The following is a 576,716-nucleotide window of genomic DNA, read 5'->3' as shown; positions in this document are numbered from 1 at the left end:
AATATGTATCGGAACATTTTTCCCCTTCTAAGCTTCAAATTCCAGGGACTGAGGAGAACGAGAACAATGTTAAAAATAAAAGAAGAACATATTGCATACTTCTGCAAAACTGTTCTGGAATTTCATAATTGTTCGTCTCATTTTCTAAAATTGGTAGCTAGCGAATTTTAGCTTGGCCTCTAGCTAGGATTGCAGGACCCATATGGAGAAAACAGAACAGAGGGGAAGGATGTAAGCCACATTGGGTGCCCATTGGAGACCAAGACAGGATATAAACAAAGGACATGAACAAATAAAATAGTTATTGATAGTATGCATGCACAAACTGGTTTATAGTCTGATCCAAAGGGGGGCCAAATCCGCCAGTGGGAGTGGCACAGGGCTGCACCAGTTGATTTCCCCTTCTCGTATTTGTACAAGTGAGCCCCTGCTGCAACTGGAGCAGCAGGGTGGTCTGAGGATGTGGCTGGGGAAGGAGCCAAGGTCAGTCTGCTTCCTTCTGGCCACTGCCCCATTGTGGCAGTGACTGGGGCTTGAGACTTAGACCACCAATAAGGGGGCTTCCTGGTGATAGGGAGGCCTTTTTTTTGCGTCTTAAGCCTCCCCATACCACTTGGAAGCCTCCTTGGCACCTAGCCCATTGGATGGGGCTAATAGAGTACAAATGTATACTACATCAAGTAGTGGTTGGATGTGTAGTGATCCGCATAAATAAACTTCATGACAATAGATTGCTGCACTACAGTGATCTAGAAACCCCAGGGTTTTTTAAAGCTTAAAAAGGCCCCCCACCCGCAGAAGGAATAGTAGCTATGGGGAGGCTGAAGCAAGGAATGAGCAGGAGAACCTGCCATGTACATGCTGTGTTGCCACTGTTGCAGCAGTCATAAGAGCTCACCTGCCTACTAGTTCGACTTCAAGTGTTGCTCTTGCCCTTCCCAATGCTAAGAACCCTTTCCTGGGAGTAAGCCCCATTTAACAAACTCAGGTAGGATTCTAATTAGACTTACTTGATGTTGATCTACTAAACCCCTTAACAACTTAGGTTCCAAGTACCTGAAATATCACCACTAGCCTTACCCAACTGAGTTCTGAAATGGTGCCTTTCTATGGGAAAGGACCTTCTCTGAAGCGAGACTGACCAGAATCTATTGGAAGACCTTTTCAAGCATAAACTTTGTCGCTCATGGTTCCCAAAGGCACCATCCACACAAAGCCTTCTTGAATAACTTGAAGATATTTCTCTTCCTGAAAGATTTTTCAGCTGACTTGACTGGTTGTGAGACACCTGTTGTTTCAATGTTTTCATTGATAACCGTTGTAACATTTTTAAAAATATTAATTATTGTGATTTTTGAAATTCTAGTGTCAGCCCCTTGAGGGCCTTTTTAGCGAGAAAGTGGCATACAGCAGCACTAAGTGAAAGAAAGAATTAGATTCAACACATTACGTTCAGTTTCCTCTGCACTGTGTATTCAACCCTTTTCAAATACTACTTTTGCAATTATGTTTGAAGATAACAATTAAATCACTAGACCAATCTAATTCAGACATAACAATCAAAACAAATGTGCCAGTAAGTGAAACAAAATGCAGTAAGTGAAACAAAATATTATGTGTAGGATTTGTCTTTTGCCTGGAGATACCACTTCAGCAAATCTCTAGTGTGTTTATTTTGGAAATCCAACTCCATGAGAGTTCAGGTTTAATCCAAATAAGGGGAAAACATGAGTTTTGTAGCTCAGCACTGGTAATTACTGAGATCTAAACATACTTGCTTTGAAATCCAAGGAACCATCTTGAGTCAACTGATTTGAGACCAGGTTATACAAAACCTTCTCAGAGCCTCCAGAGTTTAAAGGGTCAGACTTTATAAATTATTGAGTAATTGATTGTTTTGAAATGTTCTGATTAGCTAATTTAGTAAATTGTCATTCTCAAGAATTTATCCTAAGCTTAAACTGTGATTGATATCCTGGAATGTATACTCTACACATAATCAGATTCTAATGTGTTGTTTCTACCTTGGTTTTTTCCATTTTCCTTCCATTCCTTTTCTCCTCTAGGCTTACCCAAAGTCAATTGTTCTCTAAAAATTGTCATGAACTTAACTGAGGAAAAAAAATATGAAAACTGGATATGTACCTATAAATAGAAATATCTCAACACCTGTCTGAGATGGTTTTACCTTTTTTTTTTTCAAAATTCAACTTGTCCACAGAGAATCCTCATTTTTTACTTTCAAAGATAGCAGCCCTTTGCATTTATCTTTTCATAACACATCCTGATGCATACTGAAATCATTCCAGCTCCTTGGGAATTTCTTCGCCCTCAAAAGACTTTACTGTTTCCCACTTCATCTCTTCCCTCATCCCTGGAACAGCTTCACAGAACATCTCCCATGATGCTTTGTTCTAATCTCTCCTTAAAACATTCTTTTTCTAAAAGCCATTAGTACCCTTCCCTTCTACTACTGAATATACAACTGGATTTAATACACATTCTTCTCCAATTTTGTCTCCACTTTTACCACAGCCTCTCTATTTGCTGCCTTCCCACTCAAATTTTAGAGTATATATTTTCCCAGACAGGATCGTTATAAGAATAAGTAATGGTACAGCTCTCAGTACATACAGAGATATGTGCAGACTTCCAATTACGGTAAATAAAAGTTGCTCAATGCTATGTGTGGTCACTTGGGAGCAAGGCCCATGGAGTTCAGTTCGGTTACTCCATAAGTAGCTATCCATAAAACTGCAAGTTTGTCAGAATTACGAGAAGATAAATACCTTACATGATTTGGTCTCAAATATGGACACCCTACTATCCCTTTGGAACAGTGGTGGATGGTACTCATAGAGCAAAGGGATCTTACTAACCTACAAAATAATAAAATATGAAAACAAGCTTCATACCATCCCAAGGTGTGCTTTTCCACACCAAGTTTGTACTCTGCACATTTGCAGTTATTGCACTGAGTTTACCAAACTAACTTTAGCAAACTAACATAGGGGCTCTATAAGACCAATTGCAAACAAGAACAGAACAACAAAATAAAGCACACACTATCTTCTACTCACCAGAGTGCAGTTGTGCAGAAGACAAAAAAAAAAAAAAAGCAACAGCCCAGTTAGCCAAAGCACGGATCACAGAGACAAGACTGTGGGTTTTGTTGTTTTTTTAAATTCAGGAAGTATCACTGCTAGCTCACTGGCCAAAGCTGGTGAAAGGTGATCCCAGCCTCCGTTAACACTTGCTTATCCAATAGGAGGCCCAGGTCTAGAAGAAGAAGAAGAAGAGTTTGGATTTATATCCCCCCTTTCTCTCCTGCAGGAGACTCAACGGGGTTTACAATCTCCTTGCCCTTCCCCCCTCACAACAAACGCCCTGTGAGGTAGGTGGGGCTGAGAGAGCTCCGAGAAGCTGTGACTAGCCCAAGGTCACCCAGTTGGCGTGTGTAGGAGTGCACAGGCTAATCTGAATTCCCCAGGCGGCAGAGCTGGGAATCAAACCCGGTTCCTCCAGATTAGATACATGAGCTCTTAACCTCCTATGCCACTGCTGCCTAGTCTAGTAGCTCTTCCAAGATATGAACCTGCCTAGTAGCTCTTCCAAGATATGAACCTGCTCCTTTAGGGAGAGTGCATCCTCATCCAAAACTGGAGACACCTTCAATGCCCAGATCAGACTTTCCACCCAACAAGAATCTCCATCTTGTTGACATTAAATATCCGTTTACTAGCCCACATGAATGTCAAAACTACCTTCAGGCACTGATTCAAGATTTCCAAGCAGTCCTGGGATCTGCTAGAAATTCAAGATAGAGGCGATCATCATCTGCATATTGGTGTCAAAGCAGCCCCAGTTATCATGTGCTTCCCTCATTCTGCTTCCACAATGAACATTTACATTAAGCTTATGCATAGACAAAATATGGATCAACGATTAATCTTTCCTTGATACTATTCCGCATTCCTACATTTCTGCTGGCTGACCCTGGGCTAGTCACAGTTCTCTCAGCACCACGTACCTCACAAGGTGTCTGTTGTGGGGAGAGGAAGGGAAGGAGGAAGCCACCTTGAGTCTCCTTACAGGAGAGAAAAGTGGGGTATAAATCCAAACTCCTCCTCCTCCTCCTTCTAGTATAGAAAATTTTATTTTACACACAGAAGCAACAACTGCCCCTTCTTTTTAGCAAAACATTCAAAATCAAGAGAGGTGTAGCAAAAAGGTGTCAGCTGCATAAGAAAAAAGATGAAACCATTAAAGGAGGAGGAGTTTGGATTTACACCCCGCCTTTCTGTCCTGTAAGGAAACTCAAAGCGGCTTACAAGCTCCTTTCCCTTCCTCTCCCCACAACAGACACCTTGTGATGTAGGTGGGGCTGAGAGAATTCTGACAGAATTGTGACTTGTCCACAGTCATTCAGCAGGAATCATGTGTAGGGGAAACAAATCCAGTTCACCAGATAAGAGTCCGCCTCTCATATGGAGGAGTAGAGAATCCAATTTGGTTCTCCAGGTTAGAGTCCACTGCTTTTAAGCGCTCCTGCACCGTCAACAATCTCTTCGGCATAGCGGGGGCACAGTGTTGACGTTCCCAGGGAGAAGCTGATGTTAGTCAGCTGGCGGGTACGTGTGCGGTGGCTCTGGCTTTTTGGGTGGAAAACCCTTTGGAGACAGCAGGCAACACAGCTATGATGCCATCCCTGGCTGCCAAGAGTTCTGGACTGGGCTGTAATTTGTGATTATGGTTGTGAATTTTGTATTATAGCTGGCAGTGTAACTATGTTCATGTTTGCGCTGTGATTTTATGATTCTGAGTTTGTTATTTGTTAGGACTGAGTCAATGCAATAAAAGTATTTGACAGTATAAATATACTCTGGGCAAGTATTTTCCACACTTCTGTCAAAGAAAAAGTTGCAAAAGTGTTATCAGGAGACATTTAAAGTTTTCTCTTTAGCTGAGACTAATCCTTTTGTCTGATAGCCACTGAAGTAACAGATTAAGAAATCCTGCACAATCTAATAAAATTTAATATAGTCGCATATATGGTACTTGGAAAATAGTCTATCCACTTTTAATAAGCTGAGAAAAGGAACATTACTGAAATTCTGCCCAATACATCAAACCGAATGTTCATCTTCAGATTTCTTTAAGCATAAGTATAATATTTTAAGCACGAATATGAAACATTTAAGCATCCCAGCACTGGGATGAATAAATATTTCAAATCAATAGATGACAGCATCACATTTCCAGTCAGAAGGTACTGGTTCACATAAGCATTTATATTACTTGATTATTTGACAGAGATATGGTTCAGGTGTAATGAACTACGGTTGGGACTGAGGGCTGGCGACTGAAAATTCTGAAATATATTTAATTCTGAACATCTAGTAAATTTGGAATCCTGGTTTCCACAGAGGGAAAGTCATCATTTGAGCTTCGAACAATGGCAAGCTAGAATACTGGGAAAGCACCAATCTTTAATTAAATAACAGCATAGGAGGAAAAGTGTGCACACGAGCCCATATTTGCTTCCATAAAGGACAACCTGTGGTTGTCTTCTTTACCTATGAACTTGACCACATGAAGATGACCATAGCAAAGCCTGAATAAGTGGCTACCAGTGGCAGAACATCTGTCAGGGAAAACATGCAGGACATAAAAATGCAAATGCATACCAAAGATTTGCAAACTCGGAATGGGGTGCCTCTCACCAGACTTCTGAGTAATTAGGAAAAAGAGCAGGGCAGTAACCCTGACGCCCTGTGGTCAGCAGGGGCTTCCTTGATTGCCCCCTTGGAGTGCAAGGACTGAATCTCCTACAACAGCAGCAGAGGTGGGTGACACCTAGGCAGCAACCTGGAGCTCTGAGAAAAAACTGGCAACAGTACCCAATGGTAGCTTAGCTTTAACATCTTTAAAAAAAAAAAAAAAACCACTGTCATCAGTAAAGGCTTCCCAAAATGACACCAGTTGGGACAGTCTGTGAAAAAAGGAACCAACATGCAGTCAGGCATGGTTCCCAGGAGATGATGTCCCTGACTTCTTCCATTTGGTAAGGGGTAAGCGTTTGGCATGGGGTCGAAGGAAGACAGAGCAGCTTTGATTCTGGCACGAAAGCACTGGAATCAGGCCGCTTGTACTGACAGCTATTAAAGGGATGGCAAGGGAAAATACCTCTGCTTGTTATTGTAGGATTGGGGCGAGATACCCAAAGAGGTCTTCGTCTGGAATTTGCGTGGCTGAATGTATGTCAAGCACTGCTGATCTGTAGCTTGCCAAAGCTGAACCCCTTCAATTGGAGTCTCCTGGCTAAGAGCTTTAGGATCATCCGGCAATGAGCCAATACAGGAGGTATGCTGTTCCCAGGCAATTTGGTAGCGACGAGTTGCCATAAAAGCAGAGGTGGGATCCAACCAGTTCTCACCACTTCTCTAGAAGTGGTTACTAATTTTTTCTGAGTGCCGTGAAGGGGTTACTAAAGCAACCTCCCTGCCCAATTGGGACTGGAGGTGCAGGTGTGCGGCGGCCCCACTGTTTGAATCCCACCACCATTGGAACCTATTAAAATTTTTGGATCCCACCACTGCATAAAAGTAGCCACTTTTGTTTCCAAGGGTCCAACTGAGTAAGAATTTTTTACCAAGAAAGTCAATTTCCCTGCCTTCCTTTCCTGAGGAGAAGATTGGTTCACAGCCCTATTATGGGATGGGACAGTAGACACAATCATAGAGTTTGGCTGTGGGAGAGGAATCCGCAGCCTTTCTTCTGAACCCTATACAGGTTGTCCAGTTTGTTAGGAGGTGAAAGCCCATTAGCTGACTCTAGACCAAGCAAAACTCGACAAGGTCAGGAGAGATGTGGCAATAAGCAATACAGTAAGAGTACTGTGAAGTGGCACGAAGGCATGTGGTGCCCCAGGTGGGGCAGAGTGAACTGATAAGGTCATCCGGACCAGGTGCTCCCAGAAGTGTTGCTAATCACCTGAGGGTGAAGACACAAGATCGAGTCCTCGGGGCAGATCTGGAAGGTGAAAATACCCACCATCAGAGTCTCTGTGGTAGTCAGAGGATGACCCAACAGAGTGCTGTCTTGGCGCCAAATGGATCAGTTCCAACAATCCTTGGCGCTGAGAGATCAGTTCTGATGAACCTTGGTGCAAAGCGGATTAGTTCTGACTGATCTATGGAACGGAGAGATCCTCCCCTTGATCAGCTATGAATCTTCTCTCCCAAGGGGAGAGGGAGCAAGTGCTCTTCAGAGTTGCAGAGCAGACAAAAAGCTTGAAGATTTTTCCATGGTAGGCCTGAGAAAGTGCAGTCCCCATGTGGGGCTACACAGAATACCCACGAGGATGAAGTACAGAGTTCAGATACCTTTGGGTATCAACAATGAGAAATACTCATACTGGACGGGAGATACACTTCTGAGTGGCAGTGTGTGTGAACAAGATCTTGGGGTATCGGTGGAGTGTAAACTAAATATGAGCGGTCAATGTAATGTAGCAGCAAAAAAAAAAGTCTTATGTGGTCTTGGGGAGCATCAACAGAGGCGCAACATCCAAATCACAAGATGGCATTGTCCCACTATACACCACATTGGTCAGGCCATACCTGGAGTACTGTGTGGAGTTCTGGAGGCCTCACTTCAAACAGTATGTGAACAGAATATGCAGAGGAGAGTGACGAGAATGATTAGGGGGCCTCAAGACCAGCCTTTACAAGGAAGCGCTAAGCGACTTGGGAAAGTTCAGTCTGGAAAAAGAAGAAGTTGTTTTTGGGAGGGGTGATGGTGCATGATTACTATTTTTAAGTATGTGAACGTCTGTCGTTAAAAGGATGGCAGGGAGATATTCCTGCCAGCAGAACTTGCAATAATGGATATAAATTATGGATTGAAAAGTACTAGCTGGATATTGGGGAAAAATTTTTTTTACAGTAACAGCAGTTCAGCAGTGGAATTGGCTGGGGGTAGTGAGGTCCCCCTCACTGGGAGTCTTCAACCAGTGGCTGGATCAATACTCATCAAGAGATGCTTTAGGCTGATCCTGCATTGAGTGGGGGATTGGACTAGATCAGGGGTAGGGAACCTGCGGCTCTCCAGATGTTCAGGAACTACAATTCCCATCAGCCCCTACCAGCATGGCCAATTGGCCATGCTGACAGAGGCTGATGGGAATTGTAGTTCCTGAACATCTGGAGAGCCGCAGGTTCCCTACCCCTGGACTAGATGGCTTGAATGGCCCCATCCAACTCTATGATTCTATGGATTCTCTAGGATTCTATGGACATTTCCAATGACATCTAAATACAAATGAGTTGGAAAACTGAGGTTAGCCCCCCCCCCCCCACTAATCAGGGTTCAAACACAGACTTACACCATGGTTCAGAAATCAAGTTACCCGGAAAGAACCAACCCTCATATTGTTTAATTGAACACTTCAATATTCAGTCCCAGCAGGATAGCTGAAGGGAGAAGGGATGATTTCCTATATTTTCATCTTTCCCAAAGTAATACGTAACATTGAGATTTATGGATGAGATCGACCACATTGATTACTACTAAATCAAGTGTTCTAAATGAGGTCACTACTACCAATATAAATAATAACCTGATTTAAGTACCATTAACCTGTGGCTTTCGGGGGGGGGGATTCTTCTGCTATAATTGCTGTGGTCTGTTTCAAGTTTTCAACATCAAGCACGTGTATTTAAGGTATCATAAGAATTAAGGCAGCGGTACTTATTCCACAGTTCGTGGAAAGCCACATTCACAATTACCATCACCCACAAGAGCGGCATGTCTACTGTATGCCACGCCCTCCAAACGCACACATACAGTGAAGTGGATCCAACCTTCAAGTAGCCTTCCTACTTAACTGGATCTTCTGTTTGGAGAGCAACTGAAATTCAAGAAACAGCTGGATTCCAGTCCAGTAACAGTGGCACCTTACAGATCAACAATTTTTTGGTCTCTACTGGACTAGAATCCAACTGCAGACCTGCTGAAGCTGGAAGGTGGCTCCTAAGATTAGAGGAAGATTTCAGACTTGAGCTGAAAGGACAGGTGAAGGGGGTGTAAAAGTGTTGTCAAGTCATCGCTAACTTGTGGTGACTCCATAGGATTTAAGGCAGAGGTGATCTGCCAATGTTATTCTTTGCCCTGACCTGGATCACCAAGGCTAGCCCAATCTCCTCAGACCTTGGGACCTAAGCAGGGTTGGCTCTGGTTCATATTTGGATGGAAGACCCCCAAGGAAGTCTGGGGCTGAGCCACAGAGCCAAGCAACAGCAACCCATCTCTTAATGTCTCTTGCCTTACAAACTGCAAGGTTTATCACAACTCAGCTGCGACTTGATGGCAAAAAAGTGGGGATATAAATACTTTAATGAATAAATGAGTCAAGTTTGCTCAGTAGAAGGGTACAATAGGGCTATAAATGTGCAACTATCACCTTTTAAAGTACCTGATTACTTGTGAGCATATAGGGTTATCTCTCATGGGTCTATGTAAGGGCTTCCCCTCTTGGTCTTCTTGCCTCCTCAGCATGAGTAACAGCAGCGAAGGGAAGACAGGGAGGAAATGAAGAAAGGGTTGTAAAATTGCAGCCAGCTTGCTCTTTCGTTGAGTAGCTGCTGTGGTTGTCTCTCTTGGCTGCCAGATTGCTCTCTTCCTGCCAGTCACCTGGATGCTAGGATGAGTGTGAAGACTGCAGAGAAAGGTGGGGGTTAGTTGGAGAGGATGAACTCTTATTTTTATCCCTAGCATGAAGCCTGTAGCTCACATCTTACTCATTCTCCAGTCCCTGTCATACCAGCTGCTAGAAACATGAGCTCCACTGGGCAGCAGACTTGTTCACTCTCTTGGGACATCAGCAACTGGGGAACAGTGCCCAGAAGAACTTCCAAGTGGCTTCCAAGCCAGATTGATCAATGGTACTCATTCAGGGGTTTGGAAGCTCCCTGTGGCTCTCCTGACACTGTTTCCCAACATGGCATCTACCCATTTCAGGGATGGTCTTTGCACTGGTAAGGCGCATGGTTGTCAGATGGTTCCCATCAAACAGACATCACCAAAATAGCAGGTAAGTTACAAGGTTCTCTGAGGGGCAGGTGGCATGACAAGGACTGAAAGTCAATGTGGCTCGTGGTTTATGAATACTGCAAATGTGGCAATACGTGACATGAGGCATGAGTACCACCCACTCAGATTGATTATTCCTAAGCTAGCATGTATTAGAAGTGCCTTGTTATGTCCAGGGTATGCTTGGATAATCTGCATGAACAGACTAATACCAATCCAGCTTGTCTAGTAGGGGCCTAATATCTCTTACTGTGTAACCCTGTTGTGGCCAGATCATCAATCTAATCAGATGTATGTGAAACCATATGTGAATGAATCTGCAGAATTCTATTCCTTTTAACTATTTTATGCACATGAGTTTCTACAATACTTTTTTCTAGTATACCTACTTTTGCTGTACATATATGATTTCTTATAATTTCTGTGTGCATTGGAAAGGACATACCATATTTCAAAGTACCAATGTTTCCCCCTAACAGTTCTCTCAGCTTCAGGAGAGGAATTTGTTATAAAATACTTTATAACATTCCTGCCATAACTGTGAAGGAAATAGGCCTCTTTCTAAGCCTGTTCTGACCACCTTCAGAACATCACTGAATGGCACCAATCTGTTTTGTCAATGAAATAAAAAAAGGTTTAAATATTTGGCTAAGCTTTGACTACACATTTACAGTATAATGGCTGTTAAATTTGAGTTTGTGGCTACATGCATTCTCCACTTCACCGATCTGCAATGCAAATCCTAAGCTTTTTCATCAAAGCTGTGGCAGCCCTTCACAATTCACCCACTGACCTAAAAATGTTTCACATCTGCTTAAAAAGGATTACCTAGTAGGCCATCACAGGAATTGCCAGCCAGTGAAGAAAAACGAAGCAAAACGAAGCAGTTTTCAGATGGCAAAATACACCTCTGCCACAACTCCATTTATGTTGAACTGATCAGGAATTTATTTCCTATTGCTTGACATCATATTTCTATAAATGAATTATTGAGGGAAGGGTGAAGGAGAGATCCACCCAATTAAATTTCCATACTTTTAGGGAGCCCAGGAACGTGCCAAACCAAATACACTTGCTAAAAATGTGAAGAATGGAACCCATTTTATCTCCAGTTACTGGAACTCTAAAAGTTCCTCAGCTGCAAGTAATCCTTCTTGGAGTTACTATGCCTTCTCTTAACTTCAGCGCACACAGACACTCAGCCAGTGAGCTAAACAGAATTCCTGGCAGACAGCCACTGAAAGGGGTGAGGCAGGATTTTCACATTGCAAGGTCAAGCTATGATGACAAACGGTTTGATGAGGGGCCTCAGCCACATTCCTGGTAGCTGCATTTCATCTTCAATGGCCTTCAGTTCACGTTATTTAGTGTAGGTAGGTACCCCATCTCCCAACACCTCTCCCTCCACTTCTCAGACTCTTTCAAGAAAAAAAATATTAGCTTTTGCTAAATGTATCTAAATTCCAAGAAAGCATGCATGCGGCAGCATACAAAGATGTACAAGGAGGCGGCGACTCTTGTGGAGTCTTTCCTGTGGGGGATGGGATGAGATACAGAAAGCTCAGCTTTGCATTTCATGGGCACTTATTTTGAGCTTTATTTTCCACAGAGGGTGTGCAAGAACAAAGAATAGCCACAAAACAATTCTGGAACAATGACAACAAGGACAGCAGGATTTTAGGGTTCAGTTCCAGCTGATTTTATTTCCTTCAGAAAAAAAAAGGTTATTTACAGAAAGTATATCGACAATCTGACAGGCAGTGAACTTGGCAAAATTAGCCACCTTCCCCTCCCCCCACCCCCATGTTGTATTATGGGCAGATTGTTAGACAAAAGATATTCCACACAGCATATTGCACAGAATGGATGACCAAAAAAAAGTAAAAACCCTTAACGGAACCTCCTCGTTAGGCTGATGTCCTAGCGCCTGTCATGTTATATTAACATACATAAACACACAATCTTTTTTGCTTATTATAATACAGACTTAAATGTACAAAGATGTTTTCACTTTTTCTCATCTTAAACACAACAGCTATAAACCTGAATACATATGCTATCATCATGCCATAAGAGACTAAAACAATTATATTTAGCGACAAGTAGAAAGGATTAAATAGTCAAATACAAGAATGAAAAACGCAGTACATGGTGTCGCGAACTCAAATCGGCATTTAGATAGATCCAGTGGTTTAAACGGCACGGGTTTCGTTTTTCTTTTTTTGCTTATAAAAAAGTGCAAAAGATGTGGTTTACAAGTTAAAGCTACAGGATCCCTTTTTTTTCTTCTTCCTGAAAACGATCCAGTTGTTTCTGTACAACACACTACTGACTCTGAGAGGGGGTTTTGTTAGTTAGAAATCAGCCCTACAGTAAATTAGCTCAGCCCCTCCCTCTCAACTCAAAAGCAGAGTTGAACAGTGAATCAAAAGGGATGCTGTCTCTTTAAGAAGCCTGCAGATTGGAGTGTAAACATGATGAAAATAGGGGCTGATTTTGTGTGTGTGAGAGATATTAACCAGCGGCCCTGTTCAATCAGGAAATCCAAAACAGCAATTTACACCCCTTTATATATTTTTTACAAAAATACACTGAGAAAATAATCAAACGTTTTCATCTCTCTTCTCTTGTTTTTTTTCTTTAAAAGTGTCAAAAGTCTACATTTAAATATAAAAAATTAAAAGTTAAAACTCTAGCCCTTCAGTGAAGGTGATATAAAAATGGTGCGGGTAACAACAGAACTACCAAAAGAGGACAAAGTAATACAAGTAAAAAATGTTTGGCCAGTATAAATACTTCACTTATAAAATGGCATCCAATTACATTTACAAGGGGGGGGGAAAGAAGATTTTCAAGGATGGCTTCATGGAGGTGAAAAGAAAAGAGTCTTCATTTGCAGCTATAAAAGAACACACACCCACGCGCACACACACACACCCACAGACACTGAGCAAAAATTTGGTCCTGAATTTTTTGTTTCTTTTTTTCTTTTTAAAAGTCCAGCACAGATTTGAGTTGCGTTTGAATCCTTTAAAGAGTTAAGAATGAAAAAAAGCTGGTGATATTTTTTGTAGGAATCAAACATAGCGCCATCTATCTGCTTTTTATATTATTCTAACACTATTCTTTTTTTTTTTTTAACTGTTCAACAGTCTTACAGAAATCTCCGGAAAGATAGACATGGTAACATGCTATATTAAAACCCCACCAGTGAAATAATCCGACACCACCACGATTCTGAGTAAGAAGAAGAAAAAACACATTTTTTTGTTTCCGCCAAAAGGAGCACACTGCTCTCCGTTTCCCCTGTACCACATCATACACCGAAACTTGGCATGTTCTATACCGAAATTCGGATTCTTTTTTTTTTTAAGTTCAGTGTTGCTGAAATTCCACACATACTGACTTTTCTCTGTATATAATAAGGTGACTGAGAAAATCGCGGCCACCTTCGCCTTGATACGTGCAAATCCTTCTCAGTTTTATTATTATCTTCTCTTAGCAGGGATTCCAGTTCATTTTTGGACACCACCCCCTCTTTTCTTGCGAATCTTACTTAGGGTCTCAGTTCAGTTTCTCGGGGCCTCTCTTCCACGGGGGAAGGGTCCAACTAGGATTTTTCCCACCCCCACCCCACTTTTTCCTATTGCAACACCTGCAGATTTCTTTCCCGAGGTAAATCCTTACCATTACCCCCTAACCCTAGATACACACAACACAACCTCCCCGTCCCCAAATCCCCTTCCAATATCAGTGGCCGTCGAGGGGTGCACACCAGTCTCTGCAATTTGAGTCTTCCATGGTCGGGAGGATGAAGTGTGGGGAGGCAGTCTCTGAAACGTGAACTCATTTCTTCCACGGTGGGGAGGATGAAGCGCCGGGGGGGGGGGGGGCAAAAAGGGGGTGTGGATCTGCTTTGCCAAAGACAGAGAGACACTTCTGTGGTGCTTCCCCCCCCAAAAAAGGTCGATTCCTTTTGCCAGATTACTTCTCAGAAAACAAACACACGCACACACACCCCCCAGTCAATTTCGTGAAGGAACCGAACACTCAGCAATCGTGGGCGCAATTCCGGCTCCTACTCAGTCTGTAGCGCGCCTGGGGGGGGGGGGTCTTCTCTCGTCACCCCACCCCTCGAAATTTCTTTTCCTCTTTTTTTTCTTCTCGGCCCCCTCAGTACGTGAAGACCAGGTTGGAAATGCTGGACTCGAGCCAGTCCCCCGAGATCATCTCACTTACCTCGGGCGTGCAATAGTCCGGGAACTCGAAGTGGGAGCCCGAGCCGGGCTCTAAGTTAAAATCCAGGTCCCGGTCGAGGGCCGACGAGCCGAGGCTGCCCAGGGCCATGCCGTCGAAGCCCGGGCTGGGGTGGAGGTCCAAGAGGTCGTCCTCGAACTCGTCGTCGTCGGAGCAGGATGCGCAGGAGGAGCCCGACGAGGAGGACGACGAGGAGGACGAGGAGCGCGCGGTGGACGGCGCCGGCGAGGGCGCCCGCAGGCTGGTGTAGCTGCGGTGGTCCGACGGCGAGCAGGGCGGCAAGGCGCACTCGGCCGCCCCGACGCCCTCCTGCAAGCCGGCGCCGGCTTCGTCATACAGGCTGAGCGGGTCGCCGGCGTCGGAGCTGAGCGTGGGGCTGGCGGGCACGGGCGAGGCGTGGGCGCAGAGGTGGAGGCGCCTGGCCTTCTTCTCGGGGAGGTGTTTGCCGCCGCCGCCGCCGCCGCTCGAGGGCGAGGAGGCGCGGGGTTTGCACAGCGAGTGGTGCTCCGGCGGCAGGAGGGCGGCCGGCTGCTCCGACGGCGGGAACGGAGGCGAGGCTTTGCCGGTGGCGGCGGCGGCGGCGGCGCCGCTGAGGCTCAGCTTGGGATGCGGCTTGCCGGGGGAGGCTTTGGCGGCGCTGCTGCCCTTCTTGGGGGCGAGTTTGGAGGAGTTGGCCGCCGAGGCGCCGCCGCCGCCGCCGCTCTTCTCGCCGGGCTTGGCGGAGTTGGCGCCCGCCTTGACCTTCTTCCTGGGCCGGTACTTGTAGTCGGGGTAGTCGGCCATGTGCTTGAGGCGCAGCCGCTCCGCCTCCCGGATGAAGGGGATCTTGTCGCCGTCCTTGAGCAGCTTCCAGCGCTTGCCCAGCCGCTTGGAGATCTCGGCGTTGTGCATGTCGGGCGACTGCTCCATGATCTTCCGGCGCTCGATCTGCGACCACACCATGAAGGCGTTCATGGGGCGCTTGATGTGCCCGCTGGGCGTCTTGCACCAGCTCGGGTCGTCGGCTTTGCCCCCCGTCGAGGCGGTCGAGCCCGGCGTGGGCGAGGAGGCGATGCCCAGCTCCAGGCCGGCGCCCGAGTCCGAGCTCTCGCCGGCCAGCAGCGCTTCGGTGTTCTCCGCGTTGTTCGTCTGTTGCACCATCTCTGGGGCTCGCACGCGGCGGCGGCGGCGGCTGTGGGGAGGTCGGCGGCGGGGCTCAGCTTGGCACCCGGGTGGAACCAGACCCGCAACTTGGCCGGCGCCTTTGCAAACGCCCGCTCCTTCGGCTAGTAAGGCACGATTCCCTCTAGGAAGGCACGGTTCCCTCTAGGAAGTAGTTGTAGGTCCACGCACCGCTTTGCTCTCTCCGGCACTCGCTTGCACGCCTCTCTCCCCCAACTTTGCGCTGGGAATCGAACTGTTGGAGCCCGGCTCAAAGTGGGAACAGTTTCCTTCTCTCTTTTTTTTTCCAACCAACCGCCAATCCGAGTCCTCTCTCTCTCTTTTTTTTCCACCTCTTCCCCCACCCCGGAGTTCACAAGTGCTTTTTTCACTCTCTGCCTTTCTGCGCTCGAGGTGTTGCGGCCAAAGCAGCACGCCCACTGCTCAAACTCTCGTCTCTCTGAAGGGCAAAGCAAAAGAATAGGGGGGAAAAAATCCTACCTCCCGCAAAAAAGAAAAATCCCCACCAATCTTTTAAAAAAAAATCTTGCAGGACTTGTGGTGGAGCAAAAGCAGAAGTTTGTTCGGTTGCTTTTCAGCGGTTGCAAGGGATTAACGAGAGAAAAAAAGTCCTGCTCATGCAACCGAGTAGTATTAATAAATGTGTGTCTTCCTGGTAGGAAGAGCGGTGACTGGTGCAATAAATATAGTCAGTCCCATCTGGTCTTCCCTTGGATGCGGAGCCCCAAAGAGAGGAAAGAGACATGTACGAACCGGGGCGATGCAACTGAAGGGCCGCCCCCACTCTTAACACACTTTCTCTGGCTGCAGCTTAGAGCGGACCCCAATTCCTCCTCGCGCCCCTTTATCCTTTCACAGTCATTTCCCCAGCCAATCGCAGGCTGTATCCAACGCTCCGTCGTGCCAAGCCCCACCCCCTCGGCTCCCATTGGCTTGGAACCCAATGCAATAATAATCACCGCGTGCAATGAGAAGCTCCGAATCTGACCTCATTCCAATTTACACAGCAAACTTTTTAAAAGGGCCAGAAGTGCAGCTGAGATTTCTGAGCCCGAGGTTTTTTCCCGTTATTTGCATTTTCTCCTCCTACTTCTCTATGGATGCGTGTGTGAGCGCGTGTGCACGCGCGCGCAGGGAAGTGTGCGTGTGATACTAGGAGGAGGAGGAGGAGGAGGAGGGGGGGAGGCGGAGAAGGATATCTGCTCGTTATAGTAGGGGGAAAGGGAGGGGTGGGTGGGGAGAAAACAAACGTTGCATTGGAAGCCTTGACTTCTGCAGGAAAGGAAAAGTGACGAGTTGTGAGCGGCGCCTCATCGGGATGGGGAAAAAAAAATAAACACCACACTTGATGATTTGCCAGCGGAACCCACAAAGCAACAGCGAAAATGCAAGCAAAAATTGGCATCGCCACAATCCTCTGTTGTAACTGGTAGGGCATTACACAGCACCTTCTTCAACCCGACTCTTGTGACTAAGGAATGTATTCTTTCTCATCTTAATAGTTCGCATCTTTGTAGTAAATGTGTGTAAACAAAATCCATACAGAGAAGTATGATGGCAGCAATTTTTTTACGTGGTAGAAGAGTAGCTTCTGTTCACTTGTTTCAGAAGAAGAGTATATAAGGGGGGTGTTTTATTTATTTTAAAAAAATATATCCTGACCTCCAGTCAGCCTGGCCACATCACTCCATGCAGGAGGGTTAGAAGGAGGGGAACCCCAACTGTCACAGCATTTCTTGTAACCTGGAATGATTTACATGGGGTATTGTGTCATAGCTTCTTCCTGTCCCCTCCCCCCTTCAGTCCCTTCTAAGATGCTCGAAGGCTGTCCTCGGAAAAGCTCAACAGAATGACGGGCCAGATAATGTTATAAAATGGAAACCTTTGAAAAACTTCAATAGATATTCATTATGATTGACACTCTTAAATACCCATTGTTTTATTAAAGGAAGAAGCTGTATTTTTCTTTTAAAAACACAGTTGAAGGTATGAATTATATTTCGCTCATGCAGCTTCGATAGCACTCATCAAGTAAATATCTGAGGAAAACACCAGGTGTATTTTCTGCCTGTATCACTTGATTATTGCAACAATATATAGTGTGTAGGAAAAGCACTATTCAGCCAGGCATCCAATGCCCCCAAATAATCTGCAGCCCTCAGAAGGATGTTACATATATACTGGGCCTAATAAGCTGAACTGCTTTATTGGCTTGTTATTGACAAGATATTGACCTTAAAAATTGTGGCAGGCTGGTAACAAGCAAAGTTCCCAACATAGTGGCACTTTTAAAAATCATGAGCCTTAATCCTGTAGCCATTCTGTTGAAAACTGAGAAAGTAATGTACCCCAAATATAATGTAATTGTTGCATTCCTGTGCACAAACACATCAAAATAACAAAGTTAGAAAACTATCAGTTTCTTCAAAGCCCAAACAACAGTAGAACTTGCTTTACTAAAACAGTCCACTTGAACTACATGAAGGAGAAAAGAAAAAGAGTTGGATTTATATCTCCCCTTTCTCTCCTGTAAGGAGATTCAAAGGGGCTTACAAGCCCCTTTCCCTTCCCCCCTCACCACAAACACCCTGTGAGGTAGGTGGGGCTGAGAGAGCTCTGAAGAACTGTGACTTGCTAGCCCAACACCTCCAACATCTGTTGGAGTGCACAAGTTAATCTAGTTCACCAGATAAGCCTCCACAGTAGCAGAGCGGGGAATCAAACCTGACTCTCCAGATTAGAGTGCACCTGCTCTGAACCACTACACCAGGGGTAGGGAACCTTTAACACTCAAAGAGCCATTTGGACCAGTTTTCCATGGGAAAAGAAAACACTTGGAGCCGCAAATAATTTTTGAAATTTAAAATAAAGATAACACTGTATATATTGGGTTTTTTTACCTTTTATGCCGCTCATTCTGAGAAGCATGGATGCGTCCGCCCTGCTGCCTGCAGGGCGGGCAAGGATGGGGCCAGCGGCTCGGCCTCGCCGGCCACCGGGAAAGCACCCGCCCCGCGCAAACGGGGTGGGCGAGAGGGGAAGCCCGCGGCGCGGCGTGGCCTGCAGGGTGGACAAGGATAAAGCCGGGCTCAGCCTTGCCAGCCACCGGGAAAGCGCCCACCCCGCTCAAACGGGGCGGGTGAGAGTGGAAGCTGGCAGCGCAGCCCAGCTGGCCATGGGCAATTGGTGCACCCGCCCTGCTGCCTGCAGGGCAGGCAAGGATGGGGCCGGTGGCTCGGCTCGTGGAACCGCAGTGCAAGGGCAGAAGAGCCGCATGTGGCTCTCAAGCCGCAGGTTCCCTACCTCTGCACTACACATTACTTTCACAATTATAGACATACCACAATATACCTATGCCAATCAACAGTTCTTTATGTAATGGATTAGCAGAGAAAATGCCTATAAAATGTTACTTCAAAAAATTTTAACAAGGTGAAAATGATGGTAAAATGACATTCTATAATTAAGTGAATTAAATGATTTAACAAAATGCTTGTTCCAAACTATACCCCAAAGTCTTAATGATAGCTAAATCATACCAAGTATTCAAATAGTAAACACTACATTAGAAATGTTACAATATCAAAACATTCTTGTTGGAGAAGCCTGACAAGGCTTAATTCTAAGATCATTAACTATAACTGTGAATACCTTATGAAGACATTCATAAGTCATTCCTGGCCCAAAAGAGTGTTCGGTTGTCCTCAACCAGAGGCAGGGCTTTCTTGGCCTTGTGGGACTTGTCTCAGTTGCTCAGGGCCTACAAGACAGAGCTGTTCCCCCAGACCTATAGGTGAAGGCAGCAAGAGGTATGTTTCCATCTTAGCTGGCCTCTCTTTCCCTTCCCTTGTTTAGTTATATTAAATTTGTTTTAGGATATACAGTTGGGAACTTTCTGAGCTGATCTATCTTTGGTTGGAACAAGCGCCATTTTGTTTAAGTTGTTTATTACAATGTTATGCTTTAAAATTTTATTGTTTTTATATTGTTGTGAGCTGCTCTCAATCTGCTGGTGTGGGGGAGAACGGGATTTAAAAAATCAAATATTTCTGGACTTAATTGTTTTTGTATGCAATCTCTTTCACTCACTCTCACACTCTATATATCTCAAGTGTCCAGTTATTCATTGGGGGGGGGGGGGCTCCCCACATGTTCCAGCTCTTTTTCAAAATTATACTTTTATCATCCCACTGAAGGAAATGATACAAGCCTCCAAAATAAGTCATGATGCAGACTGCCCTATGCATGTTTATTTCCTCAAAGTAAAACACCCAGGATTTAAAGAGGCTTACTTTCAAGTAAATGATTGAACACTGTTATAAGGACACTGCAACAGATGCAAGATATTTGTGATCCTGGGTGTATATGTAATGGTGAGGAAAGTCCGAGAACAGGGATGTTCAACCTTATTGGGATAAGATGCTTCACTGACAAAATCCTAAGGTTGTGCCAAAACACACAAACATATGGAAATACACATTCACCAGCATCAAATCAGTCTCATGTCCAAAGCTTAAAAGGTGGAGAATCAGTGGAGTTTGTTCATAAACACTAATTTAGCCAAACCTTATGATAGTGACAAGACAATTAAAATCCCAATTATATGAAAAGCCCACAAGTCACTGAACGCCATTCATCAGTAGTATGTTTTGAACAGCTAGATAAGACCACAATTCTATGCACTTATTTGGAAGTAAGAGCCCCATCCAAAGGGGGGAAGGGGAACAGGCTTGTGGGAGTGGAGTGCCCACGTGCCGGAGCATTTGCCCTTTCCACGGAACTTACCCCAGCAGAGAGGTGAAACCGCTGCATACATCCGCTGCCGGCCTCCCCTAGCAAGAGCACACGGCATGGGATGCTGCGCCAGCGTCCCAGAGTCCTTGCTGCCACTGCAGCAGGGGTGGTCCGGGGGCATGGCCAGGGTAGGAGCTGACATTAGTCTGCTTCCTGCTGGCCAATCGCTGAGTTACGCCTGTTGCAGGAAATTCAGAAATTTGGGTCGCGTAAGTCTGTTCAGCCCCATAGAGGCTTCCCAGTGGCAGGGAAGCTATTTTGCTAGCCTCCCCGCATTGTCAAATACCCTCTCGGGGAGGGGGGGGGGGTGGCTGTCACAGTTCCAGTGTTGAGGCCGCCCACCGCATTGCCTGGATGGGGCTGCCCATTGAATCTAGCGGTATTTACCTCCACATAAACATGCACAGGATCAGACGATCCAACTAACTAAAATCACTTCCTTTTCTGGCTTCTTATTGACTGAATCAAATACTGTAGAACACCTGATCATGCAAACAGAATTATGTTGGAATTATATGAGTGTGCATAGATTTGCAGCTGGACGCAAACAGAAAATGTCAGCAACTATATTGGCACCGTTGTCATGCTAAGCCCTGCATCTGCCGTCACTTCACATGAAAGTCTCATGGCATTTATCAGCAAATGTTTATTTATGAATTCTTTGTTTGCATAATTTATAGGCCGCCTTTCTCACTGGGATTCAAGGAGGATTACCCAGAATAAATGAGTGCAATCAATAGAGTGCGAGATTCAAAACACAATGCAATAGTTATTTGACAGAGGTGAAGCACAACATAACTATTATATGTTAAAAGGAAGCAAAAATCATGTAGTAAGAACCTAGCAACCGCAGCAGATATTGTGAACTAGCATAGTGTACAGTCCCCAACTTGGCCCCTTCCGCACACACAGAATAACGCATTTTCAATCCACTTTCACAATTGTTTGAAAGTGGATTTTGCTATTCTGCACAGTAAAATCCAGCTGCAAAGTGCATTGAAAGTGGATTGAAAGTGCATTATTCTACATGTGCAGAAGGGACAGGCTTCTTTCTGAAACTCAGTCCAGATATTCACAACAAATATTTTACTACTGCTGATCTCTGTTTCTAACAGTTTCTCCTCTTCCCTTATTTAATGTGTGCAGCTCTTGGCTTACAAAAACTTCAGTCACAATAAGGTTCCATCTCAAGGTCTTTAGCTGTTTGGACTACCTAGCCCTCTCTCTGCTTGAAACAACACAGTGCCCAGTGTTATCTGGTCCTGTATGCAGCCCACAAGTTTAATAAAAAGTATGTGACACAAGTTTAATTTCAGCCTGAATACTCCAGTTCCTGACTTCAGAGCCTGTCTTCAGGTGTGTGTAAAATCAGAATAGGCATAGCCCACCAAAATGCTTTTCATTGATATGTTTCCAAATGGAGAAGTTGAAATGTTTCCAACACTTCAGAGGCAGAGAAAGAGACGGAGAAGGCTAAACACTTCCTCAGACAATACTTCTAAGGTCTAGTAGTGCCATCCTAAAATCACTTTCCCAGCAGTAAGTTCCATCAAGTACACCTGAATAGGATTTTTAGTAGCATTGCTTAGTATTGCATTCTAAATATCCCATACCCCATGCTGGACTACTGAGATAGTGTAGTGAGACAACTGAGGACTGCTTACTCTGTTTATCAGCATAAATTCTTTCTTTTAGGAATGTGGGGGGGAAGAGAGGCGGTTGTGTCAGTGTCTTGGGTTAGAAACATCTAGTACGTCATTTAGGTGAGCTGCCTGAAGATCTGCTTCCTTGCCTTCTATAGCCTCTGGTGCCATGTGATGGCTGTTTTGCTGCCACAGTAATTATGATTATGGTAATACAGAAGAAAAGGAGGAGGAGGAGTCTGGATTTCTACTCCATCTTTCTATCCCGTAAGGAGACTCCTTTCCCTTCATTTCCCCAGAACAGACACCTTGTGAAGTTGGTGGGGATCAGAGAACTGTGACTAGCTCAAGGTCATCCAGCTGGAATGCAGGAGTGGTGAAACAAACCCGGTTCACCAGATTAGAGTCCACCGCTCCTGTGTAGGAGTGAGGAATCAAACCTGGTTCTCCAGATTAGTAGCTTAAACACACTGCTTCATACCAGAACAATGTCCTGGGTCGGATCACCATTAGTTTCAATAACATGGTTCTGGTACAGCAGCCGTCAAGTTTATTACGGCATTAGGCAGTAAATAGCTCACCCACAGCACTAACTGAAGAAGACAGGTTTCTCTGTTTCAGATAGTTGTGAAATAGTTCAAATCTTGGAGCAGATGGGAAGAATATGAGGAGTGCCTGCCCCAGGTCAAGTCATACGGAGGGCACAAGGCAAAACCCACTGAGTCCTGGCACTCTGCAGGGTAATATAATCTTCCAGGTGTCTTTCTAAGCATGCCCAGACTCCTCCTCTCCCAGATTACAGAATGCAAAGAAATAGCTAGAACTAAGAGAGAATAAAACTGAACCCTGAGGATTCAAAATATCAGAAAAGGGGGGGGGGAATAATCTGTTTCCTCTATAAAAATAAGCCCCCTGGTAACAAAAGTTATAGGGCAGGAGTCCTCACAACTCACTTTCAATCCAGAAAAAAAATGTATGGAGGCATCCAAACCATATTTGCAAGCATAAGAGCTAACAATGCAGAAATCTGAACATTTTGAACAATGCAGCATATAAGAAATATTTTACATTATATAATAATGTTATAGTTATGAATGTATATCACAAGGGAATACTGGGATTATATTCTAGAGAGGCAGAAGTGTAAGTGGAGTCATTCAGTTACAGCGGCTAAGATTATCCTGTTGTCACTATTAAAATCAGATTCACACTTTAAAAGAACTGAACATTCTGGCTACAATCCTGAAACCAGTTACTCAACAGGACTTTTGAAGATAACACAAATTTACTGAAGCAAATGACTGAGGGTTTTAACGTCTAATTATATTTCTTGCGAATAGCCGAAACATTTCATGAAAAATAGAACACTAGGTGGCAGTGCTGAGCCTCTTCAACAAACAAATAAGTAGATCTGGGAAAATTCGGATGCAACTAACCCAAGCTACTCCACCACCCCCCTCCATGATTTATTGAACAGCATACAGCTGTATGCTTCTGACTGCGTTCCAAATGGTTTTTATAAATGCTTTCTTAAGGGGAAACACCACACACCGACACACACCTTTGACACTTGGAAATTAATGCAAAATATAACCACATAGTGGGGAAATGATTTTTTTTTTCATTTCATTCTGTGCAAAGTGTTGGAACCCATAAAGTTAAATACAAATGAGAAATGGTCTAACAGTTCCATTCTAAAGATGCAATTCTGTGCACAGTTAAGCATGCCACTGGCCTCAATGGGCTCTATTTCTGAGTAAACATGGTTAGGTCAGGGATGCTTAAGAAACTCTTATAAAAAATTATGGCAGAGGCCATAATTGGTATAAAACCTCAGTCTATTTTCCTTTTCTGCTCTCTAAAATGAGGCACAAGAGTTGTCTTAGATGTCCACTGAGACACATCAATTATGTTGCACCAAAAATACCAGCTTCACTTTAACCAATCCATCAATCCAATTCTCAATTAGGTACTAGATTCTGGAAAATCAAAGCTTGTTCTAGCAGCCTTGGTTGCTTATCAGTCTTGCTTGCCATCCTAGACAGAGCTGTACTCTTCTCAGCCTACTTACTTTAATAGACCTAGAACAGATTATTATTTATAGCATAAATATACCAACTACGTATTATGCACATGGAATGACCTACTATGTCCTATTTCCTCTCCTGAAGTTCTTTTTCTTCCTTCGTCACTGCAGGTCCTAAGCCACCTCTGACACAACCATGTCTCTCTTGGCAGTAAATATAGGCAAATTCTACTGCACTATTTTGCTGTATTCTTTAACACCCAATTTGGGGGTCTGAAAAATTGAGAAGATGACGAATCAAGCAGAAGCAAATTTTTCCTCTATGGGGCACGTGCATCAAAATCTTGAAGACAGGCTAGTAATTTGAATGGGGAGCATCAGGAGAGCCTCAGGCCTACACCGGCAAGTCCACAAGAACAGGATTAAGGTTCGGGTGCTTTTGGCATTCAAATGGACAGAGATGAAATGGAAGTCTCTTCCATTTTTCCCGCAATGCAAGAATGTTTTAAAGCCAAATACATCACAGGTATTAAACTATCAATATGAATTGCAGATTGTGAGTCTATCACAGTGCCTTACATTGCGACCCTCAACTGCTTTGTTCCCTTTCCTTCCTAAGCATGCAAGTGCCTGTGCGCTGTGTATGCCATACTCAGGAAATTCCAGGCACAGGTCTCACCTAGTGATTTCATGGGTGAGATATTGTCTGTACACACAGCAAGAAACTACCGGTCCCAGTTGCTTACCCGCATGTGGTTCAAAACATGCACTTTCCTTGTTCATGGTGACAGGTTTACAATTACCCATAAACTGTTTTGTGTGCATTAATAAAAACACATTATGTGAAGCGGCTATCAATCACAGCTATCAATACAGGGAGGCTGAACATCTTTCTTGTGCAGACTGCCCCCAAATAGTGGCTTCTTTATGAGCATTCCCGTTTTGCAAGCTAGCCGAATGCCCCACTTTCCAAGCATGTTTAAAGCCCGCTGTAAACCTGTATGTCTTTGTTCCTCTCCTTTGATGTACTTGTGCTTGACAGTCCCTACATGCCTTTAACAGCAACACAACAGACATAATTTCAACAGACAAGTTAACATGGTTCAACCCTGGGTTTGCCACTCAGTGTACCCTAGACTGGAAGGGGAGCCCATTCTTAGTATATGATACATGCACTTGGTCAGTTACATGTTACATTTTTAGATGTATGTACACCTAAAAATATAATGTGTTGAGAGGTCATTGCTGCCTGCAGGAAACAAGCAACCATTTGTTTACTGCTATAAACAGTCTCATGCATAAACAAGTTCAGAACTAGCTGTGTACAATGCATCATATACTTTAGCACAGTAAATCACTAACCACTGACTGCTAAAATTATCATGGCCTGGAGGAAGCTGGTTACAATTGTATGCTGTATTGCAATCCTACACTTTAGGGAATAAGTCCTGTAGCTTTCAAGAATAGACTATTCCTAGGTGTAGTTGTCTGGTTCTGGGATGCCAAATTCAATTCATTAGTCTTTATGGTGCCCTCCCCCCCTTCCATTCTTCTTTGTCATTTTTTTAAACAGTGGTCTATGCACAAGTATCAGAGGTTGAATGAAGCAGGACTTTCTGAGGAAACTTAACCAACTGACAGACCCATCCAATGTGAGGGAAAGGGTTCTGGGGAGGAACGCAGCCTTGAATCAGCACATTTGCCCTCCCCAGGACACTTATGCTGGTGGCAGATGTGCCAGCAGCTGCCCATCTGTCAGCCTCAATACCTGGAAGTCTGGTCTACAGTGAGGTTGTGCTGGTGTCCTGATCGGATGCCAGTGGGAGGGGCGAGGGCGTTCTTGGGGCAAAGATGACAGTCGGCTCCACCCTGGGTTTAAAGCTGGGGTGCAGCCCTTTTGGTGGCATAAATCCTGTAAGTCCTATGGGGCTTTCCGGCAGCAGGGGGGAGCTTCAGAGCTTTTTCTTGCTCCCTATGCTGCTGCAAAGTCTCTTGGAGGTGGTGGGATGGTGCCACGTTGACATCGCATCCAGTCACCTCGGCTTTGGATGTGGCTGTTAATATATTGTTGACAGCTTTCACAGTCAGAATCAACTGGCTGTTGTGGGTTTTCTATGTCGTGTTGCTATGATCTGGTAGTTTTGCTCCTAACATTTTGATATGATTATTTGTGAGTAACCGGACAGAGCCTTAGCTCTGAGGACAGGGCTTCTGCCCTGTGCCTAACAATTTCACCTGCACCTACAGCTGACAACTTTAGAGGCACTGTGCCACAGAAACACACCTTGCTGTGACATACCCCTAAAGATGCCAGCCATAGATGTGGGCGAAACGTTAGGAGCCAGAACTACCACACCGTGGCCACGCAGCCCGGAAAACCCACAACAGCCAAACGTAACTTAGGCCTGCACTGAAAAGGTACATAGGCCCCACTGGATTCAGCAAGACTCTTTCAAATGAAGCTGCATTGGCTCCGGCCAAAATGAGAAGCTTCATGACAAATGCGGACACTTCCTTATCCTTTGTAAGCATACATTTTTCCTGCCCATCTTCCTAGGAAAATCAACCTTTTCTCCCTCTTCCTTTAATCCCCACCACACTTCTGTGAGGAAGATGAGACTGAGACACGTAAGAATGGGGCATTTGTACTCAGATCCGAGTGCACAACTGTAACCACTACACCAAACTAACTCCACAGGTTAAAAGCCCCTCACTAGAGTTGTCCCTCTGACTTTAATAGAGTACCTCGTCCACTGTGATTTGATAACTGCAGCATGTAGAGTGTGCAGCAGGTTATTATACAGCTATTTTACTCAACTGCAGCTCCTGTCGGGGCATGTCCAAAGCTGCCCTGTTAGAACTCGGTTTCCTAAATCTGTTCAGGCAAAAAAAAAAAGTGATAATAATAATCTGTACAGGAAACAGGCAGCGTTTGAACCTCCAAAGCACCAGCTCCGCCGTTTGTTCAGGACGCTCCATTTCCCCACCCCACCCCTTTGACTGTTTTCTCCCCAGAAGGTCGCGACGGGGTCACCGAAAGGAACTGGAAACAGGAGAAACTGCAGCAGGAAGCAAAGCCCGTCGGGCTTGTTTCTCTCTGTGGCGGGGCTGGAGCACCTGCCGCAGAACGAGGCCCCCGGGCGCAGGTAGGAAAGGACAGGGACAGGATTGGTCTCGAGACGGCGCGCCACAGCCCTCCCTCCGCGCGTGCGCGAGCTGCGGAGCCGGCTTTGGTCTTGCGCGCCCCTTCCGGGGCCTCTGCTTGACCGTCTTAAGTCGTTAAGGCTGCCGAGTCCCGAAAGCCATTACAGGCAACACTCCTCCTCTCCTCCAGGGGAGCTTGGACTTCCTTTTCCCGCTAACGGGCGTCTGGCTCCCACGCTTCCTTAGGGAGGCTTTCCACCAAAGTTTGCAAAAAGTTAAGTGCGAAGTCGTCGTCCATCTCTCCCCCCCCCTTCACTAAACGAGACTTACTCCTGAGGAAACACAGGTTCAAACTCGAAGGCTGCATTCCTGTGCTTAGTTACCCTAAAAGTTAAACCCCGTTGGGCCCGCCCTTCCCAAGGAGGGGAACTTATTGGAGGCTTCCTTTGGCTCAAGTCCGGTTTTCTTTCCGAAGAGGTCTACCCTGGAGGGAGCATAGAGAGCTTGGTAAACAGGGGAGGGGCTCCTCCAGGACTAGAAGCCGCCTTTGCCCACGAAAGTCTTCCCTTCCTCTGCCCTCCTCCTCGCCTCCTGCAGTGTGTCTTGGGTGGGCTGGGGAGGGAGCCGCTTTCCCCGGGGACTGCCACGCGCTTCTTGGCTCGGCTGCTGCAGCCGAAGGAAGGGGCGGGCGCGGCGCGTGGCTGCGCGAGACAAGCAGGTGGCGCCGGGAGTCCTGCAGGAAATCACGAGCCGGGAGCGGCAAAGATGCGGGCCTGTCCCTGCCTGGAAGTGGAGAAGTCCTCCTGGGCACAAAGTGAATCAAAGAAGCCAACCACTTTAACCGGGTTAATTGCGGAGTCAATCAGAAAAGCCAGGTCACACTTTGAATGAGGAAGGACCAGAAATAGCACAAAGCGGTGTGCAAGTTTCAGGGTTCTGCAGGACTTTTCAAGTCAGGATGGGTTTCCCCTTTTTTCCATAACTTGCCCCCAGAAAGTATCGGTAGGATTACAGCCAAAGTACAGAGATACTGGCGATAAACTCCCCAGCTTGCTCAAACTTTACCTGTGTGATTCAGGAGCAGCTGAAACGACTCACCATTTTATTGCACTTTTGGATTTTATCAGGATATTAGTGAAAGTTTGATTTTGCCTTTGCTGACCGGAATTTTTAGGCATTGGGATGAATTCCAGGTCATATTTTTACTTGAGGATAAGGATAGTATTTCTTGCACAGTAGCTAAGTTTTGCTATTCAACCAGTAGGGTGCAGAGATTTCTAGTTGATATAACAAAAGTGTAACCTTGCTGTGAATTGATTACCTTTTAGTTTTCTGTTTTACAATCTTCCGGTCAAATGACTATAAATAGAACTGAACAGACCCATCCCAAATAGTACAAAGTAGTATGCCAGTTTTCAAGAACTCTTCAATTGGGATATATTTTTCCTTTTTTCCATAACTTGCCCTCCAGCAAGTATCGATAAGATTGCAGGCAATATAAAGAGATATTGGAGATAAACTCCACAGTACTTCCTCCACGTGTTCAACTGTCCTCTAAGAAAGTCTGGGCTATGCAGAAACTAGGCACTGAAACAGGAACACTGAATAGGGACACGGGTTCACTATCGGCTGAAGATAACATGATTCTAAGCAGGGCTAAAAAAAGATTTTTGCTGCCTAGAAAACATCGCTCAATGCAACTGATGTGTTTAACATAATTTCTGCTGCATGTAAGATTTGGCTTGTTTTTAAAAGTGCTCTCTCTTGAGGCCTGTCTGTACATATGTATGAAAGAAGATGTGTTTTATCTAGCAGGAATGAAGGACATCTAAACACCATTCACAACGCTTATCTCCACAACCACGTCAATTTCACCAGAGCCAATACATTTCAGTGTGCGTAGACTAGAGTCTAAGCACTCTGCATAGGATTGCACTGATAGTCTGGCTCTGAGGCAGTGTGGACTAGTGTAAAGGGAAGGGAAGTATCTGATCCAGCACAAACTGTAAGAGTGACAGTGGATGCTAAGAAAATGGGGAAAGAGCACCCCAAAGATCATTAAGGTGCTTGAATGTGATTTCAGTGTCATGCTAGAACATTTACAGCCTTGGCATTTCTGGTTACTCGATGTATCGGGCCATTTAAATGTGGATATCCAAGCTATTCACAATTATTGTACTCCCAAACCTGATCCCAGGACTAATACACTCAGACAGTCAGCATGGTGTAGTGATTAAGAGCGGCGGACTCTAATCTGGAGAATTGGGTTTGATTCCTCACTCCTCCACATTAGTGGTGGACTCTGATCTGATGAACTGGATTTGCTTCCCTGCTCCTACACATGAAGCCTGCTGTGTGACTTTGGGCTAGTGACAGTTCTCTCAGAACTCTCTCAGCCCCACTTACATCACAAGGTGTCTGTTGTGGGGAAAGCAAGGGAAAGGAGGTAGTAAGCCGCCTTGAGTCTCCTTACAGGACAGAAAGGCAGGGTATAAATCCAAACTCTTCTTTGTCAATCACTAAAGTTGCCTACATTTTTTTCCTTGGGTGTCTTCTAGGCTGTCAATGACTGTCTGACAGATTAGTGGAGCTTTTCCTGGCGAAGACATGAAGTGATGTGAACAACTTCTGGGGCCACCTTGATAGCTGTCAGGCTGTTTCGGCATCAACAACTTTGCCACAAAAATAGCCTACGCTGTATCTACCATGTCATTATGTTACCATACTCATTGGGTAGGGTTGCACGGCTACTGAGAATCAAGTTGCCAATTATTAGTCTGTAGATAATGAGGCTGGCCATAATTCTAAAAATGATCGGTCTTTAGGTAGAGTCTCATGTAGTTATAAATGTATTTATTCTTAGAATTATACCTTTAAAACAGTGCTGCAGGGAAGGTTAGATTGGTCATCATATTTGGGGGGGCTTTTTTCCTTTAGTGTAGTATCGCCACAGCTGACGCTACAATCATTTTTTTATGACTGATTCTAATGTGCAGGTGTGCTTAATTGAGGCAGGATGTTCTGAGCGTGCCCTTTTTTTTCGAAGTCTGTATTTAAGGCTGATGAATTGTTACCTCATAAATTCTCTGGACAAGAAATCGGGAAGTTACAACATCTTACACATTTCCAAAGGCATCATAAAACTTGTCATTTTCAATGAATCAAAATATTTATAGTTTTTAGATCTTGCGCTGTAGGGCAAGAGATATCCCAAGGTCTGTAACTAATTTGAAAAGGCAAAGTTATTTTGCCCTGTCAGCAGGACTGGGAATTCCCCAGGCATTTTGTTGTCTTGGTATCGTAGTCCTGAAACGTGGCACCTGAGCATTAGAAATGCCTACTTTTGCCGTGCTTTAATTTACTATCTCACAGAGATGTCGTTAATCCTTACTCCACTCCCCCAATTATGTATATTGTTAAATAGTGTTCTGGGGGGGGGGGGGGGGGGGGATTGAGATTCTACAACTCCTTTCCTAAATGTTTTAACTACTGGGATGTCATCACAACATCACTGCCGCATGGCACTTTGCACCAGAGCTCTTGATAGCGTGCCACGTTCCAAATGCTTGTAGTTGGAAATCATTACAACATATTTCAGCCCAAGGATTATCACCCACATTTAATGGGAGCGCCCACCCGACATCAGGCTCGTTCCGAGTACCACTGGTGGGTTTCCTGAGGCTTGAAACCAGATCAAAGAAAGCCGCCTTTGATCCAGTTCAAAGGGGGAACTGTGTGACTGTGAATGCTCCACCTGCAGCCACTATGTGGAGGAGCATGGAGCTAAGCTCCCCTTTCACAGTGGCAGAGAGGAGCTGTGCAATTACTCTCCCCCCTTTGGGTTCTTTTTTTTTTCCATCTGGGAAAGGGATGGTGGGTTTCTGGGCCATGGAGTAGCTCTGCCAACATCAGTCCATTTGCGCAAATGTGTTGGGAAAGGAGGGCAGCAGGAAGCAGCACAGGGATGAAGCTTGGGAGTGCCGTTCCCACCTGCTCCCATTCTGCTTGTGCCGCTGCTATGACACAGATGCAGCCCTAACATGTGTCCTAGTCATTAAGGTAAAGGTAGTCTCCTGGGCGAGCCCTGGGTGATGTCACATCACGATGTTTACTAGGCAGACTTTGTTTCTAGGGTGGTTGGCCGTTGCCTTCTCCAGTCATCTACTCTTTACCCCCAACAAGCTCATTTTACCAACCTCACAAGAATGGAAGAGTAATATCCACCATTGGGGTGAGGGGTAGCATGCAAGGGAGGGGAGGGAGGGGCCCCGGCATCTGGACATGGCCCACCCACTCCAGCAGAGAAAGAGGGAAGGGAGGGAGAGGCAGGGAGGGAGGGGTGGCATGCAAGGGAAGGGGAGGGAGGGAGGGGGTGAGGGGTGGCATGGTGTTTGTTTATTATACTGCTAAGCCACCCTTCCCCTCATGGGCAAGGGGCAGCTTCCAACACATTTCAATACGATCTAAATTCAATTAAAACCACCAGATCATGTCTAGTCCTCATTTTATTGCAAGATAAAACCAATCACTGGAGAAAAGGTGGGGAGAAAAGGGAATGAGGCGGGGGAAATGGGAGAGGCCAACTTAACAATAGTAGTCCATTGCTGCCTCAACCATGTGCCTGGTGGAGGAGCTCCATCTCACAAGCCCTGAGGAACGCACTGTCCAAGGAGACCTGGGTCCTGCAGGATTTGATCAGATCCCGCAGGGCCCAGGTTTCCTTGGACAGAGCATTCCACCAGGTTGGGGGCAGCCAGATGTCTTTTGGGCCAGAATCACTAGTAAATTGTTGTCCCTAGACCAAAGTGCTCTCGGGGGGGGGGGGGGTATTGGGAAAGGCCTTCCAACTGCTGTAACTAATTCCTAAACAGAAACATATATGCTATACTAGCCAATCATGTCATAGTACAGTAATGTCATAAAAGAATAGGGGCATTCCTTGAACACTACTGAGGAATTGAAACGGGGAATGAACAGCAAAAAATGGGTCAATTTCAGCAAACAGCAAAAACTTAAGAGTAATTCAGCATAGCTGTACTGACAACATTTTGCAGGTTTCCTCTGTTGCCAAACACCTTGCATGTTTTCTCTGTGCTCCCAACTGTTCCTTGTACTTTAAACATTAACTCTGGAGAAATGGCAGTTTTTTTTTGTGAAATGAAGCAGCTGCATAATAAAGACTAGTACATTATTTCAGTGGAAATTGGTTGCTGTCTTTATCTGAGAGGCGCTAATCTGTATGAGTCAGCCAGCATGTTCCAGTCCATGTAACAAGCTGTTTATTCTACATACAGCCTTTCTTGTCTTGTAAATCTCCAATTCAGACAAAAGTTTGTGCTAAGCAGAAGAACGTCAGCTGTTCTTTACCAACAACAAAACCTTTTTTCACCTTTGTTATTTACCAAACTAAAAAATGTAGTTTACTGCTCACTTATCATAACCTCTTGTGCACATTGCAGGGAGCATTTTATAGAAGGGCAGGTGCATTGATATCGGCCATTTGTTTTATCTACAGCTGCAACAGTTGGTGTCAGTTAATTGTTTACTCAAGTGTACTTATTTCCTTTTAGCTGCTTCCTGATTCAGTTCTCGTATGTTGCCATAATGTGAGTGCATGCTGGCAGCTGAATTTTAATTCTGCCATTTAGAAATTAGTGCTTTTTGTTGTTTAGAGATTAAAGACCCTAATGTACTCAATAAAATTATTACCCTGAATGGCTCCTGTTGAGACTGACCCTTATTTCAAGCATTTGCATCATCTGGGGCAGAGTCTTCAGCTAAGGAGGCAGCAGTTTTGAAAGATAATGGCTAGAGCTGGCTACCTGCTTCCTGCCATAACACTGGGAATGGGGTTTTGTGTGTCCTGTGTTTTCCCTGCTGCAGCACAGAAGCACTTAGGTCCCTTCTGCACATGCTGAATAATCCACTTTCAATCCACTTTGAAGCTGGATTTTGCTGTGCAGAATAGCAAAATCCACTTGCACACAATTGTGAAAGTGGATTGAAAGTGCATTATTCTGCACGTGCAGAAGGGGCCTAAGGCTTCCATATGATATGTTCCATCATAGTTCTCCACCTAACTCCCCCAGCAGTAGATATCCCATAGCACCACCATCATTACTTTTTTTTCAGTATTTTAAACCAGCAGTTTAGTATCCTTATATTGTTATAGCAATATAATAATCTGTGTCCATATCTCATTTTTCTAAAGCAAGTCTGTAGCCACTTCTGTTGCAAAGATACACATTTCCCCTATGCCTCTCTAACTGTTTCACTTTTTAAAAAAATGAAACCTGGGAAACCTGATACATATATTGTTATACTATTACAATGATATTCAACTGCAACCACACAGAGGTGTGGGGGGGGGGGAATGGCTCCTGGGACAAAACCTGCTCCAGGCGTCCCACCCCCGCACCCCCGCTGTGCCCCACTTAGCTGGTGGGCTACTGCCAGGCACCCCTCAGCCCCACCCTGCCAGGCAGCTTCTTCGGCCGGCGGAGGAGCCTGGTGGGGTGCGGCCGAGGGGATGGGTGTGGGGCCGATTCTCCATCCCCCACATGACCAGCTGGTGTGCACTCTGCCCACACATCAGTGATGGAGGGAGAAAATGACTGCCTCAAGACCAAAGAAGATGGCATTTGTATGGGCAGGACCGGAAAAATCCAAACTTTCCCACCTACAAAATAGCCATCCAGTCTTTGCTATTATCTTTCCCAAAAGTTCACAGCAGTTTGGGAAAGACTGAAAAAACCAGGGAAATGCACAATGATGTGATGGGAACCAGAAAAAAGCCCACTTCCTAGAAACATCTAGCCCAAGATTTTTTTTAAAAGAACCTGTATGAAAATGGCCTGTATGTCCACCTATAGCGTAGCTGATGAAGCCATTCATTTTGGGACCAGAGCTTCCTCTTCAACAGGAGTGTAACCTACAGGTATTTGTATGGTAGACAGAGAACTTTTAGTGACCTTTCCAACATTACCAACTTGTAACTAATCTTTAATTAAAATATACCACATCCATTGCCAAAGACACTGCAGCTGTGGATCAGCTAGCCAAAGAAAGTCTGGAAGCCCTCATTCTGGTCGAACTAAAGAAGACGAATTGAGACCAATATGATCCATAGCCACTGGCCCGGATCAGAGGCATAGCTGGGCCAGAGCACGCCCGGTATGCACTCTGTGTTTCTTCCCCCTCCACGGCTCCCTGCCCACCTGCCCCTTACCTTAGTTCAGCCTGGAAAAGCAGCCTGTTTCCTTCAGGTGGAAAATGGCCTGGTGGGAACTACACTTCCCATGAGACCCTGGGGCTTGCAAGGTCTCCTGGGAAGTGTAGTTTCACCAGGCCGGTTTCAGCCTGAAGGGAACACGCCGCTTCTCCAGCCTGCACTGTTTCACTAAGGTAAGTGTGGGAGGGGCACCATGGGGGAGGGTGATCCCCCCTCGGCGCACGCCTGGTGCAATGCGTGCCCCTCGCCCCCTGGTAGCTCTGGCCTGGATCTGGTGGTTCTATTGTTTTGCATCAATGCAATACTAAAGATGGCTAAACCAAAACATTGAGTTCCAAAACCCAAACTCAGAGGTTCCATTAAAGCCTGTGGATCCTTATTTCAAGACATGCATCAAAGGGTCTGCTTTCTAAAGTTACTGATGCAATAGAAACAAGTGAAGAAACACTTCGATTTCAGCCATAATACTCATGAGCTCTTGAAACTATCTACCCAATTAAATCATGTTTAATATAAATGATTTCTTGGCAGCATAAGGATGCAATCTCATGCTAGCATATTTCTTGCTTTCTTTAGAAATTCTTCTCCAAACGTCCATCATATCCAGAGGTGGGATCCAGCAGGTTCTCACAGGTTCCCGAGAGTAGGTTACTAATTATTTGTGTGTGCCGAGAGGGGGTTACTAATTGGTGATTTTGCCACGTGATTTTTGCCTTAGGTACGCCCCTCCTCTCAGCAGTAAGTAGCGCGCAGAACTTGAAGCAGTCTAGCAGGAGGTGCACCGGTGTGCGTGGCAGCCTGCGCCTGCGTGCATTTGTTTCCTGCCCAAGAACCGGCGCAGCGGCTGCGTCCTTGCCACAGCCCCACCCAGGAATGCCTGGCCATGCCCCCGTCATGCCCCGCCCAGCCCCATTGGCGCTACACCACAGTTTGAATCCCACCACCATGGGAACCTGTTACTAAATGTTTGGCTCCCACCACTGATCATATCTGCCCTATCTCAAGTATCACACAGCAGTATGATGAATACAGTGCATGCAAACCAGCTTTATTTTTAAACCTGTAAACATTTATGTCTTTTACTAAGTGTTTGGTGTCTATCTTGCAATACTTGAAATGCTAATCGTGCCTGAGGTTTTGTTTGTGTGTGCTTATATAAACCAAATCAAGCTGGCACTCGGCCTGTTTTAAATTGGCCTGATGGGGTGAAACCTTTTCCCCCCCAGCACCACCTGATCTGGGCTGCTTCCTCCTACCCATTAATGTTACTATCCAATAGAAAATATTAACTCTGTGCATATAGATTTAGATTGGGGGTTTTTTTAATCCCGAAGAATATAAATTGTGATTCTGTTCTTGATCTGGCTGAGAAATCTCCTGCTAGACTAAAACAACAGTATGTTACGGAGAACATTAGAGCTATTTGAAATTGTTACTACGCGGGGTGACAAATTACAACAGCAACAGGATTTGTTTTTAACACGTTGAACATTTTTAAATATTCAAGACATTGATTTTTTTTTGCCAGGGTGTAAATGTGAAACCGGCATTTCTAGAGGCCTAGAGAATTGTCGGACAGTGGAAGAATTAGTAATGTCACCGGACAGTTGTATAGCACTTATTTCTCTGGAATCTATATGCCAAATCTGCCTTTATTAGCTATTTCTAGTGGCTAATTTACTAATCTAGTAGTATTTCTATACAGGTGTCAAACTCGCGGCCCTCCAGATGTTATGGACTACAGTTCCCATCATCCCACTGCCAGCATCATACTGGCAGGGGATGATGGGAACTGTAGTCCATAACATCTGAAGGGCCGCGAGTTTGACACCTATGGGAGGTCTAGCATTAGCTCTGGGGCTCTAAAGCTGGCAAGCCCAGAGAAAGATTTTCTGTTGCTTTAGACTGACATTTTTCTAGTGGAGCTGCACCTGTAAACAATATGAATCCCCCTGGGCTGAGAAGTTTCCCCAGATTTTCTCACAAACTGACGCAGTTCTGGAGACCTTATGTTTGGAAATACCAGAGACTCTGAACCCTATTAAAAAAAAACCCACCCTTATTATCAGGGAATGTGGAGGGAGGGGCAAGTTGGCGCTCATTAATGCTTATGCTTACAGGACTGCTAGAGAGAACATGAAGTTTGCTCCAAGGTCATCAATTGAAATCTGCTCACACCTTTGCCTCTATTCCTGAAAATCGGGGAGGCTTAAAGGATTTTGGTTCCATACATTATTTGCAAGTTGCAACACCATCTTGCTTCTATTTTCCCCTCAGTTATCTTCTAGTGCTACCAGTTGAAAGGAGGGAGGCCAATGCAACTCTGCTTCTTGGAGGAAAAGTGGAATAAGGAGGAACAGCACATACAGACCTGCTTTGGACAGATACAGGTGCACCTCTGCTGCCCTCGTCCAAAACTTGGGCATCATTTCTAAAACAAAGAACTGTGGATATTACAAATAATAGGACTGTGTGTTTCAATATCTTTTTGCTGAAATTCTGTACTTGACCAGCCATGCTAATAAAGCTGCCACAGAAGTCTAAACTAAAATACAATGGAAGATCTCTCTTTCCGTTGCTGGTCTCCAAGATGTAGAAAGTGAACACCCATAGAGAAGGCCATACAGTTTTTAAAAACAATTTGAACCTTAAATCCAGCAGTTTGGACCTTATACCAGCCTCCGACTGATCACTCACTTGGTGATGCCAAAGAAGAGAGAAAATGGGTCCTAGCTGATCTTCAGGCCTACCTCACTGGAACACCATGCTGCTTTCTTGGCAAGGATCTCGTTAGAGAATATGCCCTTTTCTGTGCTGTTTCAGTTACATTTGGATATGGAGAATTATTCTTAAGGTGTGTCCCTGATGCAGCAATTAAACCGTACTTGGAAAATACTCCCTGGAATTATTTTTTAAGCACACTTATGACTGGTTAATCCCTTTGTGCAATAAATTTTCCCTTCCATCAACAGAACGTTGCTACTGCTTAAAAAAATTATTCACAGAGTGACCTTCACAGAGATGCTTAGCTTATTCTACCAGCCCTTTTGAGCCCAGAAACAAATATCTAGGTAATGGAGACTCAACTTCTTTGCCTGGAGAAGGTATAAAAGTCACACCCACCTTTGCCCCCAAAACCTGATATTCACAATTGACTGTTGCCCCCTCAAGTGGGAAGATGCCAACTGCCCATCAAAATACCACCCCCATCTCAAGCGAGGAATATAGAATTTGCCGTTTCCTTTACATTCTCACATTCCTTTACATTCTGACACACATTTTTTCATGGAGCGTCCAAGGATGGCTGTAAGTAGTCTAATGTGCATATCACTGACACGGGACTATGATACTAACCTACGGTTAGGGGCAGTGGTGGGATTCAGCATGTTCACACCACTTCAGCAGAACCAATTGTTAAAATGGTGCTTGTAAACAACCAGTTGTTAAATTAATTGAATCCCACCACCGGAACCTGTTGTTAAATTATTTGAATCCCACCACTGTTTAGGGGCTTTGTTATGTTCTGTTCCATGTTATTCCTCTTCTAGTCTAACCCTTGCTACTTCCGTTGGATGTTCTGAAGTAATTCTTTTCCCCATTTTTCTAACAGAGACCTAGCATACCGTATGCGGAAACCTTGTTTTTGCTCAGTACATTTGTATAAATTGAGTACCCCATTCAGTAACTTAAGATATTGGGGAGGGGGGGGCAGGGCCTTTTTCTAGTCTCTCTCTCTGCCTAGTAATCCATGACAAAGTGGTGGATACCATAGACCACTATCTGTTTTAGCTGTCCTGTCCGGTGGGGGCACAGAAAGAAGGGAGGGGGAAATTAGTCGCTGGAGAACAGCTGAAACTTACGGTAATGCCAACCCCAATCCCCTAGGGGAATCATTTCTCCTTCTCAAACCTCTTTTCCTCTAATATTGTTTAACATCAAAAACAGGTTTGTTTTCTTAATTGAATTTACAAGGGAAAAGTTTAGCCATACCTTCACTAATATCCTCTACAACAGAATTTGTTGTTAGTATTATTGAGGCTGACTTATTGCATATGAATATGTCCTGTTCCACGGCTTCTTACTCTTCTCATCCTATGTCTGTCCCTTCCAAAGATAGAATTGAAAAGACAATTAAAATTCCTGAGTAAACTCTTTCCATCTTACTCCCTTATCTTGTGCTCAAACAATTCCACATTAAGCCATCCACATACAACCTTAATTCCCCCTTCATATGTTCTTTCTGACTAACTTCTCAACCTTCCCACAGCTCCACACATCTGCACCAAAAAACCCACTCTCCATGAATATCGGTGCACTGAAATGTATTTTAAAGAGCATACAAATGAATAAGTAATGCAATACCTCCTTACATTAGAAAAAGCAGGGGTGGCATGATTCTTCCATTTATTATTGCTTAATAAATTAAAATAGAAACCTGCAACGACTCTGTGTAAAACCACTGTTTAAATCTATGACCACCCAGTAGAAAGAAGGAAACTATAGAAGTGCCTTGTTTTGCTGTAGAATTGATTGCAGTCTCGTTTATGAGAGATCTGACATGTTGAATCCGGGGTTGTGTGTGAATATTTGCGTGACGGATTGAACAAGTAAAACAAGATGCATTCATCACATGCAGGAAGAGCGTGGCAACAGTATAGAGTTGCACAGGCTCATTGTGTGTCCCGAAAGTAGTTGTTATCAGCATACCTATTAGACAGCTATACTGAGAGGGAGTCGAGGCATGTTTGGGTCTGTAGTTCGGGTATGAACAGAAAGGGGCTTTACAGGTGGGGAATTCTTGGGAACCTGTCTGCCAGTTGAAGAAGACCCGACCTGTCTTTCTGATTCCCTTCCTGTTACAGGTATTTAGGCCTGGCTGTAGTGAGAGGTGCCTGGTTTTTGAGAAAGGCACAAAAACTAGAACCCCAGAGAGTCTTGGTTCATGACTTATAGCCTGTAGCCCTGAATGAGCCACTGCAGCAGTGATAGATTATAAGCCGTGGTGGCGAACCTTTGGCACTCCAGATGTTATGGACTACAATTCCCATCAGCCAATTGGCCATGCTGGCAGGGGCTGATGGGAATTGTAGTCCATAACATCTGGAGTGCCAAAGGTTCGCCACCACTGGATTATAGTATTTTTCATGTTTGTTTATTTAAATTGTATTTTCTATATTTTGCAAGCCACTTTGAGTCCCCACTGAGGAGAAAAGTGGGGTAAAAAATATATTTTCCCCCCTCATTGTGCCAGCATATCTCTGTCTTGAGCTGGAGTAAGTTTCCATCCTAACTGCTTTACAGATGGGCCTCTGCATTGTGGTGATAAAATGTTTTCCTTTTTTTTACTGCACTGTTGATGCACCTTACAACCGGCTGGAGGTAGGGGAGCAGATTAGAAAGCCAATCTGTGGTTAGAATGTCAGGCTAGGATCTGGGAGCAAACTTCCTCTCTATCAGGGAAGCTCATTGGGTGATGCTGCTTCACTCATTTCCTCTCTCTGTCTAGGGGTCTTGTTGCTAAGACAAATTGAAGGAGAGAACAAAGTTGTAAGCCCCTTCAGGTGTGTACTGTAGGAAAAAAAGCAAGGTATAAATATCTAATAAAATAAATATTAATAACATTAACAACAACAAAAGTTGAAATCCTAAAATTTTCTGCCAATGGAAGCATGTGTGGTATGAGGAGATAATTTCTGCTGACTCTCTGTACTGCACAAGCCCCCTTTGCTGTTTCTGGGTGTCCCTAATCTCCCAGGTGCCATGATTTTGGAAAGTTCAGTGATCTGTGACACTAGGGTAGAATTATTTATGCACACACACACCCTACTGGCAATGACTTATTGGATTCCACACCTACTAATAATTGACTGATCCAGATCCTTAATATATAACATGGCTTTTCCCCTCCAAGGAAACAGCAATTGTGTCTCTATAGATATGTAAATATCCATAGTATAAAATGCATATTAGTCCCATTCTGCAGGTGCTCCATTGGCTGCCCATCTGTTACTAGCTTCAGTTTAAGGGACTGGCTATCACATACAAAGCTCTTCATTACCTTCGCCCCTCTTATTTATGGGGCCACCACCTCTCTCCCTATGCTCCGCCATGAGAACTCTGTTTATGTCAGCAGGAGCTTCTGCAAATGCCAACCTGAAAATGGGCAATGCTTTGTCTGTTGTGGTTCCTGCCATGTGGAATGGCCCGTCTGAGGAGGTCACCCTCACCCTCACCCTCCTGGCCTTCTGCAACTATGCAGAACTGAAGCATTCAAGAGGGGGTTTCTGCACAGGTTGAACAAAATGGTTCAGAAACTTACTTGAATAAATGACTGGGACTTGTGGTCTATGCTGTTGTGTACCACTTATTGTAAGCAGGATCATGTTATGTAGTTTCTGTATCGCTTAATGAGCCATGTTAATACTTGTTTCTTTCTGGTGGCTTCAGACTTCTAAAATCGTAAACATTAGTGACTGAATGTCCCATTTTTGTGATTGTACTAGCTCACTATGCATAATCTATCTTGAGTCCCTGTGAGAAAGGACTATAAATAATGTAAATAAATAAATAAGATAGACCTACAACTTCCTTGTAAAAGGGACAGATTATATATATATATATATACCTTATGGAAAAGTTTAGCATCCCATTTTTCACGTACGTGTAATTCGTTTTAGTATAGCTTTTAAAACAAGATCTGGCACAATACCCTGTCAGCAATTCTATACTTAAGTGTCAACTTTTCATTTTAACCTACTAAATTTCAGTTTAATATTTCAGCTGTTTCAAATTTTGTTGGGCTCAACTATGGCACATACACAGCAAACCTGGAGGCAATTTATTTTGTAGGCACAAATACAATTTTGATCCCATTCTGTTCTCTGAAATGCCAAGTGGCCATGAATAAAGTTTCAGTATTTCCTTTTCTTTCCAAAATGACACTAGTAATGCTTTTTTTAAAAAAATATATGCCTTTCCGAAGGATTGATGGATGAATTTACACAATATATGGATTTTGCAAATGTTAGCCCTCTCATTAAAAATCTTGTGCACATGTACATTGGAATGGAATGCAGAATAGATGCCTGCTGCTTGTATGATCATATCTTTAGTAAGGTGGCTAATACTAAGCAGGAACACTGCAAACTTCGCAGTGAATGGGTTGGGCTGGAGAACATACCATGGACTAAGCTTCCAATGACCTCTCCAACTGAACAGCTGCCAAACGCTTTTGAGGCTGTGCAACAGCTTCACTGTAGTACTTTAATTTTGTCTTGCAAACTGCTTTCACATCTGCATGGTTGGTGAAACTGTTTACCGCCTAGGATCACGGAGGGTCTGATCAAGTGTATAAACAACGGAGGGAAGGTACAATGATTTCCCATAAGCCTGTTAAAAAATGTGCACGTATGACCTCAACCATAACATGATACAAATGAATGCAAAATGGCAAGTAAAAAAAAAAATACAATCATTACTATTTGTACAGTTCATTTGATTCCTATTTAAAAGATTAGCTTCTGAGTTTATAATTAGCTGCTAAACAGTGAACAGAGAGCCCAGATCTGTGTAGCAGAAGGGAAACTAGGATTTGTATTAGCTGTGTAAGAATGTGGTTGCATGGAATATTGCTTAGTGCCGTGTACTGTAATGTACCATTTGAATATGCAAAAAGTAACCCGATGAATAGGCTTAATTTGCTCACAAACAACCAATTAGTCCCCTGCAAAATTAGTTCTGTGCTTGTGACTGGTGGTCAAATTGCAAGCCAATCTTGTGGGTTTGTGGGTTAACTCTAAATGGGAAATTAGCAAAAAAAAAGTAATTATTCGTTTTAAAATGGTACGAAAGCCTAGGATTTGTACATAACACTTATGTACTCTGCTTTAGGCAGGGCTTCTACAAACACAATTACCTGTCAGACTTATTATCATTAAATTCCTCACTGACATAAAAGTGGAACCTAAGTCAAATTACTGTCGAAGGCTTTCACCGCCGGATTCAACTGGTTGTGGTGGGTTTTCTGCAGTTGCAGAACATGAGTTAAACAAAACTGGACATGACAGTTTATTTGAGAACACTGAAATTCTGGACAATTCAGAAGCTTACTATGTCAGACTGCACAGGGAGGCCATTGAAATTCACAATCACCAAGACAAACTTCAACAAGAAGAGACTCTGAGAATTAACAAAGCTTGGCTACCAGTATTTTAAAAAATGGACTGATAACCACACCTGCAATACAATGCACTCAGCCACACCTTTGCATTGCAAGTTCCACCCAAACACTTACTGATTGGTTCCCCACTCTAGGACATGTACAATACACCCCACTAAACTTTCTTCTCACTAGACAGAGTGTGAAACAGACTTTTCTCTGTGATACACCTCTGAAGATGCCCTCCTCAGATGCAGGCAAAACGTTAGGAACAAGATCTACCAGACCACAGCCACACAGACTGGAAAACCCACCACAACCAAGTCAAATTGTTTTGATGATGTTGTTTGAAATTCAGCTAAAATGTGTGATGAACATCTTTACAACTGCTTAACTGCTGGTTTTTTTCTGCTAAAGGGCCATGTAATGTAATGGCCATGTAAATAAATAATGTTTTTAAGTTATAGCTGACAGCTGCTTTTCTGCCCCCTCTCCCACTCCACTTGGTTGTTTGCATAATTTAAATGACCCATATTGGATACATTGTCCACACAATTGTATTTCGATCGGGACAGTTCAGCTATTTTTCCTTGTAGTTGTCAATACTAGTAGACTTCTGTGCCATCAATACTGCAGGAGAAAGCCCCCATGAACCTCTTTTAGTTTGAACAACAATATTTAAGCAGATGATTATGTGTTTGCAAGAACTACAATCTCCATCATGCAATAAGAGAATTTATATTTACACATGTATGTGGATCCAGAAAGCTTGATACCCATTCTGAATACTAAGTAACATATAATGGAGACAGAGATGTCACAATATGATATTGGGGGGGGGGGGGGGCTTTTAATAATGTGCCTTGTAATATTTGGTGAGAGTGAATGTGGTTGCTGCAGCTATGTAGGTAAAGATGCAGCTGCAGCAAAGCAGTATGTAGTTACACAGTCATCTTTTTACCTAATTCAGCACCTTTTAGTTGTTTGAATACAAATCAAACATTCAACTTCAGCGTCTGCAATTTGCCAGCCAGCCACAAGGTGAACCAGTGGGTGAACAAGGATTTCTGGTTTAAAGGGTTATGCTCACTTCACTCATCCGGAGTTATTAAACTTTGAGTACCCTCCTTGTTGGACACAGAAGCATCTCTTTGTATCTACAGAAATAGAATTAAGACCAGCAGCTATCAATCGTTGAGAAAATGGTGCCATCTTCTTTACAGTGCTTCTGTACTGAGTGCTTTTCAGAGATCTGAGAAGCTCAGTGAACAAATGTGACACTTGGAAAGGCAAGCAAGCATAATTAAACTCATGCACTGGAGCCAACATGGGGCAGTGATTGAGAACATTGGACCCTAACCTGGACAGCTGGATTCGATTCCCTGTTCCTCCACAAGAAGCCTGCTGGGAGACCTTGGCACAGTCACAGTCCTCTCAGAACTCTCTCAGTCTCCCACCAACCTCTCAAGGTCCCTATTGTGGGGAGAGGAAGGGAAGGTGATTGTAAGGTGCATTGAGACTCCTTATGGTAGAGAAAAGTGGGGTATAAAAAAGTAACTCTTCTGCCCATTTGATGATACTGTGGAAGGCATGGTCTAATACCTCAATGGTGTACTATTATTGAAGTGCAGAATTGTTGAGTTTGTAGTTATAGTTGTTCCCATTAAATGAGGTCAACCATTATAAAAGTGATTATCTTTGTTTGTCTTTGGCATACATAGAGCAACAGGAGCCTTTTTGTTAGTTTTGTTTATTCTTGGATCCAGTAGTGGGGTCTGCAACCTGCGGCTCTCCAGATGTTCAAGGACTACAATTCCCATCAGCCCCTGCCACCATGGCCAGTTGGCCATGCTGGCAGGGGCTGATGGGATTTGTAGTCCATGAACCTCTGGAGAGCCGCAGGTTGCAGACCCCTACAGTAGTACTACTCACATGGGACCAAATATAGAGAGGAGATTGGAATCATTATTAAATTTGTTGTGTGTTCCATTTGCTGGAGCATAGATACGGTAGAAACCTAGATGGAAGGGCTGTCTTAATCCTCTACTCCAATGTTATGTGTATCCCCAAGGGTATGCGCCAGAACATTTGGGGGCACGTGAAAAATATTACATAATGGGTTTGCTAATATGGGGGCAGAATTTTAGAAATTGGGTCGCCAAGGTGTACATAAGTGAAAAATGTTTGAGAACCACTGCTGTGCTAGACTGATCCTATGTACGATTCTGTAGAAGTCAGCCCTCTGAATTCAGTAGGAACTCCTGGCTAAATGTTCAAAGGACTGTCACAGGCCAGACTGAAATGAGAAAAGGGGGGGGGATCCACAACATGTGACTAATTGACACTGGGCTGTCGGCCATTGTGCATTCAGTGTTTGTACCCTGGGCAGGCATCACAGCGACATGTTAGCATTGCATATGTAACTACTCTGCATTCATAGCAGCCAAGTTTTAACAAGATGCTGGGGCCCAGGTTCTTTTAATCCCACCACTAGCACATTTAAATTAGGCCTAAAATATGAAGACTACAAGGCTGTTGCTCTGCTTCACTTACTATTTCCAACTGCCCCAAACTAACTATTTTGTATTTATGCCCAATCCCCCAATACATTTAATATTATTCAGATATCTAAAAACAATATGCCAGGTCGAAGCTAGTTTAAAACTCTGAATGTTCTCAAAGGAACTTATACTCAAAAGATCATCCACAAGAAGCACTGTTTTTCTTTCAGATGCTGAAAAATGGGTGTTAAGATTCTTGGTCCCAGTGTAGAATTATAGCTCCCAGGGAACCTTAAACTGACGGCATGACAAATAAAACGGTTTGAAATATGCATTGTAGATGTTGGGTGGGATCCAAAGCAAAATTCCCATTTATGCAAGAGCTCCTACAGAAGTGGAAATGCAAGAAAAGGAACTCCGTAGCTACTTGGACCAAGTCAAATTTATTGCACTCCCACTTCTACTTGTGCAAGTTATCAAGCAACCAATTTCAGGGAACTATAGTACATAGGAATGAAAGCACTAGGTGTTTGTTGTACAGTTCCTTGAACCAGCAGAACTGTGCCAAGCCTGTGTTTGTTCCCACCTGTGCATTACTGGATCCAATGACACTGTTTCCACTTTGCAAACTACAGTACTAAAAACAGGGCAGTCCCAATTGATTTTATTTATTCATTTAGAAAGCGTGTATGCCATCAGTCGAGAGCCTGCTTGAAGTAGCTCAGAGTGCCAACAATAAAAATAAGTCGTGTCAATAAAAACAATACAACCATGCCAAGGCGTAAAACAAACAGAGCCTGGGTAAAAAGACATGTTTTGATGGGGCACCTAAATTAAAGTGAGGTAAGAACTTGGCAGACTACAAGGAGATCCAAAGGTGAGGTGCAACAACCCCAAAAGCCCTTTCACTTGCCTCACCTCTGCAGGCAAAGAGAGAAGAGCTGAGGGCGGAGTTTAACTGGTAGTTGGACAGTACAGGAGGAGAGGCTCATTCAAGGATTTTGGCCACTAGCCATTCAAGGGTTTAAAGGCAAGATTTGTGCCCAGAAACAGCTGGGCAACCATTGTCGATTATTCAATACGGAGGAAATATGATTTTTGGCAAGTGGCAAGGAGGGTTGGGAGGGATGAAAGGCGCAACATTGGCTGTGTCATTACATCACATAGAAGGAAAGCCCAGAAGTAATATATGGGAGCTGTAGGAATTTCCAAAAACTGAGGTAAAACTGTATTTAAAAAAGAACAGTGTGTCCTCATTTCCAGCATGAAAGGTTTTCCCTGGAAGTGATAAGGTGATATAGCTGATGTCGCCATTTTTTCCCTCCTGCCACCACACTGAGCAACAGAAAAAAGAAAAGATAGAGACATGATCCCTCTAGCCTCCATTAATGACTTGGCAGCTGCATTCTGGACACATTTAAGTTTCCAAACAGTTTTGAAAGTACTCTTTAGCTGAGAATTGCCAAATGTTAGTCCTCTCGAAAAAGGACAGCAACTTCACTCCTTACACTGGCACTTAAGAGCCTATTATTGGACTGTTATGTTTGGCCGCGCTGACTTCGTATTTTTCACAACCACATCACTTTAATATCTGAGTGGAGTCACGCAAAAACATCTCTCTCATCAGTTCGGTTCCTGATTCTGTTGCATGCTTCTTGTAATGTTGAAACTTATTTTTATTACAACTTTTGTAAACACCACGGACAATTTTGACTACCAAAATTGACTCCCAATTTTGACTACCCCTCTAATTATAAAGCAGGCAGGACCCCGCCTCACACCCCCCCCTCGAAAAGAAGAAAACAAACTTACACTCGTATAACTCCTTAACACGATATCACAGAATTAGAAAATCCGAGCTACTAGTCCCTTGTTGCATTTATTGTTACATGCGCCAGATTTGGTCTGCCAGGTCACCCTCTGGTGCCACATTAGGAACTGGCCTTATTTTTAGAGAGGACATTGAATTATAACAGTGCAAGTCAGCTGACTGCTTTGTCACAGAGCTGCTGCTTTCTACATTATTGCAAGTGCCAGAGCTCTCCCTGCTGCAGTTTTCTAGTCGCAGTGCTGCAAAGCAGATGCCTAGAACTGGATGCGGAGCAGAATAAGGCTTGGTTTTTTGTTTTTTTCCTCAAAGTCTTCCATCTCTTATAGTATACTGTACAGTTTTTGCCTCTGTTACAGTACGGGAGCAGCATACTACCTGGATGCGCACATTGGCTTCTAATGTTAGCAACGGCTCTGAACTGAGGCAGGCACGGCTTGGAGCCTTTTACTTAAACGGCGTCTGATGAAGAATGATTGGTTTTTCTGTCTCATGCGTGAATAGCTGCTTGTGGCACAACGGTATTTACCTGCAAGAACAGGACAAAGGGGACGATACCTGTTACTGTCTGGGGCCTTTTTTCCTCCTCCCTTTTCTCTCTGCTGCTGCAGCCAGCCAAATGTCCCAGAGCAGTAGGTAGCCCTGGTCCGTAGATAGCCAGGATTTCTCACATCAGTCAGAGCAAAACCTCAAACAAGAAAGCAGGCTTCCCTGACCTAAATCATTCCCAGCCCTTTTGGACGGATGCAGGGTAGCAGTCGACTAGCAGTGACACAACCAGCCATCAAGTGGAGAATCTCTGGGATTGCAATCTGTTTCGGTTACATGCCTGTGAAAATCGAACGTTCCACTTTGTTACCCAACTGCTTCTGATATATTTTTTTTAAAAAATTATCTTTTCCACGAGCAGCTACTAATTGCTTTTTGGGTCTCTTGAGCGTATACGTGTGTGGATTAGCCTGCTGCGAACGCAGTCCTTGCCCGCTTCGTGTTGGAATGAGGACACTGATATCAGTCTGCTTTCACAGTTGTTTCTTTCTCTGTGATGCTATGCAGCCAGAATGGGTTCCTGGGACAACAAAGGAAGAAGCTCAAAACATCACTATCTTTGGGGTTCTTGTTTTGGAAATATATAACTCTTCTTCAGTGTGATTTTTTCCTTTTGTTGTTTCTGTTCTTTTTTTGTAAAAAAAACTCCATCTAATCAAGGAGCCTAGCAGGCACCACTGCGGCTGTGAGTTTTTAAAAATTCTATGGAAAAAGAGAAAGAGAGACAGGCATCTACCGGAGAACTGTGATTCCAGGCAAACAGCACATCTTTGCATTCCTTGCTGATTTGAGATGCGCAGTTGGCGATGAAGCCCTAAGGGACAAGTTCAGTAACTAAGAACGCGAGCGTAGATAAAAGAAATAAAAATGACAAGCATAATGGAGGCTGATAAAAAAAGAAACTGTCGGAGGAATCAGTGCCTGGATGGCAAATCTCACCCAGTCTGAATATAATTATGAATAATTCAAAGAACAGGAAAAAAATTACTCTGCTTTCACCTTTTTCCATTTAAAAAAATGGCATGATGTGAATCTCTAATAAATGTTCAAGATTTAAAAAAAAATATAATGCCAATTTGAATTTGAAGAGCTTTTTAACAGCCAGATGCTACCGTTCCAATTCTTTCGATACCTCTCGCAATTATTCTGCGAGAATCCCACTTCATCACAAAGCACCGTTACCAACGAAAATTACTGTGATTACAATGACAACAATAGAATGTCATCAAACGATTTCTAATTCACCTAATTTACTAAGGCTGACTGCATTGGTTCCGTGCCCAGGTCTTCATGCTTGGCACTTTTGTACTACATCACAGCATCTTTGACTTCAGCCGCACTGAGGAAAATGTAGCTGCATTTTAAACCTTAGTCAATACATGTTACACAATCGTTTTCCGGTGTTCTCAATGACTTTGTTTAGTTCCTGGGCATAGGATGGCATTCTGTTACAGGTTTGTTTATATATACCTAATGCTCAAGTGTTTTTTAAGATTGCAGCAATTTTTAACTGTACGAACAATCTGCATTGGCTGAAGGTGCACATGGAGTTTTAATTTCACAAGGCTCTTCTTTTCTTCTTTCTGCTTAACAGTTATCTGTTCCCAAGTCAGAAAAGCTTTCTGCCATTACTGACAGTTACGGTGTAACCACAGAGCAAGTACATAATCTGGAAATGAGTGTAATAGACAATGCTAACAACAGCTAGGTATCACAATTCCAGGATTTTTATGTTATTTTTATACAGCCTTAATTCTGTGACTTTACAATCTGGTTAAATTAGTATGTGCTAGTAAGTCTTACTTAATAAAGAAGCATGTTTTAAACAACTGGAGGAGCAATGCAAGACATGATAAGAATTTACTAGAGTCTTTTGAATAAGTTCTTTTGATGGCATATTTTGGTATCAGATATCTGTTTAGGAACTAGCCGTAGCTATAGGAAGACTGGAGGTTTGAACAGCAACACAACTGATGCTTCCTAAAGTGACGATAAAAATGCAATGTTGTGAGCACAAGTTTTGACAGAGACAACGTCTAATTATGACAGTATTAGGGATGAGTGGAATATACCAGGTTAAAAACCTACATTTGTATGGAAAGAGCTGCCTTTTGACCTTATGCCTCAATTTAGTTTTCATTCCATCAGCAGGTCCATTTAATCTCTGGAAAATATCTTTATTAAAAAAAACTAGTGAAGGTAAGTAGCCATTCTTTTCCATTATATGATTGATTACTTTTACACCATCTAGCTTGGCTTAGCAAAAAATGCTTTCTATGTGCGGGCGGTTTCATAGATAATTAACACAAGTATATTCCTTAAAATAATTTGTGTGTATTTTTATAAATAAAAGTTCTTAAGATGTTTAAAGTTTGGTTTTTCATTTGTACAGGGCTTTAAAACCATTTTTTGGGTCTGCTTTGTATTGCATTTTGGGCTGTTAAAACCTTTTAGAGAAAGTCTGACCAGTACAGTGAGTCTGAAGTTTTTGCCTGATACCACAAGTTATTTCAGAGAGACAGTCAGGGCTAGCCATGCCTCAGTTGAGACTGCTCCATCCAAGAGATTAGTTCAGTTTCAGTAGTTTGTGGATCAAAACTTCATCAAATATATCTTCAGTATTTGAGTATGTTGTTTTCAGCTGTCTAGTTTAAGGCTATATTGTAAACTACATTTGGGACCGTACCAGAAGCAGCTTCTGTTGACATAATTTAACAACAAAATTTACATTGATTGCAACAGTAATTTGCACTGTGGTATCACATCTCTCACAAGTGGCACAAGCGTTCCTCCCTTTGAGAACCCTGCACACAGATGCTAGAAAGAACATTGAATGAAAGACTGAACTGCTGTTTGCAGTGACTGAAATGACCCAAATGGGCCCTGCAATAGTCTTTATCAGAACCATCAAAGGTTATATCTCCTCTCCGACTACAGACAATGCTCTGATCTTACGCAATCTGTAACAGAAAACATTAACTTCCAAGTCTGGAATCACTAGGAAGTACCAGCGCTGAAGCCATATTTGAGACTTGCACCAGTAGAGGGGGCATTTTGTATGGTCCCAGGCATTCTGGGAGCAAGTGGATAAAACAGGACTTTAGATGAGTGCGTTTCTTTAATTGTGCTCTCCACTTGGTAACTAGGCGCTAATTTCCAAAGGGATAAAATATTGCCTGGCTTCTTTTCTAAAAGGTGTTCCCATTGTTAATTGGATCTGAAGATGCCTCCCTGGAATCAATGAGTAAATTTTCAGCAACCTGCTTATTAATAAGTATTTTATTTGCATATCTTTATATATACACACAAACAGAGGGAATTCAACAACACTAATCTTGTTAAGGGCGTATGGATGAGTTAAGGAAAATGGAACACGAAAGATGTTTAGTGCAATGCTAATTTCATTTTTCATAGTTTGAGTGACGCAGAACAGAGTATACAATGTTCATAAACCTTCCAGTTTACACATCTGGTGTAGCACAAGAGTTCCTACAGTGTTCTGATGCAGCAGTCTGTATGCTGTGTCCTAAGAAAGTATGTATACAAGGTGTTCAAATAAGTATTAGCTGAATAATAGCAACCTGTACACCACAGTGATGATGACATATAAAGAGCTACTTGGTCACATGACACCAGCTTCCTCCTCCTGCAGTTTTTACTGGGGCCTGAAAGCTTTACTTGTTTATTGTATGTTAATCAAATATTTCAACAGATCTGGTCACACAGAATATTCATTAACCTCCTCATTCCTGTTTAACTCTCTTCTACAGACTTCAGGACTAACTTGGAGGATGAAATTTAAGGCCTAGTCTGGAGGGTTAGTTGTATATTACAATATCTTGCAAATAGCAGATACACATATATGTGTTTTCATGTTCTCAAAGGGATGGATCTAGATGTATGATTAGTTTACAGATGTTCTTTGGAAAACATGCCAGGTCCCTATCTTTATATGATAATGTGGAAAGTATTAGCATCTATTTGTCTTGTGTGAGCCTGTGACTGGCTGAACTCACCATACCAAGCGCTTATGATGTGGAAACATATCATGAAACAATCATGAACTGTAACTTTCTCTCAGCCTTGCAAGGATGTTATGGCGCTGGCATAAACTAAAATACTAGTGCAGATATCTTCCCTCCAAAGTATCCTTTTTCGCCAGGGGAACTAATCTCTGTAGTCTGGAGGGGGTCTCCTGGTTCCACCTGGAGGCCGACTTCCCTAGGGCCCACCCATAAACATACATGGCTAGAAGGCCCAGGACCAACCCCCTGTATCTCAGTTGCAATTAAAAGAATTCGAGCCTATATCTGCACATGCCATATATGATCCCTGTTACTCATACAATGAGAGTATGTGTGGAGTGCATCCTCAAAAGTCATTTAAATGATTAGATGTGCCAGGCTGCTAATTCAAACTACAGTAAAAATTATGTATCTCTGTAATAGCACTATTTAAGGAGGGAAACTTCATTCCTTGCACAAATATTTCAGTCAAGTTACTAACTCTTTAAGCAACCTGCAAATAAAACGTAATGTGAAGGAAAGCAACATTAAAAATCAAGCCAGCAGAGGGGTTGGTGCCAAGATTAGATCAGCTGCTTGCAGTCTGCCCACACAAATATCAGCTAGTAAGGAAATGCCTGCTCTGCTCTGGATAGCCCAGACTAGCCTGATCTCATCAGGTCATGGAAGCTGAGTCGGCCCTGGTTAGTTTGAGGTTGGGAGATCACCAAAGAATACCAAGGTCTTGATGCAGAGGCAGGCAAACCATCTCAGACCATCTCTTGCTTTGAAAATTCCATGGAGGTCGGCATTAAGTGAGCTGTGACTTGACAGCAAGACACAGAGAGAGAGAGGATATACTCATAGTTTAACATGCAAAACCTTAAAACATTTCCCTGCTTGTTGTCCTACCAGGACATCACATTACTAAAAATGCCTTGCTTTTCAAAAGTACATTTCATTCCTCCCAGAAAACACTGTTGACGTGCTTAGGATACATCTCAGCCCATAAATTCTAGAACAGGGAACTTCTGGAGCAGAGAAAACAGTTGTTTTTAACCTAAGGTTCTAACCTGTGGGAGTAGATTTTGTAATAAAACTGCCTCACATTCCAGCTATCAAGTAACTTCAGGCTACTTCCTATGTTACAGCCGTTTTTCACAGGAGTGTTCCCAAGGCAAGATGAAAAACACAGCACGAGAAGGATTTATAACTTGAAAGAGGTGAGTATTTCAGGAAACTGGAAGTGCCCAATTGAGGGAGCTGTACGGTCTTACTGATTTGATAAAACACCCCTGAAATGTGCTGAAGACATTCACCCAGTTGAAAGTGCTTAAATTTCAGATGCTGTTGCTTCCCTACATTTCCCTAGGTATACAAGACAAACATAACAGAATAACTAAAGCCGATTCCTCTTTACTTGCCACAGATAGTTGTGTTAAACTCTTTATCACTTTATCTGTCCCACCCCAGCGTGGGTGTCAACTTTCCAGTTGATAAATTCTTGAAATGCCCAGCCTTAACATCTGTAGAACTGGACTAGAGAAAGATAAACGCCTCAGCGCAATTGTGTTCCGTCCTAGTTTTCCCTTTTTGAATTGTAGGTGGCAGAATACATGAAGAGAGGTACTTTTTCATCCCCCTCACCATAAATGCAGCCTGTGAGAAGTCTGTAAGGATTCTGTAACTCACTCTCCAATGTGTGGTCTCGGCAACACGGCTCTGGCAGCAGGGGTTGTCCAACTTGTCCTATATTTCTTGAAATTTCATTTTGCCTGGCAGGCTGCCTTTTTTTGTGCACATTAAAAACGGTGTTATTACAAGGGCAATAACCAGCTGTCTCAGCAGGACTATTTTCATTATATTCCCTGTTTATACACACAGAGAATTTCAAGGCTTTATTTTACATTGCAGTATCTATTTTCTTCCTTTTGGATTTCAGCATGATACTCTCTCCTACCATAATCCACTTTTTATTGATGGGGCAAAATGAAGTGACTGGAATTGTCCTCACAGAAGGAAAGGAAAAACCGTTATGGGAGCAGTATGGGGCCAGACTACACTGAGAAGGTAATGCTTGAGTCAGACCTGAGGCACTTTTAGCCCTTAAGGAAAATGTTATATAAACACTAAATATTATTATACATAATATTATATATAATATACGACACGCAAACTTGGCTTCTGAAAGCAGGGGAAGAAAAATAAAGGGCATTATCAAGAAAAAGGGGTTTTGAATCCTTGCCATGAACATTAATTTAGTGTATGAACAGAGAAAAAGAGAGAGATGTCGACTGTTTTATGTATGAAAGTAGGAGTATCCGGCAATGGACAACTAACTGCTAATGTATCGTTGAAGGCTTTCACAGCTTGACTCAACTGGTTGTTGTGGGCTTTCTGGGATGTGTGGTCGTGGTCTGGTAGATCTTGTTCCTAACATTTCGCCTGCATCTGTGGCTGGCATCTTCAGAGGTGTATCACAGAGAGAAGTGCACACCACCCAGACAAAGGATGTCTCTAGGGCAATCCTCTCAAGATGCCAGCCACAGATGCAGGAAAAAATGTCAGGAGAAAATGCTACTTGAACCTGGCCATTCAGCCCGGAAACCACACAACACCCCAGAAGAGAAAGGAGTTGAGTCTCCTTACAGGAGAGAAAGACAGAGTATAAATCCAAATTCTTCTTCTCTTCTAGTGTTGTATCCAGTGGTGGGATCCAAAAATTTTAGTAACAGGTTCCCATGGTGGTGGGATTCAAACTGTGGCGTAGCGCCAATGGGGCTGGGTGGGGCACTACGGGGGTGTGCCCGGGCATTCCGGGGGCGGGGCATTCCTGGGCGGGGCTGTGGCAAGGACGCAGCCGCTGCCCCGGTCCTTGGGCAGGAAACAAATGCACGCAGGCGCAGGCTGCCATGCACGCAGGTGCACCTCCTGCTAGACTGCTTCAAGTTCTGCGCACTACTGCTGAGAGGAGGGGCGTAACTAAGGCAAAAATCACATGGCAAAGTCACCAATTAGTAACCCCCTCTTGGCACACACAAATAATTAGTAACCTACTCTCAGGAACCTGTGAGAACCTGCTGGATCCCACCTCTGGTTGTACCAAAGAATTAGATGAGATGGCATTTTAGATTTGCAGCATAATGTTATTACTAATATGCCTGACTAAAAACTCTTTTATTGTGAAGAAGAAATAATCACTGAAATAGCAAAAGGGTATTAAAAAGAAAAGAAAAGAAAGAACAGCCACAGAACAAGATCCCTTTCAGGATTATTCTTATGAGCTGGTTGATGCTGAAAGTCAAACAGCATAGAGGCTCACACATGCTTAGTTGCCAATATGAAGTAGCACATACATTACTAGTACTGATTACAGCCTCACTACAGAACAAAATTTCATATCCTTGGTAATAAGAGGCGTTTCATATTTGGTTAGACATGTACCAGACAGCGTGAGCAATACTTCTCACAAGTGCTTAAAAATCTACACAATTTGGGCTCCTGACAGAAACCATATCATTCAAATAAGATTGAACTGAGCATTAAAAAAGAACATACTACCAGAAAACACTTTTAAAATGCCAGGGTAACAAACACTTCTGGTTTTTTCTGTCACACAATCTTATTTTAGCTTTGCATTCATCACCACCAATCTTTATTGCAGTCACAGACGAGCTCAGACCAACACAAGGTAGATAAGAAACTCACAATTAAAAGGGTAAAATATATTAAAACTCATAAATACATATGCAAAAGAATCTATGGGCAGAAGAAAACAGGAAATCAAAAAAGGTACAAAACCCTAAAGAAGATGGGATAAGAGAATAAATATTAAAAGGAAACAAGATATTTTAATTAAACTAATCTATACCCCACCTTTTCCCCCAGTTAAGAGCCACAGTGGCTTACATCATTCTCTTTTCTTCCTTTATATCCTCACAACAGCTCTGCGGGGAAGGTTAAGCTGAGAGTTTATGACTATCCCAAGGTCACCTAGCAAGCCTCCATGGCACAAGTGGGGATTCAAACACAGGTCCCCCAGATATTAGCCCGACATTCTTAACCACTATACCACACTAGCTCATAATCTTATGTCTCATCTTCCAATCCACTACTGCAGGGGTAGGGAACCTGCGGCTCTCCAGATGTTCAGGAACTACAATACCCATCAGCCCCTACCAGCATGGCCAATTGGTCATGCTGACAGAGGCTGATGGGAATTGTAGTTCCTGAACATCTGGAGAGCCGCAGGTTCCCTACCCCTGCACTACTGAGTAATCTTCTTTCAAGTTCTCAAGGCTGACAGGCCTGTTCGACAGCAGAATTCACTGCCTCGGAGAGTGGTGGAGTCTCCTTCTTTGGAGGTTTTTAAATAGAGGCTGGATGAACATATGTTGGGAGTGCTTTGATTGTGTGTTCTACTTCCTGCATTGCAGGGGTTTGGACTTGACAGCCCTTTGTGGTCTCTTCCAACTCTATGACTCTCACTCTCCCAGTCCATCAAATTTGGATCCAGTTATATTTTTACAATTACTTTGCTTAACAACTGTTTTAGAATATTGTACCATTATTAAAGATATTTAGGTGCATGCATTATCAGAAGGTACAGGCTTCTCACTAAAGCTGACATATTCCTCAGGACACACCACATTTCCCCTCACAAATATGCTTCCATATTATAATTATAATAGGTCTAAGCTTGCCAGTTCCTTGGTTGGGGAAGGGAATCCTTTCCTGGAGACAGGGGACTAAAATAGAAACAATGTGGGCACCTCACACATCTGTCTGTGGAGAATATTCTATAAACAGGGCACCACCACATAAAAAAGCCTCTTTCCAGACATCCAATCTCTTCAAGAAAACATACCTCAAGAACCATTTCTGTTTCAAAGCCTCAAAAATTCAAATCTTTCTGGATATACTGCCTTGTTACCTGAAAATCCCTGCCACTAAATCCTGCTGCATGTTCCTACTAGTTAAAGTGCCCAAATTCTCAACTAGCAAGTTCAAACTTCTCTTAACCTGGTAACTTACAAGTCAAGTCTAAAACTTTCCAACATTTGGCTAGTTCATAGTGAACTCAACTCTCCCATTACCAGAACAACACCCTTCACTTTTCCACTGAAATTTACCTGAGGGCCACCATAGAAAACCTGCTGCTTTGTCTCCACTAAGCCTCAGGACATTGCTCCAATACTATAGATGCTAAGAACCCTGAGAAATGAAGACCCCCACAAAGCCTTTGAATACTACAAATTCCAGAGATCCTTGGTTGCTTCTGCTGCCATATTTTAGGTCCTAATTAAGGATGCAGCTGCAAAGCTTCAACAATAAAGGCAGTAGGGCAGCGTGGAGGCCTCCTTGGCCTTGTCTTCCCAGAGACATATGCAGGCTCAGAACTCAAAGTTTAAAATGACTCCATAGGTCTGAACAAGTTAGATAAATAAAAAAAATCCAGTAGCACCTTGAAGACCTAACAACATCTAATTCAACATGGGCTTTCTTGAGTGGCAGGTCACTTCCTCAGAGGTGTGCAGAAATGAGCTGAGACTCGCAAAAGTTCATACTGAAATAAATGTCGCCACTGGATTTGTATTTTGGTATAACAGACTAACTTGGCTACCTCTTTGCCATACAAAATGGTATGAACTGAGCTCAACTTAAGGAATTCAGCTCACTAAGAGGAATGGCACCCTCAATGGAAGATCCTATACTTTACATGCAGAAGATTCAAGGTGGCTTCAATTCCCAGAATAAAAGTGTTTCAAACAAAGATGCTAGTTAATTGCATATTCCTACGCCATGCTGGATTTTCTTGATTTAGAATGCTCCGAATTCTCTTGTATCAAAGTACCATGTTCAATAGTAGATAAAATAATAGTTTTGACAAAGGCAGTGCATAAAAATGAATGATAATTCTCAGATTCATTCAGGATTATATTCTAATGCAGATGCATGCAATTTTCTTAATCGCTACACCTCAATTGACCATACTTTATGTGAAACAGAGTATAGTCTTCAAGGTGCCATTGGGTTTTTGTTTCACTTTGGTGTAACAGACCAGCATGGCTACCCGGTTGCCATACAAAATGGTGTAAACAGAGCTCAACTAAGGGAATTGAACTCACTGAGTGGAATGGCACCCTCAGTGGAAGAGCCCATGCTTTCCATGCAGAAGATTCAAGCAGGCTTCAATCCCCAGACTATTCGGCTAAAAGGATCAGGTACTAGGTCACTGGTAGCAAACCTATGGCACTCCAGATGTTCATAGACTACAACTCCCATCAGCTTCTGCCAGCATGGCCAATTGACCATGAGGGCAGGGGCTGATGGGAATTGTAGTCCATGAACATCTGGAGTGCCATAGGTTCGTCACCACTGTACTAGGTGATGTGAAAGACCCTGGAGAGCTGCTACTGATCAGACCAGACAATACTGACCACAACAGTTCAATGTTCTCAGAATAAGGCCCATTATTTGACTCTGAATAACTTCTGCTGTGGCCCACTACATCCTCTGAAATGATCTCCCTAGGGCAGTGGTGGTGAACCTTTGGCACTCCAGATGTTACAGACTACAATTCCCATCAGCCCCTACCAGCATGGCCAATTGGCCATGCTGGCAGGAGCTGATGGGAACTGTAGTCCATAACATCTGGAGTGTTAAAGGTTCACCACCACTGCCCTAGGGGCTACAGGACCTCCCAGAATGGTACCGGGGGCAACGTGGATACCTACAGTAGCAAAGAATAATAATCAACAATTACTCTCTCCAACAGAAGAACTTCTGCTAGCTGAAAACAAGGCCTGGATCCAAGCAGTGACAGAAACTCATAACTATAAGCACCAGAGCATTTTTTTTAAAAAAAACCCAATATCTGCCAGCATTAAAACATCAGCTCCTTTAACTGGTCCTACAATCATGTATAGTAGTTGGTTCAAAGAAGGAACACCACATACCTTGTAGCATGGAGTAGCCTGTGCTGTCATGTCATAAAGAAAGGCAATTTGTAAGAGCTGCAACTTCTGAATGGCACAGAACACATTGGAGAGTTATCAAAATAGGGATGAAGAAGTCCATGTCCTTGTCAGAGACAAGCAGCGGCAGCTGGCTCAACAGGTCAGGTGAAGTTAATGAAAGAATGAAGACCTGGCACTTGAAACTGGGACCAGGTGATTTGTTTTATCATTTATGTTTTGTGTTATCATTGAGACCTAGCATGATGTAGTGGTTAAGAGCAGGTAGACTGTAAACTGGAGAACAGGGTTTGATTTCCCCACTCCTCCTCATGAGCAGCAGACTCTTATCTGGTGAACCAGATTTGTTTCCCCAGATTTGTTATGGAACCTTAAGCCAACAAACAGACTTTGAGGTACTGATCAGGATTGTTTATTGTTGAGGCATCTGAGCACCTGCTATTCCCGACAATGGTGACCTTGGGCTGGTCACAGTTCGTTCAGAACCCTCTCAGCCCCACCTACCTCACAAGGTATCAGTTGTGAGGAGAAGTAGGGAAAGGAGCTTGTAAGCCACCTTGAGTCTCCTTACAGGAGAGAAAGGCAGGGTATAAATCCAAACTCTGCTCCTCTTCCTCCTCTTTGTGAAACGAGATGAGGATCAAGTGAGTCTGTAGCCAATATTATTGGTTAGAGTTTACTTCTCATCCAGGTAGATGTTGCAGTCTGCTGGCCTCCTTCATATGGAGGGGAAAAACACGTCACCGGCAGTAAATTTGTTTCTTTCGTTGTTTAGTGGCATGGAAGTTCACTGCTGGAGGAAATATGATGCATAGGAACCCATTAATAACCCTTCTCAAATATTCTAAGGGAATGAATGCACACAGGAGAGCGGAAAAGCAAGATCAGTATTACTTACAACAACTCTGTAAAGCATCACATATTTGTGGCCAGCACAATGCTTGTGGACAGGAAGCAGAAACAAGTGGCCCCTCCCTGCTTATGACTGAGTGCAGGGGCAGACTGGGAAGAAAAAAACACCCTGGAAAGGGGTCCCACTGGGGGGGGGGGCAGCTTGTCCAGCCAGCCCCACACCACTATCTGCACCATCAGGAGAAAAGCTGTAAGGGATGGGGGGGGGGCATTGAAATTCAGGCATTGTATCTGCCGATGGGCCCAATTTCCCTGGCCAACTGCAGATCTACAACATTGCAGGTGTGGGGAAAGTGGGGTAGGAGAGGTGCAATGCTCCCCAGCCCCAATTCATGGGGGAGGGGGAGGAGGAATAACCAATGTAAACAGGCAGAAGGCATTTTAAAGGATTTTTACAAATCTTGATCAACTTCTGAGCTTCATCAAAAGCTGGTTCAGGCTGGGACAGTCTGTCAGTGGTTGGCTCAGCTCCTCCATCAGTTTGCAGCCAGGGCTGGCTGTTGGCAAAGGCAAGCTGTGCCCCTGTTGTGCTAGGCTGTGACTAATAGGGGCTTCTTGTATACTGCAAAAGAGAAGCTGTAGGCCATGGCGACCTTCCAGCCGCAACGGGTGGAAGGAGGGAGGTGAACACTTGCAGCCTGGTTGGTGGCAGCAGCAGCTGCTATGCGGTGCATGTGGTAGCCATTTGGCTGGCTGATATCCTACTCTCTGCCCACCAGCCCTCTCTCTTGCAAGTTCACCAGAGCAGGTGGCTAAAACTAAAGCAACAGAAAGAGAGACACTGAACACAACCCACAGAAGTAGTTTCTTAGAGCACAGGGCTCAGCATCTCTTTCCTTACCTCCTTCCACAGACCAGGTGTGACTCGGCTTAGGCAGATGTCTGTTCCCTTCCATAGTTCAGCTGTGGTTCAGTTGGGCACCTTAGATTGCAGACCACCCATCCTACCTTGGCCCAAATGAAGGGGGGCACTGACGCATTGAGGTTGATCCAAAGTGGCCAGTTGGACCAACCCAGTGAACTGCTGGCTCTGACCAAGAACAAGCATGGTGCCTATGGGTGTTCAAGCTGCATTTTTCAACCCATAATTGAGAATGTTGGTTTCCAGTTGTAACCATTCGTAGGAATGGAGTCTATATGTGTACAGTTTATATGCTCATACAGGAAGGTCTGTACCCACACATGGTGAATTTGTGTGGAGGTGGCAGGGAATGGCCTGTCATGAGTGTGTGTAGGGAGACGGTATGTGTGTAGGGAGTGTGCATAGGGAGTGGGACGAAGAACTGTTCCATCATGCCTCAAGTTTCCAATCTCCACATAGTGGCTGAGGCTGAGGTTCTCCTAGGTATACAACTGATCTCTAGAAGACAGAGATCAGTTCAACTGGAGAAAATGGCTGCTTTGGAAGGTGGAATCTATGGCACTATAACCGATTGGTGTCCCTCAGGCTCCATTTCTAAAAACTTCAGGTGTTTTCCCCCAGATCCTCAGGTGTTTCCCAATACGGAGACTGCTACCTTTATCATGTCTGTACCTCTATTATACACGCCAGTCCCATATACTAAGTTAATGTAGTGAGATAAGTTGGCCAGAGACAGCAACAGGCCAGAGACAGCAACAGGTTATCTAATGATCTTCAGGGGTGAGAAGGAATTTCCCTGGTGCTAGGAAGCCCTTTCTCTTAAACAGCCCAACAAACAAAGCATGTTTGTTTGACCCACAGCCCTTTTTGCTATCCCAAGCAAAGGGAACTCAAGATGGGAGCAAGTAACATGAATTAGGAGATCACCCTTCCTACCACATACTCCCACTGTGGAAACTCTGCAGTGTGCCTTTGATCTGACCACAGAGGTAACAACAGTTCTACTCAGCCTGCAGGCACAGCCTTCGGGTGGCTTATCAGACACCTTTTTAGATTTCAGGGCATTCTATTGTATGAGCTTGCTGTGGTGGCTAATTGTGTTTCTTTCCTTTCTAAAAAAGTGAGTTTGCACTTGCTTGATTGTGCCAAACCGCAAACCCTTGAAAGGCATTTTGTGGCTCCGCTTGGAAATGACCACTTGGGCTCCAGCCATCTCTGGGAAAGCTGCACCGTCGTTTATTATTTTAACTGGCCAAATGCCCTTTGTTCCCACATTAACAGTTTCCCTGTGGTGCCTCTAACCTTGATATTTTCACTTCTACGCTAAATTTCAGCAAATGAAAGACACGGGCCTTCTAATTTTTAGGGAGGGGAAAATAAGCAGCATGTTTCATTAATTTTAAAGTTGACATGCCAATAACAAAGCTGGTGAAAGCAAACCGTCTGTGTGGGCATATAATGTTCACATAATGTATCTGGATAGCTATTCCCATGGGAAAAGTGAAACTTAAAAGTTAACTTTGCCATCCTTAATTTTGTTTCTTCAGGGGAAGAATTTTGCTCGTCTTGTCATTTAAGCCATGCAAGTTAAGTGCGCTCCAGAGAAGTAATGTAACTATAATATGGAAAATTGATTTTGCATGGTTAGCATTCTAACGCTGCAAGAAAACAAGTTTGGAATATTGACTCCAATATGGTTTGCCTGTATGTCAATATCCATGGTGGGGTTTAAATACTTTCTTGGTTTTCTAATCCCAGTCACATATTTGAAAGCAGATTGTCTGATTAGAAAGGATCACGGGAGAGCTGTTACAAGGAAATAGTTTTCAATTTGGCTGTCTGATCCATGTTATTGATGTTATGGAAACTCTGTGGTTGATAAGGATTTTCAGAAATCGAAACTGGTTCAATCAGCCACAAGAAATGAGAAGACAAAACGTTTATCTTAAGGAACTCTTAGACCACAAATTACAAACTGTCAGGCAGCAGTTTTATTCCATCTATTCACTTCTTTTACACCCAACCTTCTCCGCTAATGGGAACCCGAAGTCACTCACGTTGTTCCCCATGCCTCCATTTTATTCTCACAACAACTTTGTGAGGTAGGTTATACTAAGTGTGTATGACTGGCCCAAGATCAACCAGAAGTTTCCATAGACTGGGGACATGGACCTAGAACTTAGATCCTAGTCCAAGACTCCCATCCTTACACCACACTGATTCCTTATCTCAAATGTTTTCAGAGCTATGCCCCACCCAGGAGTACAGTGTTATAGTTAAGCTAGTGTTGTCCTAAACAAACTCATTCAATAGTCTCAAGGATCAGAACGATAATCAATGTAGTACCCTGTTCACCAACCTACCCAGTTGCAATGCCCAGCAATATTTCTCCAAGAGATTTATTTCACTCCTTTTCACATTACAAAATTCCCTTAATCTTAATAAAATTTTACTACTGTGAATCCCTCAGTTTGTCTCATGCTTATCTTACAAAATTGTGAATCCTTCAGTTTGTCTTATGATTGTTTTATGAAAGTGTTTCTTTTTTGAAGAAGAGGAGTTTGGATTTATATCCCCCCTTTCTCTCCTGTAGGACACTCAAAGGGGCTTACATTCTCCTTGCCCTTCCCCCCTCACAACAAACACCCTGTGACGTAGGTGGGGCTGAGAGAGCTCCGAGAAGCTGTGACTAGCCCAAGGTCACCCAGCTGACATGTGTGGGAGTGTACAGGCTAATCTGAATTCCCCAGATAAACCTCCACAGCTCAGGCGGCAGAGCGGAGAATCAAACCCAGTTCCTCCAGATTAGATACACGAGCTCTTAACCTCCTACGCCACTGCTGGCGTAGTTTGCAAGTGGCTAGACAATAATGCTCCTACTGTTCCTGTTACCAGTTCATGATCTAGGTAGATACCGTATATATTCGTGTATAAGTCGACCCACATGTAAGTCGAGGCACCTAATTTTACCACAAAAAATTGGGAAAACTTATTGACTCGCGTATAAGTCGAGGGTGGGAAATGCAGCAGCTACTGGTAAATTTCAAAAATAAAAATAGATACCAATAAAATTACATTAATTGAGGCATCAGTAGGTTAAATGTTTTTGAATATTTATTTCAAAGAAAAACAGTAAACTAGCTCTGTAAGAGCTGAAAAGAGAGGATCAACAAAAACAATATGGTCTCAACAATAACTTTAAAAGTACATAAACTTTAGCTCAACCAGCAACCAAGCTAAAACACAAGAGTTAAAATCCTTTAAAACTGGATTTTTGGTCAGGGAAGGAATGTTTATATATTGTGGTACCTCATTTCAGAGTATCTTTAGGAGACCCTCCTGATGATACCACCCAGGTTTGGTGAAGTTTGATTCAGGGGGTCCAAAGTTATGGACCCTCAAATTGTAGCCCCATCTACTATTAGGGGCTTTCTGCACTTACTGTGTTGTACCGGTTTCTACTCAGGTTCAACTCAGTGTATCCGCACTACAACCGAGCTCGACGTTGTCTTGTCTCTGTTCCACCAGCACCGGAACCTGCCAGCATCCCATATACGCGAGTTACCGACGTCGACTCGCTGGTGGAACAAGGTTGATATAAACTTCGAGAGCTTCGAAATGCGGATACATCGAAACTTGACCGCATCCACTCAGCCAATCAGAAACTGCGCGCCACTTCGTTACAGCATGCGCATGAAGCAGGAGAGTGATGACGGGCAGAGGAAGTGGCGGCTTTTTTAATACAGTTTCCCTCACATTTTGGAAACTCTGATCGCCGAGATGCGTTTCAAAGCGGCGATTAAACTGGAAGAATTTTGAGCGTAAAAGCTTTTGCAGCTCCGACTGCGGCCGGAAGTAGTTCAGTAGCGTCAGTACTTTCATTAGCTGCGACATCACGAGACTGTAAAAACAAAGGAAGAACGTTCCCGTTTCCCGCCATAACACAAGCGTAATCCGCGATCGAGGCCGAAACCGTTACCAAAGATGATCCCGTACATGGCACCGGTTCCAGGGGGCCAAGGAAGTTGCTGTGCAGACAGCCAGGAATCGCCCCCCATTGAAGGGAACCGAGTCGACCTTCACTCCCTTTTGTAGTGCGGAAAGCCCCTTAGCTCCCATTGGAAACAATGGGGGATGGGGCACCCCCTTTGGGGGTCCATAACTTTGGACCCCCTAAAACAAACATCACCAAACCTGGCTGGTATTAGCAAGAGATTATCCTGATGATACTACCCAGGTTTGGTGAAGTTTGGTTCAGGGGGTCCAAAGTTATGGACCCTCAAAATGTAGCCCCATCTACTATTAGCTCCCATTGGAAACAATGGGGGATGGGGCACCCCCTTTGGGGGTCCATAACTTTGGACCCCCTGAACCAAACTCTACCAAACTTGGGTGGTATCATCAGGAGAATCTCTTGAAAAATCCCTGAAATTGTGGTGCTGCTAGCCTAAAAACTGCACCCCCTGGTGGCCAACAAAGTAAAAACTCTAAAATATTTTTAAAAATACACCTGACTTGTTGAGGGAGGCTTTTTCAGCTTTTTCGGCACAAAAAAATCTGCTGAAAAATTCGACTTATATGCGGGTATATACGGTACCTATTTTTCCCTTTGTGGATGCCTTATGAAAATTTTTGCTAGTTTGAGTTGCTTCAATTTTTTATTCTGAGGCATTTAGACTGTCTTTCCCAGAGGCTAATAGATGTGGTTTGTCATTACCTTCCTCTGCACAACAACCTTGGCATTCATTGGTTGTGTCCCATCTAATTCCTAACCATGGTTGACCACGCTTAGCTTCTGAGATCTGGCAAGATCAGGTTATCCTGGGCTTCCTGGTCAGTTGGCTCATTCATTGCTATTGGTTTTCAATAGAAAAAATGATTTTTTTTCTATTGAAAACCAATAGCAATGAATGAGCCAACTGACCAGGAAGCCCAGGATAACCTGATCTTGCCAGATCTCAGAAGCTAAGCGTGGTGCTTAACTGTGTCTGGCAGAAATCATTTGGACTGGAAAGTGCTGAACTTTGGCTCAGCTATACTGAGTTTTATTTCAAAGATGTGCCTAATGTTACAAAGTCTTGAGCAGATATCAGTGATTAATACAAAACTAAGACTTTTTTGAAAGGACTAATATGAAGGACAATTGGCAAGCCAAGTGAGCATGACATCTAATTATATGTTTTGCAAAGCTGAGTTCCAATTTTATATTGTAGTTAGTGTGGGAATTTGAATGAAGGTAAGCTTGGTATTTTGAAGATGGACAGTACATTTTGTTGAAAATTTCATAATTAAAGAATAATAATAATAATTTGGATTTATATCCCACCTTTCTCTCCTGTAAGAAGACTCAAGGTGGCTTACAAGCTTCTTTCCCTTTCTCTTCCCACAACAGACACCTTGTGAGGCTGGTGGAGCTGAGTTCTGAAGAACTGTGACTAGCCCAATTGGCCATGCTGGCAGGGGCTGATGGAATTTTTAGTCCATGAACATATGGAGAGCCGCAGGTTGCAGACCCCTGGTCTACCTGAACATCAGATTGCTCTTCGGTAAATTTTTAAAATTAATTTGAAAATAACTCTGAAGTCAGAATATAAATATCATTATGTGCATCTTTGTATGAAGAAAATTAGCTTTCCATAATTACACTGTAAAAACGTTAATACATGACGGGAATATTGGGTTGTCTTAATTCTTATCTCGAAGAAATTACGTTTTTCCATGCTGAGCTTATTAGGTCATGAACGCAAGTTGCAAATTTGCAATTGACTAGCTAATGAACATTTATGCAAGTAATGCAAACACTATTTATATTTTTTTAATTTACATTGAGATTATCTTGCAGTTGGTTTTTTATAGGAGAGAAACTGCTTCCACTCAAACTGAGATCAGTGTATTTACCGGATGCTGAGCCCCAACTCTTCCAGCCTCACTTGAAATTGCCTTAGTTTATTAAACCACGTGTGCAAAATATTTGGCATTAGCCAACCAAATTAACCAAGCAAAATGGTCTCATTTCAGAAATTAAAAATAAAATGTTGCAAAGATGGCTAAAGGGATTTAAAAGTTAAATGACTGCAGCAAGAACTGAGGAGTCGGTAGCCAAGTCCCCCAGTGATGAAAGATGTATATGGTTAGGAGAACTGTAAAGGCAGGCTAACAGTAAAGTTTTCTTGTAAAAATAACATCATGAACAGGTATTTCTGTTATTAGGATTCAGCAGAATATCCTTCAGAAATGCTCTTTCCCTGAACATCAACAGTGACAGCAATTAAACAAAATCAAGCTGAAGCCATCTATAGTTTAGTATTTTATGTATTTTAATTAAATTATATATACGATGTTTTAAACTTTTATTCTTGTTGGAAACTGCCCTGAGCCTTCGGGGAGGGTGGTATATAAATGTAACAAATAAAATAAAAATAAATAAAAAATAAATAGTATCTCTTTTTTGTGCAGATTTTTTAGATTGGGTCCTGTGACTCTTACCTGCTTTTGTGATGAAAGGAGTGCCCTGCCGTTGAATGAAATCTTTCTTCATTGAGAGAAGACTTAGCAGAAGGAATTAATGAATCAAACCCTTAGGTATATTTCTACAGCTAAAAAACTTTGCACAGTTCTACAATAGCATACAGTAAACAAAAAAAATTGTAATCTTTCAAATCATGTTTTAAGTAAGAGAGGCATTGTTCCTAATCAGTAAACTTTCTCTCTGAGGCAGTGTATGGAAAGAAGCACCTTTTGCCATGAAATAGCTCTGAAGATGTCAGCCATAGATACAGGCAAAACGTTAAGAGCAAAAACTACCAGACCACGGTCACATCGCCTGGAAAACCCACAGCAATTTGAGCTTGAAATAGTTTACATGGCCCCCTCTTCCCACTGTATCCTTACAAAACAACCCCATGAGGTACATTGGAATGATGAAGCTAACTCAGTAAACTTCATGGATGAGTAGTGTTTTAAACCCAGCTTTCCTCGGTCCTAGCATGATATTCTAACCCCTGCTAACACTCTAGGTCTCATCCCATTCCCAACTCATCTCTATATGGAAGTCAAGCTAGGATGTAAGAATGCAGGAGATGAAGAATAAATTCTTTGGACTTGGTTTCATACATCTATAGTATCAATGACTTTTTTTGTGTTTAGTTCTCACTATTTCCTCTCACAAACATGCCTCCCATTTTTGCTAGTGCCTTTTCAGGGTCATTGGTCTTTCTCTCCTATCATGTCTGCTGTCTTTAACATTCCCTCACCTTCTCCTCTTCTCATGGAAAACAGCTCTAGGCTACCCCATCCCTTCCACATCAGGGCTTTTGGTCTAGATTTCTTTGACAATCCGATCTGGTGATGAACTGTATCAGCTCTTCACAGCTTCCATAAACCCAGCACTATATGTGTCTCGCCTTAGGCCTCTTTCACGGATGCAACATTCGTCATGACATAAGATGGTCAAAGACATTGATTTTCCTACTATTCAAAACACAGCTGCCAGCATAAGAATTTGTTCGTTCCTGCTGTGACCAGAAGATGTTGTGTTTATTCAGGCTGAAGCTCCTATTAGCTACCAAAAGAAGTATGGGGTGATCAGAATCATATATAAATAATATTCACATTCCATGTCCCAGGTTAGAAAATACACCCTAAAGCAGTGGTGGCGAACCTATGGCACGGGTGCCAGAGGTGGCACTCAGAGCCCTCTCCGTGGGCACGCACAGAGTCACCCCTCCCCCCACATCTAGGCTGGCCTGGGCTGCTGGGCTCAATTATTAGCATTAAACCTAAGACCTAATTTTGGAGAACCAGTGTAGGTAACCCTGTTAAGCGCTGTTAAACCCCACTGATTTTCATGCAAAGAACTAAAGCACTATCCTTTACCTGGGAGTAAGCTCGGTTGCTGGCAATGGGCTTGCTTCTGAGTAAACCCTCCTAGGGTTGCTTGATTCACCTCGTTGGGCGAGAGTTTACACTTGTTTCTAAAATAAAGCTACTGGAGTCACTTGGCCATAAGCTAATTCCCGAGATAACACACGCATACGGAGTTTTTCTCAAACTAAAACCTCCAGTATTCAGGTTAAATTCTGCGTGTTGGCAGACAAGTACTCTCATGGCAAAATGAAATGGGTTTTGGGTTGCAATTTGGGCACTCGGTCTAGAAAAGGTTCGCCATCACTGCCCTAAAGATTGCAGTTCTCTCAAGGACAAGATTTTCTTGGCTTTAACCCTGAAATCCATCTTGAGATGTTTTGTACGGTGCTAAGTTACTCACAATTTACTATGCAGAGTAGATGTTTTGATGAATTAGTGAGATCAACCCTACGTTAACACATTTTGGGTTTGATCCAGAAAAAAACTATCTACATGTCTTAAAGGTTATCTCAAATAAGTGTTTTTCACAGCAGTAAAACACAGCTGTTCGCGTCTCTTCTTGGTTCCTTCTGTCTCAAAACAGGACTTGATATATAAAATGAGCCACAGAATTCCTATCCCATATTTCAGGTTTTTTTAGAACCTTCACCAGGAGTAATTTCTATATATTTATGGAAAGCTTAAACAGGTATTGCTAGGCTAGAACACTAGAACAATCCTATGTATGCTTTTTTTTTTAAAAAAAAAAGCAGCATAGAACTCAATGAAAGCTATTTATTAGCAAACTAGCAGCAAAGCCCATTGCGGGGGAGATGCAATGGGCCCTAGCAAAGGGTCAAAGGGGAAGCATTTCCCCCTGCAATGGGCTTTACTGGGGCTGTAGCAGCGCACACCCCACCCTTCCTTGAGGCGCACCACTTACCTTTGTTTGGGGGGAGGGGGAGGCAGGACACCTGCAGCTGCTCTGTGGGCCTGGCAATGGCCAATGGGAGTGCAGGACGCACAGGACTTGGGTACCTGTGTGTCCTGCGTGGTAATTGCCTAAGGGTTCATAGTTGGTATGCTCGAACCCTTAGCCGATTATCTATTGTAAGATTGGCTTTGGATTGTGCTGTTGGGTTCTAGTCACTTGAAAGTAAATCCACTTACATCAATGAGCCTTACCTTGTTAAGGTATACACACATTATTACTTAAACAAGTAGGGGGCCCACAAGGATTTGTAGAGGCATCTCATTTTCACCTCCCTATTTCCTTGTTCCTTTCCTTGAAAACCCCTATAACCGCTCTCCTTTTTCCATTTTCTCCTCTCCTTTCCACCCACTGGCTGATCTACCTTCATCTGCTCCCGTCTTCAGCTTTTCCTCCCCCCAAGCAGCCTCTACACAGGAAATCTATGCCCAGTTATCTGCTGGGACTATATTATGGTGCTGGCTAGTGGGCTGGGCCTAATTGCATATGGGAGAATTGTAAAAGAATTTGGGGAAGCACCTCATTTCACTATTTCCCCTTCCCCACACTATTTCCTCTCTCCCCTCTAGCAACATCCATAATCTCTTCACTTTCCCCTGCTTCCTTCTTTCCTTCCCACTTACAGCAAACCTACCTTTTATCTGTCTCTCATCTTCCACTATATTCATTATTAACTTCATTTAATGCCCACCTTTCTCCACAATGAAGACCCAAAACAGCATTCTCTTCTCTTCCATTTTATCTTCACAACAATTCGTGAGGTATGTTATTTGAGAAACTGACGCAAGGTGGGGCAGCAACCATCATAACTCTTCCATCAAAGGCTAAAACTGTCCTGGAAAAGACCCTGTACCCTCTGCCTACTTTTATTTACAAGCTTGAAGGATGACCATCAATCCCTACAAAAGCTACAGCAGAGGGCAGCAGTGGAGGAGCAGCAGTGGCGTAGCAGCAGGAGCAGCAGTGGCATAGTGGCTAAGAGCAGTGGCTAAGAGCAGGTGCACTCTGATCTGGAGGAACCGGGTTTGATTCCCAGCTCTGCCGCTTGAGTTGTTGCTGGGAGGCTTGATTCGTGAGGAATTGATCAGCTCCGGCCATTAGCCTGTATACTCCCACACACGCCAGCTGGGTGACCTTGGGCTAGTCACAGCTTTTCGGAGCTCTCTCAGTCCCACCCACCTCACAGGGTGTTTGTTGTGAGGGGGGAAGGGCAAGGAGATTGTAAGCCCCTTTGAGTCTCCTGCAGGTGGAGAGGGAAAGTGGGGATGGAGTAAATCCAGAACTCTTGCCTCTTTCTTCTTCTTGGCTATAGGGCATTTTTTTTTTGGGGGGGGGGGGGCTCCATTTTTTAAAATTCAGATTTTCTCTGTTTTGTAAAAAAAGATTTATCTTGCCTGTTCACGGTTCCAGCCTACGAATTTCAGTATCCACAGAATTAGCCATAACCATCTCAATGTAAAATGTAAATTTTCTGCGAATTTCTCTTGTGGGTTATCCTGACTTAAGAATATTCACACATGGTACAAGCTGTGGAAGAGCAACACTTTTACATTTCATGCCCTGAGGATTCTTTCAGAAGCCCAGAAATCACTGCATTTTCATTTGGCTAAAGCAGAGCAAACCACAGCCACTGGTGCCATTAGGAACGTTGGTAATACGATAGTGAGAAATTTTACTTGAATGGATTTCTGTGCTCACTGTGCCAGTTTGCAACAGAGTTTGAGCCAGGCTCAGTTTCAGCATCTGTTCTGAATGCCAGGATTCAGCCACAGAACACATGACGAATCTATAAAGGAGAGGGGGGTTTTCTTCAGCATTAGCTAACCACAACCTGTCCCCACACTGCTGGAATTTAGCAGGTGGATTCCAGATTTAAAAAAAAACTTTCTATCTCTGTTTTTAGAAATTGCTCACTGATTTAATGCCTGCACTTAATTATTTATTGAAATGTTTTCTATCCCACATTTCTCTGAGGATGGAAACTTTCTTAAATATGTCTTGATTGCCTTATAAGACACAGATGGTGATGATGTCCTCCACACCCCTACAGGAAGGCCCTCCAAAACAGTGGCCCATTGTATTGTCGAAGGCTTTCACGGCCAGAATCACTGGGGTGCTGTGTGGTTTCTGGGCTGTATGGCCGTGTTCTAGCAGCATTCTCTCCACAGATGCAGGCGAAACGTCAGGAGAGAATGCTGCTAGAACACGGCCATACAGCCCAGAAACCACACAGCACCACAGTGGCCCATTACTGGGTATGCTCTTACCTGAACTGGCCCAGAACAAACTCTCCTGAGGGAAGGTAAACGAAGGAAACAGCCATCCAGGGAGTGCAATTGATGCATTGGGGTGTGTCGTGTCCCAACACCCTTCTCTCTATGTCAGTGATGGCGAATTTTTTCGAGACCGAGTGCCCAAATTGCAACTCAAAACCCGCTTGTTTATCGCAAAGTGCCAATACAGCAATTTAACCTGAATACTGAGGTTTTAGTTTAGAAAAAAATAGCTGGCTCTGAGGTGTGCGTTACACGGGAGTAAGCTTCGTGGTTCTGCTTTGAAGCATCTGTGCAACTCTTCCAATGGGTGAATCACGAGGAGGGTTTACTCAGAAGCAAGCCCCATTGCCCGCAACTGAGCTTGCTCCCAGGTAAAGAATCGCGCTTTAATTCTTTCCATGAAAATCAGTGGGGTTTAGCAGCGCTTATCCGGGTCATCTACACTGCTTCCCCAAAACTAGGACTTAGGTTTAATGCTAATAATCGAGCCCAGCAGCCCAGGCCAGCCTAGATGTGTGGGGGTGGGGTTGGGGGCGACTCTGCATGTGCCCACAGAGAGGGCTCTGAGTGCCACCTCTGGCACCCGTGCCATAGGTTCGCCACCACTGCTCTATGTGGATGCAGGTTTACCTGCCTTTATTGAGATTGAGCAGCCTTCCAGGCAGCATGTCAGGGTTTTTAGCTTAAGTTCTAATACTGTCTCACACTATAGCAGGTGTTTCAGTGGCTAATCTGCTCAGCCTAAGGAATTCCTGAAAGGTGACAGGAGCCTTTTTATTTAAAACAAAAAAACACTTTCTAAGGCACTAGTGAACTGAAGCAGGTTCAACATACAAAAAGATTCATTGAACACAAAGATGGAATCAGGAGATTTATCTGTAAATGGAAATCAGGCAGAAATATACTACATACAGTCTTAGGTTTCTGTTACAGGCTTACAGCCCCATCCAAGAGCTGGGCGCCCGACTGCGGTACCACAGCTGCAGCACTGCAGGCCTTTCAGTGGTGTGGGAAGGCTTGAAAAGTGAAAATGTCTCCTCGCCACTGAGAAGCCCCCATTGGGCTCAATAGACTTACGGCACCTTTTTTAGGTGCTGTAAATCTAAAGTCCTGGTCCCTGGCGGAAGGTGGCAAATGGCCCAGAGGAAGCTAACATTGGCTCCTCCCCCAGCCTGTCACCACTATGCCAGCAGTGGAAGGGGTGCTGGGACGCTGGTGCTGGCTTCCCACATTGCGTCCCTGTGCCAGGGAGGGCCACCGTGGCCGCACACTGGCAAGATCGCCCTTCCACACACTGCTCTCATGGGCGGATTAGTCCTTCCCTCTGGATGGACTTTTTAGACTTTGAAAACCTTTTTATTTATTTTTAATGTTTTATTCTCATATTTCTACCCCGCCCATTACCCATAGGGCTTTTGGTCTCTTAGATGTTGTAAGAGAGGTTCTTTCCCTATGATTGTAAAAACTTGTCATGAATTACTGAATTATTTGAGTTCTGCAAAGTTTCAGGGTTCCTATAGGCTGGTATCCTTTCTTTCAGTATATAGCCTATCCTTTGTTAGATACCTACTCTACAGAAATCTGTCTAATGAGGTACCTTAAGCAGAACACTAATACGCCAGACAGGGAATTCTCTTTTGATGATAATGCCCTTTCTAACCAGCTTAGGTATTCTTCTATCTTCCAGAACATATATTCCCCTCACCCTTTATTTATGGAAAGGGAAAGTCTACTATTCCACCTCAACCTTGACCAAAATAAACTTCCATTACTAATGTCTGTGTATCTTGGCTCACAGTTTACTCTGACACAAAATATACTTCAGAAGATCAGATTCACTCCCTGACTGAAATCCCCTTAGAGTATATTTTCCCCACACACAGCTAAGATCACTTGCAGAAATCCAAATCCCCTATCGTTTTTCCTCTCAGAGAGATAGCTCCTCCCTCTCCTTCTTAGTTGGTTGCTCCACCGATCAGAGCGTAGGCCAGCTTTCCCAATCAGAGTGCTCTCCTGCTGCTATGAAGATTTTTTTGTTTTGTTTTGTTTTTGGGTTGCACTTTGCCCCCAGCTGCACTTTCAAATCTTATTTACCTGAGCAGTTCATCACAGAGTGCAATTCTATTGTTGTTGTTAATTGAGTATATTTTTATGTATCTGTCCTAAAGGTCGCCCTCTTAAAAACGGTGCTACCTCGTTTCAGTTCCTTGATTTGAAATGACAGAATGGATCAAGAATGGAACCAGTGGCCCAGGAGAGAAAAGGTGTTCAACTGTGATCTCCATTCCGGCTGTCAACGTTTTAGAAAGCTGAACTTCAATGATCTAAACCTTGTCAACAGTCTCTCCTCTCCAAAAGACAACACTGCTTTTGGCACGAGGGGATCAAAGAGAGACACATTTTCTGCAATCAGTCTAGTGATCTGGAAGAGGAAATTAGCACTTGGCAGCTTCAGGTAATAGCAATGGAAATAATTTTTTTGCTCCTGGAGTCAGGGGGATACTATTATTTGCCCTTTCTTGCCCTTCAAGCTATATGGATGCACAATCAATGCCAGGTTAAGTAGCACGACAACCTGATTTTTCAGCTAAGCATCCCTTCTATGAACCTATGTTGCCAAAGCATTTATTACATGCCCATCAGTCCAGTGAGTTTGTAACCATGTTAACAAATGTTGGTTTTAATACTGTTGCTGGCCCCATGTTTCCAATCCAATTGGCACCAACTTTTAAGTCTATTAACAAAAGATACAGCAGATGAGAGAAAAGTTCATTCAGCTTATCCATCAGCAACCGCAAGGATACATTGGACAGCTCAGTCCTTCCTCGGAACAATATATTCACTTCTTAGAAAGGCTCACGTAGATTCCAAGCATTTTGCAGAAAATGTCACATTCATTTGGTGTTTTTTTTTCCTCCACCACAATCAAGACATATTGATTTTCCTTCAAATGGCATCTCGGGTTCTTTGCCGTTATATTTTACCTTCCACAGTGAGGAAGATTAGTCCTTACAGATTTCTAGAGCTCCCGAAAGCAGGAGAGCAGGAAAAGGCAATGCAACCACCTGTGAAACTCTTTAGAGAGACATAAAGACCCCACCAGTCAAAATGCACACCCTGAGTCGCTTTCACACCATCCAGCGACAGACAAAGGAGCTTATTAAAGCATTGGCACAGCTTCTGGGACTCTGCTCTTCCAGACAGACATGCACACAGTGACCCCCCAATGCATTCTGATTGGCCCAGCTGAAAATAAGTGAAATTAATTAAATTAAACTAGCTCAGGAGCATGGAGAGAGGCACCGGGTGCTCTTTCTTCTTCCCAAAGTAACCATTCATCCCAAATAAGACCAGCTGCACACGTTGCCAAATGAACTGGGAACTCAGTCAAGGCCTGTCAAAGGAGAATTTTTGCTATACAACAATGATGCACTGACAAAACTAACATTTTGCTGTGGATTACACAGGCCCAGGCTGCTGCTATCACATGTGAGAGATCAGTACAGAGCAGCTTTAAACATTTGTACCATTATCTGTTTCTGATGCCAGTGTAACATCCCCATAAAACGGGTTGGTGTTTGGGCTTGCACATATGCACTGCTCTAAATGTGCACTGAATCTTATGGTGTAGCTTGTGTTTTGTGTGTCTTGCAGTGGATATCTATCCGATACAATGGACGCTTGTCACCATATGAAAATGGTTAAAAAGTCTCAGTAAACTTTGCAGTTCCATTATCTCTAAACAAAAATTGTTTCCCAGTTTGCAGTTGAATGCTGCCAAGGTGGTGTGTAATGGTTAGTGTCAGACTTGGATCTGAGATATCCTGGTTCAAATCCCCACTCTGCCAAGAAAGCTGACTTTGGGCCAGTCACATACTGTCAGCCCAACATCCCTTAAAGGGCTGTTGTGAGGATAAAATGAAGGCGTGGAGAATTGTTTAAGCCTCTCTGAGTCATAAACACTGATCTTCCCCTTGCCTAGTTGGTCTGTCGCCTTATTTTGACTAAATATTTCAGACCAAAAAGAAAGGCTATATTATTCACACACCCTCCCCGCTACAATTCAGTTCAAACCACCTAAATTTTAACCAAAACTAATTTGGTAACAGCATGTGAATGTTCTATTCATGACAAGCTGCCAGAGATAAGAACGTGTGTTAAGCCAATTGTTTCCTTTTAATTTATTTTATTTGAATGGTTTGGATCTGAATGTTTGATGTAGCCCCTTAAAAAAGAGGAGAAATTGCAAATGAAAACTAGTAGATATGTTGTTTCCCACCCCCCACCCCCAAGATATGAAATCAGAACCTTATGCTATGGCAACAGGACATTTTCATCCAACAACAGATGGCAGGCACAATGTATCCCTTGCCTCGGTGACAAGATTCTTTTGGGAAGGAGAGAAGAGAAAAAAAGGGGAACAATAGCAACTATTTCTTGTAGGTTTGAAGGCTCTTCTCATTCCAATATAACCTTTTAGTACATGTAGATTGGCCTCATCTATTGAAATTAAGGTGGACCATGTCTACATGTCTAATATGCTGCCTGTCTTTTGCAAACACCCGTGAAATATTTCCCTGCCACAGCTCTGAGAACACAATCCATCTGCACACTCAGTCAAGGCACAGAAAAAACAGCAATAGGGTCGTATAGGCAATAGGCAAGAGATGGGGGATGAACATTGGAGACTCTGAAACAATGACATCACTTCCACTGTGACCTGGAAGTGAATTCATTGTGCTAAGTTAATGTATATTTATTATATGTATGATGAATATCACAGCAAGCTTTTTTGAAACCAATAAAAGGCGGGTTATTGTCTCAGTGGCCCAAGTTTAGGCACGTGCTATAGGGAGGAAGTCCTCATGTGCTCAGTGGTACTTGAGTTCAGGGCTGTTATATCCTCCACCTCCAGGGTTGGTTTTAGTTGGGCAAGTACCCCAGGGCAGAGCCTCCAAATAGAACAAGAGAAGGGGGTTTCTCATCGCCCAGTTTCCCCATTATGCTCTGCCATTAACCTATTCCCACTTGCCTTGTAATAGGTCTGACTCTTCCTCCGTGGCTACTCCTTGGCACGGTCTTTAAATGCTTCACCAAGGGAAGGCTAATCCGGGCCAGTCCAGAAAGCCAAAGTTAAGCTCGTCTACTCTCCACCTAAGTGACTCAGTAGATACTTCAGAATCTTGTCTGACTGTTCACCTACCTAATCTCTTTCTATGGAACAGTATTTTAAAGCTTTTTCATAAGAGCACAGGGGCGTAACGAGGCAGCCCTGGGCAAACTGTAGCCCTGGGCAAAACCTGAGTTGAATGCCCCCCCCATGGGCGGCCACTCCACCACGACCAAAACATTTTTGCACCAGGACATTGGTCCCTGCAAGGGGCACATTTTTGGATGTATCGGCACCACAATTTCAGGGTATCATCTGGAAACTGTCCTTATGGTACCCCCAAAGTTTGGTGCGGTTTGGATTAGGGGGTCCAAAGTTATGTACCCTCAAGGGGGGTGCCCCATCCCCCATTCTTTGCTAAGGAGATGGGGGCTACCCTTTTGAGGGTCCATAACTTTGGACCCCCTGAACCAAACTGCACCAAACCTTGAGGGTGCCATCATGACAGTCTCCAGATGATACCCTGGGATTTTGGTGCTGATACGTCCAAGAATGCCCTCCCTGCAAGAACATCCCAAAATTTGCCCAAGAATCTTGGTGCTGCATTGAGTTTTCTGCATTGCTGTCAATGGGGGTTGCAGGCTGGGGGGGGGCACATTTCTGAAGGCACAGTCTCAAAACTTTCAGGGTCTCATCAGGAGACTTCCCTAATGATACCCCCCAGGTTTGGTGCAGTTTGGTTCAGGGGGGCCAAAGTTATGGACCCTCAAAACTGTAGCCCCCATCTCCTATTAGCTCCCATTGGAAACAATGGGGGATAGGGGCACCCCCTTTGGGAGTCCATAACTTTGGACTCCCTGAATCAAACCTCACCAAACCTGGGGGGTATCATAAGGACAGTCTCCTGATGATACACTGAAATCTTGGTGCCGCTAGTCTAAAAGCTGCGCCCCCTGCAGGCCAAAAATGGAAAACCACTAAAAATACCCAAAAACGAACCCAGCATTTTGATGCCCCCCACAAGGTGATGCCCTGGGCAGCTGCCCACCTTGCCCAATGGGCATTACACCAGTGTAAGAGCAACTGGTAAATGCAGCATAATTGGGGAGAGGGTGTTAAAAAATTCCACCTCTCCAGGAAGAGCACACAAAGGATGGTGTCACAAAACGTGGGAAAAACCAGAACAGCAAGGGATAAAGCGAAATGGAATGAAACATCTTCTGAAATATATTGGCACAAGATCCACATTTTTGACTGTTTTCACTCAGCTGGTATTGAAAACGAGATTTCATTCTAACAACTTACAACTTGCAGGGTCAACTCTAAGGTAAATGATCCCCCAGGCAAGGATGCATCCGTTCAACTTCCGAACATCATTTTTATTGCCTTCATACCCTACATCATTACTTTAATGCACAATTTGCATGCATGATATCTATATCAGACGATAGAGCCCTTCAGGGATGAGGCGGTCTATGAAATCCAATAAATAAATAAAGCGTGGCCACGCCTGAGACGCAGCCGCCATTGTGGGAGGGAAAAGGGCCCGGCGAGGGGTTCAGGGCCTGTTCTGCGCATGTGCGGCTGATCCGCGCATGCGCATAGGGTCAGGTGGTTCCAGTCCGTTCTGCGCATGCGGAGAGGGCCGAAGACAATTGGAGACGTACTCGTTGTCAGAGTAGGCTGGAGGCAGAGCCTATAAAAGCCCTGCCTTGTGGTCCCAGGCCCACTCCGCTTCCAGACGGCGAGGGATTTTCCCACCCACCCGATCCCTGTATTTTGAAATGTTTATTGTTATTCTTATTGTCATAGCCGTTTGTGGCTTGCGCATGTGTGGTCATCCGCTGGCAAGGGGAGCTGGTGTAGCTCCCCTGTTTTTACACCTCCTTAAGAGGCAGGGGTGGAGCAAGCCCATGGTTGGAACGTCCCGCAGGGGGCTAAGGAGCTTGCACCCCTAGCGGGGGATGGAGAAGGGGCCCCAGTCATGGGCACTTCGCCGGTCTGGAATGTCTCACTCCAACCTTCCGCTTGCTTACATTCCTCCAGCAGGCGGGCTGGAGGAATCGGTTATCTTCTGGGGGACAGCACTCGGGCTGCCCAGATGCTTGGATCACCTCCCATGCTGCGCCAATTTGTTTTCCTGTGCTTTCTGTTAATAAACTCTATGGCTATGGCCAGTTTTTATTACCCACACTATATATATTGTCTGGCGTATTATTCTTTGAATTTAGGTTACCAAGCCGGAAGGGCACACCTCTACCCGCAAAATAAATTTCCACACCCATACCTATATTCATGCCATGTATCAACAATAAAAAACAAATCTGTTTCCACAAAACTTATTAAAGCTTTTTAATTTTAGAAGGAGCTGAATTGTAATAGCTCCACAAAACTTGAGCTGACCATTTATATTGAGTGGGAGCAATACTGAGAAAAGTTCCTGTGAGTGACTGCCATAGGATGTTGAATGGATAGTTGAGTACAGCCAAGATGGTTTGTCTACCAAGGAAGTCATCTGGGTCACCAGTCTCTTAATCCAGCCTAGATAACAAGGGTTCTACCAAGATCAAAAGCATCCTCTGATTTTCAGCATCCAGAAGCTGAGTGATATTTCCACTAGCAGATTTAGAAACAATCAACTCACATGGAAATTTTTTTAATTGCCTGGGAGTGGTTCTCTAATAGTTCCTGACATTGTTCTTTACCGCTGATATACCATCTCTCCTGGCACATATTGGGAACTACACCCAAGTATGACCAATGACCTATGTCTAAATCCCACATGATAAAAAAGGAAGGCCAAAAAATAACATTGGTGTACAAAAAGAGGACAGTTTCACAATGGCCATTTGTGCACATGTGGTTTCCTTCGCTTTGAATGGGCATTCTCTTCGGGTTTGATTCTTGCTGATGTACATTCTTCCCCCTCTTCAGCTATCACCTTGCATCAGATCAGAGAAAGTATTTCAAATATGTTATCCTGTTGTTATTACAACAATCCTAGCTCGGTATCAGCTCTGCATTACAGACAGGCCTCATGAAATACTGACTTGCCTAAAACTACCTAGCTCAGGGGTCTGCAACCTGCGGGCTCTCCAGATGTTCATGGACTACAAATTCCATTAGCCCCTGCCAGCATGGCCAATTTGCCATGCTGGCAGGGGTTGATGGGAATTGTAGTCCATGAACATCTGGAGAGCCGCAGGTTGCAGACCCCTGACCTAGCTAGTTCATGGTGGAGGTAAGATCTTAAGCACAGAACTCCTGATTTGTCCCTACTCCAGTCCACCCCACTGAAATAGGACAGCACTGTTAGTTACTCTGCTACACCAGGTAGAGACACCATTATATGAAATCTGAACACGTTAGCTGCTTTATTGTGACACTGCATTAGAGCATTGAACTAATACCCTGATATTGTTTCAAAAGCACTTTTCCCATATTAACTGTCTTCTGTGATCTGGGCATCCCTTTTCACACTGCTGCAGGCCTTATTCATATAATGACAACTGAGGAGGTAAACCACAGCTGGCTTCCTACTCAAAGTGTAGCAACTGAACGGCTTTGCAAAGAAATAGCCTCATTACATATCTGCAATTTACTATTCTTTGGAAAAACACTACAATATCAACAGCGCAGAAGATATGCTGTGTGTATCTTGCAATCTTATCATGAAGTATCCACCATGAAAGTTCATTTTACCTCACAAGCTTTGAGCAGCCTCAAAAATCATATCCACTACAAACCTGAAAGCACTGAATCTTAGGGATATTTAATTTTCGTACGCCTATTAAAACAAGGACCTGTTATAGTTAATCTACAGTCCAAGCAAGTCAGAACTGCTGTATGTTCTTCTTGCTGAGCACATCCTGTAGCCACAAATAATCCCAACACAAGCCCCCATGTGTCACTCTGAGCATTTATCCATTCAGTGAGCCTCTGGACAAGAGTCACGACTGGAATCTATTGGCACGGCGGAGGAGACATACTCTGCCCAACTATGAGACTTGTGCCCTGGAATGCAAATGACTATATTAAATTTTGTCTTCTGTGGAAGACCAAGGATGTTATAAAGAGTTCCCATGGTTCCAGTGGCAGGGTAGAAAGTTTGTTTTCTAACAGTGCCAACAGCTGCAATTGCTAAAAAGCAAAAGATTCTACAGCCACCGGGCCTTTATTATATCTGGATGCATCACTTATTTCTCTCTTTGGTTTCTAAAACATACCCCGTTCCAAAGCAAATACATAGCAGTTCATTCATCCCACTGTCCTGCAAGCATACCAGACAGTGACAGTGTGCTCTGTGGGGATATAAATACACCATAGTCAAAGGAGGCTAGTCTCTTGGCTACTATCCCTTCCAGCCACTTCAATTGCCTCATTGATCTTATTCAAGTGCTGGGGCAGCACAGTTCTGACAGTGTTGAAGGGAGCTATTTCTGCAGACTTCAGAGAGGAATATTGCTGCTCTAACTCTTTGACAGTTATCAGCATCCTCCTTTTAAGCTGTTACTTTGGCCTCTAAGCCAGCTGGCTTCGTCAGTAAGACAAACTTGGCACCCCTTAAGGCATCAAAGCCTGTGTGAGTTTAGTAAGGTATGATTTATAACTCTTTTTTTATTGTACAGTATGTGCAGAAGCCAGAAGTGTGTAATTCCCCTCTTGGAAAGCAAGAATTCAATCACGCTTTCCAAGCAATAACCCACATGAGGCAACTGCCCCGCTGTACTCCTGGGAGTGGAAATATGTTTTGGCAACACTCGCTTTCCTTTTGGGGCCGACAGTTCTGGAGGGCTTTCAGCGTATTCCATGACTGGCTGCCATGAAACAGCACAGCAGGAAAAGTATGTATTTATATTCTGTCCTACCCTCGTCAGACTCAGAACTGGTTCCAGTGTGAAATCAAACCTCGTCTCTCCCGAGCCTGATAAGAGAAATGCTCATCCATCAACCTTTCCCTGTCAGACTGGCACAAGCAATTTGTGTCTCCTTCCTCTGTTGCCTGATGGACAACGGCAGGAATCAAAAGGGCAACAACTATTTTTAAAGGTCCCTGAGGTGCCCACTATGGAAAAATCCAGAGCTGCCTGTCAGGACCACAAGATTCCTCACTGTTTTGTTTAATCCAAAATATACATTTTGCATCTCACCACAGGTGAAAACTCTCCTCGTGTCAGAACACTGAATCGAAGTGTAAGGAGGAAACGTGAGACACACATCCTGTTTCCTCTGCTTCTCTGGAAGTCCCACCAGAAAGGAAGCACCATGCATTTGTGGGATGTTGGTGTTTCTGAACTATGTATGCACACATCAAACGGATAATCACCAATGTGCAAGGTTATTCCAATACAAGCAGCCTGCTCCCGTAAGAGGCGGTTCTTCTTTACATGTTCACAGCCTTGTATATATATTACCCTTGTCAGTCTGTGTCAGGAAGTTTGGGGCGATGGCACCACACGAAATGGAACAACCTAGCAGAGCACTGCATTTATCTCTGTCCATATGTGAGATTTAATTCAGTTAATTTAATACAGTGCCTTACTTCATAGTAGAAATAGCAAAAGTAACAGTTGTACATAGATATAGGAAATCAAAATTCCCTTCACTACAAACTAATTTGGTACTTGGATAAATAAAGGCCTATAGATCTCCCTGCCACACCAAATCTCTGATCTAACACCTACATCCCACCTGTATCGCCTTTCTTTTCAGTTTCTACCCAAAACTCTCCACAAGTCAATTCACCTGTAGCTGGAGGTAATTGTTCCCAAAGCAACCAGGGACATCTTTCTTGCTTTTGCATGAAGAACTCATTCTACAATGGAGAAACACAACTGTGGTTTCCACTTTCTGACACTTTAGATTACAAATAAAAGCAAGAAGATAGATAGATCGCATTTTCTATTTATGCAGTGTATTTATGACATCTTGAGAGAAATGTAATGTTTCTTGGACTACACTGATAACAGATGGTAATACAATTGGGTATCCTAGTCTTTAAAATTATCCTTGTAATTTAAGTTGCTGATCATCAGACAGGTCAGTATAACTTTTCAGACAAATCTGGATTTGATTATTGGAGTCTCTCTCTCTCTTTACGTGGCAGTAATAGATCACTGCAAATTGTGGGGTAAATGTACCTAAAATTAAGCATTCCACTGAAATTCTCTCTAATACCCACTTGGTAAGATACAAGCTACAGCTGTGAAAACTTACTTCTCACTACAGTTTTGAATTAGGTGTTAAATTGTGACACCCTGCTGAGTCACCCTACTGCAATGCCAACACCTATTTATGTTTGAAAGGTGGCTGGGATTAATTCTTGGAATCAGAATACTCAAAATGCCTAAAATGGGGGGTTCCTAAATAAAGTTTGACAAGCCACTCCCATAAATTGCTAGAAAGAAAACAGTTTATCTTCAGCTGGTGACTGAGGACCCCTAAACGGGTCATGACCAGATCCAATAGAGGCTTTTGTTTAGAAATTGCTTAAGGGTTGGTTTTTATGGGGAACCGTTGGGGAAGAGTACAGAAAGAAAGGAAAGAGAGCACTAAAAACAGATTCCTAGCCAGCCATTACTACTCATTACTAATCTTCCCCACCTTGACCAGGATGGCCCAGGCAAGTTTGATCTCCTCCAGTCTCAGAATCTAAGCAGGGTTGGCCCTGATTAGTGTTTGGAAGGGAGCCCACCAGGAGAGTTCAGGGTTGCTATTCAGATGCAGGCCATGACAAACCACCTTTGAACATCTCTTGCTTTGAAAACCCTACGGGGTTGCCATCAGGATTTTAATAGGCTTTTAGGAATTTTAACAGGCTTTTAGGAATTTTATACAGGTTTTATGGTGCACAGTTTAGAATTGCTTTTGGGTGATTTTTATGTCTCGTGTTGCAACCCACCTTGAGGCTTTCGGGTATAGGGTGGGATAGAAATGTAAATAAATAAATAATATGCTCGCAATAGCACTTTACACACACATACACACATATGACCCCACCTTTCCTTGAAAACTCCTGGCATACACAGAGAATTCAAAGGTATTGCTGTTCTCTTGCATTTTGCTGGCTTTGGAGAACGCACAAAATAGTACATAACTCTCTCATGCTTCTGACCTCCGAAGAAGACACAAAGGAAAAGAGAAAGCCCTTCTTTACCTTCACGTGTGCCAGAAACTCTGGGGGGAGAGTCAAGGTTAGCCTCTGCCTTTACACCAGGCTTTGAAGAAAGACAGAACTGGCCAGAGAGAGTTTAACCGATTAGGAAATATCCCTTGAGAGGTTACAAATCCACAACAGGAAAATTTTGAATTATGATGTCATGGATTCTGCGTTTGCTAGGACAATATTTTGATTCCTCAAGGCCGAGACCATACACAACCTGGAATATAGAATCAGTCACTCAGGAATAGATATAACTGTAGAATCCTACAAAACAAAGCACCGCAGTTTGTTTTTAAATCACAATCCAAATGATTAAAATTGCTATTTTTTGGTGGGGGGTTTTTTTTGATGAAATTTTCAAATATTGTTTCAGCTACTTCCACACAAGTGAACTTTCTTATTCCCATCCATAATGGTCTACAAAAATTATTTTAAGCTTCATTCTTGCCTTGGGATTTCTCACCAAAAACAGTCATATTTTTAGGAAGATTTGGGTCATACTGAGTGGGTGTTTTCAATGAGAAGAAAAGTGACAGTTCTATCTTACAAATTTGGATTAATCAAAAGCCATGATTAGAAAAGGATAAAAATGACCTCCTTATCAAGGATCATCACAATCACAGAAGTTTACTACTTCCTCCTTCCTATGTATAAATAATTTCCTGATAGACAGGATTAAACTGTCATAATTAAGATAATCTGAAGTCATCTATCATTAAAAAGAAACTGAATAAAGAGAATAAATTAGTTCACATCAAGCAACAATGACATGTAGGATCATTACAGAGGAAGTTAGTTATAGGCTACGACACATGATGTGTTCCTTGTGATGTTTGTAAAGAGGTGGAAGATGTCTACACACACTTATTAACCTGAAAGGAAGACTAGAGGGTGTTTTCTTTCTAAATTTGCTATCATGAATTTGCATATAGATAAGTATAGTAACAGAGGTAACACAGTTACGTACACTAACTTAAAAAAACTCTATGTATTACCTTTTTTTAGAAGGACCATTTTTTTGAGTAAACACAGCAGTATTACCTAATATATGAATATAAGTGCTACTACTGTTGCATATTCCTTCTGGTTCTGTCTGGTTCAGCAGTAGCGTAGTGGTTAAGAGCAGGTGTACTCTAATCGGGCGGAACCAGGTTTGATTCCCTGCTCTGCTGCCTCAGCTATGGAGGCTTATCTGGGGAATTCAGATTACCCTGTGCGCTCCCACACACACCAGCTGGGTGGCCTAGGGCTAGTCACAGTTCTTTGGAGCTCTCAGCCCCACCTACCTCACAGGGTGTTTGTTGTGGGGGGGGGAAGGGAAAGGAGTTTGTAAGCCCCTTTGAGTCTCCTACAGGAGAGAAAGGGGGGATATAAATACAACTACTTCTTCCTCCTCCTCCTCTTCTAATATATAAGTAAATTTATAAAATCCTATTTTGGATTTTAATTTAGTATGGAGTTAAAATGACTAAACTGAGGCTATTGTACTTTAATCACATAAGAAGACAAAGGGTCTTCGAACTAGCGAACTAGCAAAGATAGTGGTAGACAAGGAAGAAGTTCTGGCAGCCACTGATAAACTAAATGTTACCAAATCCCCTGGCCCAGATTGCATTCACCCAAGAGTTCTTAAAGAGCTCAAGCATGAAATTGCTGATCTTCTCACTTTAATATGCAACTTATCCCTGAAATCAGGCTCCATCCCTGAAGACTGGAAGATGGCCAATGTCACACCAATCTTTAAGAAAGGATCTAGGGGGGACCCGGGAAATTACAGGCCAGTCAGTTTGACATCTGTTCCTGGTAAGTTAGTAGAATCTATCATTAAGGATAAAATTATAAAACATGTAGAAAAGCAAGACCTGCTAAGAAAGAGTCAGCATGGCTTTTGCAGAGGCAAATCCTGTCTTACAAACTTACTAGAGTTCTTTGAGGGTGTAAACAGGCATGTGGACAGGGGTGAACCGGTGGACATTGTCTACTTGGATTTCCAAAAGGCTTTTGACAAAGTTCCTCACCAGAGACTGTTGAGAAAACTCAGCAATGAAGGAATAAGAGGGGAAGTCCTCCTATGGATTAAAAACTGGTTGAGAAACAGGAAACAAAGAGTGGGTGTAAATGGGAAGTTCTCACATGTCGGGAGTGGTGTCCCCCAAGGATCCGTTTTGGGACCAGTGGTCTTTAACCTATTCATAAATGACCTGGAAGTAGGGGTGGGTAGCGTGGTGGCTAAGTTTGCAGATGATACCAAATTATGTAGGGTGGTGAGAACCACAAAGGATTGCGAAGAGCTCCAAGCAGACCTTGATAAATTAGGTGAGTGGGCTCAGAAATGGCAAATGCAGTTCAATGTAGCAAAATGTAAAGTGATGCACATAGGGGCAAAAAATCCAAACTTCACATACACGCTACAGGGGTCAGTGCTATCAGTCACAGACCAGGAAAGGGATTTAGGCATCTTAGTTGATAGTTCCATGGGAATGTCAACTCAATGCATGGCAGCTGTAAAAAAGGCAAACTCTATGCTGGGGATCATTAGAAAAGGAATTGATAATAAAACTGCAAAGATTGTCATGCCCTTATATAAAGCAGTGGTGCGACCACACTTGGAGTACTGTGTCCAGTTCTGGTCGCCGCATCTCAAAAAGGATATTGAGGAGATAGAAAAAGTGCAGAGAAGGGCAACAAGGATGATTGAGGGACTGGAGCACCTTCCCTATGAGGAGAGGCTGCAGCGTTTGGGACTCTTTAGTTTGGAGAGGAGGCGGCTGAGGGGGGATATGATTGAAGTCTACAAAATTATGCATGGGGTAGAAAATGTTGACAGAGAGAAATTTTTCTCTCTTTCTCACAATACTAGAACCAGGGGGCATTCATTGAAAATGCTGGGGGGAAGAATTAGGACTAATAAAAGGAAACACTTCTTCACGCAACGTGTGATTGGTGTTTGGAATATGTTGCCACAGGAGGTGGTGATGGCCACTAACCTGGATAGCTTTAAAAGGGGCTTGGACAGATTTATGGAGGAGAAGTCGATTTATGGCTACCAATCTTGATCCTCCTTGATCTGAGATTGCAAATGCCTTAACAGACCAGGTGATCGGGAGCAACAGCCGCAGAAGGCCATTGCGTTCACATCCTACATGTGAGCTCCCAAAGGCACCTGGTGGGCCACTGCGAGTAGCAGAGAGCTGGACTAGATGGACTTTGGTCTGATCCAGCTGGCTTGTTCTTATGTTCTTACGTTCTTATGGTCACTGGAAAAGGCAATAATGCTTGGAAGCTTGAAGGAGCAGGGAACGAGGAAGACCCACCATGAGCTGGATTGACTCTATCAAGGAAGCCACAGCCCTCAGCCTGCAAGACCGAAACAAGGCTGTTAATAACAAGACATTTTGGAGGTCATTAATGTATAGAGTTGCCATAAGGTGGAAGCAGCTTGATTGCATTTAAAACACACAGTGCGATCAAGGTGTCTCCCCTGCCAGGTAAGTACATTACATTTTAGTCTGATTTTCCTCTAGAAGTTCAGGGTTGTGTACATAACTCGCTGTTCCCCATTTTATCTCCACAACAGCCCTGTGAGGTAGATTAGCTGAGAAACAGGGACTTGTCCCATTAGCTTCTTTGCAGAATGCAGTTTTGAACCCAAGTCATAGTCTGATACTCTGACCACTACACTACGCTGTCAGTAAGCTACAGCTGGTCTAGTTAGCTGACCAAGCAGGACAGGGCCAATTTACTCAGCCACAAAGGCATCTGTGCTATCTCTTCCCAGAGTCTCTGGGGAACAAGCGCAGAACTTCAGCATAGTAACAAAGTATTGCTGGTGAAAAATGACTTGGAATGTATGGTACTTCTGGTTTTATGCCTAATAGAGGTTTTTGGATTGGATTGGTTAAAAATGAACTACATGGAAGCTAAGATGACTATCAGCATGAATGTCAACTATATAAGAATAATCCCATATTTTATTACCAGTTTGTTCATTTTTTGAGATATTTAATTACGAAAGAATCTCTTACTCAGAATCTTAAAAAAATAGGTGTATTTGTATGTGTGGGTGGTCGGGTGGAATTTGGAGGCTTAAGTACTCCAAACATAAAATTAGTCTGGAAACGACTTGGTCAAACATTGATTTCCAACTGAAATATAACCACAGGAGTTTTAAATTGTTCCTTAGAATAAAAACTATAAATTTGTTTCCAGCTGGTACAATTGTTAAATGAAAAGCTTTTGGTGTCTCTAACAACAATATGCTCCTTTCACTTGCCACATAGATAATTTATGCTGTTGCTAGTAAATCTATCCAAAAATACTGCAATTTTTTTGAAGCATAAGATTTTCAGTGACAGTAATTTGCCATATGGAAGAATAATAGCAGGCAAAATTTAAAAAATCATTGGCATGTGCGCAGATTACAAAAAAAAGTAGTAGAAACCTTTTTGCTGTTACCGAAAAGATTCATCAGATGTTTTTTGTATTTAACAATGTCAACAGCTTGTCTCTCTTCTCGTTTGCATGAAACTTCTACAATTGCTAGGTGTGAATCTTTGCACCTTCCAACTTTGAAGTACTGAATGAGTAAAAAGCACTCTCAGTAATACAATAATACAACCAGGTGATGGAGTTAATTATCTAGCTATATGTTAATTTGCATTTTCTCTATAACATCAAAGAGTGGCAATTGGTGCTCTTCAGAGCAGCTGTACATATATATACTTTTTAAAATGATATAATTTGCATACTGTTTTGACTATAATTCCTCATCAATTTCTCTCCAAACAAATGTTTGAATAATTAAAACGAATGAATTTGCTTTTAACCAGGAACGCTCAAATAAAGAAACAAAGGGACCACGTATATTGTATTCTGTGCAGTTCCTCCACCCAACTATATTCCAAACATATACATTTACATCCCTTTTTACTACAAAATCTGTGTCCGCAAGATGGCTCATTCAACCATGATAAATACAAACAGAATAATCACACATACACACACCCTTACAAAACAATAGTGATTGTCAATAAATTCAGGATTTGGAGAAATTTGAAAGTCAAATTCCATGTTATTTTGTTTTAAACTTTCTGAAGGCCAACAGTGAGATATCAGTGTAGGCTTACGCTTGGGAAGAGCTTTCCACAAATGGTAGAACTCCCCAAAACGTGTGCTTCCAGGAAGCCCTATAGTCTTATGTTGTCTATTGAAATATACTGAGAAAATGTGATTTTTGGGATGCAAGTGAGCTTTAGATGCCACTGTGTAGGCTTATGCAAAGCAGCTCCATGAGATAAATATATCTCTTTGGGGGTTTTATGCACCTCATTTGGGGGTTTACTGTAAGAATAGTATATAGTTTTTGTAAATTTAGATTTGTAATTTACCTGACACATAGGTCCTTTATGAAAATTAAGAGCGTTCCAGAATATTGAAGGAGATTCTCTAAGAGAGACACATATCCTCTACGAAAATTTGAGACTTCAAGAGGTTTGAAGGAGATTGTCTGATTTGCTTCACCAAGAGATCATCATTATCTTCCTGACACACCAACCCCTAAGAAAGACTTATTGAACTGGGAATGTAATCGGTTTTCTTGTTGGGGTACAGACTTTGTGTTGATGGACTTTTACCTGAATACCTTTACGCTGATATTTGCAACACAAGTCCTAACGATTCTTTTATTATATTCTCCAGGTGAGCAGATTAATTTTCATGAAGCAACATTACTTTGGACAGAACCATACATTAGAAAGATTATTGGACTGCTCTTGAAAATGGCAATCTTGTGTGGATTTCCCTCCCTTTCCCTGTGTAACATGTAGTATTCCCATTGTGAGTCATTACCTTGAACATTTCCCATTCTACAGTGTGGGGGTGGGGAACTGCAATGATAAATTCAGGACACAAATTATGTTGAGTTTGATATTTTAAACAGGAGACAGCACCTGAGAAGGGGCAGACCTGTCATTTTTTGGCAGCAGAATACTTTTTTTTTTTGCATTTTTAGCATGGAGGACAGTAATGTTTCAGTTCACACCCAAAAACCAGCATACCTAGTTTCTTAAGACTCGGGATCGAGTTGGAAATACCTTGCTGCATAACTCACACTACACAGCTTTCTTTTTCCAGAACCTAGGCATGCCCAAGCCAAGCTTTCATTGCTGATATTACATGAAGTATCAAAGCATTAAATTGCATACCAATGTATTATCGAAGGCTTTCACGGCTGGAATCACTGGGGATTCTCTGAAGACGCCAGCCACAGATGCAGGGGAAACGTCAGGAGAGAATGCTGCTAGAACACGGCCATGCAGCCCGGAAACCACACAGCACCCCAAAATGCATATCATTTGTGTTTCCTGTTTTCCCAGAAGTCCAAACCTTAGAAGGCTGTCACAGATAGTTTTAGAACATAAGCAGAATCCTAATGGATTACCCTAAAGCAGGGGTTTCCAACCTACGGCCCTCCATCTCAGGCTCAACCTCCAAATCTCTAAGTATTTCCCCCACCTAGAGCTAACATCTCTAGATATAACCAAGTTTTAGCAGTGGTCAGCCAGATGCCCTCGAGAGCACGCAAACCTTTTCTTATTAATACCCAGTGCCATGTTAATGAAGATACATTATTCCAAATATGGAGGTTCTATTTTTGGCTATCTTGATTTAGACCTAAATTTGGTGGACTTGTCCGTTTGCAAAATCTCTCTTTTTGAATAGGAATACTTGTCCAAGCCAAATTCTTACAGTTTAACAACATCTTCCTTAGACATAAACTATGACTGCTTGAGCCCAGGCATGATTGCCAACATGGTTTTTTTTAAATTTATATGCATGAAAGAAGACTGAGATAAAGGAATTGGAAGAAAAGGTGGAATGGGGCTTCCTTCGTGACTCGAAGGTACAGGATACATGGCACAAGAGAAATAAAAGAGGGCGGAACCGAAGGAAGATTAATTGAGCCGGAAAAAAATAGGAAATGAAGAAAGAAAAGCCACGAAGGTATGGTATTAATTTACCAAAGCAAGCTAAATTATATGATGAAGTCATACCCACATCTGAAAACACCATGCAAAATATATAGGCTTGGATCTTTGGAATGCGCACAGAAGACTGTTTTTAACCCCTGCCATTTCTTTTCCCCCCAGTAAAGACCTCCAAAATGCTGATGCTGGAAACTGTGGGACAAACGTGGACCACACACACAGTGAGGAGGTGTGGCGAGGAGCAAGAACGAGAGGCTGACGTCATGCCTGCATCAGTGAAATTTCTTGCACCACTGAGAAGAGAGAGGAGGATATCACCTGGTTCCTCTGACTGAACGGAGCTCCTCCCCTCCCCCCCTCCACCACCGCAGGCTGTTATTTTTTATTTACAGAAATTCTGCAACCTCCATCATTGCCTATGGCAGTGATGGCGAACCTTTTTGAGACCGAGTGCCCAAACTGCAACCCAAAACCCACTTATTTATTGCAAAGTGCCAACACGGCAATTTAACCTGAATACTGAGGTTTTAGTTTAGAAAAAATGGTTGGCTCTGAGGCGTGTGTTACTCAGGAGTAAGCTTGGTGGTAGTTGTTGGCTTTGCTTTGAAGCAACCATGAAACTCTTCGAATGGGTGAATCACAACCCTAGGAGAGTTTACTCAGAAGCAAGCTACATTGCCAGCAACAGAGTTTACTCCCAGGTAAAGAATCGCGCTTTAGTTCTTTGCATGAAAATCAGTGGGGTTTAACAGCGCTTAGCAGGGTTACCTATACTGCTTCCCCAAAACTAGGTCTCAGGTTTAATGCTAATAATTTATTTATTTATTTTATTTTTATTTATTTATTCGATTTGGTAAACCGCCCTACCCCCAAAGGGCTCAGGGCGGTGCACAACAACAACAATACAATAAAACAAATCGAATAACCCCAGTCAAAATACAAAGCCATAAAATTATAAAATTATAAAACTATAATTGAGCCCAGCGGCCCAGGCCAGCCTAGATGTGTGTGTGTGTGTGGGGGGCGATTTCCCCCCCCACATGATGAACTCTGTGCGTGCCCACAGAGAGGGCTCTGAGTGCCACCTCTGGCACCTGTGCCATAGGTTTGCCATCACTGGCCTATGGGTAGGATAAACTGTGGAGAAAGGAGAAGGATGGGAAAGAACGTTATCATGTACATCTACAAACATGTGATCAAAAGGAGCCAACCTATACAGAATTTATTCAGTATTTTTATGAGCACTTTGTTGGGGCTGGGAAAGTAAAGGAGATGCCAGTTTCTGGTTTCTTTATGAACAAATGGTTATATACTAATATTTTTTTGGGAGGGAAAGATGTCAATGTTTTATATTCATGAGCTTGGTAGGAACGACCAATTTCTCAATTGTCATTTTCCCACTTCAATATTTGTGTACACTGTAATGTTTTTTTTAAAAGGCAGGAACAATATTATTCAATTGGATTCTTCAGCTAACATGTAGACATATGGCATAATTGAAATGCCTCTGCTCTCTTAACACTACTGGCAGATTTAATGATATGGACTGTTTAGTTACAAACAGCCCAAAGCTGTCCACCAGCACGGCTTCCAAGCCTTTGCAAGCCCTCACTCCAACACAGATGGCTTACAAATCGTTTTGGAAGAATGTGTAAAGGCATCATTATGCACCTGTATAGTTTTTCACCCCTCAAAAGTTTGTTTTTATGAAACTTTGAGAAAGTTGAGTTTGAAACATAATGTACTGAATAAAGAGATGGGTTCCAAATATATTTTCTGAAAGACTCTCACATTTGCACCCAGTTACTGTTACCTTAGTTTTAGAATTCCTGCTTTTGTCCCCTACATATTAAAAAAAATGGGAGTGGGGGATGGGGGTGACAAGCCTAAACAGGTCTACTCAGAAGTAAGTTTCATTCTATTCACTGGGGCTTACATTCAGGAAAGTGTCTTTAGATCTTAGCCTTAGATGGCAAGAAACTGTCATTTGCTTATGTTACTCTTTAAAGTGTGAAGATGCTGTATTAATAATAAATAATAAGCGGGAACCTGCAAGGACTTGTGGGAGGCATCTCATTTCCCCTCCCCCACTATTTCTTTTTTCCCCCTTTCCTGAAAGCCCCCAAAGCCTCACCCCTTTTTGTACTTCCTTCTCAGTTTTTAGGGTTGCCAACTCCAGGTGGGACCTGGAAATCTCCAGGAATTTTCCAACTAGAGATCAGTTGCCCCTCGTGGTTGCCAGCTCCAAGGTGGAAAATTCCAAGAGATATGGGGGCGGGGGGGGGGCGGAGCTTTGTCAGGGTGAGGTTTTGAGTTGGAAGCAATCTTAGCAAGGTAAAATGCTGCAGAGTCCAACTTCCAAAGCAGCCATTATCTTCAGAACAACTATCTATGTCATAAGGAGACCACTTGTAATTCCAGGTGATCTCCAGCCCCCAACTAAACAGTTGCAACCCTAGTTCCCCTGGAACAGGGGTCTGCAACCTGTGGCTCTACAGATATTCATGGACTTCAATTCCCATCAGCCCCTGCCATAATGGCCAATTGGGAATTGTAGTCCATGAATTGTAGTCTATGAACATCAGTAGTCCATGAATTGTAGTCCATGAACATCTGGAGACCCACAGGTTGCTGACCCCTGCCCTGGAAGAAATGGCTGTTTTGGAGGGTGAGTCTATGGTCTCTCCCCTCCTCAGCCCCCACTGTTCCCAGGCAATACCCCTCAAATCTCCAGGTATTTCCTAACCTGGAGTTGGCAACCCTATCTCCCTCCCACAAAGGACTCCTACCTTTATCTGCTCCTCTGCTTTCAGCTGTCCCTCTGCCACCCCCGCCTCTATTTAGCAAAACTGTGGTCCAGTTATGTGTTGCCAGCTATTGGACTAGGCCCACTTGCACTGTAGGGAACCCTCAAGGACTTTTAAGATAGAACCTTTTAAGATAGCATTAAGATGGCGCCCAGAGCAGTTGCAGCGTTCCGGAACTCCGGCAGTTACAAACTTTCAGTGCTTTTGAAGCTTTGTTGATGTGTGCGAGGGTTGTAATAGCTTTTTACGACCTTTTGTTATTCCCTATATTGCAGGACATTTGGCATTCTTGTTAATTAAATTAGATGGCAATAAATCAACTCGTGCTGCTTGGAGGTTGATGGCAGCAGCAGCAGTTGGCTCCTGTTCCTGCTTTAACTGTGGGACGGGTTGTGGTGGAGACCTGAGCAATATGATTCTGAGCCAGGAGCTGCTGAGAGAACTCCCAGGTTTGCAAGTCAAAGAGGGGTTTGGTGGCAGAAATCGTCAAATTTGCAAGATAAGGTGTGGGTCGGTGGCAGGGACCCCCAAACAGCATTCGACTGCATTCAACAGCAACCAGTGACCAGCGGAGGGAAATGGCACGGAGACACCCCTGAATGTGCTGAGGAAGACAACGCCGTCCCCAGGGATCCCTGGATGGTGACAGGGGCTGGTGGCAGGTACTCCCTCACGGCATGCAGGCCCCCCCGATAGAGTGTGGCATACGGCAGTCACAGGGGGTGGCGGCAGGGCCCCCCAGAAAACATCGGAGTACACTTGAGAATTCCCATGAGAATCCCCTGCTCAGGAAACATCCAAGAGTCTCTCTGTTTAAAGAACCATTTGGGCGCCTTACGCCTAGAGAACACTTGATAGTGGGCTGTGCTCCATCAAAAACATGACAGCGTTGGCCCCTTGCAAGGACTAGAACATGGCGGGGACAATGGTGGCCTCCTGCAGGAGTATTGGAACTATTGACTACGGCTACTGATGGTCATTGCTCTTTAAGCAATTGAGTTGAATATTGAGTTTTTGTGGGAGGTCCTAAAGTTAGATTAGTTGGTTGGTCTCCTTGTAGGGGCAATAAGAATTAGACTGCTCACAGTTTCCTGGTAGTTTGGATAGGGTTTTGTAGTGCTAGGCCATCCCGGCCAGGAACTCCAGGGAAGCTAAGCATCTTTTGTTGTCTTGGCTATCAGGTTAATTAATTCTGAGGCTTGTTAGTTGCAATGGTTAGGTTTTCATGTACTATGGATTGATATTTTTGGTAGTTAGAATGTTGTGTTATTTGATGTTATGTTATCATTATGCTGCAAAATGTAAGATGCTATTATACTGTTACAAATTGTTACGATGCTGTTATGCTGATATGTGTTAGTTGTTAACCTGAGATGTTGGACCAGTGTTAGGATTTGTTGTAATTGACGTTGCTTTATGCCTATTGTATTGATATACTGTTGTTATTTACTATGTTGTACACCGCCCTGAGCCCTTTGGGGGAGGGCAGTATATGGATTAAAAGTCAAATCAAATCAAACCTTACTTTCTCCTCTATACCCCTCCCCATACTATTTCCTCTTTCTCTCCTCTTCCTCCTGGCACCCCCCATATCCTCTCCCCTTCCCTCCCCATTCTCGCCTTCTCAGTCATTCACCAACTTACCTGTTATCTGCCTCCAATCGTCAACTGTATTCATTATTTAATTATTTCATTGAAACCCCACTTTTCTCCATGGCGGGGGGGGGGGGGGATGAACAAAACAGCTATTATTTTCCTCTCCTCCTTTATATCCACATAACAACCTTGTGAGGTAGGTTAGGCTGAAGGTGTGTGGTTGGCCCAAGATCGTCCAATGAACTTTCTCGTCAAGATGGGGATTTGAATTGTCTCTGATTGTGACATCTGGCTTTCATCAGGCGGCTGCTGTTGGACAGTAGCAAGCAGCCAGGCTTAGGTGAGTCACACAGTTGGTGGCATCAGATCACCCAGATGTTGCTTCCTGGCCTAGGGTTGATAATCTCAAAGAGGGACCTGGAGATCTTCCAGAATTATGACTGAGCTCCAGACCACAGGGATCTGTCCCCCTTGGAAAAAAATGGTCGCTTCCGAGGGTGGATTCTGTGGCGTTATGCCCTGCTGAGGCCTTTTCTCTACCCAAATCCAGACTTCATCATATTCTCCCACAAAATCTCCAGGAATTTCCCAACTGTAGCTGGCAATTCTAGCCAAACCTGGCCCCAGTGATTCCTCCCTCAGACCAAAATAAGCCTGAAAGGGCTCTGCCCCCTCCTTCGCTTTAACTGACAGAACCATATCTTGGAATGTTGTGGTTGTCCAGCAACAGCCACTGAGAGTATCTGTTGCTTAAAGCTACAGGCAACTTCTTTTACCACTTTCAGCCTTTTAAAGATACCCCCTCAATTTATTTTTAAGAGTTCACATGTTCTGCAAGCTTGGGGCTCTTTTCAGGCTTGTAGAAATATCTCTTACCCATTCACAGCTCGATTCACTGGATTTAAGTATCCAAAGATATGTCTGACTTTGCTAGCAGAATATAAGATAATTTCTGCTGCTGGTTATTGCAGTACAGAAGGTAGGGCGCAGACTGAAGACTTCCAAGTAGAGCTGCACTGGGGGGAGATACCACTGCTGCGGCTCTGTTTGCCGGTCTGTCCTACCAAGCAACAGCAGCCGCTGCTTGCAAAAAGAGCTATTCGATCAACTAATGCAGCCGGGTCTATTCTGTGTGATGGCCAAGCCTGCCCGGTGACTTCTCTCCAGTCTCCCACAGCCAGCAGTGATTATTCTTGGCATGCATTCTGAGTTAACAATACACATACTGAGACATATGAGCAGTGGAAAGTCCCTAAATTCCAGGAGCTAAGATTAACCACCTTCTATTTTTAACAATCTCACACTTCCCTGCTCAGTGCCTTGGTTCTCACCCACTCATTGCCATGGCAGCTGGATTGCATAAAACTTCCTGAGTCCATTGAAAGTGGGCAGCGTGGGCATTCTCTCATTCACTTTGCAGAGAATGTTAGATGTATAAACTCCATCTCATGTTTTTCTCTTGGATTTCCCCTGTTCAACAGGTCACCGTCATTACCATTTTACAGCTGGAGACTTTGGGCAGGCAAAACGAGGTATGTCTTTAGGATCTGTGATTCCCTGCCTCTCTCCACGAGGATAAATGAGCCAGGGGTGGAGGTGGACTGAGTCCGGTTATGCCAGAGATTCGCTATGCAACCTCACTACCAATCTGTAGAATGAGCATTTTACAGATCTTCAGACCACAATCCCACAACCCACTGAAGCAAAGCCAGGGCAATAACCTGTCTCCTTCCAATTTCCCAGCAGTGTTGCCAATTCCGGGCTAGGAAATTCCTGGAGATTTCTGGTGGTGCCTAGGAGGGTGGAATTGGAGGAGGAGAGAGACTCAGCAGGGTATAATGCCATGTAGATTGCCCTCTAAAGCAGCCATTTTCTCAGAGGGAACTGACTTCTTTAGTTCAGAGATCTCCAGGCCCCACTTGGAGGAATTCCTGTATTTCAGTAAAATTAAGACACAGATTCAGGAAAATTCCATTCAGCATTCAGCCACTTTCCAGGGCAATGAAAGGGAAGCAGTCCGAATAGGTCCACCTGGAAGGTAATTGAATTATTCCCTTCCTCACTCAAAAATGCAGGCGATGCTTCAATGATTAGCTATGACAAGTGAGGACACACAAGGGACATCCATTGTCCTTCCCTCTTGCCCACCTCTCTCACAATTGTTTGCTATTCCACATAGTAAAATCCAGCTGCAAAGGGCATTGAAAACGGATTGAAAGTGAATTATTCTGCATGTGCGGGCCCCAGTCTGTCACTCCTTCTCCCTCCTGCCATCCTTTTCTTACTCTCTCCTCCATTACTATAACTTCCTCTATCTCAGGGGTCTGCAACCTGTGGCTCTCCAGATGTTCATGGATTACAATTCCCATCAGCCCCTGCCAGCATAGCCGATTGGCCATGGTGGCAGGGGCTGATGGGAATTGTAGTCCATGAACATCTGGAGAGCCACAGGTTGCAGACCCCTGCTCTATCTGCTGCCCCAGCCCATCACTGTTTCCTTCCGCCTCCCATCATCCCCCTCCCTCACTGTGGCAGCAGCATCAGAGGCTCTCCTGGGATCACTATGGATCTCCCAACAACAAGGATCAGTCCCCTTTATCTGACCATCTGTCTTAGGTTTCTGTCTCTTCCCCCCCCCCCCCCCCCCCCTCAGCCTCTTCCTTGGAAAATTACAGTCTTTCTCCACCATGGGGATCAAAGCAGCTGACATAATTCTCTTATCCTCCTTTTTATCTACATAACAACCCTGTGAGGTTGGTTAGGATGAAAGCATGTGACAAGTCCAAAATCACCCAGTAGGCTTCCACAGCAAATAGGATTTGCAGTTGGCTCTCCCAGAGCCCGCTCTGCAGCTCTAACCACTACACCACACTAGCTTTCTTAGGGTGGCTGCTGTTGAACAGTGGCAATACCAGAAAACAAACATTGTACCAAAACCAAAGTTGCACAAAAAATGTTATGCAATAAATCAAATCTCAATAATCACATCTTGTTTCTTTTCTTTTTTTTTCAAATATAAACACAATTTACAAATAATGAGTTGCGAGCAGCCAGGTCTAGGTAAGTTACACAAATCAGATGGTAGCAAGTCACCCAAAGATGACTTCTGGCCCTATAGTTGCCAACATCCAGGCAGAACCTAGAGATATTCCACAGTTAGAACTTCAAATGACAGAGGTCTGTCCTTCTAGAGAAAATGGCTGCTGTGGAAGGAGGCCTTGTCCTCATCAAACCCTAGCCCTCTTCAGACCTCATCCAGGACCAGGTCTACATTTCTTTTGAAGGGGGGCAAAAGTACAAAATGATGCTCCCTACATCATGGGAAGCTACAAATAATATTCAGTGTAGTGAACAAACTTTAAAACATAGTTTCCCATCCAGTCACATTAAATTGTTTCAAATGACCTCTGAACTAATCCTACGTATCTTTTGCGATTAGTGGATGAACTAACCCCAGTTGGGTTGCCACAGCCAGCCTGGCAACCATCAGAGGCGGAGCGGTTGGGGACATGTCAGGGAAAGTATGATGTCACTTCCAGTGAAAAACCAGGAAACGATGGCTGTTGTTTCTAGGAATCGCCAGACACTTTATGATAAAGCCTTCCAAATGACAGCAATTGTTTGAAGGAATTGCCAAAAACTTTGTTTTTACAAAAAAAAATATTTTTTTGGTGATTTCTAGAGAGGCATCACATGAATTTGAGGGATTCCTCAGAAGCAATGCCAGCCAAAGCTTTGATGGTCTTAATTTTTTCTTCTTCTGCCACTATTCAGCATAGCGGCAGGAACTGGGAACTGGGGAATCCTCCATCCCCATCAGAGGATGGGCAACCCTGCCGAGTTTTTTAATGGTTGATTGTTAAAATTCTTCAGTCGATCTTGATATCTTGATCTGGACAAGGACAATGGACTAGGCTGCAACTGAAACACGAAACACACTTTATTGTTATCGTCCCAGGTCTAGGATCTGCCCTTTTAATTTCCTTTATTCCCCTGAACCTTATGAGGTCTAGTCCTGATGACAAAACTACAGAACATACAAAAGGACAAAGAAGGTGTGACAGATGCAGAAAACCCACATATTATCAGGCAATTGCTGAATTCCTATCAAATTATTTCGTGAAGGGGGCAGAGCTTTACATTTAATGTGAGCAGACAGGAAGGGGTGCTGAATTCTGCCACCGCATATACTTTCTTCCTCCAGATGATTTATCTTGGGGAGGGTTGTAGATTGGTGGTAGCCGTGGCTGGAGAAAAATGGCTGGCAGAAGAAGATTCATATAAGAAATCACAAATAGAAGTAACCATGAGCAACTGCATCCTCCCCACCCATGGCTAACACACCACACCTGAGACATTTTGCATGAATCACATTCTAAGACCTGAGATTGCTGCCATACCATCCCGGATATGAACATAGAAATGAGATGCAGTCCACCTTCTAATTGTCCAACAGTGGTCAGCAGTGTTCCTTCCTGAGTCTCTCTTCTGTGAATTGATGAATGTGCATGGATGCCAGAAGTCTTAGGTACCGTATATGATTGTTCTGGAACATTCCACCCATTCTATACTTGGGCCTTCCCTGCTGTAAGGCCTCCTTTCACTATACCAGTTGTTGCTAAGCAAAGCTGACTGGCTTTTTAAGTGAAAGCTGCTGAAAATACACTGTTGAATAGCTCAATGCTCTGAAAACCTATTAAGGAATGCCAGGAATTCTGCATAATTGTTAAGATAGGCACAGATGACTGACTTATTCTGACTTACAGGGACAAAAACAAAGACAGAAAAAGCCACCTGAATGGCATTAAGATATTTGTCACAGTTCCTTTTTAGGCATATTTCTGGGTTTCTTTCTTTCCTTGTCAGTGACCAAAAAGCTCTTGGGCAGAAAAGTTTGCTTATAAGCGGCTTCCTGAACAAGCTTTCCTTAATTACTTTAAAGCCTCCGCAGTTCAAATACTTGGAAAGTTCTTTTCTAACAACCCCAGCAGCATTAGCAGAACAGTCAGGGTGGTCTTGTTATTTGAAAGCCCTTTGAAAATTCACAGCCCGCAGACATCTTGACATGTCAGCATCTACACCGAGTCAGAAAGACAGAGAAAAATAGCATTTGGAGAGGTCTGTAAAACCGACCCCACACACACGCACGCACGCACGCACGCACACACACACACACACACACACACACCCCTCCACCACAATCCTCCCATCCTCAGAGCTATGTGGGTTGAGTGAGACTATGAACCCTGTCAAACACCTGATATTTTAAGCCATTTTCATTATATACTGCGTAACAGAAAATCTCTCCCCACACTTAAAGATCATTGGAAAGGAAACAATGTTTTCCTGAATGTTTCAAGGAGGGAAAGGGAATGGGGTCTGCTTTTGAATAAGGCACATAAAAAAAATGAACCCTAGAAATACTGCGGTTTGAAAAGCTGCCAAGCGTACCTTCGTGCTATTATTACACACACAAGTAGAAGACTTTCCGTATTTTCCCCCCTTTTCAACGTTTTCAAGGTCTAGTCAGCTGAGAGTTAAATTTAAAGTAATTATTAACAAGCATTGCAGCAAGGTTGTCAGCTTTCTTCTTCCCATGTTTACCACAGAAATTAGCCGAACAGTTAAAGAACAGAAGGATTAAATGAAATAGTCATGGAGGGGGAGGGGGGGATTGCCTTCCAGTTTTACCAGAAGCCACCACCATTTGGGCTACAGAAGAACCAGGTCTGGTTCTCACACACCCTGCCTCATGGACATTTCTAATGATATGATGCAATACTGTTCTGGTTTGTGTGTGTGCGTGTGCGTGTGTGCATGCGTGAGAGAGAGAGAGAGAGAGAGAGAGAGAGAGAGAGAGAGAGAGAGATATTCCCACCAGAAGGAAGGGCACTATAGGGAAGACTCAAATGATCAACTCTCACCATAACATTCACATACACATTTATTTCATTAGGGTTTTAAAATAATCTTGCTCTGTATCAAAGCTTGCAGCCACCCATTTCCTTAAAGGGGCAGGCCAATTTTATTCTATCTTTTGAAGCAACTGCATGGGCTTCAAGTTTGTTTTTTTGGTTCAATTCAAAGTGCTGCCAGGATTGCAAGCAAACTCGAGTTTGGGAAATTCCTGAAGTTTTGTGGGGGAGGGTGGTTTGTAGTAGGGTTGGGAAATACCTGGGGGTTGGGGGTGGAGCCTTGGGAGGGGCCTCAGCAGGATACACCGCCCAAAGCAGCCATTCTCTCCGAGGGAGCTGTCGTCTGGAAATGGGTTGTAATAGCAGAAGGTCTCCAGGCCACACCTGGAGGTTGGCAACTTTAGGTGCTGCTTGTTATCTTAAAACTCTTCTATGACATATCTAAAGTACTGCATCTTATGATATATGCTCACACATGCACTGCAGTTACCTCAGAAATCACTTCTGATTGTCCCTGGTATCGCATAGCAGCAGTGGTGGGATCCAAAAATTTTAGTAATAGGTTCCCATGGTGGTGAGATTCAAACTGTGCCGTAGCGCCAATGGGGCTGGGTGGGGCACAACGGGGGCAGGGCATTTCTGGGCGGGGCTGTGGCAAGGATGCAGCCGCTGCGCTGGTCCTTGGGTGGGAAACGAATGCACACAGGCACAGGCTGCCACGCACGCCGGTGCACCTCCTGCTAGACTGCTTCAAGTTCTGCGCGCTACTGCTGAGAGGAGGGGCGTAACTAAGGCAAAAATCACGTGGCAAAATCACCCATTAGTAACCCCCTCTCGGCACACGCAAATAATTAGTAACCTACTCTCGGGAACCTGTGAGAACCTGCTGGATCCCACCTCTGAATAGCAGCATGGGTGGTGCCTGAACTGTGCTTGCTGTGGCTGCCTCCCTACACCGGAACAGCTTCCCCGAAGGCTATCTATCAAATTCCCACCCTGCTATCTTATAAAACTTGGCGGATTCTGAAGGCTTTGTGTTGATGGGCACTGAAAACATCTGTGGTTTAAGTGGAAATTGGAGAGGGTGAATGATCCTGATGTTTTCATTATGCGATTATGAAGTAAATTTTTGTAGGATAAAAAGGGCTATTTGAATTACAGGGTTTTTGCTTTCAATATTAGCCACTCCAAGTCACTGTAAGGCTAGGATTCAAATGTAATAAAGGCAACAAATAGATAACAACTAGCCCATGGGGAGTTCCACAGAAAAGGGGTGATTTGAATCTGGATCTCCGCAGTTCCAGTCTACACCTTCACCATTGCTCCACACACTGGCAGAATAGTAGGGATATGTATGGGATTATCCCACAGGGAAGTGGACCCCATGTGACTGTGTTAATAATTCTTCTCTGCTACTACTGCAGGACAAATAGGGGTGTGTTCACAAAACCAACCACAGGACCAACCAATTGCTGTAAAGGCTGGATTTAGCTCCGCAATCCTTCCTGTGAGCACGAATAAGACCCAAGGACAGTGTGGCCTGCCTCCAGGTGGGACGTGGGGATAACACAGAATTATGGCTCATCTCCAGACTACACAGATCAGTTCCCCTGGAGAAAATGGCTGCTTTGGAGGGTGCACTCTATGGCATCGTACCCCATCGAGGTCCCCAGACCTCACCCTCAAATCTCCAGGAGTTTCCTAACCTGGAGCTGAAAACGCTACTCACACCCAAGCCCCACCAGTGGCCAGGATAGGAGACTCAAAGGGGCTTACAATCTCCTTTCCCTTCCCCCCACAACAAACACCCTGTGAGGTGGGTGGGGCTGAGAGAGCTAGAGCTGTGACTAGCCCAAGGTCACCCAGCTGGCATGTGTTGGAGTGCACAGGCTAATCTAGTTCCCCAGATAAGCCTCCACAGTTCAAGTGGCAGAGCGGGGAATCAAACCCGGTTCTCCAGATTTCGAGTGTACCTGCTCTTAACCACTATGCTACTGCAACCTTATAATGAACTGAGCTCCTTATAATGTTTTGACCTGACTTCTTTCCCACTCAGCTTTTATATATATTTTATACATACATACATACATACATACATACATACACACACACACACACACACACACACACACACACACACACACACACACACACACATACATACATACACACACACACACACACACACACACACACACACACATATATACACATATTCTTTGGGTAAAATATATATATTTTAAAAAACTGAGTGGGAAAGAGGTCAGGTCAAAACATTATAAGGTTGTTAGGTTCATTGTACAGCTACTTCTGAGTGTACACATAGAGGTATGGTATTTAGCAGCTGATGGTAATATTTTTAAAAACATTCACCCGTGTCCTTATGTTATTTTTTTTTAATGTGATGTAAATATGGGCTTCTCTCTGTATCCAAAAGTGGCTAGGGATATTTTTCATTAATGTGACAAAGCCTTGAGAAGATATCCCTAATATTCAATGACACAACAAAATTATAACACTGACCTTTCGGCAGAAATTAAAGGAGAGAAAGCGGCAAAGCTGCTGTCAAGCCAGAGTTTCCCCCAAGAGTATGGAGAGCGGATTAGTTTCCTGGCTTAGGGAGAGGAAGCGGAATTCAAAAATTGCTTGTTCTTGTCACGGTAAATCTTTTAATGCCTTTAATGAAAGTTCTTCCCTCCCCTTCATGAAGTATCCACAAATTATGGGCAAATTAATGCAGGATTTCTGATATCCTTACAGTCAGGTTTAATTGGGGCAATCCCTCCAGTGACTGGAAAGATGACATCCTTCTTCATTCCTTGGGTAAAATGTTCAATGGAAAGTAAGTCTGAAATGTCAAGGTAAAATAATGCCAATAATTATTCAGAATGTTACATTATCCTTGACCTTGAAATTTAAAAGACACGAATGAAGGCTTTTTTTTGTCAAAAGTCAGGAAGCTATCTAGAGACTCTGCTGACATTTATGATTAATGCGAATGGGCAATGCGTGGGGAAGAGACACACTCAATACCATTATAGTCCTGCATGGGAGGGAAATCCAGGGCTAGGTCATCATACATACCAGTCACGGCACATTACTTATAATATGAATTATTGGAAAAGAAGTATCACCCACTATATAAGAAACAAGTATAGAGTGTGGGAAACATAGTGCTACTTTCGTATTTGGATTTAAATTTGTTCTTTTTAAATTTGTTTGCAGAATTTACATTCTGCCTTTCTGCCCAATTAGACCTTTCTGCCACGAAGAACATAGGAAATCCCTGGCTTTAAGGGATGTTGTGCTAATTCCAGGCACAACATGTGGTGCTCCTGAGACTTTTTTGTGAGGAGATAAAATAAACCTGTTCCCCTCTGGTTTAAACTGTTTGAGGCAACTGCAAGGGAATGACCATGTGAACACTTCCTCTGTAACACTTCAGAGAGGGAGGGGGCAGAAGTAAGGTCTGCTTTCAAGGTGGCTCGACACATTTTCCCTCCTTTTAGCTCATTAAAGGGCTTTCCCCCTTTTGATGCCTTGTAGCATTACAGAACGGCCTAGTGAGCAAAGGGAAAGAGAGGGGAATGGTGCTGTGTTTCCCCGAATATAAGACAGTGTCTTATATTAATTTTTGCTCCCAAAGATGTGCTATGTCTTATTTTCAGGGGATGTCTTATTTTTCCTGTGTACTGTTTGTCGGGCATGCTTCCAAACTTTGCTATGTCTTACTTTCGGGGGATGCCTTATATTTTGCACTTCAACAAAACCTCTACTATGTCTTATTTTTCGGGGATGTCTTATATTAGGGGAAACAGGGTAGTTCAGAGCAGACTGTTGCTCCTGCAATTTTGTGCTGGAGTGATGGGGGAAAGACAGAAGAATGGGAGTTATGGCATTGGTGGAAGAGAGCAAAGGGGGGTGGCCATTCTTGCGCCATTGCAGGGGCGCATTCTTGCATCCTAGTGAGGAAGCAGTTGTAATATCTATAAAAAATAAAGGTAGTCCCCTGTGCAAGCACCAGGTCATTACTGAGGTAACATCACAGCATTTACTAGGCAGACTGTGTTTAATGGGGTCATCTATACTCCCCAGTCATCTACACCTTACCCCCAGCAAACTGGGTACTCAGTTTACTGACCTTGAAAGGATGGAAGGCCAGCTACCTGAAACCAACTTCCAACAGGATCTAACTGAAGTCCTGAGAAGAACTTGGACTGAAGTACTGCAGCTTACCACCCTATACCACGAGATTCCATAATATCTACATTGTTTTATACCTATGTTTTGACAGGACTCAAAACACAGATTAATAATGAACCGGCATAGGTGTTGCTATGCAGTTGTAGCTACAGCAAATGGTGCCCAGGGAAAGTATTGAAATTGCGCCCCTGGGGAGGGATGGAGGGAAAGGGCACCCTCAACATAGTCCTCGGGCACTCGGGATCGGGAAGGAGTTTCGCAATGGCTGGGCTGCCAGCAGTGTGCACCCTTTCCACATGGGTGTGTGTGACTTCTTGTCTACTTCTCCAAAGCTGCCTCCACTGGCTCCTGGCCTGGCTCCACCTCCTGGCTGTTCCAGCGCCCCAGCCCTGGGTAGCCCCATAGGACTTTGAACCATTGCCCCAGAGGCAGCCATGTTCTGAGGCCCGCTGAATGCCCGCTGAAGCAGCACATGGGATGTGGGTCGACTCCGATGGGTTAAACTTCAGTAGCTTGCTGGACTGGGGGAAGTCAGGCGCTGGCTGGGTGCAACTGCTGGGGTGTCCAAGTGCGCCCCAATCAAGCCCAGGGTGCATGACCTGGGTTGCCCCACCTTTGTTACGTCCCTGTTGCTATGTGTGAGCCACAATTTTATTTGAACTAGATTTACATGGGCCCTGATTGATGGCAAGCTAAGCACCACATGCCTCAGGGCTGTGGGAGACCCTTCGGGTAAACCAGTATACATTTGAGAACATGGTTCTGTATTGATTCCATTCTAGGAGTCAGTTGGTCCTTCCGGCCACAGACCTCAATGCCGTAAAGAAGGTGAGGGATGGTCTTGTCCTTAAATAATCTAATAGGAGGATCAATAAGAGAGCCACCCTTGGTGAAGCAAAACTTGAGAATGGTATGAATTATTTTAGGAGTAGAGTATCGAATAATAGCTAGATACTCCCGTATTAGCTAGGTGAGTACGCCAAGTAAGTACTCCAGTTCTCCCTTTCTGCTTTTTAACATCCTAGCTAACTTACAGGGCAATCCTGATGTGGGGCCAAAAACGCTCAGGAGGCGACATGACCCTGATGCCAGTGTAAATGCCACTTGCACTGGTGTGCCAGTATTCCTCCAGCACAGGAGCCTGAAGGGGGCATTCCTGGGGGGGGGGGATGCTGGTTTTAGTCAACTTTTGGAGTCCTTTCAGCTCAGCACCACTCCATGTTGTGACCCAGACTTATGTTGGTAAAATCATTGGCTCAGCCAATTGAACTGCATAGTCCACTTTCATGGAGGAAGGGGCAGCATCGCTTTGGGCTTGCTCTCTTTGACGCAGCAAACCTTTTGGGATGTGGTGTGGCCATGCCACAGCTGCTCCATCCCTGGTCACGGCACAACTACACCCTCCCCCCCCCTTTGTTTTCAGGATTGCACTGAAAGGGTTTCTGGAAAACTCACAAACTTGCAGAGAGCTTTTTATTATTTTGATTAATTATAATAATAGCAGGGGGGGAGGTTGTTGTTTTGTTTTTAATACTGTAACAATCTGCTTTATCACAGGTGTACCTGGAATAGTTTGCCCATAAAAGAAAGAGTATTCAAACTTAATAGTGGATGAACTGAGGTGGTATTATTGATTAAAACAATCCCTCTGTTTTAGAACAACCAGCAGTCTCTCCAAGTTGCTTATTTGGGTTGTGGAGTCTAGCATTTCTAATGGAAAGTGGAAAGTTCAGTGAATTAATATACAGATAGTATCTTGGTTTTCTTAAAGAGACATATTGAGCTGTCCAAAGGACTCTTTCTCTAACAAGATTTCGGCTTCCAGAAACTCTGCTAAGAAAGAAAAATTAACATCTAACAGACAGAAGAGATTACTGAAAGCCCTTTTAAAAACAAACCCGTACACTGTAAACCTTAGAGTTACATTACTGTAGTCAGGTAGATGAATTTAGCTGCTTTTCCAAGAACTATGCTGGTACAGAAGGAACATGAGGGCGTGTCTTTTCTTGCTGGGAAACTCCCTTAGACCCTGGAAAGCATCCTGATAACCACGTGCCATCATTCAGGGACCTCCTGAGAACATCTAGATTGACTTGCTGAGAAAATATTCTTTTAGACCAGCGCTAGAATAGTAACAAACAAGAATAGTAACAAAGGATCAGGGATAAAACCCTAGAAAATATCTTATAATAAAATATGTAGCATCATGCAGTATACCATGTAGGGAAGAGATTCAGAGAAATATCCCAGAGAAATAATCGTACTAAGTGAAGCCAAAAAAAGTCCTTATAAAAAAAAGGATTACAAAAGAGAAAAAAAAATTATAAAAGACACACACGCACACGCGCGCGCGCACAAACACACACACACACACACACACACACACACGCCCGCCCGCCCGAGTAGTTTGGTTAAAAAAGGGGTGGGAAATGGTTGGACAATATAGGGGGGAAAAATACACAACAAAGCACACAGAATTCCAAAAGGAGAAGCAACTAAATTGAACTAAGCAAATATATTTTACCTAAGCTGCAACAGGTCTCCAGAGCATGTGCAGAGGTCTTTTACATCAACTGCTCTCTGATCCATTTAACTGGAGGTGCCATGGATTGAACTTGGAACTGTCTGAATGCAAAGTGGATATGATCTACTGCTGAGCTATGCCAACCCAAGAAAGAAATACTCATAACACTATTGCTTTTGAAGGACTGTGGGGAAAGGCTTTCATGTTTATGAGGTTTGCAGATAGGAAGAACTTGTTAGCCTAAGTAGTGGTGTGGTGGTTAAGAGTGGTGGACTCTAATCTGGAGAATCAGGGTTGATTCCACACTCCTCTACATGAATGACAGACTTTCATCTGGTGAACTGGATTTGTTTCCCTGCTCCTACAAATAAAGCCTGCTGGGTGACCTTGGGCTAGTCACAGTTCTCTCAGAACTCTCTCAGTCCCAGAGGATGGAAGGAAAGGTGTTTGTAAGCCACCTCGAGCCTCCTTACAGGAGAGAAAGATGGAGTATAAATCCAAATACTACTACTTCTTTTAAGCACCATCAAGAAGTCATGGACTTGAAGGCTGTGTTCCAGTTGACTGACATCACAACCTTGGAGAATGATTCTCTCAGAAGATGGGAGAATAGCAACAGCCTGCTCCTCTGTTCTTGTCTACATGCCTTTATACGCAGAACATGCAAAAAGGAACAACATTCAAATGGAACTTATCTATTCTGAGGACAATCTACCAATCTGTTTTTCAAACCTGTTAGCCTTAACTGTCATTGATTCCTAAAGTCTCAGTTTAGAGCTGCGGAATCTGTTTGCCACTTATTAGCTACATACCCATATTACTTTTAATCCAACCAATGGCATTAATAGGAAACACAACTAAAATACTAGTGAGCTTTAGAGGTACATTTGCTGTTTATTTTAGAATAAGGTTGACTACATTTATTATGTTTGGGGGCCATTATCTCTGGCAAAACTGTGGCTTGTGGCAATTATATTTTGCTACATGCCCAGACACCCTTATACATAGTCAAGCCCTACGGTGTTCTCTAGTGGTGTCCTTTATTAGATAGATTCTGCTGTCTAGAAAAATTAGCCTCAAGTGACACCTGTGAAGGACTAACCAAGCTATACTTCTGACCAAGAGATTAATTAGTGTCTACTCTGAATGTGGAACTGTGTCTGCTGGGTAACTGGATTTAGTGAGTTTGTCTAGCTGCCTTATTATCAGGGACCCAAGAAGAGACTTGCCATCCTACATTTGTTTTCCTTCTGTTAGCAACCCGTTTAATGGTTTCCTGTTGCCTTTCCACTAAGGAACTTCAGCAGAACCTACTGCTTGAAGGATTCACAGTGATGTTTAACACTGAAGCCTGATGTGCCAACTGAGGTTCCAGAAGCACTTTATAGTTCAACAACAAACCTTATTAACTCCTCCGCAACCAGAATCTATCTCTGTTCTGTATAATTAGGCATTCTATTACAACACCTCCAGATTATCCTGGCAAACTGAGGAGTTGTTTGGACGAGCTGCCCACAATTGAAAGAGACAAAATACTGGCAACAGATGAAACAAAAGGATGCACACAAAAAGCTTTTTAATTAAAAACTCCTCAAAGGGATATGAAATGCCAGCAGAGATTTTAGTTACCCTGCTGAGCTCGTGTCTGATTAGTTACAACACATCTGCTTGGTTTCCTTGTCTCCATCTGTACTGCTATGGAGAAATTTATTCGGGCTATCTCGGTTCATAACAAGATAACTCTAAGATGGCAGTTTCACATAAACCAGTGGTTATGCAAGCTGACACAGTGGTTGTGAGTGCTCTTTGCTGGGATAACACAACACTCATCTTGAGCATACACATGCAGCAGAACAAGCACGCATACAATAATAAATTTCCTCAGAGAAGATCAAAGATATGGTGCCTCCCCCTCCCCCAGGATTTTCTGGCATAAGCAGTAAAATAAGAGAAGACATTCACAGGCCTGTCACAAAAACAGTAGAACTGGTTATGGTGCAAATCAGAAAAATTTTAAAAAGTGGAAGCTTCACAAAAATGAGAGGACGAGCTAGGAGGAAGCTGAAAGGGAAATTCAAGAGAGTCAAATCCCAGAGAATACTCGAAAGCTGTTTAAAACTACACTGTCTGGATAGAATGCATTCCTCAGGTTAGGAAAGGTACTGCCAAGTCTAAAACGATGCCTGACATGGTTATTGAACCAAGTCAAGGAAGCCATAAAAAATAAAAATACTTCTTTTTAAACATGGAATGCCATGGCAGCCGCCTGGCATGCCGCTTCCCCGCTCTCCTCACCAGGGAGATGTGGGAAAAAAACCCACCAAGCTGCAGAGAGCTGATGTTGCTGTCCTGCTGTTGCTCCTAGGGGGCAGGGAGGCACGGCAGGATAACCCAGAGGCTGGAAGGAGCAAGCGGTGCCTGGGCCAGCCTGGGGCAGTAGGACCTTCCCCATTGGGGCAAGCATCCAAGCCCGCTGCTGATGGGCCACTCCCTTCCACGCAACCATAGGGGAAGGAGCAGGAGGTCCCCACCCTTCCCATGTTTAAAGAGGGAAGCGGGGCCAAGAGCTGGGTAGCCACATAGTTTAGCCCCACAGAAGGCCCGAGGGCCAATAGTGGGGTAGGGGAAGGTGAGCCTGGAGCAGGAATGGGAGGGAGTAAAAGGGGGGAAAGAATTGGACAGAATGAGAACAGTGGATTAGAAATGAAAGAGGAGAGCCAGAGAAAGGCAGAGGGTGAAGAACAGGGAATAATAGAATATTGTCCGAACTGTGTTATGCTGTTTCTTTTTTCTGTTCTTTTCAAAAGCACACACCAAACCTCTCATCCTCTTCCTAGAAAGATCTCCTATGCCTTCCATTGTTTATCTTATGCATATGAGAACTGAGAATTTTATAATTAATCATAAAGATTAAAAGATCTAAGCCCAGATTAATCCCCTTTCCTTTACAATACTTACCGTATATACTTGTGTATAAGCCGACCCATTTATAAGCCGAGGCACCTAATTTTACTGCCCAAACCTGGGAAAACTTACTGACTCGGGTATAAGCTGAGGGTGGGAAGCCGGGAGGCAGAGGGTGCTCCTTATTTGGGCAGTGACTTCAGGGGGAGTTACTTCTGCCTGCCGTTCCCCCTTCACCCTCCATGAGGGCAGCCACAAGCAGCTTCTGGGGGCAGGGAGGTTGTCCCGGCCCTGCCCCCAGTCTCCTTGTGATTAATAGAAAATGGTGACTCGAGTATAAGCCGAGGGGGCTTTTCTCAGGCTTTAAACAGGGCTGAAAAACTCGGCTTATATGCGAGTAGTTATCCATCTAGTATCCAGTATGTTTTTATTTCCCCTTCCTCTAAGAAGCTCAGGGTGGCATAGGTCACTTTCCCAGCCTCCGTTTTATCTTTGCAACAACACTGTGAGGTAGATTAAGCTGAGGGCATATGACTGATCTTCAGGTCACCACCCAGCAACCTTCATGGCACAAGAGTGATTAGAACCCAGGCCCACCATACTGTAGTATGGTCAGGCTAATCCCTATCCTGGCTCTGGGCACATGATGGATCTTTTAAAATCACCCATTCAGATACAGAAAAACATCCACAGGAGAAGTGACATTAAATGCTACTCTGTGCTCAGTTCTTTAGCCTTTCCCTGAAAGATGGGTAACTTTTTGGCCAAGTATAGAGCTGTACAAAGGCAATATCTGATAAAATCCTCACATGTCTAAAGAACTAATAATGGAACAGTACAGTGTTCACCACATAACCTTTAGAATTGAGCCATAAACATGAAACTGATAATGGAAAAGGTGAAATACTGTAGAATTAGGTCACAGTGAGGCCCTAAACCTTTGGAGGCCAGCGTAGAATGTCATGAGGAAATGAAACGGACCTCTCTCATTCTTTGAGATGCCATTCAAAGGCCAACTAAAATGTAGCATTGCACTCTTTTGGTCCATGAGGAATTCTCAGAAACAGGGTTGTATTGTGGCACAGCAACAACATGAGGAAAAAGCAGACCCTTTGGAAGTGTCAAGTGCCTTTGCTAGAATGGATGAGGAAGGGAAAAAGTCTGTGTGTGATGACACATTCAAAGGCCCAGCTGAAGATGGTCCCCAAAAGAACTTTTATGATACATCGCCAGAAAATTATTTTTTCTATTTTTCCCATGAATACATATCCTGCTGTATCTTAACAGTAAAAGAAACCCCAGATGCTCTAATTCTTTGTGAGGCTGCAAAAGAATCAGGCTAAAAGACTTCCAAAGCTAGGGATCAGATTTACCTTAGAGAAATGTTTCGTGTTTTCACAGATTTCTACTCCAGCAGCTAGCAGCTAAGCCAAAATCCATGTCCAAGTTTACACCTCCGTGAGAGCAAAATGCTTAGCACGGGAGTTGCTCAGAAACACAAGAAACACATAGGAGCAAATGTTTCCTTGTGGAAATTAGCTGGTTACTGTACTAATTTTCATTTTTTCCACATAAACAACACAAAGACATTTTAATAGGCCGAACCACTGTCCCAGTGCAGTCCCTTTACTCAGGTTTTGATTTCTGTCCAGGGCATTTAATAGATACGCCTATGAATTAAAATATATAACCTTTCTAAATTCAAAGAACAGAGTTTCAACATTAGCTTCTGGCAGAAGTGCTAATATGTTTTCTAATGTGCTTGCCTACCTTAAAACATCTTGACTGCCAGTTTGTTTCCGAGTCCAGTTCAAGGTGTGGTCCCATTCAAGGTCTTCTGCCATATATCAACCTGTTCCCTGTGTGCCAGCTTCAGTCCTCTGTCTGCCACCTATTGGTCACTTAGGGTAGGTAACATAAGGCAGCGCTCCCTTAAGGTGGTGTATTTGGCAACAACCAGAGCCCATGCCTTCTCTATCTATGTTCCCACTATGTGGAATGGGCTCCCCAAGAGGCTGAAGCGGTCACTGCCTTTAGAAACCTTCAGGAGGTGTTGCAAGGCCATTTTATTTGCTTCGGGTATTTAATAGGACGTGTGTGCTGCAGGCAGGCAGGGCGTGGTCAGGTCCAGTCTCGGAGGACAGAATAGGCGGCAGACAAAAGCATAGTCAGAAGATAGTCTAATGGGTCAAGGCAGGCGGCACGCAAAGGTGTAGTCACGGGTCAGTCCAATAGGTCACGGCACAGGAGATCAGCAGTAGACCAGGCACATAGAAGCAATAGGAAATACACCTGTTGCACCCAGGCTGAAGCAAGCTCACAGCAAGGCTTATATAGAGAGCCTTGTTCAAGGGGATTCTGCAAGGAGTTACTCCTCATCAGATGCAGAGACTTCTAATCTCCCATATCTTGCTACCAAATGAGCACTCCTTCTGTGCTTCTGCAGTAGCAGCCTCTTCTTCTGCCTCCTATGCACAGCTGGCTCATCACTGAGTTCCCTAGGAGGATCTGCAGGCTCTTCCACCTGCATGTCATCAGGCAGGGAAGGACTGGGCATTGACTCTGCTGCCTGGTCTTCCTTGGGAGCAGCCTCCTCTGGCTGCACTGTGTCCTCAGGTTCTGCCTCAGAGTCCTCCGTGTCCTGGTAAGTATCCAGGGGCTGGCTCATGACAACGTGAATTGCAAGTATCTCTTAGGAAGTATCTCTTATGTGGATGTTGTTTCTAAATAGTATTGTCTTAATTATGATTTGAGCCATGAGGAAAGGCAGGATATAAATATTTAAAATGAATGACTAAACTTGAACTAATCATTCTTGTAGGAGTAATTAGGTTTTTGGTCTTTTCACACAACTGAATATTTGTTACTATTACATTCCACAGGACCCCAGTTTCACATCCTAAAGACCTCAAGCAGAGGAGCATTCATAGGAAGGGATTCAGCTGTCTCCCCTTTCCTACTCAGCCTTCTGCACCGCCCCCCCCCCCCCCCCGACTGTTCTTCAGGCTATCGATTCCTGGTTAACATCTCTCCTAGTTCTCTGCTCTTCCCCTTCTTCTCATGCTAAATCTCGGAATTGTTTGGTCTTTCATTATCTCATGCTGAAAAGAGTTTCCAGTTAATACAAGTTTCCAGTTAATACAAGTTTCACATGACTTTTATAGCTTTCGTTCAGCTACCAGTCGATTCCTCATTTCATGCAATTTACTCTTTAAATGTTATCCTGTCACTGGCAGCCATTTTTTCATCACACCATTCTGCATTCTTGGGAGCTGAGGATGTGTGTAGAAGCTTCCTTTTGCACTGGATTAGCCTTGCTAGATTTATTTTTATTTATTTATTTTTTAAGCTTTTATACCGCCCCATCCCCGGAGGGCTCTGGGCGGTGTACAGCAGAAAGAAAACAATGTAAATACTTAAAACATTTTAAAAGCAGCGACAACCATAAAACATTCCTAATAAATATAATAATTTACAGTAAAATAGATGGCGTTCAATAATCTACTATTGTAATCTCATCCCCTCCCCCCCCAAAAGGGGGGGGGCGTCCAGCATTCTAACCTAAAAGTTCCCTCCCCCCTTCCAAAAGGGAGGAATGGCGAGTCTGAGATGGCAGCTAGCCCAGATGTCAGGAATCGGCCAGAATATCAGTATCAGTATCGGGGCGAGACCAGGGGCGGGGGGCACCATCAGCAGCTGTAGTACCTCCAAAGGCCCGGTGAACAGCTCCGTCTTACAGGCCTCGCGGAACTCACCAAGGTCCCGCAGAAGTGCCGGACTGGCGCTGGAGGAAGAGCGTTCCACCAGGCCGAGGCCAGAGCCGTAAAGGCTCTGGCCGATGTGGAGGCAAGCCGTATCGCTCCGAGGGGCCAGGGACCACCAGTAAATTAGCCTCAACCCCGATCGGAGAGGCCGTGCGGGGATATCTCAACCCAATGGGGTAATCACGGTCACGAAGATACGATGGTCCCCAGGCCGCATAAGGCGCTTGAAGGTCAGTACCAACACCTTGAAGATGATCCGGAATTCCACCGGGAGCCAGTGCAGCTGGCGCAGTATAGGTTGAATATGTAGCCAGGTGGCACTACCTGCAAGCAGGCGTGCCGCTGCGTGCTGGACCAGTTTTAATCTCCGGATCAAAGCGCCAAGGAAGGCCAGCGTGGCCCGAGTTACAATAGTCCAATCTGGAGATGACCGTTGCGTGGATCACAGTGGCTAGGTCCGTTTGGGAGAGGAAGGGCGCCAGCCACCGGGCCTGACGAAGATGGAAAAAAAAAGCAGCCAGTTGTATGGGCCGCCTGGGTCTCCGGTGACGAGAGGCGAATCCAGGTGGACCCCCCAGGCTCGCGTACGCGAGGAGAGCCGGTGCAAAGTGGCCCCCTCCCACACCGGCGGCTGGAAAGACTCTCCCCCCCCACGGCCAAGCCAGAAGGATCTCCGTCTTCGATGGGTTCAGTTTCAACCTGCTCTGTCGCAACCAACCAGCGACCGCCTCCCAAACAATGCTGTAGAGCCACAGAGGCGGCGGCTGCTCCCCCCTCCATCAGCAGAGCGAGCTGAGTGTCATCTGCGTACTGATGACGCACCAGCTCGAGAAACTCAACCACCAGCTGAGCAAAGGGGTGGCATATAGATGTTAAATAGCAGCGGGGATGGTAGTGCCCCCTGGGGTACACCGCATTAGAGCGGGCACTTCCAGGAGGCTTGATCCCCGCACCTCACCTGCCGACTCCGGCCCCGGAGGAGCGAGACAATCCATTGAAGGACAGTGCCTGCGCGCACTCCAGAGGCAGCTCCAGGCGGTGGGTCAAAAGGTCGTGATACGACCACGTCAAGCGCTCGCGGTGAGATCTGTAACACCAGCAGCGCTGATCCGCCTCGGTCAAGCTGAATACTGAGGTGTATCTGTGATGGCGACGAGAGCAGTCTCCATCCCATGCCCAGCACGGAAGCCGGACTGGAAGGGGTCGAAAGCCGATGCATCATCCAGAAAGCCTTGAAGCTGCTCCAGCACCACTCTCTCAATTACCTTCCCCAGAAACGAAAGATTCAAGACGGGGCGGTAATTGGCCAGATCACTCGGATCTAACGATGGTCTTTTTAAAATTAAGGACCACTGCCTCCTTCAACCCATCCGGGAAGGTTCCTTTGCTCAAAGAGACCATTGATTATACTCAACAGATGGGAATTAAGTAGCTCCGCCCGGCAGGGTTTTACAAGCCGGGGCGAGACGCGGATCCAGAGGACAGGTAGTAGGTCTAACAGCAGCTGAAGGCTCTGTCGACAAGCGGCTTCAGAGAGCAGGGAGAACCGGGCCAAACAAAGGGCCTGCGAAGGCAAGGGAGTCTCCAGTTCACTAATTGTAGCTAATGTGGGCGAAAGGTCATGGCGGAGCGATGCAATCTTATCCGCAAAAAAGCTCATAAATGCCTCACAGCTAATACTCAATTGGGGATTTGAAGATCTCTCCGATAAGGAGGTCAGTGACCGAATTATACGAAACAATTGTGCTGGGCGAGAGCTAGCGGATGCGAGGGAGGAGGAGAAGAAAGCCCTCTTCACCTCCTTTGTCGCCACCTCATAGGCTTTCATAGGCGTCCTATAGGGTGTTCGCGCAGCTTCGTCACGAGTTTTTCTCCACACTCGCTCTAGACGTCTAAGTTCCCGCTTCATGCGGCGCAACTCCTCTGTATACCACGGATTGTGACATAGCCAATCATTTGACACAAGGCCGGCGATTTTAACATCATTTTTAAAGGGCTGGTGTGAAATCGGTTTGGAAGAAGTTAGTCTTACACATCTGCATTTTATCAAGGGATACATGTGTATTTTTGTTGCGCTTTGGGACCACATAGGTTTTGCTATCATAGTGAAGGATACACCTCTAAATGAGTTTAGGGGGACAAACTGTGACTCTGGTGCTTGTAGACAGGAATTTGTTGACAACATTCTCTTCAGGTTGTATTTTTTTCCTCTCAACAAAACAAACTTTATGCTTCACTGTGTCAGCTTCTCGCTGCAATATATTATGGTAGCAGCAAAAATTCCACACCAAAAATGAAATCCAGAGGAGGCAGCAACGGAACATCACAGCAGGTGCTGTCTGGTCTCTCTGTGCTGCCAATATATTTTCGCTGATGCAACACAATGACTAACTTCCACTTAGTGTATTTTATATTAGTACTTGTGGTAGACGGAAAAGGGGAAATCACAGCCAGAAGTTGCATGGTAATCACTAAGATTCATGAAAATTCCAGGTGTCAGCAGTAGTTTACTGTGGCAAAGGAGAAGATAATCAACGGCATGTAGAGAACATTAGATGTTTTTGTAAAGTGTATCTGTATTCTTGTCCTATTTGGTTCCTCTGCATACAATGTAGGCTCTTTCAGTTGCTTGGGATGAGTACACAAACCGACCCTGAAAAACTGGATGTTAAAGAGCAGATTGCCACAGATGCTTAGGCACATTCAGGCAGTAGAATCGTTGAGTCCAAAGGGTTAACATGGAACACCATGTGATTGGCTAGAGAGAACTGCCGAGTGTTCTTAGCCAAAGCACTGAGAGTTTTGAGAGGGAACCGAATTGAATGCCAGGGGGAACGGGCGTTCTGTTAAGAGTTCCATTCTGAGGAGGCTGAGGGCCAGTTCTAAGTGAACTGAGTTATTCAGCTCACTTAGTGCCAGGATTAAATGCCAGGAAGGAAAGATTTAAGTTAGGGAATCTTTGCCAAGGTCCTGGAGTTAACCATAACACAATAACACTGATGGCAATTTTGTACAGAAAAATCAAGTTGGATTGATTATTCTCCATGTGTGGAAGAGGCCTCATACACACATGGACTTCCCCCATCAAGGTACAGAAAAGGGTGAAGGCTGGATATGTTATTTTGTCTGTGATTTGAACTATCTAGGACATTTTATACCACACTTCATTCAAGAAGCTCAAGACAGCCTAGTTCTCCTTAGTTTATCTGAACAGTCCTATCTGGTGGGTTAGGATGGAAAAAGTGACTCTCCTAGTGTGACCCAACAAATGACATGGCAAAGTGCAGTCGCAGATCCTAGTTCAATACTCTAGTCACTACACCACACAAATTAGTATAGTGCCAAGAGGACCCTTTCACAGACTATCAAAAAACTTATGACAGCAATATCTTTTTTTGCAATATGCCATATAGCCATACAACAGATTTAGAACTGCCAGAGAGAGAAGAAGTAGAGGCAACAGAGATCAAGTGGGATTGGACAGGTGCTGCTCTGGACCCCCCAAAAAAGTTATATTTTATTTCTATGTGAGCCTATCATATTTACACACAAATATCTAAGGCCGTGGTGGCGAACCTTTGGCACTCCAGATGTTATGGACTACAATTCCCATCAGCCCCTGCCAGCAGCATGTTGGCAGGGGCTGATGGGAATTGTAGTCCATAACATCTGGAGTGCCAAAGGTTCGCCACCACTGATCTAAGGTGTTATCACGTCATTATTAACCACCGGCCGACATCTTGTCTGATTTCTAAGAAGAAAAAAGATTGTGTAACTCACAGACATCATGTTCTCTAACAATCTCAGGTTTTATGGATAATTGAAGGTAATAAGACCCCTGAACACCCTTATTGCAAAGAACAAATCTGGAAGATTTCTATGGCTGAACCTAGTGTAGTAATGCACCGCTGACCCAGCAGCACCGTGGTAGAACGTTGGCACACCAGCGGACCTACGGCCTTCTGGTCGCACCGCACCCCCACTCCTCATCCCCCTATGAGTCACGGGTCATGAACTGTCTGGCTCAGTCACCGGGCGCAGGGACAATGGTCTTGCCCCCAGGTGAGGATTAGGCTCAGACGCTTACGCTCCTCTCCGCACGTAGCCAGGTGAGATCATGCATCACATGATGATCTCCCGACCTCCCGCTCTCCCGGAACTCCCTCCGTTCCTCCCCTCTACACGCCCCCAATAGAATCACAATAAAAGGTGCCAGGAACCAGCACGCGGGAGATTCGCTAGGAACACGGACCTCCGCGCTCCCGCTGCTGGCGATCTCCACCAGATGTTATCTCCGCGTCTCGTCTTGTTCTTGCGCTGACCACGTGGGTCGACTACAAGCTGGTGCCGAAACCCGGGAATCCTCGAACCTCCACCCTGCTCACCGTCACCTGGGAAAGGGCCGCGATACCGAAGTCCGCTGGATCGGCGCATCCAGGGACCACCGTTTCGGTATCGCCTGTCCTCTGGATCGGCGCATCCAGAGACACGCGTCCTAGGACACTCTCTCGTCCGACGGAACACCGGTGAGTATGGGAGCTTGCAAAAGCAGGGCTTATGACAAGCACGTTGACGAACTGAAAGCGTTAGCGAAATGCGGCAGGGTCCCCGTAAAGAGAAGGGAGCTGCGCAAATTGGTTGAGGAGATTGAAGCTCAGTGTCCATGGTACCCAGAGGGGGGGACATTGAATCTTAAGGACTGGGAAAACATCGGGCGCACTCTTCGCACAGAGCCTCGCGCGCCGATGTCGCTGCTACTGACGTGGAGACAATGTTATGTCGCCATCAGCCTGCAGACCTATGGCTCCCTTGCCGTAGGCCGCCCTCCTTTCGATCTTTCACCTTCAATTTCAACCCCGGAATTTTCTCTATCCGCTAAATTGGACGGCTGTCCTCCTTCTGCCCCCCTTGCTCCTCCGCCCATTTCAAATTCTCCCGCGGCTCGGCCGCCCCCTCCCCTTGCTCCGCCTTCATTTTCCAAAGCCACCGCACCTCCGTCAGCGCCACGTAATGGCGCGGGTTTCAAAACTCTCGCAGAGCGTATTAGCCACGATCTGCAAAGGAAAGAAACCCTGACGGAAGACGATGCCGATGTTCTCGCATTGTGCCCCGTCCATTTCACAGATACCGAGGGGGAGGGTGGCGTTGTTCGGTGGGTTGTCGAGTACCGCCCCTTAAGCTATAACATCCTCACTGAGCTCCGCAAAGCGATGCGGGACGTAGGAGTCACCAGCCCCTATGTGAGAGGCATGCTAGAGGCAATCGCGAGGAATCACTTAATGGTTCCGGACGACTGGAAGACCACCTTCCGCATGCTCCTGAGCCCTGCACAATTTGTGATCTGGGAAAGCGAGTTCCGCCAGCAGTGCTTCAGCAAGGCAGCCGCCTCTGGCGGCGCCTACATCGCCGCACAGCTTTACGGCTTCGATGCCTTCAGTAACCCCAACAATCAGATTGCCCTACCTGAGGCCACCCTCACGATCGCCTCCGAGTGCGCCTACAAGGCATTTGTCAAGGTTCCCAATGCCGGCCAGCCCACCCAGAGCTTCTCCACCATCCGGCAAAAACCCCAAGAACCCTATGCCGAGTTTGTGAGCAGGCTCCAGGAAGCTCTCAAAAGGCAGGTTGACAACGAGGACGCCCAGGGCGAACTCCTTAAGCGTCTTGCCAAGGAGAACGCCTCCGCTGAGTGCCGCAAAGCAATCACAGGTCTAGGTAGGAACCCTGAACTGGCCGACATGCTTAAGGCTTGCCAGGATATCGGGTCCTTCGCCCACTACGCGGACCTCCTGGCCGCAGCCCTCTCCATTGCTAAGAAACAGCCCCGAGGCAGATGTTTCAATTGCCACCAGTCCGGACACTTCCGTAGAGATTGCAGGCTACCCAGTAGGGGGGCCTGCAACCCGCACCGGGGGGGGACTCCCCCCAAGGGGAGAGGACCCCCAGGGAGGCCCGTCCCCCGAGCCTTCTCCACCTTTAAACAAGAACTATCCCTTATTGCAGGGGCCACTGACCTCGCTTGCCCGGAGCCCGCGTACACCCCAATGTGGGCGGGTATCCTGCAGGAACAGCCTCACGAGGGCAGCCGCACGCCGTGGGCTCCTACGCCCCAAGAGCATCCCGCCGCCCACTTCACACAGTTCAGAGGCCCAGGTAAACCCCAGGGTGCAGAGAGCTCCGGCACGGCCATCGGCGAAGTGACCGGGCGGCCTGATCAGTGGCCGGCTGGGGCACATTTGCGCACCTGGGAAGAGGAAGGGGAGCAGGCCGCACCGGAAGCCCCCCCAGAACTCGGGCGGCAACTCATCGCCCTCCCCATTGCCATGGGAGAGTTCGAGGCGAGTAAGCCCGCCCCCACTGCCCTCCCCCTCACATGGACCACGAAGACCCCAGTATGGGTAGAACAGTGGCCACTGCCCAGAGAAAAATTGACTGCCATGCACCAACTCGTGGAGGAACAGCTGGCTGCGGGCCACATTGAGACCTCAACATCACCATGGAACACGCCTGTCTTTGTGATAAAAAAGAAGAGTGGCCGATGGCGATTGCTACAGGATCTCAGAGCAGTAAATGCCTGCATCCAACCCATGGGCCCTCTTCAATGCGGTTTACCCAACCCCAACCTTATCCCCTCGGACTACCAGGTCCTGGTTGTTGACCTGAAGGATTGTTTCTTTTGTATTCCCCTCTCTCCCGAAGACCGAGTACATTTCGCTTTCACGGTGCCGGTGCTTAATCATCAGCAGCCCACGGCCAGATACCAATGGAAAGTATTGCCCCAGGGAATGCTCAACAGCCCCACCTTGTGTCAGTTTTTTGTCCATCACGCCCTAGCCCCGTTTCGCGCCAAAGCGCCCGGAGCCATAATCATCCACTACATGGATGATATCCTAGTAGCCGCACCGACCATCCCCCCGCAGTGGATAACGCTGCTGGCCGGTACATTAAAACAGTCAGGCCTATACATCGCTCCCGAGAAGGTGCAAAAGAACGAGCCATTCTTGTATCTGGGGCATAAACTCCTCCAATCCTACTCCGCCCCTGTCATACCAGAGATGCAAATCCCAGACACGCCCACACTCCTCCAGCTGCAGCAGCTGCTCGGAACCCTCAACTGGGTCCGTCCCTTCTTTGCCCTCACCACCCCCTTGCTCAGCCCCCTGTTCTCGCTACTCCCGCTCGCCAAAAACCCAGGGGACAGGATCCAACTCACCCAAAAGCACAAAGACGCCTTTCGGGCAGTAAGGGAGGTCCTAGCCCGCCGATGGGTGGATCGGGTCCCCCTCAAAGATCAACCTCTCTCCCTCTTCCTCTTGAACACCCCCCCTCTCCCAACCGGAGTCCTAGGGTACACTCGACCGCCACAAACCTTCTTGGTCGAATGGCTCTACCTACCTCATGTGCCCGCAAAAAATCTCTCCACCCCGGGCCAGCTTTACGCAGATCTCATCAACCAAGGGCGTCAGCGCACTATGGTAATGGTGGGGTGGGACCCCGAAAAAATCGTCATGCCTCTAAACAGAGCAGAATTCCAGCATCTCTTGAACGCTTCTTCACCCCTCCAGCTGGCCCTGGAGGATTTCGTGGGGGAGATCCTCTTCCACCTCCCCCCGGATCCTCGCCTCACTCTCCTCCACTCTACCCCCTGTCCCGTTCGGCCTTTAGCAGCCTCTGTCCCACTCCAAAGCGCCCCCACCATCTTCGCCGACGGGGGCAAACGCGTCGGCGCCATTGCATTTCAACAAAATGGTCAATGGCAGACCGCTTACACGCCACCCCAAGCCTCCGCTCAACGGAGCGAACTCGCCGCAGCCATTCTGGCCTTTCAAACCTTCCCCCAACCTTTCAACCTTTTGGTCGATTCCCAATACGTGGCGCACGTGATCGCCCACCTACCCGGAGCCTACGTCGCCCCCCGAATCGACTTAAACCTCATGAGTCTCTTCCTGACATTACGGAACCTACTAGCATCCAGAACCTCTCAATACTTTGTAGGCCATATGCGCAGCCACACGCCGCTCCCAGGCCCCCTCAGCGAGGGGAACCAGTGCGCAGACAACGCTACCCACATCTCCACCCTCTTCTCCGACCCCTTCCAGTCACATGATTTCTTCCACCAGGGGGCAAAAGCACTCGCCCGATCCTGTAGCATCCCCCTCAACCAGGCACAATCTATCGTTAAATCTTGTGCTCAATGCTCACGCCTTGGCCCCTCGTCAGACCCCGGGGTAAACCCGAGGGGGGCCCTGGCAAATGACTTGTGGCAAATGGACGTAACCCTGGTCCCTGCCCTAGCCCCCTGGAAACACCTACATGTAACTATAGATACCTACTCGGGATACGTCTGGGCCACCCCACTCCGAGGCGAAACCACCAATCACGTCATCCAGCACCTCTTTGCATGCATAACCGTCATGGGCCGCCCCCTCCGCCTAAAAACGGACAACGCGCCCGCATATTCTTCCGCAGCCATGCTCCAGTTCTGCACCAACTGGGGAATCGTGCTAACACACGGAATTCCCTACAACAGCACCGGGCAAGCAATCGTTGAGAGAGCAAATCGCAATTTCAAAGAAATTCTAGCCAAACAAACTAAAGAAAGGGGAGGTAGCCCCCCCCATTTAGGCCACATACAACAGACAGTATCAAAAGTACTCTTCACCATCAATCATTTAAATCTGCTCGCCCTACCATCAGGGCAACAGATCACCCCCGTAGAAAGACACTTCAGGCAGTCAGACCCCCTCCCCCACGCCAAAGTCTACTACCGCCAGCTCCCAGATCGAACCTGGCGGGGACCGGCCCCCCTCATAACCTGGGGAAGGGGGTATGCTTCAGTCCTTCTTCCCACAGGCCCTCTATGGATTCCAGCCCGACATGTCCGACCAGCTCGAGGAACGATGCCGAACGAAGCCAGGCCACACCACGAAGATGGAGCAGGTCCCCCCGGAGTACCCCGTCCCATAGCTTCAGCAGACCTACAATCAACATCGGAACGACCCGAAGATCCAGAGGATCCGCAAGGGCGCCAGAGCTACGATCAGCCTAACCCGAAGGTTCCCGCAGCAGCCGGCCCGCCTCAAGACACCCAAGAATCCCAAAGCTGCAACCTCTGCGGCTATCGCTGCGGATTTCACAGCCATCAGCAGCTACTCACACAACTACCCCCCACCGGTGACAATCGGTCACCCCCTGCAGGATCTTCATCTACAACCGCCATCCTCTCTTCCTCCCCGCCGCCCCCCGGCTGGAATTTGAATTTACAGCCGGGAACATCCCTGATGGATTAACCCTTGGAACTCTCCGCTGTTTTCAGCCGCTTGAATATTGTTGGAACACGCCTTCTCTCACAACCTTGCTCGTGAGAATCACTGAACCTGCAATGCTAAAGACTATCAGTAGCTCTCCCTACGATCTTGAGAAATCCATGGACTCTAACGCCATCACTCTATAGTCAAACAGCAAGAGCCATGCATTGGACAATTATGCAACCACAGGTTGCCTTCCTTCCGTACATCATCCAGCCTATGTATCATTTAGCCATGTTTTATTGTTTACTGCGAACCAACCATTGCTGAAATTTAGTGCATGCCTTAATTTTAGAAGTTATGTTATTTGTTGTTGCTGCATTTCCGCCTGTCTGTCTGCCGGGACTCTCTGCTACCGCCTCACCATCGTTCTGCCTCAGGCTTCACCCCGGGAACCCAAGCACAGCCGCCGCTCCGCCCTTCCCCTCGACCCCCCTTTTTTGCCGGAGCGATGCGGCGCCTCTAGCCAAGGCGGAGTGTGTTTCCCTCGCAACTTCCCTTGTGGGAGCCCCCGGACTTGTTTCCTGTAACACCAAGACTATTGGCCGGCTGGCCTGTGCCCTTGCGAAGTCCATCAACTCCACCTCCATTGCCCTGGATGCCCTGGCCTCCGAGCAGCAAGAACTTCGTCAAGCGACTTTAAATAATCGTGCCGCCATTGACTATTTGTTGTTATCGCATCACCAGAGTTGTAAGAATGTACATAATATGTGTTGCTTTAATCTCTCTGATAATTCCCAGTTGATTCATATGAAAGTACGTGAGTTGCAAGGAGTTGTATCCAGTCTGAAAAATGATGTACTGCCCCATTGGTGGTCAGCCCTCTGGAGCTGACTGCCGGGAGGATGGTTAAGTGCCACCGTACAGCTCCGCATTGGTTTGATTGTATGCCTCATCATCAGATCTTGTTTCGTTCAATGTGTATCTAATATTGCCTGTAACGTGTGTAAGAAGCCCCTCGACTTTCCCCTGCCCCGCAGCCAAGTTCTAATGTTGCACAAGCAGCTCGGTCAACTCGACCAAACAGCGGAGGAGACAAGCGTCCCCCTAAATCGCCCCCTTGCATTTCGGCCTTCCCTCTAAAATGTAAAAAAGGAGGAGATGTAGTAATGCACCGCTGACCCAGCAGCACCGTGGTAGAACGTTGGCACACCAGCGGACCTACGGCCTTCTGGTCGCACCGCACCCTCACTCCTCATCCCCCTATGAGTCACGGGTCATGAACTGTCTGGCTCAGTCACCGGGCGCAGGGACAATGGTCTTGCCCCCAGGTGAGGATTAGGCTCAGATCGCTTACGCTCCTCTCCAAGACGTAGCCAGGTGAGACTATGCATCACATGATGATCTCCCGATCTCTGGCTCTCCCGGAACTCCCTCCTGCTCCTCCCCTCTACACGCCTTCAATAGAATCACAATAAAAGGTGCTAGGAACCAGCACGCTGAGATTCATTAGGAACATCGACCTCAAGGCTCTCGCTGCTGGCGATCTCCACTCAGATGTTGTATCTCCGCTGCCTCAGTCTCGCTTCATGCGCTTGACCACGTAATCGACTACACCTAGCTGTCAGAACCCAGCTGTCTAATGACACCACTTTATGGTCTGATCCACATCATCTCTGCAGGAAACCCTGACACAGCCCAAGCCTGAAAATTTCACAAGAAAAGTTTGCAAAAAACAAACAAAACAAAACTGGAGCAACTTACTAAAGCTCATTGTAAACCTTCAGGGAATACAGCACAAGCCTCCACTGACTTAGCACACAGCACTGCTCAGTGGTTGGGGGAGGTCATCAGAAATGCATCCAGTTCAGTCCTCTGTTTAGTCCATGGGTGTGCAACCTGCGGCTCTCCAGATGTTCATGAACTACAATTCATCAGCCCCTGTCAGCATGGCCAATTAGCCATGCTGGCAGGGGGTGATGGGAATTGTAGTTCATGAGCATCTGTAGAGCCACAGGTTGCACACCCCTGGACTAAACAGAGGCCAATTGGCCATGCTGGCAGGGGCTGATGGGAATTGTAGTTCATGAGCATCTGGAGAGCCGCAGGTTGCACAATCCTGGTCTGTACATGCCCATTCTATGTCATTTAATCCCCGGACACCACTTAGCAAAACCAAGTGGATAACCAGGTCACAAAATGTCAGTGCAACTGTGGTATTTCTACGGAACCCTCAGCTTGGTCTTACTTCTGGTTGCATGGAAGATGTAGCACGTGATCTTCTGCTCTTTACCACAGCCACTTTTAAATAACCAGAGCTTGTGCTTCACTAAAAAATCACGGCTGTATTTCAGGAGTGAGTGCTAAATCTTTCTAATACAAATAGAGCCACAGTAATCGTGAAAAAAGTTCCCTTGCCAATGGAAATATCGCAAAAATAATTCACGACGACTCTAATTGGCACTTTTTCTAGTTGATTGGATTCTTAAGAAATTCTTTCTAATTATTTCACTTTACAGTGCAGATGGCTTGGGCGAAGACAAATGCACTAGAGTCAAAGGGTGTTAGAGGTCAGCTAGCCTAACCCCCTCCTCACTGCAAGAACACCCAGCTACAGCATCTCTGACAGATGGCCCATTCAGTCTCTGCTTAAAAGACCTCCAGAATCCACCTTCTTCCAAGGCAGTCTGTTCTACTGCTGAACAGCTCTTGCCATTAGAAAGCTTCTCCTATTATTTAGCCAAAATCTTCTTCCTTGCTATTTCCATTCATTAATTCTAGTCCTGTCATTCAGAGCAACTGAAAATAAGTCTGCTACATCTTCTACATGACAGCCCTTCAGATATTTGAAGATATCCATCACCCCTCCCTTGGAAATTCAAGCTGACTTAAAACCCAAGATGGAAACACAGCACACTTTCTAGAGACTGCATGTGCAAATAAACATTACTTATTATTTCCACATCTAACCGCAACATTTCTTGTACTTTTACTCACTGCACTTCAGAATGTGTAGCTCCGGTTTAGTTGAGGCTAAGACCAGGTAAGAGTCCTTGCCACTTGAACAAACAATAATCTGGGATCTAGCATCATTTATCTGGGCCTGGTAAACTTTCCAAACGTTCTCCATTCCTGATCCCATCCCCCAAATTCCTGTTTATGAATCAAGAAATTTAAAAATTATTTTCTGAAATTACATAAGCGGAGACTAATGGGATTACAACCCAGGGTGCCTTCCCAAATTCTAGTTTCTGCCCACATGCGTGGGTCATGATCAGTGGTGGAGCTATAAGGGGACCAGGTGCATGCTGTGCACCTGGTGTGCACCAGCGGGGGGCAGAAAATCGCCCCACCCACTTCCCCCACAAGGCCTGGCCCCGCCCCACCAGTCTGGCTCGTTTTCAGTCGGGAGAAAAAAGTAAGGGGGGGGGGCGGGACTGCAGGGGGATGGGGCGGGTAAGGGTTATTTTCTTCCCCTATGCCTTTGGTCATGATATTAACCCACACATACTGAATGTGTACCTATTCTTATGGGACATCCATAACTGAAGTGGGTAAACAGCCACATTGCTAGCCAACCAGAGAATACTGTGTTACCCAGCATAGCAAGTGACTTGGTCTTTGTGATATCTTGAATTCACATGCATTGTGACAAGCTATTTTTAAAAACATTGTCTACTAAAGGTTTATATATATATACACACACAGCATACTACGAAACATCCTGTGTGTGGGCAGGCCATGCTGCTCTTCCACACATATTCAAATATCCTGGAAATCTGGAGCTCTTTCAGTTGTCAACCCTGTACGCAGGACATGAGGAATTCTATTTTCACTCATACCATGGTGAGAGATTAGCAGCTTGAAATCATTTTGACAGTTTGTTACTCTATTGCATACTGCAGGGAATTTTAATTCCAACCTGTGAAATTATAATTGCTTCTCAAGAAGAACATAGGAATTCTGGGTAATAGCTACAACCACCCTCGATATCAAGAATTGCCAGTTGCTGCCACTTTAAATATACTTGCTGCTATTCAAAAATCACTCCAGCTTTCCATATGGGAAGCGGAACTGGGGAGTGAGACTAAATTAACTGGAGCTGTCAGATGTTCAGAAATCTGTAGGCAGGAATGTGACAGAGGTGGCTGAGCTCTCTTCAGAAGGTACAATTTCTCTCATACACAAAGTATGATGTATATTATACTGTCCATATAAAATGGTACTCCGATAGCATATGACTTCCCAAATCAAATAAGAGACTAAATATCCAACTTCCTTAAACGTGTGCACAAGTAACAGATTTAATCGCTGTTCAACAGAGCAAGAATGGGATCATTATAAATTATTTGTGGTTTGATGGCAAAAAAAAATCCCATTGTTTGTGTTTCCTAGAGAAAAATTCGTTGTGGCATTTTTTCCTCTTACTGAATGACTTTCTTCTCACTTTGTATAACATGCATACGTATCCCAAATTTGAATGTAAGCCACTAATATGGATGTTACACAATGATTAACTCTATTACCACGTTACTAAAATGAGACTATTTTCCTCATATTCGTGCTTGTGAACTTGTCTCTGTATCTCCTTTGGTTATTTTGTTCTGGGTCATGCACTTCACTTGACCATTAATGTTGCAAACCTTGGAGGAGGAGGATGAGGAGGAGGAATAAGAATTGGACTTATATCCCCCCTTTCTCTCCTGTAGGAGACTCAATGGGGCTTACACAGTCCTTTCCCTTCCCCCCACACAACAAACACCCTGTGAGGTAGGTAGGGCTGAGAGAACTCAGAAGAACTGTGACTAGCCCAAGGTCACCCTGCTGGCGTGTGTTGGAGTGTACAGGCTAACCTGAACTCCCCAGATAAGCCTCCACAGCTTTATACCTCATTGTCTTTATAGCTCATTGGGGGATGGGGGCACTCCCTTTGGAGGGTCCATAACTTTGGACCCCAAACCAAACTTCACCAAACCTGGGTGGTATCAGCAGGAGACTATCCTGATGATACCACCTAGGTTTAGTGAAGTTTGGTTCAGGGGGTCCAAAGTTATGGAAGTTATGGAGTCTTTATAGCTCATTGATGCCTTGATCTTGAAAATATAATTACAGAATTTAAATTGATGTAGGAGCACCTCAGGCGGCAGAGCAGGGAATCAAACCTGGTTCCTCCAGATTAGAATGCACCTGCTCTTAACCACCATGCCACTGCTGCTCCTGTATGACTGCAGACAAACCAGCGTGAATCAATATATTTTTGAAGATTCCCAGTCTGTATGCTGAGAGAATATTAAAACTACTTGGTCATCAACTGCTCCAAGAGACCAGAGACACTTTCTTGCTGAAAACTACCTGAAGAATTCTGATGGTTGTAAATTAGCCCAAAGAATCTTCTGCTTCAACCAAGAATACATAGTTGTCTTGGGAACTACGTAAGTTAGGGCAAACATGATATAATTAAGTCCTTGCTCAGAAGGTACAGTAAAAATATACATATATGTATTGATAATGCACTGGTTCCTACAGATGCAGGCAGGAAAAGGCAAGGGGTTCATTCACACATTTTTGTTTTACCTTACCTATTTTGAGCCTCCATATAATTTAAGAATCAGTTCTATAGTTATTTATTGTGATTCACTCTTGCTGTTATGTTCGGAGGCTGAAATTTCCAGGTCCCTGGGAGAAGGGTAATCAAATACTCACATGGTCATATAAACAATAATTACAGGTTTTGTAGACTGATAGCACTTAATATTTCAAGTAACATTAAAAAATGGCAAATTTTAAGGTGCATAAGAAAAAAGATATTTAATAAGGCTTCAAATACTCACAATACAAGGGCATTATCAATTACCTGTCGTTAAGACAATACTTAAATAACTTAATTTGCTAAAAACTCTCACCTATGGCTTGTTAACAACTAAGAAAATAGCCACCTTTAAAAAATATATGGTACGGAGTCTTTATAGCTCATTGATGCCTTGATCTTGAAAATATAATTACAGAATTTAAATTGATGTAGGAGCACCTCAGCAGGCAACACCTTAGAGTACAAATTATGGTCCAGCTTTTGCCACTGCAGTTTTCAATCAGCAAATTTGCATCTCTTGACAAGATCATCCTTTAGTTCAGCCTTCCACTTACACACCTCCATAGTAAAAGGCAATAAGAACTGCCAGAAGAGCCATGCTTAGTGACAGCATCTTCAGCACATTTTCCCCTTGTTGCCATGACAACCGCATTGCCACCCTGTGGCTCAATGGTACTTTTTGCTTCTCAGAAGATGGACAGGTTTTTGATTCTGAGCCGTTCTCCAGTGCATGTCTGAACTCCTGTGGAGAGATGCAGAAATTAAACTGAGAATAGACATAAAGAGCTTTTGACATGTATCAAGTACAAAGGACATTCTTCTTGGGACTCATCCTTTTTTGCACCTCGGAGTCCATTAAATAATTTTTTTTAAATTATCCAGAAGATAATATCCAAATCACCCTTTATGATGAAACAAACTGCAAACACAATAAAGCTGTTAACATCACAGATTAAAACCTTGTTGGTTACGATACAGTCAGACCAATTCATTTCTGATCTATGCTCTTGGATGTTTCTGTGTTTGGTTAAAGACAAACTGGCTGGTCTGTGATAGAAAATACTGCTATTTTCCCCTTTGTACATTACCACTAAGTCTGATCATTGGTTCTGTTCCACATGATGTCAGCTCAGCTGTGCAACATCACTCTTACTGTTCTTTCCCCACCTTTTTCAGGAACCGGCTGCGCTAATACATTCACCTAACTGATCCTACTCAGAACCATTTTGCCCATGCAGGGAAAGCACATAAATATATGAACAGGCAAATGGTTGGTTGTAGTTACCAGCACCTGACATAAACATGAATGCAAATCTTACAGATAACTAATTACCCAGAAGCCACAGCACCTCCTGCCCTGCCTGTATACATACATCATTTTTAAAACAGGAAAATCTGCAATGCTTTTGTTAATAGGGGTACAAATATGTATTTCTACAGACGTCATGCAAGGAAGAACTTTTCTTCTAGCACACGAGTCGCAAATCATGATTTACTTAGAAGTCACGTGAGATGCTCAAGCCACAGTCCTTCCTTTGGTTCTTACTGCCATGGATATAAATACTCCTGTGTTGTATCTGGTATCAGCTCATTTCTGATCTTGACTGCCAGGCTTTCATGCCTACCCATTGGCCCTGTGGTTCCTTACCTGCCTCTGGTCCCTTATTTTCCTCTTGTCCATTATTGTTCTACATTGTATCTCAGTCCCCTTTCTGATGGACTTGTGATCAACCCTGTTGACTCCAAGAGGGCAAATTCCAATGATGAGATGAAAGAGGCAGAGGACTATTTGGAGATGGACACCATTGACATCACTGGAAAAAAAGTGATGTTGAGGCAAACCAAAAGATAGATCTTTAGATTTGTTCATTGCCTTTTTCAGAGGTGGTTTGGAGGTAGCCTTCAGAGCCGGCTGTGGGCTTTTTTCCACAAGTTGTTTACTATGTATTCTGCCGGCAAATGCTGCATTTCTTCTGTGGACAGCCACACATTCCAACCCCACACATTCCAGCCCCCCATTTCATTCTGGAAACATTTCCAGTTAACCTTTTCTTCAATGTTCTCACAAACACTTTTACCACATTGTTTTGTCCAATCGGTTTCTGAGCTAGCTTCCCTTCAGTGTGGAATCATAATGATTTCGTCTTTATTTTGACACGCAGGGGGGTCATCCAGACACGCAGGAGAGCTGTCAGGAATTGCAGGGAGGTTTCCGGAAACGCAGGGAGGCGTCTGGACAAGCATTGTGGCCGTCTGGACAAGCATTGTAGCCGTCCGGACACGCAGGGGGGCTGCGTGTCTGGACGCCCCCTGCGTGTCCAGACGCCCCCTGCGTGTCCGGACGCTCCCAGATTATTACCGATTACTGAAACCGATTATCACCGATTACTACCGATTAGTGAAACCAATTATTCCCGATTATTTCACACCCCCTTGCGTGTCCGGACACCCTCCTGCGTGTCCGGACGCCCCCTGCAGGTCCAGATGGCCCCCCTGCGTGTCCGGACGGCCCCCCTGCGTTTCCGGACAGCCCCCCTGCAGGTCCGGACACACCCCATGTGTTTCCAGACACCCTTCTGCATGTCCGATTATGTAAGTTCCCATGATGTAGTGTGCAGAAGCCATGAAGATGAACTAGAAGTGATTTCAGTGGAAGGAAAATACACTGAGGCACAACATCTAGATGGCTGGAACATGAAAGGACTTCACTTGAAGTCAGTCAGGGCAGTTGGTTTTCAGCAGGGAATCTAAGCAGATCTCTTGAACAGGAAAAACACTGGGCTGACCATAACCTTAAAAGGGAGCTGAACTTCTCAAATAACTAGATTGTCAACAGGAATTTGCATACCCTCATGATGACATTCAGCTGAGGACTAACAGGTCCTTTACAAGAATCATACAGGTGGGAGGCAACATTTGAAGTCACATCCAGCTGTGAGCTCCCCCAAAAAGGACCAATGATCATAATGCTTGTGAGGATGATCTGGCCAGGAGCCAGGAGCTGTGCCAGATGCTTGTGGCCAGGAGCTGTGACCTTTGAGGCCCAACAAAGGGATGTAGGGACACAAGGCTGGACCACAATCATTGAAGATATTTCAACTCCTCAAGGTCTCATCCTCCCTGCCCACCTCCCTTCATACTAACTACCGACTGGTCTACTGGAGCTGTATGATGAGATTTCAAAGGAGGAATAGCAGGTCTTGGTTTGCATCTGCAGTTTTATGCTGACAAAAAACAGTCCAACAGTGGACAGAAGACTAGCACAGCATGGTTGCTTTTTCTTTTGAGGGAAAGATTAGCTTCCTTGATATCAGGGTCTGCAAAAAGAGAAAAAAAATAGGCATGTGTTTTCACTGCTGCTTCGTCATTGCGCTCAGCAGCTAAAAACAGCAAAGGAATGCATGCAACTGCTGTTAAGAGGAAAGAAAGGCCCTAGCAAATAATGAAAGCAGAACGACCCATCTTGAAAGTTTTGCATCTTAGACAGCTGCTTATGTTGTCTGTTTTGTTGGCCAGCTTTGGGATGTCATGGTCGCAGGAAGAAGGGCAAGGGGATTTGTGCAGTCCATGTCCCAGTACTGACACTTATAATGGCATTCTTTGTTCTCACTGTTCCTCTGACCATCTCTCCTCTTGGTCAACTGGGGGCTTGGGAAAGGAAGGATACCAGCCAAGGTTTTTGGGGTTTTTTTAAAGGGTAAAGGTGGTATTCATATGCAGAGTCAATGGCGTTGACGGGAATGGACTGAATGTACTCACAACTGAGAGATTCCCCAAAGTGCAATAAAAATGGTGCTCAGCTAAAAGTGCAGATCAGGGAATCTCACAGAAGAATGGGGGCAGCTCATTAAACTTCTTCGTGGCTGGTGTGCTAAGTTCCCATGATGTACTGAAACTTGAGACCCATGGAAAGATTATCCCAAAAAAACTGAAGAAAAGGAGAAGGAAGCACAAGGATGCTGACGCCATGGAAACATAAGGAAGCAACAGTAATATCCCACCATTCAAAAGAAAGTATTAGCTTTTGCTGCAAAATACGCAGTGGCTATTTCCTTGTAGCGATAGGAGAAATAATTAAAATCTATGGCCTAATGAATCTAAAAATTAATAATTGGTTACAACTATTTCATTCCTAGAGTCAAAGCTAATTAACCTTTATATGAAGAAATAAACTGGAAACCACAAAGTACCAATTATTAAACATTTTACTAATTTGCAACAAAAGCCATCTCATAATAGACTTCATTTTGCAGACTGATTAAACTTGGAAGAAAAGCTTGCACGGAATTGTGTTCACTTGGGGCATCTCATTATTTCCCTATTAGAATTTTTTTTCACCCCATCCCACTATCAATTTACAAAACACTCTAGATTCACTGAATAAAATTTGTTACCTAAGTGGTGAAATAATTCACAATTATTCTGTCAATTGGATTTAGTCTAATTGGACCAACATTAGCTAAGTATTTATTTATTGGTGGTTGTGGGCTTTTTGGGCTGTGTGGCGGTGGATTGGTAGATCTTGTTCCTAATGTTTTGCCTGCATCTGTAGATGGCATCTTCAGAGGTGTATCACGGAGAGGTGTGCTACACACTGTGTCGAGGCCACACAGACCGGAAAGCCCACAACAATTGAGTCTGGCCATGATAGCCTTCGACAATACCAATTTATTTATTGCATTATTTATCCTGTTCTTCTCCCAAGGAACTCAGGATAGTGCAGATTGTTCTCCTCTACTCCATTTAATTCTCACAACCACCCTGTGAGGTAGCTTAAGGTCAGAAAGAATGTATGGACAAGGTCGTCTGAAATGTCATGGCCAGTGGATCCTAGCTCAGCCATTCAAACCACACTGTGCAGGACCAGAGGAAGTTTATAGAAGAGACAGTAGACACAAGACTGGTTTATAATTCTGATCCCTTCCTTTCAGTGCAGAAACAGCAGTAGCGGAGTGCACACTTAGTAAAAAAAAGGACTTTAGTTTCATTCAGCACAACTGTGCCCACAAATGGACTCCAATGCCCTCTTCCTCCAATCATTCATCTCTCTTCTGGAGCCCTTAAAATATTCCCATCTGCTCCTACAGCCTCATTAAAAGGGCATCTGAGCATACCTGAACTCTGCTGGGTAGTTATTTGTCTAGCTATCATGTATATGATGGGCAGCCCCAGCCAAAGGGTCGGGTGCCTGAACGCAGCACTGTGGCCATGCCACCCTGCTGAGGCCAAAACCACAAAAATGCCTCCCCACCACCAGTGTAATGTATTGTATGGTTTTAAGAGTCTGCAGCTGTTGCACTGTAATTGGTAATTAGTAAGTGTGTTATATTGAGCACAGCTGCAGAGTGATTTTAAGCTATGTGTGAGTAGCAGCTATGGAATAAAGTACTATGTTTTGTTCCTCCGACTCTGTTTCTTGAGATACGACAATTGGCTACCTAGGATAAACTGGCGACGAAGTCTAGCAAGTTTTGTGAAGCAAGGACTGTGAGTAAATTATGGCCTTTCAAGGGCAGCTGGAACAGTTTAATTTGAGTTTCGAAGTGGCAGAGTTATGAGGCCCGATTGGAATTTTATCTCTTGGCAAATGGCATAACAGACCCAGAAAGGAAAAGAGCCGTGTTTTTGAGCCTCTGTGGTGAAGGGGTTTGACTCGCTTCAGCATTGATAGCTTTAAGAGACTTATCAGCAACACCGCTTTGTAGAAATACTGACTGCATTAAGGAACCATTTCGATTCCCAACCGCCAGAAATAGCCAGACGGAGTGTTTTTATAAACGGATCAGGAGGGGACTGAAAAGCATTGCAGATTATGTTGCAGTCTTTAATGCAAGGTTGGCACAACAATGTAATTCTCCAATTTGAAGAAATGTTAAGGATCAGTCTGGTCTGTGGCCTGAGAGGCAATTCATTGCAAAGGTTGCTGCAAAGACAGACTTGACTCTTTCAAACGGCATTACTCAAGAAGCCTTTGATTTGAACTTGCTGCAGCCTCTACTCGAGGTGCATGCTCAGGAGCCCACAGAGATTGCAAACAGCTGGCGCGGACTGTAGACCCGGGTAATGGTGAAATTCAGAGATCGCAGCATGGTGCAATGAAGATGGGAAGACCACCACAACAGAGGGGAGGATGTTACACAGAGAAATGTATGAGTTGTGGTGGGCCCCATGAGAGAAAGGTGTAAATTTAAAGAGGCACAATGTTTCTGCTTGTAAACGGCTAGCATATTGGGAGAGTGTGCAGAAAAGGCATCAGGACCAAGAAGACATACCTTCGCTCATCTGCTACACACTCTGTGGATGCACCTGCTGTCCCCATGTAGTTGGCTTTGACTGGCCAACCCCCCACATGAGCAGTGTGATGGTGTTTACGCGAGCTGATGTAATTAACCACGGCAACCCGAAAGATTCAGCCGTAAGTTGTCGTGACTGTGAAGATCCAGGATGTCCCTTGTGTGATGGAAGTGACTCTGGGTCAGCATTCTCCCATCGCTTCATGGGACACTTATAAAACATTTCCTTTACCCACAGGGTGATTTGGACATTCAATCTTGTGGACTTACCACTCACGGATTATCAAGGACATAGGGTACCTGTGGATTTGGTATGTGTAACGTCCATGTAAATATATCATATGCTCTGATGGATGTCTGAAATTGTTAATAATAGTGGAAGGGAAGCGGACCCGAAATTCTTGGGGTTGGACTGGTTTGGGAGGTTGGGAATCTCGTAAATTACTGGAATTCATGAGGTTAGCAAGTTAACATGGGAGGAGGTGCTAGTGGAAGAATTCTAAGAGTGTGTTTGCTGAGGGACTGGGGCAGTATTATAAGGGGTCCATCTATATCCACATTGTATCTTGATCCTTCAGTACCCCCTAATACGCCTAAAATCACGCCAGATTCCATTTGCTTCTATGCTCTCAAAGTGGATGCAGAACTAGATCGCTATTGGAACAGGGAATATTGGAGCCTGCGGTAAATGCAAAGGATAGGAAACTCCACCAGTGACCCCCCCTGAAGGCCACAATGGGGATGCGCGATTTGTGCTGATTATAAGTGCACAAATTAACAAGGCATTGCAGAAACATATCCGCACTGCCAGTGCCAGTTGTCAGTCAGTTGTTAGCAACATTGGCAGGGGAAAGGTTTTTGCACCAAAATTAGACCTAGCAGGGCATACCAACAGCTGGAAGTGGATGAATGCCACTGCAGAAGCTCCAGACTATAGTGACTCACAGGGGGGCATTCAGAGTAAAGCGCTGCAATTTTGGAGTGGGAAGCGTGGCTTCTGGGATATTCCAGAGTTTGAAGATGGAAGAAATATTAAGAAACTTACTGCCGGAGTCATACCCGTATCTTGATGATGTCTTGATAGTGGGTGCAACTGAGGAGGAACTGATGACATCGGTACGGAAAGTACTGCAGTGCTTCTCAGATGTAGGGTTGCGGTAATCCAAAAGCGTGAAAAATGTGTGTGTTTGGAGTAGTAGCAAGTAGAGCTTTTTTGGGATACATGGTAGATGCAAGGGGAATCCACCCGACATCCTAAGCACAAGGTGAGGGCTATCCAGGATGCCCCAGCACCACAGTCAAAAGCAAGAGCTACAGGCATTTTTGGGATTACTAGAATTTTTACTTCTACCATTCATTCTTAAAGCATAAGGCCGCATTAGTAGAGCCACCCGTAACTGCGTTATTAGATAAGCGGGCAGTGTGGCAGTGGATTAAGCCAGCATGAGAAGGCATCTCGAGATGTCAAAAGATTGTTGTCATCAGAAAGTGTATTGGTTCATTTTGATGAGAGGAAGCCATTGATTTTGACGCATGCATGCCTCCCCTCGCGGTGGAGTTGGAGCAGATGCTGAGCCATCAATTGGAGGATATGCGGGAAGCCCCACCATGATATTCTAGGACGCTGTCTGCAACGGAGCCGCAATTATGCGCAAATAGATAAGAGAGGCATTAGCACTGTAAGTGGCTGGGGTTAAGAAGTTTCATGATTACGCATGAGGCTTAATTCATTTGTGATTGTTACAGACTATAAGCCGGTATTGGGATTATTTTCCCTAGAGCGCCAGACACGACAGATATTGTCCCCTAGAATGCCGCGGTGGGCAATGTTTCGAAATGCATATGATTATGTCTCTTGCAGCACCAGTCGGAAAAGAAAATTGGGTACACGTAGATGTACAGCTTAATTGCCAGTACAAATTTTCGGGAGGAGGGAAGATCACTACCCCACTTTTGGAGGTTTTGATGTTGGAATCATTATCGAGGTACCCCAGTGCAAGCTGACAGAAATAGCAGAGAGGTCAGCTAAGGGAACGGCAGTGCTTGCCCGAAACTTGAATTGGGTAATGGAAGGGTTGGCCAACTTGCAAGTTAGGAGGAAAATTTAGACCATTTGGAATGAGGCAGCCACGAGATATCCGGCCCACAAGGGTGCTTACTGTGGGGAAATAGAGTAGTGATCCCAGCAGTTTACAGGATTAGGGTGCTGGAGGTCTTGCATGTAGGGCACCCTGGAATAGTGAGAATGAAGGCATTGGCCCAGAAGTTATGTGTGGTGGCCAAAGATGGATAGCGGGAAATAGGAAGAATGGGTGGCCAGAGTGCAGGAGTGTCAAGATATCGCCGACCTGTCTTCCCACCTCAGGCCTACCTACCCATCGTAGAGTCCACAAAAGACGCGCAATCAAGGGTACATATTGATTTTGCAGGGCCTTTCCAGACGGCCAGGTGTTTCTCATTGTAAAGGTGGATTCATATTCCAAATGGCTAGGAGTAGTGCCAGTGAAAATATGCCAATGACATCGGGCCAAACACAGTAATTAGGGCACCGCGTAAAGTTATTTGGCAACCCACATGCGCCTCCCGGATAACGGCAGGTGGTAACTCAGGATAACGGGACAGCGTTGCCAGGTCTAAGGCGAGTTTAGAGTATTCCCTGGCTAATGGTGTTATTCCGCCAGGTTACCTCGGCCCCTTTTCATCCGCCACGAATCGAGCTAGGCAGAAAGGATGGTGCTGCATTACAACAAAGGATGCATCGCGCTAATAGTAGAGGGGATTGGCACCGCCGGTTACGCACGAATTTTTGTTAACACAGGTGCACATAACACGTTACGCAGTACAGCCACCGGAGGAGTCCCATGGAGTTGTTAATGAATCGGAAATCTCACGACGCTATTGGACCAATGCATCCCGGACTCAGTTGATGATCGCCCGTAAAAGAAGACCCGGCGGTTGAAAGCACCTCGGACAGTTGATAGGGATGATACGATGTATGTCCATCAAATTATGCCGAGTAGAGTCCGTGTTGGGTCCCAGCAGTTGTGAGGTAGCTAACAGGGCCCTTGGTTCAGGGTGGAAACTGAAGAAGGGCAGGGTGATCACGCAGACATAAGTTGACCAAGTAAGGAAGAGAGTGCCAGGTCCAACAGTAGATCAGGAACCCCAGGTCCTTGAGGAATCTAGAGGCGCTATAAGTGGCGAATGGAGCTGCAGGATGAGGAAGCAGTAAATAGTCCAACTTGTCCCCGAGGAACCTGGAAGTTAAGAAGCAAGCATACAGGACGGAGATGGTGTGATAAGGAAACAGCAAAGGGTCCAATTGTTTTGCAGAACCAGGAACAAACACAGACTCAGGAGCCAGAAGCCGAGCTGACGACGATGCGTAAAAGAAGGAACTGCACCAGATTATTACAGGAGTTAGGGGGAAGGGGTGTAATGTATTGTATGGTTTTAAGAGTCTGCAGCTGTTGCACTGTAATTGGTAATTAGTAAGTGTGTTATATTGAGCACAGCTGCAGAGTGATTTTAAGCTATGTGTGAGTAGCAGCTATGGAATAAAGTACTATGTTTTGTTCCTCCGACTCCTGTTTCTTGAGACATGACAACCAGAAAACCCCCACTGGACTTAATTGACTTATGCCACCAAAAAGGTGGCATAAGTCCACAGCCTCAGCAGTTGACACACCAGCGGTAATGTCTAGGTGGAAGCCAACTAGTGTCAGTTCCTCCCTGGCCATGGCCCAGGACTGCCCAGTAGTGGCAGGGGCGTAGGGATGCTGGTGTGGTGTTCAGTGCTGTGTTCAACTACTATGGAGGGCTGCCACAGCTGTCTACCAGTGGATCCACCCCTCTGCCAGGGCATGTGGGCACCAGCATGGCCCCATGCTGCTCCCAGTGGTGGACTCGCCCCCGCTTTAGATGGGGCTGTAACTCAGTTAGGGACGCACTAGCTATAAGAACCACATACACACAAAGTCTGCAGGTTGCAAATCTGCTGCAATTGGAATCAGAAGCTCTGCTCCATTACAAAGCGTGGCTGGCATCAGGGAAGGCACTGTTGACGCCAAGGCTCCACAGCTTTGGGAAGGCCTCACTGTGAAGCAGCAGCAATCGCAGCCCGTCCCCTTGTTCTGGGCGTGGCAGTGGCATTTAGCTCCCCTTGCCATAGCACTGGGTCAGCTCACCCACTTTCTATCCCTGGCACTCATCTCACCACTACAGGAGAAGCCACCACTCCCCTCCTCCTCTGTCAGACAGTGGATTGTTGTCAAATGTTCATTCATGTGCTTGAGAGAGCAGCAATGGTGGAAGCAGCAGGTCCCATTAGAGCAAGAGAGTAGGCAAGCAAGAAGCAGCAGCTGTTTCTAGTGGTGGCAACTATTTTGTGTAATCAAGAAACTGTAACAATTAGGACCAGCAGCACTTTTCGTGTACCTGCCCTCCTTCTCTGTGTCACAACTACGCCTAGCCAGCATTATTTTTGATGGCTTCCAAATTCTGGAGCCATCACTGAAAACCTGTGATCCACAAAGTTAAACATGGCCATGTATCAGGGTCTGATGAGTTTCTCGACAACCTCACGTTTTGCAGACTGAGGAAGGGAGCAAGGGGAACTCAACTGGTGGCCAAATATATTGTGTAATTGGCCTAAACCAGGCGTCTGCAACCTGCTGGCAGGGGCTGATGGGAGTTGTAGTCCATGGGATTTGTAGTCCATGAACATCTGAAGAGCCGCAGGTTACAGACCCCTTGGGCACTAAACTATCAGAAGAATGGCTGTTTTTTCTATAAATTCCAAGTAAGAAACACTACTGGATTTTCTTGCAACATCTGTAGTTTTCTCTTAGTGAGTCTCAGCGAGTTTGGGTGAATGGAGCAATACAGTGGTACCTCTAAAATCGGTGCCTTCGACAATCATCGATTTCAGAAATAGACGATTGCCAGGAGCCGATTTCCACCCTCTAAAATCGTTGGCCGCCTCGATTTTCGTTGGCCGTCGAGGGTACTGCCGAGGAACGTAGCGGCTGTTGATAGCTAAAGTCGCCAAATGGCAACGTGCGCATGCCCAAAATGGCCGTGATACTGGCTCGAAATATGCCGGTTTCGCAAATCACCAATAATCTCCGGATGGATTATCGGCGATTTACGAGGTGCCACTGTATTTTGAATCTTTCACTTGCGATGCCAAAAAAATCTAAGTTGGTCTTTGTTAGGGCAATTTCTTTTCTTGGGAAATATTCATAACAGTTGAAGAAGTACCTCTGCGATGTATTACCCTGAAGAGTTGTGTACCCAACAGACACATATATCTCAGATATGAACATTATTGGAATAGTTCTGATTTTTAAAACTGATTTCAAGGGCAATAAAACATAGTGGGAGCTATTCTGTGAACTACAAGTTGAATACAATTGGTGTAGAATAAATATGCATCAAAATCATCCAAATGATGCTTTCAAAGATGTATCTTAAAATATTGTTAAATTCTTTTAGAAGTCATTTACAGATAGGATTAAAAGTAAGTTGGGAACTCTCATAACTAATGGGGATTTTTTTTTCTCGGGGACATCAGATTTACATGAAATCCTTGAAATGCCACTAGGCTGTTTTTCTATAATGATGGAGTTTTAATAATTAATCTAACCCTTTCTCTTCCTTTGACAATGTGGTATGAAATATGCACATTTTTGCTATGAAAATTGAGATCAGCCAGTTTTCTGCAGTTTAATAGGTTCAATGTTCAAACAGGAAGAAAGAAGAGGGGAAAGGATGCAGATGCACTCAGATGGAAGACTGTTAATCAAAACTGGGAACTAGATGGCGTTTTTGGAAACCCCCAATGTAAAAATCAGTAACCATAAGGCAAACACAATATATCCATGGAATGGGTCTTTCAACTTGTTTTGGCAGGAGCAGAAACATAATAATGTATCGTATACATTATTAAAACTGCCAGTGTTTGATCAAATGCATTTCAGATTATTTTCTGAATAATTCTGTCCTGTTACATTTTTTTGGCATGTGTTTATTCAGCTTCTTGCTCCTCCCCAATTTTTGATGCAATGGAATTAATCAGCAACTTAAAATGAAATCCATAATCAAAATTTGAGATTCTGAATCCAGTAATCACAGTCCAACATTTTGTGAGATCTTACTTTACATCAGCATAAAAATTGGCCTTTAAGATAATAACCCCAAAGGGCAGCCATATTCAGAGTGCTGCTCTAAAAGATGTGGCATCTGCATCTTAAAGACTAACAAATTTTTACTCCCACACAAGTATTCCAGTCCATTACATTGATAGCTTTCTAGGTTCCACAAGACTCATGTTGATTTTGGTTTCTACATGGTTATCTGTGCACACAGAATGTGTTAGGCAAGAGAAGGACGAAGTATAGAGTCAATTAAATGGATTGGTTGGCAGTAAAAATCCTTGCATACAGTATCATACGCACTGTTTGCCGTTATGTATATGGATCTTTGAGCAGCAAGGATCTAATGTTTTGCTGAAGAAAAATCCTTATAGACACAGTTTCTTTCCTAAAGCTCTAGGGCTGATGAAGAGTTTAACTAGATATACTATATGATGCTTGTGGATATTTTATTCACCCTACAGAAGACAGTGGTGTTGTTAATAGAGAGGGAAGAGTAGGGGTTTCATTCACAGATGCATCCACTTCCTGTATCTGCCTTGTAGGCACAATCTGATTTGTAGAAAGCATTTTAGCAGCAGCCAAACCTGGTAGTAACTTTGGTTTTCAATCTGAGGACCAGACACTGTCAAATACAAACAGGAAGCACTTCAGTGATCATGAACCAGGTGAATTTGCACATAGACACATCACCTTCACCCTCTCACAGGGAAAGGTTTTCCAAGTAAACAGATAGCAGGCTGTCTGAGGCTAGACAAGCAAGCCTCTCCCTGCAGGTTGCTCAAGAGAGAGACAGTTCTGTAATGGCATCTTAAGACTATTAGGGGAAAACTACATATTACGTGACTACATCAAACTTCTCCATTTAATCATCAAGTAGGTAGCTTGTGCCAATCATATGCAACAAAACCCAATCATAAATTTATAGAGTATTTACATATTCGGGAAACTTTCCAGCTATACAGAAAATATATAAATTAACCAACAGAAAACCAGTGGAAAAATGCTCACAATGGATTAATGTTGACTACAGAGGCACAAAATAGCAAAAATAGTTGAGAATCAAAGGGAGAATGGGATGGGATGGGGGGAGACATTGGCCTGCTGAAGCCTGAAAGCCTACACAGTTTTGGAAGGGAAGATGGGTATGCAGGGCTTGCTTCCTCCTTCCACAGAAGGCCCTAAGAGAGGAGAATACTACACATATGTGGTAGGATCAGATTTCACCATGCCAGTGTCATGTGGTCACTAAAAGCAGGTGGACTCTAATCCAGAAAACCAAGTTTGATTCCCCACTCCTCCACCCCAGTGGCGGACTCTTACCAGGTAAACTGAATTTGTTTCCCTGCTCCTACACATGAAGCTTGCTGGGTGACCTGGGGCTAGTTTCAGTTCTCTCAGAACTCTCTCAACCTCACCTACCCCACAAGGTGTCTGCTGTGAAGAGAGAAGAGGACGATGCCATAGCAGCTAACATCAAAAAACCTGACACTGGACTTCCATACTTTCAGGGATTCAAGTTCTCAACATTATGTGAGTTATCATTAGCCCTTTTGATTTCTGAAATATGTGTTTTATGCAATTCACTCTGATTTTCACTAAAAAAAATTATGCCTATATGTTTGTGCACAATGTACCCTTACATAAGAAGACGATTTTCAATTATGCGGTGTAAATATTAAGATCACAAAGACAGGCACTCCTGAAGGCCCATCAATCAAAGAAGGTTATTTGGTGGGTATACCAGAGAGCGGCAACTCCCACGATTCAGTGGTAACCCCATGACTATGGACTAATCTCCCCAGGCAGGTGTGCCTGACTCCCTTACTTTTGACTGGTTCTTTCCACACAAACTTAAATCGTTTTCAGGCTGCAGATAAAATGTTTCTTCTGTGGAGTTCTGCACTGTTTTTCCACAAAAATGTTTCCATGCAGCTTTTTCTCCATTTTTTGAAACCCATTTTACAATTCTTTTGTTTGAAATGTTTCCAAGCCAGCTTCCCTCTTAGTGTGGTCATATTTACAATGTTTTATCTTTCCTGCTGCTGTTTTCCATGCCTCTGGGCCATTGTCCATCTTCCCCCTTGGTGCCATTTTTTGTGTCCCTCATCTTTCTCCTTTCCCTCTTGCCTTTTCACTTCCTTCCTTCCTTCCTTCCTTCCTTCCTTCCTTCCTTCCTTCCTTCCTTCCTTCCTTCCTTCCTTCCTTCCTTCCTTCCTTCGTGAATCTATAAAGCATTGATTAAACGGAGCTATTGAGCACTGAAACAGTGAATCAATGAAACATTGTTTCAACGAATAAGCAAAACAAAATTAAAAACCCTCACGGCAGCCATTGAATGTTTGGAGTAGGCGAGTACAGGAGGGGTGGGCTAGGAAACATTCTGAAAACGCTCTAGGTGAGGAAAGGGCCAACTTCAGGAGACAGTAAAAGATTGTTTTATTTAGGACTACACTTTGGTTCAGTTTAGTAGCAGTTCTGAATAATGATTTTTAAATTATGGTTTTATATTTTTAATGTACCTTATTCAATATGTTTTATTTATATTGTAAGCTACTTTGAATGTTTTAAATACAAACACATAAATAAATGAAATATGATTCTTTCCAAGTATGACTAGTAGTTTCCACAGGGGGGTGGGCGGGTGGCAGCAGGGTTGAAGAAAAGGAATTTAGCACTTGAATGCAACCAGCAGCTACCCTATTTCCAAAAGTATTTGTCCTTGTCTCAGATATAGAAATTGACCACTATTCCCTAATTGCCCAAGGTCATCCCAGTGAGGATCAATTAGTCCATTTCCCATGCTCCCCTTTTGGTAGTTCCCTTGACATGTGGGCTTGTGTGCAAATATCTCAAACTAGTGAGAGTGGGTACGGATGTCTGACCTGGGATTTGAACGCCGGATCGGCCAGATGTGAGTCCAGCAACAGACCACATTGGCTCTCAATGAATTCAGCAAAAGGTTGTTTATATCAGGCTGTCATGGTTCCATTGTCTGCTAGTGCCCTCAAGTATTTCTATGCCAGCTAGCATAGATCTGAACACCTGAGGGAGTGACTTGAGAATCTTTTTAATTTCATGCTCAGCCAAGTTTAAAAGTCGTTAACAAAAACTCTCTCACTGGAAACATCAAGTTCTGGTTTGTTGGGGCAGGAGCACAAATGTTTCCTCAACTTAACCTGAACTTGGATAATCTCACAGAAGTGTTCTTTGTGTGCAAAACAAACAACTGTGCTTTCAGCGTTCCGACAACAATAACTTCCAAACAACTTGCAAAATCATATGATTGATTTTTTCCAAATAAGTTACTGTTCTTTTACAAGACATGGCCTATGTTTTGGTTCCTTCAGAACATTCAGCACACATGCCATCATGACAGTATGCAATTTAAAGATCTAATTTTCACATGTCACAGAGAGTTAGGAACATAAAATGTTAATTGAGATAAATTACTTACACATCCATTGGTTTTTCCCAAACAGGCCAAGTTCTAAAAGGCAAAGGTATAGGTATGCACTGAATGTACTGTCTAGCACAGGCCGAGACCTGTCTTGACAAGTTCAGACTTGTTCTGCCCAACAATAAATGTATGTAACCTTAGAACCATGCCTAAAGCAGGACTTCGGGCCTCAGGCCAATTTCACATGCGAGTTACATATAAAAGCATAGTCAAGTTTGTTCAGTTTGGAGTGACCAGTTTGGAATCCCAGCTACTGTCTTGCCATAGACTTTCTGCATCCAACTGTTCAAGCTATATTAGTCAGAGCAAACTTGAGATGCTAAAATCAGCAATATTATTAGTTTCTTTGACAATAGTTCTACTATTTGAGCTTTGTTAATAAATCTAAATTGTTTAGTTATGTGCTTCTGATATGACGGATTCTACCTCAGCTTATCTGTCCTGTTGTAGCTCTCCACATGTTAAAGCCTTGGCATTCACAACCAAGTTGATTGCAAATACTTGCAAAAGTATGTGATTAAAGATAAGAACCTGATATTCCAAGTTAACTTGTACACTTTATAGAGATTGCTCCTCTCAGTTGGACAATGTATTTTGGGCTATTTTGGAGACTTATCCTCCAAAATGGAATACACTAGGGCAGGGGTTTGCAACCTGTGGCTCTCCAGATGTTCATGGACTACAACTCCCATCAGCCCCTGCCAGCATGGCCAATTGGTTGCAGACCCCTGCACTAGGGTCTATTCTGCTTATCCTCTTTGAATGGAATACATTAGGGTCTATTCATGCTAAAATAGATCCTGTTCCTCCTGCAATTATAATGTATAATGCCTTGACAATATACATTTGATCCATTCTTCAGAAGCTAAATTAATCCTATGGGGCAATTCAGAGATAAAAATTGTGAAGAATTTCTAAAGGCTTGGACAGATAGAATTTTTTTTTAAAGTTTGGCCCGATTAACAGACTATGACCAATTTTTTTGTTATTATCTCAGCTGAAGTCTAGATACGGCCTGTCAACTTCTGCTGAACAGCAATATTTACAACCGCATCCTCACTTGGTATTTAAATATGGCTTTGCAGCACTCAGTGATTCAGACTCTCCTTTACTTTTGGAAATTCTTATAGAATCAATACAGAAAATGAAGCCTACAATATTTGTTTATAAATATTGGATACTGATTAGTATGTATGATGTGCAAAGTTTCCCACCAAACAAGAGACAGGCAATAGGGAAAGGCTGCCGCCTCTTATGCCCTGTCTTGTGAACTTCTGGCCGGCTGCTACTGGAAACAAAAGCTAATCTAGATGAACTTTGATCTTATCCCACAAGACAACTCTAGTCTAAATAGCTTTATCCATTGGGAGATACTATTTTCCTTCCACTCCCCAAGTTATACCCCCTGAATTTTGGAAGGGAACGGCCACAAAAATTGTGCCTCGGAATGCCGCCACTACACTCTACAGTGTTAAGTCACACATCTGAAAAAAGTGGACAACACAAAACAAAGGAAAAGCCATCAATAGCTTCCTTCCCATGTCTTCCTTGAACCTTTCAGTCATTGAATCCATGGATTTAGATTTTCTGCTGAGATTTGAAATCACATGTTAAGTTTGAACTTAAGAATCCTTTAGAATACTTCAAATATTGGTACATCCCCCCCCCAAAAAAAAAATTTGAACTATTTAAAATATTGGATCTATTTATGTAGATATGTTCCCACAAGACTCCGAGTGTATATGTCTGTTTTGTTGCAGAAAGATTTTCTCTCACCACAAAATAGAATTTGTGACTGAATATTCAAACCTTAAAACTCCTGACATTTAAAGACTACCTCAACGAAGTGAAGAGCGGCATTTCCAACTCCTCCCTGCCTCGCTTACCAGAGATGAATGAGCTCACAGCAACACGGCTTATCAGTATGTAGCAGCCAGCCAGCCAACAAGAGGTGCAGCATAATTATCTTTGCAAGACTGCTTTCTAAGACTCATGCATCACTAAACCTGACAAAGGTAATTCCTCCTTCCTTGCAGGTTAGTTACATTAAATAGTTTTAAAATATTTATCCTGGAAACAATCTGTTTGTATCAAGCAAGTAATATATAGTTTCTTGCAAAATAAAAGAAACAAGATCAGTGCAAGGCTGTCTTCATAAGCATAGCAGGGATTCTGGGAGCTGGCTCTCTGTCGACATCTATTCGCAAGTAGCCTTGTGAAAGTTAGCTAATGCCAAGATTTCACGTGTCTCATAAAAGAAAATGTATAATAAATAATCTGTGGTGCATTAAAAACAACAACCACAAGAGACAGACATAAAAATTCACATTGTAGACACCTTGTGACCTGGGCTGGTTCAAGTTCTTAGTTATTTTTGGTGCCTGTTTCTCAACTGAAGAAGGTACTATAACAGTAGCTTTACATATTAAGGTGATCCCTGAAAAAACAGGAATACTATTTCTTCCTCTGGGGAATTGTGGCTTATTATTCTATACAGGGTTCTCCAAATGAATTGTTTCTATGCAAACCCTGAATGTTAAATAATTCAGCAAGATGAGCACTGTTCCTAACATTTTTAGTAACTTGGCTTTCAAAATATTGACCAATGCAAAGTTGCTAGAAGGCAGTTTTTGGATAAAAGTATTTTTCTTTCTTTCATCTAGTAAATTATTTTTTGAATCCTTTGTTGGCACAGGCGGGTGCCCTTATGACTGAATGTGCCTCCAGCCCGCATGTAAAATCAGTCCCTACTCCTAATCACCAAGAACACAGGTGTCAAACTTGTGGCCCTCCAGTTGTTATGGACTATAGTTCCCATCATCCCCTGCCAGCATGATGCTGCAGTGGATGATGGGAACTGCAGTCCATAACATCTGGAGGTCCCCAGGGTTGACACCTATGAGCTAGAAGATGAAGGAGGAAGATTCCAGTGTTGTATTCTCCTTAAGGTGCTGGAATCTCATTTGTAGGGAGTTATTTTGCATGAAGGTGCAGATATAGTTTGAAGTGGTATAATACTAAAAGAAACTGTACCATACATTTTTTCTGCCTTTCCTCACATCAGAAGTCACATTTTACTTATTCACTCAGGAGGCTTCTAGGTCTGTAAAAATCTTTTAATGGTAGCTAACAAAAGAAACAACAAAAACATAATACAAAATAATAAAAACCAGCAATATAAAACTCCTACAAAGCATAAACAACACAAAAACAGAAACACCTCATTCCAGAAGTTGGGAGGATGATGATGATGATGATGATGATGATGATGATGATGATGATGATGATGATGATAATAATAATAATAATAATAATAATAATAATAATAATAATAATAATAATAATAATAATAATAATAATAATAAAGATTATTTTAATGGCTAGACAGACTAGGATCTGGACTACCTAGGTCCAGTTCCTCACTCTGCTTTGGAAGCTTGTAGGGTGATCTTAGTTCAGTCATGCACTCTCAACCTAAACTACCTCACAGGAGAGAAGGAGCACAATGTAAAACCACTTTAGCTCCCCACTAAGGAGAAAAATGGAATATGAATAAAGTTAGTAAATTTTTAAAAATGTAAGAATCAGAATTCTAAATTGTGCTCAGAAACAAAAAGGCAGCTGGTGATATGGGGTGGTATGATTCCTGTGGCCAGTTCATACTACCAGCTCCCCTTTTATCTGCACACCCCTCCCTCCCAGCTTGAACGTTTGCATCACCATGAGTAAGTCCCAGTCCTTGCAAGGCAAGCACATAGTATGGCGAGCAACTGCCACATTTCACATCCCATGATGGATCTTGCTGCAGCGTCAAGGAAGCCTTTGTGGGAGAAATCAGGAAGTGCAAAGGTGACAGCAGGATGAAAGCTCTTAAGCCACATCAGATTAAGACACACATGCCTCTGCCCCCTATTGTCTTTCACATGGTGTGCAATCACCAATCATTACTTCAATGAAATTTTTGATTCAAATCTTCCCATTGTCCAAAAGTGAGCAGGTTACAACTTTCCCTAGAACAGGTGGACATCTCAATCCTTGGGCAGCTGTCACTAATCCTCAGTTTTGTCCTGACTGAACAGATCAATGCAGCAGTCATTAAACACACCATGAAACAGCTAAGGCCCTTATCTGACTATCTGTGCCAGTCATACCTGAGACCTAACTAGGGCCAAACTGATATTTTGCATATGTTAGTGAGTTAGGTGACAGCCACTGGCTCCTCCAAATACATCAGTTACTGATATCACAGGAAATGGGAGGAGAAAGGAAGAATTGGGAACTGAAAAATGTGCTGTCACGGTATTAATCACAACACAGTTTGATTATATAAAAAAAGGCTCCCCCACCTTACCACCCACATCTTCGTTTTATTTGTTTAAAATATGTCCACTGTCAGCTTTAGGCATGTGAGGTAAAGTGGATTTCTCTTCTTACTTCATGTACATTTGATTCATACACAAAATTCCTTATTCCTGTACCAGAGAGCACATCAGCGTCAAATCCAGACGTGTTGTCTTGGATCCTATGGAGTGTTTAGCAGACTACCGGGGTTGAGGATAAGATGGAAGACATGTAACTGGTAAGCATGACTTGTAATTCCTTCCCACTCCAACTTGCTACTTGACACAGTTACAAGGACTGGGAGGTGTATTATACTTAAAAGTTACAATGCTTGACCTTCCAGCAGTTCTGCCTTAAATCACAACCAGATACAAGTTCATTGTTTTTATCTGGGAATGGCCGCCAGACCCTGCCTGTCAAAATTAGTTACTATACTCTTTCGTTGACTCCCTGCCTAGTCAAGGATGTCTCTTATTCCTTTTCCCTCCAAAATGCAACTGCCTTATTTGTCCCTTCAGGGTTTTTTTCAGTCCTCCATTCCATTCAGCTTGTTCGAATCTGATTGGTCAGTTCAGAACAGGGAGAAAAGATGGTGGGATTTTCTTTTGTTCGTCACAAGTATGTGTACACAGTCTCACACACAATATATATATATATTTATGCTTGTACTAAATATAACAATTGAAATCCAAAAAAGAGCCAACGTAAGAGTTAAACCATGAGAAACCAAAATTAAATGTAGATGAAGTATTCAGCCCAAATTGGTTCATCCAAAGGGTAATCAACATATGGAGAGAGTTATGATGAAGCCCAAGAAAAAAAATTAACTCCAGAGATGCAGTTATTTCAAGTGCAAAAGTATTTCAGGCATGCAACAGAAACAAGGACAACGATCCAAAAATAAACATGCAAAAATGCTATAAGCAACATTTACTACTTTACATACAATTGGAATTTCCCATGAAAGAATCACACAGACTGGCAGCATTTTTACATGATGACTCAGCTAGATTCCATCAAGACTGCCCATTGTCATTCTTCTCCCATTAAAGGCATCTTTAAAACAAAAACAAAACTGCTTTGGGTCTATAGAAACAGAAAATGTGTAAAGATTTTTCTAATGATTGCAGACGTCAGAGCATTTCTCTAATAAAAAGTCATTCTTCCATTAAAAGGAATGTTTTAAAGCCTGTAGAATTTGAAAATGAAAGCAACCCAGCCAACTAAAGGTGTTTTAATAGGTGTAGAATAGGTGTATCTCCGTTGAAGACTGCATTGCAACAGAGCAATCCATAGGGCTCTGGTGGCCAGGAATGGTGCTGCTGCCATGTTGCCTTCAGAGGGATTCCAGGTGATGTGGGAAGGCGGCAAGCTCCAGAAACTCCCTGGCTGCCTGAAAGCCCCCCCTAGGGCTAAAAGGACTGATGCCCACCCGAAAGGGTGATATAAGTCTCTGTTCCAGGGGCACTCCCAGTTCCAAAGTCCAATGGAAGTCATCTCTACCCTTGCGAATAGCCCGCCCCCAGCTGCACGGGCCTATAGCTTCAGGCACAGTGCCTGCTAGCCTCCCAGTTTGCCCTCCCTGCCTACATAGGTGGCACCTACACCAGCGAGGTGGGCAAACAAGCCAACGTGACCCTACTCCAGCCCCAAGTGCCCATTTGCCCATACTGCCTGGATTGGCTGACTTGGGATTTGGTGAAAGATGGCCACAGAGACTCTCCTTTGCCATGCCCCAGATGTCATGGGGCCTGTATGTCAAAGCACATGGGAATCTTGTCTGGAGATCTTGTCTCTTGAACTTCACTGAACATGATCTTTCTGACATTAAAAACTAATGAGAGTTTTCAAAACACTGGTATTGAAATACAAGACCAAAAAACAGCTTTTAAAGATTAAGAAAAAGAGGACAATCCTGTTCATCACTTCTTCTCTCTGCCATTGGAGCTATCTATTCACAAAGCTATGAACTGCCTCAACCCGCCTCTCTTCATAAAGACACTTCCTTCCTGTATCTCCGCTGCATGTATTAAAAATATTGCAATGTATTTTTGAGCTAAGATCCGCTTCAAATTTATCTATGTAAAAAATAAAAACTAGTCCTGAAAATGTGCATTCCCTCAGGTGAAAACGAGATTGAAAAAACAATGTAATTTTATTTCTGTGTACTGCCAACAATATGCAGCGTGGTCAAGAGCAGGTGGATTCTAATCTGGAGAACCGGGTTTGATTTCCCACTCCTCCGCCTGAGTGGCAGAGGATTATCTGGTGAATGAGATGTGTTTCTGCACTCCTACATTCCTACGGGGTGACCTTGGGCTAGTCACAGTTCTTCAGAACACTCTCAGCCCCACCTGCTTCACAAGGTGTCTGTTGTGGGGAGAGGAAGGAGCTTGTAAGTCACCTTGAGTCTCCTTACAGGAGAAAAAGGTGGGATATCAATCCAAACTCTTCTGCTTTTAAAAATACCAGGTCTTCACTCCTCCCAAGTTAAGCATTCTTTAGCCTGAGAGATTGTGGCAATGAGATGCCATATGAAGCATTTGAAATTACGCAGCTTTCTTTATTTCTCAAATTGTTTTGACTTCATTCACTCAAACATGCAGCTACCAGACAATCACATGCAACTCACACTGGATTGAAGCTTCTCCAGACGATGATTGATGAACATGTAGCTCCTCAACTTGAGAATCTGCCAGTTTTTCACCAGTGAAATACTGAACAGTTCTTAATGGTTCGCTGGGTGAAAAGTGTTGGATCCACCGGCAAACAGGTATATACAACTTCATGCCACGAGGAGCAACTGGGATTTCAAGTATTTGCCAACACAGATTTTATAGTGAATAGAAGTTCAAGGTCTGGGGACGAAAATAAGCTTTGCTTTCTATGAGCAAAGTGTAAGTACCCAATTAATTGAAAGAACAACCTCTTCAGCCAAAGAATTCTGAGTTGCTGTTCTAGATTTCGTCTTCCCATTGTTCTGCATCATTTAGAAAGTCAGAAATTCAGTCACAAAGAGCTAAAGGACAGCAGCGCAACACCTGAGGTCCTTGCCCCCTGCTTGCATTAGCATCACAGCTCATTGTGAGAGCCACTTGTTTCCTGTTGCTTTTAATCATTATTTCTGTCCATCTTTTCACTTTTAATATCTAAAATATCAGTCACCTGCTGATCCTCCAGCTATAGGTTTCTTGGAAGCATACATTCCTCACAATGGCAGCTCTGGTTCCGTTCCAACAAGAAAAAAAAATAGCTCTATTATGTAGCTACTAACTGCGCTTGGAAAATGTGAATGCTAAAATCAGGTCACATACTTTCAACTTGAGACACAAACACTATACGTTAGAAAAGCAGTACATTCAACAGACGCACACATTATAAGTTATGCATGTTTGCGGAATCTGCTAATGTGCTGAAATCTATATTCTGCACTGACTCTAAGAACGTTAAGAGTAGACACGCTGGATCAGACCAATAGTCGATCCAGTTCTGCATCTTGCGTTACATGCTCCAGGAAGGTCTACAAGTAAGGCATTGTGGCCAAGGCCCACACCTGCTGTTGTGCTTCCATTGTCACATCCCAGAGCACCTGGTTGAAGTGACTAGGTGTTCCATATCATCCTCTGAGTCTTTTCCAAGGGTAATGCAGTTATTCAATTCAAGCTATATTCAGAAATCACTTTGCAGTTAAATTCATCTGTGCATAATCGACTGTCTTTAATCCCTGTCTCTTTACAGGCTTCGTCAAAGGAAGCAAGCAGCAGCTTCTGGCAGGCTGGTTGACAGTTCGGGCTCCGAGTTAGCTTGCTCTGACATTTGTGTTCTGCATCTCTGAACTCTCTTGTGTTTATTTTAATTTTCCTGCTTGCTCTGTCCAGCTTCTTCTGAGCCTATTATTTGTTGAATAATTGATGTGTTGAATGATGCTTTCTCAGTGGTCCTGATGTCTGTTCTGTCCACTCTTATATCCCAGCTTTAAAGTTGTTTCAAAAGTCCCAGAAAATCCATCATAATTAACTGATTTGCCTTCTGGCATCCATTTTTAGCAACCTTTATCAGGCTTTAGTGTGATTTTTGACCTGGTTTTAGTCTTGGTTACCTTGAGATCTTGTGGACTGGTATCCCTATCAATTCTGTAGGACATCTCAATGACTTTTGGTACCACGGACTACAGCAGCCTGGCTGGGATGTGACTGAGACATATCATAAGAACATAAGAACGAGCCTGCTGGATCAGACCAGAGTCCATCTAGTCCAGCACTCTGCTACTTGCAGTGGCCCACCAGATGCCTTTGGGAGCTCACCAGATACCTTTGGGAGTATCATATCGTGCTTTCAATTTTTGCTTTTTTGTAGAGTCCAGGAGACTGCTGCTCTTCCTCATGAATTTTGGGGTTCTGTAAGAATCCACATCTCCTGTGATATATAATATCTACATGAAACCACTGCAGAAGTCATCAGGAGATCTGAAACATAGCTTCATCAATATGTGGGCATGCCTCTTTTTCATGCAGGGAGACTGTAGATTTTACTTAACTGGTGTCCACAATCATTGATGTCTGAATGAAGATTAAATAAGCTAGGATCAATCTTCACAAGACACAGACTGGGGTGATTGTCATATGATTAGCAAAGTTGGATTCAGCCTGTGCCAGATGGTATCACATCCCTGTGATAGACCAGCTTTCCAGTTTGGGTATACTTCTTCAGTAGATGTTGCTCTTATTTTTTAGGTGGATTGGACTGATTCAAGCATGACTTGACCAAGGTCCATCTATTTAGACCATCTGGAGATGGTTTACCTTTTGCTGCTTTCACTGGTACAGCCAGCAGATACATTTCATAAGGCACTGATAGGAGTGTCACAACTCTTAGGGGCCATGTTCCCCAAGATTGCCTTATCCTTTCTGAATTTTAGATCACACATAAAAACCCATTCTTTTTTTGTTGAGTGTTTGGGTTGGGTTGATGACAATGATAGGTATTTTTCTGCTGACTTCAGTTGATAGATGCTTGATTTTGGTGGTTTTGAAAAGTTCTGTTTTATCTACAGTTTATCTACATCACAAGTGTCAAACTCATGGCCCTCCAGATGTTATGGTCTACAGCTCCCATCATCCCCTGCCAGCATGATGCTGGCAGGGGATGATGGGCAAGCTATAGTTTCACTATCTGAAGGGCTTAGCAATTATTGACACCTATGATCTACATCGTTCTATTTTGTGATGTTAATGTTTCTTTACCTAATGTGTTTTAAAAATTATTTTAAGGGACCTTGACAGTTTTATTTACAGGTGGGATATAACTTTTAATAAAACTATCATCAACAACAAATTCATCCATGCATTCCTGACTACCAATTTTACAATCTTAATGGATCCCAGAACAAAGGAGATGACTTCTGATTGCCAAATACACTGAGAATTTTAAAAATAAAAAACAACTGATCAGAATCACTGAACTGGGAATATCAGGGTTAAAAAAAAACCCATTGAAAATCCTGGCAACCGTATGACATGTTTCCAGCAGTCAGCCTTAAACAAAGTCACCAGCGTGGCTTGCTATGGAGTGATCACAGTACTCTTACGCACTCACACCTTCTGTAGGCGCTTCGGTCTGACGACCTGGTTCCAACTCTGCTAGATAAAAGTGGGCTGAAAGTCTGCAAACCACAGCAAGAAGGGTAAATTCAATGGTTTAGTCCAAGAATTCATTCAGATGTTACCCATCTATTATAAGGCAACCACTAGACCTTATGCCTTATCGGCTCCTGCTGTTTGGAGCAGTCCACTGGAAGAGGTTTGTACAGTTTCTACCTTGTAGATCCTACAAGGCTGCATATTCTATAGGCTTTCAAAATTTTTGACATTGTGGTTTGGTAGATATTGCCTGGGACATCTGTGACATTGCAACTGTTTTGCATTTGGATTTTGTACACCGACTGATTTAACTGTTGTCATATCTTACATGATTAGGTTTATGCTGTTTTGAACTGCCCAAAAACAAAGAAGAAAATTTTCAAATCAATAAAATAGTTGATACTCCCAGCTCAAAAATATTTTAGAGAGTTTTAAACTGTTGCTGCTGCAAGATCTAACAGCAGTTAAAAGTTTAACAAAAAAATTAAAATACAGATACCCACTAATTGGCCAGAGCGAATAAACCAACCAAACAGTCATTCTAGATGCAGCAATCAAATCAAAAAAGCTAAGACAATGGCAACAGTGTTTTTGAAAAAGTCTTTAAAAATATGGTAACTTGCCAAATAAATTATTTGGCTCATTTGCATGACTTCCTTCCTGAAGTTAATAAAGCTGTTAACCTGTATTAACCAGTCAATGGCCACGGTTAATTTAAGGAAAGGATTTATTAACTCACACTTACTTCTAACAATGGGAAAGGCTGTGTTCATACCAAGATAGCGCCATGGAGGAAAAAAGATGACCCCATACTGAGATCTATTATGGTGTCCTAAGAGTCTTCCTCCAGACTCACTTCAGAGTCTAACATTAAATATTCCCTAGTAAAAACATGCTTTGTGGGCCATGTGTCTCAGAATCAATAATCAATATAATAATCCTAACCAGAGGTGGGATCCAACCAGTTCTCACCACTTCTCTAGAAGTGGTTACTAATTTTTTCTGAGTGCCGAGAAGGGGTTACTAAAGCAACCTCCCTGCCCAATAGGGACTGGAGGTGCATGTGTGCGGCGGTGCCACTGTTTGAATCCCACCACCATTGGAACCTGTTATTAAAATTTTTGGATCCCACCACTGATCCTAACCATAATAAAAGGCTAAGGGATGGAATGTTGCGATGACGAACCCTCCACCAAGGGGTTGGCAGGACTCATGAAGTGGGCAACATTCCATTCCCTCCCCCGTCCACATTCCCTTTGACCCAGGAGCCCTCTCGCCTCCCCACCCCATCCCCCAGTAGCCTGCTGTCCCAGTAGAGCAGAGGCACCTGGCCGCATGCTATTCTGCCAGCCTGCAGAGCTCTCCCATTTCACCACCCCATCCCCCAGAAGCCCGTCCTGCTGGCAGAGCAGTGGCGCCTGGCTGCAAGCTGCTCTTCTGGCCCACGGTGCTTTGTTGGCACTTCAGTCCCAGATAAGCCCATTGCGGGGTAAGACATTTCCTCCCCCACCAATGGGCTTTGCTGCTAGTAACTAACATATTTTCATAATATTTGTTAATACTATTTGTTTACAATTTCCGTCAGAATAGCAGCTAAGAATTCAGCCAGCTAAGAAATTATACAGTCATACCATTTATTACATTTTTCTTTCACTATTCCTTGAAGCAGCTCAGGGAGGAGGGAGCCATTTCTCTCCACCTCCATTTTATTTTCATAACATTTTCCTGTGAGAGAGTTTAGGCCAGGAAAAGGTGACTGGCTCCAGGTTGCTGAGTGATCTTGTGCCAAGCCATGACTTGAACTAGGACATCACTCTAACCACTGCACTTTTGGCTTCTTTTATGAACCTTAATATTTGGGCTAGATTCTCAAAACAGGGGCCTCAATTGAGGAGGTTCTTAACGTGGCCTTGCTGGTTTACAGGATGACTGCAAAATGAGACAATGGGGAGGTCCAAAGAGAAGTCAATGAAAAATTATGACGACTGAATATTAATTTGAAGGCCTACTGCATTCCAGGCATGGGGACTAAAATGCGCTCTCCATTGTGCATTTTGCCGATTGTCCAATCTAATGGAGTTTTTCTCTGTACAGAGAGGTCTGTTCCAGCCTAGTTTACATCCTTAGCAGCTGTTATAGTTCCAATGAGTTGAATTTCCACTTTAGGACCAGAATCTGTATAAGAATCACACAGAACCGCTCTTGTAACCTTTCTCTCCAGAAGGCTTCTCTCATTCTTTGTATAGCAAACAGTCATCAAGCAGTTAGGTAAAATGCAATGCTGTACGGCACCTGTTTTCCCCCCAACTCCCCCATCAGGTGAGATTTGGGATTCTCTATCAGATAGCCTGGCCCCCCATCTCTGGTCTTGTCCCTGTGACTTCCCCTGCTCCTGATCATTGCCCAGAGGCATAGCAGGGGGAAATGGTGCCCCCGCCCCACTTACCTGAGACAGCAACAGTCCCGGGCAGCTATGTAGTAAAATACAGTTTAGAGATGCAGTCTTTGAGAAGAAAAGAAAAAAAAGGCTGCTAAGTCATTGAGGCTGACAAATCCTGTGCACCCACCCTGCTCTTGCCAGAGGACTGCAGGTGGACGTACGCAGAGACTGGTTTCCTAGTCCTTTTGCAAAGCTTCTCCTACAGTTCCACATGTGATCACATTCACACCCACAAAAGGGACAGCTCCTTTTCAGGTCTTATCCCAAGTGTATATAAAAAAAGAAATCAGTCAATCTGGAGCTCAGGTGTGTCAAAGCCCAGAAGCTCACTTGGTCCAGTTTGCACAATAGACAAGTGTTGGCATATCAAAGACATGGCATGTTCAGTGGGTGGGAGTGGAAGCTGCCCAGTTAGGGTTGACCGGAAAGGTGGGAACTGCATCTTCTGGCAGGCGACCGTATGAAGCTGACCCTGAGAGGTCTGGGAGGGTCATGAGATGAATAGAAGCTATGAAGGCTTATTGTAATCCTAGCCATTTCTTTCAAGAATCCATTTCCCCTTGCATGCCTTGTGGCTGACTTTGGCGCACGGAGTTTTAGCGTGTGCAGCGAATTATTGAGCTACCTGCTGGGCATGGGTAAGCTACTGCTCTAGTGAAGCAGCTCCATTTTCAGAGACTTCTGTCCTGGCTAGGACAGCCTCCAATTTCTGCCTGGAATCCTGGGCGGCCGAAACATACGAGCCTTTGTGCACAAGCCAGTTAAAGTGGGCCGTTCGCAGTCTCTTTAATTACTGCGCCTGAATTTCAAAAAAAAAAATTATTTGCTTCTCTGGCAGAGCTCATGCAGTCATTTAGAGCAACCCGAAGCCCCCAGGCAACACAAGCCTCTTTCTGTGAACCACGGAGCAGCTCTTTACTGGGTCTGAAAAGCACCACACAGCGTCTGCAGAGGGATGGGTCCTTTAAAGAAGCCCAAGGGTTCTGGCCTTTCTTGACCCCCCATTTCTCTAATTGGTTCAAGTTGGAGCTGCACTTGAACATCTTGCCACACTAAAAGAGCTTGGGCAGGGGTAGAAATTTTGCCCCTGGCTGCAAAGTCTTCTACTGCTCCTACACTGCTGTTCAACTCTGGCGAGCCCTTTAACTGAACGGCCCACCCCAGTTTGTTAACTACTAACAGCGGACCTAAAAGAGGGACACCTAGCTTAAGGACTGGGGAAGAATGCCCGAACCTTGGTCCTACTCTCTTGTCAGGCTATGGGGCAGGGGAAACTCTCTCACATTTAACAGCTGGTTCTGACGAGGTTTTCCCCCCCAAAGCAGCAGGGGGAAGATGGTTGGGAACCAAACTGAGCTAACCTGGTTTAAATTCCTGAGTTTTTGGAAGGGAGGGATAACTTGAGCCACAGTCCAGGAAAATGCTTGCAAACTCTGAACAATCTGGCACCACAGCAGATGCGTAGGCTCATTCCGCACATGCAGAATAATGCACTTTCAAACTGCTTTCAGTGCTCTTTGAAGCTGTGCGGAATGGCAAAATCCACTTGCAAACAGTTGTGAAAGTGGTTTGAAAATGCGTTATTTTGCGTGTGCGGAAGGGGCCTTAGAGTTGCTCTTCCCAAAGGTGTGAAAATCTTAGGGAGACAAAGCTAAGGTGCTGGGAAACTCCCTCCCAGTACCTTGCAAATTGGGAAAAAACAGGGGCTCTGAATGATCACATTCAGAGATGTTGATGTTCCTGATCTAAGATAAAGCAGATCCTGTTGTTGTTTGTAGAAGGCTGAATGCAATTAACTAAGACTTATGATGGGGGAAGGGGGACTTTGAGCTTTCATTTGGTTTTCTCCCCCAAACATTGGTCCCTCTCTGAAATCCTGTGAGATTGCTGTGAAGGGTTTCCTCTTTGGAATCCCAGATTAGAGAATATACCCCAATAGAGAATACACCCCAATTTACTATTTCCAGCATTGTCAGAGGGCAACTTTAAGAAATAAAATAAAACAGAATGCGGGACTCTCCAGAGCATCAGTGAAGGGAACCCAATTCTGTATTTAATATTTGATCTGAAATTGCTGCTCATGGGGTAATATTTCTAATGAATGGAGCTTTTCCCAGTGTGTGTTACTAATTCAGATCGGTCAATCTTCGCTACTACCAGCCCCATTTGATTCTCATCCATCACATTCTCTTGTCTGATTTCCGCGGTTGAACTTTGCTTGTTGACACTTGGGAATGTGGACAGGATGCTTAGAAGCCATACTGATCAATATGCCATTATGTCTAATGCTAATGCCATCAATCCTTACAGAACTGAATGCAAGACCATTGTTAAAAAAGGTGTACCCTTGAACCCCCTGATATTGAAGGTATGTAGGTTTTATGTCTATCATGGTGGTCAGCTGGTAGTAGTTCATCAGCTCCAGGTACTTTTGAATGAAACCAGTGACCTCACTCCATTTCAATCTTGCTTCCAGTGAGATTCAATAAAATAATTGGCTTTAAAAAAAGTCAGTGGAAGAAAACATGACAGTGTTATGGAATCTCTCCACATGTGTGGACCTTCTGTCCATACTGAATGAATACTGATCATACAATTTAAACAAAACAAGACATAGTGTCCCAACTCCCCTGCGGAGTCCGGGGAGGTGTTTCTCCGTCCCGGCTGGCTGGGGACTCTTCAGGCAGCTGTCCAGGCTGTGGCGGCAGCTGGCAGGCGGGTGGGGCCTGCCTCTGGCAGCGTCCAGGGGGGTTCCCCGTCCAGAGAGGGGGTTGCCCCCACACCCGGACGCATAGTTACTTCAAACTATATACGCATTTTCAACAAATATGTAAATACAACTGGTTGACTTTAATGGTTTTACAGCAAACAGATAACGTGTGAAGAGAACCTTTGTATAGGAGGGTAAAAACATGGACACTCATTGCTTCTGTTTGCCAGGATTGTCTCCTTACCATAATAAAATAATGAAGCTACACTACTTCAGTTTGGAACAAATCTATATTCATTAGTAGAACATCTTTAAAATCTAGATTTTTCAAGGATAATTAAAGAAACGCTTCAAGAAATGTAAATAGAGCCTTGTAAATAACAAACAGTTTAGATTTATGGAACTTGTACAGTCATTTTATTACAGTAGCAAAGTCTGAACAATTCTCTACTCACCTCTGTTAAGCCAGAAACTTCTCCTTTGACTAAGGGTCTAGTAACAGATGGACTGAACACTCTGGCATCTGGAATAGGCTGCCCTCTCATAAAGTGTTTCCCGGCTTCATAAATGTCCACTTCCACCATTTTACCCATGAACTCTGGGTTTTTTGGCACGAGAACCTTTAAAGAATGATACAAAGTTTTCTAACTGGCTAATTTGAGAATATTCATATTTTTCATTCAGAAAGTAGACAAGCAGATATAAATCCTTCCAAATTAACAGCTCAAGCCACGTGGATGCAGTTACTGGAAATTTGGCGACGTCTTTGCTGTTTTACTTAGCCCTACACAGCATTAGCGCAACTTTTTATGTGCGGTTATTTGTAGGTGTGTGTTAAGACACAAGATATGGCACCAATTTTACTATTATCCAAGTTTCATATAACTCTCCTCGCAATCCGTTTTCTTGGCGTTTCCTACTTCTTTTTAAGAAATTTACTGTATGTTTATATTACGGTACTGTGTTTTGGGTGGTTTTTTTGAAAGTCTTTATGCAAACAATCTTTGAAAGGGCTATGAAATCTAGGCTTGATACCGCTGACTTCTTAAATCTGCTGACCATTGTAAATCAGCATTTGTCATCCTAGCATCCTGTCATCCATGCTTAAATCTGCTTCAGAGAATGAAGTTCAGGTGAAACCATTTTTTCCCTTTTTTTCCAGAAGCAGCCAGCTGTGAAGCGTGTTGATTGGCTGGGCATTGGGACCCTCACAAGTCACATTCCACTCTCTGCCACAGTAGTGCTCCAGCTAGAAGCCAAATGGATTCACATTTCATTAGATAAACATGTCAGGAGTCTGGACTTTCTAAAAAAAGTAACCCAATAACCTGCCTCAATCAGTGTCGACTCTGAAGCCAGATCTGTGTGTCACTACAGAACTGAATATAGGAAGAAGAATAGTTCATTCTGCTGGGGGGAAAAAAATCTTACCTCAAAGGTTTGCCATCTGATGATTTTTTTAATACTGGGGTATAATTTAGAATTGGTAAACATTGATAAGCCTTGAATAAAACTTTCCTAAAGTTGCTGGCTGAAGGGGGGATTATTTGCAGATTCCTCTCTCTAACTTCAGATCTCCATATTCTACTCCACTCTCTTTCTGAGAGCCCCTAAGAAAAGTATTTCAGGGGGCTCAGTGGGTTGCAGCAAGAAAGGGAAGACAGAAAAAAATCACTCCACATGCTCTCCTTCAGGGGCCTGCAACCTGCGGCTCTCCAGATGTTCATGGGGTACAATTCCCATCAGCCCCTGCCAGCATGGCCAATTGGCCATGCTGGCAGGGGCTGATGGGAACTGTAGTCCATAAACATCTGGAGAGCCGCAGGTTGCAGACCCCTAGACCTTTTCATCTAGCCTGCAGTGCTTTTCATACCTATTGATTTTACGCGTACCAGTTAAGTTTTTATGAATACAATCTTTGAATTATAGTTATAATCTAACTGGTTGTTAATAGGGTTTGATTGTGATATGCTTCCAACTTTGAAAGATTTTAACTGAAGCTGATATGCTATTTGTAACTTTCAAAATGGGTATTATTGATATGCTGATGACAGCTCTATCTTTACCCTCTAAGCAGCAGCTCCTTTGGTCCTTGACCAATGTCTCAATGCTGTGGTCAAAACAGATAAGAAGAGTCTGGATTTATACCCCACCTTTCTCTCCTGTAAGGAGACTCAAGGTGGCTTACAAGCTCCTTTCCCGTCCTCTCCCCACAACAGACACCTTGTGAGGTAGGTGGGGCTGAGAGAGTTCCAAAGAACTGTGACTAGACCAAGATCACTCAGTAGGAATGTAGTAGTACAAAAACATCTGGATAAGCCTCTGCTTGGGGAATCAAACCCAGTTCTCCACATTAGAATCCACCTGCTCTTAACCACTACACCACGCTGGTTCTCAAGGGTGAACAAGCTAAATCCAGACAGAATAGAGTGACATTTGAAAAACATGCTCCGGATAGGAACTTTAGAATGGGATGCAGGTGTTATCAGGTGACCAAATAAAGAGTGTGAGGGTAAAGAAAGAAGAAGCAGGATTGGAATCATTTCCTGAAGCACTTACTTCTCATTTTAATCTTTTTTGGGGTATATTTTCCCTCCTAGACTCAGCTGATATAGCCACACTGATCAGTGCTCCTTTAACCTCAGTGGCTAGAATACCACAGCAGACTGGACAGGAAGACAACTGAGACAAATCAGAAGCTTTCATTAGCACAGAACATGCTGACCTGTCTGCTGACCAGGACTAGATGTTGCGCTCATAGTACGGCAGTTGACTACCAATTTGCTTCTGGGCTCAATTCAAGGAGCTGATGCTAACCTTTGCACCTCTTCACAGCGTATTACCCACCCACCTGAGGGACTGCCTCTGCCCATGTGTGCCAACTTTGTTAAGCTCTCCTCCTTAAAAGGCCTTCTCACAGCAGGCATATGCTGCTGCTTACTCAAGATTGTTCATTGCCATTCCTAACCTTTAGAATAGACTCCAAGAAGTAGTCTGGAAGGGCTCCATCACTCCCATATTTTTGAAGGACTGCAAAGCCTGTATTGTTTGAAAGGAACTTTTGTTGAGAAGAAGAGTTGGATTTATATCCCACTTTCTCTCCTGTAGGAGACTCAAAGGGGCTTAGAAACTTCTTACCCTTCTCTCCTCACAACAAACACCCTGTGAGGTAGGTGGGGCTGAAAGAGCTGAGAAGACATGACCCCAGCAGGGGGTGGGGAACCTGCTGACTCTCCAGCAGATGTTCAGGAACTTCTGATTCCCATCCTTCAGCATGGCCAATTGGCCATGCTGGTAGAGACTGATGAAACCAACCCTGAGCTCTGGAGCTTACTGATTCCTGGACAAGCCCAAGGTCACCCAGATGGTGTGTTTTGGAATGTACAGGCTAATCTGAATTCCCCAGATAAGCCTCCACAGCTCAGGCAGCAGAGCGGGGAATCAAACCCGGTTCCTTCGGATTACAGTACACCTGCTCTTAACCACTGCATGGTATACAATTGCTTAAGCTGTTTTCTGCTGGCAAATTTGTTGAATGATCCCATGATTTAGCTTTAAAGCATTTATTGCTTTTTGTTAGCAAATATATTGAACTGTTCAGTGTTTTAGCTTGTTGTAGTCTGCCACACAGTCTTGGTTTTATTTCCCTAGATCGGACGTCATGGAACAAAAATACTGAATTAAATTAGGATTCTATATGTATGTGTACAAAGCTGAGAATCAGCTGCCTACTAATTTTGTACAGTGGAATTTGATTATGTATTTATTTAATTATAACTGCCTGCCTCTGGATTAAAGAGTGAGGAATGGAATCCATCTAGATAAGGGACAGACACAGGGACAAAGTCACCCTCGCATGTAGGGCTTTAAAGCTTTTGAAGAAGACGTGGAAAGTAAATAAGGTGCAGAATTAGAGTTTGGGGTTTATACCCCACCTTTCTCTCTTTCAAGGAGACTCAAGGCAGCTTACAAACTCCTTTCCCTTCCTCTCCCCACAACAGACACCTTGTGAGGTAGTGGGGCTGAGAGAGTTTTGAGAGAACTGTGAACCCAAGGTCACCCAGCAGGAATGTAGGAGAGTGGAAACACATCTGGTTTGCCAGATAAGCCTCTGCCATTCAGGTGGAGGACTGGGGAATCAAACCTGGTTCTCCAGATTAGAATTCACCTGCTCTTAACCACTACAACCTGCTGGCTGTCAGGTTGTTCTTCTTTTTTTTAAATTGACTGCAAGAAAAGGAATGGTGTATTCTGGATGTTGTGGACTTCCAGCTTTTCCCTTTGCTTCTCTACTCCCACAACAGACCTTCAAGAACAGCACTGGAGAAAAGTGAGAGGGTAAAATCAGTGGAAACTGCTGCCCTTCCCCCTTATGAAGATTTAATTCTCACTATTACGAAGAGTGTGGCTGGATATGTGCCGCTGGAGCCAAGAATGCACTCCACAGTAAGAACACTTGCTGGAGGTAGCATTGATATCCAAGTTAGCTAGTGATATTAAGATTGTAGAAGGCAGGCAAAAAATGAAAGCCTATCAAGCAACCTGCCCCTTTATTATAAACATTAAATACAGGAAAAATGTATAGATTTTAAACTGTATTATTACCTCCTTTGGGTTAGTTAATAACAATTGCATTTTATGGCTATACAGATAATCAGTAATTTAGTGAATTAATAGGTATTGAACTAAATGAAGAAAGCTGAGTAAGGAGTATCCAAAGAGGAGTTTTCTATTAAATAATTTCTGGCAAATCTGGAATTATTATACTGGTTTATATTGTTCCATTGATTTCATGTGCAATATTTAAGACACGGTATTGTACCTCTGAGGGACACTGAAAAGACAGTGATATCTTTAAATTTCAATGCAGTATAAAATGACATGCATTGCTGCAGTGTATCGTGCATTCCAGCACTTAACCAGAAAGTATGTGAACTCATGTTTAAAAACAAACAAAACACCACCACCAAAACGGTACTTATTGTTTTCATTTCCTCTTGATACCATCTCCAGATGTTTAAAAAATCAATGAAATGTTAAGAGATGTTTCACAGAAACCTGGGAGTCTTGCTATGACATTGGCTGGAGATAAGAGTTACTCGCATCTTCTTATACCTCGTCAAAAAGGGTATTTTGTTTTTCCAGTGGGAGAACATCAAATGAACATGTCCCTAGAGCTACACATTCAGCAAAATCATACAATACAGGTTTCCTGGAACTGTTAATATTTAAGAACACAAGTAGGATGATTTCATGATTCAGTCTTCTTCCCACAAAAAATTGCCTTGCATGCAGGAAGTGGAGGAACAATTCTAGACTAGTCTGAGCTATTGCATGATAATTTTCTGTATGCAGGAAGCTTTTTTTTAACATAAGAAGAATCCCATAACAGTATTCTTAAGCAAAATTCTTAAGTAAGGCTCTATAATCCATTCAGAATAAGTCAGAGTGAAAACCGAAAAACAGGCGGTGGAAGATAGAGCTTTGGAAGTGGTGTGAGACTGACAGACGTTGGTGCTCGCTTTGCTGGTGTAAAGGGTGAATACGCTGGTGGAAGGGTTACTGTGCTGGTGGCAGGGTACTATGCAACTGTGTAGCACCTGAAACCAGAAGCTTCTGTGCGCACTGGCACCCTTCTGCCGCAGGAGCCCGGACTGGTGAGGATGGGGGCAGAGTTGATTTTAATTGGCTCCCAGTGCAGTTTTGACCTGGGAATACCCCCATTTTGCAGTGCAGGTGCCATCTAAAAGGGTGGTGTAAATCATTCCCAGTGATAGGTTTCCCTGAGAGAGAAGAGGTTTCTCTTCTTCTCCCCAGCGCCCATGCTGCCGACTGCCTCTTTGGAATTGGTGCTGTGACGCTATCTCTAGCTGCTGTTCTACACCCCCCCCCCCTTTTGGATTGGGATGGCTATCAGGATTGGTCTACATTTCAACGAATTAAAAGATGAGTTGGGTGCTGTGTGGTTTCCGGGCTGTATGGCCGTGTTCTAGCAGCATTCTCTCCTGACGTTTCGCCTGCATCTGTGGCTGGCATCTTCAGAGGATCCTCTGAAGATGCCAGCCACAGATGCAGGCCTTTCAAGAGAATGCTCTTAGAACAATGCCAACCCTGAAGTATTCCGACACGTGAAAGCCTTCAACAATACATTAAAAGATGAGTTTTTCTTAAAATTTAGGTCATTCCCGCACAGATAATCGGGTCTAAACTCAATGCCGCTGGGGAAAGGGTTTGCTTTCTTTTCCCTCACAGCATTGTGGTACGTTTGTACACTTCCCAGGGGTTTCCCAGTCCTTCTCTGATCTTCTCAAGCTTGCTTTGTTCTGAAGATTTTGGGAATAAATTCAGTAAAGGCTGAATGGTTGCTCTGTGGGAGGGAATTTTGGATTTTCCTACCTACATGACAGCTCATGGTATCCATTCATCTGCGGTTTTCCACACAGGAATGGAGTTATATGGTTTCTCCATTGCTCATACAGCTGCTGATAAAGTACAGCGGCAGTAGGGCTTCCATATGACATGTGCCCCGGTAGTTTCACTGCCCCAGGTCCCCAGAAGTCATCTGGAACTTCTTTATTTTATTTTTTAAAACCAGCACTAGAATATCATTGTAGCAATGTACCGTTGCAACAGTATTTGTGATACAGGATTTCTGAAGTCCCAGCTTTCATTAAAATTGGCTAGCCCTTTCCCTTGAAGCGATCTAAGGGAAAAGACATGCATCCACAACAGAAGATACTAGAGACTTCCTTAAAAAAAAAAAAGCTGGAGATTCAGAGAACCTATTATTCTTATATTTATAGTGATATACTGGTATCATGGTATTCTTGTGCCTTTTCAAATAAATCTCAAAAGCCAAAGTGAGCCATTGGGCAGGTATGCCAACTTCTGGGGACCTGGGGCAGAGAAACTACAGGAGCACATGTCATATGGAAGCCCTACTGCCACTAAACTTGATCAGCAGCTGCATGAGCAATGGGGAAACCACATAACTCCATTCCTATGTGGAAAACACCATATGAATGATCACATGGTTGAATTTTTTTTGTATAAGAATTCTCTGAAAACAGAAATTGGTATGTAAAGAAAAGATCTATGCTAGACATATTTTGGGTGTCCACTAGAAGGGAATTTTTTTTCCATATATGTATGTGGTATGCCAACTCCTAACATCATCTTTCTGGTACTCAGTAAGTAGCAGCTGGGAGAAAGGGAACCTTTTGCCAGCACTGCATAAAATCCAATCCCATGTCCTTTTGCCCCTTATAAAACAGTACCTGCTCATAGAATTGATTATGGCCAACATAAAACTTGGAGTCAAACGATTCTTCTGTAACCAGAACTTTCTGTCTCTCTCCAATCTGCAGGAAAAAAGACAACTGGAGATCGGTGAAGAAAATAAAACCATAAATTATTTAATGAAGAAAGCAGTAGCTGAGAAACTTCCTGTGGTGATTAGAACAGATGTTGATAGATACATTTATCATCGCACTGATAAAAAAAATACTTAATCAACTTACCCATAGGACAGATAACAAAAATCCATAATTGCTGGAGATTAACAGGCTCTGAACTCATCTAGTGTAACTTCTCCAAAAGTTCACTTTTAAATTGTCAAGACTTTTTTGTGAGCCTCAAAAAAACAGTGCATCAAGTGAGTACATTTTCACTTTAGAGCATGTGGTTTAAGATCTATACTTTACATATATCTGAGGTTGCTGTTCTTGGACCAATGTTAGTTTTTAGGCTACTGCTAAAATGGGAAAATGAAGGAAGAGATAGCACTGCGCCACTCTTTCCAATTTTCTGGTTCTTCACAGAATAACAGCCACGAGAGGCAGTGGCTCTCTAGCAGTAACTATGGACTGCAGTGAATTCCTAAACAGTGTCTCCTTGCAGTGCATTTGAAGAAAAAACAGTGTGAAGATCTGATAATACTTTCCCTTTGAAATTACAGTAAGCAGTCAGACTTTTGACAGATAAGAGTATCACCCCTTTCAGCACTGTTCCTATTAAGGATCCATCCAATATGTCTGTCTGTCTGTCTGTCTGTCTGTCTGTCTGTCTGTCTGTCTGTCTGTCTGTCTGTCTGTCTGTCTAATTCGGAGGGGCTAACAACTGAAGACCAAGCCAGTCATACAAATATATGTATGATTGGCTTGATCTTCAGTTGTTAGCCCCTCAAAATTATAAGATGAATGCCTTTGAAAATTTATTTGTTTAATTCATTTCATTCCTGCCTTTTTCCTCATTCTCCTCTTCTCCATTTTATCCTCACAACAATCCAGTGAGGTAGATTAGTCTGAGGGAATGTAACAGGGACCTGATAAAGATTGAGGAACCTAACGCCAGAAAGTACACAGTAGGTAGCCATATAAGACAGTCTGCCACAGTAGAAAAGTGAGAGTCCAGTAGAACTTTAAAGGCTAACAAAATTTCTGGCAGCGTAGGAGCTTTTGTGAGTCACACCTCACTTTTTCAGATACAGCTAGAATGTGAGTCCATCTGTCTTCACTTCCACTGAACTCTGTTTTCTTTGCAGAAATCTCATTTTCCTCATTTGGTCCAGCAAACAAAGGAATATCATTGAATTCTCAGTGGAGGTGGGGACAGGTGAACTCACATTCTAGCTGTATCAGAAAAAGTGAGCTGTGATTCGTGAAAACTCATTCTCTGCCAGAAATTTTGTTAGTCTTTGATTTGGTTAGTCTTGTTCTTTTTTTTTAATCACCAGAAAGGTGTGCATGAAGACCTGGCTTTTATGTTGACTTCTGGTTGGAGGGTGACTTCAGTACTTTCTCTTCTTGCTACAGCTCATTCGGCAACAGGAAAAATCTTTTTGAAGTTCAAAATGGACAAGAGGAGAAGGTGGGGAAAATCTGTGTACCTTCTATTAGTGATTGGCAAGATAAGATCAACTATCTGCAATCTGGCTTCATTGTTTAGTGAAAACAAAGTAATGTAATTTGTCTAGCCAGTTATTTTTCAAACAAAAATAAACCAATAACATCACATGACATCATCCCATGAAGCTTTACCTATAACAGGATAAAGCACCAGAAACTGATTTTAATCAGAGAAATAATTCTAGTATCATCCAAAAAATGATATTTCTATTAATTGCTGCAATGCTACATTAAGAGGGCCTGCAATTATGTTTTGAAAAAAAGGACAACCCAAATAACATATTCATTCCAATTCTGCATTTAAAACAGCAAGAACATATAAAGATGTGTCTCTGGACTATAGTCTTTTTAATGAACACATATATTTGTTTTCAGGCTTATCAGAAAATTCCTAAGAGTAGACATGCCTAAATTTTTTTTAAACAAAATTGTTTCTTTTTCTGTATACATACAATGTTTTAACAACATCAAAACAACAACAACAACCAAGAAGAAGAATAAACTCCTGTAGCAAAGTTATAAAGCTAGCTCACAGTCCTAGACCTAGAGACCCCGCAAGAGTGCTTGGAAGCCATCAGTGAGCACAGAAGAATGCTGTTTGCCAAAGCAGAACGCTCCACATGGGGGATTGATTGAAGCAGCCCTGGAGACACAGGTTTTCACAATAATTATACCAGCTCATGAACTCTGGCTTGGCTAGAGATCTGCATATTCCTACTGTGGCCTGCTGAAGTACTTCTGTAAAACTTTCTGTAAGTGTGAAAAGACCCACAACAACATATTTTGACTATATCAACAAGACTGCAGATATTTTAAATGCAACGTCTCTATTTTGGATGCCTAATTTGCTTCATGTAAGATTACAAGTTCCAAGCTAGCAGACCTTCAGAAGGTATTGCATCATTCAGACTGTATCATTCTACTCTGATAAGCTAGTGCTGTCATGAGAAAGACATAGACATATTTTGGGGGGCTGGGTATGTTATTAAGGTTTAACCTTAATAATCTTTGCTGTGCTCACCTGCATAATAATTAGCCACTGCGAACTGGGCAAGGTTAAATGAGCAGAGCATAAATTAATGCACTGAAGATGCAAACAGCGGCATAAAATTCTTATAGAATCTTGTAGTCTCAAATTTCCTGCTGTTCCACTGTAAGGTGTAATTTGAACTTCAGAATGTTAGCAATCTCAAATTTTAAAACAATAAGCCTGTCTATAAAGGCAAAGGGGTGGCTTACATTAAAAAAGCTGTCGCTGTATATATGTTAGGTAAAGACTGTCAATTGTAATTGATCTTCCTGATGGAACTGACTTCAGCCAGAACATCACACTACCAGTTATTTATAGCCACCGTACCCTCCTTTCCTCATCTAGTTCATGGCAGGAAAGAGGTACAAATCAGGAGTGCCATATTTCTTCACAATAAGTTGCCATGCCCACCTTTGAAAGACCATTCAAATATATGCACTAATGTAAGCACAATTCACATTTATCTTGAAGCAATTTCCTATATAAATTTTCCCCGCCCCATCGACAATTGCTGCCGGAGACCACTGAACTCTTTGTTTGGGACAGAAATAAATCAGTCATTTTTCTATTTATTACACTCTATCAACTTTTGTCCCCTCTGTGTGGTCTTACATGGAATCTTGAAACAACTCTTGAGTTCTACACTCAAAATGTGTAGGATAATTCCTAAAACACGTATCAAAGTGCCACACAAACTTTCAATTTTCTAGTCATAACTGCCCAAAATCTACTTCTGCATTTAATGTCACAAACAAGTTGTAACCTATCACCTTTTTAGTAACAAGGGAGTTGGTTATAGAAAGGTCACAGGCATTAAATATAGAAGTAGCTTCCATAGAATCATATGGTTGGAAGAGACCCCAAAAGCCATCAAGTCCAACCCCCTGCAATGAAAGAACCCACAATCAAAGCACTCCTGACAGATGGCCATCACGCCTCTCTTTAAAAACCTCCAAAGAAGGAGACTCTACCACACACTGAGGTAGTGCATTCCACTGTCCTTACTGTCAGAAAGTTTTTCCTGGTGGAATCTCTTTTCCTTCACCTTGAACCCATTACTCCTGGTCCTAGTCTCTGGAGCACCAGAAAACAAGCTTGCTGGAACATTTTCTGGAACACGTTCTCATTAAGGTGCAGGGCTTGTTCGGCAGTGAAATGAAGAGTATTCAGGAAAGAACCACAGACTAGTACTACAACGCATCTGGTACAAATTTTATTACGTTAGCATGTTCAAATCTCACAGGTGGGGCTATTCTCCAACATGTATCTTTGGATGGAATGGTGAACCTGTATTGCCGGTCAGAAGTGTCTCACCATCTCTTGGATGCCACAGACCTAGATTCTCTCATGTCATATAGAGGCACAGGCAGGAAGCTGTGAGATCATAGAATCTGGAATGCCAGGACCAGCCAGGAACTTTTGTTGAGCATAGCTACATGCCATGGGCTTTCAAAGTGTATACTATTGAGGAAAATCAACTGAGTTTTTTGAGCCTCTTGCAAAACAAGTGCTGGAAACACTGTTTATGACAAGCAATATTAAATTACAATGACTATACTGTCTCTGTATGGTGAACAATTTTCACTACTGTGTCCTGAGCATAAAGCTGCATACACTAAGCCCATGCTTGCTCTCATTTAGCGAGGAAGAACAGTTCCAGGCAACAGATGTACACAGCGCAGAGCTCCATCTTTTCAACTATTTCCCTGCCTGGCTGGAGGCTAGAGAATCAGGAAGGATTAAATAGAAGTCAAAGAAAGAAGGCTTGAAAAGCTTCTATAGTTAGCATAACAAAAGGAAGTGCCTCAGTTGTTCAGCATCGGGCAATGCATCTCATTAACTACAAGTGAAAGAACTATTATCCCCTCCCCGCCCTCATGAATAGAGTTTGGCACAGAGATATATTATATCAGAGAGAAATAGCACAGCCATCGGAGAGTTTCTGCTTTTGCAGTCGAGCGATCCTGCTTCAGGGTAAATAGCCTGCTTCCATTAGTGTGCACCTGCATCTGACTGCTTCATTTTGATTTGGTCTCCTGCTGTGAAAATGTCGCTTCTTCAAGCATCTACAAGCCCTGAAATGCAGTTCATATGAAAATTATATTCAGAGATGTCAGCAGTGACCTAAAAATGACAACCAGGCCTCAATCTCTCTGCTTCCTTTTCAATTCTGTTACGTTGTGCAGACTGGCACTCCTTTTCTCTTGCTCCCGGTTGCTACAATAATGGCGTTATAAAAAATTTAACTCTGTTCAAAAGTTCTATTTGATTAGGGATTTATTAAAAACACAGGACTCAAACAGAAATTGCTACTAGAAACTTACACAGGTGGCTTAACATTAGCAAACTACAAAGTCCTAAATGGATCCAGCTACAGCTTACGTTGTAGCAAGGGTACTGGATTTCAAGCCAAAACCTGCCATATTCATGGCTTGCAGATGTTTGCAAAAGGTACTACGTACACCTTCGCAGCTACAGTCAGGTATTTAAATATAACGGCAGTTTCCATTTACCATTACTTGAACGACTAACTCGTTCTTAAAATGGGATTTCAGCATTAGTTTGTGAAGCTCACTCAAGCTCCTGTGGTGGGGGAGGGGCAGCAAGAGCAGGAAGAGAAGAAAATCAATACGGTGTCATTCTGGCTATCCCACCTTAGGGGACCACAGAATTAAAAAGAAAAAAAAATTCTCTAGTGAGCCGAAATGTTTGTTTATGGAACAGAAAAATAATCTCCAGAAGAAAAAGCATTCTTTCCGTTTACTTCTTCCGCAGAATTAAGAGGAGTGGTTTTACTACTATAAAATCATAATAATCCAAGGCCTTTATTTGATACAGGCTGTGGCCAGGACTGACATCCAAACCATGGTATTGGACTGGCAAATATGTAGCATCCCCACAGAAATACAGTGGAAATGTTTACATGCATATATTACTCATTCATATTTATTTTATTTATCTGATTTGATTTAGTATCCTGCCAAAGCAGGGCTCAAGGTGGTGGCTGAAGATGCATATTTAAGTTACATAGTAAAACACTAAATCAATCAATCAATCCATAATTAAATCATACTAAAAACATTCAAAGCATCATAATTCTCAGATGGATATTTAGGAACTCATCACCCACATATCAGACCAATTCTTGCTCCAGTTTAAAGTCTATGGGCAAGAAAGAGGGGGAGTAGCCTCTGGGGCCAGTATAATTTAACTTGGACCTAGCGACTTCAGATATCGGCCCGGTGGAACTTACAGGCTCTGTGGAATTGATTTATGTCCTGCAGAGCCCTGATGTCCGCCAGGAGGAAATTACACCAAGTAGGAGCTAGGGCTAGAAAAGCGCTACCTCTGGTGAAAGTCAGCCATATCTTCTTGGGGCCAGAAAATTACAATCAGAGGACTGAGGGGTCTTCTGTAGGCAATGTGGGAAGATGTGGTCTCAAAGATACAGTGGTCCCCGACCGCTCAAGGCCTTGAAGGTTAAAACCCAAACCTTGGAAGATGATCTGGAATTCAACTAGTAACCAGTACAGCCAGTAGAGCACAGGTCTTATATGCTCCCTCACTGAGATCCCGGTGAATACTCTTACAGCTGCATTCTGGACCAGTTGCAGTTTCCAGAGCAGTCTCAAGGATAGGCCAGCATAGAGTGAGTTACAGTAGTCCAACCTGGAGGTGACTGTTGCATGGCTCACTGTGGCAAGGTCTACTTGGGACAGATAGGAGGCTAACTGTCTAGCCTAGTGAAGGTGGGAAAAAAGCCAACCTGGCTGTATGTGCGATGTGGGCCTCCACTGATAAGGAGGACTCCAGGATCACACACAGGCTCTTTGCAGTGCAGGCAGGTATTAAAGCATCACCATTCAGGTTTGGCAGTTGGAACCCCTGCTCTTGACACCTCTTGACCTAGCCCCAGGACCTCTGTCTTCTCTGGATTTAGTTTCAGCCTGTTCTAGCGTAACCATCCAGCAACAGACTCCAGACACTGAGCCAAAACATCCGGGGCAGTGGTCGGCTGGCCCTCCATCAGCTGGATGTCATCAGCATATTGATAACAACGCAACCCAAAGCTCCAAACCAGCTATGCCAGGGGTCACATATAGATGTTAAATAATACTGGAGAAAGGACTGCCCCCTGCAGCACCCCCCAGACAAGGGGATGCCGCTGGGACACTCCCTCCCCCAGTGCTACTCCGTGTCCCTGGAGAAATGAGGTCAGCCAGTCAAGGCCGTACCCCATACTCTGGTATGAGCAAGACAGAGGGTCAGGAGATCGTAATGGACCATGTCAAATGCTGCAGTGAGGTCTAAAAGCACCAGCAGCACTGAACTGCCTCAGTCCAGCTGGAGGCAGTGCTTGTCAATGATGGTGACCAGCTGGCCAAGTTGGAAGCCTGACTGGAAAGGATCCAAGGCCGATGTGTTATCCAAGAATACCTGCAGTTGCTCTGCTACCGTTCTCTCAACTATGTTACCCAGGAAACATACATTCGAGACTGGGCAGTAGCTGGATGGAACTAAAGGATCCAGTGATGGTGTCTTTAAGAGTGGATGAACCGCCACCTCCTTTAACCCTCCTGGGAAGACTTCCTGCTGGAGGAAGAGGTTGATTATTTCCAACAGAGGGCAATTTAAATATACAAAAGGTATACATAAAACTACAGCAAAATATGTTTTTTAAAGTATCATATTTTCTTTGTGAATATGAGTCACTGCCCACTGCATCAAAAACCCTAAAGATTAACATATTAGGAGGTAAAAGCTTTAGTGGACAATTCTACATCATCAATCAGGAAGAAGCAATTTAAGCATCTGATTAAGTGAATTCTAGGCTATGAAAGCTTAAGACACAATAAGTCTACTGGTTTTTAATACATCCTGGACACCTTTTGGTTTTTGTTAAAAATGTGGAATTCAACTGGGATGCTCAAACTACAAAAATCCCTCCCATTTTTTTGTTATCTGGGCCCATATTCAGTCTCTGCTTTGCTTAAAAGATAAACTTGGAATCCAGATACTTTGGGACGGAATCCAACCCAGCTACACTTTTATTATGTATCAGTAGGGAGCTGGATTTCAATTACTGTTTTCTTCAATATTGTGAGGTACTGTAAGATTAAATTAATGAGTTTAGATACACATCTTTGTACTGCAAATGTAATCCTTCTTCAGGCAGAGCAGCCAACTTGGAAATTATGAGAAGGAAAAGTATGTCATGTTCGTACTATTTTTTTCAGAAGTAATGAACAATTAATTTGCACACACAGCATAGGAAGAAAATAAACGTGGCACATACTGGTGATGTAGGATGAGGTAAACAAGGTAACAGGTTATACTCAATAGCTCCGAAATAAATAAAGCCTTTAATAACTACATTTTTTAAAAATCACATTAAAACATTTCCTGCATTTAATTTGTTTAAACAAACAAAAAACAAACAAAAATGACAGGGTGGTTAAAGATGAATGTATGAGCTAAAAATGCCACCTTTGCAAGAATAGGTGGAGACAGCTCAGGTGACACAAGCTAGCAGAACTTCTGCTGAGCAGATGCAGCAAAAATGAGAATTATGGGCCAGACAATGATGAAGCATTGTCTAAAAAAAAAAAGGCAGTAACAAGCCCTACTGGTAGACTGACCTGTACATTTGTTCTGCCTGGTCGAAGGAAAATATAAAATACCGACAACTTGTTGCTTCATAGAATCATAGAGTTGGAAGAAACACCCCCAGGGTCATCAAGTCCAACACTGTGTAATGCAGGATTCAGTGCATAATTCAGTAAACTTTTAGGAAACCAACTAAACATTTTATCAATCAATGTTGTACATTACTTGGTTTGTAGCTTCTCAGTATCAACAGTAGTCACCACACACTCTGTAAAATTAGTAAAGGATGATTTATCATTACTTATAAAAGGGAACAGAAAACAATACAAGCTGCTTTCAGTCCTTGTTGGAGAGAAAGCAGGGTATAAATGAAATAAATTGTTCACTGCTCAAGTGTTAAATATTTATTTAATATTTTAAAAATTTAATAATTATTTACTGCACTTTTGAAAAACTTCAGACATTTCAGCTGGTACAGTATGCAAAAATTGCTGACTGGAAGTCGTGTCTAATAAGGACCACACCTTGTCAGTCTTGAGAGAGCTTCACTCTCTAGCTTTCAGTTTGATTCCGGGCTCAGTTCTAAGTAACAACTAAAACCTACATGGCGTCGTAGTAGGTAGCATTTACTACATATAATCAAAGGTTGCAAATCAGTCACAAAATGGTTTGTAACAGAAGTATGGACAGGCTGCCCGCTCTCATATGAGCTTGCCTGTCAATTAACATCTGCAGGGGAAGTCTGCCTTTGCATGCCTCGTCCATTAGAGGTGACTTGGGTCACCACTAGGGAAAATGCTTTCTCCATGTAGAGGTACTAGCTTGGTGAATGCCCTTCTCAGAGCAGCTAGCCTAGTGCCAAATGTAGCTAGTTTTGTGTACTCATTCTTTTGATTCTCTTCCGTCTTTTAATGATTGATTTATTACATTTTTTTTCCAAATTATTATTCTTGTTTGCTCTGCAGCATGTTTTACGGCTATGTTGGGATAGGTGATTTTAATGTATTATATGTTGGGTTAGATTATTTTAATGTATTACATGTTTGTTTGTTTACTTATTTATTTAAATTTATACCCCACCTATATGCAAGATCTCTAGGCGGCTACAACATTAAAACATCCCCATTAAAACACTACAACACACATCATTAAAACATTCATATAAAACATCCCCTATGATGTTTTTTTAATGGTTTATCATTTGTTTTTAATTAGGGTAAAGCCTTGGAGCAGGATGCTGAAAGGTAACCTGCAAACCCATTAAATAAACAAACATTTCTTCACTCAACGCGTGATTGATGTTTGGAATATGCTGCCACAGGAGGTGGTGATGGCCACTAACATAGATAGCTTTAAAAGGGGTTTGGACAGATTTATGGAGGAGACGTCGATCTATGGCCGTGGTGGCGAACCAATGGCACTCCAGATGGTCACGGACTACAATTCCCATCCACCCCTGCCAGCATGGCCAATTCCCATCCACCCATGCCAGCATGGCCAATTGGCCATGCTAGCAGGGGCTGATGGGAATTGTAGTCCATGAACATCTGGAGTGCCATAGGTTCGCCACCACGGCTCTATGGCTTCCAATCTTGATCCTCCTTCATCTGAGATTGCAAATGCCTTAGCAGACCAGGTGCTCAGGAGCAGCTGCAGAAGGCCATTGCTTTCACAGCCTGCATGTGAACTCCCAAAGGCATCTGGTGGGCCACTGAGAGTAGCAGAGTGCTGGACTAGATGCACTCTGGTCTGATTCAGCAGTCTCTTTCTTATGTTCTTAATGAAATAATATATGATGGTCTAAAAGCAACTGCATGTGTCCATCTTAACATGTCATCTCAGTGATAATCTTGTTTACTGTCTACCTATATCATCACTATAATGTTTCATTCTTAGCAAATAACCTTGCATTATGCAATTAAGTTCCACACTCATCGTGCAGGTGCAGGGCTGTTTTGAAACCATTCATTTGCTAGCATACCAAATTCTAAGTAATAACAAAAATCATATTATAACACATTATCAGGACTGTTGTGACTTTAAAAGGAAATTCAAACATATACTGCATCTTTCTGTATGAATGGTTTAAACTTTTGCGAGTTAGATTAAAAAAAATATTTTATGACCTAATATTTTTTTAAAGTGCGATACTAGTCTCTTGAGCTTTGCATATCCCATTTAAATTGATTCAGTCTGTTTGGCTCTATTGCCTCACTTTCCAGAGGCTGAAATCCTACCCTTTTCAACAACTGCTGTGTTCTGAGATTGGTCTACTCTAACCAGTGGCTCTGTCCAGTATGTAACACGACTGTCATCTTGCCAGGAAATTAGATTCCTTTTCAGCTGTTCCAAAAATTTCATCACAGATGATCTGTCTAGTCTAGTTTCTGCCTTGCAAAACAGAAATCAGAACAGATGTTGGGCTTGTGAATTCCTGCATTTGCACTCTGGGAATGAAAAATAAACAAAGGAGGAAAATTCTCACTGTTTAATGGAAGAAGTTAAAGTATCAGGTGGAAATAAGTAATTATCTGGATCATTTGCCAATGCAGAGTTTAATGAATTTGATCACGCTTCGGAAGGAAGATGGTTGCATTCAAGCGATATTTTAGATCTTTAACAATGTTTGATTACAATGGACAAAATGAATTAATTAATTACATATCACCCGCAGCAATTATTTGAAGAATTAACAGAGAGGAAACATGACAGAATCTATATTTTTTTAAAGTGTCTTCCAGAGCCCACAGTCTAAATACAAAAATGTACCTCTGTAGCTATCACAAAACTAACTCCTAATAATAAATTTACCATCCAAATATTGGCAACGTCTGGATCTTTGAATTTTACAGTATGTATAATTTAAAACGCTTCAATGTGATTCACCAATAATGTGGATCAAAATATCAGTAATTTCCAATAAGCCAGAAACGAAATTGCCACACTTACTGAAATGCATATTTTTATCTGACAATTTTAGTTAAACAGCTACTGGGTGGTTTCCTGCAATAAAGTACTGGCAAAAAGTTAAGAGTACCTTAAGGGGTTTAGAGCATAGACTTCTGCAGAAATAGTTGAAACAATCATGAGATGTGAATTGATCTGCCCTATGAATGGGTTATTGCATAAGGATTAATGTTGCAGACTGGAAAATCCACACACAGAGCGATCACCAGTTTTCATCAAATGAAAACTGGTAAAAGAGATCTGTTCATTTGAACTGTTAAGCAAGAGTCACAACTTAACAAAAAATTCTTTCTAGACAAAAGACCAATTTTAGATTATTGGTACAGCCATTATGGAACATTAGCCAAACTGATGTAATGATAGTAAATCAAACACAAAAAATGTGAAATAGATAAATGAGCTTACTCAGAAGTAATGCCACATATTTCCTATTTTTCTTGGAAATTTTGCTGATCACTTACAGCCCTGAAAATTTTGTTTTGAGTTTCTAAGCAAATGGTGAAGTCAACGGTATGGATTGTGTGGTTTTGACGTTATGGACTGGAAATGAAAATATTTGGTTATATCTTATAAGGGAAACAAATGTGGAGCAGACCCATTTAATGTATACCTCTAACTATGGATTCATGCAACTCAGACTACAACTGAATGAAATGAATACAAATATATATTTTGTGCAATTTTAGATTAAACTGATCATCATGGGATTTCCTAATATTCTCTGTTCTGACCCACTTCCTATGTTCACATTACCTTTTTTCTAATGTATGAACTTATGGTAACAGATGACAGGATATTTTCCATGATAACTTGGATCATATAGTTCTATTTCATAGCTAGAAGTTGCTTATTTACAATCCAACAAGATCAGCCTTTTATGACAGATGGCTGAAACCCACAATATGTTTGAATTGGCACACATTAGTACAGCAAACAAACCATTATATCCTAGAACTGCAAAAAAGTAGCAAACAATGAAATGTGATTATTACCTGCTTTGACCACATGAGATTCTGGAACCCATCGGTCCCATGCTAGCTCAGGACTTCTGCATATACCCTACAACTGAATATACCTCACAACTTTTGTTTTCAGTCTAGAACTTTTAAACCCGGTTGTTAAGTGGCAGTAACTAATGTATTATACAGACATAATAATAAAGACTGATGAGACAGTACAGATGAGCCTGCATTTACAATTTCTTCATTTAAAAATTAAATTTGTTTAAAATTTAATTCACTGTCTAGAATTTGAAAAAGGTTATCACAATTCCAAAGAATTCTCAGAATGTACAATTTTGAATGAATTTTATGTGGAGTTAAAAGGTTTACTTTCATGTCTGCTCAAGAATGACATACATGAAAACCAATGCTTTACAACTTAATGGTTTCATTTCCATTCTGTTTAAGAATAATAATTAAGCAATAACTTTCACTCCATCTAGGTAATGCAGTACTAAAAGCAACATATCATTCAGTACAGAAAGAGCCTCTTGTTAAGTAAATGTTGAAGTGATAAGGAAAAACAAAATCATGCAAATAGAATTATAAAATATAGATGCAATCTTTTATCTTCTAAGTAGCATCTTCTCCAGTAAATAGATATGGGGAATTTCAAAAGATGAATGGGAGCTACTCACTATGATGTAACTGATGTAATAGATATCCTGTTACTGGTTGGCAATGTGATAAACAAATTTGACAGAATCGTTCAATATATTCATTCGACTCACTAGGTCAGGGGTAGGGAACCTGCGGCTCTCCAGATGTTCAGGAACTACAATTCCCATCAGCCTCTGTCAGCATGGCCAATTGGCCGTGCTGGTAGGGGCTGATGGGAATTGTAGTTCCTGAACATCTGGAGAGTCGCAGGTTCCCTACCCCTGTTCTAGACAACATCCAAACCATTATTTTTGGGAACAATAATTTAAATTACTAAATTCATTAATTTTACAAATTTACGCAAGTTAATTTTGCTCAGTACTTTGCTCAGTATATCTATCATGGCAATGTGAATCTGGAAGTTTTGGAAGAGTGGTGGACTTTCCCCCCCTGATAAATTAAAAACAAAAAAAACTAGATTCTCAGGGCTAAAAGCCATCACTTAAAATTTCTATCATAGAGAAAACCTCAGAACATGCCAGTTGACACAGTTGTAGTATATATTATCAACAAACAATATTTCTGTCAAATGTTTCCATTGTACTTTTTATCTGTACCAAGCTGGGGGAGGCCGTGTGTACAAGACACTCTTACTCCTCTTTGTCTTTGACATTTAGCAGGAGCACAATGAGACACTATTCCTGAGTGAAGTTCATCCATAAAAAGTTTCTTTGCAGACATGTTGAGGCTTAGCTGGGCCAGAGTGCACCCAGTGCGCACTCTGTGTTTTCCACCCCCCCTCCACGGCATCCCGCCCCCTGTCCCCCCTTACCAGTTCAGCCTGGAAAAGCAGCCTGTTCCCTTTCAGGCTGAAAACGGCCTGATGGGAACAACACTTCCCATGAGACCATGGGGTTCACAAGGTCTCCTGGAAAATGTAGTTCCCACCAGGCTGTTTTCAGTCTGAAGGGAACAGGCCACTTCTCCAACCTGCACTGTTTCACGAAGGTAAGTGTATGTGTGGGACACGGGGGGGGGGGGTGGAAGGGGGACACCGCAGGGGGCGGGGTGCATGTGGGACTTGCTGGAGGCTACAGCAGGCTGGCCCCTGCTCGAGGGGGTTATTCAGGTTAAATTGCTGCATTGGCACATTGCAATAAATAAGTGGGTTTTGGGTTGCAATTTGGGCACTCAGTCTCGAAAAGGTTCACCATCACTGAACTAGAGAATAAATGAAGACAAAACAGAAGCATTTATTAGTCAGATATTGTGGTAGATGGGAAGCCTAAACATTTAATAATTCAACTGCTATCTTTATTGACTTATCTGTACAATATATACTTAGTTCCCTAATACTGACCACCATGATGGAAACCACTGTTATATTTTCTCATGTATTTCATCTGACAGGCTTTGCACTAATGGTGTTTTTGAAAAACTAGCAAAATGCTGTACTTCGTATATTTTACTGGTTCAAACAAGTAGTTTGCCTTAGCCAACACTATAACAAACCCTAGAATGGATATCCCTGCAAAAACTTGATATACTCTAATCCACGCAGTGAGACACTTACAGAGAACATTGTTCCTATATTAATGCTATGCAAATCCACAACCCAATTCACAGCTTTTCAACCCATGACAAGTGTTGTATGTTACTTTTGTGGGTTTGCAAGTAGATAGGGTAATTAACTATCTGTCACAAATACATGCACAATCTATGATTTTTTTAAAAAACACCTGGTTGAAGCAGATATCAGCTTGCTGAGTTTCATGACCTCCAAGATGCCCCTCACAAACTCATGAAGATACTAGCTTTGTAGCTACAGTAAATTTTCACTTGCTTTTGCTTTCAAATCAAAGGCCTAGTCTTTTTTTACAGCCGTTGTTGACTCTTCTGAAGAAACATTTACATGTTCCTCCAACATTTACATGTTCCTCCCTAATCTAGTAGGTGACAACCAGTCATGTAAGAAGAAAAACAGTGTTGCAATTACCTGTAACTGTTGTTCATTGAGTGGTCTTCTGCGTAGGCACACATTGAAACTACATGTGCTCAGGGCAGCCGCAGAAAAGGTTTCTGAAGTTTTCCAGCAGACTAGGAGCGCCCCTTCTCCTTCTGGCGCTTTCCCACCCAAACGATCACATAACCAGGAGGAGGGGCACTACTCCCTCAGTTCTCTCTATGTCGCTGCTGGAAACTAAAGTTCCAGGGAGTTCAGAGCAGGGGGGGAGGGATACGTGGTTGCACAGAAGACCACTCAAGGAACAACAGTTACAGGTAAGTGCAACACCGTTCTTCATCCTTGTGGCTTCTGTGCAGATCCACATTGGGAGATTAGCAAGCTTACTGAGATGGCTATAAAGCTCTCAATAGAAAATTCATAGAGGATCGCCCTTTCAACAGTCGTTTAGCATCTCATATTGACATTCACCCAGAATTGTCTAGTAACAGGGTTGGTGCCTGGGTGTTGCACTGCTGTGAGGCTCCCCAACACCGCTGTAAGTGCCTTTGTGCTGGAGTAAATTCCCCTTATGCCAATGCCAGGGTCAGCCGCCTCCTCAGCGGCTTTGGCCTCGCCTCAGGATTGCACTGTTAATTACATAGGTGTCTAAAATATTAAATTTCCTCTGGAACTTAGAAAAGAATAAACAATTTTTAAAATTGGTTGTGGTGGGTTTTCCGGGCTGTGTGGCCGTGGTCTGATGGATCTTGTTCCTAACGTTTCGCCTGCATCTGTGGCTGGCATCTTCAGAGGTGTATCACAGAGGGAAGTCTGTTACACACTGTGTCCAGCCCGGAAAACCCACCACAACCAGTTGAATCCGACCGTGAAAACCTTCGACAATTTTTTTGTTCTCTGAAAGAGAATGTTTTTGGCGGTAGATGAAATATTCTATCTGAAATTAAGGGCACTTGAACATTTTAAGAAATATTGAGATCTTGTGAAATATGTAGAGCAACTTTGCTACAGTAAAGTTAACAAAATTTTATCTTAAAAACCCTGCCCCCACTATTAATGGAGTATGGATTTGTTTTCAGGAACGTTGATACTGTAGAGAGGCATCTCTACGGGAACTAGAGTTTAAATAAAGAACTGAAAAAACAGAAAATCCAAGAGAAAGGGAGATGCAGGAGAGGTAAAGGAATGTGTCAGATATGGCCAATAAATTTTTATGATTGCCATGTCTAGCTGGAATGGCTGTTTTCTGTAGTTTATGAGGAGAAACTTGCTATGAAAAAATGTCTCTCAAATAATGGGGCAGAGCGACCTAAAGAGTAGATCAGAAATCCCAAGCAATTTTCAGTATAACTGTTCCCCACATGGATTTCCCAGTAGCAATCCAAGATCAGATGTTCACATGCTGCTCAAAGCATTCCCCATAAGCTGTGTCTTTTGGCTTTGGGTCCAATAACAACATGCTAAGCAGAAAGGTTGAAAGTCTACCCTTTCCCTTCATCATAGTGTACGCTATGTACTGATGGCACAGTGCGAAAAGCTATGGATTGAAAACATACACGGCCACACACACAATCTCTGCATTCAAAACTAGAAAGTGAGGGAGTTTTCTGTTGTAGCTAGGCAGTGAACTTGCTGTGGTAGCATGTCTGTTTTCAGACTGGCTTTTATGTAATAGTGCAACTTTTATTGAATTTTCATTACATTTTAGACCACCAGCTTTGTAAGCTACATTAAGATGGCAGCACTAAATAAAAAAAATCACACATTGAAATTTACCAAAATGAACGGCGAAAGGATAAGTAATAAGTAACAAAATTCTTTTTGCTCCACAGATTCTCAAATACCTGTCTGTGAAGCAACATAATTTAATGCTGCTGGAATGGATACCAAAACCTATGAGCAGGAACGGTAGCAGTGGAACGCAGCTTCCTACCTTCCTTTGTTTTTTGCACGCCCTGAAAGGTGGTTCCTGAGGGTACAGGAATCATATTGTTGAAGGTTTTCATGGCCAGAATCAACTGGCCGATATGGGTTTTCCAGGCTTGGTGGCCATGGTCTAGTAGTTTTTATTCCTAACATTTCATGTGCATCTATAGCTGACATGTTCAGAGGCTTGTAACCATCAGATGTGTTTTTAACAAACATCTGAATGTGACATGCCTCTGAAGATGCCAGCCATAGATGTGAGCAAAATGTTAGGAGCAGTGGTGGGATTCAAATGATTTAACAACCGGTTCCGGTGGTGGGATTCAAATGGTTGTTTACAAGCACCATTTTAACAACCGGTTCCGCCGAAGTGGTGCGAACCTGCTGAATCCCACCACTGGTTAGGAGCAAATCCCACCACTGGTTAGGAGCAAAAACTACAAGGCGATGGCCACACAGCCTGGAAAACCCACAACAGCCAGTATGGGGAACCTTTCCCTCATGAAAGGCCACCTTCGGATTCATCCTATGTCTAACTTCTTTTTCCAAAATGGCTGCCATCTATTATTGTTATTGCATCAGTTTCTACTGCCTAAATAAATGTGTCACCTCCTGAAGGAAAATCTTCAACATTTTATTTGCTTCCCCATTTACTTTCAGAGCAACAGGAAAGCAAAATGGAAGAAGTAAATTTGCCCTAACATAAAAATCAGAAGGTTTGAGATGTCAGGCAAGTTGAAATGAGAAGTTGGAAGGAAAATAATATGTATTTCTAACATCCAGATGATGCTGCAGCAGAAGTTTCCATGCCTCTGACTGTCTGACTTACTGGCTTCCATCACGACTGCTTGATGTTTGTCCGTTGTGTAATGAGAGGGTAGCATATCAGATTCCTCCAGATGCTGGCAATGGAAAGGAAAGCTTTGACATCCTGTCACAGGAATAATAGGACAAACTGGCCTGGCCTGAACACCAGTTCGAACAGGGTAATTTGATGTATTGAGTTCTTAAGCTTCTCTGATGCTGAAGTCAGCTTGGCATTCAAGATAAGTGAAGAATTTTTACTTTGCCGGGCAGTTTGGTGTCATGTGAACTAAGAAAAACAGAACTGGAGCTCTGTATGGGGTGGGGGGAGAGATTTTTTGAAGGTTACATCTTTCTGTGCATTTGAATAACAAACAAAAAAATGGGGAACTACTGAAGCAACTCTTCTTAAAAAAATACACACAGCCTTTCAGACAACAAACTGGAGGGAATAACAGGAAAATAATGGCAGCCTTGCCTACTGAACTGTGGCCATTCAACAGTCCATGAGAACAAACTGTATAGACAGAGTTCCCTATCACATGAACATAATCTATATATGCATAGATAATCTCACAGATTACTGATCTCATGTCCTTGTCAAGAATGAGGCTTGCATTCCATGACAGAAGTTGCAAATGTAGAATAGAACACAATGGGCATCTTGAAAAACTGCACCTCACTATTGCAGCAAGCTGCCTTCTCCCAGAGCAAGTCTCCACACTTCCCACAAAGAAACTGGAGCCAACCAGTGGCAATAATTGCACATCTTTTTCAAGCCCACGTAGCATGCCCTCATGATTAGCCAAGGTCAATGGCACATGATGCGCATACGGCATGAAAGCATATGTCCTTAAATGTATGGTCAGATGCCAGAATGGAATAAAAGGACAATATAAAAGAACAAAGGAGTGAACTGGCTCTGGGTAAAAATTGCAGCCACAAGATTTCCGCCCCCCTTGCTTTCAGCAAAGAAAACCATAGGTGTCAGTAACTGATGGGAAGCAAACCCCCACATGTATATCATTACCACCTCAAGGTATCTTCCAACAGACCTGCTAATCAGCTCACTGGTTTTAGCTAGAATAGTGGTGAGGGAAGATTTGCTCGTCTTCCAGAAAGGTCTTCCAGAACAGTGTTCTGATTGGTTGCAAGAAGCAAGAGGAAGAGTGAACTAGGAGCAGAAGTGGCGCAGTGGTTAAGAGCAGGTGCATTCTAAACTGGAGGAACCGGGTTTGATTCCCCGCTCTGCTGCCTGAGCTGCGGAGGCTTATCTGAGGAATTTAGATTAGCCTGTACACTCCCAACACACGCCAGCTGGGTGACCTTGGGCTAGTCACAGTTCTTCGGAGCTCTCCCAGCCCCACCTACCTCACAGGGTGTTTGTAGTGAGGGGGGAAGGGAAAGGAGTTTGTAAGCCCCTTTGAGTCTCCTCTAGGAGAGAAAGGGGGGAGATAAATCCTCCTCCTTCTCTTCTTTTCTTTTTCTTCTTGATTTTCTAACATGTAGACAATTCTGCTAGGCCTCATCTCTTCCCTTATTTTCACCTGCCATGAGTGCTTTGCTGTGTCACAGCGATTCTGGATTGTGCAGCTTGCCTTTGAACTGGACTTGCCAGCCTCAAGAACTTAACATCTGGAGTGTAATAATCTTTTTTTTAAAATAAGTGTATTTAAGAAGTCAGCCTTTATTTTATTTTTATGTGCTTGAACCTTCACTGGAACTATATTTTTAACATCTTTTTCTTTATTCTCTTTACAATAAAGTCTACGTGGCTTTATGCTGGTGTTGCTATGAGTTCACTGGCCAAAAGCTAGACAGAGTAATCTTGGCTAGTTCATCAACAGAAGGTCTTCCTCCACAGTCACAAGTTCTAGATAGGGTAACAATTCTCTCAGGACAAGGCAAGTCAGTCTTGAAAACCAGTTGCAAAAAAAAGTGTAGCTATTTCAAACATTATGGAATAAACTGGATGAAGGAGGTATATTCATGATACAGTTGCTTTATTTCTATACAATCTGGAATATATAGTTTAACTGAAAGTTCTTTAAGGTACAGGGTTTAGTGCATCTTTATTTTTTAATAACATTTTTTGGCTTGCATATATAAACGTGAGAGGGGTAGTTTTAACATTAGCTGTAAGCAGAGGCGGAGCAAGGGGAAACTCCGCCCGGGGCACGCGCGCGCCCAGCCCCACCCTGGAACGTTCTCTCCGTGGCCTCCGCCTGGGGCGTTGTGCTCCATTGGCGCTACACCTCTGCTCATAAGTCATGTACCGATTCCCTTGAGTTTCCCTCCCCCTTACTAGTAATTAGAGAGTGGAGGAAATTTTTGTTAGCTCATATTGGTGGTAGGCTAATTTTATCAGTTCCTGATCTGTCCTCAGAGTAACTCTCTTATCAAACAAAATGTGGACCAGGAGTTAGATCCATTCCACTGTTGATGCCCACTGGCCCTGTGTTGGTCCAGAGAGTCCTCTGATTTCCAGGAACATTTCAGGAAGCAAAGTGAGCTACACTTGGAATAAGGAATTACCCATCCATTAATTGAAGTGACTTGTGTCAACAGAAACTGACTTTACCTGTAGGCCCAGAGGCTTAGAAAAGTAAAATTCATGAATTCTGCAGACTTGTGGTTATCTGATGGGTATCTACTAGGTATTCATATTTGCTCAAGCTTGAACTAGATGTTGTCTAAGGCTGAATCAAGGAACTGAAAAGTGCATTTCTTTAATATCACAAATCAGCCAATTGAAAGGCTAGACCAATATGGAGTCCCACCCAGTTTTTAACCCAACAGACTATTGCTATCTTAGCAACTAAGCAACTCCTGCTGTACAAAATGGCTGGAATTCCTGCTTTCCCGATCATTCTGGTGAGAAGGAATTAGAAGCAGGTTTGGATCTTTGAATTGTTGAAACAGATGTACAAATACTGCTGGAGGAAATATAACAATTTTTAAGAGATTAGGCTTGTAAAGTGTGTTTATTTCCAACATCTGATATAATCCCACTGCAGAATACAGTACATAAAATAAAAAAAATACTCTGAACAGTGATCACTTGACAATAAATTTCATACCTCATTAGTCTAGAAAATCTTAAGCTTTTTATCAGTGCTTGGCAGAACAATATTCATGATAGATTTCTTCCATCAATTAAATTAAAGATTCCATGGCCAGAAAAACTTACTCACAAGAAAAGAATTATTTCCTGATGCATATTTTATTAATTCAGTAATATATTAATTCAAAACCTGAGGAGGGAGATAGAGCTACACAGAATCCTGCCCCTACAAGACCCCTACAGGTGATACTGGCCTAGACAGCTTTCTATGGCTCAAGGCCCTGGCGATGCCATCTGGCCAGCCTCATCCACTGTGGGTGCATGTCCCATAGAGGTGCCATTAGGAGGGGGGGGGTTGACCTGGAATGAATCTGAACTTGTAGAAGCCAGGGAGTCCTATTGGTCAGCCGTCATGGATCGGGACCTCCACCATTTGGAGGCTGAAAATGAGAACCTATGGAGGGAGATGGGCGAGATGCAGAGAGGCTTCAGAGATATTACAAGGTAACTGGAAGCACTGCAAATTCCTCCTCCTGCACCAGGCCCCACACGGGGTGGGGCGCGGAGGTCAGCCAGGAAAACTGCTCATTAGATACCTGCTGGTTTTTGTATTTCAAAGGGCTGGGGATTGTGGGATGTTTTGCTTAGTGAAGGTTGTGATGTCTCCTTCCCATGAGATTGGAGGGGTGCCATTCCCCCATCTTTGGGAATTGGTGCCAAAATGTGGTGTTCTTATGTGCTCAGAACAGAAATCTCATGAGGTGTGGGTTTCCAGAATGACCAGGGTCCATAGAATTTTATTCCTCTAGTCCAGGGGTCTGCAACCTGCGGCTCTCCAGATGTTCATGGCCAATTAGCCATGCTGGCAAGGGCTGATGGGATTTGTACTCCATGAACATCTGGAGAGCCGCAGGTTGCCGACCCCTGCTCTAGTCTTCCCCCTTCATTGAGGTCCTGATGACAATGGACCCAAAGTGGGCAAATGAGCCTGCACATTTAGTCTGAGGACAGTGTTCAAATCAGTTAATGTAAAGCTACAGAATTGAGACAGATAAAAATACAAGAAATAAAATAGGTTGCAACAAGGGTTGGGAACAGAAATCTGCTACAGGATTATCATTGTTTTATTGATTATTTATTACTAACGAATAAAAGTTTGGGGTGTTAAAAATAATGCATGCTGTTGGGGCCTGTGTGACTCAAAGATACATATGTCCTTCACAAACTTGGTAAATGTTTTCATTATTGAAGAATGGAAGTCCAGGGATCTGTACTTCCTCACAGGAAAAACACAGAACTACGTATGAGCATGCTTAGTAGTCCTCAGTGCCAGTAATGTATACTTAAGGTTAAATTATGTAAACCTAATTTTTTCTCTGTGTCATGTATTATGCTAAAAAACAAACTCTGAACAACAGCCGGGTTTGAGAGTAAAAAGGCAAATTCATTTTAATTCACCGAGGTCTGAAAGTTTGTGTTTTATCATTCCTTTGATCTCTGCCATGAAGAACAAACAATTCTTGTGCTTTCATCTGTAGAAAACTGATTTGACTTCTGCTGAGCTGAGGTTGTGATCTTTCATTTCAAAAGAGAAATGTGACTGCACTTTGTCAAATACTTACAGATCTAGAAGAGCTTAGGGGAAAAAAAGAATCAACTATGGCTTGAGTCAAGCAGGGCCCTGCTTACACAGGATCCTGAGCAGAATTCACAGAGACGCCAAGAAGCCATTTCTGAAAACTAAGGCAGTCTGCAAGATCCATCCTCTTTCAAACCTCATCAGGCACTTACTGCATTATATAGGTCAGTGGTGGCGAACCTTTGGCACTCCAGATGTTTTGAACTACAATTCCCATCAGCCCCTGCCAGCATGGCCAATAGGCCATGCTGGAAGGAAAACTGATGAAACCATCTGGAGTGTAAGGTCCATATACACCATATATTGCCTCTGCTGTGGAAAGTATTAACAACAAGTACACAGGGAAAGGCATGAAACAGATACTTGTCATGTCCACATGATACTTGTCATGCCCACATGTGCACTTCTCTATGCAGACGACACTGTGTTACTGTCTCAGTCCAAGGTGGGCCTGCAAAGACTACTTCAAGCCTTTGCGACGTACTGCACAAACAGTGCCCTGTCGATCAATTACAACAAATCCAAAGTGCTGATCTTTTTAATTCAAAAGAAACTCAGCACATGGAAAATAAGCGGTACATTGATTGAACAGGTCCATTCATACAGATATTTAGGAATCACCTTCCACCATTCCTTAACCTGGACCTCTCGCATATCCACCAGACTCTTTCAGCCTAGAGTAAAACCAAAGTGTTGGCAATATCCAGATTTTTTTTTCACACCAGAAGTGGTCAATTTTTTCCCTGCAATGGAAGTTTTCAGTTAAAACTGCTGCCACAATTGCTGCGGAGCTCCAATCTGGGGAGCAAAACGCTGAAAATTAGAGAGTGTTCAATCTTTGTTTTTTCATTCGTTTATTGGGTCTTCCAAACTCAGTCGTATCAAGTTCTTTGTTTGCAGAAACTGGAGCAAAGGCGATTTTTTCGAGGTTTAGCTTTCTTTGTTTTAAATACTGGCTTAAGCCTTCATTTAGAGCCCTCGAGACAGTCTGACATATCTTCTGTTAGCGACCACTTCCCTCCACCTGGCACACCAAAATTATCAATCAAATAAACAACATAGGTGTATCTTTTGACCAACTCCTACTGATGGGCCGAAAGACAGGCTTTTCGGAGTTTTGAAACAACGTACTCTTGACATTGAAGGGCAGCTTCTATGCTTACAGCTGGAGCCTGCAGAACTTGTTCTCCATTTTTATGGCATTTCACCACCATTGCGGGTTTTATGGCTAAATATATGAGTAATTTAATCAATCCACATCTCCGTAGATATTTTATGCTTGCTCGGCTTAATGTGCTACCGACTGCCCAAACAAGAGGCAGATATCATGGCATCCCACAGGAGAACAGGACTTGTTCCTGTGCAGCGGGCCTACCGAAACAACTAGTTACGTGCTCGCTGGTGTAAAGATTTGGAAGTCTGCTCCGGTTGCTTTTCCGAGGCCATCTTGAAGAAATTTTTCAGTGAGATCAGACAAGGAAATAGTTTCATACTTGCTTAGTGACCATCATCCCCACACTACTGAATCAGTTGCCAGGTTTTTAACAAAGGCACTTGGATCAAGAGTGAAACCTTTGTGTAAATTTTAGTCAATTGGTTTTAACATAATTTGTATTTTACCACTCTTTACATGCCATTAAAGGTTTTGTATTTGTATTTGTATTTGAATTACCTTGTTTTTTGGGGGGCAGGATCTCAAGGCAGACTTGCATTGGGGGGAGGATCTGTGCAAAGTTCCCCCCAAAACAGGTTTTATACCGTCCTTAACCTACATTTATTGGCCTGTGTGGAAGGGGCCTCAGTTGGCAGTATCAGATTCTTCATAGGCATGCATATATCTCCTGAACTCTTCCAGTGATGTGGCTATGTTTTGATTTTAATGTCACTCCTTAACTAATGGTTGACTTCTTACTAAATATTTCATTTAGAGGTCTTTGTGACATAAAACTGTTGTGTGCCCTCTGGAACAGACTTGGCCACATAGGAGCTATTCCCAGTGACTAGGAACTGCTGCAGAAGCTAGCCATCCTTTTACATTACCAGTGCAAACACTTGTATGTTTGTAGACATGGATATCAAGGGTAGCTTTGAATACTTCATCTTTGGATCAGGTTGGGGGGACCAAGAGCAACTAGATGCCCAGATAATGTGCAATTAAAGCAATTGCTCATGCAGTGCACAGCGATGCTCTAGATCTGGATGCTGCTGCTTAGTGTGTGCTTTTTACTGGAGAATGTGACATGTAACAAAGACTAGCTCTTCTTTTCTTTCAACAATGACCCTTATTCTGGCATCAAGTGATGTATACGATCAATTTAAAATATCTGTCTAACACGATGCTTTGCAGTGCCTTTGAATGCCTATGGAAAATTCACAAAGATAATATCTGATCATGGGTTCCACTTATTTCTATGAATTCTGTTTTATTCAAATAGCCACAGCAACTCCCACGCCAGCTTAGAATAAAAACAAATTTTAGTTCACAATTCAGATTAAATTTAATGTTGTAATCACAATATAACTGACACATTCAGTTCACAATTAGAACAATTACAATCATGAACTAAATCAGTCCCTGTGGCCGAAGATTGCACATTAAAGCTAGCCCATGAAACTTTGCTCACAATATAACCGTTAGTCTGAAAAGTCAAAAAGGCTTTTTGAGTGTCCAATATGTATCCTTGAATTGGACATAAGTCCAGTCAAAAAATTTTTTAAAAAATGTCCACAATCCTAGCCTATAGGTTTGAATTAAGTATGTCTGTTCCAAACAGGATATGATGGTGCGGCGGGAACAAGGAAATAATGCAGCTTCTTAAAGAAAAAATGGAAAGCAACGTATGAAAGGGCAGTAGTGGGAGGGAGGAAAGAAGGAGAGGAATGGGAATAAGAAAGGCTGTCCATTGTTTCAATTTACAAGAAATGAATAATATATAATAAACCACATATTTGCTGAATGACAGTAGGCATTCACCCCATTTCTTTTATGTCCTGGGAGAAATCTGGAGTACACTTCTCACCAGGAGAAGCACAACTTGATGCTAACCTAGATTTAAGACATGCCTAGAAGTGACACCCAACTCTGGTCTTTTTGGTTTTCCTCTCTTCTGCATAATTCCAGACTCTACTGAGTTTACACCTAATGGCAAACATGATTATTCTACTCATACTTGCTGTAAACCAACAGTTGCACATTACTAAATGAACAAAATTGATCGCTGCTAGACTAGTATTTGCAAGATACTGGAAATCAGACCTAAGTCCAACAGTTGACAAGGGGATTCTGAAATATAAGGAAATCTTTTTCCTTATCAAATTAACAAATTTAAAGAAGGGATATGGTCACAATTACAAAGAATTTGGGAAATATTTCTTGTCTATGCCTAATATACAGCATATTAACAAACCTTTTTTCTACAAAAAAAGAGAGAAGAATAGATGTGTGAAATCCGGCACGTATTCAAAAAATGCTCTCTTGTTAATATTCATGCGCCAGTGCTGACACAAAACGTTCATAACTTTAAACTTGCTCCTCCCTTCTCTACTTTCATCACTGACCACCATGAAGCAGTTTACCACATATAAATTAATGCTAATCATGGTTAGTCTTTAACCAACCAGATTTTCCAAATCCCGAATAAAATTAAACATGGTAGGCACCAATCTCAGTGCATCTGTAATGATGTAATTACCCAAGTCAAGGGAAAGATCAATCATCTTTAGTACAGTCATAGATCAGCATAAGGTAAACAAGGGAAAGAGAAAGTTGCAGAGCGTTGAGGGATCCTTACAGGGAAAGCTGGGTTTCTCTTGGACAAAATGAATGCCCCCTACCTTCTTAGCTTCTGTGGGAGGTTGCACCTTGCTTACCTGCTCGCTGGCCAGTTGCCCAAGCTGGGAGAGAGTAATCTGACATAAACCAGGGTGGGAAATTTACAACATGTACTTAAATGTTCATAAAGATGAGGGAAGTCCTTAACAAGCAGAGAAGCTTGGTGGCTACTGAATTGCCAATTCCAGCCCAGCAACCAGTGGGAGACCATGTGGCCGCTGTTGGTGACATTGTGACATCACTTCTAGGCAAAACTTGGCATTATGATGTTTCCTAGAGAGGTGTGACATCATTTCTGGATTTCCCCCCCCAGAAGGGATATCATACCAGGAGCCCAACTTCCATTTTTTAAAGAAAATTTCTTCTCCGAAAGAGGATGCAGAGTAGGAAAAGTAGAAAGCATCCACTTCTGAACAGGTGAACTCAACAATTGTACTCCCTTCTCCAATGGAAGTGCCAATAGAACAATGGAATGAAATCCTTCGATCCAACACAAGGTTATCATCCTGCTTTTAAAAACCAAGCCTTAAACACCAGATTTAGCATAGACATCGTCTTATTATAGCCCTTAAGAGGTCATCAAGTTTGCTCATATTTTTGGCATATAAGAACAAGACTTTCACAAGATAACATCAGTGAGCACACTGCATACAGATCAGACTACAAAGTATCAGACAACATCTATTGGATCCAATTTAATAAGCCCTGTGTTTGAAAAGTTGACTCTGAACTCCTGTGACATAGGCATTAAAACAAGCTATTTTAATTACAAAACTGTGGTTTTATTTAATATATACACACACAGGCCTTAGGGGAATCACGTACGGTTTAGAAATCTAAATAAGTAAATATCCATTAAACAGTGTGCCCCTGGTTATGTTAAAATTAAGCCATTGTGTATCAGGAACTTGTTCAATTGGAATTGGTTTTATTTTGCTATGTCAGCAACTGGTTCTTCTAATTTTTGAACAACTCCTAGAACAGCATTCATTTTGCACCCAGATACATTTTTAAATTATAAATGTGACCATGGCCAATGTCTCCAAATAAATGTCATACAGATTTACTCCAAATGTCATAAAGATTTACTCCAAACTAAACCCTGTCAAGCTCGGGACAGCTAAAATTAGACCAGGTGGTTTTATTTCAGCTGGTGAAGGTACACTTGAGGAATGCACATTCTATTCAATTTATTGCATGCTACTTTCTACAGAGAATTTTGAAGTGGAAAGGAGGGAGAAAGAGATTAAGAAAACAAAACAAAGCTAAATGAGAAAAATGCAAATTCAAGTCATTGGTTACTCAGATACAAATTTTATACTAAAGAATGACCTTTTGGAAATCTGAGAACGGTATTTTTTAAAAATACATTAGATTATATGGGGTATAATCTCCACTCTCCCAAGAGAACAACAGAAATTGTGGGACTTTCTCCTCCGAAGATACTGATAATTACCACCAGCATTCCCACCCCACATTGTGACATTGCCAAGACGTCATCAAATAAAAGTCAGAAGTGAGGTTTCAGAAATGGTACATGCTTACATGATATTCAGTACTGTCCACAAATGCATTTTGACCCTTGAAATTAGGATGGCTAACAGAATACTAGGACATGAACGTCCTAGACTTCTGGTTCCCACACTGTGATATTCTGGTTCCTAAAGACTGAACTGGGAATACAAACTTTTAGCAGGATTCTCAGGGAATCCAGTCACACACTGAAATCCTCCTGTAGGCCTTAGAGAAGTGATGGCAAACCTTTTTAAGACCGAGTGCCCAAATTGCAACCCAACCCCCAGTTATTTATCGCAAAGTGCCAACCCGGCAATTTAACCTGTAGTGTGAGGTTTTAGTTTAGAAAAAAACTAACTGGCTCCCTCCTTCCTCCACCCACCTGTCCTCTCAGAAGCAGGGGCCAGCCTGCTCCTAGCCTTCAGTGAAGTCCTAACATGTACCTGCTCTGTGCCTTTCTAGCATCTCTGCCTCCCTCTCGCCTCCCCTCCTCGGGTGACAGCCACCCCAAAGCACCAGGCACCAGGCCCCACATCAGCCGTTGTCCCTCCCCTGCTCACCGTGCAGGAAGCGCGTGCTGTGCTCAGTGGCCCAGGCCAGCCTAGATAGTGTGTGTGCTGTGGGGGGGTGATTTTCTGCCCCCACATGTGGAAGACTTTCTAGTGTGCGTGCCCACAGATAGGGCTCCGAGTGCCACCTCTGGCATCCGTGCCATAGGTTCGCCATCACTGCCTTAGAGGGAATGTCCTGCCTTTTGCCCAGAGATCAATACTTGAGACTATATGCTTGAAGAAATTGGTAATATTTGTCAGAGAGCGCTAACATTTTGGCTGTCTAAAATTTGATTACCCTTCTTCATATTAGAGATGTATTCGGACGTCACAGCAAACTGAAATTAAGCAAGCTAGAGTCTGCTTACTCCATACACAGCAGGTTTAAACTCGGTTTAGAATCCCAGTTTATGCTGAGTAAACAAATTCAATTGACGGAACCTCCTGCATGGTAGGAACTGGGGCATGATCAGACTGGGAAATCAAATTTTGAAGTGCTGTTTCACAAAATTCACCAAATCACAACAAATAATTTTAGGGTCCATTTTTAGGGTACCTGATCCAGATTCTGAAACCTGAGATTAATTTCACATCAAGACATTTTGAGATGGGCATATTCATTCATAGTTACTTGTGCTAGAAAATCCCAGGACCGACTGACAACATGATTCTTTTCTACCGCTAGTATGAAATACATACTGACTAAGTTATTCCCTTTGCAGATAGCATTAATAATTTTATACATAACTATTTTAATCTGTTTTTAAATTTTCAAATACTAGAATTAACCATTTCAGACACTGATGTAAACATCTATTGTACGCCCAAACTTTCTTTGGTTTCCTTTCTCTAGGTTTATGATTAATGCAGCTTATCAGAAAGCCAGATGGTACAAAACCAAACCATCAATCAAAATGAAAATACCACCAAGTGCTATTCCACAATGATGTGCCTTGCAAATGGAAATTTTGTTCACAGACCCTTGGCTGTGATACACAAAGGAAACCAAGCACACACGAGCATCATCGCCAAGAAGTTGGCAGAGGTGACTTCTGCTTTGTTAAGCTAAAAAGCTGGAAAAGCAAGGCTTACGGCGGGGAGAGGGGAGGACTACGGAAGCCAGAAACATTATGCTAGTTAAAAGTGGAGTTTTAAATTATTTTAATAATATTTGCACTGATGACAGTATCTGTCAAGCTGTCCATTTGCCATTGATTTAATATGGGGTAATGCCACACATTAACAAGCTGCTGCCACTGTCTGCTTGACACATGAATTGGCATTCAATGATGTGCCCCACACTAGCTTTTTAAAACACAGTAATCCCAAATGTCTTGGTTTTACAATGCATTCTTCCCCCCTAAGTTTCAAAACATAGCAAATGCTCAGTCCCATGCCTCCGTGATAGCTGGTTCCTGATTAGTTTCAATCAGCAAAGGAGCATTTTGTGACACAACCGCTGAATCTGCACTACTTGGCACACACACAGAGTCAAAGTGAATTTTCTGAAACTGCTTTCATGCAAAAAACAGTAAAAAATAAAATCCTGGAGATAGCTCTGATATTGTGAAATCTCTTTCAGAAGTTATGTGGTGAGGATTCCTTTGCAAAACATGATGTCATGACATAAACAGAAGATTTAAAATTTTTTGCCAATTCCCATCGGTATTGTTATTTATTACATTAATTATGCTTTCTACATATTCCCTGCTTTCTTTACCATGACCTCTCAAGTTATTAAGGTCCCACTGTAAAATATTTCTTTTTTCGGCTAATGATGTACCAGTAAAGCTGACGCATGAGAATGGGCTGTGATTCCGTAACTGAGCCCATCATTGCACACAGAATGTTTTAGGTTCAATCGTCACTACCTACAGCTCAAGAGGTAGCAGGAATGGCTTTATTCAGGAGAGCTGAAGTCAGCTGGAGAAGTCAATATTGAGTCTGATAGACTCAATAGGGCACTTTCATTTGTTTATATCTGCAAGCAATTTTGCACTAGGATAGTCTTTGGGTTGGTTTGTGGTGCTGGCAACATTCTAGGTGCTGAGGCATATGCTAATGATAATATTTCTTTGGACGTTTCAATAGGATAACTTTATGTCTGGGATTCCTCCTTTTCAATCAAAAGGAGCATTGAATTCAGCAGCTCAAGCAGAACCACATTTATTTAATTTATTTATTCATTAGATTTGTATACTGCCCTTCCCTTCTCAGGCTCAGGGCAGTTTCCAACATCTGACAAGTTTTCCTATAATTCTTACTCCTTATTAAAAGTAACCACTACATCACACTAGCTCCCAGATTCATGAAGAACCCAGCTCCACCACAGTTTTGTTCCCCTAGTGCCCCATCCCTTTCTTGGTGGCTCTGCCCAAAGAGGGAGGTGACAAGACAAGTATTTATTATACAAAGCTAGGGCTGGCTCAGCTGTGGCTGGAAGAGCTAGCCTTCTTTAGGAAGTGGACCTTGACTACATAGAATTCCCAAGGGAGCTTCTACAACTGTGTAAAGTGTTTAGCGTGTCACTGATTTCCTGAAGGGCGCACATATTGAAATGTATTGTGGTATTATTATGTTGTTTGGAATATAAGTAGAATGTAGTAGTCAAGTTTTAAGGAGCTGTAGGGGCATGTGGAATGGTATGGTGTAACCTGATCTCGTCAGATCTCAGAAGCAAAGCAGGGTCAGTACTTGGAAGAGAGACTTCCAAGGAAGACTACAGAGTAAGGCAATGGCAAACCACCTCTGCTTAATCACTTGCCTTGAAAATCTCATCAAGTGTTGCTATAAGACAGCTATGACATGACAGAAGTTTACACACACACACACACACACACACACACACACACACACACACACACACACACACACACACACACACAGATGAAATATGCCTTGCCTACATGAGATAGCCTAGAAAGCACATATTTTATAAAGATGCAATTCAATATCTAGGCTGCTGAATATTTCCTTACATGGGAGTAGTTCAACAATGAGTGAGTCACAGACATTGCCTGCTGCCAAACATGGAAGGTACCATGGTTCAGGAAGTTGTTTCTGGAGCAGAAGACAACAGGAGATAATGCTCATTGTAGTGGGAACACCTCTGGTACCTTTGCAAGAAAGAAAAAGTTTTTCTATCCCTCAACACAGTTCATCTGCTTTATATAGAGCAAAACTCTTTATGCCAATAAAGGCGTGATTGATTGATTGATATAGCAAAACAAATATATTTTGATATGCAACACATGACATTAAAAAAAAAAACCCTGGAAGATGACAAGAAAACAGGAAGTGTTTGACAGGAATGACCAACAACATGAAGGGGTCAAGTCCTGTATTGGGAAAGAGTACTGAAATAACCTTTCTGAATGTGAAAAGATTTGTAGTCCCACTAGAAGTCAGGGTGTTTCGGAATAGAAAAGGGGTCAGGAACCTGCGGCTCTCCAGATGTTCAGGAACTACAATTCCCATCAGCCCCTACCAGCATGGCCAATTGGCCATGCTGACAGAGACTGATGGGAATTGTAGTTCCAGAACATCTGGAGAGCCGCAGGTTCCCTACCCCTGCACTAGAACACACTAGAAATAATTTAGAACAATTTACAAGCACCAAATGGCACATTTTGAGGTCCTCCAGGTAATATTTAATGTCATACAATTAAGTCCTGTATAAATCATTTCTTGGTCACCATCATGGAAATTATCCCTACGGACACTGCTTTTGAGTTTTCATCATTTCAGCTGGTTTGTACTGATTCACAACCTGAAAAAAATGAACTGTAAAGTTCATCTTTAAATTTTGCTTACAGTGACATGCATCCAACCATCTGTGCAACGAAGGCACACAGGTTTTCCCTGCATTCGTCTCTGTTCCTGCAGCCTCATTCTGACCCCTCCGAAAGATCATTCCTGGAGTTGTGGTTTGTGTGTAAAGAAACAGTTGTGCAAGGCAGTGGCCTGAATCAAGGAAGGATAAGGGAACTGACTTCTTTCCCCAAAGAACTAAGGTTGCTAAAGTAGAAGGATGAGCAACTTCACTCCCTCATGCTCCTCCGTCCAACCCCCCCAACCAACAAGGCTCCTCCTCTGAGTGAGGACCCATGAATCTGGAAACAATATTTCCAGGAAGTTGTTGTGTAATGAACTCTCTATTTTTAGAATTATTTGTGACAGAAACCTTGAAATCTATTTTAAATTAACATGACTGAGACTTTATTTTTATGGATATATTAATATAAGTTTATTATTCTGAGGAGTGATGAACTATATGACTGAGGCACAGACTCAGACAGGACAGGATTACAAGCAGGACTGCAAACTAATATTGTTCATTTAGTTCCTCAGCAGGGTTTAACACCTGCATTTAACAGTAGCAGCTGATCTGATGTTGCAGAACAATGTACTTTCACAGCTTTCTGTGGAGGCAACTCATTTCTTCTTCAGAAGATTGCTGTTACAGGGGAATTTAAATACACATTGACCCAAATCCCTTCAGAGAATAAACACACTTTCAACTCAGAATGACGCAGGTTAAGTTAAGCAATGTATGGCAGCTCTAACTTTAGGAGTTTTTGAAACTGACCAGACTCCTGAGCTACAGTAGTACAGGCAGATCTAGTCTGTTTCCTTCATAAAAGACGCACACTGGATTAAGAGCACTTTCCCTCAGTAATCGTAATCAAATAACCACTCTGCTCTCCCCGACTTCTAGCCCACGGATTCCCCCAGCAGTCACACTCCTTAGTCTATCTTTAATAACTGGAGTCTTCAATTTCCTCCCTCCCACACAGCATCCCAACACACACTGTTTCCTGACTGGATGCTTCTATGGTTCTGTACATTCAAAACTACATGGCAGGTCAGCCACTTGTCCATCATAGGCTGCAAGAACAGAGAAAATGGAAAGCCTGATGTTCTGAGCAAAATACTATGATCAGTATCAGTGAGCAGGACAGGAATGGATGTAAGGGAACCCCCTGGAGACTATCACCAGCTGTGCAAGCAACTTTGCACTTACCTGTACCTGTTGTTCGACAAGTGGTCTTCTGTGCAGGCACACGTGGGCCTGCACAGAAGGCCATGCTGAAGAAGCACAGATCTCTCAAAGGGTCAGTGAACACACAATCAAATATGGGTTAACATTTTAACTGCACCAGAAGAGCAATAGGATAATGCCAGTGATTCACGGGGAAATAATCACTAAGCATTGCTGAGGTGCTTAACTTTTTAAAGTATATTTTAGCCAACAACCATTACTTCTGTGCTTATTCTCTGTTTTATGTAAATGCGCAGAGACTGAATTCTACTTAAACTTTCTGCAAGAGGGGAAGCAATATAAATAATGAGGCAACACCATCCTCAACAGACATACAAATTAAAAGCTTTAAGGTTTGTACCCCAGCTTTGAAAGTATCAAAACGAAACTGTAAAACAGCAGTGAGAAAACAAGCAACAGGAGATAGAAAACGTGGTGAAAAAACCTTGGCCTGGGTAAAAATTAGAATAAAGTTATCTATGGAGATACAAGACATGGAATTCACTAACATGAGTGCTCTTTTAGATACTTTACTGGTTGGAGTCATTCAAACAGGAGCAATTCCAGAAAAATGACAAAGCTGCACATGTATTCATTCATCTAAACCTCTGAATTGTTGACTCTCTTTATGTTTGCAGTTGAATACCACACAGCAGATGGAGGAAAAAAGGAAAATTAATGTAATGCTTTCATAGTCAGGAATTTTAACTGAAGCAACTGGAATCCAATATTGGCTTTATAACATGGGAAAAATCTGATCAGTGTCTGTACTGGTTTAAGTAAAAGATATCTGGGTTTGGGATGAAATCATACAGTAGAAAAAAAAATCAATCAATCAGCTGAAGAAATTTTTCAATTTGGATCTTTTCCATACCATGCGGAAAGACTTTTAAAAGGTTTTTTTTAAAGTCTCATCAGCTTTAGTCATTTGTTAGCTATGACATCTGCTTCTCTACAGGGTTTATGTTATGCTCCTGGAGTTTAAGAAAACCTCTGCCTTTTTTTGTTTGTTGTTTGGAGGTTCTAGCAGGGGAGCGCAGCTATCGTATACCCTTGACCGAAGAACGGTACACTCCTTCTATCTGGGATGGTCGTCCTCTTCCACCGAGCGCGCAGCTTCGGGAGGGACGCACATGGAGCGGTGAGGGAGGTAGGGGACACCCGCCTAGCCAGCCAGATCAGCCGAATCAACCCTGGCGATCAATGGGGTGACAGATGTCGCAGCCAGATCGCCCTCACATCCTTTTTTGTTTGTTTTAAAACCACAGTGCCCCCAGATATGTCCTCTGAGCTATGGAGTCTTACCAGAGAAGGTATACGTCTAAGAAATAGCGAAGTCAAATACTGTACTATAATTTCAGGAGTAAAAATAGGGAATAAAAATTATAGTTACTATGGAACATGTGCTTTCAGATTTTGCAAATGCAAGGCTGAACACACTCAAACGAAGTCAGCTCTATAAAACAGGAATGAACTTTATTGATATATGTCACCCTAACTACAGGGTGCTAGAATGGAGGGTTCTTGCCCTCAGTCCCAGTTTATATGAGGTGTGCGAGTGGGCGGTCCTTCGCTGCAGTGGGAACTGGAGGATGGGGAGAAATGAAACTTAGTCCTGACAGCAAAATTTGTTCAGTGAAGTGTCATATTTCGTTTGGGAGCAGCCTTACACAGCCCAAATACTTTGCTATTATATAAAAAAATAAGGGATGGAAATAATCTTTAGGAGCATTAGATCTATGAAAAAAGAAAATCCCTCCCCACTTTCTGTTTCTTTTAAACAGATGAAAGATTTTTTTTTTTGTCCTGGTTAAGGACAACACTAAACAGATTTAAATACCACAAAGCTAGTATATTATGGCCATTACTACAGTTCCCACATTTCTTTATGTGTTTTCTTTCCCCCTCCAGACTACAGAAACACTGCAGAGACAATTTTCATTGTTGAGGATACAACACACACCATGCCATTATTACATCATAATGTTCAAGCAGTAAAGTTACAGGCACATCCACTGTAAGCACTGTGGCCCTTGTCCTGAATCTTATGCACACATCCTGGATCCTGGTGACATGTGGAAGCTTCTTTCCCCTCTCCCACCAAAACAGCTTCCAACAGTCCGGGCAGGAAGCAAGTGCACAGATGGAAGGGAAGAAAGAAAGGCATTCACATCCATAAAGATGGGGTGGGTCGTTGGATTGCTGCCATTATATAGAAGTAAGTTCCACTGAAGTAATTGTAACTACCTTGCAACTAACATGTGAGGAATTACACTTCAGAAAACAGTATCCATGGAAACTATTAAAAGCTAAAAATATATGAAATGAATTAATCTGCCAGGTCAAAACGCAGCTCCACATATGTCTTGAATTACCAAAACGATATCTTAGATGTTTCAAACTAAAAATAACAGCATAGGGTTTGCATGTTGCAGCTGCTTCCAAGGGGGGCGGAGAGGAAAGGACTGGGGTGATGAATGATCAAAGGAAACCAGACGGCTTTAGGCAGTCACTTAGTCAACTGTATATTTAAAGCACAGGACTCTGAGGTTCAAGGCATATCCTTTATAACTAACAATGCTATCAAAAGCTTGCAATTTCCTAAGCAGCACAGAGGCCCACGATGGTTGCTTCCAATCCAAGGTGAGCATCACAGTTGCTTCCAATCCAAGGTGGTTGCTTCCAATCCAAGGTGAGCATCACAGTTGCAATTCCAACTGGAGAAAGATAGCCCTTCCTTTTCACACACTCACACATTGGTGGACATCAAGAAGAGATGAACTGCTCCTCTCCTGTGTGTGAGGAGTATCAGGAAATACAGCTTCCCCATGGCATCTGATATGATCTTCATATGGAGGTAGTATAACCTGCACATCACATGTCCTCGGTCTCCTGGAACCAGGAAAGTAGCAGTGCTGAACATACTAGCATTCCAAGGTCAGGAAAGAGAGCAAACTCCCAGCCAACTGCTATAGTCAGGTAAAATGGCAGAGCCAGATTCAAGCTAACAAGACCATCTCACTTTCAATAACAACAGCAAGACCACACCAGGATTTCCAGATTTCAGAACAGTGCTCTGATAAAAACGAACAAGAATTTATGAGAATTTGTTTTTAAAACAGCTTGATTTGGCAGGAGCAAACTGGATGAAATTTAAATTGAACCAGGAGAAAGTTCACCCATAGACTTTGTCAACTTGCTAAATTTCTCCTCTTCTTCATGCCAACATTCCCACACTCCAAAAGATATAGTTGGTTTTCATGACCATTCATCATTTGATTCTACCACTTTGCTATTCACAGAAGTCCTTAAAACAAGCATCAAAAAGACTGAATCTGAGCTTTTCTATTATTTTCCACACTACCTGATGACTAATTTGTATAAGTATAGACATTCACAAGCAGAATTAAACCATTTGAGGATACTTTGATGTTATGCCACAGAGAATATGAACAGGAAGGTAACAAAGAATACAAATGGCTCAATTCTAGCAAGAATGATAAAGAGAATATTCTCATATTGTGCATGAAAAAGAAATCTATGCCACTAGTGAATTTAGAGAAGGAAATAGAGAATCAAAGCTTCTGACTCTTCAGTTGCTCCTCTTTGTTAGGTACTAATAGATATATTATAATATTTAGCCTAAGTAGACCTAACTGAATAATGCAATACAATCCTTCCTTCCAAAAAGCTGTAAACTTTTTAAAAAAGTTTTATAAAACACTAATCAATTTATACAAGTGTTAACAGCTGCACTCCAAAGTGAAAAGGAAAACCATTCCAAAGAATTATTTAACTGATAATGCTATTCCATCATGACCACAATTAAAACTTATACTGCTGTACCATAAACACGCCAAGGGTTGACATGTGTCATTATGGCTATGTATCATTACCAAATCACTGAAACTATCCAAATTACAAACACTGTTTTGACAAATAATGTTCTGACAAATTATTGCTACCTGGCTGGGATGAGCACGGTGGATTACAATTAGTCTGCACTGGCAATGCATGCCACACTCAACTTTATGCACTTCTGTAAGGCAAAGGAGACAGTAATCATGCCTAGGAGAGCTGGGCAGTTCCCTGAGGCACCAAAGGTATATTTTGAAGGTGGACTACTGTGAACAGAAACCACAAGGTATAAAATAGCTGGTTTGGGAACATAAAGAAAAACAGAAAAATATAAAAAAATTGAATTTTAAACTTTTTTTCTAGCTGAGCTCTAGAAAGTTCCTGAAAGTACTGTGCACAGGCACAGAATCTAGTAGCATCCCTTGACAGAGACCACAAAGTACAGTAGAGTAGCAAGAACAGCCCTGGTCACATTTGGAGGGTCAAAATGATGATATTTTTTCTCACAGCAGACTGAAGATTGTTTACATAATTCTGGTTATTACAATGCTACTACTGACAAATAATTTTTTTTGTTTACCTTGTGATCATAAGGGTTGTATGAATGAAATAAACTGGATAGTTCTTTCGTTCTTTGCTTTTTCTGTGGGAAAAAAAGCAAAAAGTAATGAAAAAATGGGGAAAGTAATGACATATGATTCACAGTCAAAGAACAATACAGTGCATGTATTAAAAGATGACGAGATGAACATATTAACATGGGAGTAAATCCGATTTTCCAAAAACATGTCTGTACCTCACATTTAAGAAAAATAAAATATTCACCAATATTCAGACTATCAGTATACCGGTACATGCCTGTCCCCTGAAGCATACTGTATTACTCAGCATCCAGAAAAATATCATTGGTATATTGCTTAAAAATGAAAAAAAAACACACCCTCAAATGAAAACATTTCAGAGGGAATAAAATACTGAAAACAAATAAAGGAAATAAGGATGGGTGAGACAAAGAAAAGTGAGTCAGCTGAAGGACTTGATATCTTAGAGAATCCTGGTGGCAAAGATTTTGGTGTCTAGTGTAAGATTTCTAACATACTTACCCACCCACTCCAAATTCCCTGTGAGATTTGAGCTTGTCATTGTGTTTTAGAGTAAACTGGATGGCCCCATGTAGATGTCAAGAACAGCAAAATTAGACCAGCTACAGAAAAGGAAGAGGTCTCCTCAGGGAAGCAGGGGGACTACAGATACCCAGGAAAAAATATGATATTGTAACTTAATTAACAAAAGAACACAAAACCTGGCCTTAAGAGGACTAAATACGATCTGGAAGTGGTTAAATGTTGAGGGCAACTAGATGTCACTAATAGAAAAAAAGGGAAAGAGAGGAAGGACTGTAAAATCTCAGAGGATAGATCTAGGTTGATGTTAGGGGATTTCTAAATTATCCTCGCCACCTTCAGTGATTCTATGTAGGGTTTCTCAACTTGTACCACTGAAAATACTTCTCTGTGAAAATGTGTAGTTTATTTGGGTTGTTACCTGCTCAAAAATTCCATAAAATTATTAAATAAATGAATGAATGAATGAATAAATAAATAAATAAATAGAAAGGGAAATAAGATGATTAGTAAGAAACATGAAGTGAAAAGGTGTTCTTAAATTATGAATATCACCACATTACATTCAATTCTCACAAGGCACAGATAGTACCAATACACAAGACAATGAACAGGCCCAGTTGTGCAGTAGGAAACCTGCAAGGATTTGCTGAGAGAACCTCACTTTTCCCTATTACCACACCCACACACACACACACCCAGTATACTATGTCCTCTTTCCTGATTCCAGGCACATAACCATCCTTCCCATTTCTTGATTCCTTCTCTCCTTTCCAACCACCAAGCAACCCATCTTTTATCTGCCCCCATTTTCAGATATAGTTGCTTAATGTATACCCCGCTTTCTCCACAATACAGGTTGTTGTTGTTTTTTACACTGGTACGGTATACTGGCTCATTTTTGGTCAGCAAAGGTTGTTGAGGTCAGGCCTCTAGTCCAGAAGCTGGTGGAGAAGGCAACAGCTGGGCCTGAGGCCTATTCCTGTCCACAGCAACCAAACTAGTAACCCATGAGATGAGAGTAAAGGGCCCAGGAAAGGACAGGACAGGCTAAACCTGAGAGATTGGTCCAGGCCTCAGAATAGATTGGCCTCAAGAGAGAAGCTGGGGAGGGGAGGCTTCTTGGGTAGAATATGGACTGAGGTAGGAAGGAGCCCAATGACAGCTGTGGTGTGTGATGTACCAGTGGGTTCTGGCATCTTTTAAACAAAATACAGCACTGGAGAAACAGATTTATATTCAGCAAAAACTGAATAGAGCGCAAAGTGCAATCAATGGCACGCTTCCCTTCAATACTCCGAAGCCAACACAGCCAAAGTGAATGGGTGTAGAAAGAAGAAAGAAAGAAAGAAGAAAGAAAGAACAAGAAAGAAGAAGAAGAGGAGGAGGAGGAGGGAGGAGTTTGGATTTACATCCACACTTTCTCTCCTGTAGGAGACCTCAAAAGGGCTTACAATGTCCCTTGCATTTCCCCCCTTGCAACCAAACACCCTGTGAGGTGGGAGATTGGGGCTGAGAGAGCTCCGAGAAGCTGTGACTAAGCCAAGGTCACCCTGCTGCCATGTGTGGGAGTGCACAGGCTAATCTGAATTCCCCAGATAAGCCTCCACAGCTCAGGCGGCAGAGCGGAGAATCAAACCCGGTTCCTCCAGATTAGATACACGAGCTCTTAACCTCCTACGCCACTGCTGTACGCGATAGTGCTTTCAAATCATAGGGTCCTCCAGCATCTGTTATGTAAAAAAATAGCCAATAGATTTTAATATGCCTAACTATACTAATTTGTCTTGAAAAGATATCCCTGCGCTGTGGAACAATATATGACAATATTAACTGACACAATGTTTTTGACTTTCAAATAACTTCACATTTTATTACTCCTCTTCCTGACATTGACATTCACTTGCTGAAGTTAGGAAAATTAGTTCCTTTAAAGTGTACTACTGTTTTAAAAAATCAAATTAAATCTTCAGAAGTCATCATTATCACTAACAACCAAAAAACCCCCCAAATTAAAAAACAACTATCTATAAGAGCGAAAATACTATTGCTTATCTCCTGAACCCTCCAAGCATACCTCCTCAAACTCTGTCTCTGGCCCAGCAGGCAGAGGGGGAGAAGATGAACTCTCACTTGCTTGGGGTTTAGCATGGGGGCAGTTGTACCCTTTGTGTGATATTAGTTGATTTCTCAAATGTATCTGGTTGGGCACTATAGGCAATTGAATGCTGGAATCAATGGGGGCCAAGGTCTGGCCAGAGAACCAAAAAAAAACCTTGGGCAGCCCTGGATGGGTCTCTGTACAAAGTAAATTTGGACTCGTGGGTCACCATAACTAAAGTGTTACCTAGCTTAACAGTATGAATATATTTTTCAAAATAGCGATCGGGAAAATAACTCAGCTTGGCAGTGCAAGAGGCAGGCTAGGTGGGATCTTTTAGACAACTATATCAGAATTCGAAACGTGAATGCAAAAGAGACCAAATTGTAGTTTAAATATTTTTATATAAATTTTGGTTGCAAACAATCACACAGTAAGACATGGAGAAGCATACACACAGTTCCTAAGTGATATAAGCAGGGAGGAAAAGGATAGGTTTGGATGATAGAGTAGGAGGGGGGAGCAGGGGACTTATATGTTACCTAAATTCTGCAGAGAAGTTCTGGAAGAAGGTAGGGATTCCTATGCCAGCATGGAGAGTGGCGGACAGCAGCAGCTGAAGCCAGCCTGGAGAGCCAGCCTGGAGGGCTTGAGCCAGCACTGAGAACTTGAGCCAGCAGTAGCTGGAGCAAAAGCCAGCAGCATTAAGAACCAACTTCTAATAAGGAGCTGGAGCAGGCCAGCAAGCTCGCTAGGAGCTGGCTAGCTAGCCAGCTAGTGCTAGAGTAAAGAGCCAGCCGCAGCAGCGTGGAACTTGGGGTGTGCTGTATTTTTATACCTGGATTTTCTGGGTTTCCATGCTGGGATTGCAGGGCTGAGCTAATTAAGGGTTCATCTATTGTTTCTACTTCCCGGGACAATGGAGCCAATTGGTCCTAGATTACATCAGTGAAACCTTGAATGGTTTATGCAGAGATACTTCCTAAAGTCTCTGCTCAGAGTATTCAAATTTGGCTGAGGCTTGAGTGAATCAGGAAGGGATCGTTCTGTTAGGGAGAAAATACAAAGAGACACCACAATCTCAGAGCAGGATGTTCCTCTACTATCCCTTCCTGTACTATTTGCATAGCTGCAACCATGGCAAGGTGTGGTATCCAGGAGTTATACAGATTCCACTATGTTAACGGAGTACTCTGGCAGAGTGTGATAATCAAGATGCATGTCCTTGTGTCATGAGACGTCCAGATTGTATCACTGGAGTAACTCATAGATCTAATCTTTGCAAACAGACCATTTTGCCTTTGGCTTGCTTTCAGCTTGGACACTCTGCTATCCACCCATACAAACATGGAAACTGGTATTTTATAGCACACAGTGTGAGAAATAATATGAAAATCCAATATTTCATAAGGCAGGGGATGATGGTCAGGGTTACAAAAGGGAATCAACCACTGGTCTAGGGGGGAAAGTCCCAGTCTCAGAGATAACCTCGGCTCCTTATACTGACAGATATACAAGAGAAATCATTCAAGCAGTATTTGTTCAGTGAAGAAATGCTCTGGCAAATGAATACCAGTGGCAGAAAAATACCCCACTTTCATTTCCCCTACTCAGTTGACAACTGAGAAACACTCAGGATTGAGCCACTTGGAGAGTAGGACAAGTTTTAGCAGCCTATTTTAATTCCTCCTAAACCTTCTCATTTCATTCCCTACATATCTCTACCTCCCTTTCCATGTGTGAACTCCTGCTCTGATATCCATCAGAATTTTCAGGATCTTGTTATACAGAACTAAAATCTACAATGATCAAGGCCACATAGTTTTGATTTCAGGTTAATTAATCCCATTTTATGCATTCCAAGTTGACAATATATAAAATGCTATTTCAGCAAAAGGCTGAACTGACAGTGACAGAGGAAGCTTAAATGTGAATTCTATTCTACTCACATTTATTACCAACCCTGTACAACAGTCTCAGGGTGGGTTACAATAAAACATGCAACATTAAAATCATGACCGAATGAATGAATAAATCACATTCTCAATCTCCTGCAAAATTAAACTCCCCAACTAAAAGCTTCTAGTGAGCAAAATTTGTATGTACTGTACGCTAATATCTGGCATAAAATAATCTAGTCTAGAACAGTGGAAAGAAAAAAAAATCTCTCTTACTATTTGAGCTGGAACTTGGTGCATTTTTGCAGCAGGAGTCCCAGGGCGTGGGTAAAACTGGTTAATAAAGAGACTTGGAAACTTATACTTTTCTACAAGTTTCATGGTTTCTTGAAAATCATCATCTGTTTCCCCTGGAAACCCACAAATGATGTCCGTAGCAATTGTTATTCCAGGCACTCTGAAATGAAAGAAAACAAAAAGCGTTACAGTGAAGAATTAGATTATTTTTCTAGCCAAATACTAGGCATTTAGTAAATTCTGTTCTCAGTTTCAGGCTGAAGATAACTTGCTGAAGATCAGCTGATAAACACAGCATAATAGAAGAAGAGTCTACAGCACAATATTTTGCTACTTAAAACTGTCTTGGTTTCAGTTCAAAACCCTGAAAAGTTTTGAGACTCAGAATTGTCAATAAAATATTTTCTGCATGCAATCCTTCCTAACATTCCATTATATTTATAATGCATATGAAGAGGCCAACAATGGATATTAAATTATTAAAAATGGTCTTTTAAACATTTAAAAGAACTGTAAGATAACTGAGCAACTTTCCTCTTAAGTGTTAGAAATGGCAGGAAAAACATCAAACATTCCTGGTTTGACATTTCATTCTCCTAACCCCTCCCTTGATACCACTATTTTGTGCATTCCTTGAATTGTGATTAATCATAGAAAATATTTATAAACTGTGGAATTATCAACAAATCCCCCAAAATGCAAACTAACATTCAAGCAGAATGGATGTCCTTGATGGTTTATGAATTATAGGTTAGTTAGTGCATGCAATTGATGTTAATTGTTGCATCTGAAGAAAGATGGCCATGTGGTCATTCAATATTTGTCCACTGAATAGCAAATACAGGAGAATATAGGAGAAAGTGGCAGGGGTTGGGACTGGGAAGAGAGACGCTATTCCTTGCTCCAAACCTTCCTATCTCATATGTGAAAGATGTGGAAAGGAGAAAAGGTGGGAGATGTTATGCCCTCAAAACATATTAAAATCTGCCAGTGAAATTTCCCAACCTAACATTTAGCTCAGTGATTTTCAACCAGGGTTCCGTGGTACCCTGGGGTACCGTGAGCATGTCCCAGGGGTACCGTGGCAATGCTAACCCCCCCCCTCACTTTTGTGGTGTCTCCTGCCGGCGCCAGCAAGGACATGGAGCTGGCTCAGGGCAGGGCCTGCCACAAGGTCAGAAGCCACTTCCTGTCCCTCCCCCCAGTTCTTCCCTTCACCCTGGGAGGGGAAGGTGGGGGGTGGTGCAAGCAGGGGCATTGGGAGGGGAAGGTGGGGGGGATGGCAGGGGTACCGTGAGATATGAAGAGTGATGTCAAGGGTACCGTAACATCGAAAAGGTTGGCAAACACTGATTTAGCTTGATCACTTGTTCTGAGATAGTGTTCTGGGATCCTTGAATGTTCTTCAAAGCTTACCAGTGGTTCCTTAATTGGTCAATCACCCTCTAAAATGTGAATCTGAAGGAGAGTTTTAGCTACATTCTATGTTTATATGAAGCAACAGTCCAGCCCCAAAAGCCTGGCCCGGTGCCACATGTGAACTATGTGTCTCAGAATCTCAGCCTCCTCTGCAATATGTTAAGGTTTCTACTCCAAGTGTTCAGCTGTTCCTTAACAGAGAGAATTCCCTGAAGCAGGAAGTTTGAAAACCACCTACTAAAGACATGTGTCCATGGCAGTTTCTACAGCAACCAGATCAGCACTTTACTATTACATAGAACAGGAGACACATTGGAAAATGCTGGTATTTTTTTACCTCCATGTTGTTACTGGCAACGCCAGGAGGATGTCAGTGAGTACAATGCCAGAACATTCAAATATCTTTACCATACTTCTGAACTCTTTCAAGATCTGCACTGCAATATTAGAACAAAGCAAAAAAAAATCTGCATTCTTAGTTTCTTTTCTTGTTTCACGGGCTTCGCAACTCTGCCAGGCCTAAATGAGGCAAACCATTCCAGTCTGCCAATAAATGGCAAACAGCATTGCCTGACATTCAAAAGATTAATAAAATGTGCCTTACATTTGACAAGAACCAGTTATATTGTAGTCATTTCACTCATTTTAATGACGTAGCTGGCCATGGCAAAAAGCATGTAATACCTTAAAACACTAGCAATGTCACCTACTTCTGATATGTTTGCCAGTTTCTATGGAAACATGAATGGTAACCTTCAGTCATTCTAGAATTGGTGAAATGTCCTTGACACAAATTCTATTGCTCCTCAGTCACAAACTCCCCTGACTGACACTCTTTCACTTAAAAAAAAAATCATAATAAGCATATGTGCTCAAAGCTTCTTTTGCAATAATTACCAACAAAGGTGGAGTGGTGGTAGGGAAAGGCAATACATGCTTGTATTCCAAATAAAATAAAGCATAAAAACAGAAAGGCTAACCACAATCCAATCAAGCAGGTCCAGCCCAATCCATTAAAAACACGTCAAAGTTTTCCCCATGACTTTATAGGCAACATTGCCACAATGAAACATAACAGATAGCTGAAGTGAAAGTCGAAAGTAAAGGACTTACAAAAGTTTAGGGAGTTACATAATTAGAGAGGAACTTGCTGAATTTTATATTTAACAAGCAAGGGACTCGCATCTCATTTAATCCTTTCTATGTCCTCTTTCCCTCCTCCTGGCATCATACACTCACATTTCCCTGCTTCTTTCTCTCCTTCCTACCCACTGACCTGTTATCTGCCCCCCCCCCCCGCCATGTTCAGCAATACTGATGTTTTTTCACTTTATTTATATCCTACTTTTCCACAATGGGGACCCAAAGCAGTTTATATCATTCTCCTCTCACAACACCCCTGTGAGGAAAGTTAAGCTGAAAACGTATGAACAGATCAAAGCCCATTATGCTTAAAACGTTTACTTAGGGGCTCTTCAGTGCGCAGTGAGCTTGCAGACGGTTCTCCTCAAATTTTTCTGTTTACACATGAGGAGGCATTCTGGGTACGATAGCAAGTTGTCTGACATTTGCTGTGAGCTGGTCCTGATATATTCTTCATTGAAGGCTGAAACAGCCCTGGAAAGGACCCTGCCCCTGCTATTTGCTGAAAGCTGGCAATAATATTGTGATGCCTAGCAATGGCCAATGAGAGCATTTGTTTCTGAAAGTGACAAGGTCTGGTTCCATAGTTTTGGAGGGTTTTAACTTCCCCCAATTTTATTTTCAAGGTTTCAAATTTTTCTGCAAACCTGGGGCATTTTTCAGGCTTATAGAAAGATGTCTAGTCTGTTCATGTTTCTAGTTTCTCAATTTAAGTATCTACAGATTTGGTCATGATGAGAATTAGATATATTGACAAGTATTAATATGTTAAATATATAAATTATATATTCAAAATATTCCCCCTCATCGTTCCTCCATATATGTCACCTCCAATTCTGTACAATGAATACAGCAAAAAAGCAATGCACTTAATACTCTAATCTAAAATTTGATTTCCCCCCCACTGAAGGTCCACAAAGGTATGGCCTGTTCTTCCCCAAACATACCCTTGGGTAAACCTGAATCATCCTAAATAAGATGCCAAGCTTATACTTGACAGCTGAGTGCTATTAGCCCCTGCAAATATGGGGCTTTTCTCATGCTGTAGACCAGTCTGCTAAGGAAACTAACTTTTCCTTTCTCAGAAACAGCACTGTATCAAGTGGAGGGCAGAAAACCCTAGAAGGTATTATTTGTTTTGGTTGTAGCAGCCATATGGTAAAATGCCCCCTAGTCTGACTGTGTGCATTCCACACCTTTGTTGAGCAGGCCTGTTGAATATATGTGGCAGTTCCTTTGTTGAATGTATTACAATACATACACAAATCCTTACAGTTTTTTTTAAAGTTAAACACCCCACTTTACCCAGCTCTTAGAAATATGCTGTTGAGCTAACTGTTGCAGTCAGATTATGTCAGGACTGTTTATTATTATTATTTTTCCAGGAAAACTAACAGAAGAGTACAAAACTATTATTCCATGAATGACACTTCCCAATTAACACTTAAGTAAGTTATTATTTCAAAACACACAAAATATTGCTATAAAATATTGAAACTGAAAACAATATGGCTGAATCATCACATAACATGCTGCAATTATTTTGTGGTTGCTATCCCTGGTAAAGCCGCATCATCATTGTGGTTGCTATCCCCGTTAAAGCCGCGTTTTGTGTAAACTTATTTAGGAACTGTGTTGGATTAGAGGAAAGATGCAACAATAAGATTTTTATTCTTTTTTCTTTTCTGTTTTTTATTGTTTTCATTGTAACATGTTTATACATTATGTAACTATTTTAAATTTAATAAAAAATTTTTTTAAAAGCCGCATCTCTGTTGTGCCTCTGAAGAATGACTTTTAAAGTAATATGCTGGCATACTCTCATTTGCAATTATTTGAATCCACCTGCCACCTGCCCCTTCTCAGGGAGTCCAAGTTGCTTCATTCATTTCAGTTTAGGTCTGAACTGAAAAGGGGGCTGGTCATTTATGGTAATATTTCGCAAAGTGCTGAAAAATCTTCATTTGATGATTTTTCAGAGGTTGCTTTGTAAGAAGTCAAAAAGTTTCCATGCATTTAATGTTTGGGGATGGCTGATTTTTCCACATGGGTTTTCCAGATGGAAAGGATTTGTTGCAGCTGCCAAGACAGTCTAGCAGCAATGAAGCTTCGACATGGAAGATTTCCTCACGTTTTCCCTGCCTCACCTTTGTAGGTCCCTTTTTGGCTCCTCATAACAGAGAGATTAAAAAATCAGTTCTTCCTCGGTGGGTAAACTATTATAACCTTATAACCAGTGGTGGGATTCAACAGGTTCGCATCACTTCGGCAGAACTGGTTGTTAAACGGCGCTTGTAAACAACCAATTGTGAAATTATCTGAATCCCACCACCAGAACCGGTTGTTAAATTATTTGAATCTCACCATGGCTTATATTACAGTGGTGCCGAACCTTTGGCACTCCAGATGTTATGGACTACAATTCCCATCAGCCCCTGCCAGCATGGCCAATTGGGAATTGTAGTCCATAACATCTGGAATGCCAAAGGTTCGCCACCACGGGCTTATAACCATGTACAGTTTTAGGTTTGTTCCATTTTTTAAAGAAGTCCATTTTATTGTCAGAGTTATGAGGGAAATAGTACAAGGTGTACATTTCCCTTTCTGACTCTGCAACTAAAAGAGATGGAGATGTTTAAAAAAATGAAAGCGAGACATTAGCCCATTGTTGCAGCAGATTTTCTAAAGTTATAATTCTACAGCAATCCCTGGTGTGAGAGAGCAAATGGTAGTTTTAAGTAGCTGGTGAAAATGTCAGCGTGGATGGGACTGGAAAAGATCTGAACTTTCCTTTCCTCGTAGCTGCCATTGCAGCTTTTCTGAGACCTTTCTGAAAAGGACAGAATAAAGCTGATTTTGAAAAGGACACAGAAAATCCAGGAGTTGTATGAAAGGACAATGTTGCTATAAGGAAGGGGAGAACCCCCCCCCCCAACTTTCCAACAGCAACCAAGCTGAGGCAAATAAGCCATGTGTAAGGCCCCGTTAAGAATTTTCCTTACTTTTTATTGTCCCTGTGTGCTATGACAATATGATAGGCTATTTAGTACCACGACATTGCCACAGTTTACATTTCAGGAAGAAAATCTGGAAAAATTGTGCCAAGGTGACATCTGAAAATGGAAATAGTTGCTACTCACTGCCACTGGGCTACAAATACTTGAATTTCGACCTTACTTACTTACCACAAGCATTCATCACAACACTGATTGAGTCATATTAAATACAACCAGGTAAGGAAACTGTTCCGAATTTTGTGCAGGTTACCATATTTGAGCACTATAAAGTATTCAGGCAGCGGTTCTTGATGAGGGAATAGGAGTGAGACCAACACACAAGAGTGTAATTTCCTCTGATAGGCCGTTGGATTTGAACCATCTAGCCACACTACAACTAATTAGAGACGTTCTTAATGATTTAGTTATTCTATCACAAGGCGTTACAACGTCCATGAAAAAGACATTTGGCATTATGGCATTTTAATGTTCGGAAGCCAGCATCAGCAACTCTAATAAATCACCTTAAGAAATCCTGTCATGATACTGACCCGGAGTCATAAGAACACAGTGCCAGGCTAACAGCAGTAGGTTTCTTCACCTCTATATTAAAAGTGAATAAAACACGGAATTAAAGGAAGACGACATTTTAACTTCTATTTGTCAGACACGTTGTTTAAAGACCACTATTTAAGTCTTCTCTTTTGATTGCTTTTTAACCAATGTAATGTGCTATTGGACTGCCTATCCCAACCAATTCATCAGCAAGAAATTCTACCAAGGCAAGATATCTGCCACCCCTTTGTCCTTTTACATGATCTAGTACCTAATTCACTTCCCCTCAAATATTTTAAAATATTTTTTTCTACTGAAGAGGATTCCTGCCACTTGTCTTCCAAACTGATTTGCCTTTTGCTCTACTAGTAATAAAATACAAAAAAAAACCCTTTGCAGTACCAAGGTTTCATTCCAAAAAGTGTATAATAGCAACACCCTATAACAGCCTATAACCAATAAATATTTTAAAGAAAATATTTTCAGGGTTTTAAAAACAGTGTCCAAGTTGTTTTTACATTGCTTTATGTACAGAAAAGAGGTACATGGGATGGCACACATTTTTTTTACAGTCACACAAATCAAAACATGGTATGGATCCTCTATGGAACATTTTATTCTCTTTTAAATTTGCTGGTTTGAATCCTTTCCCCCTTTTCCTTTTGCCTTTGTATCTTAAATAAACTTTTTGAATAGAAAGATTACGCCTGATTGAATGAAGAAATTGCTCCAAACATGCCTGACTCTATGATAAACTCAGGAGTCAAAAAATTATATTTGGAAGACTTCTCCACAGCGGACACTAGAATAGTCTGCTGCTTTGTTGAATGAGAATCTTTTTACCTGAAAAGCACCTCTGAACCCTCATACAAATTCTTCCTGCACAAGAACAAAAAGGGTTAACTGCAAAAAGGGGTGTTGGTGGTGATAACTTGGGATGCTCGGATCTCTAAGATCATCTCTTACAATCCTCAGCTTTAGATCTGTGTTGAAATGTGCAAAAAAAGGGTTGCAATCACACTGCTAGATAAATTGTGATCAGTATCCACCCTCTCAAGTGTCCTGCCAAATGGAAAGGAATATTTTACTGCACATTAGGTGCAGATAGGTGGTCAACAGGTTGTCTAGATTGACCTACAGTCCTCCTATCAATGAACCATGTTCCAGAACTGCAGGAATACTCATTCTCTTGGGCATCAATTCCATTTAACTGAAGTCACTTCATTAACATTGCCTAGACTTGAAATCTTTCACAAAATACTTCTTTTGGACAGAACAGATAAGGTCATCATTTTTGGTTATCTGGACTGTATGCCACTTCTGTAGCTAAATAACTTCTAAAACTTCTGTAAAGGATGTAGAAAGAACTATTCTTCAAAAGTAAGAAGACCAGGCAAGTCAGAAATAGACTGCAGAAGGAAATAATTTAATTACAGATTGGGATTTCCTTTTGGGTGGGGGTGGGGAGTTTCCATTGTAATTATATAGCAACACTAAGTAGGCATTAGTGAAACAACTCTTCTTTTTGTTTCTACAACAGAAACTCCTGGAGTTGGTTTCCTCCTCCAGCAGTTGCAGACTAAATATCCAAATGTACTCACCTTTCACTGATTCCTTTGAAGAAATAATTTAAGCTTCAACACCTATTTAGTTTACTTGTCTTTAAAACAGAATACACTTTCCACCCAAATGAATCCTTACACAAAACTTCATTAAAGATTTATAACTGCAGATCATTACTGTTTTATGACTTTAAAATGAGAGACTTAAGACAAAAGCTCAACATCCTTAAACTTCATTTCCATTAAATCTCTAATAAATGCCATCTGGTGTGTACTTTGGGGATCTAATACCCGTCAAAAACTCAGCCATATTATTAGAACCAGCACCAAGTTTATCTGAAATGCATATTTGAACAGATGTGTTTAAATTACATCTCCTTCTACGCACATGCATAAATTCAAAGCAAGCATGTGTTGATTTAAAATGCATAAAAAAGGGGATTTGGAGGATGCATCAGAAGTGAATGGCACCTCGATGGATCAAAGATCACATTACAAAAGGTCATAAGCAAAACTAAGGTTTGCATTTATTAAGGGTAGCATCAGGAAATCATGTGAACCGGCTTAACATTTGCTGCATGACAGCAGCCACTGAGAACTGTCACTGGTCTTCTGTAGCGTCTCCATCTTTAAAACCTCTGGGGCATAATCATAAAAAAACAGCTCATCCTACCTTAATAGGAGCAAATATTATTAAACTTTTTGATTTGGGCTCTGATAGCTTCAACCGGTTATGTGCTGCTTCAATATGGCAACAAAAATGAGGAAGAACATGCGAATTTCTTGCCATTTGGCAAGGTAACCATGGAAATAGATCCCCATCACTACAACTCTTCCCTCTTAATTCTGCACTCAAGGCCGGCCTTCTAATGGCATGCTTAGTGAGAAAACTATATCAACTTTGCTTTAGAATATTTAAAGTACCCTAGGGATACTTCTTTAGGCTAAAGACACAAAAATATATCTGCAGCCAGTATCTTTCCTTTTACAGGTGTGAAGAAAGAGGTTTGAAGGGAACGTTTAAGCCTTTCCCTCCTTTTTTCCTGAGCACCAGGCTTCCAATCTCACCCGACCATCTTAGAAAGAGAAAATGGGTAGCAAGAGAAAATGGGATTGGTTGAGTCCCCCTTCCTTCTCCAAATGAGCATCACAGATTTGGAGGACTTAAAATGACAGAAGGACTTCAGGAAGAGGATTCCTGGAGCCAGCAGGAAAAGATTCCTTGACCCAGACTGACCAGGTCAAGGGAATGGGGAACTGATAAAACTATTGGGAGCAAGGAAGATGCTCTATTTTGGCTGAGACCATCGGAGGGGACAGAGCTCTTGCTGGAATTCTGGAGGCATCAGCCATTTTGACCATGTGCTCACCCAAGAAGCTGAAAAACATCTTCTAGGTAATGGAGAATCTGTAGATAGCTGAAACATCCTAAGCTAAAGAGCCTGTCTTGTTTTAACAACTGATAGGGCTGTATAGAGAAAAAGTCAGAGGAATTGCATTTAGCCCTCAATTCTTTTTAATCTGTTGCTCAGTCTGGTGCAGTGCTGAAATTATGCTTGTAAACATTTTCTTTTTAATACAGTGGAACCTCGGTTTTCTTTGGTAATCCATCTGAAAAGAATAGATGGAAACCGAAACTGATGAAAATCGAGGCAAACTTTTCCACAGGATTCAATGTAAATCCAATTAATCCATTCTAGGCACTCCAAAAAACATACCAAAAACACATTTTGGGTGAATAAACATAGTGTTTAATGCTGAAAGCAGCAACAAACAATAACACTAGGACCAGCTTCAGTGCCTGTGGACCAATGTCGCACCAGAAAGCTGTCCAAAGATATTGTCATTAAACAAGTTGCAGACATGGCCTGCAACAGGTGATTTTCCGGGTGATTTTCCTCCACAAACCCATGCACATTACTGCAAATCGATGAAAACCAAGGCAAATAGATGAAAACCGAGACAAATTTTTAACTGAAAAATCGATGAAAACCGAAACCGATGAAAACCGAAGACAATGAAAACCGAGGTTCCACTGTAAATACTTTTTATCATTGGATGCTGCTAGCAGTTCTCTACACCAGATAGACCTCCATTGTCTTGGACACACTATGTTATGAATGGAGTGCCAGCAATGGGAAAGACTAGCAGTTGGCAAGCAGCTATTCCTCCAGATGCTCACGAGGCCATAACCCAGGAGAGGGGAAATGGGAGACACAGAGGCAAGGTCTCAGAGTTGGGAAGGAAGCTGGGGGGGGCTAATTCCCTTCAGTGGGAAATTCCAAGAAAGATGGTGGTGGCAGCAGTTACCCTAGAGAAGTTGGGAATCCCTGGAAGAGGGGTGGGTGAAATACAGCCTGAAGGACAAAGAAGGCTTGTTCTGCCACAACAGACAAAACAGTTTATCTGTAAATTCAGTTACACACATACACACAAGCATACACAGAATATATATAATGCAGTATATATAGAATTGAACTGGAATCAGAGGGACCCAAGAATAACTTCTTATTCAGCCAATACAAAGTCTATCATAGCCTTACACAGCTGCATTTTTGTGGTAGAAACAGATAATTCAATGACTGATATAAGCACAAAGGTAGAGATGTGAGATTCTTGACTCTGCTTTGTACATTACATCAGATGTACAACTCACTACAATGGCCTTCAAGAAAGTGAACTGAGTTTCAGGAAGAGGCTAAACACTGCTTAAAAGCATTTCTATCCCACACCTATCTAAAATGAATCCAAAGGACAGCTCCTAACAACAGCTCATAATTACATATATAAAATGTCAAAAATACAACCAAAAGTAACCCCCAAGATTAGACAGAAAAGACAAAGCAACACCCAAATCAGAAAGATAAAATAGGACATAAGCAACATTTCATATCGGAAAGATCATAATGCTACAACAAAGAAGCTCCTCATCTTGTGCTCACCCTGCAAACCAGAAGGCATAGTGCTTAAGACCAGGCAAGGTGCATTCTAATCTGGAGGAACCGGGTTTGATTCCCCGCTCTGCCGCCTGAGCTGTGGAGGCTTATCTGGGGAATTCAGATTAGCCTGTGAGCTCCCACACACGCCAGCTGGGTGACCTTGGGCTACTCACAGCTTTCCGGAGCTCTCTCAGCCCCACCTACCTCACAGGGTGAGGGGGGAAGGGCAAGGAGCCCCACCTACCTCACAGGGTGAGGGGGGAAGGGCAAGGAGATTGTAAGCCCCTTTGAGTTTCCTACAGGAGAGAAAGGGGGGATATAAATCCAAACTCTTCTTCAAATATACTAGCCATAGTGACTAAAGGGAACCTCCATTTCCCAAGACATTAAATTTCTACTTACTACTGCCAGCAGGCAAAATCAAAGGAAAACCTTGGCCTCTATGGCCTGTTCGTTGGCCATCGAGTACTAAAAGCTGGTTCCCGTGTGAAGCAGTGTGCAAGACTAGCTGGACCACTGCTCTGATCCAGCAGACCACTTCTGTTCTTTGTTGTTTGACTCAATAGGCTTAAAGAAGAACTCAATGAAGCAGAACTGCTTAAACATGTGTAGAAGATTTAGGGACAACTACCTTTCCCTGGATTACATATCAACCCTCCAACATCTTGAAGGTGATGAGATCCTGGAGCAGTACTCCATCTGAGCAGCAGTGGCGTAGGAGGTTAAGAGCTCGTGTATCTAATCTGGAGGAACTGGGTTTGATTCTCCGCTCTGCCGCCTGAGCTGTGGAGGCTTATCTGGGGAATTCAGATTAGCCTGTGTACTCCCACACACGCTAGCTGGGTGACCTTGGGCTAGTCACAGCTTCTCGGAGCTCTCTCAGCCCCACCCACCTCACAGGGTGTTTGTTGTGAGGGAGGAAGGGCAAGGAGATTGTAAGCCCCTTTGAGTCTCCTGCAGGAGAGAAAGGGGGGATATAAATCCAAACTCCTTCTTCTTCTTCTTCTTGAGTGGTTGCTTTTCCCTTCATGGGTAAAAAAATGGACAGCCTCCTGTCCATCACACCTTGCAATTCAAAAACTCACACATTTACTTCTGAAAATGGCCATCACCATAAACAAAGGCCTTTAAAATTTGGAAATGGACTCTTGAGGAAAAACTCTTCAGTGGAGGCAGGATGAAAAAAGGATAAGGCTGGAAAACAAGTGGGCTGGTTTATTGATAATTACATCAGCCAGAAGCTATTCCAGATGAAACAGTACCAACTCAATATAAAAACTACTGCCCCAAGGCATGCATTTACAATTTGTTATTGTTCATATCAGTGGAGTGCCTCTCTTTAATGGTTCACAGCATCTGTAGTTACTTCACAGATCAGTCAATAGTGTGAAACATGTTTCTAAGAAAGCAGCACATCTAACAGTTCTTCAAAAAACTAAAGCAAATGGTAAAGCTTTAAAAGCTATGGGCCTGAGAGCTCAGGGGCATGAAAGTGACAGACAAAACATTATCAGACCAGAACCAAAGAAACTTTTAATGTTTGAGGATGCCTGTACGGGATTCTAAGAGAAAACTTTAAAAAATCTAGCTTTTATTGTTTCCAACCCAATGTGCCATCCGGAATTAACGTCCACCTCAGCTAATATAAGATCTACTGAAGAGAAAAGTCCATTTTAATTAACCAGCAACTCTACAGAAAGTTTTGCCACACCCTGACTACCTTTGGAAGAAACCCAGTGCATTAAGATAAATGCATTAGTGGAATAACCTTTGAATATTATGCTAAAAATCCCAGTTCCTGTGACTATTTTGCCAGATCAAGTGCCCCCTTTCAAAGTTTGAAAAGGATATTGCCAGTTATCACTACAGATCGAGACATCACATGCCATGTTGTTCCCAAGAGTCTGCTCCACTCCATGCCCACAGAAGACGGGGGAATTGTAGTCAGATCATGAACACTTGGAAACAAAACAGTAAACTCAGAAAAGGAGTTCCACTAACGGACCATTGGTTGATTGTTTCTTTGTAAAACTATCGATCTAATATAAGAAGTATACTACCTCCATGGGACTTAAAAGATATACAATAATGTTCATTTTTTAAAAAATCTCCATTTTGGCACAGACAAGGATTACATCTACTTTACCCCATTACTAACTTTTTTTAGTATTTAGTTAACAAAAATACAAACATATATTGTAAACAAAATGAATGTAAATATACGCTTGATAACAGCATAAACAATATACCATAAGTATGGATAAATGCTGATTATAAACAATACAAACATCTAGAAGACATAAAACTCTTAGATCACAGTAAAAAGTAAAACAGGAACAATGTACCTAGTCCACCTTTACCCTGAAAATTTTCATTCAAAACATTTTTTTTAAAATGGCTACCATTCTATAAATCCGTTCTTAACCTTTCTGATTTCAGGAATTCATTCATACTGAGTTTAATCAGCATATTCACATCTCAGACTGGATGGGACAATTCTAGAATGGGAAGGGAAAATACCTCTCTTTCACTTTAAATCACATTTTGACTGCTGTCAAAAGATTCATGAGTAAAGATGTTGCCAACAATAATAATTTCCTAATTTGGGAATGGAAAATAAGGTCTTTCATAATGTTTGCTTTAAAATCCAGGTTAGCATTATGGTCTTGAGTTTTACCTGGGCTCAGTTTAACTGGGGCCACGGAAGACCTCTTTCCTTTCTTTCAGCCATTTGTCTGACTTTGGAAATCACAGCATGGAGAAGGAGGTCTTCCTTATATCTGGAATGCCAGTAAGGCACTTTCCCAGGTGCCAGAAACGCCACCAACACAGTGCATAGGGAAAACACGCTTCCCAGAAGGACCTGATGGCAGGGATAAAGAAGCTCCCTCCTTCCCCTAAGCTGATACAGCCAAGTTCAGGACTCCTGAGAAGCGAGTTCAGAGATTCATGGGAAGCCTTGTAGCACTATGGTCCCTTCTGCACATGCAGAATAATGCACTTTCAATCCATTTTCACAACTGCAAATGGATTTTGCTATTCCACACAGTAAAATCCAGCTGCAAAGTGCATTGAAAGTGGATTGAAAGTGCATCATTCTGCATGTGCAGAAGAGGCCTATGACATTACTGAGATTGTTTCAAAGTCCCCACATTTCAGAAATGAGCTTGAAAACATCTCAGATTTTTTGTTCTTGTTTTTTGCAGCTAAGCCCATTTATGTATTGGGGGTAGATTGCCCATTCATAAGACATCCTGAGTCCTATCTTTTACAATATACACCCCCAAATAAAATCCCATGGATTTGCCTAAGTTTTATATCATTTGTTTAATTTTCTTTTTTAAATTAAGACATATTTGCATGCTTTTTTTTCTAAAAAAAATGATTCAGAGTGATAACAATTATTTTAAAAATATACCAAAACAGGGGGAAAAAAATAAAACATAAATACAGCCAAAGCACAAGACCAAAAGACATTTATCGACTGGATCAACCAGCTAAATAACTCAATATCTGCTAATATGTTCATATATGTTATAGAAAGCCAGCCACCATACTGAAGCCACCGCCAAAAAATTCTGGACAGACACTGATCTGATCTGCCTGAACAACTGAATTCTAAACACACTTCAAACTGATGAATGAAGCTACTGCCCAGCCCAGCACTATGTTGAGAGAGGGAGCCCTGAAGATATGTGGGTCCTGGGCCATGAAGGGTTTATAGTTCACCCACAGTGTTTTGAACTGGACTTGGAAATAAATATGGGCAAGCCAATGTAATGACTTTAGCAACTGAAGGGTAACTTAGAAACTGTGGTGCAGCAGCTGTGATGAAGTTTACAAGAAGTCTTCCACAGTAACCCCATGTAATGAATATTAGAATAGTCTAATCTCAATAGTACTGTGGAGAAGTCAGGCTAAATAGGCTGAGTCCAAGTAGGGAGGTAATTTTCACACCAAATGCAGACAGTAAAAATATCTTTTAGTCACTGCATTCATCTTATGCTCTCCACTGGAAAACAACGATCCAGATATACTTCCAAACTCTTGCTGGGTCAGCCAAAGGTAATAGTATCCATCAAAAGTGAAAAAAACTGTACCTCTCATCGGCTGTTTCCGCACGGGCGGAATACAGCGTTCCTGGGGAGGGGTTCGCACGGCTGCTGCTGCTATATCACAGCACCGGCAGCCTCGCAACCCCCGAGCGGCGCGAAGCCGTGGTTTCCGAACCTCGCTCCCTGAGCAAGGTATTTCAGAAACAGCAGCTTCCAAATGCTGCCGTGCGAACGGCAGCGGCTGGAAGGCGCCATTCCCCCCCCTTTCCCGAACGCCTACCTTGTCTCCTGGCTTCCGGCTTGTCGCAGAGGCCAGGGGACATGCCCCCCTGGCCTGCGACTCCAGAGCCGTCGCTCCAGCCTGCGGGGCATGTCCCCTGGTTTCTGCGATGAGCTGGAAGCCAGGAGACAAGGTAGGCGTTTGGCGATGGCACAGCCTGTGCGAAGGCTGTGCTGCTGCCCGCCGCCCTCCTGGGACCGTCCATACGAACGGTTCCGGGGAGGTGCGTCAGCATTGTTTATGCCGACGCACCCCCACACCGTTGCGGTACGGAAAGGGCCATCCTTTCCAACTAGCATTCCTCTAACTCAGGGGTAGGGAACCTGCGGCTCTCCAGATGTTCAGGAACTACAATTCCGATCAGCCTCTGTCAGCATGGCCAATTGGCCATGCTGGTAGGGGCTGATGGGAATTGTAGTTCCTGAACATCTGGAGAGCCGCAGGTTCCCTACCCCTGCTCTAACTCATGTAGAAGAGTGGGGAATCGAATCCAGTCCTCAAGACTAGAATCCACCACTCTTAATCACTACATCACGGTGGCTTTCAATATCCTTGAATCATCAAGGAAATTCTGAAGTTGCTCTTTGCCCATTCACCTTCTTCAGAAAGGTCAAGTTCAATACTGTACTGGTTTTTAATTAGCCACATATTTTTATCCAAAGTATTTTTTTAATGAAGGTCAAATTGCCTCTTTTAATAACCTGCATACCTAATTGTTTCCAGGATATTTTACGTAATTGAAAAAGCCTTTAAGGCTCAATGCACATGGCTTCCTAACTGATTTTATTAATTTGGATTACTGCCTAATATGGTATCCTATCAGCTGATTACCTTCCAACACTGAAACTTCTGGATCCATTCAGATTCATAACAACATCATCTGCATACAGAAACTTTGGGAGTAAACCTAAGCAGGTCTACTCAGAAGCAAGTCACATGGTGTTCAGGAATGTGGTCTCAAGATTGCAGTCTTTTATGTAGTAGCTGGACTAATCTTACTTGAGCAGCCCAAATCTGGGGGGAGGGGCAAATTCTCCTCTGAAGCTGGTGCCCCCCCTTGTCGGCATGAATGCCCATTCTGCCAGAGCAAGAGACAAATGTGCCAGTGGAGTTGCCAGCATAGATACCATGCATATCTCTGTTCTTCCCTATGGAGGAATTTTTTGCTTTTAAAAAAGAAAGACCTTTGCAAGGGGCAGGGCAATTGGGCTGCTAATAGATCATTTGTGTGAATTGTAGTGTTTAGCATTTCTGTATTCAAAATGAACTTAAGCAAGAGAATTTTAGACATCCTTCTGTCTAAAGATTTTTTTCTGATAAGGCAAGAAAGAGGAAGAGATAGGCAACATAGGACATAACAATGAGTCATTCATTTTAAAGCTCCATGCTTAATATACATGGAAGACATCATTTTATATCTGAGGCCATCTGTCTTCAGTCTGTCTATTAAATCGTATATTCCCTCCTTTGGGTCAGAATTTCAGGTGGCATGTCAAGTAATACTGGAATAGCTTGTATAATTAATTTCTTCCCATTCCAGTTTATAGCTTCCTGCACTCTACTCTGATTTTATCAATACATCCCTGGATAAATCTTTCTGAAAATTCACAACTGAAGTCTCAATGCCAATTACACAATCACTTAATTCTAATATAAGTGGTGATATTTTCCTTTTTTAAAAGTGCAGTGAATTGTCTTTTTCCAATCCTTCAAAAATCTCTCTCACTTTAACATTTTTATGTTCTGTATCTGTTTACCCCTTTAATTAGACTCCTATTCACAGTATTTTCAACCTATTCCTTTTTTCTACAGATGTTTTTATCTTCATTCTGTTTTTTCAAATCATTTTGTATCCCTCTATAAACAGCAATTCATATTCTTCTTTAAAAGCTTTTAAACCAGACTTCTACTAACATAATACTTATTTTTATTTTCTTCCACCACTGTTCAAAATTGTACTTGACTCTTCAGAACTGATTATTGTAGGGATCTGCTCTGATGCACGCGTAACATGCCATACACATCGACTTAATATCACCAGGGAAAACATTAAATATGGATAAACTGTTGTACTGTGCTTTTAAGTCTGATTTTCACCTCTTATTTCAATTATTTCCTAACGCACCTATGCACAGTCTTAACACAGGTTGCAAAACACAAATAATTTACACTTTACCACAGATTCAACACTGATGAATAAATGTGTTAATTAGACCTTCGTTATTGTCATTTAGGCTGCAATCCTGCCCTAGTTATTAATGCATCAGTCCCATGGAAGTAAATGGGGCTTAACTACGCATAACTGATGATAGATTTGCAGTCAGTGAGCAACTAGGACAAACCTGAGACATTGTTAGCTTTTGTTCTCACACATATTCAGCTCCAGGCCAATTTAATTTTCTTGAACAGGGAAGACCTTAGGGGAATTTTTTTTTAATGTTGCCAGCCATATTTAGAAATTTTGTTCTGAGGCAGCTAGTTTGAATTAAAAGTTAAATTTGTCATATATCGTAAGTAAATAAGAGACTGGAAAGGGACAAAAACCACCATATAGGGCTGCTTAAGCATGTTTTTTTTAAAATTCTTGGGAAAAGACACACACACAACATCCTGTTAGAAGGTAACATCTATGAGAATTCTCCACATTCTTGGATATGGAGAAAAAAAATCACGCTGATGACTTAAGATATGGACAGCCCAAAATAAAGGGAAAAATTGAATAAAGCCTTAAAAGATGGATCAAATTATTCATATCCATGTCTGGCACTGGCGTTTTGAAATATTTTACAACCAAAATTGATGGGGCAGTGCAGATGCAAATAGCTCCTTTTATAATGAAGTTCAGAGGCTAACCTAATGAGCACGCTTTGAAACACACACCCTGCACCATTCTGTGAGCAGAGTTAGGTTCCTGGCTGATGCTGAAAACCCCAGGTCCACACTAAAGGTTGGAAACCAGGTTCCTCTGAAGAGTTTCTCCTTAGAAAAGAAAGGCAGAAAGGCTGGTTGCCACCACACAGAGGTTACACAGAAAGGCAAGTAGCTATATGTATGGAGATGGCCATATTGACACATCTCAAAACGACTGGTGGCAGGAGGCTGTATGCATGCTCCTCCTGGAGAGATAGCGTGCAGGAAGGTCTACCGTTTTACGCTAGTCAGAAAAAGAAAATGGCTGCCTGTCATTGCTCCTCTTAGCACACGAAGCCTAAAGGGCAAGCTAGGGGTAAGGAAGAAATCTTGCAATGTCCAAACAGCTGGGACATGTTGGAAACTAGATGAAACTGGTTACAAAGGAAGCCTCCTTTGCTCCTTTTATCTTTCTTCAGTTTGTGTTATAAATCAATGTATTAATTACGGTCATAGACCAGAACAAATACAATCAATCAATCAATCAATCAATCAATCAATCAATCAATATGGTGTAGCTTAATACACTACACACTTGATCTTAGCCAAAAGGCCGAGAAGCGATAACTTAATACACAAAACATCTCTTCAAAACACTAAAATACTACTAGATGGTTTAAAAAAATTAAATACAGTAAGCAATGCCACAACAGTGAGGAGAAATCTGGCTTTACACGATGATTATTATATCACAGGTTATCTTCTTCCAGTTATTTCTCATCCTAGTTGTTAGCCAAGGGTACTTGGCAACTTTGTAAGTTATCTCCCAGTTTGTGTTTGATAATACTGTTTTCAGTCTGTGAGAATTGGTGACAATGGGACCTTCTGTACATGATAATAAATCTTGCAGGCAAATAGAACACGTTCTGCTGTTTCTCTGCTCTCACTGCAGATACAGGTCCAATCTTTGACTGGGGACCTGGTGTATTTCCCTTCAATAAATGCTGAGGGTAGAGTATTGTAGCATGGAAGAGTAAAAGCTCTCCTCTACTCAGAACTGGTGAGGTTAGAAAGCTAGGGCATCAGGGTAAGCTTGTTAAGTAAGGATTTATCAAAGCAGCAATCTTATATCCTATTAAGGTCATGCTGCCTTTCGACCTCCATGACCCTTAATTTGACAAATGCCTTCGCCCTAACATAATCCATAGCCGAGACCGTAATAAGCTAACTTCTATGTTAGTGGTTTTTCCCAAGATGCAATAGATGCATCTAGAAGAATTAAGCAGGTTAACCCCTTCTGACAAAAGGGGCTATCAATTTATAATCAAATGGATCGTATTATCTGACAGACAGCTGACTATCATGCAGTCATTTTTTTTACTGCATAAAATCCTCCTAGTGTCAGAATACTTCACTTTAGATAATTCACAGTCTGAGCAATTAGGAGCCCCTATTTTAATGGGATTATACTGTGTTGAATCTATAATAATGGACACTAAAGATAAAAACTGAAGGGCAGCTTTGGAAGATTTAGAGCACAGGTGGGATTGTGAATGTACGTGGTTGCAAATTTATGGTTTCACACGAAGAGTTAATCTGAAAAGTTAAGAAGTGAAGGGGGTATGAAAAGATTCAGAAGAGGGCAATCGTGGGATCATGTCGAGGCACCGTGAGGAGGGCGTGTCTTGGAATGAAGCTAACCTCACAGAGTTTAGAGAGTCCTACCAGTCAGCTGCTATGCATCAGGACCCCCTGCCATTTGGAGGCTGAAAATGAGACACTGAGAAGGGAGATGACCAAGATACAGCGAGGTTTGAGAGAGATGGCCTGGCAGTTTGAAGTGCTGCAAGCCCAACAGATCATGCAGGGTCCTGCAGGGGCGGGGCAATTGGCTCCCAGACCACAGCCGGGGCAACCAGCCCCTGATCTGCTGGTGGGGCCTCTATGCGCCAGCTCCTGTTTTGTCCACGGGACCACCCCTAGTGTCAAGGGCTCCCTGTGGAGTGGTGGGTTGGGAGTTGAAAGCCTCCTTTGATGGAGTTGCTGAGAAGCTACCCTATTTCATGATTTCAGGTAGTGGCTTTCATGCATGACTGGGCAGATTCATTTATCTCTGAGGAGAGTCGCGTGCACTACGTGGGTGCCTTATTGTTTTGTGAGCTGCTAATTGTGTCATTAGAAAAAAAAATACTGACAACATATGGAATAACTGTATGCTTGTCCCACAAGATAACAGCAGCTCTCCTTGCTTCGGAAAACTTCGCAGGGTGAAGGCTTAACACCTCATGGACCCAGTCTACACTAGCACCCCCTGTGATAGCTATTTAAAAAAGGCTTGAGAGCTCTCCTAATCAGCTGCAACTTGTCCCTGACAGCATTCTCTTATTTCGAATGGAAAAGATATGTAAGGTGATGTTAGTAGGGAATGCCTCACAATAATGAAAGTCTTTATATGCAGAGATTCACATAAATGAAAGCTTGAGCATTTTGGGGCACTGGCATTTGGCACAGAGTAACACAAATTTAAATAAATATGAGGTTTTAACAATTTCTTCAAGCATTTAAAATGATAATTCTACTGCACTAAGTGCATGAACAGCCAGAAATGCCATATTTTAAAAATCCATTAAGAACCATTCATTTGAAAGGCTTTAAGATCTACTGGATCAGTGGTCTGTAAATGAAGGAGGATCAGCAAAAGGACTGTAATTAATCTGAAGGATTTTTTTTCAAAAATTGCTTCTGCTAACCATTCTTATGTGCCATCATTTAAAAACCCAGTAGTTCCAGTAAGAATGGGGAAAAGAATGTTACCATTTTGTACTGAATTTTAAAAAACCTACATATATCATAATTTAGATTTACAAAAACCTGCATACATTATGTTTATATTCTTGTTTTCAGACAAGTAGTATTTCAAATCACCACTATCAATTGATTTTATATATTTTAAAGCAGGCACCTCACGGCATCCCAGTGTATAATCTACACATTTATAGGCATTTAGAATTTTGGGGAAGGCATGAGTGGAATTTAGCATTTTAGGGAGTAGTTTCCTTTCTTAACTTGCAGTAGCTCCTTACAGTTAATGGTGAAGAACTGTTTTATACTGTTCACCCCATCTGGAGAATAAAACCTCTCTCCGAGGTCCTTAATAAAACAGCACAGAGCATATGAAAATCAAACCTAACATTAAGGAATGAGTTAATCCCATCAGTTACAAGGGTTTTGTTGAATATATCTCAACTCAACCTTACCCCCTGGTTGAACCCTTCCCTTTCAAGTTCTCAATTCAGCTGTATTATAGGCTCTCTCTTTTCCCATGGTGGTTCCAGAGTAATGGAACACCTCACGCTTCCTCCTGTATCATTGTAGAAGCTGTCTTTGAGGGTTAAGAGACCCTCTGTGATTGTCAGGTGCATTCTCAGCTTCCAATCTGCCCATCACACCTTCCAGTAACAGTGACTGAGTTCATTTTAATTATGGTGTGGGTTGTCAGTGGTCAGTATGGCAATGTGAATTTCATTTCCTAAGGCTATTATAGTGGAAGCTTGAGGGTGGAGAATAGGAATCTGAGGTAATTTGTACTACTTCGCCCACCCATTTTCCCAGACTGATTCACGTTAACACCTTCTTTTCACAACACACACACAAAGAAGTTTGTCTCTTCTCTAGAAGTGCTCAGTGCTTAGTGGTTTGGTGTATAAGGAATGTAACAAGGTACAGGATCTTTACAGCAAAGGGTAGCTCTGCTTCAAAACAGTTACAGTTTCATAGACCTACAGACTTACTGAACACACAAGCTATTTGGCAGAGAGAAAGAAAGATTTTTAATTTGGAACTCCTCCTTAAACTCAAGGATCTCATCCTATTGAAACAGGGGCCATTTCCACACAAGTCATCTAAAACGTTTGCAAAATATTTTTGATCTCCCCACCCCTTTTACCATTTGTGTGCATTCTTCCCTTCCAAACGTTTCATGGCTGCTGTGAGGGGTTTTTTTTTCTCTTTTTGAGGGGTGATTTGTAGAAATGATACTTCAAAGAGTCTTAGATTCTCTGTAGTAATCGTGGGTTTTCTCATGGTTAAATTTATGCACACATAAAAGAAACAAGAAGAAAACGATAGTTTCATGAAATAATGGGTTTACTCACTAGTAAATGTACCCACATGTAAGAAAAAATGTGAGAGAAAATAAAAGAGGTGAGGGAAAAAATCAGTTCAGGGTCATGAAAAAATAGTGTCAAGGGGGAAGTTGAGCTAGGGCACAAAGACATGGAAAACAGCAGCGGGAAAGACAATGTTTTTTTAAAATGATCGCACAGAGAGAGAAGATGGCTTGACAATGTTTCACACAAAAGAACCGAAAAAGAATACTCAGGCAGGATTTCTTACGGGCCTGAATCATCACAAAACTGGTAACGAAAATGTCTATTCCCATGTATACTATATTGCAGTGGTGGCGAACCTATGGCACGAGTGACAGAGGTGGCGCTCAGAGCCCTCTCTGTGGGCACACGTGCACAGAGTTTGTCATGTGATAATAGTGTAATTATGTCAGGGAGATTATTAGCATTAAACCTAAGACCTAGTTTTGGGGAAGCAGTGTAGGTAACCCTGTTAAGCGCTGTTAAACCCTACTGATTTTCCTGGGAAAAACAAAAGCATGATCCTTTACCTGGGAGTAAGCTCGGTTGCTGGCAGTGGGGTTTGCTTCTGAGTAAACCCTCGTAGGGTTGTGATTCACCCATTCGAAGTGTTGCACAGTTGCTTCAAAGCAAAGCCACCGACTACCGAGTGACGCATGCCTTGAGCCAACCATTTTTTCTGTACTAAAACCTCAGTATTCAGGTTAGATTGCCGTGTTGGCACTTTGTGATAAATGAGTGGGTTTTGGGTTGCAGTTTGGGCACTCGGTCTCGAAAAGGCTCGCCATCACTGCTATATTGTATGCTGGCAGATTTGGCCGGCAAAGCTTCTGCTTATCACCAGCATTTTGCAGCTCCAGTAGATGATCACAGAATTTAAATCCCCTTTAAAAGCAGAATTCTTCATCAAAATTTGCAAGAAGAGTAAGTTGATACTTGTGAACAGAGAGTGAGATTTAGATGAAGGACATTGTTCAACTAAAAATAATTTTCTAATTACTCCTAATCTCGAGAACTAATCTGCAAGAAGCCCAAAGCTGTGTAGAGTTTAGAAGTTACAAAGTTACAAAGCAAGGGTAACTTTTATTATTTGTCTAACAAAAAGCCTTACAAAAATCTAATTATGTTTTTGTCTTGAGTGATTAAAAAAATAACAGAATTTTCAGTCCGTGAAATACCAATTAATGGATTGCTGGAGTTCAAGAAAAATTGGACATTTTGATTACACATCTGGTTTTTTAAAGATACGCTTCTGTGAAGAATGATATAAAATTAACACTTGATAAAAATAAGCAATCAAAACACCTATGTACTACACTCAACATGAAAAGCAGCTGTACGGAAGCCAAGTTTCAACTACAGAGAATTCTAAATCACCCCAGGAGACAGGCAAAGAAAAAGGGAAAGGATCACAAGCAAAACAAAGTAGGAACTGATGACCACTTCTCTCTAACCAATGTTGGGCCCTTTCCGCACTGCAACAGTGCGGGGGTGCATCGGCATATACAATGCCAACACCCCCCTGGGACCATTCACACGGACGGTCCCAGGAGGGGGGCAGGCGGCGGCGCAGCCTTCGCACAGGCTGCACCGTCGCTGAATGCTTACCTCCTCTCCTGGCTTCCAGCTCATCGCAGAGGCCAGGGGCACGCCCCCGCAGGCTGGAGCGACGGCTCTGGAGTCGCAGGCCAGGAGGCTATGTCTCCTGGCCTCTGCGACGAGCCAGAAGCCAGGAGACGAGGTAAGCGTTCAGGGACAGTGTGGGGAAAATGGCGCCTTCCAGCTGCTGCCTTTCGCATGGCAACAGTTGGAAGACGCTGTTTCCGAAAAACCTCGCTGGGGGAGCGAGGTTCAGAAGCAGCATCTTTGCGCCGCTCGGGGGTTGCGAGGCCGCTGCGAACCCCTCCCCAGGGATGCTGTTTTTAGTATCCCTGGGGCACTCTTTGCCGACCGTGCAGAAAGGGCCTTCGTCTCTGCTCATCTCTCTTTGGCAGCCTGTATTCCTCCAACTCAGAAAATCAACCACTAAAAGTGGGATAAAATAAGCAAAAGAAAGAAAGGCCAGCGGTCTTCCCTGTATGTATGTTTGTGACCTCTCCAGCTTCATCTTTTACAGAAGGCTTCCAAATTCTCAACAGTAAACAATCTGCTTTAATTGCGGCTAGTGGTTAAAATGACAAGCGTAACATGGACCAAAGCTCTAGATGTGAACTTCAGATACTGATGCAAATAATATTTATTCTGATAGAGACCAAATGCAAAAATTTTGGAGTTCACGTAACAAAAAACATTTTTCTCTCCCCCTCCATGAAACACAGAATCATACATATATTACAGACTGTGAATATTGGCTTCAAATCAGAGGGCCTCATACCCAGGGGCAGAATGCAAATATGCTGTGCCCTCCAAGGATTCTTCCCCTCCAGCAGTGGCGTAGGAGGTTAAGAGCTTGTATATCTAATCTGGAGGAACTGGGTTTGATTCCCAGGTCTGCCGCCTGAGCTGTGGAGGCTTATCTGGGGAATTCAGATTAGCCTGTACACTCCCACACACGCCAGCTGGGTGACCTTGGGCTAGTCACAGTTTTTCAGAGCTCTCTCAGCCCCACCCACCTCACAAGGTGTTTGTTGTGAGGGAGGAAGGGCAAGGAGATTGTAAGCCCCTTTGAGTCTCCTGCAGGAGAGAAAGGGGAGATATAAATCCAAACTCTTCTTCTTCTTCTTCCATGAGAAGATTCCTTTCAGCACTGACACCTACATGGTTTGCTTTGAGACTTAGAAACTGTGATCTGAGAGAAAATAACTGATGTACCTTTCTGTATCTTTTAGATGTAATTTGCAGGTGTTGCTATGGAAGCAATGAATACAATACTTATGTAACTGCACCCATTGAGCAGGTCTTCAAAGTATATACACTGCATGTTTAATAAGGTCAAGCATATTTCATTAAATTTATTTGTTTTTAAAGAAGAGAAAACATAGAATTTAGATGTGGTTGGTATCTTGGGAGGCTTTTGCAGCGCGATTCTAAATGAGGTGTCACCTTGAGATTTTGACCATTACCACATATTGTATTAGCAGCCATGTTGCCGCATTCCACTGTAATATCCATGGGGTGGCAGAGGGGAAAAACTTGATTAGAACTATTGGAACACATTTTTAGATGTTCTATTACTGCAAGATATTCTTGGTAGAGACAGCAGACATCTGGTGAAATGTTTTGTTACTCCAGCATCTGTGATGAGATGTCTATATAGGAACGGTGATGTAGGAAGGTCATAGCTGGCTGCTTCTAGGGGCTGAGACACTATAAATAAAACCCTCCTAAATACAGAAGTAAAAATAAATGAGCTTTGCAGATGTGAGCCGGTTAAAATATCCAAAAAGCTTCTCTTGGGCCTTGCAGATCTAACCTGCTTTTGTCTTTTTGTGCTTTTTTTTAAACTGGGAACAATTCTCAAGCTCTCTAGAAACTATTAGCATTTGGAACTCATGAGATACAGATGTAGAAATGTAATACAATGTGTAACAAATATATATATATACACACATCTATTAAAAGAACCTTGTCACCAAACTTGGATTACTTTTTTTAAAAAAAAAGAGAGAGAAGCAAATGGAGAATTACTTACAACCAACTGATGTACACAGAATATCCAGTTCCCAAATTTGAATATCTATCTATATTAATAAAAATGTAAGTGTTTGTTTGTACCAAATCCCAAATCTCCAAAAGTCCTTCACCAATTGCTCTGAAATTTGGACATAACGTTCTATTCGACTCCACGCGTGTTTTTATGTGTTTTTGTAGAATTTTGACACAATGTTGTGTAAGCCAATCAGGATGCATGCTTCTTCCTTCACATGCTGTTGGTAAATGGACCCTCAAAGGGGTGGCATGCAAGGGAAGTTATGGACCCTCAAAGGGGTGGCATGCAAGGGAAGGGGAGTGAGGGAGGGGTGGCATGCAAAGGAGGAGAGGGGGTGGGGAGGTGGAGGGGTGGCATGCAAGGGAGAGGAGGGAGGGGGAAGGACATGGCCCACCCACCCTAGCGGAGGGAGGGGGTGGGGAAGGAGGGATGACATGCAAAGGAATGGGAAGGAGTTGGGGGTGGCATGCACCAGATGGCATTTCACCAGATGAGCCACAGCAACTCGTGGCCGGGTACAGCTAGTTAGTAAATAAATGTATATTTTGATATATGATATATGATATTTCTACATCATTTAATATGTAAGCATATTTCAACAGCTTTACTAGGTCATCTTGAAGAAAGGTGCACTTACATAAGAACAGGCCTCTTGGATCAGACTAGAAGTCCATCTAGTCCAGAATCCTGTCTCACACAGCGGCCAACCAGTTCCTCTGGAGTCGAACAGCAGGGAACAGAGGCAGAGGCCTTCCCTGATGCTGCCTCTTGGCACAGAGACTCAGAGGCTAAGTGCCTCTGAATGTGAAGGTTCTCTTTAGTCACCAGGGCTAGTAGCCACTGATGGACGTATCCTCCAGGGCTAGTAGCCACTGATGGACGTATCAAGCTATCCAATCCCTTGTATGCCCTCCATCTTGTATTTTGTACCACTTGAGGCTTCTAACAAGCACTGTGAATCAGCAGGGTTATTCTGGCAGAGTCTATATAATAAATTTGCTCATAAATTAAATGTGATTGAAATAAGGCACTTCTAGCAATATGGGTGGTTTCCACATGGCAACAGGCTTTGTGCAATTTCCCTATTGCCATTTGGAGGCTTTCCTACTAGTTGCATGCCCAAGTCCCCCACCTTCCCATGGGCCACTAGAACTTTTAATTTTTTAAAACAAATTGGCAATTTAATATCATTACAGTAATGTACCATTATAAAAATGTGTAGCAGGTTCACCGAATTCCCAGCTTACATTTTTTTTAAAGTAAGTCTCTAGCCTCACCTGCTGAAGAGATACGCTTTCCCCTTTCTGCAATGGAAAGGAATGGAGGCTTATTTTTTTTTTTTAAAAAAAAGAAAGCTGGGGATTCAGGGATTTGAGAAACCTATTATATCTATTGATACAACGATAGTGAATTGCCAATTTTTTTTAAAAAAATTAAAAGCTCCATGGTGGCATAGAAAATAAATGGATATTATGGGGAAAGTGTCAAGGGAAAAGGTTGTAAAGGGATAGCCAGGTTAAATTTGCCAACTGGCTACAATGCGTATAGGAAAATCAAAACTTTCCCACCCACATGGCAGCCATCAAGTCTTTATTGCAATCTTTCCCTAGACTCTGCAGCAAAGCAGAAAAATCTCAGCAGACCTAGGGAACCCCTGGAAGGTGGATATATGCACCACGATGCTGCAAAATAAAATTAAAAAACTGCTTCCCAGCAGCATTGTACGTAGGACTGATAACCCATGTAGAAATGGCCAGTATCGACCCATCAATGAGGCCAGTCCCAAGAGTACTGATCTACTAAGGAGAGCTTAACCCCATCCAAGTTTGGTAGATGAAAACCATGCAAACACTCTGCCTTCTTCATAGTGAAGATTCCCCTCTGATGAGCATGACACAGCTGTGAGGCCTCTGTCCAATCCTCCCATCCATATCCAGAAGCTATCAGTTCTAATTGTGCAAATATCCTCTGAAGTAGCACCTTTTGGAAGAAATCACTGTTCATTTGCAAGCTGCCTCTGCTTTAACCACTCTGATCCTCCCACTGAGGAGGATCAGTGGTTATAGTCCAGTGGTGGCGAACCTTTGGCACTCCAGATGTTATGGACTACAATTCCCATCAGCTCCTGCTAGCATGGCCAATTGGCCATGCTGGAAGGGGCTGATGGGAATTGTAGTCCATAACATCTGGGGTGCCAAAGGTTCGCCACCACAGGGTTATACTATGCAGCGGATAGTGGACAGTATCAACTTCTATGCTGATCATCACGAGGGGCTAGAAAAAGGGTAGGTGGAGTTCCCACTCAGCTATAGCTTCTTGGAAAAAGTAAGAGATGAGAATAGGAGAAGAAGATGCAGCCACTGCAGAGCTAGGTAGACAGACAGAAGAGGAAGCAGATGTAGTGAGGGGGGTTTCCTTGCTGCCCAGGAGAAGAGCAAGGGTTAGGGATTGTTTGCTTGCCACTCCACTCAGAGAAGAGTTGGTTTTTACCCCTCACAATCATTTCCTGTCTCCACAACAGGCATCTTATGAGGTAGGTGAGGCTCAGGAAGTTGTGAGAGAACCGTGACTGACACATGGTCACCCAGCAGGCTTCATGTGGAGTGGAGGGAAATTGAACCTGGTTCTCCAGATTAGAGTCTGTCATTCTTAACCACTACCCCACGCTGGCTGTCAAGTTCAACATGACATGATGGGTCATCCCATCTCCACGTGATGGTGCCGAAGAGGGAACTGGTGAATTATCTCTGCCCTGGGCTTCAGAGGTACTCACAAACAGGTTTCCAAGACATGCTTACTAGCAACCCATCTACACATAGATGAAAGCATCTGATATACTTTCGGAGAGCTAATGGCCAGACAACATTCTTCTAGAGTTCTGAATGTAACATTAAGAACCAATAGCCTATGCAACCACACATGTTCTTGGGTTTATTTATTGCTGCTTTTTATAGAGCAAGCATGGTATAGTGGTTAGGAACTGCAGAATCTAATCCGGAGAACACAGTTTGATCCCTCACTCCTACACATGAGCAGAGGACCGTAATCTGGTGAACTGGGTTTGTTTCCCCACACCTACACCTGAAGCCTGCTGGGTGATCCTGGACTAGTCAGTTCTCACAGAACTCTCTCAGTCCCACCTACCTCACAAGGTATCTGTTGTAGGGAGAGGAAGGGAAAGGAGTTTGTAAGTCACCCTGAGTCTCCTTAAAGAGTGGGGTATACAAATCAATTCTTCTTTTAATTCCTACCTGTTGCTGTTCTTATGGATTATATAATGTTGATTTTATAGACAGTTTTGCGACTTTATGGTGAAGATACTGCAATTGCATAAATTGAAGCTTTATATAAATAAGCATTAGTACTTCAGCAAGTTTATTTTGTAAGCTGCCTCAAGCACGTTCTTGGGAAAGGCAGCAGATATACTTTCTAAATAAACAAATAACAAGTATTCAGCAAGCATTTGCAGGGAACTCAAAACCCATAACAAAAGCTTAGTAATTTAATACATAGAATATGGAGAAATAGAATACAAACGTTTCTATATATCCATATCTGTGTATTTTGAAATAAAATAGCTCTGAGTATTCTGTCATTCCACATGAGATCAGCACAATGTTCAGTAAATAGACAGTTCCCATTTCTCAGTACTCAACCAAACTGTTCAACAAATGTCTAAACCAACTATTGTTGGCTGCTACAGATATTTCTTAGATAAATAGACAATTCTTTGTGCAGTTAGAGCTAACAGTACATATTTTTAAATAGACTTCTAATGTTGTCAAAATAGTTCATGTCATTATAGAAAAAGGTTTGGGAAGTATAGCCACAAACTGTCATAATTTGCTCTAGCAAATGCCTAGGATTAACACACAAAAGACAACTTATGGCACATGCAGCAAACAAAAAGCAACTTGAGATAATATTATCCAATTATATTAATGTGGCTTGCACACTTTTTTGCCTGCAATGTCAACAATCCTGAAAAGATGCATTAAGGGAGATTTCAACAAAGTGAATTCCAAACATTCAAAATAAAGCAAGTGAGGCACAAAAGTAATTTGAAACAGAACAGCAATCCACTGATCCATTTTGAAATGTATTATATAACAATGCAAGCTGTATATTTAAGACTCCAGCAAAAAAGAAGACCACATCAAAGGAACGGTTGGGAAAACAATATCTTTGAGGATGAAGAAAAAGGGTTCTTTTTCCACTTTAATTGTGAAGTTGCAGGTATTTGCATGCAAACGACATGTCCAGGAACTTGAAAAAAAAAACCTGTGGGACACTGGCTAAGCATTAAGAAACTTACTTTTCTTTAAGGAAATCCACTACCCTTTCGAAGTCTGCCACACAGTATTCCCTCTTCATGTCCATGAGTATACTGTCAGAAGCGGTTTGGACTGGCACGTGGAGAAAAGCATACACCCTTGGATGGTTGAGAATTTTTGCCATTTCCTAGAAAATAAAAGGCAATATTTGTTTTGCCTTAGCAATGAATCACCAGGCACTGAAACACAATAGACATCAAACAACCAGCGTCATAGCCCCTCCCTAGCAAAGGCTTTTTTATTAGATAAAATAAAAATCAGTTTTTAAAACTTAATAGCAGAGTACTTAACGGTTTTAGGAAAAAAATGTGAGAGCACAGAAATATTCTACGATGTTGGGCGACTGGAAAGGATGCACTGAATGTCAGGAAGCAAAGTGAAGCAAAGAGAAGTTCCATCTTTCATGACTTATTCACACATGCAGCTCAATGGAAGAGGAGGAAAGTAAGGCATAGGACAGGGATCTGCAACCTTCTACGCTCACAGAGCCGTTTGGACCCATTTTCCACGGAAAAGAAAACACATAGAGCCGCAAATATTTTATTTATTTTTATTTATTATTATATTTGTAGACCGCCCCATCCCCTAAGGGCTCTTGACATTTAAAATGAAGATAACACTGTGTATTTTGGTTTTTTACCTTTACGCTTTGTATAAAACAATTATAGTGTGTTGCTTATGAAATCCATGAAGTGCTACAGAGAAAAATATTTTTTATTTACGTAAAGAACACATTTTTAACATTTTGAACTTTTTTTAAAAAACAAAAAAACAAGCCACCCCTCCCCTCCCAAACGGCGGACGGACACCCCCCCACACATGGATCCCAGCCAAGAAGGCTGCCTTGCACCTGCCCTGTCCCCCGGGTGCTCTGGGGGCGTTTGGCCCTCCCGATGGGCGGCGGCAGCTTCTGCAGTCCTCTTTCCCTCCATGGCAGAGTTGAGAGTTCCCGGCACTTAGGCCACCCCCTCCCCTCCCAAGCGGCGGACAGGGAGTGTGCAGCCAATGGCCTGGCAGCCGCCGCTTTTGTCTCCTCCTGCAGGGGGGGATTCCCCACGCTCCCCAGGAAGGGGCCGGGAGCCGCACCACAAGCTCAAAAGAGCCGTTTGCAGCTCGGGAGCCACGGGTTCCCGACCCCTGGCATAGGATATATGAATTAGCCCTGCTATTATGTTCCTCCAATGCTCTTGCATATATGGCTTGTTAAAAGTTTCTCTTTGCATAACCTTAACTCTTTTAAACTGACCACAAGATAGGTATTTTGTCCAGTGGTGGGATCCAAAATTTTTAGTAACAGGTTCCCATGGTGGTGGGATTCAAACAGTGGCGTAGCGCCAATGGGGTTGGGCGGGGCATGACGGGGGCGTGGCCAGGCATTCCAGGGGTGGAGCATTAATAATTTCTCAGTCACTGTGAAAAACTCTTACTGTAAAAAAAAAGTTCCTAATTTCCAGCTGGTATCTTTCTGTCCATAATTTAAACTCATTATAGCAAGTCCTATCGTCTACTGCCAACAGAAACAACTACTTCTCCTCTAATTGACTGCCTGTCAAATACTTAATACTTTCAAATACTTAATTTTGTTTCTAGAAATCAAAAGAAGGATACTTTCCTTAAACAAGGAACTTTACCATATTTTTAAAACATGTTTTTAAAACAGTCCAACAGGGAGAATTATCCCGTTTGCTACCTTCGCTAACCAGCCACATAGGAAACAACAGGACTTTATGATTTTTGGACCTAATGGAATTTCTAACGGAAAAGCAGACCCAATTAGTAACCCCCTCTCGGCACCCACAAATAATCAGTAACCCGCTCTCGGGAACTGGTGAGAACCTGCTGGATCCCACCTCTGATTCTGTCCCATTTAAAACACACAAATTTGGGAGGGGGAGAGGGAGAGAATTGGCAACACTCATAAACCATGGTTTCAAGACAGGTATTCATGGGCAATTCATTACTATACTATCAACCTTGGTCTGTCAAACATAAAAGTAACAGGTGGGAGCTGAGCAAAAGTTTCCTTCTGAGAGAGGATCAATAATGTGTTCTGGAAGCGAGGCTGCTGAAAGGAAGGCAAAAAAGCTTCAAGAAGCATTGACAAAGGAATACTCAGGGTCCAGTTGGTAGGAAATGAGGCCTCAACTACACATTCAGTCCCCAGGCTTCACAGAGTATTAAGAAGGGTCAGCTCTCCCATGGAAAGTTGACTTCAGGGATAGCTATATTAAAGATTACACAAGGTGCAGCCAACAGGGCCAGTTACTGTCATAATACAATCTAAGGCCATGGTGGCGAACCTTTGGCACTCCAGATGTTATGGACTACAATTCCCATCAGCCCCTCCCAGCATGGCCAATTGACCATGCTGGCAGGGGCTAATGGGAATTGTAGTCCATAAGAATATCAGTCATATAATAATCTGGAAGTGCCATAAGAGTTCGCCTACCTACTGATCTAAAAGGATAAAAGGTAGAAGCATCTACAGAAAAAATGAAATCAAGCAGGAATCACTAGAGAAGCCACGGCTAGTCAACTTCTTTCACCAGCTTTAACTAAAGGTTCAGCTGGCAATGTGCAAGGATCTAGAGTCAAAGGTCCAAAACTGTTCGTATCAAGTCCCTTAAATCCTGAGTCCAGGCCTCATGTGAACTTCTACCCATTATTCCCAATACTTGTATTTATTTTTTTAAAAAATTAACCCTGAAATTGATTTAATAGAAGCATCATACGGCAGAAAGTTTCACGGTTTCCATTTCTTTTCCTCTTCTTTCTTTGCATGACTCGTGTGTGCATCAACAGCAAAATCAACACACACAATCAAAAAAGATGCCCATGGTAATTCCACACAGATTCATTAAACTTCCCATTGAATTGACTTCTTTCTGTCATGTTTTTTAAAAATAAAATGTAAATAAGACACGTGACTAAAAATCCCCACAAACGCTAATGAACCAAGTTCTGTTATTGCGGACTATTGAGATGCTGCTGCAAAGCAGAAAATTTGTCAGCTCATCTATCGAAGCGCACAAAGGATTTTATGCATTCAAGTCAAAGGACAATTTTGTAAGAGCAGAGGCGGTGGCTGGTAGAACTTTAATTACCCATCAGAATATAAATAACTAGTGTAGCGATATCTCATTTGGTTATTAATGAATGTACAAATATTAAAGGAAAACTTAGGAGACTGTTAATTATGCAAAATATACATTTGATCTGTATCTTCTGCCCTGGTGTCTTGAACCAACACAAGTCCTCAAGGTATTTAATTTAGCAAAGAAAAAAAACCCAAACTTTTTTGGGGAGAAGACTATTTTTTTTTTGGTGCTGCTTAGATTTGCCACCAGAAATTTACAAACACTCAATTAATGCTGATCTCCCTGCTGCTAATCCACAAACAAAATGAGCCTTAGCGCCAAAGATTCACCACAGGCAGATGGTATTACAAGTGACTGACAGAGGGCTTGACACATTGAGCACAAGATTTAAGAATGGAAAAGTCTGTATTTAAATCTCCCCTGACAGCCAAACAAGAGGAATTACAGAGAACAGTGTTCGTGGATTTTAATTGTCAGAAGCCACTTTGGGAATCAATTTTGGCTGGAGTACGAATACAATTTTTAAAAAATCTTTGGTTTAAGAATTCACTTGTGCTTTGAAAAATACAGAAATTGTAAGCTAAGTATTTTGTCTCATGCTATGCATGATGAAAGTAGGAAAGGCACTGTTGTGTCTCTTGTATAGCTTTTGCTTACACCTTAGGTTTCATGCAGTTATATTCTGCAGTGAACTTGCAGCTCCAAGCCCCTTCCGCTACATGTGGGGGGCAGGGTGAGACCCTCCCTGCAGAAATCACAGGAAACCCTGCTAGCACCACACCAACAGGATCCCTGCATCCTATTTTTTCTACTCTTTATTATTTGCTTTCCTCCTTCATTCCATGTATTTGTAACAAATTGAACAGTTCCTTATTTTTGCTCCCTATCAGAGGCACAGTTAATTATATAGGCTAGGATTCATGGGTTCTAAGAAAGGAGAGGCTACTAAGTTTAGAGTATGGTGGGCAGGGGTACCAGGAAAACGGCCAGGTTTCTCTGCTATCATATTCAGAACTTACTAGGTTACACTCTGCGTGACAGGGTGATGCTTACAGTCAGGCCTCCTAAATACAGTCAGACTGCAGTGAACACTATTGAGTTACTGGTTTGCAGAAATTGACTGTTTGAAATGGCAGGAGGGGATTGCCATGACAGAGTGCAAAATGGCACCATCCTGGCTGAAATAATACAGAAACACTTATCAGTTCACCAAAACCCCTGCAGAAGTATGACAATACAATGGAGCTGTGTTTTTGGGACTGTGGGTAGGGGTGTAAGTAAGAGAGTATAGAAGAATGAGGAAAATACTAGAGAAAACAAGCTGAATTGAAGAAATTAATGGGAGGAGAGGCTACAGGGATTGGCTAGCAAGGACAAGGCAGAATGATTATGCCAATGGCATGACAAGTTGTAACATCATAAGTTTTTGGTTAAAAACAAAACAAAGCATGGACTACTGAAAAAAGCAACAGGGAACCACAGGGAATGCTGCTATGGTAGTAAGAGAAAGAACGGGACGGGGGGAGGGAAGGGGGACTGAGGTTACCTAAAGAGTTCCCAGGAGAATCAAGAGTTCAGTTAGGGGTAATATGATTAATGGTGCCTTATTATCAATATTATTTATACTGGTTCTGGTGAGTTTTCCGGGCTGTGTGGCCGTGGTCTGGTGGATCTTGTTCCTAACGTTTTGCCTGCATCTGTACCTCTGAAGATGCCAGCCACAAATGCAGGCAAAACGTTAGGAACCAGATCCACCAGACCACGGCCACACAGCCCGGAAAACCCACCAGAACCAGTTGAATCCGGCCGTGAAAGTCTTCGACAATACAATATTATTTATAGTTTTGGATTATTTTATAGGATTTACTCTGCAAGTTTTTACTGCTCTCTGGATATTACTTTTTAAACTTTTTAAATTCTGACTTCTGTGAATTATTAGTTTCAAATTCTTGAGTACACGAGGAAGCCCTTTTAACATGACCATATTGATATCATTTTGCTATGCCTGCAGCTATCAGCCAATCTTTGGGATGGGAATAACAGTAGAGACAGAATGCTCTGGGGCTTAGAAGTGAATGAAAGTAGCCATGAGAAGTATTCCAATGGTTTCTGAAAACAGAAGTATGGAGCCCCATGAAGAACAGATGAAACTATACAGGCCCATCCCAGACGCTTTGCATTAAAATTCAGATCTAGCAAGCAGTACAAAGTCTCCTGGAATTGTGTCAATTCATTCTGCAGATGGTGGTGGTGATCATATATTTTAACACTCTCCTCTGGGGAAAAACAGAAAACAAGCATGTGAAGCTAGGCCATGGCACCATCATGCTAGTTTACCATGGTCGTGTTTTTTGACATGGGAATGAAAAAAACACCATGTGATCTTCCACCTGTGGCCTGAAGGGATTTTGTACAGAAAATCAACATTATTGATACTGTGAAATTGTTGCCCTGGCTCTACATTTCACGTACAAGACAAAATCAAGAGAAGAATATAAACCAAAGGAGTAAAGTAAGATAGCTCAGCACTTGACAGAACAATAAATAATAACATTACCTGAACTCAACTGAAAATAAATATCAAAAGGTGGCAAGTTTCTGTTATTATGAGAATATTTATGATAACTTGCTAAACACACGTCTTTAGAACAACTTGGCTGTGTGGAATATTAAAAATATTTAAGGCATTTACAAACTGCAATACGTTTTTAAGGTGCTGTATTAGGGCATGTTTGGGGGAAGCCATCTGTAGGGTATCAGCTTAAATGAGGCCACAGAACAAAAATGCTGAGTTGACATGAAGAATCAAAGAGAAAGAGCAAAGAAATTCTATTGTAACTTGCCACACTCTTGGCATTCGGCGTGTAGCCAAAGGAGGGTGGGAACACCCACCACACACACTCCTTTTCAATGGCTGGTGTATCACTGAAACATTCTGAATTAATAATGAAGATAAAACCCACAGATGGCATATGGAGGAGTTTGAACTAGACTCATTTTGACAGGTGACATAGAAGACTGTGCATCTCATCATGTGAAATTAGGCATTTAAAAAGGCACTGGCAGGTGTGAACAACCTTTTAAAAATACAGGCTTAATAATGCACCATCACACTCAACTTGCAAGGTGCCACACAGACAGAGAAATTGTGAAAATATTTAATAGGTTAGCATTAATGATGTCCAAAGCAGGAGTGAAATGGGAAGCCTAGATTAACGCTATAATTATGCTACTTTAAATCAGTGATCAAGGGGGCCCTTGAAAACATTCTGTGTATAGGTAAACATTTTGTTGTTCACTGGCCTTATAATGTCAGAAAGTCTCAATATAAGAAACATCTGGGAGCTTCAACCCACAACTGCTGTGTTAGCATATTTCTCTGCAGCATGTAATTCCAAAAAACATTAAATCTCTACTACGCTCTTATAAGCAGGGAACTTCTAGTAACTTCAGAGCATAGCCGGTGTCCAGATTCTGGTGTTCCAATTAGCTCATTAATTCTAATCCAAGAAAACATAGCTTTCATGAGTAAATAGGCTGCCCAACAAACCACCAATTAACTGAGAGGAGGAGCCATGGCTCAGTGGTAGATCATATGTTTGGCATGCAGAAGGTCTCCAGTTCAGTTCTCCTGTCCAAGAATTTCAGATAGCAGGTATTTAAAAAGGCCTTTTCTATGCTTGAAATCCTGGAGGGCCATTTCCTCTTGGAATAGACACAGTACTAAACGACAGAGACTCAATTTAAATCAGTTTTGTCATATACTTGAAGCCGTCAAACTTAGAAATAAAACTAAAGGCAGAATGTCTCAAAGTTACTAGCTATTTATTATGAATATCATCACAGGTGGAAAGGAATTAACAAGCACAGAGCATTCAAAGACAAACAAGAAGCTAACAAGAAACTAGACCTATCAATTTTCAAAAATCTGATGTAGAGCTCCATAGGTTTAAACCCTGAACTTAAAGTCTACACAGAAAGTACTACCCAAAAACTGGATCTTGATAAGTTCAAAATTTACCTATTCCTTCCATTTATTAAGCTAAATTATATCAAAATACCACAAGGCATAGGTGTCAAGTTTGACACCTGTGCCATAAGGGGACTAGACTCAATCACACAGCTAAATTCCTAGTAAAGTTAATCAAGACAGAACTATCATAGTGAGACACAGACTAAGATGAATCCATTCACGTCAGGAATCAACGGCAGACAGACAGGCTGTGGAAGAATCTCTGAAGAGGAGCTACTAGGTAGCAACAGTCGAGGTAGACAACAGGAGTGCCACTTGAGCTAATGCTAGTTATTATTGCACAGCAGAAGGCAATAGTAAACTATTTCTGACTAATCCTTACCTTGAAAACCCTATGATGAAACACTCCAAAATTTTAAAAAAAGATACAGTGCTGGAAGATGGTACCCTCAGGCTGGATGGCACTCAACCTTCTACTGGGGAAGAGTGGAGGATAATTACAAGTAGTGCTATTCTTAATGATGTGACTGGACTAATTTGACATGAATGTATGCAAAAGGAAAGTCCAAAGCTGTTTGATGGAGTGAAAATTGGGGAGAGGAACATTAAGAATTTGAGAGATGCTGATGATAAATTGCTGACTGAAGATAGCACGAACTTGAAACAACAACATTCATCCCTTCCACATCACGACTTTCCCCATTGCCGTTTTGATATAATGCGGGTTGGCATAAGAAATTAAATGGGATTTTTTGGGAAGTTTTGTGGAAGCCACAGAAGACATGCAAAGGCCAGCAGACGACACAGAAAAAGTTTAGAAACTAAAAAATGCAGAAGATATACCGTGTTTCCCAGAAAATAAGACAGTGTCTTATATTAATTTTTGCTCCCCAAGATGCGCTATGTCTTATTTTCAGGGGATGTCTTATTTTTCCACTCCACAGCTGCATGCTCTGGTGTTCTGTTCGATGGGCATGCTTCGAAACAAAAACTTTGCTACGTCTTACTTTCGGGGGATGCTTTATATTTAGCACCTCAGCAAAACTTCTACTACGTCTTATTTTCCGGGGATGTCTTATTTTCAGGGAAACAGGGGTATGTATAATATAATATAATATTTACAAATTTTACCTTTTAATATCATAAAATATACAATTATTTTTAAAAGTTAAAATAGAAAAAAAAGAAAAAATCTGATTTATTCTTGTTGGCATTTCAGCCTTGTTTGCATGCAGCAGCAGCACAAGCAGCAGGGAATTCTGGGAAGCTGCACGAATATTCTAAAGGTGACAGTTAAAAACTGTTGGTAGTTCTGTTGTTCCCTGACTGAATGAGAGAAAAGAGGTTTCTTTGCATACTGCTAACCAATGCTATGTAAAAGTGATCTTTGGTTAAATATACTGTATAAGCTTACTATCGCAACCAAATTGCAACAAATGATGAGCCGTGAACGTAATGATATATATGTGATGCTTTGTTGATATGTATATACGGTTTACATTTTTCTCTCTCAGTTAAAGTGAAGTTCTCTTCACGTTTATGAACTTCTGAGGTAAAACGGCTGGTCTTTTGAGTGATAATTCTTATTTAACGTACCGCACAATCCACATTTTTGCTCGTTACTCTGCTTGACAGGATGATATATTGTAAATATACCTGTTGCCCTTCAATTCTCTGGTATATAGGGATAGCCAATTTTTTTTGCAGATTTCCAGATTGTGGGGAGTGCTGTACCACTAACCCCAGCGATGTGGAAAAGATAACTGTGTGGCTAAAAGTTACAGAAGAAAGTGCCAAAACAGGACTACAACTGAACAACAAGAAGAAAAAGTAATGAAACATTGAGAATTATTCAGCTTCAGAGTAGACAGTGAGGAAATTGAAATGGTTGAAGACTTTCTATTCCTTGACTCCATCATCAATCAAAAGGGAGACTGCAGCTAAGAAATCAAAAGGAGATTGAGACTAGGAAGAGAAGTCACAAAGGAGCTAGAAAAGATTCTTAAGTGGAAGGATGTGTCAACTGGGCACCAAGATCAAGTTAATTTGTGCCATGATATTCTCTATTACTATGTATGGGTGTGAAAGTTGGATACTGAAGAATGCTGGCAGGAAAAAAACACCATTCCTTTGAAATGTGGTGGAACACTGCATTATGGATAGTGTGGACCACCACAAACTAAACTGAGGCCATCATGCTTAGGTCACATCATGAGAAGACAAAAGTCACGGGAAAAGACAATAATGCTAGAAGAAGAAGAAGAAGAGTTTGGATTTCTATCCCCCCTTTCTCTCCTGTAGGAGACTCAAAGGGGCTTACAATCTCCTTGCCCTTCCCCCCTCACAACAAACACCCTGTGAGGTAGGTGGGGCTGAGAGAGCTCAGAAGAACTGTGACTTGCCCAAGGTCACCCAGCTGGCGTGTGTGGGAGTGTACAGGCCAATCTGAATTCCCCAGATAAGCCTCTACAACTCAAGCGGCAGAGCAGGGAATCAAACCCGGTTCCTCCAGATCAGAGTGCACCTGCTCTTAGTCACTGCTCTTAGCCACTTCGTCACTGCTAGAAAAGGTTGAAGGCAACAGGAAAAGAGGAAGACCCAACCTGAGATGCATTGAATCTGTAAAGGAAGCCATGGCTGTCAGTTTGTAAGACCTGAGCAAGGCAGTTAACAATAGGATGTTCTGAAGGACATTAATTCACAGGGTTGCCCTGAGTCATAAATGACTTAATGGCGCTTAACACACACATATACACACATCCATCCCAAAAGGTGTGAAGGGCGGGGGGGGGGGGGGGGGGGCTCAGAACCAGCCAGCCAGAGTAGTATGAGTGTCCTTTAGGAACTAGCGACAACTGCTAATAAAAATTACATCTGTGCTACCAGGGAGAAGATCGAGAATTAGCCTGCTCAATTTCTTGATCATTTATCCTGAAGAGGTTATGGTTCAGAGTCAGGCTCCAAGCAGTACATATCTCCATGACCCAATTCTCTCAACCCCAAACGGATGATGCTGCAAGACCACTAAAAGCTCCAATTCTTTTGAAGGTAAAATAGTTTGGGGCAGTATTATTACAATTGGAGGAGCTATGCTTCCACTGGCCTATGTTAATCACAACAAGGGTTCCCTGTGCTGAGAAAGCAGCAGACAACTTAAAAGCTACATGGAACCAAGAAATAGGATGCAGAAATATGATCAGGAGATACACATACTGGGTTGGGGCCAACCAATTCTTTCCTGGTAACCCAAGGAGGAAGGAATCTTCTTTGACCACCCAAAATATTAGGCTGGGGACCATGGGACTGGGCTGAACTACAGACATATGGGATGTATTTCTTTCAGTTTGTAGAGCACTACCTGAGGTCGCATGAGGGCAATTATTTCACAGTCAAGTAAATGTATGAAAATCTCTTAAGCTGTTTAAAAAACACTGCTCCAGAATTAAAGACTTCTAATTTAAAACATGCAGCCAGTGTTTCTAACATCCTGCTGCTTCTGTCTGACAGAGAATTAAATTACCATGCTAAGCAAATCTGATCAGCACATTCTAGTGGCAAGACAACAATAACACGAGCACCCCCAAAAAACCTAGCACCATTTCTTGGAAGGCATTCATAATTGCATAAAGCTAATGTCCTAAACCTTCCAAGAGACAACGTTTATCTATAAAAATGCCAACATGTGCTTCGGACACTAAAACGTTTGGAGAGACAAAGTAGTGCAAACCACGAGGCCACTGTATTTATACCTGTGAAGGGAGATTACAGCTTTACATTGCCAGTTCAAGGAAAGAAGAAACCTGGGCAGCAGAAGGGGATACTGGCAAGACAAAACATTTGTCTGCTTATAATATGCAACAATCACTTATTTATACTTGTGGTTCTTTGAAAAAGACTGTATACTGCCCTTAATGACACATTAATTCTTCAACGGAAGATCACATCTGAAAGACATACATTCAGAAATGCAGGTTTTGTTCTTGCATTTTTCTTGACAAGCTAGACAACCACAAGTCTCCTCTCCATACTCAGTAAATATTCGTTGTGAAATATTGACAATTATAACCACTCTGAATGACACTTATAACTGCTTTATTCCACGCAGAATGCAAATGTGGCATGCTTAATCCTTTTATCTATGTCACACGTACGGTCCCCTTTTTGAACGTACCTCCAGATGCTCCAAAATATAGGGCGGATTTGTCATGCCAAGTCTTAGCATTGCTCCCTCAGGGATCACTTCGACCAGTTTCCACAAGAGAGTGGGGAGGTCTGTGCCAATGTCTCTTCCATAAGCCCCCGTGTCTTCGCTGGTCAGCCATATCTCGCATACCCCTTCTGTCAATAAGAAAAAGGGAGATAATTAATGAATCTGCTTTTGAGCTGGTTGTTTTATCACACAGCTGTTCACTCTTTTTTAAATGCAGTATTGCATAAGCCCAACCATTATGCACGCTGACTCGAGTATTCAACTGCAGAGAAAGACAGGCATATCCCTTGGGTAGTAGTGGGTTACCGAGTTCATTTTACGAGCACTAGAGTGCTACAACAATGCTGTAAATTATTGCTGTGGAGTGATTAACATTCACAGCCAGTGACTAATGCAAGACGCCTTTTTAATGCAACTCAGACAGGAGCAAGAGACTGTGCTCCCATCTCTGAGGCGATCTGGCTTATTAAACCCTATGAGCAATGCTGCTCAAGCAAGTGGTAATACAGTCATGGATAAACTGAAAATGGTTAGCTGACTAATTGCCTAGTTAATGGCCTGTAAAAAGACTAAGTAAGTGAGGGCTCAAACAAGTCAACTGCTGACTATACCAAATGTCATTTACAACAAAGCCACATTTGCAAAGTGTGGCCTGTAAAATGGTACTAGCATCAGTTTATATCAGTAGGTCCTGCACAGATTGTGAACTTTAAGCAGAATAAAGTCGACCAGCCACACAGCGTTTCCCTACACTTTTTGAGTTCCTAGAAAAGCAACAAAACAGAACTTTTATCAAGTCCTTAGTAACCCATGTGTCCGGACATGGGCATGGCTGTGAACAGAAGAAATTCAGAACATTCAAACCAGATGAATGAGACCTGCGCTAAGCATCTACTCACTTCCAGATTGCAGTTATCTAGAGACTGGACTTGGCCAGTTTCACAAGCAGAGCTGAAGGGCCTGAGGTTCACAGTTGTGGCCTTGTATGAGTCACACCTGTGGAACCAACAGCACCCTGAGACAACATTGTGGCAGATCATCAGTCTTAAGAGTGCCTTGGGGGGTCTGTTAGAAAGTGTATTTTCATTTAAGTTCTGTTTACTGTATTTAATTTTGTAATCTGGTCCAGGTAGCCAGAGTGGGAACAAGCATTAAACAAACCAACAACAATAAAGAGCAAACGGAGGAGGGAGAAGTTGTGACTTCACAAATTATGTATGACTAAGAACATGTCTGAACATATAAACCACATACAGATAAAAAAAATGAATACACGGTAATGGTATTTTTTACATTGCTAGATCTATTTTAACAATCACTCCAATTGTTGTTTTAAAATCCTTTCTACCATTTCAATCAATAATTAGATGTTCACCAAGTTGGGGGTGGGGTGGGGGGAGAGAAGCCAATTAAAGAAAACAGAAAACTCACTCCTAAACCAATTCATATGAACAGGACATTAGCCATTATTTTCCAGCTGCAAGCATTCATCAAAACAATGTGCAGTCTTCTAAAAAACAAAACAAAAAAGAATACTGTAATCTCAATTTATAAATTTTCCATCCAAATGGTTCCACGTTTTTGCCCCAGAAGAGGCTGCTGGAATGTCGCCTTGCCGTTGCCAGAGGAGTGTAAAGAAACAGTTGCTATGAATAGGAATGGAAACAACATTCACATGGAGAGCAAAGGCCTTCCTGAAAATCTGCATAGGTGGAGATCATTAGCCCCCTGGTGGGCTGAAAATTAAATCCAGTAAAGAGGAAGCAGCTGTAACAGTAAATTAGCAACAACAGGAATAACTGTCTTTGCTGCTGCACCAGAAGGGCATTAAAAAACAGAGAATGTGGATATCTCTTGCAGGCACAAATGCTTCCTTCTACACTGACTAAGCTTACCCTATCTTTGTTCATAGACTGGATATTTATAAGTAACATGGAGCTCAGCAAATGTCTACAATGCAGATTCTAACAGATGTGAGAGGACTGAAACAAAGGTAAGATAGGAAAAGGTACTGCACCAGGGAGAAGCAGAAATATACTTAATTTTAGAAGTTCTGAATTTTGGAGGGGAAACCACAAGAATCTTTTGCAAGAAAACCAAAAGGAGTCTTGAGGCACCTTAAAGCTACTTCTTCTGAAGCCTACAAACGGGTACATTTCAACAAATTTGTTAGTATTCAGGGTGCTACAACATTTTTTTAAAAAAAAGATCTAGACATTGGGTTGTGTGGACTCTGCTCAACAAAGTGCACTGACTTTCTCCAGTGCAGGGAGACCAAATGCACTTAACTCAGCAGAGTGTCAAGGTACAACCCAATGTCTACAAAACTGACAGAGAACTAGAGTGGTGGCGTGTTGAACCACTTGGGTCATAAAGAACACTGGGTAATAGGACTCCCCACCCCTGCTCCCTGCCACTGATCAGCTGGCAGTAGGCTGGTGATGTCACTTCCAGCATGCACCAGAAGTGATCTCATTGGGTTGCGATGATGCCGGACATCCTGGTATTTAGACAGAAACTTTATGATTAAAAAATGGCTTCTATCACAGTTTTTGCCCAAATCCCAGAGTGATCTGATTATGTCATTTCTGGTGCACACAAGTAATGACATTGCTGACAACATTATTGCAACACCAGCTTCGGCCTCTCCCCAATGTCATTGAGTCTCCCTACCCACCATCGGTTGCCAGGAGGGATCCGGCAGCCCTACTGGGTGACCATATATCAGTGACACACTTTTAGCCTAACCATGCTCACATTTTGTTATGAGATTAAAAGAGAAGAGATATGAACCCACATTTGCCATCCTGAACTCCTGGAGGAAAGTCAGAATACAAATGTAGCAAATAGAGTAAATTTTATTGGTATTTCTGGATAGTGTGATTTGTTTACTTCCAGGTAATTATGCTTGGGACTTTATAGAACTTTGTTGCCCGGTCCTATGAAGAATATCACGGCAATAAAACTAACGGCTTATCTAAAGGATTAAATTGTTAAGGTTAAAAACAAACAAACAAAAGGTAGACAAAGTAAAGTTCTTTCCCCCAACCCCATGTAAGTGGTGGCTGGTACTGACAAAGGTCTCCTTGATGGATCAAGTTACTAATCTCACTTTCTGGGACTTTTTAAGTCATTTTCCTATCTTTAAAATATATATTAGGAGACCCAAAATCAGAATAAACATTCTACTGCAATGAATGCTGGAATGTGAGTGAGTGGTTTCAGAATACAAAAAGCTTATTGTGGTATGCATTTAGAAAGTACCTTGCACTATTTCACACAGGTATTTTTACTAGCTAACTAGGGTGGTCTACAATGAAATGGTTCCACAGACAGGTCTGAAACTAGATTAGATTCCAAACAATCAAACTAAACTTTAACAAGCTACAGACTTTTTTTAAACTGCCCATATTGTACAGAAACAATAGTGAACATTTCTTTAGGAGCAATTAGCCCAGAAAAAAAAATGACTGGACATGTGCACCTCAGAACCCCCATAAAGTGTCAAACAAAAAACAAAGCCAAACAGACACATGTGCGAGGGCACTTTTAGAAGAGGCTGGGTGTGTGTTGCAATCTTGAAGGCATCATCTTGCTTTTAATTATTCTCTTCCGCATTTCTAATCCGATTTTTGCATTGTGTATGGTATTATCAAGTCTTAAGACAGTGTTTTTCATTATCTTCTAAATGTGTAATTCAAGTTCTATTGCACTGTTTGTTCCATGTTTTCTGCTGTTTGACAGCAATTTAAAAAAATTAATCCATTTGGAGTCTCAGAGAAAGGTAGGCTATAAATAAACAATGGCAGATATAATAACAGCATGTGGCTAGTAAAATGTTTTATTTGCTGCAGTTAATAGTGAAGGTGTTTTTCCCCTCCTACTGATCCTATTTTCAGTTCATTATCTATTTCTATTCTCCAATAGTTTGTAAACCTATAACACTGGTACAGAACAGCCTATACAGATGAAATGTACCCAGAAGCAATTAGTCACCAAAAATTGTTGTAACGTTACAACAATACATTTAATTTTGCTCTCCATTAACCTCAGTTTTGCAAGACAGATCTGGGATGAACTGGAATATGAAATCATCTCCAACATAAAATGTAATATCATACAGAGTTCATACTGAAAACTAAAGCACAGAACATTTACCTCATGATTTCTACCTCCCATGGTAAATTCTGCTAGATTGGCTGATGGTTGATTCTAGAGTTGCTAACTTCCAGGTGGCAGCTGGAGATCTCCTGGAATTACAGTTGAACTCCAGACTACACACTTTATTTATTTAACACATAGATTTCACTTCTGAAGAAAATGGCTGAGTGACATTATACCCTACTGGGGTCCCTCCCCTCCTTAAACCCCACTCTCCCAGGCGCCACCTCAAATCTCCAGATATTTCCAAACCCAGAGTTGGCAACTCCAGTTGACCCCTGTCCCCAGATCATTTTGTATGTGTAATTGCTGAGTCTTCATCTTAGACCAGGGGTAGGGAACCTGCGGCTCTCCAGATGTTCAGGAACTACAATTCCCATCAGCCTCTGTCAGCATGGCCAATTGGCCATGAAATAGGAGTCCAGTGGTCCAATTGGCCAGTGGTCCAATTGGCCATGCTGGTAGGGGCTGATGGGAATTGTAGTTCCTGAACATCTGGAGAGCCGCAGGTTCCCTACCCCTGTCTTAGACCCACCACCCCCTGCTTAAGAAGCCACATCCCTGAGGAAACCACTGGACTCCTATTTCTACTCATAGCCTCAATGCTGTACTTATGCATAAGCAGCCCCACTTCCACTTGTAAAATGACACAGGGCGTGTATTTTGGAAGTCTGCATTTACTGTAAACAATCTATTGATCTTTTTGCTCACAGAGCGTTCTGCCCCAATCAAACAAGATTAGGTGATCTTGGATGATGATGGTCTCTATGGATGTGAAGAACTGTCAGTCTAGAATGCTGACCCTGAAAGCAAGATCAGAAGCTAAGAACCAACTAACAAAAGCACCTGGAAATCCCACTGAGTTGTGACATTTCATTACTTTATATAACAGCACAGTTTAAGCTTTAACCATACTAGTTTTTTTAATTAATAATAATAATAATAATGTTTAATTAATAACAAGAAAGGACCCAGAAGGACTCACAGGAGAAATCTTACCCATCCCTGCTGTCCCCCCACTTCCTCCCCTCTTGCTTAGCTCCCAGACCCCTCTTGAAGTGACCACTTCGTCCCTCCCTGTCATCACCACTGCTACTCTTTCGCTCCCTTCCCATAGCCAGTAGCTACTTTTTTGTTGTTTTAAATGCCTTGTTGTGTGAGTTTCTATGAAACCTGGTAATGCCAACTGTGATTTAGTGAGATTTCGGTTGGCATTTGTTCCTGAAAATGCATGTATGCATAGACATTATTTCTCATATTTTCATTTTCTGTTATATTTTTTCAGATTTTCTTGCAAATCTGGAGTTTTTCTAGATTTGCAGAAACATCTTCTCTTCTGCAGTTCACCTCATTGTATGGATTTTAAAATTCAAACTCTGGGTCCAAGTTCAGAATTTAATTTGCTTTTGTACATTTCTTATCCTGCTTTTCTCTGCAGTGAGGACCCAACGTGAAAGATTAATAATCAATACAATTTAAATAAATATTTAAAATAAGCACACCGACTTGCTCAGCTCTCATGGAACTGGCCCTTAGCCTCCAGAGCACAAATCTACAACAGAACAACCTGCTTACTCTGGTGTTCCCAACAGTTCTACCCTCAGCACATGGACCCTCAAAGGTGTAGCCCCCATTAAAAACAATGGGGGATTGGTGCACCCCGCTTTGGGAGTCCATAACTTTGGACCCCCTGAACCAAACCTCACCAAACCTGGGTGGTACCATCAGGAGAGTCTCCCAAAAAATCCCTGAAATTTTGGTGCTGCTAGCCTAAAAGCTGAACCCCTACAGGCCAAAACCTGGAAAAAATACAAAAAATACAAAAAAAAAACCACAGACATGTAATGGGGGGTTCAACCCGGGAAAACCCCCCTTACCTACGTCCTTGTAACTAGATGGTCTCAATTCTTTCAAGTGTTTTGGAATCTATGGCCAGCTGATATGGAAAGACTTTTCCTCCAGGAGTATGATGCAAATGTTTAGAACTACACTGATAAAAATTATCTTGGGAAGCCCATCATTCAGTTCTTGAGGAGGATTACGAACTCAATACATTAAAATACATATTTTAAGTATTCAGACAAACACATCGCACAAAAACCAAACCCTTTGATGTCTGTGTCACTGAGAGTAACCCTGAGCATTTCCCCTTTTAAAAACTCACGGAACACTGTAAATTAAGAAATTGGTAACTGAGCACTGCAAGAATTCTATAGTCACAAAGCTTGGAATTTTTTACTATTTTTTTAATCAATTAATTAATATTTGCTATTAGTAATCTCATTATGATACTTTGTAAATATACTGAAATTGAACGCGTTATCAAAGCATACAGTTGATTTGCGAAACTGCAACTGCAGAGACTAAACAATATGAAAAACCAATCATTCTGGCCTTTCCTTTTCTTCGACTAACTGAAATTGAAATGGTTTCTACCACAGCAAAATTCACCATATGCTTTCACTGTGGGGAAAACCAAGCTCTGACCTTCATGATACCCCACGTATTCTTATCAGTAATTGCCTGACCACTCTGCTATTCCTTTCCCAGCAGAGAACTTGCCTTGGCAGCCTGCCATGCTACCCAGAACACAGAAAGCTCTTCTAATACACATTGTAAAGAGTGCTATCTGCCAAGGTTAAGTTTAATTTGACAGTTTTTGTCAAAAATTGCCTGCAGTCTTGAGGACAATTAATCTAAAGTCGCCATTCCTGGTCATGCTCACAGAATTCATCTGTGGCTGAACATTAAGGGTTCCCCCCCACTTTCTTTTTTAAATAAGCTAGATACCAACAGGCAGCCTTATGAAATCAAATTCAACTTATAGCAGCTTACTGTTAAGGCTAATCTTACTGAGCCTACACTTTTTGGGTTTTCAATTAACTGCATGTCTCTAAGCTGAAATAATCAAAGAAATTTCTATCTTATGGATTAAGCAAAAATTGGCAAGGACCTTGAAATTTGTACTTTTCCAAAAGCAGAAGCTTGCTGTTAAAAGTAGTGATCTAATCATGAAAGAGACAGCAGACTCGCTGGATGGAGAAATGGATCCGGGAGGGGGGGGTTTCCCTTTTTTTTGTTGCCTCCTTGGTCCCCATAACATCTTTGAACCCAAATTCCCATTATATCAGAGGAAGGACAGAGCAAATTTGTGATCACTTTCTCACACACCTCCAAGTGGTCACATTAATTCAATGCAACCATACAATATGTGTAACAAAGATTAATATTGCCTCACATGAATGTGTAGGGTAGTAGGGATAGCATACTTCTCTGGTTTAGATCCTGATCCGTATTCTTTGACATTGGAATCTACTTGGTACCATATTACTTTGTACCAAGTTAAAATAAATCTAGATGTGCTGCACTTTTTCTTCCTTAGAAATGTTATGTTTAAGGTTCATAACATTACAAAGGAAGAAAAAGTACAACAGGGTTCATTCTGCATTTAAATAGCATGGACAGACTGACCCATCCCAGATGGGATTTTCCCCATTCCACCTTGATTCAGTATTTGAACTGCAGACCCATAATAACTAACTTCTGTTTTGAGAGTACTTCGCTAGGCGAATTTTTTTTTTTTGAAATGAATAATAATTTAAAAAATAAAATGTGTGGAACTTGTTGAGCTGAAGAACCCTGATCCTTGTAATAGTGAGATTTTTGCTACAGGCAGGGCAAGATCTGTCAGAGGACACAGAAATAATACCAATAAAATAAGGTAATAGACAAGGTTCTCAAGGACGGCTCCAAGATAAGGGCAGAGAGAGGAGAATAGGGTTTTGGTCAAGAGAAAGGAAGACAAATCAAATGACGATAAAAGGCCTGAACTAATACAGCAAGAAAAGTATTCAACCTGACAAGGAATTATTTGATTGTTTAAAAGTCACACACACACACACACACACACAAAACATTTTACCTTCACTCAGCCAGAAAACACTGGTTAAAAATATAAAAGGTCAAAATATGTATGAACATCAGTACAATCTGGACATTAACCATAAAAGAAAGGGCATTTAAAATGTAGGACAAAGCCATTTGTAAAAGCACACTATATGTTTTTTTCATTTCTGAAGCAGATAGGCCTGTACGATCGTGAAATGCTAAATGAAGCATAACCAGTTCCTTTTTTTCTCTCAATGCAAAGCTTTGTGTTTGCTTATAAAAGAGGTTATTCTACCCCTATAGGGACTTCTGCTTTGGTAGCCTATCAGATTATAAGCTAACAGGCCTGCACAGTTTGCAGTTAGAGAGCTGCAGCAGGGGGTGGGGGGTGGGGAGGGGAAATAGAAAAACCCCATAATGGTTTACTTGAGCACTAAAAACGGTATTATGGCTACGCTTTACTAAAAAGAGAAGACTTTAAAGGAAACCAAGAGAGACAGACAGGTCTTCGTTGTTGTTTTAAGCAGTGTGCAGATCATTATGGGTATACTCTTCTTTTCTTTTTAAAGATTCAGTGATGTCATATGTCACGATGATTGATTGCGTTCTTTGGCCACTCCAAGGCTGCAGGGAAAGCTGAGAAGTGGATGAGAAAATGGAAACACTGCCGTTTCAAATGGAATGAAAATGCAGGCAAGAGGGTTTTATTGCTCTTTAGTCATCAATGAGTGGGCATGGACAGGTAGGTTAAAAAATGCAGTGATAGTGCCATATGTTATGTGAAAATTGCCTCTTCTAAACCATAAATGCTAATTAGCCAGCGCAATGGACACCCACTCACACTTCTATATCCCCATGGCAGGGAAACCACTGACTCAGATTTTTCTCACCTTTCCACTTCTAGGACTGTGCTGACTCAGAAACATGTCAGCATGAAGTAGATAGTCACTTTCCCTCAGCCCTGTTATCACGCACCAGAAGGTGAAGGGATGCCCATTGACTTTTACTTCTCTTTTCCCCTCTCAGACACTCCCCACACTAAGCGCACTAAAATAAATATACTGAGGTAGAAGTAAACTTAATTAAGAACATAGATTTGTTAAACAGGCAAAGAAGATCTTGGGAGCAGGAGAAGTTGACACTCCCACACGACACAAAAACAAAACATAACAAAAATAGACATTCCTTCAAAGCTAGTCTCAAAAATATACGATTTTGAGTGTATCAAGGGCTGTTTTTTTTTACTAAGGGATTATTTTTTGTTTTGTTTTTGTGTTAGGTATGGGTGCAATTGCATTCTTCTGGGAAAAATGTAGGAGAAACGGCTTCACAACTAGTCCTCAGTGTGTTGGAAAACTAAAAAAAATTACAGCTGCAGCACACAAAGTACTAGCTTGCAAAAGTACTAGCTTGCACTTTTAGTTCCGTAGCAGCACAGGGGGGTGCTTTTCCTAGAATCTTGAAATCTTGGGGTTATGGAAAGTCTGGGACTTTTTAAAAAATCCTCTGATGTTCACAGACTCCATGGACATGGGGGCGGGGGGAGGGGAGGAGAGGGAGGCAAAGAGATACCAGAAAGTATAAACCTCACAGACATCTCATTGGACTTTGCACATCTGGGGGTTCAATTATAAGAGCACTTCAAGAAGGGGAAAGTGAAGAGAGAGTCAAATCCAATTTTTATCTAATTGGGAACATCAGTCATGGCCTGTCCTGTTCATCAAGTCACTATCTGCCATCTTATATGATCTTTGGAATACAACTGTCATTGAAACTGTTCCTAGAGCACTTCTCCTGCTTATTCACTCAATCTGTCAGGTGGTTGCTCATTCTTAATTGACAAACACCCTCAAGTTCTGAACAAATGGCTGTTCCAAGCTGTGGTGGCAGGAGCTCTCAGGAAGTGCCAGCACAAACACAGAAATAGGCAACCTTCGATTACAGCCACTGAACCAGTGATCTCGTCATTACAAGAGAGGCCATCCAGAATTCTATTACACATTAACAGAATCATCTCCTTTTTCTTGGGGATTAGGTAGCCTAAAAAGCAGCCCCTATTCCTAAATTAGACAACAAGCAGCACACACTGGAAAGTGTGAAATTACTTTATCTGAATGTAGTGCAGGTACTTACAGTATTGAAAAATTCTGACATAAGCTCCTTTCTATTGTAATGTTGTTCTGCAAGTGCCTTGGCATCTAGGATTATGTTATCTGTGTAAGTAAAATTATGACATACCTCGTGCAACTTTATACTCCGAGAGCTGTTTACCAGCAATAATTTCAACTCTGATTTTAACCATGAAGTACTCAATGGAGGATATGATGCTGATATTTTAAAAAGGATGTCATCAGATTACAGATTATTCAGTATTGCTACGAGAAATTGCTATGAGACATACCAAAACAGAGCTCGGAGACAAAGCACCAGTTATAGTTAAAGTACCAGACACAAAGGGTCATATTTTTCAGAATGACAGGAAATATTAATGGATTCAACACAACACTGCAGGATGTAGGAAAGATTAAACTATTTAGTACTCAATAAGAATTGGAAGCAATTTAATAACTTGTTTTTATGGAAACAGGCATAATAGTTTCTCACATTTTTGTAATAGCTAACTGATTGCAGTTTAGAAAAGTTCGCTGCAAATACAGATGTTTGTTTTTCCAAAATTGGAAAAATCAGTCACAATTGAGGGGGAAAAGCTGCCTGGCTAAATGCAGGAACAGACCTGGCTGAACCAACCTTTTTAGTGCCCTCTGATGCTCACTTGTGAATGCACCCTTTAGGCCAGCGATGGCGAACCTTTTCGAGACCGAGTGCCCAAATTGCAACCCAAAACCCACTATCGCAAAGTGCCAAAACGGCAATTTAAACTGAATGCTGAGGTTTTAGTTTAGAAAAAATGGTTGGCTCCGAGGCGCGTGTTACACCTAGATGTGTGTGTGGGAGGGAGGTGATTTTCCACCCCACCCCCCTCATGATGAACTCTGTGCACGTGTGCCCACAGAAAGGGCTCTCAGTGCCACCTCTGGCACCCATGCCATAGGTTCGCCACCACTGCTTTAGGCCAACCTCCCTCTGCCAGTCAAGGGTCATTTCTAGACTCACAGCCTGTCCAGGGCAAATACAAAAATTAAACATGGCTGGGGAAGGCACTTGCAGGACAGGATTAAGCGATCCTTCCCCATATGAATATGCAGAGACTGATGTTTGCGTGTGCACATCAAACTCAAAGATTAATATGCTTGTGCATATCAAACTCAAACCTAAAAGCCAGAGTGGTATAGTGGTTAAGAGCAGGTGCACTCTAATCTGAGGAACCGGGTTTGATTCTCCGCTCTGCCACCTGAGCTGTGGAGGCTTATCTGGTGAACTAGTATAAGCTTGTGCACTCCAACACATGCCAGCTGGGTGGCTAGTCACAGTTCTTTGGCTCAATCAGCCCCACCCACTTCGCAAGGTGTTTGTTGGTGGGGAGGGAGATTGTAAGCCCCTTTGAGTCTCCTTACAAGAGAGAAAGGGGGGATATAAATCCAAACTCTTCCTCTTCCTCCTCCTCTTCTTGAATCTGTAATTTAAAAAATATAAATAGAAGGGTAATATATCCTTATTTTTTCAAACCAAAACAATCCTCAGGTGGCAAATTTGGATTGGGTATTAGGTACCTCCTCTCTCCTTTTATAATGCAATTTTTTTTCTGGAAGTTTATTAAAAAGTCACATGTTTTCCCATTGTTTGGGAACTTCATAATCCTCCATGACTATTAATTTGAAGGAAATTACAACTCAACAGCATACATTTTAGACTATGTTCCTCTATTTTAAAAAAATCTAAAATCTCATGATGTGCAATGTAGTCAGTAACGCTTCCTTTGAAAAATATTTTAATAACAGCTATGTTATACAATTTAGAATAGGAGTCCCCAACCTTTTTGAGTTTGTGGGTACCTTTGGAACCCTGGGACTGTGGTGGACACAACACAGAATGGCTGCAACAGGAGGCACAAAGAGAGAGGTTACACATAACTCTCATAGTAAGTCTCTGGCCCCTTCTGCACATGAAGAATAATGCATTTTCAATCCACTTTTACAATTGTTTGCAAGTGGATTTTGTTATTCTGCACAATAAAATCCAGCTGCAAAGTGCCTTAAAAATAGATTGAAAGTGCATTATTTTGCATGTGCGAAAGGGGCCTCTGTTTAACAGGACACCTTGAAATTTGTACATCCAGTCAGAAGACCTGCTGGGCAAACGCCCCACCCAGCTCAGCCCACTTTCTAAAAGCATTTGATGGACACAAGGAAAAGTGGTTGGCAGGCACCACAGCACCTGTGGCCAGTGGCGTACCAGGAATAAATGGCGCCTGGAGACAAATTGTCTCCAGGACGCCCCACAGGCTCAGTAATGGACTACAATTCCCATCAGCCCCTACCAGCATGGCAGCCCCTATCCATCAGCCCCTACCAGCATGGCCCCTACCAGAATTGTAGTCCATAACATCTGGAGTGCCAAAGGTTCACCACCATGGCCCTAGGTGATACTCATGGCTGTCATTTCAGATAACCAAATTCTTGGTTGAGCCGCAAGATCTTCCAGAATTACAACTGATCTCAAAACAGAGACTAGTTCCCCTGGAGGAAAGGGCAGCTTAAGAGGACATATTCTATTGTATCAAATGCCCACTTCACTCCCTCTCCTCCCCAAGTTAGGATATATACTTTAAAATATTTTTGGGCTGATTTTCAGTATTTTTCAATTTTGCATGCTGTTTTTAAGTATCTTTTAGGATCGTGGTAGGGAGCGGCAGCAGTGCAAACATGAAGACGTCACTTCTGGTTTCTACCCAGAAGTGACAATGGTTAGCTCTAGGAATTGCCAGAAGCTTTATGGGCTTGCCATAGTATTTTCAGCATCTTCTAGAGCTACCACCATTGCTTCCAGGTTATACAAGTTGTGACACTGGTGAGTTTTGAAACTAAAAAAAAATGTTTATCCTGCTTAGCTGCTCCAAGTGGTGATGAGTTATGGGAACCTTGGGGGGGGGGGAGAAATTTACAACTGTAACCCTGCCCTTCACACCCTGCCTTATTGAAATATGGATTTTATATGATTTTACCCAATATGTATTGGTAAATATCAGCAACCCTGTGTGTGTAGCAGAGAGTCCCAAAGCAAAAACAGGTCAAGTAAAACCTGTTTGCCAAATTAAATCGCTGAATGAGTTATTCCAGTCAGCTGAGACTGGGAGCCTCAGGGACATGTTTCTTGATTACCGCACCCAGCAAAGGTTGTTGCAATACAAAGGGACTATGGCCCACCTTGCCACAAGCTTTCCTATCTGATCACCTTTTAGCAACCATTAACATTTACTAAGTGCTTCCTCCTTGTCAAACTCACGCCTCAGCCAAATTTACATGACACACCTAAGTCAGGGACTCCTAAAAGGAGTTCTGTGTAAGGCCACTCAAGCCTATCTCTGATCCGATCACAAAACAATTGGCTCTGTTATCCCGGTACTTAGAAAACAGTAGATGAGCTATTAATTAGCTCAAACCAGCAATCCCAGCATGGAAATCCCAAAAGATCCAGGAAAACAAAACTGAAATTTATTAGCTCCCGCCCCTACCTGCGCAAAAGGGTATAAAAATACTGTGCACCTTAGACTCAGGGCTCTTTACTGGCTAACCCTCTCTTGGTTTAGTTGGTTTGAGCCACGATATATCGTCCTTCACCTGGATTTCTATGCTGGCATAGGAATCCTTGCCTTCTTCTGGAACTTCTCTGCAGAATTTGGGTAACATATAAGTCCCCTGCTCCCTCTCCCAATTCTATCATCCAAACCTATCCCTCTCCTCCCTTTTTATATCACTTAGGAACTGTGTGTATGCGCCTCCATATCATACTGTGTGATTGTTTGCAACCAAAATTTATATAAAATATTTTAAACTACATTTTGGTCTCTTGTGCATTCTCTGCAGAACATTTCAAAAGCCAATTCTGGTATAGTTGTCTAAAAGATCCCACCTAGCCTGCCTCTCGCACTGCCAAGCTGAGTTATTTTCCCCATTGCTATTTTGAAAAATATATTCATAACTGTTAAGCTAGGTAACACAACTGAGGCCTTGGTAACCCTGTATTTGAGGCTTTAAAAAGGATATTGTTTGCTGCTTTGAATCCTGTTTATGGAGACACATAAATATCATAAATATCAGCTGTGGGAAAATGCGTAGTCCAAGTTCACTTATGTAAGCATTCATGACTGACTAGGAATTTTGATCTCAGCTCTCCTGGATCCTATTTTGCCATCCATTCACACTGCCATAAAATGAGGATTTATATACCCCCAAGTCTTGAATACTTTTACTAAGAACTACACCCTATAATTTTGATCGGATCTATTTCTAAACCAGTGAGGTTAAGATCCAGGGGGTTTTGGTATTTAACAACATGCAAAAATCCACTTTTTCAAGGCTGAAAACACTTCAACACTTTTTCACAGTCACAGTCACAGCCCCTTTTCGGCTGTGACTGTGAAACTATACCCCCCGAACAGTTAAATGCGGTTTGATGACTGAGATGATAGAACCCTTAGCTTACTTAGTTACCATGGCAAACCTCCATTATATCAGCTACCACACAATTTTCTTCTAAGCTTTATTAAAAGCAAAAAGAAAGAAAAATGAGGGATGCTAAACTTATTCTTTATCTCTGGAAATTTCTGTAGAAAGAAAGGTTCTTGTTGAGAATCACTGAAGGTATTAATTACTCTTGGGGGAATTAGAAAAAAAAATAGCTTAAGAGGTCTTGAATTGTATCAAGCACAACCCAATTCTGTTTAAAACAAGACATAATTAAATACACACGAAAGGGGAAAGAAAATAAAAGGATAAAGCAATTTTCTCTTTGATCATCAAACTGGTTCTCGGGGGGGAAAGCTTATTCTATGTGGGAACAGAAATGATGAAAAGCAGAAAGAGACAGAAATGAGGAGATTTAAAACACGGGGGGTGGGAAGCAAAGAGCTTAGGTACAGGTGAGAAAGCTTTTCTGTCATCATTTTTACTACTGCATAGGTGACATCTTTTATTGGTGAACATCCCAAGGGTTGCTAATTCAAACCGTTATTAGGATCGGATATGACATAAATGTTAACTTGGTCGAGCTTGGCCCTGTGTGTGTGGGAGGGCATTGCTATATCAGCTGGCAAGCCCCCAGCAGGCTTGTCAACCCAAACTGGCACTGGGAGGTGTGGCTACCTCAGATTGAGAGGGCTTATCAGGTGAGCAAGCTGAGGCAACCCCTGCCCCCACTTCGCCAGGCCAGGTCGGGAGCAGGGAGGGTTTGCGCCAGCTGATTGGTGGGCCTGATAAGTCCTCTCAAGGGGCTGGATCTGGTCCCTGCACGGCATGTTTGACATCCATGCTCTACATCTAAAATGGAACAACAATAATTGGCATCTAACTACTTGATAGTGGAAAGTGCTTCCTTGTGAGCAAGGGAAGGAGGGCGATCGCTGAATCTCTTTTACTACAAGAATTCCCTTACAAGACGGAAGCCACCATGGAAGTCTCAGCAGAAGACGTCAATGGCAAACCTCTGCTTTTCATTTGCCTCGAGTGCTCCTTGCTGCAGTCGCTATAAGTTGGCTGTGACTTGACGTCACTAATTCTCTTCACATATCTACCTGAAGAAGTGAATTACGAGTCAAGAAAGCTCATACTGAAATAAATGCTATAAGTCTTTAAGATGCCACGGGGCATTTGTCGTACTCCACTGTAACACACTATCCTTTTGACCTTATCAACCTGAAGTCTCTCAAGTTTCATCAAATGCTGCCCCACAGAGTTTGGTAGGACATCAGGCCTGAAGCAAGATGGACCAACTTAAGATCGTCACCAGCATTCTCCCATCAGAAGAATATTTATTGAGATTATACCTATTTCTCAACTATTTTGACTTGCCATATATTTTCATAATTGTTGTTTTATTTATATTGTTGAATTGTATTTTTCATAATTGTCATATTGTTAGCTGCCATAAGGTCTGCCAGGGAGAAAGGCTGCTAATAATATAAACAAATACACTGCTACTCTTAATTGTTGCAGAAAGAAAGACATTTTAAAAAGAAAGTTGCAGTAATCTGTAGCTGTTGTTCAGTGAGTGTCTTCTGGCCGGCTGTGGAGCTGGCCGGTGCTGGCCGGCTGTGGAGAATAATTAGAAGAAGAAGAAGAAGAAGAGTTTGGATTTATATCCCCCTTTTCTCTCCTGCAGGAGACTCAAAGGGGCTGACAATCTCCTTGCCCTTCCCACCTCACAACAAACACCCTGTGAGGTAGGTGGGGCTGAGAGAGCTCAGAAAAGCTGTGACTAGCCCAAGGTCACCCAGCTAGCATGTGTGGGAGTGCACAGGCTAATATGAATTCTCCAGATAAGCCTCCACAGCTCAGGTGGCAGAGCGGGGAATCAAACCCAGTTCCTCCAGATTATAATGTATGGATGAACAGATTTTATTTATTTAGAAACTGAATGATGTCTCTTCAGCCCTTTTGAAGGAAGATCACAACAATAAAACTACATTAAGCAAACAGACAATAAAAACAATTCTCACCAAAACCTATCACCAAAACAGTTCAAGTCAAAACATAAATACATCAAACCTGGTCAACAGCAAACATACCTTATAGGTCTTAAATGGCTCAACTGTCAGCATCAGCCTTAGGGGATAATGCGTGGAGCCTCAACATGTAAGTCGCTGACTAGTTCATATTATTGCTTTGCCCTTAATTGCTGTATTGCTTTGCTATGAATTCCTTTCGACAAATTTTTTAAATTGGATTTTGAGTTTAAGCTAACTAATAGGTGAAAATAAAATGTGCTTTCAAAGGATCAGAACAAAAGAATAGTCAGATGAGATGCTAGTATACTTTGGTTGTTTTACGTACCATGCTGTTTGCAAAAACTGAAATCCTTCTAGTTTATTAATACATTATTCATCAATAGCAGCAAACTTATTGCATGAAAGAACTGGAATACAGATACACTTTAAGTAAAGGAGATGTCAAAGTGAAGACGTTTCTACAGGGATTGATGAATTCACTAGAAATAATTCAAGAATAAAAGGCATACAGCCCACCAGTTGTGGAATCCCATCTAACACAGAACACAATATGAACTGCCTTTCACCATACGTTGCAATTTTCATCTGGAATTTCTGCTTCAGAATCTGATTTCCTGCTTCAGAATCTGATTTCCACTCATACATTTGATAAGCATAAGCATAAGCATTTATTGTCATTGTGCACGCACAATGAAATTTACAGCAGCATTCCTCGATGCACACAATTTCAGACTCATACATCATACTCATACAATTTCATACAATACGTCATACTCATACAATTTCAGACTCATACCCCATCCTCACTTTCCCCTTCCTCCACCCATCCCTACACAGCCCCAAACACATCAACACGAAGCCGCGGAGTTTAGCATAGCCACAGCTCTAGAGTAGAAGCTGTCTCTAAGCCTCTTTGTCCTAGATTTGATAGTCCTGTATCGCCTACCAGATGGCAGCAGTTCAAAAAGAGAGTGTGCTGGATGAGACGGGTCCCTCAGAATATTTTGGGCTTTTTTTAGGCTTCGGGAATTATAGAGTTCTTCCAAGGAGGAGAGAGGGCAGCCGATAATCCTTTGTGCAGTAGTGATCACCCTTTGGAGCGCCTTCCTATCTGCCACTGTGCAATTGGAGAACCATACACAGATGCAGTAGGTTAAGACACTCTCTATAGCACAGCGGTAAAAGGACACCAGGAGTTTTCCATCCAGTTGTTGACTCCTTAAAAGTCTCAGATAGTACAGTCTTTGCTGGGCCTTCTTAATCACCGCGGCAGTCTGTATGCCCCAGGTTAAGTCCTCTTTAATCATAATGCCCAGAAATTTAAAACTAGCCACCCGCTCTACTTGATCTCCATTTATAGTCAACTCCATTTATATGATGAAAAGTAGAATCTCCCAAACCCTACTTGCTCAAAACGCAAGTCAACATATACAAGTAAAGTAGGTTCAGAAACATAATAATCTTCTGCTGGTTGTTCTTGGAAAGAATGATGTACCAGGAAGGTCATAAATCACAATGCTATCTACTCTGAGACTGGCAGTGGCTCTCCAGGGTACCAGAATGAGAGGTCATTCCCCCCACCTACAGTCCTTTTGGAGATACAAGAGACTGAATCCAGGACCTTCCGCATCGGTAAAACATGTGCTCTGCCACTGGGTTATGGCCCATCACCTGCATGGGACATTTTGTCACATCTAACAAACCTTAAAAAAATAAATGACGGAATTAACTGCATCCAATCTAATTGAAGATACGGAATTAATATGTAGTCAAAGACTGTTAAATTTAAGAGGAAAAAAACTATAATGTGTTTTCTTGTCAAAGCACTAACCAAACAATAATTTAAATGACCTTCCACAAAAACCTGAGAACTTGCAACAGTTGGTTGCCCTTCCACGGAGACAGTGATCATGCTGCCCTGGATGATGCATCATGCATTCACTTAAGTAAGCAAACAAGTATGAAGACCCAAGAGATCATTAAATTTCTGCCATGTTCTAGTTTACCGACAGTATTTCAGAAATTAAACTGTAAGTGGCTCAAGATGTAAAAACTATTAGGTTAGAGTGGGGCCATATGCCATGTGTAATTCCTGTGATTCTTTCTCAGGACTTTTGTTTTTTAAATGGGGGAAGGACAGAGGAAGAAGAGAAGGAGGGACAGAGCTATTCTCTCACTGATATCAAATACAAGACTGTGAATAACAGACTAAGGGGCTTTCCCCACTGACAGAGTTGAACTGGTTTCTACCTAGGTTCGCCTCAGTGAATCCTCACTGCCACTGAGCTCAACATTGTTTTGTCTCAGATCCCCCCCCCCTCAGAACTGTGACATCTTTGTCGCAGTTACGAACTACACTTTTCTGCCGGAACAAGGTTGATACTGCTTCGAAGCTTCGAAGTGGGGAAGCATTGAAACGACACCTCATCCGTTCAACTAATCATGGGCCGCTTTTGTGGCATTTGCAGAACAGGAGAGTTGTGGCGGGCAGAAAGCGCATGTAACTGTAAACTGTAAAAACTGTAAAAAAAAAAAAAGAACGCTCCTGTTTCCTCCCGTAACACAAACATCAATCATGATCGAGGAGCGAAACAGGCACCAAGATAATCCCACCCACTTAGCTCAGTTCTAGGGGGCCAACTCAGTTGCTGTGGGGACAGCCTGGAATCGCCCTCCACTGAAGGGAACCGAGTCAACCTTAGCTCCCTTCTGTAGTGGGGAAAGCCCCTAAGAGAATGAGGGACAGGAAATACAAGTCTGGTTCTAGGTGGTATACCATAGCAAGGTGAAAGCCCAAAATCAGAGCCATGGAAGAATCCGCTCCACCTGCTGCTTCACTCACGTATACAGAGAGACAGAAGTGATGGTGCCAGTGGGACACAGGTTCTTCCAAAATATTTTTTTTAAAACAAGAGTCAGCTCTAGAAGCATGTGCCATTCAGCCCTGAGCATGCCTGATCCCTTTGTTTAAGAGATATATCTTATATCCCTCGTTCTTTATTGTGGTGGGCCATTTCTACTGAATGAATCATAGAATCATAGAGTTGGAAGAGACCACAGGGGCCATCGAGTCCAATCCCCTGCCTCTGGCCAATACAGCAAGTCCTTGCTTACAGGGAGGACTACAGGGCTCAACCCTCTCTCTATTAAACAGTGTGTCTCTTTCCAAACACATTGTTAGATAAGATTTGATTTACTGGCCAGTGATCATAAGAAAATATGTCAGTCACAGGGAGGAAGTAAAAATCCACACAATGACTTCCCTGTAGTCCAGTTTTATAGTGACCCGAGTAGGCAATTTCTACGTGAGATCTGGAGATCTCCTGGAGTTACAACTGATTTCAAAAGCACACAATTGAGTTTCTCTGGAGAAAATGGCCATTTTAGATGTTGGACTCTATGGCATTATCCCCCCGGCTGTGATCCCTCCCCTCCCCTCCCCAAACCCCACCCTTCCCAAGCTCCACCCCCAGATCTCCAGGAATTACTCAGCCAGCAACTGGCCATCATATGCACTAAGCAAGCTAACATAGCCAATGACATTGATCCTTCCTAATGAAATAACTCTTCCACAGAATCTACTGCTGGTTGTTCAGAGTTATTGCACTTTTTAAGAAATCATGGGCACCTTAAGACAAACCACATTCATTTCCAGCATCAGCTTTTTATGAGTCAGCGTTCACTTCGTCATATGCATGTATTTAAGCGTCACTTAACATTTGAATTTGAATAATCCTCCTTCAGGGGAGGGAGGTATATAAAACAAACAAACAAATAATCTTGTGCAGAAAAATATATAAATTCTAACATCATTTCATTACAAGCAGCCAAATTATCATCCATTATCCACATGGCACTGAATACCAGACCAAAAACATAAATGACAAAATGACTAGAGAACAAAGGTATCCATTTGAGGATTCCAAAGACTCTACTGTAAATATTTGTATATTGTGCAAGTCTTGGTAAGCACCTCTCAATAACACAACCATTCTTAAAAACAATATATAGCAGCCAACATGAAGATCTTTGCTGAAAGGAACAGATCTCATTTCACCCTTTAGTGACTTTTCCCAATATACTCAGCAATAGGCAGAGAAAATAAATGAGCATTGATCTGTATCCTAATACATCAAGGGATTCTGTAGCTGATGAAGCCTCTAGGGCACCCTTTGGTGGAGCTGATGGATTGTCACCGCTAATCTTTATTTATTTATTTATTTATTTACTTACTTAACTTACTTACTAGTTTGACTCCAAACGAGCCATTTCTGCAGGCATGCGAATTTTGGCTTGCAGAGTATAGTTTTCCTACTCTTCCATGCTCATGGGAGTGCAAAATAGTCTGGATGCAACCCATCCTTTCTTGAAACTTTGTTGTCGTCTTTAAATGAGATACTAAGAAAAACTACACAGGTCTGCACACTCCTGGTATCGTTTCCTCTGTTTCCTCTCTACTGTTCAAATTTGAAGAGCATTCCTTAATGAAACTACCATAGAGTGTTAGGAAAAGTATGATACAAGAAAGAAATAGTAGAAAGGTGAAGGGATACAGGAAGAAAACACTGATAGAAGAGGAGGAGGAGTTTGAGGCCGTTTCCACACGCCCCAAATACGACGCCTTAGGGATGCAGCAGCGCTGACCTGGCTTCCCTCCACCTCCCCCAGAGCGGTGTCAGGCTGCCCCAAAAAACCTCCCTCCTGGAGGGAGGTTTTTTAAAAACAGCGTGTTCACGCCAGCACAGTGCAAACGGCACCGCTGGGAACACACTGTTTTCCCCGTTCCCCCCCCCCTCATCTCGTCATCCTGCGTCGCTCTACCGGACTGCTGAGACCCTCCCTCGCTGTCCTCCAACCCCTGGAGGTCGGAGGGCAGCGTGGAAGGGTCTTGGTAGTCCAGCAGGGCGATGCAGGACGACGTGGTGAGTGGGGGGGGGACGGGGAAGAGGCGGCTCCATGTGGAGCTGCCTCTCCCGCGCCAGCCTCTGCGGGGGCCGCTCGCACGCTCCCGTGCGAACCGCCCCCACCCCTCCACCGGCAGGATTCCTGCCAGTGCAGGGCTGCCCTTTCCGCAGTGTGGAAAGGGTCTGAGTTTATACTTCACCTTTTTCTTCTGTCAGGAGTCTCAAGGTGGCTTACAAACTCCGTTCCCTCCCTCTCCTCACAACAGACAACTTCTGAGGTAGGTGGGGCTGAGAGAGTTCTGAAGAACTATGACTAGCTGGTGGTCACCTAGCTTGGAGAAGGGTTTTTGGCGCAGAGATGGTTCTTAGAATCAGGGTATGCCTTGAAATTGTCCAAATCCCCGGTACAGATTTTGGTAAATAGATCAGGGGTGACCCTACATCTCTATCACTCTTTCACACATGATCAATTCAGCCATGTCACTTAACCATCAGTCTATGTTCAAGAGATGTTCTAGACTTCAGGGTCTGCAACACTAGCTGTGTGACATTTTGCACTTTTGTTTCTTTTTCCGCTGGGCCCCAAGCAACCTATTGTTTCAAAACCACACACTGCAAGGTGTGTTAACTTGAATAGCAATCTCTCTAAAATCAAAGGCAAGTATGTGTCTACACACGGCGGACTACACATGCCCAGGCTACCAGGTAATCAGTATTTTATCTGGAGGTTTCCTGTGATGCATTTAAACTGCAACTCCCCTCATGCTGCCCTTATGGTGACCTCAGACCTAGTTTTGATTAATTTCTCTTTTGCTACCAGGAAAAAAAAATAATTAAGGCCATATGATGGCTATTTACTGATTCAGACTTTCTTATGCTTAACGTTGATGCAGATGATTCAGGCCTTGATCAACAAGCACTCTTGGGAAGGTAGATTAAACTAATGAAGAAAGTTGAGCAGTGCTATACCCTTCCTGTTCAATTAGCTTCTGCAACTGTGATCTAATATACTGGCATCCTTGCTATCACTTTGTAAAAAAAACACCCTCCTCTGAGCTCACAGTAGAGGCTACTAAGCTGTTCAGCGTTACACCACAGTGCATTTTTTGTAATCCTCATTTATAATTCAATAATGTTTACAATTAAGTTTACATGATTTTTTTTGGGGTAGACACAGAAGAGAAAAACTTAATGACACATTCCCTGGACTTTTAAGTTTGATACATATTCCGGAAACATCTGCACAGGATATCCCAAAGCATCTAGTTCAGCAATGCAGTACATAAGAACGTTAGCATATGAGCAGCTGTGATGGATCAGACCAACGGCTCATCTAGTCACACATCTTGTGTCATACTGTGGTCAAATAAATGCCCCCCAAAGGCTCACAGGCAGGGCAGAGAGCCAAAACCCTCCCCCTGAAGCTGTACCTTAGCACTGGTGTTAAGAAGGGGGTACCGTTTCATTTAGTTATGGGGTTAGATCCAGGGCAAAATTTCCACTTGAACTAGAGCTCTTGCAAAGAGTTCGTTCTGTTTCTTTGCAATCACCTTATTGCCACTTAGAAATCCTTTCACTTGCCTTATTGTCAGCATACACTTCTTTACCAGAACCTGTGCTGGGTCTTGTTCCCCTAATATGAGAAAAGACTTTCATTTTTAAAAGGAAGCCTTTAGTGTTGAACCAGAACTGTTCTGCAAGATGTTACATTACCTAGGAAAACCTAGAGCCAATGCTGTGCTTTGGAGACTGAAAAGCCTACATGAGACACACCCACTGTCTTTCTAAAGTGTTGTAGAATCATAGAATCAGACTTGGAAGAGACCACAGGGGCCATCAAATCCAACCCTTGCCACACAGGAACACACAATCAAAGCACATGTTCATTCAGCCTCTTTTTAAAAACTCCAAATAAGGAGACTCCACCACTCTCTGAGGCAGTGAATTCCACTGTAGAACAGCCCTGACCATCAGAAAGTTCTTCCTAATGGCATCTGGATTGTGACCCCAAATATCCTTTAGCTCATATGTATAATGTCCATTAGTGGTTGCAATATGCTTACTATACAAAGGATAAATAGTTGAAAAGCTGCATGAGAAATGAGTTTTTGAATTCATTTTGAAAAGAATGTAAAAGCATTCATTTTTGAATTTGAGTTTTTGAATTCATTTTGAAAAGAATGTAAAAGCACATGCCACTTTCAAAACAGGTCACTAGATCTGAGTGTAAGCTGGAAGACACATCTTGCATTGGTTTAGCATTCGTGGAAGATTTTGGCAAAAAAATCACTCACTGAAACATTGTCAGCCCTGTACAAACTCAGGATAACCTTTAAAGGATTATTTCTTTCTGCGAGTACTTCAACTTTTAAGAAAGCACTAAGCATCTCAGTAACTGAGCAACATGCGACTTCCCATGAAAAAATTCTCAAAGGGCTCAAGGCTATTTACTTATTTCATAGCTAGGGTTCCTTACAATAGCTGTCCCACTAAACGTTTGCTCAAATTATTTGGCTGGCTGGCTGCCTCTAATTCTGATTTGTAACTTGGAAACCAGCAGCCACTGCTGACCTGTGGCATCCAAGCACAAATCAGCCGTGCTACTGACCACCCGCAGAGTATCTTCTGGTGCTCATATTTTGCTAGGATAAAGGCACACATTTAAGACCCCCTATTTTGTGTGCTTCTGTGAGAAAGACACACAGACGTTTCCAACTGGCACCAGGCAGCTTGATGCTTAGTTGAACAAACTATACAGCGTAGCAGGACAATGCATTTGCCGTTTTGAAAGCGATCAAGCCCTTTTTTTCACCAACGTTGACATATTGTAAGCGACAGCTTTCTGCAATGTATACCAATTTAGGAAACCGCAACAGTTACAGCATTTCACTGGCTTACAATGAAATCATTATAAGCAAATAATTGTACTAGTAATAGAAATACCATCAACAAACGGTAAAACTGCAAAGAAATCACTGGCAACCTGATGGCGCTGGCAGAGGTAGAACAAGGATCAATTACAATTCAATAAGTGGAGCTTAAAGGAACATGAGTATGTTTTTCTCTCCGTGACACTGTGAGCTTGTACAGGGGATTTGCACTCCTTGGCTACCTGTTGCATGAATGAAAAAAAGGAAAAGGAAAAAAAGAACAAGCCAGCTGGATCAGACCAAAGTCCATCTAGTCCAGCTCTCTGCTACTCGCAGTGGCCCACCAGGTGCCTTTGGGAGCTCACGTGCAGGATGTGAAAGCAACGACCTTCTGCTGCTGCTGCTCCTGAGCACCTGGTCTGCTAAGGCATTTGGCATTTACAATCAGAGATCAAGGAGGATCAAGATTGGTAGCCATAGATCGACTTCTCCATAAATCTGTCCAAGCCCCTTTTAAAGCTATCCAGGTTAGTGGCCATCACCACCTCCTGTGGCAGCATATTCCAAACACCAATCACACGTTGCGTGAAGAAGTGTTTCCTTTTATTAGTCCTAATTCTTCCCCCCAGCATTTTCAATGAATGCCCCCTGGTGAGAAAGAGAGAAAAATTTCTTTCTGTCAACATTTTCTACCCCATGCATAATTTTGTAGACTTCAATCATATCCCCCCTCAACCGCCTCCTCTCCAAACTAAAGAGTCCCAAACGCTGCAGCCTCTCCTCATAGGGAAGGTGCTCCAGTCCCTCAATCATCCCTGTTGCCCTTCTCTGCACTTTTTCTATCTCCTCAATATCCTTTTTGAGATGCGGCGACCAGAACTGGACACAGTACTCCAAGTGCGGTCGCACCACTGCTTTATATAAGGGCATGACAATCTTTGCAGTTTTATTATCAATTCCTTTTCTAATGAACCCCAGCATAGAGTTTGCCTTTTTTACAGCTGCCATGCATTGAGTTGACATTCCCATGGAACTATCAACTAAGACGACCAAATCCCTTTCCTGGTCTGTGACTGATAGCACTGACCCCTGTAGCGTGTATGTGAAGTTTGGATTTTTTTGGAAGAAGCATATACCGAGAAGGCTGAGAAGTACAGTTGTTATGTTTTTCCTGTATGTCACTGGAAGTTTTCCATGTGAGGGCATCAGTGTGAAACGCTGCGGTTCATGGGTGGCAGCAACTCTGTTCCAGAAGTATCCATTTTATTCAGATTTATACATAAGGAGTCATCTGTACAAAATCCGTTATACTATGTAACACTGTACTGAAAATAAAGCACACTCCGTGTACAAAAAACCCCAACATACAATGCTAGTCTGCAACTCTAGGAATCAAAGTTATCCAGCAGAAAAACAAAGAGTATTAACAAAACCATCTACTTGGGAGATATTCAAGGTGTCAGTACAACTAGCATAATTAAAGTGTCTTTGTAAGGAATTCCATAGAAGCAGAAATAAAAGGCTTTTTGGATGTAAAAGTCCGTTTATTAAGACATCTTAGAAAGCTCACGTACACGTAGTGGCAGGAATGACACTTCCCGCCAGAAGCACAGGTTATAACACCATTCACCCCATCCCCCCTCCTGCTTCCCATGGGAACGGAGTCTTCATCTCCCGCGTAAAGATAACGTCTCCGCCGATGAAACTGGCCCATCGCCCGGGCTGTGGAATGCACTCAAGGTTACTTCACCATCAACACTATTGAATCCTTTACACTCTGCCTCCCTTAAAGAAGACCCTCCCCCAGGTTTATGCGGAAAGGCGCTGTGGAAAGCAGAAATAAGGGTGGGGCCAATATTTTCGAATAAACCCATTGATTATACCCAGAGGAATATCCCACCCAAGAGACTAAATATTGCAAGCCGCTTATGACAAAGGCGAGAGTCCAGGATAGCGCCAATTTCAGAGTGCTTGTGACCATCAATAATAGTTGGTGGGGCCTCTCCGGGCGGGTCGTACAGGCATCGGAAGCGGAGCCTCCCCTTTGAGCAAGCTGGAAATGGAAGACAGGATGAAATGTTACTAAGAGAGTTAGGCAAATCTAAGCGGCAGTGACATCATTAATCACTTTAGTAATCTGAAAAGGTCCTTACGAATCTTTTGCCAAGTTTGGAAAATTTATGCACGCTCTCTAAGATTTTTTGTAGATAAATACACCCAAGAGCCCACACGCAGAGGGAAATCCGGCAAGCCGTTTATCCGCTTTGCAGCTTTTGGGAGTCCTTAGCTTTGTTGTGGGCGGTCTGACCGCTTTCCATCCCTCGGCTAGGGATGAAATCCATTGTTGAAACTCTGGAGGGTCCAAAGCTGCCGCTGGTAGTTGTGGCAACATGGGAAGGAGCGCAGCCAGACACAATTTCAAAGGGGGGTTTTCTTTGTACTGCTATGAACCGCGATTGTTATAGGCGATCTCGCGAACGGAATAAGCTCGCACCAATTGTCTTGGTGGTAGTTGGTGTAACAACGTGAAATACTGCTCTAGGGTTCGGTTCGCTCTCTCCGCCTTCGCCGCCACTTTGAACGCGGGTAGGGGCGGCGACGTCGGGCGGCCCCTAACAACCCTAAAACGCCTTCCAGAACTTTGAAATGAATTGGGGCCGGTCGGAGACCACCTTAACGGGCGGAATGGAGACGGTAAACATGTTGAATGAACAGTCGCTAACTTAGGAGCCGAGGGGATGGAAGCACATGGAATAAAATGGGCTTGTTTAGAAAATAAGTCCACCACCACCCACAAAACCGCGGTTGCCATGACTTTCGGGCAAAATCCGGTAATAAAATCCATGGAGATGACTTCCAAGGGCGGGAGGAGGCCACCGGGAGAGGTTTCAACAGTCCATGGGGCTTTCCCGGATGGTTTTGGCATCAGCACAAACCGAGCCGCCCTTAATGTATGCCTCAATGTCCTTTATACATTGCGCCACCAGAACTGTCGGGCGGCCAAAATGCAGAGTTTTCAGAAAGCCAAAATGTCCAGCCGAAAGCTGGCATCGCGGGCAAGCTTCAAGAACCTGTTTTCTGGCGGAGGGGAGGCATCGCATCAACATTCCCTCCGCCAAACTCCATTCTCCAAACGCAATTGGGAGTCACCTTCTTCCGCTGGAGGCTCGTGGCAGCCCCGGGCCTCGCTCGAAGTTCCCGCAGGAAAGGAGAGACGACTAGGGAATGGGGGTGAAGGAGGAGTGGACGCTTGAGATCGGGTGACAGCCAGCCCCAACTGGGAGGGGAGAGAACAGTGCGTGGAATGTCTCGTAAGGCAGGTCCACCCCTCCCCGGTAGGAAGCGCTGAGAGCTGGCCAGCCAGTTTATTGGTTTTTTCCGGGAAAAAATGGACTGTAAAAGAGAAACGAGAAAAGAAATCGCCCAACGGGTTGTTTTGCGGACATCTTGAGGGGGGGTGGAAAGAGCTGCCAGGTTTTTTTGTGATCCGGACCAAACCTGAAAGGGGTGTTTAGCCCTCCAGCCAGTGGCGCCAAGTGAGAGTGCTACTTTAATGGCGCGTAGTCTCTCTTTATCCCCACGGTCCAGTTCAGTTCAGCACCAGAGAATTTCTTAGAAGAATAAGCATACGGAACCAGCCTACCATCTTTATTTTTCTGCAAATAGGGCTAAGCCAAGTGCTTTGTCCCGAGTGCATCCACGCGAACCTACAAACGGAGATCTGGGTCAGGGTGCTTTAGGATAGGTTCGGGTGGTAAACGCAGACTTTAAGAGTTGAAAAGGCTGTTTGACACTCCTCGGACCAGGAAAGGGGGCCCCGGCTTGGCGGACAGTGGATCTTTACCCTTAGTGCGTGGTGAGGTCTGTGAGAGGGAGAGTCAGTTCAGCTTAATTGGGGTATAAAGTCACGATAGAAATTAGCAAAACCAAGAAAAGATTGGAGCTCTTTATGTTGATGGGGCAGGCCATTGGAGGACTGCGCCAATCTTAGCAGGATCCATTTTCAAGCCCTCGGCCAGATCCGGTAACCCAAATAGTCAATGGAGGTCTGGTGAAAACAGCATTTGGAGAGTTTGGCAAAAGAGAGAATTGTCGAGCAAGCGCCTCAATACCTCTCGAACCAATGTTTCATGCTCTTCTATGGTTTGTGAGTAAATCAAAACGCCATCTAAGTATACCACAACTCCCTTTGTACAATAAATCATGGAGAACTTCGCTGATAAGGGCCATAAAAGCCCTCAAATTCCCCACTTAACCCAATGGCATTATCAAGCATTCAAACTGTCCAAACTTTGTGTTAAACGCAGTCAAGTGTTCATAGCCTTCAGCAATTCTGGACCCTGTAGTAAGCTTCTTAAGTCCAATTTAGTAAAATGCTCTTTGCCGAGTGCATCTAAAAGGTCCTTGATCAAAGGCAAAGGATATTTATTGGACAGAGAGACCGCGATTGAGACTCCTCGATAATCTGTGCAAAGCCAGAAGACTCCATCTTTCTTTACAAACAAAACGGGAGCAGCGCGGTGTGTGTGTTTGGTAGCTCACTGCATGAACCCGCTGAAACAGGTTCTTGTCCAAGAAGGCACGGAGTTCCTTCTCCTCATTGGGACTCCATGCGGTAGATTCTACCTTTGGGCAGTTGCTCTGGTTGTATAACGATTTTGCAGTCAGTGTCTCTGTGGGTGGCAACTGATCGCATTCTTGCTCCTGAAAAGTCTGGCTAAACTTCATGATTCGCAGGTGGGATGCCAATAGAATCGAGCAATCGCTGAAGAAGCCAGGAGGGGTGTGTCAGAGAAGTTGGGTTTTCCCAATTCATGTGTTCACCGCGCAGGGAGGGTCAGTGAATCCTAGGATCCCATCTTTCCAACTGAATTTTCGATCATGTAACAATAACCATGGCATGCCCAAAACTATGGAGGTTTCCATTTTCACCGGCTTCAAAATAAAACTAATTTTCTCCCAATGGTCGGCGCGAACGGAGGAGAACCGGCTGTGTTTTGAACTGGCCGGTCCTTCGCTCCTCGAGGGCTGCCGCCCATTTGGGTGAATGGTATGGGCTTAGCCAGGGAATTTGGTCCAGACCTTAGCTCCTCTGCCACCCAAATGATTAAACAGTGGGAGCAGCCAGAATCCACAAGGGCCGCAGGCTATAATGCGAGTGTGTTTAGCGGGCTGGCCAGAAACGCTTTGACAGTAATGGGAGCGCTGCCTTCACCTTTCACCGCCAGGAGTCGGGCCCATGTCCATGGGGCTGAAGAAAGGCAAACAGCTGCTTCCTCCTCTGGGTCGCCTTCGATAACCGCTTTAGACGAGCCCGCCGGAGGCGCCCCGATCTGGCGTGGTGGCTTGGCAGATGGAGTGCGCGTAGCTGGAGCTGTTGGTTTTGCCTCTTGGGACAGTTACGGCTAGATGACCTGGCCCTCCGCGAGTAAAGACACAACCCCAGTCGCTTAATGGCGCTCAGGAGGTGGTTTCGTAGGGCGCTGGGCTTGGCTTTGCGGGCACCGCGGGCTCTTTTATGCGGCTGCCTCCGCACGAAATTCATTCCAAACGAGACGCCACCTGGGACCCCAACTGGATCCAATCTGCAATAGTATGAGGAACCCGACTAAAAACACCGCTTCACGCAGCTTGCCGGCCCACAGCATCCGGAGAAGTATTCGCGATTTCATGCGCTTCAGGCCACTCAGGAGGAAGTCGAGCAGCCGCCGCGACGTAAATTCACGGGCAAATTCTGCAAACGGGCGGTTGCCTTGCTGGATAGTTTTGATGGTGCGGATAGCTTCATTCTCGGCGCCTGGATCTTGGAAGCGCCTTAAGGTTTGGAGGAATGTATGGGCACCGTAAGGAGAGTCTTCGCCTTGCAAATCCAAATGAGTCACGAACTAATCGGTTGCTGCTGCCCCATCCAGGACTGAGCCGATGTCCCGATTTTTTTTTCAAGGCCAGACCGGGTATAAATCATCATAGTCTTCCAAGTGGGCATTGAGTTGCAAAATGAAGTAGGAAGTTTGGAAGGTCCCATCAAAACGGGCTGGTATCGGGGCCGATAGTAGCCCTGCCTCCATCGGCCTTTGGCGCTTCGCTGAGGCGGTGGCCGCGCCGGGTTGAGCAGGTTGGGCAGGCAGCTGTTGTAATGGGGCCGAATCGGGCGCTTTGGCGGTGATTGGCTGGCGCTTGGGTGGCAGGACTCCAGGTACGCGCACTTCTGGCGCCGCTATCAGTAACAGCATAAACTCCAACTTGGGGCTTCCTGATCTGTTGCCTCCTTAGCTCCCTCTCCAACGCAGCCAGCTCCCTTTCCTTGCGGTCAATCGCATCCTGGTGCGCTTATGCAGAGCAGCTTTTCTCGCTCTAATTTAGCCAGTTCGGCCCCGCTTAAGAGCTTCAGTGAGCTCGCTTTGCGGCGCGCAGAGCCTGAACGCTTTCGCTGCCGCGGTAAATCCAGTCTGGAGTGTTCCAGGACTTTATCATGGACCGGCTAGATTCTGGGCATATTGTCGCTTGGAGCGCATCTTTGGCACGGTCCAACTCGAAGTTGGACTTCTTTGGCGCTGCCGCTCCCGGTCCCTCTGCAGGTTTTCACCCTGCTGCAACTCGTGCCCGCTCCTCCTCCCATAGCTGACGCTCACGGTCCATGCTTCTTGCATCTCGCAGTCGCCTCCACCTCTTCATCCCAGGTCTCCCCGGCGGGAGAGGGAACAGATCCGCTGGGAGTGCAGGCTTCTTCGACTCTTCGCCATCTGGAAGCGGTGACATCGGAGACACCGTGAGCCACCGGTGGCTCCCCCCCGGGCTCCTCAGGTGCCGGCCGCTGGGCCGATCAGGGGGTCCGATTGGAAGACGGCACGGATACCTCCCAATCCCAGGTTTAGTCCCAGTATCCTTCCTCGGACGGGCCCCAGTGCTGTGCCACGGTGGTTCTTTGGGAGCATCACTAAAATACGGTGAGTCCAGGAATCGCCTAATGGATTCCTGGGTTGCCGCGATGAAAGGTGGTCAGGCCCGGCTCTCCTCCATGACAGGTTGCATCTGAGGTTTGTAATCCACACGAAAAAACGGGTAGAGATCCGGATCCACAGGCGTGCCGATCCATAGACAGCCCCCAAACGCTCATGGAAGTCCCCATGGTCGCCGCCACGCCCCTCGCTCCAACGGAGTAAAGGAAGACTCGCGCTGATACGAGGACGGAAAGAGCCACCAGCGAGGCCCGCTCTCCTGCCGGGTTCCTCCAGATCCAGAAGGGAAAGGTCGGAGCCCTCTTTGGGGCTACCAGACCTTCCGGCGAGAGTAACATTCAACCTCTCCATGTCAAGACACCAGAGGTCCACTGCACTAGGAATATAGATGAATTAAGGATTCCTGCCACAATGTAAGGAATTCCATAGAAGCAGAAATAAAAGGCTTTTTGGATGTAAAAGTCCGTTTATTAAGATATCTTAGAAAGCTCACGTACACGTAGTGGCAGGAATGACACTTCCCGCCAGAAGCACAGGTTATAACACCATTCACCCCATCCCCCCTCCTGCTTCCCATGGGAACGGAGTCTTCATCTCCCGCGTAAAGATAACGTCTCCGCCGATGAAACTGGCCCATCGCCCGGGCTGTGGAATGCACTCAAGGTTACTTCACCATCAACACTATTGAATCCTTTACAGTCTTCAGCAAATAACAATCTTCTCTTCTCAGTTGGCTTCTCTTCATATCTCTTACACGTGGTTTTATCATCTCAGATTGGTAAACTCGGGGCAGCTGCAGCGGCGGCGCTGGAACACCCCATCCACGAAGACGCCGTTCTTGCCCAGACAGCGCAAATAAAAGTCGCCGCAGCCGCCAGACGAAGGAGTAGCAGCAGCGGCAGCGGCGTCAGGCTGGGCCTGGGCCCCGGTGCCGTCGCCGGGGGTGGCTGAGGCGGGGCCGGTGCTGTTGTTACAGGCGGCGGGCGGGGCCCGGGCGGGCGGGGCAGTGAAAATCTCGAGGTGCCGGCGGGAAATGAAGCTGGAGTGGCCCATGCTCAAGTCCACCGAGCCCTGCGACGAGTTGCGGCCGATGGTCACCGAGCGCTTCTTCATGAGGTATTCAAACTCATGCCCCTCCAGCCAGGCCACGGCCGCCGCCGCTGCCGTCCCCGCCGCCATCTTGGCCGAGACAGCGCGCGGGACGGAGCGGCCCTCAGACCCTCCGCGTGCGCACCCCCCGCCTCCCCACACCGCCGGCCCGGCCCCAGACGCCAACCGTTCCAGAAGTATAGAAACATTGATCGGTGTTTTTTTACATTATCTCCAATTTATAGCAGTCTTGGCCTTCTTTCTTGTGCCGTTCTGAGTGTTCTTATGAGCATCTATGTAGGAGTACAGTTCGCCCAGCAAGACTCTCAGAGAAAACGAAGTGTAGATGAAACAAACAAATGAATTCTTCCTTTGTTGGTGGGAGGGCACAGCCAACCTAATAGCTACATCAGTTTCTGCACCATGCATTGGGACCATAGACTTGCTCTGACCTGCTGGGTCTTGAAAGATTTATGCGGTCTAATGGAGTCCATTTTCAGGACATTTGGAAGGCAATCTGTCAAGCATTGCTGCTGTTACAGAATAGAAGGCACGTATGAAAGGCAGCAGATGCTAAGCATCTGTGCAAGAGCCACAACAGCACTGGGGCAAATGGGAGCTTTGAATTTCCAGGATAAGTTTTAGGATTGGTCTGTGGTCAGTCATATCCTTCCCAAATTCCTTGAGTATAGGCCTAGTGCCTTTGTGAAGGAAATGTTTCTTCACCTATTTGATGAGGGCAGAATTTAATAGCCAGCATTTCATTTCAGCACACTAACCTAGATCTGTAGTGGCATCACAGACACTGCTTGCTGAGGCAGTACTGTGACTGGCAAGGGAAGCTAGGACTCTTCCCTGAAAAACCGAAGTGACATGTGGTGGGATCAAACTCCAATTTAACAGATTGGTTGGATCTGGTCAGCTTTTCCACTTATAAAAAGAGGGTCCCCCCTTGGCCACCAAAAAATCCATGCCACGGATCATGGGATTTGCACAGAAAAAAGCCATATAGGGCAGGGATGTAGTGAAGAGAGACTTCAGTGTAATTTGGGTTTTTAAAATTGGCTGTATTCTCCTTAGCACTTTGGTGAACTTAGCACTTTGCTCAGGTTGGGTAGTATTCAATCAAGATCCATGTGCTACAAGAAAGGGAGTGAGAGAAAGGGGCACCCACAAAAATACGGCACCAAACTGTCCTGTGGCATTTTGTCTGAAGTTTGTCACAACATTCAAATGCAGCCTACGTTCAGAGCACAAAATACCATACACAAACTTTGGATCCTAATCTGAAAAATGAGAGCATAACTAACACTGATGCTCTGCCTCTCGGGAAGCAGGTTTATCACGGTAAATTCTAGGTGCTTTGATTACAAATATTCATGTACCGTATAAACTCGTGTATAAGCCGACTCGTGTATAAGTATAAGCCGTGGCACCTAATTTTACTACCAAAACCTGGGGAAAGGTATTGACTCGGGTATAAGCCGAAGGTGGGAAGCCAGGAGGCAGAGGGAGCTCCTTATTTGGGCAGTGAATCCCCCTGATGTCATTGTCCAAATAAGGAGCTCCCTCCACCTCCCGGCTGGGTTTGAGGAAGCCCAGGCAACCAGGAGGTGGAGGGAGCTCCTTATTTGGGCAATGACATCAGGGGGAGTCACTGCCCAAATAAGGAGCTCCCTCTGCCTCCCAGGGTTTGAGGAAGCCCAGCCAGCCAGGGTTCCCCTTCACCCTCCAAGGAGGGCAGCAACAAGCGGCTTGTGCAGCAGTCGTCCCGGCCACGCCCCCAGCCTCCGCAGAGGCCTGAAGAGCCGGCTGGTAAGCAGGACTCGTGTATAAGCCGAGGGGGCATTTTTCAGCCTTAAAACAGGACTGAAAAACTCGTCTTATACGTGAGTATATATGGTAAACACCAAAGGGATGGAGAGTTAACAGCATTTTGAGCACCCTTTAAGTCAACTGGACTGCAGAATGTGAAAAATGTGGGATCGAACTGTGAAGAAAGTATTCCTAGTCAATGTCACCTTGGACCACAGCTATTCCCTTGCCATCTTCAAATACAAGTTAAAAGTGTAAGAGCTTCGCTTCTACTACAAGATAAAATAAATTTCACCCTACCAGCCTGATTTTAGATGAAAGAAAATAGGAACTGGTTAATTATATACATTTACCTTGACAAATAGAAAGCAATCTGTGATTAGAGCATAGCAATTAGGTACAAAATGCTTCCCATGGATTTAATTACCCATCACTCTACAAGTTTCTTAATTACTTCTATCTCACTGCATCAGTAAAATTTTTAGCCTGAGGCAGCCAGTCACTTATTTACAAAGCTCGAAGATTTTGAAAGTGAATATATTATATCATGAGTGCAACTACATTTGGGTGTCCAAGTTCAGTTTATGCAGATTAAACCATTTACAATTCTTATTGTAATGGTTCTTCCCCCCAAAGATCTATACAGTAACCAGTTTTTAAAACTAATGTTCATAAAACGAGGTTGTATAATTTATTATTCATTTGTTTACTTCCTCCTTTTTGGCCTGGAAGTTTTCAAAGTCCTTTTCAAGAGACATTTTAATAAGAGAAATGGTTTCCAGTATTTTAAAAGTCTAAGAAAAATTTTAAATAGCAGCAACTGGTTTCAAAACACCCAGAAGACTTCAAATGATTTCAAAATGTTGGGGCAATTAACTAAGAAGATCTTATTTATGAAGGATAAAATCTTGGAACCACAGATGATGGAATTCAAAGTAAGAACTCAGTGCTGGATAGGAGAAACAGGATGGTTCAAAAGGGAGAAACTGCTCTTGAAGGTACTGGAGGCCCAAACTTTTAAATGCTACAACTAGTCGCTTAATTTGAGCCCAGCAACACACAGATAGCCAAGGTAAGCAGAAGAAGAGTTTGGATTTATACCCTGCTGTTCTTTCCTGTAAAGATACTCAAGGAGGCTTACAAACTCCTTTCCCTTCCTCTCCCTACAACAAACATCTTGTGAGGTAGGTGGGGTTGAGAGGGTTCTGACAGGACTAGCCCAAGGTCATTCATCAGGAACGTACGAGTAATGTAATATGTAACATGGACCATAACAATACTCTGATTTGGAAGTCAACAAGACAAGGACAGCAGAATCCTTGTATTCTAGCAGGGCTCAAACATTGTTCTGGTTAAGATATGAAATTGTAGAAGCCCAATCCCATACTTCATCCAGGGCTCATGAGTCATGAGTCATGATTTCCCCCCCTGAAATGACATATGGACTATATTAAGCTAACCTCCTTGCTGCCTAGGCCACATTCTGCAGGACCCTCAGAAAAGTGTATCTCTCATGCTCTGTTGTTTAGAAGCTTGTGCAGTGGATAATTAAGCCAAAGTTGATACATGGCACTCCTAACCATGGTTGGCACCAGATTAAACAGACAGCACCAGAACGGTCAAGATACAAAACCAGATTCACTGGTGAAAGTCCTTCTGCCTTCCAGCAACCAAACTGTCTAGCCCTGGCTGCTTTTCTGGTGGCCTCTGTATTCAAATTTCCCAGACAATCCACATACAGGCCCTTCCCTCCTTCTCCCAGTCAGCCCAGGCTGTACTAATTTGTTGGGGGAATTTTTCATTGATCCTTGTTAATGTTGATGTGCTTCCAGGCCTTCAGAAAGAAACCTTGATTGTCACGGGACAATCTATCCACTTATATTGTGGAGCTTGAATGCTGTCATCCCTCCTCTGTTTTAATGGGGGATTTTAATGCAAGAGTAGGGGCTAATTTAGCTCCCCTCCTTGAGCAGGAAGGTTTTGATGATGAATCCTGCCATTCGCTTTTACTTCCTGCCCTTCATGACTCAAAGGATTCTCAGTCCACTGCACACTAATACCAATGCAGACTAAAACTGCACACTAATTGATCTAGATAACCAGCTTTACCCAAGTATAGCTGTAGACAGCCCATAACCACAGAAGCACCTTGCTCCAAAAAGGTACATTCAACAGTGGCCAAAAACTTCATCCATCAGTGGTGTGCAATCTGGGCTTTTAAAAGGGAATTTAACCAGTGGTGGGATCCAAAAATTTTAATAACAGGTTCCGATGGTGGTGGGATTCAAACAGTGGTGCCGCCGCATACACGCACCTCCAGTCCCTATTGGGCAGGGAGGCTGCTTTAGTAACCCCTTCTCAGCACTCAGAAAAAATTAGTAACCACTTCTAGAGAAATGGTGAGAACTGGTTGGATCCCACCTCTGAATTTAACCCACAGCCTCTTTTGAGGCAGGTGGTACATTGCTGAACAACCAACTCAACAAAATGCTGGCAATATCCCACAGATTGCTACTACTAGCCAAGACAGGTGAATATTGAGAAGATATGTAGTACTCTGGACTGCTTGAAATAATCTTCCCAGCTTCCTCAGATGAAATAAACAGAAATTAGTCAGGGAATGATGATTGGATGAATTCAATGTGAGTTCTGGTCTAGAACTTAGTTTTTTAAAATAGTTAGAATAGAGACTATTTTATTCACAAACATATTATTGTATCCACAAAGCAAACAAGTCGCACCACAACACTGATCTTGTTCAGGGATAAAAAGTAGCTACCACCTCAAACTGGTCCATGTCATTTGGATGGGGCTGGCTTAATAGCTATAGAATCATTCTGTCCTGGCTGTCTGCCAACTGCAAGTTTCAGGGTTTCAGTCTCTCTCAGCTCTAGCAAGACCAGTCCAAAGAGAATTCCACAAGGGTAGCCAAACAGTCCAGATCAGGGAAGTCAGAGAAGTTACAGAAGCCAGTAATACAGTCCAAGGGTCAAAGTTCCAAGAATCACTCAGGAGGATGTCAGCAGGTTCAGCATTTGTTGAGCTAACTGCATCCACATCCAGCAATTCCTTCTAGAAGGCTTTATAGCCACCCACCAGGCACCCAGCATACAGCCTGTCTCTGAGGAGTCATCCTGCAAAGACTCATCTCCACCATCAACCTATAGCTTGTGCTTATCAGCCAAGCGTGCGCTGCCTCTTTGCACCTGCAGTTCTGCCCTCAGCTTCTTTCTGTGGGATTCTGGGATGGCTTGGTGACCCTAGAAAGCTGAGGCCAGGTGGCTGGTCTGCCCTGGCTGCCTCCACTCAAGTGGGGGGTGTCTCTGAGCTAACTGTTGGTTGCACCTCCAGGAGTGCCTGGTGGTCATCTGCTGCCTGCTATGAACCCACTGTACAAGGGCCCTCCTCCTCCTCCTCATCCAAGGAGTTCTCACTGTTACTGGGTTGGACCATGAGACTTTCTTTTAAAACTTTTTTGTAACATCTGGCCTGATGAAGAGTTTATTTATTTATTTTTTAATTTATTTTTTCAATTTCTATACCGCCCGATCCCCGGAAGGCTCCGGGCGGTGAACAACATAATATAAAACATAAAGCATTGAACAGGAGCAAATCCATCAATAAAACGTCTTAAAATACCTAAAACCAGCGGTTAATAATTAACATTTAAACATTTAAACAAAGGCGTCCAGCCTCAATTTCAACCCACCCCAAGAGAGGGGAGGACGGCAGGCCCCTCAATATGAGGGGCTCTGATGTACCAGTGCCAGGGCAAGGAGCAAGTTCTGATGAACCTGAAAGCTCACAAAGTTACGTGTCACTTGGTTGGTCCTAATTAATGGTATTCCATGGATTGTGTTGTGTTGAATCCTACCTGTTGGCTCTGACTCCCTCTGGCTGTGCACTACTACAGCTAGTAGCTTATTAGAACACAAAATGTGAATGCTGAAGTTCAAGGACATTTTCAACTCCTGGTGGCTGCATTCCAGTCTCTAGCAAAGCAGATGTAATGAAGACGGAGTGTTACAATAATGTTTGTTATCTAGAATTTATATATTTAAAGTTTTAATGACTGTTTATTGTAATTTTATGTGGTGATGTGCCCTGAGACCTGCTAGGATAGGGCGGGATAGAAATGGAATAAAATTAAATTAAATGAAGAAGAACTGCAATATCTATCATCCTGCTGTACTACTAAAAGATAAGAGGCACCAGCAGAAAAAAATATAAATCCAAATTCCTGTTTGTACTCGTTTCACAAACTACTCACAAGATAATTTTGTGATCTCTGAATCAAGCTAATCATGACATTACTGTCTGAGTAACATATTAACAGCAGTCTGGAACCTTGAATGCAGTACAGTCAGAAGTAGTCATGCATTTTCCGGAGACTATTAGAAAACTTGTATTTCATCATTACATGCTATTCATAAGCTAGAGCTGTGTGTGTGTTTTGGGGGATATATCCATGCTTACAGAATATTTGCAGACTAAACCAAATGCTCATGTGTACTCTCTCTTTCAAACAGGCATGTGCATCTTCATAGTCTGACACAGACATATTCTCTTCAATGCACAAGTACTTACAAAAAGTATTCCTGATTCGTTATCTTCACCCTACTGAAAAAGCACGTGTATGTAAGTTCCCACTCTACTGGCAAACCTGAAGACAGCAAACTGCCTCCATTCAGCAAGTACAGGCAGAACATGATCAAGATAGGGTTGCCAACTGCCAGATAGAGCCTGGAGTTCTCTTGAATTACAAGGGGTCTCCAGACTACGGAGATTGGTTTCCCTGGAGAAAATGGCAGCATCACAGGATGAACGGTATCGGTATGGCATCCTATCCCTGCTGAGTTTCCTCCCCTCTTCAACCTCCACCCCTCCCAGGCTCTGACCCCAAATCTACAGGAGTTTTTCAAACTGGAATTGGCAACCCTTGATAAAGAAAGTGAAAGACACTGCTACACAGTCACCACATGTCAGGGCAGCAGAAGCCTCTTCCTATTTCAAGCAACCTCACCTTGCTTACTATTCACTCAGCGTCCTTTGGGATAAACAGTTTAGTAAACAGCAGATAACGTACTGAGGTTCTACACTAGGTATCCCCAACCTACTGCCCTTAAAATGTTCATGGACTGCAATTCCCATCAGCTCTGCCAATTGGCCAAGCTGGAAGGGGCTGATGGGAATCGTAATCCATGAGAGTCGTAGGTTGGAGACTCCTGTAAATCTACACCAACAATAAAGCCATTTCTCCTGCTATGACATTACCCCCACTAACATACCTCTTTCCCCCTGGGAAAAGTTGGCCCTATTTCATCGCCACCGAAACAGTATGATTAAGAAAAGGTGGGAATAGCAAATAATAAGAGGTCATGGAAGAACTGTATGAAAGATGCTTCATGGAGAGATTACCCAGCTTCTGTTCCCCAAAAACATTAATTTTCAGAAAGTTTTTAAAACTCTTCTATGGGTAAAACAGCACAGTGGCTCCTGCTGTCCTAGTTGAGCAGTATGGCCAAAAGGTCTGTGTGGGGAGATGCAGACTAGCCCACTTATTGGTAACTTTGGGCCTGAGAAGTATAGTGGTTGCTTGTACAGCATATTATAAAGTGGATGTAACAGTGGTCTCTTATGCAGTGTATGCATCTATGAAACCAGCCTTTGCTACTCCAAAATATCTCCAATTAACACTTGGTTTCCCACCAAAGAAGCTTACACCCACATCAAAAGAGAAAGTGATTCTTAGTAGGTGACCTACACTCACATAGTTCTGCTCCACAAAACACACCTCCCAATTGGACTAATATCAAGTGCTTCATTTTTCTACTTAGCTTGCACTGGTTAAAAATCAATGAGTAAAGTAATCTTAACGTGGAAGAATTTCAGGTCCTGTACATTATTAATAAGCAGTGCAACTGAAAATGTTTTTGTTCTCCGCTGCATTTCCAAACGATTTTGAAATGGAAAGTGCTGAAGCATGAAGATTGCAGGCAGTCATTGCTTTTTGAAATCACAGTGCTGGGAATTGGTGGAATTCTTGCCTCCTTCAGCACAGTGAATTTTCCTTGAATGCAGACTACAAATCCACAAGGGTCCCCAGCCATCAATCAAGAAAATGCTTAAAATGACCCCCATCTGCCATTTTAATGTATTCCGCCCAAAGACTTCCATAAATATTTAATGCAAGAAAGGGACTGTTTAAACACAATGAATAGCTCATGAAATTAAAGTTGGCTGATGGATTACACCATATAATACATTGTAAACAATGTTAGGGAATGCATAGGCAATACACATGCCTTCCTTTAACTTAAGAGCAAATTTTTCTTACTTTTTTACACCCCAGACTCTCAAAGCCAATCCTCAACACATAACCCACTTAATTTATTTCTTCCTATCCAAATACGATCTAATCCTTCTTCCAGAAACCTGGTGTCCCAATCCGATAGTATTAGAGGGATATACGGCCTACTGTCTTCCAGCCATGAAAGAAAATAAAAAGGGTCGTTATGAAGCCAGTTTATGCTGTCTTGTCTCCAACGAGTTAAACTACTTATCTGCCCCACTGGAGGAACGTAGCCTGCTTGCCCAGACACTCTTATCTTGCATGGACCAATTACTTGTTGCCAATGTGTACCTTCCAGCACGTACTGACACAGAATCAATTACTTGTTGTCAATGTGTACCTTCCACCACGTACCGACACTTTAAAACTCACTACCTTGTGGACCAAGCTTAGTGACTATATCCATACTCTTGAACTCCGTTACCCGCATGCAAAAGTACTCATTGCGGGGGATTTTAATGCCAGGCTTGGCCAGCATGACAATCATATATCAGAACTTATCAACCCCATGCTTCTCGGTTTCCTCTCTACAGTCTCCTTACTTCCTAGACCAGTGATGGCGAACCTTTTTGAGACCGAGTGCCCAAATTGCAATCCAAACCCCACTTATTTATCGCAAAGTGCCAACCCGGCAATTTAACCTGAATCCTGAGGTTTTGGTTTAGAAAAAACCAGTTGGCTCCCTCTTCCTTCTCCCCACCCGCTCGAGCAGGGGCCAGCCTGCTCTAGCCTCCAGCAAGTCCCGCGTGCACCACTCTATGCCTCTCTAGCATCTCTGCCTCCTCGGCACCCCCCCTAGGGCAGCAGCCACCCGGAGCACAGGCACCAGGCCTGCCAGCCGAGTCCTCCCTACTCACCGCAGTGTGCACACATCGTGCTCAGTGGCCCAGGCCAGCCTAGATGTGTGTGTGGGGTGGTGGTGGTGTGATTTTCCACCCCCACATGACGAACTCTGTGTGCGTGTGCCCACAGAGAGGGCTCCGAGTGCCACCTTTGGCACCCTTGCCATAGGTTCGCCATCACTGTCCTAGACTTTCAAATGACCGAACTACCAACAATGCAGGCTCATTCCGAGCTGAGTTCTGGCAAAACAGTTTTGAACAGAAGGCACCCAAATGATCACCCTGTTCGCTGTAATCTCAAGGGTCATCTCACAGCCAAAATTCCCACTAACAGAGGAGTCAAGCAACCTGTTTATCAGTGACTTGCCTTCATTTCTTCTGGACATAAATGGCTACCAACCCACCCCGAATCATCAGAAGATACCAGTTTACACAGTTTACGCAGAAGATATCAATCAGAAGATATCAATTTACGCAGACAAGAGAGGTGCTACTCTCTTGACCTAGAGACGGCCCGAACCGCCTGCTACGGGCTTTTTCCAACTACTGCTTTCAAAATGCCTTGGAAATAAACTATGTCAAATCTAAGATTTTGGTATTTGCCAAAACATGGAGACCAGAGAAATGGAGAATAAATGGGAATGACACAGAGCAAGTTCCCTCCTTTCGATACCTGGGAGTAATGTATTACAGTGCCCCAATATGGATAGGTGGTCCAATCAAAGAACGGAAAAAAATCCAATCTATATTTCTCCGTGCCCTTCTAGGTCTACATAATTGTGTAGCTTACTATACTTTGTGCTTGGAATTGGGACTAATTCTTATTTCATTCAGAGTTTGGATATTGACCATGTAATATTGGACACGCCTCCATTTTAGAGCTAAACCCAGTAGTTTGCTGTGGCATATGTTGGCAGACTCTTACCACTTCAGTTGGGGCTTTTTGATACTCAACCAAATTAAGACTCTAGGTTTCTCCCTAAGGGGTCTAATTTCTCCCCTCCTTATCCACTGGAGAGGAATGGGACCAGAGCAATAACAAGATGGAATCACCTCAGTAACCATCACGTTGGGTGTGGGGTGGTAGTGGTAGAAGACAAATTCAGACCCTTCATGGTTATTTTTATATAGATTTTCCATCTTTTTAGTGGAAGCTTGACTGGAAGATGGTGTAACCCACACATGCTCAGCTAATGGCAAAGGAGATACTTAAACAGAGAATCCTGGGTATCGAAAGACAGCATGACATGAATAGAATTAAAGAATTTTTTTTATCCCAACACATTAAATAAAGTGGCATTGGTATTATACATAAGACTGTTAGATAATTCAGATTATAGTAGATTTTTTATCTTACCAAGATACAATGCATTACCCATAGTGGTCCTTCAAGGTAAATATAGAGGAATTCCATCTGAAAGGTATCTATGTAGATGTAATGACAGATCCTGGGAGACACTTGAGCATATTCTATTCAAATGCAAAAGTATAATAGCATTAGAAGGATTCTTATTAGCCCTATACTAGCCCATTTTCCAGGAAGGGACAGGAAGACTCTAATAGCGATGATGCTCTCTAGCGAAAATTTTGAAATCATGCTCAAAGTAGCCAGATTTCCTTGGATAGCATTGAAAATCAAGAATATAAGGGGCAACTGATAGTATATTATGGTGTCATTAAACTGGGCCTAATATTGTTTTAACCAAATTGATAGAGAAATATTATGTTACTTATCTGAATCTTAGATAGTTTTATTTACATTAATTGTATTATGTTAGTAAAAAGTTGGTTTTAACGTTTTAATGCATTATTTCCCAGTTCTCAAGTCATGCATTATATGTGAATAAGATCTCCTCAGAACACTAATTATTTGTTAAATACCGGAATTTGTATTGGTTTATTCCAAGTTTTATGGATGGTCTATGACTGCAGTAAATAAACTTCAATAGTCAACAGTCACACGTTCAGCTAACTGGCCCCATATTGACGCTGGCCCCATATTGACGCTGTACAACACATTCCTTATCAGATCAGATATGTAGAGCTGGAGGACTTCCATAGGTAACATGGTTCCTCGGACAATGGAGGCGCTCAGCAGACTCAATAACTGGATATAATGTTATTTGACATCAAGGGGAACAGGAGCTTCAACACTGAGATGCCTCTGGACTAGAACTTTGACAGTGGCAAGGGCCCTTTCTAGATAGGGACACTGACAGTTGACATCAAGGACACTGTCAACCCTGAACAGGAGGGTCTAGGCATCAAGGAGATTATAGTAATCAATGTCAAGAGATTTACAAACAAGGGAATCAGACTGTGCACGTTAGTGATGAACCCTGGCATTAAGAAGACAATGGTTTAGACTGAGAGGTATTCTTTACCTTCTTTTTAGCCTTTTAACAGGGTCTTGGAAGTTGCCCATTTAGCAACCCAGAGGTCATCAGGTGGAGCTATTGGGACTAAGAAGACTGATTTCTCCATGGGAGCATCCACTGAAATGAGGGGATTTCCCCCTCAATGCAGCCTTAAGCCTTGAGGCGCATTCATGTCTGACCTTTGGAGTAAAAAGACAGCAAGATGGGGACATCTCAGAGACATGAGATTCACCAAGGCAGAAAAAATTTAATTATGCTTATCATTCTGTGCCATTTTTGTTCCACACTTTGAAAACACTGCAGGGAGTTTGCAGAAAAACAACAAGGCATGCAGGATTTAAACTTTTGCCCCTGTTAAACTGGCAGGACTTTATATGAGAAAAAAGGACATTTTAAAAATCAAATAATGTTGGCAAAAGGGGCTCTGCTAGGGTGGTACATTTATTGTGTATTCATGTGTAGAATAGAAGACTCTATTCCTCCCCTATTATCTGTGTGATTTAGTTTGGTCCTACTGGGTGGAGGTCTTGGTTTCAGTTTCTAGTTCTTGTGGATAATGCTGATGGTTGTAAGAGGTGCTTCCCTTGCAAATAAATGCTGTTGTTATGGACCAGCTTGACTCTGCTGAATGGTCCTGAGAACTGTGTGAATACTCCAGCCAGATCTCTTGCCTAAACAAAAAACCGCAGGAAAACCCCCCTACGAAGCAAAATACCTTGAGGCAAGCAGTAAGTGCACAAAAGCCCATTATGTCTTGATCAGCTTTCACTGCAGGCAAGTGAGAACACTGGAGGGGTCATTCTGTTGAAATGTATTGCTTTGGGGAGGTGAGGGAATTAAAATATTGAACAGCAGTCACTCGGTTTGCATCATGGCAAGGTTCAGTGCTCCAAGAGGCACATTAGGTTTGCATCATACCATCCTGTGCAAAGAGTGGACTTTCATACATTGGCTAGTGATTTTGACTCAAATGTCCTGATGTAAACCAAATGATCTAATAAAACTCTAGAAATAATTATGCTTCCTGAATGACTCCCTGCATCTCCTTATATGTTCTTTTATTCAATAAATGCTTTGCAAAAGTGGAAACAAAAACATTATACAAAACTGATCAGTCAGGTACATGATTCCTTTCTCCAAATTTCTAACTGAAAGATTTCCTGAACAAAATGAGCAAAGACCTAGCTCACGTTGCCATGAGGTTTTCTTAAGGTAGATTTGATGGCAATGCTAAAGGTTGTCAGCCTCCTGATGCTTTCTTGGAAGGGTGGACTGTATGACATCATATCCCCTCCCTTCTAATCTCTACCCTTGAATTCCAGAAATAACCCCTAACTGTATTACTTCGGTAGTGAAGCTTTCTGAGGACAGGGAGTGCGCGAACCTTCTTCGATCTTCTAAAACAGTGCCTCACATTCTTAGCAAACTCACATCAGTTTCTCAATATCACAGCTGAGGAGGGGGGAACTCAGTTCTGGAAAACTGACTGGCAAAAGTCTGGGGTCGGCGGGGGGGGGGGGCAGCTACGCATCTTAGCTCTTTCTCTGAGGGTTTTGTCCTTATATTTTGTATGACAGCTTAAAGCATCAGTAAAAATACTGCCGACACCTGCTGAGGCAGAGCAGGACAAAAGTGGTCAGCACGGGGAGGAGACAGGCTAAAAATAGTAAAATATGGAAGGGGGGAAGGTAGAGGGAGAAACAGCAGGAAAAGCAAAGAAAGAAAGATAAAAATGGGGGAGGGAGGCAGAAAAAGGGAGGGAAGGGAGGGAGCACAAGTTGATGAGGGACAAATAGAAAAAAGTTGGTAGGTGGAAGAGAAGGAAAGTGGATAGGCTGTAGGTACGAAGGGCAGGTAAAGAGGGAAAGCAAGATTGAAGGAGGAAGGGAGTGGGGAAAATGAGATTCCCCAGCATGAGTCTTCACTGTCATTCACTAATGATTACATTTGCATCTTGTGCTTCTTTCAAGAAGCTCATGGCAGCATGCAAAGGGATAGCTCTTGAACCATGACCACTACTATTCTCACCCAATCACCTGCTCCCATTTGTCATTGGGTTAATTCAGATTCTCATTCTGGTGCCCACTAGTTAAGTGCCATGCTGAATACAGAGGAAGCAAATGGATGTTTTGATATTCTCTCCATACTACCATTCCTTGAGTTCACTGCCACTTGCTAAACTTAGCAAGAAGAAATGTGATGACATAGGCACTAACTATCTATAACTAAACTACATTACCAATATTTCTGTGTGGCTCACAGGTGGGGGAAAGTATGGATTTATTTGTTTTTATTCTGGACCAAATACAAATATTCCAGAATACACACAAGCAGAGTACACTGAGTACTGTACACGCCTTTCCTGCCCAAGATCATCAAACATTTGGGAGGCGTTTCTCTGAAATGTCTTCTAGTAGAAACACCTGGAAAAGATTATGAAGACTATGCCACTGAAGATAGACATGTCTTCATAAGAGCTTTGAGATCAAAGGTAAAAGGTCCCTTTATACAAGTCAAAACTGGTTTCTTTTTAATGTTTTCCATTTAAAATCTGAGAAGTCACATCCTTTGATAAATAAGAACTTGTGCAAGTTGCTGTTCTTCTCAAAAGATACACCAAGTACTTAAGCACATTGTCTCAAAGAAATGTTTTGAAGAAATGTTTCAAGAGTTTCTCTTGTTCTAAGAAAAACCACGAAGAAATGCCCATACAAATACACCCACACTGCCATTTAGAAACCACTCACTTTATGCCACTGTCAACGGTTGCAAATCAGACACTGGGGCATGTAATGCTGTAAAAGACATGAGACAAATAAATGCATGGTCTGTAAAACGCTCAAAACTCACATTCAGAATAAATGTTTAATAATGTCATAGCACTGAGACGACCTTTTTAAGAAGCCATGCAGCCCCTATTTACTTGTAGTCAATAAGTTGCAACCTACAACTCTGTCCGGTTCAGCCTTTCCCCAGCAGATGAAGCTCTGCCTTTAAAGAATTTGCCACTTTCTCCAGAAGACGGTGCTACGTTTAGCTAAGCAGCATGGTAGGATTTAACACTATAAGACTGGCTAAAGCAGAATGATTACAAAATGTGATATTCATTCTGAGTGGGCTTTTTGGAACATCAACCACCCTCAACTTTGTCAATTTTTATAATAAAATAATACTACCAGTAGGTATGCTTTTCCTAAAGGCCCCCACAGCAGACCTATAATCTCCATAATCTGTACAAGAGTCCTACAAATAAAATCATTATCATTGCTCCCCCATTACACATGGGAATGAGTCAATATGGTATAGTGCAGTGGTGGCGAACCTATGGCACGGGTGCCAGAGGTGGCACTCAGAGCCCTCTCTGTGGGCACTCGCGCACAAAGTTCATCATGTGGGAGGGGGTGGAAAATCACCCTCCCACACACACACACACATATCTAGGCTGGCCTGAGCATGATCCTTTACCTGGGAGTAAGCTCGGATGCTGGTAATGGGGCTTGCTTCTGAGTAAACCCTCCTAGGATCGTTATTCACTCATTTGAAGCGTTGCACGGTTGCTTCACTAAGCTTACTCCTGAGTAATGCGTGCCTTGGAGCCAACCGTTTTTTCGAAACAAAAACCTCAGTATTCAGGTTAAATTGCCATGTTGGCACTTTGCGATAAATAAGTGGGTTTTGGGTTGCAATTTGGGCACTCGATCTCGAAAAGGTTCGCCATCACTGGTATAGTGGTTAGTGCGGTAGATGAAAGCAGGGTTCAAATCTACATTGAGGCATGAAAATCATTTGAGTTACACATGCTCAGAATAAACCATCTCACAGGGGCTTTGTAGGGATAAAACTGGAGGAGAGAGGAACCACAAACAGTACTCTAATCTCACTGTAGGAAAAGTGGAATAAAAATGTGTTAAATGTGCAAGAACCTAGCATTGTTCTAGCCCTGGGGTAGGGAACCTGTGGCTCTCCAGATGTTCAGGAACTACAATTCCCATCAGCCCCTGCCAGCATGGCCAATTGGCCATGCTGAAAGGGGCTGATGGGAATTGTAGTTCCTGAACATCTGGAGAGCCGCAGGTTCCCTACCCCTGTCTAGCCATTCAGTCCAACTTGTGAACCCAGTCCTTTTCAGGTAAGGGAGTTTGTACAAATGCTTTCCAATGCATGATTTTCTTTTTAAACTAGTTGAAATAGCCACAGAACAGTTTTCCTTTAGAGTACTGGCCTGCATCCAACTACATTCCAAATCGTAAGGGCACTTATCTTTTCTTAAGAGGGAGAGGCTACCTCCCTCAGCAGTCACCACTGTATCGTTTTTGAAGATGTTCCCCAGAACAAAATTTCAGAGGGCTCAGCGGACTGTGATGGCGGGGGTGGAGGAATGCTCCCCTCTTTCTTATAAGGAAATGTAAAATACTGGACTGTATCATTGGATGCAGATCATCTCCTTTGGGAGGAAATGTATGGAGAGATGTCAGTTTCCAAGTGGGACCTGGGGAGCAGAGATCCCGGGAGAAAATGGATGCTTTGGAGGGTGGACTCTGTGGCTTTGTACCCTGCTGTGGTCCTGTCTAGGCTTCATCCCCAAACCTCCAGGAATTTCCCAACTCCACCCCACCCTACCCCGCCAGCCTAATCTGTGATGGCCGAGGGGACCTAAATGCATGGGATGGGTGGGAATAATTTTTTTTGTTTTTAATTATATATTATTTTGGAGTATTATATATTGTTTACCTATTGGGAGTATCAAAACATAAGAAGGCTGCTTTACTTGACCTCTCAATTAATGTGTTTCTCTCCACTGTCAGTATTATAAAAATATTTGTGATAGTTTTACTTTGCCACTGCTATATAGATTCCCAGGTCACACAGAACAATTTTATATTTCCATGCTGCTCATAGATACTAATCCTGACAACATACAGTATGGCCAGGTTCTGTGTAGCAGCACTTGAAGTATGTCACAGGATGGTTTGTACAATAAGGCAGACTTAATCATTTGACAACCTTCAATTTACCAATTTTCTTGTTCCCCAATGACCGTGGTGGCGAACCTTTGGCACTTCAGATGTTATGGACTACAATTCCCAATTGGCCATGCTGGCAGGGGCTGATGGGAATTGTAGTCCATAACATCTGGAGTGCCAAAGGTTCACCACCACTGCCCTATGCCAACCTCCCTTGTCTAGTTCTTTTATAATATTTAAGCTTTTGTTCCCTTTTAGTATTTATGTTTTTATCCTATCTCCTTTATATTTCCATATCGTTTTTTGTTCCCAATTTCCTTTTACCAGTATTTTTTTCCTTTTTAGATATCTATGTACTGTTTTAATATAGCTTCTCCTTTCAGCTTTATTTACCATATGCTAGTCTATACTGGACGTTGACCATAAATAAACAATTATGTTATGTCGTATGCTAGTCTATGACTGTAACTCAAGACTGATTGATAACTGCCCTCAAGGTAGTACAGATCTTCTAAAATCAGGCTGGGGAAGAAAGGAGTGTGTGTGAATGTGGTAAATGTTAAAACCTGAGAACTGCTGAAAGAAGAAATATCAATTGAAGACTGGTGGACAGCAGAAAAAGAGGGGGCACAACGATACAACCCAAAATAAATGTAAGGAGCAAAAATGGCTACAATCAAACATGGCAGATCTGCAAGGAACTAAAATACTTGGGACACTAATTATCTAAGTTGAATGAGAAAAATGATTCTAAGATACATTATTCAGGGGCAGCTAGTAGGTTCATACCTACTTAGGACTTTGCTTGATACATTATATTAGCTGTAAAATATATTCTTTTTACTGGAATCTCTAGTGGGTAACATTTCCAACTCAACATTTAGTAGGTTGGACATCTATTTACACAAATACTTGCTTGTTTCATATTTTTATACATCCTTGTAGCTCTATGGTTTTGAATTAAAAACTGTATCAACTCGGATTTTAAAGGTTTATAAGTACCCACTGGATTAAGGTTTTAAAAGGATAATTAGTAATAATGGCAATTGATAGTGGAGGCCATCTCTTGTTTGTCTCCAAAGGCCAGGCCAAAGGAGACAAGTACAAGGAAAGCACAGAGCAAAATGGAGACAAGTACATGGAGATGCAGCACACTAAGCCTGCCATTTCCTGGAAGGATCACAGCCTCTCGCTAACATATATGCATAAAACACATATGCACACCCAGGCAGATAGAGCTACTACTACCCTTACAGAGACTACAGTAGTGAATGGCTGGGAGGAAGGGCTCAGGGCACTCATGACTAACAGGCCATCCAAACCCGGAGGCAGCGGTATGTGGCGTCAGCCCCGCCATCTCCAAGATGATTTTCCAGTGGTGTGGATTGCCGGTGGTCACCAACAAGCCACATAGTAGGGCTTACAGGATTTATGCCACCAAAAGCATGGTGAAAGTTGGAGGGTTGGGGCACCATGCTCCCAGCCCTTAACCTGGGAGGGAGCTGACTACATCAGCTACGCCCCTGGGAAAGCCCTGCCCTGCCCTCCCCCCCATGCCAGCACATCTGCCCCATCTGCTGGGATAAGTGCCCAGGGGAGGGCTAACACACCATTGCACGGCCTCTCTGCTCCCAAGAGTCCTTCTGCCCCCCCCCCTTTGGATGGAGCTGTAAAACTACTTTCAGATATCACAGCTTTAATTAAACGGGGACTGACCATCAACATAACTTGCACAGATTTTCACACTATCTCCTCTCATCTCCTCTTGCATACAATGCTAGAGACAAGATTTCATGGTGTGATCAAGCTCAAGTTTCTTAGGACGGAAGTACCTCAACAAGTACCTCTGAAGACAAGTACCTCAACAGGTTGAACTTCATTCGCCACTCAAATGAAACACAAGGTTTCTAACAATCGGTTAAGACCTGGTTTAGAATCCTTGCTTGTGGGGAGCAAATGAACTTCCATTTACTAGGATGCCCACATTTAGGTATCATAGCAACTTGGAGACATAACAAAACAAGAAGCTTTTAATAAAAGATTTTCTGCAAGAAGGAGGAACCCCTATAACCATATTCAGCCTCAGCTTAATTATAGCTTAATGTGATGTTTGAATGTAGTAAATCTACTCTACATCATACTACTGTGGTTCAATGCCATCGCTAACATCTTCATTACTAGGGTTAGTGAAGGGCAGGCCAATACTGAGTAGGTCTGGGAACTCTCTCTCTCTCTCTCGTGTGTGTGTGGGTGGGTGTGTACACTATTGTCACAGCTGACTTGTGGAGACCATGTAGTGTTTTCAAGGCAAGAAACCTTTGGAGGTGATTTGCCATTGCCTGCCTCTGTGTGAACTGAGAGAGTCCTGAGAACTGTGACTGGCCCAAAGTCACCTAGCAGGCTCCATGAGGAATTGAACCTGGTTATCCAGATTGGAGTCCATCGCTCTTAACTACTACACCATGCTGGTTCTCCAAACCATTTATTTTATGCAGAAAAGTTGTTTGCTGCAGTCAAGAGCAAGGCAAGGTCGAAGACTTTCACAGCCGGATTCAACTGGTTGTTGTGGGTTTTCCAGGCTGTGGGGCTGTGGTATGGTAGATCTTGTTCCTAATGTTTCGCCTGCATCTGTGGCCAGCCAGAAGAAGGCAGTTTAAAAAAAAAAGGTTCAATCAATCAGTTTGAATTAATCAGTTTTAAATTATTTAAATTATTATTTCATGATACCCATGAAATAGAAGCAAACCATAAACACTGCTAAAAATAGTTTCAACCATTAAAAGCCTGGGCAAAGAGAGTTGTTTTGGCGCTGGTACCAAAAGGGAAATAATGTAGCTATCGGGCACATATGAGGTGCCATCACTGAAAAGGCCCCTGGCTCTGATGACCATCCATTTCACTTCTGCAAGCAAAATACAGAGTGCAGGACTTGGAAGGAGTAGTCTTATGGACAGTGTGGGAGAAGATGGTCCAGCAAACATTCTGGCTCCAAACTATTTAATATCTTAAAAGTAATAACTGGCACTTTGTGTCATCATTTTTATTGCAGTTATTCAGTGGTGAGATTCAGCAGGTTTGCACCACTTCGGCAGAACCGGTTGTTAAAATGGTGCTTGTAAACAATCAGTTGTTAAATTATTTGAATCCCACCACTGCAGTTATTCTTTTCTGTCTCCAATCCTTATAAATACTTATTTAGTAGAATATAGGAGATACTTATTTCAAAGACAAATGAAATACTGCATATATCCTGCGACTAGCAAAGAGAAAGTATGACTTAATCTCTGTCCTGCTAAGTTTTCAAAACTGAAGGTATCAAATTTTAAGGTGTACCCAATATTTATGTTTTACAAATTCCAATTAGCACGCTACGTCTGCTAAAAGTCCAAGTGGATAACCTTTCTGTTTTTTCAAAGGTTCTAATTTGAACCTCGTGTGCGGTCTATGGCTTGAAACAGTTATTAACAGTAGGCAGTGCACACAGAACTATATATTTGGGTCTCTGCTTCACCGTCTTACAGGATAACATTCTACTGGCAACAGCTGTTTCTACTTACACGAAGTGCAGCAGGTGCAGAACAAAAGAATCAAACCCTTTCACCTGCTGCCTCAAATTCTGCCCAGGTAACTCAGTAGAAGTTATCTTTGTATGCCTGTCACCACAACAGATGTTCAGTGGAAGTCAAGATAGCCACACCTATATATCTATGCCTTGATCTTTGCCTCCTTTAGCCAACCTGATTCCAGTAACTGAGCTGTACAACAATAACTTGCTCAATAAAATATACCCAATATGTTCAGAGGGAATTGCAGCATCAGTAAAAAGTTGTCCCTTTCTTGCTATCGTGACAAAAACAAATACATTTCCTTTGAACTTGTTTCTATAGCAAAAAGCCCATATTAATTTGAATACAGTTGTAAAGACATGATCATGGACATGTAATAAGACCCGTGTGGTCACTGTACTCTGGAGTTGGCTTTGAAAGTTGACCTTTGGTTCTTAGAAGTTTGTAACAGTGCCTGTATACATGAGTCTCCTCTCAATATCTTCTTTAAAATATCATGGGATTTGATGGCGTCCAGCTTGGTTTTTAGTGGTGGAGGGAGGGGGGGATCAGGAGGCTGGTGGTGGGCTCGGTTGAGCAGAGGGCGCCAAGGTGCAGGCCCAGCAGGAGAGCAGCTTGGTGCCACTCTCCTGCTAGGCCTGGCTTGCCATTTGGGTTGGGTGGGTGGTGGAATGGGGATGCACTTCCCACCAATCACCGGGCAGGACTCACTTCCAAGGCCAGAAGTGAGTTCTGCATGCCGCTCGGTGGGAAGTTTGTTATTGCAACATTCCATTATGTCTACAGCAGGGGTAGGGAACCTGCGGCTCTCCAGATGTTCAGGAACAACAATTCCCATCAGCCCCTACCAGCATGGCCAATTGGCCATGCTGACAGAGGCTGATGGGAATTGTAGTTCCTGAACATCTGGAGAGCCGCAGGTTCCCTACCCCTGGTCTAAAGCAATGAAGGCAATTATGTCTAAAGATGGACAACATGTAATATCTGCCTTTCTACCTTGCAGCACTCAAGGTAGCTTATAATTTAAACAAAACAGTTATAAAAGACAAAAGTTTAAAATATAAATTAGGACTGCCAATAAATAAAAACTGAATTAGACAAATACAGTCCTATATAAAACTGTCTTCAGCTGCATCCTGAAGATCTAAAGTACGGAGGCCAGATGTACCTCCCTGGGGAGGTTGTTTTATAATTTTGGGGCAGCTGCAGAAAAGGCCTTTCTCTTTTGTGTCCTACCGGAGGAGTGTCTTTGGTGGGACAGTCAGGAATTCTCCTCTAATTCTTGGGCAAGACACGAGAGAAGATGGTTTTTCAGATACCCCAATCCCAAGCCATGTAGGGTTTTAAGGAAAAAAAGCCAAACCTTGAAATGAGCTCAAGAGCTGATTGGTAGTCAGTGTAATTTAAATACACTTATACTGGGAAATAGATTTCACTGGCACCAACTCGGTTACAGTGGAAGGAACATTGGCTGACAAAGTGAATAGAATACGTGTTAGAACCAGTAGAAGAAAACACAGAACAGCTGATGCCATATAACAGCTGATGAAAGGGTCTTCACAAGAAGCTACATGCTCAGCATGCCAATTATATCCCACAACACTCGCCTGCTGAACACAAGACAATGACACAACCCAAAATGCTTCCCAACAGTCCAACACTGAACTGAGATTATTCACTTTCCCTACTTCTTAGCATATATGCATCCCAGCCTTTATTCAGGGAGTTTAAGGTATAATGTATGTAAGGTATATTTCTTTTAAACTCAGCTAATTCTGTTGTGGGAACTTAAGAGCAGAAATCTGAGTGAGCATCCTATGCCTAGTTTGCAAGCAACAGGGAACATCACAGTATGGGGTGTGTGTCCCATTTTATTGTCACAATTCTGTAAGGTAATTAAATTAGTAAAGAGTGACAAGAGACCTTCATGAGTGATCATGGATTTAGACCGAGATCTCCAGAGTCCAAATAGATCTCTAATCGTGGCATCACACTGGCTGTACTCCAACTAATGTTATTAGCATACAGTGAAAAGTGAGGAACTATGATATAGAACTGTTGAAACATGGAACGGTTAATATGAAACTAAAATTTCTTACATAATTTAAGAGGAAGACGGCAAGAACCTTTGGCCCCCTATAAATTGTGACAAGTGATTTTTTATCATTCAGTAAAAGGAAACTAAGCAAATGTTAGAAAGATTATTTTTATGTGTACGCTGTATGCCACTGAAATGCTTAAACACATTCGAGATATTGAATGTAGATGAGTGGAACAAATTCCAAATAGCACTGCTGCCCTCTTCTGGGCTGTAATGTCCCATCCCCCACACTTCTAACTACTTTTGATATTAAGTTCTAGAGTTCCATGACAAGTCATTTACAACAGACAAGTTTATTATATATGACTGTAGGCCTTCACAATACAACTACTGAGCAATAAAGTGCTAGTTACACATAGATGAAAACAGCATACAAGTCTAAAACATCAAATCAACAGGTTGGGTTGATGACTTTCTTTTAAAGATCTTCAGCTTTGAAAAAAAATTTCCTGTCTGCCAGGACATGTGCCATTTTATAGGAGACTCAGGGGTCAGTATCAGAAAACAGGAAAGCTAGTTTGTCATGGTCAGAAAAGGGGTGTGTCCCGGGAATGATGTTATCAAAAAATTTGTCCCTAAAGTCTGAGGTAATGAGGAAGATCCTCCAAAATGGAGTTCCCACATATGCAAAGACATTGAGGCAGCAGTGTTTGAGAGTATTGCCCACTGAACATAGCTGATGGAACTGTTTGAAACTATAATGAAATAAATGACATTCTTACATTATTTATTGAGATGTTTACCAAATATAAAGCTCTTTAGTGATCTCTTTTAATTACATCCTACCACTGCACAGATTTCGACTGAAAGATTGTCTGTCTGCCCCGGCATCACTTTATAGATCCAATCTCACAGATCGGTATTATTCACTGAAGACCTTAGAAGGTCATCTGGGATAATGTAACAAGAGAGAATAGTGTCAAAGAGGCCAGAACGGTTCTTACCATTATTCATTAGGTGTTTAAAACACTGGCTGTAATGTTTTTCTTCCAAGGTTTTGAAACCACCAGATGGGCACCAGCTCTAACTGAAGGGGGACCAAGCTCTGCCCTCATTAGGGTTGCCGGGGATCCATTTGGAAGTGCCAATACATTCCCAAGAAAGAGGTTTTGGATAGGTTCCAGATTTCTGAGTGTTTGCTCTTTTCATCTTACTTACAAAAAGTTTTATGATTGGCCCATGAGAAACCCTCTTTTAATAGAGATAAGAGATAAACTTTAATGTCATTGTGCACGCACGCACGCACAATGAAAATACAAACATCCCCGATGTACATTTCTGCAGTCCTCACACCCCATCTACCACAATCCCACTTCCAACCATCCCTACACAGCCACCGCCACATCAATGTGACACCATGGAGTTCAGCATAGCCACAGCTCTAGAACAGAAGCTGTCTCTGAGCCTAGTTGTCCTTGTTTTTATGATCCTATATCTTCTGCCAGGTGGTAATATTTTTTTTAAAAAAGAGTATGCAGAGTGAGATAGGTCTTTCAGAATATTCTGAGCTTTCTTTAAGTAGCGGGAATTATAGAGTTCTTCCAAATTGGGGAGAGGGCATCCAATAATCCTCTGAGCAGTAGTAATCACCTTATGGAGCGCCTTCCTATCTGCCACTGTGCAACTGGCAAACCATGCACAGATGCAGTATGTCAGGACACTCTCTATAGCACAAGTATAATACAATTTCAAGATTGCCCCTATCATCTTTAAAGTTTAAGCTCTTACAGTTGCTAAGTGAACACTCCAACTCAAGGCCTCATTGAAGGCAATTCCCAGATACTTAAATGAGCTGCATTGCTCAATAGGATTACCATGAATACTCCAGAGATTTTCTTTCTTTTTGTCTTTGTTTTTGCATAATTGATGGAAAGCGCCTACTACTTACAGTAATCTCCCAAACTGTGTAGAAGTCTTTTTAATGCAATTCTGGTAAGGGAAATTAGAATAATATCATCAGCATATAGTAAGAGGAAAACTTTCTGCTGATACGAACTCTGCACTATATTATTTATGTATGGATTGAAGAGCAGAGTCGTCAGTACATGTTCTTATTTTACTCCCTTTTAAACTGGAATTTTGTTGGTTTGGGAGCCTCAGATGCCCACCCTAATTCTGGCATTTGTGTCTGAGAGTGATTCGTAGAGAAGGAATAGAAGGCATTTATCAATGTTCAATTTCATTAATTTCATCCAAAGTCTATACCTGTCAATTGAATCAAAAGCTGTGGTCAGATCAATGAATGCCACGTACAAGGCTGTGGTAGTTCCTTTCAAACCAGAGTGAGCTAGATTGCAGAAGGTTTGACAGTGATCAATAGTAGGCTGTCCCCTTTTAAAGCCCTTTTGGTGTGGATATATATTATGGTTATTGATAACCCAGTCCTCAAGTTTGTGGAATGGAAATTGACCATAAAGTTTGGATGCTGTATTTAATAACATTATTACGTGGTTGTTGTGGCAGTTAGTTTTGTCACCTTTCTTGGAGATGGAAATCACTATGCTTAGCTTCCAGCCATCTGGAAAGTACCTGATTAATTAATCTGGGTAAAGACTCTAGCTAGGATGGAGCCCACCAGCTAGGAAAAGTTTTGAACAGATCAGGAGGAATCAAATCTTCCCTGATGATTTATCGGAAGCCATATTGTAACTAAGGCCAAACTGATATACTTATCAGCTCGATGGAACATGCCTGATTACTTTCCACTGTAAAGGAAGAAGTGGACAAGATAGTCCCAAACATTCTGGAGAAAGATGCATGTCAAATGTTTCCAGAAATTTGGGCTTCAAACTATTGGAGAAATCTCCCTGGCCCAGAGGAAACAAGATCCCCAAAATGGGACTCTTTCTTCTCCTTTACTGCCTGATCCAATCTCATCATAGTGCCATCTCATCATAGTGCTTTAGAATGTCAGTGTCAGATTTCAGCAAGGCAGTGTGGCATGATCTCAAGGTTTCAGATGTCAGGACTTGAGCAACTTTGTTTTGGAGCTGTTCTGTCCATTTGAGTTCTAGGACCAGGAAGTGTATCTTCAGATATTTCTGGTACTGGAGTGAGAACTGTGCTTATATCTTGGCACAAGCCTCAAGGAACAATGATCACTCAGTGATGTTTCACCAACTTCAAAGTATACCACATTTGTAAGTCAACAGGGAGAAACATTATGTAGTCAACAGTACTGATACAACCCCAGGTTAGAAAATTGAAAGTACCCCCAGATTTATCAAGCAAAGATCGTTCTAAAAGACAAGCATGCTTTGAAATTTGAGCACTGCCGACTATCATTGAAGTTAGGCAATCTGGACACATCCTGGCACTGATCCTTACCACCTAAAATTGTTTTGAGCATTAGAAAATTGAAGAGTTAACATTTCTAACATATGAAACAGCTGATACCAAAGATTCCCTTCATTCTGTGATACTGAGAGTTTAGGGGAATATAAATGTTTATACACAGAACAATACCAATATGCTGACCCTAAATTAATAATACATGTATATAATTTTGGCAGCTGCCTTCTAGTATCTGTACTTTTAAAAAATCAAATGTATTAAGCACAGCCGGACCACAGCTATCCTGGCCCTTGGAATATATCTTAATTGCTGGTGCATCAAAAGCCCAGTAACTCTGAATATATAAGGCAGCAGACTTCTGCACCCAAGTTTCCTGTGAATATAAAATCTCAAAGCTGCATAAAAATTCCTGATCATAAAATCTGTTTTGCCATCCCCTCAGATTCCATGATAAGCTCTAGCTGTCAGTCAGAAGTTAATATTTGGCCCAGCTCTCTGCCTGAAGCCAAACAGATGCAACCGTTTCTGAGCAAGATCTCAAAAACCAATTTGTTTGGTTTGTTAGGGGGCTGTCAGTCAATTCCTGATTCTTCAGCCAGTCATTGATTGCTGGGTATTTCTTCTATATGGCTCTTAATTCCATTAAGGTTTCTAATTAAATGTGGACAACCTGTTGTAATTGTTGGAGGGGTATTTCTTCGGATGAGTTTTAAGGGTGGAAGTGAAACCTGGACTGAAGTACACAGAATCAGCATGTAGATGGTTTACTGCGTCAGACCAGCTGATTAAATCATGTTGTAGTGTCTCAGATGAGATGAGATGAACCACTTCAGTCTTTGTTCATGGAATATAACCAGTCATACCCTCACTGACATTTCACTTGTACATAAATGCCAACATTTGCCAACGGTGTGCCAATGGTCACATTTCTCTCAGAACTCCCTCAGTCTCACCTACCTCACAAGGTGCCTGTTGTGAGGAGGCACAAGGAAGAAGTTTGGAAGCCGATTTGAGACTTCTTACAGTTGAGAAAAGTAAGGTACAAAAACCAACTCTTCTTCCTCAATACCCATTACATAGTTCACTTCCTGGGTAAGATAATAAAGTGACAAGCACTGACAAGAGCTAACAGGAAAGGCTCCACAATACTTATTTAATTCATGTATACTCTGTGAGGTACATTAGGCTGAGAGTGTGTGGTTGGCCCAAGGTCACCCAGAGAGCATCCACAGCATAAGTGGGTATTCAAACTCAAATACAACACTCTTAACTACTATTCCACATTGGCTCTCTCACTTAAATATTCTGCAGCAAATCTTAAAATGACTATACACAAAAATTTCAAAGGAAACAGAAAGCTAATGAATTGAATTTCAGTAGTAAAACTTGCAACAGTGGAATTTGTATTCAGGGAATCCTGGGAATTCTGAGCTGCAGTTTTTTAAAAATGATGGCTCTGTGAAAAAAATATTTTCTCCACACTGTAATATGGGTTTGTATCCCATATGGTTTCAGAAAGTAACGTGAGATGCAGGCTTAAATCAGCAGCTGAGCTCAGTGGTTGTTCTTGCTTGTTTCTCTCCATTTTATGGCAACAGTTATAGAAGATCAATCGTAAATTAAAAAACTATAGCCAAGTAACATACAATGTCCAAAGTGCAAAAAGAGAAGAAAAGTGCAAGCATCTCAGAACTGTCTACAAAAACAGCCAGAATGTCTAAGGCCGTGGTGGCGAACCTATGCTGGCAGGGACTGATGGGAATTGTAGTCCATGAACATCTGGAGTGCCTTAGGTTCACCACCACTGGTCTAAGACAGCTATATAGTTCACAATTGTGCAAAGAGTCCGAACGCGGGACGAGCTTGCTGCCGTTTCCCGTTCCATTTCCTAAGCAATAGATTTTAATCTTGTCTGCATACTCAGAAGTCACTATCATAGGATATGCCATGCATTATAATGAATTCATAAACGAGACAATTTCCATTCAGCTAAGATATATCACGCTTGGAAGCTAAAGGGCTTGAGAGTTACAGAAGTACAGTTACAGAGGTACAGGGAGACACAACATGTTTAATGGCTAAAAGAAACACAGAGTAGAAGACCAGAAACAGGATAGCTGTCAAATAACATGGCCCATCCGCAAGGGTTTCGGAACGTGGCCTTGGGTTTCAGGATGGATTAAAGACTGCAGCCTAATTTGTTTCATGAGTGAGCATATTAACAGCTGGACTTGTGTTACACAGGATAGTTTCAAATTCACAGAAATACTCAGCAGGTATTCTTGTGCTTACATTTATATGGTTTATCTTCTCTGTTTGCACACTGCATGATGTACTTCTTAATGGAAAAGGATCTTAATGCTAACCAAGACTGGGATTTGTGTTTGTATTCTTGACAGTGACTAACTCAGGTTTGTAAAGCAGACAAAAATCAAAAATCAGCAGCTAGACTCAATTTCATGTGCTCATGTAGTAGCTACATGGAACCTTAGTGTCCATAAGTATACTTTTATATGATTGTACAGCAAATGGATCTACCATTACTGGCACACAGAGATTAAGGGATTCAGAGACATGGGGAAGGAGCCAAGCAGCGGTGGGATTCAGCAGGTTCGCACCACTTCGGCAGAACTGGCTGTTAAAATGGTGCTTGTAATCAACCAATTGTTAAATTACTTGAATCCCAGCATCGGAACCGGTTGCTAAATTATTTGAATCCCACCACTGGAGCCAAGACTTGAAGAATAGCAGCTAAAGCAATACATAATAGAAACATTTCATTAAAGTATCCACAAAAGGCTAAAGGGGAACAACTAATCTCCAAAGAAGCAAATCAGAAAATCTTGATTGCCTTTGGTGTGCCAGTATAGTTGCAGTATATGATGATTTTTTTTCCAGAAGGAGTTGAACTCCGGCTGTTCCATCAAAATCCAGGATATTTTCACCACCTTTCCCTCTATGTGTACTTCTCTACCTTCAAGCTGAAGTGAATTCTGAAATTATCACATTAGCTAAAGAACATTAGCCCCTCCTACCATTTATCCCCAAATGCAAGAAGTAAATCAAGAGCCTGAAGATTATCCCAAGGAGAAGGGGCTTTTCTTCAAACCTTCACTTGGATCCTTGACTACATATATTTCAAACAAATTGAGGAACTAAGCTCTTCAGATCACCGATTAAAACAAAAACAAACTAGTACAAATATTTTTGTTTTCCTTCCTGTTTTTTACTAATGCATTGGATTTATTAGCAAAAAAAAGTGTCAAAAATGTCACTATCCCAGTCAGACTAACCAAATGGCACTTTTGTGCTAATTTCTTGCATGAAAGATTCTGCCAACACATTTGATAAGTTAGGTCAAAAATACCTCTAATGTATTAGTCACAAGGCTGAGCTTTTTGTGTACATTAAAACCCCAAGAGGCTTCATTAAGAACAGGCTTACTTACTGCTGCCGACATGACTGAATATTATTTGTCATGAAAGGTTTCTATGGTCTTTACGGGAAGCATGCATCTCAGCATTTACAAGTGTTGTCAGGCTGAGATCTTGAGAGAGTTTCTCTGCCTTTAAGAAGTACCCATATACAAAACTCCATCAGGCACCATTTCCTGATGTGCGGGAAAAGTTCTCTCTGATGAAGAGAAGCCTCCTCTGGAGAAAGTAGACAGAAGAACAGGATGGGTTGAGGGGAGGTCAGGAGAGATATAGTGTTGTAAAAAGTGAAGGTAATAGTTAGAAGAAAAGAAGGAAAAGAGTAAGAACTTGCCGAGTCTACTCTCAACGCTACTCTCCTTTGCCTTGGAAGGAAAAGAACATTAGAGCCCCTAGAGGATGGGGCGGTATAAAAGTTTAATAAATAAAAAAAAAAGAAAAAAAAAAGAGCTGGAGCAGATGACTGCCAGAGAGAAAACAGGAAGCGGAATCAAGATTTAGTCCTGCTGTCCAGATCCAAGGCTGGGAATCACCCACTTAGGGTGTCCTCCTGCAGCCAAGGGAGAACTGCAGTGGAAAAACCATACCTGGTAAACTCCTTCTTTTTTCCTATGCAGCTTCTTAAAGATACAGGTGTCTTCTGGATGTGGCAACTCAAGGAACCCTCACAATTTCTATTAGGATTAAACAGTAGTAGTAGCAGCAGCAGCAGCAATAGTAAAATTTTATTGTATTTGGTCAAGGGCCCTCACAATAGAAAGAAAAGAGAGAAAAAACAAGATTTGACACTGAAACACGTATGTTAAAATACAATCTTTCCTTAATAAAACGTTTTCAGCTACTCAGAGGAGGTTCTTCCTTTATAGGCTCTTTAATGAAACAGGATTAAACAGAGATGATCAATGAAATTTTAGAACAGACCGGAACAGGCAGAGGAATACAAAGACAACAGGGGGTTGATGTAGTCACTTGTGTACAAGCCTGAGCCATTTCAGTACATGTGAATGCTCCAGGACACCAACTAGTAATGGGATGATTACCCTAAATGTGCACTTATGTTTCATTACACTTCAGTTACTGCCATGCACACTGATTATGAGTACCAGTCCCTTTCAATTTCATGCACTCTCCCTGCTTCTAAAACAAGGAACATGCTGGAAAAAAGGGGAGGGGGACAGCAGCCGGCAAATTATTTGTCCCCCGACAAGTTGCCAAATGGGCTTGATAAAGATGACATCACCCTCATTTTGCCAGTGACAATGGCACTAACAAGGGTGTATAATCAACCAGCCACACAACCCAGATGAGCAGGGGCAGGTGCAACCGAACCCTCCCCCTTTTGCTACAAGTCAGTCGACAGTCGCTTCCAGCACAAAACTATTCCTTTTATTACAACGCTAAGCAGAAGTTGGCTTCCAGAAGGCACCGCAGCTGCTGCTGCCACTTCTACAGATGCTTTCATTAATTTTATCAAGGACATACTGAAATAAGTGCTTATTCAGCACAATGCTTGCTTGGAAGCAGCTGGAAGCAAAAAACAAACTCTCTGGAAGGGACTATAACTAAACCTCCGCATGTAGTTTAAAAGATGTACTGGGGGTGCGGGAATGAAATACGTTTAAAAAGCTGAAACTAAGTCCAGAAAGGTTCCCTTACATAAAAGCTTGAGGGGGCAGTTCGCTCTTTTCTATACTCCAATATACAGTACCTAGGAAACAGGATAATTCTGCAGTTATGCAACCCTATCCTAGTCTCTTATCATATGAAGAATAAGCAGACATTCAGCTAAACTTGTCTCAAGTATTTTGAGACTGCATTTCAACACCAGGGCCCCAACAGTTATACAAGTATGCTGTGAACTATCAAAGTTAGCACAAGTTTATTTCCAGTCAAGAAACAAAGACTGTGTCCACCATCTGATCCTGATTGTTACAATTATTAATCTTGGATGTGTGTTTTTTAACCCTTATGGCAATGTGGAAGAGTTTCCAAAATTTGTAGACTTCGTATACATAAAATATTTTAAAGAGACTGCTCTGTTGCCAACATGTCAAAGTTAGCAATACTTTCTACGTATCTCAATTCCCTGTGGCCTTTGTACCTTCAGCTCTAACAATGCAGAGCTGCTTAGCTAAGCCTCAATATGCCTCTTAAAGGTTCTTCAAAACTGTAAATAAATAAATGCGACTGTAAGTTTCTATTAGCGGTGCCAATTCTGGCTTGGGAAATTCCTGGAGAGTTTACAGCTGAGATGTGCTGTCACTCCAGGGTTACCATCTCTCCTAAGGCCTAAGCTGTCTGGGGAAACCATAGACTCCACCCTCTAAAGCTGTTATTTCCTCCAGTGAACTGGACTCTTAAAACTCCAGGTTCCACCAACAAGGAAAAACATTTGAAGAGGGGTTCACGTGTAACATGTTCACTGTGCATACTATGTCCACTAAATACATGTATTTATGTATGTCTACTTATAAGTTACTAGCAGGGCCCGGCCACACGTTGCTGTGGCAATTGTCCTTCTCATCACAGTCCGCAACCCATACAGATGTCCATGCAGGTCCAATGATCCCCAGCATAGCCTTTTGGGAGCAGCAGTGGCATAGTGGCTAAGAGCGGGTGCACTCTGATCTGGAGGAACCGGGTTTGATTCCCAGCTCCACAGCTTGAGTTGTGGAGGCTTATCTGGGGAATTCAGATTAGCCTGTGCACTCCCACACACACCAGCTGGGTGATTTTGGGATAGTCACAGATTTTCGGAGCTCTCTCAGCCCCACCCACCTCACAGGGTGTTTGTTGTGAGGGGTGAAGGGCAAGGAGGTTGTAAGCCCCTTTGGGTCTCCTACAGGAGAGAAAGGGGGATATAAATGCAAACTCCTACTCCTCCTCCGTCGTCGTTGTCTTTTGGGGTGGTCAAATGGAATCCCTCTTTCCCTTTTCAATTCACATTATTATATGGTGCTGTCTTGGTTTTTAGTATAAGGTAACCCTTCCCATTCCACAATGGAACTGTCCAGAGTGTGAATCCCGCTGTCCATAAGGCTGGTTGACACACACAGTCCTGGCTTGGGTAAGGCAGAACTGGGGCAAGGAGGCTATCCCAGTCAGGCAGCAGAGGCAGGGTGGTGAGGCACTCAGATCGAGGCCAGCTCCCTGGGTTTTTAAAGGGCCACGTGCAAAAGGAGTGGAGGCAGTAGTGTTGGTTCGCTCCCACCCCGCGGATTTTCTTAGAAGAAAAAGGCAAACTCCAGCTTGCTTTTAGTAAAAGAGAGCTGTGGCGAATATGGGTGAGGAAATGGGTAAGTAGTGGCTGGATGTGAGGGAGGGCAGAGTGAGGATGAGCTGGATGTGTATGAGAGTATGTGTGTTGTGTGGTAGTAGTGGGTGAGGCACAGAGAGTGAAAGTTACCTGCATGTGTGTGTGGGTGGGAACCCCACCTGACGTCTCACACGGCAAAGTGTGTAAGTGTTTCACATATCACTTGTATTACCTAACAGTATTACCTATTTACTGTTATTACTGCTCATCTCTGGCCATCTCTGCGAGCATTCTAAGGGCATACCAAGCCCTCAGGCCACAGACAGGCTGCACGAACATTCTAAGGGTGACAGTTAAACAGAGCCAGCTTCATGGCCTGGTGCGCCAGGAAAAAGATGTTTTACCTGGCTCAGGTATGGACTTTTGGCAATTTGAAGGTCCGATTACCTGCCCGCAACAGGGAGGGACGTCTTGTGAAAATTTGGGGGCGATCCGTCCAGCCGTTTCGGCGTTAGAGCGTTACCAACAAACGAATGGTTAGTTTTATATAGATAAAGTTGGAACCATCTATGCTTTATAAGCATTTTTGTTCTCTGCTATAGTAAGACATTTTTAGAACCATCTGCTTTCAATATAAGAGAATATTAAAAAGCAAAGGAAGGTTATATTTTGTCCCACTTTGTTAATTTTGAAGCTGAGCAATAAATCAACTTATCACACACAACTGAAAAACAATCACTGTTCACAGAGAGTTTAATAAGCCAGAGGTAGACAGAGAGGTATTACTTTAAAAACATATCCCTTACCAACATTGTTGAAAGACGGGGGAATGCCTATAATCCTTTTGGGGCAGGTAACTTGGGTTCCTCCTTTTCCCATTTTTTAATCTCTGGCTGCCACCACAAGAAAAACAACGGCTAAAGCCAGAAGTTGCCTAAAATGTTTTTTGTACCCAAGACAGAAAACAGCAGACTCCTATATTGAAAGAAACATAGGCAATAGTGAACATGAATGAGCTGCAGGGGAATCTTCCCTCTCTAATGTTTCTGGACTATGCCACTTAAATTCTCTTACCTGAGGGGAAAAAAGACACGAAAATCAGTAATGTTTATATTTTAAATAATCAGTGAATCAAAATATAGTGCTGGGTTGCACATTTGTTTGAGCTGAATGGAAAGAAATTTCCAAACCTATAATGTAGAAATGTAATATAATGTAGAATTGCCTCTATTATGGGCCATAGCAAACTATGCTGCAGTATATCCTAGAACTGGGACTGGATTGATCAAGCAGTTTTTGCCACAGTGTGATAGATTCCAGACAAGGTTGGCAAGATTTGAAACACCATCACTGGCTGCCTCTGTGTCTCCCTCCTCCAAGTATCAGTGAGGAAAAATCACTGAAAACCACAACAGTCTTTGAAAGAGGTCTGCCCTCCACTGCCTTTCTGATTGAAAAACTTTCCCCTTCTCCACAGCATGTCAACATATAGATGGACCCAGACAAATATTTCCACGGGTGCAAGGATTTACCCCTTAGAATGCTGTTCCCTTCTTACTTCCTAGGACAGCCTGAAATGCCCCACTCCAAATCCTGTTCCTGAACTCCTTCCCCTCTCTCTAATGAACAGGCTTTTGAAGGACATTTTGGGTTAACGCAGGCGGGAACCAAGAAAACACACTCTGTAGGAGTAAATCCTTGCACCTGTGGAACCTTTTAGTCTTGAGTCAAATCATAGGAGTGGTGGGTCTATCATATTGCTGGAGAATACAAGACAACAAGACTCTTGTTCAAGGCTGCACACAAAGATGTGACATCTGTTCTTGTGGAACTTAATGGTTTGTGGAGATTGGTATGCTGATGGCTACCGTGTTTCCCCGAAAATAAGACAGTGTCTTATATTAATTTTTGCTCCCCAAGATGCGCTATGTCTTATTTTCAGGGGATGTCTTATTTTTCCGCGCAACAGCATGCTCTGGTGTTCTGTTTGACGGGCATGCTTCCAAACAAAAACTTTGCTATGTCTTACTTTTGGGGGATGCTTTATATTTAGCACTTCAGCAAAACCTCTACTACGTCTTATTTTCAGAGGATGTCTTATTTTCGGGGAAGAAGAAGAAGAAGAAGAAGAAGAAGAAGAAGAAGAAGAAGAAGAGGAAGAAGAAGAGGAAGAAGAAGAAGAAGAGGAGGAGGAGGAGGAGGAGGAGGAGGAGGAGGAGTTTGGATTTATATCCCCCCTTTCTCTCCTGCAGGAGACTCAAAGGGGCTTACAAGCTCCTTGCCCTTCCCCCCTCACAACAAACACCCTGTGAGGTAGGTGGGGCTGAGAGAGCTCCGAGAAGCTGTGACTAGCCCAAGGTCACCCAGCTGGCGTGTGTGGGAGTGTACAGGCTAATCTGAATTCCCCAGATAAGCCTCCACAGCTCAGGCAGCAGAGCTGGGAATCAAACCCGGTTCCTCCAGATTAGATACACGAGCTCTTAACCTCCTACGCCACTGCTGCTCCTACGCCACTGCTACATACAGGGTATGTAGCTGCTATTCGTTTTAGGTCCATGCTGTGCTACCAGTTTCTGTTTCATGGCAGCATGTTCTAGCTAGCATATCCAATCTTTTATTATTTATATTTTTAGGTTTTTTAAAGCTTTCCCCCCTTTAAAAACGGATATTTTCCCTGTACATCTCGGGGTTAGAAACCTCTCTCCTGCTTGGTCCCAAAATGCAGCTTTCATACTCAGCCCAGAGACCTGGTACTTTACTGTTAGAAGCTACGGTAACTGACAACTTAATTCCTTTAACAGTACCTCACAATCTATGGTATGTTCTGCCTCGCCCTGCCAAAGAGGCAGGAGCAAGGCCAGGCTCATTAGTTTCACTTACTGGAAGTCGGAATTAATTTTAATTTACTGCCAAGATGCACAGCTATTTAGAAAACACTGGTAAACTCCGGGCACCCATTTCGTACATTAAAATGCACAAGACTGCAAAGTTAGGATGGACTACAGTCTATTTATCAAATCATTCCAAGTCATTTCCCCGTGATCTTTCCAGCAAGAAAACTTAATTAAGCAGTTGGAACACTAACTCCATCTATTTGTATTCACTGTATAACTTAGTGGGAGGCAGAATTGGACAGATCTCAAAAACAAACTGCATAGCTTAATATCACATGTGCTCAACGCATTCTACCAATAAATGAAGCTTGCATTCTGTAAGTAGAGATCTACGTTTCTGGTTGCAATTGGACACATGCATATATTCCTCTTCCTCACTCTTCTACTATATCCCAGCTCGAACAGGAAACAGAATCACTCAAATACATACACAGGCTGGCTTGTTCAGTATTAAAAGGCTTACCCACAACTGCGAAATAAACATCAAATTGGACAACTAGACAGAGGGTGGGGGGATCCCATTTTGAGAGTGTTCGAGTAATCAGAGTATTTGGGCAGATGACATACTATAATTCAGTTGTCCTGATGGCCTGGAACTCTGGCAGCTCATTGAGACTTATCCGAATGAAAGGGCATACAAATGCCCTCTTCTCAGATTTTTTGAGTAATCAGGATGCTTTGGGCTATGGGTGCATCACATTTAATGATGCTACCAATCTCAAAACTCCACGAGCAGGTCAGACATTGAGACCTGATCATCTTTTTAATATATTTTATAGACAGATATAGTATTTCTACATTACTACATTAAACATAGTTGTTGTTACTATTATTATTATTAGATTTATCAACTGCTCTCCCCTTAAAACAGGATCAGAGCAGTGGACAACAATGAAATAGTTGAATATTGCCCTCTTAATTAAGTGGTTACTAGTAAAAAAACCATCACAAGCTAATAAAATGGAGTATCATATAATGGATATAAATAACTATTAAAAAAGGAGGAACTGGAACCAGGGTAAAATCATTAAAACTTTAATGAGGTCAGTCCGATCTGGGGTGTGTATGTGTCTAAATCCCCTTCTGGAGGTGGCGCAAGCTTATGTTAGCAGAGTTCCCCTCACCAGGGCACTTATGTTGCTGGCAAATCATGCTGGTGTCTGGCCACTGAGGGCCCTGGGATGCTGACACTCTCACTCTGCGCCCAGCTCTGTGTCGACACTCCTACGCTGGGCCCAGCTGTGTTGGCATGGTGGGGGCATTCTGGGGACGCTTTGGGATGTGTGGAACCAACCTTAGTTGGCCTCCAGAGCCCCCTCGGTCCCTGTGCGCTGGCAAAATCCCCAGCAGAAGTATGACACAATTTTTGTGGTGTCTCCATTCTCATCTATGGGGGATTCAAAGGTAAGTTGTTTATTTTTAACTTTTTCGGGCTTCCCCTACTGCGGGAAAGTCCTTTGAAGTGGGTGGAGCAGCTCTGAAACAGCGCTGCCCCCGCCCACCTGACAGCTCTGGATTGAGTTGTTAGTAACAATAGGGAATAGCTATGATAACTTAATTTGCAGCAAAGAGACTGAACAGAACAGCGTAATAGATCAAGAATAACTAATCACATGTAGACACTGACCACCTGAAAAAGGCCTGGCAACTAAAACTTGCTGTCTAAAGACATCAGATGCAGTGTCTGCTGGGAAAATATGGGGAGAGTATTCCATAGACGAAGTGTCTCTGCAAAAAATGCCTCGTCCTTACTAGCCTCTCACCTAACCTCTGAAGGTTTACACACAAGAGCAGGGTTTCTGCGAAGATGGTCACTGTCAAGCACACATGGGAGCAAGCAGTCCTTAACGTCAGTCATCGTTTTAACTCTATCTTGGGAGGTTTAGGATTATAAATCCCCAAAGCTATATCACTTCAGTTCTGTCACTGATGGAGATGCTTGATTTCCACAGGTGAATATTTATGAATCAACCTGCAGAGAAATTGCTTGGCCTGTTTCTTGGAAACATATTGTGGAATTGTTCAAATATTATACTTCAACGTGTTTTTTTTCATAAAAGTGAAAATCATTTCCTCATGTATGTTCAACTAAAACAGCATAATACCTGAGCCAATAATGCACTAATCCCAGCCATGTAGACATCAAACTGCTGCAGCAGATTAATTTTAATCTGTGTGTATTTAATTTTTGTTTTCACTTCGTTAATCAGCTTATGTTTTTGTGGAATATAAGATTTTAAATAAATAAATACTGCAGGATATGTTGAATCAGACTATAGGAAAGAGACTTGCAGATATTCAAATGCTAAGAATGCACACTTATGCAATCTACTGATATTCCTATTTCACTGTCTCTTGTGACTAACAAAACTTTATACAAGTGACATAAATGAAAAAGACAGGACATTTTTTTTAACTGAAAACACAGCATAACATTAGTTATTTATGTATTTTTAGCCTGCCTTTCCAGGAATGGCCATATGAGATCTAGCTTCCTTCATATAAAGCTATTTTCTCTTCTGAATTCATGTGAGGTTTGACACATATATATTAGTACTTGGGCATTATTTTTCATATTTATTTTTAATAGTTTCCCCCTGGAAAGCGCTGACAGAGATGCCAGACTTTTTTCTTCAACTTGTTGTAAATATTTGAAATAGCTGTTCATTAACAGTTGCATATTTATTCAGCACTGCTGTTCTGCTTAAGAACTGGAATTAGCTTTTATGCCCGGTCTTCCCAACCCACCTGGACTGGGTGAGCTGGAGAAGGCCTGCTGCTCCGATCCAGTTTGCCTGGATCCAAATTATACTCCAAACCTAATCAAAGGCATCTGACCCAGCCTGCAAATAAACCAGGGACATGACTGGATTTATTTATTTATTTTACCCAGGGCATGAGGTCCAGGGAAAAAGAGCAGATTACAAATACAAGTTAAATTAAAAGCAGTCCCAATATCGTCCTTTCGGCAACGCTGGAACACCCAAAACAGTGATACGAATCACAGTCCATACGGGTCTGGTTAACAACATTCGTATTAAATTAAAATGTAAACTTCTTTAACTGCAAGAGCGTACCAGAAAACGTACCACGTGTTTTTAAGCCATCAAAACACATATGTTGGTGTTTTAAAATAAAGGCTGCCTCATATATGAGCGCGTAAAAAAACCAACCACCAACCCCTGAACAAATTAGCGTTTTTGCCACATTCATCACAAGTGCTTTACACTTCTTTAATATGATTTTGAATTATTTTGTATGCATATTTCAGGTCTACCCCACCATGAAAATGTATACTATGTATTTTTGTCTAAAACAAAGTTAGAGGTATTTTTTTTATTTCAGCCAACTGATGGCAACCTGCAAGGTTTTCAAGACTAGAGAAGTTCAGAGCTGGTTTGCCATTGCTTGCCTTGAAGTAGTGACTATGGTATCCTTGGTAATCTCCCATCCAAGTACTAACCAGGGCCAACCCTGCTTTGCTTCCAAGATCCAACAAGATCAAGCTAACTCCCTTAAACCAGCAGTAAGGCAGATATAGTAAGGCAAGTAGTAAGGCAAGATCAAGCTAACTCCCTTAAACCAGTAGTAAGGCAGATATAGTGAGGCAAGTAGTAAGGCAAGATCAAGCTAACTCCCTTAAACCAGTAGTAAGGCAGATTATTCTGCAGTCCCCCCCACCATCTGTTTAGAGACTGTTTTGCATGTGAATTGGCTCTAGGATTTGTGAAACTGCAGAAAATATTAAGATACAGATGTTAACCCCTGCATCATTACAGCCTCTAGAGCTGCCAAATCCCAAGTCCCTAAAATCTTGCAATGCCATAAACCCACCACACAGCATTTGTGCCGTATGCTGTGCCTTATGAGTCCCAAATGCTGGATCAACCACTAAGATCAGTGCAATATATTACTAAGGCCTTGGTCAAAGATGCTAAAAGTCCAGGTTCTGTTCATCATGAGACGATTCTCTGTTAGCCAGTTATTTAGGATCAGAGCAGTGCCTATTGCAGGAAAATGTCTTCACTGAAGGTTCCAATCTGATCAAGTTCCTGAGGAATTATTTTTGGTTCCTGCTGATCTTGAATCGCTATAATATTGATTTGGGATAAGTCTTGGTATCTTAGAACTCTGCTGCTCCTGTTACCCACCCTTCTCTGCCCTCCAACCTCTCTCTTCCCTAGACTGTCTCATAGCTATTTTTGCTTCCTGTCTGCTCTTCTCCAAATCCCAGGGCCCATCCCATGTCAATTTTCCCTGGACATATCTCTAAGCTATTGGTTATTTTGGCTGCAACAATGCAGTTTAACCTACTGACCTATTTATGTGAATTAATTTAATGGCCATTAACTGTCAGATGGATTCTCAATATCAACTGATCCTCACACTACTGTGGTTCATCCCCAACAAAAGTGACATCTATCTGCTTCATCCTTTTAAATTTATAATGATTTTTTTAATTTTTTAACAACTACACATTATAACTAAAATGATGCATACAACTCTACAGTGATCCAATCACACTAACACTAAAAAAACTACTTGTTTTCCCAACCAGAACCCCTTGCACAATTATTTTTTAATATTGTACGGTTACCACTGATATCTAGACCAGAAATTAGCATAAAAGAAAATAAAATTATTCATAAGTCTATCCTTTTCGTATAAACATTATACATGGTATAACCTCATCTCTCTAACATATTTCTAGGATTTAAAGGCAATTAGTATATAAATTCTTCTTAAACATCTCAACCACTAAATAAATATGTAAGACTACATTCTGACATTCTTTAAAAAAGTAAATATCTAACATTCTATTTATTTAGTAATTTTTATCTACATTTCAACTGTTTCACTGGATGTTTTTAAATAAACTCTTTAATGTTTTTCTTGTAAAACTCCTGTTACAGAAGTGATTCTCTGTGTCTTGCCCTTGTATGTGAAAAGAATTCCCTCCCATTTCAACCATGTGAACCTAATTTGTTTCTTCTGAGCATCCACTAAAATGGCATAGTCCTTTCACTTCTGCAGAACCCTCAAGGGAATTTCCTTCATGATTATGTCTTTGTCAACCATCTTAAACTTAGACTTTCAGTGGGCCTCCATAATTTGATCTACAGTGTCTTTTGCATAGAAGACAACAATATCTCTACACATTCCCTGTGATTTTGGATTTTTGGTGTTCACTCTGTATATCTTTTCAATCTTTCCAGCTATCTCTTCTTCTTGTATCATAAATTTGGCCAGAGCCAAGGCAAGCTTCTTGTTAAGATCCTTCTTCCAAAAGTCTTGTACTTCCAACAACTTTTCTCTGGTCTGATATTCCAATTGAAGAATGGCTTGTTCATATTCTTTAGATTCCATTTGAACTGAGTCAACCCCCTTTTAGAAAGCTTTAACTTGTTCTTTTACTACCTTTAACTTGTTCTTTTACTACCTTTATATCCTTGTCCAAAGTCCAGTTTTTTAAAGATGATTCTTGACTTTTTAAATGTCCTTTAACATTTGGCCATTGTTGCTGGTATATTTTGAACACTACTTTTTATAGAGTCCATTTCCAGTTGTAAACTTTGTAGATGTGTATTCATGGTTCTCATATTGTTCAAAATTTCTTGGTAATCCAACTGAAATGAACCTTTTCTAGTGGCCATCTCGAACCACTAAATGTCACTGTGCAACAAGCCTCCACATTATAGAGTATAGCTGAAGCTCTTCTTTCTTTCACTTCTCTTTCAATGGATCAGCAAAACTTCCTTTGTATTGTTTTTTTTCTGGTCTAAACCAGTCTCAGCCTGGCACCTGCACCAGCTCCAAAGAACAAAGGAAGTCAGCTCAGTCTTATTTTTATAGCCACAAACAGCTATTTCTCTCTGATGCCTTTATTTCCAAGTTTCTCCTTTAAAAAACAACTTCATTTTCTCAATTTTTTTCCTTTTAAAACTTTTTGCTTATTATAAGACTATACCTTTTAGAGAGATCATCAAGTTTTGTTAAACCTGTCTGCAACAGATTCTGGACTTCTCTTACTGATTTCCCAGCAACTCACTATGGCAAGTATCACTCCCATCTGATCCTAGAGAAGACAGTCTTGACAGTGTATGCAGCTTCCTCTAGCTCCCCCCTTAATCTGGAGAGGCTTGCAACTCCTTTTGAGCTGTTAACTGGAGCTGTGGATCCTGGACCAAACTTGGGACCCACCATCTTATGTCATGACTAGACCGAAAATCCTATCAGCTCTATCCTTAACCAACAATCCAAACATTGGAATATATGATTTTTTGTGTGTGGGATTATTGCTGAGGAGGGTAGCATCAGGTTGGTTTTCTGCATTGGGTACCACCAAACCCACCAGAATGGACCCTTGGATACTCACAGTGAAGGCTACTTCTTCTCTAAGGTAAGGAAGCCCTGAGCCCTCCGGGGGAGGGCGGTATAAAAATGCAATAATAAATAAAAATAAATAAAAGAAGGCATCTTCAGAGTATGGGTTATTCCTGCCCATTCCTCTGGGAGGCAGGATTATCAAACTTCCTGTGACTAACCCTCTATTGGTCCCTGTGCCTCAGTTTATTTCCTGCCTTGCATGGGAGAAGAGCTTATTCTCCTACTTTAGCATACTATTTTCATTTTCTAATCCAATATCCAGTTTATTTCTATCAACTCCATTTGCTATTTGTCAGTAACTAATATGTGAGCAAATGAAAAGTTGAGCATACAACTAATATATATAACCTTCTTCACAGTTAACAAACTGTGAAACCAGTTAACCAGTTAACACAAGTGAATCAATCCGATATCACTCGTGTTGAATCAAATGATAATTTATGATGCGTGATAATTTATTTATTTATTTATTTATTTGTTCCACTTTTATACCGCCCTCCCCCGGAGGGCTCAGGGCGGTTTACAACATAAATACAAACAAGTGGATAAATAAGTAAGATAAAATGCTAAAAATTAATATCAGTTAAAATGCAGCGCTACAGATCATAATCATTTAAAACAGATGGCATACAACCCTTAACTCCTCTAGTTCCTCTGAGAGGGGAACAGAGGATCTCAGTTGTTAATGGGCACCTATCAGCAGCCGGCCTCCCCAAAAGCCCGGCGGAATAACTCAGTCTTACAGGCCCTGCGGAACTCGTGTAGGTCCCGCAGGGCCCGGACAGCTGGAGGAAGAGCATTCCACCAGGCAGGGGCCAGGACCGTAAAAGCCCTGGCCCTCGTGGAGGCCAGCCGCATCATAGAGGGGGCGGGGATCTCCAGTAAATTGGCCTCTGCCGAGCGCAGAGACCAACGTGGGACATATGGGGCCAGACGGTCCCTGAGGTACGAGGGTCCCAGACCGCGTAAGGCCTTAAAGGTTAACACCAATACCTTGAAGACGATTCGGAATTCAACTGGGAGCCAGTGCAAGCGGTGCAACATGGGCATGATGTGATCTCTAGAGGCACCGCCCGTGAGTAAGCGGGCCGCCGCATGCTGGACCAGTTTCAATTTCCGGATCAGCCTCAAGGGTAGGCCCGCGTAGAGCGAGTTGCAATAGTCTAATCTGGAGGTGACTCGTATGATGAAAGATCTTCCACGTACAGAACAAGTATTTGCAAATCTAAGATACAAAAGAAGCATGGAATGAAAAAAATGAGTGGAAAAAGTCTCATCAGGCAAAACCAAACCCACATGAAGCAACAGCTTTATTTTCAAGGACAAAAGGCCAACCTCCAGTTCTCCACAAGAAAACCCGCTGGAAGTGCAATGCAGCAATACTTCAACTCTTTGTTTTCCCCTCAAAAGATACTCTTAAAAGAACAAACCAAAATTAATCTACCTGATAAAAATTTCAACCACAAACTATAGCACTCTCAACCTCATGCAATCAGAGTATGCCAGCTAAGCAGAAAAACCATTTTATAAACACAACAACACTTAAGGAACAGTCCTCTGTTTTCTGACCACACTGTGGATCTATGGCAACCATATCCACATGCACAGAAAGTTACCATAAACAACAGGATTGTGACATAAAAATCCAGAAGCAGTGTTTTATTCTGGAAAGGTTATATAAAGGTTAGCTGAAAGACAGACTTTAAAAAACCGCTTTGCAGGCATTCAGTAGGTTAATGTATGCCACTTCTCACTTTTTACACAACTGCTTATTTAAAAAACAAAACAGTGTTGCTTTTACCAGTAACTGTGGTTCACCAAGTGTCTTCTGTGCAGGCACTAATAGGAACTGTGCAGGCATAGACTAGCCGCAGATCTAGACTACCAAGCTTCAAGAAGGTTTTTAGCTACTAAGGAGCGATCCCCTGCCCTCTGTCTCATGTGAAGGCTCTCCCAAGCCAATGATCAGGAGATGAGGATGGGGAGCACTCCTCTCTCTCAGTTCTCCCTTTACCACCATGGAGCTCACATGCCAGGCCAAACTTATCCACAGTGGGGAAAAGAGGGAGGGATGTGTGCCTGAACAGAAGAGACTTAATGAACAATAGTTAAAGGTAAGTGCATCATATTTTCATTGTTGTGTCTTCAGGGCAGCCCTGAATGAGACATTAGTAAGTTCAATGACCGTAACACTGCTTTTCCTGCAGATGCTTCACTTCTAGAATCTACATCCATGGAGTAATGCTTCAGGAAGTAGCTGCCTTACAGATGTCCTGAATGTCAACTCTGCCCAGGAATGCCACTAATAACACCTGAACCCAGGTAGAATGCACTTTTACCTGGAAGAGATAAGACCTCCTGGCAGATTTATAAGACAGTTTAATAGTGGAGACAATTCATCTGGAGATGGTTTGAGAAGTTGAAGCATTGCTCTTGTTTGGACCTTTAAAGCAAAGGAACAAATTCTTGTCTTGTCTGAAGGAAGATGTGTGAGGCAAATAAAAATGCAGTGCCCTCCAAACATCATGTTATGTGTAATTCTGTCTCTGCTGTTGACTGAGGGTTTGTAAAGAACACTAGGAGTGTAATGTCCTTGGACACACGGAAGGAGGATATCACCTTTGGTTGAAATTCCATACTAGTGTGTAAGAACATTATCTGGGTGGAATCTAGTGAAGGGATTGTCAAATTTGAAGGCACTCAACTACCCTACCTTTCTAGTTGAGGTCACCATGCCCAAAAATTCTGTCTTGAATATAGGAAAGAAGAATCACAAGAAGCTAGAGACTCAAATGGTGTATGCATAATCTGAGCTAACATCAAGGAAAAACTCTAGGAGGTAGTGGGTGGTTGACTCTGGTGTACAAGTTATTGACACCCTTCAAAAACCTCATCGAATGAGGAGCTGAGAAAACGACATGGGAGCCAACAGGTGCATGAAAAGCAGAAATGGCAACTAAAAGAGCCTTAATTGAACTGGTGGCCAAACAGGATTCTTTTAAGGAAATTAAATAATCAAATATGTGTTGTAATGGACAGGTTGATAAATTATTGGCAATAGTCCAACTTAAAAAAGTGACCACTTGGCCATTCCTTGAAAATGGGCCATAGGTAACAGGATCTAAGAGACTGCTGTGGACATGAAGAAATGTCCCGGCTCTATGCATTTGCAGTAGTGTTCTCCTTTCCTGCTATATGAACGGCCAGTAGGGAGATATTGTGATGGATAGCCCATTACCATGGGTGGGTCATTTCTCTGCATAGCGAAAGGCAGCCTGTGCTCCCCTGCTTGTTGATATAGCACAGTGGTGGCGAACCTTTGACACTCCAGATGTTATGGACTACAATTCCCATCAGCCCTTGCCAGCATGGCCAATTGGCCATTCTGGCAGGGGCTGATGGGAATTGTAGTCCATAACACCTGGAGTGCCAAAGGTTCGTCGCCACGGATATAGCATTTTGCTGACATACTGTCTGTGGCAACTGTCACCAGGAATAAGTGAGAGTAAATTCATCACGGCACCAACTTTGAAACTTCTGCAATCAAAGAGGCGTAGTCGAAGCACGAGGATGTGGTGGAGAAACACAATGATGCCTGGTTTTGAAGTGTAACCTGTAACTAAACTTTATTATGTACAGAATCCAAGCATCAGTTGACCAAGAAGTGAAATAGTTGGGCAATCTGTCTTAGGGGATTCCAGCAAAAGACCAAAAAAATCAATGCCATGATACACAGACTGTTTAAAGCGGAACCAGTTAAAAACAACAACAATAAGAGAAGCCTGTTGTCAATTTGCCATATTCTGATCTAATACTAAGTAACGGTATATTAAAAAAAACCTATGTGATTTTTAAAAGTCTTGTGCTTTTGAGGTCAAGCTGCTAAATATACATTAAAAACCAGAGTGCTATCTCTCAACTACACACACATACACTTCCTTTATAGCTGTTTGGTGACTAAAACTTGTAATTGCTAAAACTATAAATCAACTGGAATGAACATACCAAGAATTCTGACTTATCACCTTCTAAAAAAAACCCTAAATGGTAAAAAAGGAGTAGAAATATTTAAACAATCCAGAATGAGAACAATTTATTTGTTCAATATAGTTTTTGCCTGGGACCATTGGTACACGGTCTTCTGCCTTTCCCTTTTTATCCTTAGAACCACCCTATGAGGTAAGTTAGGCGGGGAAAGTCACCCAAGGTCACACAGCAAGTGGAGATTTGAATCTGGTTGTCACAGATGCGACACTCCAACCACTACGCAACACCAGTTCTCTATAAAGTTCTATAGAAAACCACACTTCTTCGTGACGAATCCACTCCTACAAGTTGCTAAAAAGACACCACACACACACACACAATTGCTGTCAGGAACGCAAACAGATTTAAAAAAACCTTACCTTGAAAGGACTGTTTAGCTCTGTCTACCAGCTCTTGAATAGGATAACTTGCTAGATTTCCTCTGGCATGTTTGGTTTTGCAATATGTACATGCATTCAGGCACCTAGATAAAAAGAAAAAAAAATGTATTTACACATATAAATAAACCTGATTTTAAAAATATATTGATTCTATTTTAATCTATTTGCATGTTCCACTGTCGATTTAACACACTAGATGTAGTTCGTTAAGTCATCAAAACCCTAAAAACTAACCAAACCCGTAGTACAAACAACCTAACTATATACAAGTAGGCACAAAGCAGCAGTAAAAGGAAATAATTAAATATACATCCAAGTTAGATTACTGCAATATGTTCTATGGGGAATTCCCTTTGAAGAACAGTCTTGAAACGTTGGCTGGTCCAAAATGCCGTGGCTGGCTATCATCAAGGACTGGCTGCAGGGAGGGAGCATATCATCCTAATGCTGAAAGACCTGTTTTTAGACACAATTCAAAGTGCTGGTTTTTTATAAGGCCACAAATGGCTTGTGATAAGAGTTCATAAAAGGCCAGCTGCTCCCATCCTACCCAGCCATCCAGTTAAGATCTGCATTTCTGCCCAGCTATTTGGGCCCTTGCCTTCAGAGCTGAGGCAGAAGACAACTAGAGCCACTGCGCTTTCTGCAGCTCCACATCACATTTAGAATGTCCTCCTCACTGAACCTCGTCTGGCACCTATTTTAATGCCTGTCCCACACCAGGCCAAAGGTATCATTTTACCCAGACTTTTACTTAGGGGGTTTATCATTCCCACTTTTTAAGAAGTTTTATGCTGTTTTTTAATTGAGAGCCACCTCAGAACTCCGATGATGTGATGTGACAAGAACAGGCTAGAGAAGAAACCCGCTTACCAGAGGCCAGGAAGTGCTTCTTATAAGGAAAGCCCCGAACCACCTTTGTAGGCAAAATGATGCACCAGCAGCTCTAAAAAGCCTACCAAGAAAAGGCAATACAAACCTTTTTGGAGCTGGTGTTGGTTGGGCTAACAGCATTGGAGACAGCTGAGCCAGCAGCCATTAGCAGCAGTGGGGAGAAGGTGAGGCAGCAATCAAGCCAGGGTGCTTGTTAAGGCAAAGGTTTAAAAACAGCAGCAAGAGGCGGCTTACAGGAGGATGGCAGATAGGGTAGCAAGGGGAACTTAAGAAGAGTGTTGTCAACCACTTCCTCGCACTGTATAACTGAGGGACTGAATAAACAACTGGTCTAACTAACTGGAGAGTCCTGAGTGTGAATGGGGGAAAGGGGCCAGCCTCCTCTAGCCTCCAGCAAGTCCCACGCGCACCACTCTGTGCCTCTCTAGCATCTCTGCCTCCTCTGCACCCCCCCGCCCCCCGGCAGCAGCCACCTTGAGCACAGGCACCAGGCCCGCCAGCCGAGTCCTCCCTGCTCACCATGGTGCACGCACGTCGTGCTCAGTGGCCCAGGCCAGCCTAGATGTGTGTGTGTATGTGTGTGGGGGGTGATTTTCTGCCCCCCACATGATGAACTCTGTGTGCGCGTGCCCACAGAGAGGGCTCCGAGTGCCACCTCTGGCACCCGTGCCATAGGTTCGCCATCACTGCTCTAGACCCTTACCCAGCCGGCTATGACTTGCAGTACTACAGTTCGACACCCAGACATGCCATTGGTGGCACAGAAATCGCCTAAATAAATAAATTCTTTTCAAGATAGAACAGAAATAAATACACACACAGTAAAAGCAGCAGTAAAACAAAATTCCCTACCTAGATAAAATAGTAATTCAATCACAAAAAAAGATGTTTCAGACCAGAAAAAAAAAGGGGGGGGGAAGCCTCAGCAGATTCAGAAAATGTATCTTCAACTCTTTATAATTGCCGAAGTTTGAGTAAATGCATGGAATATTCCATGCTTTCCATTCTTCAATAGTGGGCTATTTTTTCATTTGCAAGCAAACTTATAATTTATTATTATTATTAGCTTACTATCATTTAATCCCTTTCTTCTTTCTTGGTATATTTTTCATATAGCAATCCATAGTGGGTGACATTAGAATTCTGCATCTCGTATTTATTTAATTATTCGTACTTCTTTTTAAGTAGCAGCGTTAAAAGAGACTTCTAAAATACAGAGGGGTTTATGAAAATTACAGCATTTTCAATATACATTGTTGGCAGCCATTTCACTATTCCTCCTCATATATTCTTGATAAAGAAAATATTTTGATAAATGGCATGAAGTTTCCTTGTATATTATACAATGAAACCCATAGGAACAAATCTGCCATACAATCAAGTAAACAACAGTCCTTTACTGACAAACAAATTTGACTTCTGACCTCTCTAAAGCCAAGCTCAATCAAGTGATATATTGCCTCTCAAAAGTGATTCATGCAATATTTGTCAGTGTTGAAATCTTCATTACTCTTTTTGCTACCCAACCATTTTTTTTTCCTGGTTATGGAATAAATATACTTAATTACATTTAAAACATTTACAGCAGAAACAACACAAACAATTATTTTGAATTTTTAAAATCATGGTTGGTCTTTTAAGATTTTTTTATGTTAATCAGTCATCTGGCCCGACTGAATGATAATTAACTAATTTTAAATGTTGCATGTCCAAATTTCAATGGAGGTACTTTTCTGGGGAGCTTAAGACACAGTGAATAAGAAAAATACAATCAAACTCCAAGAAAAGCCCCTATTAGATTTCCAAATGCCTGTTCAGTTCTGGCTACTGAAGGCAAGTTTTGTAGCTGTTCTAGAAAGCATTCGGATTAATACTTTCATAATATTCATAAGATTAAAAAGTTCCATAGTTTTGGAGTAGCAACTGAGAATGGCTGAGACTATATTCTTTGCTAATACATATTTGGCTTAGTTCTGTTGGCAGAATGGAAAGACAAATGAATATGGTGCAAGCAATTAAGGTTGCATAGGTTTGTGTCACTACTAGTTCCTGTGTTCTTTTCTGTTCTGACCCATGGAAGGATCATTCCCAGGGTTTCAAAATGTGCATGAAAGAATAGACATATAAGGTTGGGTGGGGGAGAGGCTGGTGAAGAAAAACAAGGGGGTGAAATAACTTCTCCAGACTCCAGATCCAAACTCTTTCTTTCTCTTCCACAAATGCAACTCCACTGAGAAAAGGGATTGATTTGATCTCCTTGACTTTCCTCACTCCTTGACTTTCCTCACATGGATTCTACCGCCTCGGAAATTATTTTTGCAGGTGTCAAAGGGGGCTATAGGATCAGGAAGAGTCACAGAAGGACTCTGTGTGTCTTCTGTGCATGGCTGGCTGGATACACTTCATTTGATACTTCAGAGCAAGAGGAAAAACTCTGCAAGTCCATATATTGTTAGAATTGGCTCTCTCTTTGTGATTGGCTCAAACGGATTTTAAAATTATTTTTATTTCACATAATTAGTATCCTGACTTTCTGCCTTCACCACGGCAACCAAGACAGCTATCCATTAAAACATATGTAGTGAAATCATATTTTAAATCCATTAGAGAAACCCCGAAACACCATTAAAGCTAGAGTTAAAATATATGGGCATCACTGAGGGAATGCCAAATGAAACAAAAACCAGGGGGCATTCATTGAAAATGCTGGGGGGAAGAATTAGGACTAATAAAATAAAACACTTCTTCAGGCAACGTGTGATTGGTGTTTGGAATATGCTGCCACAGGAGGTGGTGATGGCCACTAACCTGGATAGCTTTAAAAGGGGCTTGGACAGATTTATGGAGGAGAAGTCGATCTATGGCTACCAATCTTGATCCTCTTTGATCTGAGATTGCAAATGCCTTAACAGACCAGGTGCTCGGGAGCAACAGCCGCAGAAGGCCATTGCTTTCCCATCCTGCATGTGAGCTCCCAAAGGCCACTGCAAGTAGCAGAGAGCTGGACTAGATGGACTCTGGTCTGATCCAGCTGGCTTGTTCTTATGTTCTTATGTTCTTAAAAAGTCTTTACCAGGTGGGGGAACATAGCAACAGAAGGGGACTCACAGATCTCCCTGCAAAGAGAGTTTCAGAGTTTTTGGTGTCAGTACTGAAAAGGACCTCTTCCAAGTTGACATTGACCTAATTGCAGAGGACAGGGCACCCAAAGAAGTACCTCATAAAATGTACATAATGACTACGTAGGTTCATAAATTGGTTCTAAAGCATACATACCTTTAAAGGTCAGCACCAGTACTTTGAATCGTACCCAGAACAAAATTGGGAGCAGTGTAGATGGGCCAAGACTGGAGCCCTATCTCTACAACCAACTCCAATCAACATCTTGGCTACAGCGTTCTGTACCAAGTGAAGTTTCTGAACGTTACTCCAGGGCAGCCCCACACACAGCACACTGCAGTAATCTAATCTGGAGTAACCAGAGGATGCACCACAGTGGTCAGATTTTTTTCTGTACAAGAAAACCCACTGATGGCCCACAGGTTGAAGTTGGTAAAAGGTACTCCTATACACATCTGCCACATGCTTATCCAGCAGTAGGACCACCTCAGCCAATCAGATGGCTTCCCTGTTCACAGACCTTTATGAGTCACTCTGTGTGTAAACAATAATGGTTCCTGACAGACCCACACTTATTAAAGCAGACTTTCCTCTGCAGTCCATCACAGAGGTTATGAATCCAAACTCCTCCTCTTCCTCCTTGTATCTCACAAAAACTCATAGTGGAATAAATATTTAGGTGACTGACATTTCCAATAGTCCAGTTATTATCTGCCTCTAAAACTGGACCATGTCTCATTTTCGTTGTGGGGGGAATTAATGAATACATGTATGTAGCTTGATTTACACAACCATGTGTTTTTAAACCAGGAACAACTTTTACAGACTGTAAAATTGTAAAAACTGTTTTGAAGGGAAATAAATGGGAAGATTAGGAAATTAAATAGGACTCATAAAAATGTATAAACATTTCAGTTTTGAAACAAATGCTCAATGATTTTAAATGTTTGTATTTTATTAATATTTATATATAAAACTTTAAAACCTATAATTTGATATTGAACAGTACAATGACAGAGATGCTAGGAAAAATCTAACAGAAATATAATTATTGTTAAAGTTGGGCAACTGTCCTGAACAGAAAGCACAAATATATGCTAGATAGGATCCAAGGGGTACATGGCCTTCAGCATATATATAAAAAAGTAAAGTTTCCCCTTCAATCATGTCCAACCCTGGGGTACCACTGCAAACAGTGATTTTATAGGCAAGCCGTTTTTGTGGGGAAGTTTGCCATTGCTTTTCCCGGCTATTCTTTACCCCCTAGCTATCCTTGCATTCTTCCAGCATGGCCAATTGGCCATGCTGGAAGGGGCTGATGGGAATTGTAGTCCATAACATCTGGAGTGCCAAAGGTTCGCCACCACTGAGCTAGGTACTCATTTACCGACCAAGAAATGGATGGATGGATGAGTTGACCATGAGCCAGGTGCCAGGAAATCTGACCCACAGGGGTCTCAACCGTGTGAGTGGCAGTGCAAGCACTTAACCACTATGCCATACAGCTCCTTCAGCAAGTAGAAGGTGCTTTCTAGTATGGAAGAGCTGCTTTTAACCCTGACTGCCAGAGTTAAAGAAGCAAGATGCAACAAAATCTGCTTCCACAAGAAGCTTGCAGATTCTATTGCAAAAATGGAAGCATGAGAACTAATTATGAACAATGCTAATTCAGGATTACATGAATTTTTATGCAAATTTCGTGGAACAGTATTAGCAGCTATTTTCTTCCCACTCACAGTGCTTGGATCCAGTCCAGTATTTCTGGAAATCATGCAATAATGTTCCATGCAATCATTACAGAGGTGAAACTCAGGTCATATCTATAAAGAGGCAGCATATTTTCCATATCTATTCAAATATTTTTATAATTAAAAGTGAATTAAGATGTTGGGTGGGGAATGGTTGCAGTTTTGTGTTAACCATGGGGAACATTGATGCAAATTAATACTAAAGAAAAATGAGAGGTTACAGCAAAGGAGCGTAAAATCCCATGGTTTAACCCTAATCCATTACCTCTGGTTAAAACTAATGCCAGTTAGTTGTACCTGTACAGGCTCTATGGACATAACAAATGAAACTCATTCACACATAAGCAAACAGTTAAAGATTAATCCATTTTCACAACAAACAGGTAAAACAGTGTGTGGTGTCAAATATTCCATATTGGAACTGCCTTAATATAACTGGTTGATGATTAAGGATGATGGTGAGGTAGAACAATCACATAATAGTGTAATAATGCAGATTTTTTAAAAACATACATTATTAATACGTTTAGTTAACACATTTTCTGGGCAGACAGAGCTGACAAAAAATCCTCACCCCAGCCCTCACTTGCTGTAGGAATTTCAGTAAAAGGAGTGTAATATTTATAACTATAGTCACCACGGATAGATATTGATATTTGTTCAGGGTACATCTTCCCAATAAACCCCTACAAAATTCAGTTTTTTTCAACTAAATGGCTTATATGTACACAAAACCTACTGAAATTTTCACTCCATGTATTAGAGCTATTAAACTTTGAGCGACTTCAAAGCAAGACCACTGGCTTCAATCAATGCAGAAGCAGAAAGGCAAAGAATATGAACCTGCATTTTAAAATGAATCTTACATTTCATTCTACAGAATTCTAAACACACAGTATGTAGCTGACAAGCTATAGCTAGCAGAATAATATTTCTAGGCAGGAATAAAAAAACTTCGTTGAAATTAAAACTAATTGCCACATCTTCAAAATTTGCTTTTTATCAGTTTCCAAATGACATTAGCAAAAAACATAACAAAGGTATAAAAATAAACATAAACAAAATCACTCTAACGGAGAGAGACCAGTGTCCCTTTTCCGTTAGTGCCCAGTCACATTCATACAGATATTCAAACAATAAACAAACTTTCCCTCTTGGGAATCGTATAGAGTAACCGTTTTTGTATAAAACCTTTTTGTTGGACTTCCCTTTCTTTAAAGTACTTAATACATAATCTATTTCATAAACATGATGGATCTGTTATGCCAAAATTATTGTTAATACAATTCTATATATGTACTGAATACCTTTCAGAATCGTTTAAATTAAATTCAACTTATGTAATAATTTCATTACAAATATGTTTGAAAGGTCTAATTACACTATAGATACATTACACAAAGTTTGAATTTTTATCAACTTAAACTAATTTTTAACAAACTATGTCCTATAGTTGACGGAAAAAATCTTTCAGCGGTTTCCATTCTTCTTCTTTATCGTCTATTTTTCCTGTCTGGAAGGACAATGAGAGTGAATCTAAGTCCATAAAGACATATATCTTTTCTAACCATTCTTCAATAAAAGGTATCTCCTTGGATTTCCAATTCCTTGCTATTAGTATTCTGGCAGCTGATGTGAGGTAAGTTATTATTTTAACATATGGATACAATCTTTTATCATTATATAGGTTCAACAGATAAAGCTCTGGTGTGAACAAAACATTTATTCCTATAATTTTTTGTAAATGTTTATGAATTGTTCTCCAAACTCATTACTACATCTTAAAATTGTTCTCCAAACTACATTACTACATCTTTGGATTTTGAAAATGTAAAGGATAAGACACGCCTACGAAAGAAGACTAAATCTTCATGGATTACAGAAAAAGGATACCATGAAGCACATGTGCAGATCAAGAGAGGCAAAGTTACAGTGAAAGTGAAGATTATATATACAGCATGTCTAACACCACTTTGTCCATGTTCTAAAATGAGCAGAATCTGAAGTGATGTGCTTCACAGCTGGAAGTCAGAACTAATATGACAGAACAGGGAAAAAGACTTCCCCAAAGTATGGCTCTCATCTGGATGAGAGAATGAAAACAGACATTCATACCGACATTAAAAAAGATAAAGTGCTTTTTAGAGAAGAATAATCAAAGAACTCAAGTTTTATAAGCCAATTACACCCCTCAGAGTGCATTTAGGTGCTCACTTTTATCCATCTCTGCTTGCAGAAGCCAAGGCTATGCAACAGATAAGAACAGAAATTGGTTCATTTTTAACCCAACTGGAAGTAATATGCAATTACACAACTGTGTTTTAGTCAGAACGTGGGGGCTAATGTTTTGCTGACTGCCATGGGCTTAAACGAGTCGGGCGACAGACAGCAGCCCCAGGCAACAATGTATTCCCAATATAACTGAACTACAAATGCAATGCTGCCAATTCAAAAAGAAAAGTCATCCATCAGTCCAAGGCCACTGGAAAATTGCACACTCTCTCAGGGAGAAGAACACCATAGCAAGAGGTGAGGCCCCAGTCACTCAGTAGGGAACAGCCATACCCAGAGAAGATGGCTTTGCCTTTCCTGGCCATACGGAACTCAAATGTGACTCTACAAATACCAGCATGGGAACATCGGCCCAGTCCCCCTCTGGATGTAAAATACACTTTTGCAACTTACCTCTTTATTCTGACATTGTCGAGGTGATCTTCATCCTGTACTTTCTCCTCCATCCCTTCCTATGAGACTAGTGCTGTTTTGGAATTCATATACAGAGCTTAATAAATGTCAGCAGTCTAGAAATTATACTAATTTGGATGGTCATCATCATGCTTTTACTGTAACCTTGTATGTATACATGAAGGGTCTCCTCCTCGGCATTCAACACGCCCAAGACAAGTTAATGCAAAGAAAATGAAAATTCTGTTCGTGGTGAATTTTCATTCTGCAAAATGCAAGGGGTGCAGCATTTTATGAGGTATTCCCCATGGGGGTGTCTAGCACCCATGCATATTCTATCTTCTGAAGTAATAGGTACAGTTTATCATAGGCTACCTCACCCTTGCTTTCCTCAAGGGACAAGGAATAGAATCTCCTGGCCAATTATTCTGTCTTTTAAGGCCACTTCAGCCTTAGAAGACAGGAAGTAAATAAATCCGATCAGGAAAAGGAAAGACAAACGCAAAAGATTCAGAATCAGTAGAGATAGCAATCACCAAAAATAAATGATATTGGCTAAATGGTTTTAAAACAGAACCCACTAGGCATAGGTGTCAAACTTGCGCCCCATCCAGATGTTATAGACTACAGTTCCCATCAACCCCTGCAATGCTGGGAGATGTAGTCCATAACATCTGGAGACCCGTGAGTTTGATACCTGTGCACTAGAGCGAGACTGAGAACATGAGCACCCACCCCATAATACCTCTCTGAATATTCACCATTCATATAAATTCTTCCAGCAATCACACCATATTACTCATGCATCTAATGAAATGGGGTCTAACACCCATAAGAAAACCAAAAAAAAAACCTTATGGTGAAACCAAAACTTGTTAATCTTTAAGGTATTACAAAACTCCTGTTTATTCTTTCATGCCCCAGAAGCTTAAACGAAAAAGAACGAAGACATTAAAAAGAGAGAGAAGTGATAACAGAGGCTGTCCTTAAGCAGGACAGATTAATTCACTGACATTTGAGAAGCAAATTTCAGCTCCCAGAATTGAGAAAGATCTAAAGAGTGCCGACACTCTTGTCTTGTGAAGCAATTCCCCTGAAATGACAAAGGTGGGGCTACAATACTCTCGCTAAGCTCCACCATTAGATGGAAGCATTTTGGTTGCCTAGCAGCTCTGTATGAGGGATGGAGTGGGGGAATGAGGTCAGGGAGAGAACTGACCTTTATTCTGGTGTATTTCTGTCCAAGGCGTAAGGTTAGTTAGGCTGGTGCAGGCCCCCAGTGCAGCTCTGCCTCTCTTAGGCGCTGTGGCAGCCCCATAGCAGCTGCTTGGGGGCACATCTGAAGCGCGGTGCCCTTTACCAGCATGGTTGGGTTGTCGGTGGTTCTTGGGGCACGGCCACAGTTAGCTAGTTCCCTAAACCCTTTGAGTCTGGGAATGACTCATGATAGAGGAACAAAGTTGCACCAACAAAAAACACAGTATAGCCCACAGGCACCTATATGCCGAAACTCAATGATCTCCCTAGTGCCATGGCCATAGGTCTAAAGCAGCTCAGGATTCTGACTATGGGTGTGCAATCAATTATCTCCCTCTCCAGTTGTGGCTGATACCACTCCCCAGCACCCAATCCCAGACCCCTCTCCAGCTATAAAACTCCCAGGATGCCACACAACTCAAGAGAAAGTGGGCAAGGAATGGGACTGCCTGACAGATCATTGCCATGAAGAATTAGAACATGTAGCAAGAAACTTTGTTGGTGGGAAAAGCATAAAAAGAGCACTTAGCACTGGTGGATGAGTACTCTGCAATGTCACCCAAAGGAGAGAGCAAAGTCCATACTCTGTGGCAGAGATGTTCCATTCCAGAACCTTAACAGGTACCCCATCTCCAAATGCAGGACCCAAAAGGGCAAAGTTAAACAAGGGTCTGGTTCCCAAAACTGCTACTCCATTCCCCTTGCTCGTGATGGGGAGGCACTCCCAACAGTACTGCAGCCAAGTGAAGGCACCAGGACCCATGGCTTCCTGGCATCATGGCCCCTCATGAATAAAGGGAATTAGTGTGTGGAGAACGTTCCAAAAAAGCTGTCAGAAGAGTGGGCTCAAGTGTTTGGCTCTGCATTGGGCTGAAAACTAATTAATTTGATTGCCCCCCACTTGAAGGCCGGGGCTACATTCTAAGTAGAGTAGGTTTCCACACAACCCTTAATTCATTCACTTACTGGAACAGGGCCTTGGGCATCAGCTGCCATAGTGGATGGATCCTTAGCATTCACAGAGCACTTCGGTGCAAGACATGTGAGTGTGGTTTGGATGGTGCCAGCCTCTGAGGGGGAAGGGTTGTGATGCAGTTCTGTCCCATGTGCGATGGAGTGGAGTGTCTGGTGGACTGAGGCAGACATGGCTGCACCCACAAATGCACTCCTGGCCACTTGTTGTCGTTGCATGTTTCTCTGCTTTGTTATTTTGCATGCGACGATCCAACAGGATGAAATCTGGTCCAGTCCAATTCTTCTTCCATCTCCCTTCAGCTCAGGCCACTGTCTAAGCCTGCCTTCAGAAGTCAAGTGTTGTCTCAGCTTGATGCTCCATTTGCAACTCTACCTCTTTTGGACGCTCGTTGCCCCAAAAGAACAACAGTCAGTTTCCTGGTGACTTCTCGGAGGCGGTCTCTGGAGTCAACAGCCCCTTCCCACACTAGCTGTTCAGTACAGTGTCATTTCCCATGACAACTGGGTGGGATATGTCTGGGTGGTGGTGGGGTTGTTTACAAAGATATAGGCCCCTAAATGCCAGCAGAACTCATGGTGCATATTCTTTATGTTATTTTATTCATGGAATATTTTAATATGTTTTTATGCCACCCTGAGCCTGGCCTTGGCCAGGATATAAATTTAATAAATAATAATTTAAATGCCCCCCCACAAATTTTTAGGTAGGTTGGACTAAGGGGTCCAATTCTGCCTCCAGTGGTTCCAAATAATGGAGGGCATAATGGGTATAAAGACTGGTAACCGAACAATGTGGAGAGTTACCACTCAGGCCTGAAGGGGAAAAGAACAGTTCAGCTCAGGACTCAGTTGTGGTGATCCATCTTCTCAAACAGGAGGGACCCTGGATACTGAAAGAAGATTTCCATAATGTGGCTTCACCCTGACTTCAGTGCCTCCTTTGCATGGGAGTCAAGTGGGTCGAGAAACATGCAAAATGACTTGCTGTCAGTTTTTTCAAAGAATGGCTTTTTCAGAAAAAAGTGTAATATTTTAAGTGCAATGGGCACAACTTAATGCACAAAATGGCCTACAACAAATTCATCAAACTGCCAAATACTCCTTTAAAACTGTACCTGACTTCCATTATGAGGACACACCCATTCAAAAACATTATTAGCTGATCCCAGAGCTAAGTAACGCTTTAAAATATACATCAAAACTACCTTGATAGCCTCTCAGTGATCTGTGAGGTCGAAGTACTGTGAGACATATGGCAACAGCATATACCTAATTATGACTCTGCCTGAACTCAAGCACTGAGATCAAGAAAAACAGCTAAACACTAGCCTTATATTATAAAACATGTTAGGTCATGTCAACAGACAGATATGTTTGCACAAGTGTTTAAAACGGGGGCATATATTATCGATCCTTTAAATCAATTGAATTTTAGTGGACTAATTGACAATAATGATCATGCTTATAAAAGTATGCCTAAGGGAGCCCCCCAGCAGGCTGTTTCTTGTGCGATCTGCTGATAATTGTGAAAGGTCACAGTGCACTGGAGTCTGCAACCGGGTTTTGTGCGTCTGTCTCGCTCTCTGTGAGAGGGCTCACAGAGACAAAACATAAACAGCACAGAATTAGTTTTAATTATTTTGTTTTACTACCATGACTAAATGCACTAAAAACACCATAAAATATCTGACACTCCCTGCAGTACTTACACAGGCCACAAATTCCTGTTGAGGACTAAATCAACAAGGATCTGGATAGGACATCTTTACAATCAACTTCGCTAGCTACTTTCCTCTTGAAAAAGTACCTTACACTTTTGTGATATTGCTCAGAGAGTCTGAGATAGGCATGTGGAGGAGAACCTGGGATTTGGAACAAAAATAATGCATAGCAGAATTTAAAGTGTTTATTACCTAGGTATTTTGCTCCAAAATCAACAGAATGAGTTTACTGATGCACTGAAACTGCGATTTTGGTTAAGCATATTTGTGTGTGCTATACTGTCATATACTGCATACCGATTTGGAGAAATGGTGCCAACTGTAAAATCTATTCTTGAATCAGACAGACAGATAAGATTAAAGAGAAGAAAATGGCTACTTCTCTGTGTTCAGGAAACAATAAAGATTAGGACACACTTCTTGTTTCTAATTTCACAGCAAACTGACCCTTGAAAAATGTAATGTTAGCATCCTGCAACTCAAGAAGCGGTCTCTTTCTAGAAATTTTGTTGACCTTAAAAATCTCTTTACCTAGTCCAGTGAAAAATCTAGAAGAGGCCCCAGAATGAACTCATTTGTAAATCTCTAGAGAACAAAAGTGTAATCAGAGTGGAATGTTTAATAGAACACTGTAAATTCAGAATATTAATTTCCACATAAAAGTTTCCATGAGATCAGTAGGGCCTGCACTTCACCATAGGGCAACAGGCTGCATTCAGAATAATAGATATCACTCTGAACTGGTGATGTCAATCATCAAACTATGATCTGACAAATGGGCTTGCATGCTGCTCCACATGGATTCCTTACCCCTTCCATTCCAAGATGTATAAGAGGAAAGGAAAACGTATTCAGTTCAGTTCTGCTTACACAAGCAGTTGAATTATGACTGCACCAATGCATAGAGGTTTAAAATGTGCATGTTGAGCAACAGAATGTACAACTGATGGTTCACGTGGTTTTTTAAAATCTGGTTTTGAATACTTTCAATGTTTTATGGACAGAAAAAATAGTGGGGATACAGTCACTTTGGCTTGGTGAAAATATGCAGTGAGCAGCAATTTTAGCTTTTCAGCCAGAATTTTTGCCTACATAAAAATCTCCCATGGGATTCATCCCCATGATTTGAGAACCACACTTGCCATGACATCCCAAGTCAAGCAAATTATGGTTATCACAGGATGACTTTCCAACCACCACTCATGAATGCACCGAATCTTGGTTTCATTCCCTGTTAGGAAAGTATGTTAGAGGTAACTATCATTTCCTGATTCAGCCACTACAACAAACAGTTCTCTTAAAGCATGGGAAGGAAGGGAATTCTAGTGCAGGTTTAATGATACACATTCCACTGGAACATAGCAGAGCTCTACATGAAAACTTCCCCACAGTTGGCATGGATATAGGTTTTGGTCCCCCTCTTCTGCCATTGCTTCAACCCCGTCTCCCCGATTATCAGAGCCATTTTCATCATGCTGAATCTGCACTATGTCACTTGCGTTTAGCAGTCACACACATTATGAACTTTGCCATTCCCTTCAGCAGAGGAAAAATATAAACACTTTACAATCCCATTCCAACAGTCATCCCGGATCCAAAATTGTTGTTCAAGCACCCTGTAGCCAATTTATGTGGATATATGTAGATAAAATGGCAAAGACAGAGACTGCTTAAAAAAAAAACCATTAAAATTCCAGCAGGATATATATATACATAGGGGAAACGTGACGGTTAGTTCTGGGGCAGTGAAGGACAAACTAAATTAATGAAATGTAACCAGCAGACTAGTCTGGTTAACCTTATCCATGAAGCATACTGAGCCAAATTACTATTTCCTTCACCTTTTTACTGTCTTCTCTGATTGGCAATACCTCTTCAGAGTATTATACAGAAAAGATTTTTGATAACAGTTACCTGAGTTTTGTTTTTTTACAGTGAAGAGATTGAACTTGGTCACCTGAAGAAAATGTGGTACATTTCATACATTCCTACCATTCTGTGCCTGTTCCTTTCTCTTCCATTCTTACTGACCAGGTTCTTAATGTTTAATTCTCTACCCCCAGTCCCTAAAAGTACCCAACATCATCATCAAATTCCTGTATTTATTATTTGTTTGATATTAATATATTTATATGCCTCTTTTCTTACTGATCACAGCACCTCAGTGCACCAAAAGTGGCTCACCGGCAACAGATAATTAAATTTAATGTTTAAAATCAAAGAAGGAAAACATGGCTACAAAATTTACCACAAAATGTAAAATCAGATGCAAAATGACTGCCTTAAAAGAATGGCTTTGCAGGTCTAACAGCAAGTGAGCCAATTCTATGGCTCAGTGGACAATCTGAAGAGAAGACACAACCAGTGGGAGGCCCTGAGAGGATACAAGGTGACAAATAAGTCTCGTAACAAGTAAAAAATCAGGGCACAGAGCAGCATTCCAGACAAGGCAAGCAAAGTACATTTGTGACATATACATATGATACACATTACTCAAAACACACATTCAGTGAAACAATTGCGTCTGAAGGCCTGCCCTCTCTTTAATGTTAGGTTTAGCATTATTAGCTGTTGGCCACTTTTTACAGGGTTGCGGGGGAGACATTCATGTCATCTAAGATGTTATCTTCAGTGTGCAGAAGGGAGTTCAGAAGAACTCTGCTTGCTGCCAAAAGCCATTGTAAGTTGATTAGAAGAGGCTCCCTAAAATCGTTAATATCCCCCAAGGATTTGCAGATCGGCTTGGGTGGCGAGGGATAAGAATTGTTGCTGCAGAACCTCTTCAGAGTAAAAGCTGTGCAACGTTCTGAAGTGTATACAAAAACAATGAATTTGGCACATTTTGGGCAGGAATGACTTTAATGGTCATTTCAAAACGGCTAAAGCTAAAAGCTGCCACACTTTGGAGCAGTAAGCCAAGGAGATCTGCAAGACGAATAACTCCTGAACCAGTCATATAGAAAACTCAGCTGAAAAGTAGACTGCTGCCTGAGATAAGAGCCATTGTTTCCACTTCCTAAATGGCTTCTAGGACAGAGCCTTTTAGAGTGGTTAAATCTCAAAGGAAACATTTGGCTACAGTTAATTCGGCAACATACAACAGGTTGTTCGAATAAAAGGTATTGTTTGAAGACTGGTCAAAACATCCGGAAGCAAGGGGTTAAGAGTTCTCCACAAGCGTGCAGAAGCTAGCAAGTTTAAATTTAGACAGTGAAAGATCATTATCAGACTAGCTTTTTTTTTCAAGAAAAAAAGGAAAGAAAAGTATTTCAGCATTCTCTGTGGGAAAAGAGCTTCTGAATTGTGTGAACAGAATAATGGGGAAATGAACAGCACAGTTATTTAAAAAAATTGCAGCACTGACTTCTTGTAAATAAGCTCCCAATAGTTATGTCTATCCAAGAATCAATATGTCTAATTCTCAATGCTGCCCATCTGTGGAAATTTAAATGTGGAGATCAGGGGGATGGTCAGACAAGACAGATCTTTCCACAAACCTCAGAAAAGCTCTAGGTTTGCAAAAAAATAAATAAATCTGAAATCTTTTTAAAGAAAATTGGTAGACTAACCTTCCAAATAAATAAAAGGAGCATCTGCAGCTTTAAGAAACAGATCTCCTCAGTGGCCATGATTAGGCAGCCACAAAGTTTTGCCAGCCTTTCAGGTGGTTTATGTCAGTACGAGACAGGTAGAGGGGGGCCGGGCCTTCTCCAGAGCTGTTTTGGCATTTGAAGGAGAACACATCTGGGTCTGGCCTAGCAGTTACCTCCAGATGATTGCTACCACGCAACCTACATGACTCAGCCAGGGCTGACCGCTTGCTAAAATTCACCTCCCCAATATCAACAGGGGCATAAATCCAAATCACAACCTGTCATAATCCTGCTGAACACTGCATTGGTCAGGCCACACCTAGAGTATTGTGTGTGCAGTTCTGGAGGCCTCATTTCAAAAGGATGTAGACAGAATACAGGAGGTGCAGAGGAGACTGTCAAGGATGATCAGGAGCCTGGAGACCAAGCCCTACAAGGAAAAGTTAAGGGACATGGGAATGTTCTGTCTGGAAAAGAGGAGATCCCCCTAGTAAATCATTGTAGATCCCTTATGCTTTTCCATATTCCCCATATTGCTGTAATTTGCAAACAGGCCTTCCTATAACAGCAGTAGTACAAAACAATACTTAGTACTTCAAGTAAAGATCAATACTATTAATTATGCTTTATAAATCAAGTCTAACAGCTCATGTTTCCTCAACAAGCAACTGGCCCTGCATTGCATTTTAATATTATACTCCTGACTCAAGAACAAGCATGGCTGTGGTAAAACACCAGGTTGCTCACATAGTGTTAAGTCTGCCTTTTACTGAATGCGACCAGGAGTCCTTCAAAGTCAGTACTGTCTACTCCAGGGGTAGGGAACCTGCGGCTCTCCAGATGTTCAGGAACTACAATTCCCATCAGCCCCTACCAGCATGGCCAATCAAAGCCAATCTGGAGAGCCACAGGTTCCCTACCCCTGGTCTACTCAGACCAACAGTGGCTTTCTAGGATCTCTGGCAGAGGTGTTTCATATCACCTACTACCTGATCCTTTTTAACTGGAGATGCCAGGGATCGAACCTGTGACATTCTGCATGCCAAACGGATGCTCAACCGCTAAGCACGACCCCTCCCCAAAAGAGCTATAACAGTACAAAGATAGTTCTGCAGAGAGACAGGGCCAGTCTTGAACTACGTGAAAATGGTGAAGTAGTCTATGGATTTTATTCACCTACCTTCCCCGTTTCTGCTTGAATAGCTCAGAAGCAGACTAACGGTATCTCCTTATCTACTTTTTACTCATAAGTACTGATCAGGTCTTCCCCTTTACTTCATTTCACAGATATGCAGCTGAAACTTAAAAATACTCAGCCAAACCACAGCTCAGTAAAGGTCTGAATCCAACCCAAAGCCTAACAATAACATTTCTGACTGATTAAGAGAATTATCTGCTTATGCTTTAAAGAGCACTCAACAGTCATTTTTTTAGAACACAGGTTTTGGAAAAAAACAGTATTTGTTCCATTATTTTACAAGTGCCCTTTCCAAAATTAAAAAAAAGTTTAAAAAATGGGACATCTGGTTCTAAGTGAGGCAATGAGTTGAAGACCTCCTGAGATACGCTTCCAAGAAAAGATAATCCAAGAAAAGGTAATAAAAATTGCAGGCAAAATAAACATTTCTCTAGAAAAAAATTGACTTTACTTGTTGAATAACTCATCAATTAATGGTTGATTCCCATCTATCCATTAAAAAGGCAGGATAAAAATTCAAATTTCTTGTCTCCTGAGTGGGAGAATCTGCACTTAAAAAAAAACTTTCAACTTATTGAACAGCAGACAATCTTGAAATGGAAACAAGAAGGTTTTTCAAAAATAATGTTATTAAAGTTTTGAAAAACAACTGAACCACAGCTAAAAATACACACTATAAAATAAAAATGCCAGGCTTCCGATGTTTTCTGCACCAAGTATAAAACACAATTAAAAATTTATCACTTGCTCTCTAGTTGCAGATATAGAAATCGAATTCAATTAGTTCTTATTTAATTATTACCAATTATTATTAATTAAATAAGAATCTCTCTTTTCTCTATTGTGTCCACTTTCTTATTCTCCTAGTCCTCAAATCACCAGTTCATTTTTTTTCCCATTTCAAGCAAAAAGTCCATCAAGGGTTTCCAGCTATTCATAAACTCTGACAAATCATGGAAGTAAGTTTAGCCATCTCAGCCAATTCCAATATCATCACAAACCATTCTTCTATTGTGGCTACAGATGAGGTTTTCCATTTTTGTGCATACAATACTCTTGCAGCCAATGTCATGTATAAAAACAAAGTCCCATATCTTTTTTTCAAACTGTCTGTCCAGAAGATCCCAAAAGTAAGCCTCTAATTTACTTTGTATATGGCTTTAAAATTGTCTGAATTATTGAGTGTACTTCTATCAAAAAATTTCAAGTTTTATTACAAGTCCACCATAAATGGTAAAATGGTCCTTCATGATGTTCACATTTCCAATATAAGTTTGGAACATTTTTCTACATTTTTTGTTATTTCCAGTACTCATGATACATCCTTTCATAGAAATTCTCTTTGAGACTGGAACTTAATGTAAAGTTAAGGCCCTTCAATCACACATTTCCCCACTGATATGTTTGTATATTGTACCCAAAGTTGCTGTCCCATTTTATCATATACTCTCTCACTCCTTCTTATGTTTCAAATTTTAATGTTTCAAATTTCACTTATACATTTTGGCAATAACATGATTATCATTCTTTTGAGTAGGAGTTTTCAAAGCCAATTAATTTATTTTCTATTTTAACTCTGTTTAATAATAATGCGTTAAAAAAACCCTATGGTTCATTTCACACAAGTCCCTGAAAATGTTTTGCAAAAAAGTTTCCAAAACGTTTTCAAAACTCCGTTAGTCTACACCTCGAAACTATTTCTGGCTGACATTTTGTGGTCATTTCATTTCTTTTTTTAAACTCCATGGATCCGCTTCAAAGTTTCGTGCTGCAATTCTCTAGCGGTCGTGTCTTCATAGCTATGAAGACATGACCCCCCCTTAATTAAAAAAACCTGCCAAAAATATAGTGGCATATGGCCAATGTTTCAAATGCTTCCATAGAAGAACTGCTAGGGAACAGCATGCAAATAAAACATTTTCAGGTTGGAAATAAAATGTTTTGGGCTAAAAGCATTACAAATTCCGTGAAGGAAATGTTTTGTTTCCTGCCTGAAAACATTTCATTTTTGTGCAGAATGAACCAATGACAAGTATGTCCTTCTACTAGGGCCTGGGTGTTTTTGGTCCTGTCACCAATCTGGTGAAATGCTCTGTCTAGTGAAATCAGGGTCCTTTTGCTCTGGCTGAGGCCAACCAGAGGTCTTTGGGACCAGAGACCACTAGAAGATGCAGTTTCATAGGGCCTGAAAGACAGAGCTGTTCCACCAGGCTTATGGTAGAGGCAGCTACGTTTCCCTCATTCAACTGGCCTCTCTCTTCTCTACCCCTTCTTTTTCTGAGTTTTTTGATTTCTGTTCCTACAAGATGTTTTAAGGTTTAGTATGCTACTAACCCTCCCTAAGGAGAGTCCTGTAGCCCTTATGAAGGCCAAGCTAGGACTACTCTCTGTGAGAGTACAGGTAATTGTTATAATTCTGAAGTACTGGGTGAAAACGGTACAAAGCAGCATGGTTACACTGGTCATCAAAGCCTGTTGTTGCTCATGAACCACGTGAAAACTTTTGTGGACCATTTAGATTTGATTCAGTCTATATCCTCAAACCTGATGATCTATTAAGATCCAGGGACACAGGACATGATCTGTGGGACTGCATCTATCTAAAAGATGCAGTATTAGATAAATGTCTTAATCAAAAGTTGCCCCCTTCTTCAAATATTTTAAAAGTGACTATCATAGAACTCCTTAGTAAATTTCACTTACCTGAGGTTCCAAGCCAAGAAGAAGAAGAAGAGTTTGGATTTATATCCCCCCTTTCTCTCCTGCAGGAGACTCAAAGGGGCTTACAATCTCCTTGCCCTTCCCCCCTCACAACAAACACCCTGTGAGGTAGGTGGGGCTGAGAGAGCTCTGAGAAGCTGTGACTAGCCCAAGGTCACCCAGCTGGCGTGTGTGGGAGTGTACAGGCTAACCTGAATTCCCCAGATAAGCTTCCACAGCTCAGGCGGAAGAGCTGGGAATCAAACCCGGTTCCTCCAGATTAGCTACATGAGCTCTTAACCTCCTACGCCACTGCTGCTCACAAGCCAACCATACTACATAATAGGTGGTTTTCCAGTGTCCCCACCTCTCAATGCCTGTGTATTTGTGGTAAGGAGCCAATAGCGGATCTTACCCACTATGTTTTGGAATGTCCACTTTATGTGGAACTTAGAAATGCATTTATTAGAAGAATACTACATTTGCCTGGCAAATCCACTGACTGTGGAAAACTGATCTTTTTGATGTCAGACGAGAACCCTTATGTTTCTAACACAGTTGTGCTCTTTGCATTTGCTGCCAGAAAGGTTAGGACCAAACTTGCCAAGTAAATCTTGCAATATACTATATTTAATAGAAATGAATTGGAATTTTTAAAACTAAGTTTTATTCATTATTCTCTTAAAAATGCCTTTTTTGTTTTGGATGGTTTTAGTTTAGAATTTGTTTAAATTTTGAATGCATTTTAAGTATAGGTATGGTTTATGTTTTTAATGCATGTGTTTTCAATTATTTGTGATGGTCTATGGCTAATGCAAAAACACTTTCTTATCGTTCTAGTATATTTAAGGTGAACAGGTCAGCCACCATCTGAGATTTTAATTGTAATGCAATTCATGTTTTTATTGTCTACAATGTGCTGCCCATTTTAGTTAGTTATTTTATTGGGTTTATATCCCACCCATTCCCAGCCAAGGCCAGGCTCAGGGCAGCATACAAAAATTAAAAACGACATTGGTCTTACCTGTGAAGGGTAATTCTCCATTGAGCGATTGGGAACATCTGGGTCTTGCTAATCTACCAATCAGGGAGGCAGGGATTAAATGAAATTCTTCCCAGGATCCCTCCGTCTCTGCCTGGCTCCTCCTTCCGCCAGTTTAGGAGCCCTCTCCTTCAGCAGTCCTGCCGCTTGATCTGTACCAAGCATGCTCAACCCTTAGGAGAGGGAAAAAATTAGACTCTGAACAAAAAAACCAGTTAGTCATAGCAGGTCAAGGAGTCATTATAACTTGAAGTAACAATTTTTTAGCAGGAGGTAAAACTTCAGAGATCAATTAGATTAAATATGTAGAAGACTGTGTAAAAAACTGCTTCAAAAAAAAACCAAAAGGCCAAAAAAGAACCAAAAAAAGGGCAACGGAGAGGATGTGGAGATTTCTTAGGGGGCAGATGTTCCCAATGGCTCAATGGGAGAATTACCCTTCACAGGTAAGCATCTTCGACCAATGTCGTTTCTCCATTGGAGCAAAGATATCTGGGTGACCTCCCATAGCAGTGTCCTGCGATCATTTAAAGGGTGGGATCAAAATCCTCTCGATGATATGTTAGGGTAATGCTCTGCGACAGTAGTCGTGCATCCGCTTGCACTGTATGGCGATTCAGTCTATAATGTCTTACAAGCGTGGAAGGAGAGGACCCGCGTTGCCGCTCTGGGGAGTTCTGGAACTGAGACATTGTTGTTGTGAGAGAGCGGCGTAAATAGTGGATGCATACTACGAACCCGAATGTGCTGTGTGATCCCCTACAGAGGTGAACGGTAACTTCAGGTGTTTGTAGGCTTCCCTATACAGTCCCTAAGGCACTTGCTGATGGCTTGGGAAGACAACTTATGACCCCTTGTTATGATTTCGTGGTGGCAATAGAAGGGAAATAAACAAAAGGATTCTGACCTTCTGAAGTCCTGTGTTCTAATTCATTAGGAATGCCTTAAAAGCTCTCTAACATCCAGTTTGTGCCAGTAGACCTCTTTTGGATGCTCTTGAGTCGGGCAAGGTGGGTAAAAATATTTCCTGTTTTCTGGAAAGCTGGAATTAATCTTAAACTTCTAAAGGTGGGGTCAGGGCGTAAGCACCACCCTTGTCTCTATGGAATATGCATAAAGTGGGTTTTAATCGACAGAGCCGCCAGCTCCCGACACCCTTCTTTACCCGAAGTGTGATGGCTACTAGGAAAATGGGATTTTTCATTCTAAGGTATTTTAAGTGTATGTCCATGATGGGTTCTAAGCGGAGAGGCTGTAAGGGCATGCAGTACATTATGTAGTCTCCATGTGGGGAAATGATGTTGCACTGGCCTTACCCTTTAAGGTAGCGCCCTCAAGAACCCTAATAATGTGTGGGTGACTAGAAGTTGGGTAGTATCTAATTTGGGGACAGCGGAAGCTATAGCTGCTACTTGTCTCCGAAGAGTGTTAGCTGTGAGACCTGATTCAAGTACCTCCTGTAAAAAATCCAAGAATATCTTTGTGACGGTTGGAGTGGTGGGGGATACTTTTCTTCCTCCAGCACCATCTTACAAAGGCTTTCCATGAAGTATTGTATGTCGCTTAGTAGATGCCTTTCTGGATGCGAGGGATCGGTTTCCATGACTGCCCTGGCTGTAACCTTTGAGAACCTAAAATGCACTTGGATTTCAACCTCCATCTGCGGTCAAGCTCAAGGCGTTCTGGTTCCGGGATGTACTATTGGACCCTCTGATGGAGTAGATCTTGTGCAAGAGGCGAGGCTAAGTGGTTTCGCGATACTGACATCCTTAGAATGTTTTGCAAACCAAAGGTCTCCTTGGCCCACCAGGGGGGGCCACCACAGTATGATCTCCTCTCTCTCTTCCTGATTTTCCTCAACTTAATCTGGGTAGCAGCAATGGAAAAGGAGGAAAGTAAAGAATTCCTCTTCTCGCCAGATAGACTGATGAAGCGTCTGTTAGCTTCTGCCGCCGGATGGCTGAATCGGGACATGAACCTGGGCAACTGATTGTTCCTGATAGAGAGCTTAACAACAAGTCCATCACTGGATGTCCTAAGGTTTGGGATATCAGTGTAAAAATCTCCTTTCTTCAGTTGCCACTCCGGGTGGATGTATTTGGCTCTGCTCAGCCAGTCGCATTTGGATAAGTTTAGGGCGATCCCTTTATGTGTTCGCTTTCCGAATAGACAACACGTGTTTCTCCGCCCAACTGAAGCCATAGCAAAATGCAGCTTCGCCTCTGGAAGCGTCCTGGACCTGGAGCCTACCCTGTCTGTTCAGGTGGTAAGTTCCTTGGCGACGCTATCCGTCCGTATGCAAGTGTAAATATGGGGACCCTTACATTAGATGTTGAAAGTGTTGCAATGCTAGTCTGATGGCTCTTAATTCCAATATGTTGATATGAAAGTTGCGACTCCTTCTTGGACCATACACCCTGAATGGGAATACTGTCCAGTGTGGCTCCCCTATCGGTCAGGCTTCTGCATCCAAGAAGATCTGTTTTAGTGGAGCTGGATCCAAAATGTCTGCCCTGACTTGAGGGTTGCAAGGGTCTTTGGTCCACCATAAGAGTATTGGCCTTTTACCCGTTCTTGGCAACTGTTACCTGTCTGTGAGTGATCTGTTGTGTTAAAGAGCTCCCTGGAATGGGCGGATAAATTTTTGTAAGAGGTCTGGCTCTGAACCTTCCCCATTGAATAGCTTCTGAGATTAGGCTACTAGGTAATCCCATCAGGCTGGCTAGAGGTTAACACTGGGCAGCTGTCTCTGAACACCAGCAGACGAATCTTGTCGCAAGAGAATCTTTTTTGTTTCTCTGGTGGCACCGGAAATCTTGCAGGACTTGGTGTCTGGTGATGGGAAGCTGAATATGTTCCAAGCCTCCAGGTAGTGGTTTGAGAGAGAGCTCTTTTCGGTTGGCTTGACAAACCGGTGGTTCCTCCAAGATACCTGGATGGTCCCTTTGGCTGTCCAGTAAGGAAAAAAGTTTGGTGTTAAGAGTCCGACCTGATGATGATGTGGAGTCACAAGTAAGGTGTAGTCTTGATCCCCTTTTCCCTTAACACCACCACAAGATTGACCAGGACCTTGGAGAACACTCAGGTAGGTGATTGCATAAATCCGAAGGGGAAGGCCCTTGAACTGTGCTAAAGTGATCTGACCCAAATCTTAGGAAATCTGTGATGACTTTGGAAGATTGGGATGTGCAGGCCAGGCCTCTGATAGATCTTTTTTTTACACGAGGTGAGGGAACTCTAGTGGTTGTAAGAATTCGGGTGATGGATCTTAAGATTCTCCATCCTGAAATGTTTTAATTTTACAAACTGATTGACGTACTTTAGATCCAGGATAGAAGCCATTCTCCATTTTTCTTTTGGGAACAGTGAATAGGACTGGAAGTACACCCCTTTTTTCCCTCTGTTCGCTTTGGAACAGGCTCCACGTTTTAACTTTCCGATTCTTTAAACAAGTGGGAGATGGCCTGTAGCGTTTCCCTTTGATCTTTTTTCTGGATTTTTTGGGAGAGAGGGACAATAGGAACACCTGCTGGAGTGGTAGGAATCACGTAGGCCTCTATTACGCATTACCCACGAGGATACCTATCTCTAGGGACCAAGCATCTGTTTTGCTGGAAGACCTCCACATCTTTTGGAACCTTAGGAGTCTTCCCCCACCCTCGCTGTTGGCGTCAGGCTTTAGTATTCGATTCTCCTGAAAGGCGGTCATTGCCTTGTTATTGTTTTTTCTAGGTGCAAAACCCCTCTTGAATGGTTAAACTCTGATTCCAGTAAGGTCGTCTGAAGTCTCTCTTGCCTTGGATTTGAAACTAGGCTGAAATGTTTGACTCTGATAAAATTGAGAAAATTGGTGCTGGAACATTTTTCCTGTCAAATTTCTTGAAAGGACTTAGAGCAAATGTTTGGTTTTCCTTAGGGTCTACCAAATCATTGAAGCTCATCTCGAACAGTTTCTGTCCCTGAAAGGCACACTCAGACACCAGGGCTTTAGATTTCCAATCTGTCTGCCAGCTCTTATGCATGAGTCTCCTGGCAGCTACTGATGATGCCTTAGCTTTCGAGCTGCACCAAAAGGTTACTGAATCTAAAGTGGCGTCAGAAGCAAAAGCATACATACTGACTTTAGCATTCTGTTAACTCCTCGATTGATCTAGTTTAAGCTTTCTGGTACCAGTTCGCACCTTCCTTGCCCAGGCAATGGAAGCCCTACAAACTATGGAAGCAGTGGCGGAGGCTCACAGTAACCATAGCCATGGCTTCATGGGACCTTCGACATAATTGATCCTGCCGCGTCTGTCTTTGAGATCCTTAATCTGTCTCTACCGTCCTTGGAAGCTGCCTGTGGACTGTAAAGCATACGGCCCGTCTATGATTGGCACCTGCAAAATGTCATTGGCATAAGATGGCAAGGGCATAAGTTCGTAGGAAATTAGGACACCTCCTGTTTGCGATGCGGTTTGTCCCATTCATTTGTGACCTCGCGTTTCAAAATATTCAGGAAGGAACACCTTTTAAATGTGCTTTGGAGGAAGCCTCCCCATCTCCCTTGTGCAGGGAGGTAGGCTTTTCTCTTGAGTTCCTTCACCACTCTCTTAGCCTGCGCCTAGATGTAAAGGCAGAAACTGCTTTGGACAGTAGATATTGATAGTCCTCATTTTTTAAAGAGGGCGAAGATTGTTCTGTGACCTGAATTTCCTCAACTCTTCAGGTCAGATAAGACTTCCCCTCCTCTCTGCTCTGTGATTCAGCATCAAGAGAATCGCCGGCACCAGGCTGAGCTTAATCTAGGTTTTAAGGGCTGCTTTGGTTTGCCAAGTGGGGGTTAGGTCTTTTGTTCTCTCTGCTATTGGCAGCTAATTGTACTGCGATTAGGAGAGAGGGTTCTGGAGCTATTAAGGGGGGGACTGGAGGCTGTATACCTGCTCCTGTAAAAGTGCCAACATCTCTTCTCTCATAGAAGCTTTTTTTCCTGTTGGAAGGCCCCATATAGCGTAGCTAAGAACCAGTTTAAGATCCTTTGAGCTTGCCCTCGTCCTGGACTCTGTCATCGTCTGGTCCTCTGGCGGGGCTGCCTGACTCTCTAAGCCCTGGCCTGGGATAACAAGGCACTCGCGGGCCTCTGGAGCAGATCCGGCTCGTGTTGATCTCGCGGCGGCCATCTTTAGCGCCTCTTTTCTTTTGGCCTTGAAAGCGGGGTCACTTACGCTGCCGTCTTTTCGCGTCTTCCCGTAGCCCGGCAGCGGCGAAGCGAGCCCTCTCAGGGCTGCTGTCTTCCTCTCTCCCGACTGTTTAGCCGGTGTTTGAAAGCCCGACCACCATATGAGGCTTAAGTAGCTCTCCTCCTCCGAGGAGAGCACGTATCTTTCTTAAGCGGCATCAGCGCTGTCTACCCGCTTGTCTCCGCCACTCGCTGCTTGCCTGCAATGAAGGTTGCTGAGCAGAAGCGGGGGGGCGCCTGAATCTCCTGAACAACAGGCGGCTGCCTCTCTCCTTCCCTCCGAGGAGGATTTCAAGATTAAAATAAAAATAAGGAAACCTACAACAGTGGCAGTAACAGCCACTCGCGACTGCACTCAACAAGGCAGGGAACAAACTGAAAGGAGGAGCCGGAACTGAGACGGAGGGATCCTGGGAAGAATTTCATTTAATCCCTGCCTCCCTGATTGGTAGATTAGCAAGACCCAGATGTTCCCTCGCTCAATGGAGAATGTGACAATACAAAAATACAATACTTTACCACAGCTAAAATCTATATAAAAACCTCTTAATAGCAATAAACACAATATCAATTTAGCCAATCCCACATTTCCCCATCTGACTTCATCCATCACATATAAGAGACAGGGAGGACATAGGAGCAAAGCAAAACAAAAGGAGTTGGTGTCAATAGATGGTAAACAGTGACTGGGAGTCCAGCAAGATGGAATACGACAGCAGGTAGCCTCAACCAAAGACCTGGTGGAACATTTTGGTATTACAGGCCCTGTGGAACTGTTTAAAGTTTCGTAGGGCCCTGGTGTCAGCTGACAGAGAGTTTCACCAGGCTGGATCCAGGGCCAAAAAAGCTCTGGCTCTGGCCAAAGCCAACCTAATACATTTGGGACAGGGACCAATAAAAGATGGACAACCTAGTCCAATGCTCTGGACATGGTGTGCCAGCAGCTGCATGTAGATGACAAGCAACACTGCAGAGAGGATAGCCCCCTGTGGCACTCCACAAACAAGTGGATGCCGCCGAGACATCCCCCCACCAATTGTTACCTGCTGTCCCCGGAGAAATGAGGCCAGCCATTGCAAGGTCACACCTCAAATCCCAGCATCAGTGAGGCAGTGGGTCAAAAGATCGTGATTGACTATGTCAAATGCTGTGGTAAGATCTAACAACGCTAGCATCACCGACTCACCTCAATCCAGCTGCAGTGTTTGTTTATAGTGTTTACAGAAAAAACCAAGTGGAGACTCTTGCTTACATTATACTTGACTGTCCGAGATATGTGGGTATTAGGAATTTCTCTCCTGGGCGGGTCTTAGACAAATCTGAAAGAGACTCTGACAACTCTGTTGTGGAGCTTTTGTTAAATAACACAGAGGCCATGTGTAACGTACAGGCGCTTATTATACTGCGCTGCCACCAATGTAACGTAAAGGGGACACCACCCTGACTGGGGAACACAGACACTGGCAGAAAGAAACACTGGAACAGATTTTAAATGAACAAAACTGAAAATGTTTATTTATGGCTTGACAGAGAGGCTTCTCAGGAGATTTGAGAGGTTTCAAAAGCTTGTCGGTTACAGAATAAGTTTGTCTTAAGCTTAGCGGTTGCAGAAGGAAAAACTTATTTCTTGAGATGTTACCTCACAGACACTAGATGGTCTCTGTTCCACACACCCCTTTCTCGTTCATATACCCCAAGTCTAAGTCTGGTAGGACTGGCACACACTAGCCACCTACCCTATCAGTCCCCTACTCAGGCCTAAAATGCCCCCTTTCGGACTGGACTTCTGGTGACTGGGTTTAGAACAGGGTCAGAACGGACAGACTATGTCTGGGCAGGCTAGCTGCCAGGCACCTGAGCGGCAGTTCACACTCCACCAAGACTCAGGGCCTTCCACACACTCCCTCAAGCTTCCTCAGCTTGAGTCAGAATCCTTCTCTTTTCAGAGCTGACAGACCGCCCAACTCTGCTCTGCTCTCTGACAGACTCCGATCAGCACTGCCTTCACTCTCCGTGCTGTAAGCATACTGGCTCCCCCTAGCTTTTTCCAAACATTACTGGACCCTTCTCAACCAATCAGGTCGGTTCTCTACTTGTGGAGCCTTTTCTCTTTTTCTGGCTGTTGCTAAGGCCTTCTCCCTTTGGCCTGCTGTACGCCAGCCCTTCAGGGTGGGGCAAGTTCGTTACACCATGCTCTTGGAAAAAGTAGCAAAATTTCTTTTACAAGTGACAGAATTTTCTAAGTAACATCCAATGCTAGATACAGTTTATCTGTCTGTGTTTTGAATGTACTTTTGATTTGTACTTCAGAAATGTCTGTAATGCTCTGGAGCCTATTTTAATATGCCTAATAAAGGTTGTTGTATTGTAGTGTTTACAGTATTTTCTGATACAGTTCAGCACAAATGGTACTGTTTTGGTTTAGAGTGACCAGTGGTGAAAAGATTCAATAAACAAATATTAGCGGCTGCTGAGCAATCTTGGGCTAGAAAATAGGGCATGATCTTTTGAAACATCTTTCATGCCAGGGCAAGTGCGCGGGGAGGGCAAATCTGCCAGTGTGACCCCACACTACTCTCTCGGGCAGATTCATCCCTCCCCTCTGGATGGGGCTGTTAGGTAATTGGATAAAACTAGCAAGGGCATTATTAGCAAAAGAAAAAAGGATACCAAAATGTAAATAGCGGACTCAGGAAAAGCTGATTTGTGAAACTGATGGACAAGCTGACACTCTATAAAGAATTACAGGATAGAAAAGATTTGTCACAAAATTCATTTATTCAAAACTGGCAGCTATTTCTGTTATGGTAGAACCATGTTAAACCAGATGAAAATGCTAGATTATAAATTGATAATAGCTGTTCTAATTGCTCAGTTGTATATGCTTTATGGATTTAGCACTGCGTTTTGAAAATTCCCAGAGATCTGGGAGTGTTCCCTAGGGTGGGGTGGAGTTTGGTTGGGTGAGGGGGCTAAGTGGGGAAGTGATGCTATGGAGTCCAGCTCTGAAGCTGACATTTCTCCAGCAGAACTGATCTCTGTGTTCCAGAGATCAGTTGTAATCCTAGGAAAACTCCAGGCCCCATCTAAAAGCTGGGAATATTTGAAGGACTGTTCCCAATGCTCTCACAGGAATCACTGAAATGTTGCTGCTGCCATCCAAAATCCTTCTTTGTAATTTTTTTCTAAGCGTGGTGAGTGGCTATGAGAGCCCACTGCAGTTTGCCTTCTCTGTGGGATTCCCTTCTCCCGAGCCCTTTACTTGGCACCTCATTCTTTTTGTGAAAAGGGCCAAATTAGTCCTGGAGTCACCAGTGGCCTGTGTAGAGGGAATTTGCAGGACTACGGTCTAACATCAGGATCTTTATTGTGTTTAACCTTCAAGATGCTGTATGATCAAGTTTTTAATGTGCTGGCTTTTAAGATTTTACTGCTGTGGTTATAAGGCTAAATTTTTAGATACAGTCAGTCTTTGTGTTTGTTATTCACAGGATCCAACTCAGTGAGCCTTTATGATTGCCAAAGTCTTCCCAGAGGACACCCAGTGATAAGTTGTACTTTTTTTTTTCATTAGTACCGGGAGTCCCACCTCCATTCCTTCATTTCAGAAAACTAACTTCCACGATGTTCTATACTTTTTACTAAGCTGCTTTTAACACTGGCCAATTATGTAATACTGAACTATCAGAACTGTAGAGGTGCAACCTTATTGTCAGGATGGTTAAATAAAATGCACAGAGTGCTTGAGGACAATTAAAAAAACAAACCCCATTAATTGCAAAGCCTCATACTGTTAAGAAGCTCCATTTACTTCAATGCAGTCATCTATTGAGCTCATCATGAAAATCTTTGGCTGAAGTTTTTGATATTGGAGAAAAAAAGATGCTATTTCCTTAAAATTCACCAGTAGGACACATTTTTATTCTTTTATATACTGCCTTCTGCCACCCTAAAATTAAATCAACACAGAGAAACAGTTATTTACTCCCTACGCTAAAGGAAGTACAGGAGTAGATCAAACCCAATTTAATTTGCAAAAAGTAAGATCTATGCCAACAATGAGGGCAGTTTATACAAGTAAGAAGAAAAACAGACTGGCAGGGCCTGGGGAAAGCAGATGACTAAGCAAACTCTTTTGTAAACACACTCCTCTCTGTACTTTTAGTCTAATAGAAACTCCAAGCAGTTGAGCAACATTACCTTGCTCCGAGATAACTGAGACTTTAAAAGGAAGATATAATAGGCATGACTCACATACCAACTCCTCAAACATAAAAACACTAGACAGTTATCTCTTAAAAACAATAAAGACACCAAGTCTGGCTTCAATTTGCAGTGCAAAAAGATCATGGGACTGCCAAGCATTTGCAGGGAATTTAAAAATAAATGGTAGACATGATGAATGTCACTGTCACGACTTGACCTAAGGTGAAACTGCTTCCTCCCCCAACCTTTTCAGACTCTACAAATTGACTTTACAGTCAGGTTAAACCATTTTTTTTTAAAAAAAAAACCTGTTGAGTTTGAGCAATAAATACGTTGGACGTTTCATAATGTCCCCGTGTGTGTAGGTTTTGAATATGACATCCACATACTTCAAAAATGAAGAGTACAGATCACACATGGGGGCTTGCAAACATCTGCCAGTGTGCAGATATGACCTTCGACGCATGGAAACTGGGCATGGTAATCGTGTGGAACCTGCAAGAATGACCTCTCTCTCCCCCGCACACAACTTTTTGAGACTTGTCTGCACAGGAATATGGAGGGTATCCTTAATATCAGACCACTAAGTTTAGTGAATCAAATTTATAAGAAAAATAGTGATTTTAACAGTACTGTTCCTATCTGCCATTTTACAGATTAGGTATCTGAAGCTGACTTTTTCAACGAAAAAAATTACATAAACCAAGGGAAAAGGGCAACTTAGTGGCACTTGAGGATCTAAAACTTGAGAGTCTTATAGGCTGCATTCAGAAAATAATGTGGTAACTACTGAAGAAGTTAATTATCAGAGGACTGCCCAGTAGGGCCATCCCTCCAGATACACGATATGGTAATGATGTGATTTCCCCATTCCCCAACTGCTTACTCAAGGCCATTTTATTTTCTAGAGTGGAAGTGCTGTCAAATCACAGCTGACCAATGGTGACCCTACGGGGTTTTTTAAGGCAAGAGACAAGCAGAGATGGTTTGCCATTGCCTGCCTCTGCATAGCAACCCCTGGACTTCTTTGGCAATCTCCCATCCAAGTACTAACCGAGGCTCACCATGCTTATCTTCACCTGAAACTGGGCTAGTCTGGGCTATTCAAGTCAAGGCAATGGGGGGGGGGACCCTGGCATAGTCTAGGGCAGTGGTGGCGAACCTTTGGCACTCCAGATGTTATGGACTACAATTCCCATCAGCCCCTACCAGCATGGCCAATTGGCCATGCTGGCAGGGGCTGATGGGGATTGTGTAGTCCATAACATCTGAGTGCCAAAGGTCTCCTACCAAATCCGGGTCTAGGGCATATTCAACAGAACAGTAAGGATTCTTGTCATGCGCATGATGAGTTTATTGCCTGTTGTTTTCTTGCAATAAATACCATACCTGCTTTTTTAAAAAATGGTATCACATCAAATAAAAACAACAGAAGAGAAGAATACAAGGCATCTCCTTACAATGGACAAGATTTTCAAGTCCTATGATTTGGTTTCATCATCAGAAACGGCCTTTCGGAAGTTGTGCTGTGGCCATGGTAGAATCATGCAAGTCTTCTGCTGCCCTTATTCTTTTACAAGTGTGATGCCTATAATTTACATCTCATTTGACACTATTTATGGAAAACAATGGTGCAGTAAAAAACCAAGACCTGGACAACAACATCATGTACGTTAATCAATTTGCTTTATGTCCCAGGATAGGAAATTAACATTTCAAATGACGTTATGAATATGGAATAGTCCACTGCAAGATGAGTCAAAACTATAATAAGTAATAATAAGAACAGTTGTATTAATAAGTACAGAGAAATGACGCTAGGAAAATTAAAGCCTATTATTTCAAAGATGGGGAGCCCAATTCTTTACTTAGCCATACAAAGTTACAGTGTGAAGCAACCACACTCTCTGTTTGGAAGAAACCATGCATGCCATATTTGTATTACTGGCATGATTGTGAAATATGTTGACAAAGGTGACAAAGCTCAGCATAATACACCAACACATTTTATTTATTCATGATATTTATATCCTATCTTTCACCTATGTGGCTAACCAAGTATGAAATATACAACAATTCAAAATGAAACAGTAAAAGCATCCTACACCCACAGTATACAAAACAGAGACACCATTCATGTATGAGATACCCAGTTTGGGCAATGGTATGTTAAAGGGCCTCATCTGAAGATGGCTACAAAGGATCTTTACCTGATACTGTAAATAGTTGCTCTTAATCAGATTCAACCCCATAGCATTATACAGACCACTGATGTGACTGAATGAAAGTTATATATCTATATAACTTCTATGCTTATATTTTGTGTATGCTTTTTTGGAACGTTTTATTTTGAGGCACCACTGGCCAGCACCTGTGGCAGAGCCCTTGAAGCCAGGATTGTAAATAATAACATGGAAAATAGGATAATCCATTTTTGAGCACCCAGCACCCAGTACATAGATGTTTTCAACTGAAAGAACTAGTGACTATTTGGATTTTTTTTTCCTGAGCCACCATAGATACAAGTGAAAAATCTTACCAAGCCAAACTTTCTGTTATAACTGAAGATTTCACCACATGGAACACAACAGGATTCTGGACATTTAACTCTTTTAAAGGTTGATTATTTATTTTTCACATTTTTATCACGCCCAATTCCCAGCAGGGCTCAGGGTGGCGTAAAAAACAGGATACATTTAGAACAAGAATAAAGTAGTTAATTCAACAAATATAATAAAAACAGAATCTCTCCTCCTCAATACTCTTATATAATTACAGATTCCCACTCACTGGACTCACCTCTCACCAAAAAAAATCAAAAACCGCTGAACCTATGCACTTGAAATTTGGCACGCTGGCTCCTCATGTGCCCGAGGCGCTCAATAAGAAAGGATTTCCAAAAATATTGAATTCAACTCGAGATATTAGCTATTTACTGTTTTTCCTGTTCATCTCTGCCTATCTGCCTGAACATTCCGTGGATGACAGTTGAGCACCAAGGCACTTCAGCTGGCTTCCCAGTTCCTCTGATGAGTCACTCACTCTAACAGTGATTGGTACTCCGCATTTACATCTACAGCTTCCTGTCACAGGACTTTTCAGTAACGGCCACGTTGCTGCTCTAACTTCACTATCCCCATCAACCAGCTGTGGTACTGCCCACCAAACAACAGGCACGCTTGATCCACTGGTGCGATGCCTTAAATACACACAGCAACTTACACATTGCATTACACATGGACAGCGCCCGAAAGCTGCTGCAAATATTGTACCGCAAAACCCACCCGCCCACTCCACAGGTAACGCTGTGAGGGAAAACAAGCTACATGTCACCCCCCTCAGTTCACAAACACACTGTACACCAGAACCATGCTGACTATCACCCCTGAAATTCACGGAGATACCGCTCTCACCAACAAGCTTGCATCAGCGAACTCACTGGTGCCCTGCATATCCAACAGCATGGCCTTGTTCCTTCTGCTGCAAACCAAGCAGGGGGGGACTCAACAAATTCATGCAGACGCTGTGATCACCAACATGTAGTGATTCACAGGGGCCCTGTCTAACACCATGCTCCTCAGCAAGTAGGAACCTGTTCCTTCTGCTGAAACCGCTAAAGGGAGAACTACATTATCCACTGCTGCCTTAAGCACCTGCCGCATTCCTAACACAGCATCCTCAACACATAGGCTGCGCTGAAGCATGCGCACTGTCACCCCGAAATTCACACACAGCCTGTGTGGGAGCATGCTGAATGTCACCCTCAGGACAACAGACAAGTGAAAGAGAGCAATTTCATGCCAACATTCAAAGTGCACGGACAGGTCTTACCACAGGGACAAAATGCCCTCGAACTGGGGACTCCAGCACCATGACTGCACCATGGCTCACACAGGAGGTATCGAGGGTTCTGCAGTCGACAGGATGCTCCAAGATATTACTGGCCACAGCTGTCTTACGAGTGGAGTTCTTTGCATTTCTTATGGGTGGAGTATTTGCATTTCTGCGTTCCACTTTTCTCAGCTCTCCGTAGCGAAGCGCAGGCACCCTGCTAGTACAATATAATAACAGCAGTCTATTCAGGCATCCTTATGATTAAGGACGCCTTCATCAGTTTGCTAATAAGATTCAAATTCTGACTTAATTTTTTTTCTTTTTTCTATTTTTTCCAGCTACTATATGGAAAATTCTATTGCACTTAAAAAAATAGAGAAAACAGTCATGTGAGGGGACATCATAGACTGAAGATGGCTCTATATTTTGACTTTTTACAGCAATTTTGGATAAACTGTTCTTGGCCCTATGTAAAACACAGCATCTGATTCAGGCTAAATCCAATGTGTAAAAGAGCGTTGGATGCATACTTTCCACGTTGCAATTCCTCCCTCTTCCAAACAACTGCATTTAAAATATGGGACATTAGCTATTTAGATCCATTATGGCACAGGCTGATCCATAAAACTGTCTTTCCATTTTGTTACTGTTGACAATCTCTGATACCATGAATATTTGATATACTCCAGCTGGTGTGCTAGCCTGCTTCTAGGTTGTCATCAGATACTATTGAGAATTATAGTCAAAGAGAACCACTGACTTTTGAATGAGAGACAATTTAAACTAATTCTAAAGCAGGGGCAAAAAAAAAATCAGAAAACATTTTCCATAGGGAGTTACCATATACTGAACTCAGATTTCTGCTCTTGTAAGATCAAACTCTATTGCATGCCAGGGAATTCAGATGACAATTTTTTATTTTTCGCAACTATTACATAATGAAGGGGGACAGACTGGAACAAAGCCATTTATACTAATCATCAGAGCTGTACAGTTTTCAAACACCTGTGTGCATAGGAATTTAAGAAACTGACTCACTAGATATCCTTTTAGGATTATATCCTGAAGATTGGCTGTTCTTGTTCAGTAATCTGGAATATAGTGCCGGCAATGTTGTTAGTTATTTTCTTGGAACAACAATAATCCTTGGTCCTTGCACCAGTACTTTTCAAACAGTGCAAGAGCAAGAACTGTACATTCCAAATGCAGCAAGAGATTTACAAAAAAAATCAATATTATTAATGGAATGATAACTTGCTCTAGCACAAAATTAATGTGCTTGAACAAATTGGGCAAACTTCTGATGACAAGGGTATAAGTCTATTTCTGTGATTATCAAGACAGTGTGCTCTCTCTAACACCAGCTGTTAAAAGCATGTTCCTATTAAGTTCAATCACATGCAAACCCAATTGCTTAAATTAGAATGTCAGCCAAAGAGGGCAAACCATAGAAATTATCTCGAGCAGGCGGGAGGGAGGGAAAACTAAACGAGTAAACAGCCTTTCCTTAAACTGAGCTGTCAGCACTTGCTTCTATATTTTAAAGTTCTGTTTCTTGCTAACAAAGAGGGTCTTCTACTGGAAAAATAAAGGTCAATTATGATGCAGATCCTTACGTCAGTAGGCAAAGTTCCTCTGTGAGTTTCATTCCAAGTTTCAAAATAATTCCAACATACAAAATGCTTGAACATAAAATAAGGTTGTAAATATTAAAGCTATAGATCAATGCACAGTTAGCAAGGAAAAGGAGCCAATGACTACGGAGGCCCTTATTTCTAAACATATAAGTATCACACCACGCTCAATAGATATTAATGTGTTACTGGACAGAAAGAATACTCCTAGAATCTGGTCTAGAATTCTACTAAATTTCAAATTTTGAGACATGTCCGTAATTTCTAAAAATAGAACCTTCATTCGCTCCTAGGTTTAACCTGGACTGCAATATTATCATTGACATTATTGTTACTTTGACATTACTACTACTACTACTACTACTAGTAGTAGTAGTAGTAGTAGTAGTAGTAGTAGTGGTAGTAAAATTAATTGCAGTTAGCCAAAGACCATTACAACACAAAACAAAAACTAAAGATAAAACACAATAGAGCACAATGCATTACGAAGATAAAATTAATCAGCACTCAAAATTGAAGTTTTCCTTGAAAGCAGTTTGGCTATGATCTTTCTGGCTACAAGGACAAGAACAGCCACTCTGTATGATACCTAACAATCAACATCAGTTAACAAACAAATTAGTTTCAAAGAATCTGAGAGACTGGGGAATCCTTGAATTATTATTTCAGTAAATTTGTTCCTGGGTTCTGCATACAAGGGACACTTTATAACATAAAGTGGGAGATCCTCCACAACCAAGTTTCCACAAAAACAGAAGTGTTGATCTATTGTGACTTGATTATATCACTCTGAAGGGAGAACAGTGGAAGGCACTGTCTGGAACATTAGGGATGTTAAGGCCACCCTATACTGAGATATTTACCAGGTAGAGCGCTCTCTTATCATCCCTATACTGAGATATTTACCAAATAGGACGCTCTCTTAGGATACCTTTTTTATCATGTTGTACCATAGGGCAAACTGTGATTGTGAGATTGCCATGCTGTTGGGACTGCAACACAAGATGCACTTTTTACAGCATTTGACTATTCTTCCAGTAGAAGAAACTTGAAAGGGGTCTTGAGTATGCATATACATACTCATGAGTCTCTGTTTATCCACCCAGCATGTTTTGCTATGTTACATTATGGATTGCATGAACACTGGATTAGGCAAGCAGCTAACATCTGCTTATCTTGAGCCTACAGACAATGTCTTCTGTAGCTAAAGATTTTTACTTCTGCAGACCACAGTCCTGCATTTAGCAAGTCAGTCCTGCTGCGCAATCTGGTCTGTTGACCATTAGATAAGTTTATTACTAAATAGTAGGTGCATAGAATTTGTAACAGGCCATTTTTGGGAAGGGTGACTGTTTTCAGATTCCAAAATGATAATGCTTGATATGAAAAATCAGATACAAGATCTTCGGATGGTGCTTCAACAATTAGAGCATGTTTAAATTCTGTAAAACTGCAATGCGACCTTTCCAAATGAATAATTGCTGAAGAAGTCTAAATAGTTTCTAATCTAAACAACAGAAAGTAACAGTAATAAGGAAAGGTATTTTGATACTAACAAAGCCACTATCATACAGGAGAGCAGCTAAAAGTACCTTCCTAAGAAAACACATGGGCAGTCTAGAGCAGCGGTTCTCAATCTGTGGGTCAGGACCCCTTTGGGGGTCGAATGACCCTTTCACAGGGGTTGCCTAAGACTCTCTGCATCAGTGTTCTCCATCTGTAAAATGGATAAATGTTAGGGTTGGGGGTCACCACAACATGAGGAACTGTATTAAAGGGTTGCGGCATTAGGAAGATTGAGAACCACTGGTCTAGAGGAAACCTGACACAGAGCAGAAGATCTGGGGTGGGGGGGATGCCAATGGCCTTTTGACCGTCAGGTTTTCACATTTACCTGTCCAGTGTTCTGTGTTACGTATGCACCTGCTCTATAAATTTGTGTCATCCTAAACAGGTTTGTCCAGGCATTAAAAAGAGAGTAAAATCTAGTTAAGAATTATTTTCTAGCCCAGGGGTCTGCAACCTGCGGCTCTCCAGATGTTCATGGACTACAAATCCCATCAGCCCCTGCCAGCATGGCCAATTGGCAGAGGCTGATGGGAATTGCAGTCCATGAACATCTGGAGAGCCGCAAGTTGTGGACCTCTGTTCTAGCCCATCTAAATAGCATGGCTGCAACTGGATAGCCTGAATGCATGCAGTTTGAGGGAGGGCGGTATAAAAGTGGAATGAATGAATGAATGAATGAATGAATGAATGAATGAATGAATGAATGAATGAATGAATGAATGAATGAATGAATGAATGAATAAATAAATAAAAAGTTCCAGCACAGATTTTTTTTAAAAAATCCTGTGGTTAATGTTGGTAAGTTAAGAAAGAGGGAAATGTAAATGGGAAAACTAGTTTTGTAGCCAGCTCTCCATCACATAACTACGCCGGACAGCTGCACTTTTACAACATGCACATCAATGCATAGACATTTTCCTAAAAGATTCCTAGAAGTATTAAACTTATAACTAGAGGGCAAAAAAGAATTTCTAAAAGCAGTCAAACCACAGCTTTTATTATGACCAATGAGAAGAGCATGGAATGAAATGGCCTACATACATACTATATATAATGGGCAGATAGAGTGCAGAAGTACCAAAAGGTGGATTGGGTGGCTGTATTTGCTTTACATAAAAATGCTGTTGGGGCTAAGGTGGCACAAGGCATATCCTAAGCTGTCAGAACAAGTCATTAGGTTGCTCTGAACCTTCAGCCTAGGACGGAGGTTTAAAACTAAATGTATACATGACCGCATCTACAAATCAGGCTCAGTGATGTAGAGCTTCATAAATAAAATAATTAAAACACAAATCCTGTTATTTAGATTCGAAAACTTGTGGTTACATAGCTAGAAAAGTAATTGGAAAAATACTGTGTGTCAGACACCCAATTTAAATCATCTAATTAGGAAATCACATCTTTGATGTATTCCAGTAACACATACCAGAAAGAGACCTCGGGCAAAATCAGAGACTGCTATGTTTTCTGAAGTAAACAATTATTTCTGTCTCTCTTTCTCTCTGTTGCTACACCAATGTGGTTTCCCATAACATTTAAGCACAAGGGTTTTTTTCTTACATTGCAAGTAGCATCAAAGCTGTTTACTTGTGTGTTTTTTCTTGCCCCTAGGAAGATGTATCCACACTACTTATTACAGTTGACTCCATGCATATCTCTTTCACAATTATGAAAGCGTTTACGTGTATTACATAAAAGTAAGACCACACGGTAAAGGGGGAGGATTGCAAAATGATAGTCTCGCCGAGTGATCTTTATTGCCTCTCTCTGGCAAAAATGTAAAATTACACATCAGAATAAAAAGCAGGATTCAAGCACATCTAAAACTATGCAGGAGTGTTGAGAGTTTGGAGACTGAGGATCTTAAGGAACGCTTTATAAGCTCTGGCTGCAAACATGGGCCGATCCCTTTACAAAAGATCACTGCCAAGTTTGAATATGTTGTCTAGAGTAGTCACAGCTCTGAGTTAAACTCAAGGAGCAAATCTATAAAGGTTGCAAGGTTTCTGCTATGCTGGTGCCAGGGAATGAGCCAGGCAAATGAAGGAGCAAAAGGCTTTTTATTGAACCAGCTGTTGCCATAATAAAAAGATACCACATGGTACATTTGTCTTAAACAAAAACAAGGAAGTTGTTAGTTCAGCGGGTTATTGCCTGAGTGACTCGTCTTACAGTAGTTTGTTTGCATGGTACAGGATTTGTGGCAGACAACATTGTTCTGCAACCCCGTTTCACCCAGCACAAGAGCATAAGCTTTATAGACAGCCATAAAAATGTACTTACCTTTCTCACTGTTTCAAAACAGGTTTAGACTGTATTTTTAAAATGGTTTCAGGCTGATATAAATGAAACACACTCCGTAAAAATTATATTGCTTTTTAAAACGCTGGCAATTTCTGGAATCGCATCAATGGATTGCATCTTGAATTGCATCTTTCGACAAATAGCAATGGCCAAGTAGAAAAGTGCTATGTTATGAAAAGTCATTTCGCTGTGAGATTCCTCCAACCACAGAATGGGTATGTGGATGTAGAGTTAATCCCACACTCAAAATGTCTCCTACAACATAGAAGGAACCGTGAGCGGAAAAATAATAAATAATAGATACTAAAATTAAACCATATACAAACGTGTCATTTTTTTAAAAAAAAAGACTGTTAAATGTAAATAATTAAGTAATTTGTTTAAAAGCAGTAATACAACTGTACAGCAATAGTTTTCTCTATGGTTCCCTCTAAATTGTTCTTTAAGGTATGACCTGAAGCAGTTAAGTATTAAGAATAGCGGGGAAATGAAATTGAATTTCTAGGCAGTTTTGAATATTTCATGTCAGTTTGAATGATGCTTACCCTGTATTGATGGAAATTATTTCTATCAATGGGTTCTTTCTAATCTTGGGCAAATCCAATCGAGCTCCCCCCAACCGTTTTCCATTATCCTTCTTCTGACCCAGCAATCTCACAGAGTGACCTTCAAATAAAGAAAAAATATGGCATCATTATTCACGAATCTTATTTGCTTTAATATATTCCTCACAACAGTTTTGCATATTGTTAAACAAAGATGGACTAAATAGCCTGTCACTAACGAGACACTCACATGACAAACTTCAAAATGAACTAAACATTTGTTAGCTCCATCCATTGTATCTTCATCTTTAAACATTTTTTTAAAAATATCTGATTGCCAATTACAATTAAAGTAGAAATAGCTAGTGGGGCATACGGTTTAAAGCAGTGGCTCTCAACCTTCCTAATGCCACGACCCCTAACCCTAACATTTATCCATTTTACAGATGGAGAACACTGATGCAAAGAATCTTAGGCGACCCCTGTGAAAGGGTCGTTCGACCCCCAAAGGGGTCCCGACTTCTAGGTTGAGAACCACTGGTTTAAAGTATCAGACTAGGTTTACTGGTTTACTGGTTTAAAGTATCAGACTAGGTTTACTGGTTTACTGGTTTAAAGTATCAGACTAGGATCTGGGTGACCCAAGTATGAACCCCCCTCCCCCACCACAGAGACTTGCCGGGGGGACCTTGGGCAAGTCACACCCTCTCAGCAAACCTAACTCACAGGGTTGTTACAAGGAGAACATTGAGAGAAAAATTCCATAAGCTCCTTTGAGTCCTCACTGGGGAGTAAATAAATAAATTTCTATTTGCTTGAAGGTTTTAACAATGATATCTAAAGAGGAGGGTCATAGACATTCCTGGTAGTAGTTCTCACAAGCAAGTGAAAAAGATTCAGAGAAATGTAAAATCTCTATGATTCCCTTAAAATGAAAAGCAACAAAATTTATTTGAAAAATGTATATGCTGACTGTCTGGAGACCCACTCAAGGCGGTTTACAAATGAGATAGCAAAATAAAGTCATTTGATTACAACCATTAAAACCAAGATTGATTCTATTAAATCAAGCCCGGGTACAACAAAAATAAAAAAGCCTGAAATAATAAAATAAAGGAGGGAAATATGCCCCCATGGTGCAGACTAGTAACTGTGGTACCGGAGTCAAAGCTCTGCTCACAACCTGAGCTCGATTCTGACAGAGGTCGGTTTCAGGCAAACTCAGCGTTGACTCAGCCTTCCATTCTTACAAAGTCAGTAAAATGAATACCCAGTTGACGTGCAGACAACTGGGGAAGGCAAAGGCAAACCGCCCAGTAAACGCAGCCTGCCTCGTAAACATCAGGTTGTGACATCACCCCATGGGTCAGTATTGACCTGGTACTTGCACAGGGGACTAGCTTTATCTTAATATGTTCAAGGCAGAATCTCATATGCAAATGAAATTTTTATCTGATGCTGCCATAGCAAACTTTTTTTTGTTTTTGTTTTTCGTTGTCAAGCACGGGTGACAACACCAAGTTCAAATAGTTGTGGCTCTACTGCATGTGCTCCAATTGTTTCATTACACTGCAAGTTACATTCTTTGAATAGCATTTTCGTCTATTTGCTGTACTTCTCAATTTATTTTAAATTACATCAGCAGAATGGAAACTGTTTTTGGAAGTGGCAGGTTGTTCCATGGGATGTTTGTATACAGCAATATTCACAGCACTGTGAAAAATAGAAGTTTATTTATTTTATTTATTATTGGATTTAGGAACCGCCCACCCCCGGAGGGCTCTGGGCAGTGTACAGTAGAACACCAAATACAACAATACATATAAATTAAAACTCAAACGTAAACTCTATACATAGCAGCAATCCATTTCGAATAAAACATAATATAAAAAAGTACAAGATGGTGGCACCTGGTCCTAACGCCAGGAGGGGACAGGCAGTGCTGAAAAGAAGTTATATCAAGTGTGCCAAAACATCATGGCACACAGCACAGGGCATCCGGGGGAGGGAATCCACAGCCAGCCTCCCCAAAGGCCCGGTAGAACAGTACGGTTTTACAGGCCCTGCGGAATTCACTAATGTCCCGCAGGGCCCGCATGTCTGATGGAAGCGTGTTCCACCAGGCAGGGGCCAGGGCAGTAAAAGCTCTGGCCCGGGTGGAGGCCAGCCGCATCATAGAGGGGCCGGGGATCATCAGTAAATTAGCCTCTGCCAATCGTAGAGGCCTACCTGGGACATATTGGGTGAGACGGTCTGATGATGTGGTAGGGGGAAATGGTGCACTGAACAACAATCTCCTTTTCGAAGTGACCGTTGCATGAAGCAACTTTCATACAGCTCCCTTTCACAAGTTGCTGCCATGCCACTGCTTCATTTGTGAAGAGATTAAGTAATTTTTATTTATTCAAAGTTCAAATTTGTCTCTTAGCCCATTACTTCTTTTGCAATGCAAAATCATCAATAAAACCTATTTTGAAACCAACATTTAAATATACAAAAGCAAGTTTCATATCCTTAAACACTGAAAGCCAGAATAGCAATGAAATCAGCATCATTCAGGAAATTTCACACAGCTAAACATGAGAACACAAAACACAGAAGGAAAACGAAAGAAAAGAAAATGGCTTAAATCCAGACTAGCACTGCCACTTGCACGGCACCCTCCCTCTTCAGCCGTAAATGCTCCTGAACTGTTATGGGAGGGAGGTGAGAAAGTCATGCTTTGCAATCAGAGAAACTTGGGCCCATGGAAACACTAGTTCAGATCCCAGTGAGGGCTAAGTAAAAAGAAAAATCTTCACTTAACACTAAACAATGTCAGAACCAGACAAACAATAATTAGAAAGGAAAAAGCGGGAATTTCTCAACCTGGACCTGACAACCCGAAGGCTTGGCCCCAGGGAGTTCCCCGCCCCCAAAGACCAAAATAGGGCTGAAAAGGGCCCTGCCCCTCAACCTGCTTCACAAAAAAATGACCCTGAAATGCTGTGGTTTCCTAACAACAGCCACACTTAAAGCTGCAGGTGTTCTTTTGACCATTTTCAGGTTGTTTACCCCCCCCCCCAATTCTTTTGTTTGTTTGTTTTTATATTTCCACATCTTTCTGCAAACCCGGAAGCTTCTTGCCCATTCATAGCTCCAGTCACCGAGATTTTTTTGCCAATTTCTTATTAGAATATAAGATGATATCGATGATTCTAGAGTCCAGTTACCTTTACCACCAGAAAAAGGTCCTGTTGTCATGGCAATCAGCCACCTCACAAGAAAATGAAGAATTATGAAACAATCTTAACAGTCAGGCAGGTTCATATGGAAACAGCTCTTTAGATACCCTTGTCTGAACCATTTAGGGTTTGTTTGTTTGTTTGTTTATTTATTTATGTATGTATGGGATTTCTATACCACTCAATCCCCAAAGGACTCTGGGCGGTGTACAACATGGATTCCACATACAATATATAAACAAAACCCCATTAAATTAAAATGTAAGTTTAAAAGTTTAAATATTTAAAACGCAGCAGTAATTCAGTAAAATGGCGTCAGCAATACCCCAGATTAAACCCTCCCAAAAAAGGGAGAACAAGACAGTAACAAAAGTGGGTCCCCTAGATGACAGGGGGACTCCAAAAACCGGAGGAATAGAGGTAGAAGGGCACCTAATCAGCGGCTGGAGTACTCCAGAAGCCAGTGGAAACAACTTCAGTCTTGCACAGGCCCCGCGGAATTCACCAAGATCCTCGCAGGGCCCGGACAGCTGGAGGGAGAGTGTTCCACCGGGCAGCGGCCAAGGCTGAAAAGAGCCCTGTAATAGTCGAGTGGAGGAGCCAGCACGCATCATTGAGGGGCCAGGAACCACCGGTAAAATTGGCTCTCTGCTGAAGATGCAGGGGGAGCTAGTAGGGACATATGGGGTGAAATGTCAGTCCCGAAGATCACGAGGGTCCCAGGTCCTGCGTATTTTTAGCAATCCTTAAAGGTTAACAATAATCACAACTTTTGAAAGATGATTTCCGAACTCAGCACTGGGAGCCAGTGCAGGCTGCGCAGCACAGGTTGGATATGATCACGATAGAAGTTTCCCCAGTGAAGCAGGCGACGCCGCCGCATCGCTTGGACCAGCTTTCAGTTTCTGGATCAAACGCAAGGGAAGGAACTTCCGCGTGGAAGCGAGGAAGTTACAGTAGTTCTAACTCCTGGAGGTGACCGTTGCATGGATCACGGTGGCCAGATCTGCGTGGGAGAGGAAGGGAGCCTTAGCCGCTTGAGGCCTGACGAAGATGTGGAAGCATAACGCGAACCAGGGTTATATGGGCCACCTGGGTCGCCATTGAAAGAGATCTAAATCCAGGTGGACCCCTGGTGGCTGCGAATGGAGGGGGGGGTCGGCCGAGACCCCTCCCACACCGGCGGCACTGAGAAGTTCCCAACCTCCCCGACGGCCAAACCAAAGGATTCTCCGTCGGCTCGCATTGGATTCAGTTTTGGCACCTGCTCTGCTGCAAACTAAACTGGAGCAATCACGCCTCTAAACAATGCTGTAGAGCCGCAGGGGCGGCGACCGCTCCCTCCATCAACAGAGAATGAGCTGAGTGTCATCCACCATACTGGAGTGGCAGATCAGCCCAAAGTCTCGCATTACCAGCTGAGCAAGAGGTCGCATGTAGATGTTAAAACAACAGCGGGGGAGGATAAATAAACGCCTCCCCTGGGGCACTTCTGCAATAGAAGCCGGGCACCCTCCGAGAGGCTTCATCCCCGCAATTGGCCACACTTGCTGACTCCGGTCCCGAGAGAAACGGTAGACAATCCATTGAAGTTGACAGTGCCTGCGCACTCCGGAAAGCGGCCAGGCGGTGGAGCCAAAGGTCATGGTTCGACTCATATCAAACGCTGCGGTCAGATCTGTAACAAAACCAGCAGCCGCCGATCAAAAGCCTTGGTCCAAGCTGTGGGTTATCACGGAGCTGTATCTGCTGACAGCGACGAAGGAACCGTCTCCGTCCCATGCCAACACGGAAACCCGGACTGGAAGGTCGATCGAAAGCCGATGTGTCATCCAGGAAACCCTGAAGCTGCTCCAACACCACTCTCTCAATTTACCTTCCCAGAAAGTCGAAAGATTCGGAAAGATGGGGCGGTAATTGGCCAGGATCTCCTGGATCTAACGATGGTCTTTTAAAGAGTGGAAGGACCACTGCCTCCCTTCAACCCACCTGGAAAGACTCCTTCCTCAAGGGGAAGAGCCATTGATGATGTTCAACAGGTGAAGTCGTAACTCCTCCCGGCAAGTTTTGATAAAGCCAGGAGGGGCACGGATCCAGAGGACAAGCGGTGAAGTAAGTCCCCGCTAACAGCAGCCAGAGACCCCTGTCAACTGCGTAATCCGGAGAGCAGTGGAAAACTGGAGCCAAACAAGGGCTCCGCTGAAGACGGCAAGTGGGAGCCTCCAGTTGCGCTAATTGTAGACAACATGGTGCGGGAAGGTCCTGGCGCTGCTTAATGTGATTTTATCCGCAAAAGCTCAAGCAAATGTCCTCACAGCCACATGCCAATTGGGAATTTGCTGAACCTCCGATAGGAGGAGGTCAAAGACCGAATCACATGAAAGCCAGTTGTGCTGGGCGAGCTTTAGCAGACGCGAAGAGAGGAAGAGAAGAAAGTCCCTCTTCGCTTCCTTCGTGCGCCATCTCATAGGCTTTCATGAAAGCGATCCTGCCATAAGATGTTTGGCGCAGCTTCAAGTCCACGCAGATTTCCCTCCATACTCAGCTCTGTGGCATCTGGAGTGCCCGCTTCATATGGCGGAGTCTTTGGCCACGAGTAAACCACCGGGATTCGCCTGGTCGAGAGCGAGGACGCGAAGAGGCCGCCGGGGAGTTTCAACTTTAACCTCGCATGGCATCGGAGAGCCGTGGAATTCCAGCAGTCTGCCACCTGCTCATCGAAGTGCTGCTGGTAGAGTTCCCAGAAATCCCCGCAGAGCATTTCAGGAATCCAATTCTGGATCCATAGAGTCTCCAGCTGGCTGACATGCGTCAACCGAAGCCTGTCGCCTATTCATCAGCAGCATTTGGAAATGGATGTGTCAGACCCTGTAGGTCTTTCATGACTGGTGTGATATATTTTCTATAGCAACGTCAGCTGCATGTCAAATGCCTCCTTTGGGTGAACAATCTCCTAGGGGAGGGCCCTCATATCTGCCCTTGGCTTTCGGACCAGCAGCAGAAACAGTGGAGGGCACAAATGGAACTGGATTATGTGCCTGCATCATATCTGGCAAAAACACCAACAAAATGCAAGCATGATGATTAACTCTCTAAAAAAATCTATGGTATTACCACAGAGTTTCTAGATTATCAGCTGATTTCTGGCACCTGACATCATTTCCATCCCTTGTCCCACTCCTGAAGCTTCAAGGGATGCTAGGATGCTGCATGGCATCTCCAGGCAGAAGTCTTGCTGTTGTGGCATATACCACCTGAAGTTTCCAAATATTCTTCAAAGAGAACCCCAGCACAGCATATTGCACTAACTTGTCCTGGATATGATTGTAGCATGTACAACCCATGTTACTTTCACATTATTTTTAAAAGTTAGGAAAATGGTTTCTATCAGTCTGCACCAAAGGAACAAAAGGTAATGGAGAATGCATAAAGTTGATCCTGTATTATCAATTGAGAAGTCTAACCACTCAGTCTGGTCAGCCAGCAGTAGAAGCAGCAGTGGCGTAGTGGTTAAGAGCAGGTGCATTCTAATCTGGAGGAACCAGGTTTGATTCGCCACTCTGCTGCCTGAGCTGAGGCAGGTGCTTTATCTGGGGGGAAATTCAGATTACTAGCCGCTGTACCATCTCCAACACCACGCCAGCGCTGGAGGCGCCCTTGGGCTAGCTCGCGAAGTTCTTCTGAGCTCTCTCTCAGCTCCTCAACCACCTACCTCACAGGGTGTTTGTTGTGAGGGGGGAAGGGAAAGGAGTTTGTATGCCCCTTTGAGTCTCCTACAGGAGAGAAAGGGGGATATAAATCCAACTCTTCTTCTTCTACTAAAAGAGGGAAGGCCTGGAGCTTGACTTGAGGAAGCTGCTAATCTTTGTATGCAGTGGTCCCCAAACAGGGACAAATTGCAAATTAGAATAGACAATATGGAGGAAAGGTGTTTTTTTCAGGTGTCATGTGCTGACTTGTACTAATGGTATTATTTAAAGGATTTGCCTCTGTTCAGAGTATTGTTGCTAAAGAGAGCAGGGTAAGACCTTGTATTTACAAAGGTTGCTGTGATCATAGCTAGGGTTTCCAGCCCTGCGCTGGCAATCCATGGGAGCTTTTGAAAGTGGAGCATGCAGTGGCAATGCCCCTTCTAGGTGATCATCTAAACCGTGAGCTATGTTGCTTAATCTCTATGATATAGACCATAGGCAGTGGGGAAATTCCTAGCATGTCATGGATGCAGTACTGGAAGTGATGTCACTTCCAGTACTGCATCCTTCAGCTCCTCTCATTTTCTCCTGCTATGAGAGCATGTGAGAGCCAGGCGGGATAAGCAATCTGATGTGTCTGTACATAGTTTGTGTTTTCATCACATCAATGTATTAATCATATATATGGTTGTAAGCTGTTATATTTCAAGTTCATGATCAGTTACATTAGCATGTTTTTCTAGGCAATTTGGAAATTTTTCTTGAAGCAGTTTCAAACTTCCATGATAAGCCACAAGGGTGGTGACAATTCTTGACATGAACCACTTCCACTTCTCTACTTGGAAAAATATAGGAGGATTTACATAGCCAATTTTCTGCTGGGTTACACATGGACAGTGTTAGACTGATCACACTAAGCAAGGAAAGGCTGCAGCTGGTGTAGCCAATAAAGCTGTTTGAAGATGCTCCTTGCCCCAGAAGTGAACTCACTCCATATTTAGGTACAGCTCTAGTAGTTCCAAGTGGGAACATGTCTGGAGAAACTGTATCCAAAACAGACTGACTGATTAAGTGTAGTTATCAGCCAACACCACTTAAATTTAATCCAGCGCATTACTGCCTCAGAGCATTCGTTTCAAACATTTACTTTTCACCTGATGTTGCTGACAAGACAAAAAATGAGTTGGGTGTCACCAACATACAGATTCGCAGATGACTTCTTCCAGTAGTTTCATATAAACGTTGAATAGCATGCTGGACAAAATGGAACCCTGAATGATTCTGCAGCATAAGAAGCAAACAAATTATCACCCAGGCCTAGCTTCTGGCCTCAAGAGAGGACTGAATCACTGGCATGGGATGCCACGGACAACAACCTTAGCCAACCAGTTAATTAAACAGTAACATGGCAGTAATACCATGAAAGCTGTAACAAATATACCATTAAAGGCGCATGTAGTGAATTTTAAGGCTTGTAAAATAAAACTGTAAGAACACCATTTAATCAATAGATAACACAGGTGTGATAAAACACTTAACACTATAAAATATGTCAAGAGTTCAACCATTTCTAGGATTAGCCTGCTACTTTCATACCAGGCCAAGAATTCCATTATACCCCGCGGTGATTTCAGTAATATACGGACTGAGCTAATAGTATTCACTAAATTATTCATTTTCAATGGCTCTCACTAATAATGGCAATATCACCAGCTGATGAGATAACTAGTTATTTTCCAGTGCCATCAATCATTAGAGCTTCCTGGATATAACAATATGTACTGTACTTGTTAATTAAAGAAAATTAATGCAGCATAATATGCACTGAAATGAATACTGCTTGACTCCTCATAAATACTAATGTAAAAATATGAAATATAGATAAACCAAGGTTAAAAAAATCCTGAAGATAGAGGAGAATACTATTTCACTTAAAATACTGTTACCACAGTTTGAAGACAACCATACAACTTTAAGACAACTGATCAATAGCTTTATTGGTCATCTTCAAGACAATTGACCAATAGCTTTAAGCATATTGAAATCTGCAACAAAATGGTGACATCTAACAAATTTATTTTGAAAATTAAGAAACATGAATTATATTGAAGTTAAAAAATCTGAAATAATATCTTTATGACTATTATAGGAGCATATTTTTTGCTCATTTCAATACAAATTGGATGAGCTATTTTTAAAAATAAAATGTATGTGTGACCTCCTACCTAGTGGGTAGTAGAGCGTCAATTTCTCCTTCCTCAACTTCATGGGACAACTATAAATTGTTTCCCCATTCCTTCTGAAAATTAGTCAGGATGAAGACAACTTTTAGATCAAACTTAATAAATGTGGCTCCTTGATTTACCTTGAAGGGGTCTCCTTTTCACCTCTCAGGAGCAGTACAGGGAGCTGGGAATTGGGTCTCATTTTTTAACACACTGGCCACCCCCATGGGCTGTGTGCTTTCTGCAGTCTCCACAGCACATCTGTACATGGCCAACCAATCAAGGGCTGGCTGGGCTTGTGAACTTTAGTCTACCTGCCCTGCATAAAAGGACTTCAGCAGTTTACCAGCTTCGTTCTGTTCCCCAAAATGTTTCAAAGAAGTACCCTAGTAACTTACTTTATGTAACATCACTTGACCTTAATTACTTTTGCAGCAACTTCAAAGCATAAGCCATAAGGTCTCCTTTATATTTTGTGTTATGATGGCCCACTCTGATTTGCTTCTACATGAATGAGCTTGGCAATTGTTAGACGAGTACTTTTCCCTCTCCTTCACTTGCACACTGGTACTAATTAATTGTATGGCATACCTGATTTTATTGTTATATCCAAATTACACTTAGTGCTTTCTCTGCAAACAAAGATTCTACACAGTGATTGAATTTTGATTTGGCAGGGAAAGAGTGAGTTGTGTATGAACCCAAGAATCCCTACCAGAATGGACAGGGAGTGATGATCGATCCATACAAGTAATGTAGTTAGCATGAAGCTTGTATCTCATAATGAGAAAATGTAACCCATTTCAAATAACAGTGACAGACTTTTATACAACTGAGGCATAGGGTTACCATTTCAATATTAAGGAATAAACCTTTAAAATTCAACCCCTATCAGACTTGGGCATTCAAATACCAACGAGGCCATTAAGTTTAACATGCTATAAATACTGTTGAGTGCACTGAAGAATTCGAGGCAAACAAAAGCCTTCCCATAATAGCCAATAGTAGGGCATGCATGCTTTGAGAATGAATAACAAGTGGATAGGAAAAGAACTCTTCATAAATCAATCAAGAGGTAAGCTCAGGTCCAATATAAAGCCATCCGAAGTGACAACCCTTTCCTTGTCTTACCATCAAGTAAAGTAAATAAACACAGAGCTTGTGACTACCATGTAAGATGAAGGTAAGGAACTCAAACCACCAAGATCTGCAGCAGTCACTCTGTATGATACATAACAATTGACATCAGTTAACAAATAAATCCGTTTCTCAGAATCTGAGTGACTGGGGAATCCTTTGAATTATTATTTCAGTGAATTTATTCCTGGGTTCTGCATACAAGGGACAATTTATAACATAATGTGGGAGAGCCTCCACAACCAAGTTTCCGCAAAAACAGAACTGTTGATCTATTGTGATTTGATTATATCACCCTGAAGGGAGAACAGTGGAAGGTACTGTCTGGAACCTTAGGGATGTTAAGGCCACCCTATACTGAGATATGTACCAGGTAGAGCGTTCTCTTACCATCCCTATACTGAGATATTTACCAAATAGGACGCTCTCTTAGGATACCTTTTTTATCATGTTGTACCATAGGGCAAACTGTGATTGTGAGATTGCCATGCTGTTGGGACTGCAACACAAGATGCACTTTTTACAGCATTTGACTATTCTTCCAGTAGAAGAAACTGGAAAAAGGTCTTTCGAGTATGCATATACATACTCGTGAGTCCCTGTTTATCCACCCAGCATGTTTTGCTACGTTACATTATGGGTTGCATCAACACGGGATTAGGCAAGCAGCTATCATCTGCTTATCTTGAGCCTACAGACCAGGTCTACTGTAGCTAAAGATTTTTTATTTCTGCAAACCACAGTCCTGCATTTAGCAAGTCAGTCCTGCTGCACAATTTGGTCTGTTGACCATTAAATAAACTTATTACTAAATATTAGGTGCATATTGTAACAGGCCATATTTGGGAAGGGTGATTGTTTTCAGATTCCAAAATGATAATACTTAATATGAAAAATCAGATACAAGATCTTTGGATGGTGCTTCAACAATTAGAGCATGTATAAATTCTGTAAAACTGGGATGCGACCTTTCCAAATGAATAATTACTGAACGGTCTAAATAGTTTCTAATCTAAACAACAGAAACCACCAAGATCTGCCGTAGTCACTGCAGGACAGAACACACAGGTCTGTGCAGATACAGAAGACGGCACAGCTTGGAATATCCCTTTTCTTCTAAACAAAGCAGTAATAGGGTATTTAATGAATAATTGCCCCACATCAACTGGAAAGCACTCCACCCTATGTTTAAATAATCTATGTGTGGGTGTATGTGGAGTTCCATGCAGATTTATGTAAGCAATGTTAATTCTTTATCCTCTAACCTAAGAGAGGTTATTTACAATATCTCAGTATTGCATGAAAAAAGCAGCTCTTACAGCTAGCAAAGGCAGAACTTCAAAATCTTATTTTCCTATATAAAAAAGCAGTAACATTCAGAAGTGGGCTGCTGTAGTAATTTAGGGAATATAGTGGAACAATGACTAAGTGTCAGATCAAGATTTAAAAGTAATGTTAAGCTGGGCCTGGGCTATCCAAACTACTTTGAAATTATTTTACTCAAGGTTTAGGGCAAAGGACTAAACTGTCATCTTGACAGTTTAACATGCTGTAGCCAACAAACCTATCATTAGCCAAACAACACAGCATCACAGCACTGTTATGAGGACAGAGGACTGTGCTGTTTTGGAGAATCATTTGTGTGTTTTCTGCAAAAAAGGCTATTAAGCCTTATGGTCTTTCAAAACAACAACAACAACAACCCGTTTCTATATAGATTCCACAATACCATAAAGGCAAACATCACTATACCCTGGACAAACCCAGTGTATCTTCAATCATCCCAGAAACTTGAACTCTGAATTGCTTGGAACACGAGCAGAAACTGAGTCCTGGTTCTTTGCACCATGAAATCAAAACTATCTACAAGCACTCCACCTTTTACTATTTTTCTAATATTACTTTTTTAAAAATTACTTTCCTATCAACCTCTTTGATATTACTTTTTTCTCCCTATCATGCTATTTTCAATTTCATAACTAGTCCTATCTTTTAGGAATTTAATTTCAAGCTTGATTTCCTAGAATGGTTCCAAACGTGAACTTGCTTTTCGTAAAAGTACAAACATATAGACGACGAACATTCTTGGCTATGTTAGAACACACAGAGGTGGGGGGTATAAGGTTTAAGTGGAAGGTTCACAGTGAATTTGTGTTGCTTTATCCATTATACTTTTCCTGCTGAGACAACACTGCTAATCTAGGAGGTAATATATACAATGATGCAAGAGACGAAAGCACCAAATGAGCTTTGTGGCATGAAATTCAAGTAAGTCCATTTTTCAGTGCATACTCACATGGCAAAAATAAGCACATATACTTCCCACATTAACTGCATATGCTTTTTCCAGGGGAAGAGATATTGCTGTAGGGGAACTGTCATGTACAAGAGAGAAAATTCCTTTTTGTCTTTATAGTCTACCAACACGAAAAGTACTGCACTTTAATGCATACACAACTCATCTGGCCAGCTTTCAGCGACTGCCAATAACAGAGGATTAATTCCATAAGGTAGCGAAACAGTTGACACACATTGGTTAATATTTAAACTAGTAACAGATAGACTATATTACCAGACGGGTTAATGTGACTTGAAAACTAGAAAGGTTATATGAAGTCTGAAGAGGTTCAACCCTGAAGTAATTTCCTGTGCTTACTTTCAACAGTCCTGTCCACTGACCCATTTCACAAAACAACGCTTTGTGAAGAACTCGCAACTGGCACAGATTTTACTCAACCGGAAAGTCTAGTCTGTCCTTATCCCACGTGGCAATCGTTGTAAATAAATGGTGCTGTTTACCTTCCACAGCAAGCCCCATGATATAAATGGAAATATTTAAGACCAATAATATTTGCACTACTAGCACGTGACTTTTTGCATTAATGAAGAGTAATATATAAGAATGCCTTGTAGTGTAGCTACCGGTATCACCTATGCTAAACAAGACATTCTGATAACAACAGGTTTTGACAGGAGAAGAAGAGTCTTGTTCAAAGAATGCTGTTCTGTTAGTCTTGGAGCTAGACACAAGTGCCCAATAGAAAGATTTCTTACTAACAAAGCACATTTCAGTTTGGGAGAGAAAACTTACCTTTGATAGTCTCCTCAACGACTTCGACAACACGATCTATCTGCTGGACCTGAAAAGCAAGAGATTTATAACTTAAATTTTGACGGAGAAGAATTTCATACTGCAAGCAATTAATTTGTGTATAGTAATAAATGTAGAGTGTGCTATATATCTCAGTTGTATTTCTGTTTGCAAAGGATTGTAGTGTAAAGCTGATTTATCTGACTTCATTTTTTTTAGCACTAAAATTTAGTCACACAAAAGTAATGAAAACTGGATACTGAAGCCAAAAGTCAGTGACTTATTCCAATGCAGTTGGGCAAAAATCAAATCCCAGCCACTCTTTCTCATTCATTACATTCTTTCAGCATAGAAAGTTAAGCACCTGTTGCAAAAAAAAAATCTAATATTTTTCTATTATTCTAATTTTTTAGTAAACGTCTGGGGAATTAAGAACATAAGAACAAGCCAGCTGGATCAGACCAAAGTCCATCTAGTCCAGCTCTCTGCTACTCGCAGTGGCCCACCAGGTGCCTTGGGGAGCTCACATGTAGGATGTGAACGCAATGGCCTTCTGCGGCTGTTGCTCCCGATCACCTGGTCTGTTGAGGCATTTGCAATCTCAGATCAAGGAGGATCAAGATTGGTAGCCATAAATCGACTTCTCCTCCATAAATCTGTCCAAGCCCCTTTTAAAGCTATCCAGGTTAGTGGTCATCACCACCTCCTGTGGCAGCATATTCCAAACACCAATCACACGTTGCGTGAAGAAGTGTTTCCTTTTATTAGTTCTAATTCTTCCCCCCCAGCATTTTCAGTGTATGCCCCCTGGTTCTAGTATTGTGAGAAAGAGAGAAACATTTCTCTCTGTCAACATTTTCTACCCCATGCATAATTTTGTAGACTTCAATTGGTTGCCAGCATGCTGCATGAAGAGTACTCTTACCCCAATAATGCTCAGGCCTTGTAGGTATTCTTGGCGAGGCTGGGCTTGGGGAACACAACCAGCCAGGACGACTTTCTTTTTTCCTTCTTGTGCTTTCCTTTTAAAAAAGTATTTTAAGGCAATTAGTACTTTCCTTGAATAGCACAGCAAGAATACAGAACATGTGTGCGTCTGAACTAAGAGATGAAAAAAGATACAGAATTCTGACATCGAGAATCTTTGGCTGTAGTTGTCTTCGGAAAACAGTCAGAAAAATGCTTTACCAGTAATTCTTGGGAATAACCAGAAAGTTTAAACTAAGACAAACTTTAACTGTATCTGACACAAGGCTCCACCATGCACTTAGGATTTATGTTCATATTCTTATTCTAGATAGTCATAAATGGAGAAAAGCAGAAGTTATAGTAAATGAAGTAGGTAATTTTCACTGGTACTTTTTTAAAATAATGGTACTAGGATGTGTGCACTTCAATGAATAAACAAAGAGCTAATATATACTCCAGCATGTCCAAGCAATATCTAATCAGATAATACCTATTGTGAGTAATATGTAGGAGCAGCTTTTCTTACCACAGGGAAGTAACTGAGTATGCAGTTTCATATCGGATCACTGCCATAGTCATTATTTTGGTAGACATGTTTGTAAAATTATTGTTGATGGGATGTTGGCAATATACAACATTAATAACAGAGTTGTTCCAATGCTCTTATATCCCACTGTCAAATGATCCACAAAAAGTATTGAATCTTCTAAGGGGCTGGTTATTCCAGTCGAGCAATTCCTTCCTTGGCTAATCTCACAATACTAGAACCAGGGGGCATTCATTGAAAATTCTGGGGGGAAGAATTAGGACTAATAAAAGGAAACACTTCTTCACGCAACGTGTGATTGGTGTTTGGAATATGCTGCCACAGGAGGTGGTGATGGCCACTAACCTGGATAGCTTTAAAAAGGGGCTTGGACAGATTTATGGAGGAGAAGTCGATTTATGGCTACCAATCTTGATCCTCTTTGATCTGAGATTGCAAATGCCTTAACAGACCAGGTGATCGGGAGCAACAGCCGCAGAAGGCCATTGCGTTCACATCCTACATGTGAGCTCCCCAAGGCACCTGGTGGGCCACTGCGAGTAGCAGAGAGCTGGACTAGATGGACTTTGGTCTGATCCAGCTGGCTTGTTCTTATGTTCTTATGTTCTTAATCACATCTATAACAGTATATATAGTATCAAGGCAAATTCCCACATTGCCAATATAACAAAGAACAAACTAATGTACTAAAGAAGACTTGTGCTCAGGGAAAAAAACCCTCTTTACATGGTAATTAAAAAACCTCCTGTCTGGGTGTGCTTCTCTCAGATCACCTAATACAGCAGGGTGTCTTTCCTGGAATCCAAAGAGAGACACTACCAAACATAGTATAAGTAACCCATAGTCAAACTAAGACAATCTTAGTACACAATCCAACATTAATGAAGGTGTAATGGGTCTTTACAGGTATGTTAATTAGAGGATTACAAGAAATAGGTGCAATCACTACAGGCATAAATAAATAAATAAATTTGTTGTCACTCAACCATGGCTTTTCTTCACAGAGCTCAGTAGAACATACATCATTTGTGTGTCAACTTTATCCTCACAACAATGGAGAGACAGGTTAGGCTGACAGAGAGAAATGGGCATAAGCCACCCAGCAACCTTTCATGGCAAAGCAGACATTTGAATTCAGGTCTTCCAGAACCTAGTCCAGAACATTCTAGCAACTGTGCCATTCTGAGTTCAACATCTTGATTCAGATAGCTACATGCTATCACTTTATTTATTTATTTATTTATTTATTTATTTATTTATTTATTTATTTATTTATACATACATACATACATACATACATACATACATACATACATACATACATACATACATACATACATACATACTTTGGGCTTCTATACCGCCCCGTCCCTGAAGGGCTCTGGGCAGTGTACAGCATACAATAAATACAATCATAAAACCATCATAAATTAGCTAAAACTTATAAAAGCAGCGAAGACTAACTGAACATTAACACTTAGAATAAAAGCATGAATATGAGCGTAGGTGGCGCCCGATAACCTAATATTAAATCCTTCCCCCCAAGGGAGGAACGGCAGGTCTCATCAGATGTTATAGGCCCAGGTGTAGGAGCCAAAAAAGGGGGGGCACTATCAGCGGCTGGTCCCTCCAAAGGCCCGGCGGAACAGCTCCGTCTTACAGGCCCTGCGGAACTCGCCAAGGTCCCGCAGGGCCTGGAACGCTGGTGGGAGAGATGTAAAGGCCCTGGCCCGTGTGGAGGCCAGCCGCATCATCGAGGGGCCGGGGACCACCAGTAAGTTGGCCTCTGCTGAATGAAGAGGCCGTGTGGGAACATATGGGGTGATGCGGTCTCGAAGATAATCTGTTGGTTATTTGATCTAAATTTGGTATTGTATTTTAAAGTGATTTTTTACGTAAAAGGAATCTAGATTTCAGCAGTGTGAACAAACTCTCTGTCCACTGTGCTCCCACGACAAAACTTTAAAGGATGAAGAAGCAGGACAACAAATAATCAAAATGTCAGCTGTCCAGCACTGTAGAACTACTAAGATGTCATCGAATTCAGAAAAACATACAAACACTTCATTTAAAGCTCCCACTGCAATTTACATCACTGGGGGGAAATCCTGCCCTTAAACAGGAAAACACTGTAATCCAGAAATGCCATCTGATTTTTTTTCTTTGTAATTACAAACTTCTTAAACTTTCTCCAAGTTGAACCATTTCTTTAGAACAAACACATCACAGTCTGCTGGTTTTTCAGCGGAACTTTTCTGAATGAGACTACCTCTCTTCATTTTCTAACTCCATTCTAAACCTTCCACACTTTAACTTTGAAGATGTTTAGATACAAAGAGAGTACACATATTCGCTGCTGACTCGGATTAGTGGAAAAACAACAACCGGAAACAAACCATAAGCATACCACTTGCAAATGCTGGAGGAGGCAACAGCAGGGATCCAACTTGAAAAGTAAAAACTGTAGAAATGCCAGCTTCTGAATTTCTCATAAGCCTCATATCTACACCAAACATTCATGGAAACCTTCAAGAGATGGGAATTAAATCTATGATCCGCTTGTTTGTGGGTGCAGCAGCTGTGTATAGAAGATTCCACAACAGCACAAGAGAACTGTTTCTTCAGTCTCTATCACTGATGCTTACTATTCACTGCTGCTACAATCCTCTTTCCTCACTCCTTCAAGGCCAAAAATGGTACCCTAGCCTTCAAAAGGCAAACTGGAAGGTAAGATAATCCTGTTCACTCTTTATGGCTGGAAAGTTATACTACAGAACTATGAAAGCCATGCATGCATTCAAAGTCCTCCCTGCCTGCCAATGGTTTTTTGCAATTTAGTCTAGAAATGGGGTCTGCAACCTGCGGCTCTTCAGGTGTTCGTGGACTACAAATCCCATCAGCCCCTGCCAGCATGGCCATGAACATCTGGAGAGCCGCAGGTTGCAGACCCCTGGTCTAGAACATGAAATTGCGACCATGCTGTAGTAACCACCATCTACTGGGGGGGTGGAGGTGGGGGGCAGAAATACCTATCTTGGCTTAATTTTAGAAAGAAAAGTAGGAAAGGCTACAAGGAAGACAGTAACAAAGGAAATGAGGAAAGGGCTACATGAAGGAAAACCAAAGTCTTGTTTGTGCAAAGAACTTCTACAGTGCAACCCTAAATAGAGTCATACCTTTCTAAGTCTAATGAATCAATGGGCTTAGAAGAGTACAACTCTGCTTAGGACTGGACTGTCAATGTCAAAACAGAACAGGAAGTTACTTCAAGAGTGCACTCCACAGGTTAGCCCCATCTCATCAGATACTGGAAGGTAGGCAGGGTTGACCCTAATTTGCTACTTAGATGGGAGACCACCAATGCAGTCCAGATTTGCTATGTAGAGTCAGGCAATGGTAAACAATCTTTGAACATCCCTTGCCTTGAAAATTCTATGGGGTCTCCATAAGGTGGCTATTAGTTGATAGCACTCTCCATACCACACTCCGTGCTTACTCTACATTTTACAAGCACAGGAATCAGAACAACATACAAGTTTATTTCCTGAACCATGATGCTTATTTCCCCCATCACCTCCCACAGCCCAGAAACCCAAACCACTGAAGAGACACGAGAAAAAGAAAAAGTTCACTCTGGAGACAGACAGAAAACAAAAACCTGTGTTTGTGATTGATGAGAAAGAGTCTTTTGCAATGGAAAGGGTTAAAGCATTCATTAATTTATTTTGCAACCAAACTTACTGTTTGTCTTACAGGCTGTTTAGCCAACTGGGACATCTTGCAAGATGACATCTTGCAAGATAGGGAAGAAGGTGAATTCAGTCCATGTTTGTTTACTTCACTATCATAGGTCTTTATTGATTTATTTTGTTTACTTTATAGCTCTCCTTTCTCACAGGGACTTAAGACAGATTACATATAGTGAGTCAGTACAATCAACAAAATGGGACATTCAATAGACAATGGTTTAGGACTGTAGAAGGCTGGAACCCCCAGAAGAAACAATGCAGCTGTGAATCACAGCAGAGTGAGTGCCCCTCTCAGATCTTTGTGATAATTAGTATTATATTGGTTTAATCATTGTTGTGAAAGGAGAATCTTCTGTGGGAGGTCATGGTAGAAATATATTTTTAAAATATATTTTTAAAAGTTAACTGCCAAAATGATCATATGACCAGGAGAAAGGGCGCTACTCCCTCAATTCTCTTCATGCCTTTGCTGGAGACCCCAAGAAACTATGGTTTCAGAGGGTCCACAGCAAGGTAGGTGGGAGAAGTATGTGTCTGCACCGAAGTCCTCTAGATGAACAACAGTTACAGTAAGTGCAACAATGTTTTCATCATCGTGGTTTCTCACATTGGGATATTCGCAAGCTTGATGAATTAAGGAAATGGTTGTGAAGCTTCCAAAGGAAGAAACTTTCCCAACATTTGTTTAGTGTTCGTCACCCAGAACTGTCTTTAAAGGTGCAGGAAACTCTCTACAAGTTTCCAGCTGAAATGCATGCAAGAACATGGCAAAGGAAAATAGCACTTTGTTGGAAAGAGCTGTGATACTTAAAGTGGCATTGAACAGCCATATGCTGAAGACACAGTGTGATAGCCAATATCAACTCACACAAATGGGTTGGGTGAGGGTGCTGAACAGTCCTTTTCGGAGCCTGAGAGATCAAACAGCAAAGTGTTGGGTCCCCAGCAGACCAAACCTAAGAAAATCACATTCAAGGAATGTAAGAAGTACAAAGATGTTTGGTATCAGAAACAAGAGTAAGGCTAATGTTGTGAGACATGAAGACTGAGAGACCATCCCTAGTAGGAAATTTTAGCCAGGGCATCAGACACCCTAACCTTGTGAAACTTCATGAATAGAGGGTGCGTAGGTTAGAACTAACACCAATGAAGCAACAGGAAACTGCAAAAAGACAATAATACGCATAATTAAATGACTTGGGTCCTGACCTGGTTGGCCCAGGTTGGCCTGATCCCTTCAGGCAAGTAGAGTCGGCCCTGGTTGACAGATCACCAAGGAATACCACCTCTGTTAGTCTCTTGTCCTGAAAACCCTACTGGGTTGTGGTAAGATGATCTGGACCTGAAGGTAGGCCTTTTCAGGTGCCCTCCTTAGCACATACAACTAATTGAAAATAGCACCCTTCTGCTGTCACAGGAGTAGTACTAAGACCAACAGGAAAAAAGTGTCAACAAAAGGATTGGGCTTAGAGGTGCAATTACATCATGGATATTGAAAACAGCAGCAGTCAAGGAATACCAAACCATCACTGATGGTTATGAAAACTGACATGGAACTGAGAAGAAAGGCAAACTGCTCAGACTTGCCTGCATAAAGCATCCATGATAATCAATTCTGAGCTCCTCATGAGGAAGCCTTGGCTCAGTTTGAAACAGGACCTGTGCAGTGAACCCCTTGGGCTGCAGCAAAATGGTATCTGAGGCTACTATGCTGAGGGGTCAAATGAGTCTCAGCAGGCCTTAAGCTTGCTTGTTATCTCAGAACATAAGAACAGGAAACTCCAACCTGTTCATCAACTCTCCAAAAACTACAGGAGCTGAAGAGGTTCAAACAAGCCCAACTAAAAAGCATAAAACTCTCAAGACACATAACACACCTTTTACAAAGTGCCATGGGGGAGATATTGAGAATTAGATAAGTTGATACTAATCTTTGGATAAGACATCGCCAGCAAGGACTCAAGACTGGGGCTTCCTCCAATGTTTAAGTGGCCCTTAGACAGGAATTCAACAGACCAATATTGCCATCTGCTGGCAATTACTGAAAGAATAGCCAATTCAGTTTTATTAAACTGCAATCTAAGCTGATTAAGTGCAGTTAAACTTGAATGAGTCTTAATTTTACATTTTTCCCTGGGACCAATTTCATAATTTTATACAGCACAGCGTACCAAAATACTGCAAGAGTGTTCAGCTGCTTAAAAGAGGGTACTAAGATGGAACAATTGATTCTTAGATTGTAGCTTAATTCTGTCTTTATTCCAAAGAATTTGGGGAAGTGTACATCTCTCTCTCTCTTCCTCCATGTCGTCCCCCTAAACTCTCTGCATTTGTGAAGAGGGTGTAAAACTGGTTCAAAGTCACGAAGAGAGCTTCATGGCGCAGACAGAATTTGAACCTGTATCTCCCCAGTTCTTTCTGAAGACACTGACTCCAACATGACATCGTCAAAAAGAAAACAAACAACATTTTCATAACTACTCAAACAAGCCGACATTAATGGGTGATGATGCAATGAGATTCTAATTCTGGTTATGTATTGATGAAAAGTACTAGAAGCTAAAAAAAAAACAGACCCTCTGAAAGACTAATCTGTTTCCTTATATGCTACAGTCTTCTTGTATTAGGGCACAGTCTCAGCATTCGGTGTCACAACTGCATACTGAGGAAGTCTGGCTGGCCTCAACCAGGGCCAGGACTTTTTTGATCCTGGCCCCTGCCTGGTGGAATGCATTGTCCAGAAATAACAGAGCCCTGTGGGATTTAACACAATTCCACAGGACCTGCAAGACAAAGCTGTTCCACCGGACATATGGTTGAGGCGGCAACAGTGCAATATCAAAATAGGCTCCCTCTCGCCCTTCAGTTCCCCTCCCCACCGCTGCTGAGTCCCATTTACATTAAATTGAACATGGGACCTATGTGTTAATTAGTATGAGAACCTATGAGAGTTCTTTCTGACACATTTTACATTTAACTGATATTTTTGTATTTGTGGTTTAAATTATGTATGGCTGTTTTATGTACAGGTTTACTGATTGTTGTAAACAACTCTGGGCCTTCCAGGGAAAGATGGTGAACAAATCGAATAGCAAGCAAGCAAGAAAGCAAGCACAGTCATGTGAGAGGATTATTTCACTTCTGCTCCTGCACAAAATAAAATTATAGTAAGAAATGGTATTCTGTTGACCCAGTGGGTGCAAGTGTTAATGTAAAAATGTTTTTTTTAGCAAGGCCGTATTATAATTACAGCCTTCCAGAATCTTCAAGAACAAGGTGTCTCCTGAAGCTTCAGAACTTTATCACCTTTTTGTCACGACTCATCACCATCACATACTCCAATCCTTTCAGCATGGTCTTTTTTCCTTCTCATCTGTTTTCATGGGGACTGGAAATGTTCTGATCAGAATCTAGATCACTTGTGAGTTCTGTAAATCACAAAACTATGGCTAAACAAATGTTAATCCTTCCTATCAATCACAGCCCACCTTATTCCATGGTTTATTATTCAATAACTGCAACATCAGCAAAGTAGTGTGACATATATAAATCAGATTAATGAAGTCAATTTCATTAAAATTATGAAGACAGCAATATGGATTTTTTAAAATTCAAACTCAGGAAAAAATTCTAGCACATTTTACTGCAATAATGACAGCAGCACTTTAAAAGTAATACAGCAGTCTATGCAGGGCATCAAATGGCTGCAAAACCTAATGATTCCTTCTGTATGGGGCTGCACTCCCCTATAGGAGATGGGTCATAACTTGGGGGTGTTGCTGGATCATTAGCTACAAGTGACACACCAACTATGGTCATGCCTGAAAAGCCACACTCACCTGGCAAGGTCTCTGATACTCTCAAAGTAATGCTGGAAATATTTTAAAACATCAACATTCACCCTGAACAATAATAGAAGGAGGAGGAGGAGGAGTTGGAGGAGTTGGATTTATATCCCCCCCCCCTTCTCTCCTAGAGGAGACTCAAAGGGGCTTACAAACTCCTTTCTCTTCCCCCCTCAAAACAAACACCCTGTGAGGTAGGTGGGGCTGGGAGAGCTCAGAAGACTAGCCCAAGGTCACCCAGCAGGCGTGTGTTGGCGTGTACAGGCTAATCTGAATTCCCCAGATAAGCTTCCACAGCTCAAGTGGCAGAGCGTGGAATCAAACCTGGTCCCTCCAGATTAGAGTACACCTGCTCTTAACCACTACACCACTGCTGCTCCAATAGGTCCCATTACTTTATGGAATGACATTCAGAGAGATTTTTGTCTTCACAAAAGAAGAAAGGGAATAGAGGTCAAAGAGGTAATGCCAAATGGAGTCTAGATTAAACAATACAGCAACCGTAGATCTTCTAGAGAGAAACAGGCCTCCCATAGTGTAGATATCCCATAATATACTTTCACATCACACTAAGTCACATATAACAAAGGTTGTCAAGGTGATATAAAGTTACAGGAGATCTGGAGGGCAGGTGGAAAAACTGAATCAGGAAGTATCTTAATGGATCTGGAAAGTGGCCAGACTTTAATCACTAAAGATTTTAATTACTCAAATGGATTGATAAAACTTCAGCAGAAAAAAAAATCTGCTCCAAATATTGGACCTTGCTTCTAGAAGTAATAATAAGATTACCTCCACAGTTTGCTTAAGGATACATATAGACAGAACTGGCCGTACTGGAAGGAAATGAGTTTAAAGTAAATGAAATGTAACAATCATGTTTATCAAACCAGAGAATAAAGCAGAATGGTAAGAAAGCCACATGTTTTAAAATCATTAAAAGGTTTCAGAGGCAGTGATGCAAATATTATGGTATGATTTTGGACAGAAACTTTCAAGCAATAAAGGAAGGAGTAAAACACAGATATAATTTTTTACGGTTGATGAACAGGCCATGACAATTAAGGTCTCTTTCAAAAGAAAAACTTCTTCTTTGACTTTGCCCTTGACCCAACTGTATGCAAATGTCATTATATAGTCTTGGTGATTAAAATGAATCTTTGTTACAACAATAGCTTGTAAAAAAATTTCCCCAAGATATGACAGCAAAGAAGAAGGAAGGAAGGAAGGAAGGAAGGAAGGAAGGAAGGAAGGAAGGAAGGAAGGAAGGAAGGAAGGAAGGAAGGAAGGAAGGAAGGAAGGAAGGAAGGAAGGAAGGAAGGCACTGTATCTTTGGTAGTATGCATTATCTGATGAGGAAGAGTTCCATATTAAAAACCCACTCTTTCAGGAATGTTAAGTGTCTCCTTTATATTTTATCTCTGTCATTTCAGCCAGGGGTAGGGAACCTGCGGCTCTCCAGATGTTCAGGAACTACAATTCCCATCAGCCCCTACCAGCATGGCCAATTGGCCATGCTGGTAGGGAACTGATAAAGTGCCCTAGGCTGTATCTGGAATCTACTTCAATTCCATTCTAGAGTAAAAGATTGTGGCAGTAAGTGAATGAAAATCAACTGGTGAATCCAGGCCCAAAAGCTGTCTGGCTACCTCAACCAGGGCCAGGATTTTCTTGGTCCTGGCCCCAACCTGGTGGCATGCTCTGTCTAGTGAGATTTGGGTCCTATGGGATTTTATGCAGTTCCAAAGGGCCTGCAAGATGAACTCTTCCATCAGGCATATAGTTGAGGCAACAGGCATTGCTTCCATCACTGCGGCCTGCCGCCTCCCCCACCCCCCTTTCCTTCTCTTTCTTCCTTCCGGTTTGAATAATTTTGCTCTTTATTATCGCTATTGGAATTTTAGAATCGATGTTAACTGCAGAAATCATTTCATGCTTTTAGAACTGTTGGAAGCTGCCCTAATCCCTCCTGGGGGAGGGTGGCATGAAAAACTAATAAAATAAAGGTTTTGTCATCCAGTTCTTGACAATCCAGAACATTTAGTTTTCTAGCATCAGAGGGCAAAGTTCTTGCCCTTCAACAGTTGACCGTGAATTACATTGGCTCTGAACCCTGCACCCCTCACTTCACCCAAACATGATTTATAAGATTGGGCGAAACTGGGATTCTATGTGGGCAAATTTTTGTGACTGACTTAAATCGCCGTCAGCGAATTTTATGGCATGTTTTAACTGTCGACTATTTAAATTATTGTTTTATGGTTTTATTAAATTGTGTATGTTAGCTGCCCTGAGCCTGGCCAATTGGCCATGCCAGCAGGGGCTGATGGGAATTGTAGTCCATGAACATCTGAAGCGCCCGTGCTGGACACCCTTGATCTAAATACTATAAAATAAACTCTCCCACTTAGTGCACCCCATTCCTGTGTCTCTAGCCAGCCGGCTTGATGCCTCTAGCCACTGCTGGGCTTCTAATAGCTGGCGCTGTCCCCTGACCGTTCTCATACGCCTTCTTCCTCCCTCAAACTGCCTCAACAGGTTGGAAGCCAGATTAGCTGTTAGAGGGTTCCTGGGCAATGAACTTGCTTGTCTGCTTGCTGAATAAGATAGCCCTCTGGCTTGTGGGGATGGGGAAGCATCCACTAATGTGAGGGCTGTTGGGCTTTCCCAGTAGGACAGGATATCATCATTGCAGATTCATCTGAGTAGAGTGCAGCGCAGAGGAATAATCTTGAGTAGCCAGCACATTTGATTAACCTACAATCCCGTTTTCCCATGAATGCTGGATAACAAAGCTTTTATTGTGATAAACTTTTGCCATAGTAAATAACACAGTTGTTTCTTATATGTCTAGTCAACTTTTTGCCAACTGAGTAAATTGTAATATTGGGTTAGATCCCATGATCAGGGGAATACAACTATCATGGATATTTTACATATTCCTCTAACAGCCCTTTCCAGTCTCAGGGAAGTTTGCTTCCACAGTTGCAGTACCCATGTGGTCTAGTAGCCACACAGGTTAAAATGCTGCAGTGGACAGGAGACAAAATCATACTCTTTTTTTCTTAGTTGGTAAGGGTGATTTTGCCTCCTTGCTCCTTTCCACTGCAGCCTCCCAACCCTTGTGGTTATAGTGAAATGCGGGAAATATATGCTACTGTCAGCATCTTCTGCTGATGGATTGTGGGATCCAACCAATTCTTCCTGAGATAGCAGAGCTACTCCTAGACCCTGCGGTATGTACCTGTGCAAGTGTCAGAGGCACACTGGGTCATGTTGTGGTATGATTGGCAAGTGATACAAATCCCATATCCCATGCCTGTGTTATTCAGTGACTAATTTTTTAAATTATTTTTGAAACCAAGCTCTCCACTGTACCACTAAGAATGGAAACACTGCTGCATAACAGCACAAAAATAAATAAAATTAATTCAACACACAGACAAACCGAGGGTAGCACATAAAGGATAAAAAAAACCTTCAAATTTAATTATGTTTGACATCAGTAACATTCGTCGGGAGACCAGTTCACATGTACATTCAGCCCCTCAAAACAGATATTTGTGGGTAATATTTTTGAGAATCAAAGTACTGAAAACCAGTGCCCAACAATGCCAGGGAGGGGGCTGAAGAAGAGGCCTTATCTAGCAGAAGACAGTTCACAAAGCAAAGGCAACTTGTCATGTTTTTTACATCTGTGAAAGGATTCCAATGCATTCTGAGCAAGGGAAAGGACTTAGAATGTGGCACTATTTTACCTGCTTTATCCCTGTTAGAGCTACTGTGGCCCTTCGCTGCAGACACTAATGCACTTTCAAATCCCACTTCTTCTGGGCCAACTGCTTTGCAAAGTGAATTTCACTATTCCGCTTTAGCTGCAGGAGAGATGCATTGAAGAGAAAGTGGATTGAACGGCATTACTTGGCATGTGCAGAAGGGGCCTTTGTCTTTAGCATGACTTCCCCTCATGGGGTACCCTTTTCCAATGCAATAAGCATCCTCTCTGTGCGAGACCAGCATCTGTCAAGGAGTCAGGAAGTGACTAGCTGCAAAAGAAAGTGCTGCAGTCCAAGCGGGTTGCAAACAGAATCGAGGCTCAAAATTCTGAGATTCTGTGTTTGCGTGGATATTTTTATTATTTTTATTATTATTTTTATTATTATTTTTATTTTTATTTTTATTTTTATTATTATTATTATTATTATTATTATTATTATTATTATTATTATTATTATTATTATTATTATTATTTTGGATGGAATTCCCCAAGGTTATAGATGATTTAAAGTAGCTACTTGAAATACATGGGACACTGACTGGGAAAATGTTATTGCAGTTGCTGGAGTATGTGCTTTGTGGCTCACAAGTCAGGGAAAAAACAGATAGACTCATGTCAACATTCTTTGACCACTCAGACCTCCAAAGCTTTCATGAAGATATGATTCATTTCTAAAGATTACAGGCCCCAAACCAAACTGCCTTGCTGATGACAAGATGCATCATACAGAATTCCTAAGCATCACTTACATGCTTTCTGGAAGCACATTTACGGAGAAATCCTATCCAAAGTTTATTCAGAAGAGTTCAAATGAGTGAGTATAGCATTCTCTGACTCTGAGGTCCAAAAGGGTAACCTTTAAAGCCTGACTTTAGAAAACATTACTTATAGAGAATGTGAGTGCCAACTTTAATTTATTTTATATCAGGGGTCTTCAAACTATGGCCCTCCAGATGTTCATGGACTACAATTCCCATCAGTCCCTGCCAGCATGGCCAAGTGGCAGGAGCTGATGTAACGGGAATTATGATCCATAGTATCTGGAAGACCATCGCTTGAACATAATCCCTATGCCTCTCTATAATACGCACTAAACATGTGTAACCAATATTATTATAACAACACATAGCAACAGTATTCTACTATTTGTTTTCAGTGTACAAAAGGAATACTATAGCGCTAGTGAAATTTCCTTCTAAAGGGGGAAAAATATTTTTGAAGCGTGAATGTATTTCTTTCATAACTGGAATATATATCAGCTGAACCACTACCAAGGCACTGCTGAAATGTGCCAATGCGGCCCGGTTCCCAATGATAAGTCTCAGAAGTACTGTCAGTTCAAACGATGCCGTCATGCACTTATACAGCTAAAGTGGGACTCTCCTGAGAACAGCTGCCTCTGCCAAGATCTATGCCCAATCTGCACATTGCTTTTGCTTCCTTCCATATTAGTATTTATGAAGGTCTTCAGAAAATATTCAGGATCTGAAGAGATTCCGAAAGTGACAAAAAAAATTCTCATTGTCATGGTATTTAAGATTAAATGGAAGCAATTTCTTAGTATGTCAGGTTTAGCTTCCACGTGTTCATACCCTAATCCTTTAAAGTTAATAATTTTTAAAAGATTAAATTAAAATGCAACTTCTGTATTGGAACATGCAGCCGTAGAAATCTCCAGAAGAAGAGAAAAAAAAATCAGTTGCTGAAAACCGTCACTCTTCCGTCACTGCTGACATGGAGGGGGAAAGCCAAGCTAGCTCAACCTTGTTAAGGTCTCAGAGTCTAAGCAGGCCCAACCCTGGTTAGTACTTGGATAGGAGTCCACTGAAGAAGTCTAGGGTTGCTGTGAAGACAAAGGAAATGACAAACCACCTCTGAGCATATCTTGCCTTGAAAACCCAACAGGGTCACCATGAGTCAGCTTATACTAGGGAAACTACCATCGTTCCAGAGGGTGTGTGCTGTGGAATTCCATTCTGAAAGGCAGTCAGAAATCTGTTTGACTGCCTTATAATATCTCTACAGAACAGGCATACCTCTGACTTCGGAGAATGCTTTTACCAAGGTTACCCGGTGTTCGATCCAGTCTTTATATCGATAGTTAAAATTTTCAATAATAGCTTTCCATGGGTTGGATTTAAATTTTTCTATTAAAGAGGCAGCAATATTTATATATATAAAAATCTAACAGTGTGTTTGTCCCTGATGGTCTCCCTCAGAAGCTGCTGGGTGGGATCCACTCCCCAGGGTTCACATGATGTCCCTCCCCTGCTTGCAGGCAGGTAGTCAGACCTTTCAAATGCGCCAAAAGTCCATGCTACCTGAGCCAGGTAAAACGCGATCCTTTTCCTGGGCTTAATTGCACCAGGCCTTCTATGAAGCTGCCTCTGTTTAACTGTCACTCCTTAGAATGTTAAGTGCAGCCTGTGCATGTGACCTGCGGGATCATGGTATGAGGGAGGGCTTGAGGAAATGTTAAGGCCTCAGTAATGGGCAGAGATGGGCAGGAACAAAACAGTAAATAAGGTAATACTGTTAAGTAATACTGACGGTGGAAGTGAAACACATACACACTTTGCTGTGGGAGCGTCAGGTGGGGTTCCCCCCCACTGCATGAGTAACTCTTCTGAAGTCTGACTGTGCCTCACCCACTGCTACTCACACAATACACACATCCAGCTCATCACTCACACACCTCACTCTGCCCTCCCTCACATCCAACCACCACTTTACCCACTTCACTCACCCGTATTCTGCCACAGATCTCACCCACTAAAAAGCAAGCTGGCCTTTCGCCTTTTCTTCTAAGAAAATCCAGCGGGGTGGTGCTAGGCCAGCACTCACTGGTCTGGGCTTCTTTTGCAGCCATGGCCCTTTAAGAACCCAGGGAGCTGGCTCTCGATCCTGAGCCGTCTCCACCACCCTGCCTCTGCTGCCTGACTGGGATAGCCTGCTTGCCGCAGTTCTGCCTTACCCAAGCCAGGACTGTGCATGTCAACAAGCCTCATGGACAGCGGGATTCGCACTCTGGACAGTTCCGTTGTGGAATGGGAAGGGTTACCTTATACTAAAAAAAACAAGACAGCATCATATAATGATGTGCATTGAAAAGGGAAAGAAGGATTCCATTTGACCATCCCAAAAGGCTATGCTGGGGATCATTGGACCTGCATGGACATCTGTGTGGGTTGCGGACTATGATGAGAAGGACAATTGCCACAGCAACGCGTGGCTGGGCCCGCTACTAAAGAATAAATAAGGAACTGTGATATATATAGTACCAGGACACAAAGAAAATTTGATAACTCTCAATCCATTGAAGATGCAGACCTGTGTAAGCTGGCATTATGAATGCTCCGGCACACTGTTGTCCTACTTGCACTTTTTTCCTTAAAGACACATAACCAGTACAGAGAGTGTGTTCCAGCACTGCATAAGAGCTTCTAATCTTATAACTCCTAGGAGAATAAAAGCACATATATTTATTAATAATGGGAATTCAAGTGAGATATTTGTAACTGTACTCTGCACTGCATAACAGAACGAGCTATATAATGTCTCATTCAATGACAGTACCCTTCCTCTAATGTTATACAGCCAAAACAAGGTGTTTTTGTGACTGCAAATGCAGGTGCATCTTAGGTCCTTTCTGCACAGCAAATTCTGAGTGGGTTGCAGCCGGATAAATGAACCCGGCATCGCCTTGGGCTGTTCACATGGCTGGCTCTCCCATGGATAAGCCAGCACATCAGCCAGGGTGCACACCTTTGCACGGAGGTGCATCTTTTATTTTTAAACCTACCTTCCACCGATACATAGCTATGAAAGCAGGCACACAGCCTCCCCCAGAGCCTTGCTGGAGCCAGAAGTGCCTGCATGGCTCCGCAGGTGGGAGCCGGGAGGTACAAAAAAACCCAAGCGCAGCTGCATAATGCACCCCACAGCCGCAGTTGTTCACTTGGTCATGGCTGTGAGGCACGCTAAAACAAAAGAACTGCACATATCACAACACTTGTAAAACCCAGGAGGGAGGGAAACCTGGGGCGAACTCGCTTTAGGAGCGGGATCCATGCGAAGTTCCCCCCAAACCCTCGACCTGTCGCACCCTTAACCTATGTTTATTGGCCTGTGCAGAAAGGGCCTTCGAGAGCTACATATACCGTGGAAGGTGTACTAGAAATGGCAAACAAGCCACCTTAATAAATGTATGCTTTACATTTAGAATGGGAAGACTGCATTACGAAATAGTTGGTGAGAGCTCCCAGTTTTTTTCTTTTTTTCCCTTTTTTACTTGTGACTTTGATTTTCTGTTTCTGGAATTTTTCTTTAGTTTCTTCTACAACTGGGAACACAATGGAAGAGTCCAACTGGTGAACAAGAGTGTTAATTCAGAGCAGACTCCCTTGGAAGGTAGATACACACTTTGATAAGCACATCTTAAAGTACAAGAGTAGTACATTTTGTCATGTTCACTGCATATAGTTTGAATGGGAGCTTGTAATAACAGCTTTGCTGTCAAAAAGGGTATTCCCAGTAACAGCCTTCTGTGCATTCATTAAGAATTGGTTGGCAGAGGGTTCCCTGTAGTGATCCATTTTGCAAGTAGAGGCGGAACTCAAGCGTAATTTCCGTGCACTTAAGGGAGTCACTCACACAAGAAGATCAAGGTAAGTCATTTTTAGCAAAAAATAAGGAGACAGCACCACAAGTTAATACTCTCTTAACCGGTCACAAAATCATCACAGCAGTAGTGGCATACAGTTGACCCAAGTGCGCTGAAAAAAGGGGGAATTAGTAGTCCCCCCATTTAAAAAGTAGCTGTGGTGAAATTACATGAAAAATACCCTTCCATTTTAAATCTTTTTATAGAATAGCAAATGAAGTCTGTATCTTTTTTGTTGTCTGGTTGTATGTAGTAACATATGTAACTTGTAAACCTCATTTGACAGTTTACTTGTTTGTTCTTTAATGAAGAACAGTTGGTTATTATACCCCACGTTTCTCTACTACAAGGAGACTCAAGGCAGCTTACAATCGCCTTCCTTTCCCCACCTCTCCACAACAAGCATGTAATGTGTGTTACATGCGTTCAAGTCAAATCTCACTCATAGCGACCCTGTGGATCAATGACATCTGCAATAACCTATCGTTATCAGCCTTAACAGTCTTGCAAACTGAGGGTTGTGGCTTCCTTTGTGTCAATCCATCTCATGTCGGGTCTTCCTTTTTTCCTCACTGCCTTCAACTTTTCTTAGTGTGTCTTTGCCAGTGAGTGGTTTTCTCATTATGTGACCAAAACCCAATAGCCTCAGTGTAGTAATTTTACCTTCTAGGGAGAATTCTGGCTTGATCTGATCTAGAACCCACTAATTTCTTTTTGGCTATCCATGGAATCTTTAAAACTCTTTAAAAAACTTTAAAACTCTTCTCCAAATAAATAAATAAATAAAAATGTCATGCAGTTCTTCAAGTGACTACTACTAACCCAGGGTGGGTGAGGCTGGCTTCATAGCCCTCCAGGATGTTATGACCGCTACAGGTTCATCCAGCTCCTGCCAGCACTTGGCCAATTGGCTACCGCAGTTCTGGCGGGGGCTGATGAGCCCACTATGATCCTGAGGGCCAGAGTTGCCCACCCCTGCTCCTAAACTCCGGCGAACTACAGGAAATTTGGTGCCAATCATAGCTTCCAACCTCGTGTACACAAAGTAAAAATCACTAGGCATGTTTTTACCATGTATATGTACGATATATAAAGTTTCCCTCCAAAGGATATGGAAGAAATTATATTGTGTGAAGTAACAATCACATTGCCTGGTACAACACCTTTTAAAAGCCTACTGAGAAAATAAATAACCATCTATTTTACAAGAATGGTTTTGCTTCCAGTTTTCAATCCTAATTGCCTCTAGAAAGTATTCCTGAAACAAAACTGTGAGGAAAATATATAATTCGTATTTTCATGGGAGCGGAAGTGAGAAAGAACCTGTTAAATGGCTAAGCAACCACTGAATAAGATCTGGTTAGGTTTGCTTCTTCTCTGCTAACAGTCCTTTAATGCTTGGGGAGGGCAAGAAGTGTGAGTCAAAGAGCTCTTGACTTCCAGCTTTTAGCTTAAGGGAATGTAGCCTAGAGCTAAGAGGAACGGGGAGAAAGTGACTGCCTTTTTACTCAGGAACCTTCCCCCTCGTCTCCTGTATTATGTTTTTTTTAAATTACAGTTTGGGCCCCTATTGGGGCGAAAAGCTGGATATACTTTGCAATAAGAATACAGGCTGAGAAAACATCCAGTGCATAAATTTACTCAGATTCTAATCTGTGAACTATTAGATGTGTGAGGACAAATGATGTATGGGGAGATTTTGTGTAATTAATTTATACTAGTGTTTTTAAATCTATTTTTACTCTGGCTCATTCCGCACATGCAGAATAATGCACTTTCAAACTGCTTTCAGTTTGCAAACAGTTGTGAAAGTGGTTTGAAAACGCATTATTTTGCGTGTGCGGAAGGGGCCTCTGCCTCTGAATGACTGACGGCCAAAATTAAAGACTGACTCACTGACATGTATACTTAAAAAAAAATATTCCCTAATCAACTAAAAAAAGCCATTCAGACAAATGAAGGACCGGTATTGTTATTATTTTGTACTTCAGATTTTTAAATGAAAGCTGACCATTTGTTTCCTATTAAACAGTTTATGACAATGCATTTTCCCAGCCAGAAGAAAAGGAAGATTAGTTTTGGGAGGGAAAGTGTCACTTGTTCATTTTAAACCTATGAGTGGACTGGATTGTTTCACTGAAAGAAATGTTTGACTTAAGATTTTCCTAGTGTTTGGCACGAAAATCCCTGTTCAATATTGCCAATGCTGTTCAATGTAACCAGGAGGAGTACTACTAATTTTCCTTTAAGCAACGGCAAATTCTTAGCATTTTCATGATCTATATACTTACATAATGCTTCTAGGCAAAGCAATCTCCATAAAATGGAATAAGCGAAAGCCATTTTAAATATGCAATAACATTTAAATAAGCCCAATGTGCATCACAGAATGCTGTCTGTGTCTTTCCACATTTATAATGAAGTCAAAAATACTAGATTTATAAAGCAGCAATACAAACTGTTTCACTTCTTCCACCGATGCAAAGTAGAGTTGTTTTGCTTGTAATACAGAAAACAGAGCTGCTGTCCCAAAGCTTTCTGAATAATAGATGTCCTCTGGAAATTGCATCTTATTAAAAAAAAATTAACTAGCTGGTTGTAGCCATCTATGAAGGAGGCAATAAAATGGCCACATTTTGATACCTTCTGCCAAAAGGTAGTGTCCAAGTTGACATCTACAGACAGACAATAACAGTTACACCGGACATCTAGTATTAAAGGTAAAAGAGAATATCACAGTATCAGACGCATATAAGCTTTTGGAAAGGTTATGAAACATACTTCATCTATGCTACCTTTCATAATTAAAGACTAAGGACCAGCCATTCCCCGCAGCCCCCAGTCTTCTTTTCTTTTCTGCCATGTGAGTCTCCTCACTGGTTCTCTTGCCACACAGGACAAACTGTGATTACATATGATATAAGCAGGACTGCCTCTTTTATTCTTGATAGCAAATGCTTCATCACCTGGAGAAATTCCCATAATTTTCACTGTCGTGTGAGATGAGTCACATATCAGAAAACACATTGTTCTCCATATCCATTTATAATGTTCTACTTATACTGATCATAGGATTGAACAGATAGTCAAAGACACCAATCTACTTATTTGAAATCAGGCTTCCCAGTTGGACATTCTCCTTAGAAACAAAGGGTTTCTGTTTGGCTCTCTCTATTCACATACACAGAGCAAGATTTTTTACTTGGGTATGTGTGCCATTCTCATACTTATGTGGGATTAAGTTCAGAGGTGGGATCCAGCAGGTTCTCACAGGTTCCCGAGAGTAGGTTACTAATAATTTGTGTGTGCCAAGAGGGGGTTACTAATTGGTGATTTTGCCACGTGATTTTTGCCTTAGTTACGCCCCTCCTCTCAGCAGTAGCGCGCAGAACTTGAAGCAGTCTAGCAGGAGGTGCACTGACGTGCGTGGCAGCCTGCGCCTGCGTGCATTCGTTTCCCGCGCAGGGACTGGCGCAGCAGCTGTATCCTTGCCACAGCCCTGCCCAGGAATGCCCTGCCCCTGGAATGCCCGGCCACGCCCCTGTCGTGCCCTGCCCAGCCCCATTGGCGCTACATCACAGTTTGAATCCCGCCACCATGGGAACCTGTTACTAAAATTTTTGGATCCCACCACTGATTAAGTTCCATTAAAGAAAGCTGGACTTAGAATAAATTCTGTAGGTGTCTGGAACTACTGACCAGAAATAACATTAACAACAATAACAGCTGAGGTCGTTTCAGTAGTAACCGGCACCCTGGACGCCATTCCAAAAACATTCGGCAGCACTTGAAACATCTTCAAATCAACAAAATTAACATATGTCAGATTCAGAAGGCAGCCCTGCTGAGATTCGCATGAATACTACGCCAATACATTGCAACATCCTAGGCCTCTGGGTGAGGCTTGAGTTATAATGAAAGGCCAACAACCAGCTAAAGAATTGATCGATCACTGTGATGTCTGGTGTATTATGTGCCAACACTTTGTCTGTTTGGATTCGAAGGTCCCACAGGATCTTGATGTTCTCATTTTCTGGGACTTTCTCTGGACAATCTTCACACCAGTTTTTAGCTGTTCTCATGTTGTAATTCTTGCATAAATTCCATTGGATCATCTTGGTCACTGAGTTGTGCCTCTGTTTGTACTCAGCCTGGGCAATTTTTTTGCAGCAGCTGAGGACATGATCTACAGCAGTGGTTCTCAACCTTCCTAATGCTGAGACCCTTTAATACAGTTCCTCCTGTTATGGTGACCCTCAACCCTAACATTTATACATTTTACAGATGGAGAACACTGATGCAGAGAGTCTTAGGTGACCCCTGTGAAAGGGTCATTTGACCCCCAAAGGGGTCACGACCCCCAGGTTGAGAACCGCTGATCTACAGTTTCATTAGCTGCTTTGCACATGATCTACAGTTTCCTCAGCTTCTTTGCACAATTTGCACTTTGCATCATCTGAGGATTTTTCCATTCTGGCCTGGATCGATGGCTTGCTCTTGATGGCTAAAATCAGGGATTCAGTTTTCTTTTTCAGAGTTCCAGTGGTTGTATGAATGGCCCACAGACCAGGCTTTGGATCAGGACCCCAGAATGCAGCTGAGACGTCTGCTATAGAATCCCCAATATATTGTTTTAAGGTTGGATGTTTAGACACTGTCCCAGCGTCAGGATGCCTAGTGGGTGCTTGGAGTTGCTTTCTACTTTGGACTTTGGGGGGACGGGCATTACATATTGTATGACTGTTTCTAGCTGCTTTCACCATCAGGTGCTGGCCAAGGTCAGCTGGAATGGACACTTGCTCTTATCAACACTTTCTACATATTTCTCTGTCTGTTCACATGGGGTGTGTGGTTTCTCTTTTAATATACCGCTGTTTGCACGAGGAAAAGACAATTTTGGCTTTTCCAAGCTGTCCTCTGGTCGAATAAACCTCTGTTCTCTACAAGGTGTTGTTTCACTCATTGAGGATCTGACACCCAGTTTATAATTGTTTGCTTTAACTCTGATTGTACTGTATTTATTATGTTGGAAACACCCCCTACTACCCCCATGTCTGTAACAGGAAAGGCGGCATACAAATCAAAGAAACAACCAACCAAACAAATAAATGTCTGTTTATTTCTGGGAATCTCCCCATTTTTACATGAAACCTTTCCCAAATCCAGAATCTTGGTACACAGCTAGTAGAGGGTTTCAATAAAATAGTCCAGGTACATGTATATGCTTGGCACTTCAGGGAGATGCTCACATATAGGCCACTTGAGTAACAGTAGGCCATCCCCTACTGTTACCAATCAATACTGAAGATATTCTGGCCATTGAAATAATATTGTTGAATACAATGGGTTGATGGTCCACATATTTCCAACTTCACTACACATAAAGCAGTCCAGTCCCAATTACCCATTTAAAACCCAACAAAGAGGGACTACGGCCACATCAGAATTCAAGATCTCCAGTGGTTTTACAAAGGATCCTTTTTACATTTTAGTGATTGTGGTACCGATATTAGCTGGTTTTTTCATCAGTTAAGATGTTGTATCAACAAGCTAAAAGAGATTTATGATTATGAATAAGTTATGTTTGATTTGTACAAACATACAGTAGCAAAGCATTTCATCATCGCAAGCTCGCGGCCTACTCAGATGGTTCCAAAGACAAATAAAGAGAGATCCCAAACAGCACAGCCTCCTTGCCAGATCGCTTCTCAGACAAAAAAAGTACAGCAGGTGGCTATCTACTGTTCCAAATTAAATCATATACTGCATAGAACATTATACCGATCATTGTGTGATTCCCTTTGTTTAACATTGCTCATCCTCTTCAGTTTTCAAACTGAAAAGAAAATTATTTTAATGATGGATAAATCATAAAAAGAATACAATGAGGATCTGAATTATATTATTTAAAATTGTGTAACATAAGTGAAAAGCTTTGGCCTCTGTCTTCTCTCTTATACAGTCTCAATATTATTCTTTTATTAAGTAAACTGGGGCATATCTGGAACAAACTCTAGTTGAAACACCAGGTGGTTAACATACTTCTATCAACAAATAGCTTAGAACACCTTTATGTTACACAGCTCTATGTAAAAAAACATCCACCAGTGCTTAAAAACAAATCTGTGATCACAGCCGGCATGTGAGGAAGAACTTCACTTTACAGGTAGCTACAGTTTAAGAATACCTCGAGTTAGGTAGCCCAGCCTAGCTTGATCTTGTCAGATCTCAAAAACTAAGCTGGCAAGTATTTAGATAGGAGATCTCCAAGGAACACCAGGGTTGTGACACAGAGGAAGGCGGTGGTGATGTGACTTTATGGGCCCCCCCGAAAAGTCTAAGGAGGCTACAAACTTAATTCTTCAAATCTCACGGTATAATATTATAAAGAACAGGGAAGAAAATCCATCCCCATCAAGATACAGGCTCATGTTACTCTTACATTAGGCAAAGTTATTTTATATTGTAAACAGCTTTGGGTCCCTATTCGTATTACTTGGTACTTTCAGATGTGTACACGAAAATGGCATTTCCCACTTTCAAAAAGAGTATAATTAGCAGGCTTCCCATGTATGCTAACACAACGACTGCCTGAACTATGGATCTTTGGTATGCCTTCCTTGGATGTGTAGGGGCTGAAGGCCTAGTTTAAATGAGAATTTGGGAGTTTGAAGCATTGAAATTTTCCTTTCACAATCTTAACTCTGCATTGAACAAACTAAACATAAATGTCTTCCTCAGCAGGTAAAGCAGAAAACACTGTAAAGGGTATAGGGCACAGATGCCCTAATCTAACTGTCCCCCTTGCTGGTTGCCTCTAAAACAGTCTTTCCCTCAGCTCTTCTGATATCTTCCAGCCAAGGCAAAATATGGCAACAGTGAGAAGGAGGTGAATGGCATTATGCTTTAAGAGCCATCCATAGAGGAAACAGGCCTGGTAGTGTTGAGCATCTCCAGAAAGGAAGAGTTGAAAATCCCATCATAGCCAGCTGGTTCTGTAACAGCTGAGACCCCATAACACTGAGGACAGCTCCTTGTTATTCAGACTTAAACATCCCCTCCAAAAATGGTTTGTAAGCCAGTTCTAAAAGCGGAGTAACTACACAACAAGTCTACACAAAGCATGTGCCACACATACAGAATGCACCTCACCTTCAATACTGAGAGATACCTGTCATAGGTAAGCCTGCCAGCTGCTCAGCAACTGTTGTTTTTTGGCCCAAGACTATAATTATTTGCAGCTTTGCACCTGTCTGAAGTCAAGAGAGACTTCCTTTGTTCTGTGTTTTTTTTTCCTTTGGCAACAACATTAACCCTCAAGGTTTAAATTTAAACATATGTTTAAACAGCTATTAAAAAGTCCCTACCTTAAACTACATAAAGTCCCACCAGTTTTCTGTATGTCCATAACTGACTAAAGAAAAGATAAAAGTGAACAGAACAATGAAAATAAGGCTCTGCGATCTAACACTAAATCAGAGTTGAAAGCTGAAATGGAAGGATACAATGGCCACATGATGGCCATTCCAGGTAACTGCTCAATCAGCATTTTGGAAACATTTGGGTTCCATTTAAAAAAATAAAAAGAGTCCATTTGGTTGTCTTTAGAAGCAGGGGAATGCTTCACATCTGCCTTTGCACACTGACAACTCCACCCACTATGAATTAGTCAGCATATTAATTAGTCATAAACGACCCAGAGAAACATCAGTGTGTGGGAAAGGAACTTGGTATAGACTGAACTGCCCCACATCCATTTATGACATCCAGATGGTACAAACTCTTTTTTTATTATTTTTTAAAGAAAACCACTAACACTTGGTAAATAAAGTACATATGGTAAGCACAACTTTATCTGCAAGAGAAACACACAATTCCTCTGGTTACCTACTTGCCTACGCCATCTGTCAAACAGATGGTTCAGGTTTCATTCATAAGATTAGGTAGGGGCGGATAACTGACAGAAGGAGCCTCAAGGTAAATTTAGTCCCATGTACCAGCCTGCAGTGCACCTATTTTGAAACATTCGGCATTAGGACGGAATAAGCCACACTACCTTGCTCAGAGCGCGTCGCGTACACCCTTTTCTCTTGCGCACAGGTTTTACAGAGCTTGCTCTCCAAACAGAACATCAGAACAAGGTGGAACAGTTCACTGTGACCCACATCTTAAATGCATCAAAAGTCAGCGAGTCAGAAGAAATCACACATTATGTCCTCCACAGGGATATCCTGCCTGTGGAAATGGCAACTGTTGTAAACTCACATGCAACGTGAAATACTTTATCGACCCTTTAAATAAGATTCCCCACTCCTCCACATGAGAGGTGGGCTTGTCTCTAGTGAACTTGATTTCTTTCCTCGCTCCTATCCATGAAGCCTGCTGGGTGACCTTGGGCTAGTCACAGTTCTCTCAGAACTCTCTCAGTCCCGCCTACCTCACAAGGTGTCTATTGTGGGGAAAGGAAGGGAGTTTGTAAACCATCCTGAGTCTCCTTTATAGGACAGAAAGGCAGGGTACATAAATCCAAACACTTCTTCTCAACCAACAGAAAATATTTCCCCTAAACTTTAAGCTTTTTAAAGCTTTCTTCCTCAACTTCTGCCCCAACTTTTTCTTTTTTTAATTTAATTCTGTTAAATTGAACACAATTTTCCTTTTTGTCTCATGGGGACAGCTTAAACTTTGTTCTAGAGTAGAGCTCTCCCTTTCTTCCATCTGGCCTTGGGCAGAAATCAAGCCAAGGATTTCAGCAAGTAATTCAGTTAGGCTTAACTAATCTATAATAGAAATACACAGCATGAATCCATCTCATGGATTTATAATGTGATGCAATCAAAAAGATGACCTGCCTTGCTTTTTACAGACATATCCATCAGTAGAGCTCTGCCTGGGAGCTATGGTGACATCATCACAGAGCAGCTTCATGTTGCTTTACTGAAGTTTGCAAAATGGATTTCTTTTATAAAATTCAATTTTTTTTCCATAGGCAGCCTCCCCGTCTCAGGAAAATAACTGACCAGACTCTGTGTCATTAGTGGAAGATATCTTGAATTTGCAACTAAAGGAAAGAACTGACAAGGGAAAGGTTGCTATCAAAATAATCACCCCACTCTGGAACTGGCGCAGCTCTGCACCGGAATGGGTGCCTACTCTGCCGGTGCAAAGCTAAATACACCAGCCGAGGGGCAACTTACCTGGATGGGCTTTGTCCAGCTACACAGAGCTTGATCCAAAAGCCTCTGTTCTGGCCTAGGGTCACTGTCCAGAATGTTGTGCCAGCATGGCCAGGAGGGGCGTTCCAGAGGATGGAGCCGACTGGTCAGCTTTCACTGCTTGCCCAGGCCCCGTATGCCAGCAAAGCCAGCTTTGGAGATACCTCACGGTTTTTGAGGCATATCTCCACTTTCCCCTATAGGGGATGCTTTCGGCTGTTTTTCTTCTTCTTCTGTGGGGAAGCCCTTCGGAGACCGCAGGGTGCCACTGCTCTGGCCCGCTTTGGATTGGGCTGTAAGCGCTGTAAGCGCTTCACATATGTTGTGCAGGCAATGCTCACAACATCCTTGTAAGATGGTCAGCATTAACCCCATAGTACTCACTGAAAGGTTACGACCATCCTGCAAGTTCACGGCTGAACTAGAAAATCAGGCGAATGCAGACCTGTGACGGGGGAAGCATACTTGTTGCTATATTTATTTCTACCTGCCCTCATACAAAGAACACATTGAAAACCTCCCTTTTTCAGAAGTCACCAAACAAAGTCCAGTTTGCAAAAGTGAAACCCTGTTCTCCAGAGTAGAGTCCACCTGCTTGTAACCAATACCATGTGGCTCTTATGCCTACAATATTACATACACACTCAGCACTCAAATCAGAACCTCAAAGAAAAAGGACCTGTTCCAGGAAAATAATATTTCCTGCAGGGACATACAGTAGTTATTTCCCTCAATGGATCCAAGGAGTGCCATCAAGCTGGCCCGTTTGAGAAATGCCCTTGGGTAACCTTGAAATTCAAGAAAGGTAAGCTAACCAAATGTCATACTGGCACCAAACTCTGTTGTCACCCAATCTGCAGGTGGAGAAGGGACTCTGTGGTTTAACAGGAATAAACCAGGTGTAGACTTATTATGTGCATTCTTCAGATAAAATTCAAATGGTTTTTCAATTGTTCTATTTCACAATGTTCTTTATTAAATCAAGCCGTGGACTTCTATGGCATGAAGTATGGATGTCCTTGGTAAGACAGAGGGGAATTGAAGAAATGACAAATTTACTTTAAAAAATGAAATGAATGCAAGTTTATAAAAACAAACCGGAAAACAGCATTCTGCCAGAAACAGTGTCTTAGTTCAACATGCTAAACACTGTATGTAAAAAATTGGCCCACTAATTTTACTCAAAGATAGTTTCAAAGAGCAGCCAGGTTGTTCTGTAATTGATCAGTTAGATTCAAGTCTAATCCCACCCTAGAGAGCAATAAGATTTTTAGGGTATAAACTTCTGAGCATCAAAGCTCTTTGATTCTTGAAAGCTTGAATTCCAAAAAATCTTGTTAGTCTCTCAGGTGCTAGTGGAATCTAACTGATTTTACGTCGGCAAAGTAGAAAAGCAAACACAAATTTCTGCCAGTCACAGATCTATGTTAAAAGGACAACCAGTATCCACAGCAGTTTCAACAACAAGTGAACTGACCATCCCAGATACTGAAGACTACTTCAGTGTTTGAATTTAGTGTAATATATCTAATGTAAGATGGAACCAATTACTATTTTTGTTTAAAGTATTCTGCACTTCAGACTGTGATGATGAAGAAGGAGGAGGAGGAGGAGGAGGAGGAGAAGGAGGAGGAGAGGAAGGAGGAGGAGGAAGAGGAGGAGGAGTTTGGATTTATTTCTCCCTTTTCTCTCCTATAGGAGACTCAAAGGGGCTTACAATCTCCTTTTCCTTCCCCCCTCACAACAAACACCCTGTGAGGTGGGTGGGGCTGAGAGAGCTCCGAAAAGGTATGACTAGTCCAAGGTCACCCAGCTGGCGTGTGTGGGAGTGTACAGGCTAATCTGAATTCCCCAGATAAGCCTCCATAGCTCAAGTGGCAGAGTGGGGAATCAAACCCGGTCCCTCCAGATTAGAATGCACCTGCTCTTAACCACTATGCCACTGCTGCTCGTTTCAGAGGATAAGGGAGAGAAGCTTTACAGGGGTTGCTGTGGTTTCCCTGTAGGTCCCAAAGTTGTGCAAGGACAAACGGCCTAACCCAACTTTTTTTGCGAATAGGAAGGCGCTCCAAAGGGTGATCAATACTGCACAAAGGATTATCGGCTGCCCTCTCCCCTCCTTGGAAGAAATCTATAATGCCCGAAGTCTAAATAAAGCCCAAAATATTCTAAGGGACCCGTCTCATCCAGCACACTCTCTTTTTAAACTGCTACCATCTGGCAGACGATACAGGGCCCTCAGAACTAGGACAAAGAGGCTTAGAGACAGCTTCTACTCTAGAGCTGTGGCTATGCTAAACTCCGCTGCTTCATATTGATGTATTTGGGGCTATGTAGGGATGGGTGGAGGATGATGATGTATGAGTCTGAAATTGCATGAGTCTGAAATTGTATGAGTCTGAAATTGTGTGCATCGAGGAATGCTGCTGTAAATTTCGTTGTGCGTGCACAATGACAATAAAATGCTTATGCTTATGCTTATGCTTTTCATGGATGATTTTCAAGGCTGGCAGGCCTCTTGTGAAATGAGGGGACAAAGCAACCAACCATTCCGGTGCAAAAATAATGTAAACCTTTGAAGGCAGCTGCCAGGTTGTTGATACACGTACAGGCTCCAAGATCACCATACCCCCCACCAAGCATTTCTACAACAACCAACAGTTACGGTTACAAAACATTTTAAACTTTACCCAGCACCCTTATATATTAATACTGTCATAGCCTTAAAACAAAACGCAGCACAGTTTCAAAAGGCCCTGAACTTAAAAACCTCTCAGGTGGTTTTTAAGATGTTAAACATTAAACAATGTGCATAATTCTCTTAACAGACTGTTTCCCTTTCCAGAAAATAACACATTAAACTATTATGCCAAGATCCAGTGTGTTTGATATAGTGTCTCAGAGATTAAGCTGCAAATCAGGAAGCTCTTGAATCAAATGTTACCACTACCACGAATTCAATGGATTCCCTACCCAACACTTATTTGCTATTGTAAGGAATATAAGATAAGCTGCCCAAACATGCCAACACTTAAGAGTTATTACGGGACATCATCGAGCTACTGTGGTGTAATGATTAGAGGGCTGGACTAGGATCTGAGAAATCCAGGTTTCAGTTCCCACTCGGCCACAGAAGCTGGCTGGGTCAGCCACACACTCGGTCTAGCCTACTTCACAGGATTGTTGTGAGAATAAAACGTGGATGTGGAGAAATTATGCAAGTATGTAAAATAAATCAAGAGAAATTGAGGTACTTTCCAAAGCCAAGTCCAGGCAGTTTTTCAACCTCCACATAAATTTAGTACTCTTTTACCCCACATGTAGCACTCAGCATTTTAAGCTGCCCTCCAGTTTGCCGTTAACAAGCCAAAATGGGGACCAAAACAGGAAATAAATCTAGACTTAAAACTGGGCAATAATGAGGAACCAAAGTGAAGAAGTAATACCTTATTCAAAACCTGTGACATAAATTTGAACACAGATAGGCAAACCTCTGGCCCAAATACTGAACGATAGCACCATCAGGCCATTCTGCTTAGCACAGAGGCCCAGTTCTCAGTGGAAGTGATCAAGAAGAGCTTCTGGAATTGGCAGCACCACAGGAATTCACCCTAATGCCTAGCCAATTACACCTCCTCTCTCTCTTCACCTGCCCCCTTTTTGGTTTGCTAGCACATCAACATCTTTACAGGCAAACACTGTAGAGAAACATTTTGACACCCAGGCCAAAAGGATTCTTATCCTTGAACAAGAATGGCCACAAAACCAACTCCAATACAACCTGACTTTTCAAGCACTACAAAATAAATCTATAAGATTCATATTTTTAAAAAAAGTTTTTATATGCATAAGTTATTGCAAAGTGCCAGAAGCATAAAATGGCCAGTGTTGTACTGCAACTACATAGTTTCTTAACTGAAATAAAACCACTGTAACATCCCCCTCCCGCATTCTTTTAGACCATAGGTGTCAAACTCGTGCCTCTCCAGATGTTATGGACTACAGTTCCCATCATCTCCTGCCAGCATCATGCTGGCAGCAGATGATGGGAACTGTAGTCCATAACATCTGGAGAGGCACGAGTTTGACACCTGTGTTTTAGACTGTCTTCAAATATTAAACAGCCGTGAAAGAAGACCCTAACCCCATGGTGGCGAACCTTTGGCGCTCCAGATGTTATGGACTACAATTCCCATCAGCCCCTGCCAGCATGGCCAATGGTTCCAAAGTGCCAAAGGTTCACCACCATGGCAGCCTAACCCATCTTTCTCTCCCGCAATGAGACTCAAGGTGGCTTACAAACTTTATTCCCTTCCTCTCCCCACAACAGATACCTTGAGAGGTAGATGGGGCTGAGAGAGTTCTGAGAGAACTGTGACTACACCCAGGTCACCCAACAAGTTTCTTGTGTAGGAGCAGAGAAACAAATTTGGTTCACCAGATAAGCCTCTGCCACTTATGTGGCGGGGTGGGAAATCAAACTCAGTTCTCCGGATAAGAGTCCACTGCTCTTAACCATTACACCATGCTGGTGTTCTTCTAACACAGCAGCAAGGCTGCACTGCTCCAAGAAATATCTACCAGTTCTTAATATTGTGCATTGCTATGAACTATTCAGTTATTAACTTAAAGGCCAAGTTTGATGAAAGAAATGAAGAGCTTTACTATCACATCAACTAATCAAGGGGAAGAATCTACTCTAACTTTGCCTTTTGATGTTGCTGGTTACATTATTAGCTATAAAGCTCACTTGTTTTGCAAAAGGATATAAGAGGTTACAGTCAACATGACCTCAATCCATATGAATGACAAAGTTGTCCATAATATTTCCATATAATTTGGTTTTTAGACATATGAGGAAATGTTTACTGCAGAGTTCATTAAAAGGACACATTCATCTACGTCCAGCAATCTCAAACAGATTTCAAGTGGTCAAGAATGCATTCACACAACCGCATTCTTTATCTTCACTGAAGATCTCCACATTATCTACAATTCTAAGCAGGGTGCTGGTACTTCTGTTCTCCCTGCTCGATAATACCCCATGTAGGCGTGCCCCCAAGGATTTGGCGGATGCTTTCCTACTTAATCCCTTCTGTCCAGGAACAGAAATGTCAGACTACTAAGGGGTGATGTGAACAGAGATGTAGGAGAGCATGTATGGCAGCATAGCTGGCCATTCAAAGTTACAACGAAACCATTTGGGACACTTCATGATGAAAATGTTGGTGTCAGATACTTAAAGAAGAAACTGTAACCCTATTCCTTTCTGTATCCTAAATATATTTTCTAAGTGAAGGAATATGGAAGAAGAAGAAGACTTGCAAAAGAGTACTCGACGGGCTACTGGGGTGGATACTGAATTGTTAACAAGTGGTGTTAATTATACTTCAAATCCAAGCCACTGTACCGTACATGTTCCAAGTATAACTGGAGATGGGGATACTGACTCTGTGTCTCCTTTAATATGATCAAAAGAGGAATCTGATGTGTGGTCTACCTCATCAGAAGAGCCAGAATCATCCTCAGAGGGCTAATTACGATCTTCCAAAATTGGTTTCCAAGTTGTGATTAATGGTTATACCCGCTTCCCTATATAAATATACATGAGGCAGCTCACAACAATAAACAATGGAAAATAATAAAGTAGACCAGAGATAATGAGAAAAGAGGGGGTACTAGTGGCTTGAAACACCAAAGTTAGAGTCATTCATTCCACAAATGGTTGGATCACTGGAGGCATCTTGAGTACTATGAGCTACATGAGTTGGCACGTGTATTGATAAAAAGGGCACAGAAAGTTGTAGTTGAGTGTATATGAAAATAGTTGAGTGTATATGAAAATTTGAGTTGTAGTTGAGTTGTAGTTAAGTGTATATGAAAATATGATCAAAGGTCCTATAGACCGGTGAGAATGGGTTGCAGAGTCCCTGTAGAACTACCCACTTTTTGAAAGGACCAGATGCTAATGCACATGTATAGGGAGTAAGGGTGTCATACTTTCCAGTTATTTTTGTATGCATGCTGAGATAATCAGCAGGACAGAATGGCTAAGTCACTCAAACACCACAGAGAATTCCTCTACTATTCCACCCTAGACTTGCTTTTTGCTGTGGTACCTTATGAATTTTTTTGTACTCAGATCTCCTGGTCAACTTCCTGCAGTCCTGGCCTTAACCCACTGCAGCAACAGCTCTGGATTTGTTTTTATTTGGTATATATATTGCCCCTCCCAATATAGGCTCAGATATTTGACTTCCTGGCGCATAGTCCTGGCGTCACAAGATTTCTTGTTGCGTGTCTGTAGGTTGGAAAGCCAGGTCAGGAAAACTGGGGTGGAGTCATGCCTCATTGGTAGAGCAGAAAACCCAAAGTTCAATCTCTGACATTCCCAGTACAACGTATAATGCAACAGGAGATGTGGAAGATCGCTACTGGAGACCCTGGACAATTCCGTTGGCCAGAATAGATAATACTGATCTTGATAGACCAATGGGGGAGAATTACAGCTCTGGAGAGGAGGAAACCAGTGTTTTTCCACATAGTGAAATATCATTTCTATCAACACGGAATGAATAAATTTCCCCTTCAATTAATCTGGGTATTGAGTTTACGCAGGAATATTTATTCCATTTACCCTCACAATAAATCCTAGTTTTCCCAGAAACAGAGTACAGTCTGTGGCATACAGTCAATGACCAGGCGACTGCGCAGTTCTGAGGGGGCAGAAGGGGTTCAGTCACACACAGATTCAAGTTCAGAAACACTATGGAGGACAGAGAAAGCAGGTGAGTGGGGGATATTGCTGATCATTCGTTTTGAGCAAGTGCCCCTCTGCTTCAAAGCACGCACCCACAACGATAAAAGGGTAAGACTTATAACAGCCAGAAGGCTGAGGGCTTCGTGATCAGGATAACTGGCTGCCCAGCACAGCATATTTAACAACACATTAACAGCTGGTGTTCAGGAAATCAGGTTTTTCTTGGCAAGAGAAGTGCTAACTCATTGCCAGGCTGCGGGTACTTCTGCCTACAATGGGCACACAATGCATGGGAGAGGAGGAATTTGTAATTGTTCCTCTACTAGCTGCAGCACACCAGTTCAATCCAGCTCTGCCTCTCTCCCGCCCCCCCGCCCCCCACTCCACAACAGTCTTATTCTTCCAAGCGGACCAGCTGCCTAGCTAGAATTATAACTATGGCTTATGCTCACTTCCAATAGATACCCATCTGCACGCCACGCTAAACAATTGATTGCATAAACTGCCATGTGATTGTTGGGTAACAATCTCATCTTTACAAAAAAAAGGCAATCTATTTAAGGCTACATTAGATACACAATGAGAATCATGCTCCTACCTATTCTGTTTGCTGATACCAGTCCCCTATCAGAAGGATGCTGGGTTGCACTGCAGTTTAAAAATCAGCATTAGAAACAGTTTGCGTAGCAGCTGTGGTAAGTACAGAACAGGCAAAATTAATGTTTGGACATCTATAGGTGTTCCTATAGCTATTATCCAATTAATTTACATTAAGCCACAGATTGTGGCTTTTTTTCCCCCCTACAGCTGAAGTGAAAGCCTGTGGCTTTGTGACAAAGTTTATAATTCGATCCACCGCTCTTGTGGAAAGCCTTCGAATGTCTAGAGAGGGACAAAGAAAGGGCATTCTCATTCCACGAAGAAATGGGCTCTCAACAAGGTCAGGGTTCAGGAATAATGTAAGACGGCTGAGCAGTTCATTTCCTCTGGCCTCACTGATGGCATCTGATAACTGAGAATAGAGAGCGCACCGAGCTGGGATCAGGTCTGACAGACAAGAGTGGCTCGCAGCTGCTTTTTCCTCTCAGGCCTCAAGAGATGGCTGTAGTGTCCGAGGACAGGTGATACCAAGCTGGACCTAGACCCAGATGTGATGCAAAGGCGCCCTCCACTGGCCTACCCCAGCACAACTGCTTCTCCTCTCTGAGGAGCCAACTTGGAAAAGATTATGATAACAGGGTTTTTAAAATTTCAAACCACTTCTTTTTTTAAAAGGTGCATATTTGCATGAAGTGACCTGAAAGCAGGTTAGGCTATTGATCTATCTAGGCCAGTATTACTTACATCAACCAGCAGCAGCTCCCTAGGGTCCCAGGCAAATAAAGGTGGTTTAATAGTTATCCCTTCCACATCGCTGGGGTTAGGCACGCCACCCCCTACAAACCGGAAATCCACATAAAAAATTTTTGGCCCTCTGTACCAGAGAAAAAGTCTGATTTTTTTCTTTTCTTTTTACTTTAAAAAACGAAATCATGTATATTTATGGCACTAAAATATAAAATATGTTAATATTATATAATACTATACACATATTTAATGCATTTCTGAGGCCCCTTCCACACACGCAAAATAATGTGTTTTCAAACCACTTTCACAACTGTTTGCAAGTGGATTTTGCCATTCCGCACAGTTTCAAAGAGCACTGAAAGCAGTTTGAAAGTGCATTATTCTGCTTGTGCAGAATGAGCCTGAGTTTCTAAACTTTTCCTATGTCATCCAATGCCCTTCACATGTTGTCTTTCGCAAAGCTCCTCCCCCCCCATTTATAATGCCCGAAACATAGCAAAACCATGATGATGAAAATCGCGATGTGGAAGGGATAACTGTACATCTGTGAATAATTTCTCAGAAACCCAGGAAACACTGCATGAGAACGACTGGAACTAACATGTGCAGGGGCCAGCCTATCACTGTCCATCAGCTAAAAAGGAATGATCTGAAAAAGGTATGATTGCCGTTCTGTTGCTGAAGCACATCAGGCTATCCCAACAAGCTACCTCAATGACAGACCAAAAAGGAAATAAATCTTTAAGCCACTCTGAACCTGATGGAGAAGGAGGAGTACGTCAAGTACTGCAAAGGTTTAAAGAAGTGAAATTAGAACTTCAAGACAGTGGGTTACAAGAATCTGATATATCAACTTTACGGTCTACAGATTATTTTCTATAATTCACGCAACCACTATCAATAGGTCTTTTTTGTTTCCCAAATAAACTCATCCTGTTATGCACAGAACAGGTTATTTTTGGACTACAATGGGCATCCTTTAAATAAAGATTTTTTTCCTTTTACAACCGCAATCTGATTTCTTCCCCCAATGACAGCAACTTACTTAATTGAGTTTCTGAAGTGGTCTTCTGCTGGATTCTTTACAGTGCAGCTGTTCAGTAGCCACAGATCTGCTTCTGAAGCGTTCTCTGGAAAACAGAAAGATGCATTAAACAATGAGAATTTCGTCTTCAGTCCCCATAAAAAGAGAAATGAATGAGTACTGTGATCAGAAAAAATACTAATATGTAGCCATCCTTAATGGAATGCTTACACTCGTTTAAAAATTGTTACAAGAATTAGATTTAAGTGCAGAAAGAATATTTCAACAAGTCTTTACACACACACACCCACACACACACACACACACACACACAGAGAGACAGAGACAGAGACAGACAGACAGACCGACAGACTGACCGACCGACCAACCGACACTGGGATCCTAAAACTAAGATTAAAACCAGGTCTGCAATCCTGATTAGGCAGAGGAAAACTAACCTGGATTAATTTGTGCTGCTGCATTAACAGAACTCAGGTATTGGACTCAGTGTTTAACTGAGGCAAGTGTAAAAGCTTGGCAAAAGACCACATGTTTAACTTTGTATACAGCCTAAAATTTAATGTAGTCATCCTTGCCTTAAATATAGTTCTCCTGCCTTGTTATGATATAGACATAGAAAGTAACTCTGCATAACAAAGCAAAAAAGTACAGAGCCCCCCCTGCCAAAAAAATCCTGTTGACAAAACTTTCTCACTATTTTCAACTGCAAGAGCTGATGAAAGACACGAACAGTGTTTGGTGACTATCCTATCATCTGAGCAGAGCCTTCTGCGAGATCAGTAAGTCTCTGTACATGGGCCTTCTCTGTTGTGGCTCGGAATGGTCTGACTTATTAGGCCACAAGATTCCCACTCCCCTGGAATTCTACAGACTATGCATATTATTTAGAAGAGCTTTTTTCCACATGGTTTATGGTATAATGGAATAAGAACATAAAAACATAAAAACAAGCCAGCTGGATCAGACCATCTTTGGGGGACACCACTCCTTACATCTCTCCATTGTGAGAATTTCCCATTTACACCCACTCTTTGCTTCCTGTTTCTCAACCAGTTTTTAATCCATAGGCCATACCACTATAAACAGTATGCAATAACGGTTGCAGTGTCTGTTATCCTATGTTGTAATTGCTACATCTTTTAGCATATCATGTTATTGCTTATGATTTGTTCCTGCATTGCCTCTGATTTCTACAATCCTAACCCAACTGCATTGATCACTGGCTAGCCCATCCTGTCGACTGTATTGACTTACACTCAGTGGTGGGATTCAGCAGGTTAGCACCACTTTGGCAGAACCGGTTGTTAAAATGGTGCTTGTAAACAACCAGTTGTTACAATTATTTGAATCCAACCACCAGAACCGGTTATTAAATTATTTGAATCCCACCCCTGCTTACACTGCATAATGTGCTGTCAGGGTCAGTGAAAAGGCAAACTATAAATAATAAAATAAAGTAAATTGTAAGAGTGTATATTATTTTTATATATATTAGAAATATAAATTAGAAAGATGTTTACCACAGTATTTTTTAAGTGCTAGAGCCGTATCCAAATGAAGACAAACAGTGCAGCCCTAAACTTGCACATAACTCTCTTCTTTTCCCACTGAGAAATCTACATCTCTGCAATGCTTTGGGAATTCAAATAGGCAGGAAGAAATTTGCATAGTGAAAGCCTGGAAGGTTAAGTGCTAGAGCACTTTGTATTGTAGAAAGTCCTATATTGCAAATATTCTAATTGAAGAAGAAGAGAAGAATTTGGATTTATATCCCCCCTTTCTCTCCTGCAGGAGACTCAAAGGGGCTTACAATCTCTTTGCCCTTCCCCCTTCACAACAAACAGCCTGTGAGGTGGGTGGGGCTGAGGGAGCTCCGAGAAGCTGTGACTAGCCCAAGGTCACCCAGCTGGCGTGTGTGGAAGTACACAGGCTAATCTGAATTCCCCAGATAAGCCTCCACAGCTCAGGTGGCAGAGCTGGGAATCAAACCCAGTTCCTTCAGATTAAATACACGAGCTCTAACCTCCTACTGCTGTAGGCAATAGTGCTTTCAAATAGTGCTTTCAAAACCTGATGGAGAGGTTATTTAAAGGCTATTTGAGAGGTTATTTAAATCAAATCTCTGAAATAGAGTGGTTCAAAAGACAAAAACCAAAACTGCCCGCCTTATAACCCTGCCCTGAATATATCTGCTACCACAAACAGCAGTATGCCAGTATCTGACAGTTAAGAAATCATGAGATATGCCCAGTTGTGTATGCTGGTAACAAAGAACCCAACAACAATATTAAATCACCACTGTTTAGCTTACAAAGATAACTCAAAGCAACGTGAATGTCTTTTCCAAGAAAGAAATAATGCACTTAAACCACATCATCATCACACTTTTATAAAATGCTGCCAAGTCTAAAGAAATTCAAAAGGTCACGGAAACTTCTGAACAACCGAAACACAACAAGAGGTTCCATAAGGACAAACTACCAGTATTATGCAACAGAAACTGGAGAACTTGGTTTTAGAAAAAAACATCCCCAACTGAATCATCAATGTAGATAACCACAGAAAGGACCAAAATATTTACACTTAGGCACTGTAGCTAACATCTCTGTTTGCATCTCTGCTCCTTTTTCCCTCAGCGAGCAATTCTGTTTATTTCACTGCTCCTTTAGATACTAGTCTGAGTATCCTCAAATACCACAGCCTTAGCTTATCATCTGGGTGGGAAAAGACAGATAATTGTTGAACTTGGTTGAAGTTAAAGCAAAACAGACAGTACAAACGGGTTTCAAAGAACTGGAACGTGGAACAGAAACAAACAGGGCCCTATCACAAGGAGCTAGGCACATGCTCTGCCCTTACGTTGCACATTGCTGAGGTGCATCCTCAAAAGGCCCACAGTCACATGAGAGCAAGACAGGCAGGAACTTATATATGAGATTACAAGATCCTGACTGCAGTTAGAGAATTTTGAGCTTCCTGACGCTGACAAAACCAATAAAGCCATGGCTTTCTAAAACACGGGAGCATCCTCTATTGCCATCAAGTTTCTTAATTCAAACTCCTCACTTTATCAACACTTAATCTGATGATCCTCTTTAGAAAACGTCTACCTCTCCATCCTTAGGTTTTTTGAATGTTGCTTCTTTCTTCACCCAGCTCTTTTCCCATCAATTCCCAGCAGCCCCTGCTAGCATGGCGAATTGGCCCTGCTGGCATGGGCTGATGGGAATTGTAGTCCATGAACACCTGGAGGGCCTGAGTTTGACACCTGTGAGAGAATGTGCCAAACAGAAATGTATAAGAGGGCATTCACCAGGAACAGGACTGAAGTGGAATGGAACAGCTTGGGGCCATGCTTTAATAAGGGGATGGGCTTGTAGACTTTTGAAGTGTTTGGCTGTTCTGGGTTTTCTGGGCTGTGTGGCCATGGTCCTAACATTTCACCCATATCTATGGCTGGCATCTTCAGAGGCATGCCTTGGTAAGATGTGCCAGCTTCTAGCCTGGAGACTGTTCCAAAAGAGGATTGTTGTGAGCCAAATGTGTGGTTAAGAGTGGTGGACTCTAATCTGGAAAGCAGGCTTTGATTCCCCCAATCCTCCACATGACTCTTATCCAGTGAACTGGATTTGCTTCCCCACTTCTCCACATGAAGCCTGCAGGATGATCTTGAGCTAGCCACAGTTCTATCAGAACCTTCTCAGCCCCACCTACCTCACAATACATCTGAGGAAGAAAGGGAAAGGAGTTTGTAAGCCGCCTTAAGTCTCCTTATAGGAGAAAAAGGCGGGATACAAACCCAAACTCTTCTCTTGTTGTTGCTTTATTGTTCATAATGTATTATTTTTTATTATTTTATTGTACTGTTTTCACTTTGTGAACTATCTCAAGTAGGACTCTGGAGAGGCAGCATACAAATTATCTAAAAATCCACAAAGAACAGCCACACCACTCTGTTAAAATACAAATACCATTTAAGTCACTTCTGTTGATACGGAGGCCTAATGAAAATAATCCCATTTTGGTTCAGTCTTGACAGAAACAGGATCAGTAGAACATTTTGATGTTGCCTATGATGTTCCACATTGTAAATGGCCCAGAAGCCAAAAAAATGAGTTTGGAGTCAACAGACAAGGTAAAACAAAAATATTTTAATGCTATCCTTTACCCTGTGTCATGGCAATTCAATTTCAAGGATGTCTGGTGTCAGCTCTTTTCCCCTTGGACAGTAGGCATACTCCATACCCGATCCTATATGATTTCATCATCATATTTTTATTGCTACAATGAAAACTCACAGGACAGAGATAGCCAATTTTGCAATCGTACATGTACCATCACTGAGCTCAACAGGTTGCCCAATTATGAAGCACATGCACAGCTCAAGCACTTTTCTCTGTGGTGCTTGAAGCAGAAATTAGAAAGCAAGAGGATACAAACAGTAGTTTCTGTTAAAACGACAGTTTCATTACTAAAGGAAAAATAAAGGGACCCAACAATGAACGTTTGCTCCTTCAAACCCCAAAACCGAGCTCTGGTGAGCACTGAGCACCCACTCTTCCCTCAAACCTCTAGGGATTATGCTAGCAGTAAAAGCCATTTTAGGCAGCAAAGTCCTGAATTTGTGAGGAGAGCCGTGTCAGCTCAGCCTGTTCCCCATTCTCCTCTCGAGAGGAGGACTTCATATCTAGGGGCAGGATTGTCAGTTTTCTTCCCAGCATGGCCAATTGGCCATGCTGGAAGGGGCTGATGGGAATTGCAGTCCATAACATCTGGAGTGCCAAAGGTTCGCCACCACTGTCCTAAATTGATACCAGGGAACCACACAATGACTGTGTCCTCTCCTCACCTCTGAAACATCACCAGGGAAACTGCAGCTATCAGTGAAGGCTGGCAGAAAGACAGCTTGCTTTTCATGCACTGGGTTACATCCAGCTATCCACTCACACACAAGGATTGTGGATCTTCCCCACGTTCCCTTCCTCTCCTGCAGTCCCGCCTAGGTGCTGATCTCCTTAGTCAGAACTCATGTTTTCACAGCTCAGGGAATTACACCTATCAGCCCCTACCAGCATGGCCAATTGGCCATGCTGACAGAGGCTGATGGGAATTGTAGTTCCTGAACATCTGGAGAGCCGCAGGTTCCCTACCCCTGCCTTAGGTGATGGGAAGTAATTGGCGTGTGGCTTGACGTGCTCCAGTGAAGAGATGGAAAGGGCAGAATTCTTCTTTCCTCCATCAGCACAGCTACAATGTCATTTCTATCCAGAGGATCACTGACCTTTGCTTCCAGAAGCCACTAAGCATCAGCCTTCTTGGCTGATGGGTCATTTACACACCCAGACTACCCTCCTTCTCAGCCCTCATTACCAGGCCGAAGCCCACGCATGACAAGTTGCCTGAGGGGACCATCCAGCTCCCCTACTTAAACCATCCAGCAGTACATGGCTGTGCAATCATCATTCTTAATGTGGCCGTACAGCACGGCCTTCCCTATAATGGCATCAAAGACCAATAACTAGCATCACAGACTCAAAAATCAATTCAAGTGACCACCACACCGAAACCTTGAAAAGTTAAGAGTCAAAAACTCTGCAATAGGAAAACTTATCCAGTGAGTATTGCAGGCTCATCAAAAGGAATATGAGACAACTCATATCTCCCTAAATGCATAATATGAACACTAATATTTCCTCCTCAAGCACTTCTGTCATCATAATGAGCACACAAAGCATTTTATGTTGCACTGCAAAAACAGAATTCTTACTTTACAAACTTTACAGAATTCTTACTTTCCCCCCAACGCAGCTATTTTGTACCTCTGCGCACAAGCTGACTTGCAGTTTTTCGAGTTTCGCTCATTTCCATACATATGTTTTCACAAGAGTCAAGGTCAGTTTATAAACTGAACCATATTCCGGTTCCGTATCAACTTCCCAACACACATTTCTGTCAATTCTGTCTGTATTATGTTGCGCCCAGAGGCAATATATTGATTTCAAATGCTTTGCTTCCACATATTTCCCCCGACATCTAATCCCACAGGGAGTCTGGATTTAAACTACATCTATCACTTTTAACAGAGAAACAGGGAGAGTTAAAATACAGGGAACTTATCTAAGCCAGAGATGTCCAAACACTTATTAAATTGTAGCTGCCAGCTAGTTATCGACTTTCACAGAATTACCTTCATACTTTACCCTTCGTTACCATATCTGTCTTCTGAAAACTCAGAGATACAGAGCTGAAGGTCTCAAACCCTGCAGCCACATAAAAGCTTCACAGTGCTTAAAAGTTATCTCCCAACCTAGCGTATTAAGTGAACAGAATTGCTTGAGAAAATTCCAAAATGAGTTCACCAGAAAGGATATCCCCATGGGTTCTAAAAGCCTTCTAATATCTATCCCCCCTCCCAACAAGCTCTCAATTACACCCCCCCTCCCTTAAGTAGTTCTGCCTCCATTATCAATCACCACTGCTCAGTATGGAAGAGAAGCAGTCCAAAATACTTAACAAAATTAAGCACACAGAGAGACAGAGACTGGACATTGAGCATAGAGCACAAATTAAGAGGCATAATAGAAGGCATCTCACAGACTTAACTGGCATTTTAGAGGTGCACTGGAGGTAGCCTGCAGGCCTTTGAGTCTGTACTGCTTTTCTTTGTTATAGTAAAGGGGTGAGAAGAAGACACTATAATTTCTCATTCTGTCCTGCTGCCCTTACTAGTATCCTTATTTCTAGGAAGATTGTGGCACGTTTTGCTGCCTTAAAAATGTACTGTGGGTCAGATGCCAACCAGGGTGGATTGACTCTCAAGGCCACCAAGAAAAATCCCTGGGTAGTCACTCCCTGCCAGGACCACTATAGCACCAAGCAAATCTCACCTCAAGCAGGGTGGCTCTGTGGGTGGTGGGTGAAAACCACCCCACAACTGCAAGCTGATACCCCCTCACCTGGCAGACAGGACCCACCATCAATGGAACTCCGAGCACTGGGTGAGACAAGTGCCCACCTGCTGTCTCCTCCCATCCAGCGGGGGAGGGCAATGGGGAGTTCACGGTCCTTTTCTAGGGCCATTTTGCCCCCCAGTCTGATCTTGTTTGCAAAGTACCATGAGTGGAGTAAATGTGACGTTTCTGTCAAACGCTTCGGTGCAACTGTCCTCAGGTAAAGCAGAGGGAAGAACCGAAAAAGAGTTTTCTTGACACTTTTAGAAATGCAGAGGGAAGAAAACTCTCTGGTGTGCAGAATCAATTCAGATGTGTGCCAAAACCCCTGCCACGGTATTCCAATATGAATAAGAACTGATCTATTCATTGCTATGAACTATCTATCAGTTTGTGCATAAACAAAACTGTAATCAACTGACAACCTCTTAAAATATTCCTGTAAAATCATCCTTCTTGAACATTGAAAGATCCATGCCAGTACCAAAACTCCAGGCTTTACAAGGTAGGAATATGTGAACCTGCAGCTCTAGGAAACAGTACAGTTTTATAACAAGAGGGTTTGAAAGCTTACAGTGAACCCTGCTGGTGAACTATCAGGAAAACAGAACAGTTACATAGAGCGGCTCTCAGACAGACAGGGTTACCATTTGGTCCTGGGTGATCCACTGGAGTCTCACATATTCCAATGTCTTTGCTCCCAAGTATTTCCTCTTCTTTTCAAAGAGAGAACTTATGAGTCTTACAATGGATGCCAGGTGTTGCGGAGCACAAAAAATGAGCAGATAACAAAACAGCCCATGCAAAGCTCTTCCTGTGCAATATTTACAGGCATCTCAGCATTTGTTCAAGGAATTAATTCTACGATCTTTTTATATCAGCCACCTTTCTCCTACCGATCAAGGACTAAGTATTTTATTTTCTTAAATCTTAAACAACATTTTAATGGAATTTTCTGTGACACAAATTACATTCATTCAAAACCAGACAGAGAAGTGAACACTGTCAAGCAAAGAACATCAGGCAATTTCCACGTTTGCTGTTTGCTGCTCAGGTTTCATAGGAACGTAGGCAAAAATGTTGTTTTTTTCAGGTGAACATCTACAGCTACTTATGTCTGAGTTTCCACCACCAATTTGTTGAGCATTTCTTTAAGAACTGGGGGGGTTTAATATTAAGAAAATAAGAACTAGCCTGCTGGTCAGACCAGAGTCCATCTAGTCAAGTACTCTGCTACTCGCAGTGGCCCACCAGATGCCTTTGGGAGCTCACATGCAGGATGTGAAAGCAATGGCCTTCTGCTGCTCCCGAGCACCTGGTCTGCTAAGACAATACTATTGGGTCAAACACTAGCAGTTTTCTTCTCAACCTTGCTCTATTTCCCTCCTCAATGCAGAAGAGCAAACCCATGTTGCGCCTTTTTAAAGCTCCCGCCCTAACACACCAGTAGGAAAAGAGGTCAGATGCAGCCTCTTATGCATATGGATATACATAAGGTGACCAGATTTTCACCTTTTTAAAGCGGGACGCATGCGCACGCGCCCGCAGCCACAGGAGCACACTGCCTTTTGGGGCGCTCCCTGGTTTCCCATCCTGTGACAGGGCGTCCCAGGGAAAAAAGAGCGCCCCAGAAGGCAGTGCAGCAATGCGGGAGGCTGCCGCACTGCCTTTTGGGGCGCTCCCGTGACAGGGAGGCAAAAGGGGAGCGCCCCAGAAGGCAGTGTGGCAGCCTTCCAAAAATCAGAAAATTTTAAAAACCCCGCGGGACAAATTGCTTAAAAGCGGGACTGTCCCGCCAAAAGCGGGACATCTGGTCACTATGGATATACAGCCCCTAACCTACCACTACCAGCTCAAAGTTTATTTATTAAAATATTTATATCTCACATTTCCTTCCACTGGAGGAACAGCCATTTCCAAAAGTCCAAGACTACTTGTAGGATTGCTGGATCCATCCCAGTATCAATAGAAAAGAAGGGTGCTCACACAATTTCCTATGGAGCGAGAAACTGCATGTTCTCTGTGCACTATACCATCAACAGGGAGTCAAACCAGTTGCGCCTGAATTCACACAAAAAGTCCATTAGCAGCCCGCTGTTCAACCAGAATATTAGAGCAGTTTGAAAGGGACCCGGGACTAACAATGTTTTCTTTCTGAGGATTACTCAATTCATATTGTATGCCTGAATCCTAACTTTGCATTCATGTTATATAGAAGATTTGGAGAGGGAAAAGAGTATGGCTTTTGGGGGTGGGGGGGGGTGGGGGGGAGACAGAGTCCCTAAAATATAAACATGTATAATTCAAACATGATCAGAAAAGATAGAAATAATTCATTATTCATACTAAGCTAGTTCTTACCTGCATTGGAGGAGAAGTGACAGGTTGTGCTAGGATTCTTATTTCACTATAACGGTTACTATCTTAAGTTTCAGTTCAACTCAAGGGAGAAGGTGGCAGCAAAATTTTTTTTAAGTCTCTTGGGCACTTTCATACTGCAGTCTTCCTTTGAGATTCTTTGTTGAAGGACTGTTACTCTCACATCAGGCACAGGAGCCCTGTTCACATGTTACTGTGAATACATGCACTGGGGACCAGTACCTGGACAAATGTGGGATTTGTATCATACATTGAGCTGTATATGTAATGACAGTAACATTAGAATTACGCACTGTATAAAGAACAATCTAGTGGATGCTGTACATGGATTGTACCTGTGTCCCTGTAACTTGTGAGCAGGGTTAGGGTGGTCCCTGTAGACTGAAATGTTCTGGTTTCAGATCACCTTTTTAAATTGTAGGGATGGACTCCCTAACCTGAACAGCCAAGGCTAGCCAAGTCTTGTTGCAGAGTCAAGTCCCTAGGTTTGTGTCCTTAGGAGGCATGAAAGACAAACAGAAATCCAAAGTGAGGTGGAGACAGCAAAAACTAAGAGGCAAAAACTAAGAACTGCCTGCCAGATCGCCCATTTTGGTGAGCAGATATCTGGCATGCTCTGGAGTCTAAGGGATGCTGATTCTTCCAGAGTATAAGGCATGACTGTCACATATGCTCTGAGCCATAACTGCAGCAACTCTACTGAGAAATCTAAAGGTTTTTCATGATGACTCATTACACTATTTTTATTCATTCGTTTACTGGAGTGACATACTGGGTATGATGCATGAACATTCCATAGTCTTATTGTATTGCATTGACAGACAAGAAGAAATAGTACCTCTCGCCCACACAGTCATGTCTTGCTACTGAGAAGTTTAAAGCAAGTTTAAAAATGGTTGCTAAATAAGAATGTGCACAGGTGCAAGTCTCTCGTGTCATACGCTAGCTTTGTAAGAGAAAAAAACCCAACTTAAGATAGATTGTCTCCTTAAAGAAAGCCGCAGCTTTCTGTTTGGGAGATCTGAGCGAGGCTGTTAAAGATAGAGCGTTTTGGTGTCATTAATTCATAAGGTCACCATAAAGTCAGAAGCGATTTGTCAGCACGTAACACACACATATGAGAAAAGACCACCCAATTGTAGTTGAGCTTCTATTTCCAAAGGGACTGGTTTTACAAAACTTGGAAAAGTCTCTCAGCACATTGACAACGGAACATCTGGCATAGTATTTCACAGACTATTTGACTGGTAATGGCCAGCTATTTCTCTCCAGATAACTGTCTTCTGACGGTAAGGCAGAATAAGAATAACTATTAAATTATCATTTAGAAAGCACCTAACAGCTAGGCAGCATGCATGTACACATACATAAGTAATACTCCCTACTTGCAAACCTACAATCCAAAAAAAGGCAACACCTGGAAAAAATGAAGGAAAGGACACAAAATAAGAAGGGTAGAGGCAATGCCATGTAGTGGATTAAGTGTCAGATTAAGATCTGGAAGACTCAGATTTCAGTCCCCATTTTGCTCCAGAAGCTTGCAGGGGGCAGCTTGGGCCATTTTCACACTCAGCTTAACCTACCACACAAGGTTGTTGTGAAAATAAAAGAGGCAGGGACAACAATAAAAGAGGCAGAGACAACTAAACAGCAAAGCTTTCAGACAATATTTAAGTGTTACATGGATAAAGATGTGGGTACAGACAGGGAGGGGCAATGAGAAAAGGCAAAGAAGAAAAAAAGGATAAAAGCAAAGAAGTAGTAATCTGAGGGTCAGAATAGAATAGAATAGAATAGAATAGAATCTTTATTGGCCAAGTGTGATTGGACACACAAGGAATTTGTCTCCGGTGCATATGCTCTCAGTGTACATAAAAGAAAATACATTTGTCAAGAATCATAAGGTACAGCACTTAATGATTGTCATATAGGTCTAGTAAGCAATCAGGAAACAATCAATAGTAATAAAAACATAAAATGTAAAATCATAAAATAAAATGAAATGTCAGCACAGGCTATAGTCATACAGTCATAATTGGGAGGAGATGGGTAATAAGTATGATGAAAAAAGTATTGCAGTAAATATATAATAAATATATAATAAATTAGTTTGACATTATTTAGGGAATTATTTGTTTAACAGAGTGATCGCATTCGGGACAAAACCGTTCTTATGTCTAGCTGTCTTGGTGTGCAGTGCTCTGTAGCGACGTTTAGAGGGTAAGAGTTGAAACATGTTATGTCCAGGGATAGGGGTCAGTAACATATTGTTACAGCTCCTTGACCCGTGCATACAGGTCCTCAATGGAAGGCAGGTTAGCAGCAATGTTTTTTCTGCAGTTCTGATTATTCTCTGAAGTCTGTGTCGATCTTGTTGGGTTGCAGAACCAAACCACACAGTTATAGAGGTGCAGATGACAGACTCAACGATTCCTCTGTAGAACTGTATCAGCAGCTCCTTGGGCAGTTTGAGCTTCCTGAGTTGGCGCAGAAAGAACATTCTTTGTTGTGCTTTTTTAATGACATTTTTGGATATTAGGTGTCCATTTTAGGTCAGCGAGATATGATGGAGCCTAGAAATTTAAAGGTCTCTACTGTTGATACTGTGTTGCTCTAGTATTGTGAGAGGAGGTAGGATGGATGAGGGTTTCTCCCGAAATCTACCACCATTTCTCACGGTTTTAAGTGTGTTCAGTTCTAGATTGTTCCAGTGGCACCACGAGGCTAGTTGTTCAACCTCCCGCCTGTATGTTTCATCGTTGTCTCGAATGAGACCAATCATCGTTGTATCATCTGCAAATTTCTGTGCATTTTAACAGATGGACTATCGGAGATGCAGTCATTGGCATACAGAGAGAAGAGAAGCGTGAAAGTACATTGTGCCTTGGGGCCCTGTGCTCATTTTACAGGTGTCTGATGTAATTTTTTCCTAACTTCACCTGCTGTTTCCTATCTGTTAGGAAGCTTTGTGATCCACTTACAAATATGCTCAGGTACTGCTAGCTGATTTATTTTGGTTAGAAAGAATGTCCGGGGTCTGGATAGTATTGAATGCTGAACTAAAAGTCAACAAAGAGTAACTTTGCATAGGTCTTTGATGCGATTCAAGATGCTGTAGGGATATAGTGCAAAAGCCATATTAACAGCATCATCTGGTTTATCTATTTGCTCGGTATGCAAATCTCGCAAGGGGTCCAACAGTGGATCCGTGATGGTTTTCAAATGGTACATCACTAGCTCTAAAGTTTTCATAACTACAGATAGAGCAACTGGTCTGTAGTCGTTAAGTTCCTTTGATGGAAGGCTTCTTCGGCACTGGGCACTATAGTGCGGAGCCGCTGGAAGCAGGAAGGAAACATAGCACATCTCTAGTGATTTGTTAAAGATTTGGGTGAAGATGGGGGCCAATTGGACAGCACTAAGACTTTTAGGCAAGAAGGCGTTATCTTGTCTGGGCCCCGGTGCTTTTCCAGGCTTCTGTCTGTGAAATAGATCTTGCACTTCCTTTTCTGGAGATCACCAGGGGTTGTAAACCCAATGAAGCCGGGTTCAGTTATAGGAAGTTTGGCTATTGTTGGTGCATCTGAGATAGAGGTTGTGGAGAGAGGTGATTGTAGATTGTTTTCAAACCTGCTGTAGAACACGCTCAGGTCGCCTGCCAATTGCTTGATTTCCTTCAGCTTCGGGAAGGTGGCTGGCTTGCTGTAAATCGCGGATATTTTTGAGTGAGTTTTCCACATGCCTGCTGTTCCGCTTAAGAAAACTGATTTTGAAGCCAGAGTAGTTTCTTGCTGCTCTGACTTTGGTATTAATACATTTCTGGCCTGATTGTACAGCATTCTATCAATCTCTTCTGCAGGCCTCTTCTTTGGAAACGACGTAACTGCTGAAGCTTAGCTGTAAAACCGTTGCCTTATATATACGCTAAGTTCCTGGTTGGTATACAAAGATCTTCACAGAAGCTGACATATGATGTTACAGTATCTGTGAGTTCATCATCCAAATCTTGCAGAGGTGTCTTTAAAAATATTCCAGTCTGTACAGTCAAGGTAAGCCTGCAGCTTTAACTTCTGTGCCCTCTTCAGTCCAAGTTCTCACTGATTAAGTTATTGGTTTTGTGGCTTTAAATCTTTATTTGTAAGCAGGTACAAGGTGAACTCATGCAACGATCAGACTGGCCTACAGCCGCTCGCGGTAAACACCGATAAGCATCTTTCAGTGTTGTATAGCAGTGGTCTAAGATATTCTTGCCTCTGGTGGGACAGTTGACATGCTGAAAGTATTTTGGTAGGTCTTCCTTTAAGTTTGCTTTGTTTAAATCTCTCCCAAAATAATAACCTTTTCAGTGAATCAGGGTATTTGGCTTCAGCCTCCATAATCTGATCGGTTAGAGTTCTTAATGCCTTTACAGATGCTTGTGGATGAATATAAACAAAAAAAAAAACAGAACTGAATTTATCTCTCGAGGGGAATAAAAGGGTTTGCAATTAATAAGTAATGACTCCTAAATTTTCATCACAGAATTTTTGAATTATTGTTATGTCTTGACACCAGCTTTTGCTGATGTATATACATAATCCTCCTTTTTTTTCTTCCCTGATAATTCTGCAATCCTGTCTGAACGAAATATCTGAAAACCCCATGCATTACAAGCTATTATCATCAATGCTCTCATTTAGCCAGGTTTCAGTAAAGCATAGGGCAGATGCGTTGTAAAAATCAGAATTGCATCTGTTTAAAAGAAGTATTTCATCTATCTTGTTGGCTAGTGAGCATAAATTGGTAAGAAAGATTGAAGGGAGCGGGGTTTTTTTAATTCCCTTATTCCTTAGTCTATTTTAAAATTCCCGCACTTTTACCTCTTCGCTCTCTGGCCGCCTGTAGATTGTTTTTTGCTGATCTGTTGTTGCCGGGAAATGGCTGCCTCCTGTGCTGAAATTTCCTCCATGGTTGTAAAGATCTGTTGTTGCCAGGAAATGGCTGCCTCCTGTGCTGAAATTTCCTCCGTGGTTGTAAAGACAGATAGGGGTAAAGTTGCAGAGAGCCACTCCTTAAGGAAACGTTCCCTAATTCTTAGCAGATGGTCTCTGGAGTATGAAATTCGTTGTAAATTGCAGGAAATAGTAGAAAATGTAGAAGCCATTTGAGAGCATTCCACCGAGGCAGCCCTCGTCGGCGCCATCTTGGGGGAGGAGCCCAAGTGAGGAGCTCCTAACTCAATAGAAGGTAAAAAATCCTACTCATAAACCTTTCTGGGCTCAGATTGTCCGAGGCAGAGTGCAGAAATCCTACTAAAAACCTCTTGTTACCTGAGAGTAAAGTCGTCCTCTCAGAAAAGAGAACAGAGAAGGAGAACAGTAGTAGCAACTGAAAAGCTTTGAAAACACCTTAGTGGTTGACGTCATTGTAAAGACCCAGAGAAGACACATTCCAAAAGTTCTCCAGCATCACTTCCTTGTACAGCGCCCTTTGGGCTGGCCGCAGCAGGGTCCATTCCTCCTTGGTGAAATGCACGGCCACCTCTTCAAAGGACACCCCACCCTGAGCTTGTTGCATGGTGGCTCCTTTCCTTTTGCAAAGCGCAGGAGATGGTGGAGGAGGCATCAAGTACGTCTTTTCACTCTTGCCGGCGTCCCGTCCGGACATTCAAGCGGCATCCCGTGGGGAGGGGATCAGCCAAAACACCTCAACAAAGCAGAAGGTAAACAAAGGGTAAAATTAAGAGAAAAAGAAATATTGATAAGGAAACCAAAGCATGGACGGATTTTGGAAACAAGAAAAGGCATAAGCTGAATCCAATAAGGAAGTTGCAAAGGACCAACTACAAACAAATCAAGATGAAGAGGAAAGAAAATGAGTAGCAAAGTTAGACATAGAAGCAAGAAGGGAAAGGTGATGACTGACAGAACAAGAAAAATTATGGGGTGACATTCCAAGAGTTTCAATTCAGCTCCTGCAATCAGAACACATTTCAGTAGCCTCAGACAGAAAAAGAATCATGGAATTGCCATTACTGCATTTCTCTGTCCCCTGATCCTCCCACTAGCAACCTTACTGCAGATCCCCATGCCCCTCATACACATTATTTGACAGCCCTACATCTCCCAACAGCATTGGATGGGGTTTAGAAGGTAGCAGGAGGAAGTGGGAAAATGCTGTTTGGTCAGCAGAGTTCTGCTGGAGGTGCTCTGGATTCAGTCCATAAACAGCAACTGAGATGAAGGGAACAGTCAAATCATCAGCATAAAAAATGGCAATGTATTAAAAAAAAACAGAGAAAGACCCAGCACAGAACTGTGAAGAACTCCAACAGAGAAGAAAAGATTACTTGACATAGACAATGGCGACTTATGCATGTATGTATATGCCTTTTGAGTCCAATGCTCAGTTGTGCTCATGTTTTCCCCCTCCCAAACTCACTGTGCTACAGATCAGATAATCCTTGCTGTTTCCAAAAGTGGGAGAAGTGAAACTTTTTCCCTGCAGGTAAAGTGAAGTAGACCTGAGTCAGTTTTCCTTGTACTTCTCCACTTTCCCCTGCCCACACAGAAGTAGTTCTACCCACTCCTCAGCTAACATTCTCATGGGATCAACAGGGCTTGTTTTTTTTAAAACACTGATCCCCCCCCCCCCCAAAAAAAAAAGGCGGTAAGCAACCTCCTGAAAAGGAGGTTGAAGATATTGGAAGCAGGGGACAAGCAAAACGGCGGTTAGGCTTGGAGGAATCAGAAGGGCAATGCTCCAAAGATTGCTTAAGCTTGCAAGCAAGGAAACCCAAAAAGCAGGTGAATGCTCTGTCTGGCGTTTCCTTGTTTGCAAGCAAGAAAATGCCAGAGCAGCCAAGGGCTGGGTCTGCTGTGGGGATCCAGGAGGCGGCGATTTGGTAGGGAGTGGGCACCCTGGCTCTTCCCTGCCCCCACCTACTTTGGAGTTACCACCATAGACTTATACATGAGTCAATAAGTTTTCCCAGTTTTTGGTGGTAAAATTAGGTGCTTCTACTTATACACGGGTCGACTTATACACGAGTATATACGGTAAATATTTTAAGTAAAATAAACTAGGCTGCAATAATTATTCATTTGCTGCTGTTATGTGCTTTCTATGTTTTGTCCAGAGTAGATCTGCGTTTTCCAGATACCAGGGTCCAGACCCCATCAGTTTCGTCAGCATGGCCAATTGGCCATGCTGGTAGGGGCTGATGGGAATTGTAGTTCCTGAACATCTGGAGAGCCGCAGGTTCCCTACCCCTGGTCCAGAGGCATATATAGGAAAAATGTAGACTGGTGCAAAATCTGAGTTTTCCGCTCTGCCCCCCTGTATGAGTGGCCCTTCCTCACCACAACCAAACAACTTTTTTTTTGCACCAGGTCTTGAAGTCAGTGTATGGACCCGGGGGTGGGGAGTGGTGTGGGGGGCAATTTTCCACCCCCATGTGACTAAATGGCCGCAGCCTGAGGACATTTGACCCCATATGCACCCCTGGTTTTCTCCTTTTCCAAAAAGCCTTTCCTTGCACTTTCCTTCTCTAATTGACTCTGTGTAGTTCTTTGGAGTCTTGTTTTTATTAACTGGTAGTTTATTTTCAACCTGGTTTTCATTCTTGTAATTCCACCAAGTAGATTCCCAGTGATATTCTGCTTGCTAAATCACATGCCAATTTTATGTTTTTACTTGCTTTATGTTTAGTGGTTTTTAAACTGCTAGTCATTCTGTTCTTTTCTCTGCTGCATTATCTGAGTTTTGGTGGATGTGTGCTTTTCTGGATCAGTTTTATTTTTATAAGTATTTTCTTGTTCTGTGGCCATTTATGCCTGCAATACTTACCCTGAGACTGTTCAGTGAACAGTGGGGTCTCCCTGCATTTCTTAGTTTACATGCAAAACCATGCACTTTTAAGAAAGATAGAGACAGGCTGCCCACAGCGGCAGCTTCCCTGAAACCAAGCCTGCAGAGTCTGCAGGGAAAGAAAAAGATGACTGAGTGAGCAAGGGGGATGATGGGCGGCAGCTGCAGGTGGCTCACGTATAAGTCGAGGAGGGCTTTTTCAGCACAAAAAATGTGCTGAAAAAGTCAACTTATATGCGAGTAAATATGGTACATTGCCTTTCTGTTTGACAAGAGGCCTCAAAGGCAGTATACAATAAGGAAAAAATGGGATATGATCAATACAGTCAGATTTTTAAAAAATGAATTCCAAGAAAAGGGGGGGATGATATACTATCCTCCGTTCTCTTGTTCCGACTGTTACTCTTCCTCATGACCAAGAGGGACATGACCATTGCCCCACACAGATGTAGTAGTAGGAACGAGATGCTTAGGTCCCAGTGGGCAAGATTTTCCTTTCCACAAGCAGATGGAGACCCTGTGTCTCCTAGCTCTTCCCAGTAGCAGTGAAGAGCAAGAAAGGTACCAAGGGAACCCCGCTGTGCTCTTCTCAGTCATTTGATTACTGTTCTTCCCAATACAACTACTGTTCTTCAAAGTTTCTGCTGTGGCTTCAATAACAAGTACCAAACTTTCAGGTCACAAGAACAGCCCCTTCTCTACACTTCATTAATATAATGGTTGTACAGAACAAAAGAACTGTTTACAATTTAGACAGAGCTACATGTAACCCAAGGATCTGAAGAACACACAGAAAAACGATTAAGATATTAGACACAGATTTCAGCTTTTCTTTTCAAAAGACCTGCTTAAAAAGGAAGACTGGTAACACCAGCTGAAAGTTCAGAGACCAGATGAGTATCTGACTGATTGGGGGAAGGGTTTGCTGTCCTTAAGAGCTCCTAGCCCATCTAAATGACTGGCAAAAATAGAACTGAAAGAAACAACAATTATGGGTCGAATCATACAAAATGATTACATTTCCATGCCAGTTCGGTCAAGACAGGCAGGCTGCAGAATCCAATTATCCTTGGTGCAAATGCAAACTGTCTACAAGCAGAACATTGTTTGATGCTTTATTTACAAAAAAGAGTAAACCCAGATCTGACATTATTAACGCTACAGCATTTGACCACACAGCCAAGTCCCTAAGAACCTTTGGGAATGGATCATTGGAGTTAGTTGTCCCAAGACAAATTTTAATGAAATAAATTCCTACAGATTCAGAGCGCACTGTTGATGTGATCTGATTATTATGGGGTTGGAACAGGTGCAGAATTCTGCAGCGCTATATTCACCTTGTCACAGGGAGTTATTTTGTAGTACAGGCAAGACAATTAAGCATTTGCCGGATATCCACTTCAAAACAGACTTTTTACCCATATGGACTAATTATTTCATGCAATTAGAAATGCCATTCCAGCTGAACTAACTGGAAAAGGTCATTTAGCAATCTGCACACAAAAATGTTCAAAAGCTAATTTATAAACGATTTCAAATGATTAATACATCTATTAAGCAAAATTAAAACTACTATTAACTGTAACTTTGTCATTATAATGCCACAGAACCAATATATGATACAAGTAATTTTTTTTCTCTAGACTTGTTTCACCATTGGTTGTAAAAACTGCAAACTACAATTCTGAGACTCTTCCCATTCCAACTATATCATTACTTACATCAATGGTTTTTATGTTAAGAAATTACCATTTTGAAATAAAGGGCTGAAAGCTGGAGCTATAAAATATTTGGACTTCTGTTAATACAGCGAATGCTATGTCCCAGTGTGATTATGTAGCAACGGAGGCCACCTGAGTTACATGATTCTTCATGGCTGCAATGGGGCAGGATAACATTCCTATGTTAGAACAGCCAAACTGACTTGGAGATCAAGGGTCACAGCACAGGTAAAACAAGAGCCACTCCCTCAAATGAATGTTGCACATCACAATACACAAACATTCAATATTATCCTACAGAGGCAGGATTACAACTGAAATTGTAGCATAATGGAATTCATCTGCCCTATGTGATTTGTAAAAGAAGTTGCATATGCTGATCATCTTCACCTCTGCGTGCCATCACAACTATGCATATTCTGAGGATGATCTCTTTAGTCGCTGAACGGAGAAGGTTAATCGCATAAGCACATCAGTTTTGAAATCCTCAGCATTTTAACCTGAGCTAAAGGACAATACTAGTCCCAATGTACTCACGCTTCATTTCCAACAGAACAAAATTCTCAAGGTTCCACTGGCCATGTGTTTCTGTGGACTTAAGACTGTTTATGCTGAATTGCTTCTCCTAAGCCAGGGGTAGGGAACCTGCGGCTCTCCAGATGTTCAGGAACTACAATTCCCATCAGCCTCTGTCAGCATGGCCAATTGGCCATGCTGGTAGGGGCTGATGGGAATTGTAGTTCCTGAACATCTGGAGAGCCGCAGGTTCCCTACCCCTGTCCTAAGCAAAAAGGGCACAGGTAGAGCCAGTGGTGGGACCCAAAATTTTAGTAACAGGTTCCCATGGAGGTGGGATTCAAACTGTGGAGTAGTGCTAATGGGACTGTGTGGGGCACGACGGGGGCGTTGCCGGGTATTCCAGGGGCAGGAATATTCCTGAGCGGGGCTGTGGAAAGGACACAGCCGCTGCGCCAGTCCTTGGGCGGGAAACGAATACATGCAGGCGCAGGCTGCCATGCACGCCGGTGCACCTCCTGATAGACTGCTTCAAGTTCTGCGCGCTACTGCTGAGAGGAGAGGCACAACTAAGGTAAAAATCATGTGGCAAAATCACCAATTAGTAACCCCGTCTCGGCACACACAAATAATTAGTAACCTACTCTCGGGAACCTGTGAGAACCTGCTGGATCCCATCTCTGGGTAGAGCTCTGTTCATTGAAGTGAACTTTCCAGTTTTACCTCAGAACCTGCAGAATACCACTAAAGTGAGCATACCTGCCTTCCACTCAACAGAGGGTATGTCAGGATGCAACTCATATTCTCCATCATTTTTCTATAAAACACCACAAGATAGGACTAACCCCAACATGATGTAGTGAAAAGTCAGTGGGGTATAGAGGTTAAGAGTAGTGGACTCTTATCTGGTGAACCAGCTTTGTTTCCCCACTCCCACATTCCTGTTGGGTGACCTTGGCCCAGTCACAGTGTGTTCAGAACTCTCGTAGCCCCACCTGCCTCACAAGGTGTCTGTTGTGGGGAGAGGAAGGGAAAGGAGTTTGTAAGCTCCCTTGAGTTTCCTTACAGGAAAAAAAGGCAGGATATAAATCCAATGACACACCTCACAGGGTGTTTGTTGTGAGGGGGGAAGGGCAAGGATATTGTAAGCCCCTTTGAGTCTCCTGCAGGAGAGAAAGGGGGGATATAAATCCAAACTCCTCTTCTTCTTCCTTCAATTTATCTTTTCAAGCGTTTATGGTTTCGTAGTTCTTACAGCAGTGTCTCTTTAAAAAGTCCAGAAGATCTTCCTTAACTTACTTTCATACTTCTTCTGTATGTCAAAAAAGTCTACTCAGAAGCCAAAGTAATTATTCCCCTCCATTTACTTATATTTGTCAGAAGGAAAATGGCTAGCATATGACAACAGAAAAGACAAAAATAAGTTAAGGATGAAAGCAGCTACATCAGTAAGGAATATGATGCCAGTTTTTTCAATCCTCACAGATCTAAGTTTACAAAGCTCCATGTAGTGCCCAAGCATTTCATGAAAGAAACATATATAAACACACACAGAGAAAACAAAAATCTGCTAGCACAAGGTAGGAGAGAGGGAAAGTGAATTACTCCTAGGAGCAGGGCTTTGATGGCTTCAAGCTACAGCAGCCAAACAGAATCCCTGAACATGAAAGCTGTATCGCTTTCACTTCAGAAAGTGGCATGCACCATCACATCCTGAACAGGATTTTGCTGGGATAGCCAGCAACCCATGGGTGCAAGGCTGAGCTACACGGGCCACTGCTTTGACCCCGTATAGCATTTGTTTTTATCAACATACTCTTGCCAATACTGAAAACAGTAGCTGACAAGCCTTAAGTAATGGTAAGCAATAATGTGAGTAAAAGAAACATAAACAAGACCAGAAATTCCCCATAAATGAAAAGGGGGGGGAGGTAATAAACAAGAAAGCAGTGCATGACCTGTACTTTTTCTTCTGCTCCTGACATAAAAAATAAACTCAAGATAATGTCCTTTTGAGATCGCAGATGTTGCTCTTGGAAACACGCCATCCACAGAGCTTTTTTTTTTCTTTGTGAGGGAAAGGTCATGCAGTCCGAACTACAGTCAGAATACGTGTCTCCTTTTTGAACCTTAAAATGTTGTTACAGTACAAGGCTTTTTCATCTTTGTTCCGTATGCATTGACAAGTTTCCAACTGTGCACTAAAGCAGCTTTGGCTTCGTTAAGGTTGGGCCAGACTCAGCTCTTTTCACTAAGCAAACACACAAGCAAATGCTATGCAAATCTCTTAACTGCAAAGACTGTGCGGGGTTATGCTAAGCAGTTGAGGACATGCAAAGTGCATGGAAACAGCCATGGAAGGATTTATCCTGGGAACGGGATTTGTCACACCACATTTTCATTTCATGCAAGATAATATTTTTCATATCAACAGCTGAACTTCAGACAATAGGCAATATCAGGTGGCTGGCTCATTATGCAAAGTGTATGAAAGAATCCTTGCTGAATTCTTTTAAATGACTGAACAGGATATTTGTAGAAGGTCTTGTTCGTTTGCATAAGCAAGTTTGCATGGGTTGAGCCAAAGAGAAAATTATAACGGATGACTCTTTTCAAACTTAACAATTGCAGCATGAAAAATATGCCTGTTTTGTAAGGAACAGGTGTACACGGGGACTGGAGGAAGTAGCTACTGTACAGTCTTTGTTGGGATGCAGTTTATGAAGACACTCAGGAAACTAATCTCTGGAGAGAGCCCTGGAGGAATAAGCCCCCCATGTAGACTTAAGGGCACTAATTCAGAACCTGAAACTCAATAAAATTAATCAAAAAGAGAGGAGCCAATTGTTCAGATTACTTATAAAGTGTCAGCCTTCACTAGTCCTCATTACACCTTACAGCAGTGATAGGTCCAAACTTAAGTGAAGGTGACTATGGGCCCCTCCCGTCACCATCACCATGTTGAAAGCACTTGTAGTTCTTTAACAATTGTTATGAGGCCTCAGTCCAGAAGAGGCATCCGGGGTGGTGACCCAAGGAGCTTCTGCCCCCACCCCATCACATATTTCCAAGCAATAAAAAACCACGGGGTCAGTTTCTGCACCTGGAAAGAACAGGGTGGAATGGGAAGAGTTTCTAAGGCCACTGCGCTACACACCACATATCAATTAAGGTCTCCTAGCATTTTTTTTTTTAAAAACTACAAATGGCCTAAAATGATGTTTGTAGCTGCCTGAAGGACCTGTAGCTACCACCACTTGGGAGTCTGGGTCTCATTCTGTGGCTTGGAAACCACATGTGGCTTTTTGACAGCTGTGGCTTTTCTAAGCACTGTTCCCCAATATGGCACCCTTTTTGTGTTTCAGGAAAGTGGGCAAGGCATGGGGTTGTTGCGGTGGTTCCCAAACTGGAACAGGCCCTGGTCGAGGAGCCAGAAGATGCAAAGGGAACATGTCTGAGGCAAATCCCCCTGAGATATAGGCCTAAAGCCAGGAATGGAAGTAAACAGCTTGTTCTCTCCAACAACATACACCTCACACCCACATTCTCTGCAGCCTTTGTGCTCTCCTATCAGCTGCCAGGGCAGCTGCCAGGAAAGGAGCAAGTGGGCTGTAAAAAAAGGAGTGTACATCCCCCACTGCCATGGCAGCCACACAGGAAAAGGGCAAGCCAGCCACAGTGGGAGAGTGACAGTTTTATTACCCTTTCTACGTGGCCAGCTTGTGGTCCTCTGGGTACCTCAGCAATCTCGCTTTCTGACCCAAGCTACTGCACCTCCTGCTGGGGAGAGAATGAAAAGACAGCAGGGGTAAAATGAAAGCCACAAAGGTCCAGAGATGGAAAGAAGAGAGAGTCCTCTCCATGAACTGCAGAGTACCGTGTTTCCCCTGGAGGAACCGGGTTTGATTCCCCGCTCTGCCACTTGAGCTGTGGAGGCTTATCTGGGGAATTCAGATTAGCCTGTGCACTCCCACTCATGCCAGCTGGGTGACCTTGGGCTAGTCACAGCTTTTCGGAGCTCTCTCAGCCCCACCCACCTCACAGGGTATTTGTTGTGAGGGGAGAAGGGCAAGGAGATTGTAAGCCCCTTTGAGTCTCCTACAGGAGAGAAAGGGGGGATATAAATCCAAACTCTTCTTCTTCTTCCCCGAAAATAAGACAGTGTCTTATATTAATTTTTGCTCCCAAAGATGCGATATGTCTTATTTTCAGGGTATGTCTTATTTTTCTGTGTTCTGTTCGTCAGGCATGCTTCCAAACAAAAACTTTGCTACGTCTTACTTTCGGGGGATGCCTTATATTTTGCACTTCAGCAAAACCTCTACCACGTCTTATTTTCAGGGGATGTCTTATATTTGGGAAAACAGGGTAAGTACTACTGCATTAGAGTGCTCTGTCTGACAGTGTTCTAACACCCTGTGGTAACGGGCATGGCTAATCTTCTCCGTGAATGTATATATTTTTTACATTAACGCAGGCTTTCTTATTAACATTAATGGCAACTAACTGTTACAGAACAGTTACAGTCAAAAGTCCTTTTTAACTTTACATGAGAGAGGAAAGCAAGTGGAGCAGAGGAGAGGTTGTGGAGGAGAACCTGGTCGATGAATTTCTATTAATTAAAAACATAACAGAACTCTCTCAATCGGGAGTTATTTTCCATCCCAGGAATCATTTCTCCCTTTACAAAAAAACTTAGCAGAAAGGAGTCATGGGATCCAACCCTTTATTTACAATCTCCTTTGCACCCCCAAAAGGCACTCAAAGGCCCATTATACACAGAATGCTTACCTTAGGGTTCTTCTATGTGAGGTGGACTTGCAGTGGGCTCTCCTCGCGAGGAGGCAGTCCACAGCCTGCAGTACAGTTCGTCTGCCGGGGCCTCTGTTTCTCACGGTTCTCTTAATTCTGCCCATTAACAGCCTCAAAGAGTCAGATCTCATACGTTGGGTAGTTCCAAGACTAGAGCTGATATTCTCTCTCTCCCTCCCTCTCTCCCTCCCCCCACCCAACACTCTCTCTCTTTCTCTCTGCCAGCATCACAATAACCGCTTCCGGCATTCATATAAATGATAGGCTTTGTTTTAAGGAACTATCACAGCACAGTTTATTTCTAAGGACTTGTCTGAAATAAAGTCTGATCATCGTGGAAGGATTAGCTATAAACACACACTGCTTGTACTGTTCCTTGCAAAAGTCAACTTTCTGTTGTTGTTGTTGTTATATGAATATACTGACGTATCAATATAAGCATTTAGACAAGCATGAAGGAACCAGGAGCATGGGAAGGGGGGGTGAGGGGAGAGGTATAAGGGCAGTATGAGGGCTTGGGAAGGCTGGCAGTGTGCAAAGGGAACGTGTCTGGGGCAAGTTGTGCTCACTGGCAAACTTCCCCATTCTGGAGGTGAAGCAGATTAAAAGTCACACTAGAAGTGGTCTTGCTTGCCACAGAGAGAATGAAAGTGAAAGCAGGGCTCCAGGAAATAGGTCCGTACAATAAATCTTGCTGCAGCAGACACTCGCCCCCACCACACAGCAGACTGTTTGTGCATAATTGGCCAAAGTGATGACAGAGGTTTTCAATCATGTTGTGCCTATGGGCACTACTGGAATTAAGAGACAGGGAAGTATGTGCCACCACAAAATGGCTATTAAGGAAACAGCGATGAGCTCACACAAAATGGCTGCCATGGTGACAAGACCAAACACAAATGTTGGAGGTTTCAGGCCAAGTATCCTTCCTGAACTCATCTGAATCATCTGCTCCAAATAAATAAAGAAAAACTGGAATAAGAATTTTGATCTCGTGGAAGACATGATGCTTGGTTTCAGTTTCCAAAGACCGTTGAGGGTTTGCTCCCTGCATGTCCACAGGAAAAGACTGTCAAGCTATGAGAATTGAACTTAGGTCCCCTTGCAACTTCCTCTTCCTCCATAAAGGAGGGAGGGTGCCTGCTGGTAGGTTGGTATTCCACTTTACTTTCTGCCAAACTCTCTAGTTCAGTGCAGACCTTTCTGCTTTCAGCTATGGATCCTTTTCCAGGCTCCCGTTCGTGGAGCGGTACTCACCCCTGTTGATCCCTCTGGATATCTTTCTACTTGAATCATCTGCTTTAAGTACCCAGAACCCCCCAAGAGAGGTATGGCAGTGAACAGAGAACACCTTGAAAACTCAAAGAAACACAGAAGTCAGAGGAGAGAAAAAAAGAGGTAGGTACGGCCAAGAGAGACTCTGAGGAAGATGGGCTTCTGGCCACTACTGGAACCTATTCCTGAAAGGGTTCTGTGTTGTTACTAGAGAACTAACTCTGTCTGTCACACAAATCAATTAAAACAATGCAGGTCCCAAGCATCAGTCATCTTTTCAGAATGGAATCACAGCAGCATGATTTTATTTATTTATTTATTGGATTTTTATACCGCCCCATCCCCGAGGGGCTCTGGGCGGTGTACAGCATTTAAAACAGTATAATTAAATAACATTTAAAAGCAGCGATAAAATCTCCCAATGCGTTTACAAATAGAAGCCCAGGTTTAAATTTAGGTTAAAATTCAAGATGTAGGGTGGCGTCCAGCGTTCCAATAGTATAAAATCCCTCCCTCCCCACGATGAAGGGAGGCATGGCGAGTCTCAATGATGGAGTTGTGGCCCAGATGTTAAGGGCCAAAGACGGGGCACTATTAGCGGCTGGATCCTCCAAAGGCCCGGCGGAACAGCTCCGTCTTACAGGCCCCGCGGAACTCCCCAAGGTCCCTCAGGGCCCGGACAGCTGGATGATGCCCTCCCCATAGGAAAAGTCACGAAAACTCAAGTATATGCAAAGGTTTACATATGGCTAAGCCCAAAGGTGCATAAGGTATGACACAGCTGCCCATATAAACTCAGGGCCTTGTTTGTTGATCGGCTAGTGGAGCATGACCTGAAGCTCAGTTTTGTCTGAGATTTTTAGATTTTATCACCCAAAACTCAAAAAGTATGCAGTAGCCAGGAAAAATACTGGCACCCCTTAGTGTCACACTGAGGGTCACTGATCTTTGAATCTTAAAAGTGAGAATAGTGATATCATCTATCCCTCCAAAATATTCTTGATGTTCTGACGCCAACATGACAAACATACAAGCGTGAACCCCTCCGGCCTATAATAAAAGCCAATACAGCTTTCTAGATCTACTCATCACAGCAATGATATTTATATTGACATCTACTCTGAAAGAAGCTATAATTCTATGCATGTCACCTGCTGTGAGTAATCTGGAGGATTCACAACTAAACATTCATGCTTAGAGAGCTCCGAAGCTTTGACTTGGCATCACCGCTGACACCAAAGACTGATGCCAGGGAAAAAAAGAACATCTTTTGTGGGATAGGGAAAATTAATTCAGATTTTGTAATTACATTTTGAGCTGAAATCAGGAAGGGTCTATTCAGGAAATCTAGAGCAATTTCGAAAGTGAACAGTGGAAACTGTCATCTTAATCTATGAAAACAGCATCCCTAAGGAAATTACATTCAAGGTCGACAGCTCAATTAGAAGCAAATCTAAGTTAGCAAATGTCTACATTTAAAAAAAAATGCTTGATTTAAAGCCAGTTGAGTATTTTAGTAAACTCAGTAGTTTTAAGAATATCCAGACAAGTTGCACTGCGAGTGAACTCCCTGCAAAATAGCTTTTCCAGAAATGTCTTTCACCCGATGGTATTTTTTAAATAAGAAAGCTTATTTATTATACATTTATGAAAATAGTACTTAATCCTTAGTGCAGAGCTGCTCAGAGGGACTCCCTGCTAAGCTGCCAAAGGCATTTGCAGAAAAGCAGCAAATCCTGTGGCACAATCTACTGTAATACATAAATGATAAAAAAATAAGAAGGTTCAAACAAGTCTTACAATGAATTATAGATAACAGAAACACAATTTACAAACTGAAGTGCCTCTGTGCCATTTGATAACATTCCAAGCCCACCAGACTACCGTAACAGCTAGACTAGCTGCAATGCCCCAACATTTATCATCACATATGTAGGTCAGGGACAACTGTACACTGCTGGTGATTTGAGGCATGTTGCATATTTAACTGAAGAATAATGTAGATATTGCTGAGGCCTGGTGCAGATGCAAAACAAGCAGAGTGTTTATTATGGTAAAAGACTCTGGGAATGGGCCATATCCATGCATGCTTCTTCCACTTCTTTGTCACATCTTTCTACCTTGCTGATATTACCATCACGAGCTGGTATTTTCCATCGTAATCAGGATTCACAACTAGTATCTGACACTCATGCCAAGAGATCTCTCCAAGCCTCCTTCCCCACCGAGGATTACAATTCAGGTGATCAAATTTAACACTATAAACACCAAGTCAGTATTCTGATATGTTGAAAAGCTGCAGCCTCTTCTTCACAGACTCCCCACACGTCAGATGCTAGGCCTAATGCTGACCCCCACGGCCATGTCTGCCTACCCTCCCTTCAGTTGCACAGACAGGACAAGGAAAAGCCTCTGAAAGTCACCACTCCAGAGCAAATGGGATTCCAGAGGAAGGGGGCACTGGAAGACAGAATGGGATCAGCAATTCTATAGCCCAGGAGCAACAGTTTGTTCACAATTTATCGTTGTCCAACTTTGTTTCCAAACCCCGCCTCAAAAAAACACATAGCCTGTCAAAACTCCGGCCCAGAACGTGGCTGGCCTAGAATGGGCTGACCCAGCAAGGTGTGGAGACTCAGAGCAGCAGCAGGGCTGAAAGAGCTCTTTATGCGGAAGACAAGGCTACCAGACTCGGACCTTGATTTCTATAAGCCCTTAACACCTTGTTAAGGTAATTGCAATATTGTTGGGAACTACTGGGAAGGTAGTTGTTTGTTTTTGCTGTGTTGTAAATGTTGGAGTTTATTGTTTCAGGGTTTTCTTTTGTGGTTGTAATGGGTGAGAGTTCTCCTGGAGACCTTCATCATGTTGCAACCTGTTCATCAAGCCCTTGGAGTCTTCAGGAGCCAGCCAACTTGCAAAGAAGAATTTGGACTTGGCAATATCAGTAGACTGTAAATAGAAGGACTTGAAATGCAACTTGAACAGGACCTTGAATTGTAACGTTAAATGTTGATGTTTTAAAAGTGTAAATTGTAAAGAAAAGTAAACCATTTGTTGTTTAAAATTGTTGTTGCAACTCATTCCAAGTACTGCCCCACAGAACCCACAAGCTGAGGTTACACCTGCAATAATCAAAATGAAGTATGCTATTACAGTTTTCCCTTTCACATCGTTGGGGTTAGGAGTGCCCCCCCCCCCCCGGGCAATATGGATATTTGTGTAAATATTTTTGGCCATCCCTTCACAACAGAGAATAAATCTGATTTTTTTAATTTTAACTTTAAAAAAGGAATTGTGTACATTTATGGTTTTGCTATTATACAACACTATACATATAAATTATATATGGGGTTTTTTGCTATTATACAACACTATACATATAAATTATACATTTCTGAGTTTTTACACTTTTTCTGCGTTGTCTGCTGGCCTTCACATGTTCTCTGCAGCTTCCAAAAAACTCCCATTTAATGCAGACCCCCTGATATATCAAAATGGCGACGGGGAAAGTCACCATGTGGGGTAACTGTAGCATGAACCCAAACAGTCCCTCACTTAAAGTGTCCCTTGCCTGTTCTGACAGACATTGAGAAAAGCCAGCTGACTTTCTGCAGCTGCGTTCCACCCAAATCTTAGCTGCGCTACATACACACACAGAGACACAAGAGCAAGCTTCTGCAGTCCTCCTATTTCTTATCACTCTGACAACACTGGGAACCACAGCAGATGGTCCGCTTCAAGTATCATTCTAGCAGGGTGTTTCTTTTGTGCAAACATCTGATAAAGACGACTGCAGCAATGATTTACTAATATTTAAAGCTGAACATCTACAGAACACAAACTGTTTCTTTTTACGGCTTGAACTGTTTTCACCTTTTATCTACTTTGCAACTGGAACACAAAAAGAAATAAATATGACTTGGGTGGCAGGTGGACAAATGGACAGGAGGGTTTGGTTACTACCAAGCGGGCAGGGGAGGAAGACTGAGAGTAACCGTCTGTGTGCTCGCAAAAGGGATCTCGAGACAAAACAACCCAGTTGGCTGCTCCTCTTGGTTTTTTTCCACTGCAAGGCAGGCGACCCACCGGAGCACAAGCAGTTGCTGCAAGAATCAGCAGAAAGTGAGCTAGAAAAGCACCTCCTGGATCTCCTGCTGCTGCTGCTCAGTTTTTATGACATCTTGATTGGGCCAAAAGGAAATTATAGGCCCACCTTTCCTACAACATTACAATTTGTTCAAACCTAACCATCACAATATGCTCAACTTACTGGGTTGATTAGCAGTGAAGGTAACAAACAACAACAACAACAAAACACACACACACCCAAATTTCACTCCAGGGCTAAAGGAAGTTAACTTAGCTATCAATTTACATCAATTTGCATGGCCAAGTGTCAAAATCAGCCAAACGAAGAGACCTTTGTTTTGGCTTTGATGCACCACAACCACTTCATCAATTATATTTTCCCTACATTAAGCATATGAGAAGCACAAGATGAGGTCTTTTACTCCAATTGTACAAACTGGGCAGCCTAGACCAGACAAGAGGGCTAACCAATCTAAGTAATATTGGCGAAGGATACCACATTGCACAGAGGCCTGCACTTTGAAAAAATTAAACAATCAGGCTAGTTCCCCACTTCCGTTAGCAGCTGAGGATGTTCATGGATGTGATTTTTATTAGTCTTCTCTTTCCTAGCAGTGCTATCTGACTATGGCTGGGCCCCTCTTCAACATGGGGAAGCACAACAAAATGGTGGGACCGGCACAAATGGTCTCCCTCATGCTTGCATAGACGTGCTCGTCTTAAGTTTGTTCTTGCACCAGTGAAGGTGATCGATTTAAACAATGTTGCATTTACCTGCAACTGTTTTTCAGCGAGTTGTCTTCTGTGCATGCACACATTGGGGCTACACTTGGTGTGGACCAATTAAGGAGATGAATTCCAAGCTTTACTGGCTTCCACACTCTAGAGCACAGGTGTCAAACTCGCGGCCCTCCAGATGTTATGGACTACAGTTCCCATCATCCACTGCCAGCATGATGCTGGCAGTGGATGAAAATGGAGTCCAAGAAGAGATCAGCATTGTCTAAAAAATGTTCCAGTTGTGAGGCCAAGATGGGCAAAGCAGACCGCCATCAAGTGTGTCTACTATGCCTGGGAGAGGCCCACATACCTACCCCATGCAAGATTTGGGCAAAATTTACACCTAAGGTAAGACAGGTGTGAGCTGTGCACCTAAAAGTGGCTTTATACGAGAAATCCTTGGCTCCATCATCAAGTGAAAGTTTGAGGGCTCATTCCTCGTCCACAGCAGAAGACCTCTTACACATGGGTCTGATTCGCTATCATATTACACGGACACTACATTTGATGGCCCTCTTCATGCTGCATCCCCACCAAGGGTGTGCTGTTCTGGAATGCTCTGAAGCAAATAGCATTGGTTGTTCTGGAGGTTATTAGAGAAGAAAAAAACTATTTCAAAACTCCAGTTGGCAAACTCATACTGGACCCAACTCATGATCACCAAGTGCAACCCAGCAAGACACCACCATCAGAATGTTGGACTAAAATTGGGTTCAAGACTCCATTCAGCCATGATGCTCGCTCTGTGAATGTGGGTTTCAGGCTAATCTATCTCATAGGACAGTTGTGAAGATAAAATACAAGATATATGCTGTCCTGAGCTGCTTGGAAGAAGACTGGGATAAAAGAGTATTCCATATATAAGGTAAAGTTCCACAGCAGAAGCAACAATGAGACTCTTTATTGACTGGGAATCAATGTTCTTACCTCTGTTTAGCTGTCCCAACTGAAAAAAAAAATCCTAATAGTTATTTGGGGCTGGGATATTTACAGGTACTGTGCTTCCGCTTGCCACACACACAAAAGGTATATGAAGACGCCACATTGGCTGCAGAGTCAGAAGGCTTGGCGAGAAGTTCTGTCCGTATGCAATCTCACCCTTCTCAGGAAAGCAAGTTTGCATTCCCGTATCAGCAAACAACTATGCATTTCATAGTAATGATGCTTCCCCGAGTCTTCCCAAAATGTGGGACGTGCCAAGAAGAATTTGAAACACACTGCAGAGAATCCGAACTGACACTGATGCACCAGGCACACCCACAGGGCCCTTTCAATGTAGGTCATGTCTATCTGACCACAGGGGGAAATGCAGTGGCATATATTTGAAAGGGTCCTACAGGTTAGTGGGCGGAACTGAGAATCCTGAGACAGCCCTTTATGTACTTGCATTGTGTGGGAAGAAAACACACAATTACAGCAGCAACTGGCCTCAGAATTAATCAATTAGCAATGAAAGTACTGACACTCAGTAGCTCATAGATGAAATAGTACACAGCACAGGTGGAAACCAACTCTGATACAACAATACTTAAGACAACAATAACAGCTGAAATGCCAGAAGCGCCTAATTGAAGTCATTGCATTCAATAGGTCCCGTATCTGAAAATACTGCTTTGCTAGCACTTTTGTTTGTACAAATTACCTGTCTGTCTGAATAGACGTTACACTTCAAAAATGTTACAAGCAGTCTAACTGTGCAAATTTGTGCTGAGTTACTCCAGTCTAAGCTCACTCATTGCAATGGGCTGATACCAGAGTAAATCTGCATAAGATTGCACTGTTTGTGAAGACAGTTTTTTTAAAGCAGGAAGGCAGTCAATGAGTAAAAAAATTAGCATAATGGCTGGTATCCTACCTCAAATAAATTCAAAAATACACACGTTGCACTCTGGCTGTGTCCAATCTTATATATTGATCTTACACATAACTAAACAACTTAACACTTCTATTTGTATTTACATTTCCTTATTTCTCTGACAAAGTTCTTAAAGATACAGCATAAGTCTTCCAACCCTTATAACTAAACATAAATAATCACTTGATCAATTCAATTCTTTGTTCAGAAACAAAGCTTCAGTTCCATATAGTCCATATTCCAATTCTGAAATAAGAAATAAGGAAATGTAAATACAAACAGAAGTGTTAAGTTGTTTAGTTATATGTAAGATCAATATATAAGATTGGACACAGCCAGAGTGCAATGTGTGTATTTTTGATTTTATTTGGGCTAACGTTGACATTGCACTCTTAAAGATAGTGGTATCCTACCTCTCCATTCAGCAAAGTCTGAAGCCTTCCTCTAACTGAGGGCTTCTTAGATTGAAGAACTTCCCTTAGCCTAAGTAGGTTTCTACCTAAGTTTTAATGAAAACACACACACATGCTCAGGGAGGTAGAGATAGATCCAAAACTAATCTCATGCTGGATAGCTGGAACTATATCTGAAATAAGTGTCTGTAGCCAACTTTTTGAAATTATATGGCTAAATGTCAGTATTTATGACTACTATACCGATTCACCTGGTTAACCATGGACATCCGTGGTTCAATTATTATTGAAGGGCATAATGTTTTGTGGGGTAGAAAAGCTAGTCAAAAGGCTCAGGTTAAGTTATTCTGAAAGAAGACAAGTTACCCAGGAGCAATTAGTCTTAAGTTAAATTTTACGGTGAACGGTGTGTTTAATGGAGACTAACTTTTTTCAGTTGTACCATTCTTCAGAAAAGCTGGTTGTTGTGAGTTTTCCAGGCTATGAGGCCGTGGTCTGTCAGATCTTGTTCCTAATGTTTCGCCTGAATCTGTGGCTGGTATCTTCAGAGGTGTGACACAGAGAGAAGTGTGACAATTTTCTCTGTGACACACCTCTGAAGATGCCAGCCACAGATGCAGGCAAAATGTTAGGAACAAGATCTACCAGATCATGGCCACGCAGCTCAAAAAGCCCACAACAACCAGTGGAGTCCGGCCGTGAAAATCTTTGACACGACAGAAAATCCTTTGCCAGATTCTGCTATCCACAAATCAGCTAACAAACAAAATCAAACCCCTAACCTACTGAACCATTTCTTGTCACTTTGCAGTTCTCCATCTATGTCTAACAATCACCCAGCTCTCTCAGCAAAGTATTCAAATATTCTTCTGGATTTTATTTTATTTTATTGAAAAAAAAGATTCTCCACTTAAGACTTTGCATTCTGGTTTTGCCTACGAAATGAACGAAGGTCCCTAACTCTTGGAAAATAGAAAACGAAGGCTTCACCAACTTCACCAACATATACCTGAACAAGTCTGCGTTACGCTTCAATCTAGACCCATTCTGAAAGTTACATCACATGTTCACTAGACACATAATAAATCTGCCTCAGCCATCCAAGCACATTTAGCTGCAGAGCGCTGTGTTGATGTTATTTCCTAAGACAGAACACTGCCATGGTGGCTTATATTCCTACATTTACTTCCATTTCCACAGCACGTCATCAGTTTGCCTCTAACACTGTCTGTGAGGAAAGCAGCAGAGAACATCTAGTGGCAGAGAAACACACTCTGCAATGAAGGACATGCTGGTAGAACAGAAGATTTAGGATCCAAGCACTGATTTCTGGCCCTGGATCAATTCAGGCCTTCAGCCACATTAACATACAACTTATATGAATTAGGGCAGGGGCCTGCAACCTGTGGCTCTCCAGATGCTCATGGACAATTCCCATCAGCCCCTTCCAGCATGGCCAATTGGGATTTGTACAATTCCCATCAGTCCCTTCCAGCATGGCCAATTGGGATTTGTAGTCCATGAACATCTGGAGAGCCATGAACATCTGGAGAGCCACATTAACATACAACTTACATGAATTAGGGCAAGGGCCTGCAACCTGTGGCTCTCCAGATGCTCATGGACTACAATTCCCATCAGCCCCTTCCAGCATGGCCAATTGGGATTTGTAGTCCATGAACATCTGGAGAGCCATGAACATCTGGAGAGCCACATTAACATACAACTTACATGAATTAGGGCAAGGGCCTGCAACCTGTGGCACTCCAGATGCTCATGGACTACAATTCCCATCAGCCCCTTCCAGCATGGCCAATTGGGATTTGTAGTCCATGAACATCTGGAGAGCCGCAGGTTGCAGACCCCTGAATTAGGCCATCAATAGTGAAAGGGTCGGGACTCAAAACCAGGCCACAGATCAACCTAAGATGGGTGGGGCATACTCACAATTTTCTTGTCTTCTAATTCTAAAATTAGGTTGCCAGCTGGCCAAGAAAAAAAATGCCCTGTTCATAAGAGTTGAAATGTGTGGAAATGGACAACCAAAACAGTTTTTTTTTTAAAATAGCAGGGAGCAAAAACACTTGCTGGAGATCAAACTGATATTAAAATGGCAGCTAGAGGAACCAGTTCTAAACTTACCAACCCTACAGGGAGGAACAGAAAAGCAGAAATACTCACATTACATTTTTAAAAAACTGAAGGGTGGGTCACATAGTGCAAGTTGAAGCAAGGCCAAAAAGCCCAAAGCTGAACAAAAATATATCACATTCAATTTGACATTCAAGGAAATCGCCAAAGGCAACTCTTTAGTAAACCTGGTAATTTTTTTAGATAAGAAACAAGAACACAACAGACCCTCAAATAAAAAGGCCATTATATAGTTACATTAAATATCTGAGATACCTAACATATAGTGCAGTGGTGGTGAACCTATGGCACGGGTGCCAGAGGTGGCACTCAGAGCCCTCTCTGTGGGCACGTGTAAACAGAGTTCGTCATGTGGGGGGGAATTGCCCCCCAACACATCTAGACTCGATTATTAGCATTAAACCTAAGACCTAGTTTTGGGGAAGCAGTGTAGGTAGCCCTGTTAAGTGATGTTAAACCCCACTGATTTTCATGCAAAGATCCTTTACCTGGGAGTAAGCTTGGTTGCTGGCAATGGGGCTTGCTTCTGAGTAAACCCTTCTAGGGTTGTGATACACCCGTTTGAAGAGTTGCATGGTTGCTTCAAAGCAAAGCCAACGACTACCACCAAGCTTTCTCCCAAGTAACGCACGCCTCGGAGCCAACCGTTTAAAACCTCAGTATTCAGGTTAAATTGCCGTGTTGGCACTTTGCAATTAATAAGTGGGTTTTGGGTTGCAATTTGGGCACTCGGTCTCAAAAAGGTTAGCTATCACTGATATAGTGTATTTGCATGTTGCTGCATTTTAGCATTAAAATGCATACCGACTGTACCAACTGAAATTCCACCTCCTGCAGTTCTTTCAAATACTCTTCATAAAGCTATTTCAGAGGCTTTATGCAGCAGCAACAACTTACATTAAGTCTGTTTATCTAGTATTACCAACCTTACCTATGCATACCAAGGACAAAAAAATAAAGCACTCAGCAATTTTGTTTAAATGCATTTTCAAAAATTATTACGAATGTTGCAGGCTCTGGCTGAACATGGAAGTATTTGGGCTTTAAACATTAATTTACTTTGACTATGTGTATGTCAAACTGAAAGAGTGCTGTCTGGATTGAAACATGCAGTATTAATACCCAGCGTACACATTCATTTCAGGTCAACAGTCATTCCCGATTCCAGCAGGCAGTAAACGTAAATGCACTCATTAAAATGTATGTCATAAAGTTCAATATGCTATCTACCAAAAACAGCCCTCGTAAGGGAGAGCGAATTGCCACCCAAGCATTAGGAATGCTGGAATTAACCTTACCCTATACTTTGAAAGTCCAGGGTAAGCTACCTGGCATCAGATTCAGAAAACAAGAGAGCCAAATATTTGCTTCATTGTTAGGGGTGAATTGTTTTTCCAGGCTCCTGAATTCTACATGGTGCATAATAGGGAAAAAGAGATCACTAAGCCACCACAACAGAGGAGCATAGAAAGGCAGGTTTATTCTTACCAGTATGGTAAGAACGAAGACCTCTGGGAGCTGAAAATGAAAGCAAAAAAGGTATACCCAATAACGGGAAACACTGTTTGTAAGCAAGCAGCTGTCAAGTGTAATGTATGTGCACCACTGGAAATGCCACTGTACCTTCCCATGTGTAAACAAAAGCTCACAAGAAGAATATATTTTATGCAGAATGCTTAAAGACAGCAGGAAATGTATTCTGAAAGGTAGATACATCAACACATCAACTCTGCTTCCTTGAGCAGGAAGCTGGCTACCAAAAATAAATAAAGAGCCACCATTTCCAGTCATGATAAAGGCAAGAACACTTGTTTCCTAGCATTGCCGAGATGCTTCTCCATTCCATGATTCCTGCTATATGATGATTCCAAGGGATTTAGGAAGACTGCGCACACAACAAGAAGTACAGAACTATGGATGCAGAGATCCGGCAGTACCCTGTTTAAGAGCATGTTCTTTCATCAGAACTGCTGTTACTGTGAAAGGCCAGGCCTTCTGGTCTTTTCAAAACTGAACGATGCCTGAGGTTCCCCAACTTGGCGATCCTCTTGTGGCTCTTGTGGATGGCTCTGCTTCCTGGTGGGCTCAGCAGGTTAGGAGCCCCTGCTGTACAGTACTTCCTTCACCACACTTATCATACTACCAATCAGGAGAAGGTTCCACTGTGCAAACGTCAGCGGAGCACCACTGACAACGCATCACAGGCCCAGAGAAAAGCATCAGATAAAAAGGCAGCCAGGCAGGTGTGTTAAGTACCTGTTCAAGGAGAAAGCAAGCACTACATATACAGAGAAGCTGGCATATATACAAAGTCCATGCTTTTATTTTTCATTTAAAGGGTTCTTAATACGTGATATCATTTTGAGGTGCCCAGAATAGAATTTTGAACCCTGTGTGGTGTAGTGATTAACAGGAGTGAAGTCTAATCGGGGGAACCAGGTTCAATTCCCCACTCCCCCACATGAAACCTGCTGGATCAGTCACAGTTTTCTCAGAACCCTCTCAGCCCATGTATAGGCAGGCAATGGCAAACTACCTCTGAACACCTCTTGATCTGAAAACCCTACGTGGTCACCATAAGTCTAGTATGACTTGATGTCACTTTCTGCCACCAGAATGGGATTCAGACCTGAGGTAAACGTTTAGTCTTGGCATGTCATTATCAGCTTCTAAAATGATGACACTGATAAATTAAATGACTAAAAATTAATCTTGATACTTCAGATCAATTTTAAATTTCTAAAATTATACAGATATTGCAATAATATATCTGAACACTGTTCTTTCATGAGCAATAGAACATTATTTGATAGGTGTAGGCCTTTATGCGCAAAGCCCATTGTCATTGATCAGTTTTTTGCAAATATAAAAGATCTTGTTTCAAATGGAAAGTTTTGCCCTTCATTTCCCCTAACCCAGCTTTAATAGCAGTAATAAAAGTAGAGAAAATACAGAGCACATTTAAGTTAAATAAACCACTTTAATTTGAATATGTAGTCACATCTGTCATTAGATACCTAACTTAACAGCATACCTCTGTGTCACTATCATCTTTTAGAGGACTAAAAAGTATCTTTAAATGGCCCATTGTTATTGCTTTTATTGTTTAAAGATAGTTTTAGTCCATCTGGCAGTCCACTCTTAGTAGGGACAGTAAAAGTTAATGAATACTGTGAATGTCTTCCTTCCCACTCAGAGACACAGTCCAAAGAAAAAACTGCAAAATCACAAAGTGCCATTTGCTTCCACTTACATGGGCAAGCAGCAGACAGCTTTTACTCTCATTATAACCGTATCTTTACAAAACCTGCGCCTTCACGCCCATTACATGCGTTAACTAGCCTAAGACAACTGATGATTAGCCGCTGTATTTTTCTTGATTAAACTCAAGCTTTACATAATTACATTCCACCCTACGTATCCCGCACCTCATGATAGCACCGTGGCACTGTCTGTTTTTATACCTGCATTGTGAGGATCCATTTCTGAAGGAGGTGGCTCTAGTTCTCAAAAATTTATGCTGTAATAAAAAGTTGTAAGCCTTCAAGGTACCACATGCTCACCAAAGGATCAATGTAAAATATAGAGAATGAATGAAGAAGAGTTGATTTCTATACCCTGAGTATAAGCCTCAAGGAAGCCTCAAAGCAGCTTCCGTTCCCCTCCCTCCCTCCCCCTCCGGCTGCAACAGGTACCTTGTAAAGTAGGTGGGCCTGACAAGAGTTCCAAAAGAACTGTGACTGGCCTAAAGTCATCTAGTATACTTCATGTGGAGGAGATGGGAATCAAACCTGGTTCCCCAGTTTATAGTTGTGTAGCAGCAGTGGCGTAGGAGGTTAAGAGCTCATGTATCTAATCTGGAGGAACCGGGTTTGATTCTCCGCTCTGCCACCTGAGCTGTGGAGGCTTATCTGGGGAATTCAGATTAGTCTGTACACTCCCACACACGCCAGCTGGGTGACCTTGGGCTAGTCACAGCTTCTCGGAGCTCTCTCAGCCCCACCTACCTCGCAGCCCCCACCTACCTCTCAGCCCCAGCTACCTCACAGGGTGTTTGTTGTGAGGGGGGAAGGGCAAGGAGATTGTAAACCCCTTTGAGTCTCCTACAGGAGAGAAAGGGGGGATATAAATCCAAACTCTAAGTTTTTCCAAGTTGTTGCACAGTCTTACTGTATATCAAATGATCTGATTGTAAGATCTGTGCTAAGTGCCATCAAGATGCTTCCACTTCATGGTGATCCGATGAATCTGGTGATCCGATGAATCAATGTCCCGCCAGGCCAATGGATGAGGGCAGCAACCTTAGGCTGCCTCCACCCTATCCTTCTCTTCTTCCTTTCTATTATTCTTTGGTTCCTCTTTTCTTTCTCTTCCTCTCTTCCCACTGAACCTGTTAGATCCCCTTCACCTTTTGATTTTTCCCTTGCTATTTTTTGTTGGTACAACATCACCATTTAGGTGATAATTCCCCCTGTATTAGAGATTAATGATGCAAATTGTATTAGGGCACCATTTGTACTAGATTAGGATTGATGGTTTAATAATTTGTTTTAAGATTAAAAACATAAGAATGAGCCTGCTGAAACAGACCAGAGACCATCTAGTCCAGCACTCTGCTACTCGCAGTGGCCCCCCAGATGCCTTTGGAAGCTCACATGCAGGATGTGAAAGCAATGGCCTTCTGCTGCTCCGAGAACCTGGTCTGCTAAGGCATTTGCAATCTCAGATCCAGGAGGATCAAGATTGGTAGCCATAGATCAAATTCTCCTCCATAAATCTGTCCAAGCCCCTCTTAAAGCTATCCAGGTTATTTTGTATTATATTTATTATTGACTGTTGTTTTGAAATCTGCCCCAAGCCCCGCTCTGCCAGGAAAAGAAGGGGCATACATTGAATAAACTAAACTAATTTCCTCCAAAATGTCCTATCGTTTAACAGCCTTACTCAGTGAAAACCGTGGCTTCTTTATACAGTCAATCCATCTCCTTTTCCTGCTGCCTTTAATCTTTCCTAGCATGACTGTCTTTTCCCATGAGTCCTGTCTTCTCATATTATGACCAAACAATAGCCTCAGTTTAGTCATTTCAGCTTTTACAGTTCGGGCTTGATTTGATGTGGAATTCACTGGTTAAACTTTTTGTAGCCAATGGTATCTACCGATCTCTCTTCCCACTCCACATTTCAAAGAAATCTACTTCCTTCCTATCAGCATTTTTCATTACCCAACATTCACACCCATACATAGTAACAGGGAATACTATGGCATAAATTATTTGGATCATGGTTGCCAGTGACACAGTCTCAATCTCCAGCTGATTTCTTGGTCAGAATCTCCTTCATTGGTATCACCTTATTAGAACTAATAATAATCAGTCACCAAATCAACTCCTACACATCCATAAAACCTCAAACAGATGATACACCCCCCTCTGTAAATTAACAAAAGCAGGAGTAGTAGGATGGTACCTCTTGATATGTTCTTGCACATACACATACATACTCTGTGTATCTCTTGATATTTTGCACAGAGCTAAGTGTTTTAAATAATTTATACTTGCAATATTTTAAAAAAGCCTCAGCAGAAGCTTCGATACAGTGGATACCACAGATCATAAAAGGTACAAACGAGAGACTCTGGCAATATAAACCCAAGTTGACAATAATGCAGGTGGAAAAGAATGAGGAGCCTCTTGCTGACAATATTATGACATATTTTGAGTACAGTTAACAGCAGACATCAGCCAAGTTGACAGTCAGACCATTATTGGGCGGGGGGGAGTTCAGAAATTATGGAATGATGGGCACAGAAGTGAATTATTTATGTCTACATAGTGGACAATGCTGTACAGACATCCGTGGCCGAACTGCTGTTTTGTGGTGAGGATGTCTGAAATAGTAAAGCAAAGTGAATAGCAAGGTGAAATTCCAGAACGACTTGACAACCTAAACAGCTAACAAGTTAACAGAGAGCGCACATCTCTAAAGAATCTTTTACTTTACTGCGATTTTTGTCCTGCCCTACCCCAGGTGAGGCCAGACTCACAGCGGCTCCCAACATGGTATAACGCACACAATTTAATATACAACACAGATTAATATAATACAATAAAATTATTAAAATACTCCTCCTTGTCAATATATCAAAATATAAAGTTACAAATGTTTTGTGCCCCAGCATTCCTTGCCTCATTTTCCAATGGGGAATTCATTTCATAATCCAGCTTATATCACTATAGCCCATCTACCTACTTTCAAATACGAAACTGCTGATCTCATAACAAAATTGTACAGCTCTTCACAAAAACTGGTCTCCTTAGTAGAGCCCTGAAAAGGCCAACAATCTGTAAGAGCCAGGATGTTACATGCATTTCAGCACAACATCTGTTCCCAGTAATTTAGTAGAAACTTTGTGAAACCAAAAATTATCAATTACATATAAGAAAGACCTTGTCAGTAAGACAAGGTTGATTTAGTAGGCATTGTTTACTTCAGAAAAGCCTTATGACAACAAAAAACACATGGGATAAGAAGTTGAGAGGTCTCATCATGGGTCAGTCACTGAAGAAGTAATGAAACAAACTTTGCAGCGAAGAAAAGTAAGCAATAGGAATTACCCAACAGAGAATCTTTAAACCATTGCAATTTCACTTCATGTTAATGATAGGATGAAAAGTAAGATAACCAAGTTTGGTGACAACACAGCATTTCTTGAAAGATTCTCTCCTAACTTGGTTGAATGGATAATTAAATGGGATTGGAGATTCAAAGTAGGTATCAAACTATTGACCAAAAAAAATTAAGATGCACTAATAGTGTCTTAACAGGCCAGTGATAATGCCAATTGAACTGTCATCAAATAAGTCAGCAATAATAGCAAATGGGACTATTCAATATCAGCTATTTAAAAAGGATTAAAATACAAATGAAATGAAAAGGTTAGCGCTGGCTGTCATCTAGGATCTGACCACACGTAGAATACTATGCACAGTTCTCAGAAACGCTGTTTAGAGTTAGAAAGAACAATCAGGATTGGCTATGAGTCTGATTACCAGTAAATTCATGGATATTAAAAAATTTCTTCATACGAAACATCAGCTTTGCTTGGAATTCACTGTCAGAAGATGTGGGGATTGTCACAGGCTTACAAGACAACTTCCACATTTAGAAGTAGAGGAATAGTGAATACCAGCTGCTGGCGGCACTGGGATGGTGACAGGGAGCGTAGATGTTTTCAATCCTGCCTGCAGGCTTCCTCAGCACATCTGGCTGGTCACTGGTAAACACAATGGGTTTGATCAAACCAAGTTTTCTGCTGGTGAAAAAGAGAAGACCCCCGCCAAAAAAAATATCTATGCTGGAGATCATGGGAAGAAGATGAAGGAGGAAAGTTGGCTTTTACACCCTGCTTTTCTCAACCTTTAAGAAGTCTCAAAGCAGCTTACAGTTCCTTCCTTTCTTTACAACAGACACCTTGTGAGGCAGGTGGGACTGAGAGAAAGCGGAGAGAACTGTGACTAGCCCAAGGTCACTCAGCAGGCTTCATGTGTGGGAGTGGGAAACCAACCTCGTTCTCCAGATCAGAGTCTTAACCACTATATCATGCTGACTCCAATATACAAAGTCAAATGGAATATCAGCTGTGATATGAAGGGGAACTGAATAAGAATGAACATAAACAAACCAAAAACTGGTGGATCCAACCCCACTCTATTCCAGTCATGGCTTTCTGGAAACTGACTGTTCTAGAAGTAACAATGATTTTATCTCAACTTGCTCCCTCTTAAATTATTTCTGTTGATTTATGATTTGTTAGTTTTTACTGGTTGCTGATGCTCCCTGTTTGTTTGGCACTGTACACTTTTACCCTTATACATGGTATTTCTGCTGCTAAAAACAAAGGAAGCAGCTATATTGGCTGCAGGTATGTGAAACATCAAAAAAGTTAAGAAAAACACTATACTTGAAAGCCACATAGAAATGTATATTAACACAATGTGTAATAAATGTGTACAGTAACATAATCTAAAGTGCACAGGTGTAAATACAGGGAATATAATTTAAAGTCCACAGGTATATACACTGAAGCATCACTGGTGGCTATGTTGCTGCCCAGATGCATCAGGACATGCTAGTACTTTGCTGATTGGATATTAAGCTTGTAAGAGTGATTTCTGTAATTCAATTGGGTGAGACAGCAATTTACTTTATTGACTGAGGAGGTGGGAGCTTCCCTTGAAACAGGGGAAGAATCACCTGGGAAACCCATCTTCTTTTCTCCATTTTTGGGCCATGGCTTTGATTAGAATCCATACATTCTTACACATGACACTATTCCTTGCTTGACTGTTTTGCTGCATTTTTGTATTTACACCTGTACACTTTATATTATTGTACACGTTTATTACACATTGTGCTATTATAGCTCATGAGTATAGTGTTTTTCCTGTCTTTTTTGATGCTTTGGTTGTTCCACTAGACTGCTTTATGTGTGATTTCTGCAGGTACATGGAAGCACACACACAACAGTTTGTAATTAATTTTGTTTTAAACCGTGCTGCCACCTGCCAAAAGAACTGCAAGATGCTTTCACAGGTTGTCCTGCCAGTCAAAAGAAAATGAGATGCAGTTAGTCAGCTGCAGGGAGCCAAGAGGAGTGGGGGGGGGGGGGGGGGGGGTAATACATTTTAATTAATTAACACTGGACAACTGATCGACAAAAAAGATCAGATCCAGATTGCCTGAGACTACCAAAAGGCAATGTAAATGCCTAAGAATAATTCAAGTGGCAACTGTGTTTTAACACGAGGAATTCTGCTTATTGGAAAGTATTCCACTCTGTCAGAAAGGGCAACTCTTCCAAAACTAGATTATTGCTGGGGTCCTATTACGTCTGGTACTTTCAGACAAATGTATGTAAGCAACTGTAATCTGAAGATGGTGATGATTTTGGATTTATACCCCACCTTTCTCTCCTGTCAGGAGACTCAAGGTGGCTTACAAGCTCCTTTCCCTTCTACTCCCCACCACAGACACCTTGTGAGGTAGGTGGGGCTGAGAGAGTTCCGAAGAACTGTGACTAGCCCAAGGACACCCAGCAGGAATGTAGAAGTGCGTAAACACATCTGGTTCACCAGATAAGCCTCTGCCACTCAGGTGGAGCAGTGGGGAATCAAACCCGGTTCTCCAGATTAGAATCCACCTGCTCTGAACCACTATACCACAACGGCTCTCAATCTGGTTTGCACCTGAGCAATACCTGGACGTCAGCATCTGCCTGGAAACTTGCCACCCTGATCTCTTTGAAAGACAGCTCTACTAATTCTTAAACTACATTCCGGAGAACATAGTGTCCCAAGAGCAACTACCGCCTGTGCTGCCAGATGCACATTAGTAGATTGAAGAAATATAAACTATTAATTCTTTTTGTTGTTGTTGTTAGCTCAGGCTAGCATCATCTCATCAGATCTCAGAAACTAAGCATGGTTGGCCTTGGTCAGTATTTGGATGAGAGATAAAGAAGGAATACCAGGGGCAGGATGTGGAGCCAGGAAATGTCATGCCTCCTCTGAATGTCTCTTGCCTTGAAAACCGCAAGGGGCAACCCTAAGTCAGCTGTGACTCGATGGCAAAAAGAGAAAGCGAGAGAGAAAGGAAAGGGGAAATGGTTGCTGTATCTTTGCTTGATTTACTGATCTGATTCCTGACTCTTTCTAATCAATCTCCACTGGAGGCATATATCAACAGTATCGCTGCACAGCCACACAGGATCATTCAATTGTGCCAGAATGACATGCCTGTAAAGCAAATTGTCCGATGCATTGACCACTGCTGCTGGCTCACCATCCTCTGAGCAGTAGGCCTACCCAAATCAGTGATTCAGAAGAAACACAAGGGCTGGTTTTCACCTGAGAGCTTGAAGTCTAACTTTCAACACACTCTAAGAGCCAACTGTGCAAGAATGTTTATAATTTTAAATGGAGCCAGTGTGGTGAAGGGTTAAGAGCAGTGGACCCTGATCTGGAGAAGCGGGTTTGATTCCCCCCCATGTGAAGCCTGCTGGGTGACCTTGGGCCTGTCACACTTCTCTCAGCCCATGCGGAGGAAGGCAATGGTAAACCACCTCTGAACGTCTCTTGCCATGAAAATCTTACAGGGTGACCATAAGTCAGCTGGGATTTAACTGTACTTTTACCACTATTGTAATTTTAATTCTGAAAAAAGGACCTTTCAGCTGTCAGAAAAGAAGCGACTACTGTGCAAATCTGACAATCTAACAACATTATTCAGATACTACTCTGCTACTCCATCTCCTCAATGAGTTCTAAGTGGAGATGACCTTCTTGGCTACTGGCAGAAGGATTGCAAGACACGCCGTGGAAAACACCGTCTCTTCAGACCGCTGAAGTCCTCAAGTTTCAGATTCAAAACATTAACTCCACGGCTTTTTATCAACATGTACAATGCCAACTCCTTTGCTTTTCCTATTTTATGTGAATACTATACAGGCCTTTATTACCATTTCACCAAGAAAGAATAACATGCATCTAGCAGATCTAACTCGGTAACAAGTGCTCAAAGAAACAGATTTTTGGCATTAGCCCTACTTGGATGTCAAGTGAGAGCGAACAATTCCAAGCTTCAAGGAGGAAACAGTATTTTTCTGGCAGATGAGATCCAGTCCTTGAGGCTTGAGCCAGGAGTTAAGCAAGTATTGTAAGTAAAAAAGAAAAGTTCTTTCCCCATTAAGGATTCTTCTTTGGTCAACGGTAACAGCGTCTTCTTTTGGCTTCCATTTTCTGATGAGCTAATGGGGCAGAAACTACCACAAGGCACAGGTGGCAAAGCAACCATATATTACAGAACCTTGCAGGCTATTTGCGAATTCCAGTTTTTAAAGTCTATGCAGTCCCAGTAACACGAGCACAGGCGTAATTTTTATATAACCTCCGCTAAGAGAGGAAGTCAATGAAAGGGCCTTGAGATTCGCTGAAAGGAATAAACCAGCTGATCCTCCATCCACTGATCATGTCAAATAGCTGCACAGTCCAGTCGTTCACTCTGTGGTCCAGAAATGCTTGAAAGTAAACTCCTCATCCAAAGGAGATAGGCAGTACTGAGCAGTAAGTCAGTCTTTCAACACTGTGCAACCCAATGATGCCGTAATAAAAAATAATTAGCATGAATCAACTACAGCTAACAAGTCTTAGCAGATGCCTTACTGGTTCAAATGCAAAGTCTGGGAAACCCTGCAAATTGAAAGAAGAATATTGAAAACATACATGCATATACAGATAGACAGAGGAACAGACAGAGGGGGAAAGAGAATAGATCCAGGGATCAAGACATCTAGATGCAGTCCTGAAATCTCTCTCTGCTTAAAAATAGGGAGGAAATATAGCAATACATTTTTACCCTGCCAATTCTCCATCGAATAACCTCTTAAGACAAGTGATCAGGTACATGAACAAAGCGACACTATCAACTGCAACTGTGTTTTGTAAACTTCAGAATTATTATTTTGTATCACTGCATATGATCGTGTCTTGCTATTAACAAACTTAATAGGTTTACAAAAATTGAATACTCTGCCTTGCATTGAAAAAGGAAAAGCTGCTGGCCAATATAATAAGTTATAAAGAACAAGATAGCACGCTGTGCCTTACACCTTTATTTGATACGAGTCATAGAGAACTCACAATTAAAGCGCAGAATTAAAAACATAAACGTTGCCCTTGTTTTGACCTCAAAGCCATTCCAAATAGCACTAAGGTGAGTTCTGTGAAGTCAAGTTCAGGTGAAGAAGATACCAACTGCTGCTGTTGAAATATATGGTATATAATGCACGAAGTGCTGTAAGAAATTTAAATTATGCAGCAACAAGGAGGTTGTCTGTATTTGTAAGCCAAAACATTTTATGCCAAAATATTCTGCTCAACACTCCGAAAAGCATGCATTTTGCTAGGCTGCCTGCAAGTGCCCACGTTCACCATCTCTTTACCTGTCAAAGTATAATTCTGAGAGGGGAAAGAGCACTAGCTTCTGGATTTTTTTTCTTCTTTCAGGACTAAAAGCAACTTTTACTAACAGAAGAGCATATAAAATATATACATGCCATACCTTGGGATTTTTGTAAGACGACGCACCGAGCCATTACAGTAAGTAAAAACACAACTCTGTAGTACACTCTACTTCCAGCTTATCAGTGAGAACCACAAGCTAGCATGGACCGTAAGGAAAGAAAATGTACCCTGCTCTGATTGGATAGAGAAAGAGCCCAATCTGAAGCACGTTGCTAATGTCCTAACGCCAGCGAGCTTTATTTGGACACAAGCTTCTTTAAAACGAATGAACGCTTTCTGTCCATGGTTCAACACAGCAGCATCCCCTTCCCTCATACATGGCAAGGGGCATGAATCACAGGCCTAATTTTCTTAGAAGTTTCGTTCTAAGCCTGGAAAATAAGAGTCGGTGTTCTAATGAGAGAGTCGTACGAATACCCACATCTCAAACAACACGTCATGTACCTAACTCTAATTCGGTCAGATAGTCTTGCTGGACAAAATAAAACGATTTACAAAAACAATGAAGTAAATCAAGAAGATAATTATGCCTGTCTGGATGTTTACCCAGGCCTACAGCATGAAGCGCACTTAAAAAAAAAATATGTACAGCAACCTCATTAGGACTTTACCTCCACTTGATAGGCACCACCTTGGAAAATGTGAACTAACAGCAGTACTGTAAAAGCCAGTTCATGGAACTACAAGGTTATTTCACTTTTGAACTATTAAGTGACAAAATTGAAAATTAAATCTAATAAAAATTAATCTTTTTAACCCTGTGTCACTGCGTATTGGGGGTGGGGGCCGTAGTAACTCTTCATATAGCACAGGTAAACAGTGCCATCTTCAGGTCAACAGCAGTACTGCACAAATACCAAGAAAAAGACTCATACGGGTGATAGGGGAGTGCATCATTTTTTTCTATTCTTTATTCTAGATTTGACTTTATTAGATACAAATAGTTTTAGAAAAGCTGAAAAAGCCAAATGCCCATACCATTAAATGTTATATGGAATTTTGGAGGGCTGTAGGGAAACTGTGTTTCAAGGTTGGGACACCAAATTTCAGTACAAACCAGTCCCTCAGGCCTTGCAAGGATTTTTAGCCTCTCCGCCCCCCCCCCCCCACTAGAAGAAGACAAGATTTTCCAAGCAAAGATAGAAGAGTTAAAGGAAGGTCCTCTCTCAAATATATATATTCAGGAAACTCAGGGAAAAAATCTAAGAAAAACAACTCAGGGAAACTGAACCAAACTCAAGGCAGATCAAGGGCCTTTAGGCCTTACTAGGCCCTGAGCCCCAATCACCCCCCAACCCACCCATAGGCCAAAAACAAAAAGTGCAACAAGCACACTTCATTAAAAAACTTTTAAAAGCAAATTATTTAAAAATAAATCAGTTATTTCAAATTGTTTAATGTCTTCTTCTCTAAACAGAAGACAGGCAGCAAGAATACCAGGCAGAGGCGGAGCTACCAGGGGAACAGGGGTACGCATTGCACCAGGCGCACGCCGGGAGGGGAACCCCCCCCCCCCCCACTTAACTTAGTTCAGCCTGAAAGTGGAGGCTGGAAAAGCAGCCTGTTCAGTTGAGGCTGAAACCGGCTTGGTAGGAACTACACTTCCCAGGAGACTTTGCGAGCCTCAAGGTCTCCTGGGAAGTGTAGTTCCTACCAGGCCATTTTAAGTCTCAAGTTTAAAGGCCACTTTTTCCAGCCTGCACTTCCAGGCTAAACTAAGGTAAGTGTGTGGGCAGGGTGGGGTGGATCAGCTATGCCCCTGATCCTAAGCAAGCAGACAGTTATCCAAAGGACACAGCAGTCAGAGCACCAGAAATTCAAGGGAGTAGCAGCAGCTAAAGCCGAGGTTTGCACTGAACTCTCTCAAATCACTGTCTGGAATTGGGTCTGCTGGAACCAGACCTCCTTGTTATGCTCTTTGGCCATGCACAGGAAAATCTGAAAGAAAACCAAGTGAAAAACATCTTCTGTGATTGTCCAAAAGACCAGTGTTGTCCCTAACCTGAAATCCTATTGGCCACTTTAACTTCCCGCCCCCACTTTCCCCTTCCTCTCTCTATAGGTTGTTGCAGTCCACATAAGACTGCAGCAGTCCAGCAAAAATGCAATGCAAAATGGAACGCAGCCATTGGCTAAATGGAAAAACTCCAGCGAGCTCTCCTATTTGTCCTTTCAAGATGCCTCTCCCCCTACCTGCTGTTGCCCTGGAAATTAACCAGACGGCAGAAAAAAATATTGTTCCTTCCAGAGGAATCCAGAAAAGGGGGCTGTGCCTTTGTCACCTAAGAGCACATCTGGAAGCCCAACAAAGCACCAGCCAAGGTAAATTTACAGCAGGGTGTGTATTAAAATTCAAAGTCCCAGCACCAGCCTCACGAATGTGCTTTAATTCTATTTTAATTTTTCAAAATTCCCCTGTGTCCTTACATGGGGGACAGGAAAGCTAAAAAGCTGAAATATTTCAGCTTTTCGGCTCCATTCAAGTTGTCACTTTTTAAAGTTTGGCATACCCAAATGCGTACCCCTAGTGGATATCAATGCTCTTGCGCTTCCAGTTAACAAATCAGAAGCAGGCTGTAGGATCACATGCAAAATTTCCCTCTGAGCTTACAGGATAACTAAATAGTAACAGTACTTAATGCAACCTTAATCAGCAATCAGGCTGCAGATGGAGGTTTACAAGTGACATTGGAAGAAGGTATATTTGGTGTCCTGATACCTGGTAGGTAGATATGAGACTGACAGTTATCAAGAGTAGCTCAGATGGCTGTCACGTGTCGTTTACAAGTGATTGCCAGCTGTGCCTCATATGCCCAAAACACCTGTCCCAGAAAGGCTCTGACAGCTGTCATGCACACATTAGTAAAGCAGAACATTTCAAAGCCGTTGTAATGCATTTTACATGAGGCTGACTCCAAGAAATATTGAGAAGATGCAGCTGCAAAGTGGAGTAGACCATCACAAGAAGAGCAGAGCTTGCTCAGTACAATTGCAGTGGCAGCCTGTTGATTTCTGGATCCATTTTAAGCTGCTTAACTAAAAGTAAGCCTTCAGTGGCCCAGGTCAACCCGCAGAGTTTCAATGCATGAACCCTCCCTCTTCCCAAAGAGAGGCTTTGTTCACTGTTGCATCATTTTGAAAGGATCGACAGGCTTGGGTGAATCAGAACCTTTAGAAGTGTCTTCTCTGAGGCATACATTAACTCCTCCCCCCCTCCTCCATTTTGTTTTCATGATCTACATGATGCCTAGTTACTAGTGTTTTAGAGGATATGATGTTTTAATCGCATCTATGATTTATATTATTGAGTGCTGCCTTGGGTTTTACATACAAAACTACAAAAATCAGGGGGAAAAAACCTGCCACTATACTCTTGTTCTGTTCCACAGAAAGAAGATAGGAGGGTTGTATATTCTTCCGCCGCAAAACAAAGCATGCCAGACGTTCTTTGTTGTAGAATGCTCCGCCAAAGTCCTACTGCGTAACTAGCCCTGCTCCCCTCATTCATTTGAAAGTTGTTCAACAAATTATAAATGCTCTTGTGTTGAAGTACCATGTTCAATAATGCACAAAATAATGGTTTTGACAAGGGCAGCATGTAAAAGTGAATGATAATTCTCACATTCATTTGGGTCTATGTTCTAATGCAGAAGCATACAATTTCTCAACAGCTGCACCTCAATTGACCATACTATCATTTTTCTGTGGAACAGAGTATAGATTTTTAAATTCCAATGAAAACATTTTTGAGGGAATATGGCTTCCATAGTTTTCCACAACTGTACTTCTAATTGACTAGAAGTATCACAAGTCCCACAAGATTTCGTTTGCAGAAGTGTACTAGACCTCTCCTTTAAATTCTGAGCTGAACAACAAAAGTCCTGAACACACAATTAATAATTATCGAATCTAACTTTCAAGAGTCCAGAAGGGTTCACATGTACTGAAACATTTGAATTCTGTTCTATCCCAAGTCATACAAATTAAGTCCTGTGAGCAACTAGAAGTTGTGACAAAATACACTCACCATTTTACCTTGTTCTTTGGCAGAGAAATTCTGCAAACTCTGCACAAAACAGAACATGCCACAAGTGAAAAACTAGGTTTATAAAGCTAACTACAATTTAGGATTATAGTGTAGCAGGAGAACATAGCACAGAGTAAACGAGCAAGGATGTTTTTGGCCCTTGAAATCTACCCAACGAACTTTCAAGGTCTGAAACGTTTAAAAATATATGAGCAGCCAAGAGATCTGTCTTGCATTAAAAACCAAGCCAAAACCCCCCACTCCTTTATACTGCAGTACTGTGTAGTAATCAACAGCAATTCAGTCTTGGCTGGATGAAGTCAAAAAGCTATTTATAGCGGTCCAAGACAAAGTTGCTCTGCATGGTAAGTAGACCCCAGTGCCAAGGATTTGACATACAAGACAAATGTCAGTGTCTTCAGCTCTGTGGGAGACTCTCCCTCTGCTCTTACACAAAATAATGCTTCATTGTGATAGGACAGAAAAGTCCAAATATTCACAAGCATGCAATTGAAGGCAAGCTCCAACTATATTCAGCCTATACTGGCAAGGTATCTTCGGTCCTTGACAAGCCGTCTTGTCAGCCCTTCAACAACATGAGCTAACCTTCCATCAGTATCTGGAAGAAAAGATCCCAAAACCCAAGATGCTAGATCAGGGGTCGGCAACCTTTAACACACAAAGAGCCATTTGGACCCCTTTTCCACGGAAAAGAAAACACTTGGAGCCGCAAATACTTGTTTACATTTAAAATGAAGATAACACTGTGTATATATATTTTCCCTTTACATTTTGTATAAACAATTATATCTATATATAATATATATGATTATATCTACCCCCAAATGTCCTGGGATTTGCCCACCAGGAGTTGGCAACCCGCAACAACCATGGCTGAGGATGATCCCGGCCTTCCTCCCTTCCACAATCTACAAGCTTACCCTCCACTGGCTTACTCTGAAGTAAACCTTCCAAGATCCACATGCAAGGCTTTCCCCATGCGCTCCTGCCCTCCTTGGCAATGCAGAAGCAAACAATACGGGACTCTTTCCCATTAACCCTTAGGGCGACTCTCCAAAGGAGGCTGAGAGGACCCAAGCCACACAGAGCCGCAGTACAAGGACGAAAGAGCCGAATGCGGCTCCGAAGCCGCAGGTTGCAGACCCCTGCGCTAGATGCATTTGTTGAAAGGAAGGCTGATTTGAAAGAAACATTACTACCAACACATCAGTTATGACAGGATGCCCCTTTCCGCACAGACACTTCAAAACATTTTGGGGCAGGAAATAAAACGTTTCTTCCAAGGAGTTCTGAATTGTTCCTCCCACCCACCCACAAATGTTTTATTTGCAGCCTCAAAATAATTTAAATGTATCCTCTACTCTAGCGATTTTTTTGGCTGAAATGTTTTTTAAAAGGCTTCATTTGTCTGCTGTCCCTTTAAGGCGTCATTGAGTGAGTTCACTCTTGGCCTGCAGAAGCCCCTTGCCCTGTTTTGGGAGCATTTCAGAGGGTTGAATCTTCACAACAGAGACTGGAGAAAACCAGGGAATGGCAGCATGAGGCTGTGAAGCACGAAGGACTGATTTGTCCACATACTGAGGAAGAAATGGGGAAAAAACACAGAAAATGGCAGCCACAAATTGTTTCATAGGGTTAGTGAAAACACATTGGGGGGGGGGGTGTGTGAAAACATTTTACAAAAGTTTTACAAACTTTTTAGGAGCTTGGTGCGGAAAGGGCCAATATCTTGAAACATAACCTATTTTTTTCTGAAAACGTAAGCCGCGTATTAACCACGCTGAACCATCCAACTTCATAGATATTGGCAGCAGTTCATTCACACTTAGAGGCTGCAAGTTACTCTGCTTATTGCGACAACAGCACAAATTTTAGACCACTCCTAGTTCAATTCATTTGAATGCGTCCAGCCAAACTGGCAACAATGATCTCTAACCACTGTTTAAGGGCGTCTATTTTCTTTTCGCTCTCTTTGCTTTCTCTCCCAATAGGCTTTCTCTCCCTCACACCCCAGTTTTGATGCTGATATCATTCAGATCAATCACAGTCCATTTAGTATTTCAGGATCTATGTTTAAGATAGATCCGGAAAGGCTGGCAATGTGAATCTAATCTTTCTTTGGCCGGCATTCGCGTTTAAAGCCAGAGTCCTAGGATGGGTAGATGTCACAAAATATGGAAAACACTAACATCCCAGTTAATTAACCCTTAAGAAATGTGTTTTAAAACATTGACATTTGGCTCGCGCATCTACTGTCTTTCACTAGCCAACACCACACTAGATCAAAAATCCTTCTGCTGTCTATGGATTTCCCATACAGTTGTAGACCGTCACACCGTATTCCTCATTAGTCCCAAAAGTCCCCAGATCCTCCGGAAAGGTTTGATGAAAAAGAAAGTTGCAGTCCAGAGGGGCAAAAAGGGAAATGCAAATTGAGATAATTACCTTATATACTCGCATATAAGTCAACTTCTCTCTCCCGTCTTTGCTCTCTCCTGCCTTCCCCTTCTCCCTTCTTTGCTCTCTCCTTCTTTCTTCTCTGCCTCCCCCCTTTCAGCCACTTTCTCAGCCTCCTTCTCTGCTTCGCTCTCCTCTGCCTTCTTCTCTGCTTTCCCCCTTTCAGCTGCTTTCTCTGCCTCTGCCTTCTTCTTGGCGGCGGCCGGCCCCGGCTCTCAGCGGGTGACAGCCAGTTGACCTGGGTGAGCTGGACAAACTGCGGGATGGAGAGGTTGGTGGCAGAGACCTTGGGATTGGTGAGATGGAGGGTCAGTGGCAGAGACCCCCAAATAGCGCCTGACCGCATCTATTTTTATTTTTGAAATTTACCAGTAGCTCCTGCATTTCCCACCCTAGACTTATACTCGAGTCAATAAGTTTTCCCAGTTTTTTATGGTAAAATTAGGTGCCTCGACTTATATTCGGGTCAACATACACGAGTATATATGGTACATATGTAGCTTATCCAAAATATGCCACATATTTCAGATTGCTTTACCCTTAAAATGTTATAAAGCAATGGAGCAGTATAAGGCTTTTAAACTATTGTAATTAAAGGGAAGCATGGGTGTAACTTAACTAGAATTTCAGATTCAAGATGGTGCATGCAGGCTTCTAAGCAAAGCATTCTTAAAAGCAGCATTCTGCCCAAACCCCAATACTTAAACATCATAGGACTTTAGCAAAAATTATTATCAATAGGCAAGGCATGTAGATACTAAATTTTTAACCAGCAAAAAGTCTCCTATGATTACCTCTCTAAAGTCAGAAGAAATTACCACTAAATAGGCATTCGAGCCTATTACCAGTCATAAAAGAACTACAACAAGAACAGGAACAGTTTGATCCCAATGATTGGGAAGGGAAGGGGGGGCAGAGGATAGTTGCAAGAGAGGAGGAGAGAAAATGTAGACTTTAACCATGACTTTAGCCATCTGAAGTACATGACTGGTATTCTCAACATTGGATAAATAAACTGATACCCCTGATTTCTTTTTAAAAATCCAATGCTGCCATCTACAGTATGCCAAACATATAACAATTTTTGCTAATGTTAATAATGCAAATATCTTTTCTTTCCACAAGCACACTGTCATTCTTCAGTTCCAAAGCATGCATATAGCAATTAGCCATTCTTAAATTCCATAGCATGCATGTAACATATAAGATTTACATGCAATAGGTTTTCGGAAGGAAATTGTCCTGAAATTATTCATGGCAAGATCTAGAAAATATTAGCAAGTAGCATTACGCGAGACCTGGATAGCCCCAGGCCAGCCTGATCTCATCAGATCTTAGAAGCTAAGCACGGTCAGCCACGGTTAATACTAGGATGGACAGCCTCCAGGGAACACTAGGGTCATGACATGGAAGGGGGCAACAGCAAATCACATCCAAATGTTTCTGGGCTTGAAAACTCTACCAGGTCACCATAAATCAACTGTGACTTGAAGGCACCAACATCCATTCTCCCCCCACATCATGCAAAAGAAGCCATGAAAAACTAAATAAAATGCTGACAGAAATATGAAAAAAAGCAACATTGGCATCAACCCCTCGCTAAGAAAAACTCCACTGAAGTTTTAGATTGTAACAGTAAATTTGATCTTAACTTTTCCACTTGCAGAAGGCTCTTCTGCCTGCAAGATTGGACCTTTTCTGGCGATTCTCTCTCACATACCACAGCTCCCCAGGACCCCCCCCCCCCCCCGCTCTGGAGCCTCATTTGAATTCATTTGCATATACTTCCAAATTGAACACAACATATTTCCACCTGGTCAACAACATAAGAATTTGACTTTAAAAGGTACCTAGTAAAATTAAACCATGACAATACGAAGCCCATTCTGCAAGTTCCATACATGACCTATTTTTTAAAAATGGCTATTAATTTCTACATACTGCTCCCCATCTTATGGCAGCAGAGCATTCATCCCAATGTCCCCAGAGCTGAAAAGTCGATTTAGAAGGGGGCCATCACATTTTTTTGAAGCCTCGTTTTAACAAAAAAATACTGGCATGTATCCCTCCACTGCACAAAGCTAAGTTTGAGGCCTCCCTCCCTCCTATGGTGAATTCCTCAAACAGAAGAGCCACAGGTTGGAGAAAGGTCCTTCAGCCTATAATACCTACCGTTGGGTCTATGTATGTAAAGGACAGCATAATGATGTACAACCATCTAAGGCAGTGGTTTTCAACCTTCCTAATGCTGCGACCCTTTAATTCAGTTCCTCATGTTGTGGTGACCCCCAACCCTAACATTTATCCATTTTACAGATGGAGAACACTGATGCAGAGAGTCTTAGGCGACCCCTGTGAAAGGGTCGTTCGACCCCCAAAAGGGTCCCGACCCCCAGGTTGAGAACTGCTAATCTAAGGGCTAAATCTCCATCACCACACAGAAGCTTCCTTAAACTTTTGTTCAGTCTTCTGTGCTCCTTGCCTGAGCAACCTGAAAACCTGATGTTCAAGAACTGTCAATGAATTTGTTGTCCTTATCAAAGACCATTTATTTCACAATCTAGCCAAAAGGCAAGGTGGATAGCAACACCCTATGAAAAAGGCAATCCAGATTACAAAGAATCTTGCCCACAGGTTTGCATTTTAAGGAGAACTGGTCCACAATGGAGGGGTAACTGCCACCCCTTTTGGGTGCTTTGCCGTTAGAACTGGGCACATGCTGTGTAGATCTCACTTGATCTTAGGGCACAATAGAGACAATGCATAGTTTTGCTTTTGAATTAATATGCAAACAGAAGAATACTTTTCACTTGGGTTTTTTTACTTGGAAATCAAATATATGTCAAGTCTCCTCCAATGTTTGTTTACACTCCCTTTTACTGTAAGAGTTGGCTACCAGGGGAAAAAACCCGCAGAAGAATACAAGGGCCAGCGCTATAAAGGTGCAGCTTCTTTTCAACTGCGTGTTCACGAGCTTGACTCATCTTTATATAAACACTCCACATCAAGCATTCACCTGCTTGGTAACATGAATAGCCAAGACACAGCTAGCTACAACCAAAGCATTCTTCTTGCTAGAGACACAATGGTAGACATTCCTGGGTTCAGTGGGAAATTCTTCATTCTCTGATCTTTAACAAGAGCCGACATAAAAGATAAACATCAACGCCTCTTTCCTTGGAAAAGGCCACTTCTCTTTTTGTTTGTATCAGAGGTAATAGCTTCGTAAATTATATGCTTCATCCAGGCCTGTTTCAGGATAGAGGTCGGCGTGATGTTCCCAGAGAATGAAATAAGGTTCTGGTACGCCCAAGACACACAAAGTATTCTCTTCCATTGGCAGATCCTGGATCAGTGAGCATTCTCCACATTAACAGAGATTATTGTGACTTTATTAATGTGTTGCTGTCCCCCGTCAGGAGCACGTGAGCCAACCTGGCTTTCCTTTATCAGTCTCAGTTTGACCACAATTGATTCACCAGTGAAGCACAATGCACTGCTTAACAGACCATGGAAAATCAGTGTCAACAGAAAGAACACACAACATGCTCCTGGAAACCCATTAGCACCTACTTCTGGCATTGTAATCTTAAAATGATGCTCAGAATAGATCTCTCCACATGAAAGTAGATGAGATCCCAGATGCCAACTTGAAAATCCACATACCGTACATACTCGGGTATAAGCTGAGTTTTTCAGCCCTGTTTTAAGGCTGAAAAATGCCCCCGCGGCTTATACGAGTCACCGCTTACCAGTGGGCTCTCCAGGCCTCTGCTGAGGCTGGGGGGCGTGGCTGGGACGACCTCCCTGCGGCTGCACAAGCCACTTGTTGCTGCCCTCCTCGGAGGGTGAAGGGGGAACCCCAAGGCACCCTGGCTGGCTGGGCTTTGTCCAACCCAGCTGGCAGGCAGAGGGAGCTCCTTATTTGGGCAGTGACATCAGGGGGAGTCACTGCCCAAATAAGGAGCTCCCTCTGCCTGCCAGCTGGGTTGGACAAAGCCCAGCCAGCCGACAGGCAGAGGGAGCTCCTTATTTGGGCAGTGACCCCCTGATGTCACTGCCCAAATAAGGAGTTCCCTCTGCCTCCCGGCTTCCCACCCTCGGCTTATACGCAAGTCAATAAGTTTTCCCAGGTTTGGGCAGTAAAATTAGGTGCGTCGGCTTATACACGGGTTAGCTTATACATGAGTATATATGGTATTTGTCTCTTATTTTCCACCAAAAATGGTGAAATCCTCAACAGCCACTGGCAGTGAACCGTTCGTCACTATCAAGAATGAAACATACAATGTAATGTTTCAGTGAAAATGAGCCTTTACTAATGAGTAGCCAGTCATATTATGTCCATTGTCTAATAAGATGTAACACTCCAAAAGTTCAAGTTGACATTCGTTGGAGGAAATATGCAAACCACTGCACTGAAAGTTAACTCAATATCTCCATGTTCTACCATAATTTGTGGGCACCTGTCACAAATCTGTCTTGGTAAATGCCATATTGGTTGATGCAGTCGGAAAGAAAAGTGGGTAAGAGAGCTCCTATTGTGAATTTGACAACTCTTCTCCACTGCAATGTGAAAATGGACTGTCTTTAACAGTGTTACCCAATCTCAGATCTGAGACAGAAGCCTATACTGGGAAGACTTAAGCATCAGTGTTGATTAAGTTAGGGGTGGCCAATGTTTTATCACCTCTCACCAAAAATTCAAGAGTTCTATTTGAGTAAATACAGCAGTTCATAGGTAGTAAGCAGTTTCTAGTGGTAAAAGTAAGATTTTTGGGTAAAATTCCCAAACTATTCTGCTTTTTCACTATTTTTCACATTTTTATCCTATTCTTAATCCAAGGAAGTCAGGCAAGCAAGTAAGATTTCCTGCACTATCTCACAACCACAATGAACATAGGCATTTGGCCCATTATCATTGACACTGCAATCCTAAGCAGGCTTACACCTTTCCAAGTCCAATGACTGCAACAGACTTAGAAGGGTACAACTGTGCTTAGAATGGCACAGAAAGTGAGTTTTTGAACCAGAGTTTTGTGCCATCATTTTTTAAAAAATTATTTTAATCAGATTTATATCCCATCTCTCACTGACCAAGGGTGGCTAACAATACAAAAATATCAGGAGTTAAAATACATAGATTAATGTAAAACCCCATCAGTTGTCTACCCATTTGACGCTACAATTATTATGTTAACATTTCAATTGCCAGGGTGACCAGCCCAGAAGGGAGGAAGAGAAAGTAAAAACAGAAACCAAACCATAAACAAGTATAGAATCAAATAATGTCATAAATAAAGTGAAAGATAAAAGTAGGGTAGGGAGGCCAGCCATGATGCAACCATTGCTGGATCAACCACCGTGGTAGAACATCTTCATCTTACAGGTCCTGCCTAGTTGATCCTACAGGGTCTAGTCTCATTTGACAGAGAGTTCCACCAGGCTGCAGCCACAGTTGAAAAAGTTCTGGCCCTGGCTGAGGAAAGCTGGATGTTTCGAGGACCAAGGATCTCCAGCAGGTTGTTCCCAGCAGATCATAGTGCCCTCCAGGGGTTACACTGGGAAAGGCAGCCCCATAGTCATGAAGCTCCCGGACCATTTAGTGCTTTGAAGGTTAACCTTGAATCTGATCCAATGTTCAATTGGGAGCTAGTGTAGCTGGCGAAACACAGGTTACATGTGTGATCTTAGAGGCGTCCCTGTAAGGCCCCTTACGTTGTATCCTGCACCAGCTGCAGTTTCCAGACCAGCCTCAGGGGCAGCCCTGCACAGAAAGAGTTACAGTAATCTAGTAGTCTAGTTGTTACAATAGCCTAGCACAGTGGTGGCGAACCTTTGGCACTCCAGATGTTATGGACTACAATTCCCATCAGCCCCTGCCAGCATGGCCAATTGGCCACTCTGGCAGCAACCTGAGCCTCCGTGGAAAGGGAGGCACCCAGAGTCACATCCAGGTTCTTGACAGTGGATGTAAAGGCCAATTCCACTCTGTCTAAATTTGGCAGCTGGTGTCCCAACCCTGAAACTTCTCGGCCTAGCCACAGTACCTCCATCTTCGATGGATTGTGTTTCAGTCAGCTCTGCTTTAACCATTTCAACACAAGCCTCCAGGCACCTGGCCAGTACATCTTGGACATTGCTCGACCAGTCATCCATCAACAGATACACCTGGGTGTCATCAGCATATTGATGGCAACCCAGTCCGAAGCTCTGGATTAACAGGGCAAAATGTTGAATATAGATGTTAAATGACACAGGGATCAGGACTGCTCCTTGAGGGGCTCTGCACACCAAGGGGTGCCAAGATGACATCCTAACCCCCAGTGCAACCCTCTATCCCTGACCCTAGAGAAATAAGACCAGCCACTGCACACAAACCAGAGTCAGTAAAGCAGTGAGTCAAAAGGTCATGATAGACCATGTCAACAGATGCTGTAAGATCTAATAATAACAGAAGCGCTGACCCATCCCAATCCAGTTGTCTATGGAGATCATGTTTGAGGACAACCAGTGTAATCTCTGTCCCATGATCAGATCAGAAGTTGGACTGAAATAGGTCCAGGGTCAAGATATCCTTGAGAAAAATCTGGAGCTGTTCCACTATCACAACTACCTTACCCAAAAATGGAGGTTTCAATACTGGGCAGTAGTTGGACTAAACAAAAGGATCAAAGGATAGTTGTTGTTTTCCAAGAGCGGTCCCACCACTACCTCCTCAACCTCTCTGGAAAGAGCCCTGAACTCAGGGACAGATTGATCATGTCCAGAGAGGGTCTCTTACCCCATCACCGCTGACTATAACCAGACATAATCTAAGAGGCAGGTGGTGGACTTCACAGCAGCCTGGGTGAGCCAGCTGAAATGGTCCAATATGGAACCTGGAGATGACCAAGGGGTCTCTAGTTCACTCACTGTATCAATACTGATGGGGAGGTCTTAGCGCTGCCACAGGACTTTATTAGCTAAATAGCTCAGAAGAGTCTTAGGGCTGATTGCCAAATCACTAACATTTTGAACAGCATACTACCAGAAAGGCCTTAAAAGAAAAATGATATAACCATTGCACCCTGTCAATAGTAATCAGATCTATATCCAACCCCATACCAAAGATGAAATCCAGCATGTGCAGGCCCTGATATAACCAAAGAGTGTCCCAGCACTGCCATAGAAGGCACTTGCTATGAGGAGACGGCATCCACATGAATGCTGAAGTCCCCCAAGTCCATCAATCTAAGAAACCTCGGGTGAACACAACTTCTAGCAGGCCCAACAGGATATTCACTGGTGAACTAGGCGGCCAGAACATCAGCAGGATAGTCAAACTTTTGTCAACATCCCACACCAGGCCAACGCAATTGATGCTGGAGATTGCTGGGACATGGATTGCCTTTAAGGAGAAAGACTTCCAAATAAGTATTGCTACCACCATCTCTGACCCTTCATCTGTCACTAACATAGAACTGAAAAACCAGAGGGAGTTAGTTTTTTTCAAGGCAACCGTCTCGCCCTCCTCACCCAGGTCTAGGTCACACATGCCAGATCCACCTTATGTACTACAAAATAACTCTGCAGTGTTATGGTCTTATTATTGATGGCCTTGGCACTGCACATCATCAGTGTCAGAGAAGGGTTTATTTTCCTAACCGGACACCTTTATTTTTATTTGTTATGGCCTTTGGCCAGCATTAAACAAACAAACAAAATGTGAATATAGCTATACACAGTAAAAAAGGAATATCCATACAACATCTTCCCAACATTTAGCATTAAAAAATATCGAATGCTATATGACATAACATCATATGTCATCAAACACATAGCCATTCAGATGACCTTGAAGCGCTCCTTTTCTTTGAGGCTACAATTTCACTACATACAAAAAGGTAGGCCTGTTATCTTCCAACAGTAAATTACTAATTAAGTTTTCGTTGGCAACATAGCGTTTTAAATGGCTGAAGTGATGTATCCAGAGATCAACAGAAATGCTTCTAATTTCAGAATAAAGCTCACAGTCCAGGAGAATGTGAAACAAAGACTCTACCACTTCTGCTGCATGAACATTTGTACATCTCACATTGATTAACCTGCCACCATCGTGTCTTGGGATGGGACGAAGGCTGGAAGGAGACCGATCATACCCATATCTCCTTCGCCTTCCCTTACTACAGAAGCAGGATTACAAACATGTTCAATACCTTTAAAGTTTACACAAAAGTGTTTTTTTCTTCTTCCACCCTATCACTGTGTCTAGTGCAGAGGCAGCAAGGACACAAAATAGTGTTAAAGTCTCTCCAATTCCACAGGCCTATACCGTCACTCTTGCACCACTAGCTTGAGTCTTACAACTGGCAAAGTGTGTGTATTAACTCAGCCTGGACAGTGCACAATACATTACATTTAGAATCTAATCAGAGGTCAAAATCAGAACAGGATATTGACATTTCTGTGTAGCTGAACATTCTGAAAAAAAACTCAAATGTACCAAACTCATTACCTGTAATTTTGTATCCATAAGCAGCCAACTGTCCAGCCATGTATTCTCCATCTGAGCTATTATGAGAACAGCCCCATGTACGTATCCAAATTTTTTGTACCCCAGGAATAACACTGTAAAACAGAGGCAGGCAATGAAATAAAATATGAGAGAACGGAACACATTCTGGGAGCAACAGAAGAAACAAGTGGATGCATTGTGAAAAAAAATGACATATGAAGCTTGCTTACATCTGTTATCATCTGATTTCACAGTGTCTTAAATTCCAATCACATTTTTTAAGCCTCAACCTATTTCAACATTCAGGCACAATATTACCAATATAACCTTTATTGTCTCAAATTATCCAAGTCATTAGTTTACATAATTCAAAAAGCTTTCCATCTCCTTACATAAACTAAGGAGGTCTACAGGAGACAGGACCCCTGAGTCACTTACTTGGAAGGGAGAGAGGTGCAAATGGAGGAGATAGAATTCAGTTTTAGCATGGTTAGTTCTCATCTCTCAGCTTAGAAGAATACATTATATGTTTGCATCCGTAAGCTGGAAGAGACCACAAGGGCCATCAAGTCTAACTCCCTGCCATGCAGAAATAGACATTAAAAGCACTCCTGACAGATGGGACATCCAGCCTCTAAAAGCCTTCAAAGAAGGAGAGTGCACCACATCATGAGGCAGCTTATTCCACTATCAGTCTTTATTGTCAGGAAGTTCTTCCTAATGTTTAGATGGAATCTCTTTTCCTGTACTTTGAATCCATTACTCCTTGTCCTAGCCTCTGGAGCAGCAGAAAACAAGCTTACTCCAGCTGCAACGTGACATCCCTTCAAATATTTAAACAAGGCTATCATTCTTCTCCAGACTAAACAGACTAAGCAGCTCACAGAACTGCCCCTTATAGGGCACAGATTTCAGACCTTTTACCATTTTGGTTGCCCTCCTCTGGACCTGTTCCAGCTTGTCAATATCCTTCTTGAACTGTGGTGCCCAGAACTGGACACAGTATTCCAGTTGAGGTCTGACCAATGCAATACTCTCTTGTTAAAGAAAACAAACCTGTCACTGGGGGGATCATCGTCAGCTGCTACATTCTTTTGTGATTTTCGTTTGTGTACTTTAGGAATAATATTTTCTCTTCTGAACCGCCTATCATGAGGCTTTGGGTCTTGTGCTGACACAATATCTTCAATGTCTTCAAGAAGGGAATCACAGACAGCAGGCATTTTCTACATAGAGTAAAATACATCACTTGAGAAACAATTCAGCTAGCACTTATTGCCACCATCAAAACAGTCAACAATACAGAATGACTGGGCTCATATATTTGGTAACAAAATGTCTAACTTTATCTAAAGTATTTAACTCACTTTTTCTAAAATACCACTCAAAGGACTGAAGAAATCACCTAAAATGCTAAACAGGCTCACAGTGCAATCCTGAGTCGAGTCATACCCTTCTGAGACAACAGAATTCAGTGACTTAGAAGGATACAGCTCTCTTTAGAATGGCACTATCCAGACCGAATCAAAACTTTTACAAAGCAGCACTCAAGTTAGGCATCTAAGCTTTAAATAAGAATAAGAGTAAGATATTTCAGAAGCAAGATTGAACTTGCTGAGACTGAGAGGGAAAAAGGTCTTGGGCTCAATGATTGAGACCACAAGGTTACAGAAAAGACAGGAGAGGAGTGAAATGGAAGTGGTGAGGTGGTTAGAGTACCAGACTAGGGAGACCCTGGTTCAAATCCCCACTCAGCAATGGAAACTGGCTGGTTAACTTAACCAGTCACACACAACTTCACAGGGTTGTTCTGATAGGGGAGAGAACAACATAGGCCACTTTGGGTCCCTATTGCAGGGTATACATTATGAACATCGTCATCATCATCTTCATCTTTAGCCACTAGGGTACTATGGAATCCTAATCAGAATTACACATAATTTCAATATACTTAGAAAGATATAGCTCTGCTTGCAATCACACTATGTACTTCATATCCCCATAAAGGAAGCTCGCTATGATGTCTTAGGACCAAACAGAATCTCCCAGTCTAATCTACCACACAGGAGTTCTGAAAATAAAACGGAGAAAGGGAGAGAGCAATGTACTTCATTGCCTTCTCTCAATGGGGAAGACCAGCAAGTGTCGGAAAACAGCATAGCAGCCAGATTAAAAAAGCAAACCTCAGAATTCACCAAGAGTCTGGGCAAGGAAACTAAACATCCCATCTAACCTTTCCCACCACAGCACACTCCCGTCCTACAAACCCAACAAGGGGAGCCTCAGAAAAGCCCTCCACAAAATACAGAACTTAGAAGGGGGGATAAAATCACCTGCAAAACCAGGCGCGCTTTCCTGCTTCACATGGAGGCTGCCATGCTGTGGCCACGCCCCTTATACGTAAAAAAGAACGGCCTGTAGAAGAACGGCACGCCAGAGAGGACATACCAAGTCAGCCTTCGCCGAACGAAAAGAAAACGGCTTGGAGGTTAAGCTGTTTTTTCGTCTGATGGAGATCAGCTGTTCCTGCCGGGTGGGCAGACTGAGGGCAGAGATGACCCCCAAGTCCTTTGTGAATTGCATTAATAAAAGTCCTCGCATTAATAAAATGCATGCCCTTTCATCCACAATCGCCCTGCTTCAGAGTTGTGTCGCGTTTCAGACTATTTTCCAAATTAAAATGTTTTTCCGGTTGCCGTGTGAAAGGAGGTGAAACTTTTATTGGGTTAATTCATGCCTTCCAAAGGCAGCTTGGAAACGCGATCCTAGGCGTGCTTTCTTAGCAACAGCTTATATTGCAAGCAAAGGACTCTTCCTTTGCAGTGCATTTTTATGTGCTGCGAATGTGCAAAGAACTTTAGTTTTAGTTTTGCTTTTTCGAAAAAGAACACGTAGAGTGTTCACTGTCAGAGGATTTAGTCCTGCAGAGAATAGTCTGTCCCTCTGTTCAGAGCATTTCAACTTTCCTCATAACTGACAGATGACATCGTTGTGGAATAGGTAATCTGAGTAAAAATAGCTAAATCACTAGATAATGCCTTCTTGTCAGAGGATTGGAAATTAACAGACTTAACAGTGGATACAAAGACATCAGGATAATTAAGCTTGTCTAAAAAAAAGCCCTGCAAAGAAAGAATTGACCCAGCTCTTGCAAAGGACACTCCTGATTCACTTTTTGGAGATATTTGTTAACAAAGTGATCCACTGACTAGACATATACATGAACTCTCAAAAAGTTTTTGACTAGGACCCCCAACCAAGAACTGTTGAGTCAACTCAGGAGAAGTTGGACTTTCTTATTGATAAGATACTGCCTAAATAACAGGAAGTAGAGAGTAGGTGGATATAGTTTCATCCTGGATTCTGGATTAAATTCTGGATTCAGGATTAAATAATGATGTGGCCAGGTTTACTGAGAACACCAGATTATTTAAACCAAAGCAGATTAAGGAAGTTCAAAAGGAATTTCCAAACATGGCAAAAAAGGATTAAGATTTTTTTTTAAAAAAAGATGCATACTAGGGCATTCTCCTCCCCTCGAAAATATGTATGCAGCTAAGGTCTAACCAGCAAAGACTTTGAGGTAAAAAAAACCAACCTCAATAAAATGTTGTTTTAGAGTTGTTTTGTTAAGGCAAATTCTATTTTAGGGACTGTTAGGAAAAGAAATCAAACAACATACAGCGTGTAAATAAATACTATATCTTCTGTAATATTCTTAAATGTAGTTATCTGTCACTGGCAAAATAATTCATTCTATAATATTCCCCACAATATATTGGTGTGAAAATGAGTCAATTAAGAAAGCTGACTGGAAGAAAGTGGTGTTGGAGGAGAGGTAACAGATACTGTGGACTGCCCAAAAGAGAAATAAACGGATTCTAGACCAAATCAAGTCTGAACTCTCCCTAGAAGCTAAAATGAACCTATTGTACTTTGGTCACATTGTGAGAAAACAAGAGATACAGGAAAAGACAATAATGCTGGGAAAATTGGAGCAGGAAAAGAGGACCCAACATGACATGGACTGACTCCATCAAGAAAGCCACAGCCTTCAGCTTCCAAGACCTGCACCACAGGATGTTTTGGAGGTAATTAATTCACAGAGTTGCCATAAGTTGGAAGCACTTAATACGCACACCAATAGCTCTATGGTACACCCACTTTGGAATAGGACATATAATTCTGGTAACTATCCCAAATTACATTGAATAGCTGGAAAAGTGCAGAAATGGGAAGTCCAGATGATTATGGGGTTGCAGCACCCAGGGGCTGTGGCCATTTAGTCATACCCCTCCTCCCCCCTTCCCCAGGACCACTGGTGCAAAAAAAGTGTTTGGTCATGGTGGGGGGTGGGGGGCGAAAAACTCAGATTTTGCACCGGGCTACATTTTTCCTAGATACCCCTCTGGCAGCACCTTCATTACAAGAAAAATTGGAGCCCTTATTGCTGATAAAAAGACAAACCAGGGGGAAGAGACAAGATAGAAGTTTATACAATTACGTATGAAACAGAAAAACATGGATAAATGTTGCCCCCTTATAATATTGGAACAAGAATATTCAACAAAGCTGATTGGCAGTCAATTCAGGACAATCCAAAGGAAATACTTTTTCACTTTAGTTTGCTGCCACCAGACATACATAATGATGTCTGCTAACAATTTTTTAACATGAAAATTCTTGAACAATATCAACAATTACACAAGAGTTTCCTTGTTCAGAGGTAGCAGACTGCTGAATACCAGAATGAGGGGAGTAAGCAAGAGGGCTCCTCCCCATCAGTTTTCCAGGGACTTCTCACTAGGGCCCTTTCCGCATGGGCCAAAAACGACGGCCTGGGGGCAGTAAAAACGCTCTTGCGGTCAGGCCACTTCAAGTCAGCTGAGCGGTGCACTGCTGCAACGCAGCAGCGCCATCTGACCTGGCGCTTCCCTGCCCCAAGGGGTGGCGTCAGGCCGCCCTTAAAACAACAACCCTTTAAAGGGGTTGTTGTTGGGGGGAAAGCGTCTTCCACCGGGCGGGCGCGCTGCAAACCGCGCTGCCGGGAACATGCTATCTCCCTGAAAGCCCGTCCCACTCAGCCTTGTGCCGTGTCACCCCTGCTGGCCGTCGAAGCCCCGCCCACGCTGTCCTCCGACCCCTGGAGGTGTCGGAGGGCAGTGTGGGCGGGCTTCGGACCGCCAGCAGGCTTAACAACGGGGACAAGGTGAAGTGGGACAGGGCCAGGGAGAAGAGGCGTCCAGTGCAGAGCCGCTTCTGCCGCTGTTCTGCCAGCCTCTGTTGCGCCGCTCGCGTCATGCGTGCATGCGAACGGCCCCTTCCGCTCTTCCACTTAGCCGAATCCTACTCGCCGTGTGGAGGTGTCACAGGGAGGCCGTGCGGAAACGGCCTAGGTGAAAGAAGACTGTTGACCACCAGATCAGACCAATGGGCTATGATGACTACCTTCACTCTTATTAGGAAACTATGTTTGCTTTCATCTCCTACCCACACTATTCTTTTACTGCTCCACTATTAAGCCTGTATTTCTTCTACTGCTTGTTTTCAATGGCTGAGCAAAAAATCCTCTATACTCACCTTCCAACCTTTGTGCCAGTTCCCAGGACGATCACACCAACCAACCTGTACTCCTGATAGCTGTTTTCTAAATTCTCTCCTCTACCAGCCATGATGCAGAGGGGCTTGAAAATTCTGCATAATTAATATGAAGCCATGATTGCAGGGCAGTGTTGTGAAAACCAGGAAAACTGGTTCAAATTCTCATTCAGACATGAAGCTCATTGTCTGGCTTTGCACGGTACATTCAGCCTGGGCTACCAGAGCCACTCACATGAGCCAGACCAGCAAGTAGTCCTGCAGAAGTTACGGAATTGCTACTAGAGAAACCCAGACTCTATTAAAATCATCTGGAGTAGAGCTTAGCTATGATACATCATCCCCTGTTGCAACAGTCTTGTTCTCTTTGAAATCAAGAAAACGTTACAGTTTATGTTACCACATGCTAAGATCATGGACAATGGACTTACCCCCAGACACAGGATTTGCATTCACCAATACTGCTGCTGCTGCAGGAAATGCAAATGCGACTACAAATGTAAATGGACTGATAACCCCTCCCACAATACAATGTACTCAATCACCCCTTTGCACAGCAAGTTCCACCCAAACACATGGACAATATATACCCCACTAAACATTCCCTTCTCACTAGACACAGTGTGTAACAGACTTCTCTCTGTGATACACCTCTGAAGATGTCAGCCACAGATGCAGGTGAAACGTTAGGAACAAGATCTACCAGACCACGGCCACACAGCCTGGAAAACCCACCACAACCAATTACAGCTTATATTCACACTGCCTTTAAATATGCCTTCACTGGTGTAAAAGGGATTTCAAATCCAACTCAGTAACCAAAGATGGCAATACTCACGTACAGATATAAAGCTTTTTATTGTTTACCATAAAAAATTGCCAGTTACATATATAGATATATGAAAGGGCAAGGTAACCGCTAGAGAACATGTTGTCTTTACAAATGCAAAGCTATTTTTTCTTTCTTTTTTTACATTATTTTACAGGAGATTTTTTTTAGAGCTAGCATACAATTCAAAGCTATATTAAGGTTAGTATTTTACCCCACACATTGGGAAATGTCTGCCATTTGTATATAACAGCATAACTTTTTTTGCCCTTCATTTCATTCTTCCCCCTTCATCCCATAGAAACATCCATGCTCACACAACTTTTACTTTCTGCAAGACAAAAAATTAAATACTTTTTTTTTAATTTACAGACGTACATTTTAAATGTCTCAAGAAATTACAAACCAGTTATAAAATATTCTGGCCAGGTTTACAAATTAATTCCTATTTGTACAAAACTGTTAGATGACTAAAGGCCAAGAACACACAAATTAAATAATGAACTATGCATGTTTTATACAATTATAAACATACTTAACACTGTTTAACAGTTCTTAATCTGCTGTCCTTTTTACACAATTATATTCCAAGGCTCACTCATACAGCTTACGTATTATTACTCAGCCATTTCATTTGAGAGGGTCTATTAGCAGCATCTCAGTGGTACCAGAAAACCGGCACATAGATTTTCAACATACAAAACATTGTATTCATTAAGCATCAGATAGGGAAAAACCACAGTAATGCAAACTGCCTGGGATAGTCAACTACTTAAAGTGGCAACATTTTAAGACATAGGAATACGATCCGTTTCAGAAAATGCACACGTCATACTAACAAAGAGTTATAAATTAAACTCCGTCAAGTACCAACAGGTAAATTGTTTTGTTTTTTTACTTTGGGTGAAATGTCAGCTTTGTATATCGACTCCCAGAACTGGAAGCAGAGGCAACAAACCCACTGAACAAACGGTGTGGTGAACAAGTAAAGGTTGGCATAAAACAACGTCCATCAGAGGGAAAAGCCCCACAGTGTGACTGCAGTAGGCACTTAAGACAAAGCCCCACTTTGTACCAGAACACTTTACGTACCAACTCTATTGCACACGAAGGATAGTAAAACTGAACTGTGCACTGGGTTTTTTAAAAAGTCATTTCCTCACAAGCCATTTTTAAAACCTTCAGTTACTATTTGTAGAGGGAGGAAGGGAGAAAACAGGGGTCATCCTGGTCCAAGGTGTAACTTGCACACAGGAGCCATTTTTTTTTTTACCAAAGCATCCCCAACTTGATGACAGTCACACATAAATAGCTGTTACAAAATTCCCCAGCCCAAACCAAGAGCTGTGTTTGTGAGATCTCACAAACCGGCTGCTAAAGAAATGATCCAGAGTCTGGGTTCAGCCTTCTCCCTCTTCCACCAAGCAGCAGACCTACCACCACCACCACCACCCCCCCGCCCCAAAAAAATTCCACCTGCACTGTGTTGTACCACAGCAATCTCTGTGTTTTACCTAGGATCGCAACACACAGTACATTCAAAGTATATTTCACAAAAAGAATGGTTTACCTCTCCCTCCCAAGTCAATATATTCACTCAGAAACAGAGCAGTGAGAATAAGTCAAACGTTTCCAGCAAGGGCTGGAAGAAACCCATGTCACACCTTTTTGTATTTTATTAAAAAAACAGCTGAAAACCTCACCCATTCTTGTATTTATTACTGTAGATACAGTTGAAGATCTGAGACATGCACTCTTCATACAAGGCACAGCTTGAAATATTAAGGAAGAATTGCTTCATGTGACATTTTTCAGCCCTTCTTGCAGCTTTCAGTACTAAGAAGTCAGACTGCGAGAATAATACATTTGCTCCATTTGTATGTATTTTTTAAAAATAAATTTGCCAGATCTTTACTAACTGGGATTTAGGATGAAATTAGCTAAGAAAAGAAAGCCCACAATTCTGTTTTTGGACTATTTTAAATTTCTCAGCACTGTTTACACGGTTTTTGAAATGGTACAATGGTTAAGAGGCAAAGGGATCAAGAGCAACAGGGAATGACAACGGGTGTTCTGGTTCTATTAAAAAAAATGTTTTAATGGGGAACAAAGAATAATCAACTGCATAAAAATTCATCTACCAGCACAGGAAATTTTTCCAAATCATAAGCATCAAATAGGTCACAGATACCCTCTTCTTCACCAAGACTAAGTAAATAGTCGTCTTGAAGTAAAGGAGGCAGCAAGCTTACAAACGGCCCTTCAAAGTTTGAAGGAATTTGGTCCTCTGTCTGCTGCAGAAAGTTAGTTGGAGAGGTCAACGGGGAGATGGCCGATGAAGGAACTGAACAGTGGACGCTTCCTGGATTATCAGAAGTCACTTCTGTTAACAGAAACAGTGGTTACATTTTTTTTAAAGGACAATATAAAATGAGAATTGCATAGTCTTTCATAATGTTAAGGAAACTTTATGTAGGTAATGTTTTGTCTGGTTCCTCTGCCTGTTCCTGACAGCACACAGACAATATGACGTGCTGTCTTGGAGTCATGGCATCACCCTCATACTCACCTGCTCCAGAAGGGACTCTGATGGGGAATGGCCTCTCCCCAAACCCACTAAGGCAGGCAGCCCAACCAGGGGCTGTGGGAAAAGAAGCAAGAAGAACAAATGTCTGCATTTATACCCTGCCTTTCTTTCCTGTAAGGAGACTCAAGGCAGCTTACAAACTCCTTTTCCTTCCTCTCCTCGCAGCAGACACCTTGTGAGGTAGGTGGGGCTGAGAGAGTTTTGAACAAACTGTGACTAGCCCAAGGTCACCCAGCAGAAATGTAGGAGTGGGGGGAAAAACCTGGTTGACCAGACAGGAGTCCGCCACTCACTTGGAGGAGTGGGGAATCAAACCCGGTTCTCCAGATTAGACTCCACTGTTCAACTACTACATCACGCTGGTGAGGGCATTCCTGGAAATTCACCAGCAGCAGCCTCAGAGCTGGATACATGTCTCAGAAGGGAGGCAGAGCTCAGGCTGCAGACTGCGGCTGGGACGAGGCCAGAGGAGGAGACCATCAGTAACTGGGGCTTTTCTGGGGCCTGCATACACAGGCAAAGCAGCCTCTTGAAACCTCAGGGGAGGGAGGCAACTGAGGCAGATTTCCTTCACCCCCCCTGGGTCTGCTGCTGAAGACAGCACATTGGGGGAGCCCATCTCTGACAATGCTCTATTAGGCTAGCCTCGAAAGGGCTAAAGAGGAAGGGCCAGACCATTCTCACAATACTCAGAGATAAGGGTGAACTAGAACTCCACCGTCCTTTCCATAAGAGAGGCTTAACTAATACCAGGCTAGGACAAAGTGATGCTGGAGGGTGCTAAGATGCCAGACTCCAACCTGCCACCAGGATAGTCTGAAACATGCCTTACTTGCTACAAAGCCTCTTCATTTTTCTAACCACAGGGCAGAGCAAGGTATAGAGAAGTAGGCCGGACTTCTGGAGATGCAAGGATATGTTAAATTACACCAGAGGGAGTTTTGACTGGTTTATTTATCAAGGACTGTTATCAAAAGGATATCTATTTACACTAGATAAACAAATTACCGAGTTGTGGTGGGTTTTCCGGGCTGTGCGGCTGTGGTCTGGTAGATCTTGTTCCTAACGTTTCACCTGCATCTGTGGATGGCATCTTCAGAGGTGTATTACAGAGAGAAGTCTGTTTCACACTGTGTCTAGATGCAGGTGAAATATTAGGAACAAGATCTACCAGACCACATCCACACAGCCCAGAAAACCCAACACAACCAGTTGAATCCGGCTGTGAAAGCCTTCAAGAAAACTATCAAATGTGTTACAACTTCACTTGAAGGCAGCTTTTTAGACCGAGACCATTTTAAAAGGTTACCTTTGGAAACATTTCTTGAGATATTTCCATTGTGGTCCTGACTGTGTGATTTTACTGGACTTGGACAGTCTGTTTCTTCTGGACAAAGATAAACATCAATCGGTCCTTGGGTACTCGATAAATGTATCCGTTTATTCTGTGGAGAGAAAGCACCACACTTTTCAACAAGTTGTCTTTCAAAAGGTTATTTATCATATGTAGAAAATGAAGCATTATGGCCCATTTTAATTAGGATTGGTATGACCCTCAGAACCAAGCCTGTACAGAGGAATTATGCATTTCTACTTCACAAGTTTCCAGGACCTTTTCAATGATAGAGGAAATGATACTTAGGAGCAGTGGCGTAGGGGTCAATGGGGACTTCTGGGGCAGCTTGTCCCAGGCACTGCAGTGGTGAGTCACGTGGGGGCGCAAAATCACCCACACACACGTGACTCACGATGGCCGGCACCTCCCCACCCTCACATGCAGGAGCAAGGCAAGAGGAGACCGCCCGGCTCGCCCAGGGGAGCCTGGCCGGCATGGCACCTACACAGAGCAGCCAGCCAAGCCACCGGAGCCCAAAGCCTGCAGAGAGGAACAAAGAGGCAGCTTACACACTAAGGCAGGCAAGCAAGCAAGCCAGCCGCGGGGGGAGGCACAGAGGAGGGGAAAAGCCCTTGTTGTCCCTACTTCCTTAATTCAAGATGGGAGGGAGGAGGAGGAAAGGAAAAGCTCTCCTCCTTCCCAGCTCCTTCCTTCCTTCAAGATGCAGGGGGAGGAAATCCCTGTGGTGGCTACCAGGAAGAAAAGGTGTGTCATTCTCTCTTGCTTTTTTCCTCCCCGCTTTGTGCTAGTAAGAGATTGTAAGAGGCTGGAGTTGGAGGTGGGGGTAATGTGACTCCAGCGGAGTCAGAGCTACTTTCACTTTCCAAAGCAGCCCCGGCATGTTTCCCTTTCTGCAAAGGACTTGTTACTGCTGCTGCAGAACTGGCGACCTGGAAACAGCTGCCAGGGGTTGGGGAGCCTGCCTGGGAGAAGAGAGTTGCTTTGGCTGACATTTGTAGGCACCGCTCAGGAGGTAGGAAGATGTTTCCCTTTGCATTCCAAGAAGTCCAGGGAAAGTTGGAAGTGCCAGGATGAACGCAGCAGAGTGGATTTATCGAGGGGAGGAAGAGGAACCCCCAGCACCTGCCCCTTCCCAAAACAACTGCCAGGTTCAGATCTCCCCCATCCTTCTTACTGGGGGTGCAGTGGCAGAAACTCTCCAATTTACCTTGTGAAGCACGCTCTCTCTCTCTCTCTCTCTGTCTGTCTGTCTCTGTCTGTCTGTCTGTCTGTCTGTCTGTCTCTCTCACACACACACACACACACACACACACGTTGGGGTAGTCCAACAGTTTGGACTCAATTCCACCTCTCTGCCTTTTGTCTGTGGTGTAACTGCATGCCTTAAAATCACTAATAGTATAGATTAATCAATATGTTAGACATGATTATGTCTCCGCAGCATATTAAGTTAAAAACTTGCATGATGACTTCATTTTTTCCATTTAAAAAAAGCCCCCACCCCTCCCTTTTTTGCAAGGCAAGTTGCTTGCTGGAGAATTGAGTTCAACTCTTCCCCTTCCAGCTTCCCAGATCCAGCCTGATATTATGTTTTTAGGGGGGGGGGGGAGGTGGGGCAAGAGAGGCTGAGGGATTGCAGCCTGCCCCAGCCTACTTGGTGATTTGCTAAAAGTGATTTGCCTCCTGGCCTGCCGTCTTTCCAATAGTCCTTGGAATGAAGGGCACCCCCCTCCACATTCTCCCCTGCCATGGGTGATGGTTAGAAATGTGATCACTGGCCACGATGGGGAAAATGATGCTTAGACAAAATGGAACTTAGTCTTCTCTGGCAAGGCAGGTGCTAGCTTATTGTTGCACTTCCAAGCTTGGAGAATCACTCCTGTTGAATTTTTTGCTTGCCTTGCTGATGGTAAGGCATAAGAGTCCAAAAAGAATGAGGGTATTCCTGTTTGCAGGTGGATCTTTTAAACTGGGGAGGGGGGAGATATGAACTCTTGATGGTTTTTACTGAAATGTTTATTAAAGAATAGTTTCCACCATATAAAGATAGTGCAGGTTTGTTGACTTTATTACAAGAGAAGTTATTTTGTAAAGACTGTGAGTTCATGTTAGTAAGTGCCTTATATTGTCAGTATTAAAATTCAGCATTTGCAACTACTGACTTGAAATTTGCCCCTGTCCTTTCCCTCCCTCCTTTTCTTCCTGGCTCTGTGTTGTGTTTCCAATGCTGGGGGGCAATTGGGGGTGCTGGATATAACACCATAAAACATTTTCACAGCAGTAATAAAACAGTTTGAAAGCATTTAAAGTCATATGATACTTAAAACACTTTAAAGTGTAATAACAGCTGTTAAACATTCTGAAAGTATTTTGAAAATGTCAAAAATTTTATTTCAGCTGTGTGGCATGGATCATTGCTGTGTTCAGATTTGTGAATTGGGGCATGTTCTATAATGCGATGGTGACTATGAGATGGCCTGGTGCAAAAAATCATTCTTTGGTCATAATGGGGGAGGGCGGTCCCCCATACGGGGGGGACTCAGATTTTGCCCTAGGCTCCATTTTCCCTAGCTATGCCTCTGCTTAGGACACCGCCATTTTCTGAACAAAATATTTATTCAAGCATGAATATTACACACAATTTGGGTTGGATTCTCATAACAGTTCTTCTTGGAAGAGCTATCTTGGTCTCAGGGTAATGCTTAGAGACACCCAAGAATGTATATAAAACTATAAGCTTTCACTCTTAAATACATGTGTTTAAAAATGCTGTGCAACCAGAAAATTCATCAGAATTAATCTATAAACAACCTAAGCTTCTCTTCGGGAGCGGCTACAGCTCAGTGGTAAAGCATCTGCTTGCTGTGAAGAACCTCCCAGGTTCAACCTTCAGCATCTCCAGGTAAAAGGACCAGGTTGTAGATGATGCAAAAGATCTGTACCTGAGACCTATACCTGAGAACTGTTTCCAGTCTGAGCAGGCAATACTGATTCTGATGGCCTGATTCAGGATAAGGCAACCTCAGGCGTCCATGTGTGAGAAGGCAGATCTTTTCCATCTGCATCTTATCCCAGCACCTTTATGCTGAGAACTGGAGATCCAGAGTATACAAGAAGTCATGCAACGTGGGTGATAGCCACGACAAGGAAGCCACGAAGAAGAAGAGCAGCATCAGCAACATGGATTTATACCCCACCTTTCTCTCCTGTCAGGAGACTCAAGGTGACTTACAAGCTCCTTTCCCTTCCTCTCCCCAGAACGGACACCTTGTGAGGTAGGTGGGACTGAGAGAGTTCCAAAGAACTGTGACTAGCCCAAGGTCACCTAGCAGGAATTTAGGAGCCTCAGCCACTCAGGTGGAGGTGTGGGGAATATTTCAGAATGCAGAACCTTTACAGGAGGAAGATATGAAGAATCCCAGAAGTCTATCTTTGATCAACGCTACAGTCAGAGGCTTACAAATGTTGAGGAGATTACACTGGGAAGATGTTATGCAGCAATGGTAAGGAAGAAAAGGAGGAAGAAAAATCTGACTGAAAAGAAAATGTGAAATGGAAGCTGTTTCAGTTGTAGCGAGCAGAACTGCAGAAGATACTTAGGACTTCCCCATAAGGGCAAGTTCCAGATACCCAAAAAAAGGACAGGAAAGTCTCTCAGCAGAAAGTTAATTTTCATACACAAAAATGAGTAAATTGAGTAAAATACATACACAAATATGGTAAAAGGCAATTACTGATTTCAAGCAATATTGAAAATGGGCTGGTTGGTTTAAGATGGAAATCTATAAAGCCAAGACTGAATGTATGTACAAGAAAATTATGTATGAATGTACAAGACAATTATACCTACCTCTACTGGGTTAGGCACTTCAAGTTTTGTTTCTGGAGGTGCTTTTACAAGTATGACAGTTTGGTCTTTAAGGCTACTAATTTCTCGAATATCTTCATATCTAATGTAAGCTAATGTGAATCATGTTAAGGAATTCCTCAGAAGTAGCACTTCAGTCACAAGTATCAGCACACCAAATTAGGACTGTTTGCCCGTCAGCCTCTTAACTCCTCCTCCTATTCGACATGCTGCCTCATAGGAATGCTATAACTAAAAAATAAAACCAACTTATCCTGAAGAATGAAAGCCATGTAGCCAAAACCAAGAACACACACAAAGCGATTTATAGATTGATACACTATTCTTTGTATAAGACAGTTATGGAATATTGATACATGTTCTAGACTAGACCAATAAACCAACATTTACAGAAACAGTTAGTGTATTGTCTAAGGCTTTCACGGCTGGAATCACTGAGGTGTTGTGTGGTTTCCAGGCTGTACGGCCGTGTTCTAGTAGCATTTTCTCCTGATGTTTCGCCTGCATCTGTGGTTGGCATCTTCAGAAGATGCCTGCCACTGATGCAGGCAAAACGTCAGGAGAAAGTGCTACACGGAGAAAGTGGAACACGGCCATACAGTCCGGTAACCACACAACACCCCAATGATTCCGGCCGTGAAAGCCTTCAACATTAGCCTTATATCTACTGGAACATACCAACCACTAGCTAACGTATCACTGATACCACTATTGAATTTGCTTCTGCTCAAAACTCAAAGTGTAGTACAGTGGTTAAGAGCGGCAGACTCTAACCTGGAGAACTAGGTTTGATTCCCCACTCTTCCATATGAAGCCCGCTGGGTGACCTTGGGCCAGTCACAGTTCTTTTAGACATCTCTCATCCTCACCTACTCCACAAGGTGTGTCTGTTGTGAGGAGAGAAAGGCAACTGTAAGCTGTTTTGAGACTCCTTAAGGCACAGAATATAAAAACCAACTCTTCTTCAAAGGAATGCATTAAGTCAGCCTGGCAGTATATAAAGCATATGCTAATCAAGAAAAAGCATCACATTTCCCCAAGGAGTTGTCTCAACTATTAAAAAGGATATCTCAGATTCTCAGAATCTTCTCTTAGCAGCTTGAGGTCAAGGGCACAGCTTTGTATTAACTCGTCCAATTTCTTCTCTTCTTGGTTGAGTTCTGTTACCTCTTTAGACAAACTCTGACAGTGTGCCAACATGCTGCCATCATCAGAAAGACTGCAGCCCCTAGAAAACAAAATTGTTGTTGTTGTAAAATGACACAGTTCAAATCTACTCCGGAAGCTCAGTTGTCCATTTTTGAGATCCATTTCTCTTGCGGACCTTGTAGATTGTAGGGGGTATTTCCTCACTTGGAAAGTGGATTTTATGTAGGGGTATTTCCTCACTTGGAAAGGGGATTTCATGGCAGAGGTTTCAAACCAGACATGTTATCTGCTTCTTATCCAACGGAAAATTGAAGGTTAAGAAAAAGTATGCAAGGTAGTGTCAACTCTTTTTTTTTGCCAAGAGTCAGTACAATCACAACCTAACTTTATGCCACTTTCATATAAATTTCTTTTCTAGGTCAAATCACAGGTTCATCTCATGTATATGTGGCCCACTACAGAAGTTCAGAGCCTAAGCTATAAACCCTGAGTCCCTGTTTCAAATATCAGATCAGCCACTAGTTCACTGAGAGAGCAAGCCTGAGCAAAGTTACACACTTTGAAGTCCGCTGAAGTCAATGAGCTTTGGAGTACACAATATAGTCACAACTTTACACTCTAAAATGTGAATGAGCTACAGTGAAAGCAAACAAATTTTTTAACCTCTATCCTCCACTATTAGTAAGTAAGTTAAAAACAGCTGTGCACTGTTATGCTTGAACATGTCAGGGGTGAATAGGGAAGGAGGTAACTCTTCGCACTACTTGCCTTCATGCCTAATGCTTACTTTCTACTTTAGTCTAAGCCTGTGGTGGCGAACCTTTGGCACTCCAGATGTTATGGACTACAATTCCCACCAGCCCCTGCCAGCATGGTCAGTGGGCTATGCTGGCAGGGGCTGATGGGGTGTACGTCCATAGCATCAGGTTGGAGTGCTCCTGTCTTTCGAATCAAACAATGCAAAGAAAGGAATTGCAAAGGTTTCACTCCATATGCTCACGCTGCATAGGAGTGGCCAATGCCTATTTCAAAAGAAGATGGCTGACAACTTTGGTTTATGCCCTCACCTTTCCTCTCCTGTAAAGGAGATTCAAGATAACCACAAGCTCCTCTCCCCACCTCTCCCCACTACAGACACCTTGTGAGGTAGGTGGGGCTGAGAGAGTTCCAAAGAACTGTGACTAGACCAAGGTCACTCAGCAGGAATATAGTAGTACGAAAACATCCAGATAAGCCTCTGCCACTCAGGTGCAGGAGTGGGGAATCAAACCTGGTTCTCCAGATTAGAATCCACCTGCTCTTAACCACTACACCACGCTGGCTCTCAGTACAGATAAGGCTTAACTGAAAGAGGGGAGCTTCCCCAAACTCACTAGTGTTTCACATGCATTATCTTGGGACCAGTTCGAATAAACAGAGTACGTACATTTAAAAATGCTGTTTTCTCCCAGGTGAAAAAAAAGAGACTAAAAACCCTTCTAGGACATGGAAAGCTACCATGCCAGTCCAGTAGTTCTTGTGTAGCTTTTCCCCATTATTACGGTTTCTTATGTATACAGGACAGTTAACATGGAAGGACGTTCAAGCATACACTCTGAATTAAAGTCCAGAAACAAGTTGCACTAAATGCTACACCCTCAAGCAACGATAATGAAAACCTTGCAATTATCATCTAGTTCAGCATTTCATCTCCAGCACCAGGGTGAGGGCCAAAGGCCAAATGACACTTGGCATTTTTTTGCCAAATTACCGGTAAGTATTCTGTGCAGTTCCAAAAATCAGCAAACCACTCCTTCTGCCCTGACATTTTGACTCAGGGAAACAAGGGGAGGGTGAATGCAGGAACCCCTCCCCAATCAGGGTCCTGGTCCTTTGCCTTTGCCCAAAGCTCCTGATGAGCACAACTGCTTTCTGGGCTTCAAGTCCTCCCAGTGAATATTTTGTGGGGAAAGTAAGTTGGGTCTGGACCCAAAACACAGAATTTATTTTGGCCATCAGAGATGCCTGAACAAAAATACAAGCAAAGTATGATGGAGACAGCCATCCCACCTGGATCCCAGCACTAGGCAGACACATGCTTACATGTCATTACCAAGCCACATGACCCTTTTAATGTATTCTAAGGCATACAAAAAAATCCATGTAATACTTTTTAACTTAACCACATTTCTGTCAATTGGATGGGTCTGTATAAAGCTAATACATGGCTTGGGTCCTGGTTTTTAGATTCTGCATGGACCAATACAGCTGTTTCTACTTCATGCGATATGCAGCCTTAAAAAGAGGGAGAGAGCATTCAGAGCGTAGATTATTAAGAATTAGATCTTCCTATACCTGCTAATAGGCCTAAGAAGTTTCTCCCACCAAGTAACTAATTCCAAATTCGATATAATGTACTTTTAAGCATCACCGATATTACGGTGAACTCTGAAGCTGTCATTTGGGGGTTGGACTTGAAGGCCCTTGGGGTCTCTTCCAGCTCTATGATCCCTTACAAAAATACTTACATCCACTGAATGTTGTTTTTGGATTTCTTCTTAATGAGGTGGATACCTTCTAGAACATTGGTGATATCATAGATCCTCCTTTTCTGTACTTTAAGGACCTCTGCTGCTTTCCAAAAGCTTTTGTTCAGGTCTACAACGCCATCTGGGGACTGGCTTAGTAGCTGGATAAACTTCTTTGTGAGAAGACCAAGAGAAGTATCATACCGTGTCTTTTCTGAAGGAGATTTTGGAGCTTCAAGAAAAAGAAACATTAAATTGAAATCTTGATACTAGTCTGAATTTGTAATACAATTCTACAGAGTTGTTTTGTATGTTGTAGTACAGATCACTCAAGAAAATGTTCAAATACACATCTACAGATTAGTGAGCCATGAGAATTGTGGGAAAGGGGACTAATTTGTGACAGTTGGTGACAAGTTGGAAAGGCCCAGAGGAGGGCAACCAAAATGATAAAAGGTCTGGAATCCATGCCCTATGAGAATCTTGGAGAGCTGGGTATGTTTAGTTTGGTGAAGAAAAGGTTAAGAGGTGACATATAGCCATATTTAGACATTTGAAGATATTTTTTGAAGGGATTTTGAAGATATTTGAAGGGATGTCATGTTGGTGAGGGAGCAAGCTTGTTTTCTGCTGCTCTAGAGACTAGGACCAGGAGTAAGGGGTTCAAGGTGAAGGAAAGAGATTCCACCTAAATGTCAGGAAAATTTCCTGACAGTAAGGGCTGTTCGCCAGTGGAATGCACTACCTCAAGCAGTGTAGGTGGGAGTCCTCCTTCTTGGGAGATTTTTTTTAAAAAGAGAGGCCTAGATGAAAGCCATCTGAGCAGAATGCTCCTGATTGTGTGTTCCTGCATTGAAGGGGGTCGGACTTGATGGCCCTCAGGGTCTCTTCCAACTCTATGATTCTATTATTCTAATTTGGAATCCTCCTGCACCTCCAAAGTCTCCCCCATCCAGTATTCTTTAATCTGCAGAACCATTTCTTCTCTCCAACCCCCTTTTCTTTTAGCTGTACTGAGTTGCTCTCACCATTCCCTCACTTCTCCTCAAGCTGTTTTTTTAATGGGAGGTCCCTTTTCCCCATTTGGTTAGTTAACAAATTCTTTCTTTTCTGCTTACTTGCTTGAGTGCCTCTAAAAAGTGCAGGGAGTAGACATTTCCCTGGAAATTTGTCTGTGGGTGACCTGGATTTGCTGGTGTTGCACAATTTAACATTATCTGTACCGCTGGACAAGATTACCTTGACGGACAGAATGTGAGGGAAATGAGCTTGGTTGTTTTTTAAACTCTACTGTCCATCAGATAGGATTTGCGTCCTTTCTCTGTGCATCTCAGCTGACACATCCCCTTATACAATACCACTAAATCACATGGAGTAAAAACCAGATGCGCATGAAAAATCAAGGTGTAAGGAACTAATTTCTTCTTCAGCTAATTTCTTCTTCCCTTCTCTAAAACAAGAGAAGGGAAAGGGTAAGAGGAAAGCCAACCCAAAGCGGGGGAAACGCTTGAATCAACAAGCTGAAGCATATCAAACTACTGCTACTTTAAATTATACAATATTTGTAAACAAAGTGTCATAGCAACCTTACCAGGCTCTTGCTAGGGCCTGAGGACCATACTTTCCACACCATACATATGTCAGGTGTTATGAATAAATGGGAGGCATGGACATTGTACAGATAGGACTTAACTGTAACATAAGGCTGTCAGATGTTTCAAACTGTGTGGTGACCAAGATCCAGCCTATCAATATTAGAAGGTAAAAAAACCTTAGAAAGTATGGGCTTTGCTGCTTTCCTGCTCCATAGAGGTCACTGAACGTGCCATTTCCTGCACTGAACTCTAGAAAGCACTGGTACCAAGATGCTAGAACCATGATAATGGGATCACTGTGTGTGAGTGTGAAATGTGATATTCAGAGACAAATTTGATCTCCTCAGTGTGTCAGCTTTTTTTCAAAGCCACATATTTCCAGCTCTTATTGCTGCCGAATTTGAAAATGCATTCAGAAAAAGGCTCTCCACTCTGATATGCTGAAGAGGTCCCTCTACCATGGTCCCTCACACTAAGCTATACAGCAGAGAAATCCATGTCCTTTCTATTCCCATTTCCATCCATTTCTTTGCTGAACTTTTGTATATAATTTGCCAATGTGGAACTTGCAAACAGAATCATACCACACCGAGACATGCCTGTGCAAATCATTGCAAGCTCAAAACACAATTTCATTTTTCTTGGCATCAAATTTGATAATTTTGTTTTGCTACAGAATACATAAGATAGCAGCTGCAATTCTTACAGAAAAAGTGTGGTGCCCAACGTAATGCATAAAACAAAACTTCTAGAGAAACACCCTAGCTTTTCCTCACTCTACATATAGTGAGAGTAAGATCAAACCAGTTAGGCTAAACTTACGAAAGTGTACATTAAACACATTGCCTTAAATCTGGGCGGTTTTCCGACAAGATGAGATTTCTCTTTGCTCCGTTTAAGATTAATAATCTGTAACCGTCTTAAAAATTCTGAAGGTTTAAGAGGATACAATCTGAGATATCGTTGAAAACATTACTTACTTCTTGGACTATCTGGGCTTCTAGTTGCAGCTCTCCCTTTCCCCTTTGGCGTTCTTAGCCCTTCGGCTAGAAACTGCTGGCCACTTTCTCCTAGTTCCAATCTTCGTTTTGCCTGCAAAAGGGAGCAGAATGTTCCTATGAAGAGCAACACCAACTGTTTTACAAGATGCAGAACTTTAGGTGGACCAGAAAAGATGCAGAACTTTAGACCGTTTTACAAGATGCAGAACTTTAGATGGACTAGAAAAGAAAATCATTCACAAACTTTTCCCCAACAACTAAAGTATTCCCTGACACAGCAGTATGCTTTTATCTTGCTGCAACTTTCCAATGAGTAAAATGCTCTGTTTTAAATGGAATAATCTCCTATTGGCATATGTCACAGTGGTGGCGAACCTTTGGCACTCCAGATGTTATGGACTACAATTCCCATCAGCCCCTGCCAGCATGGCCAAATGGCCATGCTGGCAGGGGCTGAAGGCAAATAAGAGTATCCAGTCCTGTATCATCTGGAAGTGGAAGGTTCGGTCCACTATGGCGAGCTGCTCTCGAGGTCTTCTGGCAGCCAACAGCATAATGAAGCCGCTCTTCACAAGAAGCTGAAGAGCTCTTTGCATCCCCCTCAGCTTTCTTACCAGCACGAGGGACAACAGCTCAGGTTGGGGAGTGAAACTGCCAAGGTGCCCAGAGGACAGCAAACTGGCAATGGAGAAAGGTATATAAAACCACCGTCACCCAACCATTTTCCTTGGTGGTTGTCATGTAGTGGTTTAACTTTCTCTTCTCTGTGGCCAGCTTGCCCACCTCCTGGGAGTTTCTTGGGTGCTAGCGTGGGAGAACAGACACACAGAGAAGCGGGAAGGATTGTTGAAGAGGACAGCTCTTGATTTATATCCCTAGGATGAGTCATCCTCCTCAGGGAGGCTCATAGCTTACCATGTTTCAGTAGTGTGTGTTTAAGCTGGGAACTACCTGGCAGCCACAAACCTTCCTGGGTCAGTCCACCTTCTTGAAACATGGGGTAGGTGACACATTGGTCAACACTGCTCTGAAGAGCTAAAGGTGTCATGTTGAAGAGCCACATATGGCTCTCAAGGGAACCACATGTGGCTTTAGGTGTTCCACAGGTAGCCTGAAGGCACAACAGGGGAGTCCAGGGAACATCTGTCAGCGGAGATTCTGTTCTCTCTGCTGTTACAGATATTTAAGTCTGGATATGGCCAAATGGCTCAGCTCATGGCTTGCGGCCTGTGGCCCATTCAGGACAGGCAAAGGATGGCAAAATTATACTTCAAATGCATTTCTTTATCTTTAGAAATCCCATTCAGACTGAAATGGGAAGTAAAGCAGGGTATGGATGCTTAAATAACATGAAACCACCTTGTCTCATATCATGTACCCAATTTCTTTTGCTCACAAATGAAATTTAAAAGCAGGGTGGACCTTTGGGACAAGAGATTTACCTAATATCCTTCAGCTTCTTCTCGATTCTGCAAGGTTACTAGCTTCTAGGTTACCCACAGCATCATAGTATTTTGAATGCTTTATCACATATACTAAAATTACTTCAGCTGAAAATGCAACATGTTACTTCCTGGTAAGCCACATCAAGTTTCCTCTGCTCTAAAATGTTTAAGAAGCTCTAATGTGGCAGCTACAGATAAAAATTCTGTGAGCACAGGACAGATGTAGATGCTGATGCTGGTATTATTTCTAACCCGTGCCAGCACAGTTGTTTTGCAAAATAGCTTTACTCAGATATAAAGGGATATCTGCGTTCACCGTATATAAAACAACTGGAGCCTAGGCAGCAGCTATGTTATGACAAGCCAATTCTGAAAGAGCACCCTGTTCTCACTCAAATTTGATGAGCAATTTTAATTGTATAAAAGCAAGCTATACTAAATGTGAACAAGTACAAGTCAGCAAGGTGAGGCATCTCCCTACGGCATAAACGACCACACTAAGCTGTATACGTTGTTACAAAGATCCTACACGTGGCAATCTTCAGCAGCGCATTGGGCAAAATTAACAGAAGGAAAACGTTTTGCATCAAACACACTGAAGTCACAAACTTTATGAAGCTCACTGTTAGTTTGTTTTTTTAGCAAAAAAAACCACTGCCTTGAAATGCTGCTGAATTTCTACAGCATCTGAGTTTCTTTGAAGGCCAAATCGGTTTTCTAAGACAGGACTCCTAGGCCCTTCTGCACATGCAGAATAATGAACATTCAATCCACTTTCACAATTGTTTGAAAGTGGATTTTGCTGTTCCACTCCAAAGTGCACTGAAAGTGGATTGAAAGTGCATTATTCTGCATGTGTGGAAGGGGCCCTACACTGCCACTGTAGTTGGATTAGGTCTTAAACAATACCTTGGGGAAAATGGGTAGAAGAAACAGTAGATCTGAAAAAGAACACTTCAGTTGCAAGCACCTTTGCAGGTTGCGCCCAAGACTGTGGAAATGGATGGACCAATGGTATGAAGTAGTATGGGACAGCCATATAACCTTTATAGATGGCATATTCTTCAAGTCACTACAATAACTGGATCTCTACCTTTTAAATTTCTTTCAATGGGGTCAGATAAGCTCAAGCCTCCAACATTTGACTAGGTCAACCAGCAGGGTTGACTGGGTCAAACCAAGGTCAACCAGCAGGCTTCATATGGAGGAATAAGGAATTGAACTCAGTTCTTCAGATTAGAGCCCACAACTGTTAACCACCATACCAATGCTTAACAACAATGTATATGACAAAGAAACTCCAGAGGATTAAAAAAAATGTTGGAAAGAATGGCTAAGGACACAAATCATAATTGCTTGGGTTTATATATATTGTGCAGATAGTTATGCGCTCCAGAAGACAAGTAGTAGGATCCTTTAAAAATGTGTCCCATGAGTGTGGCGTCTGGTCATCTCAGAACCACAGCCAACATTCTCATCTTAAGAACTTATTTATTTATTTTTGCACTTATATCCCGGCAGTCCCCTGGAGGGCTCAAGCCAGCTGCTGGTAGAGTAAGGGGAAGACAATACGTAAGCCTTCACTCTGGCTTGTATTTAGTTTCGGAATGACAGACATCTGAAGATCTACATTAAAATTAAAGATTTAGGTCTTTTATAACCTGCATCAAGAAGACTACACCAATTCAGCAGCGGTGACTCAGAATGCTGTCAGCTGTGAGTGGAAAATGCCCCATATCTCAGAGAAGTTTCCGGAACCATTTATTTACTCAAGGATCTTCAGGCTCAGGTAGATAAAGCTTACCCAGACAAACTATTCAGGTTATTGCTTGATGCATTTATGCCTTTATAAGGGTCAATATCCTTCATTCTTTGCAAATGCTAGAATTCTAATTAGGATTTTGTATCCTATCTTTCCTCCTTCAAGTTCAGGATATTGTACTTAGGTTATTTTAATACTAATAGTCATGTGAGGTAAACTATGCTTTAAAAAGGTAGTGTGACATGCTAGGCTACCTAGACAGCTTTGTGACAGTGCTAATATTTCTTCTTTTCTTTGGAAATACAGCTGCCTGGCCTTGCTTTATTAAGAAGGAGGCCAGCATGGGGAAAAGAGGAAATATTAACCCATTCCTCTCCTGCCATTTTCTCACCGAAAAAAATCACCCCGAGTTGCTTTTATTGGTGCTGGGGAAACTTACAGACAGCTATTTTTCCCTTGGATGTTTTTTCCCTTGGCACAGATAAAAGCCACATGTGCCTTAAGAAAGCCCCCAAGAGGAAATAGCAAGAAGGAAAAGGGTTAGACGTTCCTACTTTCCCCACGCTCTTCCTTGATAAAGCAATCACAGGCAGATGAATTTGGGGGAAAAAAGAACAAATAAATTGCAGCGTATAACTGAACTCTCTGGCTGGGCAGGAAAGCAGTTTTAGGATGGGCAGCAAGACAGTTGCTGAATACTCATACAGTCATAAAATAACTAGGTGTAGTGAAAGGCTTTTGCCTGTAAGGCATAATTAAATTTCAGTGCAACTGCTAACTGCACTGGAATGGCAGATTCATTAGGGACACATTGTTCTTAAAATTATTTATGACCATAAAGAGGTTTCAAATGCTGTTTCTGGAACTTATTGGGATTCCGACCTAGCAGCTCCTTGTATATTATCAGTTCAAGAAACAGTCCCATACATGATAATCGGTGAGGTGCAGAGGTTACAATAGAGTAGGATCTGGGACAGGCAGGATTGAATTCCCCATCTGTCACAAGAAGTTTCTGGGGGGCCATGGGCCAGTCTCACACACACTCCCTCTAACTAACCTGCCTCTCAGGAGTGTTGAGGATAAAATGGAAGGGAGGAGAACAATGTAAACTCTTTTGGATATAAATGAGGTAAAGAAACAGAATTTGGATCACTAAAACTCAGCCTAAAGAAGGTTCCAGAAGATGCTTAGGAATTGATGTCTTCCAAGACATGACAGCAAACCGTTAAAGAACTGACAGTAAAAACTGAAACGAACCTAAAATGGCTGCTCAAGAAGATATTCTAGAGACAGACACATTCACCAGTTGGCATCTGTTTGCTTTAATGAAACACACTATAGCAGTTTTATCTTGACTCAAACTGAAATCGCTACTCCTTACTGCAAGTTTCGGTTTTAGAAGTCAGAGTATTGGAAACGTATCTTCTAACAATGGCCTTTGCTCCACACTTAAAACATTTTCAGGCAGGAAATTAAACGTTTCCTCCATGGAGTTCCACATTGGTTTTCCCCCTTTGGTTCCCAAAACATCTGCTTTGAGCTTTTCCTCCATTTTATTTGGAACCCTTTTTACAATGGCCCCTTCCGCACACGCAAAATAATGCGTTTTCAAACCACTTTCACAACTGTTTGCAAGTGGATTTTGCCATTCCACACAGCTTCAAAGAGTACTGAAAGCAGTTTGAAAGTGCATTATTCTGCATGTGCGGAATGAGCCAATGATTCTTTAGACTAAAACATTTCCAAGCAATCTTCCCAAGCGATGCAGTCATTTTTCCGTGTTTTACCTTTCCTGCTGCCATTTTCCACACATTAACGTCCCTCTCGAAGCCATTTTTTTGCATCCCTGACTTCACTCCCCCCACCCCCCATTTCTATGGGGGTTTTTTGGTTGAATCTATGAAGCGTCCATTAAACAGAGCTACAGAGAATCAAAGCAAAGAATCAATGAAACCTCATTTCTACAAATAACACCCCCTCATAAAAGCCATGAAATGTTTGGAGAGCGTGAATGCAGCCAAAGATCGTTATAAAGGGATTTTTCAAAAACGTTTTTGAAGCATTTTTCAGCAACTTGTGAAGAAAAGGTCACTTTTTTACTACCATCACATAAACCAGAGGAGTGCAGGAATGTAATAACAATTTTTAGAACAGTCTTGTAGCAAATTCCATTTCATGGTTCTACCTTACAGTAGGTTATTCTCAACGGTACACTTTGAAGAATCTCCTTCTGGCAGATTTGCAGGCATTCCTTGGGAGCAGAGATAGTGCACATGTTGAACCCAGATACTTCAATCACCTTTTTAGGGATGGGGCAAGCTTTATGACAAGCCGAAAGCCTCTATTATGGCCTCTGTTCTGGTTACCTACCATATTCATTCTGAAATGTATCACCTTTTAAATATTCTTGCACATAATACCAATGAGTTACCAGAAGCTTTCAGTAGCTTTGAAAACTGGTGCTTATAAATTGGTGCTTTGCTTTTAAATTATAAAATTTGAATTATATTATAAAAAATGTTACAGTAGCTGGATCAGTTGTTTCTATCTAGTAGTCATTTTCTTTGTGTGTTCCATATCCACTAATTTTATTTATGTGACAAGCACTTAATACATCTTTAATTGCTTTTTTTTTTCACTTTTAACGTTTAACAGACATATTACCTGCAATGGTAAGATCCAACAGCCAGTAGGCTTTTTGGAAAGATCCTGAATAAAGTATGCAAGAACAACCTACTGAGCCTGTATACACTTCTAGAATTTTGAGAAAGGGTACTGGGAGCCACCAGAAAATAGCTGTCATGGGAACCATTACAAACATTAAGAGGTTTCAAGTCAGGCATCCTACTATTTGGGGGGAGGGGGTAGATATTTTCAGAAAGGCATTCTCTGAAGCCTCAAAGGTGATAAATCCTGGGAAGTTCTTAACCACCTCCTGCTCTAGTGAGATAGAATAAAAGTCAGTATTGGCTCTTTTCTTAGGAAAAAGAATCCTTTGGAGAAAAAGAACGTAATGCCAGGAAAACACATCCGTGAACACAATGGTGACCATGGACAACACACTGGAGATGTTGTCCTGGGGGTATCTAACCCTTCTCAAAACATTTATTACCTACCAACACTTCAGTTTAACTGGCAGTTAGGAAAATCATACACAGAGAAGCAAAGAGACAGGAGCCTGAATTTAGAGGTTTCATCATTTTTTAAAACAGTGTTAATTTTAAATATTTTGTTGGCAACACACCTTCATGAAATTGTTTCCAAGAAGTGAATAATGGAGCAAAGAAAATGGAATAACAGATACCACTATAGTTAAATCTCCTTTTCTTCTTGCATACAAAGAATTTGCGACAAATGACTTATTTCCAAGCACGGCTCGCCTAAATTATTTACACGGCAAAGATTTGAAAATGCATAACAGTTGCAGACATCAAGGGTTTAGGTATTCTACCAAGGTCATTAGCTAGTAAGAGTATAATTAGCAAGAAAAAATACACTATGGAGTCACAAACCAACTTATGGCAACCCCATGACCTTCCACCTCATGGGGTTTGCAGTGAAAGGGATGAGCAGAGGTGCTTTGCAGACTTCATCTGAGTAGCAACCTCAGTCTTGTCAAAGGTTTTCATGGCTGGAATCACTAGGGTGTTGTGGGTTTTCCTGGTTGTATGGCTGTGTCCCAGTAGCATTCTTTCCTGACGTTTCGTCTGCATCTGTGGCTGGCATCTCAATGTCAGGAGAGAATGCTACTGGAACACGACCATACAACCAAGAAAACCCACAACACTGTAACCTCAGTCTTCCTTGGTGGTCTTCCATCCCAGTACCAATCCTCATTTACTAGCTGAAAACGAAAATCTTAAGGAAATGACTGAAGCTCTTGTAAGGATTTCAAACTTTAGAAATATTGGAGACAAGTCAGGGAAGTGGGCTTATATCCAGCAACAGTTAGACTCACAGCCTTACTGGAATTAAGAAAATACTGGCCAAAATAAAATATTTTTTGTACAATAGAATATAGTTTATATTTAGCCAGAGTTTAACAGCGTTCTGGAAGTTTATTATGACAAGACTAACTCAACAAAAGTGGCACAAAGGTTACTGGTGGCATCCTTTAATCTGTAATTTTAAAAATGTAATGTTTGGTTAAGGCTAATAAAAACAGTGTGTAAATTTCCATATTCTCCAGATTGGATGTGAACCAAAGATAGGGGAGGAAGCCCATGATCTTGTAATTTTGCAAAAGTATGCAGACTGCTTGAGGTGGTGGTGTACGTTGGCTTTCTGCGAGACAGCAATAAGAACTGAAAACATCCTCCGAGTGCATAAATGCTGATTAAATGACTCTCTAGCACCGAAAACAACACATAAGTCCTTTGAAAGGCTGGCAGCCAAGGCAAAACAAAATGCAGTAGTCGTTGCATTTACAACGCATAAAATAGTTATGCCTGAACTCAGCTGTTCGCTGCAATTTAAGCATCTGCAGACTGTATTACAGTGGAACCTCGAATTTCGTCGATAATAATAATAATAATTTATTATATTTATAAACCGCCCTCCCCCGGAGGACTCAGGGCGGTGAACAAACAAATAGATAGAGCACAATAAAATCAATAATATCGAGATTTAAATAATCATTAAATAATGGCTCTCTATATATTAAAACCACCCCCATTAAAATGCAGCGTTCTAATATCAAATATATCGAATATATCGATGGCGTCCTACTAATAAATCCTCTGAAAAAAAAGAGGGGGAGGGGAGGAGGGGCGGCAGGGTCCACAGATGTTGCAGAAAAAGGGGAGGGGGGAGCCATCAGCGGCCGGACTCTCCAAAAGCCTGGTGGAACAGCTCTGTCTTGCAGGCCCTGCGAAAATCATTAAGATCCCGCAGGGCCCGCATAGCTGGAGGTAGAGCGTTCCACCAGGAAGGGGCCAGAGCTGTAAGAAGCTCTGGCCCAGGTGGGAAGGCCAGCCCAGCGATCATTGGGGGGAGGCCAAGGGATCCCACCAAGTAAGGTTGAAAGCCTCTGCTGAATGCAGAGGTCGATTTGGGGCGTATGGGGCAAGACGGTCCCACAGGTATCGAGGAGGTCCCAAGGCTTCGCGCCATAGGGGCCTTTAAAGGTCAATACCAACATTCCTTGCCTAAAAATGAAGTTCAAAATTCAACCCGGTAACCAGTTGCAGGTGGCTTGCCAACACAGGTGAAATATGGTCTCTAAGCGAAAACACCCCCCCTGCTGAGACAGGATCGGCCACCGCGATTCTGCAAAAGTTTTAATTTCTGTGAATCAGAGCGCAGAAGGGAAGGCCTGCGTAGAAGCCGAAAGTTGCAATAATAGTCGATCCTAGCCTGGAAAGGTGACCCGTTGAATGGATCCCAAGCATGTAGCCAGATCCGTTTGAGAAGAAGGAGGAGGGAGAGGCCAGTCGCCGGGCTTGTCGAGAGATGGAAAAAGCGCATGACTCCAGGTTACACATGGCCCACCTGGAGTCTCCATTTGGAAAAGAGATGAATCCAGGTGGGACCCCCCCAGGAAATTTCTACGAACGGAGGAGGCCGGTGCCAATCCATAAGCCCTCCTCCTCCACACCAGCGGCTGGAAATCCCCAGCCCCTCCCTCCCGACTCCAGCCAAAGGATCTCCATGCTTTGATGGATTCAGTTTCTAACCTGCTCTGTTTCTGCACCAACCAGCCCAATGCATCGCCTCCAAACAATGCTGGAGAGCCACAGGGGTGATGACTGTTCCCCCTCTCCATCAACAGAATGAGCCAGAGATGTCATCAGCATATTGATGACAAGGTCAGCCCAAAGTCTCCGCACCAAGCTGAAGCAAGGGAGTGCATTATATAGATGTTAAATAATAAGCCCCGGGGACAGCACGAAAAACTCCCTAGGAGGCATCACCACACTGAAAGTGGGCACTTTCGGGAGGAGCTTTGAGTCCCCGCGACCACACTTGCTGGGTCCGGGTCCCAGAGAGACGCAGGAGCAGATCCCACTTAAGGAACAGTGCCTCGCGACCCCAGGGAAGCCGACCAGGCGTTGCGGAATCAAAGGTGATCGTGATCTGACCACAGTCAAAGCGCATGCAAAGAGTAAGATCTTACAACACCAGCAGCGCCGATCCGCCTCGGTCTAGTTGCATACGGAGCATGTCTGTGACGGTGACAAGAACAGTCTCCATCCCATGCCCAGCACGGAAGCCGGACTGGAAGGGATCGAAGGCCGAAAGGCCGAAAGCCATAATCCGTCCGAAAGCCATCGACTAAATTTGAGGCGAACTTTCCCATAGGAATCAATGCAAATCCAGTTAATTTGTTCTGAACACCCAAAAATAATGGCAAAAACACAATTTTTGAGTAAAAATACAGTGTTTACTGAATATGAAAGGCAGCTTCACATGATGAAAAGACAACTTCAAACATTTAAGATGAGCATTCAACCTGAACATGAACATTTACCCTGCAAAAACTTATTCTATGGAAGGAAATTCTGTCTTATGCACACATTCTGGAATCACTTCCCACACACACACCCTAATTAAAGTAGCCGAAAAGTTCACCCTTTTGGTTTTCCAAAAGCTGCCCCATACAATACTAAAGTGAGCCAAAACTTTACTTTCTCCACTTCACTTTCTCCAGCAGCCCTCCCCCCCCCCACAACTAAGCACTGCATGTCAAAGGAGACAAAATGAACGTGCCACAAAGCAGGCAAAGGTTGCACCCCCTCCCCCCCAAACACATCGCTTAATTACCTGGCACTAAGTAAGCTTTCTCACAACAGAAACTCTCAATACTGCACAGTAGCTCTGTTCTCTGCAGTTCTCAGCAGTCCATTTGGTCCCATTACAAAAGGAAAAGGCAATTAGTTTCACTTTCAGCTTTTTTGTACCAAACGAAATTCGAGGCGATCGACGAAATTCAAGACAAATTTTCAAGGGGAAAAAACCGACGAAATTCAAAACCGACGAAATTCGAGGTCAACGAAATTTGAAGTTCCACTGTATTTTAAAATATGCTACTTATTTTATAGGGACAGAACTTGCCTAAATCCCACTGAGCCTAGAAAGAATACTTTACCCTGAGGGCCACCAGGGACAGAAGACCCTTCACATAAGCTTAAGAAAAAAAACAAAACTACAAGCATCCACTTGGGCTATTTTGGTTTAGTATCACTCCAGTACCACTTCTACTATCAGAAAACCAGCATTGGATTCAGCCTTCCATCTAAAGTTTACCACTGCACCTAAAATTGAATTTTATCTACCCAATTATGATTGGCAAGACAATCTACTGAAGGCAGGGCGTACTGCTCAGGGGGACATAGGAGGTCAAACATCCCTGGGCTGTGGCCATTTAGTCACATGGGGAGTGGAAAATCACCCCCCCTCCTCCCTCCCCCCCCCCGTGATGCTGACTTTGAGATGACCTGGTGCAAAAAGACATTGTTTGGTCGTGATGGGGGAGGGCAGCCGCCCGTATGGGGTGGGGAAAACTCAGATTTTGCACTGCGTTACGTTTTCTCTAGATATGCCTCTGACTTAAGGTAATTTCACGTCTTTCTTACTGTGCACTGAATTTTGAAATTCTGTTCATTTTCTTACAGACCAAAATGCAACACTGCATGAACTTGACATCTAAGTGAGATGCTCTCCTACCAGAAGTGGAAGCTTTGTGTTTTGAAATAATCAACGGAATTTCCCAGCGCTCTTCAAAAACAAACAAAGCACAAGCACCTACTTGGACTATTTTGTTTTAGTACCACCCAAGTTCAAGAAACACACCGAGGGTCAACTCGGGAAGAAGATGAACGAACATAAAAGGGAATTTCAAAGTACATGAGGAAAGGTTTCTCTATTTTATGTGGTTGCCTATATGTATTTCAAGGACCTATACCTCTTCACAACTGAAACACACACAAAATTTATTTTGTACTCAGTCTACAGACATTATAAGATGTAGCTTAAGAAACAGGGCTGCCAGCCAGTCAGCAAGAATGGAACCATGGAGATGCTGTTGGCTCTACCATAGAGTTTCCGACAATTTGTAGAAAGGCATGACATCATGTCTGGTTTTCTCCAGAAGTGATGTAACATTGTTACATTAAGGGAATTTTTTGCTTTACTTTTCTCCTACCAGCCACAGAGCTGTGGCAGGCAATGGGAACTGTACCTGGAAACCATAAAACTATCGTAAAATGAACATGTACCTAGTTTGACACCCTTTTTGACAGTGAAAAGAGGAGTTTTGCCATATATAAGAGACTAGCAAGGCAATCCTATGGACAGTTAATCCAGCCTTAGCAAACTGAAAGCAATAGGCTTAGACTGGAAAAATCCTGCATAGGATTAACTGTCACACGGGATTCTCGCTCCTTTCATCTGCTTTCACTGTAGAAAAGAAGAAGGCATCATTATAAACACTGATCTAACCTTCCTCCACATGTTCTTGGTAAACCAACGTTCTTCTTTACCTTATCTTATACTGGGATGGCACTCTCCAACTTCCTACCACCTGCTGGATCCAAAATTCTTGATTCCAGCATGTAGGAATGTAAAAAAAAATTCAGTTCTGAATAAGATTGTAATAAACTACTATGAGCCCTGACCTGTATGGCCTAGCCCAGGGGTCCCCAAACTTTTTAAACAGGGGGCCAGTTCACTGTCCCTCAGACTGTTGGAGGGCCGGACTAAAAAAAACTATGAACAAATTCCTATGCACAAATGATTGTAAAATGTTTGATTTCACCTTTCAGCCTTTCTGTCATGGTCTATTTTTAGAACAGTGACCAAAGTATGTCAAGTACAGGGTGGGCTCCAAATATTGTTGGGGAGGCTGTGGAATACCTTCCCCTGTAAAAAAAAAAAAAAAAAAGCAGAACTTTCCCAATGAAGCATTCCATCTAACCCAGGATTAGGTATCTTCCTGGGTTCTTCCTCCCTAGCAGCCAGCGAGCGATTCACCAGCCTGGCTGATGCCAATGGGAGTGAGGCGGAACAGAAAGCCTGAGAGCAACACATGGAGTAGCCGAGAGGGAAGGGTGGAGCAGGAGTTGCCACATGTAAGGTTTCCAACTCTGGGTCAGAAAATTCATGGAGATTTGGGGGTGCCATCATGTAATTGCAATCAACAGCCGTTGGGGCCAGTTCCTCCTCTCCCTCGAGCCCCCACTGCACATGAATGGAGCCATCGCCGCCATGCCTGGCGGGCCGAATAAATGCCTTCAGGGGGCCACATTTGGCCCCCGGGCCGTAGTTTGGGGACCCCTGGCCTAGCCTAACCCAACCCTTGCCAGATCTTGGAAGCTAAATAGGGTTGGGCCTGGTTAGTACTAGGACGGGTGAACACCAAGGTCCAAGGCTGTCATGCAGGCAGGCAATGGCAAACCACTTCGGCTTATCTCTGACCTTGAAGACCCAACAGCAGGGGTGTCCAACTCTGGCATTTCAGATGTTTATGAACTACAATTCCCATCAGCCAATTGGCCATGCCAGCAAGAGCTGATGGGAATTGTGGTCCATGAACATCTGAAGCGCCAGCCCTTCTGACTTTCAACTCAGTACTATGTAATATGAACATCTTTTCTCCTTTATAAAGGTCCTTCAGCACCTAGACCAAGGACCACTTCTGGTCTTGTGCTCTAATTCCCATGTATAAGCACATCAGTTAAAAAGACCATGTGTCTAATGTACAGCATAGAGGTATTATGGCTATAACATTTGGATTAAAAAATTGCTTTCGCTTTCTGGGATGCATGATGCTTGGGCAAGACCAGATGTGCAAATATTTTGGTACAAGCTCTTAGCTCCCCATGGCTGTCAACCTGTGGCCCACTGGATCCAGGATTGGTCAATCTTTTTATTTAAGCTTTCTTCTGTTATTGTCAACTGCTTTATGTCCCTTTGGAGAGAAAAGGCAGGAATGTTTAAGAAGAGTTTGGATTTATACCCCACCTTTCTCTCCTGTAAGGAGACTCAAGGTGGCTAACAAACTCCTTTCCCCTCCTCTCCTCACAACAGACACCTTGTGAGGTAGGTGGGGTTGAGTGAGTTCTGAGAGAACTGTGAGTAGCCCAAGGTCACCCAGCAGGAATGTAGGAGTGCAGAAACACATCTGGTTAATCAAATAAGCCTTTGCCACTCAGGTGGAGGAATGGGGAATCAAACCCAGTTCTCCAGTTTAGAATCCACCTGCTCTTAACCACTACACACTTTAAGAATGCACAGGAAGCCTCTGAAACACAAGAACTCAAATTCTCCAAAATCTCTAGCATCCTTAGGATTACATCTAGAAGCCAGCTAACTAAACATGCAAAACTACACATTGTATAAATAGAACGTTCATAAATGAAGCGTACCAGAGAACACCTTTGGGGGGGAGAGAAGGATAACACGTTTCAACAGAATCAGTCAGTGTTTTCTTCCTCAGTGTTACTGTTCTCAGTACTTCATGCTCACCTGTCATTGTAGCCTGTGAACTATCTGATTGAGCATTCAAGCTCTTGTGTCAATTCAAATCCCATATCCCATGAAAAAGAATGGTAGCATATAAACTGAGCTCACAGTATAAGAAGAAGAGTTGGATTTTTATCCCCCCTTTATCTCCTATAGAAGACTCAAAGGGCCTTACAAACTCCTTTCCCTTCCCCCCACAACAAACACCCTGTGAGGAAAGGTGGGGCTGAGAGAGCTCTGAAGAACTGTGACTAGCCCAAGATCACCCAGCTGGCGTGTGTGGGAGTGTACAGGCTAATCTGAATTCACCAGATAAGGCTCCACAGCTCAGGCGGCAGAACGGGGAATCAAATCCTCCAGATTAGTGTACACCTACTCTTAACCACTACGTCACTGCTGCTTCAAGACTATCCTTTGGACATTACAAAACATTTTCAACAAGTAAAGCTTACCACTGGCACAAAAGGTAGTACATGAACCACGTCAAGAACAGGGGAAAAAAGGTTGAGGAACTTGCTAAACTCCTTGAAAAAGGTACCACAATACTTTTTGAGTACTTGCTCCACCAGACTAATATAGCTTCTCCTCTGAAAAGAAACAAGTCATTGTGGTGTAGTGGCTACAGAGTCACTTTAGGATGTGGGAAAGCCAAGTGCAAATCCCCACTCTATCATGCAAGTTTGTTGGGTCACCTTGGCCAAAGCACACACATTCAGCTTAACCTACCTCACAGGGTTGCTGTGAGGATATGACTGAGGAGAGAAGAATTATGTCCCCTTTGAGTCCCCTTTATAAAGAAATACAGGACATAGATGAAGTGAATTTTTTTAAAAAAAATAGGCTTGCTTGTCAAAGCCTCTGAATCATCAAAGTGACGAGATGACATAAAAGCTAAATAAAAGCTCTGAGATGCTTTAAAATACCATCCACTTTTGGAATACCCTGTATTAAAAATTTTCAGGCTGAAAGATATATTAACATAATGGCCAATTTGCATACTTCTCCCATCTCTCCCCACCATTCAAAACCATTAATGGATTTACTGCTATTTCTTGGCATGCCCTTGGATTTTTGTACAAACCACCTCATTAGCTCCCTCTTTGTATCATCGCTTTCCTTCAATAGTGATTCTTTTCACCCTACCTGCCGAGTGCAAATTTCAATTTCTATTCCACTTGGATGGAATCGCATCTGCATTTTCAAGTGGGCATGGAAACTTGTCTAAATCTAGGGAACGTTTATCACAAATGGTCACAGGAGTCAGTAGCATTTGTTCTCTTCATTACCCATATGAATATTAGCAGTGCGTTCCATACCGAATTGTACAGTCCTAGTGGAAGTATCTCAGCAGTTTCAATCCACACTGCAAGGCGAAAGATAAAAATAATTTACTAAACAGCAGTATAACATCTAGTTTTAGTGCTAATATTCTAATCAGCCTCTAAATGCTACTTGTCAAATGCTTACAGTAATAATGTTCTCAGTAGTGACTTTTCAATACCAATCCAGATCTCAGCTTATGAGCCATAAGTACAACTACCTTTCTACTGTTAACTTATCATGAATGTGTACAATTGAGAACCAACGCACCTCTTTTATATGCCCTCACTCCAATTTTAGGCAAAATATCAAGTCAGCACTAGGAAAACCATTAACCTCTGCCATCAGACTCGAGATTCTTGTTACTCAAGATCCTTTTAAATTACTGATTGTTAGACTGAGTTGTCCTTTGATTAATTAATTCTTAATTAGTACATGTTGATACTGCTGAACATTAATCAATTGGAAAGAATTTTGACAAGTGTCTATACCCTCTACAAAGTTTAGAAGAAGAAGAGTTTGGATTTATACCCCATCTTTCTCTCTTTTAAGGAGACTCAAGGTGACTTACAAGCTCGTTTCCCTTCCTCTCCCCACAACAGACACCTTGTGAGGTAGGTGGGGCTGAGAGAGTTCTGAGAGAACCGTGACTAGTCCAAGGTCACTCAGCAGGAATGCAGGAGTGTGGAAACACACCTCGTTCACCAAATAAGTCTCTGCCACTCAGGTGGAGGAATGGGGAATCAAACCACACCTGCTCTTAACCATTATACCACCAAGCAAAACTCTACACGATGAAGGAACCTTGTAGTAGATCAGGGGGAAAAAAATCCTGTTTCTCTTGGCTTTTAATTTAGCAAAGGCCTGTATGCAGCTGGCTCAGGATTTCCCCCGGCACCCTTTTAAGCTGTTGATATGTCTTAATTACTATCACTATACATGCAAAGACATGTTATGAATGTTTTGCGGACTATCACAGAATTATGGGCCAGGATGACACCTAATAGGAGAATTTGAAGCTGACTTCCCCAGATTGCACAGCAGTCTTCAAACTGCAGGAGACCCTGTTCTGTTAGCACTATTGTAAGTAGTTTAATTTGCAGGAACACATGCTGTGCCTCTGTCCAGAAACCTAGATTTTAAAATTTGGAATAATTGCAGGATTACAATAACTGCTCACCCTAATCCAGTGCTAGTTAAACTTTTTAAAAGTATCTATGCACACAATAACCTATTACATAGTGGAGACAAAAATGAGCATTCAAGTATGTAATCCATTCAAATAAATTCAATAAATTAGATGGCAGCTATATCAACAGTCCCTGATCGAGCAAGTGTTATGATAACAGAACTCGGCTTCTATATACAGGAGTCCCCAACTTTTTTGAGCCTGTGGGCACATTTGGACTCTTGACACATCATGGTTGGAGCAGCAACAAAATGGCTGCCATAGGATGCAAAGCCAGCCACAAAATGACTGCCACAGTTTAACGACAGTAACAATGCAGATCCTTGCGCTGTGATGACACCTGTTACCAAAGCAACAGTTTAAGAAATCTGCACAGCCAATCAAATCTTCAGTAGCCAATCAGATGCCTGGTTGGGCAAAGGTCCCACCTGGTCCTGCGTACTTTCTAAAAAAAAACTTGGCAGGTGACAGAAGAGGTGCTGGTAAGCACGCAGGTGCCTATGTCAGATACCCCCCTGGTACACAGCTCTCCTTAGCTGGATCAGTGTGCATGGATTCACATGGTATTTCCATGACTTGGAAATTTTCCATGACATGTAAAAAACACACTTAAGAATATCATTTTACACTTATTTCATCTTTCACACTAACTGGCAAAATATTATACCACCCATACATACACGGCAGATACCAAATCACACACACTACACAGAGTCAACTGGTACAATGGCTAATGTCAAATGAGTTTCAGATCTCCACACTGCCATGAAGTTCAGCTTGCCACACAGTGACCTCCGTCCAATTACTCTTTCAATGAGATCTGCCTCCCAGGATTGCTATGAGGATACAAAATGGGAAAAGAGAGCCACACGTGCCACCTTAAACTCCTGGGAGGGAGGACAACCTGAAAATGTAGTAGACAAGTTTCTCCGGCCTGAAGCTCGACCCTGTCAAGTGAACTGAGGCTGCAAACTGAAGAATCTGTACTTGGCAGTAAGAACACCTGAACAGGACTGCTTCCCAAAGCTGACAGCTCTAGCACAACCATGTGAATTCCAGAGCTGCAGGAATCCTTCCAGTAGATGAAAAAAATATATTATCCACTGTAGGTATTTCCTCATTTTAAGTATTTCCTCAGAACTAAAAAGCTTATGTCAACGGAACTTACTTCTAACGTAAATTGTTCATTGGGAACTCGGCCTCTTCGTTTGGAAGTTCCATAATAGAAGGCAAGCTTTCCTATGATTACCAATCTTCCATAGCAACATGCAGTGCAGAAAATGTTTAGTATGTTCCATGGTGTACTTTTACCCTGTTTCCCCGAAAATAAGACAGTGTCTTATATCAATTTTTGCTCCCAAAGATGCTCTATGTCTTATTTTCAGGGGATGTCTTATTTTTCCGCGCAACAGCATGCTCTGGTGTTCTGTTTGACGGGCATGCTTCCAAACCAAAACTTTGCTACGTCTTACTTTTGGGGGATGCTTTATATTTAGCACTTCAGCAAAACTTCTACTACGTCTTATTTTCAGGGGATGTCTTATTTTCGGGGAAACAGGGGTAGCTCACATGGAACAACACTGAGCAGACCAACACTTCACACAAAGTACACACCTTAGAACACAAGATGCAAACTTCACATGGAAATTCTGCAATGCACAGATGCTAATGGAAACAGTATTTGAATGCAGGAAGTCTGAAAACTACTACTCCAAACTAACCAACAACAATGTCTTATTTTGGATTGGCCATGTGCCCCTTCCTTCAAGAGGGGTTGAACATCCTGACTCCTGCAAATTTAAAAAATGGTGGCTTCCATGAGATAATGCCCAACTCTGCATCCATTTACTGAAACAAGGTTATTTCCATCCGGCAAACAGTTCTTTAAAGTCCCATTTGATTGCTCTTCAAATACAAAAATCCCAACATATAATCACCATGTTACAAACAACAGCCACCTTTAGCAACACCTGCATTTGTTTGCTACTTGAAAACCATGAACCATGCTATTTATAAGGCAACTGTGCGACCAGTTTCCAGACATGAAACTATCAATATTACTAAAAGGTCCAAATTACATGCCTGAAACATTAGAGATGTTTGGTTCTTTAATCAAGACTTAAGACTTTAAAGAGAAACCGTTTACTGCACTACCTCAAACATGTTATATAACTTGTCACAGAACACCCTTTGTAGACGGCAACAAGGAATCTTGCATGACCACTCTTTGTATACAGCTCTCCTTAGTTTGATCAGGGTACACAGATTCACAAAGAACTTCCATGGTCCTTTTATTGTGATTCACATGCATCCTTTTTTGTTCTTCTTGCAAATCTAATATGTAATTCTCAAACAGATTTATCACTTGTTTTGTTTTTAAAGACCTTGATTCATAAGCCAAGGATCACCATCAGGAATTTAAGTCCTGGGTGGATTTTCCGGGCTGTGTGGCCATGGCCTGGTGGATCTTGTTCCTAACATTTTGCCTGCATCTGTGGCTGGCATCTTCAGAGGTGTATCACAGAGGGAAAACCCACCAGAACCGTGAATCCAGCCGTGAAAGCCTTCGAAGATACTAAGTGTCTGTGCCTCCTCTCATCCCGTATGCTTCAGAGTTGAAGTCTGGCCTACCTCCTTCCATTGTACAGGAAGGCAAGACCATAGACCATTACTACCAAGAGAAGAAATTGGTCACGCTACAAACTCTCAAAAATAAGCTGTTAATAGCTCCAAAGTAATTCCCTTATTAGTTCATACAAAAAGAACCAGATTCATCATAAGCCAACCCCTTAGTGGTATTTTTTGAAGAACAGGCTACTCCTGACAGAATCTTTCCTTGAGAGTAAGGCCCAAAGAGATTCCAATATGACATTACAACACTTCAGCTCAAGCTTTCCAGGTCATACCCAGGTGCCTAATCTCCAAGCAGGCCTACACAACCAGACAAACCAGAAGAAAAGTCACCTTATCCCCACTCCACAGCCCCTGTGTTATGTTATCCAAACATCATTTAAACTGTTGAATTAAACTCCCATGGCAAGTATTATTTGTTGCAACAAGCACATAAGAATAAAAAGCCTCCAGGAAAAGCTTCATAAGGAAAAGCACAGCAAGCTTATTTATTCTGTGACATCCAAACCCACATTCCCACAATTCTTAGCTGCACACGGGAGAGCTTTCCGACATGACACTGCTCCCATCACAGAAGCTGCCCCTCACGTTATCAGTAAAAAAAAGTTAACCAAATGATGTTTAACCACAAAGAGTTGAGGAAGAGGGGCATTTTCTGCTGTAAACCCCAAATTCATCCCACACACCGCCCAGAGTACGAACTAATTTTAAATATAAAACTGCACAGAGACAGCCACTTGAGCCACACAAGAGTCCTCTCCAGGGACAGGTGGGGAGGCCCAAACTCAGAAAAGTCAATAAGAAATTATTTTACAGGAGAGAAGTTCAACTCCCATAGGAGTGGCTTTAGATGAGGGATAAAATGGGGGGCAGAGAAGGAGTGGCTTTAGATGAGGGATAAGATGGGGGGCAGAGAAGGAGTGGCTTTAGGCAAGGGGTAAGATGGGGGGCAGAGAAGTTTAACTCCTATAGGAGTGGTTTTAGGGGAGGGATAAGATGGGGGGCAGATAGATTTAATTCTTACAGGGGAATTTTTTGGCAAGGGGTAAGATGGGGGCAGAGAAGTTTAACTCCCATAGTAGTTTTAGGTGAGGGATAAGATTGGGGGGAGGGGCAGAGAAATTTAAGTCCTATAGCAGTGGTTTTGGGGGAGAGATAAGATGGGGGGGGGCGAGAAGTTTAACTCCTATAGGTTTTAGGTGAGAGATAAGGTGGGGGACAAATACAAACACATAGACAACAAGGACCTGAAGCAGTTCCTTGAGCAACACAACTTCCACAGAGTCCTCTCCATTGACAGGCAGGGAGGCCCAAACTCAGAAAAGTCAATGAGAAATTATGTGAAAGGAAAGAAGTTTAACTCCCATGGTGGTTTTAGGGGAGGGATAAAGGGGGGACGGAACAGAGCCAGGACACTTTATTTCAAAAATTAAAAATCTTACCCCTCCCCCAACTTGAAACCCTGCCTCCAGAAGCCAGCTTTTGGAAGTCTTTGTGGGGGGAGGGGGTAGCCAGGAAGGCATGCCCACTACTCCACTTACTACTTTCACAGCCCCTTCCCATTGACCCCCCCACCAAAAAACCCCTACCTGCTGCAGGGGCATTTCCATGCCTAGCCGTGCCCCCAGAGTGGAAAAGCAGGCAGGGCCGCGTGTGGGAGCGCCGGATCCAGACATGCACCCAAAGGGAGGCAGGCAGCCCCGTGCCCCTGCGTCGCCCCTCGCGGCTGCCCAGGCCAGAGGAAGCCACTGGTGCGCCCCCCTCCCCCCACTCGGCTCGGCGCCCCCCCTCCTTCCCTCGGCTCCCAGTCACAGCCGCGGCCTGGGCGCACGTGTGCGAAACGTCACCGCCGAGCCCGGGGGGGAAGCGAGGAAAAGAGACCGGCGGGACGCGCAGGGAGAGGCGCAGAGCCTCCCCTTCACCCCGCGGCCAGGCCGCCTCGCTCCGGAGCCCGCCCCGATCCGGGCAGGGGGGCAGTCCGGGTGCCCCCGGAGTCATCTAGACGCCCCTCCTGCTAGCTCTGAATTCATGGAGGTCTCAGCCCAGCACGTTGCTTGCAGCGCCGGCCTCTGGTACCTCCCCCCGCTCCGCTTTTGTTCCAAAGAGGGCGAGGAAACTGCGCCCCGATATTGCTAATAAAATGGGGGGGGGGGGTTCCTGCAGTGCAATTCCCTGTCCCCACCCCCCATGGGTGCAGCTAAAGCTCCCAGCGGAGAGTCGGGAAAAGTTTGTGACAGAGGGAGTCCCACGTGGAAACCTCGTTGAGACCACGACCACCCCCACCCCCACGCCAAAAACCGGGGAGGTACACAGAGCCCCTCGCCTGGCCAGAAGCATTACCGAGGGTCGACCTCCGCTGTCTCCATCGGGCTGCAGCAGCGCGGGGCCTGCAGCGGGGCCGTGGGGAGTGCAGCTCCAGGAAGGGCCTCCTGTGCCCGCCACAGCGGCCCGGGCGTCCTCCGCCAGGCCGCCGGCAGCCCCGGCGAAGCAGGCGTGCAGCCAAGGCGGCCCCAGCACGGTTGCCCCGGAACTACTGCGGATCTGGATGAACGCCCGAGCGGGGAGGTGGACTGCCACGGCGGGGCTCGCTGCCGCGCCTACGGGAGGGCAGGCCCGCTCTGCCGACAGGGCGGCCGGCTGTAGTCCCCTCCGCATCCTCGGGCACCCGGAGCGGAGTCTCCACCCACCCCTGTTGCTCCGCCGCCGCACCCCTCTAGGCCTCCCCGGCGCTTTGGCTGCTCAGTGCCCGCGCCCGACTGGAAATGGACCAAGCTGGGGGTTCCGGGGGGGCTCCGGCTCCGGGAGGCGGCCGTGCGAAGGGAACCGAGCCAGCCAAGCGGCCCGATGCAACGGATGGAGCCCGGCCGCTCCCGCCGCGCAGAGCTAGCTGGAAAATGGCTCCAGGAAGCGGCAGCAGCAGCCGCGGCGGCTGCCGCTGACAATGAATGAAGGGAAAGCAGACGGGTTACGCGCCAAGGGCCTCCCGCGAAACTCGGATTTCCCGCCCGCTTTTCAAATGGAATTTGCATAGCCCAGCCCCTCGGCCATGAGGCTTCCTCGTTGGTCCACTTCTTCCTCTAACCCCGCCAATGCATAGAGACCTCGGCGCTTGGCGGGCTCCTCATTGGATGACGGAGGCGCCGGGTTACCCTGTTTTGCATAGCGCTTGCTGATTGGCTGGTGCGGCGGGGATTCCCTTTTGAGCGGCCGGGATTCCTGATTCTGGCCAGACCGGCTTTGGAGGATTGTGTTTTTGTGACGTCAGCGCGCTCCTGGAGCTGCAAGTTAGGGACTGTTGGCGGCTGTGTTCAAAGGAGGGTGTCTACAGCGAAGGCGGCAGCTTATGTAAACTGATCTGCTGGAACAAATCTCAGAATGCACATAAGGGGGGCGGGGGAAGCCTCCGGGAAAAGCTTCATAAGACTCCAGGAAAGTAGTTTCCTTTAGGGACATTTTCACAAAACCTGACTACATCAAGCGTTTGCCTTTATCTGCAGACTGATTCACGTGATCCTGTGTGTGCCGTCAATGCCCTTCCGCCATTCTCCTTGACCAAATTGGACTAGTCTCTGGCAAGAGAATTTAGTAAACATAACAATAATATTGCAAAAGGCCAGTCAGAAACCGTCAGCATTTCACACTGCATATCCTGCAGCAGATTTCAGTCTTACATCAGCAAAAAGGTGGGAAGGAATCAGTGGGAAGGACTTCAGTGACTTTGCTGAGCTGGAATTCAAATGCAAATTTGACACTATCAGATCTGGTTGATTGCAGGAAACAATGGTCCCTTTTCAGAAGTGTAGGTATGCTATTTATCTTGTTTTGCCAATTCGACATCTCTTGGGAGTGTCCACTCTGATTAGAACCTTTACTCTTTGGACTCAGATTCCATTTTCATCTCTGCTCTACATACCAATGTACAGGACAATCCAATTACATTCCTGCAATCTAAGGCAGCTGATTTCACTTGCTTTCTGCAATGAGCTAGCCATTCCTGGGTTCTACTGAACTTAAATCTGAAATTGTCAGATTTCCAGACAAAGTCCAGCTCAGCAACATCTCTGCAAGATACTTATAATATTTTACAAAATAAGTATCCTGTCATGATTAAGCATGATTTGCTTAGCACAAAGCAAGGGCATTGGTTACAACTGTTGTTATAAATGGGTTTAATCAGCATTTAAAACTGAATTTTTACTTGGGCTAACTTTATGAGTGAGCGTTGTTTGTACACACCTCTTGATATTCTTGTTTCTGCTAGATGTCAGTTTCTTCTCTTGCATCCAAGAGAACTGTTGTAGTACAGACTATTCACCTCATCCACTTTTTCATAGCCACTTCATGCAGAGAAAAAACATTGTGCCTATATACCAAGGGTTGCTAAACTTTTCTTTATTGAGAGCCAATTCTGAGTAATGAAAAATATTCCAAACTGCTTCTCGGAAAACAACCCCACACATTACCAGTTATTGTTCCATCTTAGAAACAAAGCATGGCTTAAGAATATCAGAAATGAAACAATAAGGTTGAGGCAGCTAGGGTTACCATTTAGACCTCCTCCGTTCACCATCTATCTTCAACTATTTGTTATCAGATTAGTTCCCATAATGTGGTAGGTTTTTACTGTTTAGTACAATTGACAAGGAATCCACCTGAATTGTTGAATTTTTCCTGGAGATTTTAATAGTGCATATTGCTGTTATTTGAAATATACATATGTTTGTTGTATGCCACCCCAAGTCCTAAAAGGAGGGGCAGCCTACTAAATTTAGTTAATAATAATAGTAATAATAATAACCTCCAAAACACCAGGGCAGCACTTGAAACATAACCAGATCAACAAAATCAACATCTTATGCCAATAAAGGTCAAATGAATCAATGAAACCAAATCAACATAGGTCAGATTCAGAAGGCAACCCTGCTGGGATCCGCACAAATACTATGCCGATACATTACAACTTTCCAGGCCTCTGGGTGAGGCTCAGATTGTATGAAAGACCAACAACCAGCTAAAGGACTGGCAGCTGTGATATCAAACAATACAATACTAATAACCTAAGTAGCACAGGGAAAAAAGTGTATGAAATAAAATATTTTTTGTTTTAAGGCTTAGAGAGAGCCATTTGCAACCTTTGCCTTGCCTTCTAGGACTGCATCAGCTACTCACCAGCGGGCAGCGAGCTACAGTAGCTCGCGAGCTACATGTGGGACCTCTGCTGTATTCCATTGTTTTGTATCAGGAAAAGAAAACAATACTGTACTGATATCTAGCAAACCAGCTGAACAGAGGATTATTAGTTAAAACAAAACCCAAGCTTGCACATTTGAGGTGGTGTTATTCCATTTTTAACAGATATTTTAAATAGTCCAAACTCAGATTGACTTCCCACCTACTACCCTGATCCAGCTGCAGTGTAGGATTTACATTGTCCTCTCTGTCACAATAGCCAGAAGTGGTCTCTCCCTCCGCACATGCAGAATAATGCACTTCCAATCCACTTTCAATGCACTTTGCAGCCGGGTTTTACTGTGCAGAAGAGCAAAATCCACTTGCAAACAGTTGTGGAAGTGGAGTGAAAGTGGATTATTCCGCATGTGCGGAAGGGGCCAGTCTGATGCCTGCTGCCAGCATGTAGGGATCTTTCCATAGCTTGTCCCCTGTTCCTCCAGGCTCCTGGCCTATTCCTCATTCAGGGCTAGCTCTGCCATTATGAAGGCAGCTGCTTCAGACACCAGGATTTAGGAAACCATTCAATAGGCTATCAAAAAATTTATGAGCTGGGGAATCCCAAGGAATTATGGCGGAAAAAAAGACAACGGGAAACTTTCCATCCAGGAATCTTTAAGTTATTGAGAAGCCATTTCCTCTTTCATCCTGCTTTTCTGATGTCTTTTAACTGGCTCTTAATTTTTCTCAACATTCAGTACTATGGGAACATTCCCCGTCCTAATCAGACCATTAATTTACATTATCACAAGGAAGGGAGGGGTATAAATGTTTTTAATGCCTTAAATAAATGTCTTGGGACATTGTAGAACCTCCTACTATGTTTTAGAGTGGGGGCTGATATTGCTGTATTTGTAACTGACATAAACTAATTAACTATCAGTAGTGGTAGAAAGTGCCGACAAGTCACAGCTGCTTTATGTTGACCCTGTAGAGTTTTCAAGGCAAGAGATGTCCAGAGGTGTAATCATTTTATTTTTACCACTAGAGGGAGAAGCATGTTGATGTTATGACTCAGGCACTAAAATATCTTGTGGTTTGTCTTGCCCTTCCATCTCCCTTCCTGGAGATGGTTAACCCATTCTTGATGTCACAACAGAAATTGCATTATCTCTCTGTTATCAACTGAGCATTGTGAAACATTTAGAGGACTCTGCTTGAACTCGGAGGAGATGTGGGAGATCCTCTGATATCCTATTGATATTTATGCACCTGACTTTTGAGGAAGCTTGCAAGATCCAAGAGTGAGCCAGTGACTTGTTAAGATCAACAAGTGACTTCAGTACTAAAAGCATCTTCAAAAATTTCACACAACCATTTTGAATATTTACAGAAAAATATAAGGAAATTTATTTTGGATTTGTAGGAAGGTAGTATAAGAAATTTTATTTTGGAAATAATTAGATTGAATATAAATTGCTGAACATATATGTAATATTACATTTCGCATAATAAAAGTTCAGCATAGAACATCAACAACATCCTTGGAATTAGGTGGGAACGAATGGTAGAGCTCAGTATCATATTGAAGACATTGAAGCCCACACCTCCTGATGATCTCTCCCAGTGGCTTCATATAAATATTAAATGGCATGGGGAATAAGATCACAGGTCAGCAGCTATGGGGCAGAGAAAAATCCCCCAGCACCACACTTTAGGTATATTTGCATAGTTGCATACCCTCATCTTTTCCTACATGCAAAAAGTACTATATTTGAAAAATCTCCATAAGCTTGGCAAAATAATACAGTAATAATTATTATTATTATGCTGGGTCACTTCAGTATTATTTGTTTTACATTATTATCATTTTATTAACAAAACAGCAATATTGAGACATATAAACTATATTTTCCTTTAGCTTCTATTTATATTTACAAATACAAATACAATACCTTTAATGGCATATACTATTTATATTTATGGTTATCCAATTTCTAAAGTATCCTCTTTAGAAATACTTTTATTTCTAGTATTTAGAAAGTCCTCCTGTTCTGTAATTTTTATTGACCATAGTAAGCTTTTTTAAAAAAAAATTCACCTATTATCAACACAACATTAACAAAGAACTTTGAGTGAGCCTTCCAAGTTTAAAGAAGCAAGACATCTACCAGCAAACAATGCTCCTGTCCCAAGAATAAGGAGAAAAGGGAAAAAGAAACAGCAGAACCTCACATAATGCTTAAAAATAGAGACTTCCAAGAAAGCAAAAAAGGACAGAAATGAATAGGGAATTTATTCTACCCCAACGGCATGCTCCCAGGACAGGATTTGATGGGAAGTAGCTTTAGACAAACAGAAACTCTATTGATTAGTTACAATGTGAATATTATTTTTATTTAATTTAATTCATTTAAAAGCCCACCTTTCTTGACGGTACTTAAAGTGGATTAGAAGAGACAGAAGACAATTAAATCAGACGACATAATTCCATAGTACTACAATTACAGAATAATGCCTTTCATGGATAGATTCTCTGAACATGTTCCAGCTTGTCTATATGCTTCTTAAATTGTGGTGCCCACAATTGCACACAACACTCTAGGTGAAGTCTAATCAGAGCAGAGAAAAGCAATCCCATCACTTCATGGGATCTGGACGCTATATAGTTTTGGCCCAGTTTTCCAGTATGTCAAGATCATCCTGTCTTCTGACTCTGTTCCAGGACAGATCCCTGAGAAAGTCCACATTAGTCCTTTCCAAGATGATGAGGAACCATTAACACACATTCTTTGGGTGTGATCTGTCAAGCGTTTACAGATCCACAGATCCACCAAAGTAATAGAATCAAACCACATTTTACCAATTTGTCAACGAGAATATTATGTGGAACCTTATCAAAAGCTTTATTCAAATAGAGATAAACTCTACCCACAGCATTCCCCTGATCCAGTAGTAAGCCTCTCAAAAAAGGAGATACTGTTAGAGCCCCATTCAAAGGAGGGGGAGCGAATCTGTTTGTGGCTGCAATCTGCTGGCTGCGACAGCAGATTTGCCCTCCCCGGGGCACTTGCCCTGGCGGAGGGGAGAATCCAGCAGCATGCAGCCGCTGCAGCCCCCAACACAGAAATGTGGCACAAAATATGGTACAAGGATCCCAGTGGCCCTGCCCCTGCTGCAGGTGTAGTGGGAGCAAGCCAGGGGCATGGCTGGGGAAGGAGCTGATGTCAGCTCCCTCCTGGCCATTCTATAGCTTTTATTAACTGGATGATAAATTTTTGCAGAAAGACTCATGCAAAAACATCAATAAATACTGGAATTTTGTTTAGAGCCTTCTTTAAAAATAATTTAAAGGATAATAAAAATACAATCTTATACACACACACACACATAAATGGAACCATGCGTTTGTTGCTTCGAGAATAACCCCGCACCTGCTGGCCCAAACGCTCTGAAAATTTCACAGACACTTACTCGTTCCCCCGACTGTGTTCTTACGTACCTCCCTCTGTCAGACAACACACCTGAGCCAGGTAAAACATCTTTTTCCTGGCACACCAGGCCATGAAGCTGCCTGTGTGTAACTGTCACTCTTAGAATGTTCGTGCAGCTTAGAATGTTCGCTCAGATGGCCAGATATGAGCAGTGAAAACAGTACATAGGCAATAACTTGAGTGGATGTGAAACACATATACCCGTTGCCGTGTGAGACGCCAGGTGGGGTTCCCCCCCCCACACGCAGGTACCTTTCACTCTCTGTGCCTCACCCACTACTACCACACAACACACCTACTCTCATACACATTCAGCTGAGGGAGAGGGAAGGGATGGAGGGGGAGGCATGCAAGGGAAGAGAAGTGAGGGAAGGGACAGAGAGTGAGGGGTGGCATGCAAGGGAGGGGTGGGAACGGGCCCAGCATCTGGATATGACCCACCCACCCTAGCAGAGGGAGATGGAAGGGAGGGAGTGTTACTGCTGCCCTGGTAACATAAAGTGATTTCTAGGAGTGATTTCAGCTTGTGACAGCAAGGCAAGGAGGAAAGGTACAGGAGACCGGAGATTCTTCAAAAGCAGGGAGGTTCTTTATTGGCAAGTGATTTCTTGGCACAGCTCAGCAAAAAGGACCCCGCACATGGCTGTGCATCAGCCCCTTTTATACATTTCCCCAGTAACCCAGAAAGGGGGTGTAGGGCAGTCCCACCCCCATAGTGCAAAACCCAGGAAGGGGGCGGTCTCCTTCCATCTAATACAAAGAAAATATCATAGAACACCAAAGGGAGAAAACAATCCTTTTGCACATGCTGATGAGATCAAATCCCAGAAGAAAAGGTTGCACCTTCTTGCCTGAGGTGGTTCCTTGGAAGTGTTAGACAGAGACAAGTTTAAATGATCCAATGAATTCTTGGATCCTGAAAGCAAGAATGTGAACAGTCCAATGAACTTCTGGATCCTAAGAGTAAAATTTCAAACAGTCCAATAGCAAAACAGGGTGACATCTTCCAACAGTCAGTCCACACCCTGAATCCATCCTTTGTTAGTCAAAAGGCCCTTTTGTTGGTGAAGGTGGGATTACTCTGCAAGTTGGTCCAAACCATCCAGAACTAACTTCCTTGGGCCTTAATATCAGCTGTTACAAGCTGCTGCTTTTTCCAACAGATACAGATATCTAAAATAACATTTCTAAACTTAAACATTAGAGGAAATCTTAAAGAACCTCCAATACAGTACAAGCCCATATAAGCATATAAGCAAGAGTATCCTAAATTAACAGGAACAAAACCTTACATCAACTGGAGAACCTAGCTAAAGTATAATCCTAGACATTTGGCAAATAAATCCAACACTGAGGGGCTTACATTAAACCTTAAAAAGGACAAAGGCAAGAAGGAAACCATGTGAAATATCAGCACATTTTGTATATACACGTTCTTTCCAGGACTTGTGGAGGCTTTTGGACAACACTGGTCTCTTTGCTCTGATCCTTAGCCAGTGTAGTTCGGTGGCAGGCTTAGGAAAATATTTTTCCTATTTTCCTGGCGGTAACAGGAGGGGGAGGGGTGGCATGCAAGGGAAGAGAGGGTGGGAGAGGGAAGGGACGGAGGGGAAGGCATGCAAGGGAAGAGAGTTAGGGAGGGGAGAGAGTGAGGGGTGGTATGCAAGGGAGGGGAGGGAGGGGCCCCAGCATCTGGATATGACCCACCCACTATAGCAAAGGGAAAGGGGAGGGAGATAGTGGGGGTGCCATGCAAGGGAACAGAAGTGAGGGAGGGGAAAGAGTGAGGGGTGGCATGCAAGGGTGGGGAGGGAGGGCCCAGCCAGCCTAGATTCCCTGAATACTGAGGTTACAGTTCAGAAAACCAGGTTGCCTCCGAGGCACACGTTACTCAGGATTAAGCTCAGTAAAGCAACCATGACATACTTTGAATGGCTGAGTGGCGCCCCTCAGAGGGTTTACACAGAAGCGACACCCATTGCCACCACCCCAACTTACTCCCAGGTAAAGGATCATGACCAGCCAGCCGAGATGTGTGGGAGGGGTTCCTTTCCATTCTCCTCCCCCCCCCCAGGAATGCGGTCACACACATCAATGACATCACACAGTATCAGCCTGCGCGTTTCCATGAGCACGTACTGCTGGCCTCTGCAATTGATTTGCTCCTACTGTTCCTTTCCCATTTCACCACAATAAGCCACAGCAACGCGTGGCCAGGCCCCGCTAGTTATAAAATATGTGTCTTGTTTGACAGACCGATACAATACATAAGAGAACATGAATAAGGGACTCAGGAGGATTCATAAGGGAAGGGAAATCTCCCTCACTGGCCTTTTCTTCTTTCCTACACGTGCTAGTTCTTTCTCATGCCCACTTGTCTGTCTTCTGCCCCACTCTGTCACCTGCCAAATTTCCCATTTTCTTCTCTTCCATTACTTACCAATTGTCTATTCCCCCCCCCCCCCCCACACACACACACAACCACTAACCCAATTGCTGGGATCTCCCTCCAACCACCTGCCCAAAATTCCCTCTACACAGCTGACTGTCCACTTATCCTCCCTTCTCAAACAGTACCGAGGGTTGCTAGGCAATACAAAATGTCCTCAGTCTTTTCCCCCATGTTTTTCCATCCACTGTTTACTTGTTCATCAATATTTTTCTTCATATTTTTAGCAAACCTAACAAACACTCTGGCCAGCCAACTGAAGTTACAGATTTTTTTGATCTACACAAAGTCACCACTCATTGCTATTAGTTATGTAACACATGAAGGATGATAATATTTTTGCTGTTGCCTCCTTGTCTTTTCACTTCTGTAAATGACTGCATGGAACATTGTTTATGTCTAATCTCTTTGTAATTTTTATTGAGGGGGAGAGGAGCACTGTGACCTGAAAAGTATGTTGTTGTGCCAGTTGAAGATCAAGAACTCTTTGTAAATGTGGTCAATTACCAACTCTTGAATGATTCTTAGTGGTCATTTCAGCAACTCTGTGAATTCCTACAGTTGTTTAAAAGGAACCAGTGGATTACAATAGCTGTTCTCTCTCATTTCTATACAGCAAGGATTGGACGCCTATGGTCTCAGGACTGGCTGCACCTCTCAAAGCGATGCCAGCAGACCCAATAACCTGCCCCCTTCTTCAGTTCTTCATAAGGAGACAGCAGCTGTGCTCATATCTAGACCATCTTCTTTGCAAGGAGCAGGCAGAAGGCACAAGGAGGACAGCTCAGACATGTGCACAGGGGCTGCCACCTTCTCAATTTTTCAGCCACCACAGGACATTTATAAAGCTGGGTTGGAATTGACACATCCTGTGATGTCATCTGCAAGCGACATAGGATGTTTTTGCCTTAATCAGGTTGGATGTTTAGGCTGCTGTTCCCGAAAAAGCTACCAAGCTGACTCAGAACAACTGGCCACTGCTTCCAACATTATTTTTTCTTGCTTGCGTTTTCAAAATGCAGATGAAGAACGTACCATAAGAAGCACTCTCCATTTGTAAGGTCTGCATATTGCATTTCTCTCAAAAAATGTTTAGTAGAGAATAAGTAAAATGACAAAATAAATGAGCTCAGGACACACTCATAAAAGGCAGCCACTCCCTACAGTAATTCCAGTTTCCTTGCTCTGTTTAGAAACCTGGGATTCAAACCAGTTCATACCAGGACAGAAAGTTATCCAAATGTACAACTTCCTTGCTACTTGGTTATATACTTCAATCTGTTCATATATAGTCTACAGAAAGAGCACCCTCTGTGGCTACAAAATGCTGCCTTGCATACTTTCCCCCAATAATGGAAAGGCAATGCTATAGATCTATCCAGGAATTTAGCTACTAATGAGAGGACATATCAAGTTTTGGGGGGCGAGACAAGCCAGGTTTTGGCAGTACTCTACAAGCAGGGCACTGCCCTATGTGCAAATACTACTGTTACAGATTAACATTTGTTTGCTCAGAAACAATTTCAGACATGTCCAGGTAAGTATGTTTAGGACTGCTGCTGTATTTAAAACATTTCTATGCCATTTCTATGTAGATGGAGGGAATAACCTCTGACCTTGTGAACTGCAAAGTGTGTATTTAGCTGAGCAATGTGAACAAGGAAGAACTGCATGGCCCAGCCCCTCCCCCATTCACTTTGTAGTGGAATGCTGCCTTAGATTTCAAGGTTTTAAGCTCCACTATAATTTCTCAGACACTGCCAATGATACAATCTTCATAAATGACGTTCTATATAAACCACTAAAATCATGGATAGGTATTTCAGCTGCACCTTATCTATCTGTAATAACATCAGCAAGAAGCCGATGGGCTTTTTCTAGGGCTCGCTTCGATGCCTTCCCATCAGCTAATCTGATGGGACGATTCCAAAATATTCCAAGGCACAGGAGAACCTGTGTGTGCGGCTCAGGGGAAGTAGACTCAATGTCACATATCTTACTGCATTGCAAGCTACATGAAGGTGAAAGGAAGCTGTTGATCCAACCATTGTTAACTTGTCATGTATATCCATTCATAGATAACTCAGATACGAATTCTGTAAGAATATTATTAGAAGATCGTGTTTCTGCCATTTCACAGAAGGTAGCTAAATTTTGTATATTGGTACACAACAAGCGTAGTTCCTTATTAAAACAAAGAGCCGCACTGTGTGATGAGGAAGCTAATATTATTTATTAATAGATTTTATAATGGATTTTAATTTATATTATATTTTTGTATAAGTGGAGTGCTATGTATTCACATGTACTCTGATTTTAAACTATTGGCTGGCCAAAAGGCCGTAATAATAAATATCTATCTTCATAAATGACCAGTATGTGACCCTGTGCGCTTCAGCTTATTCTGCCTTTCTTGGAGGTCATAAATACAGGAATACATTATTAAAAAACACACATTTAGAAATACAACTTTCAGAAGAGGGAGAAAAAAATAGATAACACAATATAACCAATATTGAACATTTTTGAACAAATCATTACATATAAGATCTTATATACCTTAAATCTTGTGTGGCCTGATGTTGCTTATTCACATAAACCATGCATCTTTCCCCACTGAAATTGGCTCTCACTGAACTCTAATAACAAAAATACATCCAAGAGCTACATACTAGTTTGAGATACCTAAGACTCTTCCCACAACAACAAAAAATTAGGTCGCCAATTCAAACATACCTGGTATATGATTACCAGTGTTCCCATGTGTGCAACATCAATCTGTGATAAAACATATTGGCAATAACCTTTGAATTAGGTCAGCTATTGTATCATATGAAAGAATGATGCAATTCCTCCCATGTGGTACATCTGACAAAGAAAGGGAGGGGGAGGGAAAGAAAATGGAAAAAATTACACGGCTAATCTAAAAACCACAAGCCCAGTCATATGCAGCACATCTTATCTGCTGATTCTTTCAGACCTTGAGGTGCCAGCCCTTGTAAATGGTGAATCCAGAACACTTCTCTTTTCTGTAAACTTGTTCACAGTTACAGAAGATCCTGCTGTAAGCTCCCCACAGCATAGTTGTTTGACAGTGTGGCCAGATTTTAGATAGTGTTGGACTAGTACTAGTGGAATGTTACATCACCTTAATTTCTTGTGTTCTTGTGTTAACTTATTTATACTTTGACAGATCTGATAGTCATATCAATATACATCAAAGTGGAAGAAAAGCGGGGTTTTGTACCCACTTGTCTCCTGAAAGAAGTCTCAAAGCAGCTTACAATCACCTTCCACCCCCCCCCCCATAACAGTCACCCTGTGAGGTAGGTGAGGCTGAGAGAGTTCTGAGAGAACTGCGACTAGCCCAAGGTCACCCAGCAGGCTGCATGCAGAGGAGCAGGAGGGCGGCAGCGGCTGCACACTGGCAGTTTCACCCCTCTGCCAGGGTAAGTGCCCTGGGGAAGGCAAATCTGCCAAAGCAGCCACGCACTGCTCTCACAGGCAGATTTGCCCTCTCCCCTTTGGATGGGGCCATTAGTTTGTTACAGGCTTATGACACCTCATCCTGAGGTGAAAAGTTAGCAGAAGATGACATCAAACAGCATCATTGTCCTCGGGGAGGCTAACAAGGCACCCTGACCCAAATGCAGCCCTGGATTTACCATTAAGCAAAATAAAGCCTCAAGTAAAGAGGGTCTCATAGAGTCTCTCCCCCCCCCCCAATCTTTGCTAAGTATTGAAGCAGATTTGATAAACATCAGATTAATTTTGAGGATATGATCAAAGCCCACAATTAAAAATATAGAAGAAAACTTTTTGTAGTATAAATACAGTTATAAGTAAACAACAGTAAACATTATTTTGCATCTTTGAGTCACGTAAGTTAAAATGCTGTGCATCTTCAAGGCAAGAAAGCAATGGAATAATAGGTGTTTGGTTTCATACAAAAATGATATTTATTTATTGGAATATACATACACATACATCTGTAAGCAAGCGCATCGGAGGAGTAGCGATGGCAAACACGCTCAGGGGTAATTTTTTTCTCCGTCCTACGGCCGAAAGAAACCTTCCAAGCCAAGGCTCTTACCAACGACCCTATCCAGCCTGCTGCGCAAAGCAAGGGTGAAAAAAAGGACCGTGGTCTCAGAGCATGTGCAGAGCGCTAGAGTCTAAGCAGCCCCGAGGTGGTTTGCGTCTACGGAGGGAAGCGGGCATTTCTCTTCGCTTCGCACCACGCAAACAACTCCCCGCCGCTGGCAGCCAACCAGCCCCTCCAAGGCGCGCCCCGGGAACGCGGCCAACTCGAGCGCACGCTCCTCCGTCCTCCAAAACGCTTGCCCAGAAGTCCGAGCCCCGCCCGGCGGCGCCCACGCTCCAGCCGGCCTCCTTCGGGGGGAAAAGCCGCTCGCTTCACCCGGCGAATGAGGAAGGGGAAAACAAGAGGCTCCCGCGGCCAATCCGCGCCCGGCCGAGAGGCAGAGCCTCCTTCGGGGAGCGGCCGCATTGGCCTGCGCGCACGTGCCCGGGCGCGGGGAGGTGTGCGCGCGTCTTCGCCGCGGAGGCTCAACCCGGCCGGGATGCAGGATGGCAGGCGCGACCAGCACGCCCCACTATAGCACCACGGGCTCCACTCTGCTGCACCCGCTGAGCCGGCGGCTGGGCGTCCCGCTGGATCAGGTGAGCTTCAAGCGGCCGAGGAAGGCGAAAAAGGCGCTCCAGGCAAGCGGCGCGCCCAGCTCTGGAGGCGCAGCCGGGATAGCGCAGCAATGTTTGAAAAAAAAGAGACAGTGCAATTAATTATACATTGCATGAGATATTGAATGTAATGGTGATCATTTATGTTGAGTAAGTTACAATAAGTGGGGTATTTCATGGCTTTATAAATATAAGACATTAATGGTTATATTGGTTCATTGGGTTGTTCTTTTCCTTTAGTTGATGTATGTACCAATCCCCACCCCAACAGACACACTTTCCATTTACTGAAGTCCAGGCGACCAGTTGTGCTCTCTGCCTTCCTCTGGTGGAAAAGGGACATTCATATATTTGGGGGATTGGCTGTGGTATTCTTATTTATTACATTTAATATGTCGCCCCTCCTCTTTCAGGCTCAGGGAGGCTCACAACATCCATAAAATGTACATATAAAACAATAAGTGATACAGTAATCCAATAAAAACATGAACTATCAAGACTGCGTTTGTGGGTGGTTTATACGGAAGAGGGTATTCTTCTCAGAGAAGTGACTTTAGTTCAGTCTTTTCACTGAGAGTCACGTGGTGGTGGTGTTTTTCAAAAAGAAGCACTTCAGAAGCATGTCTAGCTAGGGCCGGTCTACTCAGAAATAAATCCTCCTGAGGTCAGTATAGCTTACTTCCAGGTAAACATGCATAGTAATCGCCCTGTTTAGGAGTGTGATGGTGAAAACGAGATTGCAGTTTTGACTGTCAGGGACCTGTTTCCCTAACAGTTAGCTAACAGTCCCAGAATATTTGGTAAGGCGGCAAGTGAAATGTGTGATCTCCAAGTCTAAGGGAACAATAGTGTGTTGTTTGACTTGTGAACATTAAAGAACAAAGTGCAGAAGGCTGTTTCCTGCCTTAGGAGTATGTGTTGGTTTGGGGTTTCCTATAGCAACTAAACTGATACTAAACCTGGGTGTATATAAGCGTAAAGCATACCTAGACTTCCTCCCCTTTATTTTCACCTCTGTGACCAATTTTGAACTGAAAACTTAAGCTCTGAGCAAGCTGATTCTAACACATGATAATATAGTACCCTTCTACCCCAGGCCTTTTTGGGGATAGTACTCATCAGTACCTGACTACTGGCATCTTTTTCCAGGGAATTGATGGAAATTTGTGTAACCTTATATATGAGTTCTGATACCTTGAACAAATCAAACCTCTACTCTATCCTTCATGTTGGTAGTACTCAGTGACATCTCCAAAGGCAGAACATGCTGTACACAGGCATGGCAAGATTGTCATCTCTGCACTTTGAGTGGAGTGTGTATATAGCATAATTCAAAACATAACATTAAATATTTGAAGGGATGCCATGTCGAAGAGGGAGCAAGCTTGTTTTCTGCTGCCTCAGAGACTAGGACACAGAGTAATGGATTCAAGGGGCAGGAAAAAAGATTCCACCTAAACATTAGGAATAACTTTCTGACTGTCCAGGCTGTTCGACAGTGGAATTCACTGCCTCGGAGAGTGGTGGAGTCTCCTTCTCTAGAGGTTTTCAAACAGGCTGTATGTCATATGTCGGGAGTGCTTTGATTGTGTGTTCATGCACGGCAGGGGGTTGGACTTGATGGCCCTTGTGGTCTCTTCCAACTCTATGATTCTAATGAGACATTCTTTGTCTGAAGCTGATCCCACCGGTTTCAGTGTGGCCCAATCCTAAGTATTCTTTGAATCACAGTTGCAGGCAATCCTATGACATGTATTTACTGGGTCTTTTGAGGTTGTCATTCATAAATTGTTCTTTACCCTCAAATGGTTTCATGGATCTCAGTGGAGAACTGGTTCTGATTCTTACTCTCAAGCAAGCGATATGTGACTTGAGGCACTGTGATTCAAGTTCGAACAATGGGCCTTGACCAGTGTGCTCTCAGAAAGTGAATGCCACCCAATATTCAACCTCATTTGGAACATTGCCAAAAATTAGATGATCGTTCTTGATTTTCCAAAGGGTTACCCCCAAAATGTAACACGTTAAAAATTAATCAATTCTGTATATTATTGTAGAGTTGTGATTTATTTTTGGTAATTTGGGTTTGAAACAGTACATTCATAAATATGCTCACCAGACAGGTTATTAACCTTGGCATCTAATTCTATGTATATTTACATAGCATTAAATCCTCCTGTGACAGATGAGGGTTTTCCTGCCTCTGGAGAGGAAATCAGCCACTCAGGTGAGCCCTTGGGAGTGCTGCTTCACATCCAGTCACCTTCAAGAATGAGGTGAGATATTGGAGGGGATACAGAAGAGCATGGCTGAATTCTACCTCAGGGAGAGAGCAGTGCGTGCTTAGCTCTGGCTCAGGGAAAATAACAGAGTGAAAGATAGTTCTGCCTGGTGGAGCTCTATATCCAGGAGAGAAGAGAGGGCTCGATTGTTAGTCCCGTCTATGATAATGAGCAGATCTTGTACAATTCACAGCTCAATCCAGAGCCTTGGGCAGCCGTGGACAATGCTACTGCAGTGCTGCCCTGCTGCCTTCAGGGAGAGAAGAAAACCCCCAAACCTTCCCCACTGCCGGAAAAAAAAAGTCCTCCAAAAGGGTGCCATTAAGTCCAAGGCCTCCACACACTCCCCCACAAACCCAGGTACGCCTCTGCTGCTCCTGTGCACTCACTACCTGTAGAACACCTGAAAACTGAGGGAGTTGATAGTTCAAGACAGGCCTAGATCCTGAAAGGATGCTGCATGCATCTTCGCAGTAGAAGAAAAAAGGCTTGTCACATCTCCTGATTCAGTCAGATTTGTTCCCAAGTACACCATATGCAGAATTGTAGAGACGATTGCTGTTGACATAGTGCCCAAGGTCTTTCCTTTACCTTGTACTGCTATAAATATTTGTGCTGGTTCCAAGTGAAGACAAAAATGTGACGCTACATAAATAGAGCAAAACTCTACACCTCCCTTTCTACACTCTTGTAACTTTGCTAACAGTTAATGTAAGCACCACTGTGTTCAAGATGGCTTATTCCCAAATGAATGTGCATGGCTATCAGCTCAATTGTATTGCCTCAGGTTGGGCAAGCTACCTGAGACACTGACGGAGAGGGTACTCCTAGAAATAAAACCAGTGTCAAGGTTCAGTATGCTTGAGCGTTTATGAAATTTACATCCAGCCAGGTGGCCCATTGCTAAGACGAGGTGGGTGGCCAATTTGCACACCTTCAGAAATGGGAGAGATTTCCTCAAAAGGCCCCTGTAGTGTCTCAGAGGTCTGTAATGCAGTTTCCCATTTTCTGCTGGGAGTCGTGCCTAGAGGCAGTGGTGCATGGTTGCTATACAACAAGGTAATTAACCCTCACTGCCTTCCTGTGGCTGATTCCCAACCACAAATGTGGTAGCAATCAGGTGGGGAGAATGTTTGAGGAGATGGCAGAGCGTAGTTTTCTCTCACTGCTTCAACCCCTGCTGGCCCTGTTAGGCAAAAGTTGCTTGACAGCACCATGCTCTGTTGACATTCTTGATGCCCCTCCCACAGGAACTAGAAGACTGCCCCAAAGGCCCTTGTAATAGGGATTAAAGGACCATGAAAGAATTGTCACCTTTTTGTTCCAATCGGAGGATACATGTGTGTATTGGTGGACACCCACTTGGAAAAAGGAGAGGTGGCATACTCAGTGGGATGTTCCTTTGGGGAGCATCTTGCACAGTGTCCTCAAAATCTAGACCCAATCCTTTATAGACAGCAACTGGAACATGTGTGGGCTTAGTTATGGCATATGATCAGAATTTCTGCCTTCTACTCTTCAGGGATACTACTGTTTGCACCTAGCTAAAGACAGCACCAGAACACAGGGGTTGACTGAGAACTCTTTCTGAGCATTAGGAGGCACATGTGTGCTTCTGCTTGTGGCCCCTTCCGCACATGCAGAATAATGCACTTTCAATCCACTTTCAATGCACTTTGAAGCTGGATTTTACGGTGCGGAATAGCAAAATCCACTTTCAAACAGTTGTGAAAGTGCATTGAAAGTGCATTATTCTGCATGTGCAGAAGTAGCCTCAGTCAGTATTTCATCACCTATGGCTAGACTTGGTTTGTGGCATGTTTGCCCACAAGACCATGCAATGATTAATTCTAGGGACTGATTATTCAGGGAGTGTTTTAAGAAGCAATTTATACGCACAGGCTGCCTTACTGATACTGTGTCCCCTCAAAATCAACAGCCATGTTATGTAAGTCCCATACAAGTAATTTAGCTGTTGCAGATATGGGACCAAATCTTGCACTATTACAGTCAATATAACCATGACCACAAATGTGTCTAATTACTCCGATTTTTTGGCAGGAGCTTTGAATGTATATTCCTCCACTAATCAAGTGATTTTATCTCTTGGATATAAGATACATTTTTGTGGGGAAAAGTTAGTGCAAAAAAAAAAGAATAGTGCTTGTATTATAAGATAACTGACTTTTTGTATTATTTCTAGCTGAGCAGCCTTCGCACACACCTGCTGCTATTTTCTACACTTCCTCAGCAATGAGGAAGTTTGTGGTATTTCCTGTACCAATTGAAGAAATGGGTTATGCTAACACTATTCAGATTATACTGCAAGATAAACAGAGAGGAAAACATCTGTGGTAGTAGACTGGGGAAGCAGAGTAAACGAGGACATGCTAACCTTGATCAAGGATAGGTTGATTTACCTGATCTTAAGTTCAACTGGAATCCCAGTGGTCAACCAATGTGTTTAATTTTTAAAAGAACCCACCATACTTTGAATCTATGAAGTAAGAAATCTGTGATGAATGAACTTGGATATGCGCTCTTACTTTGATCTTCAAGATCAAATGCTTGACAGAGATTATCGGAAGAAACTCAGTAATCACTATGTTTATTTTATTCTAATCAGAGATCTACACTATGTCAAAATTCAGAGCAGGACATCAGCAAAGAGCCTATGTGGTACAGTTTGCTTCTACAGTATGGTCTATGGCCATAAACAATAAAATATTACTCTATTAAAGCCTGTGGCTATAAACAATAAAATCTTACTCTGTTCTACTCACTATAGTGTTTGCAACAACTAGCATGTGTTGTTACAAGCTGTCTTTCGAGCTAGCCACTAGTTTCTCTAAACAGTGTGCTTGCAGAGAAGGCATACAGAAAATGGCTTTTCCTAAGACACAACGGAAACTTTATCCACGATATTTTAAATTGTTGTCCTTTAAGCCTCTTTTTCTTTACGTATGTGATGAGAGTCTATTGAGTAAATCTTTAAAGATTTTATCTTCCTGTTCTTTGTTATGTTTCTAATTCTCCTTGGTTAAAGCAGAGTAAAGCAAGCATCTCTCTGGGCAGTCTGGTTAAAATGGAGCAATATGAAGCAAATTCCAGAAGAAGAGCCATTTCCCCGCTCCTCCTGTGCCTCTCCCTCCCTCTGTCTTGCTGTGTATGTATTGCTGTTGGTTTGATCAGCGTGAATGGAGTTGACCTAAGGGGGATGGGATGCAGAGCACTTGGTGAAAAATATTTAACATTCCCTAACAGCTGTGGGTACCTCCTCATGGGGGATAATTGTTGGAAGGTGATTCCCTGATGGGTCCATCAGAGGTCAGGTAGCTCTAATCCTTTCCAGCTGTGGAAAGAAGCAGAAACCTCTAAGAAACACCAGCACTGAGTTTGTAATACAGAAAGATATTACTGTGAGTTGCTAGAACCCTTTGGGGGGTGCAGGATCTTTTCGGAGCATCTGATATGGGGGAAGTGCTGTTTTTGGATAGCCAGTGTTGGGATGTGGTTTAGTAGCAATATTTTGTTACTGTAATTACATTTAAAAATCACTATGTTGGAGTATTTTAATCTGGAGGGATTACATATTTTATGTTTTAGTGCAGCTACGAAACTATGTGCTGGTCTTGGGCTGCATTAAAGGCTGATTGATTCATATGACGTAGTGGACCTTCTGTTCATTGGGAGTTCTTCTTTGCCCCCAACTTTGGTTATTTGTAGAGTTGGTAAGTAAAGCAAATATTACAAAATGGTGTAAGGCTTTCTTCTCCATAGGGAACCAACTCAGCTGGTAAGTTCTGTCCTTGAACTTGTTACCAGAAAGGAAGAGAGAGAGAAACCAGCTACCAAGAGCCAGGAATATGATTAAGAAGAGTTGGATGTATATTCCCCCCTTTCTCTCCTGTAAGGAGACTTAAAGGGGCTGACAAACTCCTTTCCCTTCCCCACTCACAACAAACACCCTGTGAGATAGGTGGGGCTGAGAGAGCTCAGAAGAACTGTGACTTGTTTAAGGTCACCCAGCTGGCGTGTGTTGGAGTGCACATGCTAATCTGAATTCCCCAGATAAGCCTCCACAACTCAAGTGACAGAGCGGGGAATCAAACCCGGTTCCTCCAGATTAGAATGCACTTGCTCTTAACCGCTACGTTGCTGCTGCCCCCAATGCTGCTTTGCTTTCTAGGATCCTAAGGTACTGTATATAATTCCTGTTTGGTTCTGTTTACAAAAAGAAAGTAATATACATGGAGAATTTCTGTTAGTTTTTAGGGTAGTGGAAATGAAAAATCCACTGGGATAGCCATATTAGTTTATTGTAGCAGAACAAAACAAAAATCAGGAGTGGAAAAGCATGCCAAGGTTAAGTTTCTGGAAGATATGCAAAACAATTTGAAATTGTAACCACTGATGTTTCATATGTAGTTTTGGAAGAGTCCAAAGGAAATGAAGCAAACATTTTAGTGGCTTGTATCATTCCCTGTCAATCTCCTACCGCCCACACTGCCTCAAAACAGTTGTAAGATTTAATCACCTCTGTCGCAGGACTGTTGGGTCAAGCTTTTAACCTGTTTTTGAAGGACAAACGCTTGTCCTTTGGAATGTTCCAGAGTGTGTCAAATGTCAGTTTTTTCAGGCTTCCGTGAAGGAGTATATACTTGGTTGAGGCTGGGCACCTCCACCCTAGTGTGTAGTAGGCACAGTTGAAATAGACCATGCCTTTATCAACGTAATTGGAACAGAATGCAAACATGGCATCTTAACAATGTTTGCCTAAAGGTGTTGCCTTCTCACACGCTCTTGAAAGAAGGCATTCACTTAGTGAGTTACCTCAGTCATTTGTTGTGAAAAGAAATCACATCGTTTCTTTTCTTGACCATGGGGTTTGCGGTTCTTATCTATCTGGAGTCTAATCTGATTTTCAGGCACTATTTAAATAGGCATCTGGTTGATTTGTTGTGTTATTTGGATATATGATTATAGGGTTTTTTTTCCTTCTTGCTTTAGCGATTTTTCTGGCTGTTTGGGTTTTTTATATTTTAAAAAGTTGATAATGTTTGATCACAGGAACCTGTAGATGAGGGGCAGCATATACTTTTAAAGAATAGTGCATTTGGGCACTATTGTGTAACAGGAATCCTGTTAGAAAGATTAATGTCAAAGCATGAAAATTGCAAGCTGTCCTGCAGATGAAATTCTAAGAGAAGGGTGGGTATCTGTCTAGCATTATTATTCTTTTTTTAAAAAATGGAGTCCCTGTGATCTGCCAGCACATTTTAAAGCAGGAGGACTAATTTGATTCATGTTTGGGATTCTGGGAATGTACTTTTGTTCAAGAATATGAATGATACTTTTTCAGACTTCCTTGAAGGAGTATATACTCCTTCAGTAGATCCAGGGCTGTCTAGTCCAGTATTCTTTAATCACAGAAACAGTCACTTGGTTTCCCAGAAATTGTATACTGTGGTCTCCTTTTTGTCCATCCAGGTTCTAGGGAGTTTCATAAATATGAAATAGTAAGGATGGCAACTTGTTGGCATACCAGAGTGCTGCCATCCCCCACTGGTGGCAGGGAGTGGGGGCTGGCTTCCCAACAGCTGTACTAAGCCCACATCCCAGCTGTGCTGCCTTTTTGTTCTAAGTGGTGTTTCCAATTCACTCAGTACCTTCTTTCCTCAGTGAGTGAGAGGAGAATACGAGCTCTAGACCCACTCCCTGAGGACAGTCATAACCAGGAAATCATGTCTAAATAGGGCTTTGTTACAGTAGTCGTCAATCTGTAGGTTGGAACTCTTGCGGATGTCACAGAACTCTATATGTTGGATCGTGAGGCCTTGTAGAGCTGCCATTTTTGCAAAGGTCTGCTGTTAAGCATGTGCAGGCAAACCTAAGGCCTCTCTTTGCAGAACTGCTGAGACAAGCATCAGTGAAAGAAAAATAGGGCAAAGCAATGTGCCAGCAAACCAAAAAAAAAAAGGGGGGGGATGTCAGGTGACAGCTTTATTGTTTTGTAAAGCCCCTGCGCATTTTGCTGTACAAGCTTCGTCAGGGGTATCAGAGTTCTTTTGTTCTGACCCTCTCTACAGAAGAGGCATCAGGACAGCTGGGCAAGGACACTCAGCATGCAGAGGATTCAGAGCTGTGCTCCCCACAAAAGCTGTCCTTTGACCCTTGGCCAATTCCCTGCCCTTGCCATCCAGTCATCAGTTTTTCTCACACGCTTGCCACATGGTGCTCCCCTTTCCAGTGGGGTCATAAGGCTGGCTCCTCCTCCTCCTGTCATGTGACCCCCCTCACATTACTTCCTTTCAGGTGCTTGCAGCATGGCGGGTCCCATGCAGAAAAAGTTGTGTTTCAAGTCCTAAAAGGCTGAAGTCCAGTATCTTATCTTACCTTTTAGTTTGTTATGTATCATAAATCAGACTTACCAAAATGTCATTGAACTGAAGATTTAGCTGTTTGTTGTGGAGCTGTACAAAAAGTCAGTTAATAAGTACAGAAGCGAGCTTTTATATCGGTCATTTTCAGATAATTTTTTTTGCTGAATTTTGTGTCTCCCCTCTTTAATCTCTCGTTTAAATTATTCATTCAGCCTTAACGATTTTGCTATATATTTCTTCCTGTTTGTTTTGGTTGCTATGTAAAATCCTTGAAAAGGCTGACCTAGCTGTTGTTGAGACAAACAAGACTGGTCTAAAAAACTGAGGAGGGATTTTGTACTAGAAGAGATATACAGTCGTCCCTTCCACATCACAACTTTCCCCATCATGGTTTGATATATCACGGGTTGGCATTAGAAATTAAATGGGAATGGGGTTTTTTGGAGTTTTGTGGAAGCTGCAGATGACACAAAAAGGCCAGCAGACGACACAGAAAAAGTTCAGAAACTCAGAAATGCATAACATATAACTGTAGTATTGTATATCAACATATTTTATCTTTTAATACCATAAATATGTACAATTTATTTTAAAAAAGTTAAAAGAAAATAAAAAATTAAAATCAGTCTTATTCTCTGGTATGAAAGGAAGGCCAATTTTTAAAACGTAGATTTCCAGATTGTAGGGGGAGTCGTGGCTTTAACCCCAGCAATGTGGAAGGGATAACTGTGTCTAGCTTTGTTTCCAACTTCCTGAAAGTTTGGTTTCTGGAGAGATAGATTGTCTCCCCCGAAATACAATAGACTAGCCTTTTCTTTGTTACTTGTATAAAATCTCATACTGCAAAACAAAATTAGATTCATTTGATCAATTGTGACAAGCATGCTGCAGTCCTGAATACATGTTTTGTGCAATAACAAGTTGGTGGAGTGCAGCTGTATTAATTCAGGAGCTGTTAATATGGTGCCATGCAGCATTGGTGTGACTGTTGTCATATCTCTTGTGGAAGGGTTTTTTCACAGGTGTTATTTTGTCAGTTGTGTGTCTGTACTACATTTTTTTTCTTTTCTGCATGTGTTTTGCACCATATACTGGTTGCTTCCATCTTTCCCAGCTGTTTCTCGGGGGGGGGGGGGGGGTTTGAGCACTTTTAAGTACTCTGAGAAAACCTGGGGAGAAAATTTTTATTTATTTATTAAACTTATAGGCCGCCTCTTCCCCGAAGGGCTCGAAGCGGCTCACAAAATGGCTGTTCTCCAAACAGCAACTCAAAACAACATAAAACTTAAACCTATTAAACCCGTTAAAATTTAAGCAGCAGTTGCTCACAACAAATATAAATAATAATTGAAAAATTGAAGAGACTCCTGCAGGGAGTGAAACATTCGTGGGAAACATCTCTCCCTCCCCCCCAACACACAAATAGTACAGGCATACAACCAGTGGAAATAACACATGTGAAAAAACGCTGTGTGTATTACCTTGTGTGTTATTGTTTGTTATTGTTTGATTATCTGTGTACTTTGGTTACATTAATAAATAATCTTAAAATTTCTGTTGTTCTGATGCCGTGGACACAATGCATTAAAAATCTGAGCAGCTAAGTACTAATCTAAGAATATTTATACTATGCATGCCTAAGAGTTTCTGTCAGCATATGAAATGTTTATGAACTTTTCAGGTCACCGTATTGACTCAGTCCAGGGAAAGAAGAGGCTTTGCCAAAGCTCTGAGCCACAGCATCAAAAAATCTCTAACTCAGATTCCAAAATGTGTTGAAGTGTGTACAGTTTTTAGGACTGATGGAAAGAGGGTTGAGTTGTCTCACATGTACCCCAAGTTGAAGCTCAGTAAGGAAAAAATAACTGTGATCCCTAAGTAGCACAGGAGAAGCACAGGGTATGACACTTTCTAAAGCTCTCCCTATCCATGGGATAGTGGCAGAACTTGGTTGGTTCTGACTGAAAAAATTAGGAACAACTGTGTTGTATGCAGTTCTATTTCACTATGAGTTGTTGAGGTGCAAAATTCCATCTGGATTCAAGCCATCCATTCATTCAACCTGCCAGTAAAAGTGGAAAACCATTAAGAGAAACCATAATTACTGTTTGTTTTATTTAGCTAACATGCAGCATAATGTTTAATTCTCCAGATTTACTTTTTAATTTGAATATTTTCCCTCTTTATATTTTTGTTGACTAAGGATTCTCCCCTTTTATGTTTTTGTTGACTAAGGACTTTGTAATCGATTCTGCAGCTTCACCACAAGGTCTGTTAGTAATTATTCCTCTAGCTACTTCATAGTGGTAATCCACAAAGAACATCTGTTTCAATTTTAGAGTCCAAATCTCAGAAGGGTTTAAAATAGGAGAGCAGCAGAACAGTACTGAATTCAGAACATTAGCATATTTCGAACCTATGCATGAAATAAGGAAAAACAAATATGTACTAACGTGAATGCTTTCAGATCAATACATACATACTTTAATCCCGTTTTTCTCAGTTTTGTTTAAAAAAACCTCCCAACTTTAAAATACGGTATGTGTTACACAAAATATTTCATAGTATTGTAGTCTTGCTACCAGTGCTGTATTGTTTTTTCTTCTTCAATGAGACTTTACATTTTGTCTGTGGGCCTTGATCTCATGGTAGTTTCTGTGGTAGCTTCGGGGCTACATAATGCATGGTAAGTATTCTGCATGGGCTGGGAATATTTCGTGTGCTGAATACTTTGTTGTGAGGAAGAAATATCTGGCTAGCCTCAATCAGAGCCAGGGTGGTGGAACTCTGTCAGCTGACACCAGGGTCCTGGGGGATCTTATTCCAGTCCGCAGGGCCTGCAAAATGAAGATGTTCCACTGGGCCTTTGGTTGAGGCAGCTACAGTTTTTCCATGTTGCTGGCCTCCCCATCTGCCCCTTGTTTTCCCTTAACCCTTGTTTAAATTGGTTATGATGGGTGGGAGACAAAAAAACTTTTGGGGCTATTCAGAACCTAGAAATAATACCTGAAGTGATTTATTTTGTGGTCGCCATCTTTAAAAATTGTATTGATGAAGTTGTGGTTTTAATTTTTTTTCTCTGTTTGCTATTTTTATGTTAACCACCCTTAGCCCAGCTTTGGCTGGAAAAGGGCAGGATAGTACAAATTGTGCTCCTGTAGAAAAAGATCACACCTTCATTTATTGGTATATTAGAAGTGAATCCAGTGAATTACCTTTTCTCTCTTGCCTGCGAGATTCAAGTTTGAATGCCCACTCTGTCATGGAAGCTCACTTGGACCAGACATTATTTTCTCATGTTTCCTTTTCAGAATTTTCATCCATTGTTAACTGACACTTGTCATGGGGAACCTGTTCTGTTCTTATGGTAGTGGAATTAGTTTTATTTAATACTCAGGACATGACCGGCTGCTGCTTTGCCTGTGGCCTGCCACTGCTCCTCCCCCAATATGAAAATTTTCTCTCAATACTCCTGTTCCAGAGTTTACAGTTACTGGCTGTTAGTGTTCCTCATGGAATGTACATTAATCACTCAGCGCTATATTGTTACAGTCTTAGTTGAATCACAGTTTTTGATAGCAAACTGTACAGGGTCTGAAATCTAGTTTGTTCAATGATAGAGGCTATAACAGTGTCAATTCAGGGCCAAAAATGTACCAGTTTAACAGGATAGGACATTCCCAGCGATGTTCAGATTGGAACCTGGGAAGGGCAAGGTTTGGGGAAAGGAGTGGTGTGTAATACCTTGGTGTCTACCTTCCAAAGCTGCCATTTTCTCCAAAGGAACTGATCCCTGTAGTCTGGAGATCAGTTGTAATTCCAGGAGATCTCCAGACCCCATCTGCAGTTTGGCAGCTGTATGTGTACACCTTAAAAGTTTACGAAGAAGTCCTCTTTTGTAAGTTAGATTGGCTGGAGTTTCTCACTGGAAGCTTTGTGTACGGAGTAAATATTTATCAGGAGCACCTGAAAATTTCTTTGAATATCTGGATGGGAGAAAATCTCCATGACGTCTTCAAGATCACGTAGCTGAGTTCTTGCTTGACAGTAATGGCTGCTGGCAGACAGAGGTCAGATTTCAATCTTCGTTTCATTTTCCCTCAGGTTAATTTTGTTGCTTGTCAACTCTTGGCACTTTTGGCAGCGTTTTGGTTTCGCCTGTACTTAAGCCCCAGTCGTGCCAGTCCTGGTGTCCGCCATGCATTTGCCATCATTTCTGGAATATATTTTGCTGTGTTCTGCTTTGGTTGGTGAGTATTTGTATTCTGAATACTTATGCAGTTTATTAGAACTGCTCATGTATTTTATGTTAAGTTTTTAAGGTTATCTATGTCCCAGCTCAAAATAACTTGCATCATACACGAGTGCTTGGGCTGCTTCCCTTATGGCAAGGGTTCTCCATGTTGTTTTAATCACTGCTGTAAATTCTTGCCAGAGCTTCCATGTGGGGAGTTTTCTACACAATTTCTTTCAATCCCCCCCCTCCCCCGGGCAACTTTCCCCTTCTACACATGTTTTTCAGCCATTCTCCATTGGCTCTCATGGTTGTCATGACTGGTGAAGTGTTCACTGCCCCTTTTTTTGGCCTTTTCGCTTCACACCTGTGCTATAGCGCTGTAACAATTCTGTTAAAATTTGAAAGGGAAATAGTTAAGTGGCAATCACTCACTATAGCTCTATAGCAATGATAAGGTTTAAAAAATCCCTAAAAAACAATTTGGTGGTGTAGTGGAAGGAAAAACAAGTGTCCCTAAGGTACTGACAGCAGGAAATGGCACTGATGTGGGTGGAACCTATCCAGGGCAGGAAACTGCACACTATTTGTTACTACCGCTAATGCACTTGGACTATCTGCTTCAGAAATGATTGGGGTAAAGAAAGTCTGATAGAGTGTATTGAGAGCAAGAAAAACTTGGAAACAAGATGATTGTAGCACTACATCATGTGGAAGCTCTGTTTAAAAAAAGTGTTCCATTTCAAAAGCCAAGGTGGGTGGAAAAATCTTCATAAGGAAACAGCCTTTAAAGCACCTTGTCAAAAGTCATTAGAGCATTTTTGAAGACAGTATTTGATCAATAGAGAGTTGATTTAGACCAGTGGTTCTCAACCTTCCTAATGCTGCGGCCGTTTAATACAGTTCCTCATGTTGTGGTGACCCCCAACCCTAACATTTATCCATTTTACAGATGGAGAACACTGATGCAGAGAGTCTTAGGCGACCCCTGTGAAAGGGTCATTTGACCCCCAAAGGGATCCCGACCCCCAGGTTGAGAACTACTGATTTAGAGGATTATGCTTCCAGAATTTCATTTCTATTTTGGAAGCTAACTGGCTGACTTCATCCCTTCCCCCCCCCCCCCCACAAGTTACAACTTCTTGTCACCCCAGGGCTGGTGGTATACAGTTTCATGTTTCTGTCTCTCCCTTTCTATTTAAATCAAGTTACTTTACAAAGAGTTTTGTTACACCTGTTATCCTGCATTGATATTTGAATATGATTATTGTTTTGCTTCCTACTTTCAAGGTACTCCATTCATATTTTTACGTTAGTGATGTTGAGCTATGGCATCATGAAGATGGCCAGTGTTCCCAACATTCATAGGTAAGGTTACGTGGCTGCAGCAAGCAGTTCATCCGTGTCCAATATTCTTGTCATTTTTCTTGCCTCAGTTTCTCAGATCAATGGTTGGCCACTTACAGCTTTTCCTGTCCAATCTCTGAGCATCCAGAACAATTCAGATATGTAAATTCAAATCAAATTTATTGATTATAATATGGTAATTGATCAGGAATTAATACAGATGGATAACTACATTACGTATTAAATACATTATATAGGTCAGTGCATTACAGTGTTAGATTTAGTTAAAAACATTAACCCATAAAAATGTATAAATCCCTTAAAATAATCTAGTGAAAAAAGCAGTATTTGAGAAGGTTTAATTCACTTTATTGTGGCAATATGCCTTAATCCATCTAAATTGCTAATCAAGAATATTTGGCAACTTTATGAGTTAGCTCCTGATTCTTATCTGAGAGGACTTAAAGTCTATAAGTTCTCATACTACGTGGAACATCTTGCAATGGTAGCGAACCTTTGGCACTCCAGATGTTATGGACTACAATTCCCATCAGCCCCTGGCAGCATGGCCAATTGGCCGTGGTGGCGAACCATAGGGGCTAAATTCTGCTGTTGTATATGCTACAGATCTTACACTCAAGTCATACTGTGGAGACTCCATATTCCCATCCTGGCAGAGATGCATGTACATTCAGCTATAGGGGACTTCATATTTTCCCTCAGTAAAATCCAAAGGCAGAACATTATATCACAGGAGGGCAAGTGCTCTCCTATGCTCTGCATTGGTGACATTAGAAAGGTAAGGGATTGGGGAGAGCTTGTTGAGTCAAGATATGTCGAAGCAGGGATTTTTAATCCTGTTTAGGATCTTTTGAGCTCTAAAACTCTTAATTTGACACTTCTTAGCTCATTCATATCCATATAAAGCAAAGTTTGATGAGAAAGACCATAATAGCTTAGTTTCTTTTTAGAGCAATTTGCCATGGCACCATAATTAAATCTAATAAGATTAAACAAATTATGTTTTGCGCAATAACCACCCCCTTCTCAACATGCACTGCTGGATTCAATATGTTATTTGATAGTTGGAGAATTGTTCTCAAAAACTTGGATTGAATTCTCTCCTTTCCATGCTAGAGAGACTGGGCAATGTACACAGTGGCCCCCTTTGTGCCAGAAAAATTTCTGTATAGCACAAGCACTTTTTTGAACATTGATTGTGATGTTTTTCACATTTCTAGAACCTGGAAGACCACAGATATTTATAAAATGAAACCTGTTCTATTGGGGTCCAATTTAGCTGCCATGAATGGACCCTTGGCTTATTTGCGGATACTAACATTTTGGTCTTTGCATAGTTGACTTCTAGATAGTTCTTTTAGCAATAGTTAGCTAATGAGTGCAAGACTCTCCTCAGACCAATCAGTGTCCTTGATAAGAGGGCTACGTCATCTGCTTATAACAGGAGCAAAATGTGTTCGTCAGCCAATTTTGGTGGGTGGTAATCTAAGTTCTTACAGTGTGTTACCATATCATTTACACAAAAAATGAATAAGAGTGATGCTAAAATGCAACCCTGCTTCACCCCCTTTTCTGTTCTTATGGGGCTGGCAAGATGACCTTGAGGGTTGTATTTAACTCACGTTACAGTGTTTTCATACAGTGCTCGTATCAGGAAAAGAAATTTTTAGCGACAGAAGTTTTGCTTAGTGTTTTCCACAGGATATCCCTTGATACAGAGACAAATACATATTTAAAATCTAGCTGCATAAAGGGATACTGTGACATTAGAAAAGTATTTATAGCTGGTTGAAAGAGTTAATGGGAACATCTGACACTTCAGGAATTAAGCCTAGGTGTCTTAGACCTTTCACAGGTCAGAGAATCCAGATGCTTCTCCTTTTCTTCTTTTGTCAAGAGCTAGCATGGTGTAGTGGTTAAGAGTGACGGACTTTAATCTGGAGAACCAGGTTTGATTCCCCACTCCTCCACATGAGCAGCAGATATTAATCTAGTATACCGGATTTGTTTCCCTGCTCTTCCTCATAAAGCCTGTTGGGTGACCTTGGACTAGTTACAGTTCTCTCAGAACTCTCTCAGCACCACCTTCCTCACAAAGTGTCTGTTGTAGGCAGGGGAAGGGAAGGTGATTGTGGGCTGCTTTGAGACTCCTTACAATAGAAAAAAGTGGGATAAAAACAACTCTTCTTCTTCATCATCAAGTATCATTGGGAGCCAGGGTTTGTTGTTAAGGTTTTTGATTACAATTTTTGTTAATTACTTTATTTCATGTAATTAAATATGTGTGATTCTAGGTACTCTTTTGTAGTAGCTATGGGATATCTCACTCTGTGTCATGCTAGCCGGATATACATATTCAACTATGGTATTCTCACTACAGACTTCTCTGGGTAAGTAGCAATAATACTTTTATTATCTATGTGTGTTTTTTCAGCAGTAAGCAGAAATGTCAGGTAGTCTAGTGGGCAGATTTAAAACTGATGATTTAAAAAAAATTGTGACTGGTAGAGTTCAGAAATGTGCCATAGCAAACACAAGAGCAAGACAGATTCGGACGGTCCGAAGGGTGCTAGTCAGTTTTTTAAACCTCATTCAATTCAATATGGAACCTTTACTGGCATATAAGTTTAAACAAAGTTATTAAAAAAAAGACTTGAGCACAACAGGTGTCAAACAGTCGACATTAAAATAACCATAGTGCTGATAATATAAAATTAAGACTGTTTAAGAATTACAGAGCAAAGAAATTTAGCTGTCTGTTCAAGAACATCTGTGACTTCATTATTTAAAAGAAATACAGTCTTTTCTTGCTCAGTAAGTTCACTGCTACCCAGAAATAAAGGTTCAAGCAACCTAATCCTAGCAGTGCTGTACAGGGGGCAATGAGGTAGGACGTGATCAACTGTTTCTTGACTTTTCATCTTGCAGATGCACAGTCTTTCATGGTGAAAGATCATAACTTTCATTTATCTCATGAGTGATAACAATCCAAAGCTTTTGTTTAACCCATAAGAGGCCAGAGTCATAAGCTTCAGGATCTACTCTTTCACTTCCAGTGGCGTAGCTACCTTGGGGAAGGGGGGTGTGCGTCGTAACGGGCGCGCGCCTGGGGGGGCAGTAAAAATGTCGGCCAGCAGGGGGTGCCGTTTTTAGGCTAGTGACACAAAAATTTCAGGATATCATCCGGCGACACTCCTGCTGATACCAGCCAAGTTTCGTGAAGTTTGGTGCAGGGGGTCCAAAGGTATGGACCCCCCAAAGAAGGTGCCCCATCCCCCATTTTTTCCAATGGGAGCTAATAGTAGATGGGGCTACCTTTTGAGGGTCCGTAACTTTGGACCCCCTAAACCAAATTTCACTAAACTTAGGTGGTATCATCTCACAAACTTCACTAAACTTAGGTGGTATCTCCTGCTGATACCAGCCAGGTTTGGTGAAGTTTGGTTTGGGGGTCCAAAGTTATGGACCCCCAAAGGGGGTGCCCCCATCTCCCATTGTTTCCAATGGGTGCTAATAGTAGATGGGGCTACTTTTCAGGGTCCATAACTTTGGACCCCCTTAACCAAACTTCACCAAACCTGGGAGGTATCATCAGGAGAGTCTCCTAAAGTTACCCTGACATTTTGATGCTGCTAGCCTAAAAACTAAGCCCCCTGCAGGCCAAAAACAGAAAAAACACTAAAAATGCAAAAAACACAAACGAACATGGGAGGGGGGCAGCAAAACTTCGATTTTGCACTGGGCTCAATTTCCCCTAGCTATGCCTCTGGTCACTTCTTTCAATAGCCCTTTAACACTGTGACTTTCAGATTTCAAAATAGCCCAGGCTGTAATGTCTGTTGAACCATGGTTATGTTCAGGAAAGTGCTGATCCAAACGGCATCTTTAAAAAAAAATGTGTTTTTTTTGTACTGTTTCCTCAGGGTTTTGCCAATTTACAGGTTCTCATAAAGACATAATATACACTATCTCTTCAGAGTTACATGTATTAAAATTAGTGAGTGTGTATTGTCATGTGGATTAATGAAACTTATAAGTTTGCAAAATGAAAAATTTCCACAAGAAGAAAATGATCTGTAGTTGGACTGAATCCCAGCAGGAATGCTTTGTGAATTTATGCATCGATGTGTATTACTATGCACCAATTAATCTTTCAGATTGGATGTTCTTTTGAATGAGATGATTGCTTTCTTGTGACACATAGGAATATCATGCAATGTGTTTTAGTTTCTGTAAATGTTCTTTTTGAGGCTGACCCTTATAGGATTAAAAATTAGTCTGTGAGTGAGTAACCCAATGCCAGGTTTTTTCTTTGTAACCAGCCTTCCCTACTTCAAATAATGGCCTTGGAATGAGCAGATTGTAACACCTGATGTAGGTAACATCTTGTTGCCAAATTCTGTTTTAAAATCATAGCCTCCCTGTAGAAATCCTCTAGATCAGTACATTTTCTCTTGTGGATAAGTACAGTTTCTCATAATCCTGGGAAACTGGCTGTATGGCAAACTGTCCAAATGGTGTGAATGGTGGCTAGCTGTCATTTCTAAGAAATTAATTTTTGCTGGTATGTCTCTTATATAGACCTGTCAATATCTTTCTCTCCTTGATAACCATAACATTCCACAGCAAGAAGATTCCATCAATAGAATGCCATCACAGGCAATGATGATGATCAATAGAATGTACAAAATGTTCTTCAAAAAGCCACACACATAAGTTGCCTATCTTTTCAGAACAGACAGGGTTACTAATCTGAAGGCTTTACTCAACTGAATAACAAGTCATTTTATGCTAAGGAAAGGTAGTCAGCATTTCACCCCTGGCTAGATATACAGGATGAGACCATCTGGATTGAAATACGTGAAATACATACTAATGAGAGAGTTCGAAAGACACGGAGCCAGGAGTTGGTTAGGATCTGTCATAGTTTCCTCAGCCTGCCCGTGTCTCCTCCTTCTATCAATGTATGCTGCAGGGCCTCACCAGATTCTGGGGAGAGTCCAGCAAACTGGTAGGAAGAGGTAGAGAAACATAAGTGACCCATGGAAGATGAGCTGGAGTGGTTGCTGGCAGGAGACAACCAGAGTAGGCTGGAGGGAAGCAAGCCGAAGTTGGACGGACTCAGGCAAAGGGGCTGCTTAGGAACGACAAGACAGATGATGCCAGAGGCATCAGTGAAGAGGCACAAATAGGATTTCCCTTTCTCACAGGCTCCCTTCTTGTAGTAGCTAATTATATGGTATAAATTTTCCTAATTGTTTGAGTTGTTTAGAGATTAAAATATTAGCTAATTTTTTATCTGTTTTTGCATTTAAAACCCCAGAAGTTGTACTGGTAGTGCTTTCTTTAATTGCATATCTTGTTTTTTTATGCCAAGAGGATTATGTTGGTAAGTAGTTCTTTGTGCATTTTTAATGCTTCCACAATTCCTGTCATGTTTGATTTCAAATAATAACAAAAGCTGATGGTTCTGAGGGACAGTAATTGATGTTGGAACAAATCTAGCAAAACGAAGACTCCCTAATTAGTCTATAGCATCCTTGTTCTTTATCCTGCATCCTTTTTTTGTTGTTGAAAGAACAGGCATGTTGTGCTTGCATCTTGTTCCAAATTGTGGGTTGGGCACGGGAGACTAACTGGTCCTCTCAAAACATTGATGGTATTTTGTTGTTATCATTTTTGATAGATTTTGGGTGGTACTGGGAAGCTTTTTCAGAATATTTCATGTATTCATATCACTTTCATTCTTACCAGAATTATCTAATGAAGATAATTGTTGCTACTGTTTATGGATGAAAAACTGAAGCTAAGGGTCAGTGTACACAGTTGAACTGCACTTTACTCTCCTGCAAAATGTAGCACTGGAAGTATATGGGTAGCTTCTGCTACCATTTATCTTTGCAGGTCACCATTTGGCAGCACACTCTGTTGTATGTGTGTGTGTTGTGGCAAAACGAACCGAGTTGTAATGAATTTGTCACAAAATTTATCTTCATCTTCAGGATGTGAGCCTGAATGCAAACATATCTTAATTTGCAAAGGACACCAAGACCACGGCAAACTTCCAAGAGAAGGGATTGAAACAGCTATTAAAAATGCCTTGCTATGAGCCCTTGACATGGTTATTACATTTTACTGTTAAAAAGCACATTCTCTGAACCACAGTGGGGCACAGAGTTGGATCTGAAGGTGGTTTCTATTGAGGGAAGGGATTTTTCCCTTCTCCTGTCCCAGTGCAGCTTGAAATGCTCATTAAAGTACTGCTTCTACAGGCTAGGGGAACTGCAGAAATAGAAGTGGTGAAGAGATGGGATTCTGCAAGGGAGGGGAAATCTTTATCAGACCACCTTTGCAAGATTTAATCAGTGGAAGAGGAGCTTGTCCAAGCTATTTGTGGAAAACCCAGAATATTCAGCTGTGTGTGAAACATTATTATCCCATGTTCCTAGCTGTTCAGTTTGGCTTAGAAATATTACATTTAGATAGTAAAATATTTACAAGTGGGGGAACTGCACTGATGAACAGGATAATCCCTTCTCCGTACTATTGTTTTTTAACTTTTGTTTTTTCCCATTGGCTCTTTCATTCTTCATCCCTTGTGGGCACTTGCCCCCCCCCCCCTGCATCTTCTGCATCCTGGCTGAATCTTCTTTCCCTTCCCATCTTTCTTTTCCTCATCCCTCTCATAGCTCACAAGTTCTTTTTTTGCCTTACACCCTCTCTTCATTCCCCCCTCATAGCCCCCACCTCTTCTCTTGAACTCTGTTTCCCATTACCTCTTTTGAAAGAAAAACACAATGCAAAAACCATAATAGCATCCCTAAATTTCTCCATAATGTTTTATATCCCTTGCAATATATAATATTTTATATTGGAATTTCAGATGATCTGAATAGCTTTAAAAGGGGCTTGGACATATTTATGGAGAAGTTGATCCTGCATAGGTGTCAAACTCACGCCCCTCCAGATGTTATGGACTACAGTTCCCATCATGCTGGCAGGGGATGATGGGAAATGTAGTCCATAACATCTGGAGGGGCGCGAGTTTGACACCTGTAATCTATGGCTACCAATCTTGATCTTCCTTGATCTGAGATTGCAAATGCCTTAGCAGACTAGGTGCTTGGGAGCAGCAGCAACAGAAGGCCATTGCTTTCACATCCTGCATGTGAGCTCCCAAAGGCATCTGGTGGGCCACTGCAAGTAGCAGAGTGCCGGACTAGATGGACTCTGGTCTGATCCAGCAGGCTCTTTCTTATGTTCTTATTATGAAGTATAATTGTTTTTGTGGTTAGCAAGTCAGGCTTGGACCAGGAAGGGACAGGCTGAAGTTCCTAGATAGCTATGAAACTGCTTGGGAAATTGTAGATTAGACCAGGGGTAGGGAACCTGCGGCTCTCCAGATGTTCAGGAACTACAATTCCCATCAGCCCCTACCAGCATGGCCAATTGGCCATGCTGACAGAGGCTGATGGAATTGTAGTTCCTGAACATCTGGAGAGCCGCAGGTTCCCTACCCCTGGATTAGACGAATAGTGACTTATCCAACTCAGATACTTGGTTTGTCCTGCTCTAAGTGTCTTGGAACAAGGATGATATATGATTGTGAAATATAGTATCAGTTGGAATATATATATATATCAGTTGGAATATATTGAAATTAATTTTATACCATGTCAATTTTGATATCTTTTCCCCATTCTGTATTTTAGGCCACTGATGATTATAACACAGAAGATAACTACTCTTGCTTTCCAGTTGCATGATGGTAAGGAAAGTGACATCTGTCCTATTGTCTTCTTTAAAGTTCTTCAAATAGATGCGGCATTTTTAGGCAAAGTAATTGTTTCTTCCATTGGCCAATATCTGAAGTTGCCCTATTACATTAGGGTTTATCTGCTTTTCTCTTTCAGTTAAAAAAAATACATTGGCTGAAGTTCACAGAGGACTGTAACGCTTTTGCTCTGCTGTAGTAGAAAAGTATTACAACATAGTAACCAGTTCTAACTGTGGTCTAGTATATAGCGTATGTTGGAGGTCCCCCATCTCCTTAAGGCTTTAGGTACTTGAACGTGGAGTGGGAATCACCACAAAATGGCTGCTGGGGTGGGGGGCAGGGACAATCACAAAAAGACCTTCATGGCATACTGAGGATAATAAAAAAATGTTGGCAGCTTATAAATCAAACATCCTCCTATGATGTCAGCAGCTGTTTCTGAATGGGTACTTCCTTTTATTATTATTGTAGATTTCACAGCTGCCAGATCTTTAGCTGGTTGTTGGCCTTCATTACAATTCGAGCCTCACCCAGAGGCCTAGGAAGTTGTAATGTATCGGCGTAGTATTTGTGCGGATCCCAGCAGGGCTGCCTCCTCCTCCTCCTCCTCCTCCTCCTCCTCCTCCTCCACTTCTACTTCTACTACTTCTTCTACTTCTTCTACTTCTACTACTACTTCTACTTCTACTTACTTACTTACTTACAACCTTTCCATAAAATATAGCAAGTATAGGAAAAAAAAACTTTAAAAGTGCAAAATCAGAATCAATGAAATCTAAAAATGGTGACAGCAAAGCACTCTGGTGCCCTTCCCTGGTTTCAATGGGCCTCAAAGTTTTCCTTCTCCCACCTGTCCCAACAATTTGATCAAATAACAGGAGGGAGTTAGGGGCAGATGGGGAGGCCAGCAAGATGGATAAGAACCATAGCAGCCTCATCTCTGGCTTCCAGGCCCTGCAGAACTAAGATCCCACAGGGCCCTAGTGTCAGCTGACAGAGAGTTCCACCAGACTGTAGCCAGAGTTTGCAGACACAGCAATGATTCCTTGGCATTTTCCGCACTGACCATATATCAGTGGTCGTGGACCGAAATAGAAACATCCCAGTATGTATGATCCCAGATTTCCCCCGGGATATTATGTCCATCCAGAAAACGCCCTTCTGCTACAGAGAGGCAAAAGGAAGCTAGGGGACCTGGCAACCTTAAGTTTGTCAAGCATGCAGAAATTTCTGATGAATGGCTAGCCCACAATAGCCCTTCACAAGACTATATCAAATTCTTTCATCTCAGTATCCTGGAATTATAGTGCTGTGAGGGGGTGGGCATCAGATGTACACTGATTGAACAGAAACACACTTCGAACTCATATCTACATCTGAAAGTCTGTCAGTCACCCTGTGCAAAATCCATTCTAGAACTGCAACATCAAAATGGAATTTGCCTTACTACAGGTAAAGAGGCTGCTGTGCTAGGGTGAGAAGGAGAACCTTTACAATGTCTTTCAGGTTCTGCTGGAAAGAATGAACATTAGAAAGTAAAATGGGAGTGAGAAAAAGCAGAAATAAACAGAGGGTGACCTCTCTAAAAAGGCTACTGTCTCTGATTAAGGAACAGATATCTAATCTTTAAACAGTAAAAAGCAGCCGTGGCTAGGCCTGGTAAGGGCCAGGTTTGGTGAACTTTGCTTTAGGGCAGGGGTAGGGAACCTGCGGCTCTCCAGATGTTCAGGAACTACAATTCCCATCAGCCTCTGTCAGCATGGCCAATTGGCCATGCTGGTAGGGGCTGATGGGAATTGTAGTTCCTGAACATCTGGAGAGCCGCAGGTTCCCTACCCCTGCTTTAGGGGGTGGTGGGAGATGGGCCCTACTGTTTTGGGGCCCATAACATCGAATTCCCTGAACCAAACCTGGATGGTGTCATCAAGAGACTCTCTTGAAGAAACCTTGAAAGTTTTGTGGCTTTACCTTGAAAAATGTGCACCCCGCAGCCCTCCCCCAAGAAATCCTCCATTGACTACAATGGAGTCAAGACACTTCAAAGCACAGAATCTGGGGAAATCTTTTGGGTGACTGTTAGGGGCGTATTTTTAAATCTACTGGTTCCAAAATTTTGGGGTCGTATCCAGAGACTGTCCTGATGATATCCCCCAAGTTTGGTGAAGTTTGATTCAGGGAGGCCAAAGTTATGGACCCTCAAAGGGGTAAACCCCATCTCCTGTTAGCTCCCATTGGAAACAATAGGGGATGGGGCACCCACTTTGGGGGTCCATAACTTTGCCCCCCTGAATCAAATTTCACCAAACTCGGGGAGCATCATCAGGACAGTCCCCAAAGCATACCCTGAAAGTTTGGTGTCGCTAGCATTAAAAATGCGCCCTCTACCGGCTAAAACGTGAAAAAACACGAAAAATACCAAAAAATTCAGACAGACCCGAATTTTTCGGGTGTATCTGAATATGTTATTTGTCTTAATTCGGGCATACAGATAATTTTATGCCCGAATGAATCCAAATTTTACTGAATTTTTAGGGTATTTACCAAGTCTAGTTTACACCGTTTTCACACCACCACTTTTGGCCCATTTGGAATCTGCCTTAGTGAAAAAAAATATTTATTTACTTTCTCCTTAATGGGGACCCAAAGTGACTTATATTGTTCTCCTCTCCTTCATTTTATTCTCACAACAGCCCTATGAGGTGGGTTAGGCTTAGTGTGTATGACTTAGGTTACTCAACAAGCTTTCATGGCAGAGCAGGGATTCCAACTTGATCTCCCAGAATGCAGTCCAGCACTCTCATCGCTGTCTGTGATGATGAGAAATGATGAAAGGGAGCAAAATAATGAGGTAAGTGAAAACATGGATCTTATAGTGTTGAAGGATACTGCACAAGTTAATAGCGTGATTGCATTTGTTCGTGTTTTCATTGTCCAATATGAATCTCATTTTTTTTTTTGGCTAGGGATAGGCCGGAAAGCAGAAGACTTATCAAGTGAGCAAAGTCAACTTGCTGTAAAGTAAGAAAGTAATTCTCCTAATATTTAATCTTTCCCCCAAAATTCTGTTATTTCTACCTGCTGCATGGAATTAATGTTTTAAATTTTGGGATTCATTTATTTTGTTTTCCCTATTAATGGGCACTTTGCTTCCATCAGTTGGAATGGGCACTTTGCTTCCATCAGTTGCTCCTACCCTGGCACTGGTACATCAGAGCCCTCATATTGAGGGGCCTGCCACCCCCCCTCTTTTGGAGTGGGGTGAAATTGAGGTGGGACGCCTTGTTTAAATGTTAATTATTAACCGCTGGTTTTAAGTATGTTAAGACGTTTTATTGATGGAGCCTATGTATTGTGTACTGGATTCGCTCCTGTTTAATGCTTCATGTTTTATATTATGTTGTTCACCGCCCGGAGCCCTTCAGGGATCGGGCGGTATAGAAATTGAAATAATACATAAATAAATACATACATACATACATACATACATACATACATACATACATAAATAAATAGGTATAGTACAGAACATATATTTTTTTAAAAAATTGTTTTCATGAATGTTCCTGTGGTGTACATGCAAATGTTTAAAAATGGCAACTTCTTGGGCAGTAGGTTATTGGGAGATATGTTAATTAGCTTTATGGTTTTATATTGTTTTTCTTAGATCTCTGTTCAATAAGCATGACAGATCTTTTCCGTGTGTGCTCTAATTTAATCTTTAGCAATAAAGTTTATTCACTATTTAAGAAAGCAGAATGTGATTCAAACCTGCTCACATACCTAAGAACTCGCGTGTGTGTGTTAAGTGCCAACGAGTCACTTCTGACTCCTGGCAATCCTATGAATCAGTGTTCTCCAGAACATCTTATTAACCTGCCAAGTCAGGGTCTTATGTTTTTAACGGTACTTTGTTATTGATAGACACTCTTATTTGCTGTTTTGTAAATGTTTTGATGCGGTTTGTGTTTGATTGTATTGCCTTTTGACTCAAGTCCTTTGGTCAAAGGAGCTGTTGTGAATAAAGGAAAATATTTGGTCCTTGAACACTTGAGACGTTTTTCTTTTTAAATTGTTGTTGCCTTTGTCATGCATTTTGACAGAATACGACCTTCTTTGTTGGAGTATTTAAGCTATCAGCTCAACTTTATGAGTATCCTAGTGGGGCCCTGCAGCAATTACAAGGACTACATAGCTTTCATCGAAGGGAAACATGTACAGATGAAGCTTTTGGAAGTCAACTGGAAGCCAAACTGGCACGATAAACTTCCTGAACCTTCTCCGATGGTAAACTAAAAAAATGCCAAGTCTTCACATCAGTTGCTGTTATATCCTCTCCCATCTTATAGTCTCAGTGCAACTTCCAATATTTGAATAATCCCAACTCTTATTGTTTCACTCTACTATACTTTACCTTTTGAGACTCAAAACTTACATAGCAACAGGTACAGAGTAGTATACGATTGCACTATTTACTGGAGTTCATTTGACTTTGAAGATGTAACTCTGTTTAGGATTGCACCTTTAATTTGCTTAATTGGATACTGGAACAGCTGACATCCAGGCTGCTATGCATATTATATCATTTTATTTTTCTTCAATTACGAAATGCAGATTTACTGCATTGTTCATTGAATGTATTTTACTGGTCTTTTTTGCATTGTTTATAAGGCACTCAGTTATGAATCTCAGAGGCGAAGTTGGACAGTAGAGGCAGTAAATAAACTAATCTGTGTTGAAGCAAATAGTCAAAAGACTGTATTGTTTACTCTACCACCAAGCCCTCCTTACACAGTAGCTAAGAAAGATAGGCAGTGGGAGTTCTGCATTTGCTACATGAGTCTTTCATTTGGAAGAAACATTTTGCCTTTGGGCCTTCTCTCAAGAATAATTACTTTTGAACGTACTTTGCAGGGAGCCGTTCTGCACAAACTCTGCATCGTGCTTGTATCGCTGCTTTTGTTCCTGACATTTACCAAGAACTTTCCAGTTGCGTATGTTGTTGATAACCGGTTTATCGATAAGACTTCCTTTTTGTCAAGACTCGGCTACTTGTATGTTGTTATGCAGGCTTCAAAGCCAAAATACTACTTTGCGTGGACGCTCGGTAAGGTTGACACACCAGTTCTTTTTGTATAACGATCAGTAGAATCCTTAATATCGTAATGTAAATTAAGAAACTTATAGAACAAGCCTTTTGGTACATTGAACATTTACTATTGAGAGTATAAATGAAAGGTCAAACACTGTAATGTTTCTGCTCAGAGCAAGACTGGGTGAGCATAAGGAGATTGTGTGCATTTGAAATCAATGAACCTTCAGTACTTAGCTATGTGAACACGAATTAATGTTATTTAGGAATGCTTACTTTCTCTAGACAGTGCAGTATTTGTGTTTTCATGTAGTGCCATGTCACATGCCAGTCATAAAACTGGAAGTGATTATCCAGACTATTTGGAAGGACCTGCCAACTTGTTCTTCACTCTGCAGTCAACATTTAATACGCACGTCAGACTAGAGTGTGCTTTTAGCAAGGAGAAAATGCATCACAGGAGTCTTTCACTAGAGCACTGCACATGTGTATTTGTATGAGTAAATATCCACAGTTGTAGTTTAGAGGTCATTCAGATATATTGTTGTATTTAACTAGTAGACGAATCATGAAAAAATAGTTCTTTTGGAATTTCACATTCACATTAAGCTACTCCACTACCCCAGACATATTAGCCTACATTTCTCAATGTAGCCACTCTGTTCCTTCTGAAGCACTGATTTTATTAAATTTAGTATTAACCCTAAAGTTACATTTGTATTGCAGTACACTTCTTGAAATCCTGCTAAATTGTACCTGCATTGTATATATTAGGACCTCATTGCAAAGAACTGCACCATTTGTTCTACATGTTACTGACGATGTTGTGTTCCTCAAACAGTAATTCCCCATATCATATGATGAAATTTGTTCGGAAACTAAGAGGAGTTTCCAAAACTGTTTGATGTGGTTCCAATGGAGTTAGTCAGAGGTCCCACTGGGTATAACTCAAACCCTTGGTCGTTTGTGAGTAGTACTTTGGATCTCAGATACTATGTTGTAGTTTTTGATTTTGTTGTTTTTTATATTACAGCTGATGTGATCAACAATGCAGCTGGCTACGGGTTCAGTGGGGTTGATGAAAAAGGCTGTTTCCATTGGAACTTATTGTCTAACATAAATATCTGGAACATTGAGGTAAGTCAAAATAAAAGATTATGGAAAGGGGGATAAATCCTGGGCATTATTACCTGTAAGGCCAAAAAAAAATTGTTACACAGGTGTGACAGAAACATTCAACGTAATTTTATATACTTCATTTGCAAAGACAGATCCCACAAGTAAGACTGTTAAAATACCAGTTCTAGCCCGTATCTTAACCCTTGCTTAATTTTGAAGAACAGACAATATTGAAATATTCAAATAAATGTGTTTTATTGAACACAACCTCATTTATGTATTGAAAAAGAACAATATGCCTATCTCAAATAAATATGCCCTTTTACCTTGTATATCCCCACTGTAACTTTGGAAATATGAATTATGAAAATCAAGGAATCCAACCATTGTTTAAGTTGGAGGTTTCTCCAAATAGATTTTCTCCCCGGACATTTTCATATGCAAATCGCAAGTACTTTTCCTTCTAAGATGAATACTGAATACTGAAGAGATGAATTGCTGATCTCAGAGTTGTTGGGAAAATGTGGTCATCAGCCATATATAACCATGTAACTGCAACATGGCATTCAGAAACAATATAATTTAAAATTGGATAGGCATCAACATTCTTTAATGTGAGTGTAAGATAATAATGCATGGGAATTTTCTGTCTCCTAGACAGCAACAAGTTTGAAAACGTATTTAGAAAACTGGAATATACAGACCACTGCCTGGCTTAAATGGTAAGAGTAATATCATCTAGTGCTGTTTTAGACTTCGATTACCATTCTTTACTATACACACTCATAAATATGATACTGGTTTACATTTGTCACTGACAGTTACCCATTGTAAATTTAGTTGCTTGCTTAGCAGTTTATTCCTAAGCAGTTACACCCCTCTGAGCCCACTAACATAAGTGAGTTTTGAAGGGTTTAATTCTGTTTAGAATAAAATTTCACAGTCCAGAAAAAATATCAAAGCAATTTGCCAAAAATATCAACATAAAACTATATTAAAAACATGCAGTTATTTAAAGCCCAAATCATAATATAATTTGTATAAAGATGCTGTATTTAAAAACCAACACACAAGTTAGGAGCAGCAGCAAAATAATTTGTAGATATATGGAGAAGAAGATGAAAGAAGAGGGCCATAGGGTTTTTTCTAATGGCATAGCAAGTGGAATACAAGTCTTTTGGAAAATCTCATAATGTTACATTGAACTGTCTAAGCTTGGTGCTATATGTAGATAAAATGTTTTGCTGGCGCAAAGTTGTTGGATTAGGATCTGGGAAACCTGGGTTCGAATCTTGATGAATGACCTTAGGTCAGTCACCTACTCTTAGCCTCGACTCTGGCAAGGAATACCGGGGTTGTGATGCAGAGAAAGGCAATGGCAAGCCACCCTTGAATGTCTCTTGCCTTGAAAACCCTACAGGGTCATCCTGAGTCAGCTGTGAATTGACAGCGAAAAAATAAGTCCTAAACTGCAAGGTACAGACCATTCTCATTACTTGAGGAACTGGTCACTAAATAGGATTGTAAGACTTGCCATTCATTCATTCATTCATTCATTCATTCATTCATTCATTCATTCATTCATTCATTCATTCATTCATTCATTCATTCATTCATTCATTCATTGAGACTGATTATGACCACATAGCTTAGACACATCTTTGATTTTGCTACCATCTTCATTTTAATTACATCTTTATACTACATTGTAAGGCCGCAGTCAGACCTCATGCATGAACTGACTGGTTTCCAGGCTTACACGTAGCAACAAAGACGAAATGAGGATTATTGTGGTGGATACATTTGAGGGTCCAGTTCATCCATTTCCCTTGATTTAAGCTTCCAGTTATTCTAATTTGTGTGTGTTTTTCCCCCTTTCCAGTGTGTGCTATGATAGAGTTCCTTGGCACCCTACAGTTTTGACATTTATTCTCTCAGCTGTTTGGCATGGTGTTTATCCTGGATATTATTTTACATTCATCACTGGAATGTTTATGACACTTGCAGCCAGAGCGGTGTGTATCTTATTTTTTTTTCTCTTGGTGTGGCTCAGATATGATTAGTGACACCTGTTAAAGCCATTGAGCATAGCACTTGGTTGTAGCATTAATTCCTTTGCTTTCCTTTGGATTTGAGGTACACTGGGATGGATCCAGTGAGTTTTTTCACTCACTCAGCCAATTCCCCATGTTATTAGAGTTTATTTCAATCAATCAATCAATCAATCAATCAATATGCATTTTATAAGCATAGTATAACAACAAATATATAAACATTTAAATAACTAATTAGATATAGCTCAGCAGCAATAAGCAAATAAAAACAATAACTATCGTTTTAAAATAATGGCCAGGAAGGAAGCAACTGCACAAGTAACAAAAGAATGGTCCTGTAAAAGAAAATGTACAGCATAAATAGAGTTTTGTATTTTCTTTGCCAATAATAGAGGGTGAATCAAACTTGATCGTACATAGGCATTTAGGACACATTCAAGCAAAATATGAGTCAGGGAGTCAAGTGAGCCACATCGACAGAACCTTTGATGTTTTGGGATTTTTTGGTATCTGCCGGATGTCACAGTTGAAGGAAGGCTATTAAATCGGGCCAATATAAAGGCCCGTCGCCGTTCAACAGATAAGGTAGAAACTAAGTATCTAGCTGGGAAGAGTTTATTTATTTTATTTGCTTTATTTATTACATTTAATATGCTCCCCCTTCTCTTTTGGGTTCGGGGTGGCACACATCATCCATAGAAACATTCACATAGGCAATAAATAATAAAACATCCAATAAAAACATAATAACTGCCCAGATGGCGTTTGTGTTTCAAATCCAATTTCAGCAGTAAAACCCACCACACTGAGGGAACCTTGACAACTTGCTGAATGGTATTAAGTTGAGGATAAAATATAAATATCTGATGTTAATGTTGGTGTTGATATTGGTGAGGGAGACCTACATGTTACCCATAGATGCCTCAAACATATGCCTGATAGAACATCTCTGTCTTACAGGCCCTGTGGAACTGCATTAAGTCCTGCAAGACCTTTGTCTCCACAAACAGAATGTTCCACCAGGCTGAGGCCAGGGCTGAAAACACCCTGGTGGTGATTGAGTTCCCATCGCTCATGGTTTTTATCCATATAGGTGTTATGATCACCCAGCAGAGCCATTTTGGTGGTCAGGGGGAACCCCCTTCTACCTATTTTATCTTCAGAAAATGTTGGGTACAACAGAGTTTTTTTTCCAGATTGTACCAAGTAGCCTCTATTTGAAACCTCACAGTTACCAGGGTGTGCCCACTGCGCTCTTATGCATGAATGGTTCTTTGTGTCTGTCAGTAAATGGCATGCAAAGAAATGTGTACTCAGAACTGCCCCTTCCATTAAAATGAATGGAGAATCTCTGCTGAGTGAGACATCTCTAAGTGTGTATCGGAGCCTTACCTAAGGTTGGCAGCTGCCTGGAGGAAAAAAAAGTGTTGTCACTGTAACAGAGGCTTCATACAAAGTTATCTAATATTTTTTATTTCTATGCTATGAAAAAGTACATCCACTATTTTAACACATTAAGCTGCTATTTTGGGAGACAAGCAGAGGTGGGATCCAACCAGTTCTCACCACTTCTCTAGAAGTGGTTACTAATTTTTTCTGAGTGCCGAGAAGGGGTTACTAAAGCAACCTCCCTGCTGTTACCCAGCTTAACAAGGCTAACACTGCCCAATAGGGACTGGAGGTGTGTGTGTGCGGCAGCGCCACTGTTTGAATCCCACCACCATCGGAACCTGTTATTAAAATTTTTGGATCCCACCACTGGAGACAAGCCTACTCTTGTTGCTTGACACAAACTGTTCCTGGTTCCTGGAGAGCCAACACAATGTAGTGGTTAAGAGCAGTGGACTCTGATCTGGAGAACTGGATTTGATTTCTCACTCCTCCACATGAGCAGCAATCTCTTCTCTTATTCGCTCCTACACATAAAGCCTGCTGGGTGACCTTGGGCTAGTCACAGTTCTTTGGAACCCACCTACCTCACAAGGTCTCTGTTGTGGGGAGTGGAAGAGAAAGAAGGTTGTAAGCTGCCTTAGAGGAGAGAAAGGTGGACGCCTCCTCCTTCTAAATTATCATTTGTGAGCCTGAAATGGTCTGAGGTATAAAAATTAGCTTTCTAGAAATCTTGTGGCCTCACCTCCCCAAATTTGCCATTTAATGCTTACTCCCACAAATAAATGTTTGACATAAGAAGAGCAGAACTTTCAGAAACAGAAAAAGAGGATTTTAGTGGTCTTGGAGAAGGGATTGTGATGGCTCAGATAGTTCTCTTGCCTCTTGGCCACCCCTGCCCTGACAGATTCCATATCCTGTCTTATTTTCTATGTCTCTTGATAAAATGTTCCAAGTTCTGTGAAGACCCCATATCTCTGTCAGAATAAATTCTACACATATCAGATGCACGTGTGAAAATGATTTGATGAAACGTGTGGTTCTATAATCTTAATACCCATACCTTAGATTCCAGCACGGTCATGGCCACAGGATACTCTTTAACTAATTAAGGCAGAGGAGACATTATTAGTCAACATGTGTTGGCAGAACAAGAGATGCTGGCCAACTATAAAGAAGGGTGGCCAAAGAACGGAGCCTAACGTGTAATGAGGGGTTCCTTCCCATGTTCTATGAGAGGATCTGTACTAAACCATTTTCAAGGCTTTGCCTGTGCAAATACTAATTAGCAACACGGTCCTCAAAGGTTTATCATATTATCATATTATCAACTTTTGATAAAACAAAAACAGGGAGTAAGGTTCTGTTCTCTGAAGTATCCTCCAGCAAACCAACTAGGACACCCTCATAAACTTTTATTGAAAAAAGGTTTATTGAGTAAGAAAAAAATAAAGCCATGATGAAAATTAACCCTACAGTCACTGTAGATATAAATGCTAAATTGTTAGATTTCCTAGGATTTCTTAATCATTTTATAGCATATAGTAATAGTTTTAAAATGCAAATCACTGATAGTTTTTAAATGCACATTTTGTCCCACTGTTTTGGGAGATTATCGAAAAAGCCCAAGTTATCCAAAATCTCATCTAGAGATCTTACCTAATCTTCTTCTAAGATTTCCAAGTCAGAGAAATCCAGTTTGCTTTTCACAATGGGTCTGTTTGGAGGAGTGCTGGGACCAAGAAAAGACTTACCAGAGCATCCTCCTATTCCCCAGATGAAAGGGGGTCTTGATCTCCAGTTCTCTTGGCCTCAGATGTGGAGGGAAGAGGGTTTCAGTATTGCCACCTCTTCAAAATGCTCTGTCTTTCCCCTTTAGATTTTCTCTGCCCTTCTGGTTCTCTCGCACTAGTTTCCTGGGGGCAGGGAGGAGACTCAATCACCTCCTCTTCAACTAAGGCTGTGAGTGTTTAAATAGGCTCCCTCAGTCCCAAGATGCTCCACTCCCATTTTCCCTGGAGCAGTGAGAATGTCTGAGAGGGGCACAGTTACATATGAAGATTAATTTCTAATATTTTCTTTTCTTTTTTTTTTGAAGATCAGGAGAAATTTTCGGCATTTCTTCACCTCTCCAAAGACTCTCAAGATGAGCTATGATGTTGCCACCTGGTTGGTAACTCAGATGTCTGTCTGTTATACTGTTGCACCGTTTGTTCTGCTCGCTTTTGAACCCACAATTAAATTATACAGGTATGTTCCCTCCTGTTACAAACACAAGATCAAAAAATTATAACAGGTCTTGTTATACATGCTAGCCTGTGACCAAAGCTGAGTGAAATATTACTGTGACTTGAAGAAGAAACTCAACAGCGGTAAGTATTTGGCTGTGATAGTATTTTTTTTATAGTCTACCTTTCTCACGGGGCCTCAAGGTGGATTACACAGAGTGAGTCAAAAATCAAAATTCAATAAATGATGATATAGGATTTGGATTATAGAACCAACCAGAGCTTCATTGTTGGCGCAGCAAATGATGCAAGATTACATAGCAGGATCCAACTTACATCAAACTACACATAGTAGTATAGACCACAGCCCCTAAGAATTTCTTTAACTATCTTTGTGAATTATTTTGTACAGTGCTATCTTGTTGCCTACATGAAAAAGCTCTGTTGAATAAAAGCTTTCATAGTTTATGGAAAACCAAGAGAATGGGAGCTCTCTGACATTATCAGGTAGACCATTCCACAAAATGAGGGCAACCATGGACCAGGGTCAACCCCCTTCTCATCCAGGAAATGCATTGGATTTTCATTGCCCAAGAGAAGGCAATCTTTTTGGCCTGTCTTCCCCCCAAACTTTGTTAGTAACGTGGAAGTGGCTGGCCTTGGATCTCTGAGGTGGCTGTGTAGGTCTGGGAGGCTGTTATGAAGAACATGCCTGTTGCCTTCTCTGATGATTCTGTGCTGTCCTCTTGTTGCTACCAACCCTTCATGGCCTTTCTTTAGTAGTGTGGGCAGAGAGCCTGACCTTCATGGTGAGCACAACAGTTGCTGTGCTGCTGTCCAGCTTTTGGCAACAGGGCATCTACTTCTGTTCTAGCACCCCTGACTTTATACAGTTTTTCTAAAGGATACATTTGGGAGAAAGAACCTTTGGTATTCAACCTTGAGGTCTTTGGAAGAAAAGATAAAATGTGGGAAGTTTGGAACCATCTGGTGGCCTTTTTTGATCGCCCAAAAGGCTAAGCCAGAGATCATAGCATCCTTGTGGACAAAAAGCCACATTGGACAGGGCTGCAAAGAAAAGAAGAAAAGAATTGGTTTCTATACCTGCTTTTCACTTTTGTAAGGAGTCTCAACGTTGCATTCAATCACCTTCCCTTCCCCTCCCCACAACAAACGGCTTGTGAGATAGGTGGGACTGAGGCAGTCCTGAATGAACTGTGACTGGCTCAAGGTCATCCAGCAGGCTTCTTGTGGAGGAGCGAGGAAAACAAACTTGGTTCATCAGTTTAGAGTCAAACCCAGTTCTCCAGATTAGAGTCCACCTGTCTTAACCACAGCACCATGTTTGAGAGGGAAATTGGACTACTAGAATAGATCATCCCTCTTGTACTGCTGGAGGAGTGGTAGGCTCCAACTCCTAAAGGTTCACGTAATTTACTTCACATGAACTTTTCTTTAGATTTATAGCACATTTCATGTTTGTCATTTGCATGTAACACAAGTTAAGATGTTGCCCCAGAAACAAAATTTCTGGTTATGTGGAGTGGTGATGAGTTGGGGGAGACCGGCTCCACATACTTCTGTATCTGCAGACTACAAGCCATCATAGCTACTGAAACAACTATGTAAACGTTGCTTAATGGTTGAAGGTTGTAACACAGCTTTGATTGTATATTGTTTTTCTGCTTCTGTCTGTCACTTGCAGGTCACTTTACTTCTATATGCACTTTTTATGTTTTTTTGTTCTGTTGGTGTTGCCAAAGAAATCTAATGGCCACAGCAGGAGACAGACTCCAGTTCAAGGCACACAGAACTCTGACACAAACAAGAAACAAAAATGATACCTCTAAAAAGGACTGCTGAATTTTCTCTGGAATGGGTGCTGGCTATAAAAGGATACAGAGAATACTTGATTGTTGCATCTAGTGGCATTCTTAAAGGGCAAAAGTTAAGTTTTTAAAAAGCTAAAGAGAATATTTTAATAGATTTAATAGATTTAAGAGAATATTTTAATAGAGTATCTTGATTCAAATTGATTCATACCAGGAAGCCCAATCCATTTGAGGGGGAGGGTGGAGCACTCACAGGGAATGGTGGAGGGCCACACCACCACATTTGCCCCTCTGCCAGCAGAGGGGGCAGAGGTGCCGACACTCATTCATCCCTCAGCTCCACGGCAGCGAAACCTGGAAGTTTGGGCTTCTACGGAATAACTCCCGTGTTGTTTCACTTGGATGCCAATATGAAGGATGGGAACGGAGCATTCTCAGAAGTGGAGCCAATTTTAGGGCTGTGAACGCATGACCTGGGGCTCAGAGTAGCTCCATTAAGACATGTGGAGGGCTTCTGGCTCCCCCCCTTCTAGCTGCCTCCCTGCACCTCCTGGAAGCCTTCTGGAGGTGGTGCAGTGGCACAGCAACAATGCTGTCCCTGACCACCCCCATAAACAGGATTGGGCTGTTAGAGACATTTATAATAACTATCCAGTATTTTTGAGATGAAGAAAAAAGTCACTGGGGCTTAGAAGACTGGAGCCGTAGCATCTGAAACAGATCCCCCCCCCCCCCAATGGGATGGTTAGCGCCAATGACAACTTGTGGAACAATTTTACATTTGTTACTTGAAGCACTTTTTGACCCTTCTCTTGCTGCTGTTGATGTGTCTGTATAAATTCTAAAAGTGTTCATATCAGGTTTTTGAATTAATTCATGTAGGAAAACTGATCAATGATACCAACCAAAGGTGGATTGTACCTTTCTAAGTCCATGAAAGTCAATGTACTTAGTCCTAAGAACAACATGGACTTAGAACATTGTTTCTAAGTAGATGTAGACTCTGACTTTCATGGACTTAGAACATCATGGACTTAGAACAAGAAAGTCAAAGAGTTTACATCTACATAGTCTGATACTGTCAGAATTGCAACTCAACCTTTCTGTTCTTTCCAAAGCATGCATGATTTCAGTCTTAGTGTACATCATGTAAGCGCAAGTGGAATAACATGGACATGTCTCCTGTTGATATTAAACTTTGCCTTGGAGACAGCACACCATGGTCAACAAACCCCAGATATCTTTTGACATGCATCTTCCATGGGTGAACACTCCTCATTAAAAGTGAGGACAATCAGCCTAGAACCATAAATAAAGGCAGATGTTGTGTGACTGGAAATACCTGTTAGATTCGAGAGAATGCTGAGCTGAACAGAGTTGAAAGTTGAACAGAGTTGAAAGTTCCTCATGACAGTATGCCAGTTGAGGTGAGAAACATGGATACTTTGACAGAACTCCACGTTTTGGGTGCACTCTGGGATGAGTAATGTGAGTGATTTCCCCTCCTCACAGTATCATAATATCTTGCCGATGCACTGAACTTGCACACTTTCATCATTGCCAATAGCTTTTGCCAATGTCAGTGCAAAGAACTTGAACTCTTGGAAAATAACTCAGGGAGACATTGTGTTTAGCACTTGCTTAGATTTGCTAAGAAAATGTTGCTTTGCAATTTCCTGATTTTTAAAGTACTACTTTTTCTTTTTCTTTTTTTAAAAAAATTCACTTTTGTAGATTCTGTTCCTCATCCCCTCCAATCCCCCAAATGATACTAATCCACTTTCAATCAAAATGCATTTTGCAAAAAAAAAAGTTGAATCGTAGAATGCTTCTGATACACTTTGATCAAGAGCTGAAATGTTCAAAATTAGAAGTTAAAGGTAAATGGTGGGTGGTGTGAACTATTATCAGGTGACCACCTCTGTGCGGAGGGGGTGGAGGATAATGTTTTGAGAAGTAATGTTTCTGCTGTTATTAATTTAGTGCTTACTTCATCCTTTGAGGGGTATGATGTTTCTGTTATGGATTCATGACCCCAAAGATATATTCTGATAAGAATGACAAGCAAATAAAGTATTTTTTATAAAATAAATTTTGTGTAACAAGTTTCTGTGAGTTCAGGAGGCCATGATTGAAATAACTACCCCATGTTTCCTAACTCTGGTTATCTGCTACTCTGAACGAGGAAGTGCCAGTTAAGCTGTTGATATATTATTTGTTAGAAAGTATACAGAGTTTTATTTACTGTTATTTCAATGCAACAATTATAAATCAGATTCAGTTATCTCCAACTCCCCAGTTTTCAGTGCCAGTCCCCAGTTGCTGAGTGTTGGCTGTAGGTAGAGTTGCCAGCTCTGGTTTGGGAAATATGTGGAGCCTTTGGGGGTAGAACCGGTGGAGGCCAAAGTTTGGCAAGGAAAAGGGACAGGCCCCTTTCGCCAAAGCTGCTATTTTCTCCAGGGGAACATATCTTGGTTGCCTGGGGGTCAACTGTAATAGCAGGAGATCTCCAGGTGCAACCTGGAGGTTGGTAACCGTAGCGGTTTGTCTTGTTTCACCAAGAGCAAGAAGGCAAATGCGGGCAGTTCGCAGCCCCTGCCTGTGCCTTTGCCAATTGACCCTCCGAATCCTATCCTGTATGCCCTTTGAAAAGACAGCAGTGCACTTGAAATGATTTTAAACTTTTTTTCAAGTTACTATAAAATTTGCTTTCATATATGATAAGTTCCACAACCATTATTAAAGTTCAGCTTAAAATAATGTACAGTAGTAGTGACCTCTAGTGGTTACTTCTCAAAGGTTAGTGTTGTAAAGTGAAATTTACCTGTCACACTTCAGATTTATTTTAAAGTCAGTTTGATCTAATATGAAATATTTGTATTCACACAGGTAGAAGTAGCATATAGGACTACTTTGAGAATGAGGTGTTTGTGAGGGGGGATAGTTTTATTTAGAACTGCATTGGACTAATTTTGTTTTCTCTTTGACAGTCCTTATTGCGGTTTTGAGAGCCAGTCTAGTATAGTAGTCGTCAAGAGCCTGGGAAAACCAGGTTCAAATACCCACTACCTCCCTCCCCTCCATTGGAAGCTTTCTGGGTGACCTTGGGCTGGTCACACACTCTCAGCCCTGATCCTGGCTAGTATTTGGATGGGAAATCTCCAAGGAATTACAGGGTGATATGGAGACAATCAATGGAAAACTTCCTCTGAACATCTCTTGCCTTGTGCAGCCCTACAGGAGATATGCCTCAAAACCTGCCCAGACTATTTTAGCAGGCCGGGGAATATATGGGCCAATCTCAAACAACATAAATGAAATCACTGCTTGGGATGTTCGGGCTTGTATGATTCAAGAGGGAGTGCTTTGGAAGCAGCTGCTCAAAATAAAATGGATTACGAAGGAAGTTGATGAATAACCACACAATGGTTTGTGGGCCTGTTGTTGCTTCTTAGAATAAAGCAAATGTCTCAAGTCATGACAATAGAGTCAACAGTGCTCAAAGAAATTATAGAGTAAATATTAGGTCATGGTAGAGAGTTTGAGCAAATATTTTTTGTTGCTGGACTTCTTACTGGAGAAATGTAACTCTCATTGTGGACACTTTAATGTATAGCCTGGTGTACACACTTAAAAGTAGGTGAAATGGTAGTGGATCTAATTATTGTGCAACGTACTCTGATACAGGTTTCCTTGAAAGTAAGTTCCACTGGTTACACCAGCTGTGGAGTACATGTATTGACTAGTATCTGTCACCTCACAAACCACACACATCCCTGGAAAATTTGAAACTTTTTGAAAATGTTTTCCAAAAGATGAAGAGTAAAACATAGACATATACCATGGAACCTCGGTTTTAGTTGGTAATCCATCCGAAAAGAATCGATAAAAACCGAAATCAATGAAAACCGAGGCAAACTTTTCCATAGGAATCAATGTAAATCCAATTAATCCGTTCTAGGCACTCCAAAAAAACATACCAAAACCACATTTTTTTGGTGAATAAACATAGTGTTTAATGCTGAAAACAGGAAGAAACAATAACATTAGAACCAGCTTCAGTGCCAGTGGACCAGTGTCGCACCAGAAAGCTGGTTTGCCAGCTCCACCCATTTTTGAATAAAGGGGAACTGGCCACAGTGTTACATGCTCCGTTGACCTCTTAATTGGACTACTGTAATGTGCACTATGTGGGGCTGTCCTTGAAGATGGTCCAGAAGCTGAAGTTGCTGCAGCCTGCAGGAGCTAGGCTCTTACCTGGTACAGCTGGCCGAATGCAAATCATTCCAGTCCTTAAGGAACTCAGGCCCAATACAAGGTGTTAACATTGATGTATAAAGCTGCAAATGGCTTGGGCCCTGCCTACCTGAAGGAGCACCTGTACTCATATGTACCAGCTCAGGCACTGAGGTCACAGAGGGTGGCATCCCTGGTGGTACCTTCCCCTACTGAGGCATTGGTGGTGGTGGGGCAGATGTATATGGTTGCCATCAGGCTGTGGAATAGTCTCCTTCAGAGATTCACCATACACCACCCATTATCAGTTTAGGTGCATGGTGAAGACTCCCTCTTTGCCCAGGCATTTGGTTAGCCTCCCTGGAAACCTCTCTACAGCTGCTGGTCAGGGTGGGGATAGGAGAGTTGGGGTGAGGGTAATTTTAAGGCTATTTTATTGTAGTTTTAATTGTTATATTTTATTGATGTTTTAGTTGTTGTTTTAAAAATTATCTTTAACTTATGTAAGTAGTCCAGAGATGCTCGTATGAGGCAAGGTATAAACACTTATAAATAAATGTAATGAAGACCAAATTGGAGCGTAAAGACCTTTAAGGGGACATCTCCTGACTTGGTAAATAAGCAACAAGCACAAGAAGCAAAAGAAACAAAACAAAACTTTACATATACATACTGAGAAGCTCTGAACTGCTGATGACTGCCCAGGAAAGAGGCCTGGGGTTGTGTGCATAGTTCAATGAAAATGTCAGTCGTGGTGAACAAGGGAAGCTGTATACTGAGGATTATTAGGAAATGTATTGAAAATAAAACAACTGTTGTAACATCTTGCAGAAATGTTTGATGAGGCTAGGTTTGGAACATGGTGTACACTTTTGGCTATCCTGCCGCAAAAAATGATATTGCAGAACTGGAAAAGGTGTAGAAAAGGGCATGAAATAAAGTGGTTCAATCACCTGCCTTATGAAGAAAGCT

At 42.5% G+C, this 576,716-nt stretch overlaps 4 protein-coding genes, 2 long non-coding RNA genes and 1 pseudogene across 10 annotated transcripts; 3 read left to right on the top strand and 4 right to left on the bottom strand.

Annotated features, from left to right (window-relative positions):
* Positions 1–11,767: 11,767 nt before the first annotated feature.
* SOX4 (SRY-box transcription factor 4) lies at positions 11,768–16,343 on the bottom strand. The gene has a single exon (XM_048507916.1). The coding sequence runs from the start codon at positions 15,487–15,489 to the stop codon at positions 14,266–14,268; it is 1,224 nt and encodes a 407-aa protein (XP_048363873.1). The 5' UTR covers positions 15,490–16,343; the 3' UTR covers positions 11,768–14,265.
* A 30,730-nt stretch (positions 16,344–47,073) lies between these two features.
* Positions 47,074–66,754, top strand: LOC125439512. Its single transcript, XR_007245536.1, has 5 exons — positions 47,074–49,583; positions 52,540–52,611; positions 53,331–53,458; positions 65,532–65,685; positions 66,596–66,754. It is a non-coding gene; the product is annotated as an uncharacterized LOC125439512 (long non-coding RNA).
* Positions 66,755–73,424: 6,670 nt separating this feature from the next.
* LOC125438746 lies at positions 73,425–90,786 on the top strand. Its single transcript, XR_007245396.1, has 3 exons — positions 73,425–73,706; positions 90,365–90,525; positions 90,672–90,786. It is a non-coding gene; the product is annotated as an uncharacterized LOC125438746 (long non-coding RNA).
* Positions 90,787–128,530: 37,744 nt separating this feature from the next.
* On the bottom strand, positions 128,531–483,037 carry CDKAL1 (CDK5 regulatory subunit associated protein 1 like 1). Of its 3 annotated transcripts, XR_007245481.1 has the most exons (16): positions 482,975–483,037; positions 481,698–481,867; positions 480,642–480,754; positions 418,768–418,852; positions 383,775–383,871; positions 382,850–382,898; positions 369,481–369,601; positions 329,217–329,320; positions 250,995–251,161; positions 239,734–239,879; positions 209,802–209,982; positions 204,983–205,045; positions 167,376–167,459; positions 160,554–160,718; positions 129,499–129,802; positions 128,531–128,605 (listed from the first exon to the last, which is right to left on the bottom strand). XR_007245481.1 is itself a non-coding variant. In XM_048508020.1 (15 exons), exons 2-15 carry the CDS (start codon positions 481,862–481,864, stop codon positions 129,611–129,613), a joined length of 1,734 nt encoding a protein of 577 aa, XP_048363977.1. In that variant the 5' UTR covers positions 481,865–481,867; positions 482,975–483,037; the 3' UTR covers positions 129,252–129,610. The 3 variants fall into 3 exon arrangements, 2 of the variants coding, with proteins under 2 accessions (XP_048363977.1, XP_048363979.1); XM_048508020.1 differs by lacking the exon at positions 128,531–128,605 and having other exon boundaries at positions 129,252–129,802; XM_048508022.1 differs by lacking the exons at positions 128,531–128,605; positions 480,642–480,754; positions 481,698–481,867; positions 482,975–483,037 and adding an exon at positions 465,677–465,760 and having other exon boundaries at positions 129,252–129,802.
* On the bottom strand, positions 228,112–228,246 carry LOC125439541 (annotated as a pseudogene).
* A 4,041-nt stretch (positions 483,038–487,078) lies between the features above and the next one.
* Positions 487,079–522,910, bottom strand: E2F3 (E2F transcription factor 3). Of its 2 annotated transcripts, none has more exons than XM_048508436.1 (7): positions 522,281–522,910; positions 501,112–501,223; positions 498,537–498,768; positions 495,950–496,108; positions 494,863–494,977; positions 490,965–491,100; positions 487,079–489,451 (listed from the first exon to the last, which is right to left on the bottom strand). In XM_048508436.1, the coding sequence occupies exons 1-7, from the start codon at positions 522,593–522,595 to the stop codon at positions 489,186–489,188; spliced, it is 1,335 nt and encodes a 444-aa protein (XP_048364393.1). In that variant the 5' UTR covers positions 522,596–522,910; the 3' UTR covers positions 487,079–489,185. The 2 variants fall into 2 exon arrangements, with proteins under 2 accessions (XP_048364393.1, XP_048364394.1); XM_048508437.1 differs by lacking the exon at positions 522,281–522,910 and adding an exon at positions 521,530–521,667.
* Positions 522,911–535,487: 12,577 nt separating this feature from the next.
* On the top strand, positions 535,488–573,600 carry MBOAT1 (membrane bound O-acyltransferase domain containing 1). 2 transcript variants are annotated; one of them, XM_048508366.1, is made up of 14 exons: positions 535,488–535,735; positions 548,523–548,668; positions 549,943–550,020; positions 552,315–552,410; positions 555,398–555,409; positions 557,733–557,788; positions 560,761–560,815; positions 561,898–562,081; positions 562,709–562,901; positions 563,920–564,023; positions 564,663–564,727; positions 565,888–566,020; positions 569,547–569,698; positions 571,382–573,600. In XM_048508366.1, the coding sequence occupies exons 1-14, from the start codon at positions 535,643–535,645 to the stop codon at positions 571,515–571,517; spliced, it is 1,503 nt and encodes a 500-aa protein (XP_048364323.1). In that variant the 5' UTR covers positions 535,488–535,642; the 3' UTR covers positions 571,518–573,600. The 2 variants fall into 2 exon arrangements, with proteins under 2 accessions (XP_048364323.1, XP_048364324.1); XM_048508367.1 differs by lacking the exon at positions 555,398–555,409.
* The last annotated feature ends 3,116 nt before the right edge of the window (positions 573,601–576,716 follow it).

The sequence above is a fragment of the Sphaerodactylus townsendi genome, linkage group LG09 (genome assembly GCF_021028975.2).
Source record: "Sphaerodactylus townsendi isolate TG3544 linkage group LG09, MPM_Stown_v2.3, whole genome shotgun sequence".
Taxonomy (NCBI): Eukaryota; Metazoa; Chordata; class Lepidosauria; order Squamata; family Sphaerodactylidae; genus Sphaerodactylus; species Sphaerodactylus townsendi.
Note: the sequence above shows the minus strand (reverse complement) of the source record. Positions and strands in the feature narration are given on the sequence as shown.

Coding starts and splice junctions, on each gene's coding strand:
- CDKAL1 (XM_048508020.1), bottom strand. CDS start 481,864: ATGCCTGCTGTCTGTGATTCCCTTCTTGAAGACATTGAAGATATTGTG. Junction 480,755..481,697: donor GATGATCCCCCCAGTGACAG/GTTTGTTTTCTT, acceptor TCTGTTTTACAG/TGTTATTCCTGGGGTACAAA. Junction 251,162..329,216: donor AGCTAAACAGTCCTTTCAAG/GTAAGGTTTTTT, acceptor TCTTATTGACAG/AAGGGGTATGCGAGATATGG.
- SOX4 (XM_048507916.1), bottom strand. CDS start 15,489: ATGGTGCAACAGACGAACAACGCGGAGAACACCGAAGCGCTGCTGGCC.
- MBOAT1 (XM_048508366.1), top strand. CDS start 535,643: ATGGCAGGCGCGACCAGCACGCCCCACTATAGCACCACGGGCTCCACT. Junction 560,816..561,897: donor CAAAGTCAACTTGCTGTAAA/GTAAGAAAGTAA, acceptor GCATTTTGACAG/AATACGACCTTCTTTGTTGG. Junction 564,024..564,662: donor TAAATATCTGGAACATTGAG/GTAAGTCAAAAT, acceptor TCTGTCTCCTAG/ACAGCAACAAGTTTGAAAAC.
- E2F3 (XM_048508436.1), bottom strand. CDS start 522,595: ATGCGGAGGGGACTACAGCCGGCCGCCCTGTCGGCAGAGCGGGCCTGC. Junction 501,224..522,280: donor ACAGCGGAGGTCGACCCTCG/GTAATGCTTCTG, acceptor TCCCTTTTGCAG/GCAAAACGAAGATTGGAACT. Junction 498,769..501,111: donor AAGCCCAGATAGTCCAAGAA/GTAAGTAATGTT, acceptor TTTTTCTTGAAG/CTCCAAAATCTCCTTCAGAA.